General features: G+C 43.0%; 16 protein-coding genes and 3 long non-coding RNA genes across 38 annotated transcripts in view; 14 read left to right on the top strand and 5 right to left on the bottom strand.

Annotated features, from left to right (window-relative positions):
- Positions 1-31,688: 31,688 nt before the first annotated feature.
- On the top strand, positions 31,689-52,054 carry IGSF10 (immunoglobulin superfamily member 10). Its single transcript, XM_083613019.1, is given in 8 exon segments — positions 31,689-32,262; positions 34,928-34,931; positions 34,934-35,174; positions 36,869-36,998; positions 37,266-37,656; positions 40,378-44,766; positions 46,097-46,997; positions 48,829-52,054. Coding segments are annotated over 8 exon segments (8,040 nt in total). The 5' UTR covers positions 31,689-32,187; the 3' UTR covers positions 50,738-52,054.
- Positions 52,055-54,767: 2,713 nt separating this feature from the next.
- Positions 54,768-235,173, bottom strand: MED12L (mediator complex subunit 12L). Of its 6 annotated transcripts, none has more exons than XR_014547948.1 (44): positions 234,198-235,172; positions 223,270-223,374; positions 221,382-221,573; positions 220,042-220,201; positions 216,076-216,245; positions 214,199-214,309; positions 212,808-213,077; positions 211,208-211,357; positions 209,144-209,243; positions 208,435-208,571; positions 191,824-191,955; positions 191,253-191,379; positions 189,000-189,214; positions 185,674-185,856; positions 124,267-124,414; positions 123,664-123,782; positions 121,507-121,650; positions 118,890-119,053; positions 117,105-117,236; positions 106,302-106,529; positions 105,081-105,222; positions 102,597-102,717; positions 100,061-100,156; positions 97,801-97,914; positions 94,695-94,897; positions 93,243-93,431; positions 92,229-92,303; positions 91,914-92,104; positions 91,198-91,359; positions 88,765-88,876; positions 86,203-86,292; positions 84,748-84,857; positions 84,140-84,275; positions 82,989-83,150; positions 79,980-80,348; positions 78,921-79,077; positions 77,836-78,062; positions 74,667-74,756; positions 73,611-73,831; positions 68,928-69,084; positions 67,498-67,572; positions 57,654-57,735; positions 55,274-56,260; positions 54,768-55,087 (listed from the first exon to the last, which is right to left on the bottom strand). XR_014547948.1 is itself a non-coding variant. In XM_083613020.1 (44 exons), the coding sequence occupies exons 1-44, from the start codon at positions 234,294-234,296 to the stop codon at positions 56,208-56,210; spliced, it is 6,564 nt and encodes a 2,187-aa protein (XP_083469146.1). In that variant the 5' UTR covers positions 234,297-235,173; the 3' UTR covers positions 54,768-56,207. The 6 variants fall into 6 exon arrangements, 5 of the variants coding, with proteins under 5 accessions (XP_083469146.1, XP_083469150.1, XP_083469148.1 ...); XM_083613020.1 differs by adding an exon at positions 186,592-186,696 and having other exon boundaries at positions 54,768-56,260; positions 67,498-67,578; positions 123,664-123,815; positions 234,198-235,173; XM_083613021.1 differs by lacking the exon at positions 54,768-55,087 and adding an exon at positions 186,592-186,696 and having other exon boundaries at positions 55,652-56,260; positions 67,498-67,569; positions 234,198-235,173.
- On the top strand, positions 103,900-132,643 carry P2RY12 (purinergic receptor P2Y12). Of its 3 annotated transcripts, XM_083613515.1 has the most exons (4): positions 114,878-114,933; positions 118,077-118,176; positions 126,356-126,851; positions 131,351-132,643. In XM_083613515.1, exons 3-4 carry the CDS (start codon positions 126,726-126,728, stop codon positions 132,368-132,370), a joined length of 1,146 nt encoding a protein of 381 aa, XP_083469641.1. In that variant the 5' UTR covers positions 114,878-114,933; positions 118,077-118,176; positions 126,356-126,725; the 3' UTR covers positions 132,371-132,643. The 3 variants fall into 3 exon arrangements, with proteins under 3 accessions (XP_083469642.1, XP_083469640.1, XP_083469641.1); XM_083613516.1 differs by lacking the exons at positions 114,878-114,933; positions 118,077-118,176 and adding an exon at positions 103,900-104,336; XM_083613514.1 differs by lacking the exon at positions 118,077-118,176 and having other exon boundaries at positions 114,863-114,933.
- On the top strand, positions 139,114-141,807 carry P2RY13 (purinergic receptor P2Y13). The gene is made up of 2 exons (XM_083613537.1): positions 139,114-139,257; positions 140,704-141,807. The coding sequence occupies exon 2, from the start codon at positions 140,719-140,721 to the stop codon at positions 141,727-141,729; it is 1,011 nt and encodes a 336-aa protein (XP_083469663.1). The 5' UTR covers positions 139,114-139,257; positions 140,704-140,718; the 3' UTR covers positions 141,730-141,807.
- GPR87 (G protein-coupled receptor 87) lies at positions 147,260-164,232 on the top strand. Of its 3 annotated transcripts, none has more exons than XM_083613444.1 (3): positions 147,260-147,400; positions 161,187-161,313; positions 163,095-164,232. In XM_083613444.1, exons 2-3 carry the CDS (start codon positions 161,208-161,210, stop codon positions 164,135-164,137), a joined length of 1,149 nt encoding a protein of 382 aa, XP_083469570.1. In that variant the 5' UTR covers positions 147,260-147,400; positions 161,187-161,207; the 3' UTR covers positions 164,138-164,232. The 3 variants fall into 3 exon arrangements, with proteins under 3 accessions (XP_083469570.1, XP_083469568.1, XP_083469569.1); XM_083613442.1 differs by lacking the exon at positions 147,260-147,400 and adding an exon at positions 158,029-158,238; XM_083613443.1 differs by lacking the exon at positions 147,260-147,400 and adding an exon at positions 158,625-158,763.
- Positions 147,271-174,714, top strand: P2RY14 (purinergic receptor P2Y14). Of its 2 annotated transcripts, none has more exons than XM_083613536.1 (3): positions 147,271-147,400; positions 171,106-171,216; positions 172,906-174,714. In XM_083613536.1, the coding sequence occupies exon 3, from the start codon at positions 172,926-172,928 to the stop codon at positions 173,937-173,939; it is 1,014 nt and encodes a 337-aa protein (XP_083469662.1). In that variant the 5' UTR covers positions 147,271-147,400; positions 171,106-171,216; positions 172,906-172,925; the 3' UTR covers positions 173,940-174,714. The 2 variants fall into 2 exon arrangements, with proteins under 2 accessions (XP_083469662.1, XP_083469661.1); XM_083613535.1 differs by lacking the exon at positions 147,271-147,400 and adding an exon at positions 169,202-169,414.
- On the top strand, positions 179,877-185,621 carry GPR171 (G protein-coupled receptor 171). Of its 2 annotated transcripts, XM_083613540.1 has the most exons (3): positions 179,877-180,303; positions 182,804-182,860; positions 183,595-185,621. In XM_083613540.1, exon 3 carries the CDS (start codon positions 183,650-183,652, stop codon positions 184,613-184,615), a length of 966 nt encoding a protein of 321 aa, XP_083469666.1. In that variant the 5' UTR covers positions 179,877-180,303; positions 182,804-182,860; positions 183,595-183,649; the 3' UTR covers positions 184,616-185,621. The 2 variants fall into 2 exon arrangements, with proteins under 2 accessions (XP_083469666.1, XP_083469667.1); XM_083613541.1 differs by lacking the exon at positions 182,804-182,860.
- On the bottom strand, positions 223,669-376,805 carry LOC310762420 (glucose-dependent insulinotropic receptor-like). Its single transcript, XM_083613527.1, has 2 exons — positions 374,584-376,805; positions 223,669-223,680 (listed from the first exon to the last, which is right to left on the bottom strand). Exon 1 carries the CDS (start codon positions 375,717-375,719, stop codon positions 374,673-374,675), a length of 1,047 nt encoding a protein of 348 aa, XP_083469653.1. The 5' UTR covers positions 375,720-376,805; the 3' UTR covers positions 223,669-223,680; positions 374,584-374,672.
- CLRN1 (clarin 1) lies at positions 246,204-256,212 on the top strand. Its single transcript, XM_083613590.1, has 3 exons — positions 246,204-246,588; positions 253,315-253,494; positions 254,667-256,212. The coding sequence occupies exons 1-3, from the start codon at positions 246,336-246,338 to the stop codon at positions 254,930-254,932; spliced, it is 699 nt and encodes a 232-aa protein (XP_083469716.1). The 5' UTR covers positions 246,204-246,335; the 3' UTR covers positions 254,933-256,212.
- MINDY4B (MINDY family member 4B) lies at positions 265,895-296,277 on the top strand. Its single transcript, XM_083613434.1, has 13 exons — positions 265,895-266,158; positions 267,191-267,218; positions 272,200-272,373; positions 273,898-274,017; positions 275,867-275,961; positions 279,064-279,229; positions 281,604-281,669; positions 283,477-283,547; positions 290,020-290,092; positions 292,179-292,352; positions 292,774-292,954; positions 294,492-295,817; positions 296,041-296,277. The coding sequence occupies exons 1-12, from the start codon at positions 266,046-266,048 to the stop codon at positions 294,632-294,634; spliced, it is 1,404 nt and encodes a 467-aa protein (XP_083469560.1). The 5' UTR covers positions 265,895-266,045; the 3' UTR covers positions 294,635-295,817; positions 296,041-296,277.
- Positions 308,387-335,724, top strand: SIAH2 (siah E3 ubiquitin protein ligase 2). Its single transcript, XM_083613538.1, has 2 exons — positions 308,387-309,608; positions 333,733-335,724. Exons 1-2 carry the CDS (start codon positions 309,183-309,185, stop codon positions 334,288-334,290), a joined length of 984 nt encoding a protein of 327 aa, XP_083469664.1. The 5' UTR covers positions 308,387-309,182; the 3' UTR covers positions 334,291-335,724.
- Positions 318,638-427,474, bottom strand: EIF2A (eukaryotic translation initiation factor 2A). Of its 3 annotated transcripts, none has more exons than XR_014547963.1 (14): positions 427,341-427,474; positions 424,557-424,626; positions 424,052-424,126; positions 422,875-422,993; positions 420,961-421,060; positions 420,410-420,492; positions 418,757-418,830; positions 418,472-418,616; positions 416,945-417,061; positions 415,139-415,707; positions 411,001-411,111; positions 410,662-410,790; positions 408,611-409,587; positions 407,686-408,361 (listed from the first exon to the last, which is right to left on the bottom strand). XR_014547963.1 is itself a non-coding variant. In XM_083613324.1 (14 exons), the coding sequence occupies exons 1-14, from the start codon at positions 427,366-427,368 to the stop codon at positions 408,008-408,010; spliced, it is 1,752 nt and encodes a 583-aa protein (XP_083469450.1). In that variant the 5' UTR covers positions 427,369-427,474; the 3' UTR covers positions 407,686-408,007. The 3 variants fall into 3 exon arrangements, 1 of the variants encoding a protein (XP_083469450.1); XM_083613324.1 differs by having other exon boundaries at positions 407,686-408,073; positions 409,522-409,587; XR_014547962.1 differs by lacking the exons at positions 407,686-408,361; positions 408,611-409,587 and adding an exon at positions 318,638-320,648 and having other exon boundaries at positions 409,689-410,790.
- ERICH6 (glutamate rich 6) lies at positions 338,481-373,463 on the top strand. 6 transcript variants are annotated; one of them, XM_083613260.1, is made up of 18 exons: positions 338,481-338,782; positions 344,525-344,579; positions 348,890-348,978; positions 351,401-351,455; positions 352,195-352,316; positions 353,793-353,865; positions 354,559-354,665; positions 355,055-355,087; positions 357,858-357,916; positions 358,135-358,251; positions 363,262-363,360; positions 363,449-363,606; positions 364,227-364,321; positions 365,478-365,641; positions 366,816-366,901; positions 368,799-368,957; positions 370,602-370,833; positions 373,197-373,463. In XM_083613260.1, the coding sequence occupies exons 1-18, from the start codon at positions 338,695-338,697 to the stop codon at positions 373,455-373,457; spliced, it is 2,052 nt and encodes a 683-aa protein (XP_083469386.1). In that variant the 5' UTR covers positions 338,481-338,694; the 3' UTR covers positions 373,458-373,463. The 6 variants fall into 6 exon arrangements, with proteins under 6 accessions (XP_083469386.1, XP_083469387.1, XP_083469388.1 ...); XM_083613261.1 differs by having other exon boundaries at positions 353,796-353,865; XM_083613262.1 differs by lacking the exon at positions 338,481-338,782 and adding an exon at positions 342,044-342,193.
- LOC310762524 lies at positions 366,908-368,107 on the top strand. Its single transcript, XR_014548060.1, has 2 exons — positions 366,908-367,595; positions 367,775-368,107. It is a non-coding gene; the product is annotated as an uncharacterized lncRNA (long non-coding RNA).
- On the bottom strand, positions 389,523-400,249 carry SELENOT (selenoprotein T). The gene is made up of 6 exons (XM_083613599.1): positions 399,877-400,249; positions 394,050-394,160; positions 393,038-393,164; positions 391,779-391,866; positions 391,032-391,184; positions 389,523-390,437 (listed from the first exon to the last, which is right to left on the bottom strand). Exons 1-5 carry the CDS (start codon positions 400,011-400,013, stop codon positions 391,060-391,062), a joined length of 588 nt encoding a protein of 195 aa, XP_083469725.1. The 5' UTR covers positions 400,014-400,249; the 3' UTR covers positions 389,523-390,437; positions 391,032-391,059.
- A 19-nt stretch (positions 427,475-427,493) lies between the features above and the next one.
- Positions 427,494-432,129, top strand: SERP1 (stress associated endoplasmic reticulum protein 1; the record flags this gene model as incomplete). The annotated part of the gene is made up of 3 exons (XM_083613607.1): positions 427,494-427,937; positions 428,296-428,371; positions 430,753-432,129. The coding sequence occupies 3 exons, from the start codon at positions 427,494-427,496 to the stop codon at positions 430,791-430,793; spliced, it is 561 nt and encodes a 186-aa protein (XP_083469733.1). The 3' UTR covers positions 430,794-432,129.
- Positions 432,130-448,704: 16,575 nt separating this feature from the next.
- TSC22D2 (TSC22 domain family member 2) lies at positions 448,705-487,081 on the bottom strand. Of its 2 annotated transcripts, XM_083613243.1 has the most exons (4): positions 484,051-487,081; positions 468,671-468,742; positions 453,370-453,421; positions 448,705-450,370 (listed from the first exon to the last, which is right to left on the bottom strand). In XM_083613243.1, the coding sequence occupies exons 1-4, from the start codon at positions 486,003-486,005 to the stop codon at positions 450,119-450,121; spliced, it is 2,331 nt and encodes a 776-aa protein (XP_083469369.1). In that variant the 5' UTR covers positions 486,006-487,081; the 3' UTR covers positions 448,705-450,118. The 2 variants fall into 2 exon arrangements, with proteins under 2 accessions (XP_083469369.1, XP_083469370.1); XM_083613244.1 differs by lacking the exon at positions 468,671-468,742 and having other exon boundaries at positions 484,051-487,043.
- A 40,000-nt stretch (positions 487,082-527,081) lies between these two features.
- On the top strand, positions 527,082-528,951 carry LOC310763190. The gene is made up of 2 exons (XR_014548533.1): positions 527,082-527,197; positions 528,590-528,951. It is a non-coding gene; the product is annotated as an uncharacterized lncRNA (long non-coding RNA).
- A 14,360-nt stretch (positions 528,952-543,311) lies between these two features.
- The window catches only part of LOC310762487, a 50,101-nt gene continuing 18,515 nt past the window's right edge, over positions 543,312-574,897 (top strand). Inside the window, exons 1-2 of the long non-coding RNA XR_014548018.1 lie at positions 543,312-543,370; positions 567,078-567,228. This is a non-coding gene — a long non-coding RNA (uncharacterized lncRNA). The remainder of the gene's footprint in view (positions 543,371-567,077; positions 567,229-574,897) is intronic.

The following is a 574,897-nucleotide window of genomic DNA, read 5'->3' on the forward strand; positions in this document are numbered from 1 at the left end:
CGTGTTATTTTGCCATTTAAAATTGTTCTATTTTCTTCTGACAGCTTTGCTAATCCATTTCTCTCCAAAAATTGTGTAATCTCTATTTCATCTTGTGGCCCTTGAGTATATAACTTTTTAAAATACCTCTGGAAGCACTTTCTAATCTCTCCCGGGTTCTGAATGTTCCTTCCTTCAACCTCTAAGTTTGTTACTGTGTTTAATCTTTGTCTCCTTTTCAACTGCCAAGCTAGCAGTTTCCCACATTTATTTGCCGATTCAAAAGTTTTTTGTTTCATTATTTTAATCTTCCATTCTATTTCCTGATTTATCAGCTTGGAATATTGCGCCTGATAAAGTTTAATTTCTCTCAGAATCGGTTGGGACTTCGGGTTAGATCTTAACTTCTTCTCCAACTCTTTGATACTTTCCAGAATTTTATCTTTCTTTTCATTTTGCAGTCTTTTCTTTAAGGAATTCTGTTGAATCAAGAACCCTCTCATCACAGCTTTACTTGCATCCCAGATAGTTCTTTTTTCCACCGTAGTGTTCAAATTAATCTCAAAATAGTCCTTTAAGGTTTTTTGGGCCTTCTTTACAATTCTTTGATCTCTAAACAGGCCATCATTCATCTTCCATCTAAAGGAGCCGATTGGGATCAATGTCATATCCATTCTCAAGGCGTTATGGTCGGAGCATGTTTTGGGGCAGATTTCCACCTTCCTCACCTTAGGTGCCAGACTTCTAGTTATCCATATTTGGTCGATTCGTGTCCAAGTCAGTTGAGCTTCAGAAAAGAATGTTCCTTCTCTTCCCAGGGGGTTTCTAACTCTCCAGATGTCAACCCAGTCCATATTGTCAGTCATTTCAAAAAAGGTCTTAGGTAGTCTTCCCTCTTTAGTAATGTTCTGGTTCTGTGACTTATCCATATTTGTTGATACGACCCCGTTCATGTCCCCCATCATGATGACGTTGTTGTAATCCAGATAATCCAGCATGATCTCGTGCAACTTCTTATAAAAATCCGATTTTCCTTCATTTGGAGCATAAATTCCTAATATCAAAATTTTTTCTCCTTGATACTGTACTTCTATTGCGAGGATTCTTCCACTTTCATCTTTAAAGAGAAATTTTGGTGAAAGGCTCTCTTTTGCATAGATCACTACACCTCTCTTTTTAACTGTATCCGATGATATAAATTCTTGACCAAGCCTTTTATTTATTAACACCTTTCTATGGAGCCTAATCACATGTGTTTCTTGTAAGCATATAATGTCCAATTGTTCCTTTTTTAGAATATGAAAAATTTTAGACCTTTTTTCGGGACTGTTACAGCCATTTATGTTCCAACTCAAAAGCTGCAGAGACATCCTGGATAGATCTGGTTATTCTTTCTGGGGTGGTACCTTGTTCTCCGGTCCTTGAGGATCCGAGGGGGCGGGCTCCCCTGGAAGTTCTGGCGTTGGCAATCCAAGTCCTTTGTGGAGGTCTTCTCCGTGTGCTCCCATAAACTTGTCTCTATCTTCCACTGTTTTGATTTTGATCTTTCTCCCTCTGTAGGTAAAGGATAATCCTTGTGGAAACTCCCACCTGAAGATAATTGCGTTGCTTCTCAACAATCTTGCCAATTCCGTGTAGTTAGATCTAAGGTCCAGCAACTGCTTAGGAATGTCCTTGTAGATTTCAATTCTCTTGCCCAAAATGTCTAGTGACTTTTCGTAGTGCAGGCCCAAAATCTTGTCCCTTTCCTCCTTTGATCTCAGTGTTATCAAACAATCTCTGGGCTTCTCTGTCCTTCTGACTCTGCCAAGCCTGAAAGCAGATACAATTTTAAAGTCTTTTTCCTCTAACTTCCAAAACTTGGCAAATTCCTTAGTTAGAAATTCAATAAAATTATCTTCTTCCACCTCTGGTATTGACCGTATCCTCAAGTTGGTCTCCCTGTTTCGCAGTTCTGTCATCAAAAAGTAAATCTGATGTTCTCCAACTTGTTTGCTGAGTGGTCTTACTTCTTTCTCAAGTTCTTCCAATCTTTGACTAGTATCTTCAGCCAGTTTACGATTTTCACCTACAGCCTCCTTTAATTCTCCAATAGACTGGGCATTCTGTGCAACTTGTCCAGTCAGCTTATTCAAGCTTTCTGTGTTCTGTTCAATTTTAGCTGTATGCAAATCAGCCTTCTTGTCCAGAGCCTCCAGTTTCTCCAAAATTTTCTCCAAGACAGAGCTACTTGTCCCTGAAGCCATATCTCCCAGGTGCAGCTCCTCTGTCTCACCCTCCCCTGCCTGTATTAGGGAGGCCGCCTCTATGTCTGGAGGCAAAGTGGAAGGCAAGGCCGGCACAGAAGATCTACGCTGTGAGGCTGCAGATAAAGTTAGAGTTGTTTGTTTAGTCCTTCCTCTTCTCCTTGCGCCACTCATTCCAAAGTTATCTGTAATCCAAGGTCAATCCAAGTTGTTCCCATGAGAAAGCAGAGTCCCAGATACAATAGTCAATCAGAGGCCGGGAAAGGGAAAGTAAAACAAAGTCACTGCTATAAGTCCAAAATCCTCTAGAGGGAGCTTAATACGTCTTCAGGGAAAAGATCAAATCCAAGTTAAACTTATAAATTTAAATCCATGCCTATCGCCTCCACATGTATTATTTTTAGCAGAGTAAAACTTAAAGCAAAACAGTGTTTCTTACAGTGCCTTGACTGCAACAGTTTCAAAGTATCCAGTTCCAACTCAGAATGTTTCAAAATCTGAATTCAATGTATCCAAAGTTGCAAACTGGTGCTCATCCAGGCAGCTCCAGCATCAGAGATTCTTATTTATTTTATAATCCACTGGTGCCACAGAAGAAGAATATCAGTGCACCCCGAATATAACCAGCAAAAGTCAATAGCTCAAAGTCTTTCACTCAGAAAACTGCTTTAACAGGGTGCCAGCATTTAGTTAACGCATAACTTTTTGTCTCCACTCCTCCTGCTCTTTGCTTAAAGTTCAGTATAGCGGGAGATGGGCTTCCTGCTTATCCTCACTCCGTTTTCAGCCAGATTTCAACTTTTTTAAAAAAGTTTTAAAAGTTTCATAAAGTTCTCAAAAAGTTTCAGAAAGTTGACAAAAGTTTCAGAAAGTTTTCAATGTCCAAATTTACTCACGGGTTGTAGTTTCCAAAGTTCAGAAAAGTTGCAGGAAGAAAGGACAGCGCTGACCGGCAACAGCAATGCGGCTTCACTTCGCTGTTTGCGCAACGACCCACAGCGCCGCTACCCCCTCCGCGATCCGGAGCCCCTTACGGGGTCCCTTCAACGTTTTGGGGGCTGCTTCTGGCGCCCGCCGGGTCCCGAGACCACAGGCTTCTGCCACCTGTGGTTTTCCTGAGTGGGTCTCCGCTTCGCCGTAGCGGACGACCCGTTTACAGCGGAGCTCCCTTCTCCTTACTCGGAGAAGGCAGCCATTACCGGTCGCGCCGCCTCCGGAAGTGTGACTGGCCTACTTTTCAAGGCAAGTTGTGCATAAGGAGGCTCTCCTAGCCTCCCATTTCCTTTACACTGTTCAGAACATGGTTGCCAGAAGAGGATTGCAGTTTGTGCACATTGCAGCCTGTGCTAGTCTCTTAGGCTCCCCACTAAGTCATTAAGCTGTGAACCCATTTCTAGAAAAAGCTGCAAAAGCTCTTCCGCAGTTCTGCGGCTCTAATTGGTCAGCACTCAGGAAAGAAGTTCTGCACCAAATGGGCACCTGAAACGATCTCAGCAGTCTACTGTTTCAGACGGTTTGTCCTTCAACCCAACCTTGAGGTTCTATAATATTTATAAACTTAGGAGAGGTGATTCATCTATTTATATCTGGCCTAAATGGCATCAAGCCTGAGATCTGAAACCAGCAGTCTTAAGTAGTATTGATTTAAAGTTCTCATTTCAACTCTCCACATTTCCCAATCAATCTATTTTTCTTTTCTTACTTTTAGTTACACATGGTAGGTAGCCTGTGTGTAATTTACAGCCTCATTACACATTTCATAATGTGCCTACTGGGAGCGTGCTCTGCAGAGAATTTCTCCTCTGCCGCCCGTCGCCGCCACCTCTAACAAAGTTGGCTTTGAATTTGCAATGACTTCTTGACATTCTTCTTCCATATGTACCTGTTTAGCTGAGCCAATAAAATATGCCGTGTTTTTATGCTTTTTCATGCAGCTGTCATTTTTTTAAAAAAAAACCACACACAACTTTAAAATAAAATATAGGCGAATGCATGTTTTTTGTTTCACCCTCAAGCTTAATATTGGAGTGAAAAGCTGCAAATGTATGGCAACAGTAAGACCTTGAAGATGTGTCGCTAAGATGCTGGACCTTTGAAACAGGGGCTTCTGGTTCAATCTGTTGCACGGTAGTAGCAATACTTACCAATGGTGGAAGAGCGTAACTGCAGGTTAAAGTTCAGCAGCAGGAACCAGGTGACACTAGAAGCAAACGGAACTAACAGAATTCTATCTGATCCTCTACCTACTCAGGAGTAAGTCCCAGTGAGTTTAATACTCCTGCTGAAGGACATGCTGTAGATCAGCCTTTACCCACTTTGGGCCCCCAAATACAGTTGGATTACACCTCCCTTATCCTTGGCCATGCTTGCTTGGGCTGATGGGAGTTGCAGTCCAATAACTCCTGGAAACCCAAGGCTGGGAAACTGCTCCTGGTCACCAGTCCTGACCACTGCTGTTTATTCGTTTACCACTTTGGGGCCCCCAAGGGCCTTCAAAGCTGCATATCAAAACGCAGTTAAAAAGATAAGATGCAATAAAGAACCAACCTAGCATCTGTTAAAATATATCAATAAGGGAAGTTTTTAATGGTTGACATTTTACTGTGCTTTTGTTTGTAGCTGCACCCCACCCATCTGACTGGGTTTCCCCAGCCACTGTGGGCAGTTCCCAACAGAATATTAAAGGTAAAAGTAAAGGGACCTCTGGCCATTAGGTCCAGTCGTGACCAACTCTGGGGTTGCGGCGCTCATCTCGCTTTATTGGCCGAGGGAGCCGGCGTACAGCTTCCGGGTCATGTGGCCAGCATGACTAAGCAGCTTCTGGTGAACCAGAGCAGCGCATGGAAACGCCGTTTACCCTCTCGCCAGAGCGGTACCTATTTATCTACTTGCACTTTGACGTGCTTTCGAACTGCTAGGTTGGCAGGAGCAGGGACCGAGCAACAGGAGCTCACCCCATCGCAGGGATTCGAACCGCCGACCTTCTGATCGGCAAGCCCTAGGCTCTGTGGTTTAACCCACAGCGCCACCCGCATCCCGTAACAGAAAATTAGAAACACGATAAAACATCAAACATTAAAAGCTTCCCTAAACATAATTCCCTAATAATAATAATAATGGAGCAAATCTGCAACACTGCATGTGTGCAAGAATTAAACAAAGCCTTCCCAGATAAAGGGATTAAGAAGTGCTCTCGTCAACCCAACATCCTTTGAGCTTTGCTTATTATGTTGATGTTGTTTTTAACCTGAGCCAGGCAGGGCTGACCTGATTCATTTTGCTGCCTGAAGTGAAAAGCAAGATTGAAAGGACCCCTCCCTCCCAATTTCATATTCAATGATCAACTGGACTGGTGGTTTGATCATACTTCAACAGCGGCTACAAGGAGTGTCCTCCACCATCCCTGAGATCAGCAGGCTAGTTTAAGGATCACTAGGCATGCTGCACTGCACACACAGCTCTGTCCTCAAACATCCCATGGCCACTCCCTACCACTCAAGTTTGAAGTCCAAAGTGGTCACCTCTACCTAATGGCAGGACTGGCCCTTTAGCCAGGGATAAATGTTGCAGATCACCAGCAAGCATGCCATAGCACTGGGCCTAGGGAAGAATGGATCTTTCCACTTAGGTTCTCTCAGTTTCTAATTTTTCCAATCATAAATTCACTTCTCTACATTTTGTAGCAACTTGCGGTATTTTTGTTAAGTAGGAAAACCTGAAAATTTGCCAGTATTTTACTGTGAATTTCTCCTAATGAAGCATTTTCTCGCAAAGAGAAAACATACTGATGGAAGCAGGGGAGGAGGCAGTGGGAGAGATGTAATATAACCCAACCAATCTTTTATCATGCCATCAGAAGAAAAGGACAGGAAAAGCATGAAGCTAAGCAAAACAAAATGGAATTAGGATCGGGGTTTCTGCAAGAACTCCCTCCCATGATATATGCTGTGGGTTAAAAAATTGCCATTAACATTCTCAAAATAAATTTCCCTTTCAAGCTTAGTCCAATAGTTTTCTCCAATGAAGCTTTACAGCCTACTGTTATGGAAAAACAAAACAGACTTTAAAAAAAATTACTAACCTTTAATAAAAGCCACTCTTCCAGTGATTATATTAGAATCTTCCTTCACTGCAAAGAACACTTAAAACAATAACATTTGTCAGCTAATTTGTTTGCAGACACTGAGTAGAGATCTAAAAATTCATATCATCTATTCTAATTCATGAGAGCTTCTTTCTTACTTTTTAACTTAATGGTAATATTTGATACCTTCACAGATTCTAATGCAATTTATTCAAGCTACATTCTTCTCTGTCCCCCCACCCCGGCTTTCCTTCTAAAACAATAGTTTGTGACTGCCAGTGGTTCATAAATTACAAAATTATGTGTTATGCTGAACTAATTGTGCATAGTCTTTTGCTTCTATATGGATGTCACAACGTTGATTGTGAAAGAAAATTGGGAAGGAATGATTATTTATAATTCCTGTAATAGATACTCCTTTTTATTTATTTTCTTGCATTCCTTTCCCATCACCTTTCTTCCAGTATGGAACCCAAGGACATAAACACTGGATTATAGAGAAGAGAAGCTCTAGATGTGGTTTCCTAGGACCCCATCCCTGCTTAGCTTCAACAAGGGTAATTATAGCCAAGACATGGAAAGAATTATCAGGTGCTGTGTTAGAGGCATGGTACCACAAAGTGTGGCATGATGCACTTATGGCTATTATTATTAGTAGTAGCAGTAGTATTAGTATACCGCCCTATACCCGTAGACCACAGGGAGGTCCACAGGATAAAGTCACAATATAAAAACACAAAATACATAATCAAAATAGAAACAGAAACAACCAAATAACACCCCCCCCCAGCAACACATGACATTACTCTATTGTTTTCACTAATATACAGGAACAGGCTCCACCAGCAACCTGTATACAGATGCAAACGTGAATCAAGCACCATTTGAGCCAATGAAATTTGTTATACCTGTCTCCATCCCCATTTGCCGAGAGAAGCAGATAATGAAATAAATAGTCAACACTTTCTCTTTAGAAGTAATACAGTGCTACCTCGGGTTACAGACGCCTCAGGTTACAGACTCCACTAACCCAGAAATAGTACCTCGGGTTAAGAACTTTGCTTCGGGATGAGAACAGAAATCGCATGGCGGCAGCGGGAGGCCCCATTAGCTAAAGTGGTGCTTCAGGTTAAGAACAGTTTCAAGTTACGAACGGACCTCCAGAACGAATTAAGTTCTTAACCCGAGGTACCACTGTATTGAAGAAAGTGGACAGATCCTTGTAAAGGACCACTACCAGGAATAATATAAGAACTGTAGGCTTCATTTTTTTGATACAATTTTTAATTTACCCTATTTGTATATTGAATCTGTAGCCCCATTCCCTAGTAAATTTTTCATTGCTATTTTCATTGATTTTATTACATATACTGTTATTTTTTAACTTAAAAAGTCATTACTTTTAAGAGACTTTATTTTGGAGAGTATTAGGAGGAGAGACCTGACAGCTGCTGTGGTTTAGTGATTTGTTGTTGTTCTAATATATTGTGTGCTTTGCTTATTTGTTTGTTTGTTTTTGAGCCCCCTCTTTCCCCAGCAACCCTAAGTTTGGAGAGGTGTTGTCTCCCCAGCAGTCTTACTGAGCATGGCCTCTTTTTTGTTGCATGAAGTTCCCCAGAAGCTATATGATGAACAAGTGGAATGGATTTGCTATGAATTATTGTGTATGTTTTAACTGTATTTTATGACAGCTCCTTGATTTTGTTATGGATACACACACACACACACACACACACTGCTTTGGGGTTTTTCCTTTGAAAGGCACATGGTTTCATTGATACCTCCTGGGCATCCAACGTAATGAAAAAGTAAAACCCATAGAAGAAATAAACAGCAATGATTTTTTTAAAAAAACACCCACCCTCAGCTGTTTTGGATGCTTCTAAATAAGATAAACAAAACCTGGAACATTTGGCTTATCCTTGAACTGGAGGGTTACGAAGCTTGAACATTGAGGCTATCCAGATTTGGAAGAATGCATTCTATCATCATGCCAAGAAAAAGAAAGGTAATTCACAGAATGCAATTTTAAAGGATTAAAGAAGTTTCCTTTGAGAAGCTTCACAACCATCACAAAGCTTCACAGATATTACTGCATTGCTGTGGCAGCTACACCTTTTTTGCTCTGCAAATGTACACGCCAAATTCACTAAAGCCAAATTTGTTGGTGGTATTACTAAATCCTTGTCAGACAACTATTCTCTCATCGTTTTGTCTCTGTTCTTGTTCCAAGTGCTTCCAGTTCTAGGAGAAGTGGGAGGTCATTTTTCAGTAAGTCTTCTTCCAAGTTGCCCTTGGCCTTTACAAGAAGTCAGACTCATCAGTGGTTTGGATAATGGCTGATGTCTCTTCGTAGAGGAAGCAGGCCCTGGAACAGCTTTTAGGTTGGGTTGGGAGAGGATTATGATATTCTCTATTACAGACAAAATGGAGCCAAGCTGAGCGACGTCTCTCTTTGGAAAAATCATTCAGATCATTGGCAAAATATAATATTCCTCAGCTACTGTGCATGTGTTCAGTTTTGCTAGGTTTCTCTTAATGTACATCTCCAAACCCAAGAGTTTTGTTCTTCCTCTATCCTCTTCACTTTCTCATTTAATCCAATTTCCCCATACCAAAATCTCTGAAGCCTGTGCAGGGTCAATCCATGTTCTTGACATATGCACCGCACGAAAAATTATACCTGGTCCCAAATAACAATGAATCCTTTCAATACCAGAATTACAGGTGAGAACATATGCTAGGAAGGATTCTCATACCTGCACTGAATTACTAAATAAGAGGGCATTGATCAATATGTCTTTCAGTGCAGTTTGCAGTGCACATGTTATCATAATAATTTCTCGGTGTGGTGCCTGCCTTGCAGAAGGTTATTAAGACAATGTCCCCTTGGTCAAGGGTATACAAGCATATGGCAACCCAAGGATGAAGATAGACTTTGGACAGAAAATTCACATTCTCTTTCATCTAAAGCAAGGAAATAGCTAGCGTAAATGAAGCATTAGATGGCTAGATTCCACAATAAAATTTCAAGTGAAATATTTCATTGTCAGCACTGAATTGCTCCAAAATTCTAGTTTGCCACATGCTCATCTAATAAATCAAAGTTGAAATGGTTGGCAAGCTTATTGGGTTTTTGAAATCTTGGCAAAGGCTGAGCTATGGCCAATTGCTTGCTAATAGAGCACATTCAATGCCTACAGCTTAGATAAAAGGTTCCAACCACATCACTTTTAGCTTACCAAAATGTAAAACCACCACCATTTATGAAAAACAAGTATATAGCATTTTTTTAAAAAAGAAAACATCAGCTTCACTATAGCTAAATAATATAGCACAGAGACCATTCCTCTTCCCACTCCACAATTAAAAGTTACGTTAAATACAGGTGAGAAGTTAGTTTTAAGTAGGGCTGCAGCATTTAATTGAACAGTCACTTAAGATCATTGTCTTAAATCGTTTTGATTAAAAATATGTCTCTGATAAATCAGAACTTCAAGCTGTTTATTTCTAAATACATTTTTTCAGTGCTTTTTTTCTGGGGGGACACAGGGGCACGCATACCCCTAAACATTTTGTGAATCTTTGTACTTTTGTCCATTTACTGTATTTATTTTTCCCTATTTGAACTATAAAATGGTGATTTTCTTGAGTCAGAATGAGACTACCCCTAAACATTTTTTTTAGAAAAAAGCACTGCATTATTTTATTTTATTTTTATTTAAAAATGTGAGTGGAAGATGATTTGGAAATTATTCCTCTTTATCTTCCAGAGGAAGGAACACCCCTCTCAAGATGATATCTTCTGCAACATCATGGTTTCATTTTCTTCAGAAATATAGGCTGGTATCCAACTAACACCTTATCAGTGCAAGGATTCATGCTTGTGCAACAAAATTTTCCCCACTCTCTTCCTCCCTTGCCCCACCTACATCTATTCCAGGGGTTTGCCCAACCCTCCAGTGCAGGTTTTTTTGGGGGGAGGGGGCAGGAAATCAAATGACTTTCAGCTAAGACTATCAGCAAAAGTCCCATTGAATTTCTGGTGTGAGGCCTTAAATTTTAGACCCATTTTCTCACCCTGCTTGCCATAGCTGAGGCCTAGGAATAAATCATACAGTGGTACCTCGGGTTAAGTACTTAATTCGTTCCGGAGGTCCGTACTTAACCTGAAACTGTTCTTAACCTGAAGCACCACTTTAGCTAATGGGGCCTCCTGCTGCTGCCGCGCCGCCGGAGCACAATTTCTGTTCTCATCCTGAAGCAAAATTCTTAACCTGAAGCACTATTTCTGGGTTAGCGGAGTCTGTAACCTGAAGCATATGTAACCTGAAGCGTATGTAACCCGAGGTACCACTGTACTTGGAAAAACATGCTGAAGCTCTTGTAGGAACAATGAACGCTAACACCTTACCCCAGCTGTCTACAATCTGTTTTGGACTATAATCCCATCATCCCTGACCACTAGCCACACTGACTACGGCTGCTGAGAGTTGTAGTCCAAAACATATGGAGGGCACCAGGTTGGGAAAGGCTGCCTTACACAGAGCAGGCATAGGGAAAGAAACTAAAACAACCATTAGAGTAGGCCAGGTATTCGTGGCAGAAGTCTGCCAGTAACAACAGGGCAAGGAGGAAACTTAAAAGGTGAGATATAAACAAACCTCATTTTTATTATATTTGGGTTCTCTGTTAAAACATCCTGGCTGTGCTTTCTTTCCACTTACATTTTAATGGGGTGAACTATACCATGCTTTGGGTGCCATGGGTTTATGACCAAAACCCATGAAACTTGAAAACAGCAATGTTCCATGTATATATCGTATGCCCATAAGTGAGCGGTTCTTCTAGAGAAGAAAATGTACGAAAAAATACTACATCTGACTGTGAAAAAGAAGAAGGTGGCAGGAATCTAGTTTGTGGATCTTTCTCTGATTCTGCATGGATTCTGGCATGACATTTGTTCCACCACAGATATTATTCCTTGGAGGAAAAGCATTAATCAGAATTAACACTAAGAATGCGTACAAAAATAAATAAATGACTGCATCCAAACCATCAGGAATCTTGCACATCCATGCTGTGAACAAAACAGAAGTAGTTAGGAATCCATGGACAATAGCATCTAATTATATTGTGGTATATTGCTTGCTTTCTTGTAAAGCAAAGCTCACTCCCTTTTAAAACTTGATAATTTGTTGCATTTACACTATACTGTTTTACAGAGCTAATACATTGGTACCTTAGTTTGCATACATCTTGGTTTGCATATGTTTTGGATTACAAACACGTCAAACCCGGAAGTGTGTGTCCTGGTTTGCAACCTTTTTTGGATTACAACCCATTTTCTTTTTGGATTACGAACAATTTTTTTTGAGGCCCCGTTGGTGAAAGAGCGCCTTGGGTTACAACCTGTTTTTGTTTAGAAACAGACCTCTGGAACGGATTATGGTTGTAAACCAAGGTACCACTGTATAAACTTTTCAGAAAGCCAATGAAATGCACTTGGAAGGTCCCAAATGCCCAGACACAAGGGAACAGTAGAAGCAGCTCATTTATCAATCAAACCGTCTGCCTTCCCTGGAAAAATCACCTCTATAGAGGTGATCTCCTGGCTAAGCATTTGGGATGGGCAGGCAAAATAAATTAATAAATAAATATGGCGGCTGAAGTGCTGGCAATGCTGCATTACTGGGGCAAATGCATGGCCAATATACAATATAAGAAAGCACCCATATTCAGAGTTTCCCTGTTGGCTGCCTGTTGTTTCACTTACCCAAAGCCACTCCCGAACTAAGGAGGGGGGGGTTGCGGGCTCACGCCCCCATCCACATTCTTGCGGGGCTGGCGCCAGCCCCGCAAGACTTAGGGATCCCCATTAGTATTCATTTTCGGCAGCGCCAGCCAATGGGCTGGCGCTGGGGGCGGGCCCACCTGAGGGCACTTAAGGTCAGGGCAGCCCGGGCTCGCCCCTTTTCTTCCTTTGAGTTTCCCTGTTGGCTGCCTGTTGTTTCACTTACCCAACCTTTTGGCCTATCCACTTATCCGCTCCTTTCTACTAAAAGAGCACATCCAGCTTATACTAATGCAGCGTCTCCACGTGGCAACTTAATGCATCAACATGCCAGCTTCCTTGTGTGAGGTGCATTGAATCCAGCTGGGATCCATAAAGAACTCAAGGACAATGGCTTGGCAACACATCAGACGAAGCGAAGCAGCCAGGCAGCCGACAAATGCTACTGGACAAGGCTTCAGACACAAAACAAAGACATTGTAAAAACCCTAAATTATGCTACTCCTCTTCTAGACTTTTGTGGCCTCTGTAGCAAAGCATTTTTTCCCAAAGTCAGTTGCTCCTTTAACTAAAATGTAGTATTCCTTTTGTTCAGTGCAGCCAAAATAGGCCTTTCCACAGTGGACATCTATTTTTGGTGTCTATGACTGCAGTCCTAAGCATGCTAACTCAAACGTAAGTCCCAACGATTTCAGTGGGGCTTACTCCCAGGTAAAGAGGGTTAGAATGGCAGCTTTATTCATGCTTGGTTGGCCTTATAATGTTATGTTGGCTACAGAGGTCCCAATGGAGAAAGGTATGCTCCATTTTTCACTTCAATGGTGCTTCAGCTGACAACCGTCTATGTCCAATGCAACCTCATAAAAAAAACAAAAACCCTTTTTGATTTTTTGCAGAACTCACCAGTAAATAGAACTGCTTCATTTGAAATCATGCATCAGATAATGATATCATAACCGCCAACATTGTAATCTTTCACAAAGCAGCATTTCCTACGCTCCGCACTCTCCCACATCCTGTTTTAAATTGGGAGAGACTTGACTATATTCCTCAACGGTTTGGGCACTGCGTTTTCATTAATGGGTGTCAGAGCGCATGATTATTAGACAACGCACAGAAAGACACTTCCAGTGGCTCATTCCAATTAAACAGCAGCAGCACAGTAAGAGACTTGCAGTCAGAATTTATAAAGAGTCAATTCCTGTTTTAGCCAAAACAAGTTCAAGTTCCCAAAACAGCCCAATGAGGACTAAGCATACTCAGTGGATGAAGGATGTTGAGTGATTGGAGGGGTGTGTGTGAAAAACAACACAGGAGAGGATGGAGTGGAGGAAATAGAATCCGGAATAGCAGCTCTCTAGTCTCTGCACTGCAAAATCTTGTTGCGGTTCCTACTTGTCGCCACTTAAAACATCCTGGGCGATGACACTTCCTACTCTCAGGCCTTGGGAGATAAGCCTGTGCTTGCTGTAATGATCTGCTATGGGTGCTGTGTACAAAGGAGCAGTCACAGACCCTGAGATTATTGAGTTAAAAAAGAGAACACTTTACTTTGTTTGGTACTTCTTATATGGCTTTATCACCACTAGTATCAACTAGTGACATTAACCGTAACTGCACTTCTTTTACAATTCATCTCATATACAGTAGATCCACAACTTACATTTTGGGTAGCAATTTTAAAATGGAGACTGTATTTTGTTATTATCCTGGCCAACTGGAACCCCTTCAAGGATGGCACCAAAACAATATAGTTAACAAAGTAAATTAAAAAAACAAACAAACCAAAGTATGAAAATTAGAGCAGCATAAAAAGACCAGCAGCAAAGAAGAAAGTGGGGAATGGGTTTTCGCAGCAAAATGAAGGAAATGACTCATTTTGTAAAGTAAAGGCACATGGAAACAAGATGGTCAATGTTACATGTCCAAACTTCAACAGAGGGCCAAGAAAGCCTATAAGGAGTCCTATAACCATGAATGCTTGGTTCAGGAAAGGACTGCCACTCATTTAGTGACTGTCTGTATCCAGCTCTTACTTGAGAACAAGCTCTCACACTGGAAATGTGAACATTTTGAGAGTGGGGCATGTGACAAGAACAATGGATATATTTCTGACAATATGGGGGGAAAACACCACACATTCTTTAAGCATTTTAAGATGATTGGGAGCCTCTTGCTACTGCTTAAAACAGGGATGGCGAAGTTATGGCTCCGTAAATGTTGTTGGTCATCCCTGACCATTGGCCATGCTGGCTGGGACTGATGGGAGTTGGAGCCAAACGATGTCTGGAGGAACACAAGTCCATCCACCCCTGACTTAAAATTTCACCACATGATAGCAGAACAGCAATCTCCATCATCTCCAGGTAGTTTTGGGAAAGCCCCCCATCTGACTCAGTATATGGTATCTTCCTATATTCACAAGGTCCTGCCTTTCATATACACTAGCCATACATCTGATACATTGGGCCAAAGTTGGCAGAAGGATCTTGTTACTTGCATTAATAATTAGCAATTAATGTATCTTGACCATTTGGGGAACTTCATCTGGATTTACAAGACTTGCAGCTGTAACTTGCAAGCATGCTCATACATGGTTACACAGGGTTAAGGAGGGAATAACTGGTTTGAGGATTACAGTCCAACTCATTGGTACATCTGAATGAAATAACAACTTAAATGGGGCTGGCATGCACACTGAAGCTGTGGTTAATGTGCTGCATGCCATTGCAATTGGTTTTATTTTTATTTTACTCTTTGGAAATCTGTTTGCCTGCTTCTGTGAAATGATCTTTTACAGCGCAGGAGCTAAAAAAGAAATTTCCATGAATTTCAGCAAGGTATTTGTACAACAGCAGTTGTATTTGTTCAAGCTATAAATGGAATAGCCTAAGTAAAAGCCAAGGGCTTCCTGGAGCATTTCATTTAATGCACAGTCAATTGAACAAGAACCCCCCGAAAGGTTCAGCAAGTTGTTTTTATACCTCTTATAAAAACATAAAAAACAAGAAAATCCTTAGTTTTCTTCTCAACGTTAATAACCACAGGGGCTTAAGTATAAAAGAAATTAATTTTAAAAATAGCCTTAAAGTATCTGCTGTTGTTTTTCTTCAGAAAGGTTCCCACACCAAGCTTTAATGTTGTGCTGACTTATTTGTCTGCTGAGAAACTTACTGTAAAGCTGACCTCTGATATTCTACTGGTGTTGCTGTTTGTCTAGATCAGGGATGGGGAACCTGAGTGTTGGCCATACTGACAGAACAGACAGGAGACAGAATGGACTTATAAGTGTATGTATGTAGAAGTGGCACAGGCTGCAAATTAGACTGGTTTGTTCATCCCTAATTTTTGTTGTTGCTTAGTCGTTTAGTCGTGTCCGACTCTTCGTGACCCCATGGACCAGAGCACGCCAGGCACTTCTGTCTTCCACTGCCTCCCACAGTTTAGTCAAACTCATGCTGGTAGCTTCGAGAACACTATCCAACCATCTTGTCCTCTGTCGTCCCCTTCTCTTTGTGCCCTCTATCTTTCCCAACATCAGGGTCTTTTCCAGGGAGTCTTCTCTTCTCATGAAGAGGAGTCTTCTCTTCTCTTCTCCCCTTCATGGATCACTGCCTTGCCATGGCAAAGGGGCTTGAATAACTCAGAGAAGCTATGAACTATGCCAAGCAGGGCACCCAAGATGGACAGGTCATAGTGGAGAGTTTTGACCAAAGTGATCCACCTGGAGGAGGAACCGGCAAGCCACTCCAGTATCCCTGCCAAGAAAACTCCCTAATTTTAGTCACCTCTAAAGAACATGGCTTCTTCCAAAGAAGCCCAGGAACTAAAGGTGCTTGGGATTGTGGCTCCGTGAGGAGCAAATAGCAGTTGCCAACATGATTTGATGGAAACCTGACTGTTATAGTGATATAAATATGCTTCAAATGTATGGCATGGGTGTGCTATGAGATCCGGCACATACAATCATCAGTCACTAGAATGGGAAAATGTTCTTTATGGAAAACTGCTTGTGCCAGGTATGCATCTCATTCCTTGTGATTAATTTTCCTAGAACTGCACTTATGATATGTTACATGGCAGTCAGAGAGAGAGAGAGAGAGAGAGAGAGAGAGAGATTGCCCAATATTGCTTAATGCTAAAGCTTAATACAAGACATATGAGCTGCGTTGAGAAATACAGAGATCACATAAAGTAATTTATGATTAACAACAGATGGGTTTTTTAAACAGCTCTTTACAGTAAAAGTCTGAGCTTGATAAGGTTCCGTAAAGCTGACAAACAAACTTCAACAGATGTATCATGCAAAGAGCAAGAGACAGAACTTAGAAAGCTCAGACCTAGCAAAAGTGCTTTCTAACTTTATTGTGAGATCAAGCTGTTCCCGGAAAATGCAAACACCCCCACCACATGACACTCCCTGAAATGATCTTGTAAAACGGGTGTTCCAAGAAGCGAAAGAAATGCAAACAGCAAGAATATAAGAAGATTGCGGTGGAGGGGTGTGTGCAAGAGCATCACCTTATTCCTATAGAAAATCCTCATTCCATTCAGGGAAACTTTGGGGCAGAGTTAACTGCTAGTGGTGGGCTTTCCAGTCGGCAAAAACATATTGCAGCTAGGTGAAAGGATCAGAGTAGAGGTCTTCATTGGCACCACCCATCTCTCTTGACCCCCTGGTCCCTATGTTAGTGGTAAAAGGTAAAGGTAAAGGGACCCCTGACCATTAGGTCTGTCCGTGACCAACTCTGGGGTTGCGGCGCTCATCTCACTTTATTGGCCGAGGGAGCCGGCGTACAGCTTCCAGGTCATGTGGCCAGCATGACTAAGCCGCTTCTGGCGAACCAGAGCACCGCACGGAAACGTCGTTTACCTTCCCGCCGGAGTGGTACCTATTTATCTACTTGCACTTTGACGTGCTTTCGAACTGCTAGGTTGGCAGGAGCAGGGACTGAGCAACGTGAGCTCACCCCATCGCAGGGATTCGAACCACCGACCTTCTGATCGGGAAGCCCTAGGCTCTGTGGTTTAACCCACAGTGCCACCCACGTCCCATGTTAGTGGTACCAAGTGCAGATTAGGCAGTTTTGCACTAAAATGCAAACAAAATCAGATTCCTCCCCCCACCCCTGTTTATGACATACAGTCAGCAAAGCAACCTTTAACATTGTGTTCTCGAGAATAAAACATAGTGAGAAAACCCATTCTCAGACAAATGGGGTTTCTCCCACCTGCTTGTAAGTCAGATCTAACCAAAGGGAGAATAGTTTTAAGCTACAGCCACGTTGTAGCACAGGAGCTGCTCTTTGAAGTGCCACCTGCTCCACATCCATCGTTCTTATGTCTACCGACTACTGAAGCACAACTCTCCTTGTGACAAGAGGATGCTAACAGAAACCACCATAAATTGGTGGCACCCAACAGGCATAACAACTCATCCCGCCCCCTATTTTTTCTCTTTTTATGTTCATGGTTTGCCTGCATTATTTATTATATGCCTCATACACAAATTTAAGGCTGTGGAATTTCTTTTTTCCACCCTTGCATTGTTTGGGCATGCCCAATGATAAACAAATGCTAGGATAAATTTGGTACTTGGTTTTAATGAAAAAGGGGGAAAGCCACCATACTTTTCAGGGCAGAATAGTAACTATCAAATAACAATTGTATAACATATAAATGCATTAATGTCAAACTGTTTACTAAATGATTAACTTTTTTTAAAAAAACAACAATTCAATGCATAATCAAGACAATATCTTGCAGGTTAAGTATGTGAACATAAACCAAGAAATAATTATTATATACAGTTATGTGGGCAGAATAAAGCTCTTTATTTATGTGTTTTATCTGTGGCAGTGCTTTTGTGTGTGTGGTGAACAATGAATGGATGCCAATTGCAAATAAATATTAGGAAAGCTTGGCAGTTTCAAAGCCTTTAGCTTTGTTCACCAAAAATAAATAAATGAGCTAAATTGGATCACTCTCTAGGAAAACCATCAGAACATTTTCCTATGCAAATTACTCTCATTTTCCGATTCAAAATTTTTCAGGAATCTGATATCACTGATTATATGGAATATAAATAATAAAAGGTCGAATGGTGCGTCCTGACCAGTTTGGCCACTGTGCCATTGGCAAAGACTCCTCATGAAAGACAGTGGCTCTTGGGTTGAAAAATGTTCCCCACCCCTGTTCCTGTAGTCTTGTTCCAAATCAGAAAATAAACTCATATCTCTATTGTAGCACTTGAGTCACAGATGGAAAAACCAAAAAGCTCATGGGGAGGGGAGCAGTCCTAAACAATGCCTGAGGGTAGGGCACTCATGCTTTCAAGAATACAGGGTTTTGCTGCTGGCCTCACTGCCCAACATTTTGTGCCTCCCTTCTAAGGCTGTGTGTGTTGAGTATGGAATTCTGAAGAACTCCTATGAGTGAGCAGCCTGGGCCAGCACAGAAACATGATGTTGAGGTGAAGCCAGCAGTGAAATCCCATTTCTCTGCCATGCAAAAGCCATGTACGATGTTACAGTTGGGGATAGGCCATAGCTCAGAGCCCTGCATGCAAAAGGTGCCAGGTTCAATCACTGGCATGGGCACAACCCCAGTCCGAAATCCTGGACAGCTGCTGTCAATACTCAGCTAGACCAACCAAGGGTGTCACTCAGTATAAGGTGTTCATGTTCACAACACATGAACAGAGAAAGCATATAAGGGAAAACTCTTCTCCCTAAACCTCTAGTGTCCTATGCAGAGCAGGCTGGGGGACCTGTGGACCTCCAGAGGCCGCTGAGGCACAACTGTCACCTTCCCTGGCCAATAACCCCTGGAGGGTGACTGGTTCTCCATCCCGGATGGGAGCCCCCACCTGCAACCCAGGCTCCAGGGGCAGGTTTGCTGCCCAGGAACCTAAATAAATTCCTGAGTAAGATAGACACTGAAGCAACAGATAAGATGCTAACCTGAGTAGCGTTGTTCTGTTTTCACTTTGAAATGGGAAGTACAAAAGTTTCTGGGAATTTAATTACGATGCTACTGTTGCCGCTGAGATGAACCCTATCAAAATACTCGCCTGTGTTTACTCAAGATTACCATTCACAGTATACCCATTTATGCCATGCGGAATGACTTCAACAGAGACATCTGCACTTTATGTTAGCCTCTTGAGCACATTTACAGGTTGACAACAAAGGCTTCCTGAAGCAGGATTGTCTATGAAGACAAGAGGCTGGAAAAGGCTCCATTTCATGAATGACATTCCTGTTGTTTCATGTCGGCTCTTCCAGAGGTTTTCCTCTGGGTCCCCAGGTAATGACAGCACCAGACCAACTTTTTCTTGACTGTGAGAAATTTGCACACATGTTTCCCCATCCATATGCTTTCACTTGGCCATATTGTAAATATTATGGTGCATACTGAGGTACAATTATACCTGGACAAAAATCAGAGGATTATTTATTTATGTTTGCTTTTACGGTATCTCAGATATGATCCTTATCCAGCTGGATTACCCATTAAGAACATAAAAAGAACAAATATTAGCTAGCCATTTAGCACAGGTAGAATAATTGCTCATCCGAGCACAAACAGACCAGCTGTTCCTGCCTTCCTAAAGTTTGGGGGTCAACCACTAAACCTGACAAGCAGTATGGTTAAGACATACATACGAAAGAAAGCAATTCTCTGTACAAAATATAATTTATTGAAACAGAATTTTGTGAGGATTAGCAACCTAAATAGCTTTAGAAATAAGCTATACAATAAAAAAAATTAAATGCATACTATTACTGTACAGTACTTTTAAGCAATGTCAAAGTGGATGTAAGCAGCTGGCCTTACACACTGTGAGAGCCATGATAATTACCACAGTTAAAAGGTTTCACATTCTCAACTTCCATCTCTAACATTTCATGCAATAACCGGGTGAGGGGGGGAAAGCAGGGGTGGGGGACTCACTAGCTTCTTAGAGGTCATGAGATAATTTACTCTGGTGCTTGGAAGAGAGGGCAGGTTTTCTACTTACCAAGAAAAGCTGTGAGCTTTTCATCTTGCTACTGTAGAAGACCTGTGGCCTTTTCTTCTTAGTTCCACTTAATGCTTTGTTTACTTCAGTATATGACATGAGGTAGCTCAGTGGTGAAGGCAAGATGTAAACAGCCACATAGAAAGCAAAAATCTGTACTGCCTAGAATGCTATTTCAGAAAGTTTCCCTGCTACTTAAAATTGAATAGTGTTAAGTTTATGAAAAGTACATAGCAAAGGATTGACTTGTGCAGTATGAATGCAGCCACTTATTCTCTCTCATAAAATTGCAGAAAAGACTTAACTATTCACCATACGTTCTCAAGCTGGTGACTTAATGTGTTCTCAATGTTTCTGCATCCTTGGTGTTTTTAGTGAGCTCCTGTGGATTCACAGGCCGAAAGGTTACACTAACAGCTTATCCTCTTTGTTATTTTTCCCCTCCAAATGTATTTTTGCCCCACATCCGCAAGGCTTTCTTCCACTTATGCATAAACCAACTGATAGTTATTCCCTTGTGGCATGCAGAAATGCATATGTATTTTAAAAGGCACTTCAAATTATATCCATTTTAGTCAAAGCTTCAGAGCGCTATAGTAATTATTATTAGCATTGTGCGGCGGGGAGTATTATAGTTGGAAAAGAACATAAGAAGAGCCTGCTAAACTAGCCAATGGCTCAGCATCCTGTTTTCACAATGGCCACCCAGATGCCTCCAGGATACCTCGAATCAGGATCCGAGCATAAGAGCACTCTTCCCTCCTGCAGCTTCCAGCAACTGGTATTTACGTAGAAGCACTGCTGCCTCAGACAGTGGAAACAGAGTACAGCCATAACCCTCCGCGAATTTGTCTAATTTTCTTCTAAAGCCATCCAAGTTGGTAGCCATCACTGCCTCCTATTGGGAATAATCCCTAGAGTTCAATTATGTGCTGTGTGAAGAAGTAATTACTTTTCTCTGTCCTGAATCTTCCAACGTTCAGTTTCATTGGATGTTGCGGTAAGGAAAGTAACGGCAAAATGCACTGGAAAAGTGTGGTGCTGGATAACATTTCCCTGCAAGCAAAGCAGAACAAATTCTCAATAAACCACCAAAGCCATATAATCTCCCCACAAACTTGGGCAAACCAATCAGGATGAAAGCTCAATAAGCAGGTTGTCTAGAAGTTAATATCACAGAGTCACGACAGGCTTATTTGTGTCCACTTCCCCTCACCTTGGGAGAAACTAGGCAATCAAGACCATGCTGTCTTCCAGTCTACCTAAAAAGCTCAGTGTGTAAAGAGGTTTGAACTAGTTGCTCCAGCTGAACTGAATGGCTCTCACAATCCACTCATGAGTTCCTATACCAATAATTCAGGATAGTTCACCACTTTTACTGCCTGCACAACTTTCATGTGCCTGTGCACATGAATCTGACCTTTGAAGAGTTTGTTAGTAAACGGTTTTTAACTTACCTAACATGTAATCTTTTCCTATGATCGGGGAAGAGGGAAACCTTAGAAGTGCATATTTTAAAGGTTCAGCAGCCTATATTTCTGCATATTTTGTGACTGAAAATCTCTGATGGGCTTATCATATATTGAAAAGGATATACATACATGCCACAGTATAGGCTTTCAGAGGATTGCATGCCGAGCAAGGGAATACTAGTGCAAAAGAAAAAAGAAAAAAAGACAGCACCACATATTGACGGAATACAGCAAATGTATGAAGCAAGTCTTTGGATAATAAAAATGCACAAGGGGAAAGAAGAATGTCCATCTAAAATGCACCATATGCCTTCTGATTCTCAAGCATAAAAGGATGAATTTCTGAAGATAGCCAAGGTCACACTTCACTGTTGTATGGATCCAGAAGCATATGGTTTATGTCAGCCAGAGCTCTTGAGTTTGTTGTGGTGGTTTGAACCTAATCTTCGAAGTGGAGTCATTTTCATTTTTTTTTGCTTCCCTGGCATTCTTCACATATAACAAGCAAACAAATCGTCCTCTGACAGAACTCTTCTGATGTATTTCTTAATACAAAGTACTGTGTAATAATAGAAGAGATTCAAGTCAGGAATACAAGGTACTCTAAGATCGGTCTCTGCATGTAGGCTGCAGCAAAGATGATACCAATGCAGTGGCCGCCAGCAATAGACATGTGAAGTTTAATAGGAAAAGTCTGTGTTAATTCCAGAAAACTTTTTTATTCATAAGAGTAGCCCAGCTGGATCAGGCCAATGGCAAATCTACTCCAGTATCCACTTCTCATTGTGGCCAATCAGATGCCTATGGGAAGCCCAAAAGTAGGACTCTCCCCACGTGTGATTCTGAGACACTGGCCTTCAGAGGTATATTGAAGGTAGAACATTGTTGCTAGTAGCTATAAATTTGTCTTTTAAAGCCATCCATTTTTATATCACTGGATTTTGGTACAATTTTATAGGGAGTTCCATAAAATACATCATCTCCTTAATACATGGTCTGATAATAATACTGTGATTGTAATTTGTTTAAAGCTGCTTCTAATCTTGCATTTTAAATGGTTCCTGCCTGCCCTGGGATCTCAGGGTGAAGGGAGGGTAATTAATGACAATGAAGACGATGATGTCAGAAGTTCATAGTTCAAGAATGAGGAAGAGGGCCAAATAAGCAAGGAGGGGACAAGCTGGGTCAGAGATGAAGCTGACAGCACATCAGTACAATGTGACAAAAGGACTGGCCAGTCCAAATCTGGGAATCATCCACCCAGTTTCTTAGTGACTGCACAAAAAGCCCATAGCAGGAACAACATAAACAGCATCCTTTGGGGAACATTGATCAAATGTGGAATGCAGTGGAAAGAAGCTTGTAACCTGCCAGCACTGCATTAGGGTACTCGGTAATGAACGCTCCCACATAAATGTATATTACGTCCTTGAATTTTACCAATAATAAAATCACATGTAGACATAGATATATAGATGGAAAAACTGAACTGTATTGGACTTCTGCTCCTGGAGCAGATTTTTTAAATGAGTGACACAATGAAATGGCAAAATGTAGCAGGATAGTTGTTGTCCCATCAGTGCCAAATGACTTATTTCATTATAGCTGGAGCTTCATATGCAAATGATTTGTGAAATGTAATTGCTGTGGACATAAGAAAAAAAATCTTTCTATTTTCTGCAGCTTGGACACAGTTAATACATTTGTTTGTGCTATATACACAGTTTATCAATTTAAAATATGACATAATATTTGGCTTCAAGAGAAAAAATTGGCATATGAACCTAATAAAACTGCATCTTTTTATTGCTTTTTACAGCCAATTGTTACACATTATTCTTTGAATGCATGTTTTGCAAAATCCATACCATACCCTTTCAGTCTTTAATTTTTTCCCACTTCTGCTACATTTCCTTTAGAATAATTGCCATTTCCTGTAACAAACTGCTTATTGATATTGAAACGTTAACAAGGTGTTCCAAATTATTTACTAATTCAGTCATTTCCTTCTATGAATGTATAATTTTAATGGTTGTCTTATGGGCTACGTACAACAACTGATGAGTATCTTATTCGACAATCCATGGGCTGACACTTTCTCTCCATTTCAGCTACTACAGCATGCAATTATATGAATCTAATTGCATAATCCAGTGCATGTTTACTCATTGGCTGCATCCAGCTATGACAGACACAGAGCGGACCCATTAAAATTAATGGACATGACCAAGTTAGGTACATTAATTGCAAAGTGATAGATTCAATTTACTTGGCATGCAAGCAGAAGTCATCTCAAAGGTTCCCAATGGGGCTTTACCCCTCTTCTCTCCTATGCCTCCCCAAATCTGGTTTGTAATCCCAATAACGGCATGCAGGGGTGGAGGGAATTGTTCCTTCTGATGGAATTATCAGAAAAGTACAACACTGAATTGTTCCTTCCAGTGAGTTTACTGTAACATAGTTGGGTTCAATTGCCTGTGTTCAATGAGGATTACTTCCAGGTGAGCATGCACAGGATTGCATGCTAAGACTGCAAACTTTTAAGGTGACTCTACAACTACAAAACTACAACTACAAGAACTACAACTACAACTACAACTAATCCAGAATGTGGCAGCTAGACTGGTGACTGGGAGTGGCTGCCAGGACCATATAACACCGGTTCTAAAGGATCTTCACTGGTTCTCAGTACATTTCTGAGAACAATTCAAAGTGTTGGTGCTGACCTTTAAAGCCCTAAACGGCCTCGGTCCTGTATACCTGAAGGAGCGTCTCCACCCCCATCATTCAGTCCAGACATAGAGTTCTACCTCTGAGGGTCTTCTGGTGGTTCCCTCACTGCAAGAAGCAAAGTTACAGGGAACCAGGCAGAGGGCCTTCTCGGTAGTGGCGCCCTCCCTGTGTAACAACCTCCCATCAGATGTCAAGGAGATAAAGAACTACACAACTTTTAGAAGACACCTGAAGACAGCCCTGTATCTGGAAGGTTTTAATGTTTGATGTTTTATTATGTTTTTATATTTTGCTGAAAGCTGCTTGTGGTCTACTAAGACCCCTAGATCCTTCTCACATGTACTACTTGCAAGCCACGTGCCCCCCCCCATATCTTATATTTGTGCAGCTGGTTATTCCTGAGTACAGAATCTTACATTTGTCCCTACTGAAATTCATTTTGTTAGTTTTGGCTCTGTTCTCCAATCTTTTAAGAACGGGGAACTACAATCCCTATTTCATTGCACTAGATCTATCTACACTTTTAAACTTGCTGTACAATCTCAACAGCATGAGTCAAATCATACAATCATGAATCGTCAGGCTTGACCAGGGTCTTTTTGTCATTAACGAAATATTTTTGATTAGCTAGATGCTCTAAAAATATGAACCACTGAGTGGCTTGCCAGCTTCTTATAGGTTTAGAGTTTTGTCATATTTTTGTGGCATTGCAGGAGGGGGGTTGGACTAGAGGACATACATCTAAGATTCTATTATTCTATGATTCTCTCCAGCCAGCTAACCTATCAATTACCAGGTTTTGCTGACAAATTCCTCCAGTAAAGTTACCCCATGGCCTAATATTAATGTTAGGTTGCACACTTAAACAAAAGCCTGATTGTTCATCGGTATGAACATTAAGTTTCAACCCAGCAGCCTGATCCGATTTTCTTACGAAGTTTTACCTAAATCTGCTTTCTAGTAAATTCAACTCACCTCTCTTCAATGGTTTCTAAATCATTCACCAAGCTTAAAACACACAAGGATCCCTGAGCCTTCATGGTCATCATGGATGCAGAAAACAAACGTAGAGCTTGTTGTTTTCCTCAAGTGGCAGCAGACAAGTGATTTATTTAAAATATGCTTCAAGCCCACTTCAAGGGTGGGCTTCTTCTTCTTATTATTATTATTATAATTATTATGATTATTATTACTTTTAAATAGCAGGATATTTTCTGTTTGGGGAACATATACTTCTTAACTTATGTTCCTTCTGAGTTTACCAATAGCACAGGTGATCCAAATTACATGTAGAAAATTAGTGATGAGTTGTATAAAGAATTAATGTATTGAGGATTTCCTGCATAAAAACTCTGGCATGCCCATTTATTTGCTTTAGAATTTTGTTTCCACCTATTCGCACAGTTTACTATGTGTGTCATTTATATACATTAGACATATATAACCTCTGCCTTTCTCTTTTTTGCAGTGAGGGGCTTACCTTGAGCCAACCCACCTTGCCAAAACAGAGTTTAATTTCACATAGCATATTCCCTTGCTTCTCTTCAGTAATGAATCCCAACCAAAGCACCATTCCTCAATAACAAAAATGTGCCAGGATTTGCTGGCAGAGCAGTAAAATCAGCATGGGCTTATTTAACAGCACATGCATTTTCTAAAAGCACACATACACACACCAGCCAGACCCATTGCATTATAGCTATGCTTTAAAAGCACATGTTTTTGCAACAGCTCTGCTAAGAATTACTTTTTCATTTTCCTGTCATTTAATACTCTTTAAGTGTCAGCGCTGGCTTTGCGCTACACACAATGTATCTTAAGAGTTGAGGATAGGGAACAGAGGAATAACAGAATCTGCCTTATACAGAGTTGGACCACTGGAGCATCTTGCTCAGTACTGTCTACACACTGGCTAAAAGTTCACCAAGGTTTCAGACCCGGGACATTCCCAGCCCAAGCTGGAGATTCTACAGATCGAAGCAGGGGCCATCTGTATGTAAAGCTCTACTACTGAGCTACAGCCCCATCACCGAGCTGTGGACCTTCTCCAGAAAGGAACTAACACCAAGTGTAACTCAACCCCAGGCCAGAGAGCTCTGCAGCCCATCCTATACCACTCCACTAATGACCTAGGAGCATGATTGGGTGGTAGACCACCCACATGGTTTTCTGAGTTCCTCCACCTTCCTTTGAAACTTATACATTAGGATCAACCAATAGAGTTTCTGGGTGTGTTATTTTCTGGAAGGCACTGCCAATACGTTAGGTGAGCTGTTACCTTCATAAATTCAAGAGCTTCATGGGGCTGGAATGACATTGCTTGGATGTCATCTAGCTTGAGCTTTTTTTCCTTTTTTGCTGTGTGTGTGTGTGTGTGTGTGTGTGTGTGTGTATACCAGCAGCAAAAAAAGCTCTCTCTCTGTGTGTGTGTATCCTATATACAGTGGTACCTCAGGTTACAGATGCTTCAGGTTACAGACTCCGCTAACCCAGAAATAGTACCTCGGGTTAAGAACTTTGCTTCAGGGTGAGAACAGAAATTGTGCGGCAGTGGCATGGCAGCAGCGGGAGGCCCCATTAGCTAAAGTGGTACCTCAGGTTAAGAACACTTTCAGGTTAAAAATGGACCTCAAGAACGAATTAAGTTCTTAACCCAAGGTACCACTGTATATGAGAATATATGGGAGAAGGCCCTTACGGGACCTCAGCCACAAACTGTTAATGGCTTTAAAATTACGGACGCTATTTGGCTGAGCTTACATGTGGCAGCTTACACTATTACCACGACTCTGCCTTTTCCCAATGCTTCCAGGCATTTTTGTTGTTGTTGTTGTTTCAGTGTACTGTCTGAATTCAGCAAGGCTGGCAAAAAGGAAGCGTCTGAACTCAGCTCAAGGGGTTGCCAAGCTGAGCTGAGGGGTTGCCAAGCTGAGCTAAGTGGCTGTGGGGTTTTTTAATGAAGTGTCTGCATTGAGCTAGGCTGGCAAAAAGCAATCGCCTGTAACCTTTTTTCTTTTGCAAGGTGCTACAGTGCTAATTACAAAAACGATCTTCCTTCCTTCAGCTTTAAAGTATGTTTCTGTTTCCATCTGAACTTGGATGTCTTTTGCACTAGGTAAAAGCAGAAGACAGCTTTACTGCTTGATCCCAGGGCGAGGAGGAGCAGGCAAGAATTTGTAGTTCAAGCATGCAATAATTCTTGCATGTAGCACCCAGCTTTGTACGTACATGCATGCGTCCATGTAGGAGGCAGCAGCAGGGCTCACAACATCACACCTGCACATAGCGCCTCTGGGTGGCCCTGCAAAACTGGCTACTGGGGCAGGGGCTGCCTCCTCATCTAGGGCACTATTTATCCTATGGCTGGCAGAAGTAATGGTAATTTAAGTATCAGGGATTGGACTGGGGCTACACACCCAGCAGCAGAAAAGTGACACTCTTGAGTGATTCACACTGAATCATCTGCCTACATTGTTTTTGGGGTAACCAGAGTGATGCTTTTGCATCCTTATTGGAACCAGCTCAGTTGGTAGAACATGAGACTCTTAATCTGAGGGTGGTGGGTTCAAATCCCACGTTGGGAGAAATGATTCTTGTATTGCAGGGAGTTCGACCATAAGACCCTCATGGTCCTTGCCAACTCTACAATTCTGATTCTATGATCCCTTAAACTGAGCCCAGAATTGTGTAGGTAGCCAATGAAACCAAACAGGGCTATCACCGTAGCCACATACTCCAGGCAGCCAGACCCAGACCACAATCTGGCAGAGGTATTTGGATCAGTTGAAGCTAAACTGGATGCTCTTCAGAGGCAGCCACACATAGACCATCTCATAGTAATCCAGCCTGGAGGTTGTTGAAGCATGAATAATTGTGGTCAGCCAGACTTTTCCATGGGCTTCTCAACATCAGATCTCCAATTATTCACAGAAGATGCTCGCGTAAAAAGCGGGGGCTGGGGTGGCTGGATGTTCCCAAGCTATTCAGTGCTTTCTCCAAATGCAAATGATAAAACCAGAATGGAGTTGTATTAATTTAAACTTTAAGGGCATCAGTCGTGACATTTGCACCTTTGGACACACTTGGAATCTCTCGACTTGACAGAAAACTTGATAGAAAACTTTAACTTGATAGAAAAGCTCAACAAAATATTCCTATTAAAATTGCAGTACTCCCCTTCCCACTGAAGAATACCCTTTGCTAGCATGCCTGTGATCCTCAGCTGCTAGGCCTCATTCGTTAAAAGTATGAATAATGCAATTTGATATAGCAGGCCTATCTCTTTTTCTGCTCTATTAGATGCAGCAGCCGTTTCGTGCTCTGCCGCCTCCTAATGGCAGCCATTTTGTTTTACATCGTGTCCTCACTGCAGCCATTTTGTGACTGGTGCTCACGACACTTCCTCAAAATTCCAAATGTGCCCATTGGCCCAAAAAGTTTGGCAAGCTCTCTACTAGGCCAATGAAAAGTTGACAGTGGGCTTTGTCACTCTGTCTTCTCTCTCTCTCTCTCTCTCTCTCTCTCTCTCTCTCTTCTGTGGGGCCTGTTGAAATTGGGAGCATGATTAAATTTGGTGTTACTGCTGCTGCAGTTGCTACTGAGGATCTGTGGGAGCAGTGCCGGATTTACGTATAAGCTAAACAAGCTATAGCTTAGGGCCGCACTCTCTTGAGGGCCCCCCAAAAAAATTAAAGGAAAAAACTGGATGTACATTTCCAAAATATGATAAAAAAACAAATAAAATCACTATAGAAACCTATTAGGCCCATAAATTACCATATAGCATATATTAAGCACCAAAAACAGTGACAATTTGTTGTTGACAAAGGACAGCTGGACATATAAAGGGCCCTATTACCTTCAGTAGCTTAGGGCCTCATCAAACCTAAAGCCGGCCCTGTCGGGAGCCATTTCTACAGAAGTCTTTCTAAATTGGGCCAAGTGGAGTTTCTAAAGCATACTGGGAACACACCAGCTTGAATTGGATGGTTGATGTTGTGGGGTCAACTGCCAAGTCTCAATAGTATTTGACTCCAATTCTGTCTGACAGAAACTTAGGGGGTGTGGATGTGTAAAAAGGAAGGGCTTTTTTCTACCCCATTCATTCTACTCCCTAGGAATTACTGTGGGTTTACATTTGTTCTTAAAAGTTTCATCCAAAGAAATGAAATACTACCACCCTTTTAAAATGCTGTACTGTGCATATGGATGTAAAAAGTTCCTAGAACTGCTATCAAAACAAACTTTTTTTTAACACAATGCACATGAGCAACTTTCTGCTTTTTAGGTGTAACAACAGTTTTAGACTCAAGGTTTGCTTGCATTGAAATTTGTACATGCAGTTCTTAAAAGCAAGGCTATAAAGTGATAAGAGTAATATCCAAAATGTTAACAAATACCAGTGATTAAGAGAGGAAAATAAATGGGTAAACATCTATAAGGTTCAACCAGAGGATACCAGAATCCTTTAAAAAAAATGCATCGGATGGACCATTACAAACATGAACCCAAAAAGTAACTTGATTCTTCATTGATAAAATGTCCTTTCCATTGTTAAAACAAATATTGGCTAGAGTACTTAGAAAAGTAAATAAGCAAGCAAATGGGGACCTCATATTAACATGTTCTTGTGAAGACAAGAGTTTTAGTGCTATAGCGCAGGCAGGAAAGCAAGGATGTAAGAGAGCCAGCCAAATATATTTTGGCACATGAAGCAGAAAAGGCAAAATAGCATCATCCCAGCAGCAAACAAAAATAGGACACAATTTAATTGGTGGAAGTTTGCTAAAATCATTGGCCTCTAAAATCTGTGGCCCATGGCAACTGATTTAATCTGCCTAATGCTAAATGCCAGCCCTGGCTTGCCATAACAGAAAGTTTCAATATTTGCTGAGTGGGAAGAGATTGCTTTTTCAAAGACATTTAAATTTGTTGGCACCTGAATAGTCAGATTATATAAAGGGGAGAATGTTGAACTGGGAAAACTAACCGTGTGATGATGATCTCAAGTATGTTTACTCAAAAGTAAGGCCCAATGATTCAAATGGGAAAACTTAATAAGGGAGCAAGCAGCACTGGATTTAGGGTGCTGCTGCGAGTGGTTCCCCCCCACAGGGCACAGAGCCAAGTGGGCACAATATTGAGAAGATCCTTTTTTGGGGAGCCAAATTATGACTTCAAACAGGGTGCCATATTACGAAAGATTACCAAAGTCTGCCCCCAGGGCAATCCTATAGCACAGGCATGTCCAAAGTCCATTCTGGGGGGGGGGGGGGCTAATCCAGCCAGCTAGTTGGTCTAATCCGGCCCCTGCGGCAGTTTCTTTCCTGGGGTGAAATCCTAAAAAAACCCTCAAATTCAATCCTAAAAAGGTCAACATCTTTGGTCGGCCCTTTGATCGGCCCTCATGGCCCTTCACTTCATCAAATCTGGCCCTCTTTGAAAAAAGTTTGGACACCACTGCTATAGCAAGATCTACTGGGATAAACAGGGTTAAAATCCAGCACATCTCTGGCTGAGATACCCTGTGGCTGTAAGCCCTGAAAAAGGGGCATGAGGGCAGGCACAGCAGGGATTCTTTGTTAGGAGGGGGGGCAAAGTTGTTGAGCTTCTCTTGGGAAATCACATATAAAAATGTCCCATAAATTGGGATATTGCGGGGGGGAGGGGGCAGGCTTCTGCTGGGGCGGGAGCAGAACCTCAGATAATTGAGTACTTCCAATGCTTTTCAATAATATTTCTAGCCAACCCCTTGGCTACACCCATGCCCTTCGTCCCATGAAGGTCCCCCATCTCTGAGGGAACCAGTTGAGAAGAGGGAAAATTAAAGGGTTGAGATGAGGAGGCTGAGATAACTGGTCCATCATAGGGGATACCCTTCTGATAATAGGTTGGTCGGGGTGTCCCCTCACCACACTTTAGATTTTCTGCGCTTGCTTTTTTTACGCCCTCTCACATGCTGCTGCTTTTTGAAGTCCTTTCTCAAGAGACAGTTACAGATAGGTAGCTGTGTTGGTCTGCCATAGTCAAAACAAAAAAATTTTTTTCCTTCCAGTAGCACCTTAAAGACCAACTAAATTAGTTCTTGGTATGAGCTTTCGTGTGCATGCAGGTATCTGAAGAAGTGTGCATGCACACGAAAGCTCATACCAAGAACTAACTTAGTTGGTCTTTAAGGTGCTACTGGAAGGAAAAAAATTTTTTTGTTTTCTCAAGAGAGGCGCTCTGAAGGGCTTGGACTGAGGAGATAAACGGACCCGCGAGGAGGGCGTCAAAGCGGCGCTGACTAAGGCAGCGCCCGGGAAACAGCGGGAGACTTTGAAGGAGAGTGTGGGAAGCAGCCCGGCGCAAACGGAAGACGACCCGAGCGGGAGGCCGCTCTCGGGAACGAGCTAGCGGGCGCAAAGGGGCAACAAAGCCCGCGGCGGGGGAAAGACCCAGAGCCCGGCTGGGCGCCACGTGCGAAGCGTAAAGGCTTTGGTGCGCGCGAGGAGCCCCCCATTGCAGGCGACGCCTCCGCGCCCCCTTCCACCCCCCGTCGCTGGGAGGAAGGGGGCGTGCGAGCAAGCCCAGAGAGAGAGAGCCGGCCAGTGGACACGCCACCCCTCCACATTTCTCTTTGAGGCGATTCGGGGAAACCCAGACGCTTGGCGAGGCTCCGGCGAGCGGAGCGCGCCAAGGCTTTTCCGTTTTTCGCTCGGCGCGGCGGCCAAGCCCTCTCTCCCTCCCTCGCGCCACAACAGGGCCGGGGGGCGTGTTTCTGGTGTTCCTCGCAAACTTCCATCCTCTCACCTCTGCGGCGGCTTCTCCCTCCCTCGCAGCCTTAGGAAGCTCGTGAACTTTCTGCCTCTCCATTTATGAGCAGGGTCTCGGTGGGCGGCAGGAGAAGATGGAGGGCTATTGAGGAAGAAAGAAAGGGGGATACAGCGCAGGTAAGGACGGACCCTTCTACTCTCTTTCGGCTGGTTTTAACTCAGGTTCGTGGCGGTGGGCTCCATCCTTTCCCCCCTCATAAAGGACTCTGCAAAAGGCCACCTGTCAACTGAGCACAACCCTTCAAGGCATCTAATAAAAGTGGACTTTAGTCCGAGAGAGCTTATGCCATAATAAACGTGGTTTTTTTTTGTTTAAATGTGTGGGGAACTTTGGGTTGCTGCTGCTGCAGCCTGCAAGTGAGTAGAGATTATTTCTGAGGCTGCTTTGTAGAACTTATTTGGGGGGTGCATGCTCTTTATTTGTAATTTATTTGCTTCCAGTGGCGTAGCGTGGGTTGTCAGCACCCGGGGCAAGGCAAGTAATTTGCGCCCCCTAACCCGTGGATTTGCGCCCCCTAACCCGTGGATTTGCGCCCCCTAACCCTATCCCCCAGATGTTGCGCCCGGTGCGACCGGCCCCCCCTGCACCCCCCACGCTACGCCACTGTTTGCTTCTTATCGCTGTGGTGCATTTTTTAAAAATGGTGTGGTGCTGTGGATTTCTCTCCAGAAGCTTGGCTTATCACTGAAAGAAGTTGGGTGGCAACTGCAAAAGGAAGGATGCCATTGGTGTCATTCATTGTTTTCAAAGGGTTTTACTTAGACTAGACGCACTGAAATTAATGGACCTAAGTCAGTCCTGTCTATTTTGCACACAATGGGTCTGCTCCAAGGAGGATGAACCATGGTGACAACTTAAAGGCTGCCGGCCGGACTTTTTCTTGTTCCCCGGCCAAGCATCCCTTTGGTCAAGTTACGCAATCGCTATTTTGTGCATGTAGCCGCCGGCTCCTTTCATGCAGCAAGACCACATGCACGAAGAGGGAGAAAACAAATAATTAAGAGCAGATCTCCCAACAATGTCCGTGCGTAATGACGATCAGCAATCCTGTCTGCAAAAGAACAGCGACAAATTTCTCTTGTCTTGTGAATGTTGAGAAACTTGATCACCTTGCAGGAGCTACTGTAGCTGGAATGGGATAGCATCTGGGTCAGATCTGGGCTCTGCCATGAACTCACTATGCCTTATTAGAGATTTGGGGAGGAGAGGGGCTGGAACCAAAAACAGCAATCATTTCTATTGTTGTTGTTGTTGTTTAGTTGTTTAGTCGTGTCTGACTCTTCGTGACCCCATGGACCATAGCACGCCAGGCACTCCTGTCTTCCACTGCCTCGCGCAGTTTGGTCAGACTCATGTTGGTAGCTTTGAGAACACTGTCCAACCATCTCATCCTCTGTCGTCCCCTTCTCCTTCTGCCCTCAATCTTTCCCAGCATCGGGGGCTTTTCCAGGGAGTCTTCTCTGCTCATGAGGTGGCCAAAGTATTGGAGCCTCAGCTTCACGATCTGTCCTTCCAGTGAGCACTCAGGGCTGATTTCCTTAAGAATGGATCTTGCAATCTGTGGGACTCTCAAGAGTCTCCTCCAGCACCATAATTCAAAAGCATCAATTCTTCAGTGATCAGCCTTCTTTATGGTCCAGCTCTCAATTCCATACATCACTATCTATTATTATTATTATTATTATTATTATTATCAGCAGCAGCAGCAGCAGTATTCATATCACACCACCCTCTAAGCTAGGATAGAAATACCTTATTTCTCACATACACATACACATACACACACACAACAACCCTATGAGGTTGGCTAGGCTGAGAGTGGGTTACCAGCCCACTGTCACCTAGAGGGCTGGCAAAGCGGAGTAGGGATTTGAAGCTGCCTCTCCCTGACACTCCATAACCATTTGCAGCATGCGAGAGCAATAGAGTCCACCATTCTAACCTTCTAGATTCTGCAATTATTATGCTAGCTTGTGAAATTAATTACTCAATATGTATTACTCTTAAGGAGTGGAGTGCTTCGTACATTCAAAAGCGCTATAGAATTCTCAGTATTGACTCAAGACTCTGTACTGGAAATCTAGCATTTACTTTCAAAATATTAATTAATCTAAAATTAACCTAGCCAAACAGTAAACACTATTCAAATATAAGACTACTCAGTGCCCCTTTAATCTACTGTTGAACTCTGCTCTGATTCTGCAGCATTAACAAAACAGGAGGAGGAGGAGGAAGGGGGCACTGCTTGTAAAATCTAAAAACTGTGGGGAAAGTGGGATAAAGTTTAACTGCTGTCAGTCCTGTCATAGCTTATTAGCTTTCTTAACCACCACAGTCGTCTTCTAAACTTCTTATTTTTTTTCTTTTTCTGAGGCCTAAATTGCTTGGCAAAGAAGGACTCAACGTGTTTTTTGGCAAAGACAAACCACAAACAGATTTATGAACACTCTAAATAATGAAAGAGTGGGCTTATTTATTTGGAACAATAGACTCAGTAGCGTGTCAGATTTCAGTTTTTAATACCTGTCAACACGAACTCTCTCCCCTCCCCATATTCACTAAAAGAAAGAAGCTGCGAAGGAATGTTATTTTCTTAAAAAACAAACAAGAAACCCCTGCAGAGTTGTTGCGTGTGTTTTTTTAAAAAATAATAATACGAAGGACCTTTCCTGTACTGTTTCTAAGGCAGGCTTTATTCTAAACAAGTCCTGAGGTCAAAGACATGAATTTGTGACATCTCATCTTGACATGATAACTTGTGTTGTGTTCTGTTCCCTACAGTTTTGTTGTCCATGCTTGCTGAGATTGCTGTTGCGTCAAGGTCTCCATGCAGGATGGAAGGAACAGGAAGACGCAACCCCTGTTTTCTAGGATTTCTGCTTGGGTTCTGCTGGGCCGCTTTTCCTCGCAGCAGTGCGTGTCCTAAGCACTGTGCCTGCTATGTACCCACCGAAGTACATTGCACATTCCGGTATTTCACTACCATCCCAGCACAAATCTCCCCAAATGTGGAGCGCATCAACTTAGGGTAGGTTTATAACAATATTGCTTGAATTTGTAATGTGCGGTAAGGAGAACCAGTTGCCCCCACCTGCTACAACTAACATGCCATAAGAGACTTAACTGGGGCACACACTTATCTGTGAAGCCCCATTTCATTGACTTGGAAGAGATCAAAGACCACCTTGCTTCATTCCTTGCCAATCCGTGTATCAACTTTCACTTGAATTAAGCTCTGATTCATTTGATCAACTGAGACATTAACCAAGTTTGAACTTGCCTATGATGACAGGGTGGACCGTCTGTGTGTTTGTCATCACATGAGTTTTCTCTCTTTCCCATTTTGTTGTTGTTTCATACTGGCAGCCTTGTACCTGTTTTGGATGTAATACTAAACAATGCTTTAGCGTTACATACAGAAGCAACAATAGGCCTGAGGCTCATGCACTTCTCTTATGATGCAGCCACAAGATTATCAGAAGCAATGGTATCTAGGTTTTTGTTTTAAATTGCTAGAGTACATCCCTGGCAGCTCAGTGTCATGGGAATTGCAGGTCCCATGATGCTTAGTTGCCCTGGCTGCTCCAAGTATAGTATTCCGATGAAAGCCTCAGGGTTATCCTATCCAATACCATAGGTATAGTATGACTGAGAAAAGGTCCAGGGATGCTGTTACTTATTTAAAGATTCCCCACCCCCCTTGCATTTCAGCCAAAAAAGGCTCCCAAAGTGACTTACAAATCATTTCTTTTTTAAAAAAATGTTTCTGCCCTCAGATTTATGCTCTAAAAATGGACAGCACCAAAGGAAAATAGATAGGGAGGGAGAAGGAAATAAGCTGATCTGAGTAAAAGTTCTTAGTTACAAGTGCCTCTAATGACCAGTGCGGATGGAGACACCAAAAATGGTTGGTCTGCACTGATCATTTGCTGCTGTATCCTGTAGTGCAGGACCTCCATACACTAACTCATGCAAACTCTCCTTACCTGTCTGCACTACAGGTAGCTTTAGGGATAGGCATAGAGTAAGATTGCAGGGGAAGGCACCAGTGCCTGATTTGGATTCAGTAAATGATTTGTGTCAATGCAGGTTCAATACTCTGTTCACTGTGCAGGTTACGTTCAACAGCGCTTTGGTGAGGGGAGGCCCTGGCTCTGCCCAGTGGACCTTCTTACTACTTCCACTGAAACTTGCAAGCTAGCAAGGAGTCACTGTGACAGATAACTAGAGCTGGACATGAACCCTTATTGCGAATACTAAAGTGCACTAAGAGGTTAGGCTTTAAGGCATAAGCCCTGCCTAACTATTCCAGGGTCTTTGCTGATGACTTAGGAGGTATGCTTCATGGAAAGCTTGATAGCATTTTATTGTTTACATTGTGAATTTGTGAGTATCTACTATATAGTTTGGAAAGTTGTTGGTTTGCTGTGCTTTGGGAGCTCCAGCAGGGAAGTGGAATATATCTATTTTAAATAAATAAAGTAACCTGTACTTCGGGAGGCATAATCACAAGTCATAGGCATTCATTCTAGGGGTGCGCATACCTACGAATTTCCATCTGCCACTGTACTGATAAAGCTATTCTGAAATTGACATGGCAAGTTTTAACTAAAATTTATTTGCTTATTTGCAAAAGAGAGACTCTGTTTTTGTTTGTTTGTTTTGCCTTTGAACTATAGCTGACTGACTAAACCCAGATCTGGAATGAAATGTTTGTTACAGTTACAACAGTTTGGTTAAACTGACTGAAACAGATTTTTCTGGCCTGGAGAAGTTGGAGTTGTTGATGTTGCACAGTAATCAGATACATACAATTCAAGACAGGACATTCTCTGATTTGCGCCGGTTGCAGGTAAGAATGAACTGGGAATTATCCATCATTGGTTCTGCATAGAGCTGTGCCAAATTCTTACCTTTGGCCCTTTTAAAAACGAATAGCATACATACTATGGGTGCAGGTTTACAGCCTATCAACTTCAGTTTTAAAAGTTGTTCTCACTGCTGAACCAACTTCCCCCTTGCTTTAATGTAACATTTGAATATGGTTGACTTTTATTCTTCAGATGGTGTTCCTATTTTGCTCAATTTTTTTATATTATTATTATTATTCTGTCAACAGGTCTTGAAGATGAGCTATAACAAAGTCAAAGTTATTGAAGCAGGCATGTTTCATGGTCTCATGAGTTTGGTACGGTTGCACATGGATCATAACCAAATTGAATTTGTAAACCCCAAAGCTTTCTATGGCCTTACATCACTGAAACTAGTCCACTTGGAAGGAAATTTGCTCAAGCAGCTTCACTCGGATACTTTCGTCACCTTGTGCTACCTCCAGATGTTCAAAACATCCTCCATAAAGCATATCTACTTGTCTGACAACTTGCTTTCTTCTCTGCCTCGAGACATTTTCACATATATGTCCGAGTTAGAAAGCCTCTACCTTCACGGGAACCCTTGGGCTTGTGACTGCGAAATGAAATGGTTTGGTGAGTGGGCAGAACGGCAGCCAGGTATCAAATATTCTCTTTTTATTTATATACTCAACTTGCATTTATTTCTGGAAGCATTTTTACCCTCCTCTGACAAGGATTCCAAAATGGTTTCCATAAAATAAAAAATAAAAATAGTAGGAGGCTCGTGTGGCTGTTAAATAGTCCATTTGAAGCCTTTGCGGTTACTCTGTGTATTGTATTATGTGCCAATTATCCCATAATGTAATAGCATTAAAGCAGTTTAAGAACATATTATACCATTGATATCAGAAATCACAAAAATGCAGAACCACCGACAAAGAATAAAACACCATGCTAGCCATAGTCCAATAGTCTAAGCACTATTATTAAGGGCTAAAAACAACCCGCCGCCATAAAAGCAGAGACTGAAATATTGCTATCAATGTTTAAATGGTGTTAAAAGCAGATACAATTATGTTAAAAGGCTTGGGAGAACAACAAAAAATTATTTGCTGTTGAAAACGCATTAATGTAGGTGGCAGGTGAGCCCCCACCCCACCCAGATAGCTTGTCCTGCAAAAAGGGGACCACCAATAAGAATTCCTTTTCCCCCAATAGCCATACTCTCTACTTCATATTGAGAGGGTAAAGGTAAAGGTAAAGGGACCCCTGACCATTAGGTCCAGTCGTGACCGACTCTGGGGTTGCGGCACTCATCTCGCTTTATTGGCCGAGCTTCTGGGTCATGTGGCCAGCATGACTAAGCCGCTTCTGGCGAATCAGAGCAGCGCATGGAAACGCCATTTACCTTCCCGTCAGAGCGGTACCTATTTATCTACTTGCACTTTGACGTGCTTCCAAACTGCTAGGTTGGCAGGAGCAGGGACCGAGCAATGGGAGCTCACCCCGTTGCGGGGATTCGAACTGCCGACCTTCTGATCAGCAAGCCCTAGGCTCTGTGGTTTAACCTACAGCGCCACCCGTGCCCCACTCTTCCTCAAAAGGGCCATTGGTTCTGTTGGCAGTGCTACTTAACCAGCTATTTTCCCACAGAACATGTGTAAGAAAATACCTCAAACTGCTGGTGGTCTACTTTGAGCTATTCTAATTTTCGGCAGCACTTCAATTTTCAATGCCCAGGAATCACAGCACCGCAATAATTGTTAGGATTTTTAGCATAGCATCATATACCTTAAAGAAAAGAAAATCTGAGAGACCACATCCTCCTTCAAATAAAATCTAACCACTAGGGCTAACCCCTGATTAAATAAATCTTACGTTGATCAGATGCAAGGCTGGTGGTTCTGAAAAAGCACATGGATTTTGTTTTAAGATTGTGCTTGAGTGCATCACACCTGGCACATTAGATGAAGCTTTCCCTCAAGTGTGCCTGAAACCTAGTTTTTGTACAGTTTTATGGTCAACAGTACTTGTATTCACTAAAAAATCTGATGCCAGATCAATTGGGGTGCCCTTTTTATTAAAGAAAATGTTGCAGCCTTCTTGATCATAAATACAGAATATTTTAATGTATTTCATTTTACATTAGGGCACTTTCAAGTCTGCAGAGTCAGTCACATTTTCTTTATTAATGGAACAGTAGAGTTTGCTATATTTGAATCCATTGTTTTCATAACTAATTGTAAACAGAAGGGATTTTTCCCCTGGACTGCTTCACCAAAAGATGTGTTTGACAAATGATGCCCTGGAGACATAATACAGAAATGAGAATTTTCACCAAAATGATCTAGAAATTTGACAGCTCTCGCATAGAACTTCCACAGGAATCTAGCCTTTGTTCCTCTCTTGTTTATATTATCCCATAGTTATAAGAGAAAAATGCAACTTCCTCCCCCTTCTCTGGTATGTGGCAAGAAGCTTGTGTTACAAACTTCACATTATGGAGATGCCAAAAACTTTAAATGAATAAAATAGAACAATCTCAAATAAAACTGTGTCTGGCAAAATTCCTCTCCCAAATATGTATTTGCCGCCGTTTAAAGATATAGCCACAGATAGGTTACTGTTCTGATCCTACAGCATATGTTTTTATTGCAAAAACTTGTATAAATGAGTAACAGATAGAGCAACAACGTGTTCTAATATATTTCCAATTACAATACCAAGTAGAAAAATGGAATACCTCTTAAAAATGATATGTTCAACTCTTGTTTGAAATAATTTGAAACCCATGGTGGAAGCATTCCTAACCAGTGGGGTGGGAGAGTAGATATTTTCTATCATTGGGAACTATTTTGTTGCTAGACTGGTGGTGGGCAAGGAACAAACAGTTTTCTGAATGCAAATATGCATTCACATGCCCATTAGAAAGTGGGGGGGGGGGAATCTAGGGCCAAGAACATGCGCATTGAAGCAAGATGGGGACTAGACATAACACAGGACCGAAGTTCAGATTCCAACATAAACTTTGGGCAATGGGCATTAAACTTGTGGCCTTACCCAAATCTGTCTTCTCTGTTCTTGTGTAATTTTTCTAATATCTACATCTAGCATCCTCTTGCCCTTGTGCTCATTCTGAGGGCTGAGTCCTAGGCCTTTGTCCTTGTTCTGGTTCCTTTCCTTCCCATTCTGTAGGAACCATGGCTAATCATCAATTACTGTACTGGCTGGCTCCTAAACAGATCCAAATGATTGCTGACTGAGGTCTGTCATATTTCATGGACACCAGAAATATCTATCAGCATAACAGGACCTGTTGCTTTTATGCGTGAATCAGTCAAGCAAAAATGATTTTTACCGTTTCTATCTCCTTTCCAGATGTTGTCAAGTGCAAAAAAGACAGAGGTGTTTCTGGTGTTCTGCAATGCCCATTGTGTGCCAATCCTGGAATTTTTAAAGGCAAGCAGTTAAGTGGCATGCAACCCTCAGATTTTAATTGTGTTAAGCCAACTATAGATCCAGCCTTGAAATTGAAAAACATCACTGCTCCCGATGATGGTGGCTTTACGTCAATTTCTCCCAGAGATTTTATGGCTCCCATAGGATCCATGGTATTCAACATGACAGACCAAGCTGGAAATCGAGCAAACCTGATCTGCAATGTGCAAAAGCCTGCAAAGATGTCTCCAGTTACACTAAACAAAATCGACAACACCACAGTACTTGAAGTATCCTTGTCAACATTCCTTGTGTGTAGCATTGACCACGAGTATATTCAGCAGTTGTGGAGCATCCTGGCCCTTTACAGCGATTCTCCGTTAAAACTGGAAAGGGAACTGTTATTGACAGAAGTGCCTTACATCAGTTATAAGTACAAGCAAACAGATTCCAAAAATGACGAGCTATTCACTGATGTAGAAGCTGAACTGAGAGCTGAGCCTTACTGGTTGATGCAGGGACAAGTTTCATTGCAACTGGACAGGACATCAACCACTCTCAACACTCTGCACATCCAGTATTTCACAAATGCTCAAATTGCCCTCCCGGTCAATCTCCCAAAATCTCAACGGCAAAACTGGGCCATGATCTTACAAGAAAACACCACAATAACTGAATACACCGTTTTAGTAGGAGGGTCTGTGGAACTGGACTGCCAAGCACTTGGAGACCCTACCCCTGTAATTGAGTGGGTATTAGCAGATGGGAGCAAGATTAGAGCTCCATATATTAGTGAAGATGGGAGAATCATGATAAAAAAATCTGGAAAACTCATGTTGCATGCAGCAGATAATTTTGACAGTGGAGTTTATCACTGTATAGGAACCAATTATGTTGATGCTGATGTCCTGACTGTTAGGATTACTGTGATAGATCCTTATATAGAACACAGCCATTTAAACGGCCCACAGTTTTCCATATTTTTAGGTGACACACTTCACCTTCCATGCCCGTCTACAGGTGCCCCAGATGCCCCTGTTACCTGGATCTTACCTGAGCACATGGTTCTTCGCCACTCTTCAAAAAACAAGCTTCTTTTTCACAATGGCACATTAAAAATACAACGAACAACAGACCGGGATGGTGGTTACTTCATGTGTGTCGCTGCTAATAAATATGGCGTTGATATTTTGGTTTACCAAGTAGTAGTTGAAAGGAATTTGAACAGGTCACAAAAACTCGATATTCAGCTAGAGGATGAAGCAGCAGATGGATCTGGCAATGAAGAGTATAAAGTTACCACCAAACCTCAAAATCCTTCATCTGCCAGGCAAACCCAAGTAACCAGCGAGGAACCCACTAAAGATTCATATATAAATCAGCCCACGCAGAACAAAGCCAGTGCCAATCGCAAAGAGATTTACAGGCGCAACAAGGACAAGACGAACAAACGGTTTAGAGGGCGCCTGAGGCAATTTGATCCTTCCACTAGGAGAATTGATCCATTGCGCTGGGCAGCATTTTTGGAAAAAACAAAGAAAAAAGCCACTTTTCCAAGAAAGCAAGAAAATGCCACAGCAAAACCAACAGTAAAGGTTCTGTTGTCCTCAAAGACTTCTGAAAATCTGGAAGAGACATCTGGAGATGATATATTTCCAGAGGAAGGGTTTATTCTACTAGCAACTAAAAGACCTGCGATATCCACTCTGAGAGAAGCCTCTGGAAATGTAGTGACAGCAGAATTTGGAAGCATGTCAAATGATTTCCGTTCTTTGGCAACATCCAGCATGGTTACAGAAACCACAACTCCAGTAACCAGCCCAGTGGTTATGAATTACAAGACGCCCAAGAACCAGAAGTTACTTGCAGAACTTAAACTTGAAAAAACGTCTCTCGAAGCATCTCACACACTATCTACCAACATGGAGCCATTAACAACACCATCTTATAGTCCACTAAGTACTTCTACAGAAGCTTTAAGTACTTTTCAGAGCTCGATATCATCTGGGAGAAACAATTTGCAACTAAAAGCCACACCAACAATCACACCAGCAATGACTATTACCAAGAATACCCTGTCTGCAGCTACCCACAAAAATACTGAAAAACCTGATTTATTTACAGAGGCAACTGAGAAAGTATCAAAGAAATCCAATCACCAGGTATCTCTAGTGACAACCAATGTTCCTGATGATGATGTATTTAGGCATATGTATGCTTACAGTACACAAAAAATAGTGCCTCGGTTACCTTCAAGCTCAACCATTGTCACTCACCAGCAGATTAAGGTAGTTGGGGGTGCTACAACTCACAACCCGCCACTCCCCCCCAGGCAGTATAGCAGACGAAGAAAAATCTCTAATAGAAGACGAATAATTAGACCTGGCCGTATTTCCAACATTGCAGGTCGTAGATTTGCTTTTGTTAAATCACGGTTTGCTCAAGCAAGTACAATTCTACCTCCTCCTGTAGAAGTGAGCACACCTGCCTTATCTCCTCCCAACAGATCTCTTGAACAGACTGTCTCTCAAGCCCCTGTTTCCACTTCATTTAAAACTCATCACCCAGAAACAACCACTGCAAATCAGTTTTGGGCATTCTCAAGAAACAAACTGGTTGCAGCTGAAGAGCATACAACTTCAACAACAATCCCCTTCTATCCTGAAAGCACACAAGTTCTATCGCACAGAGAAGCAAAATCTGGTGGAGCATTACAAGGAATCACCGACGCAAACCCATCATTTAGCATCAGACTCCCAACGGCAACTATCCATAGCCCCAGGATTGGCATGGAAACCACATCTGCCATGTCACCTTTGGTTATGAAATCTACCCTTTCTGCTCTTGGAACTAAGGCCTCTTCCGTTGTTTCAACAGGGGAAATTCCTTTGCATAATTTCTTTGGAAGCAATGATGCACAAAAGCAGCTACTGGAGAAGGAACCCAAGATGCAACCAAGCAGAGAACCCTCACCTAGAGTATCTGTTTTGCCTCTCCAAACTGCAGTTCCAATGCCAGCATACACAACATCACCCACATATAAAAGTGCTGTTTCAAAGACTGAGAACCAAACTGATGATCCCCTAATTCAACCCACCAGTGACAACATGATGCTAGTAAAACTAGTCCCCCTGCTATCGCCTGATGCTGCAGAATTGCCATCTTCAGCCTTTGCCTCCAATCTTACAACTGTTCTAGAAAAAGAAACAGATGCCGCCACCAGCATCCTACCAATTCTCATTCCAACTACTACTGTCCGTGTTAAAACTAACGTTGCCAGATTCAGAGCGTTAAGACCAGGCAGAAGAAGGGGTCAGAGGAGGAGAAGGCCTCTGAAAAATCCCGTGTCTTCATCCAGAAACATCATTCTCAGAAAAGGTTCTGCTACGGTGTCCAAAAAACCCACGGCTTCTCCTGCTTTTACAACAGCTGAAAGCATAAGGCAAGCTGCCAGCCCCCTAACAGATGAACTGTTTTCGAAATCCACTAGTATGGATGCCATTAGAACTACACCACGGACACCCAGTCTTGGCACAACTGACACAGTTACAGAGAATAAATCTACACCAGCCACTCAGGTATTAATAAGGAATATCCCTACCAAAAATACGGTCACTACTGAGATAGCAGTGGATAATTCGTCTTCTGAAAAACCTGCGACTGTGATCCCGCTCACTGTATCGTTCTTGGACACAGCCAGCACGATCACAGCGATACCAGGCACATCCTTGGTAACACAAGCACCAGAGTGCAGCAGACTAACTCAGGCTACTACAGTGGCTGCTGATAAGGAATCAGATCAGACTGTAGGATGGGAAGCTAGCAAAAAAGGCCAAACAACAAAAGCAGCTTTTTCTCTTAAAATTGAGATAAGTACTCAAACTCCTACTAATGCAAGATACCCCAGCGCACAGTCTCCTAGCCCATTAGCACCCCAAACAATGCTCATGCCAGCTATCACGCAAACCACTGCATCTCCCAGGCAGGGGGAATTGTCTTGGCAGGAGGCTACAGAAAGTGGCAAAACTTTCACAGTCAGCACATTGGGCAGATTTAAATCCCCACAGAGCTCCACTCAATATACTCCTTTGTGGAGGAAGGATAAGAACAATCACGTGAAGAATCGGGCTGAGAAGACCATAGACCAGGAAGTCACTACCACCAATCAGATAACCTTAGATTTGTTCCACCAACGCAGGGGGGCAAGACCCAGGATAATTGGAGGGAAACTGGCAGCATTTACTGTCTTGGCTAATTCAGATGCTTTCATCCCTTGTGAAGCCAGTGGGAACCCTCGGCCAATAATACACTGGACCAAGGTATCATCCGGTACGTTTCTCAAGTTTACATGGAATATTTCTTTTTCTTTTTATATATATATATATAAGATACAAGTTAGGATGTAGTGTGGGCAGTATTAGGGTTGGGTTTTGAGGGGGCAATGAGAACCATTGTGTTATAGTGATTCATGTGTTGGGCTAGGACTGGGGGGGACTCTGGTTCCAAAGTGTGTGGCCCTGGGGCAGCCATACTCCCTGCAATAGCCTTCTCCACCAGGTAATTGTGAGGACAAAATGGAGAGTGGGGGAAAAGAACCGTGTGTATTGCCCCGAGCTCCTTAGAGGAAATGTGGTTTTATAAATACAATCGTGCCTTTGAACACAGTTGTAGAAATCCTTTCTTCTTCTGTGGGACTTGAAAAGCAGTATTGAGGAGGGGTCATAACTCAGCCGTAGGTTTGGGCGATATATCAATATATCACCCAAAACCAGTTGGAAGTCCGTGTTGTGATATCGGTTTCGTAATTTTTGACCTGGCAATATTTCACAAATCTCTCTCTTATCTCTCTCTCTCTCTCTGTGTGTGTGTGCTATGCAAAAATGATGATGCGGGAGAAACTGTGAAGCCAGCCAGTGCCTGTACATAGCTCCATCCTTATTTCAGACTGATATATCATGATATTTTGCTGGGGATATATCACAATGTTGAAAACCAGATATCGCCCAGCCCTACTTAGCAGTAGGGTATGTGCCTTGCATGTGGAAGGTCCCAGGGTCAATCTCTGTGATGTCCAGATACATCTGGGAGAGGCTGCTGCCTGGAGAGCCACTGCCAGTCACTGAGTTAGATGAGCCAATGGTCTGACTCTGTATAAGGCAGCTCCCCATGTTCTTATTTTGATGCAGGGCTACAACTTTGATGACTTACCTGCATTTTACTTCTACTTACTATATAACTCTACATATGAAAGGATAATTTGAGCTTACAGCTGATTTTTTTGGTTCCCTAATATATATGAAAATACCATATTTACTCGTCAAATGCACCATCAAATCTAACGTGCACCTCAATTTTCAGAACCTTGAAACAAAACAAAAAATTTGCTGGTGAATGTAAATGTGGCATCGAATCTAACGTGCACCTTAATTTCTGCAACACAATTTGACCAAAGAAGGTGAGCATTAGATTCGAGTAAATACGGTAGTTTGTTAAAGTAGGGTTTTTAGGATGAAAAATTTAGAAAAGGGATGAAGCACAAAAACAATAGAAATGGAGTAAAAAAACCAAAATAAAAACTATTTGATTTGCCAAGCAAATCAAAAAAGGAAGATTTTCATACAGAGATTAGGCTAATTTTCTTTCCATCTCTTTCAACTAGAGGTTGATGCGTCAAAACACAAGCGTGATAACAGATTTGAGGTTCTTCCCAACGGGACTCTCTCCATCCAGAACGTCAACATCCAGGACCGCGGACAGTACCTCTGTGTGGCTGCCAATCAGCATGGCTCCGACAGGCTTCTTATCACATTGTCGGTGGTGACTTATCCACCTCGAATCTTGGAGGGAAGGTCCAAAATTATTACCGTTCACTCTGACAAACCAGTAGCCCTGAAATGCACAGCCGAAGGCCGTCCCATTCCTACCGTATCATGGATCCTCGCAAACAAAACTTACATCTCAGAATCTTCTATGGGAAATGAGGCTGTTTCTGTGCAAGCAGATGGCACGCTGGTGATAAAGAAAGTCAGTGTTTACGACAGAGGGATTTACACATGCACAGCAAGCAATGCAGCTGGTTCAGATACAATGACGGTGAGGCTGCAAGTTATTGCTGCACCACCCATTATACTGGAAGAGAAGAAGCAACGTATGTTGGAGAATATTGGGGCAAGCTTGAAGCTGCCCTGCACTGCCAAAGGAAACCCACAGCCCTACGTTCACTGGGTTCTCTTCGACGGAACAGAGGTGAAGCCTTTGCAGTATATAAATGGAAAATTTTTCCTTTTCCCTAATGGAACCCTTTACATCAGGAATATCAGTCCTTCTGACAGTGGGAATTATGAATGCATAGCCACCAGCTCCACTGGCTCAGAGAGGAGAGTGGTCATCATCCAGGTAGAACATAGTGATACAGTCCCCAGAATCACAGTTTCATCTCAAAGACTGACTCAGCTGAATTTTGGAGACAGGTTGCTTCTGAACTGCTCAGCTACAGGGGAGCCAAGACCCAAGATAATATGGAGATTACCTTCAAAAGCTGTTGTTGATCAGTGGCACAGGTAGGTCTCGTGAAAATCGCAGCATTACTTATTTGCTTGATTAGCTACCGTATTTTTCTGTGTATAACACGCCCCCATGAGAAAATGGGGGGAGATTGTATCCATGTATAAGACCACTCACAATTTTGAACATAATTTTTTAATAAAAAAAAAACCCTAGTCTTATACACGGAAAAGTACAGTATATTGTAACCATTGGATTTCACATTGGGTAGTGTTGTGCTGGAAGAGAACGATAAAGTTTCTGGGACAAATGAACTGTTCTGCCTTTGTGTCAAAGAGGGCTGAATCAAACAAATGAATTTCTTGATGCCCTTTGCTGAGCTGCTCTGGTACTTTGATACGAGGGGTGTCTAGCTGTCATTTGCTGAGTGACTTGCAGAACAATCCAAACCCTCCTTACACCAGGCTGTGGAGTGGTAGTGGTCAAATTTGATGGAAGTGTTTCTCCAGCCAACTCTGCTGGCTAAGCCGCCAGTCATTGCCCTGACCTTTCTACCCAGATGCTGTGAGAGGCATGACTGCAGATGCAGTTGTGGACTTGGCATTCCTTTAAACTCCACTAACAGGTGTGGAAGCTTTGGACTGCACCTTTAGATGCCAGAGCAGTACAGTGCTACAGTATTTAAGAATGAGACTGACGATATAAGGGTTGAAGCACATTTTACCATACTGTTCCAGTCCAGTTAGGGCTGTCTTCACCACAGCCACTTCAGGGACAAGCAAGGCTCCTATGAGCTCTTGTTTGTAAATGTATTATTTCCATTAAAACCTCATTCCTAGGTTGGGTGGTTGCAGCTCCACAGCATCAATATCATAGTATTTTATTTTATTTTTATTTTACTTTGGATGAGTTTGCTTTAACTCATAGTAATACAGTTCTGCCCAACATTTTGGCCACTAACCATCAATTGAGTTCTTAAGTGAAGCCAGTGGTTTCCATATTAGAGCTTGGCAGTAACAAATCTTGTGATCTCTAGACCGACCTAAACAAAGCATCTAAATCCAAACAGATTGCAGATCCCTGGAGTCTGGTCCACATAATTAACATCTGCCAGCTCTCTGCAAGGCTTCCAAACAGAATGAGCAGAGGACTGATATGTTTGCACTTTCCTGATCCAAAACTAGTGCATGCCATATGAAGAACAAATAGGCTTGCAGTTCGCTCTTACATTTGACAAAGGAAATTTCCCACCAAGTCAAGCTGTACCTATAGATGGAGGGAGAGGGGGTTCCAAAGGCTTCCACACAACCTGGAATCCTGCACAATTCTGATATAAGCCAACATGGAAGCCTTTGCACATACATCTATGTGTGTAGCCCCCCCTCACCTTTGCGCAGAAGTTTACACAATATGCACAGTTGCCATGGGAGGAGTTGCTTGATGCAGCCGTACTCTCCACTCATGACTCCTGAAGAGGACTCAAAGGAACTTCCAAATGCTTCTACTCAATGCACTCATATCTTAGCTTGCCTTTAATGTCATTGAGAATCAGCAGTTTTACAGTTACGGTCTCCGTAATTTTTGGCATATAAGATTCTGGTTGTGGGCTTCCCATAGGCATGTGGTTGACCGCTGTCGAAACAGAATTCTGGACTAGATGGGCCTTTGGCTTCTCCCAGAAGGGCTCTTCTTATGTTCTTAAGCAGGCATAGGCAAACTCGGCCCTCCAGATGTTTTGAGATAATTCCCAACATCCCTGACTACTGGTCCTGTTAGCTACGGATGATGAGAGTTGTAGTCCCAAAACATCTGGAGGGCCGAGTTTGCCTATGCCTGTCCTTAAGTATACAGGATTAAACACCTTTCATTTCTTCCATTGCTTTTTAGAATGGGGAGTCGAATCCATGTGCATCCCAATGGATCCTTGGCTGTTGAAAGAGTCACAGAAAAGGATGCTGGTGACTATATATGTGTGGCTAGGAATAAAATGGGAGACGACTTGATCCTAATGAAAGTCAGCGTGACGATGAAGCCTGCAAAAATCGATCAAAAGCAGTATTTTAAGAAACTGGTGCCTTACGGGAAGGACTTCAAAGTGGACTGCAAAGCTTCCGGGTCCCCTGAACCAGAGATATCTTGGAGTTTGCCAGACGGCACAATGATCAACAACGTGATGCAAGCAGATGACAGTGGGCACAGGTCTCGTAGGTACACTCTTTTTGACAACGGGACACTGTATTTCAACAAGGTGGGAATAGCTGAAGAGGGCGACTACACGTGTTATGCTCAAAACACACTTGGGAAAGACGAAATGAAGGTGCACATAACAGTGCTAGCAGCGGCGCCACGGATCAAGCAGAATTCCAAGACCTATGTAAAGGTCAGAGCAGGAGACACTGCACTTTTCAACTGTGAAACCACTGGTCAACCTAAGCCGAACATTTTCTGGTTGTTGCCTTCCAACGACATGATTTCAGCTTCCATTCGCAGGTATTTTCTTCATATTAATGGATCCTTGTCCGTCACAAAGGTGAGGCTCATAGATGCTGGAGAATACATATGCGTTGCTCGCAACTCTGGTGGAGATGATACAAGGCTTTATAAACTTGAAGTAATCTCTAAACCGCCTCTCATCAATGGGTTGTATACAAACAAGACTATCATTAAAACAACAGCCATAAAACACTCAAAGAAACAAATAGACTGCAGAGCTGAAGGAACGCCCTTACCCCAAATCATGTGGATTATGCCTGACAATATTTTCCTAACAGCCCCATACTATGGGAGTAGAATAACAGTACACAAAAATGGGACTCTTGAAATTCGTAATGTAAGGTCTTCAGATACGGCAGAGTTTGTCTGTGTGGCACGTAATGATGGCGGAGAAAGCATATTGGTGGTCCAGCTGGAGGTGTTAGAAATGCTTAGGAGACCAATGTTCAGGAATCCATTTAACGAGAAAGTAATAGCAAAGGCTGGGAAAACTGCCTTTTTGAACTGCTCTGTAGATGGAAACCCGCCTCCCGAGATAATCTGGATGTTACCCAATGGAACAAGGGTTTCCAGTGGTTTTAGAACACTCCATTACTTCTTGGGGGACAACGGCACCCTTGTCATCTACAGTCCTTCCAAAGCAGATGCAGGCAAGTACCGGTGTGCTGCTAAAAATAAAGTTGGCTACATTGAAAAGTTGGTCATATTGGAAGTTGGCCAGAAACCCACCATCTTTATCCACCCAAGAGGAACAATAAAAAGCATAAGTGGGGAAGCATTATCCCTTCACTGTCTTGCTGGTGGAAGCCCCAAGCCAAGCATAATATGGACAACCCCCAATGGTGACGTCCTGGACCGGCCTCAGATTAATGGGAGATATATGTTACTGGAAAATGGCACCCTCATTATCAGAGAAACCACCATCCATGACAGAGGAAGTTATGCATGCAAAGCTCAGAATTATGCTGGTGATTCAACGGTAGTTGTTTTTGTAATTATTGTGGCACACCCGCCACGGATTACAAACAGACTGCCAAGGAATATCCGCACAGTGGCTGGGGTACCAGTTCAGCTTCACTGCATGGCACTGGGAATACCAAATCCAGAAATTACATGGGAGCTGCCTGACCACTCGTTACTTTCCACAGGCAGCAAAGGCCGGCCATCTGGAAGCGAGCTTCTCCATCCACAAGGAACATTAGTAATTCAGAATCCAAAGCTGTCAGATGCTGGCATCTATAAGTGCATGGCTAAGAACCAGCTTGGCAGCGATTCCACAGTAACATACGTTCAAGTTATCTGAGACGAGAAATGCAGCCTGAACAATTGATAACAAAGGCTAATCAGGAGCCAAAGTTTGGCTGTCGAAGATGTTTAATCAAAAGCAGGCATGTCAGATTCGTTAAAATTGCGATTCTCAGTTTACAGTAGACACAGTAACAGACAGAAAGATTTGGAGAAAAATTGTATCATGTTCTGATATGAACATATTAGAGGTATTTTTAAAGCGACTTTGAGAACTTAGGGCACTTACATCTTGACTACAGACAGTCAAATGCATTGCAATATAACTTGAAATATTTAGTGCAAGGATGGGTTTGTTAAAAAGTTATTTCTTACTTCCCATTTGGTAGTAGTACAAGAAGTATGAAATATAAGATACTTCAAGAAAAAAGAAGAAATGGGATGGCTGTTTGTTACCTTGTGGACAATTATGAATATTTTGTATCTATCTTAACCATTGTTGTTGTTTTTAAACAAAAAGGTGCTGCCAGTTTTGCAATACTGAAATTTAGTTCTTTCACGCAGGAGTCCTTTTTTGTGGGGCAATGGAAGAACCAGTAGAAAATAGTTTGATAGGGTTGTGTGTTGTTTTTTTTAAAGAAAATATGGATTATTTTTGTAAAATAAAAAAGCAATCAGATCTGCATATAAAGAAGTGCAGATGTATAATTGCCATTCAGCTGCTAAACATTTTACATAAAAAAGAATATAAAGTGCCTTTAAGTTTAATAAGTATGCAATGCATGAGCAGAGGCTGAGGAGAAAGCAGTAGGACAGTGTACTTTTCTTCTTGTTTGTTCTGGGCAACTGGAGGCACTTTGGCTGAAAAATTGATGCAAAGAAAGATCCTTTGATCTACTTCATTAGAATACAGCTGTCTCCAAGAAACTGCGCCGAGTACCTTATTTATTTATTGTAAATATTTTTATATTGCCTGTCAATTATATTCTTAGGGCAGCCACAAAAGGCATCTGTTTATACGTGCTACATAGGATAGAACTTTGACTCTAGTGATATAAGGCTGTGCTCTGTCAGAGTAGGAGAACTCTGGATCCCAGACCGCAAGTCTGTGCCAAGACCCTTCAGGCACAGAACTCCCACTGCATTAGACTGCTGACCATACATGATTCTCTGCATCTAGCTTGTTGCAGAACAGGTGAATATGCACCTAACGTGGCACAAATCTTGATCCACCAGCCTAAGCCCATAACCGTTGTGTGACGCTATCCCTCCAAGAGGGAAAGCAAGAATTAGCAACCTTTTTCTACATGCTTTAGATGCCAGCTACTTTATTGGGACCTGAATAAAATTCATACTTCAAGACTCTTTTAAGAAATGTGCATTTAACTGAAAATCTGAAAATGGCATACCTTTTCCTGGTACGTCTGAACTATAGGAACTTGTGGTTTATTCTTACTGACTGCTTAAAAACACACACATGAGGATCAAAATGTAGCAGCCCAGACCTAGATATAGTTTACTTGCTCCACTCCTGGATCCGAATGCATGTTTCACTTATCTTATCTTGCCTCTCTGCCAAGGCCAAGAGATGATGGCAACTCCATCACACTGCCTCCTGCAAATATTACAACCACTATCATGCCAGTTGACTATGGGCAAAACTATAGCAGGAACAGCCTTTCTCCTGATGGAAATACAGTGGTACCTCGGGTTACATACGCTTCAGGTTACAGGTGCTTCAGGTTACAGACTCTGCTAACCCAGAAATAGTGCTTCAGGTTAAGAACTTTGCTTCAGGATGATAACAGAAATAGTGCTCCAGCGGCACGGCGGCAGCAGGAGGCCCCATTAGCTAAAGTGGTGCTTCAGGTTAAGAACAGTTTCAGGTTAAGAACAGACCTCCAGAATGAATTAAGTACTTAACCCGAGGTACCACTGTATGCTGTATTCCCAGATTTCGTCTTTGCTGGGTCGAGGACATCCAGAACCTGAGCAGATAACATGAACACCTTGACAGTATTTTCCTTTGTTCTGCAGTGGAGGATCTGTTTGGATGCAAAACTTTCACAATATCCAAGAGAAAAAGAGTTCCACAATTGTGAGCAGCACAATTATTACCCAATCATGTGAAAACAGAATGTTCTGGTGTGGTGTTTTTAAGGGTATAGAGCACTGGTAGGGAACCTATGGCCCTCCAGCTGTTGTTGAGCTCTTATCATCCCCAGCCACCATGGCCAGTGGTCAGGGTTGGCGAGAGATGTCGTCCAACAACAGCTGGGCGGCTACTGGTCTAGAGCAATCACAACCTGTCCTTAGCCTCTGCAGTCAAGTTCCAAATCTGTAAGAATGAAAGAGCTGCGTCAACCAAGGTTGAGAACCTGTGACTCTCTAGATGTTGTTGGGCTCCAATCCCCATCAGCCCCAGCCAGCATAGAGTCCAAAAACATTTGGAGAGCAGCATCCATAATTTTTATATTGCTCTAATGGAAGGTTCATCTTTTGCTTGATCCACGTAAAGAGAAAATTAGGCTTTGCTAGCCATGTGTGTACAGTAAGCCCACAACTTACATGCATTACTAAGTTGGTAAAGACTGTTCCAGATGCATTTAGATGTGGCTGTGTGGGAAACAGAATACTGATCTGACCCCAGGGCTGCCTTACCCATAGGCGCTAGGGGTGTAGGGCACCCGGGCTCTCAGGGGCGCCAGGCTGAGAGTCCGGGGCCCAAGAGTTGAGTCCGGGGAAGAGCCCGCCCGTCAATCGGAGTGCTGCGGCAGGCTCTTCTGCTGTTCTGTGCCACGAGGTCGGGGGCAACCAAGCCAGCGAGATGCTGAGGCAGCCAACTGGCTCCTGTGCACCTGGGACGGGGCAACCGGGGGGGCGCTGGGCGGATCTTTGCACCCCGGCGCTGCATATGCTTAAGACAGCCCTGTCTGACCCACTAAGGTCATTCTTGCGTCCTTATTTAAACTCTATTTTAAAATTCACGTGCATGGGCAGGGTTCATGGAGAGAAAATGTCCCCAAAGTGTGAGTAAAATAGTTTCGACAACCATTAATTCAGGTGTGCTCTTTAAACAATTTGATGCAGTGTTTAAACCAGGATGGTACAATCTCAAGAAGATTATCAACACTTCCGAAAGAACCCATCCAAACATAGGGGACTGTCAGCAAAATGATAGATGAGCTTCTGCATAACTAAAAGCCAAATGACATTGGGACAAAAACCCCTAAGTTCACACAGGCTGAACAGGTGTAACAGAGCATGCAAGCGAGTGCTATTCTACCTTTGCCATAATATACATAGTGGCAGCAGAGGTCAACACGCACCTGCAACTTTTTGACACACAAGATACTGTTAGTTTCTGTTCTTATCACTGAGGAGCTGCTGGATGTCACAGGACTCTGTTTACATTCCAGAGACCTTCCAGTCTCACGGGAAAGGGAGACGGGATGTGACGTTAGTGGTTTCCTGTTTCCTTTGTTCCTTTGTTCGGTTGCTCTCTGCTTTCACAGGGAGAAGATGGTATATTTCTTTGCTCTCTACGTAGCTAGAAAATAAAGCATAGCAATGTACCTCATACTATCTCATCCTTCCGCGTGCTGTTTTGATGCTCTGCTGGGACGATGTGCCTGAGGCCTTATCAAAGGATCAGGTCATCAATTAATCGTCGGGAGGCGATTCCGAAAACGAGCCTTATCAGCTCGGTCGAACGGAGATTCTGACAGATACATTAAAATATATTTTCAGCTCTTAATAACATAAGAAAACCTACAATATTAAGGGAACTTCATATTTCGAGGAGTAACTCCCAATGTAATGAAATCTGGAACTAGCATAGCACAAGTCCACTCCTGAAATGGAGCTTCTTCCTCTCCTCCCCTTTCTGGCCCCTGGTGTCCTCAAAAATCTGTTCCAGAGGAATTGGGGACCCTCTGGAGCAGACTTTGAGGACATACGGGGAGGCAGAACAAGAAGAGGGAAAAGAAGAATCAAAAGTCATATTGCATAGGCATATCTTCATTGCACAAGTAGGCAGATACTGGATGCAAGTGGATCATTGTGCAGATGTTTTCACAACAAACACAACAGTTCAAAAAGTATTTATTACACTAAAGATTCGGACATCCTGTGGGAAGGTAGAAATGCATCAGCTGGGTATAGCAATGCAGATTTCATTTGACATAATCTGACTAATTTGCTCAGTAGAGATTGTTTATTCACAGTAAGCCTTACGATCAGCTTATCACAAGGCAAATGAAAGGTTCATACAGAAAACATAGTCAAATAGTCTCAAGTATTTTTTAAAATGCCCTACATGAGTCACATTCAAAATTTGTGCATCTAATTCTAAAAGGTTATCACAGAATACTAAAAATTCACAAAACAGTAGTTTCTTTTGATTATTCTTTACTCGAATATGAGCAAATGCCACTTCCACAAGATTAAAATAGTTTCTGTTTTTATAGTAATAAATCTGATGATAATTTACTTGTGCTTTGGCAGCAAATTTATAAATAAATAAAGCTGAATTTATTTACACAACTAAAAATAACCAAATTTTTTAACACCCACCGTACAAAATAATAAGTACCTGGAAACATGTGTAAAAAAGAAGAATTAGAAGAAGATTAAATAACTTCCCTGAAATTATTCTGAAATACCCACACTGAGAAATAGAAAATGGTTATCTTAATTTCCGGTGCATGCTGTGGAAACCATGTTAGCATATCTCCAGTGGAATTACAGGAAACAGAATGAAAACCTATGCATTTAATTATTCTAGTCTCAAACTGCAGTTATAGGCTGCAACCCTGAGCATGACTGAACATGTGATTATTTAGGTTTTGGGTACTCATTTTGATCATCTGCAGGTAGGAGATCTTACTATGGAGATTTGTACTGAAGTCTAGTAGGCTTATTATTGTCAAACTACTGGATTTTTAAATAGAAACTTGATGAATACAAGTAAGGACCCTCCTTCAGGAACTTTATTACCACAATAAAAGCAACAAAAAAATCAGGAACTTTGCAAACAAATTCTTTTATAAAGTGCTTATGAAATCTACAAACATGATCAAAATTAATTTAAAAAAACCGAAATCAATACACATTCTACCGAAAACAAAGGGGGGGGAACCACCCTTGTGCATTAAATAAAAAAAATATGGAAGTGCCTTTTTCGTAAGTAGTTTGGTCCAGTGCAGTTCTTAAGAAAAACAAAACTTGTTTTCCACAAAAAGAAAGGAAGGATTTTTAATCCTGTAGAGGGGAGCAGGGAGTGTTAATACCCTAAAAGCACCAAATCCATATATTCTTCAGCAACAAATGTTCTTCATATAATCCCACATAATCCATACATTTATAATTAGTTAAGTGCAAAAACAAAAAAAATCACCTATTTCTTATATATTCACATCAGTTGCAGCACAAAAAATTGGGAGGGGGAGAGAGAGATAATTAGTGCAACAAATTCTGTTTCCCTATTCTTCAGTGCAAACACTTTGTCTTATTCCCATCTTCCAGATTCAGAAGTTTGAAGGATGGCCATATGGATTCACACCTTGCTGTGGCTGGTTACCTAGGAAATGGGGGTGGAGGAGGGAGAACATGCCCAAATGTTAAAATCCTGTGCCAAGTTACTGAAGTCAATGAGATTTAATGCCGGGTTAATGTGCAGAGGAGCCCCACTGATTTCAAAAAGAACGTATTGGCGAGTTTAGATAAACTGGTGGCAAACAGTACCCAAACCAAATACATTACAACTCTGCGTTTTCGGTTATTTAATGGGGAATAGAGGTCACTGAACAACTCTCAGCACCCTTAAACTACAGTTCCCTGAAATCTTTTGGGGGAAAGCCATGACTGTTTAAAGTGGTATCAAGGCATTTGAAACCTATGGCGTGAAAGTGCCTTAGCTTCAACAGCCACCTAGAATCACACCTAGTGGTGATCCTACAAACGAACATTTCAATGGACCATATTTCCCATGAATGTGATGGATGTCTTATCCATCGGGATGTCTTATCACTAACAAAAATCTCCATCAAGTGTAAGGTCTGACCATCAAAGCCCTGTTGCAAACAAATGGCACCTGAGGATGCTGTGTCAGAGAGTTGCTGCCACAGAATTATGATAAATGTAAAGCAGGGCAGTTGAACATGTAGCCCATGACACTGGCCATCACCCATGTTTTGTGGTTTGTCATGTGCTTGACAACCTCACCCTGATTTGATTTGATTTTTTGCAGTGCCAAACAGGTAGCAAAACCAAGGACTGCTACATATGGCTGGTAATGGCTTGATCTGTAGAAGTTGTGTGATTTAGAACCAAAAAATCAGCACATTTCGTGGCTTGCAAGTGTCTGGTTTCACTGCCCTGGCTTCCCTCCTTATAAAGTACAGGCAACTCCCAGTTTAGGCACATCCAAATGATGCACAATTGCACATACACGCATGGCACCAAATCTGGAAGTAAGCCCATGTCGTCATGAAAAGGGGGACAGCAGGAGTGGTGGAATGGGGCGAAGCTGGGCAGAATGGGCTTTTGTGTGCTCTGATGACACATGTAGAGGTCTGGAACGGAAGCTCCTCCACAAAACTAGGATTGCCTGTACCAATTCCTCTCCTTTGGGAACTGTAGCCCTGGAGAAGTGCAAGTTACTCAGTTGCTTCTCTCACAAACACTTGCCAGTTTAACCAGTTTTAAAAGTTTGACCAACTATTTTGGGTGTGAGTTATACAACTTAGATGTACATCCGTGGCAGATCATATCCAGTACCCAGACCTACCCCTACTGATCAACAGCATCCATGCACGTGGCAATTTTCAGGTTATAGGCCTTATCACAAATTAAACTACTTTAAACCAGAACTGACTATATCAATATTTATTACTTGCGGAAAGTTAACTGGCAGAAAATGTACTTCCCAGCTGTAGAAACACAAAATACTTTATCCAGTGCTGCATACTTACTTGACAGCTGTTTTTGGAGTTGTCTGACGAGGGCAGCCGTCTGTTGCTGCTGTTGTGTCTGCTGCAAGCCTTGTCTTGGAAACTGCAATATTCAACACCAGAAAAAAAAATCAGCAACACACTAGCAGGTATACCTACAATGCCTGCAATGTATTCTTGCCAGCCAGAGAAGGAAGATGCCACTTATGAGAGTAATAAGAAATAACCCTTTCATTCTAGTCTAGCTTGCACATGAAATCTGTGACTGAAACCAAATTTCTCTTCTCCTCCCCTTGGAGGAATCCATGTGAAACAATTGGCTTGGCCTGGTCGACCAGGCTTCCAATCTCAATTCAACTGGGCCACACCTGTTTTGGTGAAGATATTGCTGTGTAGAACAGCTTGGGTGTAAGAATCATGTGAGTGAAGAGGCAGCCCTCTTTTACTCACAGGAAAATGCAATATAAAAACATACCTTCCAACATTTCTCTGATGAAAATAGGGATGTCCCATTCCATAATGATGATTTTACTATTTATACCCCACACATCTTACTGGGTTGCCCCAGCCACTCTGGGCAGCTTCCAGTATATATAAAAACATAATAAAACATTAAACATTAATAAAAACTTCCCTATACAGGATTGCCTTCAGACGGCTTAGGGGTCGGATAACTCCATATCCTCCAACATTTCTCCCATGAAAATAGGAACATCCTAAGGAATAGTGGGACATTTGGGGATCAAATCAGAAACTGGAACGGCTTAACTAAATCGGGGGTATACCTGGAAAATAGGGACACTTGGAGGGTCTGTAAAAGAGGGCTCAAAACTCAGCTCCCACTTTACAACTATGTATCAGATTAAGGCATCAGCAAATCCAATGCTGTTCAGGTCTGTCATTGCTGGCTCCAGCCATGAACCTGAGAGGGAAGTGGTACAGTGTCTTGCCATCTCTGTCACACAACTGCAAAACTTCTCACATTCTCAGCTGGAAGCAGAAAGTGGTGGTCTTAAGAAAGAAGCCAGGCAGGTAGGGGCTGGCTGAGGGCAAACTGAGGTTGATGGGGTAGTGCCTCATTTGTCCTAAGGACAAGCCTACACTGAATTTGGAGACACTGGATTTAGAGACAGGTAGTTGCAAAGAATTCTCTTGGACACTGCATGAACCACCACCACCACCACCACCCCCCGTATTAGTTTCTCCAAACAAGTCCAAGAACCTAGAAGGGGAGCCAGGGATGGGGGGAAATAGGACTGACAACTCAGGATGACAGGAGGAAAGAGAAAGATTATGCCAAGATGTTGCGATGCCATCATGAATCAGAAAACCTTGAAAACCCATGTTTTCTCCAGAGTACTGGACTTGGGGAGCTGACTCCAGCCCAGTTGTTCAGCACTGTACAGACAATATGCTAAGTTAACAGTGATACACAGTGGGCTCCTTAAAAAGCACCACAGAGCTGTAAGGTAAAAAAAACCCCCGCAGCTAGACTGGCTTTAACCAGCTGGGGTGAACTGCCCTTCTCATCAACAGATGGTCCTGATTCCTGACAAGGGGTCATCTTTTAAACCATTTAAAGAAAGCTTACCAGCCTCCACATACTCCAAGGGTGAACAATAAATGTACATAAAACAAAATTCTTCTCCCCTCCTAGTAAGAATTCACAGATCCACAGATTTCTATGGACAAACCTTCAGGTCCTTCAGACATTATATCCTATGTAAAGTATGATGGTGGTGGTGATAAAACTTCACACATGCAATACTGACAACAATATAACATTTGATGCTCTGTGCCTTAGATGTTTAGCCAACAATCTGAATGACCCTGGCATGAAACCACACATGTATTTTGGAGTGCTGGAATAAGGGATCACTTGTTACTCTTTTCTATTTTGTTTTCTAAGAAAGAAAATTAGAAAGTTCAAGCTTTAGCATATTTTTCCTATGTTCATTCAGAAGATAATGGATCCCTCTGGAATTGTTCTTTCAAGTTGTTGGAGGGTTCAGCAACTGGAGCTGTGTTCCCAGTATTTTGTTGGAAGTTTAGAAGCCTACATTCTCATCTAGCTAATAATATTTTCCATACATCCAAATAATAAATTATACATTCATATTCCTTCAGTTATACAAAGGCAATGTTCAGCTGCTGGAGGCATGTGAACATATAATGAAGCTGATAATGAAAATAAAACCCACTCTATATCAGGTATCATGTATGCAAATGAACTTTAAAGGGGAAATGCATGCTGAGTTTGAAAAGAAAACAGATATTTCAGTAAAAATAAAGCTAATATAAGACAGTACAAAGGGTTCTCAGGTGGAAAGACTAGCTAGTATACATACATACCTCTTTCATTAGAGCATGTTTGATCCTTTTGCATGTCAGTCTCTACCATGCAGCCCAACTGTGCATGAAATGTGTGCATGCATGAGAGTCAGCAGCCTTTATGATTAATGTTATGCAAACTGCTGGAGCTCTCAAGCATTGTTCACTCACAGTCTCACTGAGCCATGGATGTTGTAGTGTTGTTGAGCAAAGCAGGCTAACCTGATTCTGAAGGACCAGAAGATCCCTTCCATAGAAATCTGTGCCCTTTGCACTCAGAATATGAATTTCATGAAATTCTGATTGAAGGAACCGTTTCTATAAAATGTACTTGCTGTCCTATACCTCCTTATTTAACACAACATAGATGTGGATAATAACACAGTCCTGTTATGTCCAACCATCAGGGAAACACCCCCAATCCCAGTTACATTATTTCTGGGATATGTAATTCTTGCTGCATTATACCTTTCCTGAAACCCCGAAGTAAAACCTGATAGATTATATTTTGGCTATAGAATTGGTGAAGATTTATTAAAATAACAGTTTAACGATAAAAGTTTGACGGAGACATAAATTAGATTTGAAGCTTGTTCGTTGCAAGTAACCTGCCAAATGCTTTAAAAAGAGTTCTGCTGCCCTGACAAATAAATGGAAACTCTGTCTAATGCCTGTTTACCATATGTTATCCCCGTAAGTCTAATATACAGATTTGCTTTATCATTCTTGAGAATTACAGTTTTCTCTGGACATCTTCAGAATTGCATTTTTCGTTATTGGGTACAGATCAGTAGGGAGGCCGGCATGACAACTTAATGGAAAAAAAAGTATTTTTACTATTTTACAGCGGGCCAAAAATAAATACAAAATGCAAAGAACATTTGTATCTTAAAACTACAACATGTGCCTAATGTGCTCTTTTGGTTTGATTTACTGCCTATGTTTAGGCAGTTGCCATAGATGTGTTAAGTTTTCAGGATGAATAAATTCACGTCCTGAAATTTAAAGTTAGATATTTCAAGGGCTTTGAACTGCCTCCACAAATTCTTTCCAGTGGCTTTTCAAGCAAATGAGTAGGGGGAGGGGGCTCAGTTTTAATGCTTGAACTAATGCTATATAAATCAGGGGTTGCCAGGGGGCCCTCTAGTTATTCTTGGACTACATTGCCCATCATGCGTGAACACTGGCCATGTTGGATGATACCAGCTGAAATCCAATCCTATATGTAGGATTAACAACAAAATATCCAACCCCACGTGCCATTTTTCTGCCCAGTTTTTGGGTGCGGTACTTCCTTGTCTCTGGCAACATGTTAAGTGGCTACTCTACCTGAGGGAACTCAGCTCCACTTGGTGGAACTCATATGAGACATTTCACCCCTGTGTCCCAGGTTTTCTTGTGATGCCGTACTTGTTAGAATTCCTGCTCTATGATTGCAGTCATGGGACTGTTGTCTTTCACATGACGGTATATGTTTTGACTCCACAGAGTGGGAAGTGACGGACACAGGATGTTTGTGTTACTGTGTTCCATGAAGTGGGACTATTGTCCTTTGTTCTTTCTCTCTTTGCTGTCTGATGCTACAGAGAGAGGGAGCCATGTTGCAGTGCTCCGTGTGTGTTTATATGTAAATAAAGTAGATTAGCCAAAATGCTGAGTTGCTGAGGTCTGTCACACGCAAGTTGCGCAAACTCTGCGGATCCCTAAGTGTGCCGGTGTCGGTTGGCATCGGTCGCTGTGATGTTCGGGCTGAAGCAAGCTTATGAAGCTCCCGAACGATCGACCAGGAGGGAGAGAACATGCCAGTCGGGCATGTGTCTCTGCCAGGGTCCTACTCGAGTGTAGGCCGAACTCCTGACAGTACTGACATTGTCCGGTATCTGCATGCCCCCTTTCCCACCACACATATGCCAGAGTGAACAAGGGGTCCTTTTCACAGTATAAGCTCCTACAAACAATAGACATATTATTTTACACAAGTAAAAGGATTATGGAACAGAACCCCCAAACCTTTCAATGTCAGCCAGAACCGTTCCCATAGGCAAGCAGGGCAGGGAAACCCCTGCATTCCTTAAACTCCAATTTTATATTCAGCAGAAAGCTACCTTCTACACTAATCTATGTAAAGACTGCAGCTCAGCTTTGAATAAAAAATAAAAATGGAAGAGTCCAGAAGTGGGTTGGGTTGTTTAACAAACCTATGTGAGATAGGTGGGATATTAGAACAGGACAACCAAGACCCAGGAAAGAGGAGAAGGCAGCAAATGGTAGCCTAAAGGGCTTCTGGTAGGACAACGAATACCAAAAAAACCTTTAGATCAGATAGGTCACTCTGCAATTTTGCTTATTTGCCTTACCTCAGCTATCATTACAATTGACCGACTGCAACTGATAAGGGCATTTTGGCATCGGAAATACTTTAACCATGTAAATAATAATAATAATCTAATGGTTAATAACTTGTTCCAAAATTATACATTGAAATATGTACACTTCTGTTGGGAAAGCAGGACTTAGAGGAGCAGATGAAGTGGTTAGATGCCCAAACCTACCTACTCACATTGGATTAGTGCTTTATAGCTTTGCAAAACAGATTGATAGAACAATCAAAACAAAGCTATCAAATAGACAACGGAAAAACAACTACAAAGAAAGATGCCAATGAGAACGTAATTTATCCTTTCAATACAGACAAATAATGCAGTCTCTGAAATAGCGCAGTGACCGTGGGCACGGAGGCAGAGAAAGGTGGGGCCTCTAGTCTTAAATTCTCTACTACAGTCATACCTCGAGTTATGTTTGCTTCATGTTGCATTTTTCTGGTTACGAACATGGCCAACCCGGAAGTGTTTACTTCCAGGTTCGCCGCTTTGCACATGTGCAGGAGCAATTTGCGTGCGTTGTGCATGCACAGGAGCACTCTATCGCGTCACGCGCAGAAGCGGCGCTCTACTTACAGACTTTTCCGGGTGCGAACGGCACCCCAGAATAGATCGTGTCCATAAATAGAGGTACCACTGTATTTAATTTAGCTCTGTTTGCACAAGCTTGGTTCTTGTTTCCCAACTGGTGATGCAATTCTATGTGCTTGAAAGAATATATTATCCTCAGGAGGAAACTAAACCAATATAACAACTAATTGAAAAGTTCCAGTTCAGCCTCCTTTGCTTCTGCTGTAGGTTTAGGAGCACAAAGCTGCAAAAGTTTGAAGGTTCGAGGACTCTTGCCTCGTAGAGTGATTTCTTCTTTTTTTTTTTTTGTAAGGTATTTATTAAGATTTTATAAACAGACAAAAGTTACAAAATAAAGAATAAGAAAAAAAAGAACAAGAAATAAGAACAATACAAGAATACAAATGAAAAATACAAAATGCGTAAAAAATAAATGGTAAATAAAAGAGCACAATTAAAAACAAATCAATCTTTTCATGTCTTAAGTTTCATTTACATATTTTCCTGACCTCCTCACGCCTCCCTTTTTTGTATTCCAGTTTGCATAGTTAATTCAGCAAATCCTTACCCTCTTTGTTTTTATCTTAATTATATATCTTAACATATTGAACTTCATATTTTCATCTAATTATCAATCCTTTTTTACATATTCTTTTAACTTTGTTACTAAAGCCATCTCATTTCAATCCTACATCATTTTAACATTCATTAATTTTACAATGTTTCTGCAAATAGTCTTTAAATTTCTTCCAATCTTCTTCCACCAACTCTTCTCCCTGGTCTTGGATTCTGACATTGAACAGTGCTCTTCTGACAATATGGTTTTTAAATGCTTTATGTGCTTTAACCTTGTCGTACCACAAATATGCATGCCACCCAAAAACATTATTAAAACCTTCTAAATCCAAAATGTCTGTGTTCTCAAGAAGCAGCCATTCTTTCAACCAGCAAAATGCTGCTGATTCATAAAGTTTAAGGTCTGGCAGGGCAAATCCACCTCTATCCTTTGCATCAGTTAATATTTTAAATTTTATTCTCGGCTTCTTGCCCTGCCAGACAAATCTAGAAATGTCTCTCTGCCACTTCTTGAAACAGTCCATTTTGTCCAAAATTTGCAATGATTGAAATAAAAATAACATTCTTGGCAATACATTCATCTTTATAACAGCAATTCGACCAAACAAGGAAAGCTTCAGATTTGACCATATTTCAAGATCCTTTTTCACTTCCGCCCAACATTTTTCATAGTTATCCTTAAACAGATTCACATTCTTAGCAGTCATGTTAACCCCTAGGTATTTTACTTTCTTAACCAGTGTTAAACCCGTCTCCTTCTGAAACCTCTCTTTCTCAATCGGTGTTAAGTTTTTCTCGAGAACCTTAGTCTTTAATTTGTTCAACTTAAATCCTGCTACTTGACCAAATTCCTGAATCAATTCTAATACTCTTTTAGTACTAGATTCTGGCTCCTGTACTGTCAATACTAAGTCATCTGCAAAAGCTTTAAGTTTGTACTGTTTAGCTCCGACCTGAATACCTTTGATCAAATGGTCCCTTCTAATCATGTTTAGCAGAACCTCCAGGACCGAAATAAAAAGCAATGGGGAAATTGGGCAGCCTTGTCGTGTCCCTTTCTCCATCTTAAATTCTTCTGTCACCACGTTGTTAACTATCAATTTAGCCTTTTGTTCTGAGTAGAGTGATTTCATTCTATGCAGTATTTATCACATAGGATTATACGAAGTTAGTTTAAATAATACTTTAAACTGGTCTAGTGATGGAAACGTGCAAGCAATTAGTGTTGGCAGGCATTTAGTGAGTCTGGACAAGGCAAAGAGCAAAATAATGCTGTGACAGCTGGCATTCACACTAGTAGGATGAGGATGATAGATGTTGTGTGTGCCTGAGCAGGATGAACCTTCCTTTGTGCTCTGGAAGCACATGTGATATCTCATAACTCAGTGTGAAATTTAGAAGCTCTCCGCTACTGATGAAATGGCACGGAAAATCTGTCACCCTGAATATATATTCAGTAGATGGAAGATGTGAAAATTCAGAATTCAGGGGAGATTTGGGAGAGGACCTCTGACCACTGGGCCACTACAACCCCTTGGTTACTTGAGCATGTGCAATAATTGCTAGCATGCCCCACCATCTATAGGAATCCAGCAAGCTACCATGCAAAGCCTCCAAAAAGCATGAGCAAACTTTAGGCAATTGAAAGGGGATGGCAGTTTCCCAACAAACCACTTATACTGTACTGGATATACTGCTTTTTGTTAAAAAAGGAAAAGAAAAAGTAGCTAGGGCCCAGAATGCTCCCTACTCCTCAACCTCTAGGATTTTCACCTCCAGTCTAACCAGAGAAAGCTGCTGATACTGTTCTCCACTTGTTCCTTCCAGTTGCCTGTATTCGTTTTTTTCTAATCACCTGTTGCTGGGTTTGAGAACTTGCTAATGAACCATGTCAGTAATTTCCCAGATACTTGTTTTGAAGGTTTCCTTCTCTCCGTACCCTGAGTTTGTCCTGGGAGTTATCACTTCTTCCTGGATAGATCTGTGAGTGTTCCAGAGTGTCTAATTTATTCTAGCCAGCTCCTCCTCATACTTTGTGAACGTTCTTCAAGTTTGCATTATATGACAGTGCTTGGAATTTATTATGCTCTTTTTTAATACACTGAATTCAGGGCTGTGGCAGTTATTTCGCTCTCCAGTCTTTATGAGTAGTGGTTGCAACATTTAACCGGAGATTTACTTTTCTGTTGTTCCTCAGCGTTCACAACTGTTTACAGATGTGTACATACAGTAAAAAATCATTGAAAATTCTTACAGATGATGTGTACACGAGACAGCTTGGGACTAGTTTACTTGAGGAATTGCTTTGTGCCCTTTGTGGCAACTTGACCGCTTCCATCTACAGAACTGCTGCTAAATGTGGGCAAGGGCTTGAGTTTTCAGTATGGCAGCACTGGAACTCCCAATTTATTAACTTTAGGCAGGAGTCCTCACTGCTTTAGATGCCTGTTTCAGCAAGCCAATCTGGACATGTAAGCAAGTTATGCATATCTTTTGTCTTAAAAAAAAAAGTAGAGTGATACTCATTTTAAATTGCTCTGTGTACATTGCTTAGAGATTCTTTGATTAAGTGGTTTATAATTTCTTCTAAATAAAAATAAGTAAGTTCTCCTGTTCACCAGCTTCATTATCCTTCTTCAGCATGTTCTACTTCAATCCACAGAATCACTACGATTCAGTTTCGTGTAAGTTATTTTTTGTCGCAATACTAACTAGCTGTTTTCCATTACACTTGGGACTGTACACAGTCACTGTGCAACACAATGTTAATAATAACATACTCATAAAACTGTTTTGATAGTCTTGAAGGACTGGAAGTTACCAAATACATCATATGCAATTAGACTGTTAGGTAATCCCTGTGTTATGCTAATGTTGGGAAATGTCCTGTGAATATATTGAGGCAGTCCTTGCATATTTAAAAACTTGCAACGTATCTTTTACTGAAGTGCCTATACCGACTGGTACTAATTAAGATGAGAAACATGTTCAACAGATTGCAAATCTAATTTCTTTGTACCATCACAGGTAATCTGATTTTAAACATCTTAGTTAAGCCAGGTAAAAGCTGTAGCAGAATTCACAGCTATACTATCCACCAGAGGGAGTCTTTATGCAAGTATTACACAAAACAGGCTAGCAGTATTAGAAAGCATTTCCTTTGTACTGTAAGGCAGAGGTTTTCAACATTTTTGGGTCCATGGCTCCCTTGACCAACTACATTATTTCTGCGGCACCCCTGTGGGGCTCAGGAGCCCAGTTATGTCACCCCTTGCCTGCAGAGCCGGCAGCCCCTCACTCTTTTTCAAACACCCTCCCTTGTGGAGGGTTCCCTCAGCCTCCTCTCCTCTCCCCTCTCCTTGGGAGTCCTCTGGGCAGCCGCTGCTGCCGCCCCTGGTCTCTCAGCTGCCCCACTGCAAAGAGAAGTGCCTCCTCACACTGCCCCACAGGGGCCTGTGAAGCACCCCCTTGCCAGCCTTTGATCAGCCTGGGGAGCTTGTAGCCAGGGCTGCTGCAACGAACATCTTTGCAAGCCTTTGGGAGTCAGAGACGTGAGAGGGGTATCAGAGGAGGGAGGGAAGGAAAGAGGGACAGAGGCCAGTGTTGTCCACAGAACCGCTGACCATTATTCAAGGCACCCCAGGGTGTCACGACACACTGGTTGAAAATCACAGCTGTAAAGAAATGTTGAAGAATCATGCACCCTAAAGTTAGGTGCATACTATTGAAAACAGTTGTATTGCTACTTATACCAATGCTATATTAATAAATATAAAATCCACAATTTCCACTAGGTGATTCACTCTGCCTTCCTGCAAACCAAGGTCATCATACCTGATCATTTTTGATACTTACGGAGCATGACTTCCCTTATCAACCCTGCACTTGCTCTCCAAGAACCCAGAAATTGATGGCAGGGATAAGGAAAGTTACTTAGCTACTTTCCCCATGTTGTCCAGCAGTACAGGGCCCCCAAAACAAAAACTATTATTAAGACGTCCGCTTACCAAAGGTTGCTGAGGGTGCATTGCTTGGAGACTAAGCACCTGCTGCTGTCCTTGCTGCTGCTGCTGCTGCTGCTGCTGCAACTGCAAAAATATGGCCAATGTGACTATAATACTACCTATGATGCTGTCATAGAAAGCAATAACAAAGTTGCCTTTAAGAACAAATGGATGTTGCTTTCAATAAGCTGTGCTCATGAACTGTGATAATATATTTTAAGGTTCCCTTCACCAACAGCTTGTTATACTTTGAATTTCTAAAACCTAGTGCAACTAGACAAACTTTCAAAACCATTTTCTCCCAGCAGATAAATATTCAATGCTTCCTTAACTACAGCCCTTGTCCTGTTATTTTAATTCAACTATATACATGTTTTCACAACACTCACTTTTATAGAAAATTGCTGAAGCCCTTTGGAAAAGGTCAGCTACACATCTAGCAACAATTTAAACAAAATCCTTTTTTTAGAGTAGGGGTGAGACTTGAGCTTACTTATTATTTTGACCCTTCTTTTCTATCTAAGAGGCTTATAAAATTAAGAGCAGTAAACGTAAATTTGAGAGAAGAAGACAGGCCCTAAGAAAGCAATGCAGACACACAAATATGAATAGGTGTGTAGCTAAATACAGTCATACCATGGAAGTTGAACGGAATCTGTTCCGGAAGTCTGTTCAACTTCCAAAACATTTGGAAACCAAAGAGCGGCTTCTGATTTGCTGCAGGAAGCTCTTGCAGCTAATCAGAAGCCACAGAAGCCCCATCAGATGTTCGACTTCCAAAAATAGTTCGCAAACCGGAACAGTCACTTCTGGGTTTGCGGCGTTCAGGAGCCAAAACGTTTGGGAACTAAGCTGTTCAAAAACCAAGGTACGACTGTAGTCTAGCGCATGGGCTTTGTATGCATAAGTGTCGGATTCAGTCCTTGGCATCTCTACTTAAATAATTTCAGGAAGAACAACTAAGGAAGGCTTCTGTCTGAGACTTTTGGAGGGCCACTAGCATTCAGACTACACAATTCGGGGCTGGATAGGACTAACGCCGTGGTTACATTCACACATCACAGTGAACCATGGCTTATGGATTACCAGGAATGAGCAGAGCACTCCCATTTTGCTCCTTCCTTACTCGTGAGCAGGACCAACAAACCTCGGCTTAGTCCTTGTCTGAACTGGGCATCACAGTTTCCTTCACTTAAGCTACAGGAAGTCAGGAACAAAATGTGGCTTCAGGCGGTAGTTTGTCTTGAGTGAAACAAACCGTGATTCCCAGTTTGGGCATAACACCAAGGAAAGTGATTTGTGTGTTCACAATAAGCTCTTAACTAGGGCATACTATGATATGTGAATACATCCAGTATCCTGGTGCTTAAAATTTCATGGAATAGTGCCCCCCGCATAAACACACAGTGACACGAAGGCGACAATTTTCAAACCTGAAGGAGTCTCTGTTGTCGAATTTGTTGTTGTCTCTGTCTCATCTGTTCCTGAGGCATCTGAACTGAGTTAAGGTTTGGGTGGGAAGCTGTGGCTGGCATAGCATCGAGTGGCCCTCCAACCAAGGGATTCTGCTGCAAAGGCTGATGACTCAATCTGAGCAAAAAGAATTGACCGCACATCATTTACAGTTGTGAAAATAAAATGAGAGCCTGCCAGTTTTAATTTTCTAGACTTGCACGTTAAATTGAAACTCCAGCAGGGTATCAGCAGCCAAATGAAATATGACTGAAGGCTGCTGAAAGTAATAAAGATAGATAAAATGAAGAAAAATGCAAAATAAAGCTTCTCATCAGAGTCAAAATATATAAGCATCTTATTAACATTTTGATTTTTATATTCTTATATACTGCAATCTTTACTGATTTTTTAAATAGTTCTAATTATTGAAAAACTATACACTAGAAACAGTCGCAATGTGAACTTTCAGAAATGGAATGAAATCCAAATAACGTTGTCTTTTATCTAAACTAAAAAGTCAGAAAAGCTGCAGCCTTTCTTCATAGGGGAGCATTTTGGTTGCCCTTTTCTGAACCTCTTCCAGCTTTATAATATCCCTTTTTTAGGTAAGGATTAGGATTCAGTTTAACCTGCTGACACTCACCAAACTGGGAGGGGTACCTAACGCAGCACAAGACAGAATCATGATTCAATAGGACCTTAACAAATAGGAGAACTGGGCCAAAACCAACAACATGAATTCCAATAGGGACATATGTAAGGTTCTATATGCAGGCGACGCGGGTGGCGCTGTGAGGGACGCGGGTGGCGCTGTGGGTAAAAGCCTCAGCGCCTAGGACTTGCCGATCGAAAGGTCGGCGGTTTGAATCCCCGCGGCGGGGTGCGCTCCCGTCGCTCAGTCCCAGCGCCTGCCAACCTAGCAGTTCGAAAGCACCTTCGGGTGCAAGTAGATAAATAGGGACCACTTACCAGCGGGAAGGTAAACGGCGTTCTGTGTGCTGCGCTGGCTCGCCAGATGCAGCTTGTCACGCTGGCCACGTGACCCGGAAGTGTCTGCGGACAGCGCTGGCTCCCGGCCTATAGAGTGAGATGAGCGCACAACCCTAGAGTCTGGCAAGACTGGCCCGTACGGGCAGGGGTACCTTTACCTTTACCTATATGCAGGCAGGAAGAACCAGCTGCACAAACATAAGTTGGGGTACACCTGGCTTGCCCATAGAGCACGTGAAAAGGATCTGTGGGTCTCAGCAGACCAGAAGTTTAACATGAGTCAACAGTGTGATGCAGCGGCAAAAAAAGTGAATGCTATTCTAGGATGCATCAACAGAAGTATAGTGTCCAGAATGAGGGAAGTCACAGTACCGCTCCATTCTGCATTAGTCTGGAATACCGTGTCCAGTTCTGGGCTCCACAATTTAAGAAGGATGCTGATAGGTTGGAACGCATGCAGAGGAGGGCGAGAAGGATTATCAGGGGTCTGGAAACCAAGCCTTATGAGGAACAGTTGAAGGAGTTGGGTGTATTTAATCTGGATAAGAGGAGCCTGAGAGGAGAGCCAAAAATCTAAAGGGCTCTCACGTGGAAGTTAGAGCAAGCTTCTTTTGTCCCGCTCCAGATGGTAGACCTGAACCAATGGCTTCAAGTTACAGGAAAAACCAACTAAACATCAGGAAGATCTTTCTCACAGTAAGGTTTGACTGTGGAACAGATTCAGAAGGTGGTGGACTCTCCTTTATTGTAGGTTTTTAAACAGAGGTGGGGTGGCCATTTGTCATGGATGCTTTAGTTGAGATTCCTGCATACCTAGGGGTTGGGACTAGACCTCAGGGTCCCTTCCAACTCTACAATTCTATGATTCTCTATAGCAGGGGGATTACACTGAATCAGGAGACTGCATGAGACTTCATCAGTCTGCAGTGACAAGGGTGTGCTAGATGAAAAAATTGAAGCTTTTAATCTCTGGATTATATTGCTGTGTGAAGAATTGCCACATCTCCCCCAAGAAGTTCCAAAATGCTTTGATCATATACCTCTGTGGAAATGCAATCAGTGTTGAGCAAATGCAGAGAAATAAAATAGGCACATTAGGGATTTACTTTCAATTTAAATGCTATTATACTTAAATGCAATTATAAGCTTTGCAGGATAGAATTTGCCAATGAAGATCTTTTCAAGATTGCCTGTACATTTTGCAACTGCCTGGATAAATTAATATTTATTGAATATGTGTAGAAGCAATTAGAGAATGTCAAGGATGTGCAATTTTTGCTTTAAAAAGGTAAAGGTAAAGGACCCCTGACAGTTAAGTCCAGTCGTGAACGAATCTGGGGTTGTGGTGCTCATCTCACTTTACTGGCCGAGGGAGCCGGCATTTGTCCGCAGACAGTTTTTCCGGGTCATGTGGCCAGCATGACTAAGCCGCTTCTGGCAAACCAGAGCAGCGCGTGGAAACACTGTTTACCTTCTCGCCTGAGCGGTACCTATTTATCTACTTACACTTTGACGTGCTTTCGAACTGCTAGGTTGGCAGGAGCTGGGACCGAACAACAGGAGCTCACCCCACCGCATTGATTCGAACCACCGACCTTCTGATCAGCAAGCCCTAGGCTCAGTGGTTTAGAAGGCAATGGTTTGATTTGATAAAATAGGATTATTGGGTTGGTTGGTTGGTTTGTTTGTTTTTAAAAAAGGAATGCCAAGTTGAAAATGGCAATGACATTGCAAGATCTTACTGTTGTCTATCACTCAGAAGGTTAAAGTAATTTTTGAAGAAATCACAGAAAAAGAACTGGACAAAACTGTTATTTGCTGCAACTGAGGTACAGCAGATTATGATTAACTGTTAACAATACAGACCATCTTTTCTATAACATGCAGTCATCCCAAATCATGTAGGAGCTACATATACACTAAAGCTCTGGTTGCAGTCTTCCCATCAGTAGCGGCCAGTGACACACCATGGCTGTCCCAGCTTTCCAACACAGTGGGCCACTGGCGTTCACTGAGAGGTAGAGGAGAGGGGCAAGGCAAAGGAGCTGGGCCCAGTGCAGCTCATCACAGCAGGAGTGGCAGTTTGGCTCCACTACCATGTGCCACACAGGGTCAAGCTCCCTGCGCCTCGTGTCTCCCTTCACCCTCTGAGTCAGCCCAGCAATCTGCTGTGCTGGGCAGCCAGGAGAGTAATGTACTCCACCTGTGCCACCTCACCAGCCACTACTGCTCCTCCTACTGCTGAATTCTTCATGGTAAGAGAGTATATTAGTGTTTTGAAAAAGGACTCCATGAATGCTTTGATAGAAGTCCACGTATAGGTGAAAATCTGAAAGCGTTTGCAAGCTTTATGTATGTAGACTGAGGTCTAGTATTCAGAGACAATGGGAGTCTTGAACTGCGGCAATTAAGATGGCTAATCAACATTGAAATCCATAGAATTTTTCAGTTCTTGAGTAATATCAACATGCAATTATATCACTTATCCATCTTGAGATTAATAATAAGAGGAGGAAAAGTCAACCATTATCCCACGATTTCCATCCTTGCAAGAATGCAGGGAATTATGTCATCATCGCTCACTAGTAATCCATTGGCTTAGTCTTGGCATTTTATACTTTCCTAAGAAACAAGACTACTTTCTTCTTCTTCAACAACAAAATGAAACATCTGTAGCATAAAGAAAGCCAAAAGTGTCCCCACAGCTGGCCCCATAGCCTCAGGGATGCTTTCAAGGAAGCACTGGAAGTTTGCACAAAGACTTTTAATAGCTATTACGGTTTCGGAAAAATGCTCTGTCGAGCCCTGCATTTTGAAACATTTTATTACAAAGGTCACTAATATGTATTCTAACTCTCTTTATAGGAACCAAAGGGTAATTCTAAGGGATAATTCATTTAACCAATTTTATTAGCTGAAGTTCTGACATATAAAAAGAACAACCAATCATCTGCGACATACCCACAAATGCGTTAGAAACTGCACCACAGAAGGTTTTAGTAAATTTATTCAAATCTACCCAAGTAGTAGTAGTAGTACTAATGGTAATTTATTTATACCCTGCCCATCTGGCTGGGTTTCCCCAGTCACTCTGGGCAGCTCCCAACAGAATATATAAAAAAGCGACACAACATCAAACATTAAAAGCTTCCATAAACAGGGCTGCCTTCAGATGTCTTCTAAAAGTCAGATAGTTGTTTATTTCCTTGACATCTGATGGTGTTCCAGAGGGCAGGCGCCACTACCGAGAAGGCCCTCTGACTGGTTCCCTGTAGCTTCACTTCTCGCAGCACAAATTTAAGGCCCAAGTTTAAAGGATTTGTAGGGATTTTCAGTGGGTGGGTATTTTCAAAGGCATTCATCAGAGGCCTAATCCCACGCAGCATGAGAATGAAAAGGAGCTACGCAACGTGTTGCAGATAGTAAAGATCGGCAAGAAGCAGCAAGATCTACTGAAATCTCAGCTGGGGCTATATATTATTTGGAGCCAATCAGGCTCTGGGGGATTTGTCACCCAGCATCAGAGGTTAGGCAAAATCCACAGCTTGTCAGCCCTTACAGATTGGTCAACTACATATACCTTCTTCCAGCATTTCGCAGACCTATTTTCAAAACTCTCTTTCCAAAGGTTATATACATCAAGGTATCAAAGGTCCTGATAAACATCTTACCGCTGGTTGCCTGTTAGAGGCTGGGGATAGACAGCTGCTTGCTGATGAATGTACCCACTCGGCTGTTGTTGTGTCTGCCGCAGCCTTTCCATCAGAGCAGGGTTCAAATGAGCTGCTTGATAGGCCCTGGAGTTGTAGGTAGGCGAAAGGACGATGCCTCCGGCCTGCTGTGATTGCAATGGCATCTGAGTGCTATACATTGTGTAGCCATGAGGAATAGTCTGCACGAAAAAGGGCAAGGCACAAGTTGCTTTGATTTCGATGTTTCTAAAAAAAGCTTGCCATTATCACTGTTTATTTATTTTTTAAACAAACAAACAAACAAGCAACACACCAGGATGACAAGGAATGTATATTGTGCTGTTACTTGAAATAGCAACCAGACACTTTAAAAAAATCCCCATAGTTTAATTATGCTTACTTTGAATTTGCTAGACTCAAATGGCAGCTGTACATATTTGTGGGTTTTGTATTATTCTACCTTTTCAGCACAGCAAAGGCTGGGCAATATACGATAAATGAAACCTCCAAGCTGCTGCTTTTATGCAGGGTGGCTTCCAGACAGAGGATGGACTGGCATGATTGTGGCAGCACCATTCCAGCTGGTTCACTTCTGCATAAATCACAGCTTTCGTGTAAAAGCATAAATTCACGCAAATAATATCTTCTGGCCACAAGGACATGGGGGCAAGGGCACGAGTTTCCCATCATCTTGCATGCAAAATGCCATCAGTGCTGATTAGCCCATATTTACTAAACTTATGAATGTCAGATTTTAGAATTGTGAAAGCTTCTTTTATTCAGGGTTATAAAGGGAGAGTCATGAAAGATCCCGCCCGTTTTAAAACCCCTCATAAAACCTGCAGGGTCGTATGCAACCAAGTTCTACTCAAGAGTTGAGCCACACCGAAATGAGTAGACCTAGTTTAGTCATGCCCATAAATTTCAGTATGTCTACTCTGAGTACAACGAACACTGAACACGACTGGATCTCAGTGTAAGGCATAGGCAAGGCCTTAGCACATCTTTTCCCTACACAGACCAATTATTATGTACCTGTGTCTGCTGTATCCCTGGATATTGCGGAAGCTGAGAAGCTGGCCGGATTTGTTGAGCAAAAAGAGCAGCCTGGTCGATAGTCGGACCCTGCAAAAAAATTACAAATTAAAAAAACATATTACTTATTGTAAATTTAAAGATTACATGTTTAGGGACACCCTTGTGAACAGTTCAGGCATTCAAGGCATTTTAAAATACAACCTAAGAACAGAAGTTGGTATGTTTCCAATATTTTTCTTTCTGAAGGCAAGTGATGCTGAGTTATGCATTATGTACATAGCTGAATTTCTTAACTGCATTTTTTTTAAAAAGGATGTCCCTTTGACCTTTTCTTCTTTCAACCCAGTTACTGAGGTGCTTTCATGCTTTCCTCCCAGAACATTTCCCTGGAGTGTTTAATCTCAGCAAAACAGCTATTCAGCCTGGTTGAATGACATTGGGCAAGGCTGGGGTGGGGTGGAGAAGAAGCCTGAAAGTCCTAGCCCTGCTGACTCTTCCAAACATCTTCCATCAGGAAACAGGAAGAAGCAGGGAGTCTTCAGAGGATGAGAGCAGTCCCTACGGAGCTCTGAAGGAATGACACAAGTGAGATGCAACACAAACACAAACATCAGCAGCGCGGAGAGAAGTGGCTGAGGAAACACGCTGCTGACCCTTTGGTCATTTTTATTTTATTTGATCCTGGGGATTTAAAGCTGAGGTGGTGATTTTAGGAAAGTGTGTGAGAGAAAAGACAAAAGATACTGAGAGGGCAAGTCAAAAAGATTCCAAGAACAAATGAGAGCAATATTAAGGGAGTCTCGCTCCACCTTGAAATCCTGAGTAACAAACCCTAAACAGTTTAGATTAAGAGGAATATCTGGCAAGAAAAACTGCCACCACTGGCAGGCACATTTTGAAAACACACAAGAGACAGTGAGAACAGAGGAGCAGTGCCATCTAGTGGCAGGAGGGGAAATAACTTCATGTGAGTTTGGAAATTTTAGTTCACATCTTCCCTCTATGGATTTGTGGGCCATGTACCATTAGCCGTTCCTGCCAACCTAGCAGTTCTAAAGCACGTCAAAGTGCAAGTAAATAAATAGATACCGCTCTGGCGGGAAGGTAAACGGCGTTTCCGTGTGCTGCTCTGGTTCGCCAGAAGTGGCTTAGTCATGCTGGCCACATGACCCGGAAGCTGTACGCCGGCTCCCTCGGCCAGTAAAGCGAGATGAGCGCCGCAACCCCAGAGTCGGTCACGACTGGACCTAATGGTCAGGGGTCCCTTGACCTTTACTTTACCATTAGCTTCAAGAGTTTGGCTTCTTTGCCATGGTATTTTTTTGAACTTACTAACTTGGAGCCAGATGATTTGATGTTACCAGAGTGGACTGTCCAAGAACACAGATGCAAGCAGGGTGCCCCCCAGGGGGAAGAAAGATCACCTAGTGCAGAACATGAACCCGTGGACACGAGTAGGACTGTCAGGAACCATGCTGAGCCTCTGGAGCTACAAAACTGATTCCATGCCCTCACCCTGGACACTGATTCTGAGCAAGAGGAGCAACTACAGCGGTTGCAGACCTCAGAACTCTCCGAGGTGGCGGTGGAAGGCACAGTGTACAGAATGATTCTGTCCACTCTCCAGAGAGAGGAGACATGTGGTTGTGGAAAGTGACTTCCTACAGGGAGGAAGTGACCAATAAAGTGAGTGTATAGGGAGCCTTGAGTGGAAGTGGTCATGGCCTCTTGGCTTTCATTATACCCAGGCAAGGGAAAGCTGAGTATACTTGGCCATGCACTCTAGACTTGAAGTAGGTTGATTTCAAAAAGCTTAAGGAACTACTGGGTGAAGGAAGACCCATGCTCAGAAATTCTTAAAGAAAAAGGAGTTCAAGGTGGATGGGAATTTCTTAAGAGGAGAAATATTGAAGGCACAGGTGCAGGCAAATCCAACAAGTGAGAAAAGTGGGAGGTATCTAAAGAAACCAGTGTGCCTGCAGATAACAGGTAAACTGAGATGTAAGAAGGGTATGTATAAGAAATGGAAGAAAAGGGAAATCATGAAGGAAGAGTATTCACAAGTTGCAGGGGGAAGGTCAGGCGAGCCAAAGCTCAGAATGAACTCGTGTTTGCGAGAGAAGTTAAAGATAAGTTTTGAAAAAGGTTTCTTTGGCTATGTTCAAACAAGAGGAAGAACAAGCCAGTAGTAGGTTCCTTGCATGGAGAAGACAGAGAAATGCTATTGGGTAACAGAGAAAAGGCGGAACAGCTCAACACCTGCTTTGCCTTTGCCTTTACCTAAAAGGAAAGCAGTGCCCAAACTGGCGATAACACAATAAACAAAAGGATGGACCCGAATCAATGGATTTAAGTTACAAGAAAGGAGATTCCAATTAAACATCAGGGGAGGAATTTCTGACAGTAAGAGCTGCTGGACAGTGAAACTGACTCCCTTGGAAGGAGGTGGTCTCTCCTTCATTGGAGATTTATAAGCAGAGATTGGCTGGTCATCTGCCATTGATGCTTTAGTTAAAATATTTATACAGCAGGGAATTGGACTACATGGCCCCTGGGGTTTCTTCCTACTCTAAAATTCTAAGATTCTATAAAAATTAATCCACACATTTTATAAACAAAAAAGAAATGTGATGCAATGCCCAGCAGACAAATATGTTGTGTGTCATTAGGAAAGGGGACTGAAGACATTGATGTATGTGGTCTCATAAGCAAACACAAAACCCACAGTCAGGCACAAAGTATATAAACAAACAAATAAGACTACCGTAGCAAAAAAACAGATTGCAGCAGTGTTTTCAAACATTTGGAATGAGAGTCCTTTCTAAGGGGCTCTTAATCTACCTTCCAGCAAGCGGCAAACTTGCATAGCAGGCAGAGCAGAAACTCCTTTCTAATATGCCAGTTTTTTGGGGGGTGCAATTGCAGGGAGAATTGCAGGGAATATATTGCTTGGGGAATGAAACAGGCACCCCAATCCACAGAGTGAAATGTTACAGCTCACACTACCACCTCAGGATTCTACGATTTTGTTGCATGTTGTGCATGAAGCCTAACTTGGGTTCTGGGTATGGTTTTATGTCCCTACAATCCTAAATCAAGTAGAGGCTCGGCTGGATCAGCGCATTCCTAAAATGAAAGATGAAGAAAGCAGCTGTTGAGGCCTTGCCTGGGCTTGCTGCCTTAGAAGCCGCTGCTGCTGTTGCTGCTGCTGCTGTTGTTGCTGCTGCTGCTGAAGTAGCTTCATCTGGAGCAGTTGCTGCTGCTGCTGTGAAGCAATTGCGTGAATTGATGGTGGCTGCATCATGGTACCAGAACGCCTCTGCAGCATGTTAGACAGCACTTGTTTTGTGTTGCTTGGGACAAAGGAGTTGGGAGGGTCCAATCTGGAGCCACCTGTGAATGCAATGGGATAGATGATAGATGATAGATGATAGATAGATAGATAGATAGATAGATAGATAGATAGATAGATAGAGGGTAGATCAACACACAGGAAGAAAACGCTATAAATAAGTCAGAAATTAAATCGTTATAACAAAAAGGAAAAAAACGCTATGTAAAAATCACATTAAAAATTTCTTTGCTCTCTGGCGCCATCTGGTGTTACATGTTTATAATGAATTCAAAATGTTTTTTTGACTAATGTAGCTGAGTCCATAGATAGATGATAGATAGATAGATAGATAGATAGATAGATAGATAGATAGATAGATAGATAGGTGATAGATAGATAGATATGAGGTGGGGGTTGTTTACAATCCTAATGACTATATAATGCATAATAACATGTTTTTTTCTTGTGTACTTTGCCAAAGTGCAGAAATACGTATCCTTTAAAACCTAGGTTTCACTTTGCTTCCCCTTAGAGTATGTGAAACAAGATTTGTAAACAACAACAACAACAAAAACTACTGTTGTTATCCAAAAGACACACTAGAGGGTAAAATCACTTTTAACTACTAATTCTATATCATCCAAATGCTTAGAGCTCTGTCATCCTACCAAGCCATTTAAACCTTGCTTGCAATGGAAGGTGAGCTTTTTTAAATATCAAAGTAAAAACAAAACAAAACTGAAGTTGAGCAGCTTTTAACCATAATTAACAACAGTTAACTGTTGTTTTCTGTTTCTTTCTGCCTTTTGCATAACTATGACTGAAGATAGCAGAATTGGGGGAAAAGAACTAAAAAATAATATTGCTTCTGTATGATGCAGTAAGCTTCTGGTGCCCATTACAAAGCAGAGACCTACCTGGTGGAAGAGGCTGGTTCTGGACGAAGAAAGCAGCTTGCTGGGGCTGCCCCATAACATTATAGCCCCACAAAGCAGACTGGGGGTGGTGCATCATTTGAGATGGAAGTGGTGAATAGTTGGGAGGGACTCTATATACATTGTTCTGAGGGTAATCCTTAAGCGAAACAGGAAAAGTTAAACGTTATATGCATCCATACCCTACTAATTCATAAACAATGCCAATTTTCCGACTGAACTATTAAAGCATTTATGACAAATCCTTTTGTGGTTTACAACACAAAACTGATTTAGTCATAGACCTTGCAGAGATAAACTAAATATGACATCTTCTTGGCTGTCCGACAGTGCTTCATTTTATACCTTTTTTGCATGCTATACAACATGTCAGGTCATAATGTTATCCAAGGCCTGCTGTGTGGGGAACTTAACGACAAATTCACACTGTGCATTCAAGCATCAGAGAATGAAACTATGGTGAAGAAATCAAGTTAGCTGTCCTAAGGAATCTCTCATGCTAAGGATTATTCCACCATATATATAAGTACATGAAGCGGTTTGAAAATTTTCTGTCTTTAGGAAATACTTTTTGCTTTCGCTCGTCTGCCATATGATCCCTCTGTATCGCCAGGGGCATGTTCTAAGGTGGACTTAATCAACACAAAAGGCAGATACAGTGGTACCTCAGGTTACAGACGCTTCAGGTTACAGACGCTTCAGGTTACAGACTCCGCTAACCCAGAAATAGTGCCTCGGGTTAAGAATTTTGCTTCAGAATGAGAACAGAAATTGTGCTCCGGTGGCGCAGCGGCAACGGGAGGCCTCATTAGCTAAAGTGGTGCTTCAGGTTAAGAACAGTTTCAGGTTAAAAACGGACCTCCGGAACGAATTAAGTTCTTAACCTGAGGTACCACTGTACTAACAAACACCTTCCACTGGGGGAGGGGAGCTGTTCCTGCCTCTCCTAAGTAGCAATAGGAGTCAAACCCAAGTCTGGATGTCCCCTTCCCACTCAAGAGGTAAAGATTCCATTTCATGCCGCAAGTTTTAATCGCTTACATCAGGTTTGGAAGTTGGTTTTGTCTTTCGCTTCTTGCCTTTTGCCTTCTTCTCTTCATCTGCTAAAGGTTTGCCCTGATCTGACAGCTCTGCTGACTTCCTTTCCGGTTCCTGAGACGCAGGGGTAGATGGCTCTTCCTCCTCCTCCTCTTCTTCAGGAGGGAGGGGTAAAGGCTCGAGGTAGTAACTTCGGGGCTTGGGTTTAGAGTGGGCGTGGTAGAGGAGAAGGTGTTGCTGCTCCTCATATTTTATTACTTTCCTGTCGATACGGACAGTTCCAAACCAAGCCCAGGATAGCGGAGCAGGATTTCTATTGCCCTCAAATAAATCCCACGGGGATACTTTCTGCTTAGTTGAGACTTGAAGCCCCTGTTTAAAAATGTAAAGCGATAGTTTTTATTCGTCATTTCTTACCTAAACTTCATGTAGCCTAAAATAAAGTTGCAGCACACACGGTAATGTGAACTATTGAAAGTTATGCACAGAACAGTCAAAAGAGGATTATGGTTTATCAGTAATGTAAAACAAAGATGCCACCCATTTTAAATGTCAATCACACCTCAATAGATTTTATGTTTTTGTTGCTGTTAAATGATTTGATGTTCTTTATGTTATAGTGGTATACTGTACAAATATTTTTATAAGTAAAATAAAAACTCTCCAGAATTAAAAACTAGATAAAATACCGTATTTTTCGCTCTATAGGACGCACTTTTTCCCCTCCAAAAATTAAGGCGAAATGTGTGTGTGTCCTATGGAGCGAATGCAGGCTCCTTGGCTTCAGCGATAGCAACGCGAAGCCTCCAAAGCGCAAAGGGAGCAGCTCCCTCTGCGCTCCAGAGGCTTCGCGTTGCTTTCTCTGAAGCCTGGAGAGCAAGAGGGGTCGGTGCACACCAACCCCTCTCACTCTCCAGGCTTCAGGGATAGCCGCCTGAAGCCTTTGGAGCGCAGCGGGAACTTGCGCTGCGGTCCGAAGGCTTCAGGTTCCTTTTGCTAAAGCCGGGAGAGCAAGACTCTCCTGGCTTCAGCAGAGAGGGAGAGCTACGCAGCGCCCCTTCAGCGAAGCGGGAGGAGAAATGGAAGGGGCTCTGTTTCTCCTGCTGCTTCGCTGAAGGGGCACTGAGCAGAGAGGGGGAGATTTTTTTTTCTTGTTCTCCCCCTCTAAAACAAGGTGCATCCTATGGTCGGGTGCGCCCTATAGAGCGAAAAATATGGTAGTTGTTCTAGTACATTATTCAGGGCGTTCCAAAAAATCTATGCCATGCAGCATAATCTTTTAGAAACAAAACTCATGTATTCTATCTGACTTCCCCTTATAATGTTTACAGCCAGTGTCCACCTAAATCACAAATGTTTGATGCCCCTGGTTTACTCCTCTGTAAATATCACATAAGCAAAGAGTGAAATGTCTGCAGCAAATGCTAATTAGAAAGTTTAATCATATTTGGGGCACTGCCCATATCTCTCATCTTAAAAAAACCAACCCTGGCCTTGTCAATCTCACAATCCCACTACATATTCCAAATAAAATTAAAACGGTTGAATGTGATTAACATCCAGTTAAGTCTCAAACCTGATGCAGCACCTGCTGTCTTGAGCTCTTGTGATGGGCAGCTTGACCACTGCAATTTGCCACTAGCTGGCAGTATTGTCTGCATTTAGTTTGTGGTTTCAGAATCTTGTCATGCAAAAGTTGCTTTAAATTATTTCAGACAACAGACAGAGTGAGCTCCTCCTGCAGCCAAGCTGGTGCCAAACATATTGCCCTGCTTTCCTTTGGACCACATCAGAGAGGCCAAGATGGTGGGGTGTTGTTGTCTGGGCAGCCCAGGACCTCCATATACACTCAGTGGCGGAGGAACCCTCTCTGACACCCGGGGCAGGGCAGTCTGTACGGAGTGCGCATGCACGGCATCCCACGCACACATGCACTTTGTACGGAATGCCGCACATGCGCAGTCCATATGGGCTGCCGCTTGTGAACAGTATCCCGTATGGAGTGTGCATGTGCGGCCTGCCATACAGATACTGTGCAAACGGCATCCCGTATGGACTGTGCATGTGCGGAAACCGTACAGGCTGCCGCACATGTGCAGTCTGTATGGGCTGCCGTTCACATGCGGCAGCCCATACAGATGCCCGTATGGATGGCGTGTGAGAGCGGCAGCCCTTATGGAAGGTGCACAACAGCGGCAGCCCATACAGACTGCGTGTGCCCTCAGCCGCTCTACAGCTGGGGGGAGGCAGGGGCCATCTTGTCACCCCCCAAGTGGCACCCAGGGCGGCCTGCCCCCTCTGCCCCCCTTCCTACGCCCCTGTATACACTGCCAGGCTTGTGCCCCAGGGAGGTCACCTCAGTGCTGCTAACACAGTGATTTGATTTCAGCCCTGGAGGTGTACTTCCTTATTTCTTGAGACAGACAGATGCCAACAACACTTTTAGACTGCATTGCTAACCCCTCTTATCTGGGAGCAACCCCTATTTAATTCAGTAGGCTTTCCATCCAAATAGAATTGGTTTAGATTTGCCTTTGAGCATAGAAGATTCACCATGGGGTACCAAAATCCACTCAGCTACAAATATGTAAAGCCCCAGTCTAAATCTTGCCTCTAACATGGATTCACTTGGTGGTCTTCATAAGTCACTCAATCAGCTTCACTCTTCCCATCTATATTAGAGGGGCTGATATTATTAATGCATGTTATAGAGTTCTTCTAAGAATTTCTAACTAGGTAATGCATGCAGAGTTCTCTGAATATTTGGAAACACTATGCATTTTTAGAAGTATTATTATTAAGTGGAATGTTGCCTAATAGAAAGGGCAGAGAATTGTTTCTTTGCTTTGCAGAATATGGTAGAAGCTGTAATAACAACATAACAGAAAAACATTCACGGACTTCTATGAATAAATGAGTTGAATGGATCTGATTAAAGGGCCACCAAGTTATCTTTTAGCAGCCATATGCATGAGAAAGTTGGCACGCCTTAAAAGTAAAGTTTATTCTTGCCTGTTTCTTATCGATGGAGTCAAATCCAGCAATTTTGTTTCCCTTGGTATCAATTAGTGATCCCATAGGCTCACAAGCAATAATGTCACACATCTGCTTAGGCAAGGGAAGAAGTTGACGCACTTTGTCAATACTTTCTGAACACTTATCTCCCAGTTCTTTCTGCAAGGGGGTAAAAAGGACAAATGTTAAGGAAGCATTTCAAAATTGCAGACCAGAAATGTTTCATTATGAGTCATTTCCCTGTACTTTTACTATTTTTATTCCACAGTCTTCGCTGTGCCTTAAAATGTGCTTTATAAGCTATTTCTGCTTATCTGATGGGACCCCCTCCCAAAAAATCTAACTATAGAAATCTGCATTTAATGTTGATGTAGAAGCCTAAAGAACAGATGAGCAATGGTGTCAAGGGGCGGGGAATCATCTGCAGTTTTAGCATATCATATTGGGCCAAGCCAGAAAACCATGGACAGAAAGCTATCGTGTATACCAGGTCAAGACATTTGTCCAGCTAACCCAGAACTGCCTACTCTGACTTGCTGTGGTTCTACATATTCTTTGGGCATTGAACCTGGGACGATTTCCTTGCAAGGCATGAGCTATTGTTATCATCCAAATGCCGCATCTGTGATAAACAGTGCCTAACAGGCAAAGGGGCATACGCTGCTATTTGGAGGAATCCCAGTTACAAAAATATTTGCACACACACACAGAGTAGACTTTTCCACATCAGGCATGGCTGCTTCATTTCCACATGTTCTGTGGAAATGAACTGGAGTGATTTTTGTTTGTTGAAGTAATCCATTTAGAATTGGGTGTGTCAGTGTCATCTATTAATTAGTCTAGATCCCTTTGGCTAATATACAAGCAACACTGCAGATGTTAAAAGAATGGGAAATGGCTACAGGCTCGTGCAATTTCTCCTCCTGCCTCCTCTCTTGTGTGCTTGTTCCTGGTCTCTTAACCAGGTTAGCAAATGACTTGTCCACCAAGCCTTTCTGTCCTGTTTCTTAATTCTTATTAATTTGTACATGATTCCCTTATTTCCTTGTATCTACATACTCCTCCTTTACACAAAAAAGTGGGGAGAACTGCTAGAAAAGTGATTCATTTAACAAAAGCATATTTCAGCAGTCAGACGGGAGACTTACTTTCAGCTTTTTCACCAAATTCATGTATGCTCTTTTGTTCTCTTCAGACCCCACCTGGGTTGCATTTGATAGGTCAGAAGCTAAGGTTCCATTGATCAACACACTCAGCATGTCAAGTACAGTTGTGAACAATTCACTAGGAGCATTAAGAAAAAAGAAGTGAATTACACCACAAAGAGCAAAAAAAAATAAAACAATGTTCTTCCATTTAGCCAAATGTTTACTATTCCTCTCTGGGATGTCAAAATCCGATCTAAATTGGATTGTGTGAGTCTCTGAAAGGAGGTCCTACCCCACCTGCTAGTTTGCTTCACTGTGGTACTTTCCATGATTTCTCAAGGCTGAATAAATGCATGGCCCTTTTCTGAAGATACGCTCTGGTTTCCTCCAACTGCAGCAGGAATAAGACACCTCCAGCCAACAAAAACTTGTTTTCTTGGCTATGTCTGAGACGGCCCTAGTATCTTTGAACTTGACCTCATCAAGTCAAAGTTCCGGAAGATTCCTCTTGAAAATAATATGGCGGGAGCTATCACAGACCCTTTTAGCAACTTTGGTGCTGCACGGGAGGGGGGAATAATGTTGCGCTATTAATGGTGCAGACGTACTTGTTTGTTTGCATGTCAACGGTTCCTGATGTTATTATTTGAAGGAGCAGAAGTGCCCAGTCCGTGGTCCACTGCGTACTTCTCTGCACCGTGTCAAACATTCCACCCACCTAAAATGAGAACCACATGAAAAAAAAAATTGAAGATAAACATGATGGACTAAATACATTGTGCTCTGCTTAATTATTTTTATTATTTAATTTTTATTAATTGCGAACATGTAAATACATCAAATATACATAAATAAAAGTAAAACAAAAAAATAGAGAATATAAAAAGAAAAAAGAAACAGAACAAAGAATAAAAAATAGAAAGATAGATAACAAATTTCAAAAAATAAAAAATAAATATACATATTTTCATATCAACTTCTACATAAGGAATTCAAGCCTTTTGTGCTCTGCTTTATTTATGCTTATGGCCTAATTACATTGATTCCTAATATGTCCGCATTGGTACGTTCCTTGGAGATGCCAAACAGCTCTTGATATGTGGCTCTGGAGTAGCCATCCTTCCATTGACATGTCCCTCCTGTGTCATAGAATCATACTGTGAATATGCTGCCATAAAAAACAACAACCTGGCAGCCCCCCCCCCCGCACTTACACAGATGTGGGAGTGGGTCTGTACAGAGGGCATGGGCAAAATCAGAATGTAACGTGAGATTCAAATGACTGGTGAGCTGCCATGTTGCATTGTGTCTAGCGCAGCACCGTGTTGGTTACAAAGTGCTATGCTAGACACATAGAACACAGTGGGGTTCCGTAAGGGTCTTGCTGCACTCTAATCTCTCTGCCTGCATCAGTGCTAGATAACAGCCTCAGAGTTTCTCTCACATTAAGTGCTTGCACACACAAATGTGTAACTGTTTTACACGTTCTTCATTTTCTAGTTTCAATATGCAGGGTTTTTTATATTACGGATATGAATATCACATTTCAGGAAAATAACTTGCAGGGTTTTGGACTAGATGACCCTTGCGGTATCTTCCAAATTCCGTGGGAACTTCTCCCATAGGGTGTTTTTTTTTTCCAGATCAGGAAGCACAGGCAGCCAGGGAGGCTGCAGAGCACTGAATAAATGTTTAATGTGAAGCAAAAGTACATGCATACCACCCGTGGCTACCTGGCAACAATAAAAGTACGCTCAATCCTGCGACAATGGAAACTGAAATTCTAAAGCAGGCTGCAAAAGAGGTCAAGTAACAGGTAAAGAAATTGGAGGGCAGGTTTCAGCACAGAACCATTAGGCTTGCCATATGGCCTGTTTTTCCAGGACACATCCTCTTTTTCATAGTTATGTAAAATGAGAGTCGTCATAGAGATCCATAGTTAAAAGTAGAAGTCGGCAAATGTGTCCTCTTTTTTGCTCTTCAAAATATGGCAGCCCTAAGAGCAGTTTTACTGAGGAATGACATAAAAATAGTCTAAACAGATAATTGTGCCTTTTTCTCACCAAATTAAGACGAAGTTGCAGAGCGTCATGCATCATCTGTCTAGCTTTAACATCATTCTGGTATCTCTCTTCCCTCCAGTTGCTTAATATCTAGGAACAAAAATCCGATTAACTGAAGCATGTTTACTTTAAACCTTAACACTACTCATTCCTGGTCAACATTTCATCTATATATAACTCTTTTCACCCACTTCTATGAAATACTTCTCACAAATTTTGCTTGTTGTTAAATTTCTGCCTGCTATAATTTATTACCCTGCATCTTCTCTTGCCCAGTTTAACTGATGCTATTTTTACTTATGAAGTCTCATCTGTGGAGCCGTTCAAAGAAAGAGTTGTCCTCTTATCTAGTCAGGTAGAAGAAGAGCCACTTGCAAATAGGTTCTCCTCTGGGTGAAACTCCACACATGCATGGGCTCCCCAAAAGTTGCCTGTGAGAAGTCATCATTTTCCACTGAGCACACAAATTCCTTTCATTTGATAGGTGAGAAAGGGAAGCCTCTGAATCACACTCTACAGATAGCTTCTCTCAGTGGCTGTTAATACTTTCTACAGATTGCAAGCAAAGTTGCAAGGATGGTAAAGTAAGAAATATCTCAGATTCAGATTAAAGTACTGAGAGGTACCAGAAGTAATGGGAGGAAGGAGGAAGGACTGAAGGCAGCCGAAACAGAAATGGAGGAGGGAAGTGTCAGAAAATGGAATAGTTAGAAACTATATCTAAAATGAATTTTGTTACATGCTAACTGTGTGTTTTACAGTGGCCTGGGAGCTGCTCTTGTAGTACTGTAGCTACACACAGATGGAGGAGTGGGGCAAGCAATAAGGTATCTGTCCACAACAATAAGAGTCCTATGCTCTGTGTACATAGCTCTTCTACCTAGTCATTACAGCTGTACCTTGGAAGTTGGACCGAGTCCATTCCGGAAGGTCTGTTTGACTTCCAAAACGTCCAGAAACCAAATTGCAGCTTCTGATTGGCTCCTGTAGCCAATTGGAAGCCGCGGAAGCCCTGTCGGACGTTCGTGTTCCAAAGAACGTTAGTAAACCAGAACACTCACGTCCGGGTTTGTGGCATTCGGGAGCCAAAACGTCTGAGTACCAATGTGTTTGGGATCCTAGGTCCAACTGTACTAGGTTGGTTGTGGGGACATACCAGAACTAAGTGGCTCACATGTCATGATAGCAGCATAGGAATCAAGCACTGAAATCAAGGGTCGAATGCTGGGTTCTATCACCTTCTAATCTATCTTACAAACTACTGTATTAACAACTGAAGTGGCAACATGCCCCGCATTAGGCCTAGTCTATTCATCCAGCAGAATGAGGTGGGAATCAGGTATTAGACTAAAATGTACCTATTTGGACCACACTCACAGGGACTGCAGGTTATGGAAGTCTTTTTTTAAAAAAATATTCTACACATAAACAACACTCCCTACAAGTAAAAAGTCAGTGCAAAGGGATCAGGCTGGGCTAGAGCCTTTCTCCCACTCTCACCTGCAGATAATTTATTTTTTACATGGGAGAGCGATCAAAATTGATGTTCCTCAACTTCAGTCTGAAATAGTACAATCCATTCTATCAGAATATGACCGTCTCAATGCTTTGATGTGCTTTAGGTCAGGATCCAAAGAACTCTAGAACCTGTTTTGTGAGTCAGTGGGTTCTGGATTTCGGATTCTCAGAACTCCAAATTTGCAGTGCCATGCGGCAAATCATTACTGGAACTGTGGGAAGTTTCAAGAGCAGACCTATGCTATATAGAATAGACTAGTGCTCCAAGAAATAGAAATAAAAAGTCCCACACAAGTCACTGATTTCACTTAAAGTAGCATTTTGTAGCCTGGTATTAGGCTATGTGCACATTAGCGACCTTAAAATGCAGTAAGGTCATTTTTCCCTGCTCCATTTCAAGTCACGTTTTTACATTGCTGTACACACCAGAGAGGGACCTGAGATGTCTTCACTCGATGCAAACTACCCAATTTGTTTCCCTGTATCTGCATTCCCCCCACAACTCCTATTCAGTGAAGACTGCAAGGGCGCAGCAAATATCTGAAGTGTTCACTGCTTGTCTTTTCAGATCAAATTGAGCCTGATTTGAGGGAAAACACATCTAACAGCAGTACTTCTCAAGAAACTATAGGATACATATAGATTGTGGGTAACTTGGCTTCAAACATCAGCAGTAGGAGAGCACTGGAGGCAGAGTAAACAGTAATGTGTGCATAGTCTTAGTACCTAAAGTGAAGATGTTGCAGATGCAATACAAAACAACAAGGCAAGCTCAATGTAATGGGTCACTTTGCCAACAGCAATTACTTCTATTCCTGCTTAGGTATCTGAGAAAGTTTGCCATTTTTCTTTTTTTAAAAATGCAGATGATTTTGTGTTTTTTTAAAAATAAAATATCAGCTAAACCTTCTGTCATTTCTCTCCATTTATGTTCCTGAAACTCACACGGATGGCCTTTCAAATGTGGTTTCCCGTGTGCCTGAGTCCATTAGTATAATTGATTTTCATCTGATGCAGAGCACAGAATTATCTGCTTATTTTTACCTGATTAACTTGATTTTGCAGAGATGTTAGAAGCCCTTCTCGCTGTTCATCCTGTCCCTTAAGGCAAGTAAGTACCAAAGAAAGGAAAGGTTGCTGACTCAAAAGAGACATGCTTTAAAAGAGGCAGAGACAAGATTCAATTAGTAGTGTTACTTTGATATTTCCTGTCTCCAATCCCTTCCTTCCCTTTGTCTACTCTTTCCCTAGCAGGGTTTTCTTCACGTGCACTGTTATCGCTGTTTTTGCAAGCTAAAAATCACTCACGCGCTGAAAGCCAAACATTAGGACAGAGGTTCTTCAAACCATGGTTTTCCCTGGAAGCTCCCAAAGAGTTCATCAGCGGGAATATTGGTAACAGCTGCCACAGATGTGGTGAGATGGCATTGAAGGTGGGGGCTGGGCAAATCCATGGAGAGTAAGTCTATTATTCAGATAGTCAGGATAAGGTAAAGGTAAAGGGACCCCTGACCATTAGGTCCAGTCGTGACCAACTCTGGGGTTGCGGCCCTCATCTCGCTTTATTGGCCGAGGAAGCCGGCGTACAGCTTCCGGGTCATGTGGCCAGCATGACGAAGCCGCTTCTGGCGAACCAGAGCAGCGCACGGAAATGCCATTTACCTTCCCGCTGGAGTGGTACCTATTTATCTACTTGCACTTTGACATGCTTTCGAACTGCTAGGTTGGCAGGAGCAGGGACCGAGCAACGGGAGCTCACCCGTCACAGGGATTCGAAGCGCCGACCTTCTGATCAGCATGTCCTAGACTCAGTGGTTTAACCCACAGCGCCACCCGCTCATAAGGTATATGAGCTACTATAAGGTAGTTATAGTCAGGATAACTACCTTCAAATTCTAGGTGTCAGAGTCAGTATGCCTCTATACCAGCGACTGGGGAGCAACAGCAGGAGAATGAGTGCTGCTTCCACACTTGTGAGCTTCCCAGAGGTATCTGATTGGTCACTATAGGAAACAGGATACTGGATTAAATGGACCATGGGTCTGATGCCACAGGGACCCTCCTTATGACAAGCAAGCATCTCTTCAAAAGAACATTGCTTATATTCTTCCATAATATGGAATTCTGCAAATGTTGCATAGGTGCCCTAGATAAAGAAAAGTGCACCACAGGAATCGCCTAATTCTCTTCTGCAATATGCAGGCGGTATGTGGTGTGCAGACCAGTGCCGAAAGTGTTTCGGGAGGGTAGGGAATTTGAAAATCACTGCATTATGACCACAGTATAAATAGAGGCCAACACACTCGTGTAAAATGTGTGTTTTTAAGCTGGCAGCTTCTTTTGGAGGAGGATGAAGAAGTTCATGGCTCACTTCCTGTCTCATCAGAAACAGAACTCTCACATCCCCTTATCCTTTGAGGGGGAAAAAGCCGTCTCCCTATCTTCCACGGCTATCTATAAAAAGAAGATGTGAAAGTTCTCCTTCGGACAATGCAGAAGACTGCAATACACTGGCACTCTCTGCTCTCTCCATCACCCTCCTTTTGGTGTGGCACTTCCAAAGCAGCCTTTAATGAAAGCCAGAGGAAAGTGCAGTATTCTTATCCTATTCAGGTTTGCAGGAAGCCTAAAGCATTGCACTTTTAATGGAGTGCCACAGTGCTTATCAGGAAGTATCGTTCAGTATTGCTAATTAAGCAAAGTAAAGGTATTTGGACAACTAATAACTAGTTTAAGGCAGATTAAGATCAACACAGTTATAATGAAAGTATGATCTGAATTTTCAGCCATGAAGTGGGGAATGCAGGGGAAAAAGAAAGGAAAGAAAAGGGAAATGTTGTTGCTTTTTATATAGGCTTTTGAATATAGACAAGCAATTTCATGCAGAGAATTTGAATACTATAGTTTATTGTGAAATATCTAATAACATATGTATTCATGCACACACCTGAGCATGTCATTTCTTGACACCTAATCAGAATCCCATATGAGAAGTAAACATCTATTTGTGGAAAGAGATCTTTTTATTTAAGGGCGAGAAGTAAGTATCATTTTAAAAATAGTTTTTTTTCTTTTGGAAATGATGAATAGAATCAATCCAGCTGTGGTGCTACTTTCAGTAAATTTTAACACATTATTGGTCCTTCTTTTTTTTTTTTTTAACTATGCTGTTTCCAGAGCAACAATTGGGGCATTAAGAAGCAAAACATGGTCTTGCTTATGTGCTACATTTTTTCCTAAATGCAACCAAACCACAACCTACCTTTCCCATAATAACTGTATTGGGGGGGTGGAGAAAGAGAGAATGCTGCAGACTTATTTCATAAAACAAACTTTGACTGAGTGCACAAACATGTCCGATTTACAATAGCATGATTGGAATACTTGTAATAAAAGCACACACTCTCCCTAGCCAGTCTCTGCATCAGATATTCCCAGTAAAAAGTTGCAGCGTTTCTCCCCCCGAATCATTTCTACCTCTTTTGCTTCTGCCTGTCTCTCTCCTTCTTTGAAGACGATCCCAAATGCTGGCCTTTCTCCAGCTCTTCTCCAGCTGCTTTCAAGACTCTGCCTTGAACAGAGGTAGGCAGCTTCGCGATCAGGGGAGACACTAGCCAAGCGCCTCGCCTCTCAGAAGAACTAAAAGCATGAAACATACAAGACATTTCAACAGAATATTACTCAGTATTCTCAGGTTTTTTCCTTCAAAGCACTATATGCATGTGTGTGAGATACAGGTTTTGCAAACTACTTAAAACAAGGCAGGTAGGTAGATTTAAGCCAATACAGTTCAATATAATTTTAAGCAAGTTGTGAGCTGAAGTTCCACATCCCAGTCCCAAAGGTTTTTTGTGTGCTTTTAGATGCGTACATGGAGGACTTGAGCATGCAGAAATTCCCATTCATTGCAGCTGAAGAACTAATGTTTATACCTGCTGGTGTGCTTACAGGGCATGATCATGATAAATTCTCACACGCAGAGAAACTCTGCACATGCACTGGAACTTCTGAGCCCAGAACAAATCACTGGACTGGGAAGACTTTTCTGGGTTTTGACTACTGGCTTTTGGATTCTTGAAATTAACACCACAATTATTATTAAATGCAACCCTCCACGCTCACAACCCTCTCAAGTATTCCTGTTAAAAAAAAAGATTAATTTCATCTTTATCCATTCAGGCAGAGAACATTACCTTAGAAATGTCTTTTTACTTTTCTGCCTCGTAATATGTGTGTCAGCGTTTCCAACAGAGTTTGGACTGAAGAGGCCTATACCAGAGTTAGAAGAGTTATTGTTTAGATCAGCGGATTGCTGAAACACCTCTATCGTCGCCTTTGCAATATTATCCAACAAGCTGTTCATTTCAGCCACAGACCCAGAACCCTACAGTGAAACATAAGTAAACTAGCACATTCATGATATCTTTGCTCACACACTAGGTTATTTTATTTATTTATTAAAAAGGAAAACTTTATCGAATGAAACATGTATGCAAGGCAATACTCACAGGCTCCTTCATACACTGTTTGATCGTCAGCTGGAGCTCCAACCACGATTGGCGGAGAGTCCACTGATCCAAATTCTGTGCAAAGAATGACAAATAGTTGTGTCACCATTAAACATGACATGTGATTTTGTTCTTGCCTGCATATCATTGTCTCTTCTACATGCATCGGGGATGTGGCTCATTTTGTTCATTCTTCCTGACTACAGATGGGATCGGTGGGAAAGGGATGGGGGCCTTGCCTTGGGGAAGAGCCTGTTCCTGATTTCACCCCCACCTCAAAACATAGCTTTTAGCTGATCTTGACTAAGGGCAGAACTGCACGTTATAGGTAAAGGTTAAAAAAAAATGGTAAAGGACCCCTGGACAGTTAAGTCCAGTCAAAGGCGACTATGGGGTTGTGGCACTCGTCTCGCTTTCAGATTGAGGGAGCCGGCTTTTATCTACCGACAGCTTTCCAGGTCATGTGGCCAGCAGGACTAAACTGCTTCTGGTGCAATGGAACACCGTGACAGAAACCAGAGCGCATGGAAATGCCATTTACCTTCTCAGCACAGCGGTACCTATTTATCTACTCGCACTGTGCTTTCGAACTGCTAGGTTGGCAGGAGCTGGGACAAAGCAACGGGAGCTCACTTCGTCGCAGGGATTCAAACCACTGACATTCTGATCGGCAAGCCCAAGCGGCTCAGTGGTTTAGACCACAGTGCCACCCGCGTCCTTACATTCAGTGACTACGAGAAGAAGCCATACCTATGCAGGCAGGCAGGCAGAAATCTTGTAGGGAGCCTCCCTCCATACACGAGCTGCACACATACAGAGTTTCTTCACATTTCTGGCTAGCGTGTGCTTCAGTAGCAGAAGGGTTTGTGGTTGGCAGGAAAGACTTAATTCCCCTCTCCCTTAATATTATCCCTTTACAAGGGACGGTATGTACACAGGGACAAAAGGGTCTAACATGTGGTGGGAGAAAGAGGAAAGAACATCAAATAAAAAGCCTTTATTCGGTCTGGTTACCTGAAGAATGCGCTTGATGTGTTGTCTTTGAGGATTGTCACCCTCCGCACATTCTTTAACACCATGAGGATAACAGATAAGCTGCAACAATTTTTGTGCTTGCTTGTTTGAAAGGACTGGGTCCAGGATAAGATCTTTGTCAGTACACAGTCTTTCGGGTTCTTTCAAGCAGTGTTCTCCCACCCACTCCTATCAACAAAAAGTTGAATTGAACATTAATCACAGCAAAGGCAATGTTTGTTTGTTTTGCTTGTAACACATAACAAAAAATCAACATTGTTCAGGATGAGTCAGATTCATGCTAGCACTGTGAAAAAGCTATACTTTACATTAAATCCAAGTCCATTATGCAAAATATTTAACAAGGAAGAATTTAGTTAAATATAAACTTTTTTTCTTTTAAGACAATCTTTTTTCTGGTTCTACTCTCAGGTATTCCATCAAGAGCATTTACATGCCGCTGACTGAATACTCAAGGAACTCTTTCAAAAGGAAATCAGAATGTTAAGCTAAACTCTCAAACGAATTCCAGCTGTAATCACAACTATACTCATTGTATGTTTGAGAAAAACTTCATGACACAAGGAAGACAAGAATGGTGGGATCACAACCACACCTGCACAGCTTTCTTATCTGTTGAGAAGTTCAAGCATGGGCACCAAGTTTACATGGGAGCCACATGTAAAATCTAACATGCCTAGACCTGAATTGCACAGCTAATACCTGAATATAGCATACACTATCAGATGCACAGGTAGAGGCTTGTCCTTTCCGGGTTTAATCAATGAGGCTGAGGGGCTGGATAAACCTGTCACAGGTCACAGCTTCCACTGCCCCTACGAAAACATATGTTTCGTTTCATTTTTGTTTAACTAACGTAACATTGTGCGGTCCAGAGTACCCCAAGAGGCTTCGCATGGCCAGAGTGTGGACTTGTTCTCACACGTGTGTACATGACTCAATCTTCATCCCTTGATTACTCAGCCAAAATATGGGAACCTTGGATAGGTATCTGGCAATATCAAAGTCAGTCTGGACAGATCAATCTATGACAGCTCATTCACACACAAGTCATCACTTGATGCCATAGTTGCCAACAGTGTATTCAAGTTTATAGGAGGAAATGACCTGGGAGCCCTGACAACCAAATCCATATTACATTCACGTTCCAACTTTTCCTCCAAGGAGCTCAAGGTGGCTTATTCATTCCCTCTCCCTTTATTATACTCATGAAAACCCTGTGAAGATTAAGCTAAGGTGTTGTGGCTGGCCCAGGTCATCTTCAGGGTTGAATGGCTTCCCCAGCTACCTTCCTCTACCCCCTCACCCACCTATATTTATGAAAGCATGTCATGACTGTCTTTGCATCCCTGGAATATGGCAACAATGATTGCTCTGGAAAAACAAATTCATATATACAAATAAACTGAGAAAAACAAAGGGTTATGGTACCTGCTGGCATATACTTCTTAGCACATATCTAGCATATTCGCTGAGACTAGCAGTTTCTATGGAGAAAGGTTTTCCGCATGATTTCAAAGAATGTGAGGCGGCATCCCATATCTCATCTTCATTAAGGTCACCTAGTAATCTTCGTACTGAGTAATCTGACTTCTTCAAGGAGGGCATGCTATTGCTTCCAATTTCCGCATCACCTATGGAGTAGAAGCAGCACAAAGATGAAGAGTATTATTACTGTTTAACTATTAAAAACAACCTGGGCAAGCGCCACAATTTAAGAAGGATGTTGACAAGCTGGAACGTGTGAAGAAGTGCAACCAAGATGATCAAGGGTCTGGAAACTAAGCTTCATGAGGAGTGCTTGAAGGAGCTGGGTGTGTTTAGCCTGGAAAAGAGGAGACTGAGAGGAGATATGATAGCCACCTTCAAATATCTTAAGGGCTGTCACATGGAAGAGGGAGCATGCTTGTTTTCTTCTGCTCTGGAGGGTGGGACTCGAGGCAACAGCTTCAAGTTACAAGAAATGAGATTCCGACTAAACATTCAGGAAAAAAACTTTCTGAAAGTCAGAGCTGTTTGGCAGTGGAACAGACTCCCACAGAGGTGATGGACTCTCCTCCCTTTGGCGGTTTTTAAGAAGAAATTGGATGGCCACCTGTCATGGATGCTTTAGCTGAGATACCTGCATTATTAGTGTACTTTGCAGCATCATTAACTATTACTTTAGGCTTAACATTAAAAATGATGAGCTAATACAATATTAATGATATTAATTAATACCATCAAAGCTTCAGAGTCCTGCACTAGCCTGCCTTGACAGACCCTGAGAAGGCATTCCCTTCATCAACCCACGGTTTTAAGAGGAGGGGAAAAGTTGGGTTGCATGGCAATACCCGCCCCTAGAGTAAATAAAGACAACGGACACCAGAATTAAGGTTAATGGGCGAAAAATGGCCACAACTTTATTGATTACAGGAAAGAGCGGTATTGGCCTTAGGCATTGGCCCTATCAGACTATCGGTATAAACCGTGAAGGGTTAAGCACCAACAGGGGGAGCCCCCGAGATGCACATCCCTAGGCGCTCCCCGAGGGGTTACCGCTCGGGAGCGCGCTTTAGGCCCTAGCCTCCATAGGTTTTGGACGAGGCCCCTGGAGTCCTTTAACGAACTACCCTTCAACATTTGGGGGAGGTAATGGCGTTCCTCCCCCCCAACTCATTTGCATAATAATAATAAATTCCCCTGCCAATGCCTAACCGCCACACGAGCCAGGCTCGCCGCCAATACCCTCAGACCTGCAACCAATCCCTGATCCCTTGAAAAATGTCAGCCAGCCAAATATCGTTACCAGCATCGGATAGATGCATGCCATCCCCGCGGTAGAGTGCTTCATTGCTAAACCGGATGCATGGGTGCTCAATGACCCGCCCACCCATCGCGGTGACTCTACGCGCCACCGAGCGTTCCAGAATCCTTCTGGCTTTGTTCACGGCCACCGGATTTGCAGCGTCCCGCCAACAGCACCTCTCGAGCAATGATGACCATATGAATGTTAAATTCGGGTAGGAGGCCCGCAACTCCTCCAGGTCATTGAAAACATTCCACATTAAGTCCACCCCTTTTCTGTAAGCCAGGTCGTTCTCACCCAGTTGGATGACCAGCGCCTCGGGTGGGCCTTTAACTGAAATTCTATTTGTTACTGTTGGGAAGAATTCCTCCCAACACATTCCCCGGCGTGCGATCCAGGACACTTCCACGTTGTCCGGGAATTGGAGATCGCCGCACCAGCCTCTGGTAACTCCCCGCAGCCTTGCCCAGTGGACAATGCTGTGGCCAATGATCCAGAGACGCAGCCGCTAGAAGGAAGGAAAGGGGCGAGCTAGGGCTGCCCCGACCTTAAATTGCCCCCTAGTAAGCCCGCCCCCACCGCCATCCGATTGGCTGGCGGCGTGACTAAATGAATATTGATGACCGGGAATTCCCTGAGTCCCACGGGACTGCCGCCAGTCCCGCGAGGCTGTAGGCAGGGAGTGAGCCTGCAAACCCCCCCCCTCCTGATGTCGGGAGTGGCTTTGGGGCTGAGGAGAGGATATTTGATAACCCTGGGGTCTATTCCAACTTCGATGATTTTATGATTCTAAGCAATCCTGCTGAAGCTGAATTTTTACACCTAATGGGTAGCAGGAAATAGAAGAATTTAATACAAACGCCTCATCTATTGTAGGATTAATCATTAAAACATCAGATTTTAAGATATAACTGGAGCTCAGGGATGGGGCACTTCTGGTCCCTTATCTTCCCTGATCACTGGTCATGTTGGGTGGGGCTGGTGCAAGTGCAACATCTGAGGGGAACGGATGGACCCATGCTCTAGACAATGTATCACGTCAAAATCAAAATCAAAATTTAGTAGGATCCTATGCTTGCCTAAAGGCAAAGGGTAAAGGCACCCCTGACCATTAGGTCCAGTCACGGACGACTCTGAGGTTGCGGCACTCATCTCGCTTTATTGGCCGAGGGAGCCGGCGTACAGCTTCCGGGTCATGTGGCCAGCATGACTAAGCCGCTTCTGGCAAACCAGAGCTGCGCACGGAAACGCTGTTTACCTTCTCGCTGGAGCGGTACCTATTTATCTACTTGAACTTTGTGCTTTCGAACTGCTAGGTTGGCAGGAGTAGGGACCTAGCAACGGGAGCTCACCCTGTTGCGGGGATTCGAACCGCCAATCTTCTGATCGGCAAGCCCTAGGCTCTGTGGTTTAACCCACAGCGCCACCCACGTCCTATGCTTGCCTATTCAGAAGTAAATCCCACTGAATTTGATGAAACTTACTCCCATGTAAGTACAAATTTTTTTTTTCTTTCCAGTAGCACCTTAAAGACCAACTAAGTTAGTTCTTGGTATGAGCTTTCGTGTGCATGCACACTTCTTCAGATACCATGTAAGTGTGTGTGTAAGACTTCAGCCTCACAGGGCAAGCCTAAGCATGTCTACTGACAAGTAAGAGTCCCCCAAATTCAATGGAACTTTCTCCTAGGAAACTTAGTATGGGGTGCAGCCTTAACCATGAAATGAAGAACATTAAATGTGATCTTACCAAGCATCAGTATTGCTTTCAGCACAGCAAACACAGCACCCACTTCTATGCTGTTGTGAGCAGCAGTTAAGAGGTGACGATCACAAGATGATCGAATTCCTGGGAAAGATTTCCCTGCAGAAAAAGAACAAGCATTTTTTCATTGTCATTGTTTTTAGTGAACTTAGCTTTATTCTCCCCACCTAATTTTACTAGGCTTCTAAACACTGCGGTGGACCTATCTTGTGGTGCAAGTGCAAGGATGTCAATACTATCAATACTACAAGTCTTAAAACAAATGGCCCAATGTACACATGTGCCTGCCCAAGGCCACATCACACACTACAGAAGCAAGTGCATATTCAATATTCAAACACTGTCAATGGAAAGTATCAATTTAGTTTCAGTATGTAGTCTGAAATACCCGGTGTGTGGTTCATGCAGCATGATTTTGTGATATAATGCAGTTTTTTAAAGTTAAGTGTGTGTGTGTGCGCACCCTCCCCCTTATCTTCTGGAGGGCAGTGGGACTCGGATTTAAACTGCAGTGCAAACATTTCATTCAGTTTTCCCCGAATGGATGCAAGGGGGAGGCAGTGGGCAACTTAATTGAATAGTACAAACTATGATTTATTTAACAAGGAGGAAGGAGAAGGGAAGGAAGCAAGAACAATTCAGCTAAGTATACTGTTCAAAATTAGTGTCTAAACAACAAATAGGGCGGGATGAAATCAAATGAATTAGCTATCCTTGAGGTGATCAATTAGGGGCCTGCTGCTGCCACAGAGTCATGGTCTGTCACTCACAGGCTGTGTGAGGGCTAAAAATACTGCTCTGTTGTTATTTTCATTAACAATCACTGTCATCTTCGCAGTCTCTTTTTCCTCTCTCAAATCTTTAAGGGTGTGTACACACAGTGTAATAATGTGCATTCCATGTGGGATGCGGGCACATTTTTAGGGTGATGTACACACAACATGGCTGCCACTTCATCCCTGTCTCTTACTGTGGGTTGATCTAAAGCGATTTCTACAAGAACAGTTTTTTATCTGTTTTGTGCTGCATTCATTGGTCCCCTCCTATTGGGGAGCACCTAGTGATGTTCTGCCAGTGCTTAGCGTGCGTGAATAGACTGACTGAGTGGAGTAAATCAATGCATACTGCTTCATAAACACAGCCACCTGTATGTAAAGACAGCATGGATAGCAACTCTCCCTTTTGGCAATGCTATCGTGCGAAGGTAAGTATATTAAGAGCTATGTAAAAAAGTGCTTTGTGAAGAAACGAGACCTGATTGTTTCAAATCTACGTGTGTACACGGCCTAACACTCTTTTCTTGAATCTCTTCAACCAACTCACCTCAGAACTCTCTCACCATCTTTTCAGAATGTCCCTATAGAAGGACTTAAGGGCTAAAAGTTATAAGGAAAAAGCAGAAATATGCTTCCAAAACAACATACCAGGTGGTCCTTTGAACGAAATGGGTGTTTAAGGCTATAGGTCTGTGTCTCAGCAATGTCAATTTAAATTGGATTTTATCCACTGCTATTCCAACTCTCAGTAAACCCCCCGAAGTGAATAAACATGACTAATTTATTCTGTATACACTCTACACATTTAAAACACATTCAAAGCACACACACACATCTCAAAAATGGATAAGCAACCGTGCCCAGAATTCTTTGATGGAAAGAATGAGCTTTAGGTTTATTGTGTATACTCATTAATTTCAGCAGCCCTACTCCAAATAGAATGTTGTTGATGATGTTGTTAAATTTGTAAAAAGATAAAGGTAAGGGACCCCTTGGATTGTTAGGTCCAGTAAAAGGCAACTATGGGCTTGTGGTGTTCATCTCACTTTCAGGCCAAGGAAGCCAGCGTTTGTCCACAGACAGCTTTCCAGGTCATATGGCCAGCATGACTAAACTGCTTATGGCCCATGGAAAACCATGACGGAAGCCAGAGCGCACGGAAACGCAATTTACCTTCCTGCTGCAGTGGTGCCTATTTATCTACTTGCACTGTTGTGCTTTCGGACTGCTGGGTTGGCAGGAGCTGGGACAGAGTAAAGGGAGCTCACCCCGTAGTGTGGATTCGAACCACCTACCTTCTGATCGGCAAGCCCAAGAGGCTCGGTGGTTTAGACCACAGTGCCACCTGCCCTTTACAGGGCATTCTCCTTTGCCAAGTGAACCTTTGGAGTCAGCATTATAAAATTCCTCTGAGAAACTGGAACACAAAGGCAAGACAGAAGGTCTGGAAATAGATTTGAAGTATTTACCAGTAGGCAGCAGGGAAACCTCAGGTGTTTGAAAGAGGTGGAACAGAAGCCTGCACGTCATCCTTGCCCCAGGCTCAGCATCTGGATCTCCACAAGCTGTGGGAAAAGGATGCAAACCAATCATTATACTACTGGAAACTAGCATTTAATTCCTAATATTTTATCTGAGCAGAAGTTTGAATCTAATTCATAACATTTTTATCAAGCAAACGTAGAAAGTAATAGCTTGAACAGCAATACTGAGAAAAATATTAATGCTCTGCAAAACAATGATCCAAACAATTTTTCATTTAAATGTTATTTTAGTCAATACCGCATTGCTCTCTTAACTTTTTCTATCTAACAATTGTTTTATCTGAAACACACAAATACACACACACACACACACACAAATGTTGGATTTGTTTAGCAGGTGCGTATTGACAAGGCGGCTTGTGAAAGAAAATGAGAAATATGAAAAATGTGAGCATGATATTTTTCTGCAGCTTAACTGGGTAAAAGAAGAGAATGTTATCAAGATTTACTTGTGGGAAAATAAGAAGTGTCAGGAAAAAAGTGTAAAAAAAAAAAAAACTTGTCTGGATGACGAGCACAAATAATGTCAAAGCTGAGAAAAAGACAAAAATTCCAGAAAGATCATAATGTAATGCCATCAGAGTGTGGGAAGATGACTACAGCTCATAACTTTGCAACATGCTGGCAGAAAACCAAAACCAGCAGAAATAATTTACTTACTTATTTTAAATATTTGTAAAACTGTCATAAAAAAAAGTACAGTGTACACCATGCAAAAATTGCAACAACCATAAAAACTTAGAATAACACATTAGTAAAAACATCCATAAATACTGTTTGGATAAAAGAAAATTCAAATTTCAAAGGTCTGTCTAAACAACACTGTTTATAGGCAATGTGTAAAAGGCGACTAGGATTATTCCTCTAGCGGCAGGAAGTGCCACAGTACAGGGACTGCCACACTCAAGCCTTGGTCCCTAACAAAAGCTGGCCAAACCTCAGGGGCATGGTGAACCATCAGAAGTGCTCCATCAGACAATATAAATAATTGAGGTGGACAATAAGGGATCAGAAAGTTCTTCAAGTACTTTGGGCCAAGTTGGTTAGGGCTTTGTGAATTAACACAAGAACCTTGTACCTGCCTGGTAGCAAACTGGGAAAAATTGCTTGATTACAGAAGTAAGGACAACATTGACCCCATTCCCATGGACTTTGGAACAAACATCTGAGGTCCCAAAGCCCCTCACTCTCAGGCCCACCCAAATGAACTTTGGCTCTTCCCAAAACTGAACCCTAGGCTGTTTGTAAGGTATGCATCATCAAACAAATACCCAACATGTGGCCCCTTTAAGAGAAACTGTTAGAAACCTGGACAGCTGAGTTAGAGGTGTGCCCTGGCTGGAGGAGTCAGTTGCTGCTTTGTGTGGCTCCCAGGCCTCATCAAGAATAAAGCTGAATTTGCCTTCAACTCAGCTTGCGGTGTGTTCACAGAAGCAGCAAAAGACAACAGAAGTGCTACCCATTGTTCCCCAAAACTGAGGCTTGGAGTCATAATGTGGATTTATAGTGCAAGCAAGCAATGAAGAAACAAAGTGCTTTAAAAACAAAATAGCACCAAGCTATATAGACAGAACAGGAAGCGGCTTACTGGCGTAGTTCCATTGCTCTCCATTTCCGTTTCAACCACCCCAGATGTTTCTGTCCTTCCACCCTCACCACAACCAGGAAGTTGTGGGGCTTTTGGGTGGCTGTCTGCTTGGTTTTTAATATCTTAAACTACCACTACTCCAGTACTGAACATAAGAAGAACCCACTGGATCAAGTCAATGGCCATTCAGTCCAGCATTCTGTTCTCACAATGTCTATACAAAATCATACTACTGGTTGAGCTCTTCGACTGAAGAGTGAGTAAAAGAACTTTTGCTCAGGAGAGACTCCTGGCCTCCAGATTTGCTTTTCGGTTACGTTATCATCCCCTTTGCCTAATCTAGCAGGGCAAAGCAGCTCCTTTCGATATCCAGGGAAAGGTGGTGGTTGTTGGTTTCACACTTGGCTTTTGATGCCTTGAGTGCAATCCTAGGCATGTCTACTCAGAAGTAAGTCCAGCAAAGTTGAAGAGGACTTGCTCCCCAATAAATGTGTGTAGCTTGCAGTCTAAGAAAGAAGGGAAGATAGAAGGAAGGAAGGAGTGTGGGGTGGGGAAAAGATGAAGACTGCAGAAATAGAGAAGAATGGATAATCTAAGATGTGAAATAAGATTAGCATGTACAGAGTCTTTCAGTCCTACATAATTCAGTCCAGCCATGTAGTTCTGCAGTTCAGTCCCAGCTATGTAAATACATGACCACTACACTTAATCAGCCAAACACATTTAGAGCACCCTGCTTATCTATGCTTTAAAAAAAGAAAGAAAAATCCCTAGATTCCAGAAAATGGTTTTATATGATTTACCATCCATACACGGAACCATTTCTGCCTTCCAGTTCGAAGAGCAAAGTGTGGTTTTGAAGATGTCACTCACCTGCTGTAAGTAAAGAAGGAAGTGCAACGTGCTGAACAACATCCTCTAGGAAGAAACATTGCCGGGCTATGAGGATTGCAACAAAGGTAGCCAATGAATCATGGAACGACAGGTCACTCACCTTAAAGGGCAAAAAAGGATAAAAATGTTGCTAATTAAGCAGTTCTAATTAATCAGTTTGTGTCTTCTACACTGAAAGGAGAAATCCACTCCCACAATCATGACTCGGCTGGCAGCAAATGAGAAGGTGACCTTCCACAAGGACAAGAAAGATGGAGGAATTACCTGATATCTGGACCCTTGATACAGATCTGTTTGCTTGAATGTCTGAGCACCAGGTTATTCTGGAATCTCGATCATCAGCCATCCCATCCCCTTTCCCTCATTTGCATTTATAAAACATGTTGCCTTGATTTAATTATGATTGTATTTTGTACTGTTTGGCTGTATTTGTTTTCGTTTCTTTTTTGGAAAACTAAACAAAAAAGACTATGCATAAAATACAGTGTGTGTGTGTGTGTGTGTGTGTGTGTGTGTCTGTGGCAAGGGCTGGGGACTGGTTCAGACACAACAAGAAACCATGATTTAGGATTACGTGAATGAGCCCTAGGGGTGTGGTTATCTTCCTCTCACACATAACACAGAAAGTTGCCTTATACTGAGTCGGTCCATTGCTCTATTTTATCAGTTGTGTCTAATGTAATTCCTGACAGGTGCTCTCCATGGTTTCAGACAAAGATCTTTACCAACCCTACCTGGGAATGCCATATATTGCATTTTTTTTTTCTTTCAGTGAGTTTCAGCAATTTCTGCACTTCCCCTTTCATACCAAACCATCATTTATAGTTAGCTGTGCATGTGCATGCTTTTACCTTTGCATGTTCTGTGTATTACATGCGCTTTATTGCAAAGGCTTTATTATGCTGTTTTTATTACCTTCACTTGCCTGTTAAAATCTGTTTGCTGTTTCTTTCCTCAATTTTTTTAAAAAATTAATTTTATTTTATTTATTTTTTTTGGCTATAACCTGAACTTGGTTGACCAATAAACTTTGGATTGGATATAGTTATAGTTGTTATAGTTATAGCCCTCCAAATCAGAACTGCAAGCCATAGTTTGTTGGCTGTAACAGATGGAATTCCAGATGGCATTAAGTTATTCAAGGGAAACTCTAATTTACTATACATTTAAAGCACATGGCTCACCCCAAAGGATTCAGGGAACAGCAGTTTCCCCTTTACTGAGCTACAATTCCAAGCACCCTTAACAAACTACAGTTCCCAGGATTCTTTGGGGGTTTGTCATGCGCTTTAAAACTTTATGCATATGGTGTGTACACATCCTGAGTTGTTTCTTCTGTGCTATTTTGTACTTTCTCCACTGTATGAACCCAGCTAGTCAGATACGCAAGGCTGATGACATCGCTAGGCAGTGAAATCAGATTAGGCAGCGTACTGCTGGCCCTGAGAACAAATGAAAGAGTATTGTCCTTACCTAAGAAAAGGGAGGAAGGAAACAACATGTCCCAACAGTTAAGGCAACCACAGCACAGCACAGTGAGACAAAGAAAGTCCATGCAGTTGTCACTGCAGTGAGAAATGTTCCTTGCGTTGCTGCACTGAAACAGCTTCATTGCCGCATGTTGTAGCAAGACAGGGAACCATGGCCTACTGCCCCAATTATCTTCGTAAAGGAGAAGGAGGACATCTGAGGAAGTCTCTCTCCAACAGAAGGTTGCAGGTAAGGGTGTTTGGGGGGTGGGGGGTGGGAGGTGGGGGGTAGGGTGGGGAACAGGCTAACCATCCCTGAACTAATTCTTAAACCATAGTTCTTAAACTAATCAGTGATGCAGTGAGAAATTGCATTAAAAGCAGACACAAGGGTATGCATGTAGAAGCCCATTATACCAGAAAAAGTCCGTTGTTTATTTAAAGCTTCACTTTAGCATTGGCTGTCAGGACTGTGTATGTTAGTGATGGGGCGAAACCATGGGGCCAAATATTATTTCTGAGCCTCCTTGGGGGTTACGTTATGAGAGCAGAAAATATCTTATGTATGTGGGTGTTAGTCACATAGAGGACAAAAGTGACTGTCATCCCCTTTATTTCAAATAGTAAAATTCCACTGGTCTGCATAATCTGAGGCCTAGTTGCGGGTAGGTTGCAGGTAGCCAACATACATTCTATTAGATCCATTCATGAATCTCTAATGAACATTAGTGGAAATGTCACAAAGGTGGAAATAAGAGAAAATACAATGAGTTGTTCATAACTAAGTTATAAACTAAGTTTATAACTCTTCAAAATATTTTTCCCCTTTATTTCTTGGAATTGTTTCTACTTTGCTTCCAATATAAAATTATCAAAACATCTGCTATACAAAATTTAAAAAAAAACAAGGCTTGGTTATGTGATAATTCCAGATGGCCAGCCATAGTAAAGACACAGGTACTTATCTACTGATAGAAGCATTTTCTGCACTTACATCCACACTGCAGAGAAGGTCATTAAACCCCCAGACATGGTTTGACGAACAGCAAAGGGCTTTCAAGACCCCTAGCCATTCCGAGCTTAGCACTGTGCAGCAAGCGGTTAACTCTGCACACAAATTGGCAATGTCGTTGATTCTAGAAGAAAACAGAAAAGATAAATTAATGCTAATTGACTGACAACAAGTTAGATAGATAGATAGATAGATAGATAGATGATAGATGATAGATGATAGATAGATAGATAGATAGATAGATAGATAGATAGATAGATAGATAGATGATAGATAGAAAGATAGATAGATGATAGATGATAGATAGATAGATAGATAGATAGATAGATAGATAGATAGATAGATGATAGATGATAGATGATAGATGATAGATGATAGATAGATAGATGATAGATAGATGATAGATAGATGATAGATAGATATAGATAGATAGATAGATAGATGATAGATAGATAGATATAGATAGATAAATAGATAGATAGAAAGATAGATGATAGATAGATAGATGATAGATATTTCAGTAGTCATAGAATCGTAGAATTGTAGAGTTGGAAGGGATCCTGAGGATAATCTAGTCCAACCCCCCTGCAAGGCAGGAATATGCAACTGTTGTATACAGGGATCGGACCTGCAACCTTGGCGTTACATCAGCACACTTTAACCTACTGAGCTATTGAGACCACCAGTATGCTCCTTAACAAGGGACGCGGGTGGCGCTGTGGTCTGAACCACAGAGCCTAGGACTTGCTGATCAGAAGGTCAGCGGTTCGAATCCCCGCGATGGGGTGAGCTCCCGTTGCTCGGTCCCTGCTCCTGCCAACCTAGCAGTTCAAAAGCATGTAAAAATGCTTCCAGTGGGAAGGTAAACGGCGTTTCCGTGTGCTGCTCTGGTTTGCCAGAAGCGGCTTAGTCATGCTGGCCACATGACCTGGAAGCTGTACGCCGGCTCCCTCGGCCAGTAAAGTGAGATGAGCGCCACAACCCCAGAGTCGGTCACGACTGGACCTAATGGTCAGGGGTCCCTTTACCTTTACCTTTATGCTCCTTAACCCAAACTAGTCTGCAACTAGTGAGTCAAGACAACCCATAACATGAGCGAGCAGAGCTCAAGTTTTTTTCCTTTTCACTAAGATTTTTAAAAGAAGGGAGGGAGGGAAATTTAATGTTCAAAGAGGCAGCTTGGTCTCTGCAATGTCACCTTACCTGCCTGTATCTTGGTGGCCCATGCATACATTCATCAGTGCATTACACACAAAACTATAGCGACTAGGTGGATTGTCATTCAAGATCTTGCCCAACATTGAATAATTGAGGCTGTGGATTGAGGGATTCTCAATAAAATCCAGCATAAACTCTGGATCCCATAACAAGTTGGAGTTTGAGGGCTGAACATTGCTATAGATGGTTTGCTTCACTTTTGAGCAGGCACTACTAAAATAAAATAAAAGGGAAGAGTTAGGGAGGAAAATACAAACACTTTGCAGAATTCAGGTGTCTTTGGCCTATCAAATGTTTATTGAAATATGAGTTAAATAGCTACCCAATATTTTGTATATTTCTCAGGTTACTAAGCACACTAGCTTTCAAATTTTAAGCACCTGAATGGGCTTGTCAAAGAAGTCAGATATATACCTACACTGGGAGAAAAATTGATTAGCCTAATTCTGAAGTCAGCAGTGCAACTGCAAAATCTGGGCACCGCAGAATCTTTTGGCTTGGATTAGATGCTTTATATGCTTGGAAGTTCATCACTCACACAACTTCATAGTTCTCAAGCTGGATCTCAGTTTTAATCAGTGCAATAAATCATATAATTATGTCTAAATTAACCACAAAACTCTTCTAAAACACTTTTGTATTAGTAGTAACAGGAAAAACAACAGCAGTGTTAGGATATTTCCGTTCCACCTTAAAAGGCAGCAGGATGTTTGTGTCACAGCCTGCGTAAGTTCCTGTCTCACAGGATGTTTATGCTATATGTTCCTTTCGTTTTTGTCTGTCTTGCCTGAGCAGTCGGAGCAGACGGTCATGTCTTCTTTTGTTATGACCAACGCCAAATAAACTGTAAATATGCATGTTCTGCTCTCATGCTGTGCAACTTCTTGCTGTGTGAATTCTGCTGTTAAGAGTGTGCTCTAAGCCACAGGCTTAGTGTCGCTAAATAGCTGATACTGCGTGACTACGGGAGGTCGATGGATCGTCCGGCACCGAGCTTGGCAGCTTCAGATGGACTCTATCTCCCTGGCAGTATCCCAACAACAGGTTATGGGCCCAGATTCACGGCACTAGCAGGAGAGTAAGACTGCGACAGACTGCTGAAAGGTATGTTGGAAAAGCGAAAGAAGAGGCTTTTCTGTTGCCGCGGCAGCGTCTTTGATGTCCGGCTGGCCTAATTGGCCTGGGAGCCGAGCCAAGCAGGCTTCGTGATTTATGGGTGCCAAGATAAGGAGTCTCTGAAGTGAAGAAGACTCACGGCTGATGTTAAGAGGTGGAATGGAGTTTTTCCAAGCCTCTGAAGCTGCTGAGTACCCAAAATTAAATCGGGACAATTATGAGACCTGGGCAAAATGGTGTGAGAGTTTGCTGCGTCAGTTTGGAGTCTGGCATACTATATCAGAAGCCACTCCAGTTCCTCGGACAGAGAAATGGCAGGGCCAGAATTTGAAGGCCGTGGATATTATAGTTTTATCCGTCTCTCTGGAGGAAATAAAGACGCTTGCTGGAAATCTCACGGCACGTGATATGTGGGATGCTTTGAAAAAGCCCCACCAGCCAATAATCCCAGCCCAGTGTTTGAATGCATCGGAGGTCCTGGCTGTTTCCCAGAATGCGGGTGAATGCAAGGATGCCGAGGGCACCGGTTGCAAGCTGCAGGGGGAGCTGACTGTGATGTCATCCCAGGCAGCATTCCAGCCTCCAGGGGGAGCCAAGGAGTCGGCAGCTGAGAGCTCTGTTTCCCATGGGAGCCAAGGTCAACTTTGCAGAGGCCGGAAGGCCAGAAGTAAACAAAGGAAAAAGCCTGCAGATGGCCCGAAGCAGAAGGGGGGTGAAAGGCCCACGCCAGTGGAAAACAAGGCTTTGTTTGCTGGCACAGCTTCACCAAAGGCTAAAGGCAAGTCTCATGGCCAGGAGCAGGGGGGCAAGCTGCAAAAGCCCACGCCAGTGGAAAACAAGGCTATGTTTGCTGGCACAGCTTCACCAAAGGCTAAAGGCAAGCTGCAAAAGCCCACGCTGGTGGAAAACAAGGTTTTGTTTGCCAGCAAATCTGCTTCGAAGGGGAAGGCCAGGTTTATTGTTGACTCTGCGGCCACGCGCCATCTCACCAAAGACCGCCATCTGTCTGTCTCCTTCACACCTCAAGATGGAGAGGTCCAGCTGGCTGATGGAAGGACTTTGCAAGCTACAGGAGTTGGGACTGTGAAACTTGAAAGTTTGCATACTACCATTAGTAATGTTCTTTTTGTTCCAGGAGCTGTGGACAATTTGCTTAGTGTCCCACAGCTAAATCGGCGTGGTTTTGAGATTACATTCAAGAGGAATGTCTGTGTCATCAGAAAAGGCAAAGAGGACTTTTTGCATGCAAAGTTGTTGGATGGTTTGTTCTGTCTAACTTATGATGACAATGCTGTTAAATCTAATGCTGATTCTTGTTGTGTTGCACAAACTAACAAGGTTCTTCATGCAGGATGCATTCATGATGCACATCGAAGATTTTGTCACCTCTCTTGGCAAGCGCTAGCCAAGATGCCTGAGTTGGTTGAAGGTTTGGACATCAAACCTTGTAAATTTCACATGAAATGTGTATCTTGTGCAGAGAACAAGGTGAAGGTTGCTCCAAAAGGCAAGGAGTCTAGCAGGCAGGCTTCCAAACCCTACCAGCTAGTTCACGCAGACCTGGTAGGTCCTCTAGCGCCCTCTTTGGGAGGAGCAAGGTACTTCATGGTTCTAATTGATTCTTTTTCCAGGTACATTCATGTGTTTATGCTCGAGCAGAAATCGCAAGCATTTCCTAGGTTCAAGGCATTCTGTGCTTGGTTGGAGAATGCTCATGGTAAACGTATTGGCTGTCTGTTTACTGATCGGGGCGGGGAGTTCACTTCTCAGCAGTTTGAAGCTTTCCTGACTGAGAAGGGAATCCAGCATGACTTGTCAACGCCTAGATCGCCATGGATGAATGGGCTTGCGGAGAGAGCAAATCAAACGTTGCTGCAAGGAATAAAAACCTTGTTGCATGATGCCAACCTCCCTGAGAAGTTTTGGGGGGAGGCTCTCTCGAATTTTGTTTACACTTTTAATCGCAGACTGTCATCACCTATTGGCTGCACTCCCTATGAGAAAATGTTTGGTAAGAAACCTAACACCAAGCACTTGAGAATCTTTGGTTCTGACATGTGGGTGCACACCCCACAAAGCAACAAGCTTGGGAAGCGTGGGGCACATGGTTTGTTCATGGGGTACGATAAAGGTGCATACAGAGTATGGATGACTAACTCAAAATCCATAAAGTTCACAAGGAGTGTTGAGTACAATCCTAAGTGGGGGGAAAATGTGGGAATTTTCCAGAGTTACCCAGAGGAGGATGAAGGTGATGTGAAGAAAGCAGATCATGCTGAGAAAGCTGAGGAAACTGAGGATGATGATGATGATGATGATCAGAGTTCGGATTCCAGTTCAGTGGGCGGCGCTGCTGCTGCTGTCAGTGACAGTGATGACACAGCAGACTACAAGAGCGCAAAGGCCTCAGTCAGACCATCTGATGCGTCTGACAATGAACTGGAAGAACCACTGTTCACCATTGGTCACTTTTCTCCTAAGAAGGAGGAGATGAGTCCAGAAGACTTGCGTCTGGTTCGCAGGTCTGAAAGGGCGACCAAAGGCAAACCTCCAAAGAGATTTGCTGATGAGTTTGCTAAGACAGCAACTGCTGTTCTTAGTAGCTCAGAGAAGGTGTGGGAACCTTCAAGCTTCAAAGAGGTCCAGGAGCTAACCTCTAAAGATGCTGAGCCTTGGCTTAATGCCATGAAGGCTGAAGTTGATTCCTTGAATAGGAACCAAACTTGGGAGCTGGTACCGGTAGTCCCAGGAATGAGACTGGTTGGCAGCAAATGGGTCTTCAAGGCCAAGACAGACCAGAATGGCAAGGTTGTCAGACACAAAGCCAGGTTGGTTGCCAGAGGTTTTTCACAGGTACCAGGGCAGGATTACCACGAGACCTACTCACCCACGGTCAAATATGAGAGCATTCGACTGATGCTCAAGATCGCTGCGGAGGAGAAACTGCATGTTTCCCATCATGACATAAATACAGCTTTTTTGTACGGAATTTTGGCGGAGGAGCTGTACATGCTTCCACCTGACGGGATGCAGATACAGAAGGGAATGGTCTGTAAACTGCGGAAATCCTTATATGGTCTCAAGCAGAGTGCCAGGTGTTGGAACACAAAACTCACTGAAACGTTGCTTTCTCTAGGTTTTCACCAGGGCAAAGCTGATCCGTGTGTGTTTGTCAAGGAGGAGGGGCAAAACAAACTGTATTGTTTATGTTTTGTTGATGATCTTCTGATGTTTTGGAAGAATCAGGCTTTCTACCAAAGCACCCTAGCTCAGCTGAAGGAGCACTTTGACATGAAGGATCTTGGTGAGGTATCCAACTATCTTTCTCTGCAGGTGGAGAGGGACCAAGCAGGTAATTTTCTGGTACACCAAACACAGAAAATTGCTGATGTATTAACCAAGTTGAATTTGGTTGATGCAAACCCAGCAGACACACCGATGGTGACAGGTTACCAGGTTGACAGTACTGCTGAAGCGTTTTCTGACACAACGCTGTACAGATGCATTCTAGGCAAGTTGAATTTCATTGCTAGATGTTCAAGACCTGACATTGCTGTAAGCACTAACCTGCTTAGCAGACATGCTAACAATCCTACTGTTCAGGATTGGAAAGCTCTGAAGCGCATAGCCCGGTATTTGAAAGGGACTATGCACTACAGGCTGAGGTTCACCAGTCAGAAGACTGGAGGTCTTGAAATCTTTGCAGATGCAAGTTTTGGAAGTGACACCACGGATGGTACAAGCACGTCTGGAGTATGCTACATGTACAACCACTGCCTGTTTGACTGGTTGTGCAAAAAGCAGACGACAGTTAGCCTAAGTTCCTGTGAAGCAGAACTCAATGCTCTGTCATTTTCACTCATGGATTGTGAATGGTTGATGCAACTGTTTAAGGACATTGGGGTTTCTGTGAAATGTCCTATACAAGTGTATCAAGACAATAGATCTTGTTTGGCTTTGCTGAACTCGGAGAGTTGCAAGCAAAGGACCAAGTACTTGCAGATTAAGCTACATCGTGCAAGAGAGTGTATTCAGAAAGGACTCATTCAGGTGTCCTACATGCCAGGAAATGAAATTCCTGCTGATCTGTTGTCCAAGGTTGTTAACAGAGAACAACTTAAGGTTTACGTACAAAGGTTGCAATTGGGTTGAACCACAGGTACTACAGGTTACACGGAAAGGGGGAGGATGTTAGGATATTTCCGTTCCACCTTAAAAGGCAGCAGGATGTTTGTGTCACAGCCTGCGTAAGTTCCTGTCTCACAGGATGTTTATGCTATATGTTCCTTTCGTTTTTGTCCGTCTTGCCTGAGCAGTCGGAGCAGACGGTCATGTCTTCTTTTGTTATGACCAACGCCAAATAAACTGTAAATATGCATGTTCTGCTCTCATGCTGTGCAACTTCTTGCTGTGTGAATTCTGCTGTTAAGAGTGTGCTCTAAGCCACAGGCTTAGTGTCGCTAAATAGCTGATACTGCGTGACTACGGGAGGTCGATGGATCGTCCGGCACCGAGCTTGGCAGCTTCAGATGGACTCTATCTCCCTGGCAGTATCCCAACACTTAACAATTAACCACAAAACTCTTCTAAAACACTTTTGTATTAGTAGTAACAGGAAAAACAACAGCAGTGCTTACCCTTTTAGCTTTATATTTAATCAAATGTTTTATGTACTGCCTGTTGAGCAGGCATTTCAAGACAGTGTACAGTAATATAAAATATAATGCCAAAAATATACAAATTAAAATTAAAACCTAATCAAACCATCAGTGAAAAATACTTAAAATTCTACAGTGGCTAGTATTAATAGCCAACAAAGGCCATGCTGAACAAAGGCCATGCTGACACTGTAACAAAGTTGGTCCTCTCAGGTAAGACCATTCTAGAGTGTTGGTGCCACCACAGAAAAGGCCTTCCTCCTGGTTGTTGCCAGATGTATGCAGTAGCACAACTAGGAGAGCCTCTGATAATGTTTTCAGTATGCAAGAAGATCTGGATGTGAGATGTTCTGCCACAATAATATATATATAATAAACAAGATGGAGGATGTACCTCAAGGAAGGACCCCTAGAGAGGAGGCCATTCTTCTGCTGAGTGTCAAGGGCAGCAGTGCTGGAAGTCTACAGCCCTATTCTATGTGCGATGTCACTTCACATAATGTACAAAAGAAAGGTTTTGGCCAAGATTTCAGAATTTTTTAAATTAAAAAAACAGTGCCCAGAAACTCATTTACAGACTTCCTTCAAGCCCTCTGGGGGATGGGCATGGGGCGGGGGAATAAGAAGAGAATGAATCAAGGTCTCAAATTAATCTTCAGCCTCTGGACCTCCCAGTCTTGAAAAATCCTGATCACGACCACCTGCCCCTGCAATAATTAACAGCTGACAAATCTACAAACGTACTCTGTCCAGTGTTCATTCAAAAGGTTGGTTGCAACTGGGTAGTTCAGGGTGTATTCAGCTTGGAAGGACACCAACCTCATGTTCATAATAAACACATATCAAGGCTCTTTTCCTTCTTTAAGTTATGTGAAATGAAGCAGGCAGATTAAGAATTACTATGATTCCAAAAATGCCAGTGCTGCGATAGTGGAGTTCGAACTAAAGCAGCATTCCAATACTACAGAAACATCCAGTTCCAAAACTGTTAACAGGAGAAAACAGTACTGGTGGTACATTTGCAAAAATAATTCTCCGTACCACCACCCCCTGCCCCCAACCCCCACAATGTACCAATACTGCATAACAGCTCCAAAAGATGTGGGCAAACGTAATACTAGGGCTGAATCTAGACACATCGAAGAAGTGTTTCAGTTTAAAGCATTGTAAATTTAAACAGGGAAAACAGGTGGGGGAAAATGGGATTCCACGTCACCATCCGGTGGCACAAAGGTATATTGCACATACACGCATATAAATCGCTTTTTCTTTACCTGTCTAGCTGAGTCCTGAACAATATCATATTTGTTGATAGGATCTAGGCAGGCTTCCTCAAACTTAGCCCTCCAGATGTTTTTGGCCTACAAGTCCCATGATCCCTAGCTAGCAGGACCAGTGGTCAGGGATGGTGGGAATTGTAGTCTCAAAACACCTGGAGGGCCGAGTTTGAGGAAGCCTGATCAAGGGGGTTCTGGCATTACTGGTTTGGAGTAGTAATGAAACTGCAGTAATGAAACTGCCCTATCCGAGTGATTTGACTAACCACAGCAGCAGCTGGTCGACCACTAATATTCACAGACCAAACAACAATGCTCCCAGGTACATGATGCCTTTGTTGCTTTCTTTCATTGTCCAGAGGCTCAGACTGTTAGTCACACTTTGGACACATCGAGAGAAGTATGAAATCATGGTTAACTTGTCCCATCTATTTCAACAGGACCTAGGTGCAAATAACTTGAGTTTTGCTCCAACCAATATACGCCAATTCCACAGAGATTAGTCTCTCAGAGCAGCTTACATGAAGTTTCCTCTAATATATCATTACTGATACACCATTGGTTCAAGTGAGACCTAAAATCATGATGTGCTTTTAGAGTGCTGCATGGACAGAATCAGGGCCAGCCCACCCGTGAGGCAGTGTGTGGGGGCTTCCCCTGGCCGTCTCCAGATGTTGGAGGGGGGGCAGGGTGGGACAGAGGGGGTCCTGCCTCAAGTGGCAAAATATCCTGTGTCAACCCCCTGGACATTAGTGTTATGTGCCACAGGTGCCAGCCCATGGCCAGAACAGTGAGGAAGCAAGTTGTTCCATGGATGGAAGAGATAAGATAAAGTAACAAGCAGTAGAAGTCATAGTGATGCAAATTATAAGGGAAGAGGAAGATGAGATAGAGCCAAGTCTGAAAGCAGTGTTTTCTCTGCATTGTGGGGCAGCGAAGTGAAGGGGTAGATGAAGGCAGGAATTGGTGTCTGTCTAAATCAGGAATGGAACCTATTTGTCATTGATTAAAATTTGATTGTCCCACACTTGTTTGTTATTAATATTGTTCTGTGTGTTTTACTTTTATGTACCTTAAATTTGATGTAAAAACTTTAACAACAACACTTTTTAAAAATCAGGAATAGAGAACTCCGTGGCCTTCCAGATATTGGACTCCAAATTCCATCAGCCAAGTGTTATTCTTTCTTAAATAGGAATAGCAAATTTGTTAGCTTCTGCCTTGCCAAACAGCCCTCATGCTTTCTCAGTCACAGATTTTATGAAACACTTCAAATGCTCCTTAAAGACAACTTGTTTATACTGGAAAATTTAGAGCGTTGCAACAGTACTTTTTTAAAAAAAGCAAGCCACTAAACACTGCTGGATCACAATGGGCCTTTTTCATGACAAGTTCTGGAAGATTTTGAAGACAGAATTCATACAGAAAATGAGACAGTTTATTCTTTAAAAGGGGAAGTTTAGTTAAAATTGCAACGCTTAAATAGGAAGTCACAGGCTTTTTACATGCGAACTGCATGGGACATTTTGTACAGGGGAAAGGCTAAAAGCCTGAAGTAAGATATAGGTAAGACTCAAACTTCAAATAATTTTAAAATGTTAAGATATTTAATGTTTTACTCTGTATGGAAAGCCATGGACTTATTAGAAAGCTGGCTATTTTAATATAGCAGGGAGAATGAAATTGGACACTTCTGCTTACAAATCTACTGCAATTGCTCATCAGAGATAATACGAGAGTTTTCTAATGATTTGACTGGAAACTTAAAGGCACAGCTCCTCAAAGCAGCAAAGCCAAAATTCATACAATTAAGTCAAGTGAATTAACTCTTACGTGAGTTAAAATACAGTAAGATTAAATGTCTTCAGTATAAAAGCACTAGGTTTTTTGCTGTTTGAAATGTAAAGATGGATTAAGCCTTCTATTTCAAGCAGTGAATTGCAGTAGGCAATAGATATAGCACAACAAAAAATAAAGCACTTCTCAAGTTATTCTGTGCCTTTGCTTTACTAAATAAATTCTTCTATTTATGGAATATCACCATTTGGAGACCAGGACTTCTACCTATTTAAGTATGGGCACACTTTCTGAAGACACCAACTCTCTAAGTTAAATAGGCATAAAACACAGAAATCATTCAAGTGAATAAAAATTTGAGACTGAAATTCATGATAGTAATATACAAATTTGTTCTTCAAAAGTGTACGAATCCTGGTTTCTAGGAAGAGGTTGGGGCATTTTACAATCCTGGGTTCTGGGGAGAATCCGTCTAAATTATTAAATTATAATTTTCTAACATTGTAGTAATGTAATACACTGCATTATACAGTGTTTTGGTCTGGTTTGGATGCATACATCTTGGCTTATTAAGACAAGGCAGGGATGAGCCTTGTGCCCAAACACTCAAATCAACTTCAAACTATGGTTTATGGTGTGATCTTGCTCTAATCCCAGTAATCATAGTTCCCCAGCTTGGATGAAATTGAAACAATGGTTAATCAATCCTGGAAGTTTTCAATTTCAGTGCACCTGAAAGAGAATGGGGGGTGCACCTCCCTCCTTCATGTGCACCTGCCAAATGAGGGAAGGTGGGCAGCTACCATGGAGAGGGTCTTTTCAGTGATGGTGCCCCTGTTACAAAACATGCTCCACTGAGATGCTCCCCTGGCAACTACATTTTGGTCTTTAGGGGCACCAGATGAAGACCTTTTTCATTTCCCCAAGGATCTTGTGTTCTAAAAATATGTTCCAGTGTTTTTTAAATGGGGAGTCTACCATTTCTCTTGTTGCCACCCTCCAATTTCTATTGGGGGTGGTAAGTGGAGAAAAAGCCTCAGATTTTCTCAGGACTGGGTGGGCTTGTATGAGTCCATGGGGCAGTGAGCAAGATACAGTGGTACCTTGGTTCTCAAACTTAATCCGTTCAGGAAGTCCGTTCCAAAACCAAAGAGTTCCAAAACCAAGGCATGCTTTCCCATAGAAAGTAATGCAAAATGGATTAATCCGTTCCAGGCTTTTAAAAACAACCCCTAAAACAGCAATTTAACATGAATTTTACTAACTAACAAGACCACTGATCCATAAAATGAAAGCAATAAACAATGTACTGCAGTCACACAATCAATCAATCAGTAGCTGAACTAGGTTCCACACAGTCACAAAAGCAAAACAAAAAGAGCCGCAAAAACAAAAATGCAAATTTTTTTAGCAAAAACAGACAGACCTCAGAGTAACACTCAAAATGGAAGTGTGGCACTCAAAATGGAAGTGTAACACCCAAAACGGAGCACATTCGGCTTCCGAAAAAGTTCGCAAACCGGAACACTTACTTCCAGGTTTGCAGTGCTTGGGTTCCAAGTTGTTTGAGTACCAAGGCATTTGAGAACCAAGGCACCACTGCACTGAATTCAAACAAACACATTAATTTGCATCAATAGGGAAATGAATGGGTGGCTTGGGGACAAAAGTTCTCCCCAGATTGTAACACACAAACATGTCTATAAGTAAGCCTACCAAAAATAACTGCTTAGATGAAACCAGGGGTAGAAACAAGTTTTTGAGTTTTCAAACTAGAACCTGCTTTGTAGGAACAGAAATAAAAACAGGCGAAGGCAGAGAATGTATACAAGGCAGAGAATGAATACAAGGAGCAATTAATATATCAATGTGTATTAATGTAAGAATACACACCAACTTTTTAGATCAAATTTTGAAAAGAAGAGCCTGCAGCTACCAACCTGAAAAGATCTCCAAATTTGCTTCTGAGATGGCTGCAGGACATATAGAGATCATAGAGATAGGCTAAAATACATCTTTCTGGGGAAGAGCATTCTGATGGATTAACGACGTGTTTGACAACACCACATAATCTGTAAAAAGAGAAGAAAATCATTGAGTTGATGACGGGGAGAGTGGTATAGTCCCTTCATATATTTCAGAGCTGAGAATTTTAACACTGTGTGTTCCTAAATCACTGAGCTTCCAAGCTAAAGGGGGATGTTGTTTACATCTCATCCTATATAAAGAGCTTTCTTTCCCTTTTATCTCACCATCACTTTTTTCCAATGCACTTGGGAGTTCTTCGGATTGTTTAGTAAAGAAAAGAAAATGCACCATGGACTTTCCTACCTATGAGCATGGGGCTTTAATTAATTTGATCCTCTCTAGAGCCTAATGATTGTGGTACTTAAGTGGAAGGAGATGAGCATGCCTATCACACAATTCTCATCAATCTCACACAATACGACAATTCTCAAGATTCCTTCAGAGGAATCTATTAGCATTAAACCACTTCCAAAAATAAGTAGAAGATGTGTAGTTTTAAGGAAAATAAACTGAAGCACCATTATCCAAATGCCAGTAATCAAAAATTTCCTAATTCATCCAACAAATCCCAATATAAGTCCCTTTACTAATTACATTTGAATTCCTGAAGGAGTTCAGAGCATTCACAGAAAGGAGTTCAGAGCAGGCACACGGCCAGCTCCTCAGGAAAGGTGAGGTTACATGCACACTAACCCATCTGAACCACAAAAATGTAGATTTTCCCAATTCGGAATCATCCCTGATTATCCTCAACATGCTGTGTTCAATCTAGATTGATTCTAGATCCTGTTGTCACAAGGCTAAGTGTGGTTACTTGATACATGTTTGGAAACTTTCCCCTTGATTAGGTTATCTACTCCTTTTCCTCCCCGCACATGCATCAGGTGAATGAAGAAGGAATTGGCAACAGCATATACACATTAGTCAGGTGGCCCACCCATTGCTGGGACTGCCAAATCTGTTTTCACCTGAACACACTGCAGCGTAATGCATAACCAATCTGCAATGTGCTTGTAGTTATTAATTTTTTTGAATGAAATTAGATTTGCAGGAACAACCTAGATCAAGGTTGTGTTTGGACTATGTAGAATAATAATACAGTGGTAACTTGGGTTAAGAACTTAATTCGTTCTGGAGGTCTGTTCTTAACCTGAAACTGTTCTTAACCTGAAGTACCACTTTAGCTAATGGGGCCTCCTGCTGCCGCCGCGCCACCAGAGCACAATTTCTGTTCTCATCCTGAAGCAAACCCGAGGTAATATTTCTGGGTTAGTGGAGTCTGTAACCTGAAGCGTATGTAACCTGAAGCGTATGTAACCTGAAGCGTATGTAAGCTGAAGCGTATGTAACCCGAGGTATAATAATAATAATAATAATAATAATAATAATAATAATAATAATAATTTATTATTTGTACCCCGCTCGAAAAGCAATTTCCCCAGTCTTCACTGATTCTATAACAAAATGTCATGTATATGCAGGCTGAGAGATAAAGGTGCATCATGTATATTCCCGTTCTTTACTATAATGGCAACAGCAATGTACATTTGCATTCCTGGCTATACAAAAGTTTTGTGTTTTCCACAGACTTTTCAAGCAATACTAAACACTGTTTGCAAACTGAGAATGCACTAATTCTAGCATGTAAGAATGCTATTAACATTGTGAAGTCTTAGAAAAATATTACCACTACAAACCCTTCAAAAACCTGAGCAGTTTGGTCTGGATTCAGAATGAGGCAAGCATGGTAATGTCTCAGGACAGCAACGATGCAAACACACAATCCTGTTGTGTAACTTCCTGCCAAACTGGAGGACTTCAAGAGAAGCTCAGCTTCCACCACACTCAGCTCATTCAGCAGCTGAAATTAAATATATACATATATATGTCTTGGTTACATAAGCCTCCCAGGCCCAAAAAGGAAAAAAGTATTACAGGCAGATATAATGATGCGATGCCTCCTTCCTGCTGTAAAGGAGTAGAAACATGGAAAGGAGATAGAAAAAGCACAACACTGTTTTTCATCATGATAAAAATCATTATGTCTAGACCTGAGTTCAGGTTCCTAAACATAGGAAATGAAATGTAAGCAGCCTTCAAACAAGTTCCTGCAGAAGTGCAGGAGATTTTGTTTTGTTGCCCTGGAAAAACCCTTGGCTTCTTCTATCTCCATGGAAGAAAAGCATAGCATCTGAAGCAGTTCTTTAAAAATATAAATGAAAGCTGTTTGATATAGCAGCTTCTTCAAAAAGGGTTTTAGTGTGAAGTACCTTAAAGTGGTGGTACAACTTAGCTCAAGCACTGTAAGAACTGGTTTGGCTCTGCAATTGATGTACTGCTTGCTACTCGAGTCATGGGCAGAGCAATCCAAATCGCTGGTCCACCACGATGGACAGGGTTGGATAACGCAGAAGTGTCCCAGCTTTTGACACTGGAGGTGCTCTCCCATCAACGAGGAGGCCCTTCCAGTGAGAAGTCCCACAGCAGACCCAAACAAATTGTGGATGAGCAGAAGCTACCACTGGTGGCATTTGGGGAATGGGGATGGGCAAGCACAGGAGCTGCTAGATCATGTGCCAACCATGCCACTATGCTGTGACAGCAACAAGACTTCCACTTGCCCAGGAAAACCTGCTCTTTACTGCTGAATTGGAACAAACCTTGGGTTTTCCATGGATTTGATGTTTGCTCTGATTTAGCACATAAGAGTGGGTTTTCCTAGGGAAAGCGGTGAAGCAAACAGAAAACCACTTGGACCCAAGCCTAGAAAGCATGGGACAAGCGGAAAGCTTTCTATGCACAGGGCTTTGCAAGTGTGGACGAGCCCTGAGTGCTGAAACAGTGAATGAGTGTTCTTGCCTGACACACCTCCACCCTGGCCAGCACAAGCAGAGGGGCTATTGAAGCAGCAATGGCTACACTGCTCCGTCAAACCACACAATTGCCAGCCAGGGATGCGGACTGATACCTCTGTGGCTTACTTGGCATCAGGTATGTGCACTTGACATTTCCGAACATATTTGACTCTCGTACTTTTTGCATAAAAGGGGAAACCGATATCATGTTATGTTAGGCGCAGGGCCGGATTTAGGTTTGATGAGGCCCTAAGCTACTGAAGGTAATGAGGCCCCTTTATATGTCCAGCTGTCCTTTGTCAACAACAAATTGTCGCTGTTTTTTGTGTTGAATATATGCTATTTGGTAATTTGTGGACCTAACAAGTACCTAAAGCCATTTGCACATAACAAAACATGTATTTTATCAAAGTAATTGATGTAGAAATGAGCAAACCAATGATATTTTAGGGAGCAGGCTAGCAGGCGGGGCCCATTACTTACATCATAGGAGCCTACACAACAGAAAACAAAACAAAACACTGTTGCTGTATGTAGGTTTTATTTTATTTGTTTTTATCATATTATTTAGAAATGTACAACCAGGTGTTTTTTTCATTTAATTTTTTGGGGGGTCCCCAAGAGAGTGGGGCCCTAAGCTATAACTTGTTTAGCTTATATGTAAATCCGGCACTGGTTAGGTGCATTCACACTGGCTGTTTACAGGTGAATTATTGCTGGAACTACTGGGTTTATTGCTGTAGTGTTCAGTGCTTTTTTCTGGGGGTACTCAAGAGTATGCTGTATGGGCAACTTTTTTTTCTAGAAGAAAAGCACTGGTAGTGTTTGAACCTGACCAAGAGAAGTTTGGTATGAACTTTTCTTCTCTGCCTCGGGCAGCCTTAGTTCATTCCTAATATTTCAGTGTGGACCGTACAGAATGATACTCTAAAGTATTTTATTGATGAAAATTTTGCAAACCAAATTACTATGCTTTGAAAGTACAGGCATTAACACACCCTAAAATTGAGCATGTTTACTTAGACATAAGTTCAATAGACTTTTCTTCCCAGTAAGAGTGTTTAACATCACAGCCTTAGTTTAAGGTTACCAGACGTCCCCGTTTCCCGGTGACAGACCCCGGATTCACAAATCAGTCCCCTAACAAAATCCATTGAAGATGAAAAGTATCCCTGGATTCATTGATTTACAAATCAGTCCCCTAACAAGATCCACTGAAGTTGAAAAGTGTCCCCAGATTCATTGAAAAAAATCTGGTAACCTTACCTTCGTTACATACTGCAAAGCACTTACTATTATTGGTGCCAATTGTGGGGTGGGGGGAACCGATGAGGCTTTTTTGCACTGACATTCTAAAGAACATTACTGTATTTTTTATTGTTTTATTTGTGAACAAACTTTGAAGCTGCTCTTAAAGCTGGGATGGAAATAATTTAAATGAAGAAATAAGTCCCATTACCTGAACAGCAAAGTCAATAAGCCCATTGATATTTAAAGCAGGCTCCATTAGATCAAAGATAAGCTGTATGTGGTGAGCCAATGGAAGATGATATGATGTCCCTGAAGCAAAACTAGTAATCTGTTCCAGAACATTGTTGGAGATCTGTTTAAAAAAATAAATAAAAATGGAACTGCCAGTAAATTAAAGCACTGCACCAGCTGACGTACCATCATGCCTACAATCACATTTATTTGATTTGCTGTTTTGGATCATTTCCCTAAAGCCACAGACAACAAGCGCAACAACAAGTCTTCTGTATCATGTCCTCCCCCCATGAGTCCCCAAAATCTGCTCCAGAGGATCTCACCACCTTTTGGAGGATAGAAGGAACAGGAACGGGAGAGGAAACTCAATTGCATGCACCAGTGAAACTACAGTCACTGGATAAGGACCTGAAATTTTACATACATTTGCCATCCACACACCTGCCAACTGAGAGTAGCAGCTCATGCATCTAGTTCACGAAAACTTATGCCATAACCAAATCCAAGGTGTCAGAAGACCCTTCGCTATTTTTGCCAAAACAGTCTAACGGGGCTACCTGGTGATGTAGTGAAGAGGGAATGCAGGTGAATGCTGCTCCAGGTCTTTTTTTTCCCCCACAGCAGGAGCAATAACAACATCTGCCAGAGCATGGGGTAATTGATGGCTCCTGCTTGTTCTGACTAGTGAATGCAGTGTTAATGAAGCTTGCAAATTTGTGACAGATTAGCACAGAGGAAGTCAGAGAACGAGGAAATCCACCCAGAAGAGGCTGGATACTTCTTTCCTTTTCATTAATGGGGTTCCTACTTCATGCTACCTGCTTAAATGGGAACACCTCTTTGCATGACCGTTTGTATTTCTAATTGAAATCTAAAGGTCACTTTTCAGCTGGCTAAGGATAGTGCTAATGGTGTTCCTCATGAAATCCTAGAATTGTTCCAGTCTTTCTTGCCTCAAAGTGCACATAAGGAAGTTATTAATGTGCAATGCATCCCAAAGAAAACCACTGCTCCAAGATAGACTACGGTAACACAGTTGATCCTGAAATAAAAGATTACCTGCCTAGATTTCTGATTGCCAAAACACAGTGGAAGAACTACCGATAAAAGCTTGCAAATATGCAGCATCTCTTTACCAATTCATTTGACATGCCGGCAAGAACCTCCAGCTTTTACTGACTGACTGTGAGAGCCTTTGGAATTTTGAAATCTGGTTCTGGCTGTTTTTCCACGTGGCCAACGTATGTATCAACACATTCTTAAAAACATAGCAGCTGTGGAATCTTACTTAAAGAGACATGTGGTGGAGACCAGTTTACATAGTGATTATATGAATTGTCATTAAAAGGCTCTATGAGACATTCCTGGGGCAAAATAAACCATATGTGATTGCAGACTGAATTCTCTACAGATTTAGCAAGATACTAGTCAGGCTGCTCTGTAAGCCTGGAACTTCTTCCCCCTTCTTCCTCCCTCCCTCCCACCCACCCTTCCATAGCCAGACTGAAGAATCTCTTTGCAACACATTCCTTTAGGAATGCATTTTCTGTAAGCACACAAAGGGCCCATTCATACTGTGTGTATAGCAAGCTTCCTGTACCTCCATTAATTCTTGTCCATTTGATGTTCTCCTCCAAATCACCACACACCTTCCCCTCCCTCAATCCAATTTTTCTCATACCATGGAGACTCCAACAACAATGAGAAAATCTAGACTGAGGGGCAACAAAATGTGGGAAAGTGACGAGTTGGAGGAGAACCTTATATGGACAATGGATAATTAATGCAGGTACAGGAAACTTACCATCCACATTAAACAACAATATGGATGAGCCCCAAATCTCTACTCTTCCATCTTCCTCCTCCCCAGTGGCGTAGCGTGGGTTGTCAGCACCCGGGGCAAGGCAAGTAATTTGCGCCCCCTAACCCATGGATTTGTGCCCCCTAACCCGTGGATTTGCGCCCCTAACCCTAACCCCCAGATGTTGCGCCCTCTGCGGCCGGCCCCCCCTGCACCCCCCACGCTACGCCACTGCTCCCCCCCTTTTCTCCAGTTCATGCACACTTTATATTACGACTGAAACTTCAACACAGAAATGGAAAAGATTGCAATTTCTACAGTGGAAAATACCTGACATGTCACTTGATGCTGATCGAAGTATGAAAGCTGTTGCAGTTTTGTAAACACAGTCTCTAATGTCGGAAAGGTTTCCTGTTTGTTCTTCTTGACTTTCTGCCCTTCTTCTCCAGCTAAAACATTTTTTGCACAGTTTACGGCAAAGTCTAATCCAACAAAGATTTATTTGAGAATAAAAAACATAAATTTTCATTGCATGCAACATTGCCAGGGGAAAACTGCAAACACATTCTATATTTAGAACGTCATTGTTTTTTTAGAAGACTGAACTAAACTAAATATTTTTTTAAAAAAATAGCAAACAAATTAATTTGGTTCTAAAGCTTGAGCATGAGAGTGCAAGTTCTTATCAAGAAGGCTATTAACACCGATACATACTTAAGTTGTTTAATGTGTCATGAAAGACAGCTATAAATATAGTTTAAATGGTTTATGTGTCATGCTACATGAAAAACAACAGAAAATATTTGGCTGCCTTGAACAGGATAATTCAGACATGATGATTCTGCAGAGTTCATAAGGTTGCTTCTCATAACTCCCTCTATCCTGGTTTTAAAAGGACAATGAAAGCTCAGCAATGGGCATTCGGGTAATTACCGCTTGTTTCTGTAGTGCTTTTCTTATTTAGGATTTTCAAGATATCTTTGGTAATCTTCTTTAACTGATGCCTTGCCTCTTCACGTTCCTTGCCAACACCATAAAGAAGAATCATGCGCTGGTTACATTCATGACTTGAAGATTCATCCTTTTAATCAAAGAGAAAATACAATAAATCAAGAGGAAGCTGGATAGGAAACGGAAAACAGGGACATCTTAGTAAAGAATTGTGAGAATAATGTAGTAGGACGAGGTAACGTTGGATGAAAAGCTGCAGAAAAAACAAATCGGAGCTTTGCTTAACACGTTGAAAAGTGTATCTCAGGGACTTACATAAAGAGAAAGCAGATCTTAACGAAGTGTAAATGTCATTTATTTGTTTATTACATTTATATCCTGCCTGTCCTCCAAGCAGCTGAAGGTAGCAAATGGGTTGACTTCCTCCCCATTTAATCCTCTCAACAAACCTGTGATATAGGTTAGGATGAGTGACAGTGGTCTCCCAGTGACTCCAAAGTCAGCCAGTGAGGCTCATGGCTGAGTAGGGATTTGAATCCTGGTCTCCCAGGTCCTAGACCATTTTTCTAACCACCACACCACTGCTGCACACAAACTTGTATATAAAAAAGAGGCGCATATACAAACAGAATGCACACATTGCTTTCGCATTTCATTACTTTAACCGAATTCTATTCCTTTCATAAGTCACTTCTCTTTTTATCTATTCAATACATGAAATTAACCACAGGGGAGGAGGTAATTTTGAACGGGGGTTCCGTTCCTGACCCCCTTGCACATCGGCAGAGCGCGCATAAGCCCGCGCTGCGCCATTTTCAGGCCACTTCCGGTTCAGCAGTGATGAGCATGTGCGTGGTCTCGTGTCAATCAGACACGCATAAAATGGCCGCGGCCTGCACTACTATTAAATTCTACCTATTTGTAACTGGAGGATTGCCAAGAAAGCCCAACTTGGTTACATCTCATTTCCAAAAGAGGACATTCTCAAAAATGAGTGGAATATTTGCAGGGAAGATAAAAGATAAAAGGCCACTGTGGGAAAAGGATGCTGGAAATAGATGGGCCAGCAGGCTCATCTTATGGTCTTCTGTTCCTGGACAGATTACTGCTCTTTGTGGGACTGCAGCTACTGCAGAATGCAACTGCCTGATCTCAAATCACAACTCCAGATTTCTTGCGAACTTCTGGACCTAGTACATAAAGCTCTAAACAACATGGAACCCAAGTACACCCCAGACATTGCCTTCTCCAGCTACTGCCCCATCTATTAAAATCTGCTGAGAATGGCCTACTTATTATTCTGACTGTAACTTCTGTTGGGCAGGCAATGACACAAGACAGGGCATTCTCGGTGGTGGCCCCTCACCACAACTGTGGAAATCCCTCTCAAAGGACACTCGGCTTCCCCCCACCTCCATGTTAGCCTCATTTAAGCATTAACTATAAACAAAAACAAAAACCACACAACCAGCCCCTTGGAGCGTGATTTACTTTCTTGATGTTACTGCCATTTTGTATATTTATTTTATTTATTTGTATATGTCTCCAACACTCTAACCAGTCTATGCCATACTGGTTTATGATATTATGATGCTCTTAACATTTTCTTTTTAAATTGAATCATTAGCCACCCTGTGCCCCTACTGGGAGGAAACACAGGATACAAGTATGAGGAATAATGGTAGCCCTGGCTCTGAAGAGGTGTCCGGTTTTCTCAATTTCCAGACTCCTGTTCTGTTGTAAATTTCTCTTGAGGATTTTAAAGTGTTAAGGAGGTTAGTTTCTGCATAGTACAGATCAATAGTAATCTTGTTCAGTTTGAACAGGGACGGATGAGTTCTACAGAAATACCATCTCTTTAAAGTGATAAAAATTGCCCTAGCAACTGTTGCCTAGGCAAACAATACTCATTTTAAAAAAGTATGGCACTGCATCTATTCTGAAAGGGATGTAATCTTATCTTCCACAAATCAGAAGGACATTTATTATGTTAATGTGGTTAAGTTGCACAACCTAGTTCCTGCCAAAAAGCTTTTAAATTACATTATGGTGCGTGCTTTTTGTTTTGCAGAACTGTTACTTAGCTGATTTACATTGGAGAGCGAATGCCAGAATCTACTAAAACTGATCTCAGAACTGTTCTAGGGGAGCACCATAGACTTCAGTGTGTCTACCTTGGAATAATGGGACTGTACTTTGCAACATATATATATTCTTTCCTTAACTAAAAAAAATAAATATTTCCTTTCGGGAGAAAGAAACTGAAGCTGTCACTTGGAATTTGAAACTGCCTCTATTCCAGCTGCTTAAAATCAGAGCGCATCCTAAGGACTTAAGCCCAGTACTTCCTCTTTGCCTGTTCTGATTCACTCGCTTGGGCTCCTTTCTGCATGGGACGGATATTTTTTTGCTGATGAAGTCTACTAAGTGAATATTGCCTCATGACAATCAGTCACACACCTAGACAAAAAGAGAAGACAACTGAGAACAGCACACTTTCACTTCCAGCAAATGCAACCATCCAAAACAAGAAAGCCCAAGATCTCTTTTTTCTGCAGCTGATCAAGGTAACTTTATAATTTCTACTGTAATTTTTATTTGCCCCTGCATTCTGTACATCAGCCAGTTACTTATTTTCCTGCTATGTTTCATGCAAACTTTATTGTGCTATATATATTTTTTAAGTCCTGCAATATGTAAAAAGGCACGAAAGTTACAATGCTTGTGTGCCATGTTTTGGTGTAAAATGCTAGGCAACTATCAGTCATAGAATTTACAGAGGGCCAAGTATGCAACTATCATTTATAGAGGTCAAATATATTTAATGTGACAATCACCTGCACTTATAGCTGAAAGCAAACATGAAACATTCCTGTTTCAAACAGTAATCTATTTAGGCTATATAGATATGCAGAAAAGGGGAAAAAACACAAAGATTAGCTATCTTTTACATAGTTGCAGACATTCTAGTTCGAAAGTACGTCAAAGTGCAAGTAGATAAATAGGAACCGCTCCGGCGGGAAGGTAAACGGTGTTTCCATGCGCTGCTCTGGTTTGCCAGAAGCGGCTTAGTCATGCTGGCCACATGACCCGGAATCTGTACGCTGGCTGCCTCGGCCAATAAAGCGAGATGAGCGCCGCAACCCCAGAGTCGTCCGCAACTGGACCTAACAGTCAGGGGTCCCTTTACCTTTACCTAAACATTCTAAAAGCATGCATACTGCCACTTCTCTGCTCATTTGTTCTTGAAAAATTCCACTTAAGATTAAAATAGCTTGGGCACTTCTATGGTTTCTAATGTTTTCTGCTTGAAAATGTGTGCTGAGCAGATTTTGTAATAAAGCTACTGTAAGATGAGGAAGTGAAGTTGCATGGAGCTAATCTCTTTATAAATATTTTGACATCTCCAGGTAAGTATCGTTTTTTATTCACCCACTCCTGGCTGCTGCAAATCAGGTCTGCCCTTCTGCAGAAATATATGTTTTTTCTATGCTCTCCCTATACAATTCAGAAGCAAATGCTTCTCCCGATGGGAACCATTCTCTGAATACACATAAAAGTGCAAATCAAAAAGCCTAGGGTAAACCTCTTCTATGAGTACAGTAGACATTTATGAGTGGCCAAAAAAGAGAGAGAGAGGAAATGCATCATCAACAGAGAGGGCAAAAGGTGAAATAGATCCACACGAAATTTGCATGTGCTGATTCATATTCATTAGATGCAAACTTAGAAAGAATTAATATAACAGAAATACAACGGAGCTCATCACAGTGGAGAAGACTGCAACCAGAGTGCTTGCACAATCCAGGTGGTAACAGTGGCTGGGCAACTTCAAGGCCCCTTCTCTTCCTTGTTTGTCACCTTGACTCAACACCTTGTTCGCTTTCAAATAGAGGACACCCTCTGATAGATACATGCTTTATCTCCTTAACGCTTAAGGCTCCTCCAAAAAACCCAAAAAACCCTATTCATTGATTTAACATTCATTCTTATTTTCTTGTAATTCTTAGATTGTACTTTTATTATTTGTTGTGAGGCGCTTGTAAGCCTATGAGCATTCATCTTGCATTTTTCCTGAGTTTGCTTGCATGTCGTCTTATTAATCATTCATCATTCCTACACTTTTCAAGGCACTTCCCAGTCAGTTTCCAAACAAGAAGTCGGGGTGTGTGTGTTTTTTTTAAAAAATGGATCTGCTATGCTAGGACAATAGTGCTTTAACTGAGTGAACCTAAATTTACAGTATGATCTGGACCCCAGGCCCCACCCCACAAAATGCTGACAGACTGGAGGCACACTTAGTCATTAAAAAATGTGTCCAGTGGATGCACATGGAAGACTCAGTTGAGTGGAGCCCTCTGTGCTCCCAACTCCATGAGCCATGAACCATATCTAATAGTTTACAAAAAAATACCTAGATAATTCCCATTTTGCTCCTATTTTGGTTCGAGTTGGGGCAACAAACCATGCCATAATCCCTGGCTTAGCATTATGTCCTAACTAGAGGTTGAGGTTTGTTTCACTGCAAACAAAACACACAATGGCTGTACTCTTTGGAGGCATTTTGCTTCTGAATTCCAGTTCCTGGAAACTGCAAGGGGAGAAAGTGTTACTGCGCTCAGAACATGCTTAGAGGCTTTCCATAGGCATCTGCTGACCCCGTAAGAACAGGATGCTGAGCTAGATGAGTCATTTGCTTGAACCAGCAGTCTCTTCTACTGTTTTTATGTGAATTCAAGGTTTGTTCTTGGTTTACTAATTGGAACTTGGAATAAAAACAGCATTATGTCTGAACCGGAGACAGTGGCTTATTTTACTCCAAATTACATTTCTTTGTCTTGGCATTTTATTTTAGGTTAAAAACAAAGAGGAATGTCAGAGAATTCCTGTTCTATACCAATTATGCAAATCATTTTTTCAAATTAAAAAGTCAATAGGTTACTTTAATTTTTACGGCTATTAGCCCATAAAATATGTACAAACATAAAAACACAGGGACATAAAAACAGATATATCCGACAGCAGGAGGTGAACACCACGATGCAAGGGTGGGTCATTGAGCAGAGCCAAGTGACAGCTTGGGGCCAGGAGAGCTCCAAGGGACAGATCACAGAAAAGGAAAACTGAAGACGAACTCCGACATGCACTCTCATCATAACAGTTCGATTAGTTTTGATGTTGTTGTTGGTTTTTGGTGGTTTTTGAGTGTGAGATAACCGCATTTAGAAATCTCGCCACCTGCAGAGTTACAGAAGGATCTGTATCCTGCAAAAGCAGTGCGGCGTGTGACTCAACAGGCCTGCCAACCAAGCGCAGTAAAGCAGGACCCAGGAATTTAGCCCTGGCTACGCTATGTAGGGGACAGTTGAACATAAAAGTCAATAGGAATATTAGTGTAAAATAATATAAACACTAAGACATTCTGAAACTACTTAATCTATTTATGCCATAATTTCAGGAGTCTAATATAAGGTTTCAACTTCCTTATCCAAGTAACATGGTTCACTGGCAGCACAATGTACACATGCCTGCTCAGAAGTCAGTCACACCAAGTTCTATAGGAGTTACTCCCACAGACGTATGTATAGAATTGACCAGGCCTTTAAAATTGTTTGTGACTTAAAATCTGAGCTTTTAAGTCTGATGTGTGACTGGTTTTACCTCTTCGTCTGCAGGTTAACAAGTTTTATGCTACCATTTGTTTACAAATTACAGTGGTACCTCGGGTTACATACACTTCAGGTTATATACGCTTCAGGTTACAGACTCCGCTAATACCTCGGGTTAAGAACTTTGCTTCAGGATGAGAACAGAAATCATGCGGTGCTGGCGTGGCGGCAGCAGGAGACCCCATTAGCTAAAGTGGTGCTTCAGGTTAAGAACAGTTTCAGGTTAAGAACAGACCTCCAGAACGAATTAAGTACTTAACCCGAGGTACCACTGTATTGTATTTAAAAGTTTTATTATTTTACTTCTTATGAATCACCCAAAGGACATTTGTTGTGTGGCCTAGTAAACAAATATTGCTCTCCTCCAATCCATTCAGTAGAAACTAAGTCCAATAATATAAATCCAAGGAAGGGAATTCAAGACTAAACCTTCATTTGGAAATAAATACATCAATGTGTGCACCAGATCTGTCATTCCAGTAAGAGATATGCATGTTCTTATTTAGCATCAACCACAAGGTGGCCCCAGCAATATACAGAAAAGCTGGCCAGCGATAGCACAGTACTCTTGGAAATATACCGTATTTTTCGTTGTATAAGACTACATTTTTTTCCTTTAAAATAATGTCAAAAATTAGGGGGTGTCTTATACATGGGGTGTCTTATAGACGGGAAAATACAATACTTTCCACTAAGACTTACACAAGAAAAAGTGAAAGTCAGGGAGGAAAGGTCTAGCTTAACATCACCTTGTGTGGTTTACATCACCACATGATCTTCCTCCATTTCGGTTCTGACTCCTTAAGGATTTGGACCAGTTTTGGCCCAGTTCCTAAGACACATCAGGAACTAATGGCAAAGTCTGCACCTCATCCTGGAAGGAGTTCCTACTTAAAGTCTACACTTCCACAATTGAATGTGGGGAAGTCATCGGCTTATTATAAAGGAACTTAACATTAGCACATCTTGTATTATTTAGATGCACGTGAGAAGGTACACAGTCTCCCATGGCTCAAAATAGTGTGCTATTTGGAGTGGGGGACCTATCTGCAAGCAGGGACTTAGCCTGCTTTGATATAGTGGAAAGCTGCCGTGCACGTAGGCCAGTGAATCTTCCTGAAAGAATGGATTCCACCTTGATGCTTGGGTTGCTGAGACCAGTTTTGGAAACGTGAAAACAAGTAATGTGAAAAAGCTAGTAGGTACCTGCCATGTTTATACATAACAGATATGAAGTTTCTCTGTTATTTTTACTTAAGCATGCAGGTTGTCTGTGTTCTCTACCTCATAACAGGGCTTTTTTATGCTTAAAAGGTTGTCCACATTTATTAAGTTCCACTGAAGTGAATAACATTTGCTGAAATAATGTGACTTATCTGCTCCTTTTGCTTTGGTAGGAAGAAAATAAAGCCCAAATGAAACCAGAGTACAGCTCTCCTGGAAACTTCAGCAACTGCAGCACCACCAACAGGATGAATCAAGTTCTTTTTCCCTTGTTGTACACTTTTATCTTCCTTGTGGGTATCATTATGAACGGACTGGCCATGGGAGTCTTTTTCCAAATATCCAGCAAGTCAAATTTTATCATCTTTCTCAAGAACACAGTCATTTCCGACATCCTCATGATCCTAACATTTCCGTTCAAAATTCTCAGCGATGCAAACCTGGTGTCCTGGGAATTAAGAGGGTTTGTTTGCAAGGTGACGCAGGTAATATTTTACTTTACCATGTACATCAGCATTATTTTCTTGGGCCTTATAACCATTGATCGCTATTTGAAAACTGCCAGGCCCTTCAAGTCATCCAGCACCAGGAATTTATCAGGAGCTAAGATTCTCTCCGCAGTTATCTGGATACTTATGTTCTCTCTGTCGCTTCCAAACATGATTCTGACAGACAAGAAGCCAACACGCGAGAATGTGAAGAAATGCGCTGACCTGAAGTCTGACTTTGGGCTACTGTGGCATGAAATTGTTAACTATGCCTGCCAGTTTATCTTCTGGGTTAATTTAGTCATCATTGTCGTATGCTACACACTGATAACGAAAGAACTCTACAAATCCTATCAAAGGACAAGACGCACCGGGCAAGCAAACAAAAAGACTGTAAATATCAAAGTTTTCATCATAATTGGTGTGTTTTTCATTTGCTTTGTGCCATTCCATTTTGCCAGAATTCCTTATACTTTAAGCCAAACAAGAGATGTTTTTCGGTGCTCCACCCAGAACACACTGTATTACATAAAAGAGAGCACCTTATGGCTGACTTCTCTGAATGCGTGCCTAGATCCATTCATATATTTTGCCCTCTGTAAATCCTTCAGAAAGTCTCTCCTAAATGTACTGTGGAAATGTGCAACCAAAACAAGACGAGATCAAACTACAGAAACTACTGACGATGAAACGACACCAATGTAGACCAACAAGAATTCCATATAATACAGCCAAGGCTGTTTAGCACGCTCTTCAATACACACATTAGCTTTAGAAGTGAATCTGTGTTTGTGCTTCTACTGAAATCATGAATCACATGTAGTCTGTGATACTAACAACAAGCTGCTGAATGAGAACATCTCCTGCCTTTTCCTGTTTAATATAGCTACGGGACACTGAAAATAAAACTGGATGAGTTGGCAGAAGCATTTCTAATACTAAAAGTGCACAAAATAAATCGATATTCATAAAAACACAGTTGCGTACTCTCCGAAGTCTGGTAATGTCATTAGTAGTTACACATTCCATGGGCTGCTTCAGATCCAGTGCCCAAGGTTTTACGGGGATTCAGCAGCCTGCAATGGCAAAGTGGGAAGGGCAATTGTTGACTGCACCCTAAGTCATTAAAGGTAAAGGTACCCCTGACCGTTAGGTCCAGTTGCGGATGACTCTGGAGTTGTGTGCTCATCTTGCTCTATAGGTCGAGGAAGCTAGCGTTTGTCCGCAGACAGCTTCCGGGTCATGTGGCCAGCATGACCAAACAGCTTCTGGAGAACCAGAGCAGCACACGGAAACGCCGTTTACCTTCCCGCCAGAGCAGTACCTATTTATCTACTTGCACTTGATGTGCTTTTGAACTGCTAGGTGGGCAGGAGCTGGAACCGAACAACAGGCGCTCAGACCGTCATGGGGATTCGAACCACCAACCTTCTGATCAGCAAGGCCTAAGCTCTGTGGTTTAGACCACAGCGCCACCCGCGTCCCTACCCTAAGTTACTAAAATTATATAAATAAGTAAAATTAAAGGGCCTTTTAGCTTAGTACACATTTGGGCTTTTTAATGATAATATTCTGCTTCATAGTTCCAGTTACAGATAGGTAGCCGTGTTGGTCTGCCATAGTCAAAACAAAAAAAAAAAAAATTTTCTTTCCAGTAGCACCTTAAAGACCAACTAAGTTAGTTCTTGGTATGAGCTTTCGTGTGCATGCACACTTCGTCAGATACGTATCTGACGAAGTGTGCATGCACACGAAAGCTCATACCAAGAACTAACTTAGTTGGTCTTTAAGGTGCTACTGGAAAGAAAATTTTTTTTTTTTATTCTGCTTCATGGTTTTGAAGCCTTGCTTTGTGTAACCAACCCAAGTAGGTATCACAATCTCTTGGGTGCTTACTTCGAGACCATGTTGGCAGTTCCTTACCATGCACTGAATCCAACTAAGTTCCACTTAGAGTAGATCCACTGAAATTAATGGACCTAAGTTAGCCGTGCCCATTAATTTCAATGGGTCTACTCTTGAGTAGCATTGGATACAACCCTATATATCTTTCTGCCTCCTATGTTTGTTTGTTTGTTTGTTTGTTTGTTTGATTGATTGCTTGTTTGTTTGTTTAAAAAACCAAAGCATTGTACTTTGGTTCTAGGATGTAGCTGTCACAATGATTTAACAATGGTGAATGTACAGAAGTTGTTTCCTTTTTCTGAATCACATCAGAGCCATCATTCTCTTGTTGCATGCTTGCACATTAACGAACAGCTTGTTGTAAACCAACTAGGACTTGCAAATGTGTCAAAAGTTCACTTTAAAATGAGTAATGCTTGAGCTTTATCAGACAGAGGCATTTAGGGAATAAAAGTTATTCTGTCAGGACCGCAGCTTGTTTCTGTTATAAAGTTTGCTGCTTCTTGCAAGACTCTCACAAAAGTAAATGCAAGGACTGTGGAGGAACTTATGGACAAATGTATTTTCTTCAGGCTGAACTGGTAACTAAGGTTGTGTAGTGGCCCTACCCACTTATTTCACTTTTGGTCCCACCTACTGCTGGCATGCCCAGAAAGTTAACCAAGAAAGAATGCATCCCTTCAGCTGAAAAAATGTTCCACTGTGATCTTAGCCTAGCTGCTAAGCATTCCTAGAAAGAATTGTCATTTCTCAACCACAAGGCAGTTTTAGGCTGATGTTAGGGCACTAACTATAACCTCACCTTATTAAAATAAGAAAGCTGCACTGAAGATCCCGAAAATAGGAAGCAACACTTTTTTTGTAGGAAATGACACAATTTCAAAATTTCCTGGTTAATATTATTACCTAATATCATACTACTGTGAAAAAACTTCTCAGACAGTGCTGATGATTTTCACACAGAACTTTCCTTTAGTTTCACAGTGCAAAATTACCGTATTTTTCGCACCATAGGACGCACTTTTTCTCTCCTAAAAAGCAAGGGAAAATGTGTGTGCGTCCTATGGAGCGAATGCAGGGGGGAGGCAGTCGGGAAAAGCCCCCAAGAGCCGCACACAAGCTCCGTGTGCTCTTGCGGGCTTTTCCCCAGGAGGGAGAAGGGACTGACTGGCCGCATCAGTTGCTTCTCCCACCTCCCAGAAAAGCCAGGAGAAGCCGCGATCTCTTTAAAGGGGTTGTGCGGCTTCTGCGGGCTTTTGCGAGAGGTGAGGGAATCCCCCCCCACCTCCCAGAAAAGCCAGGAAAGCTCTGCACAGCGTCTCCCAGCAAGGAGAGGCTGCACGGGGCTATGGATTCTTCAGCCCCACGCAGCCTCTCCCGGGAGGGAGAAGATGCACGGGGCTAAAGGGGAAGCCAAAACAATGAGCGGGATCCATCCTGCTCACTGCCTTGGCTTGTGCCATAGCCGCGCGCAACTCCTCCAGCAGGGAGAGGTTGTGCGCAGCCTGTACGCTGCTCTTTGGGGCTGGGGGGGGAAATATTTTTTTTCTTGATTTCCCCCCCTAAAAACTGGGTGCGCCCTATGGTCCGGTGCGCCCTATGGTGCGAAAAATACGGTAAATATCCAGTTGTTGTTGTTTAATTAAATTTATATACCACCCTTCATCCAAAGATCACAGAGCAGTTCACAACATAAAAATTTAAAATGAATATAATATACGGCTGAGAAACGAAAACACTTAACTGAAATCAAAATGAGAAATACAAAAGTGTGCGTGTTTGCACTAGAGAAACCTGGCAAGAATTTTCCAAAAGTGTATAGAAAGATCCAGTGAATAGCAACAATTATTAAAATTTGTAATCCACCCACAAAGTAAGAGGCTAAAGATCATGAAACTACCTTTTAAAAATATATATATTCTGACTCTATACTGCATTGGATGGCTTTTAAAAAAAAATAATCAGGACTCAATTTTTATTCCGGTGAAAGGTTTTGCAATGACAGTGTCCTTAAGTTCACAGAGAGAGGGAGGGAGGGAGTATATTAGAAAGATGACAGGCAGGCAGGCAGATATGCATACATTCTAATTTTCTGTAATGCTTTTGCAAACGAAACAAAATGAAATATAAGCAGAGCGAGCAGAAACTATTAACCATAAACACAGATGACCAGCTTCAGTCTAGTGGTGTGGACCCCTTCCACCCATTGAACATGTGAGTAGAAGTACAGTGGTACCTCGGATTACATACGCTTCAGGTTACAGACTCCGCTAACCCAGAAATATTACCTCGGGTTAAGAACTTTGCTTCAGGATGAGAACAGAAATCGTGCAGTGGCGGCACGGCAGCAGCGGGAGGCCCCATTAGCTAAAGTGGTGCTTCAGGTTAAGAACAGTTTCAGGTTAAGAACAGACCCCCAGAATGAATTAGGTTCTTAACCCGAGGTACCACTGTACTACCAGTGTGATTCCCCATTAGCAGCCGCAAGCAGAAAACCCCCAAATGCACACTGAGCCTGCTGTCGTGTGAAAGCATCTGACCCAATGCAGCCCAAATGCACCAAGCTGGTGCCCTGGCTGTCGTACATGGCAGGACTGCAGATGCAACAATGGCCTCACCGTGTTAGGATTGCTCCCTTAGCTTCTGGCAGCACAGCAGCAACAGGAGCATGGTCCCATGTTCCAGGACACTGCCCCATAGACCTTTAAACGACAACTAAGTTTAGCTATTAAAAAGACAAAAGTACCTCATAGTATCATACCATGTTTATTAGAATTTTAGGTATCAACTGTCTCCTATAATTACAATTTGAAGATGTTTCATATGATTAAACTTAAATAACGCATTATCCCACACATGATAACCTTGACTAAATTTTTATTCTCACTTCTACTTCTTTTTTTTTCCGTGCCAACCCTTTCTCACACCAGAAGTTTGCAGATTGGCCAATGGAAGCGACAGTTTCCCTGATGTGCAATTCGCTCCCCTCTGTGCTTCCTCAAGAGGGGACCACAAACAGGATTTCATGTGACCAAAGGAACAGAAATAGGCTACTGCCTATTCTTGTAAATACTGCAGCTGTAAGGGAAATTTGTTCTAGGAGACTTTGAGTCTCCGTGCTAAAGTTAACTCAGTTAACCGTGCACAAATGACTGCTACGTCACATGCCGCTTTAGGAGAAGAAGTATGTGTGCCATAAAGTTAAAAAGAGCACAGAGAAAATCTGGAAACATCGACTGCTATATGAAATAGGCAAGGTCACACAAGTGCACTCCACCTGCTACGCAAGTCGCACATTCAGAGGCAGTATGTCAGTGAACCTTCAAAGGGGCTCCGTCTCGGTGGCCGTCAGCTGATTGGCGCTGGCAGCGAACTCTGCCAACTGCAGTGCAGCCAATCCCAGCCATGTCAGGGATGATGTCAGGTGTAGGGCAGGTGGCCACAGCTTGGGTGAAAGGCCTAACTGGAACCCCCTGCCAGGACTATTTAAGGCCAAGGGATGGAGGTTCTCCACCATGGCAGTGTGCCACTCAATATCTGGGGAATTACAGTAGGAAAGGGCTTTCATGCCTTGTTTGCTTGCCACCATGTGAAGCAAAATGTTGAACTGGGTGGGCCTTTGGCCTGATACAACCAGGCTGGTATGTTCCTAATTATATTCCAAAGCGTTTATTGCTTTGGTGACTAAAGAGCGTCATAATGAGCTACTGAAAGAAGGAAGGAGTGATTGATCCACAGCAAAGTCTTTGCAATTCCAGCAAAATGCTACCACTTACTTTCATAGTGGACTTCAGTTGATCCAGACCTGAGACCCACCTCTGGCTCCCAACTTGTAACATATGCACTTTTGGTTTAAAAATGGTGCTAATAATGCACATTATTAAACCCAAAATGGCAATTCACAGAGTAAGAGACATAGTGTTTCCTTAGCATTACTGCTAAATAAAAACCAGTGTAGCAGGCAAGTGGTCTGAAATGGGAGAAAGGAGTATGTGACTCAGGGAGGACAGAAATGAAAGCAGGACCACTCAAGCAATTAAGAACTTGGCAACTGTACAGAGAGATCTGTAACTGGATTGCCCTCTATGTCCAGCAAAGAACTTTCCTCCCAACCAGCCCAGGTTGCAAGGAGTGTTGTGAGGATGGTATGGCATCCTTGTTCCTTCTAGATCTCACTTCCTGTAGCCAGACATCACTTCCTGGGCCCTCAGCGATTGCCATGATGGCAACCGTTTGGCAGCCAAGCTACCCACCGCAACAGACACTTCTGTATTCTATCTACCACAGTGGACACTTCTGTGTTCTAGTGTCCAGCATAGTTAATACTCTGGGGAAAGTCTAGAAAGCCACAGAAACAGACTAGAAACGGAACTTAGTGTTCCTGTTCCATAGAGAGTTCCCTTGCTACAAGCATTATTGAAAAAGGCTCTTGACTTTCTCCTGGCACTTTGCAGCACTCCATGGAAATGGGTAAAACAAGTGTCTCATTGGAAAAATGTGTTCTAGTCCAGGCAACACATGTAGTGCTCCTTTGGTTTGGTCAGCCTTAAAGGTAAAAGATAAAGGTACCCCTGCCCATACGGGCCAGTCTTGCCAGACTCTAGGGTTGTGCGCTCATCTCACTCTATAGGCCGGGAGCCAGCGCTGTCCGCAGACACTTCCGGGACACATGGCCAGCGTGACAAGCTGCATCTGGCGAGCCAGCGCAGCACACGGAATGCCGTTTACCTTCCCGCTGGTAAGCGGTCCCTATTTATCTACTTGCACCCGGGGGTGCTTTCGAACTGCTAGGTTGGCAGGCGCTGGGACCGAACGACGGGAGCGCACCCCGCCGCGGGGATTCGAACCGCCGACCATGCGATCGGCAAGTCCTAGGTTAGTTGGGAGAATACTTCCCACACACACATCGACTTATCAGCCTAAGTAATGCACTTAGATCAGATGTTTGGGCCTGTTCCATGAGCTGACTGCCTTGAAGGCAATCATGGTTTGGAGAGCAAGCAAAAACTATAGTTAGGTGTAAAAACAAAACTATAGTTTGTTGTGAAACAGAAAAGGGTGGGAAGGGCAGTAAGCCAGTGGTAGAGGCATTCAAAAGTTAGCAAATTCAAATCACAAAACCACCTTAGGATAAGGCTGGGAAAGACCCTTATCTGAAACCCAGGAGAACCTCTGCAAGTAAGTGTGGAAAATGGACCACACAGGCTGTATAAAGGACTGCAACTCCATTATTCCAAACCGTTGGCCTTGCTTAGTGAAGTTGATGGGAGTTGAGCCAAACAACCTCTGGAGCACACTACATTGACTATTCCCGCTCTAGGTGGTGCATATGCATGCACACTAAACATTGTATAACATTAGACTCAGCTTGATAAGACTGCTGATGAACTGAAATCGATCCCTACAGTGGCACTTAGCCTGCAAAAATATATTAATTAAAAGACATAGGCATTAACCATGTTTCAACAAACAAAAACACACTGAATAAGATGAGACCAGCCAAATGATGTTTGAAAACCTTCATTGAGGCTTGTGGCTGGGGGGAAAAAACCTGAGTGGTAAAAAAAAATGAGGAAGAAGAAATGTAAGTATAAGACGATGCAAGACTGCTTGTGAAACTAAATTTCTCTAACGTTAGTATACTTGCATAGTCCTGGATTAGCTGCCCCGTCTTCCTACAAGAAGAGGTAAGCTATTTTAGTCATCTGCTTGTCTTAAAGATCTTTATTAACAAGCTACTTCTGGAAATGTTGATTCACAGAATTATTACTTTTTAAAGAAAAAGAAATTATTTTTTTTAAGTCTGCCAGTATAGTCAGTATATTAATTACACTGGAAAGGATGAGAGCTAATTTCCTTTGTTGTCTAGAGGAACAAGGCTGTAGTTAGTTAGCACAATGAAATGGAATGCTTTACTACCGAACACAAAAAGGTATCTAGAGAAGCAGCACTGTTTAGATTTAACACCGACTTGCTAAATCAGATAAACTACTGCATTCTTATCCTGCCCTCCTTCCAAGGAGTCAAGGTTGGTTTTTCATGACTGATGGAGACACATTTTCAGCCCATGGACACATTCCCTCTTGATTGACAACCTAACAGCAGCTGTATGCCAGAGATGGGTGTGACCACACACAGAGAGAGCACACACATTCTCGTATACACAGATGCATGCATACAAATACTCACTCTCCCACTCCTCCAGTGATTAGGCTCGACAAAAAGAGTGTTTTAGCTTTTCTAATTGCTGTAGCAGGGTTGGAGAAGATCTTCCTGGAAACTGTAGTCGGCAAGAGAGGATTAGCCAAAAGAAGACCCTTTCCCCCACAAGTCTGAATGCATTGGGGGGCATTTTCAGCAAGGTGGATGACAACTGTGAGCCCCTCTGAAAACACTCTTGCCCCACTGCAATCATGTTTAGAATGAGCTTTCTATTCTACTCAGTTCTGTTGGAGCCTATTTACAGCATGGCCTCGGCCGGGGGGGGGGGGGCGGTGGTATTGTCCCAGCTGAGGGTACAATACAGAGTCTTCTGAGTTATTTTCTGAATTCAGTTGCTGCAATCCAGAGGAAGAAACAACTAGCTCCAAACATGAGGTGGAGCCTTGGGTTTTTTCGGAACGTAGTTACTTTTAAAAGCCATTAATAATGTAGGACAGACCCTTGCTACCTACGTCGGCCCTGCTAATCCTGAGGTTAAGTGAAGCAAACTCCTTATGGTTTGAGGGAATCGGGTGCACCTAGCAACCGAAAATATACTTGTTCATAAATTCCTTATAAATTGTTTACAAATGTCCTTATTGACTGAGGAACCAAGCATGCAACTGGGGTGGGGGGCAATAAGTGTTAGCACTCACATAGGATCTTTAGGATTTTAAGAGAAAAGCCACTTTAGTGTGGAGCGGCAGCAGTGAAATGGGGGAATTTTACCACTTTCCTAACCTGGCTGCCACTTTCCCACCGCAACTTCCTCCATACACACACTTTAAGGTGTTTTATCTTTGCAAACATGTGTCGTGAACAATGCAGGGGAAGTGGTAGCCAAAAGGAGTTAAGCCACCACTCCTCTTCTCCAAAATCTAGAAGCGTTCTGTGTCGCTGTTCTAACCTTCTATTAAACAATTCTTCCTCAGTCTATCTTTCAAGCCATGAATGAAAGTCTCAGCATCTCCAATGGGACAGCATCCTTGGCTAGACAATGCCACCGAGACACCAGGATAGCGCATGTGGTATTCCCAGTCCTGTACGGCATTCTTTTCCTTGCTGGATTTCTGCTGAACAGTTTGGCTCTGTTGGCTTTCTTCCAGATTCGGACCACATCAAGTTTCCACGTGTACCTTAAGAATATATTGCTTTCTGATTTCGTAATGACACTGATGCTGCCGCTGAAGATTCTGACGGATTCAGAACTTGGGCTGTGGCAACTTAAAGCTTTTGTCTGCCGTTTCTCGGCTGTAATATTCTACGAGACAATGTACATAAGCATAGTGCTCCTTGGACTGATTTCGCTAGACAGGTTCCTCAAGATCGTTCGGCCATTTGGGAAGTTTTGGTTGCATAATGTCACTTCAGCAAAAATTCTTTCTGGCTCCGTGTGGTTCTTCTTTTTCGCCCTCTCCTTGCCAAACATGATCTTGTCAAACCGCGAAGCCACACATCTCTCTGTAAGGAAGTGTGCTTCCCTGAAGAATCAGTTGGGACTGAAGTGGCATGAAGCTGTCAACTACATATGCCAGCTCATCTTCTGGACTGTGCTAATCTTAATGCTCCTGTTTTATATAATTATTGCTAAGAAGATCTATAGCTCTTATGTAAAAACCCAGACAAGAGAGTGCAAGATCAAACAAAGGGCAAAGAGCAAGGTATTTATAATTGTAGCTGTTTTCTTCATCTGCTTTGGCCCTTTTCATTTCGTCCGAGTACCTTACACTCTTAGCCAGATTGGCAAAAATATTGACTGCAGTATGCAGAACCAACTATACATTGCTAAAGAAAGCACCCTCTGGTTAGCAACTGCAAACATATGTATGGACCCACTGATATACATATTCTTGTGCCGACAATTTGTTGAAAAGGCTTTTTGTGTTAAATCACGAAAATCTAGGTATACAACTCAAGAAAATCAAACTATTGCACTGGACACTGGAATATCTACATAGACATCTTGGTTGGTGGCAACTTTTTATTCTAACATTTGCACTACGTTGTTGTCAAATTAAAATGCATTTTAGTTTCAAGTGGGTTGTTGTTTGATGTGATTCCATTCTGAATGATTGAAATTTTAGCCAGCAAAGGAGTGACTTAATTAGAGTGAATGGACACTAACAGCCATTCATTTTAACTGAATGTATAGTGGTACCTCGGGTTACAGATGCTTCAGGTTACAGATGCTTCAAGTTACAGACTCTGTTAACCCAGAATTAGTACCTCGGGTTAAGAACTTTGCTTCAGGATGAGAACAGAAATCATGCGGTGGTGGCGCGGCAGCAGCAGGAGGCCCCATTAGCTAAAATGGTACCTCAGGTTAAGAACATTTTCAGGTTAAGAACGGACCTCCAGAACAAATTAGGTTCTTAACCCGAGGTACCACTGTACTTTTCTGTGAAGAGGGCACAACCATTCCTAATACCGAGACACTGAAACTAAATTAGAGAGACAGACAGATATGCTAATGATCACCATCATATGCTTATGTGATAATGAGCTCTAGAGATTGCATCCTAAGGAAAGTACCGTATTTTTCGCTCTATAAGACGCACCAGACCACAAGACGCACCTAGTTTTTGGAGGAGGAAAACCAAGGAAAAAAATATTCTGAATCTCAGAGGCCAGAACAGCAAGAGGGATCGCTGCGCAGTGAAAGCAGCAATTCCTCTCGCTGTTCTGGCTTCTGGGATAGCTGCGCAGCCTGCATTCGCTCCATAAGACGCACACACATTTCCCCTTACTTTTTAGGAGGGAAAAAGTGAGTCTTATAGAGCAAAAAATACGGTAGTCTGTTACTGTCTGGGACTGGTAGGGCTATGAGAAGCGTGTAGAAGAGATAGTGAGGCCAGAGGCTGATCTACATGGCACTGCATGCTGTAGAGACCAAATGTGGATCCAATGGTCAAGAAGGCGGTTTCTGCACATGCTGTAGAGGGAAGCGAGGGGCAGATGGATCTCATCAACTTAGGAAGTTAGTCCATCTATGAAAAGGAAAACTCTGATCCTAAACATTTACTGCCTTGCGGGATACCTTCAGGAGAAGAAAAGGCTTAGGAGGAAATCCTTAGGAGTCCCTAACACAGCTGGATGGTGCCTTGTACGCCTCCTTCTGCCAACTCCTGCAGCCAAGCTGATGCCAAACATATGGCTCTGCTTTCCTTTGGACCACATCTGTGAGGCTGAGAGCAGGGTCTTGTCATCTGGGCAGACAGGGCCCTTCATACGTGCTGCCCAGGCCCGCACCTCAGGGAGGTCACTTCAGTGCTGCTAACACAGCGGTTTAACTTCACCCCCGGAGGCTCACTCCACTGTGTCTCAAGACAGACAGATGCCAACAACTATTTTCTCCTATATGTTATAGGCAATAGATAATTACCTACTTAATATAGCGGGTAAATATGTGCTGGCAGGACATGCTGCACAACAGTAAGGGCCCTAAACTTAACGATGGGTGTAACCATGATATAAAACAGAGTTGCTCCTTGAAACAAGGGTGCGCCAAGGGCATGTGAAATGCTTGAATCAGCTGCTTTTCAACTTCTTTCAACTTTCAGCAAGGGATGCCAAATATTATTATTTTTATAGTAAGGAAGGGCAAGATGAAAGGTTAAATTAAGTATATCAACTTCAAACTTTGTCTGGAAAAAAGAATTGTTTGCTTGCTTCTGGTTCCTACTGGAGTGGTGAAATGAGATACACTAGCCTTGCAGTATAATGAAAAATATCCTCAAGCAAGGTTCGTTTTCTTACATTTCTTGGCCAAATTTACAGCCAAGAGGCCTTGAGTGGCCACTCTTGATAGAGAAAGTATTTGGAACAAAGTGAAGATAAAGCAGAATTCTGCTTACGCATTTCTGTATAGTCAATTCTAACCCAGCGGATGGGGGTGGTTCAGAATGCAAATTCTCCCACTTCAGAATGCTTTGTTCTAACAGAAATTGAGTCCAGACTTTTCTGGATGTTGGGCCTGAGCTTGTATTGTTGTTTGTACCACCAGCAGCAGCCTGACCCCTCTCCCATTTCAGACACTTTACTGGGAGTAGGCATGGGTCAATAGCAATGTTATGAGCAAATTATTTCTCTCCCTGCCTTACTTCCACTGAGGTGCCTAGAACACTGCAAAACAGCATCCCAGAGACAGGAACCTTGGGAAATCATTGCAGAATTCTAGGCATTCCAAGAGAAGGAAGAGTGTCAGGCAAAGACATTGGGTGCTGTTGTCCACTGCCAGGAAAGTTTGGGAGAATGGAGGGGAAATAAGTAAAGAGTGTCACTTTTTTCCTTGCAAGTTCTTGAAAAGGCTTGAAAGTGTTTTTTAAAGAGCTTGCAAGGAGCAATAAAAAAAATGAGCTAGAAGTGAGACAAGATAAGGGAGCCTACCCATTAATAGTCAGCAGTAGAAAGGCCTTCAGTTTCTGTAATGTCAGCAGGGAGAGAGGGAAGAAGATGGTTGTATCAAAAAGTCCATAATATAACCAGCCAAAATAAAGCACAACATACTTTTTTACTTGTCACATGTTTCTTGGGCGGGGAGGGGGGCAGTAGCTTTTATGCCTATTAAAGCAAGTATAGTTTGTTCCCTACTTGAATCCATCATAAACATCTTACACAACTATTATTATGCAGGTGGGGAATTTCAAGGGAAACAAAACATTTTGTTTACCACTTCAGCAGGAACTGTGCTTTACATCTGTGTGGGCTGTGCAATCCTCAGACTGCAGCTTGTGACTGAATAGGGCTCCATCTATGCAATTAATTAATTATGCCATCGTTGTCATATTCTTTTGTTGCTTGATCTACAAAGGTTGCAAGGGCAACTTCCAACAAATGCACAGAAGTAAAAAAATAAAATAAAATGATCGCACATTAAGTCCCAACAAGTGAACCACCTCCCTTTACCAACTGTATCAACATGATGACCATTAAAAACAGTGTTCTTGCACAAGAAAATACAAACTTCGCAAGAAAAAATAAGCTAAGAATCAAATGCCTGGGAGTAGAATGGGGTGGTGAACCTCAAGGTCATGGGCCAACCTTGGCCTGCCAGGCCTCCACATTTGACACACGAGCTCATTTTGACCAAACCATGCCCACCTGCCTCATACGTGATACCCTATGTCCATCTATAAAAATCGAAAATACCACAGCTGCTGCTGCTGCTGCTGCATTGCTGCTAAGAAGAAAACAAAGCACCAGACTGTCAACTTGAAAGTCATCATAGGTTCTTTTGCAGGGTTCTCCCTCCTCTTCTCATTAACTTTGCACTTGGCAGCATGTATGTTACCAACCACATGGTGCATTCCATTATATGCTGACTAGGCTTTAACAAGCCTCAGCTTGCGAGTCGGCAAACTATGTGCCCAGATTAGAAGCAACACAGGGCTCAATTTTAACTGTTTATAGACTACTATAAATTGCATATATTAATAAAACTGCCATAGCTACACCTATGGAAACACCTATTCATAAATCCCCAGTAGGTCTGCCTATGCAGTTATGCATTCTAAGGGGAGATCAGAAAAGCATGCAACTTAATCTATCCATTTCATTGGATATTAAGCCTTCTTAACAAAACACGGAAATGTAGAGGTTTGCCGGGGGCGGGCGGGGGTAAATTTGTCTTCATACCCATTTCTGGCCAGCGGTACAGGTTGTGTATGACCTGACTGCATCTGACCACCCAGAACAGTCTAGTTTTAAAGATCCCAAATTCTCCCATAACATAGTGGTTGCCCATCAACAGATAGCATGCAGGCAGCAGCCCATCTAGTCACGGTGGCGAGACATATTATAAATCTATTACAATTATTATAACATACTCATCTATACATATAACAGTGCAGTCCTATGCATGTTTTCAAAGAAATGGAGCTCACTGCGTTCCATGAGCGTCCACAAGACTGCAGTCTTAATTAACATATGTAGGTCTGTGTCCTCTTTTTCAGTGATGCATTGCCTCCTTTTTTGGTGATGTATAAGCGTGTGGTAGCTCCACCTTGCAGTGATTGCGCTGGCAAAAATTTTTTTGCAAGGAAGAGTTGACATGTTTTCAGAGATGAAGCGGAACAGAGAGAAAAAATACATTTGCCGTACAGTGTTACAACCCACCTCTTACAGGAGCCCAGAATGAGAGGAGGATGAACCAGTCATATTAAGAGGACCAGCTGCAGAGGGGCTGAACCCAAGTCCAAACCCAAGTCAGTGAGGACCCCCTTGAATTAGAGACACCCAGCAGCACAACTCCTGAGCCAGATTCCCCTGAAGGATCATTCTTTTCTAAATAAGGGACCTCACATTTCGCTGTACCTGCTCACCAACACAGACAACAGACAGGGTGGGACTGGACATTTAAGATGTTACATGAGTTCCAGACCTTTTAGACTTTCCACTCTTTAGGAAGGAGAGAAGACCTGGCAGGGGTAGTATGGCCCAAGAAAAGTTTAAAAGAAACCCTCAGTTCAGAGACAGACCTTGCTGGAGTAAATTGTCTACTTTTAGTTATCCACAATAATAATAATTTATTATTTATACCCCGCCCATCTGGCTGAGTTTCCCCAGGCACTCTGGGCTGCTCCCAATCGAGTGTTAAAAACAATACAGCATTAAATATTAAAAACTTCCCTAAACAGGGCTGCCTTCAGGTGTCTTTTAAAAATAGGATAGCTGCTTATTTCCTTGACATCTGATGGGAGGGCGTTCCACAGGGCGGGCGCCACTACCGAGAAGGCCCTCTGTCTGGTTCCCTGTAACCTCACTTCTCGCAATGAGGGAACCGCCAGAAGGCCCTTGGCGCTGGATCTCAGTGTCTGGGCTAAACGATGGGGGTGGAGACGCTCCTTCAGGTATACAGGACCAAGGCCAAGGTCCACAATTGCTGCTTTTAGCAACTGAGGGACTATGGTCACTTCAACACCATCTTTTTACGGAACGGTCATCTTGAATGTTTTCCACCACAAAGATTGTGGGGAGGTTAGTTGATGCTGGCTATTTATTGAGGATTCATTCCTATCTATTTGCAGGGTGGGGTTAGACCTCATTCCACCAAGCAAATACTGTTCCACATTTCCCAGCCGAATTTTCCCATTGCTTTCAATATCACAAAACATCTGCCGTTGGGGGAAGAAGTTTTTTTATTATTGCTGGTTTTCGGAATTTTTATTATTTAAATAGTATGAAATATAACTTCTGTAAGCATCCTGTAAAACATGTTTTCCAACCCTTTACAGTGCCATCGCAACTGATTCACAGTCTGTCACTTTAATTTTACTGCAGAGCCAGGAAGTGAGCCCCAAGTTTTCAAATCTCACCTACGCTAGCTCATGAGTCACCTCTAAGGCTGAAACAGCTTGTCACTCAAGTTCTTCCTGGCTCAGACCATTCAGACCAGGAGTAAAGAACTTTGAAGCCAGCACGCTTTAATTGTGGGCCTGATTTACCTCTACGTCTAACTTATAAATCCACCTTACTTAGAATCTTCGGATACTTAGTTCAAAACGTGTGTTTTTTCTTGTCCTGGAGAAAGCAAACAAGACTTTAATGTTTTGGAAGAATATAATGCACCCTGGAGACATTGCTACAAGCATTGACAACAAAAAGCCAAATGAAGAGCAACACAGATGACAGGTAATTTATTTTATATTTATCTCAAAAGAGTGCAAAATAGAAGGCTTGTACTTTAACGATACCTCAAATTTTCAAATCGTTCTTGGCGAAATGCGTGAAATCAAAACAAGGTGTTTGTACGTTTAGGCTTCCATTGGTTTGTATCTCTAGTCTAGATTGATTTTATTTGTCTAGTTCCAAAAGTTGAAAAACAAAAACATTTCTGTGCAGTACACAAAAAAAGTTGCTAGGCTAAACTCTCATGTTGTATAACAGGCAATTATGAAATTAGGAACCTATAACTTTTTAAAAAATGACTTGAAAGGTTCTTGTTAGATCTGCTGGGTCTTGCTCAGCAAATGTAGCATTGGGTTTATATTCTCTTTAATTGCTCTAATGAGGCATAAGAAGTTCATGCTAGAACATGCCAGGCAAGGAATCTCTGGAAAACACCAGAAACAAGGGCATTAAAAGCCCCTCAGCTTAGTACACCATGAACTGGAGTAATTGATTTAAGTGTTCAGCTAAATTTCTGATAAATGCAGAGCAGCCAACAGATTAAAGCTTTTCTACTTAGCTTACACACAACCTGTTTCCAGTCTTTCAGATATGTGAACTGATATCCCTTTTATTATACGTATTTTAAATCTTGAGAAGTTTCCAAGATTACACTGCGGTATATGCATTGCTTTGTTTGGAAAGAAACAAGGATTCCTTATTGCTTTTACAAAATCCAGGCGTGCTTTTTTGGTACATCAGACAATGTATGCTTTTTCAACTGCCCCCATTGCTACTCGTTCAAAATCATAACAAAAATGGTTTCATTTGTATGCTTTTTGGGGGGAGGGGTCATTCATCTGTCTTCCACTGCTAATCCTGAAGTTCTCACTAGTCTCCATAGGCCTGGTTTTGCTCTTGTACGGAGCATAAACGTTTGTGCAGCAGCTGCAGAGAAATAACTAGGGATGCCTGTATGGTGGAGGAAAGAGAAGTGGGCATGCGTGAAAGATGTCACTGGGTGCTTCCAGGCTGTCACTGTTGGGATTCTGTCACATACTGACAGATTCAGTTTGTGCAATTAAAGTTTACATGGAGTTCTTGGGTCCACTTCTCCAAAAGACTGGATTTTTTTTTGTGGTAAGGAAGGTGACAGGGAAATGCAGTGTGAAGTGTGGGATAACGCTTGCTTTGAAGCAATACCATGTAACATTAAATCGGAATGAACGCTCGTTAAATAACCAACATCTAATTTCCCTGCAAATGTTTCAGGATGCTCAGTAAAGGGGTCACCTGAAAGCACACAGTTTGTGGGAGGAGAACCAAACAGAGTGTTAAGGGGTTCTGCTTTCTGAAGATTTTCTTTTTTCAACCTTTGCCTCTCTTTCCCATCTCATTTCAGCCTCTTTTTATCCTTTAGTTTAACCCTCTTGTTACACACGCACAAAAGTCTTCGTTCCCTAACCACAAGTGCCTTTCCTCCACTCCCCACCCTAAAAGAACTCCAGGCAGAGTTAACTCACCAGCCACACAGTTCTCTGTACGTGTAGTAGCATGCAACACTGTCTGGGCTGCTCCAATTCCCAAGGTGCCCAGGGAGCCCTGGCATTCTGAAATGCACCATGCAATGTTATGCTACTCAGTTCACAGAGGAACCAGTTCATCCAATATGATACTACAAACTGTTCTGGACTGGTGGAGTGCAGAGAACACTACAGAATGTCAGAATGGGAAGAAGAGGCAAGTTTTTTTTATTTGTTGTTGTTTTTTCTGAAATTCTAACTTGCTTCTATTTTTAGTATAATTAGCATCACAGGAGAGTAAGTATCTGATTCTAGTAGAGTAGTTATTCAATCTGCAAAAACTCTTTTATGATAAACGTGCAGAATGACAAGTACAGGAGATTCTTTGGATAGAAAATCTTTCATTTCTTCGCTGTTTTAACTTTGAAGGTTATATGTTACACACACACAGCTTGTCAGGTGAACAAAGTGTAAAGCTTACAACGGTAGCAGAATAGCAAAATGCCATTCTAGAATCCAGGCCAGGTTTCTGGAAAGACCTTTTAGTAGCAAAGCAACTGCTAAATGTTATGATACAAAAACTTCTGAATATTTAAATTAAAAAATGTTTCTGCATATTGCATTCTACCCAGTGCTACCTATTCCTGCAAGTTTTAGAATTTTTTTAAACCATCATTAGGGGTTCAGAGCTCCTCCCTGTCCAGAACCAAAACTACTCATAGCCAAACAGGCTAAGTGTAGTCACATGTAGTTTTATCCACACGGCTGCTCAGTCCGCACGTGTGGAGGGTTTACTCTTTGCATGAAAAGGAGTGCCCATGGGATGGAAAAGAAGCCCATTTCTTGTCCCCTGCCTGACTTTGCTGCATGCGTCCCATTGCTTTAAGCAGCATTCTCCCCTAGCCTGGCTCCAAGACTGAACATGAACTAAGAAAATGTCTTAATGCAGGAGAGCACAGTGAAGTAAGTGACGGTAGTGGGTTGTTTCTCTCCCCTTCCTCATGTACTCATTTTCCTGTAAAGTGCTCCCTTTTTCATAAGGATGGGACTCCCATCACATCTGTTGTTGTTTAGTCGCTTAGTCGTGTCCGACTCTTCGTGACCCCATGGACCAGAGCACTCCAGGCACTCCTGTCTTCCACTGCCTCCCGCAGTTTGGTCAAACTCATGTTCGTAGCTTCGAGAACACTATCCAACCAACTCATCCTCTGTCGTCCCCTTCTCCTTGTGCCCTCCATCTTTCCCAACATCAGGGTCTTTTCCAGGGAGTCTTCTCTTCTCATGAGGTGGCCAAAGTATTGGAGCCTCAGCTTCAGGATCTGCCCTTCCAGTGAGCACTCAGGGCTGATTTCCTTAAGAATGGATAGGTTTGATCTTCTTGCAGTCCATGGGACTCTCAAGAGTCTCCTCCAGCACCATAATTCAAAAGCATCAATTCTTTGGCGATCAGCCTTCTTTATTGTCCAGCTCTCACTTCCATACATCACTACTGGGAAAATCATAGCTTTAACTATACGGACCTTTGTTGGCAAGGTCACATCTAGCTTGACTGAAATGGCATCAAGCAGAAAGCTGTCCCAGTGATAGCTTCCGATGCGCAGACGTTTGAGGGTGACTGTTACAGAGCCCTAGAAGAACTGACTCATCTCTTCTCCTCCCTTGCCCCTCCATAGCTGCCTTTTCAGCTTTAGACACAGGAAGTTAATTCTCTCCCCCTTCCTGGCCACTGATGTCAGCTGCAAGTCGAAAGCAAAGCTGCAGAAGCCACTGATTAACAGAGCTACCCAGCCATGCTGCAATGCCGTCTAAGTAATCATCTTGGGATCGTCGAGTCTCTGTCCAGCGGGAGACTTAAAACAAAGATTTCTGTCGCTCCTGCAGCTCGGCTATTTAAGCCTGAATGCAAATGTCTAAGGGCAGATCACTTGGCAGTTTCCCAGATTCTCGGTGTGGCATTTCAGCTCCAGCATTCATCACTGGAGTGATTTGTTCATGTTATAAAGCCCATGCTCATGTATATAGTGGGGGACTGGAAGCACTTAAATAGCACACCCAGGCAATCTATCCAAAGGACAGCTACTGGGTTGTTCTCCAGCCAGGTCAACTCTTCAGATTTATGTCTCAAATATCACCATATTTGGGGGGATCGGGATGGGGAAGAAACATGAAGTGCCTTGAGCAACTTAGAGAAAGGGCAATATAAAAGTGTTAGGAAAGCAAAAGGCATGTGTTAACACACAAAAAAAACATGCAACAGGTTTCCATTTCTATGAGCATCCTGCATCCGATGTGGGTGGCGCTGTGGTCTAAACCACCAAGCCTCTTGGGCTTGCTGGTCGTAAGGTTGGCATTTCGAATCTGTGCGATGGGTTGAGCTCCTGTTGCTTTGTCCCAGCTCCTGCCAACCTAGCAGTTCTAAAGCATACCAGTGCAAGTAGATAAATAGGTACTACTGTGGCGGGAAGTGTTTCCGTGCACTCTGGCACTTGTGACGGTGTCCTGTGCAGCAGAAGTAGTTTAGTCATGCTGGCCACATGAGGACAAATGCTGTCTCCCTCGGCCGAAAAGCAGAGATGAGCGCTGCACCCCACAGTCAAATTTGACTGGACTTAACCATCTATGAGTCTTTTACCTTTACGTTTATTTAATTAGCCAATTCATATACAGGATGCTCATAGAAATGGAAATTTGTAGCATGTTTCTTTTGTGTTAACGTATGCCTTTTGCTTTGCTTTCTTTGGAATATGTTCTTAGTGGCTAGAAACTTTAAGAAAGACTAATGTAGGCTGCAGGAGAATTCCTTTAAAAGTTAAGCATATCATTTTATGTATAGGTGCACTACTTTTGTATACGGAAAAGAAGAACAAAGTTACTAAAATCTTCAACACACAATAGAGCAGTAGCGTGTGTTTCTGAATTATGTCGGGTTTGAGTGGAGTCAATGAAATCAGTATTACAAGCTGAAACAACTACAGTAAAAGAAGCAGAATTGCTATGCAGGCCAGCAGCAATCACTCTGTGCCTCTTGGGCAGAATCCTTTACACCTCTGAAAGTATGGTTACTCTAACAGATCTGCCACAATGGGAAAACCTATGGATTCTACATCTCCAAGTGAGTGTTTCGGCAGGCAGTCACGCAGAATGGCTGGCAGCTTTGCTTGTAGTTTGAACAGCTAGATTTGGTCAGCAGAGAATACTTCAGCTTCCTGGTGGCTGAGTGGACATTCTGTCTGCTGGAGCTTAATTAAATTAGTGGTTTAGCTAATCCTGTTCATGTAACCTGGGGTGAAGAAACACTTTCAGCCCGAAAATGGTGGTGCCAAGGGCAAAAGTCAGCAGAGCTGTAGCTGTAACTCTTACCTACAGTGCCTGATATTCCAGCTATCCAAAGGTCAAAGGTTTCTATGCCCCCCTCCATCCAGGCTGCAGGAGACTTGGGCAGTTCAAGGACACATTCCAGCTAGTCAAAAGCGCTCAAAGAAGGCACAGCAGAACCAATGAGAGGTGTGGCCAAGTGCTATTTTTGCATAAAAGTGGTACCTGTTCTGACAATGGGGCAGATGGAGTAGAGAGGGGTTTTCTAATGGAACAAGGAATGTGGTTGGGTAATAAAGGAATAGAAAGTATCTCTCCAATATATCAGAGAAACATGCCTGGTAGTTTACATAGGCAGAAATGAAGTCTGTGGGAAGAAAGGAGAAGCTGCTTCATTCCTCTGTTTAGAAATGGTAACATGCACATAAGGCACACACTTAAGAACTCACCTGCTAAACAACTTTGTGTTCATTGTACTACCAACAGAAAATCACTAAAATTAAAAGACCATTTGGAACAATAGCTAGGTGTGCATTAAAATAACAAAAAGTCTAGAATTCCTTCTCTTAATTGCAGAGTTAATTTTAGGAATCCATCACCCTTAGTCAGGTCTTGTGCTCCACCCCACAATGCAATGCTGAGCAACGTCCACACCTATTTTAACAATACGTCCCCTTTCCTAACTTGGCAGACGTGACCTACATCTGCAACCTCTCTTTCCCGTCTCCGGATTCACTATGCTCCTTCACAGTGGGCTCCTACCTAGGAACCTCAACTTTTATTATTCAGAGACCTACACTCCTTCCCCTTGCATCTCCAATCTAACTTGACACTTGAGACCAACCCAATAATTACACAGCCTCTAGCTGCATGTCACACAGATGAAAGCAAAAGACATGCTTAGGACTCCCCTGTACAGTGGTACCTCGGGTTACAGACGCTTCAGGTTACAGACTCCGCTAACCCAGAAATATTACCTTGGGTTAAGAACTTTGCTTCAGGATGAGAACAGAAATCGCATGGCGGCAGCAGGAGGCCCCATTAGCTAAAGTGGTGTCTCAGGTTAAGAACAGACCTCCGGAACGAATTAAGTACTTAACCTGAGGTACTACTGTACTCTTACGAAGAGTCTTCACAATCTCCCCCGCCACTACTCTTATACATTATTAAAGTACTATTTACCGAAAAGCTGCATTTATTTATTTTCCAATACAATACGCTGTCTTCCACTCATTTAAAAGCCAAGGGGGTGGTGGTTCTTTCTGTTAAGGCTACGGATAGCACAGGTGTTGTATTGGACAGTTAGGTTTACCAGTTCAGAATATGCCACAGTAACTGCAGGCCATGAAATGGAAAGTCCCTTGTTGTATAAGGGAACCGGATAGGAAAATAGGAAGCTGACTTACACTGAGTCACACTGTTGGCCCATTAAGCTCAGTATTTTCACTGACTGACACTGGCTCTCCAGGGTTTCAGGCAAGGGACATTTCCAGCCCACCCTGGAGACCCTGGGGATTGAAAGTGGGACCTTATGCATGCAGAGCAGATGCTCTACCACTGAGCTACAGACATTCCCATGAAATAAGGGGGTATATGGGCTCCTTCCATCCTTGGAAGGCATTTGATCAAGTAGAGGAATCCCACTGACAGAAGGTGGCAGCAAGACTTTTGCGAACTCCCCCTGTAGCCCCCAGCATCACCACCTACAATGTTCAGAACTCCAGGACAGATTTTCTTTTATAATCATTTAAATAATTTAGTATTTAAATTTGTAAATTTAGCATAGAATCCTAGAACTGTAGAGTTGGAAGGAACCCTGAGGATTATCTAGTACATTAATTAATGATAACTTTAATATTTCTAAAAAATATTAATAATTATTAATTTAAACTTAAATGCTTCTTTTTAAAATAAAATAAAAATTATCCTGGCCTTCCTCTCAGAAGAGGCCAGGGCATCAAGTAACAAACATGACACACAAATGAATATCAGAAAACCAAACTAGTACAGAGAGGTACAGGACACTGTTTAGAGGCTTGCAGATTGCTGGAGGGTGCAAGGGACTGTGGTGAGGACCTGTAAAAGTTGCTTTCTCTCCCTCTCTCTCCACTAGTGAAAGCACCCCCTGAGCAGAACTCTTCTCAGGCAACTTTTCTACTGTCGGAGTGGAGGTGGGGGGAATATATCCAAGTCTATCTGGTATGCATCTAGATTATTGTGCAATCTTGTTTCTGAATCATTCTAAAGGCAGCCTAAAAGCAACAGGTTAATTTAAAACAAAACAAATCTCAAATCCTATTATAACACCCACAACACAATAGCCCTCAGTCTCCTGGCTGATGGACAGGGCCATCATATATTTCCATTCTCCTCTCCATTGCCCGGACAACTGAGGGTTGGAACAGAGAGTTCTTTTGAAAAATGAGGGAACAATGTAAACTCTCTGAAGGTGCTCCTTCTCTGGCTGGTGGATGTGGCTAGGCTATTCTTCACCTTGCCATGATGTCCTTCTTTACAGATAATGCATCCACCCACTCAGAGTTTTAACTTCTAGAGACTTCGGAAACATAAAACTGTGAGGAATTACAAAACTAGCAGCAACAACAACAAAATAATCATCAAGGCATCACAAACGGGCAAGAATGGGGACAGTGGCTAGGATTCTGAGTTTGGAACCACTGGAAGGAGAAGGGGGGTGGGACCCTGCTTGAAGGTCCAATCATCTGACACTCTACTCATGCAAGTGGAAGAGGGGACAGATACTACTTTTGTTGGTTCCCTCTTCCTCCTGAAGTCCTGTCTGCCCCCTAACAGTTGTGCTAGAGGGTTGGCGACCCTCCAGAGCAGCATGATAAGTGATGCTGTGGGCTACAGGATAAAGAGGGGGCTCAACAAAAATTGCCGCCTCCTCTTCCACCCCCACCTTTGCTGGTGGAATTGTCTGCCAGAATCTTGGTTCCATCAATGAGACCTTCTATTCATGGATGCCTAATTAGTATCTAAGTCAATGGTTTTATGAATAAGAACCAGAAAATAGAAACTGTTCTTGGTAAAGAGTGACTGTCAGGGTGTATGTCATTTTGCCTGAATGGGATAGGCAGACTTTGCTGAGGAAGCAGCATCATGATTTGCTCATTACATACATCTCTTTACCTCACACCTGGCAAAATGGCTGAAACACAGGAAAAGTCCTTAGGACAGGCATAGGTAAACTCGGCCCTCCAGATGTTTTTTGGGACTACAACTCCCATCATCCCTCACCACTGGTCCTGTTAGCTAGGGGTGATGGGAGTTGTAGTCCCAAAACATCTGGAGGGCTGCCTTAGGATATCCCAATGCCATTTTTCCAGCATTTAAAAAAGAAAGAAAGCTAAACTGCATTCATCTGTAGTGGTGAAATTTGTACTGAGGCTCAAGCATGGCAACAGTTTAGCGCCTTTTTAAAATAGTAAAACACAACCTAAATGTAGTCGGATGCTTGAAAACAAAGTCATACGCAATCTGGGAAAGAGAAACCAAACTGGGCATTGTATGGCTTCCATATAGAGTTTTTCGTCACCGTGATGGCTTTTTTTAAATAGGTCAAATAATCCAACACCATAATAGATGCTATTAACTCATCATAATTTCTGTATCCTGTAACCTATAATTTAGCTATGTTGCTCAGATACACAAACCAGTCCATCAGCATTAACAACAACAAATTGCACCATATATGCAGGAGTGTGTACTTTACACATATTTATTGCAGAGGCTTTACTTTAATGACGCTAAATATGTAGCAACACAACCTATAAAACATATGAGGCTTAAAATATTCCTCTGCACTGACGTTCTTACTGGATCAGCATTGCAGGCTTTTTCTCTCTTTCTCTCTAGCGTGAACAAATACCACGTTAAGCTTCTGTCGACATCCCTAATTGCAAGGAGGGAAACATTTACAATACTATGAAAATATCTTGGTTGTGTTTTTTTTAAGGGTAGGTGTTTGTCCACACCTGGTCAGGATTACTTGGATTAGAAGAAGAAAGGATTAAAAGTCAATATAAGATACTGCAATTATTTTATTGAACTTGGAGCTAGCTTTTGGCAATTCACCTTCTACATCATATGTACTCTTTAGAGCAGTAGTTACCAAACATGGTTTCCCCTGGACCACTTGAAAATTGCTTCAGGTCTTGGCAGATCACTTAACTCCAGACCTTCCCCTGTTTTGCCACCAGCCACGGCTTTATTTCTCTAAGGAAAAGCCTCCTCCCCAATCACTTCTGTTCCATCCTGCTCACCTTCCAGGCAGACCACCAGATTCTAAGAATCGTGTAGTAGCCACTATGCCATCTGTTCTTCACGTGCGCACAGATGCTGTGCCCACCATTCTTCACACACACATGGATACAACACTGCTATGCAGAGTCACCACCATGAGCCTCCTGGTTGAAGTTCATGCACTATTGGTGGTCCACAGAGCACTTTAGGAACCCCCACCTTAGAGCCCTGATGTGAAAATAGAATAGAATAGCTCCATGTCTGCCATGCTGAACTCCTTGGAGGAAAGGCAAGATTCAAACAAGATAAAACATACTCATACGTAAGGCATACACTGGCTGTCAGCTTTGGGAAGGAAACAAATTTAGATGAGCTTTTGGTCCCTCTTTCCATATAAAATTCCATCTCAACCTGGATTATATTTTCTTGCCTCTCAAAAATAATTCTCACAAGATTAAATGAAAAACAAGCATATACAGTTTGTGGGTTGTAGGGTTTAACTTCAATTTAACAGCTTACTAGTAGTAGTAGTCTAATAAAGAGGAGTACAGGAAGTCTTCACAAAGACAATACCATACTAGCGAAACTGACTTTGCTTCTGTTAAGAAATGCTTTGAAGTCCCCAACTGATCATATGCAGTAGACATGAATGCCTTTAAGGCTCACAGGAGTTCACTACAAGGGCATGAAGGGAAGCACTGTGCTGCTTGCATTACTGAAGCAGCTATTGCCCAATTAATGCCACGGCTGCCATGGACGCTGGCAGTTAACAAAAAGAGCAAATGAGAAAGCACAGCTTTAAGATGACAAAGCTCATTAGTGGAAGATCAATCCAAGGGCATGCTTGAACCACTGCCCAGTACTCCCAACATGTTAAGGGCCTCACACAGGTCTCCTCATTGAGCAAGTTTATTGCTAGGAGTTGGCAGAAGTGGCTTAAAAACCTATAGATTACATACTGTCATTTTTGGGGAGAATTGCTCATTTTAAGGGATGCTTTTAAAAAATGTTTTACGTCTATCCAAGACACAATAGTCCCAGCTCATTGTATAGTACAGCAATGGGGAACCTGGGACCTTTCAGAAGTTTCCTGATTACAACCCCCACCAGCCCCAGCCAGCATGGCCAACAGTCAAGGATGATGGGAGTTGTAGTCCAACATCACCTTGGAAGGCATCATGTTGGGTACATCATTTAGTATCCTGTATTTTGTCTGTATCTATAAATAATCTAAAATGTCAAGCATTCACACAACACAGGAAGCCAAGCTTTACAATCCCTGTGCTCCTAGTAGGATTACACTTGGTGCAATGAGTGTGTACATAGCTTCAGATGACATTGTGGGGGTTTCCAGCTCAGATTCAGTTGCTGTTCCAACTTTTATATTCTTTGCTGTAACTTGAAGTCACTGCTACTTGTCCCTTTTTCAGTGGCTTTGGTAAACCACTGTCTTCTGACTTCATAAGCACACGCTGCTGGTAAAACCAATATTGAAATTGTTCCAGGCATCTTGAAATCTCTCTACTGTATTGAGAAAGGAAGGGCAGAAAGGGGAGACGTTTGGAAAGAGAGGAAGCCGAAAACATAGGAAGTTGCTACCTGTAAAAGCTGTGTCAGCAAGCTGAGATCATGGGGCTTTCTCCTTGTTTAGAGTCATCACAGACCACAGTGTATGAAGTCAAGTGTTTCCTACGGAAGTCCAACCAAGGTCCTCCACTTTCACAAGTGAAGCTTGAATTGCTGCATCTCATTGACAAGGTACCGCACAAAGGCTCCTGAGCAAGCTTTACAGTCATGGAATGAGAGGCGAAGCCCTCATGGATCAGAAATTGGTTAAGTAGCAGGAAGCATACAGGAGGAGTCAATGGACAGTCCTCCAAATGGAGAGATGTAGAAAGTGGAGTCAATTAAACCAAGAAGAAAGGTTACAGCGTTTGGGAATTTTTGGTTTACAAAAAAAGTTAAGAGGTTGCATGATAAAATTCTGCAAGGCATAAAGGCATAAAGAAATCGGATAGAGAAACGTTTCTGTCTCTTTCTTTCATAACACCAGAACTCGTGGACATTCAATGATGCAGAATGATGGAAGATTCTGGACCAATAAAAGAAAGTAATTATTCACACAGCACAAAGGTTAAACTACGGAACTTGCTCCTACAAGATGCAGTGATGGCCACCAACTTCAGGGGCTTAATAGATTAGACAAATTCATGGAAGACAAGGCTATCAATGGCTACCAGTCAAGATGTGATTATTTTTCCTCCCAGTTACAGGGAACCACAGGTGGGCAGCTTGCATACTTCCCACAGGCAACTGGTTGGCCACTGGAATAGCTGGGCCATTGGCCTGATCCAGAAGGCTTGTCCTATGTTCTTATGTCCTACAGAGACAAATGGATAGGAAATGCATTTCCCACCCGACTGGTTGATGAGTAGATATTTCAGTGATGCCCACTGGTTGCTTGGGCATATTTACTAGATTTCTTACTTAGACCTCTTAAATCAGTTCACTGAAGGAATTTTTCAAAGTGGTATGAGAAGTCTGAGATGCTGTGCACTCTGGATCCACTCTGAGACAGTCAATGTGAATAAAACTACATGGTTGAAACAAAACTGGCAACTGGAAGTGTTGTTTATCTGTAACAGGCCATTTGAGTTTTTTGTGTATAGAAGCCATTTTATCATATTGTTTGGCAAGTGAAGCACCTGTTCAAATTAGGCTGCGGACCTGCATTTACTTGTGTTAATTGAATGTAAATGTATTTTAGCACTGGGACTAGAAATGGTTATTTTCTGTTCATAATTACATATAGAGTAAAATTTACCATGTTCTTGGCGTCGCTAACTTTTAATCATCTGCGATCTTAATTTATTATTGACAGGAAACATATCAAACCCATGTACAAAATGAAATGCAATTTATTTGTAATGCTCCCAAAATATTTAAACAGTTCTATAATGGGGCAGGCTAACCCACCATGGGGCTCGAATGAGTGCAGCTCCCCACAATTTATGGCAGTATTGCAGTTGCTCAATATTCCCAGAAAGGTAACAGCAAAACTAGATTTACTGAACTCTGGGTAGGCAGATAAACCATAGTTCCTGTACAGTATTTGGTTGGTAGGTCATAAATTGTACAGATTGGCGGAATATCGGAAATAAGGAGGATAGAGGCTGGGAATAATGCCCTATTTACAATTGGTTTACATGTTATCACAATCCTAAACTGTTACAGAATTTCTCAGGGTTTATAGTATAATAAGAAACGTGAGGAAAGGACATGGCAAAAGCTTATTAGCATAGCCAGAATCCAGAAGTTAAGTTCTCAGGGATATTTTCCTGAATTTAACTATCTCTGATGATTTTGAATGACACTCCCTAGCCTAATTTTCTCACATTGCTCACTCTTCACTGTGTTTTGCATTAATCCATCCACCAGAGGTAACAACCCCGGTAGTATTTACATACTAATGTACCCTGGGATGAAGATTATGTGAGTCAAGATTAGTCATTCAGCTTGTCGTTTGTTGCTGATTGTCTGCCTTGAAAGGGCAAAGCAATCAAAAGATAAAGGGAACCCAGAGATTATTACCCAAGAAATCTAATCAAGTAAATTGGTCTTTGGTGGATCAAAGTGAGAACTCAAGAATGGTAGGCATCACTTTTATTTAATAGAGAGCTAATTGTCTGCAACCAGGACACAGTTATATTGAATCCCATTGATGATGCTGAAGGATCCATGATATGCCCAGGCTTTTAGCTAAAGCATCAATAAACTACAGGCAGCTGTACAAATGTAGTTAAAATGGAAAAATATATACTTGTGTTAGCTTGGAATGAATTAAGTATTGGCCTTCATTTCTCTCACATGCAACCACCTGCCCACAAGATAGTCTGTCCCTGTTGCTACATTCATTGTTGCTCACAATTTACCCACAGGAGTCGATTAAAATATTGTCTGTCTGTCTCCAGATAATTACTACTTTGGGAGTCCATGTTACAAGGCAACCGCTACTATAAGCTAGTGGCAGAGTGAGCTGGTAATTAATGCACGGGCATGTAGAAGCTATACAGAAAGCTGCATTGCCCAAGAGAGCAGTGATATTGTAGGAGCCTTTTCCAGAATTGGGGCTGGTCCTAGCTTTTTCATTCACAGTGACACATCTCTGTGTGTATGAGGAAGGATTGGTGTCCAAACTTTTTTCAAAGAGGGCCAGATTTGATGAAGTGAAGGGCCGTGAGGGCCGACCAAATGGCCAACCAAACTTGTTAACCTTTTTTTAGGATGGAAGTTGTTGAAGTTTTTTTATGATTTTACCCCAGAAAATTAACTGCCACAGGGGCCGGATTAAACCGACCGGCGGGCCAGATTAGGCCCCAGAAACGGACTTTGGACATGCCTGCTAGACTATCCTTTCCATGTAGTGCATTTTCCACAAGACACATCAGGAAGCAAATGCACACACTTCATAGATGATGGTGCACACCTATCTCCTCTTTACTTGAAGTTGAACTCCATGGAGGAAAAGCCATGTCTGAGTTGTCTCTTAAGGGCCAAGATGCAGCTGAGTTCATAATTTTGTCCTATAAGCCGAGGCCTGTAGCACAGCTGCCATCATTCTGTGCTCAGCCAGAAACTAAAAGATGCTGCTGTTGACACTGAGGTATTTGCCTATTGTAAATATTTTCACTTCCTATATTTTTCAGACGTTAGAACTTGTACAACCCATGATGTGTCCCAGATCAATTGCCACCAGTGTGTCTCCTGAAAAGCATTTGACCTGCAAATCAACAATAATAATGGGGTCTAACATGTCATACGTGAAGCTTCCAGGTAAATGACTTTAAAAATAAATAAATCAGGAATTCCTGATACAGTTGTTTTAGAGAGGAGTTAATAATTTATACAGTTGTGCCTCCTTTTTAGTATCACATTATTAGTTAAGTTTCATATAAGAGCAGTTCATTTAGAAGCCTTCCCAAACACAACCATTGGTTATTTCCATTCCTGCTTAGCATTCTAACCAAGCTCATGAGGTCATTGTCTTTAAACCTCAGACCATCTAATAAACAGACTACCCCTGGTCCACACAGACATCCCTTTTTTAATAATCAAAATTCACAAGTACCCCTAATGAAGCCCCTCATTATCGATATACAGTATTTAAAAAAGATACCTGTATATACACCGCAATCTAGTGAAGATAACCCTTGCTCGCATGCCATTCACATTCAGAAAACCACTATGCATGCAGTTCCACTTGCTACACAGCTGCAGCCAGCATTTGGAGCTCTCAACACAGTTCCTGCTGCTGGGCTTGGAATGCATGGGCAGTGCCGAAGAGTAGAGACTGCCTGTGGTGTCAGGTTTGGGGCAACCCTAGATTGAAGACTCCATATTCTCCCCCTCTTCTCCTCTTAAAAAAAGCAAACAAACAAATATAGCAGTGCTATCAATGCCGATAGCACAATGATCTGATTGGCAGGTATGAATGCAAGCAGATACTCACCTACAGCCTGCTACTGCATTCGTGAGTCTAGAGACTGGCAATTAGGTATTTAATGAAGCACCTGGTGGTCCTCACTACATGATCAGCATGCCACAAAAATACCCTATGATTCACAGGACTTAGAAGCCTGATGCAGTCTAAACTGATGGGTAAAGAGTTCCTAAAGCAAGGGTGGCTCTCTTGCAGCGTTGCACCACAAATGGCATAAAAAGCAGGATCCAAGGATTGGCTAGACAGGAGCGGGATGATCTGTGGTTCTTGTGTTGTCACAGATTTAGCACTACCCCGCACAATCTCTGAACTCGACTTGCAGCCTCATTGCTTCCAAACCTTCAATAAATGGAGAATTTACAGTTTCCTTAGGCAGCTCATTCTGCTGCTGAACTGGTCTTAAGAGTTATGAACACAGCATATATTTATGTTCCAGTCTTCCCCCCTCCCTTTCAATACCCTTTTGTGTCCTTGAATAAGACTCCGAGGGCTCATCCTAACAAGCCTTTGCATGCAGACAGGATCTTAGTCACTGGCATCACTAAGCATACTTGTGCAGCTGGCTGCTGTTGGGAGTTTAAAACAATGCACGCCCTGCCACCTCATTGCTGGAGCTGTGGTCTGAAGCCCTTTTCTGTAGCGTGCAAACACAGCAGTGTAATAAAAACATTTTCTTGAAAGAGGAGGGCAACTCCCCAAGCTGTACCAGGTGTAGAACCTCACTCTGCTGACCTCCTAAGAACCACCCTGCTGAATCAGACCAAATATTTATGCATTCCAGCACTACATTTCCAGCAGAGCCCAACCAGGTGCTTCACAAGCGGAGACGAAAAGCAAGAGCCACCTCTAGTTGTTCATCCCAAACAACTGCTATTCAGTAGCATAGTAGTCCATCATGTCTAATTGCACCCTTTCTACACGCTCCACAGTTACTCAAATGTGATAGATGAGTGTGCATCCAGAAACAGTTTCTGGATTCCTTCTGTTCACATGAATTATGGGGATGTGACTCTTGATTATGGGGGTAACTCTTGAGTTATTGTTGTTATAGTTCCGTATGAATAGCTACGATTGTTAAACCAACTTAGACCATTTCTTTCCATCATTCCTATAGATCATCATCAACATCTGGGTCAAGGCAACAGTATTTTAGCCAACTGTTCCCAAGATCTACCTGGGAATTCTACCAGTAATGAATTCACAACCATTGTCTTACCTGTGCTTTACCTCATCATATTCCTAGCTAGCATCTTATTGAACAGCTTGGCTGTATGGATTTTCTTCCACATCAGAAACAAGACCAGCTTTATCTTTTACCTCAAAAACATTGTGGTTGCAGACTTGATGATGACCCTGACATTTCCGTTTAAAATCATCCAGGACTCAAGGCTGGGGCCATGGTACTTCCATTTTTTCCTGTGCCGGTATTCGACCGTTTTGTTCTACGCCAACATGTACACTACGATTGTGTTCCTTGGACTCATTAGCATCGATCGTTATCTGAAAGTAGTGAAACCCTTTGGGGATTCCAGGATGTACAGCATCAGGTTCACCAAGATTCTGTCTGCGTGCGTTTGGATTGTCATGGCATTTTTAGCCTTGCCAAATGTGATCCTTACAAATGGTCATGCGACTAGGAAAAACATAGGCGACTGCTTAAAGCTAAAGAGTTCCCTGGGAGTCAAATGGCACAGAGCCGTCATTTACATCAACAACGGCATGTTTGTCGTTGTACTGATAGTATTGATAGGATGTTACATTGAAATATCAAAGTATATCTACAAATCAAGCAAACAATTTACCAGTCCTTCAAGTCGCAAACGGAAGCACAACCAAAGCATAAGGGTGGTCGTAGCAGTGTTTTTCACATGTTTCTTGCCTTATCATTTGTGCAGAATACCTTTTATTTTTGGCCACCTAGATAAACTTTTGGACGAATCGGCACACAAAATCCTGTACTACTGCAAGGAAGTGACACTTTTCCTGTCTGCGTGCAACGTGTGCCTAGATCCAATCATCTACTTTTTCATGTGTAGATCATTTTCAAGAAGGATGTTTAGGAAATCAAACATGCGAACGAGGAGCGAAAGCATTAGATCGCTTCAGAGTGTTAGAAGATCAGAGGTGCGAATATATCATGAATACGTTGATCTGTGACGCTGAAGACAATGAGATGGACATTCTGTCCCATATTTGTATCCGTATATTTGTTATTTGTAAATAATAAAGTATTTTTGTTTGATTATAACAAATGTCCACTGTTTTTCATGTTGTTCCGAGCACAAGGGAGCCATGCAGAATATAGCAGAGTAAGCAGGCCTTTGACTTAATCTAGTCTAGACTATCACAAATGTTGTACTGTGCCATCTAGTGGAGGAAAACATGCTTCTGTTACAATTATTATCAATAATCAACAAAACGGTTCCAGAAAGAAAGAAAATACTTCAGAACATAAAATTCTGTGTGTGTGTGTGTGTGTGTGTGTGTGTGTGTGTGTGTACATACGAACGTAGAATTGCAATATTTATTGTTTTAAAAAAACAAACCCTCAAACTACTTGAATTTGCTTCCATGGGAGGTCATTGTTTTCTTCATAATATTATACGAGGAGCAACCAGTTTTCCCAGAATTTGTTTCTATATTTTCATGCAGTTCTCACTCTTAGATAAGATGCTCCTTTTGCTATTATAGCCAAATCCCGAACTTTATCAAGCCATTCTTTCCAAGAAGGGAGTAATGTAACTTGCCAGTATTGAGTCATTAACATTCTTGCAGCTGTTAACAAATAGAATGTAAGTTACTTATGTTCTTCTTTATGATAAAAACCAGCAACATAAACAATGGATTCATTGTTAAACAAATGGGAGCCAAAAATCATTGCCAATCTACTTCATATCACCCAGAGATCTATTAGCGGATCCTCTTCTATCTTCTGCCCACTCCTGCACTACAGTAAACATGTTTCTAAAGAAGAGATGTGACGGTGATGCATTTTTAATTTATAGCTGCCAGCTTTTCCCTTTTTTTAAGGGAAATTCCCTTATTCCAAATAGGATTCCTCGCAAGAAAAGGGAAAAGTTGACAGCTATGTTTTAATTGCCTCACTTTCTTTCTGAAAGAAAAACCTATAATTAAATCCGTATAGTATTTGGATGATGCATTCTCCTTAATCTTATTTATAGTATGTTTTGACTGAGGAGTAATAATAACTATCACAATCTAATGTGATAGTATCTAATGCAGTAGATTAGCACATGGAATTCTGGGTGTTGCCAAACATGATCAATTTAAAATTAAACCTCATGTACTGTAGTTATGTTGCACCACCAGAAGGTGGCAAGAAACTATTGTTGATTCATGCCGATTCATTTTTATACATTCCAATTATGTTTCCCCTTACCTCCCTTTCTTTCTAATTTTTTTTGAGATGTAGCTTCTAGAACTGAAGACAGTACTCCAAGTGGGATTGCACCATAGATTTGTAAAAAGAAGCAAGTACCTGTTCTTAAAAATAAAATTAAAAAATCCTTTTCTGGTTATCCCTAACATGGTATGTGCATGTTTCACAGCTGCTGTGCACTGGGTCATTGTGGTGTGCGAGAGTCTGTGGCTATGTACAGTTCTGTGTGTAACTATAGACTTATCAGTTGATGTCCTTCCCCAATCTGATGGCCCCCAGGTGTTGTTGAACAGGTTTTGAGGCAACCCATTTATTGAGCATTCATCCTGAATTGCTTGTGCAGAGGTTCGACGATGGCTGCTCCTTATACAACATTCATTCTGATTTGACGGGGGAAGCAGAGTGACTGCTGATAAAATCAGTAGCCTCATATTCCTTTCCCCACCGCAAAGTCTAGCAATGCAAAATTAATGTGACAACCCTGTACTGCTAGTTTTCCCAGTGCACTTCATTGACTGGCAGGCCAGGGAAACTCTGTCAGTGTCACATAACGCAATATGGGATTAGTGGGCACTGTGGGAGAAGGGAGAGAGGCTGAAGCTTTTGCTAGCAGCTACATGAGTCTTGTATGTTCTAGTTCCAATACTATGTATATAAGAGGGAAACTGCTCTCACTGAGGAGCTTATATTAGGGTTACCAGGCATCCCAGGTTCCCAGGGACAGTCCCCGGATTTGCAAATCTGTTCCCGGACAAATTCCATCCCCGGAATGTCCCCAGATTTGCAAATCTGGCTCCAGGAAACGTGGCAGCGGTAGCCTCAGCGGCCCAGAGCCAGCCTGTTAACACTGTTGGCTCTGGCTGGCTTCAGGAGCGGCTCGCTGCTCGCTGCCGTGGCGCCCGCCATTTTTTCTGCGCCGCGGCAGCCAGCAGCTCCTGAAGCCAGCCAGAGCCAACTGCACTACCAGGCTGGCCCCTCCTGGGCAACGACTGCCCACCCGTGACTCCCGAGCCTCCCCTGATCTGTCAAAACAAACGGGGAAGGGGGAAGGAGATTGGGGAAGGCTCAGGAGTCATGGGCGGGCGGCGCACTGTTGCCCAGTTTTTTAAAAAAACTGCGCATTTATGTTTCATAGGGTGCGAAAGAAGGGCTTTACACCCTTCATGTATATGCATGTGTGCTTGGGCCCGGGGTCTTTTGCCTCACCATCCCCACTACTGACTCCCTGTTGCTACTCAGCTTCAAAAAAAAGTGTCCCCGGATTCATTGAAAAAAATCTGGTAACCATAGCTTACATGCTTTTGACAGCATAGGGCAGCCTACCCTAACCTGGTGCCCTCTGAACTGCAAATCCCATAAGCTTCAGCCAGCAGAGTCATAACAAGGGTGAATAAAAACATTGCCAGCAATGCTGACAAGGCTTGTGTCAGTTGTGGATAAAGGCGGGTTTTGCATATCAAGGTTATGCTCAGTCACGGATAAGAATAATGGTTTCTTGGGGAAATGTTGTTTATGCAGCGGCACCACACCTTGCATTTGGTTATGTGGGCTTCTTTGGAAAATAATCATCACTAGTCTGCAGGGAACAATGGGTTCATGCAGCTGCCTTAAATTGGTTAGTCCACTGGACTTGAATTGTATGCCAAGGGTTGGGAAAGCTCTCTCTTCTCCTTCAGCGTTCTTGAGCCTTCTCCAGTACACCTTATGAAATGCATTGTGTGTGGAGGGTAAAATAAACTGTATCAGGTCAGAAAAGTGCCGAGTTCAGTCCACAGTCGAAATCTGATTGTGTACAGAATAAAAACTTTCTTTTTTAAAAAAAGGCTTTGATCCAATAAGGTAAAGGGACCCCTGACCATTAGGTCCAGTCGTGGCCGACGCTGGGGTTGCGGCGCTCATCTCGCTTTATTGGCCGAGGGAGCCGGCGTACAGCTTCCAGGTCATGTGGCCAGCATGACTAAGCTGCTTCTGGCAAACCAGAGCGCACGGAAACGCTTCCCGCCAGAGCGGTACCTATTTATCTACTTGCACTTTGACGTGCTTTTGAACCGCTAGGTTGGCAGGAGCAGGGACCGAGCAATGGGAGCTCACCCCGTCGCGGGGATTCGAACCGCCGACCTTCTGATCGGCAAGTCCTAGGCTCTGTGATTTAACCCAAAGCGCCACTCATGTCCCTTACCCTTTGATCCAATAGTTCCAGGTAAAAAGCAGACCAGAACAAAACAACACAGGATCATAAGTCTCATAAGTCTTAACAAAATAGGAAACATCTTCCTTTTCCCTAAGCATAGGGAAGGCACGCTTAGAAAGTCTTTGCCTTGACACAATACAAGTACTCCCTGTTTTTTGCCATTCAGAGTTTGTTCAGGTCACACGCCACCAAAGCTTACATGGGTAGATCAGCAGTGAAATGCCCAAGCAACTTCCCTTTCGTAAACTTAAGAAATCACAGCATGTGATTTTTTTTTCCTCAGCTCACAGGATAGAGAGCAGGTGATTCTTGCAAAAGCTGGTTGTTCACACATGTAAACAGCTGGTATGAGAAATATATATATATGTGGAGGCAGTGGCTATTTTGTGTCCTTGGAACATGTCTCAGAATCCAAAAGCAGAGCTACGTAAATGATTCCAAGAAGCAAAGAATTATGATAGTTGAATTTCTAATAGTTGTATTTATACCCTATTTCTGATAGTGTTTTTTTCAATGCCCTAGAAAACATTTTTTTTAAGGTCATTATAAAGATGCCAGCAATCACAACTTATCAGAAACACAAATTCTTTCCCACACTGTCCAAAGTGGATCACAACAGATGGTGGTTTTCCCCGTTGACTAAAAGAACGGGTATAGTTGAAGAGGAATCAAAATGCTTTCCCTAGAAATTCTCATTTGAAGGTTTACTACCTTGTGCCAATTGTGATCTCATTCTTGTCTTTAAAAAGAATGCCGAGTTACTTCCAATTTCATACGTAAGGAAAGCACTCCGTTAATAAGGCCATGACTTCTTCTCCAAGTACCGTATGAATGAGTCAGGAGTTGAGCACAAGTTCCCTTGCACGGCTACAAAACCACCAGTCACTTCATTATACTAAAAGGAAGCTGGAGTGCAGCAAACCCATTTGTCCATGGCAGGGCCTTCTCAGGGGTGGTCCCGTTTGTGGAATGCGCGTCCTGGTTAGGGTACCAGTCTCCTTCACTACTGAATTCCAGGACAGATTTAGAATCATTCCTGTTTACCCAGGCAATTGATGGGTGATAGACACTGGCTGTGGCAAACACGGAATTAATAATTATGCAGGTACATGACTGCTTTTAATGTTTTCAGAAGCTGTGAGTGTTTAAATGTTTTAGGTTGTTTTGAGTTGTTTTGAAATGTTTAAATTGTGTTTTACTGGACTGCTTTCAAATTTTGATGTTTGCTACTCTTGCTTCCTTCGGGAGGAAGGGTGGGATAGAAACCTAGTAAGAATAATCATCTGAGTGATGGTAGCCTGTGGCCCTTCATATGTTGTTGGACTCCAACTCCAGCCAGCATGACCAATGGTCAGGAATGATGGGAGTTGTAGTTCAGCAACCCAGAGCGGAACTGCACTGAACAGTTTCCAGAGATAAATGAACAGCATCTCCCAGAGCACTGAAGCCAACTCTTTTTAACTGTTCTATAGAATGCTTCTAAGAGTGAGGCAAAAAAAATCTACAGGGGCTATATGCTAGCAAGTAAGATTTCAGCTTTCACAACATTTCCTCTTTTTTTGCCAAGGTCTGCGGTTTGTCACTTAAATAGTTCAGAGCTGCCCTTCGTGGAAGTATAGGAGAGCTGGCCAGCTGCAGCATTTGACACTTAACCCATACTTGGCACCAACAAGAAACATTACTAACAATGGCTTTTTTCAAGCCCAATTTTGGAGTGCAAGAAGTTCCAGAGTTTTTAAACCAGGCAGGGCAGGAATAGCAAGGAGCATTATTCCTGCTTGAATTCGGAAACATATTTTTTAGTTACTTAACAGCTTGAAAGGATACCAGACTCTCCAAATTGGTAAGTAAATGCAACTGAAGCATTCAAATAAGCATAAGCTTGTTTTTTAAAGACTCCTTCATATGGAAACGCTTAATCCTAATGCAAGTCATTTTCTCAGCTTAAAAATTGGAAGCAGAAAGCCAATAAAACTTTTCAAAGTGTGCGGCTTCTAGTAGTGAAATGTATTGTTCCGTCACATCCTCCAATATTTCACAGATGAATAACAGGGTACTATTCAGTACTTATAATAGCTTATTCTGTTTACTAAGGTTCACCTAACTTACATAGGGCTGGAGACTCTTCTCTGCATGCTGTACTAAATTCACCCTGTATTATCTAGCACCACATGAGCTTCTGAGGAAGTTATAAAAAGCTTCTTTTATTATTATGTCAATTTATTTTGTGTTTTGGGGTTCTCAAAGGATTTATAAAGTTTTTAAATTTAAGGATTTTTTTAAAAAAGAATTTGAAATGTTAACTGGTTGCATTTTGATACAGAATAGCTGTAGCTCCAACACATTCACGATACTTTGCTGTTTGGGGAGGCAGTTATAATGTGAATGTACAAATATCAATGTTTTTTTTAAAAAAGATCTCTTCAAAAGGAGAGACCAGAAAACAGTTACCATACCTCGTAAATAAGGGCAATGGCAGAATGTTTACAAATAAGAATATGTTTCAGTTATACATGCTGCAAAAAATAATAATACTGTTCTGTTTCTTTTCTGAAAATCCATTATAAGTTCATTTCACATGAACTTAAAGTAAGAATACAGCAATGGGTTGGATCCTACAGCCTGCTCCCACTAGTCCTAGTTTTTCCTGGATTAAGTTACACTCAGGATATTACCTACTGGCAGAAAAGGGGGGCGGGTTGCTGATGTCTGCCTCTCCCTGCAGCCCCTGGCCACCTTTTCCCATGCTATTCTGGAGGGTGCACCAGCCCTCAGAAGCCCATTTTCAAGGGGTTGCAGAGACAGAGGAAACTGACGAAAATCTCCTCCCGAAGGAGTCCAAATAAAGGATATAAATCATGGGTCCAACCCTATGTTCACTAGGCTGAAAAGCAGAAAGGCAGACAAAAAAGGGAGCAAAAGGAACCTCAAGAAAATAAACCCAGGGATTTTTCTGTCTTGCTATAGGCTCCTCTATGAAGAACAGGCACCTTATTTTGTACTGAGAACCGTACTGGAAATGCTTCCCGTTGCGTTTTCAAATCAATTCTTACCACATTGAGGGCTGTGTAATTGGCAATGTTGATTTTGCAGATTAAAATCAATCAAGTTCTAGTAAGAGTCTAGCAATGTCTGCAGAAGAGGACCCTGTGCAGCAGAACCCTGCCTTTCAGTAAAAGCTGGAAATAGAGTTTATATACAATTGCTAAAGTTAACCCCACTGAAGCACTTAATTTACTCCATTTGAAATCAACAGGACCCAATAGTGCTTATTTTTTTGGAGAGCTGTACCAACAGAACCAAGAACTGTATATTCAACTAGGGTTCTCAAATTGGGGAGATCGCATGGCACTTACAAGGGAGGGAAGAAAACATACATTTGCAGTAAAAGTCTTCATACTATAAATTTAGTGTATCTCAAGGTATTTTAACTTTCCCAGCCATGTCAAATAAGAGAAAATACTATCTTTTTCTCAAATTTAAGATCCCAGTTTTTACCTGACAGCTAAATTTTCACTCCTCTTATTCATACAGACCTAACCAAGAATGGCAGACTCCATGTGTTCCTTAGAACGGAAAGCCTCCCCAGACTGTTAAACAGTCAAGTGAATATACAAGACAACATACAAGATCCAAGAAAATAAGGTAAGCAAAGCTATTTCAGCAACGCTGAAGATTTCACCCTGCAGTTTCAGGTTTGGTGGTCCCCCCAGGAAAGCAATTTACACTCACTCCAGCAAGAATTCCTTTTATAATCTCTTACACAAGGGGTAGTTAATGTGGCGCTCTCAAAGATGTTGCGTGGCAAGGTCCCAAACCCTCCCGGGAAGTGGAATAAAAAACACATGAAACAGTATTTTAGATTAATGGGCAAAAAAGGCCACAACTTTATTGGTTACAGAATGTGAGTGGTTACAGAATGTGAGTGGTATTGGCTTAAGCTATATCTGACTCCTGCCCGTCTGCAGGAGTCTTGGAAGGGTTAACCACCAGAAGAGGGAGCCCTGCTGATGCACATCAACTAGGAATTTCCCCAGGGTCACCGCTCCCAGCCCGCACCGGCATCTCCCCGGGGACGGGAAATGGCTTTGTTGGACTACATGTCCCATAATCCCTGAACAGTGGACATGCTAGCCAAAGCTGATGGAAGTTGTAACATCTGGGAGGTTGTCACCTTAGCTAGCCCTCTCATGGTAACTTATTGCTCATTTCTGAGCACAATTCAAAGTGCTGGTGCTAACCTTTAAAGCCCTAAATGGGTTCCCTCACTGTGATAAGTGAGGTTACAGGGAACCAGGCAGAAGGCCTTCTCAGTAGTGGCACTCACCCTGTGGAGCGTCCTCCCATCAGATGTCAAGGAAATAAATAACTATCTGACTTTTAGAAGACATCTGAATGTAACCCTGTATAGGCAAGTTTTTAATGTCTGATGTTTTATTGTATTTTTAATATTGTTTGGAGCTGCCCAGAATGGCTGGGGAAACCCAGCCAGATTGGCAGGGTATAAAAAATAAATTATATTCTTCTTATTATCATCATTTGCCATCTGCTGGTAGAAGAGGTGATGGTTTGGTCTTGCATTGGACCCATGGTCCAATTTAGTACACCCATCAAGCATTCGCCAACAGCTGCTCAGCTTCACTGGTTATGTTATTCTGTGTGTTCTCTTATCCCTCCCTTATGCAGCAATAGTACTCAAACTTCTTCATAGTAGCAAATATCAAAGAGTTTGGATTTGATATCCCGCCTTTCACTCCCTTTAAGGAGTCTCAAAGCGGCTAACATTCTCCTTTCCCTTCCTCCCCCACAACAAACACTCTGTGAGGTGAGTGGGGCTAAGAGACTTCAAAGAAGTGTGACTAGCCCAAGGTCACCCAGCAGCTGCATGTGGAGGAGCGGGAAGCGAACCCAGTTCACCAGATTACGAGACTACCGCTCTTAACCACTACACCACACTGGCTCAAGACAATATTGGTGCTTAGGCTCCCGAAAAACCCCCAGAAAGTTTGCACCTGTGGATGTGAAACCTACACTGACTGCAAAGTACATTATATTTCAGCCTACTGAATAAGCATTGCTCTCTGCATTTTTGCCTCTGGTCGCACCCACAGCAGGCAAATGCCACCCCTGGAAAGTTCCCAAGAATGGCTGAAAAAGGCTCCCTATTCCTGCTCTTGTGGAAACATATGTGATTTAGCTCCATGCAAAAATGTTCCAAAGTAGCAGCACATAATTCCTGAATGTGGTCTTCATGTGCTATATAGCAAGATACATGGGGGGATTCTGCTGGAGGTGATTCTTCTTGTGGATAACTCTTTCTTTCTCTGCTCACAGGAACTGAAAATGCACTAGAGATGCCTAATTCAAGCACTCCTCTAGGAAACTCCTGCAGCTTCAATGAGATAATAAGAAAACAAGTTCTTCCAGTTGCCTATGGTCTGATCTTTCTAGGAGGAATCCTGTTGAATGGGGTGGCAGCCTGGGTCTTTCTGTACATTCCCAGCAAGACAAGTTTTATCGTCTATCTCAAGAACATTGTGATTGCTGACCTCATCATGAGCTTAACTTTCCCATTTAAAGTTTTCGCCGATTCAGAAATTGGATCTTGGCGGCTCAGTGTTTTCGTCTGCCGTTTTTCGGCTGTCGTATTTTACCTAAATATGTATATCAGCATAACACTGTTTGGTCTCATAGGCTTTGACCGATGCTACAAAGTTGTGAAGCCTCAGTTCATCACATCTTTCCACACTGTTCGATGTAGCAGATGTATCTGTGTAGCCGTGTGGGCACTTCATATAGTGATATCACTTCCCAATACAATTTTAACAAATCAACATCCTACCAAAAATCTTTCGAAGAACTGTGTGAACCTCAAAAATGAACTTGGAGTCCAATGGCACAAGGCTTCGAACTACATCTGCTTAGGAATTTTTTGGACTGTCTTTTTACTCCTAATAGCCTTTTACAGTTCTATAGCAAGGAAAATATATCTATCCCACCAAAAATTCAGGAAAAACTCCAAACGGTCAAGGAAAAAAACCAATCGGAATATTTTCACCATCATGCTTGTATTTATCATTTGCTTTGTTCCATACCATGTTGTAAGAATCCCATACACATTGAGTCAAACTGCTTCACATCATTATAACTGCCTAACAAAAGAGGTGTTGTTTTACCTAAAGGAACTTTCTCTGCTCCTGTGTGCTGCAAATGTTTGCCTTGATCCTATTATTTATGTATTTCTTTGCCAACCCTTCAAGGAAAGGTTGTACCAAAAATTGCACCTCAAGTTGAAGGTGTCTGAGGAATTAGAAAACTCTAGATCTAAAAAGTCAAATGTGATTTGTGAAACAGTAGTTATTCCATAAATTCCAATCAAGCATCTGGAAACCAAGCCTTATCAGGAACAGTTGAGAGAACTGGGTATGTTTAGCCTGGAAAAGAGGAGACTGAGAAGAGATACGAAAGCCATCTTCAAATATCTCAAGGACTGTCACATGGAAGAGGGGGGAAACTCGTTTCCTCCTGCTCTGGAGGGTAGGACTCGAAACAATGGCTTCAAGTTACAAGAAAGAAGATTCCAACTAAACAACAGAAAGAACTTTCTGACATTAAGAGCATAGTGGAATAGACTCCGCTGGAAGGTGGTGGACTTTGCCTCATTGCAGGTTTTTAAGCAGAGGTTGGATGGCCATCTGTCATGGATACTTTCGTCGTCTGCATTACAGAAGGTTGGACAAGTTGACCATCAGAATGCATGCCAACTCTACAATTCTTTGATTCTATGAGAGCAAGCTATTTACAATATGCTAAGATGGACCCAATGGGAGGCTGGTCCTTGAGTGCAAATGGGTCACTGCCTCACCAAGCTGAGCCTGCCCTCAGCTAGCCCTCACTTCACTGCCTTCTTTCTTGCAACCAGTAAGGAGGTGACTCTGACTGTCTCACACCTTAACTGAACCTAAGCAATATGGACAGCTATAGCTGACTTAAAAGACACTATCACTATTGTGAATGAACTGATTGTTTCACTTGGCTCCTCGATTTTTTATTAATATATTTGTATGCAAAAGTCATACAAACATGAGTGCTATGTGCATTTTGTGCTTGAATTTATATCAAAATAAAATAATGTGGATTTCAGCAATGGCTATTTAATATATATCATCTATCTATCTATCTATCTATCTATCTATCTGTCATCTTTCTAATTTTATAAATGTTGTATTACTAGAAAGAATCCCTTATCAGAAGAGTTATACAGTGGTACCTTGGTTCTCAAACTTAATCTGTTCCGGAAGTCCGTTTCAAAACCAAAGTGTTCCAAAACCAAGGCGCGCTTTCCCACAGAAAATAATGCAAAACGAATTAATCCGTTCCAGACTTTTAAAAACAACCCCTAAAACAACAATTTAACATGAATTTTACTATCTAACGAGACCACTGATCCATAAAATGAAAGCAATAATAAGTGTACTGTACTATAAAATAAATAAGACAGTATTGTAGATGATAAATTTTTTAAAAAAAAAATCTTACCTGTACTGATGCTAGTCATTGTTTGGATTGAGGGTGGGGGCTTTTATCCATTTCCACAGTCACACAATCAATCAATCAGTAGCTGAATTGGGTTCCACACAGTCACAAAAACAGATTAATTGAAAAAGCCTCAAAAACAAAAACACAAAATAAATAGCAAAAACAAAAGCGCCAAACTTACACAGTTCCGGAAGTCCATTTGACTTCCGAAATGTTCGAAAACTAAGGCGCAGCTTCTGATTGGTGCAGGTGCCCTGGAAACAATAGCCGACATCTGCATTGGATGTTTGGCTTCTGAAAAATGTTTGAAAACAGGAACACTTACTTCTGGGTTTTCAGAGTTTGAGAACCAAAGTGTTTGAGTACCAAGGCATTTGAGAACCAAGGTACAACTGTATTCCTGAATTTCTCGTGAAAATCTTCATTCCTTCTCTTTTGCAAACACAGCCTCTTCAACTAAAACAGTACTCTCATAACTTTAACCCAATAATAGCATCAGGCATCCCAGTAGCAATGTAAATTAAGTCAATGGGGGGAGGGGGTAATTTCCTATCAACAGTTCCCAGGTGCATTGTATGAATATTAGTTCAGAGATCTGCTTTCCCTCACTGGTGCACACTCTTGGCAATGGTGATATTTGCTCCCTTCTTGTCAGAAGGAGGGAACAACAGGAAACAATGCCAATTGGAGTATATAGGCAGATCAGTGGTTTGGGGGGACATGGTTTCTCAAACAAAAGCTGCAGTTCAAGTCTGACTCAGCACAGCAAAAGGTTGCAACTCTCTTGTCAGTTCCGCAGCTGAGAGCTAGTCAGATGCTTTGTTGTTGTTTTTTTTTTGAGAAATATTTATTAAAGTTTTACAAAAACAAGTATACAAAAACACATAATAAAGGGAAAAAAAGAAATAAAAATAAAAACACAGAAAAAATAAGAAAAATTAAAAACAATTCCATTTTTCATAACTTAAAACTCATTTGCTTGTTTCTTTGACCTCCTCACACCTCCCCTTCTTGTATTCCCATTTAAATAATCAAATCAGCAAATCCTTACCCTCTTTCATTTATCTTATCTCTATAACTTAACATTTTATAACTCTGTATTTTTATCCATTATCAATTCATTTTTGCATATTCTTATCAACTTTGTTGCTAATACCACTTATTTCCAATCCAACATCATTTTAATTATGTTTTTACCTATTTATAACCCTTTTTCCATATTCTCTTAAAGCATTACAGCTGGAAACCACTTAATTTCTATCCAACATCATTCTAACATTCATTAATTTTACAATATTTCTGTAGATAGTCTTTAAATTTCTTCCAATCCTCTTCCACCGACTCTTCTCCCTGGTCTCGGATTCTGCCAGTCATTTCTGCCAATCCCATATAGTCCATCACCTTCATCTGCCATTCTTCCAAAGTGGGTAAATATTGTGTCTTCCAATACTTTGCAATAAGCTAGTCAGATGCTTTGAGGCTTTCTGTTATACACAACTCTGATGCTCAGAGTAGGCCATGAAAACAGTTCCCCCTTATTAGATACCACAATATGTTGTTGGAAACTGTTCCTTTTGAACTGGAGAAACCTCTGTAGCATTAGGGAGCTAGATTTGATGGAAATGAGATTATTTGGGGGACGGAAGTCTTGTTCCTTCTAGCAAGATTTGAGATTTGGGGTCAGCATTGTTGGAAGCAGTGCGGATTTTCTTCTGCTTCTCAGTTCCTGTTTGATGTTTCATTGTTCGCAATCACACCAGATGCCTCCAAAATGTAAGGGTGCCATGCTCAGCACTCATTTCCTCAGCTCCAATGAACCAAAGTTCCTCAAGTTTGCTCCACCACTACCCATGATTGCTGAATTGAACATCCATAGTCTCAGGCTGTATACCTGTAAATACTACATGATAGCGACAAGCATGAGAATGCTGTTGCCTCGTGCCCTGTTCATAAGCTTCCCTCAGGATCCTGTTAGAAAGAATTACAAACTAGAGGGATATGAGGGTCACACCTAAGGCTTCACAATAAGTATGAAGATAGAATATGAAGTATTTCAGGGACTGTATCACTATCTGGAATGTCTAAGTTTAAAAGTCTAAGTTTAAAATTTATGTCGTTTGATATGATTTTGTTTATTTGGGGGGTTTTAAAACTTTCTTTTCATTGGACCCAACGAAGAAAGCTGAGAATACCGGGGTCCTTTTTGCATAGAAAACATATTTATGTGAGGTCTTTTTCATTCATTCGGTGGTTGTCTACTGAACACAGGACACAAACCTGCTTCTGGATTTATGAGCATGGGGAGGGAAATGAATTTAAGAAGCCAGTTAGACCACAGTCTTTCTATCAGTAGTTTTTATCAGTAGTTTTTATAAGACAACAACAACAACCATAGTCTGCAGTTATTGCAAAAAATTGCTATGAATGCTTCTCAGAATAAAGCCATTTCAGAGTTGGTGGCACTATTGTTAATCTATGTAATTGTATCACTCCAAATTAAATTCCGAGAAACAGATAGGTGCATCTCTCCATTGCAACAATTAACATAAGCAACAACAACAACAAAACGGTAGCCACACTGTAGCTGGTACTAAAGGAATTCCTTAACACAGACACACAGGAACGTTATGAAATGATCCCGATATACTGTATTTTTTGCTCCATAAGACGCACTTTTCCCCTCCTAAAAAGTAAGGGGAAATGTGTGTGCGTCTTATGGAGCGAATGCAGGCGGGAGGCTCTGCTCAGTGCTCCCTTTAAAGAGCGCACGGAGTGTGTGTGCGGCTTTTCGGGGCTTTTCCCCGAGGAGGGAGAAGGGCTGCCCTTCTCCCTCCTGGGGAAAAGCCCCCAAGAGCTGCACACACACTCCACACGCTCTTTAAAGGGAGCACGGCTATTGGGGGAGCCTTAGCCACGTGCAGCCTCTCCCGGGCAGGGGATGAAGGCTCCCCTCGCCCGGGAGAGGCTGCGCGTGGCTATCCCATGAGCCAAGACAGCCAGCAGGATCGCTGCGATCCCGCTGGCTATCCTGGCTTCTTGTTTAACCGTGCACAGCCTCCGCAGGGCACGGGGAGCCTTCATCCCGCTGCCCTGCAGAGGCTTCGTGTGGCTATCCCTGGCTTTTGCGGGAGGTGGGGGAAGGGACAGAGCGCGCTCTGCTCAGTGCTCCCTTTAAAGAATACTTTCCCCCCCTCTAAAAACCAAGTGCGCTTTATCATCTGGTGCGTCTAACAGAGCGAAAAATACGGTAGTTCAAGTTCCAATGCTTTCTGTGGAAGAATTCAACCTACGCTAAAATCTCTTGAGATTAGCAAAAGTCAATTCAATGTTTTGTTTTGTTTTTGCCTGTTTGTCTAAATTATGCTTTTATAACAATGTTTTATTTATTTTAGTCATAACATTGTAATTCCATTGCTCCAGAAGCGGTTTAGTCACGCTGACCACATGACCCAGAAAGCTGTCTGTGGATAAATGCTGGCTCCCTCGGCCTGAAAGTGAAATGAACACCACACCCCATACTTCTCTTTGACTGGATTTAACCATCCATGGGTCCTTTACCTCTACCTTTAATACCAGTTAATTTAATTTAAAACTTGCTGCAGGAATCTACTTTGACACGAAAGACAGCTGAAGAAGCAAAGGAAAAAGCACTGGCCTATAATTTGGATAAAAAAATTGGCTTCCAGGTGGAAAAATCAAAATTGGAAACAGAACTGTTAGATCCCAAAACTAAGATACTTTCAAGAATGTATAACTTGCTGTTAAAATGGAATACGCAGGATGAAACGGTTAAATCTGCTATGATTAAATGGGCACAAGATCTTGGACATAACATTATGTTTGCTGACTGGGAACAGTTGTGGACCACAGGTATGAAATTCACGGCATGTAATGCCCTAAGAGAGAATATTATGAAAATGATATACAGGTGGTACATGACACCAGTCAAGCTTGCAAAAATCTACCATTTGCCCGATAATAAATGTTGGAAATGTAAAGATAATGAAGGTACATTCTTTCACCTTTGGTGGATGTGCCCAAGGATCAAGGCTTTCTGGGAGATGATATATAATGAAATGAAAAAAGTATTTAAATATACCTTCTTGAAGAAACCAGAGGCCTTTCTCCTGGGCATGGTCGGCCAATTGGTGTTAAAGAAGGATAGAACTTTTTTTATGTACGCCACAACAGCAGCAAGAATATTCATTGCAAAGTATTGGAATTGGCAGAAATGACTGGCAGAATCCGAGACCAGGGAGAAGAGTCGGTGGAAGAAGATTGGAAGAAATTTAAAGATTATCTACAGAAACATTGTAAAATTAAGGAATGCTAAAATGATGTCGGAATGAAATGAAGCGGTTTTAGCAACAATGTTAAAAAGGAGTATGTAAAAATCGAATGTTAATAGATGAAAATATAAAGTTATAATATGTTAAGATAAAGAATTAAGATTAAAAACAAAGAGGGAAAGGATTTGCTGAATTAACCATTCGAACTGGAATACAAAAAAGGGAGGTGTGAGGAGGTCAGGGAAACAAGTAAATGAAAGGCAAGACATGGAAAGATGGTTATTTTTAATTGTTTTTATTTCTTCTGTATTTTGTATTTTTTGTTTTCTTTTTTCTATCTTTTTATTACTTTTGTAATTTCTTTTGAAATTTTAATAAATATTATTTTTTAAAAAAAAATTTAATTTTGCTGGACTGTGCACTACCTAGATAGTATCACTGAAGGACTGCTTTAATTAAAACCTTTAAAATTACATACATATTTATGCTCTGCTGAACCTCACACTCCAGTTTGCTCCCTGAGAAAGCAAGGTGCATTATTCTGCTACTATCTCAACTGTTCTGGCATTCCACTGGCAAAAATTAAAAGGATAATGGTCTCAAGTTATTACAGCAACTTTGCTTTCCCACCCAATCACAAGAGGAGGATGAAGTATTATTTTGCAACACTGAATAATTCTGAACTCTTAAGAGTGTGCGTACACGCACACACCTTCAGATGGCTTTTGGTTTCATAGACGTCAACCGATGTGTTTGAAAGCCACAGGAAAATCTCTTTTAAGATACGAACCATATAAAGAGCAAAAGGAAAAGTAGCTGGCCACAAGGCAAAAAGCAGGTCACCTGCCAATACTAAACAGGGCATTTAACAAACTTCTTCAATGCTTTTTGGACTCTAAAACAGGTATGTTCCTTTTAAAATTTCTTTACCCAGTCATTATTATCATTGACGCAAATACAAAACGCAGGCTATGTAAACTGTTAGTGTTTGAAATTAGGGACTAACTCAGTATAGATTCTCCATGCTGAAACTTCATAGTCACAAAAACTGCAACGACTTTTTCTGTTGAAGGAGTTGATAGAATCAAGCATTCGCTATCTCAGGACCACAGTGCAATTTCCTTTGTAATTGATTCAAAGTGACTGTCATTTCTCAGAAGGAAGATTATGATATTTAAACTCAGTGGAAGAGCATCTCTGTTTTACATGCAGAAGGTCCCTGGTTCAATCCTCGGCGTCTCCAGGAAAGGCTGGGAGAGAACCCGGTCTTAAACCCTTGAGATCTGCTGCTAGTCAGATAGACTATGCTGAGCTAGAAGGACCAGTGATTTGACTCTATATAAGGCAGCTTCCTGCATTCCTATGTGTTTTATCCCTTCATAGTGGTTGCTCCCAAACTCTCTCAGATCTTTCTAACACTGTGTTCTGGTTAAATTCTTTAGACTCCCAAGATTTAAAAGGAATCATCTGTGTAAGCTACTAATAAAATGGACTTGGGATATACCAAAGTTGACTGATGGCATAATTCCACATGGTGTTGATAGTATGCAGAGACCCAGACCTGCTTAGCTTCAGCAATGTGCCTTCAGACCTTGGGAAAATAACTGACTTTCCACACTTATCAACCCTCAGGCACCACATATCCTTTGCCGACCGGGAACTTGGCAGATTAGCAGTCTGATCCACATGGTCAGTTAACTGCACACATTACAGGCGTATTTTAACACTTGCCACACCACTCTCATAACACACACCAGCCTAAGACTGCAATGCTGAATTGTACTCAACCTGACCAGGCTCTCTTGCTGACTATTAGTAAATAGCTGCTGGCATGCACCTAATGATCTGAAGAGAAGCCCACCAGATTTCAACATTTCAGGCATTCTGTAAGCAAACAAAAGCCGCCTTATTCCAACAAGCCCTTGGTTACTCTGATTTGGCTGATAACAGATTTTGTTTTAGTAGTGCTACAGTTACTTGCTGCTACTGCTGTTGATTAGCTTGATTCTGAGGTTTTAATTCTGCCACTGATGTCTGTTTGATTTTTGCCTAGTTTATGTTGTTAGCTACCTTGTGCTCCTGTGGTTGGAGGAAAGGCAGGATATAAAAACAAGATGTGAAATAGTTAGCTGGCTATAGATGTCTCTGAGTTGTGAGAAATGAGGTAGCAATGGGCTGTGGTCAGAAAGCCCTTGAAAAAATACATCCCCATAGCTATTACACACTTGAATAAGCAAACCATCTGCAAATCTTTAGTTTACATAGTTGTAGAAGTGAAACCCATTGAAAGGTGCAGATACATCTAAAAGTTGCCTTGCCAAGTTGATTAGAGTAGATGCTACTTTAGAGTAATCAAGTCATTACAAAGGTTTGGATACATGGACAATTTCGTTGTCTGTAGAGAGGTACATACAAACTGGGCCCTCATCCTCATTTATTTTTATTTATAAAAATATTTATATATCACTACCTCATTAAAAAAAATAAAATCAGTTTAGAACAATAGATAAAACCATAAAATTAAAACAAAACTAAACAAAACAAAAGATAATAGAAATCAGAAAACTATTGGGGAAAGATAACTTCCTGACAGAATGAACAGTTTTCAAAAGTCATTTAAAAGCTGACTTACTGCCACAGAGATGTCCGACGCTTGGCACTATCACTTGCCTCCTCTCTGATGGAGTCTCCTTTTGCCTGGCTTTGACGTTTTTCAGACTATCCCTTGCTGCAGTGGCGTAGCGTGGGTTGTCAGCACCCGGGGCAAGGCAAGTAATTTGCACCCCCTAACCTGTGGATTTGCGCCCCCTAACCCGTGGATTTGCGCCCCCTAACCCATGGATTTGCCCTAACCCCAGATGTTGCGCCCGGTGCGGCCCGCCCCCCCTGCACCCCCCACGCTACGCCACTGCCTTGCTGTACTGTACTTTTGTTGGCTAGTTATATAAACTAGGTTCCTTTACTAACTACAGTGGTACCTCAGGTTAAGTACTTAATTCGTTCTGGAGGTCTGTTCTTAACCTGAAACTGTTCTTAACCTGAAGCACCACTTTAGCTAATGGGGCCTCCTGCTGCCGCCGCGCCGTCAGAGCCCAATTTCTGTTCTCATCCTGAAGCAAAGTTCTTAACCTGAAGCACTATTTCTGGGTTAGCGGAGTCTGTAACCTGAAGCGTATGTAACCTGAAGCGTATGTAACCTGAGGTACCACTGTATCTCTGAAAATGATGGCATACCTGTGGCATAATATTTGTGCACTTCAAAAGAATGCACTAAAAATCACTTCTGCTTACAGCCAAAGCTCTTGAAAAAAATGTAAATTGACACACACACATTTTATTGTTGTAAAACTGCCAACATTAACGATTCCAGCGTTTAACCTATAGTTCTGTTTGTACACCAACAGCTCCACAACAACTGGAGGGGGCAAACATCTATGAGGTGCATCAAATGGAAGCTGAAGGTTCACTGTTCTTCATCTGGAAATCATTACTGCATTTCATTTCTTAGAAATGTTAAAAATAGCCACTTCCTCTTCAGTGTGCATGGCTCTAGCAATTATTTCTACCAGTACATCTACAAAACAGATCCTGCTGCAAAAAATCAGACCATCAAACTATGGAAATGTTATTGGCAAATATGGTTTTCTTGCATCTCAATTAAAACCTCCTATGCCTAGGGATGTCTGAGAATACCAAATAAAACTAAAAGAGAAGCAGTGTTCACACTTATTTGTTCCATTTCTGGGACGATTAAGTCTGCAATCAGCCCTGCTAACTGAAAAGGAAATGCTTTGGAGTAAATGCATTTCTCATATGAATGCAGCATCACACTGAACAGATTTGTCAAAAAGTTGCTTTAAACATTTAAAAAAAATGTATGTGTACCATTGGCTGGGCCCAATGGAAGCTATAGCCCAAAACATCTGGCGGGCACCAGAATGGGGAAAGTTGCTCCTGAGCTTCTTAAGCAGGCATCCCCTCCAGATGTTTAGGGACTACAACTCCCACCACCCCTAGCTAGCAGGACCAGTGGTCAGGGATGATGGGAATTGTAATCCCAAAACATCTGGAGGGCCGAGTTTGGGGGTACCTGTTCTTAAGAACAGTCACAGATTTCGTTAGATACTGTACGACACTATTGCTTACAGAAAGTTGTTTGTTTGTTTATTTCTCTCTCTCTCTCTTCCAACTCCAGGTTTTGTCTCTCAGAAAAGGTGCACATACTTTGCCTCTCCTGTGAAGCATTTAAGATGCGCATAACCAATTCCTCAGGTTGCAATGTTTATTCTGCAATGGAGCCATTTCCTTATTTTTATTACTTGATATTTCTTATTGGGTTCATCGGGAGCTGCTTTGCCCTGTGGTCCTTCCTGAAGGCAGAGCAACATCGCAAATGCATGAGCGTCTACTTAATTAACCTGCTAACAGCAGACTTTTTGCTAACCCTTGCCTTGCCGGTGAAAATCGCAGTTGATTTAGGAGTTGCTCCCTGGAAACTGAAAATATTCCACTGCCAAGTCACAGCTTGCCTCATCTATATCAACATGTACTTATCCATCATATTCTTGGGATTTGTAAGCATGGACCGTTGCCTTCAGTTAATACACAGCTGCAAGATCTATCGCATCCAGGAGCCTGGCTTTGCTAAGATGATATCAGCAGTAGTCTGGGCAATGGTTCTATTTATCATGGTGCCAAACATGGCAATTCCAATCAAAGAAATCGAAGAAACAGCCAATGTGGGCTGTATTGATTTCAAAACGACGGTGGGAAGAGATTGGCATGTTTTCACTAATTTCATTTGTTCTGCAATATTTCTCAATTTTTCCGCCATAGTGCTTATTTCTAACTTCCTTGTGATCAGATTACTCTATCGAAACAGATACAACATGAGCTACGACAATGTGAAGAAAGCTCTGGTGAACATACTCTTAGTCACTGCAAGCTACATAATATGCTTTGTTCCTTACCATATTGTCCGGATCCCGTATACTCTGAGTCAAAGCAAAGCTATAACCACAGACTGCTCTCTCAGGCGAACGCTCTTCAAAGCAAAAGAATCCACCCTGCTACTTGGTGTGTCAAATCTCTGTTTTGACCCAATTTTGTATTTTTACCTTTCAAAGACATTTCGACTGAACGTGACAAAGGCTTTCGGGTCGCGTAAAGAAAAGAATACTCCCCCAGAAAATGCATTAACAGAGACAGCACTTTGATGTTTCAGTTGAGACTGCAGACCATTCTAGACAATTTATTGCTCATTAAAAATGCATTGACCCCGCCCCCACCCCAGGTAGAGCACACAATCTCTCCATCTTTCCTTCAGGTAGAGCTTCAGTTGCAAGGGCACTGCATTTTATGAGAAATTGCTAAGGAAAAGAAGCAATAGCCCCACCCCAAGATACAATATTCATTGCTAGTAGCTATTGCTCTGTAGAATTTGGTTGCACAATGTGTCACAAGCAGTTGTCACATTTTGTTTCTGAAGGGTGAAATACAATGATAGTCATACTCAGATTAGTCATTGATTTCAATAGTCTACTCTGCGTATGACTTGGATGGGGATTACTCAAAGTGCCCCATGGCAAATGATTTAGCTGAGATTCCTGCATTGCAGAGGGATGAACGAGATGACCCTCAGGATCTCTTCCAACTCAACAATTCTATGAATTCTCCCCCTGCATACCTGTAATTTGACATTCAGTTATCTTGAACTGGCATGACTGAATACTTTGTGAGCCTTTTTTAAGATGGTTGCTTTCATAACACTTACATTTAGAGTTATGTATATAAGAAGCATGTAATTCATCTAAGGGAGTACACACAGTGGGTTTGGTTTAGATGTAACAATAAAAAATGGTGTCACAGGAACAAGCCCCATGCTTATGATTCTATTTTCATGTTAATCTGCTTGAAGACTATGATATGCTTGACAGACAATGTACAGTTTTCAAAATGTACTTGGATAAAATATTCATATAGGAACCCAAATCCAGGTTAAACTAGTCATGGCTAAGTCCAACTGGATATAAGGAAATGAGTTGAGTCAACTAATTTACCACTCACCTGTTTCAGTGACACTTTGTATGATGAGTACAACAAAACAACGAGCCACGACCTGGCTAAATGAATTGTCATTAGTTTGAAGTAAGCCGGTAAGCAATTTATTTATTTAACAGAATTTGCATCCCACTTAATTGTAAATAAAACCTCTAAGCAGTTTTGCTTGCATGTGTATAGACTTCCTCTTCAAAGACAGAAAGAAGTTACTTACCAGAGGTATAGGAAAATGTGTTGCATATTGCAAATGGCGAAGGAGGTTGTAGTTTGATGGGAAAATCAGCTCCCTCAGTTTTTCCCTCTTCATAGACTTTTCACTCATTGTTGAAATTCTTCTGTCTATCATTGATACGGAATTCAGATTCTCACAAGACTCCCCAGGCATTGGAGAAAATATCTAAGGCATGTAAACAAACATTTAATACTGTAAACAGAAATACACATTGAATTTATGGTATGGCCAAAAAATGCAGCTTCATTTTACCTCAGAATAGGTAACTTATGATGTATGTCTGAGACAGCCAATGTGGCAACTCCCAGATGTTAGTCCACAACTATCATCAGTCACAGCCAGAATGGCCAATGGTCAAGGATGATGGGAACTGTAGTCTAACAACATCTGGAGGGCACCACGTTGGCTACTCCTGATGCATGCCAATGAAAACAACATTCAATTGCATTGAAATATGCAGGAACTAAAACCATTTTGATTCAATTTTCAAACAGCAGCTAATAAGGGGGCCAATGTTAGCACTCAATATTGTGAGTGAAGAATGGCAAAATGTTTTTGTTTTATTTTTTAAAAATGGTTTCAGTAAGTATAAATGATATGAGTTAATGTTTCACTGCTCGTGACATGCTCATGATGGTGGCAGTTTAAACACAGTGGAAGTGGTATCAAGGTTACCACAGTGGAAATAGGTGAGGCATCTTTTGTAAACCTAAGACCATGATGCTATTTAAAAGAAGGAAAGGATGAGTATGGGGGAAAGGGGCGAGATACTTTGAGAATACCAGAAGAAATGCAGAAAATGCTGGTAAAAGAGTGTGTTCCATGTCTCAGATCATGCTGACACACGTAGCAAAGTGAAGAATGGGTTTTTTAACTGAAAAAATCCGAAGTTAGACCTACTGGAAATTCCGAACCAAAGTCTGTCTTAAAGTCATTCTTGTCTATGTCATCAAAAATATTAGCAGTTCCCGAGTCAATGTACATATGTTCCATAATACTATGGTCCTAATGATCACCGAAGAGAAAAAGAAACACCAGTCAGAGCATGATGTAAAGCATGGGTGACTGGCTGCGTAAGATTTAAAAAATCACTGTTTTAAAAAGCACGATACTAAAATTCTTAGACTAAACAAGACGGAAGACATTTCTGCCCCCAACATATATAACACTCAAAATGGTCTCTTTTTGAAGTTATACTTAAAAAATAATAATAACAAGCTCGGGAAAACTGCACTCAAGGGCGATAGCCTGAATGTTTTGTTTACAATGAATGCGTAATCTCCTGGGAAATGTCTGCTTTGCTATGGGATCAGATTAGAGAAAGGCTACAGCTAAACCATCAATACTTCTCTAGAGGGATGCGTATTCCCCAAGTACAGTGCAATTTGTATAAAGGACCACTGTTCACAAGAGATTGTGCTGCTGCTGAGATGAAACCTTGCAGAAATAAAAGTCTAAAGTCATGATTCTTGCAGGTCCAAATAATAATGGATTGGTTTTGAGGAAAGAACCTAACAACCATTAAAGTTAAAAATAAAATTTGGGCTCAAACCTTAGAAGGACACCCTTTCCTTCCAATTCCAATCATGGACATATAAAACAATGCAGATGTAACTAATTCTATCGGCACCTTTAATATATAAAGAGATCTTGATCCATCAGAGCCCAATAGGTGCAAAATATCACATTTCATTTATGCAACAGGCATTTCGTCATCATGGCAGCTCTAGACTGTATTTAGCCACGAACTACCTTTAATTATAATGTGTCAAAGCTATTATCTCATTCATCTGCATAATATATTTTTTTATTTAATAAATATTTCTAAACCACTGAGGGTTATATCTCCTTCCTCTCCTCTCCCCTCGTGCCCCCATATTCTGCTCCAGAGAGTCCCCCAACTCTCCAGAGCGGATTTTGAGGTTGTGCAAGGAGAGGAGAGGGAGGTTTCATTGTGCAAGCAAAACTTTGATGTGCAAGCAGAATGGCATCAACGAACAGAACCCTTCGTGTTTAAAAAATGTCTACGTACCATGGAAACAACACCAATCAACATTAAAAACAGTAAAATAATATCACAGAAGCAAACACAGAAAATCAGTGATACAGGTTCCAATCTTACGGGTTAGGGAAAGCCTGCACATTTTCATAAAGACATCTGAAGCAAATAATTGATGGTGCTTCACATCATAAGGCAGAGGTAAGGGCATTCCAGAGTGAAGGGGGAAAGGAGGAAATTGCCTGTTTTAACATTACCACTATATGATATTCTGTAGAGTGTGCTGGCCTGAGCAAAAATATCCCAGGTGTTCGAAGTGATCTTGCAGGTCTACACAGGGGCAAGCAGTCCTTCAGGTAACCCAGTCCTGAGTTGTTACAGTAGCCCAGTCCTGAGGTTACCAGTATATGGAATCATGGTGGCAAAGGTATCCCTATCCAGGAATGGGTATCGTCGACACACCAACACAAGTTGGCAGTAAGCACCCATCACCAGAGAAGTAACCAGGGCCTCCACTGACAGATGAATCTAGGAGAACCCCCAAACTACATGTCTGTCCCTTCAGAGGAAATGAAACTTATATAATCTCATATACTGTCTTCCATTCCAATCCCAAAGCAGTTTAAAACTTTGGAAGACACTCCTCTAAACAAAACCGGTAAAAAAGCAAAAGGCAAAAACAATACAACCAGTATAAATTACAATATAACAATAAATCCAGCAACCTGAAAAGTTCTCCAGGTCAGGTATCAATGACCCCCAGAGGAAAACTCAGCAAGGTTGGCACCTGTGAGAAACTGTTCCATAAACTTGTTAACCAGGCAGGGCCTCTACCTGGATGGTGCCAGATATATTTCTGCAGGCTGTGGCACAGCCAATAGGGCCTCATCCTGAGAGCAGGGTAATGTTGAGATCTCAAGATCTCAATATTGCACTGTTGGCATGGAAGCTTCTGCACAGTGCAACTCTCGTCCTGCATCATCAGGATAAAACACGTGCACACTCATGCAAAATCCCAGGTCACATGAGAAAACCATAAACTGCTATTCCTTTCCATGCCGACAGAATCCCTCCAGAAACTGGGGAGTAGCAGCAGCGGCATGGACTGCTCCCATTATACTGGCGAAAAGAGGCTACATTAAAGGTTGGCACTGAGAATCTGATGAACAACACCGATAAAGCTTTCTAGGCAGCACAATTATTATTTTTCAAAATGCTCTTAGGATAAAGTGGGGTAGGGAGAAAACAGCACCAGGTTGTCATTTTTGACCGAGTGAAGCTGAGAAGCAAACTACAATGCACTTCATACCTCCAGTTTCACATCTTGTTCCCTAGAATACTGTTCATCCATATTTTCCCCAGTTGGCGAGCGAGACATAGAGGTTGCAGTGATGGATAAGTCTCCACGTGATATTAAAGTGCACATGTAAGCATCGTGGGAGAAAACATCATGCCGTATGAATTCACAGAAAAGCAGCACCAGGTTCACAAATTCCATCTTCTCATGTTCACTGTTTGGGTCAGCTACCAATAGAGAAAAGGTTAGATTTTATTAATTAGCATTAGGCTCAAGCAGCTTTTGTTTAAAAAGAAAAAGAAAAAAGTAAGCCTACCTTAAAATTAAGGTAAAGGTAAAGGGAGCCCTGACCATTAGGTCTAGTCATGACTGACTCTGGGGTTGCGACACTCATCTCGCTTTATTGGCTGAGGGAGCCAGCGTACAGCTTCCGGGTCATGTGGCCAGCATGACTAAGCCACTTCTGGTGAACCAGAGCAGTGCACGGAAATGCCGTTTACCTTTCCGCCAGAGCGGTACCTATTTATCTACTTGCACTTTGATGTGCTTTCGAACTGCTAGGTTGGCAGGAGCTGGGACTGAGCAACGGGAGCTCACCCCATCGCGGGGATTCGAACCGCCGGCCTTTTGATCGGCAAGTCCTAGGCTCTGTGGTTTAACCCACAGCGCCACCTGCGTCCCACAACCTTAAAATTAAGGTTACACAAATAGCTACTTAAATATTTCAGACACAAAGGGTAGAATTCAAAACGGCCCTAAGGAGATAAGTTACATCAGCTTGCTTGTCCAACAGATTGGTATCCCCTCTGCTCCCACAAATTGTTCTCCCATCCCTCCAGAGATTTAGGAGAAGGCCCATTGTGCCAGTAGGAGTCCTCACACAGGCTTCTGCTAGCAAGACAGGTTAGTTAACCCCACTCCTTATAGCTCAATCAGTAGAGAATGAGAAGCTTAATCTCAGGATCATCGGTTCATGTCCCACATTGGGCAAAATATTCCTGCATTGCAAGGGGTTGGACCAGATGACCCTCATGGTCCCTTCTGACTCTATGACTATTAATTGCAGCCCAAACCATCCTTCTCATGTGATTACTCCAGGCTTCAAAAAGTCAGCCCATATAAGGAGGTCCTACAACACTTCTGAAAAATACTCAGATTGGCATATCTCTTTGCAGCTTAACACATTAATTTGATCACATTGAGGCTTTCTGGAAGTTGCAAGAATAATGTACCATGAATTGGACAATCAAGACAATATATTTGCACTATTGAACCAATATAGGTTAAATGACGGTGGAGGAAACCCGGTTATTAGAACCCATGGTATATGGTACCTGAATGCACCGACATTCCCACTCCATAAACCCTTACGGAGTTCTGCTCTTTTTTTCTAACTACTACAAACACACACAAGTGTCAGAAAGCAACATATACAGGTTCAGCATATGGTTAAGCATATCTGAAGTTTATCCTTCAGGTTCCAAAGATATCAGAAGCCCGCTCCACAGTAACTCAGAGCAGGGCTTTCAGTGTGGCTGCCCCAGTTCTGAGAACAGCATTCCAGTCACAATATGGCAGGTGCAGACTATTAGCTCCACCTTTGTGGACACGCAACAAGGGCATGTGGGACCACTATTGGCTTACCTATGAGGAGAAACCAGGAACAAATTGCAAAGGGAGGTATAAAAAAGTCTAAACTACTCTGATAAGCACTGGAGGACAACTGTGTTTCATCTGGTAATAAACTGATGAGCTGGTGCCTTGATGCTCAGATCTGACACATTTGCGCTACAATCCTGTGCATATTTAATAGGAGCAAATCCCACTATAAACTGTGAGTCTTACTTCTGAATAAGCATGTACAGAATGACAATGTCAGAGTTTTAGTTTATGTTTTCCCTAGTGCCGAATGTTAGATTGTACAGTCTAAGTTTAGTCTGTAAAGCAACTGGTCCAAGGTAAGACAAACTTGGAGTGGGGCAGGCAGGACATTCCCCACCCCCACCCCCCAAGCTCTGAAACAAAAAGCCACATTAATTGCCTCAAGGCAAAAACAAAGCTCAGAAATACTTTAGTTCCCAAAACACAATGTTTTGGAAAGTTAAAGCCTTCTAGGGGAAAAAAATAAAAATCTGTAGGTCAGGCAGAAATGAGGGAGGGGAAAAAAATGATACAGTCACCAATAATAATAGTGAATATCCAGTAGCTGGACAAAAGGTCACAGAGTTTCATCCTGCTCTGGAACAGAGAGGATTTGATGCTTACATAATGAGGGGGCCTGCGTGTCTAAAAACCTAAGGAGGACATTCTGGAAAACGGGAAGGCTGGATCCAGCAAGTGATGCTGAAGAAATGGATTCCTTTTCGTCCAAGACTTCTGCCTCACCACATCGCTGCAGAAATAAGACAGGATAAAAGCAATCAGTGTAGAACTGCAACACAACAGCTATGAATGCAATTGCACTTGCCCTCCCCTCCCCTATTACTTAGGGGCACACAAGCAAAAAGGGGAGGGGAAAAAGAACCTGTTGTTCAACCTGTTGGCCTCTGCTTGTGTGCGAGGAAAAACAAACAAATTAATCTAGAGTCATCTGAGATGTGGCCAGATGACACGTAAGAACGGAATAAAGACTGGCATTCTCAGCATCCTATGTTCCCTCTGCATGAGAGATTAAAGACTTCTGATACTTGTTACAGGGCCTGAACCTTCCGCTATGAACCAAGATGGATAACTTGCTTATAAGGCTGTAGTTCATGGTCAAAGCTAGTTCTCACTTAAATATGAACTGCATTTCTCTCTCCCTGCACACAGCTGTCATACTGCAAGGACAACTTACTTCCACTTCAATTTCAGCTTGCCTCTTCTCCAATAATTTAGCCACAGCCATTGCCCTATGCTTGCCAGCTCTTTTGCTGCTCACGGCCCATTCACAAAGCAACGTTACGACAGCTTCGTCATTAGTTGCAACCTGTTAAATAAAAACAAAACAAAAGGTCAGTCTCTTGTTTAAGAAGGTTAAAATGCTGGCTACAAAGACAGGCATACGATGCGGACCAATGGCAACACTAAGTTTCCTGTTCAATTTCCTACCCCTTTTATCCCTAGGATGTATGTTTGTCTAAAAGTTCAAAAGAGAGTTTCTTCTTCTAGGAGGGACAGGGAATGAATGCATGGAACAGAAGCATAGTAGATGTGTGTTGAAGAGCATGATGAGCTAGTCTGAAACGGTTCTCAAAATGCAATGCATGTACAGTGGTACCTCTGGTTAAGCACTTAATTTGTTCTGGAGGTCTGTTCTTAACCTGAAACTGTTCTTAACCTGAAGCACCACTTTAGCTAATGGGGCCTCCCGCTGCTGCCGCTGGAGCACGATTTCTGTTCTCATCCTGAAGCAAAGTTCTTCACCTGAAGCACTATTTCTGGGTTAGCAGGGTCTGTAACCTGAAGCGTATGTAACCTGAAGCGTATGTAACCCAAGGTACCACTGTATACCAAAACAGGCTTTGCTATCACTCTTAGTCTTGTTTACATTTACTATACTACTGGCTACATTTATCAGTTCAAAAGCTGCTCTTTTCAAAGTAAGGATCCTTTATGAACACAGTGCTTCTGTACATATTTCATTACACATTGTTTTCTTATAACTTTTAATTGAAGATGAACCTTTTTTTATGCATAAGAGCCACCTTCATTTTAGAGGTGATACACCGCTTTTTATTTAAAAAAAGAAAAAGCTGTCCTAAGCAATTCTTATAATTCAGAAATGTGAATCCTTAGCTAGCAGTAAAATCCAACATTCATCTTTAATCATCCAATCAATGGTTTAACCAGTTTCTGTATGTGAACATCAAAAAACAAACTTTCTGTATCGTTATTACTACTCACTACTGCTATTAATTATAATTTATACATAACGCAATCCATGTGCATAGGCACTTCAGCACTTTACAGAATGCAAAACTACAGTTCCCTGCCCCAAGGAGCTTACAATCTAAAATTCAACCTGGGGAAAACAGAGGAAAAGGAACAGGAAGGAAGGAGACACCAAGTTAAACATGGGGAGGAATGTGTGATTTTTCCAATTTCACATTCTTAGGCTTAGTTACAACAGGGCAAGGAAACTAGGTGGTAAAGCCAACCATTTCATTTTTTAAAAGTTGGTGTAGAAAACGGATTTGAGGAGAGGTGTTCTGGGACACACTTCCAAGCAAACCAACAAAGGAGAAAGGGTGGAGACGATTGAAAGAGCAGGAGACTTGTGGCTGGTGGTAGCTGGTAGCTGGTACAGCCTGAGAAACTAAGATTGCAGACATATTTGTGATCGGAATGTAATGACAGAAAGAAGGGGGAGGCAACGCCATTTAAGGCTTTCCTCTTAGCAATTAGGTGCATATTCTTAATATACAGTGTCTAGAAAGGTCCTAAGCACATCCTTTTCTATTAGCAACAGCAAACATAAGCAGAGCAACGGCCTCCCACATCCTCCTCCTGTTGCAACTTTATCTTGTTCAAAGCATTTGCTTAGATACACAACAAGATATATAGGAGGTGATTATCTGCTGCTTCTTTCCATCACACTATTAATAACGGCTTTGCTAGATATCACCAGAAGCTTGCCTAGTCTAGCACACCATCTCCAGTAATGGGAGCCTGGATCAGGCCCATGCAGAGGCAAGGGCAACCGGGTACACTTGCCCCGGGGCCTCAGAGGGCTAAGCTAGCCAGGGCAGGAGGCCTGTCAGAGACCAGCTGCTTTCTCTGAGTTTAGAAGCTTTATTCTAACAAGGCACACTCTTCAGACAAGCTCTGCACGGGCCGGGCCTGGATCATCCTGGAAAGCTAAAAAAAAAAGGTGATTCACATCCCTTTTAATTCATCTGCAACCACAAAATGTTAAGGAAGCCACACACTTTTCCAATCAAAAAAGAAACCTAGAGGGAAGGGAGATCAACAAAAGTTTACAAAGTTGTGGGTGTTGAGAAAACGAAGAAGGAAAATTATTAACGTATGTAGCACACATAGGATTGGGGGGGACGGACCCGACCCTCCATAAACGGTAATTGTGAATAATAGGGCAGTCATGTGTCCTACTTTGCAGAAGACATTCTTCTATTTCCATTGCAGAACAGAGCGAAGTGTGCCACTCAGACAGAACTGTCTGCACCTCCTAAACTACACTCATGCATGTAATTGCAGTGGAAGAAACCATCCCATTGCCAATGTTGAAGGTGCAGATTCAGTAGTTAATGAAGATTCAGTAGTTAATGAAGCCAACATTTATATGTGGAATGGGGAGGTACCAAATTTTCCTTTGCCTCAAACAGCAAATTGCCACAGGCCTAACCCTGAATACTCCTGCCAACCTAGCAGTTCAAAAGCGGTGTTCCCGTGTGCTGCTCTGGTTCGCCAGAAGCGGCTTAGTCATGCTGGCCCCATGACCCGGAAGCTGTACACCGGCTCCCTCAACCAATAAAGCGAGATGAGCGTCGCAACCCCAGAGTTGGCCATGACTGGACCTAATGGTCAGGGGTTCCTTTACCTTTACCTAACCCTGAATATGTTGTAGGAATACAAAAGCAACGTGCATAATCCCATTCCCCCTTTCTACAAACAAGATCTCAGGCCAAAAGCATTGGGTGACCAAGCAATGCTTGCCCCTTGCAGAACAGGGTCTTGAGAAGTCCCATCCCGAAAAGGTTGCGTTGGGCTCAATTCTCATAGCACAAGGCCCAGCCTTTCTGCTTCTTCCCCTCATCCACACGCAGCACACAGTAAAGATCCCTGCCTTGTTTGTGAAAGGGCTGGGAAATTAACTTTGGGCAATAGCACAAACAAAACAAAGCCAGATGGCCCTCCTTTATAAAAGCTAAAAAATCTGAAGCTACTCTTAACAGCAGCTGTGACTTTTTGCATTGGATATGTGAATGTTTATAGAAATTGGATTATTTTATTTAAAAAGGAACACAAGTTAGCACTGGAATTCTTGGCAATAAATTAATAGTGATACATTTCTCAGAACAACATATCACTTTATTTTCCAGAGCACTGACGACTGAAGTGAAGCCATTTGACACTTTTAACTTAATTTTTCAAACGGAATAATTGCTTAGTTGTCTTTAGAAGCATCCAATTCCTCCATATACAGAAGTTTTTTCAATACCTCCCTTCTGACCTTTCATTGTGCAACATTAATCAAGAACAGAATATATGCTGTGTGAAACTGAAAAAGGACAAACAGCTGGTTCTGTTTCTAAATGAGTCAGACTTGTTTTAAGGCTGTGCAGCTGCCAGTTTGACTACAACACTCAATCCCAATCGTACATATAAACAGGAGAGAGTGAAGCAAACTTCAGACCTCTGAACTGCCAGCAGAAAATGCACCACTAAGTCCACAAGCCTAGAATTCTATAAGCACTGGGGGCAGGGGGAGAACACTGAGTCAGTAGTTTTTTTCAAAGTTTGCACTTTGAATGTTTGCAGCCACAGCTGAACACACAAGCCAATTTTAAATGGAAGAGTGGATTGACTTGCTAGTATAAAGATGTCCCAAAGCACGTTTCTCCCTCAGCCATAAACATGGTTGTCTAGGGTTGGAGGCTGCGTTCATGATTTATACAAGTCCCTGTCAACTTTCGACCAAATACTCCAAGGCGACTTAGAAACACAGCAATACAAACATAGCAATTTAATCAAAACTAGAACCACAAAAAAGCAAATTAATAGGAGCAGCAATAAAACAATTCAAAAGCAAACAGAAATTTTAAAATACAAGTCAACCTCCAAATGCTTCTAAAATATAAGGGGGGGGGAATCATATTTATATAACCATTGCCCTAATGTCAATGCATTCCATTAACTTGGAAACATAATTTGCATTTAAAATGAAGCCAAAAAGTTTCATGTTTTTAAACTTTCAGACTAGTATATAATCATGCCCCAAGAATGATGTACACTTTTTACATAAACATAATAATAAAGTATCCACTTATTAAGAATTAGAACCTGGGAAGAACAGTTTAAGGCTCTACATCTGTCATGAAGGCACCAAGTAACTTAGGAGAAGAGACTGTTATGAAGGTGTATCTACAGTCAACATCATATGGTACCTTTGTTGCCATTCTGTTCCTAGTAACAACATGGAGCCTTTCTTCACCTCCCTTGCAATAGTATCAACCTAATATGAGCTGCCATATTAGCTCATATTTGTTTGTTGTAAACACAAGTGCTGGGGATGGGGCATAAATAGTATTTTACACCTTGATCAATGCATGCAACATCTTCTCTATGAAATTATTTATATATTCCACTGATCTCAAACCTCAAATTTGATTCATAGATTGAGAGTGTTTATCCAAGGCACACTGGCTCCAAAAGGCCTCCTTATGATTAAACAAAAATCTATAATAAAATTAAGCAGTTGATAACTAGCAGCTTTTTCTAAGCACCCCTAATTGGATGCCCCTCAAAAGTCTGATGGGTAAGACCAGTCAAGAATAATCTTATCTAAGTGGCTGTAACCTAAACAGACAAGCAATATGGTCATAAAATTGGGGGGGGGGACTGTTTGAACAGCCTAAATGTTATTGGGTAAAATCAAGTCACTATTCCAAGAGAATGTTCTCTGTAACAATTTCCTCCGCAATTATGACTTTTATGTAATTATGACAATTATGACCCTCTATCACAAAACAGCTCACCCAAACAATATGATAGGAGTCACTGTTTGAACTTCAAATCTGTCTAGTTTGGGTGTTTATTTTATTCTGTTCCCAGGCCTCCAGCGTCCTCCAACATCATTGTTTTCAATATGCTTCTAATGTCTCTCCATACTGTTCGTAAACCTCCCTGCGATGATAATGTTTCCATTGTATCTTCAACTTCCTAATAGCTAATTATTGCTATATTAATTATGGCAATCAGACTATACCGCCCTCTAAAATTGAACTGCTGATATAGTTGATGATGGCTGCACTATTTCACGCCACCTTTTTTATTTAATACCTTTCCTTAGTTGCAAAGGGGAAAGGCACTCCCAACCCTTAGGCAGCTTCAGCTCCGCATATAGGAATTCAAAAAACCCTGCTGAAAATCCCTCTTCTGCCCAGTTACTAAAGGCTCAGAGACACTGCATCTATCCCTTGCCTCTACCCCCCCTAACTTTGCTTGTGATCTTTTGCATTCCATAACTCCAGACAAAATTCTCCTGCGTACAACATTTAACAGAATCAGCATGGATAATCCTAGGAACCAGTTATGGGATTCCCCTCAATTCCATTTAAATGTAGACATTTCCACTGTTAGCACTTTGGGCTTGCAGTCACATCTTCCTTATCTTGAGCCAAACCAAGTCAAAAATACAACTCCCCCTGTTCTAACCAAGTCTGCATCATCAAACCACCTCCTGTAACAGGAAGAGGTTTGGGTGGGTCCAACAAAAAGCAGATACAAGCAGTACCTACTATAAAAAAAACACCAGCACATTATAGCTGAAAAGTGTACCAATCAGCTAATAATCTCATCTGTTGAATCCCACATTAAGAATATGGAGCAGGATCCATCCTTATGTGCATGCAGCTATATCTTGAAGCCATTGGTTCATGTCCTACCCTCCAGAGCAGGAGAAAACAAGCTTGCTCCATCTTCCATGTTGACATCCCTTTAGATATCTGAAGATGTCTATAATAGCTCCTCTCAGTCTCCTCTTTTCCAGGCTAAACATAACCCAGCTCCTTCAACTGTTCTCCATAAGGCTTAGCTTCCAGACCCTTCATCATTTTGCTTGCCCTTCTCTGCACATGTTGCAGCTTGTCAACATATTTCCTAAATTGTGGTGCCCAGAATTGGACACAGTATTCCAAGTGTGGTCTGACCAAGAAAGAATATTCCTTCCCCTGATCTTAAGAGTTGCCATATTTCAAAAAGTGAAAATCCGGACACAAAAGTGAGCTTTTTTTTTTTTTTAGTTTTACCCAAATTTGTTGAGCTTTTGAGTTTTTGAGCTATTTTTAATGAAATTCGACACTGGCTGCCATACTGGATTTCCCCAGACATTTAAGCAATTTCCACCCAGGCCCTGTTTCCAAGGGCCAAATACCATCTATGTCTGGGAAATTCCGGACGTATGGATTCTACATTATCTGGACACTAAACTTCTGTTGATGCTGCCTGGAATAGCATTAGCTTTTTTTGCTGCTGCATCACACTGATGACTCATGTTTCATTTGCAGAATTCATAAAAACTATCTCAGAGAAAATAATAAAGAAAGCAAATGAAAATATTTGTTACAACCAGATATGCATCCACTGAAATGACAAAAGTCTTACTTCTGGATAAATGTGATTGTGGGTGGCATGCAAGTCAGCTTAAGGAACAAGGCTGGCACAGTGGACCTCCTAACCTGAGGTGAACAGGTATTAAGAAACACAAATAAGGCAGTTTCAAGAAAGCTGGAGCAAGCCATTATCAAGTAACCATATATAGGTATATATTATCAGCTGCTTCCTAACAAACGGAAACGGCTAGAAACAGTTTACAGAGCCACATTTTTATCGACTGGTAGTTTCCAAAAAAGTAAAACTTCCCCACTGTCTGAATAGTCTCTATGGGAACAGCTTTGCACAAATCGAATATTTCTCTCAATACTGGACTTACTCACGGGGAAATTATGCAACCTTCTATGAATAGCAACTGATCAACAAATTTAAAATGGCAGCGCTGAAGGTGAAGGGCAGAATACAGGAGAATTGTGGGCAAGAAAAGAGGGTGGCTTTGTGAGGCTACGTGAAATTGAAAAATTGACTCATTCCTGAGTAGTGACATGTTCTGTGCAGTCAATGCAGTACAGGATATTTTTAACCAAGGACTGAACTGGAAAACTTCAAAAGCTTGTTCTAGTAAATACACAGCAGGATAAGGGGAAAGGTTGATGATATGAATAACTTGGTTTTTTTACCCAAGAGACTAAAAACAGCTAATGGTTAAAACTTTCAAAACCTACTCTCCCACAATAATAAATAGCTTAACATGAGCTAAGGATGCACGTCACAAACTGTGTCTGATGTTTAGTTTGAATGCATATACATTACTTTAAAACCATTTGGCTATTCCTCTGATGTGCCCTTGAGAATTCAAGGAGGCATGAAGGAAAGTATCACTCTGAGAAAGAGGGAAATGATACCTTAGAAGGGACCTATTCTGCGGGAGATGAGCCCTTATCCTGTAATGCCAACAATAATCTTCTTGGGGAATCCTGTTAGGGGGTCGCTTGATCATTAGGAACATGGGCAACTGGGTGTATGACAGGTGTGTGGCTGCACAGTGACCTGCCTCAAAGGTTGTAGATGTTGCACGTCATCCGGGTAGCCAGGTAGACAGTGCTGTGGAGGAGTCAGAGGTAGTAGTGCATGATGGCCCTGGAAGCAAACTTTAGTGTGCTAGGCGCCAGGCAAAAATGTTCCTCTTTAAACAAGCCTTTGGCTTATTGACATCCAATGCCCTTTAAAAAATGTGTTGGGGGAGGTTATTAGGTTGTTTTGCTTTTTTTACGTATGGTGTGTTATTATATTGTGATTTTATGTTGTAACCGCCCTGAGACCTGCTGTTGGGTGAGACAGAGACGCGGGTGGCGCTGTGGGTTAAACCACAGAGCCTAGGACTTGCCAATCACAAGGTCAGTGGTTCAAATCCCCGCGACGGGTGAGCTCCCGTTGCTCGGTCCCTGTTCCTGCCAACCTAGCAATTTGAAAGCACATCAAAGTCCAAGTAGATAAATAGGTACCACTCCGGCGGGAAGGTAAACGGCGTTTCCGTGCACTGCTCTGGTTTGCCAGAAGCGGCTTAGTCATGCTGGCCACATAACCCAGAAGCTGTACGCCGGCTCCCTTAGCCAATAATGCGAGATGAGCACCGCAACCCCAGAGTCGGTCACAACTGAACCTAATGGTCAGGGTCCCTTTACCTTTACTATATTATCACAGTGGTACCTCGGGTTAAGTACTTAATTCGTTCCAGAGGTCTGTTCTTAACCTGAAAGTGGTCTTAACCTGAAGCACCACTTTAGCTAATGGGGCCTCCTGCTGCTGCCACGCCACCAGAGCACGATTTCTGTTCTCATCCTGAAGCAAAGTTCTTAACCCGAGGTACTATCTCTGGGTTAGTGGAGTCTGTAACCTGAAGCGTATGAAACCTAAGGTACCACTGTGTTATTATTAAACGTGGCTGCAGCCATCTTGGATCAGTAGATGGGGCCTCTTGACAGTTGCAGTGCCCTCTTGAGTTTTGGTATGTGTGTGCGTTTGTGTGTTTGTGACTGACTGAATGAGAGAGAGAGGAAGAAAGGGAGAAAGGAAGAAAGGCCTGGTAGAGAACATTATCTGTGGCAGCTCCTACACTGTGGAAATCCTTCCCCAAAGAGTTGCATCCAGCACCTTCATTTTACAGTTTTTGTTGTATGCTGAAGACATCTCTTTTGACACTTGAAAGGCATACATTTTAGGACCACTCTAGCTATTACAGCATTTTGTTTTGAACTGTTTTAGCACTGTATTTTACCCGCCAGGACCTTGTGGCAAAGGATGGGTAATGGTTGTAACATTGTTGAAAGCAAGAACCTTCAAAGTGGCTTTCTCTGATATGCTACCAGTCCCATGCATGGGGTCAGCTAGGCAGGCACAGCTATAGGGTCTCAATGAGTGGATGGGTCAGTAGCGTCAGGGGTAGGATTTTGGATTTGTTAGGCACCGATGAATATTTCTGAACAAAGCTGGCCTGTACAAATGGGACAGGCTCCACTTGAACTAGGAGGGAAACAGATAGTTGGCACTTAAATCAAAAAGATGGCAGAACAAGCTTTTAAACTAACAAGGGAGAAGGCCAACAGAGATCAAGGAGCATCCAGCAGTTTGGAACAAATCATCTCCCAGGGATGCAGGGTAAAATGATGGTGATCATTCAAGTGAGGCAGGCGTAGAACTAGGCATTGAGAGTTCAGAAGCACATGATAGGAATTAAAAGAGGCCAAAATATCGTAGCATAAAACAGGTGCCAAAGACATCTGGAGAGAGAACAGTGTATATAAGTATTTTTACATTAATGCTCAAAACTTCTGAGCTAAGATGGTGAAACTGGAGTTCTTGTTCTTAGATATAGAGTGGTCATAATGGAAACCTGGTAGAATGGAGAGAATAAGTGGGACATGGTTATCTTGAATGGGAACTCTATATGGGAAGGACAGAGACAGGTGTTCTAGCGGTGGCATCACTGCACATCAAAGAGGAAATAAATCCAACAAGCTAGAAATCCCCAGAGGGGCAGACTTCTTCACAGAATTATTGTGGGTAGTAATACCAGGCCACAAGATTCATTTCTTGCTGTAGTTCCAACCAAAATGCTCAGTTTGAGGTGGAGAATGAAATTAAAGAGGCATAAAAAAGAGGTAATGCTACAACAATACATTAGATGTCTTTCTAGAAGACATCTGAAGGCAGCCCTGTATAGGCAAGTTTTTAATGTTTGATGTTTCTATCAATGGCTACTATCCATAATGGCTATGTACAGCTTGCACATGAAACCATATTCAAGTTTTTATAGGATAAAATAAACACAACTTTTAAAAAACTATTGCAGATATGACACTGCAGCTTTTCTTTAGTTTTTCTTTTGGTTTTAAAAGAGCTGCCATCTAGTGGCTCAGATAATTATTTTTCCAAATATTAGATATATTCAAAAGAGTAGCAAAGTGAATATTTGGCCCATCATCAATGTATATTTGCATGCACAAAACATGCAGCTACTCCCCAGAAGTGTGCAAAAGACTGTAGGTGACATGCAGTGATACCCGTGCAATTGGTCAACAGATTTCCACTTGTACAACACAACTTCTTTTTCCTCTGCTCCCACCTATAGCTCATATACAACCCTCAGGTATGCTCTGGATACATCCTCCAAAGAAGATTTTTAGGGGTTGCAGGAGCAGCAGATAGGACAAGAGGATGGAGAGAGCCATTCACATGACATGGGATGTCATGCAGCGAAGGCAGGTGTGATACCAGCCTTTTACATCTGACAAGATCGAAAGAACTAAAACCTGATGATTAAGTTAAGACTGCAGTGCTGTGCACAGTTACCTGGAACTTACATTGAACTCCATAGGCATTGCACTGCAAGTCTATTTGGCTTTTTGAAATGGAAAGTTTTGCAGTGTGTTCTTATACAAAGCTACACTTATTCCTAAAAACGCAGGACTTCACAGTTTTGTAATGTTTCCTACAAGACTTTGTTCCAATAAGATGTAGTGATGGAAACCAACCTGGAAGGCCTTAAGTGAAGAAGAAGAGTTTGGATTTGATATGCCACTTTATCACTACCCTAAGGAGTTTCAAATCGACTAACATTCTCCTTTCCCTTCCTCCCCCACAACAAACACTTTGTGAGGTGAGTGAGGCTGAGAGACTTCAGGGAAGTGTGACTGGCCCAAGGTCACCCAGCAGCTGCATGTGGAGGAGCGGGGAAGCGAAACCAGTTCACCAGATTACAAGTCCACCACTCTTAACCACTACACCACACTGGCTCTCCCACCGCTTATCTTACATGATTTAATGTAAGATAAGGCTACCAATGTCTTCTGGCCATGACAGATATGCTCTTCAATGTCAGAGGCAATGTACCATATTTTTCGCTCTATAGGACGCACTTTTTCCCCTCCAAAAATGAAGGGGAAATGTGTGTGCGTCCTATGGAGTGAATGCAGGGGGGGAGGCAGGCAGGAAAAGCCCCCAAAAGCCACACAAAAGCTCCGCGAGGCTCTTGTTGTTTTTTTAAAAAATAATATTTATTACTTTTAAAGATTACAGAAAAGGAAAAGAAAAAGAAAAAAGTCAAAAGAGAAAAAACAAACAAAGAAAAAAACAATACAATATATAAACAATACAAAACACAACCTAAACACATTAAACTAAACTAAACAAAACCCTAACCCACCTTAACCCTAAACAAAACAAAACAATAACCATTTAAAAACATACATCACACCTTTTCCATACTCTATCTTTCATTCCCTTGTTTCCTCGACTTCCTCTCACCACCCTTTTTGTATTCCACTTCTATTAATTGTTTCAGCAAATCCTTTCCATCTTTCTCTATTTTCTGTCATATTGTAAATATCTTAACATATTTTTTATCATTAAAACTAAAATACTTATATATGCTTAACTCCTTATAACATTTCTGCTAAGGCCATAAAGTTTCTTTCCACCATTTTTCTATCATTCATTAATTTTACAGTATTTCTATATATAAACTTTAAATTCTCCAATCTTCTTCCACCATCTCCTCTCCCTGGTTTCGGATTCTGCCAGTCCTTTCCGTCAATTCCATATAGTCCATCAACCTGGAGATCTTATGTCCGAGGCTCTTAACTCTTTTCCAGGTCCCATCTGCAGGTCTTCTTCATATTCTTTAATGCCAAAGAGCAGATCTCGGGAAGGCTCCAACCTAACAATGCTTTTATTCCTTCCGGACAGGTCAGCCAAATTTCCATAGTTGAAGCTGAGGTCTATAAGATGTTTCATGACATGTTTCAAAATTCCTCCAAATCCAAGGGCCCCCAGAACTCCAATCTCCTCCAGACCCAAGTCCATGTCCCAAAAGTCAGTTAATCCCTGCATAGAGGGATCTTTCCAACTTTCCTTCTTCCGTCCAAGCCGGGATCCAATCCTCAAAATCTGGCTTTTTCTAGATTCAATCATAGAAGGCCTCAACTTGTAATCCTCAGTTTGCTTCTGTAAGACTGAGAATCCCGCTTGTATTACTTTAGGCTCAACAACCACAGCTTTATCTTTCTCCTCCACAATCTGTCCTGCCAAAGTAGATTCTTGTGCCAAGTCCTGAATTATTTCTGTGTTAGTGCTCACTTTTTGACTCCAATTAGTCACTTTTTGATCCAAGTTGTCAATTTTAAAAGACATGTCATCCGTTTTCTTATGAAGCTGTTCCAGCAAGCAGCTTATCTTACACAATACCGTCACAATGGCTTCTCCTGTCAACATTTTGAGTGGTCCAAGGTCAATCTCTGGTTCTCACAATTACTTATCTTGCAGCTGGTGATTCCCCAGTTGCACTCCTGTGACAGTTTCAAAGACTCCCTCTAGAGGGAAACAGTCTCCACTTGTATCAATCCTTTCAGACACAATTCAAGCCATAAAAATAGTTTCAATTTCCAGTAACTTTTCCTCCTTTTTAAACGCAGAAGAGGACAATGGAAACAGTATCTTTCTCTTATTTAACTAGCTGTCAAAAATGTTTTGTTTGCAGTCAATGAACTCTCCCAAAACTTCACTCTTTCTGGCAGCCCTTTTCCAGGTTTGGAGCAGTGGTAATTTGGTTTTTCACTCTCTCCTGCAGGCTCGCTAAGTCCAAAATTTCCCCCCTCTTCTCCTGCTTCCAAGGGAGGTTTTGTAGTTTTAACCGATGAAAATTTAATCCTTTGCCAAAAACTTTCAAAGACTTTAGCTTATAACGTCTTTGCTTCAATCTATTTACAAAAGGGGAAGGCGGACTTCCTGTTTAAAACCTTCCCCGTTTCGGTGCCAAATTAAGGTATTTAAAGATCCAATTTTCCATTCTACTCACGGGTAGTTGTTTAAAATCCAATTGTCCACAGGAAAAAGTCAGCGCTCTCTGGCAACAGCAATGCGGCTTCACTCCGTGAAAGAAGCAGTCAATTCGAAGCACCGCGCCACTCACCCCACGTCGCTCCGGATCCCCGAAACCGGGTTTCCCCGCGAGTAGGGGAGGCGCAAAAGGTGCCAGCCGAATCCCAGGTTCACAAGCTTCTCCCGCTTGTGATTTCAATGGGTCTCCGCCTTCGCCGTGGCGGTCAGACCCTGCTTTTCACGGAGCAAGTTCCTCCCGATCGGAGGAGCTCCGCCATTGCCGGAGGCGCCAACCCGGAAGTCCGGGTCTTGCGGGCTTTTCCTCAGAAGGGAGAAGGGACTGACGCGGCCAGTCAGTCCCTTCTCCCTCCTCGTAGAAAAGCCCATAGGAGCCGCACGCTCCTTAAAGGGTGGGCGGCTCCTGTGGGCCTTTGCGGGAGGTGGGGGTATTGCCATAGCCGCGTTCAGCCTCTCCCTGCCGGAGAGGTTGCGCGGAGCTAAAGAAGCCATAGCCCCGTTCAGCCTCCCCCGGCTGGAGAGGTAGCGCACGACTATGACAGCAGCCTCTTTAGCCGCGCGCCACCTCTCCAGCCAGGAGAGGGTGCGCGGGGCTAAAGAAGCTATAGCTCTGGGATTCCCCGGCAGCCCCGAGAAGCTCACGGAGCAGTGGGAAGGCTTCGCGCCTTTCCGCTGCTCCCCGACCTGCTCTTTGGGGCTGGCAGTGGGCTTCCCTCCACCAGCCCCAAAGAGCAGGTCGAAAGGAACCTGAAGCCTGGAGAGCGAGAGGGGTCGGTGCGCACCGACCCCTCTCGCTCTCCAGGCTTCCAAGGTAGCCGCCTGAAGGCGACTGAACGCACCTTGAACGGCACCTTGTTTTAGAGGGGGAGAACGGGTGGGGGGGGAATTCTCCCCCTCTCTGCGCAGCGCCTCCTGCCGCTTCACTGAAGGGGCGCTGGGCAGAGAGGGGGAGATTATTTTTTTTGTTGTTCTCCCCCTCTAAAACAAAGTGCGTCCTATGGTCCGGTGCGTCCTATAGAGCAAAAAATACAGTAAAACGTGTTCTCCCTAGCAGAGAGCTCGTGTTGCGGTGGGGGATACAAGCCACCCCATTGTTGCTGGGCGGATTTGTGGAGGGACCCAGGCAGTGTATTGGTTAATCGGGTCGCTGGGGAGAACTGCTTGTTGCCAATTTTGAAGGAGGGGTCAGAGGTTTTAAATACTGGTCGCCCAACTTTGCACCGGATCACCCGCCCACCCTCCCTGTATTGGGGGGGTTGTTCGCTTGACCTTGCTATGCCTGTCATGGGGTCATCTGCTTTGTGGCAGGGGCCTGGTAGGAATTTGTACATTTGGCTGATTGGTTGGTGCCATTTGGTTTTGCCTACTGCGTAGCAAATCGTCACAACTTGTAAGGTTGACGGTTAGGCATTGGTTTAAATTGGTTGGTGGAGGGGTAAGTGCCTACCCCTCCAATGGTGGTGCGGAAGGGGAATTCCGTTAAAGGAATCCAGGGGCTTGCCATTCTTTTCGTCCTTGTCCCTGGCATCGGACTTGGGCCGTGCAAGCCACCAGGAACATGAGGGTGAGAAATGAGGGACTGAGGCCCAGCTTCATTTTCTCCCCAAAATTTGTTTCCCGCACTGGCTTTCGCTGGAATCCGGAAGTCAGTTCTGTCCCCTGGGCAAGGACAGACAGTCGGAACCAATGCCTAAGCAACCACTCACTTGGATGTATTTAAATAAAGCTGTGGCCAAAATCGTGCCAAAAACCCAAACCAAAATTGATGTGTGTGGCTTGGGGACCTCGACACGCAACTCTGAATACAAGTAGGGGGGAACCACAAGTGAGGATAATGTGTTAGGATCAGGTCTTGCTTGTGGGGCTTCCAACAGACATGTGGTTGGTCACTGTACTACAGGACAATGGAATACATGGGCTTTGAGGCCTGGTTTAGTGGGGATTTTCCTATGTTCTTATAAATGAACGATTATGAAATCTCATTTAGAGTTATTCACTAGGAAGTTCGCAACTTTCCTCCTGACCATTTATCATTTAATGATTCGAGAGAGCTGTTGTTTCCCCCACATCCCCATACACACACACACACACACACACACACACACACACACACCAAAGCCAACAATGGTTCAGTTTTCAGACAATCAGCTGTGGCATAGTTCCTTTGAAACATTCTAAAATTGTTACTTCCTCTGCAGCTGAGTTGGTCTGACAGCACAGTAGATTGTGGTCAACAGAGCCAACATAAGCAGATCTACAAATACAGCATTTGTTCTGTCAGCTGCAAGCCAAACACATTAAATTAATACACAGTTTTTCAGCAACCTTCACAGATCAAGTTAAGATAGCATTTGCTGTGACAGATGCAAGTCAGCGAACACAGAAAACCAGCAGCTGCAGAGAACATGGAACAGAAACCAATCACTTCCTATCTTTCTCAGCATATAAGCACACTGTAATGGTGGAGAGTAACTCTAAAAGCCCAAAGCAAGCAAGCAAGAATACGGAGACTTAAAGGGCACTATAAGACAGGGAGTGGAAAGGCAGACTGGACCCCAGCACTTTTCACCATCCAAAATTAACAGTGTTGGGAAGGCACGTGAAAGACACACGCAAAGAAAGAAAGGAGAAAAGTATGAGACAGAAGTTTGTTTAAACTTCCTACAGGTAGTGGGAAACAAACAGAAATTTTCATGAACTATTAATTGTAAAAGCAGAACTTAATATACAACTTAATATTTATTTAGATTTACTTGTCAATAATAATCTCTGGTTTAGTAGCACCTTAGAGACCAACTAAGTTTGTATACCCAGAACAAACTTAGTTGGTCTCTAAGGTGCTACTGGACAATTTTTTAATTTTTAAAATTTATTTCGACTGTGTCAGACCAACACGGCTACCTACCTGAATCTCTGGTTTGTTAGTTATTTTGTACCAGTGTACCCATCCAAATTTTGCTTTGGTAATATTAGCTTTATTGATCAGATATACCACATTATAAAATTAAAAGCAATGCCATAATATGTCAACTGGCTGATCAAATGATTCTGAATGGATATTTTTTACACATTGTGCTGATATTAGTGTTGGTGGATTTTTTTAAAAAAATAGATGTTTAGCTGTAAATACATAAAGGAACTTATAAATCCTTGCATTTATCTCTTCCTCTCTCCTGCACCTATATAAATATGTGTGTGCGTGTCTATAATTGCACCTTTCTAAATACCTGTTAATGTACAATAGTTATTGCGGCAACAGTTCTAGAAACGTAATTTAACTAGAACGTCGTGTAAAACAATGCCAAATTACTGAAAAGATGGGAATTTATATGCAGTAGAACGTGCAGCATTTCCTATTAACCGAAGTGCATAAACTATTTAACTCTTTTTGATCTTTTGGCCCTTCTGGGATAACCTCCTTCCTGGTTTTGGCTCAGCCCTAAAATTTACTGTGAATGTAAGAAAGAGCAGCTAAGAAACACTGCTAGGAATTTGCAGGTACACATCTCTCACAACCATCAAAGACACGACTTCTGGGCAATCTTGTGTCACAGCACGTTAGAAACAGAGTAGTGTGCCACTCAAGAGAATGATCAAAACAGAAAGTAGCATTAACTGCCTCACTGAAAGCTACTGGCCAGTAGACAGGATGCAAATATTTTGAACACACACACGATTATGATGCTTCAAATGTCAATCAATCATGTTGGTGAAGAAGAGAATGAGAAAATGAGTCTTTAACCATTTATAAACTTAGAAGGAGGGGAAATGCAGTTACCTCCTGGCTATCCTTGTTCTGGTTTGGCCAGAAAATCTTGTGATAAAGACTTTCCATTGAATTGCTAGAATCTGATCGATCAAAGCAGTGTCTATCCAGAACCTCCAATGTGTGCAAAACGCGGCTGATAGTCACCCCTAGAAGACAGAGAAACAGAAAAGAGTATATTTACATTGTGAAATCCAAAGAATTCTTTATATAGTATTGACTGTCGTCTTATAAAACAGAAAACAAAAAAACAGAACAAATAAAAGTTTCTACAATTGTTTTCTTTGGTAGGAATTAAGGAGTTGTATGTATGTATGTGTAATAAGTTCGTTTCGTGTTTCGTTTTGTGTTTGTGAGTATTGTATTTATCAATTAAAAAAAAATTTAGAAATTTTTTTTAAAAGTTTCTACAACAGCCCTCTCTTGTTTTGATTCTCACCTTAAAGAATGGTAGGAACTTGTCTTAAGTTTTTGATAATACCATCCACCCTTTTCAGAGTTTTTCTTCAAGTCTCTACTGCTTTCCTTCTGGCTTTAACCTGCCTAGTCACATCTTTCAAAACAGATGATTGCAGGAATCTAGGATGGATCAATCATCAAAACTGGAGGCATTTTAGCCTCCTTCTAATGTATCACACTGAAATCCAAGAGGAATATTGGCCAGTAAGGACTTACAGTATCCGATATATATCTTTAAACTTGATTTTTTTTCGCTTTTTACCTGCAGTTGTTTCTTGGCATTTGTCAAAAGACCATCGCACTTCCACAGCACGGCCTCTTTGCTTTATCTGCTGTTCTACTTCATAAATCTTTCCCCGTACCTGAAAAAGAGTAATTGGCTAGTGTTTGCGAAAATCAAATCTCCAACACGTGTCAGATTTCTCCTAGGCTTATCCAGTTTCCTGAGGGCAGAGAACAACTACTGAACAGACATAAAGTAATAGCAGCTTTGGATTAAACCACATCGGACAAAGAAGCAGTATGGTATCTCCCGTTTACTATCTTACAGACTAAAATGGGACCACTTTTCAAAAACAGCTTGCTTCAGAAAACATTCCAAAATCTTAAACTAAAAAATAAATAAAACTCCACAGTGGCAGCACAAAGGGCTGCTCTCATCCCCTTGAACTTTTCGGTTGTCGTTTTCTGAATCTTTCCAACTCAACAATATCCATTTTCAGGTAAGGCAAGCAGACCAACTCCACCCTGCTCAACCAGCCATTTCTCAGTGATACAGAAGAGATCAGCCTCCTTATCCTTAAACAAATCACGGATGAGGGAGGTCTTACTCAGAGCCGACCTGGCATTCAGCAACAACCATAATTTCCCAGGTTGCAGGAGGGGCTGGCACACAGCACAGTCGCTAACTACCTGTGCCATGTGTTCCTTACCTGGCCTGCCTCACCCCTCCACACCCCACACCCTTCTCCTTGTCCAGAACCAATATGATTGGGGCCACCCCTGCTCTGTCCAGCTCCTCTCTTCTGAGGCACATCTTTCTTCCCGTAATTAAAAAAAAAAAACCCAAAATTTAAAAACACACAAGTTAGAAAGCAGTTTAAAATCATTTAAACAATAATAACGGGTGGCGCTGTGGCGGGTGGCACGGGTGGCGCTGTGGGTTAAACCACAGAGCCTAGGACTTGCCGATCAGAAGGTCGGCGGTTCGAATCCCCGTGATGGGGTGAGCTCCCGTTGCTCGGTCCCTGCTCCTGCCAACATAGCAGTTTGAAAGCACGTCAAAGTGCAAGTAGATAAATAGGTACCGCTCCGGCGGGAAGGTAAACGGCGTTTCCGTGCGCTGCTCTGGTTCGCCAGAAGCGGGTTAGTCATGCTGGCCACATGACCCGGAAGCTGTATGCCAGCTCCCTCGGCCAATATAGCGAGATGAGCGCCAGAACCCCAGAGTCGGTCACGACTGGACCTAATGGTCAGGGGTCCCTTTACCTTTACTTACAATAATAACAAAACAAAACAAAAACCCAACAGTACTCCAGCCAAAGTGTCTGTTCAGCAGCCTCAGCTTTTGTAGCTGGAGTCAGTCAGGGCCCTGCCCTCCTAGGCCAGGTAGTGATGCCATCACTAGGGACTGCCCAGTTGGCATAAACCAGGCATGTCCAAAGTCTGTTTTGGGGACATAATCTGGCCTGCCGGTCGGTTTAATCCGGCCCCTGTGGCAGTTTATTTCCTGGGGTAAAATCCTTTAAAAAGCTCAACAACTTCAATCCTAAAAACAACTTTGGTCATGTTCACTTCATCAAATCTGCCAGGGCTTTCTCAAAGGCAGTTCCCTGTTTGCTGAAGGTCTTTCCTGACAAGGTGCATCTGTGTCCCACATCCATGACTTTCAGGAGGAACTGATAAAACATTCCCATTTGCCCAGGCATTTGATAGCGAAAGATACTGTTCCTGGCAATTCTGAAATCATTGGATGAAAAAATGGTTTTGAACTGCTTTTAGAAAGTTTTAATGAAATTAATTTTTATTATGATTATTAGGAGCTAGGGCTAGCGGGGAGATGAATCAAACAATAAATAATGGCTAAAATATTCTCAGAAAGTCGAATCCAATGACAAAACCCTGTTCTTGCTTTTTTTCACCTATTCTGCTAAGGAATCACGGTGATACTCACTTGTACGTAAAGATAGCTCCCTCCAAAGGAGAAATGAGGAAAATCTCTCACATGAACACACTTTATAAACACAGTCCTCCAAATGAGTCTAGCCTAGGATACATAACTTCGCAGCACATTACATGCATTGTGTACATTTTAAAATGAATATACCTGCTGATTAAACGCAGAATTTCCTCCAGGCATAGGTAAACTAGATGGAGCAACTTGAAGTAAATCCAAAGGTGAACCAGGATTGATGTTTTTACTTTCATTTGTGGAATAATTCCACACCAAGGCACTTGGGCAACAGAGAGTTATTGTCTGCAATGGGAAGAATATAGAAATATTTTCATTTAATAAGATAATTCAGTTCAATTCAGATCATGCAGGTAGATGGCCAAAAAACTGCAATGAAAGTAGTATCAGAAATTGTTTACTTTAAAAAAAATCCAATTAAAATGTCCTTTAACATATTTAATTAGAAGTTGCATTTTAATATGGATCGGCTCAATTTACATTTGTATCTCTTTCGTGCCAATCTCAGTCTGATCAGAGAGAAGATACACCAGTACATGCCTAGAGACGGGGGGGTGGGGAACCCCACTGAGTATATGTGTGCTATTTTGGGGCTCAGTTTACAGAGGATTCAAAGCTTCTTTCTAAAAAATGAACAGACTGAGATCCAAACAATCCAAATCCAAATCCAACAAAATGCATCATGAAGCTATTGCAATTTGGAAGACAGCTATATTGTTAAAACACAGAACCCTAAAACCTTTTTCTCAGACTTTCTGCCTATAGGACTGGAAAGGAGCTGAAGTCCAAAACATTTTTTTTAAAAAACTACCGGTATTTGCTGGTTAATTAATACCTTGGTGTTCAAATAAAGAATCCTTTATAATGTAATCACAAGGAGAAGCACTGCTGTTTATTATAAAAATATCAGTGCTTCTTTGAAGATTTGAAGTGTGTCATATAGGTAAGACAGTCAGTCTAACAGAGCAGTCATACACATATCGACTAGAAATTAAGCCGAATTCAGCGGGGCTTTCTCCCTGAAAGTATATATATATATATATTATTGGTGGCCTATTGCTCTTGGCCAATTAAGAGAACACACACTGAAAGGACACGCTGATATTATGTACCATATTTACTCGAATCTAATGCTCACCTTTTTTGGCCAAATTACGTTTTGAAAATTAAGGTACGCATTAGATTGGATGGTGCATTAGACTTGAGTAAATACGGTATATATTTCATAGGTCCTTTTTTTTTTTTACTCAAAGCCACTCACAAAAAATATAAAATATACAAAATTTAAAACAATAGACACCCAAACAATTTACCCATATAATACAAAAAGAACCCTACCCTGTCCTATGAAAGTGACAGTCAAAATTAGCACACTTCACCATCAAGAGCAGTACTTATCTCATAGTACAAAGAAGAAAATTTAAGGTTTTTTTGGAATTCTAGCCATTGTGGCTGTTCTTAGAGAACTCTGCATGCCTGGGGAGAGAACTGAACCAAGACCTCTTCAGGAAGATTGCGCATCAGATCTATTCTCCCAATGATCGCCATCAGCATCAAGTATGAATTTTAATCTCTTCTAGCATAGCCAAAACATGTAACAGTTTCACACAGAGAGAGACAGAGGGCACTATTACTAAAACTTAAAAACAACTGGTACCAAATGCTTCTTCTTTTGAAATCCTGCTGTTCCCTGGTGTATAAACAGAGCATTAGAAAAAGAAGACGAATCCCTCACCTGCAGCATACAACTGAGTCCATAAACCAGTGGACGATGTTGTGGGCAAGAAAGGAAATCCGAACATACTAGCTGTGCAGGGTTGACCACAGGCCCGGCTGTAGTAGGGCTTGGAACCGCTAGAGGTGGGTTATTTGGTCCAATCATCATATGAGGTGAGTGGGCAGCTATGAGGTTAGGACTGTCACTTATTAACAAAGAGAGGCGTCTGGCACAGAAGAAAGCAAGTCGGCGTGACAGGTAGGCCGACTGAACAAACTCTTCAGAATACTGAAAAACATTTTTAGAAATAAAAGTCATTCATCCTAAACCATAAAATTCCAACCAACATTTCAAAAACCGTTTTGTACCAAGGCAGGCGAGTGGTCAGTCCAGGTTAGGATTGCCTACTCCAGCCTTCTGCAACCCAATGCCCTCCAGATGCTTAGGACTACAACTCCCATCAGCACCAGCTAGCAGGGCAGCTGGGCGCCAGGCTAGGGAAGGCTAGTCTACTCTGGCTGGCAGCAGTTCTCCAGCTTCTCAGGCAGAGAAAGGTTCTCTGCTACATGGGACCCTGATGCTGGGGACTGAACCTGGGACCTTACAAATATGAACATAATCAAATCAAAGGAACAAGCAGCCTGAGATTTGTTTTATGCAGTGAGAGTTTCATAGCCACATCTTAAACCTACTTACATTAATCATACTAATAAAGACCTTGCATTTTATTTTTAAACACGTAGCCCACACATCCGGTACGGGTGTAACTCAATGGATTAATCAATAGTGCATTAGATCCAAACATGTACCACAATATGCCACCATTGCAATAACTCCGATTATGAACACTGCAGAACAGGACCAACTCACAAAATGCTTAGCTGAAGTACAGTGTTCGAAACTCCCATTGTTCTGGGCGCATTTTGCGACAGGGAATTACATTAGTGCGAGCAGTTTCTGAGCTCTGGGTGGAGTACTGCGCCTAAGATTTCAAATTTAACCCACAGTGCCACCTGCATCCCTAATATTCTACTACTCTGTGTCTAGAAGCTGGTTTTTGAACTATGGCAAAATTATATTGCCAACATACCCAAAAAGACTCAAGACAATAAATATAGGTAACAGGTTATGGTTATTACAATACAGCAATTATAGGATCTGCCAATCAGAATTATTCAACCAAATTAACCAAAACTAATGATGTCTGGGGTGGTGAGGTGCACTGATGAGGATCTCAACACTCCCATGTCGTAAGCCATAGATGCATGCTGTGATCGTGCCTGAGAAAACCTCTCCCTTCTCGCTGCGTGCTCCTTGGGTACGTGAACCAATCACATCTTTAATGCTCTACTACTCCATGTCTGGAAGCTGCTTTCTGAACTGTGGCAAAATTGTATCATGCTCTGTACCTGCAATATTAGCGGTAGTAGGAGTTTTAGAAGTTCATCATCAGCAGGCCTTATTTTTTCCAAGACATCCAATATCCATGTTAAATATTCATGTCTTTCGAACAGTCCTTCCTTCAATGAAGTTTAGAAAGATCACAGGTAAAAAGACATACATAAAAATATTTATAAATAAATAAAAAACTTGTAAAGAGTGCAATTGGTACCATGCCCCAGTGCTCCATTACTCAAGTTACCAATTTGATACGGAAGGAGGGGGGGTATCTTCCCTCATCCTTCCGCCGGCCACCAGGGGGTCCGAGGCGATGACCTCGAGGACACCCGGTCTTACCTTGACCCCTCAGCCCCCACACCGTTACACAAGCACCACACTCTACCCCAAGCCCCATAAGCAAAGTGCCTTTCCCCTTTTCTCTATACGGGCCAAATAAGCCCTCCTTTTCTTAAGCCTCCCTCTCGCTCCATTTTACTGTGGGTAGACCGTATCGAACTGTATCCTCCATCCGCTACAATGGCCGCGTTTTAACCAATCAGAACCATGCATTCTTCTTGCTGAGCTAGCTCAGCGAGCTCCTGCATGCCTCATTTAACCTCTTGACAAGCTACTGACGGCTCCCCGCTGGGAGAACAATGGAACCGAAACTCGTGAACTCCTAAAAGTGTCAAATCTCGCAACAATGTATCTATTTTGTTTCCGACTTCAATTATCAATATGGGAATAGACTGAAATGGACTAAAACTTCAGAAATTCGTATAAAATCAGCCATAGCACCGATTTCCTTGGTTCTGGTGCCGATCGACTCAGTTTCTTCAGGACTTCATGACACCTCCTCTGCCTCCATAATCCCTCGAGCGAGGAGTCACGTACACAGGAAGACCCTAATCCAGTCAAATCACTCTGCCCAACCTTTCCTCCGGGCAATGCCAGGTGGTAGACTTTACATACTTGGACTATTGTCTTCCCATCACCGGTGATCAGGAAGCGCTTATCCGCGCATATCTTCAACTCTGCATAATTCCCCCTCCCTCCTCCATATGTTAATCTGTGCAACCCAACCTCTCTCTAAAATATTCATGATGTAATCCGTGTAACCCAACCTCTCTTTAATGTATTCATGACGTAAATATGATGTATTTTACACTGTATTCTGGGACATGGAGGGAAGTTTCAAAAACTCAGGTCACCCCTTTCTCATTGTTCAATCTCGCCTTGAACCTGTTGCGCAATAAACCTGGATCTTCTGCAGCTTGCTCCTGTCTCCGGCTGAGCTCATTTTCCTCCGCAGGGACCCGCGGACTTAGTCCGACGAGCTGGGTGGCAGAGCAGCCTCGCACCCAGATTTTACCGTAACAAATTAAAACTAAAAAACCCCCCAACAATGTTAAAGTAACATCCCAATCATTCAAACCATTTTAGGCAAACAATAGAATGATTTGAAGCAATCATTTTTTAAAAAAGTCTGATACATAAGCCAGTCATTCAAATATCTGGAAAGATTCTACAAGGGACTGAACAGCCTAAATATACTTGATTTCTGTGGCAAAGACTGAGACTGAAATATAGAGACTGTCTCCTGAATATTCCTAAAAAAGGTCTTCTCTTCTGTATCTCTTTTTGGGAGAGAGAAAGGAAGACAAACTCAGACAACAAGATTCTTGGATAAGTCTACAAGTTTTTCTGCTCCCTAGGTTTCAAGTTTCCTCATTCAGCATTCCTAGCTTTCATTGTTGTCCCCCTTCTTATCCAGCAGATAAGAAATCATATTGTTGTTGTTTGATGGTACAGTGGACACGGAGCAGAGGCGATTTAAAAACAAATCAGCTGCGTTGTTATTTTGCCCCGGAGAACGACAAAGTAGCACATTATTGGAAAAGGTTACCTGGAACATATAGAAAGCTAGCTTTTCATTATATTCCCACTGCTTCAGGGCTTGTTCCACCTCAGGAGACACAGCTGCAGAGCTGGTGCCTTGGCTTGAGGTCATGTGATAAAATTCTGCAATCTTTGCCAGCTGTTCTCGGAGGTATCTGGTTGAAATCTGAGTCCATTCTATGAAGAAAGAAATTAGATGAGTTCTCACGATTCCTTCCCACCCCCCATCAGCTGACAACATGAGGAGATGCACAACATGAACAATTAACATGATAATTAGCTAGACTATCAAAGTACATTTTCAAGACAATAAACAGCAGGTCTTTAACACAGAGCCTGTTCAAATGGCTCCTAGCATGACATTCTGCCCTCTGCAGTATCTTCAAAGCACTTTTGCTAAATGATTGCATGCTCTGCATTATGTTCTTATAAATCTTGCTTCTTTGCAGAATACAACTATTATTGGTGGACCCAACTGTGTTCTGCGAGTTTCAACACCTCACAGAGATTTCTGTTCTTGTGAAACATTTATGACTGAGCTAGGAAGGTTTACTAATTCAGGCCCATCTAGTAGACTGCTGCACAACAGATATGACAGATTGTGAAGATTGTGACAGTTTCTATTTTGTATTAATGAGAGAAAGAGGGAGAGAAATGCACAAGAGACATATAGCAATATTTACAAGCAGTGCAATTATATGGCTGTGAATGGCTATCTCTGGTGGGAAATAAAACAGATACACAAGAGGTGTTACCTCAAGTTTTAAAGGATTTTCCTCACATTGTATTATCAGAGCTGTTGAATTTGCCAACACTATACAGTACAGCCTATAAGCATATGTGTTAGATAGATAGATGATAGATGATAGATGAAAGATAGATAGATATCTTTATTGTCATTGTCCCATACAGAACAATGAAATTGAAAAATGACATAAAACATTCAAAAACCCCTAAAAACTCTGAAACCCCATTTTAAAATACACTATACTATACTATAAAATACACTATACTATAAAATACACTATACTATAGAGACCCCTTATGCTGCGTTTAGAACCAGAATTGCATTTGCGTAGAAACTGTTTCTCAGGCGGCTAGTCCTGGCCTTTATAACCCTATACCTTCTTCCAGAAGGCAGAAGCTGAAAGAGATCATTTCCGGGGTGCGTACTATCCTTCGCTATCTCTGCACCTTTCTTATGGCACCTGGCAGCATAGATTTGATCTAAGGTGGGAAGAGTGCACCCAATTATTCTCTCTGCAGTCTTTACAACCCTGTATAGCATTGTTTTTTCGCTGGCCGTGCAGCTCCCGAACCACACACAGAGACCATAAGTTAATACGCTCTCCACAGTGCAGTGGTAGGAGTGGGGAACACTGGCTTTCAACATGTTGCTTAACTACAACGCCCATCAGTCCTTGCAGGGATAGCCAATGGCCATGTGGTGGTGGGGGTTGTTGTTCAGTGACACCTGGAGGATTATGGGTTCTTGCTGAAGCTGATGGGAGTTGCAGTCCAAAACATTTGGAAGTTGGGGGAAACTGATTTAGCTTTTGAGGCCCTGCTCTGTGTTTCACTGCCTCCAAAAGATGCAAACTGGAAAGCAAAGTTAATTTATCACATCAACTGTTGAAAGTTAGTTAACACACAAACTTTTCATTTCTCACGTCAGTGGTCTGAATCAGTACACACACATTACGCTCCTTGTATCTTTCTGGCAAAGGTTATCAACACAAAAGGAGTTGGGATAACTGTTCCCCGCTTTTCAAAGAAGTACAATCTCCATCCTTTAATAGGAATATAACTTCTATACGATAATCTCCAGTTCAGCTTGTACAATGGGAAAACATTAGAAGAACCAGCCAAGTGAGTTTTCTCTTTCAGAGTCTCTGCTGGTTCCATTATAATTGGAGCATAAGAAAAGGGGAGGGCATTCTCAGAAGAACTGGAACAAGCCACAGTAATGTGAGCCCAAAAGAGAACTGTCATCTCCCAATACTATAGTCCAGCTTTACTATTCCTCAATGAACCTCTGAAAATGCACATCATTCTGTGGTTAAAGGCAACCTGAAGCTTCCTTCATGTGCATCTTAATATCCAACACACTGTGCTGTTAGACCAAAATTGAAAATTCACAACATAACTCTCTTGAACTTCATGTGCAAACAGTTTAAAGAAATGAATGTCCAGTGTACATGAATGTATTTAGGTTACTGTCATGAAGTCTCCAGCAAAGTAACAGCTATTACCATTCTTGTGAATATTATGTTGGATGGCATCCAAAATAATATTAATGCAAGAAGTTAGACATCTGACATAGCTAAGCAAACAGTAGCACAAGTGGGAGCACACAAGCATAGCTGTCACTGAGAATAATAATAACAACAAAAACAACAACAGGTACCATAAGAATTGTGCAACATCTTCCACAAGCAGAAAACGTACATTTATTTTGGCTGTTATGCTACCCTAAGAACGAGGCTCCCATTCGCAGAATGGCTGTGGCACAAATAGGATGCCCCGCTTGGATATTGCCACAAAGAAGTATTATAAAAATATATAGATACACATACACACACACGCAGCATCACACACAACAAATAATGTCTGACAATACTAAACCAAAATGCAATATGAAAGTTCAAATAAAAACCTTCCATGTCAATAAAACCAGCAAATGTACACATCCAACCCAAGAAGAAAAATTCAGGTTTCCCAACTCCCTCAATCTTAAGAATAGCATAAGACATCACTAATGTGTTGAATGGTTTCTTTAAATGTAAAGGTTCATCATTGTTCCACCCGATGTGTATGTCTTTAAGGGGCCAGAGCAAGGGCCAGAGCAAGATAACGAGACCCAGCTTTACAGCTGTGAAACATAGCAGGTGCTGCTGAGTTGTATTGATTAAGGTGTGTCAGCATTTGGGTGTAGTATATAAAGAGCAGCACCTAGCTCTCCCATTACCCTGGGGGATGGGTTGGTGGTTGGGTCTGGTTTGGTTGTTAATGTATTTAGTGTAAAAGGAGTTTTTGTTTTTCTTATTAAAACCTTGTTTAAGTTATTTTTGAGTCCTTTTTTTTAATGCATGGTCTCCCCAGCAAGCTCTCTGCAGCGCTACCATACTGCAAACAGCCAACATAATGAACATGCCCCTGAGAATGGATGGGTCTTCAGGGCCTTTCTGCAGACCTGAAGTGTGGCAACTTTACAGAGATCAGCTGGTAATGAATTTCAGAGTCACAGACCCACATTGTTAAAATGTAAATAAATTGTGAAGAGCATTTTGCAATGTCAATCTGCCTTTCTCATTTTTCTTTTTTACAAAATCAATAAAAAATATTAATAAAAGACGTAGCTAAAGCAGCAGGCATCCATATCACCCACTGCAAAGAATGCACACAGCAGTTTTTCAGCTATTATGTAATGGGGTGTAGGAAAACAAATTCACATATATTCACATATATCTTGCGCAGGCCACCCAAAAAGTTTATATTCTTCTTTAATGCTGCTGCTGTAGTGAGTGTTTAACACCTTTTTGTTGGCAAAAATGGAAGGTTGCATGTATAGTTTTTTAAAAATACAACAGAATTGTTTCTAAACTGCAAAGACGTAGCTGTAGAGCTGCATTCAGCATAGCGCTTAGGAGGTGACCATTTCATCATCAGCAGGATTTTTCTTGCACAATAGAACACACATACCAATATATAACACAAATCTTTTCCCCCACTGCAACACCAGATATGGGTACAGGAGAAAGTGGGGGGAGGAGAAAGGGGAAATCCCCTTATGCTAGCACTAAACTTCGCACTAGTGTGAAAGGTTCACTGAATACTAATAATAGAATTTGACTAAAATAACTGAAATATATCTATGGAACACACATTGATAGCACCATGCTCACTACAAGAACATGCCACAATAATTTATGGTACAAATCCATTACAATTTCCAATGAATTCATATATTTACCAAGATTTGGATCAGCAGCCTGGCGTTTTTTGATTTTAGCTTCACAAATGGCAGAATAGTATGCGCATGTCATCTTGATCAGCCATGCTGCTCGCAGCAAGGGCACAGAATATTTTGCTAAGTAAGCAAAAACATCTTCCTTTTTACTGAGAATTGGGACCTGGGTTGACAAGAGGTAAAAAAAAGAGTTAGCAGTGTAATAGAGACAAAACTGTAAGATGAAAAGTTAGAAAACTTCACACTAAAAGACGGACCTCCAGAAACAGTTGAATGATACATTAAAAGGTCACATCTTTGAGATATTACAAAATCACATCCTTTTGGCTTAGCTGCCCCACTGCGCTGAGCGGAAAAGAACCAGGGAGGAACAGATATTTTGTGAGTTCCATTTGTGCAGTCCCAGTAAACCAGTTTGTCTTATCATGTCAAGCCATAGTTTGGCTTATCATGTCATGCAAGCAGGCCAGCTACAAGCCAGTAAAGGAGAGGTGAAACATGAAGCTTCATGACTAATATAATTGCTTCAGCAACTTCAAAGTTTCAAAAGCACCCTTTTCTAGGTGGTGACACGGGAAGAATAGCATTATACTTGCAGGCCTGTCTGCCATGTTATTTCTTTCACACAAAAAACTGGTCTCATGTTCTACTCAACAGCTGAGTAGATTTTATTGTGGTGTTTCAAACATGGAAAAGAGAATGGCTCCCCCTATTCCGCTTCCAAAACTGCCATTATTCTCTCCCTTGTAATTTTGTCTAGAAGTCCTCACGTGCAATACAAAATGCATTCTCTCTACACTGCTAGAAAAAAGGATTCATTTATATGAACCCATGCAAACAAGTCAACAGGCTGGTTCAGAGGTAACGCTAAATTGTTCAGTGTTATGAGACTGAGCCTAGAAAAGCCTAACGCTAAACTATGATGAAAAGATTTAAAATACACAGAGGGGGAAAACCTAATTGCAAGGCACCAATTTAATATAATAATTACTAGCTATATCTCACACCACCCCAACCACCCCCCAAAAAATCAATACCCCTTCACTGATCAACATTTCCTTGATGTTCCAAGACAGTGATGTGAGATTTTTTGAGATGCACCAGAATTCTGCATTCATGACAGTGTTGTGAGAGTTCAGTGGGTACATTTGCACTGCAGCCACTGAGCAACTCCTAACAGAGTAAAGAAAAACAGGGGGAATTCCCACTTCTCCCAACCACTTTTTTCAAAATCTATACAATATGACCTGTTCCCAATATGGTTGGCACAGTCTTAAGTCACTTTTAATTTAATTGTCTCCCCTGTCTCAAATTTATGAAGCCCTCAAAATACTAATATGTACCTTTTTTGCCAGAATAGTCAGTGGTTTGTTTCCTGCTAAATCTGCAAACCAATTGTGAATTGCAATCTGGGAACGAGCAGTAACTAGCCAGTAATTGTCTTTGGCATTTACTTGCGGTTTCTTCTTTCCTGTATCCTGGAAAGTATTAAGTTTTAACTTCTCTTCTAATATGCTGCTAAAATAAGCTCCAATCTGATAGAGAGGGAGGGAATAAAAGAAACATACACAGTTAAGTATCTATTAAACACTGCCACGTACAATATCCCCATCTGAAGAGATCTAGAATCAATGTTGTTTAAGCTATCAGCTTAGTAAGAGTGTATTCTAAATTCCCTGGTGCTGCAAGTCAGTTTTCATACTGCAAAGGGCTAAAGTGATAGACCATTATCTTTTAAAGGTAAATGCTCTGTGCCTATAAAACAAAAAGCTATTAACTAAGAATGTGTGAAGTGTCTATCAAGGTAGACCCCAATACATAACAGATACATAAAAAGGAAGAAAGTCCTGTTGAATCAGAAGCAACATCCAAAATTCACAGTTTGGCAGTATCTTTATTAGGGCTATTATTTCCTCGCAGCTGTGCCAATGTGACTTCCTTTGATTTTTCTGCATTTTGCAGAATACCACCTTTAGCCATTCAGAAGCCAGATCTACAAAGAAAGGGACAGGATTCTCTACCAGCTGAAGAAGGGACTTTTCAGGAGTTATTGGTCTCTAGCCACTAGATATTCCAACCTAGTGGAGAATTCTGGGGAACTTGAAAGCTTACTCAGCATTGTGTGATTTTGGCTAGCCCTAATGAAAGTATTGTCCAACTTTTGAAACATATTAGAGACACACTTGAGCATCAGTGTCCCTCTGTGGGTACGTTATCTCCAGGTTAGGCTCCTGTCCAGCAAAAGACTTAAATATGTACGTTAAATATGTGTATATTTAACGTGACTGCTTAACCTGAAGCATATAACATCTGGCTTCACTTGAATGCTTTACATATTTAAATTCACTGCTAAATCAGAGTTGTAATTAGCACATAGGGTGAGCTGCACAAAGTCCCATCAACATACCCAGAAACCTCAACTTTGCAGTTACCACTGTGTTAACCCCAAAGAATTAAGAGATACAAAATCAAGAGGAAAGGTAGTTTCTTTTGCTGGAATCTTTACTTACAAATCTGTAAACTTACAAGTTACACAGAACATCTGTCTACTGAAATAATGAATACCCACAACTGCCTAATTAAGAAGAAGGAGAAGAAGAGTTTGGATTTGATATCCTGCTTTATCTATCCGAAGGAGTCTCAAAACTGCTAACATTCTCCTTTCCCTTCCTCCCCCACAACAAACACCCTTTGAGGTGAGTGGGGCTGAGAGACTTCAGAGAAGTGTGGCTAGCCCAAGGTCACCCAGCAGCTGCATGTGGAGGAGCAGAGAGCGAACCCGGTTCCCCAGATTACGAAACTACCACTCTTAACCACTACACCACACATTATTACTACTAATATTAATTCAATTTATGAATCACCTTATACAAAGACATCTCAAGACTATTAACAATGTATATAGTTGCCATCAGCACATAATAAATACAAAAATCACATAAAATGCCTAAGATTTATTGTCCAATCCAGTAAACACATGAACAAAAGCATACCCTAATCTACAAATATCTTCTCGCACAACCATGGCATGATCACCAGAAATAAATCTACACACTGAAGCCATTCCCAACAGCAATAATGTACACATTCAAATGCCTGGCAATGCAAAACAAAAGTTTTTGCCTTGTGTCTGAATGTGATCATAGGAGTGACTGTGAAGGAAAACACATGAAATTACTACACTGTCATAAAGGAAAGTACTTTTGCAACAAACCTCAATCCCGACCTTACCTTTGAAGGGTTAATGACAATATTCCTAGCAGAGCCATGCTCATCTCCAGAGAAGGCTGGCTGGTTACTGAAACCTTGCTTTACATTCACAGCCGTAAGTTCATCCTACAAAGAGAGAGTTTTTGTTAAGTTATTCAAGCTGTAGGTTGAAGTTTTAATTACTTTGCTCAATGCCTTTTCGAAGGAATTAAAATTCCTCATGCATTTTATATACCACAAAATGTCATGCTGAAACAGTAATGCGTTCCCTCTATACGCCATAGTCTTTCACATCAGTGTATTTTGGGATAACACTAGTCTTTTATCTGCAGGAAGTTGCTTACCAGGCCGAATGTTATCAAGGCTTAATCTCCTACACATTCACTTTCATCATCAAAGGATAGCATTTTCCAGGATACACAGAGACAAACACTGACTTTTTAATGTTCTGCCACCATCTTACACAGTTCTATGTATGTCAGCCAATAGAATTTGGATACCTTAAAGGCTTTCGGGGTTGGAAGTGGAATAGGCTTAACGGCTGTTTCCTAAATTAGATACAAGATGCTAGTACCTCTCTCTCTACCTCACACACAAACACTAAGGAGCAACATCATCACTAAGTGTCGGATTAGCTACGATGCCCCCTGTATACACATGGCTGCTGTAACATTTAAAAATCATCTTATCCCAGGCCACTAGACCACTAGACATAGCTGCCACCTGAACCATACACTGTTGACATGCAGCACTTGCAAAGACTCTGACCTAAACCTAGAGAATCTTTCAACTAGTAGATCACTAGGATAACTGCCATAGCCGGCCTCCTGGATGTCCCAGGGTCAATCTGCATGTTAGTTTAACCTTAGGTCTTTTTGTGTGCATGCGACTATTTTAATTTTAATCCATAAGCTGTTATTGTATATTGTTTTAAATGTCTATTTCACTCTTGTGAAAGCAGTCTCTGTTGTGCTTCTTGAACTGATCTTTGACCGTAATAAATTATTATTATTATTATTATTATTATTATTATTATTATTATTATTATTATTAGGACTGCACTTGGAAAACTGTACAGACTTCTGGTTGCCAAACCAGGGCAAGGATTCTGAAGAGATAGAGAAATATTCACAAAATGGCAACCAAAAAAATGATCAAGGGGCTAGAGCAGTTCACCTATGAGGAAAGGTTGCAACCTTGGGAGATTTTTAGTTTGGAAAAATGGTGAGTAAGAGGGAGGGGATATGACAGGGGTGTATAAAATTACACACTTGTATTTGCACAACTGCAGTGCAGTGCTTAAGCAATAATAACAACTTGGTCCCACTTGCACGTGACCCAGCCAAATACAAGTGTGACAGACAGCCACCGTAACATCAACTCTCTCTCCAAAAAGACAAAAAAAAAGTGAGTGACAGCACAGCAGAGGATAGGATCAGCCTGCAATGTACTGGAGTTAGATAAAGATAAATCTGTGACCCATGGGAAACCTAGCAAGAATCTTTGGAATATTGAGATGTAACTGTGAAGCCTGCATCAGTGGGGAAACGCTCCCATTAAGTTTATTTCAAATGGTTTAAGCTTCCCTTCACCCCCATCCCAATTCCTACAGCATGACTCAGATTCTAACAAGCACCCTACCATGGAAACTGACAGGCAAGGAGCTTACATAATGTCAAGCTCAGTTAAATGAAGTATAAAGTTGAGCACGCTGTCATTTGACTTGACTTGACTTCCAAGCACTCTCCTACTGAAGATACACAGGGCGACTGCATGGAATTGTCGCTTTCAAAGCAATGCACTCCATGTGACATACTACACTGGGTTTTGCCGGGTTATCAGGTTAGCTTTTCACAGTGTCAACTGGGGCCACTAAAGCCTAATCACGTTGTAGATTTGTGTATGTGTGCGTGCTTTATGACAGCACTTCAGCACCTGCATACTACTGGGTTTTTAAACACAGTATAGCTCGTAATAGTAAAGATATAGAACAAGTAATAGTAAAGATAGATGCTTGTTGTGACTTTATAATTTGTTTGGAAATCTAAAGGGACTGCGTAACAATCTTGCCACTTTCAAATTGAAGTGCTCACAACATTGCAACTTTATATGCCTACACTTCTTTTAAACTGCACATGCTGATGAATGCTTATTTAGTCTATTCAGAGAACCATTAATATTTCCCAGCTTTGGGAAACAAATTTTACCCAAAGTGTCAACCTGGGAACCACATTTTATCTAAGACAGGGATGGAGAAACTCAAAGCAGCTTATGACAGGAATAGAACAATACACAATGATAAAAACAAACATTATCTTAAGGAACAAACGAGTAAAAAGGCAATGGCCACATAAAACTAATCCCAACGTACGGATTTCTACCCTAGGGAAGAAAATGTGGTTCCTTTCTTTTGGAGTCTGCTAAAGATCCCAGGATCCACATTTCTGATGGCTGGGGGAACTGGACCAGGGTTTCAGAAGATGAACCAAGTTGTTGGGCATGCCCTCATATAATTAATTACGTTATTGAGACCAGTGTTAGAAACTGAGATATGAAAGCTGGAGCTAAATGGCACCTTAAACCTAGGTTATGGGCACAACAACAGAATGTCTAGGCACACGTTTTTATAACAGGAATACAAAGTTGAAAATGAATGAACTGCAGCTAAAATATTATGTTCGTTTTCCACATGGTCTAGTCCTTCCCCTGCCCACCCCCCTAATATTCTTAAGAGGGTCTCTTTTCCAGTCTTCAGAGAGTAGCTGGAAGTGGGGAGGCAGAAAAAGGTCCTCCTCTCCTTCCACTCTGCAGTTTTAATCTGAAATCTTAGGCGCAGTACTGCGCCCAGAGCTCAGAAGCTGCTTGCGCTAATGGAATTCCCTGTCACAAAATGCGCCTAGAACAATGGGAGTTTCGGACACTGAGACACAATGCAAAAGGGATTTGTTTGATTTCGTCAGACTCAAAACCTGCTCCTTTTGCATTTTTACTGCTGGGTAATATTCTGTATTAACAACTCCTTGAAAAATACTCATTATTAAACCAAATAAGGAACCTGGGACAAAAGAAGTATTTCTTCACTTGCTGCAGAATATTTTCATTCTATAATCTATATCAGGGTGGGGAACCTTTTCCAGTCCAAGGGCTGTATTCTTTTATGGACAATTTAAATAAGCATTTGTCTTTCCCTATAGATCCAACCACAGGACTCCAATGACTCCTAAACCAGCACCACACAAGCAGCTTTTTAGACTACACAGTGCTGTCATGTCAATACAAAAGCCACTTTGTACCATCTCAGTTTATTTGCTTAAAACCATTGGTCATCACAAAGCATCTCTCATGAAAACAAGAAGATCATTTAAAATGCCAAACATTACAGAATATTACCACATGCTAGATAAAGGCACAAATCTAGTTCAATCTTGTATCAAATTATGGCCTAGATATGGTCAAGCAGTTGTGCTTGCCTTATTTTCTGGGTGCAAGTCCCTGTTGCAAATAATGCTATCATAAGTAACATGCTTATCTTGGTTTGAAAGACAAATCATTTTAGAATTGAAAATAATAAGTTTCACCTCTTAAAGTGTACCTGAATGTGCATGGGTGAGATATAAGATGTGCAAAAGACAAAACATGACATGGATTTCATTCCAAAGGATGCTGGTGAAACCGAGGCTTTGTGGTTTTGGATATGAATCCTACTGCTGCAAATTAGGATAAAATACATGATTTTTTTAAAATGCACCCAAAGGCTAGATCCACAAGGGAAGGGGGATATCCCCATACACAACCATTTTGGGTCATGCCTTTGTCTGTAGCAGAGTACAAGGTAGCGCTTGCCTGATGTCAACAGACAGGCAGTTCCAAAGTTTAGGTGCTGCCATACTATAACTAATTTGACATTTTCACTTATTAAAGAGAAGAAAAACAGTTTGCCAGGCCTGAATAATAGTAAGAAAAAAAATCTGAGCAAATGATGTTTGCTATTTTAAACTTGAGAGCTAAGCCCTCCTTAGGCACTATAACCCGAAGATGGATGCTTCCACCCAGATCTGTGAGACCCTCCAGACATTGCACATGTTGCCAGAAAACTTCTGCAGCCAGGAGCCATGTGTGCCCATGGAGGCTCCCTGCATAGCCAGGAATCCTAATCTTCTGAATCAGAAGACAGGGTGGAAAATAAATAAGTCTTTGTGGTTCTTCAGAAATGCTCTCTATATACGAACAGAAATAAAAGGGCGCCAGCAAACATCCCTGTCTTAACCTCTGTGGATATGGAGTTTCCATTTGTCAAATTAAAAGCATTAACTTACCCTAACTCAAAACCGCATTTGTTTTTTCCCCAGATTCAAAGGTCAAATATTGACGTTAGCAAATGTGGCAAATTTTGTTCCACTAGGGCAAATCTCTATCCACTAGGGAAAGGTTGATGAGGCATCTGTTTTCTAGTTTTAACATATTTTGATATCAAATGGTACAGCAGAGAACACTGGCCAAGGCCGTTTTCCCCTTTTCGAAATGTTGATGATTCTTCTATGTCAACATAAGAAGCTTCCTTATACTGAGTCAGACCATAGTTCCATTTAGCTCATTATGTACCCTAAGTAGCAGTGTCTGTCCAGTGTCTGTCCTGGGGGAGTCCCAGGGCTAAGCTGGGGACTGAACCACGGACCTTCTGTGAACAGGGCAGATTCTCCACAACCTGATTTTGCTCTGCCCAATTTTCCTGCTCAAGAAGAAAGCAGCTATAGATTTTAAGAACAGACATCCAAAATACTAACTGATGTATAATTTTTAGGATCTTTGCTGCAGCCTATTTGAAGGGGATTTATATCCGATTCCCAGCCTCTGGGAAATTTACTTCTATATGGCAGAACAATTTAGCCAGCACTGTATGCCATCAGTGACCATGACATTGTGTCCTTTGGGAGGCAATTGGAGACAATGCGATCCATCAAAGAAATTATAACAGGTATTCCTGAATCTATAGAGAGGTGAAAAGAGACTGACAAGGCCACACTGGTACTCAGGAAAAGATACAGTACAGCAATACCATATCCAGCAGGGAAGATGAAAGATAACTGGTGTAGTCATCTATAGCTCCAAGCTAAAATCCCTCCAGTGTATTTTTAAATGTCCTAAAACCAATTGTAGGAAACGCTTATCCTCTCAAGCAGGCCCTGGGAATATCTTATAGAGAGCATCCCCAACTTAAGAGAAAAATCAGGCAACAAAAGTTGACTGATTGGGGGGGGCACACTGATGATTCAAGCCATGCAACAAACTCTAGCAAGAATTCATTGTAGTGTATTCCAACACTAAGAACAAAAAGAATGTAAGAAGAGCCTGCTGGATCAGGCCAATGGCCCCATCTTCTCCAGCATCCTGTTCTCACGGTGGCTAACCAGATGTGGTGGGGAAACTGCAAACAGGATTCGAGCACAAAAGCATCTTCCTGTCCTGTGGTTTCTAGCAACCGGTATTTCTGAATGAATGTTCTGCCTCCCATTGCGTAGGCAGAACATAGCCATCAGGGTTAACTTGTCCTCCATGAATTTGTCTAATCCTCTTTTAAAACCACCTAGGTTGATGGCCATCACTGTCCCCTGTGTAAACGAGTTCCATAGCTTAACTACTCACTACACAAAGAAATACTTTTTCTTTTAGCTGTTTGCAATCTTCCAATGTCCAGCGTCATTGGATGTCCAGGAGTTCTTATGTTATGAGAGAGGGAGAAGAAACTTTTCTCTACCCACTTTCTGACTCAACCACAATCGATACACCGTCAAGGACCTCTTCCTCAATCTAAAGCTGTCACCTAATAACAACGCCCATTGCCAATTTACATCAGCCAAACAGGACATTCCACATTTAAGCCAGATATTTGAAACTTAGGAAACAATTCAGTCTTTTAAGTTTTGAACAGAATGGTTTTAAAGGATAATTAGAAGAGTTTGGATTGGATATCCCACTTTATCACTACCCTAAGGAGTCTCAAAGTGGCTAACACTCTCCTTTCCCTTCCTCCCCCACAACAAACACTCTGTGAGTGAGGCTCGTTACCAGACTAACTTTTCCAGAAGTTTACTAAGAAGAAGACATTGTCTTCTGAGTGGTAACATAGTCCCGACCATGATACTTTACTGCTTCAGTATTTGGATGTTCTGTATTCCCATTATTTTGAGGACCTACCGTATTTTTCGCTCTACAAGACACACCAGACCACAAGACGTACCTAGTTTTTGGAGGAGGAAAACAAGAAAAAAAATATTCTGAATCTCAGAAGCCAGAACAGCAAGAGGGATCGCTGCGCAGTGAAAGCAGCAATCCCTCTTGCTGTTCTGGCTTCTGGGATAGCTGCACAGCCTGCATTCGCATAAGACGCACACACATTTCCCCTTACTTTTTAGGAGGGAAAAAGTGAGTCTTATAGAGCAAAAAATACAGTACCTTGTTGACTGGGTTAACGCTCCAAAGTACTTCTCCTAAAGTGCATATATGCCCACCACTATGTCTTCATAGAAATGAAACACTACCAACTGCTTAGCTACTGTTAAGTAACTGGGAGTGGGCTGCAATGTTGCGGACTCCCTTCGTCTAACCTTGGCACCAGTGGTGATGTGGGCTGTTCTTAGGACTAGCCAGGGCTCCCACTTAGCCTAGCATCTGAATCCACACTGGTGTCTTTTCCTAGCTCACAATTTACAAGAGGCTTAAAAAATGGTTTTTCACTCCTTTCTGTGTTGCTTCAGTGATGTCTTGAGTGACATAGCGCAGCAAAGCATCTGGATAGCAACACTTCCTCGAAGCACTGTTGCATGGAGCAGGACTGACGTGGCATAGCCTGAACCATGTCAGTTTATAAAGATAGAGGTGCTGGGGAGCTTTTCCTCCCTCCTACAGGGTTTCACATTAAACAACCTATTTAATTTAGCACAGAAGCATTGGCAGACAACTACAGCAAGTCTGAATTCAGTATTCCACATATGTAGCCCAATCCAAGGTATATTTACTCACAGCAAGTGATACTGAATTCAAAGGGACTTACTCATTGTTAAGAGATTTGGAACTGCAGCCAGTTTTCTAAGGAAGTGGTTATTTTATAGTTGCAAATCTTGACTTTGTACTGATTTATTCCATCACATGGGAAAATACCGAGCAGAGATATTCTAAGATCCGGGGGCAGCTCCACAGTGAACTCTGCGGGGGATGACCTCATGCACTGGAGCAGCAGCTTTCTCAACAGACTCCCATGATTCTTCAAATTAGTTTCACACATGCTACCATAACCCCTCCATCGGCAGTGACTGTCCACAAACTGAACACATTTTTACATTCAGGAGATGCTTCAGTTGCTATAATGTTATTTTAACTAGTATGTACTTATAACAATGATGTTTTAACAAAAGCTATGTACAGAATGTCAGGTCATTAGCATTATTTGCCTGATTTCAGCAGCAAGTAACAAAAGTTCAGTTTGTTTCACAAGTTTTACACACCTGAACCAGTTCCATTTCTATTAGCAGTGGAACATATAAATATTCGCGACCACAACATTGATTACAACATGTGATAAGCATATACCATTCTTAAAAATATGTGGTTCAATGTATATAGGAAATGGAACACATTTTAATTATTAACCATATGGGCCCTTGTTGTTTGGGAAGTTGCTGCTGCTGCAAACAGAACTTAAAATTAAAATTAAAGTCACTAATTATATCACATTCCAAAGATGACACGGTCTTGCACAGGTCATCAGGTGTGCATTGATTTGGTGTTGTTTTTTTTACTCTTGTCAAAATGATTATGGAAAAATGAACATAAGCATCCCACTTATCTACCCACTTAGAAATTGTTTTGATTGAAAAGCAGGCTAAAACACACATAAATACCCCAAGAAATCACAGAAACCTATGAAAGAAATGTGTTTTTTAAAAAATAATTTTAAAAAAACCCTGGTTCTGTAAATTGGGGAGTCACAAAACATTTTTCTTTACAGAAGCCTCCACAAGGTGAGAAACAAACTGATTTGAATTTACCAGCTCTTGCATATACCGAATCTTGTACTCTAGAAGACTTGGGAGACTCTGGCTGTGGCCACATGTCTTCAACTCTTGGAAAGCAGATCAAACAAGAGTCAAGAGACTATGAACCCACAGCTGGCTTTGATATGGGTGTGGGGATGACATCAAAACTAATTACAAAGATTACTATCTCAGGCATCACCCAATTTTTGATAATCAAGCCAAGGAATGTGGTACAACAGTAAAGATGGCCTAAGTGACAAGATTAGGATTCCAAGCTAGAATCCAGCTGTCAGTTATGTCATGCTAATATGAAGACCATTAAACTGCATTCTATATGCCTGGGATCGTCAATGTGGTGCTTTCCAGATGTTGCTGGACTACAACTCCCATCATCCCTTGCCACAGCCTTTGTTGGCTAGGGCTAATAGGAGCTTGAGTCCAATATCTGGAGGGCACATTGGCTGCCCCTGCTGTGCACTCATATCAGCTCTCAAATTTGGTCACAGCGTAACAAAACGGTAGCAAACAATAGGCCAATGTGTTTATATTATACTGTTGCTCAACAGGCCAATGTGTTTGTATTATATTGTTATTCAAATATGTAATATTTATCTATTCTGTAAGCTAAGCATAGTTATTAATAGTCAGCATTCTTCCCAAATTAAGTATGGCAGTTAACGTTTATTATTAACATTTGAAGAATATGCTCAACCTTTTTTTTTTAGCATTCCATATGGTTACTCTAAATAGAAACTTTTGAGTAGAGAAATAAAAACCTTCCATAAAGTATGTACAAGGCTTTTTAGAAAATCTGAAGTACAAAAAGAAATTAAAATTTCTTCAACTGCTCCAGACGCTTCCCAACCTGACTTTGGCAAGTGTAAGAAATGAAGACGAAATTTGGTTCCCTAGTCCAATACACATGTATCAAAATCTTCTTACATTTTGCCCTGACAAACCAAAACTGTGACTTATCAGCAAGTGGCAACATTCACCCAGTTATCACATTTACTGTTGTGGTATAAAGCAACTCAAAACTATCAAGTTGAAAGTTTTGGTTGGATAAGAAACAATTCCTCCTTTTTTAACACGTGGTAAAACTTCCCCGTCCAATGTACAATGCATATTATAAGAACCGCAACATAATTTGAATAAGTCCACAGTAAAAAATAGATCTAAAGGCCAATTCTCAAATTACAGCTACACAATAAAGTTCTGAGTGACACAAATTTTCAACAAAGCCTTCAGAACCACCACCTGTATTTTGGATACGGCAAGGTAACTGGAATAATCAGATGTGCTTACCCCCAGCTCCATTTCCCAGTTTCCCTTACACTTATGAGCCCCTTGGGGGTAGAGATTTATCAGGCATGCTTGCTATAAAACACCATAATGTACAGAGATGGCACAATAATTTCATATTGAAGTAGTGGCTTTGGGGGCGGGATATTATTTGCAAGCCATTTACCATGTGGGCTGGTCCAGTTCCACAGAGAGATACCATATAAACACCATACCTTCCCGACAACACTTTTCTCCCTGGATTGGAGGATAGGGCCTACCCACATGGAAAGAGGCTTGGAAACACTGCAGTAACATCGCGTTACTCCTGCAGCCACACAAAGGCAGTAGTAACACCTGGAAATTAGCCATCTAGAAATAGTTCACAGGTGACTTGTGGTCTTGAACCTTTAGAAGGGAACAGGTTAGTTACAGCTGGGTAGCAGGTGAGTGAAGGAAACAAGCAAATCCCTCAGCAACTTGCAGGTAGCCATTATAATAGGCCTTTCCTCCCCACCTTGAAATAATTACACGTTAATTGCAGAGCAGCATATCTAGATAGCATCACAAGTTACTATTCAGTGCCACTGGCTGTTGCAATTAATTGTTAAAAGCAGGTGCCTTAAAGTCATATGATTGTGGCTGTGTGTGTTTTGAAAGTGGAGGAGGAGGAGCTTTACTGACTCCTGAGTCAAGTGCACTAGCCCATGGGAAATACCTGTCGGCCACCATGCCTAGCACAGGAGCCGACTCCCAGGAGCTGAGGGGGTCTTTGCCCCCTCCCCAAAATAAAATATTTGAGGGGGTCACACACCCCCTGCAGTTGGTGGGCACTGACATTCACATGATGCACCATGTCATGTGAGCAATTATGTGGGGCGGGGCTTACCTCCCCCCCCCCACACACACACAATATTTTCTTCAAGTTGACACCCCTGATACCTAGGCACCTTTTTTGCAGTGGGAAAACACACTGACTAGTTCAGAATGGCCCTCCATCCCCTCACACAAGAAGTCCTAAGAAGTCAGGTGTGGTGAGGGGGGAAAGGGGGCGTTGAACAGAAATCAATTCTCCACATGTTGGAAGAAGGGTGCCCTTCACTACACATACCTGAGAGAGCCCTTTGCGAGGTGCCAGGGGCTCTTGCCCAGGTGTACCAAACGCGAGTCAGGGTTTGCGTGCGCGCTGGCGGGCGGAGGGGGGCTGGTAGGGGAAAGGGCGGCTTCCCTTTCGGGAGCCGACATTTTTCAAAAGTTTAAGGAGGTGCGCTGAAGGGACAAGCGAGCCGGGAACACGGGGGAGGAGAGAGGGGGGCGGGGAGCCGCCACAGCCGCCGGGAGCCCGGAGTGCGTCAGGCCCAGGCAGACAGGAGCGCGCGCGCGCACGGAGACCCGGTGCGCCCCTTCCGCCCTCCGGAGAAGCCGAGTCCTACGGCGGAATCCCCTCAGAATGGGGCCGCAGCCCCGACTGCTGCATGTCCTCTTCCCTCAGAGCCCCCCATCCCCACCCCTCATTCTCCCCTCCCCCCCCTTCCTTCTCAAGTAGCCACCGGGCAAACTTCTCCCCCTCGCCAAGCGCGCGCTGGCGGGGAACGGGCGAAAGCGCGGGCTTCCTTTTACCCCCCTCCCCGTTACCTCCTTCTGCTTGGGGTCTTGAGGGTAGACGTCGGGCGGCCCCAAGCGGGAGCGCTTGAGAGGTCTCTGCTCATAGCTGAGGAGCCCGAAGGCGGCCATGATCTCTCATGTTTAGCCGGCGAAATGAATGAGAGGGAGAGCGCGCGAGGGAGTGAGTTGGAGATGGAGCAGCTTCTGAGCGCCAGGGAGCAGCACTTGGCTGGCAGAAGGGCTCCCCCTCTGGGCCTGGCTCTTCTCCGACAGGGGAGAGAGAGAGGCGGCGGGGAGGCGGCTGCGGCTGCTGCACAAATGCGAGCCAACGCACAGAGGCGAGAGAGAGGGGGCCACCCCCTCAGTCACCCAAGGGCCCGGTAACTACGGGAGGGAGGCAGCGAGCAACTCGGGAATGAAAGCGAGTCGGTGCCCAGAGACACAAAAGAAACAGCCACCCCTGCTGAGCTTAACGTGATGCTGTTTCTTTCCCGGCTGCTGCTGCTGCTGCAAAGTCTCAGGCTAGAACAAATGTCACCGGAAGATTTTTTTTCACCAGGGATGTAGTTCCATTGGCACCACGCTTCGTTTTTCTCTCTTCCCACCACCCCCTTCCTCCTCCTCCTCCCAATAGCTCAGGTTATTGAGGATTTTCAGTCGCCACTGAGAAGGTCAACAGGGGCGGGAGGGGTGTTCTCCACATACACCCGATCAGAGCACATCAATCAATCAATCAATCAATCTGAAGTCGGAACTGTCCCACCCATTTCCACACCCATCATTGCTTAGCGTGGCCTAGAATGAATCCAAGGAGCGTTGGATTGACCATGAAAATGCACCTGATTGTGAATGTAATAATGTGGTTAAGGCATAACTAAGTCACATCCATTACTGACCTTAATTAAGTGCCTATAGTACTATGGGAATTGTTCTGTGGGGGTGGTTTCAAAGCACACATTCATATTGCTGTGCTCCACTTCCTTGACATCCATGTCAGTTCAGAAAAACTGTGCCACCTGTTATGTGCTGAGTTGTTTTCACCACCTATGTCTAGAACCACTCTATTTTTTGTGATTGCATTTTTTCCTGTAATTTTAAGGTTTTTTCCAACTGTTTTTAATGGTGTGTTTGAAATCCTTGTAACCTGCCCTGGGACTTTAATAATGGTGTGCTTACAACACAGGAGCAGATGGAATTCATCAACCTGGGAAGGTAGTTCACCTAGGAGAAAGAAAACTGATTCTAAACTTCCGCTGCCTTGTGGGACATCTGTGGGAGAAGAAAAGGCTAAGAAGTAAGTTCTACACAAATCCAGAGTGGAGTCCCTAAGATGGTTGGATGGTGCTTTGAACACCTCCTTCCAGCAGCTTCTGTAGCTAAACGGGTGCCAAACACATTGCTCTTCTTACCTTTGGATCATATCAGCGAGGCCAAGAACAGGGTCTTGTCATCTGGGCAGCCCAGGACCTCCATACACACTGTCCAGGCTTGCACCCCAGGGAAGTCACTTTGGTGCTGCTAATGCAGCGTTTTGCCTTCATGGCTTCACCCTTAAAGGCACACTCCATTGTCTCTCAAGGCAGATGGATGCCAACAATATAATACAACACAGATTAGAATCATCGGCAGATTCCTTTTGCAAAAGTGAGGTAACATCTCTGCAAATACTTCTGAGAACAAAAACGGTTAGCCAAAATATATTTCCTAGGTGTTGTTTGCTCTTGGGTATGTATTCCTGCAGTCCAGTCCTATGCATAAGTACTTAAAGTTCTATGTATACCCTGGGAGAGAGCCAGCGTGGTGTAGTGGTTAAGAGCAGTAGACTTGTAATCTGGGGAACCGGGTTCTTGTCCCCGCTCCTCCACATGCAGCTGCTGGGTGACCTTGGGCTAGTTGCAGTTCTTTGAAGTCTCTCAGCCCCACTCGCCTCACAGAGTGTTTGTTGTGGGGGAGGAAGGGAAAGGAGAATGTTAGCCACGTTGAGACTCCTTCAGGTGGTGATAAAGCGGATATCAAATCCAAACTCCTCTTTTCTTCTTCTGGGGAAAGGCCCCATTGAACTCTTCACTTTTGAGCAGAAATTTATAAGAGTGCAATAACAAAGAGTTAAATGGAGCTTACTTCCAAGTAAGTGTGCACAGGAAGCAGGGCCATTGGGGCAGGATTTAGAGGCAATGACCCTGTTCAGCAAAATGAACAGGAGGGCTCCCAAAAACAACAGGGCTGACCCACCACATTTTGCAGGAATAATGTAAAGTATTACACTTCTACCCCCACCCTGCAAGCTGCCTCTGTTATGACCATTAAGAAGTGAGACCATGCCGGCATATATCACCTCTGATCTCCTTGCTGCCAGGCCAAGGTCATGTGTCCAACTTTAATAAGAATTAACTGACAGCCAAATGTTAGCATTTCAGCTTTTGGGAATAAACCATCAGAGGCTTTTCCCCTTGTGTATTATTTACTTAAAGTACCGTATTTTTCGCCCTATAGGACGCACTTTTTCCCCTCCCAAAATGAAGGGGAAATGTGTGTGCGTCCTATGGGGCGAATGCAGGCTTTCGCTGAAGCCTGGAGAGCGAGAGGGGTCGGTGCACACCTCCAGGCTTCGCGCAGGCTTCGCGCAGCTCTCCGCAAGCCGTGGGAGCCTGGCGCTGGGCTCCCATGGCTTGCAGAGAGCTGCCTGTTCTGGGGGCTGGGGTCAGGGGAAGCTCGGGCTTCCCCCACCCCAGCCCCGTGCCTGGGGGGGAAATAAAATTGTTTTCCTTTATTTCCCCCCCCCAAAAAAAGTAGGTGCATCCTATGGGCCGGTGCGTCCTATAGGGCGAAAAATATGGTACCTATTGGCTCTCTCACAACAAGAAGGAAAAACAATGTTGAATTCGGTAGCTTTTTTAAAAAAAAAAAAGCTGTATAAAATACACATAGGTCCCACTTTATGAACATTTTAGAGGTCCATAAAAATCTGTAAATGTTTCTCACGTTGCCCAATATATAAATGCAGCTTGTCTGAGGTGAAAATAAAAGTCACCAAAATACAGGAGAAAGGATCAACTTTATTTCCACTAAAAATGTCTACCCAAAATGTAATATTTAATTATTTCCATTCTGACATTTGCTGATATGAATGATCGCAGTCTCAACAAAGATGTGTGTCAACATTAATTATTCTGGAGGCAAATACAGTTTGTTCTAACCAGAGACTGTTGTGGGGTGAGGAGTGGAGATAATAAAATATAACAAGCATGTGCACTTGATTAAAACATACAATCTGATTTATTCTGTTGAGGAAGTTGTCCCTGAGCTAAATGTTAAGTATTCAGTGACCTTGTACTTCTTGTTCTCATCCCTATTGTATGGCATCACCACCAGGTCCTAGCAGTGCAGGAATAGTGTTTGTTTAATAAATGAAGTGTATCTAAAAAGTGGAACTACACTAAGACAGCCTCAAACCACACAACTTGGAAAGCAGCTCAGATGTATTATCCCCAAAAACTCTGTACCAGGAAAGAATCCAGCAGCTATTTCTTTATTTGGCAGCCAATACAGAAACATAATAACTTATATGCCTTTATAGAGACTATTTTAAATGTATTATAATCTTTGCAGAATACCATGTATGTGTAGAATTGGTATTCATAACTACATAGTTGTTATACAACAACTATTGATACATAGTTGCTATATGCAATATGTTGTTTTTAAGGACATATAGAAACTTCATTCCAGTAGTTCCATTGTACATGTGCAGGCTTCAAATGCCACATAAATTATTGTGGCACTCCATGTACACAACAGAGCTACATACACCTCTGGCTCTCAGCAAATATATCTGTAGGCCCTCAGTGCAGCTTCTGTAGAGTATGTGGACCTGCAACAAAATGATGCTCAGAGTTGTTGAGTCTGCAGATGCAAGGCAATGTGTCCCGATAGAGCATGGGGAGGCAAACTTAGGCCCGGGGGCCAGATCCGGCCCCATTGCCTTCTAAATCCGGCCCGTGGACGGTCCAGGAATCAGCATGTTTTTACATGAGTAGAATGTGTCCTTTTATTTAAAATGCATCTCTGGGTTATTTGTGGGGCATAGGAATTTGTTCATTTTATTTATTTATTTTCAAAATATAGTCCAGCCCCCCACAAGGTCTGAGGGACAGTGGACTGGCCCCCTGCTGAAAAAGTTTGCTGACTCCTGCGATAGAGCCTACAAGCATGTACAAAAGGCAGGAGCCCTTGTGGACAGCACTGCAAAAACCAGTACATTAACAGCTGGATGTCCCCTCCCTTGTTTTATAGAATGCAGTAGCTACACAGCTTCTCCCAACACCTGTGGTGGATGTTGATAGCAATGTTGTCTCCATGGTTCCAAAGGCAAAGCATTAATTAACTCAACCAGCACCTGGTGTCTGATATTCCTAGACCTGTTGAAGTCGTGGGAGTTCTGAATGCATGTGGAACTGGTAACGAAGAATCTGGTGAGGTATATTTGAGGAAATGAAATGAGGCAGCACAAGAAGATATGATTACGGGATTTTTGTGTGCATTCACAAATGCCATTCCCCCCATCCCATGCTGCCCCATCGATTTATTTCATTTCCTTGCACGCCACTAACCACAAGGTCACAGGGTGGGTTACAACTAGTTTCAGCTATAAAACAAGTATATTTTTTTAAATAAAAACAATCAAAAACAATTCCACATATAAAAAGAGTTAAAAAGTAGTTCCAATACAGATGCAGGTGAGGATAAAGATCTCCACTTGAAAGACTTGTTGAAAGAGAGAGGTCTCCATTAGGTACCTATAATGCAACAGAGACTGTGACTTTCTAACAGGGAATACCAAAGGGTAGGTGCTATCACATTAAAGGGCCAATTCGTGTGTGTGTGTGTGTGTGTGTGTGTGTGTGTGTGTGTGTGTGTAAGGAGGGAATAATCTGCACACAACCCTGCTTACCAGATTCAGTCTTCTCTCTCTCTCTCTCTCTCTCTCTCTCTCTCTCTCTCTCTCACACACACACACACACAGAGAGGGAGAGGGAGAGAGAGAGAGAGAAGACTGAATTTGGTAAGCAGGGTTGTGTGCAGATTATTCCCTCCTTACACACACACACACACACACACACACACACACACACACACACGAATTGGCCCTTTAATGTGATAGCACCTACCCTTTGGTATTCCCTGTTAGAAAGTCACAGTCTCACAGAGAGAGAGAGAAGACTGAGCGAGAGTACCCTTTTAAGCATATAGGGGCTAATTCAGAAACCTGATCCATGCCTGAAAAACCATATCCATGCATGTATCACTCTTGTTGGATCAGGGTAAAAATGTATCTAGAACATACGCATGAGAACATATTAATGGGACCCTGACATTTACAAATGCTTTTGTTAGCATTGTGAAGCATTTCCACTCCTACCAAAATCAGAAAAGTAACATTACTTATTATGCTGAAGCACACCCCTCAATCCTTGCCTGAATTCTTTGCTATAAATCCCTATGCTCATCTAATAACATCCTTCAGCCAATCAGCGCACAGAGATTTGTATCCTGTACGGCTGAGCAATAACCCATTTAGTCTTCATGCAAATCAAACACTGAGCCAAAAAATGGAAAGCTAAATCACAGGGGAATGGGTTTGCAGTTCTGGGTCAGTAAGTGCCCAACATTCCCACACATCTCGAGTGCCTGAGACAATTCCATGCTAGAATATATGTCAAGAAGCACTGCAAGTTATATAATTTGCCCCCAAATATACCCAGTTACTACGGGCTAGACCCTGGAAATATTGCTTACTTTTACTATGGGAACTCACAGTGATAATGCAGCAAACCAAACAGAAACAATACAGCATGATTTGTAAGTTTCTGGATATCACTGATATCAGAAGTTCAGCAACCCCCAAACACATCTTGGTGATTTCACACAACCCTTTACTTACTTACTTACAGTGGTACCTCGGGTTACATACACTTCAGGTTACATACGCTTCAGGTTACAGACTCCGCTAACCCAGAAATATTACCTCGGGTTAAAAACTTTACTTCAGGATAAGAACAGAAATCGGGCTCTGGCGGCGTGGCAGCAGCAGGAGGCCCCATTAGCTAAAGTGGTGCTTCAGGTTAAGAACAGTTTCAGGTTAAGAACGGACCTCCGGAACGAATTAAGTACTTAACCTGAGGTACCACTGTACTTACTTACTTACTTACTTACTTACTTACTTACTTACTTACCGGTATTTACTTATTGTATTTCCGCACTGCCTTTCAGCCAAGGTAAAGTTAAAGGGACCCCTGACCATTAGGTCCACTCGTGGCCGACTCTGGGATTGCGGCGCTCATCTTGCTTTATTGGCCGAGGGAGCCAGCGTACAGCTTCCGGATCATGTGGCCAGCATGACTAAGCCACTTCTGGCAAACCAGAGCAGCGCACAGAAAGGCCATTTACCTTCCTGCCGGAGTGGTACCTATTTATCTAATTGTACTTTGACGTGCTTTTGAACTGCTAGGTTTGCAGGAGCAGAGACTGAGCAACGGGAGCTCACCCCGTTGCAGGGATTCAAACCGCTGACCTTCTGATCGGCAAGTCCTAGGCTCTGTGGTTTAACCCACAGCGCCACCCACATCCCTCAGCCAAGGTATTAACATACAAAAGGGGCTAACATTTTATTCCGTTCAGTACTCTGTGCTGATGTGCCATTAGAGCGAGTCTCTATCCCCTTTTCATCATAGGGTTAGACTGAGATGAATAGAGAACTGTTACTTAATAAATAAATAAAAATTAGGCTAGACTGGAGAAGCATACCAGAAAGACTGTTTCTAATCTATTAATATACTGGTGATCAATTTGCTCTGATCAAGCAGCAGAAAGGCCTACATGAATGCCAGTTTCCAGGACTCGAGCTAAGAGGCGTGTGAGGTTTTGTGTTCCATGTGGTGAACCAGAAAACTGCATGTTTCCCTAAGTGATTTTTACATGCCATCCCATTAAAATAGAACAGGGATGTCCAGCAGCCTCCTGACTCCCCCCACCCAGAAGGCTTCCAAAAAAAAAGCTCCACGACTTTGGCTCCTTAAAAAAGCTCCACAACTTTGGTAGATCACTGCCAGATTTTTTTCATAGTGGGAGTAGATCGCAGTCTCTTGGAAGTTGGACATGCCTGATATAGAGGAATGCTGGGGCAAAGGGCATCTTTTGACTCAGGCACTCGTTAGAAATTTTCTCTGGCCATACTTATTTCATAAACTCTACCATAAATAGTTCAATGGAAAGCATCTAATCTGCTTTCAACGAGGCCTGATAATGTGGCAAAACCAATGTTGTGTATGATCTAAAACCTTAAATACAAATGGTCACAGAACAATAATCACATCATTTGGATACCAGCAGATATAGGCATCTGCTTGGCCATCATGAGAACTGGGCTAGATGTCCCTTTGGTCTGATCCAGCAGAGATTTCCTATGTTCTCAATATTATTTTATATATACAAACCTTGAAGACTCAGGCTGTGTTCCCCTTTCGACCATACACTGCATGGATTGCAGGTTATGCGATTTCCTTTTTAAAATGATTTCCAAAACCTTCATAATGAAGGGCAATACATCAGAGTAAAAATTGTTATATAAGCTTAAAGGCTGCCCTTGACCATGGATTTTATTTCTGAATAACACAGAAAAGTAACGTCACGTGTTTGAGTTTCCTGTCAAACCTTGAGCAACGCTGCAATGCAGAAACCTAATTTAGGAGAGCCACTATTGTTCGTAAAATTGTAGCTTTTGGATTTAGAGCGCCGTGAAATCTCAGCACCTGACAGATTACATAAATATTAATTTAGCTTTTTAATTAGCACATTAAAGGCCTGAATGGGCTGCCTACTGTGCCTGTACAAAGTTTCAGTCACATGGATGCTGAGTGGAATAATTCTGTAATGGGGGCTGCAGACAGTTGATGTTTCAATAGAACCCAGTTTAAGGCAATTAAATAATCCCATTATCTTTAGCTAACTCTTATTTTGTTAGTTCCATTTATCCTCCATGGTAAAAACCAAGCGGGACATGATAGAAGCGTGTAACAGTTTACATGGTGTGAAGAAAATGAATAGGAAGAAGTTTTTCTTCCTCTCTCCAGACACTAGAACTCTGGGCCATCCTATGAGGCTGAATGTTAGACGACTCGGAACCAACAACATCCATTGCATCTTAGTGTGGTGCCATAGTTCATAGTTCTTCATGTCAAAGTCCTCTGGGCAGCTAATACAGAATTCAAACAATTAAAATAATGAAATATTAGAGAAAATGATGATGATGATAACAGTAGCATTTCAAACAGTAGCATTTCAGTCCAGGGTTGTAAAGACTGCAGAGAGAATAACTGGGTGCACTCTTCCCACCTTAGATCAAATCTATGCTGCCAGGTGCCATAAGAAAGCTGCAGAGATAGTGCAGGATAGTACGCACCCCGGAAATGATCTCTTTCAGCTTCTGCCTTCTGGAAGAAGGTATAGGGTTATAAAGGCCAGGACTAGCCGCCTGAGAAATAGTTTCTACGCAAATGCAATTCTGGTTCTAAACGCAGCATAAGGGGTCTCTATAGTATATTGTATTTTAAAATGGGGTTTCAGAGTTTTTAGGGGTATTTAAAACACAGCAGAAACAAACTGTACCAAGGTCTGGGAGATTTTTTAAAAAGTATTAACCGGTGCCAAAAGTATCTTAATGTAGGCATCATGTAAGCCTCATTGGGGATCAGGTGGGCACTGACTGTTGAATGCTTCCAATGGTAATTAAAAGCATAACGAGCAGACAGGTAACCACCCCTTGGCTGCAGGAAACAATGGGAATCTTGATTTCTTCAAACATGGAAATGAGGCATGTCCTTCTTCACTGTCTGATGAAGGAAATCCTTTCATTTTCCTAGTTCAGATGCTGCGGTATTCCCATTTTCCCTGTTTTGCCCTGGTTATACCTCTTCTGAGAGTCTGCTATACAGTGGTACCTCGGGTTAAGTACTTAATTCGTTCCAGAGGTCCATACTTAACCTGAAACTGTTCTTAACCTGAAGCACCACTTTAGCTAATGGGGCCTCCTCCTGCTGCTGCTGCGCCGCCGGAGCACGATTTCTGTTCTCATCCTGAAGCAAAGTTCTTAACCTGAAGCACTATTTCTGGGTTAGCGGAGTCTGTAACCTGAAGCGTATGTAACCTGAAGCGTATGTAACCCGAAGTACCACTGTATAGAGATTCCACACCATACCTTGGTATGATACATTTCACACCTGTCAAGGACATTCACACATGCACACATATGCAATGCCACATGCCTCCATATCTGAAGAAGAATCTGATATATTTGTCCACATATAGTGTAAATTTGGTCCTTTTCTGGTTCACTGTTATACAGTGCTCAGATATTAAATACAATACACATGGACACCAATGTGTATTATCACATATCTCCATGTGCATAAATTAATAGTGTCATTGTTGATTATGGATTTATTGGGGGGAAGCCACACCACCAATAACAACCACCACCTATGACCTTATCTGCACTGGAGAGCCAGTGTGGTGTAGTGGTTAAGAGCGGTAGTCTCGTAATCTGGGGAACTGGGTTCGCGTCTCCGCTCCTCCACATGCAGCTGCTGGGTGACCTTGGGCTAGTCACACTTCTTTGAAGTCTCTCAGCCCCACTCACCTCACAGAGTGTTTGTCGTGGGGGAAGAAGGGAAAGGAGAATGTTAGCCGCTTTGAGACTCCTTAAAGGGAGTGAAAGGCGGGATATCAAATCCAAACTCTTCTTCTTTTGTATGGAAGTAAAAGCACGTCAAAGTGCAAGTAGATAAATAGGTACCGCTGTGGCGGGAAGGTAAACGGCGTTTCCATGCGCTGCTCTGGTTCGCCAGAAGCAGCTTAGTCATGCTGGCCACATGACCCGGAAGCTGTACGCCGGCTCCCTCGGCCAATAAAGCAAGATGAGCGCCGCAACCCCAGAGTCGGCCATGACTGGACCTAATGGTCAGGGGTCCCTTTACCTTTACCTTAGTATACTTTAAGCTTCAGAACTGTTTTGTCCTGCTTGGAATTCTGAAAATTGTTCTGCAGTGATACCTGGCTGTAGTGATACCTTGCTTGGCATAAATCCATTTCAATGTCTTCTTAAGGCACAGTGGTGTGCCACCTTTTGGATATACCCTGTAAGTGCAAGCCACGGTGCAAGGTTTTATTTTCAGCATAAAACGTAAGAGACAAATACACAATAGGAATAATTCTTTGCCCATTGGCAGAAATAGTTCTGCTACAAGAATGAGTTAGTGGTGCATTTGCACTATTTAATTAAAAGGCTAATTTAATTTCAATTAAGTTTAAAATAATGATTTATAATTAATTGATGCCAGGTTTATATGTAGCAGGCTGAGATGCCTTGGCCCTGCCATCATCAACCACCTCTCATCCTTACAATATGCAGCAGTAGCCTTTCAGGGAGGCTGATACAAGCTTGCTAAGATGCTGGAATAATATAATGCTTCGTCACATTGTGCTAGCATAGTTGATGGTGCACTTAAGCATTCATGTCCTTCGTGTAGCAACGTGCAACTAAGAAATATGCTGTTAGGAAATTAATTTGATTTGGAACATGCATGCATTAAACAGGTGTGTGCCCCTGTTGCAAAGATCCTGTAGCATTTTTTAAAAAATCAGACCTATATCCCATCTTTCCTCCATGGAGCACATGACAGCACACAGAATTCTCTCCTGCCCCCAACCCATTTGTTCCTCACAACAGTCCTGCAAGGCAGGTTAGACTGAGAGAAAGAGAGAGGCTTCCTTATGGTGGAAATTTGAACCTGGATCTCCCCAGTCTTAGTGTAATATTCTAATCAGCATACCCCATTCTCAGTTGTAACAAGATTCAATGATAGAACTATGGACCGGATCTAGAAAACACACAAACTGTGAACTACGCCATTTTCAGCCTGCTTAAAGCCACTTTCTAACCACAGCCAACATCTGAACATATTTAATGAAGCCATGTGCTTTAAAAAAACCCCAAAAAACCTCACAACAGTCAAATTCACAAATACCTGAATTTACATGGACTTCAACAGAACCAAAGTACAGTATTTGGAAGCAAAACACCGATCAGAATGATTTACCGGTAAGTGCTTTGTGGCAAGTAAAAGTAAAGGTAAAGGACCCCTGACAGTTAAGTCCAGTTGCGAACAACTCTTGGGTTGTGGCGCTCATCTCGCTTTACTGGCCGAGGGAGCCGGCGTTGGTCCGCAGACAGTTTCTCCGGGTCATGTGGACAGCATGACTAAGCCGCTTCTGGTGAAACCAGAGCAGCGCACGGAAACACCGTTTAGCAGTATAGTAATGGTCTCATCTGCCCTGTCTAAATACACCAGCTACATTTCAGCCACATTTTAAGAATAAAAACTATGAAGTATGCACACTGGTTGAGGGGTTTTTTGGGGCGGGGGGCTTTTGCAGTTATAGATTTCCTGAGTTATATACAATAACATACAATACAGTGGTACCTCGGGTTACATACGCTTCAGGTTACAGACTCTGCTAACCCAGAAATAGTGCTTCAGGTTAAGCACTTTGCTTCAGGATGAGAACAGAAATCGTGCTCCGGCGGCACGGCGGCAGCAGGAGGCCCCATTAGCTAAAGTGGTGCTTCAGGTTAAGAACAGTTTCAGGTTAAGTACGGACCTCTGGAACGAATTAAGTACTTAACCTGAGGTACCACTGTAGATAGATAGATAGATAGATAGATGATAGATAGATAGATAGATAGATAGATAGATAGATAGATGATAATAGATAGATAGATGATAGATAGATGATAGATAGATAGATAAATAATCTATATCTGTACTGATATCTCCCAAATGAAACCTTGCACAACTTCTTTGCAAAGTTGCTAACTTAATTGGAGAGCCATGTCTGTTTCTGGAATTTTCAGCTCACCCAATCAGACAAAGGGCTGTTTAGAAAGCGGGGGGGGGGGGAGGCATTCATCAAATTACACTGAGGGTTCCATCTGTTATCTTAAACCTTTGTTCTCAAGTGACACAGAGAGGAGATGGTGCAAAACACACTTTGCTAAAGGTTTTATTTGAGGCTGCATTTTCCAGGTTGTTTGTATGCCATCCAGGATTATATATGCCAGCCCAACAGAAGAAAGTGTTATTCTGTGTTGCTGGCGTGCTAAGTTTTGCTTGTGCTCTCAGTATTGCAGCAGCCATCGGAACTCAGCTGTGGCTCAGAGGAAGAATACTCTGCAAAACTGGAGCGCTGCTTGTCAATGCTACTGGCCAAGAATTAGAGAAGTTTATTGGTGAAATTCAGTATGGACTTTTCTATGGGGAGAGGGTTAGACAATGCGGGCTCGGAGGGAGACCTTTTCGGTTTTCATGTAAGTAACAATGACATCTGAATTATTTAATGCTTTAGTGCATGCTATCGTGGTCCGACAGATACGTACATGAGCATTCTCCTGTTTCTTCCAAAAGATGCGCTAGTGGGAGATGTGAAATTATGTCACCATAATATACATCATGTGCTTCCTTCTATCAACATGTATTTGCTGTTATAATAGCTTGCTAGTTGAAGGAACAGTCAGATCCTGTGCACGTCTTCTTGGGAGTAAGGCCCACAGAGTTCTATAGGATTTCCTTTCAAGAAAGCTTGCATGGCACCGCAGCCTTAATTTTTCAAACTCTTTTCCAATACAGGACTGTGCTTTGGTGTCTCTTTTAATTATTGTTGTTATTTCATTAATTCTTATTGAATTATTGTCATTTTAATATTAATGAAATGAATGGGAAAGAAAGAGAACATTGTAAATACTTGTTTGTGTTCTGGATATGCAGACTGTGAGAAATCAGCAGTCCAATCCTCTGCATGTTTACTCAAAAGTAAGTCAATTGAGTCTACTGGGACTTATTCATCAGCTAAAAATCTAAATGCCAGAGTCCAATTTTATACAGGTGTACTCAGAAGCAAGTCCAGTCGAGATCCAATGAGCTTACTTCTAAGTAAACATGCATAGGAATACAGCCTCACTTGCTCAACTAATCATTATTATCCAGGATTGGCAACTGCAGAGTTGCATAGGATGAGAGTTTTGCAGTTCATCTGTTTACCTTCCAGGAGTAAATAATGTTAAAATGGTCAGTCATGCACTTGATTTATGCATAGCACCATATTAAAAATAAATAATGGTTATCTGGAGAAGAGTTCATAATATGCCACCTAACATTTATTTTCTTACCAGAAACAATTTGCAAGTAATCTGCAGAGAGACATTGTGGCTTGTGTGAGTCATTTCTGGTGCACGTCCTGAACTGCAGACATGAAAATGATTGACTGTGCAGAGGAAGTAGACCAAATTCATTTTGGATATTATTGAGAATTGCTTCATCTAATTGCATTCTATAGTAGGCTTTAGCAGTTCTTGAGACCTCTCTGAAAATCCTGCTTCTCATTGCTTCCCGCTCCTGTCACCCTGTAGCAGCATGAGTAGGAATTCTCAGAATGACTTGCTAAAGAATCTAGGAAGCACTAACCAAACTTTGTTTATTAAGATGGTGGAGCTGGAAGAATGCTTAGTACATAGTCCATTCCCATGAGTTAGTGCACATAGTATTATGAGAACAGTCTGTATGGAGGCTTGGACTCCTCATGTACCCTCTCCCTTCCTCTGGCACGATTGCAAGTTGCTCAGAAGCTTTCACTTCCATTCCAAATTAATCATACGTTGGCACATCGTCTGAACCCTATATTGTGCCTAATCTTAATAGTTAATGGTAAGAAGTTGGCATCATAAAACATAGCTTGAAGCTGGCTCGATTCCACTAACCTGTTAAGTTAGAACACAGTTTATCAGGTGCAGGTAATGCAGTTTCGAAAGAAAGCTTCTGAATTCCTCCTAACAGCTAAGTCACAGGGGGGAAATCAACCCACAATCTAAACCAGGGGTCCCCAAACTAAGGCCCCTCGGGCTGGATAAGGCCCAAGGGACTTGTTTATCCGGCCCGCAGCAACCCCCGCCGCCCGCTCTTACTGGTGCTGCGTGGCTGCCCACTTCCGGGTCGGAGGAGCACCGGAAATAGCTTGTGCGCATGCGCAAGTGTTATTTGCACATGCGCAAGCGTTATTTGCGGTGCACATCCAGGTTGGAGGAGGCCCGTGCACATGCGCACAAGCTATTTCCGGTGCTACTCCGACCCAGAAGTGCGCCGGAAATAGCGTGTGCGCAGACGTATGGGCACGCGCTCCCCCGCCCTCCGACCCACCTCATGATTGGCACTGGAGACACCACCCCGAGGCGCAGTAAGTTTGCTGACCCCTGATCTAAACAGGTGGCAGTCGAGAGCTTGAACATTTGAACACTGTGGAAGCTATTCTTCACTGAAAATATTTTGTTGGAACATATCCTTATTCCCACCCCACCCCCAAACGCTATGAAATATCCATTTCATGTGAGGGTTTTGCAAAGGGAGGTAAGTGGATCTGGTGCAGTTGGCATGCCATAACTGCCCTGTCCTGCATGTCCCCACTTCATGCATGTTCCCACCTGGGAACACGTGTGATGAATGCCAAGTGAAAAACCATGAGGAAGCTGGGTTGCATCAGTCTACTTCCTGGCACAGGAATAGACCTCCCCAGGCAATTGTTTGCAGTCTTGTTTAGATAACATAGCCACCCACAATCAAAGCAAAAAGGAGGGCGGGTGTCAGGGAACTGCCATCGGAGCCAAGAGTGGAGGTAAGGGTCCCCAATGATGCAGGAGAAGGGACCAGCAGGGAGAGAGAGAACACTTCCTTTGGGGAAGGAAATCGACGTGACACCAGGAAGAAAGGGGAGCAGGGAAGGACTTCGGAGAGATGGCTCCAAGACTCTTCCGCAGAGACCAGCGGGGAGAGCCCAGGACCTCCGCTGGCCACGCCCACTCTGCGCAGAAGACTTCCATGCAGGGAAGCTAGGCGGAGACTTGGCGTCAAGCAGCTTTTATGTTGGAAGAAGTTCAGGAAACACCCACTGACGGATTCTGCCAGTGACTGACACAGCCACGGAGAAAGGGCTGTCCAGCCAGGGAAAGGTTTAGCCAGACAACGTTGCCTAGAGCAGCAGCCCCCTTACGCACGAGCAACCCCAATTCCCTTTACAGCGGGTATGGGGTCATTCCCAATGGTCCACTCAAACACTCTACACATTGATCAGTTTACCTGCACAGAGAGCAGATACATTCAAGTTCCACACATAAAGATGACTTGATCAACACACAGAAATCAGTGGCGAGTCAGAAGCACGACTCAGTTCTGCCCACTCACCCTGTATCGATTGTACAGTACTTGTGTCATCTGCCTTTTATGATGGAAAAAGGAGTTTGCAATTATCTATTTGGCACCAGAGCAGAGCTCTGTGATTAATCCGGGGACAGAGAAAAATAATGGCAGTCTGAAATAGCAGTCATATTTACTTTGAATGAACTTTCTTTCTTTTTTTTTTTTTTTTACTGGGTGAACATACACCTAGATGGAATTTATTAATGTTATATAATGTCCAGTAGCTTAAAGGCAGCTGCTTCCAATACAAGATTCAGTCTGCTGTGTAATTACTAGGAAACATTGGCTGTTGTTCACTGCAATCCTCAAGGAAACTCTCTCTCTAAATGGCTATAAATGTCTTCGGAAATGTTACCATTTACAGTAGATGTGTTTGCATTTTAATGCATTGAAGCACAGCATGGCAAGGCTAAGAAGAAAGGATTAAATCATCTGCCTTGTTTTAGTCCTGCGTTTGCGCCCATTAAATGCTCTCCCTGTTGGCCGCTATATCTCTTTTAATTGTAAAATGAATTTGCTCTGCCTGTAAAAACCCATTCAGGCTCAGGAAAGCCTTCTGCTTCATTTGCTCTGGCTCTTGTCTGTTTCTGGGTCAGCGGTTCATTTTCTAAAGGCCACCGGCATGCAGATTCAATGCTTATAAAGAAGGTCTGTCTTCTCTTCCAGGGCAACATTGCTGCTGCATTAATTTTATCTGGTAGTCACCTATAAAAGTTTAATGATATGTAAAAAGTTCTGAATGTCGCTATTGAGGGAAACAGCCTGGACGACCCAGTGTTGTGTGTGGCATGGCAATAAGCATGACAAAAGCTGCCTCTGATACACAGTGGTACCTCAGGTTAAGAACTTAATTCGTTTTGGAGGTCCGTTCTTAACCTGAAACTGTTCTTAACCTGAAGTACCACTTTAGCTAATGGGGCCTCCCACTGCCGCCACGCCAGCACCACATGATTTCTGTTCTCATCCTGAAGCAAAGTTCTTAACCTGAAGCACTATTTCTGGGTTAGCGGACTCTGTAACCTGAAGCGTCTGTAACTCGAGGTACCACTGTATATAAAACCAAATCTGTGCTGGAAAGAAGCAAACTCAATCTTGCATCAAGGGAAAATGACATTTGCAAGCTGTGTAAACAGTTCACGTTTTTGCACAATGTGCCCTTGCATGTGCTTACTCACAAGTGAGCACCATTGTGTTTTATGATGCTTACTTCCTAGTAGGTGTGTTTAGGACTGCAACCTTACCATGCAATCCTATGCACGTCTACTCAGAAATAAGCCACGTTGCGACAACATACTAGTGACGAACAGAGGAAACAAGCTATGTAGGACAATAGTGTCCTTTCTCAAGTTGTTTGTTGGCAGTATTTACATCTCACCTCTCATCATACATGAGTAGTAGTAGTAGTAATAGTAATAATAATAATAATAATAATAATAATAATAATAATAATAATATATTATTTATATCCTACCCATCTGCCTGGGTTTCCCCAGCCACTCTCTGCAGCTTCCAGCAAAATATTAAAATGCAATAATTCATCAAATATTAAAAGCTTCCCTAAACAGGACTGCTTTCAGATGTATTCTAAAAGTCAGATAGTTGTTTATTTCTTTGACATCTGGTGGGAGGGCATTCCACAGGGCGGGCGCCACTACCGAGAAGGCCCTCTGCATGGTTCCCTATAACTTCGCTTCTTGCAGTGAGGGAACCGCCAGAAGGCCCTTGGCACTGAACCTCAGTGTCCAGGCAGAATGATAGGGGTGGAGACACTTCTTCAGGTATACTGTACCGAGGCCGTTTAGGGCTTTAAAGGTCAGCACCAACACTTTGAATTTTGCCCAGAAAATACTGGGAGCCAATGAACTTGCAGCAGGACACAACAATGCAAAATACAATGCACCGTAAAAACAGCAATACATTAAGGGTCATATCCAGTACTGGATGAAGGGAGTCGTGCCCATGCAACATTTCCCCATCCTCTCCTTTCCCCATGCAACCCCAAAATCTGCTTCGGAGGGTCCTTCACTTTTGAAGGTGTATGTGGAGCTGCAGCAGGGAGCAGCGAGGAGGGCAATGTTCCATCGCTCAAGTCTGTTGCACTAGTGGAACAACATGGCTGGATATAATCCTACATTTTAAATTAGAACTATCTCCAACTCTAAAGTATATCAGCCAAGTACATAGCCAAATATTTATCAGGAATATAATGGCCGTTTCAGAATTTTATTTATTTGTTTGTTTTAATCTAATTCGTCTCGGCCTGGTGGAAAAGGAAAGCTTTTAGCTGTGGCCAAAAAATAATCAAAGTTGTTCCCAGCCAAACCTCAGAGGGGAGGGTGTTCCATAAGCAATGAGGTGTTATTGCTTAGAAGTCCCACTGACAAGCTACAGATCTCATAATCTACTGCAGTTAACCTTATATAGGATTATATCTGAGATGCCCCTTCAGTTACCTGGGTCTAAGCCATTTGAGCCTTTATACTAACACTTTGAACTTGGCCCAGTGACATTTTTTTTACAAGCTTCTTTTAATGAACTTTGCTGTCATCGTCATCAACATTTCTTATTTTACAAATATTAAAACCTACAAAACAAAAACCAAAAGTTGAAATTATCTGTGCTTTTCTACTGTCTGCTAGAACCAACACCTGTCTCAAAGAATTAAAAAACAACACAACCTGAGTCTCTTTCTGAAATATTTTTTTCTTATGTTTATAATTAATATACATAGTCTTTCCATTTCCTATTGGCTAATTGCAACCACTGAGCAAGAAGGAAGCAATGGTCATATTACAAATAATCAGCAGATTGGATTGGATTGAATCAAGCAATGTTGGATGGCTCTGATATGCCGACTGCATTGCCTGCCACAAACCCACTTGCTAGCAATTTACATTTTACATGGTAGATAAAATTTATTTGAAGTGCCTACAGAGCTTTTTCTCAGCATGTTCTAACCACAGCAAGGCAGTTCAAAGGAGTATTAGCACTGGCTTAATCATACCCCCATGGAGTGGGAGCATTTACTCTGCATTCAGTGATTCGTTTTGAAATATCTGCTGTCACTAAACTGTGTAGAAATATTTGAAAATCACCCTGTGGTAGCAAGCCTAGGTCACAATCCACTCTGAATACCTTAAACATTCATGTATATACAGTAATAGGTTACCATATTTAATGGGACTGTGCCAAAACAGAGACACACTTTGGGGGCGGGGAAGTATAAACCACCACCACACAAACAATTCCTATGAAACATGCCCAATCTTTCGCTTCCTAGAAAGGGCACATTGCCTTCATTTTGATCAGGTGTGTGTCAGCTGACCCTGGAAGGCCAATCCTTGGCCATCCAAGCCCTTCTGCCTTAGTCAAACTTGCTTCTTGCACTTGGCCTGTTACCACACCTACTCAAGTCTATTCCTAAACCCAGGCAAGAATTTCTCGGTCTTGACCCAATATTGAAACCGGATGTTTTATGAGCCCTTATTTAACTACCCTGCCTTCCAGAATATCACCGTAAACCTAACTCGCAAGGATCATTCTGATACTTTTACCTCTCAGAAAATTCTTACGTATTGGGCCATAAATGTAGACATTGGGTCCTGCTATTATTTCTTTGTTAAGTGTTTTTGAACAGTTCTTCTCACCTTATCAGTTTCTTCCATCTCCCAATGATAAGCATGTTTCATGGCATCAGGGTCCTGTTTTTCAGAGATGACAACTTTGCCTGATTTCCGCAGTAATTCCATTCTCTGTCTTTTGTTCTTTTGTGTGTGTGTTTGTTTTTATAGTTTTTCCAGATTTGTTCAAAGTTATCCCTGCGAGTATCCATGTGAGTGTTATCCTCTTCTCTTTGGCGTTGTTAGTGTTTGCCCTGATTGAGACTGGGTTCTTCATGTACAATGCATTCGGCAAACCCTATGAAACACTGCATGGTCCGCTAGGGCTGTACCTGTGGAGCTTCATCTCATGTAAGTGTTCCAAATGTAATGCCGTGGTTAAGTTTGTCAGAGCCTGGGATGAAAGAGTGGTTAAGCAAAGTATCCCTTACATTTTGTGGGCTCTTGTGGGCCAGCTTTGACTGATGGGCGGGACAATCCACCTGTCAATCATCTGGCATCACAACACCAGATGATTGGCACCTGTCCAAGTCCCTTGCACTGTGCTTCCCAAGTGCCCAACCGCCAGCTGGCTGCTGGGTGATTGGGAACCATAGCGCAAGGGGATTTGCCAGCATATTCTCAGCAGAGGGTTGGCAAAGCTAATCTCTGCAGTGATCATCTGCTCAGTTGCATTGCCCATGACAAAGCCAGTTGTGCAGCTGATTCAGCCATGTCTATGTGCCTCACATTTGATATCACCTGTGATGTCAGGTGTGGGGCAGGTGGGTGTGGTTTGGTAGAACGTCCTCATGGGTCAAATTGGGACATGTGCTGGGTTTAAATTGGCCCATGGTCTGGAGGTTCCCTGCCCCTGCCTTGCATTTTGCCTGTTTTCACCTCTTAACACTGAAATATAAACACAACTAGGGAAATTTCCTCCCATCATTTTGATGTGATTTCTTCTCATTGCACTCCCGTTTGAGGCAATCTGGTTACCTACCACATTAGGTATTAGTGGGTGGCACTGTGGTCTAAACCACAGAGCCTTGGGCTTGCAGTCAGAAGGTCAGCAGTTTGAATCCCTGCGACAGGGTGAGCTCCTGTTGTTCGGTCCCAGCTCTTGCCCACCTAGCAGTTTGAAAGCACGTTAAGTGCAAGTAAATAAATAGGTACTGCTCCAGCGGGAAGGTAAACGGCATTTCTGTGCGCTGCTCTGGTTCACCAGAAGTGGCTTAGTCATGCTGGGCACATGACCCAGAAGCTGTCTGTGGACAAATGCCAGCCCCCTTGGCCTATAGAGTGAGATGAGCGTGCAACCCCAGAGACGTCCGCGACTGGACCTAATGGTCAGGGGTACCTTTACCTTTTTTACCACATTATTTATTGGAGTAAACCGTGGTGCACCCCACAGAAGAAATATACAAAGTGGGGTGCTGCTTTGTAACTACTGAAATGCAAAGAAAACAGAAATACTGCCCCGTTGTGCAAAGGTCCGTTAGAAAACTGTCAAAATGCTAATTTTGGATTTTCTTCTTTTTCAGTTTCTTGTGGCTGCCTCATCATGATACTCTTTTCATCTGAAGTGAAAATCCACCACCTCTCAGAGAAAATAGCTAATTATAAAGAAGGGAGCTTTATTTTTAAAACTCACAGTGAGCAATTTGCAAATTCATTCTGGATCATTCTGGTGTGCTCATTGGTACACATTCTGAACATTTTGCTAATACGCCTTGCTGGATTTGAGTTTCCCTTTTCAAAGTCGAAAGATTCAGAGACAGCAAATGGAGCAGTCGATCTAATGTACTAGACAGGTTTTGAACCATGTTTAATGAAAATGGTTCATCATGACCTTTTCCCCCAAGACACCAAATGTAAATGGGTTTAAAGGCTGTTTTTTTAAAAAAACAAACAAACAAACATGTATTTGTATATTGTGAGCCAGAGACATTTACAGAGATATACCAGCAGAAAAAATGAATTAAATAATATCAATAAGAGTTATGTGGCTTGCAGTAGGTGATAACTTGTCACTAGGAAGGTATTGAGTTGGTTTAGATGTAATGTCAAACAATGGTTTGTGATAACTGTAGTTTAGATTCCTAATGAAGTTGTGTGTTCCAGATACAGAGATAACTCGTGTGGGATTCCTTTTCTCTCACCTTTCCTGAGAATCCCTGGGTGCTTTCCCAAAGAACCTCAAAGGTTGAGCATCATCTCAAACCATGATTTGTTGGTTCGGATGCAATGCCAAGCTGGTTTGCACAAACTGAGATGTGCAAGCCATCTCTAAACCATGACTTGCAGACCATGTTATCAGATCCTAGTTTGCCGGCCACTCACAAACAATGGTTTGCCCAATGGCGTTTGTTTAGACATCATGGCAAACCATTGTTTGGCATTATGTCCATGCCATCCCATTGTTTTCTTCCAAGCTCTAGAACCCTAGAGGAATGAATTAGTGCGATAAAAGCAAAAACTCAAAACTTAGGCAGCCACTTCAGCAGAAGAGGACAGCATGTGCTTTCCTTGCGCAATCATGCAAAGAAGATGGTGTTCTAGAAGCATTACTCTTAAAATCTGAGTATCAGGACAAGAATAAGAAGTTGACTTCTCCCCTAGAAAATTGGAATAAGGGCTCCTTCGTGAAAAGGCATTAACTTTAAAAGAATCTGTATTGGCAGCAACCAAGTTAAATTTTAGTCACAGAAAAAGAGTTGTGTTCATAGGAGGATCCCTTCTACGAGCTCACCTCCTGTTCCACGAATGGAAGCTCCTTCCATTCACAGAGTGGAAAGGTTGGGTGCCAGCCTATATTTTTTACTTATATGGAGTGGATTTAGATGCAAATTCCTGGTTTGCAAACTTTACCAAAGATGCTGCTCAGTGTGTTTAATATCAAGTATTTGAAGAGCTGATTCCAAACGTAGCACCTAAAATCTAATCTAAAATTGTGGCGTTTTTGTTCTCGTTTTGTAATGCTTTTATTTTGTTTTTCACTTTTATAAGCTTCAGTTTTAGAAAGAGAGGTCTGATCCTCCTGGTGTGCAAAGTGGTACTTCAGGCAATAAATACATTCTTCCCCTCGTTCTTCCATAGCACTTTCAAGTGATTGTCAGGGGGGGACATGGCATGAAGAGAAAGAGAAGAAGAAAACTAATCTGTGCGGGAATTTCTTATAACTTACTCCAGCCTTCCTCAGCCTGCTGCTCTGCAGCTGTTTTAAACTACAGCCCCAGCCAGCAGGGTCATGATTGGAGTGATAAGAGTTGTAGTCAAAGCATCTAGTAGGCAAAAGGGTGAGAATGACTGGTTTATTCAGTACTTTATCACTATATTTGGTATTTCTGAGTAACAAAACATTCTGCCTATAACATCATGAGAATGTAAACATAAGAATAGTCTGCTGGATCAAGCTAATGGTACTTCTAGTCTAGCATTCTCTTCTCGCAGTGTCTAGCCAGATACTTCGCCTCTTCTGTTTCTTCTATTTCCTGTGTAATAAACAAAATCTGCCCTTATTCCCTTTTGGGGAACACAAGAGCCCTTATAGAGTCCTTTGAGGGTTCTCCATCGGTTGGAGAAAATAACAGAGGCCAACCAGAGAATATTGAGAAGCAAAGCAGCTAGTTAGCCTGATCTTTATTGAACTGTTGCAACAGGGTGCTCCCCTCACACACAGGAGAGGGGAGGAGGACCCAGAACCAAGATGTGCCCCTGCCCTTATATAGACATTTTAAATTCCCCGCCCTGGAGCTCAAGACCACCCCCTCCATACATACATCACAGAAGGGGTGTAACGCAAGACCACCCCCCACAAACATCATACCTACATCACAGAAAAGGTGGTCTGCAACAGAAATTTGAATGTTGTTTTTTCTGTCTGCCGGCTTATCTGATAATGCCTTATCTGATTGCCTTTCCTGGTAGTCTGGCCATTCCTTTGAGATGGTGATTACCCAATTCCTGAGACAATGGGAAGGTTCCCTCACCCCCTCCCTCCTTGCAGAGAAAACATTTGGTCAGTTTGGGAGTCAAAATGGTTTCAGGGTGCTCTTTCTGTGCTGCTCCAGACATGTGGTCCACATATATATGTACGTGCTTGGTTAGTACATTTATTATATATATAAAACCTTAATTTTTTTATTTCACCTGCAATTGGCACTGCTCCCAGTATGTGTATAGGTAGCAAAATATATGCACAGCCACATATTCCCATATCATAGCATCATTTTTTTCGGACACGTCAAGGCAGGAGTCAGGAGCAAGTCGGCAATAACTCAACAAGTGTCGGTGAAGTTAACAGATAGTTCAAAGAAACCAAACGGCTCAGGCCTACTGATCAGAGCAACTCTTCCCAGTAGGTCTTGCCCCAGTGAGGCAGTTGTGAGAACTGCCTTCCCACTAACTGCAGAATTCAAGGGGTGCCTCTGTGGGCATCATTTCTCCCCCTCCCCTGCCAGTAGCACCAGAGTAGTGAGGAGAAGTTATTGTGGCAGCTTCTGGGTTCTGGCGAGACCTTAGGAGAGCCCTGCAAAATGTCGCAAGACCACCACGAGATTTGCGGAGCCTCTGGACACCTCCGTGAGATCTCATGGGGCTCCTGTGAGATCTTGCCGAAACCTGGAAGCCATAGCCCCACAACCCTGGTAAGTGAGGCTTCATTGGGGGTGGCCAGTGTGCACACAGGGCAGTACCTTACTGTTTTGCCTCAGGCTGCGGAGTGGGATGGGCCAACTTCAGGGGTAGTTCCCTATAGGTAAAGGTAAAGGGACCCCTGACCGTTAGGTCCAGTGGTGGACGACTCTGAGGTTGCGGTGCTCATCTCACTCTATAGGCTGAGGGAGCCGGCGTTTGTCTGCAAACAGCTTCCAGGTCATGTGGCCAGCATGACTAAGCCGCTTCTTGCGAACCAGAGCAGCACATGGAAATGCCGTTTACCTTCCCGCCAGAGCGGTACCTATTTATCTATTTGCACTTGACATGCTTTCGAACTACTAGGTGGGCAGGAGCTGGGACCGAACAACGGGAGCTCACCCCATCGTGGGGATTCGAACCGCCGACCTTCTGATTGGCAAGCCCTAGGCTCTGTGGTTTAAACCACAGCGCCACCCATGTCCCTTAGTTCCCTCTGTAACTTTAGACTGGACTATTGCAATGCACACTATAGTTCCCTATAGAGTGCATTCCAATAGTCCAGTCTAAAGTTACTGAGGCCTGCACCACAGTGGCCAAGCTATCCCTGTCAAGTGCACCAGCCGAAGCAGGAATAAAGCACTCTTGGGCACTCAAAAAGGAGCCAGCCCTGACCGCTTCAGCAGATTCAGGTTGTATTCTGCAAAAGATTATTCCACCACAAAAATCTGAGGTGAAGTTTGAAACGGCAGTCCCATTGAAACTTGTTCAGGCGGAAGATGCTGCATAAATGTAAATTGATAGTACCTATTTGAAACAATTGTTTACTTATTACTGCATAGCTTGGTGTGAGCTCGACAGGGAAAGTGTTGACATTTCCACAGAAACCGAGGGGAAGGCACTAATTCCACACATGACTTTCTAGCTAACTTTCTAGCAGAGACCCATCTAGTAGGCACCCTTGGTTCTGGCCTGCCATAAAGCTACAAATCCAACTTCTGACAGAAAATTGCTCGGAGACAGGAGATTCTGAGGGCCTTCTATGACATCAAAAGGTAAGAAAAGGGAGCAAAACAAAAGGGATAAAAAAGGAGAGCAAGTCTAGCAATACAGGAAGTTTGCATAGCTGTTGTATGGAAACCGCTCCAGAGGGACATAGGACAAGCTAATTCATGAGAAAGGGTGTGGAGGAATGTAATCCTTGCAGTACATTCAGACCAGGGAAATCTGAGAATCAAAGTTCTGTGAAGGGAATTGGGGTCTCCTAACAACTCTCAGCACTCCTAACTACATTTCCCAGGATTCTTTGGGGGAAGCCATGACTGTTTAAAGTGGTAAGATACTGCTTTAAATGTATAGTGCAAATGAGGCCTGACATAGAATTTATTATTGATAGCTTAAAATACACTTTCCCCCTGTGATTATATTATTATTATTATTATTATTATTATTATTATTATTATTATTATTATCATTATCATCATCATCATTATACATTGCAGTTTCGATGATTAAATAAGAGTTTATGTTCATCAGTACTGGGTTTTTGGTTGAGAAACTTAAGCCTATGTACCATAACAAAACAGTGGGCATATTATGTACCAGTCTCAAAAAAAATCACCACTTTGCACTCCTGAAGGAGCATAACAGGCTTCACAGGAAATAGGGAGCAGAGGAACTTAGCTGTCCCCAAGAAGTTAATTTCTTTGTTTAGAGGGTTTCTGGGCCCCTCCAGATGACGTTTTTATTCAGCGTTCATCCTGATTTTCTTACACAAAGATTACATGGTGCTTAGACTATGCCTGGTTTTTACTGAGCATTCCTTCTGACTAGGGTTGCCAGTCAGGCGCCTCCCAGACCCTGAGATTTTAGGGCCCAAATCTGAGGCCTAGGAGCTGGTCCTGGTGATGTCATTAAGCACAGAACATTAAGCATTAACCACAGTGCAGCACCTAGAAAGGAAGAACAAAGGACCTTGCAACCTGCGCTTGTTGTGACGTGTTCTTGCAAACAACTGGTGTTAATGATATAATTGCCAGTCAGTAACTTACGCATTTAATTTCCTTCTGACCTCATTGTCTACAGGGCCACCCCTCTCACCAACACGTATGTCATTAGACAATTTGTTACTTTTTAAGGTGCCACAAGACATTCTTGATTGTTCAGAACAAAGAAAAGGCATTTAAGAGTTCATAGGAATACATAACATTGACATCAACGTACAAGATCAAATATCTGTCACATAAGACAATGGCAGAAGTCAGGGGGGTACTAGCGCAAAGGAGATTAACCTTCCCAGTCTCTGCTTAACAGAAATTTATTCCCTGAGCCTTGGGTTCAAGACATGGGATGTGATGGGAGTTGTAGTCCACCAAAGTAAAAATTACAAGGACCTTCTGTTCACACCAAGAACTGACCTTTCCAAACTTCTGTTTTACACAGAGACATAATTTATGCTCTAAACTCTGTGCTGAAGACACTGTGGGTGGGAACCAAGAACACTGAGCTATCAGAATCCCCTTTTGTGAATCAATATAGATCTGTCTTCAAACCACATTTTAGTTTGGGAAACTCCTCCATAATTATTAAACACATACCACTGCATTCTTTTCCACATCCAGAGTGATTTTATACCCAATTAAGAACATCTGACAAAGAATCTCTGGTTACTCCACCAACAATAACTATTTTCTGACTGAATATATTATTCTGCTGGGGCTTAGAGTTGGCAGGGGAAGTGATAGCAAAGTTATTTAGGTATGTATTGGATTTGGATTTCCCACTTTATCACTACCCGAAGGAGTCTCAAAGCAGCTAACATTCTCCTTTCCCTTCCTCCCCCACAACAAACACTCTGTGAGGTGAGTGGGGCTGAGAGACGTCAGAGAAGCATGACTAGCCCAAGGTCACCCAGCAGCTGCATGTGGAGGAGCGGGGAATCGAACCCGGTTCACCAGATTACGAGTCTACTGCTCTTAACCACTACACCACACTGGCTCACATCAGGCAACATCACATCAGGCAACAGTCTCTTCCGCTAAAGTAAAGTCAGGTTCAGAAGAAATTATCTTGACATAGCCAAGATATGTCCAGGTTCATGGCATACTTTATCAGGACCATGGCAAGCTCCCACTGTGCTCTTCTGGCTGTAGCTCTGCCCCAAGTGTGGCTAAAGGAGTGATGTTGCATTAGCAAAGTGCTGAAGCCATCTGGAAAGCTGCGAAGGCCTGACCTGAGATCAGTCCATTAACCATGCAGAGGAATTCAATGTTGCACGCTTCTGATCATTCTGTCAGCACAAGCATTTCTGCTTTCCAGGCAGAACAATCTCCCCTCTCTTCCCCCTGTGTTCCAGGGATTCTGCTCACCCTCCAGAGCAGATTTGGGGGAGGCACAGAGAGATGAGAGGAGGGAGAGTCCTGCTGTGGAAGAGGGAACCCTTGCTCTGGCTTCTGCTAGTTCACCGGGCTGGCTGAATCCAGGCCACAGTTTACCAAAATGTGGGAACACAGCCAATACGTCTCTTCATAATGAAAGTAAAAGGAGCAGTATTTGTCAGGTGAAGGAGGAGGAGGAGGAGGAGGAGGAGTTTGGACTTGATATCCCGCCTTTCACTCCCCTTAAGGAGTCTCAAAGCAGCTAACAATCTCCTTTCCCTTCCTCCCCTACAACAAACCCTCTATGAGGTGAGTGAGGCTGAGTTCACCAGATTACAAGTCCACCGTTCTTTTTTTTTAAAAAAAACCAACAACTTTATTTATTCAAAATTAAAACAAAACATATTATCCAGAAACATATCATTCTTACTCCCCCCCCCCATTTTTCCTCCTTCCCCCTCCCTCCCCCCACAAAACCAGTGGCGTAGCGTGGGTTGTCAGCACCCGGGGCAAGGCAAGTAATTTGCGCCCCCTAACCCGTGGATTTGCGCCCCCTAACCCGTGGATTTGCCCTAACCCCCAGATGTTGCGCCCGGTGCAGCTGGCCCCCCCCGCACCCCCCACGCTACGCCACTGCACAAAACCCACCCACCCCCACCCCCCAACTTCCCTCAGTACCAGTCTTTGATTTCTCTAAAAATGCTGTTTTCTGCATGTTACACAGTTGTAAAGATCCTCAAACTATTTAGCTGATTATTATCAATAAAAAGTTTGTGAATGTTTATTCAAAGCCAGCCAAGGAGTCCAGTTCGCTTTGTTGCTTCTTCAGATACTTTGTAAAGGGTTCCCATTCATCTTTAAAGTCACAGTTAAAGAGTCCACAGTTCTTAACCACTACACCACGCTGGCTCTTCCATTTAAATACTTAAATGAAAGCCAGTGGGTAAGTCAGCCTTCTGTGATATATTGGCTCCTAAACAGAGCTGAAAGTAGTCAAACTTTTCAGATGCACAGTTCAAATTAAGATCTCTAAATTGAATTATTATAGATATAAATAAAATTCAGCTCAGTGTTCCATGTTCACCTAGGGTGAGAAAAAGAAGAAAGGATAGCTTTATTCTGACATTCATAATTATGTAACACAAGAACATAAAAATAGCCTGGTGAATCAGGCCAACGGGCCATCTAGTCCAGCATACTGTTCTCACAGTGGCAAACTAGATGAGTAAAATGAGACCTATCCTTCTTTGCATCTGGTCACTCTATATGCAGCTGGGATATTAAATACTCATCTCTGCTTCACCGATGTAAAGTTATAAGGAAAAAATGAAGTTATGTCACACAAAACTGCTCCATATTTCATGAAAGAGCTTTCCAGAGAACCTCGGTGAATGACAAATTCCCACTTTAAAATTAATTCAAAGAAAGCTATTTTGGGCTCCTTTCACAGTTTGCTCAAATATCGGCCTGCTCTCTTTCACAGTCCAAACCCCTCTCTTTTGCATGTCACGCTCGACTCCCAAGTCCCAGAAGTGTTCTTTTATCACTCCAGTTCCCATGAAATCTCATTATAGTCCGCAGCAGTTAACAGTTTATGTCATTGCTCACTGCAGCAACTGTTCTTAAATGTGCTGTTCCTGCAGAGAATGCTGTGAGCTATTCTTTCAAGGGCAATTACAGGCCAATTAATAAATAAAAGCACTTTAGTTTGTTTTGAAGTTGCTTGGTGCTGCTTATGAGGCCAAATGCAAGGATGGGAGCAAGTTCAGGGAAGAATCAGTCAGCAGGAAGGCTTTCCCTCCCTGGTTCTCTTTTGCTGGTGACATAAGAATATAAGAAGAGGCCTGTTCAGTCAGGCCAATGGCCCATCTAGTCCAGTGTGCTGTTCTCACAGTGTTGCAAGGATTTTTAAGGTACCAGTGACCAACTCAAATAGAGTCCAAGAATTGACAGACGCAGCAGTGGAGAAAAAGAAAGTGAGGTTTATTGCTGAGCAATAATTGACCCAGTGGAATCCTTTCCAAAAGACTGGGCCCCGGGCGTTGATGCCCAGAGGCTTTTATACCTGAGTACATACATCACAGATCATGACATAATCGGATACAATTGCGAACAGCAGCAAAATAAGCCAACCAGAAGCCTGTGAGGAAGCCCAAAACCAGGACCTGAGCACATCATTCTCCTTAATAATAATAATAATAATAATAATAATAATAATAATAATAATAAATTTTATTTATATCCCACCCTCCCCAGCTGAAGCTGGGCTCAGGGGGGCTAACAACAATCAAATAATCCAACATTCTAAAAACATTTCATTATACAAATACAAAAACAAATTCATTATCTCCCATGAATTTGTCTAATCCTCATTTAAAACCATCCAAGTTGGTGGCTGTCACTACATCTTGCAGCAGCAAACTCTATATAGGTTAAATATGCATTGTGTGAAGAAGTGGCTGCAGGATGTCTCTAAGGACATATTAATAACTTCTCCTGAAGCCAGGCTCTGAAACCACAAGTAAGTCCACTAGATCCATAGGACAATTGCTAGACGTGGAAGAAGTTAAGCAACCGTTCTTTCCAGTGCTCTCTCTTTTTTGTGATGTGTTTCCACTTTTATGGTTATGCATTCATGCTCACCCTAAATGGAGATTGTGTTGCATCATCTGTTTGGATGCCCTTTTTATAAAGAGCCAAGTGAGAAACATATTTACAAAATTATAATTCAAGTATCAGGGCCTAGAAAATTAGCTAGGCCTTTTTAGCTCCTTTTTAATATATGTGTGTAAACATGCACACACAAAAAGCTCTGTTTGCTGAAAATCTTAGAAATAAATAATGAGATAGTTTGCTGCTCCTTATTTTGGAGACCAGGTTATATATACTTTCGAGAGCCCTCCACACTGTTGGTTTTGGGTGTGGATATATTCTGCAAAATGTCATCGGTGCAATAATAGTGCATGAGTGGTGGGTTTACCCTGGACGGTCCGCACATCATACTGCTTTGTTAGTTGTTCCACGATGCTTCCTTGGTGTTGCTGCATTATTTCCATCTGGAGGGACACTTCTGCGCTACAGTGCATCCAAGGTGAAACAAAGCATCCCAGAACTTTAGCATACCCTTCAACTGTCCCACTTTGAGCAGGACATTCTGGAATTACAGAAGCTACTCTGGCTTTTGATGGGATCCCGGGATGTCCTGTTTTGGCTCTCATGAGAGTGTGGCACCAAAAGGCAGCCATTTGGGAGGGGCTGTGCTCTCATGCAAGAGCACAGCTCCCCAAAATGGGCATCCTGGTTTTCCTCTGCAGGATGTTGAGGGTATACATTTGTGGTATGAAAAGCGATAGGATTTCAATAGGAAGCTGCAGGATATGCACTGCCTGGAAATGAAGCCGTATATCTGCCCCCCAAGCTTCTGCAGGTGCAAAAGCAAGATTGCATATAACTCTTCCAACCCATTGAGCACAAAATACAATAAAAAGGAAGCCTGGTGTCAGGAGTCCAGTCCCCGGCTTGATGATTTATTGTCAAAACAAACAGATAGCTCCAGAAGGCTCTAACACAGCCTCCGGCATCATCAATCAAGTTGACCCTTCTGAAGACCCCTTCCAGTTTCTACAGAAGATATTAAACTTTCACATTTTGCATCTGTTGCTTTGTTTCTGGTCTAACAGCCCTCCCCTTAGCCGACTCTTAGGAGGGATTGGATCAGCTCCAATCTCTTCCCATTCTGACAGACTACTTTCTTCTCTGTTCACGCCTATTTGAACTCCCCAAGAGCTCCCCAAGAGCTGGGTTCCCGCCCACTCTCAGTCATTCCCTTATCAACTGGCATTCCAAGGGATGGGGGAGTTGGCACTAGCTGATGTTCATCCTGCATGCCAGTTAACCCTCTCTGCTCCTGGCTGCTTTCTTCAGTTGGCTGCAAACCTTCAATGGGAGCTGACTCATTCCTGACACCTGGAGGGACCATTTGTCCTTTCAAATGTGCCATATTCAAGCATGCATGTTCCCACCCATCCCCAACAAAGAGAACTGCGATGCCAAGTGTGCTGAAACTGCAGCTGGAATCCTGCAGTGTTCAGCAATCCACACGGACTGAGCCAGTCTTAACACACCGAAGCTGAGCTAAAGAATAAATGAGAAAGAATAAGCTAATTCCTGAAACGGAAACTGCTGTGCTGACCACAGTTTAGTGTGTATACCATGTAGAAGACATAGTCGCCCACTGCTATCAACAAGCAGCACTAGCTGCCAATAAACTGGTGTCCATCAAAGATCAAGTGCCTTTCTTCAGTGTAAGTGTCTCGCTTACTGAGCGTAACACGGCCTTACCTTTACAAAGTTATATGAGAGTTTACAGAAAGGAGATCTTCATGAAAAGTATTTGTCCTTTGGCCATTTCATTTAAGAACAAGATCTCATTCTCATTCTGTTCCACTAGGCATCCTGTTATCATCTTCAGCGGAAACAAGCATGAGCCTTAAAACGCATCACCATTCCGTCCGGTGACTTGAAAGCAACCTGTCAGTCTTCCTGCGCTGCATCAAGGCCTACGCCTTCAATTATTAAATAATTCTGATTTCCCTGAAATAGATATGTAATTGCAGCCTGTTTTTATATAAATCTGTGTCTTAAATTAAACATTCATGCTGTATATACAATGGACAGAAAAACACAGAGGCCCTGTCCAACTCTAATGAAAGTTTAATTGCTAAGAGACAGTATTGAGTTTACAATTAAGTGCAGAGTGGAGATAGAAAAGGGAGGGAGCTTCCTTCCTGCCATTTAAACCCCAAGATCAGGACAGTTCATATCGGCACTTGTGTGGAAGAAGGATGAGCTGCTCTTATGTGCTGGAGAGCTGGTTTATAAAGCTATCGCATCGTTCTGTGCCGTGAACAGATGGACAAGAAAGCATCCAGTGATCTACATGGCCTGGAAAACATGGAGCTAGAAGAGATATCCAGCAAAATATCTGATCGAGACAAGTGGAGAAAGATCTTTAGTTGTCATGGGTAAGTTTTTTAAAAAATTCCTACTTAATTCTTGCATACGCCTCTTGGTAGGTCATTTTTTAAGGTTGCAATCCTATGAAATCACATTCCGTGGAATTTGGTGGGGCTTACTTTTGAGTAGGGATGGAAGGCTCTGTCCATCTTCATTCCCTTGATTTCCCATTTTTCCTATTTTGAATTCAGTTCTCCACATTTCTGCAGCAATTTCTAGATTTTTCCTTTTTTAAAAAAAAAAATCCCCATGAAAATGGATCAGCCTGTTATCAAACATTTTTCCTGATAAACATATATTTGCTTGAAGCTTTGTCTAATGTACACATTTTGGCAAGCGATTGCCCCAATATTCTACATTTTTGTATGCTACTTTCACTAATATATTCATTTTTATGCATCTATTAATTCCACTAATGTAAAGGTAAAGGACCCCTGGACGGCTAAGTCCAGTCAAAGGCGACTATGGGGTGTGGCGCTCATCTTGTTTTTCAGGCCAAGGGAGCCGGCGTTTGTCCAGAGTGCACGAAAATGCCGTTTACCTTCCCGCCGCAGCAGTACCTATTTATCTACTTGCACTGGTGTGCTTTTGAACTGCTAGGTTAGCAGAAGCGGGGACAGAGCAACGGGAGCTCACCCCGTTGTGGGGATTCGAACCGCTGACCTTCCAATCAGCAAGCCCAAGAGGCTCAGTGGTTTAGACCACAACGCCACCCACTCCCTAATTCCCTTAATGTATGCATTTTTGTAAACATGTGTAAGAGATTGCAAAATTCAAAAAAGTGAGAATTTCAGAGGATGACTGTGGTGCGGTTCTCATATTGCTTCTAATTTAATAGATTTGACTTTAAATGTGAACCATGTCTAATTTCTCCCCCATCCCTACTTTTGAGTAAACATACATAGCAATGGAATGCCTAGGATATGCTTGTGTGACAGACGGGTTGGTGGCACACACTAGGGTTTGTTTTGGGGGGGGGTTGGTAGAGTCTTTGCTAGATTTGCACTTTTAGCAAATCTTGTTTGTTTTTTATTTTTCAGATTGGAAATCAGCCGCGCCACCCATCAGGTAACTTCCTCCCATCTTATTTCCCAGTGTTGTGATCTTGCCAGCAGCAACTGCTTTTTAAAAAATTGCTGCTGTATGAAAGAAATGCAGGTGACGACACTTCTAAAACGAATCCAGCAAACTGTAAGGAAGGCATTTCTGGAAGTGTCTTCCTACACAGGTTTAACTCAGCTTAACTACAGTGGTACCTCGGGTTAAGTACTTAATTCGTTCTGGAGGTCCGACTTAACCTGAAATTGTTCTTAACCTGAAGCGCCACTTTAGCTAATGGGGCCTCCTGCTGCCGCTGCGCCGCCAGAGCACAATTTCTGTTCTCATCCTGAAGCAAAGTTCTTAACCTGAAGCACTATTTCTGGATTAGCGGAGTCTGTAACCTGAAGCGTATGTAACCTGAAGCATCTGTAACCCGAGGTACCACTGTACTTCCAAACGAATTTTAGAGAAACGTTCATGATTGGATTCCCTGTGACATAGAATACCGACAGTATACTGCAGAAGCGCTGCTGTGCATGCAGAAAGTGCCAAATTCAATCCCTGGCATCTCTAGGTAGGTCTGGGGGAGATGGGACCCCTGTCTGGAATCCTGGAGAGCCACTGCCAGTCAGTGTTAGCAATATGTAGCTAAGTGGACTGATAGGTTGTCTCAGTATAAGGCAGTTTCTTAAGTTCCTAGGTTCGTTCTATCTATCTATCATCTATCTATCTATCTATCTATCTATCTATCTATCTATCTATCTATATCTATATCTATCTATCTATCTATCTATCTATCATCTATCTATCATCTATCATCTATCAAAATCAAGCTTTTATTTATCAATTTTCAAACACAAGAAGAGCCCTGCTGGACCAGGCCAATGTTTCCTTCACTCCAGCATCCTGTTCCCACAGTGCTTTTAACCCAGTGCCTACAGGAAGCCTGCAAACAAGACATGAGTGCAACAGCACTCTGCCGCCACTGGTATTCAGAGACATACTGCCCCAGCAGTGGAGATAAAAACATGTCAAACCTATATTAAAACATAACATCAATATATTTGTTTCTATATAACTTTTGCATGCCCTTTATGCAGTCTTTGCAGTCCTCCCTTGTCCTTTGATTTTCCCATTTAGGTTTGCCATTTTGCACGCACGCACACCCAGACACTTTGGTCACGTGTCTTTGGCATGCGCTGACACCAGAGGCAGATTTAGGGCAAAGTGCTCCCCTTCTGGCACCAGGGGTGCCAACCTGAATAAAGTATTTGGGGGAGGGGGAAGGTAAGCCCCGCTCCACATGACCACAAGACACGGTGCACACACATAATTTGACTGGCAATGTCCATCCACTTGGCGGTGGAGGGGTGGCCCCGTCAAATATTTTATGGGGGGCAAAGGGACCTCAGCCCCTAGGAGTTGGCTCCTATGGCTGGCACACACTAATTTAAATGGCCTCGGTCCAGTATACCTGAAGGAGCGTTTCCACACCCATCATTCTGCCCGGACACTGAGGTCCAGCGCCGAGGGCCTTCTGGCGGTGCCCTCATTGTGAGAAGTGAATTTACAGGGAACCAGGCAGAGGGCCTTCTCGGCAGTGGTGCCCGCCCTGTGGAATGCCCTCCCATCAGATGTCAAAGAGAAAAACAACTACCAGACTTTTAGAAGACATCTGAAGGCAGCCCTGTTTAGGGAAGCTTTTAAGGTTTAATAGACTATTGTATTTTAATATTCTGTTGGAAGCCACCCAGAGTGGCTGGAAAACCCAGCCAGATGGGTGGGGTGTAAATAATAAATTATTATTATTATTATTATTTTACAAGCGACCCTTTCCGCACCACTTAGCTCCCAGCAGGAAATGCCTCACTGCCTTACATTTTGCGAACAAGATGGCAGTCCTCCCTGCAGTGCCTGTGATATGAGAATCACTGAGTAGAATGGGAGTTATGAGGTCACCTAGTGCAACTCCTTGCTCAGTGTGGGATCTGCAAAGCAGGATGTAACTACAGTACCATCCATCCTCCGCTTCAATATGCTGCCAGAGAGAGGTCCACCAAGGAAGTCCAATGGAATTTATTTACTGTATAGGAAAATTTTCTGGATGATGAACTTCCCTGTTATTTCTGCCCTTCGTGCCCTCTGAAGCATCAAGGAACGAGTCCGGTCTCTTTTCTGCATGGCTGTCCTTCAGATACTTGAAGACAGCCATCATGTCTCCCTTTGATCGTATCTTCCCTAGGCAAAACATACCCAGCCATTTGAGCCATTCATAGGACTTGCAATAACCCCTTTAGGAACAGGCAAATTATGCTCAGTGTATTAGCATGTCCTTGTGTTTCTCCATGTATCTATTATTTTCCTGGCAGCAACTGCTCATGCTACATCAGAAGTCACTTCATATGGTTCTCCCAGGTTTTTAAGCCTTCTTCAGCAATGTCATGGGGAACTGCTTTCCAAATGGAGAGAAGGCTCAGAATTCCTACTTTACACTTCATGTAAGATGCCCAGCTGACCAAAAGCAGCCAGAGCCTGTGCCTTTAACAGCAGCTTGATCTGCAATAATCACAGCAACAGCAATGAGATAAATATAATCTGATCAAGCAGCTGTTAACCGCACAGGAGCAGAGACCATTAGAATGTTGGCAACCCTCTCTGTGTCTGTTTTTTGGCATGTCTATATTTGTACTCTGCTTCCCTCTATGCTCAAACTGGTTTACACCATAGACAGCACACAAGCAATCTATTTAAACATTTCCCTCTTCTTTTATCATTGAGAAATGGTTGTTTTTCAAATAATCCATTTCCCTGCGTGGATTGCTGCTACCTGAGCTGAGCAACAGTGTATTTTGAAATTCTATTCATTTAAATATATCAAACTAGTAAGTATCTACGCAAATGGAACAAATGTTGATAGAATGGATGCATATTTCAGAAAGTGCAGCAAAATAGTTGGCCACACAGCTCACCAGCAACTCCTCTACATTTTGAATCATCTATATATGCCATATAAACGTCAAACAGGTAGAATTACTATCTGCTTCCTGGAGTTTCATATAACAAAATTAAAAAGCAATAACGCAACACAAAGTTAGGTTTGCTATGGCAGCTGAAACCAGGGTGTGCTGTACAACTGAATTTTGAAATAAAAGAATGTATTAAATGAAGCATAAACCTGTGGTGGAAAGGAATAGATTTCTGGACTGAAATGCAAAAATGGTTTTAGTGGACAAATGGCACAAATTAAAATTAACTAAGAAATGTATATTTTTTTCTAGTTTTCTTCCAATGTTTGTAACGATTAGCACATTTAACTTTCCAGGCCATCTGTTGCCACCCCATATTGTCCTTACACATTTTTACCCAAATCCCTGTTGTTAACAATAAAATGGCAATAATTCATTAACCGTGCAATCCAATAAATGTAAGTCCCATTGAATTCATACTACTATGAAATAATATATTTCCAGAGGAATCCCATCATCTCACATATCCATCACATATGGATGTCAGTCCCTTCCATGCCACTCTCAGCATATATTCCTGGAATTAGAGTAGATCTTGGCAAATATATTAAAAAGGGAAACGTTAAATTGATGTTCCTTTAAGTAAACCCAAAATGAACAAGCAGCTCATTTCATATAACTCTCCAACCATCTCCAAAAATTTCAAAAACTCATTCATGTAAGTTCTTTGCATGAAAAACAGCACCCGTCTACTCGGGGGGGGGGGGGGAGGAATTCCACTAAGTTCACATTTAGAGGCAAACCTGATATGGGATCTGATAATGCAATCCTTCAACATTCACACTTTTCTGAATTTTACAATGCAGTTCTCCAGCCAAGTAATGTGTACAAAAATGCTTACACTAAGTTAGAGTATGCATAAAAATGCATTATATTTGGTTAAATTGATTTGCAGATATATATATGTGCAGCAAAACTGCATACAAACGTTACAAGAAATTTGCACCAAACCAGCTGACTTTTTTAATTAAAAAAAATGCAATCCGAAAAATGAGAAATTGAGAGAATCTGACACTGACAGTTTTGTCCCACCCTAGTGGGACAATGAAAGGGAGAATAAAAACAGAACAACTATTAACTTCAATATTTCTTTTATCAAAGCAGGGTTCATGCCTTTATTTCCAAAACCTTTCTTAGTGCTGTAATTTGGACAAGAGCCATTTAATTTCTAAACCAGAAGGAGAGCTCCTGTTCTTTGGTAATCCAGGAAACTGAGCCAAGGCAGTTCTCCTTTCCAAGTGTCACTATCACTAGGTAATTTTGCCTGTGACTACTTTCGGTCTATTGGAAGCTATGGAAAACAGAACAGCACTGCAGCAGGTCAAAAGATGGGTAGATTCCAAGTTGAGTTACATAGAAATATTGCAGGAAGAAGTTAAGAAGAGTCAACTAGTAAGTATGAAAAATATTTGCTTTATTTTTTTGCCAAATGAAAACAATCCTTTCTTGCTGGGAGTTTGAATTGTTTTGGGCTGTGTCATACACCACGGACGACAAAAGCAATGCTTTAAAAAAAAACATTGCATTGAGGGTGACTCTGAAGTAACATCAACATCTCAGTCCAGGACACCTCCCTGCATTTACCTGGAAGTAAGTCCCACAGGTTTCAGTGGAATTCACTTATAAGGAAATATGCTTACTAACACAACAGGTATCAAATGGCTAACTTTGTAAGCTGTAGTCTCTGCAAACCTACTGGCACTTGTTCCCTTTAAACACCTTGCACTGTTTTTAAATGATGTATTAACTTATGTGCACCAAAAAGAGAGTTATATTCTTGACAGACTGGTTTGAAACAATACTGAAACCTTTCGTCTCCTTGCAGATACAAACCATGTTATGGGACGGGGTTTTGTGCAGTTCCTTCATTTTAGGAGAACGTTTGGTATTAAAAAAAAGTCAGAAAAGGTGGAGCCTGACACGTACGTATTTAGGGATATGCCATACAGCTTGTTTTCTGTTTGTTTATATTGTTTATATAGAAGTGCCAAGACCACAAATCGGAGGACGACAAAGAGGACGCAGCTGCAGCGTCGCAAATGACAAACCCCCTAAAGCAAAGCCGTTTCCCATCCAATATTCTTTATTCGATTCCCAAAGCTCTCATCGTCTCATCGAACCTCGGAGGGCGGCCCATCTCACTGGAAATGGCAGTGGTAAGCGGACCTTGTCAATTAAGTATGAGATGAAACTTAATCTCGCCAGAATTAAAGAGACACAGAAATCTTATCCAGGAGCACTGTTGGAATCAAGGCTGCAGTTGGCTGCTGTCAGAAATAATTTAAAAGGGATATAGTGGGGATTGGCTGTTTGGAATGGTTTTCAAGGCTGCTACTGGCCCCTGAATGTACACAACAGATCCTGCACTAGGTATTAAGCAATACAGATATGATGTGATATTTAACTTCCTTGTTCCAATTCTACTGGTGGCTCCCTGTGTTGTATCCAGGGCTAGAGGAGAAATTCAAGCCCTAAACAACAGTGTCAGAGAGCCAGTCGAACGCTGCCTCTGAAAATGGCTCCATTTGTGAATAGCCATTGATCGATAGACCTCCTGACAGATAACTCTCCACAAATTTATCTAATTCTTTCTTAAAGCCATCCAAGCTGGTTGCCATCGCTGCATCTTGTGGCAACAAATCCCATTAATTAATTTTGTTTTGCATGAAGAAGTACTTTCTTTGATCTGCCCCAAAACTGCTGCCAATTAATTTAGTCGGGTGACCTAGGGTTCTGGTTTTATCAGAAGTCATCACTTTCTTCACAACTGCTTAGGTGAGCTGTAGTAGAAAACCTGTCCCAAGCAATTTTTTTATTAAGAAGCACTAAACATTCTCCTTGATTATGTTTTCCTCAAAGCACATTGGGAACCATTTATGCAGCCATCTTTTGTGCAAAATGGGTGTGGGTGTGATTATTATTCTGTTTGCTTATTTATTTACTTACTGGTTACAAGTTGGTAACCAGTTATTGGTTACCAAGTGACTTGCATTTAAAAACATAAACACCAATACATTATACCATAAAAGAAAAAAGAAAGAAAAGTCATATAAAAAAATAGTATGCTTATAGTTCAAATTATAGTATGTTTATAGTTCATATCCCTCCATAGTTGTCCTTTCTGTAAACTGAAATGTCCCAAATACATTAACATTAGCAATGTTTCAACTGTGTATTGGAGGTTCATGAGCTGCAGTGAGATGATTTGTGAAAAGCTTGCAGGACATGCAAGTATATTTGTACTAATTGCCCCTGCACTTAATTCATTTTTTTTTCCTCGCCACTGATAATGGAGACTGAGGACATTTTGACCAGGGCCAGAAAGTTATCGAGAAGTTAACAAAATCCTGTCTGGAGGCTATGATTCTCATATTGCACCACTGGCTTTGACAATGAAACTGTAAAGATGGTTTCAGAATATGAGTTTATGTATGTGCTCTGATTTGTAGTACAAATACAATTTCAGGTGATCTGCCAAGAACCACAGTGATTTTCATGTCATCCATGGAGAAAGGGGTGGCATTTAAGAACAGTCGCCTTAACTGTTCCTCATTCGGAAAGTGGCCCAGTTCCCTGATCATTGTGGTAAATGCCTGTTTCGTTCAGAGGAAGCCAAGAATATTACCTTTCTTTTAATAAAGACCATATTTTTGTTTCTGTTTAATTCTTACCATTTCAAGGGACTACGGAGGATGTTATTTGGAAGCACATATCAAGTCTTCAGCTATGAATGGAAAAGAGCGTATTTCAGATTCCACGAGCCTTATACTGATTTGGCCTACGCACTGGAGACAGATAAGGTAATAATACCTGGCAGCCATTTTTATACTGGTAATCGTGCAGCATGGATCAGACCAATCCCAGCCCAGTCATGTGCTCCCTGGATGTTCAAGGGCAAAATCACAATCTATCTGCTTCAGTTGACCCCTGTCTAAAGTGGCTATTGGCGTTGCCTCCTTTGCAGGATGGTGATAATGTAAGTGGATTGTAAACCCCTTTCCTTATCAAGGGAGTTATACCAGGTATCAAACAGAAGTGACATAGAGCTGGTTTACACAGCAGCATATGACTTGCCCTCAACCTCCATATGTACAGAAGCTTCCAATTGCCTAAAACAGCTATATGCTCTGAAAGTTGCCATAGTAGGCCCCAACCTAGCCTTAATACAGCTGCCCTGCTGTATTAAGCCCAGTCCTTGGTCTCTTGTAGGCATTGCAGGAAAGGGGGAGGGATGCCCGACACATTTTAATCACACAACATACTTGAATTATACCACAACAATCAGTAGCAGCCAGTGTGTGTCACAAGGTGGGGCTGCCCTCCCGGCAGCAGCGTTGTTGCTGCTTACCTGAGCCAAGGTGCTGGCAAGGTTAGGGCGGCGTGGTTGCATGGATAGGACTGCCACGACTGATCTGGCCCTGACCATGGGTCGGCAAACTAAGGTCCGTGGGCTGGATCAGGCCCAACTGTCTTATAAATCCAGCCCGCGAATGGTCTGGGAATTGCCCCGTGGCTTGTCAGCACGCGGATTGCCAGTGCGCACATTCTTTCCCTCTCCCTCACACGGCAGAAGCGCCTCCTCCTCCTCCCTCCCTCCTCCTGGCTTCTCCCCCGCCCTGCCTAGAGGAGGAAGGGGGCTGGGCTTTGTTGGTGCCAGCTCTTCCCCAGAGCCCTTTTGTGCGCCACTCACCTTTGTCAGGCTGCATTTTAATATTTTAATGTTGTATTTTAATCTTGTTTTTTAAGTTGTATTTCAATCAATTGTTTTTATATCGGGTGTTAGCCACCCTGACCCCGGTTTTGGCTGGGGAGGGTGGTTTATAAATAAATGATTATTGTTGTTGTTGTTATTGGTTTTTTTATTATTATTATTAATATTATCATTATCATCATCATCCCTCCACTGCAGCTGCCAGCCCCTGCTGCTCGCAAAACACAGGAGCCACGGTTGGCTGAGCGCCCCTCTCAAGTGGCCACCATTTAAAGCAGAGCCTCTTCGGAACCATTTCACGCACTGCTCATCATCCCTCATTCATATTCCCCCCCCAAAAAAATATAGTCTGGCCCCCAACAAGGTCTGAGGGACAGTGGACTGGCCCTCTGCTGAAAAAGTTTGAGGACCCCTGGCCCTGACTTTGCCATTGCTCTGCCTCCGGCCTGTCCAGATAAACAGCAGTGATACAGGCGTTGGGAGGGTCACCCGATCACACGTGCCACTATTGGCATGGGTAAATGTATGTCGTAATTTACACAGCGCTTAAAAGGTAAAGGTAAAGGTACCCCTGACCATTAGATACAGTCGTGGATGACTCTAGGGTTGCGGTGCTCATCTTGCTCTATAGGCCGAGGAAGCTGGCGTTTGTCCGCAGACAGCTTCCAGGTCATGTGGCCAGCATGACTAAGCCGCTTCTGGTGAACCAGAGCAGCGTATGGAAACACCATTTACCTTCCCGCCAGAGCGGTACCTATTTATCTACTTGCACTTTGTCGTGCTTTCTAACTGCTAGGTGGGCAGGAGCAGGGACCGAGCAATGGGAGCTCACCCCGTCGCGGAGATTTGAACCGCCGACCTTCTGATCAGCAAGCCCTAGGCTCTATGGTTTAGACCACAGTGCCACCCGCTTACGCTGTGTAAATGCTTTCTTTCAGGGAGGAGCAGTAGCTGTTCAGATGGCTGTTCAAGTGAACATCATTAAATACTTGTTGTTTGTACAAAATAAAGAAGAAAATATGCACCTACAAAGGTAAGGATGGGCCGGAGAGATATTTGCTTAAGCTGCATGGGTTTTAGGGCTCCATAAGGTGGGTTCCCAGACCACCTCCCATATGTGGCCCAGTGAATCTAGCTGTAGATTCACAGTGCCTCCCAATGCTTGAAAGCCAAGGAGCTGTTTTGTAGTCTTTCACAGGGAGATACTGTGGAACGCAAGCTGGTGTTGGATTCCAACCCCTGTCAGCCCCAGCCAACATGGTCAATGCTCAGGGATCATGGCAGCTGTACTCAGTGGTGCAGCTGGGAATTTTTTATTCCATGGACTTATACCCTTACAGGGTAAGGGGTCTCTAGATCAGGCTTCCTCAACCTCGGCCCTCCAGATGTTTTGAGACTACAGTTCCCATCATCCGCGACCACTGGTCCTGCTAGCTAGGGATCATGGGAGTTGTAGGCCAAAAACATCTGGAGGGCCAAGGTTGAGGAAGCCTGCTCTAGATGGTCACGTGTATTACGTCGGCTGTGAAGCCCTACATAAAAGTACAGTGGTACCTCGGGTTAAGTACTTAATTTGTTCCGGAGGTCTGTACTTAACCTGAAACTGTTCTTAACCTGAAGCACCACTTTAGCTAATGGGGCCTCCTGCTGCTGCCATGCCACCGGAGCACAATTTCTGTTCTCATCCTGAAGCAAAGTTCTTAACCCGAAGCACTATTTCTGGTTTAGCGGAGTCTGTAACCTGAAGCGTATGTAACCTGAAGCGTATGTAACCCGAGGTACCACTGTAAAACAACAATGGTGCTGCACCTCTGTGAGTCGTTGCAGGAGGCTCCACCAATAATTAGCATTAAACTGGAGAGCATACTTCTCTTCTCAGTGTGCAGATGTAAAACAGAAGCTCCAAGAGGGAGACATGGGTTGGATGAGAAATCCAAAAGAAGCACTGGAGAATGGAGAGATGCAGAATGCCTCTGCGTTCCCAACAGTGGGAAAGGAGAGCTGAAAATAATGCAAATATATTTCACACCTGGCAACCAATGCACCCATTGGATTTCAGATAGTACATGGGTAGACGAGTTGAAAAAGCCCAGGAATCATAGAATCATAGAATCATAGAGTTGGAAGAGACCACAAGGGCCATCGAGTCCAACCCCCTGCCAAGCAGGAAACACCATCAGAGCACTCCTGACATATGGTTGTCAAGCCTCTGCTTAAAGACCTCCAAAGAAGGAGATTCCACCACACTCCTTGGCAGCAAATTCCACTGTCGAACAGCTCTTACTGTCAGGAAGTTCTTCCTAATGTTTAGGTGGAATCTTCTTTCTTGTAGTTTGGATCCATTGCTCCGTGTCCGCTTCTCTGGAGCAGCAGAAAACAACCTTTCTCCCTCCTCTATGTGACATCCTTTTATATATTTGAACATAGCTATCATATCACCCCTCAATCTCCTCTTCTCCAGGCTAAACATGCCCAGCTCCCTTAGCCATTCCTCATAAGGCATCGTTTCCAGGCCTTTGACCATTTTGGTTGCCCTCCTCTGGACACGTTCCAGTTTGTCAGTGTCCTTCTTGAACTGTGGTGCCCAGAACTGGACACAGTACTCCAGGTGAGGTCTGACCAGAGCAGAATACAGTGGCACTATTACTTCCCTTGATTTAGATGCTATACTCCTATTGATGCAGCCCAGAATTGCATTGGCTTTTTTAGCTGCCGCATCACACTGTTGGCTCATGTCAAGTTTGTGGTCAACCAAGACTCCTAGATCCTTTTCACATGCACTGCTCTCAAGCCAGGTGTCACCCATCTTGTATTTGTGCCTCTCATTTTTTTTGCCCAAGTGCAATACTTTACATTTCTCCCTGTTAAAATTCATCTTGTTTGTTTTGGCCCAGTTCTCTAATCTGTCAAGGTTGTTTTGAAGTGTGATCCTGTCCTCTGGGGTGTTAGCCACCCCTCCCAGTTTGGTGTCATCTGCAAATTTGATCAGGATGCCCTTGAGTCCATCATCCAAGTCGTTGATAAAGATGTTGAATAAGACCGGGCCCAAGACAGAACCCTGTGGACACAAATTTTCACATCCCTCTAGTGGTTATATGGTGGATCATTTACCAGATGTAATGTATTCAGTGTTAACTCTGGAACTGAATACTCGATTCTGACCAAATTAAGCCTCCTGATGTATATTTTGCTCGATCAAATGGGGTCTGCTTTTGCTGCCCTGATGGTAAGCACATTTACTTAGGATTAAGCAGCCTTGTCTTGTAGAAAAGGATAATATACGTTCAAAGTAAAAATAAATAAAATGAACATCTATAGCAGGCATCAGCAAACTCTGGCCCTCCAGATGTTTGGGACTACAATTCCCATCATCCCTAACTAACAGGACCAGTGGTCAGGGATGATGGGAATTATAGTCCCAAACATCTGGAGGGCCAGAGTTTGCCCATGTAAATCTAGAGCTGTGTAAATGCCTGGCTGCCCCACTGCTGACCTACAAAAAGTAAGGATGCTACAGTGATGAGTGTCAGCCCTGGTGGGCCCTAGCATGGCATAGCTGTCAAGCATCCCTTATTTGGCGGGACAGTCCCTTATCCCAGCGCCATGTCCCGCTGCTGTCCCTTATTGATTATGTCCCTTAAATAAGCTACTGAAGGTAATGGGGCCCTTTCTATGTCCAGCTGTCCTTTGTCAACAACAAATTGTTGCTGTTTTTGTGTGTGTTTTTTGTGCTATATGGTAATTTATGGACCTAATAGGTATCTAAAGCCATTTGCACGCAACAAAATATGCATTTTATCAAAGTAATTGTTGATCCCTTATTTTGGCTGCTGATCCCTTATTTTTGAGGCTGCTGGTCCCTTATTTTCAAATCTGTAAGTTGACAGCTATGTAGCATGGCTGTGCCCAGGTGTGAATGCCTTGGACTGTTTGCTACTGCATTTGTCACATGGCATTCTCTGGGTGGTCATTGGGGTGGAATCCTGCACTGCAATGGCCTGGGTTTAGCCCTGTGGTCCAGCCCTAGCTGCACCATTGTCAACAATGTCTTGGGGCTGACAGTTTTCCTGTTCCTGGACTATGGATTGCTAGCGTCTCTCTCTCACACAGTCTCTTTTTCTATCTGTCTTTGCAGTTTATGTGAAATAAGCCAAAAAGAACAAGAAAAGGCTCTTGCAGCAGCCTTGGCTGATATTCTGTGGGTAGCAGGAGAAGGTCAGAAAGCTACTGTCTGCCTTGTCACCAGTGATACTTATTTTACTCCCAGTATAGACTACAAAGCGGATCACTTTACTGAAAGAGTAAGTAAAAGAAGCTATGCTTTAAAAGACACAATATTTGCAAGGGGGAATTGTTGGGTTTGATTCTAAAAACTAAGAAACAGAAAAACCCCAGAAACACGAGGACTGTTGTATGTTGTGGTACAAACAACAAGCACATAAAGATCCACTTCACAGCCAGAGACTGGCTGAGATGTGCTGGCCAAGAAAAACCAAAAGCATTGTGTGAATCGAGGTGCTATAATTCTTTCTTTTATTAGACGCCATAAAGAGAACCAAGGAACTCCGAACACAGAGAAAATAAGTTAAATTTAGCATAGTTTATTGAGCTATCCTATGTGTGCAGTTAAATATCTTGAGGCCTGACCAGATGTTTCAGTGAAAGTAGATCAATAGAGTAGTATTTGGGATGGGTGCCACATGTAATGTGATCAAACTGGTCTGTAACACATTTGTCTGTGTGTGGAATCTCCGGGACGAAGATTTTCATATTCAAATCTCCCAAGCAGGCACAAGGTAAAACAGGTTTTGATGTATAGCTCAATGAAAATGTTGGCTCTGGGCTCATCCAGAGGACCTATTTATTGAGCATTCATCCAGATTTGCTTACACAAAGCTTATGCAGCTGAAATTCTACTCAGTCTTTACTGAGCATTTGTTAGTATTTGTTTGCAGGGAGATTATACAACAATGAGAATTCCTCCTGCATTCACCCTGACTTGGCTTCAGGGTCTTCATATGTCTTCCTGTTTATCATTTATTCATTCCAAACTTCTCAGTGCATTTCCCTGTTACTTTCCTAACCACGAAAAGATTTTTTTTTCCATTATGCTTGGGCAACAGAGCACTTCTATTGTGAAAATCTAAATTTCCCAGAATGCACCCGAATCCCTCCTATAATATGGCACCCCTAGAATGTGGCAACTGTAGAAAAGGCAAATTAGGAAAGGATTTTTTTTTTAATGCAACTACCGGCATTGTCATGCCTTTCTAGAAATCTATGGACCTACCACAATCGAAATCCTGTGTACGGTTCTGGCTCCAAATCCTAAAGAGAATATTGTGGGTCTGCAAGACCAGCTGGTACCCATTGGGACTAGTAGGTCAGAGGGCAGGGCAACAGGTAAAAGCAGAGCCGATGACAGGTGCAAACAGCTGATTATTGGTTTTGTCCCCATCCTCCTCCCTGTTGATTAAGGAGGAAGAAGCTTGAAATATACTCGGAGTGGAGAGTGGATTTCATGCTCTTTATTCAGCTCATAGTGGTGAGGAGGAATGGAAGTTCCCCCAGAATGTCTGCTTTATATACATTATTTACACAATGGGCCCCACGTGATTGGCTAATTCCAGAATTCTCCTGTAGGCCAATCAGGTTGCGGATTCACTTCCACCTGGAGCTGGATTGGGTGGCTCCTGTGGACCAATCAGACTGCTGCATTCTGAATCCTATTGTTCTAGGACCAATCAGACTGCTGCATTTTGGATCCTATTCAACTCAGTACATAACAAAGCTGATAGGAAGTGTCTGGATTGGCTACTAGTATGGAGGCAGAGAGGTGCAGGCTGGCTAAGAGCAAGCTGAAGATGGAGGGGCAGTGCGCCATTTGCCCTGCTAGACCAACCTGCACTAGGGGAAGCCGACATTATTAGGGGACTGAAGCAACTCTTTGAGGAAGTATGATGGCTAGGGCATGAGTAAGAATAGAGAAAGTAAAAAGGGGGAAAGCTCCCTCTCTCAAGATACCAGACCCTGGAGTCATCCAATGAAGCTGAACAGTGGGAGATTCAGCAGAGACAAAAGGAAGTACTGGCACCAAATTCGATACCAGATGTGATGAACATCCATTTGGAACACCAGGGCACTCCTTCTGTCATCCACCCCTCCTTCCCAACTTGCTGTAATTATTTGGAGCTCCAAGGCAGTCAGGGGAGGAGAAGAGATGACAGGACCTGGGAGGGGACGGGCGGGAGAAGTGAGGACTGCCTTGTCTCCTGCCACATTGGTATGTTTAATATTTCCCAGCTTTGAATATGGCTGCCTTGACCCTTATTCCTCCATCCAGCCATCCCTGCACCCCGCTCTATCTCTGGATGGCACTAGAAGGTCCAAGAGAACTCAGGTGCAGATACACGCAGGTACTGCCTGGTTCTAATGCTTCATTATCTCTGTGCAGTAAGGGAGCTGGAGAGCACAGAGCCTTGGCTGAAAGTGAAGCAGTCAGAGTCGTCTTCACAGAGCTTATGTATATGGAAAAGTCTGTTCAGGACAAAATTAAATTTAGGCTAAACTGTGCTCATGTGTAATGGAGATGAATGATGTGATTACTGCACCACCTGACCAGTTTTCCAAAATTTTATTCCTGTGTTGATGGAATTCTTAATGATCATTTTGCAGGTTCAGCTGTTTGACTTTTTTGAGAAGGAAACAGCTCAGCAGTTCCTCTGCGATCACATACACTGTGTAAGTTCAGGGGGGGGGGTATGCAGCGTCTTTACAAATGTGTACTGGTGGCCAAGTTTTATGTGGCTTTTAACAGTACCTACAGGCGGAACTGCACACATGCCTGTTTGCTCATACCTTAGTGCAGCACTGTGTTCAGTGGGGATTATTTCATTTCATTTTTTCATTTCACTTTTAATTTGTATACCATCTTTCTATTTCACAACACCCAAGGCGGTTTACAAGCTGAAGAAACAAGGAATGTACACCTTATAACAATCTAATACAATACAAAAATGTGATAATAAAACATAACTTTAAAATAGTTCTAGATCCAAAGATTCAAAAATTGTTCTGAATCTCATTCTTCAGTAGATGTACTCTCAGATGACTGTAAATGGGGCTGCAGTCTTACTTGTCTTATTATGCAATGTTGTAAAATGGATCTATCTTTTGTTCTGATCCAGCTTTTGGCTGATAAACCTCGACTGCATTTTGAATTGCCTCGTGCATTTAGCACAATGTTCTTTTCCTCATCTCAGTCACCACAGATAGGTACAGCAGGTGGAACCTGCAACAAACCGTTACAGCGTGGAGTGCTGCTGTTTAGGAAGCCAGTCAATGTCAGTATGCCTTTCAACTGATGTGCAGTGACTGGGCTCGATAACTGGTTCTGTCCCAACTCGGCTAGGTGACTGGAGCACTTTCAGAGACCTTCCAATCCTGGAAAGCAGGTCCCAGTGCTCTGGACCCACAAATGTGCATTGTGAGCACCAGACTCATGCAGAGTATAAATAACGCAGAAGCTAGCAGTGAAGCATAACTCCTTTTGTTTCTAATAGCTGCTACAAACTAATGAACTACTGGCTTGCATGAGTGTTACATCTTCCACTCAGCCATCTAGTCACTACATAGATATGACTCTCTCCACACACAGAGTTAGGCAATCAGTCAGGAGTAGAAGAGCGGTTTATGCCCCCTCCTTTCTCAAAACATCGGATCAGGAGATTCTGTCAATGGGAGGGGTGAAAATAACAACAGTCCCTCCCTTCTATTCCCCCTGTTTTCTGTTCTCTTCCCCGCAATTTCAGCCAGCATTCCGTGGCCATTGAGCATGCTCAGTCCTTATTGGGCTTGGGCTTTTTTTCCTTTGCCTGTACGTATTATCTGGACTGGGGTTCTGCAGTTGGGTCCCCCCCCCTTTGCCTGTACGTATTTTCTGCACTGAAAATCCTTGGGGGTTCCCCAAACACAGAAACCTAGAAAGCTGCCTTATCCTGCGTCAGACCATTGCTCCATCTACCTCAGTATTGTCTACACTGATTGGCAGCAGCCCTCCAGGGTTCCAAGCAGGAGTCTTTTTTCCAGACCTGCCTGGAGATCCCAGGGTTTGAACCCGGGACCTTCTGCATGCAACACAGGTGCTCTCCCACTAAGCTATGGCCCCTCCCCAGCTGATGTCTTTATTTTGTGTGTGGGTGGTGCCATTCTGGCTAAATAAGCAACAGCCTGAACTCACAGCCTGAACACCAGAAATCAAGGGGAGGCTCTGAAGATGTGTGTCAACATGAACCTGAGCAGTGGTGGACTTTGGTAATATTGGGCTTGAGCAAAAACAAACGCCCCCCCCCCCCAGTTCTTATTTCCATAATAATTCATTTTGGTACAGTTGTTTTTTATGGATCTTCTCAGTAGTTGCCCATATAAATAGGGTGTTGTTGTTGTTGTTGTGCACCCCCTCGGCTTGGTGCCCTGTGTGAGGAAATTACCTGCACTGCCCTAAATCTGATGCTGACGTGAGTAACATTCATCCTTCTCTTCTAATCAGCTGAACTGTGAAGGAAGTCATGGAGTGATTCTATTTCTGTACAGCTTGCTTTTCTCAAGGACATTTGAAAGGTAACAAAAATGTTCCCCTGCTTTATCAATACCTAGATTTAAATTAAGCAATAAGTCACTGCGTCATCCTTTCTTTCTTCTTATCTTTTTTTAATTTAAGAATAGTTTATTTGCCACAGCATATATTTCAAACATTCTCATAACCTTAAAAACCATAAAATAACAAGTCATGTGCTCCAACCTCATTAAAAGGAAGGGATACATTATATCTGCAACAATTTGAAAGGTTCAAATGTATACTTCAAGTATTCCAAACTATGTTACCCACCCCAAAAACTACTCCCCCATGTGCCTCACTAACTGTGTGTTCAATAAAATTGGTCTCTTGCTGCCTGCAATTTCCATGTTAGCTCTTCCAACAAAGCTGTCTGCCAGACCGCTTCATACCACTTATCCATGATCAACAGTTGCAATGTTTTTCATGTTCTGACCATGGTCGTTCTCGCCGCAGTCAATAACTGGGTTATAAGATCTTTATTTCTAATTCTTGGCGAGTCCTGACTGTACAAATTAAGCAATGTCAGTCCTGGGGACATAGGAACTGTCTGCCTTGTAATCAAAGATATCTCTGCAAAGATATTTTCCCAGAATTTTTCTATTTTTGAACACTCCCATCACGTATGTCTGTTTGTTCCAATAGTGGGACACCCTCTCCAACACATAGGGGAGCTGTTGGGTTTTATATGTTAGACTTCTAGGTGTTAAATATCAGCAATTTGCGATCTTGAGGACTCTTTCTCTTGTCGTTGCCGAAATAATTTATACAGGGCTTTGATCAACAGCCCATTCCATGCCTCTTCCTCAATTTCTAAATCCCAATTTGATTCCCACCATTCTCTCATATTATTCTGGGGAGGGAAATATGCCTCTATAGTTGATATATACAGGGATGATATTAATTCTTTCATTGCTATATTTTCTTCTACTATTATTTTTTTGTATGTGGTTATTAATAATCCCCCCATTAAGTTGTTCTTTAAGTTATTATCATTATGGCAGATACCAGCAGGCAACTGCCCTCATTGTGCAGGCGATGTCAGCAAAGCAGCTTCTTGGACACTAGTTTCTAAGATTTCCTGTGCTAAGGATCTACAGTTCCCAAGTCCCTGATCCCATGGGTGGAGGAAGGGGGCGGTGGGGGCAGGCCGCCCCAGGTGTCACCACTGAGAGGGGTGACAAAATAGTGAGCGGCACTCACTGCGGGGCCTGCAGTGCGCCTGAGCCACGCGTTTCTCCTGGGAGTGACGTGGTGGCTTGGGCGCCCACAGGCTCTGCGCTGCCCCAAACAGTCCGCCCACCACATCCCCCTCAGCTGTAGGGTGTCTGAGTGGGAGGAGGCAGGCAGACTCCTCGGAGGCCTTGTGGGGCACCCTGCCCCGGCTCGCCCCACCCCACGGGCAACTGGCCCTGCCCCCACGGGCAGTTGGACCTACCCTTGGGTGCAGGGTGCGTGCACCACTCCTGGTGCCCAATCGGCTTGCTCGCCCACTGGCTGATCCATGCCGCTATTAAGTGGAACCTTGGTTTTCAAACGTAATCCATTCCAGAAGACCGTTCGACTTCTGAAATGTTCGGAAACTGAAGCATGCCTTTCCGGAAGCATTTACTTACAGAAAACTCAATACGGAAGCCGTGTGGCACGTTTGGGTTCCAAAAAGCATTTGAAAACCGAAGCAGTTATTTCTGGGCATTCGAAAACCGAAACATTCAACTTCCGAAAACTTTCGAAAACTGAGGTTCCACTTTACTATACGCAGTTGCTGCATCTCCTCTGCAGGCAGACGTGCTGTTACATTTGCTGCTAAGCCCTTCAGCTCCTGCCGTGACTCGGCATAGGAGTTTCTGGGTGAATCAGTGCAGCATATGCTGCAAAATGAGGGTCTCAAGTGAGCAGTGATTCTATTGCCCTATGTGGTGAACCCAGTTCCCAATCCTCAAGCTTCCTCATTGAAATCCAGGCTGATGTTGTGACCATACCTGCTTCATTGTAACGTGCCCCCCCCCACCGAATCAGAGATGTTGCTTGCCAAAGGGGACTGGAGTGTGCATGTGTTGTTTCATATTTTGATGGATAGTTCCTTATGAGGGGTGGTATTGAGGATAATGGGTTCTCATGAAGACTCCTTGGATTTAAAATCAATTGGGTATGTTGTAGGAATTTTGAACTCTGCAGAAATCTTTAAAAGACTAAATTCCAAATGTTCAAGCCTTTCTGTGATCCCTTGTTGCTCTTCCATGGGGTGGTCTTTAAAAGAGCCTTTCAGATTCTCCTCCTGGCCACAGTTGTCTTTGGTTAAACCTTCTGATTCCGGCCAGCTGATCAAATCCTCTGAGGAGGGTTTGCTTAAGCTATTTTAAATTCTCATTATTGGTGTCCTGTTGTTGTTGTTGTGATGGCCGGTCGCTTTAGGGCTAGCTAATAATGGCAATATAGTCAAATTTTAAAAAACTCATGTTGGACAAACTCCCTTAGCAGTCAAGATGAGCTTGGCACGTTGTAACATTGTCGGGATTCTGGGACTCCTGAAAGATAGTGAAACTTTCTGTGTTTGTTTGGGGAAGATCAGGGACTCCACATTAACCAGGTCTATATAACCGGCTTGCTCTCCTAATAAAGACCTCATGTGTCTTTTAGCTGATCGAAATGTAGACCAAGGCAGGAATGTGTCTTTATAGGCGCATGTCATAAGGCTGACTTTGTTTGCTTGCAGTACTAAATGTTGCTGCTCTTTCATTTCACTGCCAGACTTCTGGCTTGAGTTCTCTCGAGGTTTGGGACTCATTTTTTGGTTTATCTCTTTAGCTCATGGGTAGTTAGATAGAATAGGGACATACCTTTGAAATCCTGTGACTTCTTGAGTCGGATCTCCCCGCTGAGTGTCCTCATGACCTTACCAATCAAAATATCCATTTTGGAATGTAGTAAATTCAGCGTTTGACAAATAAAATCAATTGTTTTAGCTGTCATTAAAATCAGCTCAGGCAGGTTCTCTGGGCTCGTCTCACCCTTTTGGGGTTCTGAATTTGCCTCATTACAATTGCTGTTGGGCTCCCCAATAATGCTAATTGGATCTTCATGTACTTCAGCTTGCACCACAAAGCGGTTATGAAGGGGGGACTTGTGCAGACTGTTTAGCTGCTGGGGGCGAGTAGTCCTCAATTTCTCTAAAACGTTTGCTGGGCCCCCTGAGGATCCTTCCCAGCAGTTAGTGCACCAGACTGGGATAACAGAGGGTGAGATTGATTGCTTGTGAAATGGGGACCACTTATAAGTGCCATCTCCAACTCCTCAAAATATTTCATCAACAGTGTCTCCAAAAAAATTTGCACATCGCTTGGGAAGACAGGCAAAACTAATGCCAGTGTACTGGAAGAAGCAAAGATCACCAGTGTTGAAACAATGGTTCTTCAACATTAACTTCGTTGAACTGGTCACGTTGTTTGGATGCCTGATTATCGTCTTCCAGAGCAATTACTCTATTCTGAACTTAAAAATGGAAAGCGTAATGCTGGTGGTCAACAAAAGAGATTTAAAGACTCTCTCAAGGCAAATCTTTAAAAATGTAGTATAAACTCCAACAACTGGGAAACACTGGCCTGCGAGCGCTCCAGTTGGAGAACAGTCTTTACCAAAGTTGTCATGAACTTTGAAGACACGCGAAGTCAGGACAAAAAGGGAGAAGCATGCTAAGAGGAAGGAACGCTTGGCAAACCCTCACCATGATCAACTCCCGCCCGAAAACCTATGTCTCCACTGTGGAAGGATGTGTAGACCCAGAATTGCCTCCACAGTCACAGACTCACTGTTAAAACCGTGTTGATGGGAGACAATCTTACTCGGCTACGAGGGATCGCAGAAGGAGAAGGAGAAGGAGAAGGAGAAGGAGAAGGAGAAGGAGAAGGAGAAGGAGAAGAAGAGGAAGAAGAAGAAGAAGAAGAAGAAGAAGAAGAAGAAGAAGAAGAAGAAGAAGAAGAAGAGGAAGAAGAGAGGGTGACTGGAAATTACAGAGCAGCCAGCTTAATAAAGCATAGGGTTACTCTTGCAACATTATTGTTGTGTTTGAGTGGGCTGAACCTCCTGCAATGTCTTATCAGCATAAGTAGTTGAAGCTAAAGCTGCTTGGGTGGCTGGGGTGTGTTTTGACTACTGACGGCTTTATCATCAAAGAATGCTGAATAAATTCCTTTTGACAGCCAAGGCCAGGGAGGCCTAAACTTTGGACAACTGTAAGTCTGAGTATAGACTGAGTGTAAGCTCCCCCCTCTGGATTATTCTGCAGTTACCATCTTCAGTTCAACTAATTATTAGCTTATTTAGCTTATGTAGGTAGCAACTTAAAATTTTAAAGAGGTTTTCTCACCGCTGTTGTATTGCAGTCGCCATCTTTGTAGTGTTACTTCAAAAAAAATATTTTGTCGCCAGCGGCAGGGCAGCTGGACCCTTACAATGCTGGACTGGATGAATCCCAAGCAGGAATTAAGGTTGCTGGAAGAAATATCAACAACCTCAGATATGCTGATGACACAACCTTGATGGCAGAAAGTGAGGATGAATTAAAGAACCTTTTAATGAGGGTGAAAGAGGAGAGCGCAAAATATGGTCTGAAGCTCAACATCAAAAAAACGAAGATCATGGCCACTGGTCCCATCACCTCCTGGCAAATAGAAGGGGGAGAAATGGAGGCAGTGAGAGATTTTACTTTCTTGGGTTCCATGATCACTGCAGATGGTGACAGCAGTCACGAAATTAAAAGACGCCTGCTTCTTGGGAGAAAAGCAATGACAAACCTAGACAGCATCTTAAAAAGCAGAGACATCACCTTGCCGACAAAGGTCCGTATAGTTAAAGCTATGGTTTTCCTAGTAGTGATGTATGGAAGTGAGAGCTGGACCATAAAGAAGGCTGATCACCGAAGAATTGATGCTTTTGAATTATGGTGCAGGAGGAGACTCTTGAGAGTCCCATGGACTGCAAGAAGATCAAACCTCTCCATTCTGAAGGAAATCAGCCCTGAGTGCTCACTGGAAGGACAGATCGTGAAGGTGAGGCTCCAATACTTTGGCCACCTCATGAGAAGAGAAGACTCCTTGGAAAAGACCATGATGTTGGGAAAGATGGAGGACACAAGGAGATTGGGATGACAGAGGACGAGATGGTTGGACAGTGTTTTCAAAGCAACCAGCATGAGTTTGACCAAACTGCGGGAGGCAGTGAAAGACAGGAGTACCTGGCGTGCTCTGGTCCATGGGGTCACGAAGAGTCGGACACGACTAAACGATTAAACAACAACAACAACCAGAGCATAAAGTTTTAGAACGAAGTTAGTGTAAGGCTCAAAACTTAAGGAGAAAGCACGGGGTGGTTCAAAGCTACAAAGTGAACATTTCTCACAAAGCCTTATTTCTGGAGGAGATATTAGAAGTTAATAGGATTGGGACACAATGGAGGGAAGACTGATGGAACTGAGAGATATAAGCTCATTCATTTTGTGACCAGGCATGTTCAATCTACTGCAGGGGGTTGGACTAAATGACTCTTTGGGTCCCTTCCAACTCCACAATTCTACAATTGATATTTCTGTGCAACTTGCAAGCATTGGGTCTGTCATTCTTACTGTGCAGCATACCCATGCAAGCTTTCATTTGGCAGTGGTTTTGGGGGGACCGCGTATAAAATCATGCCTACTCAAGAGGATCTGCTTTAATAGTATTGAATATGATGTTGACCTCAACTCTTGGAAAAGCAAAGTGTGCCTGCGTGCCTTCTTTCTTGTTTTCTTCTGTCAGGCAGGGTGGAGACTAGCAAACAGACGGGCTGGTGCTGTCCACAATTGAAAGTCCAAATTGGCCTATGGGCCCCCAAAAAGATTCGTGGCCCCTGCTCTAACCACTACACCACACTGATTGTGGAACCCATCCTGTGCTGTGGAAACACTATGAGAACATCATCCAGTGCTTCCCATGCCCTCCCACAACAGCTGGGTATAGCATATTCAAATGCATCCCTGTAGTCATCCTGGGATAGTTCAGTTGGTAGAGCATGAGGCTCTTAATCTCTGGGTCGTGGGTTCATGTTCCATGTTGGGTGAAAGATTTCTGCATTGCAGGGGGTTGGACTAGATGACCCCTTGTAGCCCCTTCCAACTCTACAATTCTATCATTCTATGATCCCTGCTCTTCCATCCCTGAGACTGTAAGGTTGTGTCCGAAGTTGTCCAAGTGGGTGGAAAGCTCATGCAGGATATCTCCCCACCCCAACCTCAAAAAAGCCTCTCCAGATTTTCAGGGGAACCTACAAAACTTTTGGGCTGGTGTCTTACGGGGCTGTGACGGGAGAGGGGAGTCCACCTGAAATCGGAGTCTGGCGTTCTGTTAGCAAAACTCTGGCAAGCAGGTTGACAGTGAAGAGTGACTCACGGCACCGAGCAACAATAGGGAACGCTAATTTTGTCTTTGTGCTTTGGTTGGGTAGGCTGCAAAAAGACCTTGACTGTACCACAACTCATCTGTTGCAATGCAGGCTTGGAAGCTTCATCTGCAGACAAGTAGGTGTATCGGGGGGGGGGCACCTGGCTCATGGGGGTGGGTGGGTGTAAGCTGCCGTGTTCTCCCAGCAGTGGCATCGTGCTCGTTGGGATGGAGATGGGCTCAGAGGGAGGCTGTGGTGGGGCAGTCAGAGTTGCAGTGGTCCTGCGAGGCTGCCACTGCTGCTAACCCAGGGCTCTGCTTTTTTTTTTTTTTTTTAGAAAATCTTTATTAATTTTCACATAGACAAATATACACAAGTTACATAACATATAAAACAGAAAGTGATACAAATGAATAGAAACGATGAAATAAGAAAAGATAAAGAAACAAACATAAACAAATACGATATACTACACTTACATGACAGATTAAAATGTATAACTTCCAATAATTCTCATTATACTACTTATATTATCTGTATTCCTTGCACAGATTCATATTATTTTTTTTTTGTATATATATATATATATATATATATATATATATATATATTCCACTATTATATTTCATGTAATTCTTGGTTAACAGTATCACATTTCTGCAAGTATCTTATTGTTCGTACAATACGTTTTTAAAAATTCTTTGAATATTTTCCATTCCCTATAAACCTTCTGGTTTGACACTCCTCTAATTTTTCCAGTCAACTTTGCTAGTTGCAGGTATTCTATCATAAGAATTTGCCACTCTGTAATCGTTGGTAAGATTTCGTTCTTCCAATTTCTTGCCACTATTATTCTGCCTCTGCTAACCTTGCCACTGTCACTGTGGGAATGCCACAGGCTGCGTCTCCCTGCACGAGGCATCACTATTGGACTTTATTTTCTTTAAGTAATGTTGTGAAGGCCGCGTGCCACCCCCAGTCTCTGCCTAGCAGCAGAGAAGAAGAAGAGTTTGGATTTGATATCCCGCTTTATCACTACCCGAAGGAGTCTCAAAGCGGCTCACATTCTCCTTTCCCTTCCTCCCCCACAACAAACACTCTGTGAGGTGAGTGGGGCTGAGAGACTTCAGAGAAGTGTGACTGGCCCAAGGTCACCTAGCAGCTGCATGTGGAGGAGCGGGGAAGCGAACCCGGTTCCCCAGATTACGAGTCCACTGCTCTTAACCACTACACCACGCTGGCTCTCAGCTAGAGGTGGAGCTAGCTGCTCTGGCACCCAGAGCAGCATGACCTGGGGGCGGGGCTAGTGTCCCAGGGGGTGGGGCAAGCATCCCAGGGGTATGCCGCCCACGGCGAGCGTCCCAGGGGGCGGCTGCAATGTCACACACCCCCAAGGATGACACCCGAGGCAGACTGCATCCACCACACCCACCTTGCTCTGCCTCTGTTTATCAGTAGCAATATTCCAGGGGGTTCCAGGCACTTACCCAGGGTTCTGTTTCTGTTGGGGAAATCAAAGCACAGTGGAAGCTAGTGTCCTTAAGACAGGCATCTCCAACCTGCGGCCCTCCAGATGTTTTGGCCTACAACTCCCATGATCCCTAGCTAACAGGACCAGTGGTCAGGGATGATGGGAACTGTAGTCCAAAACATCTGGAGGGCCGAAGGTTGGGGATGCCTGCTTTAAGATATATGGTTTATTGTGTACCTGCTTACACCTTCAATGGAGGGAGTGCAGAACATTCCGACTAAACATCGGGAAGAACTTTCTGACAGTAAGAGCTGTTCAACAGTGGAACCGTCCCCCTCAGGAGTTTGTGGGCTCTGTTTCGTTGGAGGTTTTTAAGCAGAGGTTGGATGGCCACCTGTCATGGATGCTTTAGCTGAGATTTCTGAATTGCAGGGAGTTTGGCTAGATGACCATTGGGGGGGTCCCTTCCAGCTCTACCATTCTATTATATCCCAAGAGTATCTCCCGTTGCCTCTCCTTCCCAGAATGGCTCAGTTGGTAGAGCATGAGATTCTTAACCTTAGGGTCACGGGTTAGAATCCCACGTTAGGCAAAAAGTTTCCTGCATGGCAGGAGGTTGGACCAGATGACCCTCATGGTCCCTTCCAACTCTGCAAGTCTATGATTGCTGAACACTGAGGAACAAGCCGCTCTTGAGGTCAGCTTCTGATTCCCCACCTGAAAGCATGGTCTGGGTCGTTTTCTCCTTTAGGCCATTCTGAACATCATCTTAACAGGCAGAGCTTGTCCACACGTGTTTAATGGGTTCCAGAAACTTGAGGCGGAAGGCAATGTGCAAAAGCAGCTGCATGGCGTCTTGTCCCGCAGTGAGGTGGGCTATTTACACTGGAGCAAGGAAGAAGTGGAACATTACAGATTCCCACAGGTAAGGTAAACATGCAAATCGGTGCATAGGTTTTTCGGTGCAGGTAAGCATTTGAGCTACAGGGCCAAACTATATGTAACATTAGCAATGTGTTTGAAGGAGCATGTTTTACCTGGGCCCCTTTGGGAGGAAGGGAGGGATATAACACATAAGGATATGTTTGAGTCCCAGTGTGGTGTAGTGGTTAGAGAGTCAAGCTAGGACCTGGTATGTAAGGTATTTGTGAGTCGCAAATTCCTAGCAGCCAGTCGTTTTCAGTTATCAGCTGGATCATGCTCTTATTTTTATTTGATGCCTACCATGGGAGGAAGTTTTTTTGAAAAAGATGAAGATGTTGGTTTTGTTTGGGGGCTCTGTGTTTTCTTTTGAATGCCTTACCGCACCATGAGACTGTGAATGAACTATGCCCTCCCCTCCCTAGGTTGGCAGCATGCTGAAAACTCCTAAATTGCCTGTTTGGTTGTGCAACATCAGTGGAACATACAGCGTCCTTTTCAGCACTAACAGGCTGCTCTTGTCCGACTGGAAAATGGAACACCTCTTTGATTTGTATTTTTATAATGGACAGCCCTCGCAGAAGACAACAGTGCATCTAACAATAGGTAGGCACTTACCTTTACTGAAAGAGAACTTTTCAAATGAACACTCCTGACATCTCCTCAATTTTATATGTCCATCAATGCCTTTTCCCCCCACAAGTGATACTTAAATCCATTTTGGTGTGTTTTGCATGGATCAAATATATATCTATATTTAACAAAAAAAAGTTCTGTGGCCTTGCCTGCACCTTCTGAGTTTTAAACTGGCATACATTTGCATCCTGTGCTACATTAACAATACATTCTAAACTAACATGTGCTTTAGATAAGCAAACCTTATGAAAACACCCATACAAGCAACAGTAAACAGCACAATAAGAGAGAGGGGGCAACTCGGAGAGCAGATCTGAAAGGAGACTCCAGCAATTAGGAAAGAGGAGAAGCACAGTCCCTGGGGGAAATTCTGAAAGCATTCTCAGTAGGGGAGAAAATACCCCCAATCGTTTTTTTAAGCTGTATAATCCATTAAGAGCCCAGTTCTTCTTCTTCTTCTTTTTACTAAGCACTCAGTGACCATTGAATGTCAAAAAAGCCTCTATGTTTTTAAGATGTTTTATCACTTGTGGTTTGCCACCCTGGGCTCCTTTGGGAGGAAGGGAGGGCTATAACACATAAGGATATGTTTTGAGTCCCAGTGTGGTGTAGTGGTTAGAGAGTCAAGCGAGGACCTGGTATGTAGGGTTTTTGTGTGTTTTTTTAAGCTGCAGGCCCTGATCCAGATTGGGTCTGTGGAACAGGGAAAGTGGGGTATAACCCTTTCCTCCTGCATCATTTGCCCCACAAAAGCCCCCTCCCCAAAGCCATCTTTGGGCAATTTGCCCTTATTTTGAGGCTGTGTTTTTAACACCATTGTGTCCTAGAAAGAAAGATACAGGAGCATATGGGGCCTGATCCACAGGATGCTGCCATATATCAGTAATGTCTACACTGGAACGCAGGTGGCGCTGTGGTCTAAACCACTGAGCCTAGGGCTTGCCGATCGAAAGCTTGGCGGTTCGAATCCCCGCCAGGGGGGAGCTCCCGTTGCTCGGTCCCTGCTCCTGCCAAACTAGCAGTTCAAAAGCACGTCAAAGTGCAAGTAGATAAATAGGTACCGTTCCAGCTGGAAGGTAAATGGCGTTTCCGTACGCTGCTCTGGTTTCACCAGAAGCGGCTTAGTCATGCTGGCCACATGACCTGGAAAAACTGTCTGCGGAAAAACGTCGGCTCCTTCAGCCAGTAAAGTGAGATGAACACCGCAACCTCAGAGTCGTTCGCGACTGGACTTAACTGTCAGGGGTCCTTTACCTTTTTTAATGCCTACACTGACTGGCAGTGGGTCTCAGGGTTTCAGGCAGGAGTCTTTTCCAGCCCTGTGTGAAAGACTCCAGGAATTGCATTTGGGGGCTTTTGCATGCAATGCATGTCCTCTGCCAACTGCCTAAAAGCAGACAGCTGAAGCACAGGAGAGGTTGAGAGGCGTGAAAAAACACCAATGCCAGAAGCTTCCATTTTGCACAAAGCAGCATACACACAAGCTTCTTTTCTTTTTTTCTTTCAGACACCCATTCTCATCACTGGGAGGAAAATCACCGTGAGGAGGACGGCGATGCGGAAAAGCGATTCCCTTCTGTGGAGATGGCCATCCGAACGAAGTGGGAGGGTGCTGCTATCAATTGGAACGGCGTGGTCCCCTTCTTCTGAAGATAGTGGGTGAGGGCGCAGAGCTGGTCCACAGGCTCTCTTGCACGGATCCTGCAGCTCAGGCCTGGAGGAAGAAGAAAGGAAACTGCTACCAATGGACAGTTCAATGGGCCTGCCAGTTTGGACTTCCAATCTGCATTCGGTAAATAAATTAGCTGTGCTTATGGGATAAGCAAAAGACAAACTGTGCAACATGTGGACACACAGAGAGAGAACGCTGCAAGCTAAACACAGAACTGAGATAAAATCGGAGTATAGCAAGACAGTTTTACACACACACACACACACACACACACACACACACACACACTGCTGTGAACTTTTGCTTCTCCCACCAGCCGGGCCTCATGGAAGGGTGCTGCCTGTCATGGAAATATAATTGGTGTGAAATGACTGAGGACCTAAAGTCAATTAGGAATGTTGGAAGCGACAGAATGAAGTCATGACCCCACCGTTTCATATCTTCATGATGATTTCTCCCTGTTGTTGAAAATTATTACTGTTTCTGTTGTTGAATTTTTCTGCTGCCAGGATGCACAGTCTGTAGCGTACAGAAGTCCCAGCCCAGAGTTCTTTGAGTCAGAATGTCTGCAGTCCATTCCTAAGAAGTATATATATTTGGAATTCAATTTAATTAAGTGGCAATTACTGTGGCTGAGCATGGGTGAAGGGGCACTTTAAACATGACAAATATGTGAATCAACATAGAGAGAGTGATGAGGTTTAACAGATCATGTGAGTCTAGCAGTTCAACATGAGCTTTGAAAGGGGGGAAATTACTTTTTTTAAACTTTTGGAGGAAAGGGAGGTGATTCAGTGGGTTGGACACGGAAGGAAAAATGGATAGGATAATTTAGGCAAAAAAGATAGAGGTGTCCTTTTTCCTACATCAAATAAAATCTAAGTAGCTAAAAGCTTGGATACAAATGTTTTTTTAAAAAAAGAAAAAGGTTTGTGAGAAACTTGCAAGAGAAACATAATACAAATTAAGGGTGTGTCTAAGTAGTATTTAAAACAATTTGCACACATGGAGGAAACTGGATAGCAAACCTTTTAAAGAAGTAAAAAGAACTTAAATTGTTTTGTAAACTAGGGCAGAAAATCAGTAGTGGCTTTGAAAATCGCTAGATATGTTTTTCCCCTTCTGACCTCAATATATAACAAGGGCACTGTAAAAATAAATGTTGAAATATATTTTTTTTAAAATTAAAAATGTCCAGTAGCACCTTAGAGACCAACTAAGTTTGTTCATGGTATAAGCTTTTGTGTGTGCATGTACACGAAAGCTTATACCACGAACAAACTTAGTTGGTCTCTAAGGTGCTACTGGACAATTCTTTTTATTTTTTAATATATTTTGACAATGTCAGACCAACACGGCTATCTAACTGAATGTAAAAATAAAGTATTGGTAATCTACTATCAGGAAATAATAATGGAAAATTTGGCATTACTGGGTGCCTAAGAAAATTAACTGAAAAGACCAAGATGGCATTTGTACTTTGCTTGATCACGGCAGCTGAAATAAATGTAACCTAACTCTAGACGAAGTTGTATGCAACTAAAGCATGATTAATTAATAAGTATGTAAAACTTGATGACTTACGGATGTGTAAGAAACAGTAGATAACCTAATTTGTTGAAAATTGGTCATTCTTTATAGCACATAATTATATCATTGCCAAGCTTTTGGTTTGCTGCTGCTTTATTTTTCCAACTTAGTTGTATTGATAAAATAATGTTGAATATGGCTCTGCTTGAAACAGACGGAAAGATGCAATATAGAATCCTGCCACCCAGTTGTATTCCTCTCCTCCCTGCATCAGTCTATGAAATCTACACCACCACAACCGGAGAGCAGGTGCGCCCCATTGAGTTGCTTGCAAGGCAGATACGATTCAAGCAAGCTACGTAATGTATGGTGTTACACAGTGGCAAGTCACCCACAAGGTGGCGCTCAGAACTGCAAACTTTTATCATTCAAGTCAACAACAGCAAACAAACAAAGGGCGCTCAGGTGTTGTTGATTCTGCTTAATCCATACAGCGGGCTATCCACTCCCAACTGTTTTTGGTGTGGCATTGTTTCTGGGAGCACGGCATGGTATAATAATAATAATAATAATAATAATAATAATTTATATTTATACCCTGCCCTCCCTGGCCAGAGCTGGGCTCGGGGCGGCTAACACCAATAAAATTTCAGTAAAAACATAATAAGAAAAAAGAAAAAGAAAAAAAAAACAATTTAAAATACAGGTAAAATGCAATTTAAAATGCAGCCTCATTTTAAAAGTCAAAACCATAAGAAAAGGGAAACATAATGGACAGACTGAGTCCAAACCAAAGGCCAGGCGGAACAGCTCTGTCTTGCAGGCCCTGCAGAAAGATGTCAAGTCCCGCAGGGCCCTAGTCTCTTGTGACAGAACGTTCCACCAAGTTGGGGCCAGTACTGAAAAGGCCCTGGCCCTAGTTGAGACCAACCTAACCACCTTGCGACTTGGGACCTCCAAAATGTTGTTATTTGTGGACCTTAAGGTCCTCCGCAGGGCATATCAGGAGAGGCGGTCCCGTAGGTACGTGGGTCCTAGGCCGCATAGAGCTTTAAAGGTCAAAACCAGCACCTTAAACCTGACCCTGTACTCCACCGGGAGCCAGTACAGTTGGTAAAGCACTGGATGAATGTGATCCCATGGCAAGGACCCCATAAGGAGCCTCACCACAGCATTCTGCACCCTCTGGAGTTTCTGGGTCAGCTTCAAGGGCAGCCCCACGTAGAGTGAGTTACAATAATCAAGTCTGGAGGTGACCATCGCATGGATCACTGTGGCCAGATCAGGGCGAGAAAGGTAAGGAGCCAACTGCTTAATACGGCAGAGATGGGAAAATGCCATATGCTGTGTTCAAATCAGGAGGAAAGCTCAGTCTGGATGGTGAATATTAGAAGCATAGAACTGTAGAGTTGGAAGAGACCCTGAGGATTGAGTCCAGCCTCCTGCAATGCTGGAATATACAGCTGTCCTTTATGGGGTTTGAACCTGCAACCTTGGCATTATTATCAGCACCATGTTGTAACCCACTGAGCTATAACTTATACCTCGGGAGGCACATTCCCTCGAGACAGATGTCAACAACAATTTATCCATCTAAACCAATATTGTCCATTCTGACCAGCAGAGGTTCTCCAGGGTCTCAGATAATGGGCTTTCTTGTCAGCGCCTACCCAATAATTGTAGCTAGAGATGTCAGGCCCTGAATGTGGGATGTTCCATGTAGGAAGCATCTATGACACATACACCCTCCCCCCAAAAATCATAAGGATTGCGGACTATGGGATTGTTATGGTAATTTAGATGTAGTAAAGATAACAGAGGGACCCGGGTGGTGCTGTGGGATAAACCACAGAGCCTAGGGCTTGATGATCAGAAGGTCGGCAGTTCGAATCCCTGCGACGGGGTGAGCTCCCGTTGCTCGGTCCCTGCTCCTGCCAACCTAGCAGTTTGAAAGCACATCAAAGTGCAAGTACATAAATAGGTAAACGGGAAGGTAAACGGCGTTTCCATGCGCTGCTCTGGTTCGCCAGAAGCGGCTTAGTCATGCTGGCCACATGACCCGGAAGGTATACGCCAGCTCCCTCGGCCAATAAAGTGAGATGAGCGCCGCAACCCCAGAGTCGTCCACGACTGGACCTAATGGTCAGGGCATTATCTTTACCTTTAAAGATAACAGAGCAAACTTTAATAGACAAAAGCAAGAATATTACAAAGCTGCAGCATCCTCCAAACTTATTTATTGTGAAGTGTTTGGTGGGGGTGTCACATTAACTATGTGGCCAAACGGAACACTTTCCAGCAACATCTTCCCTTTCCTTTTCGTGCAAACTTTGAAAATGTTCTGTGGATCATTCAGGTCACAGTTTGACAGCTGTGCGTTTTTGCCCACATGTGAATTCCCAGGTGGCATTTCGAAAGGCACTCTGTATTCCCCGAAGACCACGGTGTGGCAAGAAGAGATAAACAGAAGCAGGTGCAGATTTTGCAAGTTGCCACTTTTCCATCACTGGATCCTGTATATGCGATAATACAATTAGCTACACAGGGTCCTCCTACCTTATACTGAACCAGACCTTTGGTCGATGTAGCTCAATCTCCTCTTCACTAACATAGCAGCTGCCCAAAGTTTCAGGCAGGAGTCCATCCCAGCTCTTCCTGGAAACGCCATGGATTGTATCTCAGGCCTTCTGCATGCAAAGCAAGTGATCTGCCAGTGAATCATAAAATCAACCACAGTAACATAGACTTGGAAGGGTGGCACTGTGGGTTAAACCACAGAGCCTAGGACTTGCCGATCAGAAGGTCGGGGGTTCAAATCCCCACGATTCCCGTTGCTCCCGTTGCTCGGTCCCTGCTCCTGCCAACGTAGCAGTTCGAAAGCATGTCAAAGTGCAAGTAGATAAATAGGTACCGCTCCGGCGGGAAGGTAAACGGCATTTCCGTGCGCTGCTCTGGTTCGCCAGAAGCGGCTTAGTCATGCTGCCCACATGACCCAGAAGCTGTACGCCGGCTCCCTTGGCCAATAAAGCGAGATGAGCGCAGCAACCCCAGAGCCAGCCACGACTGGACCTAATGGTCAGGGGTCCCTTTACCTTTACCTTTAACATAGACTTGGAAGGGACCACGAGGATGATTTAGTCCAACCCCTGCAATGCAGGAATATTTCACCCAACGTGGGACTCGAACCCATGGCCCTGAGATTAAGAATTGCATGCTCTACCCACTGAGCTATCTCTGAGGTACAGTCCTTCCCTAATTCATCTTCTACAGCAAGGGTAGGGAACCTTTTTGGCTTAGCAGGACAGATTTGTGTCTCCCTCCATGCCATAGGCCAATTTTGACAGGTAAAGAGGACCACCCGCCTGTCTATCACCTGATGGCATTATGATGTCAGATGATGGACAGGTGAGTGGTCCCACCCACCTGTCCAATGTAGCCTGTAGGGGTGGGATGATAGTGACCAAGCAGGAATAAACTCCCTGGGCATAGGCTGATACACAGGGAGTTGAATCCTGCTTTCTGCAGGGTTCAGGTGTGCTAGCGGGTCTCCCATGAGGAACCAGCTCGTACGTCCAGTCGAAGCAGTTGTCCTGCAGGGAACGCACTCAGGCGCCTGAACCAAGCCGGAGTGAACTCCCCACCCACTAACTGACATGTGGGGAGCTCAGTCCTGCTTTCCAGCCCAATAATTCAGCTGTGTCTCTACTTAATCTCATGATTGTGGGTTCACTCCCCACACTGGGCAAGAGATTCCTGCATTGCAGGGGGTTAGACTATTCAATCCTTGTGGTCCCTTCCAACTCTACAATTCTATGCTGCTGTGATATCGTTTTGTGGAAAGGGCTTCACAGGACAAATGCAGAGGCCTGATTTGGCCCACGAACTGCAAGTTCCCCACCCTGGTTATATAGAATCCGTTTTCTTTTCTGTTTGTTATGCAAATGCTCCATGAGAATTACAGGCCGTTGTAATCGCCGTGAGACTTCTGCGCTCCCGACAGACCACCTCCACTGTGCAACTGGTCATCTCTGTTCAGAATGTACAATTCTTCAATAATTTTTAGGAAAAGAAAAGGGCATTCCTCCCCACGCTCTAAGCTTCCAGAATTCTCCTATCTGCAGAGGGGGCAGGTGATGGTATCAACACATTCCTAAATCCTGCCACTTATGACATCATCTATATTTACATTGGCTCAAAGGAGCAGGAGAAGCTGCAGCAGAAAATGAGTTGGCATCACACTACACCCTCCAGCTGAGAGGACAGAATAATATGCTGGGGAGAGGGAGAGCAGGGATTTACTGCAATAATAGGCAGTGAATCCCTGCTTTCTCTCTAAAGCCTCTTCTACATACTTCTCTACACTGCAAAACTCTGAATAAATATATGCAATATTAATAGTTTCACTATGTGCCAAGGTAGCTGATACATACCAAATGTACACATTAGGTTAATTTAAATCTGCATGATGTACTTGCATGGACAAAAGGCTGTCTGCACAACCGGATAACACAGCTTTGCTAGTGAGTATAATGAATGCTAAAGTTCTGAAAGCGTTCACATTACGTAACCATACAAGGCTGCAATCCTATACCAGGCCTGCCTTATTGATTTCATTGCAGTACAATGTTTCACAGATTATCTGGTCAGATGACGACCGCTTTGGACATTTCTGAAGCTAATAAAAAGGCTGCCTTTTCTCATGATCCTGCTATAGTCAGAGGCTACTGAATTTACCCAAGAAACTCTATCAACCCTGGCAGACATAGAAATGGCAAAACTTTAAGAAGTGGTTCCCCAAATGCATGCAGGGGCTAAAAGTGCATCTCTGGGTCTGAAAAGGTGAAGACTGCTGCTTTAGATTGGGGGTGGGCACACCTATGCTTTGAATGCTAGGGCCCACCCACCAGAGCCACATGCAAAAATCCTGGCACAGAATATATGTGGCTTGGGCACAGAATTAAGGAAAAACTTATTTTCAGCACCAGAACTGAGCTCACAGTCCTCCCCCACAAAAAACCCCACTCATGGTTTCACTCTCTAGCCTTCTTCAGCAGAACAATCTCTCTTCCATGAAACTGTCCACATTTCTTTTAAAGCCATCCAAGTTGTGATCGAATCCTGCCCTTTATATTCTGTGTGAAAAAGTACTTTATTTCACCTGCCCTCATTTATTTTGAATGCCATGCGGTGTTTATGAAAAGCTGCCTTGCTCATCTCATATGGAAATAAATTATTATTTTTTTAAAATCATTTTTTAAAAAAATAAGTTGTTTTACATCGTTATTCTACTGACTAGAAGGCGCCTTGGGCACAACACGTCAGAGACGGCAGAATGAAACCTTTTAAGTAAAGAGGGGGGAAATTATGCTTTTGAATGCAACATGATATTCTAGAGAACCTTCCTCGAAGAGAATCTTTCTGGTTCCAGACTAAGAATCTGCCACAAGGGAGTAGGATTAAAAATGCCTTTTCCTCTCTACATGTCCCAAGGGGCTATGGTAGAGCTCAAGGAAAGGAAGAGCCCATTTGTTCTTAAGTGTGTACTGCACAATGTAAAATGGCAAAACAATGGGGTGGTGCTCTAGGAAATGCCCCACGTAGCCTTAGCAGCTGCACATGAAGGCATGCTTCTTTCACAAGTGCAATGCTGAAGCCATAAAGGAAGACGCCATAAAATCTGCTTTCATGTCAGAAACAATTATGCTGCCTTTCTCTCTCCCCCCCCCTTTCTAAACCACACTGGCACTGATTTCCCGGCCCCAGTTACATCCGCAGTGTGGATTAGATCTAATTTAAGATGCAAACACCATCTCTAAATTGCTCTTCTTTAATAAGGGTCCCCAGGGAATTTCACACCGATAAATGTAAGCCGACTTTTAAAACTATTGACTCTTAACACCATTTCCTTCTCAAGCTGCTCTCGATTTTGCAGTGTGCAGATCCTGTCTGATGACTGATACATTAGCCCATTAATCTTTATCAATTAGAGACAGCACACCTGAGCAACAAAACCTCTTAAAACCCCTTCTGATTTAACGCCTGGGCATGATTGAAAGCTGACATGCTAACTACACAAGGCGCCCTTTTATTTTACGGAATGGTTCCTATTCTCAGCCAGTCTGTTGAGCTGTTAAGGTGCTAAGGCTCCCCTCTAGCTCCTGTTTTCAGCTAGAGACCTATGTTCACTCATTGGAGGAAATTCAGATGCAGGAGCTGACTCCATACTTAAGCCTCAGACTTCATTTTCACAGCACCGGAGCTTATTTCTTATGCATGGCAACTTTCCTTTAGCAACTCAGATTGAAGGCACATTGCCTGGGTGCAGAAGGAAAGGCAACATGAATGACAGGCAGCGCAATTCTAGACACAACTGCTGCCGCTGAGTTCACCGGGGCTCATTACTTTTGCTCCTAGGGTTAGCAGGTATATGGGTTGCAAGCCAGACTGCCTAAACACTGGAGGTGTAACATTTGAAAAGGGGACATGCAGAAACCCTGAATATGGTAAGAACTTGAACATCCTCCCCTTATTTTTCTAATATTGCATTGGTTACTAACTGTGGCAATCACACAGGGTCCCCGGACGTTTCACCGTCTATTGATCCCTGTGCCACCAATTTATTTCTCGCTGCCACCACCCAGGCCCTACCTGGTACAATACTGAGTCCAGTCAGGGTTAAATTGGAACATAAACTTCTGTTTATTTATTGCAGTTTAACAAGCGCGTGGTTTCATAAACGGTATTGGTCAATTACAATCATGGGGTGCCTATCCAGACCTATAACTTCCGCTATCTGCTCTCACTCACTAAACCACCTCTCGGTTATTTGCTTTTCTTCCTAGCTCCTAACTGTTCCTGACTCAGTTTATTTCGCTACACTAACTAAACCTACCCACAGACTCTATCCCAATTCACTCCCACTCCAACCAACCTCCCAATGAACTCCTCCCAGAGCTGGTTTTATAGTCCCTCTGACTCCACCCCCTGGGTTCTGATTGGGTAACTTGTTTAACTATTTCACCTCCAGCACTATCATATGTTAACGTCACACCAACCCCCCCCCCCCAAGATATGCAAGTCAGGCATTGTCAGGGACTGGATTGAGGAGGAATGGTGGGGACTGCCCTCTCTCCTGCACCTTCCTGAGAAGAGGAGGACAGTGTAGATTTAGAACAGTGGTTTGCAGAAGGTCATAGCTCAGAGGCTGCAGAGGGGAGAAGCTGAGAAATATTGGGAGAGGAGCAAGAGGAAGCACCAGGAGAGAGACGATTGACAGACTCAGTGTCCTTGGAAAGCATTCCTGACCGCCGCCCCCTCTCCCAGGATCAGGCGTGCATTGAGAATAGGAGAACAGAAAGCTCAGAGGCAGAAAGCACAGATCAGCTGATGGAGGGATGACGTATAATAGGAGAGACGGAAGAGGTGGGACTTTACTCAGAGCAATGCCATTATCTAAGAGAGACAGCATTTTGACGTCTATCTCTGAATATTGAATGAAAGACTTGGCAAGAACTCTTCTTGGTTATCTACTTCTTGGCTGCCAAGATCGGATTCCTTGAAGCTTGACAGGCATACGTTCCCATATCTTTCCTCCGGATCACGTAGAAGCCCCAGACCCTCTAAGAGTCCATGTTTTCCAGGGACAGTCCTGGATTTAGAGGAGCCATCTCAGTTGACGGCGTGTGGCCCCAGGCCCCCTCAATTGCAAGGGAAGGCTTAGAAACTTGTGGAGTGCCCTGAGATCAATGGATGCAGGGCAGTATACAAATTTAATTTAAAAAAAATTAAAAAATGAATAATAAAGTTGAGGTCATTCAAATCTGTTTCAGTTTTTTTTAACTTTCATATGTAGGGCTGTAAGTAATTTTCTTGATTTTACTGCCTGTTTGTTCTTACAGTCAAGTTATGTATGAATTTTATGGCATAAAATAATAAATAAATAAATCAGTCCTTATGGGACCCAAGTGAACAAACCTTAACTTAGGCTACCATGTTTGCATAATTCAACCCTCAGATCCGTATCGTGTCAGGTTGTTCTTGCATGGAAAAGCCAATCCACTCACTTACCTTACTGCAGCTTTCGCCAACCTAGTGCCCTCCAGATGTTTCCAACTGGCCAGCGCTGAAGGGAGTTGTAGCCCAAAACACCTGGATGGCAACAGGCAGGCAAAGGCTGCCTTATTTGTGATCAGTGCTGAATTTCAAGGTTGAGTAAGGTCGTGACTGTTCTCACCTAAGAGTGCTCCCAGCAAATTCCATGCAGGGGGTGCAAAACACAATCAAATACCCGCTAAATAATAATATAAAAAACTGGTTCTTGGATAGAATCACAGGTGAGTCATACAGTCACATGTGACAAGGAAGCATTGCTAAATTGGCCAGTGTGCTGTAGGTGGAGTAGCAGTACCTGAAGAAGGGTGAAGCAGGTTTCTTGCTATAGCTTCATTTATTTTGACATACATAAATTTAATGACTATCTCTTTTCAATTTACTCCCCCTGGCTGGCTGAAGAGCTGAGTACAGTTTCCCTGTCTCTAAAACCAATTAATTGTGATGACCTTGGAAGGCAGTTTCTGGTTATAGTACTTCTTGATGACTAACTGGCATTTCTGCTGTTATGCTGATTGTAGTGATTTCGACATCAGTCAGAGGAAATAGTTCAGTGTTTCCAGCCTCTGAAATTTAATATTGAAATATTAGATTTGCACAAGACACAGCATTAGTCATAACTGAATGACACTTCCCCCCAAATCTGTGCATGTCTGCTCAGAAATAAGTCCTATTCAGTTCAATGGGACTTACTCCCAGGCAATCCTTACAGGTGCTTTTGCTACATGGTGTTTCATGAATAAAAGAATAGCCAAAACAGACAGCCAACTGAAAACAGGTGCATGAACAAATAACACATTTTCCTTATACCGTTGAAGTTTTCCTCTTCCGGGGGGGGTGGCAATGGAATATATGCGCTTTTCGCATCAATACATTCACTGTTTTAACTTTTGCCATTTGTCACACTCTTCCTGCAAATTGTCATTTTACAGTTTGATGTTCAAATCCACATTCATTCATTCATTCATTCAAGAAATTCGTATCTGCTGTTCTGCTTCACAAGGGAGTTGCTTAAAGTACAGTAGCTTACATATCACAATCACAAAAGCAACAAATTAAATGTTGGAGCACAAATTATCAAACAAAAACAGCAGCACAAAGTACATGATACGGCTCCCTACCTCAGAAATGGGGTATTTGTGTGTCCCGTGTCCCCTGCCCCCCCCCCCAGTACTAGTTGGATTCCAACTCCAAACAGCCTAGATCCAAATTGCAGGGCTAGGCATGCTCTCTAGCCAAGATTGTTATTACACCTAGATGAGGTTTTGTTATATGGAGGAAGCAGAGGTTGCCTGGGAGCAAATATATCAGTTAGCTAAGCTTTCATTAGAGGAATATGTAGCAAAACCTCTTCCTTAGAATAAGGCTTCTCCGGCCCCATTACTTGCATTTGTTGTTGTTTAGTCGTGTCCGACTCTTCGTGACCCCATGGACCAGAGCACGCCAGGCATTCCTGTCTTCCACTGCCTCACACAGTTTGGTCAAACTCATGTTAGTAGCTTTGAAAACACTGTCCAACTATCTCGTCCTCTGTCATCCCCTTCTCCTTGTGCCCTCAATCTTGCCCAACATCAGGGTCTTTTCCAGGGAGACTTCTCTTCTCATGAGGTGGCCAAAGTATTGGAGCCTCAGCTTCACGATCTGTCCTTCCAGTGAGCACTCAGGGCTGACTTCCTTAAGAATGGATAGGTTTGTTCTTCTTGCAGTCCATGGGACTCTCAAGAGTCTCCTCCAGCACCATAATTCAAAAGCATCAATTATTCGGCGATCAGCCTTCTTTACTTGCATACGCACAATGTAAAAGACCCAGGCTATCCATGTAAGATATCTTAATGTAAGATACAGCGGTACTTCGGGTTACATACGCTTCAGCTTACAGACGCTTCAGCTTACAGACTCCACTAACCCAGAAATAGTACCTCAGGTTAAGAACTTTGCTACAGGATGAGAACAGAAATTGTGCACTGGCTCCGCGGCAGCAGCGGGAGGCCCCATTACCTAAAGTGGTACCTCAGGTTAAGAACAGTTTCATGTTAAGAACGGATCTCCAGAACGAATTAAGTTCTTAACCTGAGGTACCACTGTATCTTTGAAGCACCTCTTCTTCCCTTTGCTGAGACACAGGAGTACTGCATAGATTTCTGGACTAAATTTGGCAATAAAGTTTTGGATGTCGTAACGGAAGCACTGCAGGTCTGTGCTCGTTTAGTAACCATATTAAAACTGCCGAGTGTCCTTTGATTGAGATGTTCTTCTAAGCGTTTCTTATCAGTTTCATATCAGTTAAAAACGCCCAGCCAAAACAGCTGCTCTTTCCGCTCCTGTCCTCCAATTAAAATATATGGTTTTTAAGCCCATATAGAAATAAAACAAACAAAACAGGTATGCTCCTTGCCTGTATGGAGTAATTAAAGTTAACTGCTGAGCCAACTGCCTTTGCAATTTAAAAACTATTCAAGTTGTGGGGTTTTGTGTGTGTGTGTTTTTAATGAAAACTAGAACATACTATGGACATGGGTGGCGCTGTGGGTTAAACCACAGAGCCTAGGACTTGCCGATCAGAAGGTCACGGTTCGAATCCCCGTGACGGCGTGAGCTCCCGTTATTCGGTCCCTGCTCCTGCCAACCTAGCAGTTTGAAAGCACATCAAAGTGCAAGTAGATAAATAGGTACCGCTCCGGTGTGAAGGTAAACGGCATTTCCATGCGCTGCTCTGGTTCGCTAGAAGCGGCTTAGTCATGCTGGCCACATGACCCGGAAGCTGTACACCGGCTCCCTCGGCCAACAAAGCGAGATGAGCGCCGCAACCCCAGAGTTGGCCACGACTGGACCTAATGGTCAGGGGTCCCTTTACTTTTACCTTTTTAGAACAGACCACGGAACTCAAGGACAAGAAGCCATACTTGTTGCCATCGTCACCCGGATGTCCAATGCAAATCCCTTATGACCAGCTGCTAAAACGAAGGCTTTCCTCTCCATTTTAGTTGGGGGCTGAATGTAAATTGAATCCCGCTCCACAGAGCAGTTTTAAAACCTGCCGCCTTGGCTGTGTTTACCAGTTCTGCCAATGCAGAACTGATTCCTTCCTCTTGCTCCAAACTGGGACACAGGAGTGTTTGTGTGTGATATCCTGTACTCTGCATAGGAAAATCTGGTATATATTTATTAGTTAACATGCATGTTTCATAGGCACAATATTGTGCCATCAAGAATGAATCTGGCCCACTGACAGGACCTAGGATTCTGCCTCTGCCAAAGACATAGTTGCTTATAGATTTGTTGGACTTGATTCTTGAAATGTTAGAAAGGCTTCTTTTTTTTTTTAAATTCCCCGTTTTCCCCTTGCCACTGGAAATTCAGCACAAAATGGAGTGGATGGGGGGAAGTGTTTGCATTTCCCCCAGGATTGGAAATTCTTCTATCTTAAAGCAGCTTGAACAGTTAGATTAAAATGTCCAGAATGAACTGGACATTCTGAGTTGTGCTTCAGTATTTATGGGTGGTGGCTCCCTGCTTGTGGAATAATACCTTTAATTAAGCTGTTGGCTAATTAAACAATCTATGGCCTTTTAAATGTGCTTGTAGGGTGGGTTATTGGGGTTTGTTTATGTATTTTGTGTTCCCATTTTGCATTTTTATGCTATAAACCACCCTTTGATCTTCGGATAACGGGCGGAATATAAATTTAATAAATAAATAGGTAAATATTTACTTTATAGACTGCTACTAACATCTGTGCTGTGGAAGAGACAGCCAAGTCCCCAACTGCTGGGGAAGATCAGTAGAAATAGCAGGTCCAGTGCAGCGATCCTATGTGCATATTATATTGGAAGTAAACCCCATTGTGTCCAGTGGGGATCCTCAACGGATCCGTGCGCTCCTTATCACAACATTTTCTTTGGAAAGCCTCCTTCAGAACACAAGAATAATTGCCCTGCTGGTCAGGCCGGCGGCCCACCTAATCCAGCGAGGTTTCCCAGCAACTGGTATTCAGAAGCATTGCTTCCTCCAGCTTCTTGGAGGTACAACACAGCGATGGGTTCTCTCCAAAGAGAAGCAGCGCGCTCTGTTGTGGACCTATTATTGGCTCGGGCGAAGAAGTGAGTTCCATGCCCAGCAGATGGCGGGCCGGAGCGCCTATCCTGGCTCCGGTACGCCATTGAACAATAGAGTGAAGAAGCTTCCATGTGCGCGTGTGCCCATCTCCACTCCCCCTTTTTTCTCTCGCCTTCAGCGGCCGCTGTTTTTTTTAATTTTAATTTTAGAGGGGGGGGTGCCTCCGCGAGAATCTCCAGGAGCAGATTGTGGCGGGGGAAAGGAGAGAGAGGGCACCGATTTCCTCCTTCTTTCTTCGCTCCCGCCCATTCTCTCTCTCTCTCTCTTTCTATCTATCTATCTCTCCCCCCCCCCCGCCTCCGAAGTCTCCGCCTTGCCATCAGCAAAGACCAAGGGCATGCTCAGTAGGAGCCAGCATCGGCTTCGGGAGCAGGCTGCGACTCTACACCACCCCCTGCCTCTCTTTCTTGCGTCAGATTAATGTTCCGGGGAGGGACGGCGTGCGTGGGGGGGGGCGGTTTGAGAAGGAACCACGCGCGCTTTGCCCGGGGGAGGAGCAGAAGGGCCGCCGGGGGCGGAGGAGCGGCTTAGAACGCTGAGCTGGCCCGGTGGAACGTCGGGGCTTCTCTTTTGGAACGCTCGCACACACTTTGGAACGCTCGCGCTCTCCCGCGGCGCGGAGGCGAGGCCCGGCCGGGCTCTCCGAGGAGCAGCAGCAGCAGCTCCAGGGAAACGGGCGCTGTTGTTTTGAGTCTCGCTGGCGGGGGCCTGCGGGGTTTCGGTGAGCGAATCAGCTCGGTGCCCGCCGTTCGATGGTTTGTCCCGACCGAGATGAGCCGCCCGTCCTCCGCCGGACCCAGCGCTAGCAAACCCTGCGGCAAGCAGCAGCAGCACACCCCGTCGCCGGCTGCTGCCCCTGCCGCCGCCGCCAACGCCGCCGTCGCCACCATCTCCGCCGCCGGGGCCGGTTCCTCCGCGGTCTCCGCCGCGGCCGCTGTGATCTCGAGCCCTGGAGGAGGCGAAGGCAGCGGCGGGCCGGTCTCGCCTCAGCACCACGAGCTGACCTCGCTTTTCGAGTGCCCGGTTTGCTTCGACTATGTGCTGCCCCCGATCCTGCAGTGCCAGGCCGGGCACCTGGTGTGCAACCAATGCCGGCAGAAGCTGAGCTGCTGCCCCACGTGCCGGGGATCCTTGACCCCCAGCATCAGGAACCTGGCCATGGAAAAAGTGGCCTCGGCCGTCCTCTTCCCTTGCAAGGTAAGGAAGGGCAGGTCGCAGGCAGCAACCGGCACAGCCGCCGGAAAGGTGGGCGGGGAGAGGGGGCTGGGTCGAGGGAAGCAGCGGGGCTCAGCGCCTGCCCTTGAGGTTGTGGTGGTCCAGGTGTTATTTTAAAAGCTAGCTCTCTGAAATTCTCCATACCCTGCTGGGAAGTATTGGGGCGAACCCCGTGAGCACACACCCCCCCCCGCCTCCCACTAACTCCTCATGAGAAACATATACAAAGTACCCTTTTTTCTGGAGAGCTGATTCTCAGAGACTGTTTTCATTTTAATGTAAGATGCACCTGCGTCTGTAATTCTGCCTCCTCCACCTTCCAAACCACTATTCGAAGCATCCTTTAGACATAACCCCTTTACTCTTCAAGCTACAGAAGAAGTGTGGGGTCTTGCACACATCCACAACAGTAAACAGTGTCCACGGTCCTCTCAAGAATGCAGATCTTTGCTTAGTTGTTATTTGTTCTGGTGCATTGTTGTCCGGAGACTGGGGCCAGAGAGCTACTGGTTTTTGCACCTGACCTGTTCCAAGCTAGTATTTCTCAGTTTTGCTCCCTAATATCTTGCAATATGGAGTATTATCCTACTTTAGTTGTAAGGATCCCTGATATAAATGTATGTGAAGAGCTTGGAGCACTTGAAAGAACACACAGACTTTAAAATCTATTATTATTATTGGCTTATGTCATAGTTATACCTCATCCCTGCTTACACTTGACAGCGTATGCTATGTTACACTGGAGAGTTAATGTATAATTCAAAAATAGTGGCCACTGAGGAGTGGAGATCTAAGGGAGCATAAAAGTTTGGAAATGATTTGGAAACTCTTTAGCAGTACCTGGATTAGTAAAACAGGAGGTGTTTTTTAAAGGGGAGGCCAGAGATGGATAGCTCAGTCAGTCAATAGATTCTTGACTCCATGTAGGGAGCCTTGCCAAGTGTCTCGGTTAATTGAAACACATTGGTGCTAATGCACTCCCTGTTAGTCTGCGCTGTGCGCTAAGGGAATTGGGGCATTGGTCTAAACACGGCAGAGATGTGTGCAAAGGCCCATGAAATGTGGTACCTTTCCCCCCCTCCCTCCTCCTTTCACACTTCTGACTCAACCTTAAAGGCAGAACTTGACAGAGCGAGAGACAAGTTGGGTTCTGGTGTGTTAGTTGGCAGGGATACGTGCAGGGGAGAAGGGGCAGGCCAGGGGGGTGTGGGGAGGGGTGAATCCCCCCATCAACAAGTTTTTCCACCTTTTTTATCCTGCATGATTCGGTTGCAGGCAGCTGGGGAATGGAAGTGTGTGCGAAGGAGAATTGGTTGGGTGCAGAAAGGTGTACACACCTGATTCTCCTTTACAATCCAACTTCGCACGTTACCTCTGCAGAGATATCCCCCCCCATATACTTTTGCTGATGAAACATGTTTGCATCCCCTAAAATATCGAGCCGGGAGCTCAGGAACTTCCCATATTGGTATGTCCAAAGCCACAGAGCTCCTCTGCATCCAGTCAGAGGCTAGGAGTTCTGTTGATGACGTCTTTTGCTGTTGTGGAAGAGGGCAGGACTGGAGCTTAAGGGCACCTGCAACCTACACTGGGACGGTGCTGATCCTTGTGCTTTGTGCTTATTATTAGTAAAAATGGTTGCAGCATATCCCTACCCTCCAAGAGGAATGCTCCTGTTCAGGGCTTATTATGGGGTGACCCCATTTCACTCCTAAGCCGTCGGCCCTTGATCACCCAAGTTCACAATTGGAATGAGTCTAGCTAATTGCTACTCCATATGGACTTAGAAAAATGAGCATGGGTTGCACAAAGAAGCAACAGCATCAACATCCCACCTCTGGTGGTGATGCCATTGACAGCCCTTTTCTTTAAAATGCTCCCACCCCTTTTTCTCAATCAGTGTGAGGTTTTTTTTGGGGGGGATGGGCTGTTTGGAAGCACCCTAACTAAGATAAAAACCGAGGTGGCAGCTGGCAGAGAGAAGAGCTGTTTCCACCCAAGCTTTCTATCAGTGCCAATCTTTAGGCCCTTGTCTCCCTTAAACTAGATATACCGGTGTCGGTTTCGCTCCCAAGACACAGGTTTAGGCTGATCAATATGCACTCTAAACCATTCTAAAATGACATTGACACAGATCTTAAGGTCGTGTTGATGAAAGGCAACGCTGAAAGCAACCATGTCGCCCACGTTAACAGTCTCCATCGGAAGGTCTCCAGTTGCAAAAGCAAAAATTAAACTTGCGGAAATAGAGAGTTGCTGCATTGAACCACTGATACTATCGTAGAGAGTTGGAAGGGACCCAAGGGTCATCTAGTCCAACCCCTTGCAATGCAGAAATCTGAACTAAAGCATCCATGACAGATGGCCATCCAACTGCTGCTTAAAAGCCTGCAAGGAAGGAGAGTCCACCGCCTCCCGGGGGAGTCGGTTCCACCATAATTCAACCAGGGGTGGTTGGGTTTTTTTAGGGGAAGGGGGTGTTTAGGGAAGACAACTCCTTTCTTACACTGTTTTGGGAATGGTGCTGCATAGATGGAGATTAAATGATGATTTACTAGATGACCAAAAATTTGTGGAAAAAACAAAAAAGGCTTTGACTGATTACAGTGGTACCTCGGGTTAAGTACTTAATTCATTCCGGAGGCCCATTCTTAACCTGAAACTGTTCTTAACCTGAAGCACCACTTTAGCTAATGGGGGCTCCTGCTGCCGCCGCACGATTTCTGTTCTCATCCTGAAGCAAAGTTCTTAACCTGAGGTATTATTTCTGGGTTAGCGGAGTCTGTAACCTGAAGCGTATGTAACCTAAAGCATATGTAACCCGAGGTACTACTGTATTTTGAAATAAACAGTCAAGGACAGACAAAATTACAGATGGTCTGGGACGCAAGTAAGGCGGTAATGAGGGGACTCTATACAACAAAACTCATATAAAAGGAAACTGAAAGAGAAAAATAAAAAGGAGATTTTAGATGAGATTACAGAAAAGGAGAAACAATTGTCAAACAAAGCCAATAAAGAGGCAGTGAAACAGGCAATCAAAACTTTACAAACTCAATACTCAATGATAGTTAATGAGGAAATCAGCTGGAAAATAAAGAGAGTAAAACAAAAATATTTTGAGCATGCAAACAAACCAGGAAAATTCCTAGCTTGGCAGTTAAGAGAAAGTGAACAGAGGAACTCCATAAATAAAATTAGTCGAAATGGAAAGATCACAGATAAGTTGAAAGAAATAAGGGAATGGTGCTGCAAAAGAGCACCTAGTTCTTCGATTTGAGGGACGCCGTCATAGAGTGTGCTTACAGAAGGCACCAGGTCCAGTCCTGGGATTTCAAGTAGCAGCAGGGCTGGGATAAAACCCACCCTGGAGACTTGCCGCCAGTCAGGAGAAGTCCGTCCTGGACAAAGAGGGGCCAAATGGTCTGACGGAGTAGCTGACAGCGTGGCCTGAACATCGCAGGATGCCAACTTGATACCAAGTCAGACCGTTGGTTCATTAGTTCGACACATCGGCCTTCCTCATCGTGGGGCGCTCCAGGTGTTGTACTACGACTTTCATCATCCCTGAATGTTTGTTATCCTGACTGGGGCTGATGGGAGTTGTAATCAGAAGCATCGTGGGGGGATACAGCTTGTGGGAGGCTGGTGACAGTGTTGAGCTAGGTGTAACAAGGATGGGAGATGGGGTAAAGCAATGCGGAGGTTGGTACATATAAAGTTGTGTCCTCTTGAGTTAGGCTGGTCTGCACTGTGTGGCTGTGGCATTGCAGTTTCCGACAGGGGACTTACACTCGCCCTATCCAGAAATGACAGGGATCTTGAAGATCCTCAGACTTTTCCCACATTAAGCATGTCCTCTGCTACTGAATTTGGAGCCTTCCTCATTAGCGTGTGACCTACCAAGCCAAACGTATCCCATTGGGTATCTGGTGTGATCTGCCAAGTGTCCCAACAACTCTGCTACTTTGCAGTAACAGGCCAGCGGCAAAATCCGGACGTTTATTGCGTTCCTGTTGGACCACCGTTCGTGTCTTGTAGGCTACGTTTGGTTTAGCGGATCGCAAGTTGCTCAGAACAAGTGCTTGCAGTTCAGAGTTTTGAATTTAGATTCCACACAGAGAAACAAATGGTAATCACGAAACTGTAGTTGAAGACCAGTATTAGATTAAAACATCGTAGGCTTCCCTGTGGAAGTCACTAAAACCTGCAGGTTTGAAATGTGCTTTCTCCAGAATCAGCATATTGCATGGAGAATCTCCACATCATCGTAAGCCACCTATGTTATGTGACTGCAATGAAGCCATGCTATATACATAATGATTCCCAAATATTACAAAGATAGGATGTAAAATTCCCAGAAAGTTTGAAAGGGAAAAACTTCTTTTTCTGCGGGCAGGGGAATGGAAATGAAAACCTTTGCAGTACTTATTTTCTTTTCTAACCCAAACCTTTTACAGCTTTGGCAGCATTAAATGCATAGTTCATAATATAGTTAGCATGTAAAATTGGTGTGTTCTTGAAATTTGCAGAGCAATGCTATGTGTTTATATGGAAGTGAGACCTGCTCTGTTTAGAAAGGTTTACTGCCTGGTAAGCATACATATAAATGCTGCCTCAAAACTAGAATTGCCCTAGTTTGGGTAGGAGAGTGCATATGTCACAGTTGTTTCAAGGGGCAGGCGGAAAGATTGACCACAAAAGTGGGGTCAGCTCGTAAAGGCAGCAGGTGCATGAATCCTTCTTTTCTTTTTTCATTTCCAAAACTTAGACCAAAGGTCACCAGAAGAGGATCCGTTGTAGCAGTAGAAATGTATGCAGTACATAGTGGAACCTGGACATCTGGGAGTTAGAGCCTGGAGCTATAGTCCTGTGCCCACTTACCTAGGAGTAAGCCCCATGGGACACAACAGGACTTACTTCTGAGTCAAAATGCATAGGGCTGCGCTGAAAGTTAGGTGTCATACAGGGTCGATTGGCATAACCTGGGGACACTTCATACATTGTATAGTTGATTTGCGCACCCTACAAATGCAGCATTGTGAGACATCCTAGACTACATAGTTTGTTTTATCTATATTTTGTTGAAGGGAGCAATCCAAGCCCACGGTCCACCAGGGGTGAGGAGTGTTAGGAATAGGCAGGTCTCAGGCCGAGCCTGGGCTCAGTAGGAACTAAGTCTCACATCCTGGCTTGGCTGAAAATATGCCATCAAAAAGGGGGGGAAATAGAATCCTAATCAAAGCACTACGGTCCTCCATCCTACCTTATCTTGGGGCTCAGTCATAGCCGTCTGAGCTGAGGCTGGGTTAAGTCCTGAAAAGGGGGCATTCTGGAGGTTTGGGGGGGTGGGCATGACAGGGCAGACTTACTCCTGTTCCAAACATGACCTAGCAACCCATCAGAAGTTAAAACTGGCCAAAAGGGTGGTGAAAGTCAAACTGTTTTAAAGGCTTGTTTGCCCTCTGCCAGGCTCTGGCCAGCTCAACTGGCAGCAGAGGCAGCTTTAGGGTAGCATGACCAGTGCCACACTGCAGAAAGTACCACAACAATTATGCAGAACGGAGCGTGAGAGACAGGCGGGGTGTTTGTGTCAGATTTTAGCACTGCACAGGGTGCTGCTCAAATTTTAGAGCCCAAAGTCTGCCGCTGCTGGTGATCAAAGATTGGAATAGGGGTATGTTAAAAGGTAAAGGGACCCCTGACCATTAGGTCCAGTCATGACCGACTCTGGGGTTGCGCGCTCATCTCGCTCTATAGGCCGAGGGAGCCTGCATTTGTCCGCAGACAGCTTCCGGGTCATGTGGCCAGCATGACTAAGCTGCTTCTGGTGAACCAAAGCAGCACACGGAAACGCCGTTTACCTTCCCGCCAGAGCGGTACCTATTTATCTACTTGCACTTTGACGTGCTTTCGAACTGCTAGGTTGACAGGGGCAGGGACCGAACAATGGGAGCTCACCCCGTCACGGGGATTCGAACCGCCAGCCTTCTGATCGGCAAGTCCTAGGCTCTATGGTTTAACCCACAGTGCCACCTGTGTCCCTTAGGGGTATGTTACACCAGCATAATTTACCCCAGCATCCATTATTCCAGCTTCCTTTAGTTCAGATCACTCTGCCTTTCCATCAGTGGTTTCAGGATGGTTTTTAAACACTAAATAAGTAAAACAATGGCACGTGCATACAAAGCAACCAGCGGACAAGAGCGTGCTTGAAGTCAGAGAGTAAGACAGTAAAAATGTTCTTAAATGTCTGACTTAATGAAGAAGTGTTTGTGTGATGCCTTTAGCGACAGTGAGGTTGGCAAGGTATTTCATAGGTGCCAAAAAAGGTTTGTCCTTCGCTTCGCACCAGAACAGCCTTGGTTGCCCCTAGTGACGACCTCTATCCGTGAAGAGATGAGAGAAGTACAGCCTTGTTGGTTATGCTTTCATTGGCTTTTGAGAACGTTGACCGTGGAGTTCTTCTGCAGTGACCCAGGGAGGTGGTAGTTGAAGGTATTATGTTTCAGTGGTTGCACTGCTATCGGCAAGGTTGCTTCCAGAAAGCAGTACAAGGAGATTGTTGCTCAGCAACGTGGCTGTGGGGGGGTCCCAGAAAAGGTCTGTTCTGTCCCCTGTGCTGTTTGGTATCTATCTGAAATTCATGGGATCTTGGGATTTGGAGCATGGTGCCATCTGAGTCAGGAGAAACAGGCAGTGAAGGGCTGGGTGGGAGCTAATAAACTCAGGATGAATTCTGATAAGATGTAAGTACTGTGGGTGGGGGGAAGGTGGTTCCCATGTCTGGGAATTATGTGTAGAACCTGTTTTGGGAGGGGTTCCACTCCCTCTGAAGGAACAAGTTCATAGTCTGGGTGTACTCCTGGATTCCAGCCTCAAATGGCTTCTGTGGCTGGAAGTGTTTATGTCCAACTTCAGCAAATTCACTAGCTATGGCCATTCCTATATTGGGATAGCCTGGTCTCAGTTGTCCATGCCCCCATCACCTTCTGCCTAGATTGCTGTCATGTGCTGTATGTGGGGCTGTGTGGAAATTGTCAGACTGTACAGCAGGTTAAGTGGAAGTGATTTGCCCAAGGCCACCCAGTGGACGTCATGGCACCAAAAAGAAAGAAAAAAATAGAATAAAAATCAAGGCACTAAAGTCATGTCAACATCATCCAGGTCTAGCAAGTCAACAACATTCAAAGAGAAAAAGAGTATCTTAGCACATGACTAGTCAGTGGCTTGACCTTTTAGCCGGTTTCTGTTAAAGGTCAACAGAAGTACATTTAATGCAGGCTTTTCCTGTTCTAGGAGAATTACCATGGAAACGATAGGTGACCGGGAAGTATTGTAATGTGGGTTGTAATCTGATGACGAAATTGTGTTTAATCATCTAGTCTGGAGATGGGCAGTTTCAGGACTTTGGGCCAATGCGGCCCTCCAGGCTTTTATGGGTTCTCTATCAGGCCCTTGGGGCCCTTCACAGGCCACACACACACACCGAGCCACACCAGCCCTGCTCTGCATCCTCCTTTGCCTGCCTGGAATGTGCCCTTGAACTCTGAGAATGCCTTTTGCCTGAATGGAGGACTGAGATGTTAGGTATTCCCATGAGGGCAAAGGCACAGCACTTTGTAAGACCCAGTGGCCTGTGGGCCAGATTGCCCATGACTGGTCTGCACTGCAGGATTTTAGACACAGATAGACAGCACGGGTGGCGCTGTGGGTTAAACCACAGAGCCTAGGGCTTGCCAATCGGAATGTTGGCGGTTCGAATCCCTGTGATGGGGTGAGCTCCCATTGCTCAGTCCCTGCTCCTGCCAACCTAGCAGTTCGAAAGCACGTCAAAGTGCAAGTAGATAAATAGGTACCGCTCTGGCGGGAAGGTAAACGGCGTTTCTGTGCGCTGCTCTGGTTCACCAGAAGCAGCTTAGTCATGCTGGCCACATGACCCGGAAGCTGTACGCCGGCTCCCTCGGCCAGTAAAGCGAGATGAGCGCCGCAACCCCAGAGTCGGTTACGACTGGACCTAATGGTCAGGGGTCCCTTTACCTTTACCTAGACAATACTACATAGAGATGCTGTCTGGAAAGGACACGTTCTCTCACTGAGCTGTGCTCCATATGCACCACAAACACTAGGAAATGGCGCAACTAGCTATACAGTTTCAGATCCATAGGAAGCTGCTTATACCAGGTCTGGCTGTTTGTCCTTGTGGGCTGGCTGACATTGTGTACTCGTGACTGGCAGTAGCTGTCCAAGGTAGCAGTTGGGGATCCTTCCTGATCTTCTTAACAGACAGTGATAGGTACCAAACCTGGGACAGTTATCATGTATAGCAGTGTTCCCCAACCTTGGGCCTCCAGCTGTTTTTGGACTACAATTCCCATCATCCTTGACCACTGGTCTTGCTAGCGAGGGATGATGGGAGTTGTAGTCCAAAAACAGCTGGAGGCCCAAGGTTGGGGAACACTGATGTATAGCATGTGCAATGTCACTCAGCTGTGGTTCCTCCCCACTTTTTCAGCACGACAGTGGCTTTTTGAGAGAGTCAAAGCTGGCATGGGATAGAAGCTTCCTTCCTTGCATCTTACACTCTTACCGAGATCACTGCCATCTGCTGGAAGGTTTGCAAAAAATAATAATAAACAAATGCTTTGGTTTTTTTGCATCTTTTGCAAAACCTGTTTGGCCAGAGATGGCAGTGGGAGGAAATAAACAAGAACATTCATAGTGGTGTCTTCATTGTTGCCACCTTCAGCTGTCTGAGTGTATTGTCTGCCTTCAGCCTACCTGAGCACAAGGACAGGGTATGGGCCCATCTCTGTTTAGCATAGTAATTAGGATTTAGCATGCTATGGGAGGCACCCATGTTCAAGATAAGCATCCTCTCTTACCCCATCTCCTGCCTGGGCCAGCTCTAGAGAAGTGCCGTCCCAAGAATCAACACCACCACAAAGGTTGCGGGAATAAACTTTAAAACAATTTTTTTTTTAAAAAAAATATTTATTAAAGATTTTTTAAAATTATAAAAAACAAAAAACAAAAAAAGGAAAAATAGAAAAAAATACATCCATCATTCTCAAATTTTCAACTTTCATTACCTTCTTTCTTTGACCTCCTCCTCCTCCCCTTTCTTGTATCCTGGTTAATATTTATCACAGCAAATCCTTTCCATAGTTCATAATATTTTGTCCTTACATTACCTTAATCTATTTTCATCTTGTCTTATAGCAAACCTTAAAACTTAAAACTTAAATCTTATTTTTACCAACTTCTCATAACCATATCATTAACCTAATTCTTTAAACATTTTTACTAGAACCAAGTAGTTCCATTTCAACATTTTTCTAACATTCATCAATTTTTTTTTAATACAGTCCTAATGATAAAAGAAAAAAAAAGTAAAACAATCCAATCTTCATCCAGCATCCCTTCCTCCTGGTCCCGGATTTTGTCAGTCCTTTTTGTCCCATTAATCTAGTGCATTAACCTGGTATCGTTATATCCGAGGCCCTCAAGTCTCTTCCATGTCCCTTCCGCGACTCTTCTTCATATTTTCCTTTCACTCGTGGGAACTCCAGCTTAGTAATGTTTTTGACCCTTTTCAGCAGATCAGCCCCGTTTCCATAGTCCAGACTAAACTCCATGTGATATTTAAACACCTGTTTCAGATTACCTGCAAAATTAAGAGCCCCCACAGCTCCAAACATCTGACGGCCCATTACCAGACTCAGAAAGTCCAAACATCCCTGCATGGAAGGGTCAATCCAACCCCCCATTTCCAAACCAAACCAAACTTTATCTTTCCAAATCTGGTTTTTTCCAGATTCATTTATCAAATCCAAAGGCTCATGTTCCTGCAGGGCCGCAACTCCCTCCATTTCTGGCACCCAGGATTCAGCAGCATCCTCTTCTCTCATCTGTGCTGTCCTAGCACACTCCTGTTTTAGTTCCTGGGTAGGCTCCATGTAGTTTCCTGCTGCCTGTTCAAAAATTCTGGCCGCATTAGTCATCAAATCCGTCTTCTGGCTTAACTGATCCAATAGGGCATTTATTTTACAGAAAGCACCCAACAGAGCTTCTGAAAACATTGTCCTACAAGGTCACAAGTCCTTTCCCACGATTGTAATCTGTAGCAGCTGAAAGCTCCTGAAATAGGTTACAATTTCACAGTCTCCCTCTAGGGGGAAGACTTCTGTTTATTCTTTCTTTTAAGAACAATAGCAACAAAGTTTCTTTTTTAAGATATTCTGACAATATTTGTTCCTTTGAAATGCGAAAGGAAACAATGGAATCACTATATTACTTTTCTTTTAGCTGTCTGTCAAAAACATTTGTCTCTGGTCAATGAGCTTCAAACGTCAGTCCTGACACTCCGCTCCAGGATCAGGACGGTGGAAAGTTACTTTACTTTAAACTCACTTCTGCAGGTTTAAACAGTCCAAAAAGAGATCCCCCTTCTTCTCCTGCTACCGAAGGGGGGTTCCACGATTTTAAATGATGAAAGCCAATCCTTTAAAAGTAATTTTCTAAGCTCTAGTTTACGTTGCCTTTGCTTTATTCTGACTACAAAGAAACGGAAGGCTGACTTCCTGTTTAGACCTTCCCGTTTCAGTACCAAATTGAAATAAATTTTGAGTCCAGTTCCTCTCTACTGGCCAGTCCTTATTTAAAGTCCAGTTGTTCAAGATTTAAATACTCACGGGTGATTCTTTAGATGCCAAATTGTCCCAGGAAAAAGGCAGCGCTCTCCGGCAACGGCTATGCGGCTTCGCTCCACGGAAAAAGCACTTGACTCACAGCACCGCGCCACTTCCCCCTCTTCGCTTCGGAGCCCGTTAATGGGTTCCTTTGCGGGTTGGGGGGGCGCTAAAGGTGCCCGCCGAGTCCCACGGTCACAGGCTTCATCCGCCTGTGATTTTTTAAAGGGTCCCCGCTTCGCCGTAGCGGAAACGACCCGTTTCGCGCGGAGCTGGTCCCTCCAGTTCAGAGGGATTCCGCCATTGCCGATGGCACCACCCCGGAAGTCCTCTAAAACAATTAAAGATACCAATCAGTTGATTTTCAGGATGCTACCTTAATTGTGTTTGAACTCTACTGTAAGGGTTGCCTTTGCAATTTAATTGTCATTGCTCCTATGATAGGGGAATATTATCATCTGTGATTATGGGGAGGCTTTGCTAATCCAAAACAAGGAACCGCAGGTTTGTTTGGCAGCTGGAAGGGGAAATTGCTTAATGGATTTCTCTTTCCCCCACCCCTCCAACATGTAAACAAATGGGCACAGTCCATTTCCCACTGAAATCGATGGCAAAGCTGCTATTGATTTTAATGGGCTGTACAGTAGTGTCTTGGTTTTGTTCCAAGAATGGGTGGCATGAGTGATAGCTAGGGTGAGAGGGAGGAATAGAGGGCATGAAAAAGAAAAGTTTTCCAATGACAGTTCAAGTGTTACTCAGAAGTAAGCCCTGGTGACTTCAGTGGGGCTTACTCCCAGGTAGAGTGGGTTAGGGTGGCAGCCTAAGTAACTTCGTGGAAGTGCAAAACTAACCTGCTTGACCAGGGGTGGGCAACCTAAGGCCCGGGGGCCGGATCCGGCCCAATCGCCTTCTTAATCAGCATGTTTTTACATGAGTAGAATGTGTCCTTTTAAATGCATCTCTGGGTTATTTGTGGGGCCTGCCTAGTGTTTTTACATGAGTAGAATGTGTGCTTTTATTTAAAACGCCGTGCATAGGAATTCATTCTTTCCCCCCCAAAAAAAAATATAGTCCAGCCCCCCACATGGTCTGAGGGACGGTGGACCGGCCCATGGCTGAAAAAGGTTGCTGACCCCTATGCTTGGCTAATCCTCTTTTCACACAAACAGCCTTTGCTGGATTATGTCCCCTCCCCCCAGTGTCTAAGATTTCTGCAGAGTTGCTTGCACAGTGCTGAGAAGAGGGCAGTTATTAGATTATTCATTCATCGAAGATCTGGGTTAGCGACTGTATTGGCCAGAATTGTTACCCGCCCTGTTACTCTGACCTAGAGGAATGTGCAGAATGTGTATATCCAGTGTTATTTGACTTCTGGCTAAGTTAGGGATGGAATTGGCCACTTTGCTTTCTCTCCCATGCTTTTCTATTTGTTCCACTCCGCACCTTTTCCGCTCCTGCTACAGTGGTACCTCTACTTACGGACACGTTCTATTCTGGGGTGTCGTTCGCACCACGAAAAGTCCGTATTAATGCGCCGCTTCTGCACATGTGCGTGACGCAATAGAGCGCTCCTGCGCAAAGCGCATAGAACGCTTCTGTGCACGCAGCAAAACCCGGAAGTATACACTTCCGGGTTTGCCACATTTGCAACCCGAAAATCCACAACATGAACCTAACGCAACTAGAGGTATGACTGTACTCAGGCAAAAGTGGGCTCCTTTCTTCCTTCCTAGAGTGACAGCTTTCATGTTGACAGAGAGTATGGAACAGAAGGCTTTGATTATCCTCTCTGCAAATTCCTTCATATTGTGGCAAACCACTGACGTCTGATACATAGTGGTATTGTCTGTAAAATGGGAATATTAATTGTTCTTCACGAGCGTGATGCTGTCTCATACTAAGCTTCCTGACAGTTAGTTGGTCGTTATTAACATTTCTCTGTAATCTCCAAATTCTGCTTTTGGAGAATAGGAAGGGAAGGGGAAAGATGTCAACTTCTCCTAAGAACTGGTTCAAAGGTGACTGGCCTGGGGACAACTACTCAATGTATTAGGCAGCTTTAGATATTTAGAGAAGACATTTGCATGGTTTATGGCAAGTAGACATTTACTAGCGTGTGGCTGTTGTCTTGTTAGGAGCTGAGGTCATGAGACACCTGATGGTGGCCAATTCTTTAAATAGCAGAAATGCACATGCTGTGTGTGCTTTTAATCCCAGTCACTAGTAGCCTTGCTTCATTAATTTTTTCCCTTTTTCTGAGCATACTATTTTACTTTGTTGGTCTCAGTGATGCAAAGCTAGTTCACCTTTTGTTCCTCTCAAAATAATATCAAAATGAATCAATAGCTTGCTGCTTCCCTGCCTCTGACTAGCCATTGTCTGACTGCATTAATAGATGCTTGCGCCTGCTTTATAATGATCAAATAAGACTTAAAAGGTATGATAAGAGGCAGGATCAAGCTTTGTTTTCTAGAATCGCTGATGACAAATATGATGGGGAGGGACGGGAACCAGTTCTATTTTTAGTTCTTTGATTGATTTTAATGAATGAGTTGGGAACAAGCCTGGGGCTGTTAATTACAAGGCTGGGGTTTGGGTTCTTTAGAATGGAGTTTGCTAGGTAGGATTTGGAGTGAGACCCCGGGTTACAGCAGACCATGTTGGTAAGGAATTGCACTGCTTTTGCATGAATCAGGTGGTGTTGCTTGAGAGCAGCAGAGAATACAAATGAAATAGTAGTCTGCACTGATTGTCCCAGCTAGAGCTGGGCGATATCAGCTTTTCAACATTGCGGTGTGTTGCCAGCCAAACATCGCAGTTTGGTGATGTACCATGATGTTGAAAAAGCAAGCTGCATTGGCCTCTGCCCGCGAGGCACCTGGTGGAACTTCCCCAGCTCTCACCTCAGGAACTGAGGCCGTTGCACCCAGGCGCTCGCTGGGCTAGGACAACGCAGCTTGTTTGGCTCCCCCTCCCCAGCTGAGACAGCCCCAGCACTTCCCCTGCTCACAGTCAAGCAGGCAGAACATCGCTGCTGGCTGTGGGAGCACCAACCACGCTCCCCTCAGCTGAGCAGTTTCACAGAGCCCCCAGCCGGCTGCTGGCTTGCAGGGGCCAGTGCCGGGCTGGGGGCTCCTTTAACTGCTCAACTGAGGTAAGGGCAGATGCATACAGTGGTACCTCGGGTTACATACGCTTCAGGTTACATACGCTTTAGGTTACAGACTCCACTAACCCAGATATAGTACCTTGGGTTAAGAACTTTGCTTCAGGATGAGAACAGAAATAGTGTGGTGGCCAAGCGGCAGCAGTGGGGAGCCCCATAAGCTAAAGTGGTACCTCAGGTTAAGAACGGACCTCCAGAATGAATTAAGTACATAACCAGAGGTACCACTGTACTCAGTCGAGCAGTTTAAAGATGCAGAAGAAGGGACAAGCTGTACAGTGGTACCTCGGGTTACAGACGCTTCAGGTTACAGATGCTTCAGGTTACAGACTTCGCTAACCCAGAAATAGTACCTCAGGTTAAGAACTTTGCTTCAGGATGATAACAGAAATTGTGCTCCAGTGACTCGGTGGCAGTGGGAGGCCCCATTAGCTAAAGTTTCAGGTTAAGAATGGACCTCCAGAACGAATTAAGTTCTTAACCCGAGGTACCACTGTATTGGCGCCCAGGTTGTTCTCCCTCTGCATCGTATGAGGGCAGAGTGTGATGGTGGTTTCACTCAGGGATATGTCGCTGGTGAGACTGCCACCGCTCCCGAGTCCCTCTGCTAACAGCGCCGCTGGAGGAAGGCACTCTAGCAGACGCTGCTAGCAGGGGGACCCGGGAGCGGTGGTGGATTCACCAGCGATATACCGCTGAGTGAAGCTGACACCACGGTCTGCTCCTCAATAGCAGTCCTGGGTGATATATTGATATATCGCCCAGGCCTAGTCCCAGCATGTGCTGACTGCAGCGGCTCCTGGGAAGCCAAAATGACTCATTCTTCGTCTTCATCTGGGGTTGGGGGGCTTTGTTGTTAGTCCTTTTGTGTACTTGGCTTGGAGGGGGGATGCCGCCACCTTGCAGTGTCTGGTGTCAGGCTAGGACTGAGGAGACCCGGGTTCAGATCCCACGAAGCCCACTGCATGACCTTGAGCCAGTCACCATTTCTCTGCCTAACCTACCTTACAGGGAGGGTTGTTGTGATGACACAATGCGGGAGAATTTACGCTAGCAAAAAACTCCTCAGAGGAAAGATGGGATTGCAGTCACACCAACTTTTTTCTTTGTTTCCACAATCCATATAAATTATATTTGCCTATATATCTAGACTTCCACTTTAGTTCAGATTTGCTCTTCTGATCTTGGGTGATGATCTTCATAGTTCAGTGGACAGAGTCTTTATAAAGCTACAGTTGTTGTTGTTGTTAAAATTTGCATACCATCCTATACCCATAGATCTCAGGGCGGTTCACTACATAAAATCACAGTATAAAAAACGGAAAATACATAATAAAAACAACCCAATAATTCCCTTTCAGAACACATTTTTAAAGGGCATTGATGTCAATTAGCCAAAGAGGTATTTATTATTTACAGTTCTACACTAATAAATACTATTTATTAGTATTTACAGTTGTGTCCCTGCACAACTCTGAAGCGCACTGGCTCTTTTATCCTAATCTGCCACACAATGTGGGTGCCTCTTAGGAACAAGACTGGAATATAGTGTAGCAGATCATAGTGGAAATACCTGAATTTCCACTGTTCAAGCAAACGCAGCTGTCATCTATCTACACCTGGCCTTCATGCGAGAGAATTGCATGGAGCACCCATGTCATAGATGACGTTATCAGCAAGGTGGAGGGAGGAGCAGAGAGTGCTCTGCAAAACCCAAGACTCTTGTTGATGGTAAATGAGTGTTCAGATTGGACTACAGACATTCCCATTGTCCAGGTGTAACCTGAATACTTACTCCCTTTATACATATGGAAGCTGCAGTTAGGTATGGACGCATCAGCTCATGTCATCTTTACATGTTCGTTTCGTTTCCATATTAATGGGCATATTTATTTTTTAAAAAATTGGAAAAAAGTACTTAGGAGGTGGTTTGGGGGCTGCCTATTAATATATACTGTATTTTTTGTGTATAAGACTAGGGGGTTTTTTTCCAAAAAAATTAGGTTTACAATTGGGGCTCATCGTATACACAGTTAGTGCTGAGGGATGTTTTCTTAATTTGGAGTCTCCCAAAATAGGGGGCGTCTTATACATGGGGGGCGTCTTATAGATGGTAAAATATGGTATTTTTATATTGTTTTACAGGTAATAACTACTCCGAACAGCTGGAAACTTTGCTGCTGGCGTTCAAAATGTGGCTGGATAAGCCTGAGAGTGTTGGGATGGGATAAAACAACATTCCTCCTAGGAATATTGTATATAGGAAAACAAGATTGCTGACCCCACCATAGCATCCTCACAGAGATATTGTGAAGGATGTGTTGCAACCACCTTTTTCTGTATAGTCTTCATGGCGCATTTCTGGCCCTGTTGTGAATGCGCACAGCACCCGCTGCAGGCGCCACCAGGCTTTTTAGCTGCTTGAAAAAGATACAGTGGTCATAGCCTTCCTGTGCCTATGCTATTCCATTTCGGCTTTGGCTGCAATTGATTTTGGTCTTCCTTTTTATTGTTGGCCACTGCTTATTCCTGATGCTGCCTTTGATCTGACATTTGCCCATCTACTTCTTATCACTTCCTCTGCGGCTGGAGTTTACCTTGTGGCTTGAATACTGTATCTTAGGTTAGCCAGTTTAGTGCTCTCCCATAATTCCTGGCCATTGGCCAAGCTGGGTAAGGCTGATGGGAGTTAGGAGTCCAAGAATATATGGAGGGTACCCACTGCACTTGCGGCCCCAGTCTATGACTCCTCCATTGGATCTTTGCTTAGATTGTTGATGGCTGTGCAGGACCTTCTCCTTAGTTCTGATTCTGAACTTGCCACTGACTCTTCCCCCTCCTCTTCGATCTTTTCTGTTCTTCATCCACTCGGTCTCGTAGCGGCTTGGGCATGCCCAGATCTGCTGATTATTGCTATTGTTCGCCAGGTGCAGATTGTTCCAATCTATTGTTAGCTAACTGAAAATTCTCTTCAGTGAGAGGGGAAACTACCTAGAAGATTATGAATGGCTGGGACTTGTTTCTTTGGTGTGTGTGTTTTTTCCTCCTTTCCTTTTTTAAAATAACTTACTTTTAAACTGCAGTGCAAAATACAAAACCACAATATTGTAACACGGTGTAAGGTGGCAAAAGCAGAAACTTAGAAAAGCCTAGCAGCGATCGTGCTTAATTTCCCACCAACCAAAATGAAGCATCTTAAAAATTAAAATCAGATTGCATTGCTCAGAGAAACCCTTTTAATAATTTAAATCTAAACATTTATGTGATGTTAGTTGTATCTGCTCCGAAAATAGTGTTTCTTTTTTCTTTTTAAGGAAATGGTGCCTTTGCTTGATTGCAAATTCCAGTCCTCCAAACACAATTTGGAGGATCAGGCTTACACACTTCCCCATTATTTCTCACAAATGCAGATTCACTCATCCATTTCCGGATGTGTTCTCGATCAGCTTTCCTGAACCTGGTTCCTTCCAGATATTCTGGACTGCAGCTCCTTTCAGCCCCACCAAAGACAGCTCTGTGAAGGGCACCAGGTTGGGGAAGGCTGTTCTAAACATACTTTGCCTTCAGTTCCAAATTCATGCAAACTTTGGTTAGTGCTGACCAGGAGTTAACTACAAACTATAGTTTGCAGTCCATCTTCAAAGCAGCTCCCTATTAACCTTACTAGGTAAAGGTAAAGGACCCCTGACAGTTAAGTCCAGTCACGAACGACTCTGGGGTTGCGGCGCTCATCTCGCTTTACTGCCTGAGGGAGCCGACGTTTGTCCGCAGACAGTTTTTCCGGATCATGTGGCCAGCATGACTAAGCCGCTTCTGGCGAAACCAGAGCAGCGCACAGAAACGCCGTTGGCAGGAGCTGGGACCGAGCAACGGGAGCTCACCCTGTTGTGGGGATTCAAACCGCCGACCTTCCGATCAGCAAGCCCTAGGCTCAGTGGTTTACACCACAGTGCCACCCGCGTCCCTTAACCTTAATAGACTTGCTCAAAAAGCGTATATACATGTGCTCACTTTGCACGGTTCTGCTTCCAGCAGTTCAGTTTTCCTCTGGTTTCCGATATTTCACCAGCCATTTTTGCTGACACTTAGTAAGCGTCTGGCCCTTTGTAGCTGTGATGGGAACCTGGTCGAAATGCTCACGGTAACTGGATTCTGCAAATGGAAAATCTTTGCTTGCAGGGTGCACTCCTGCCGTGTGCTCAGACCTAAGTGAGTTAACTGCCGAAGACAACTTCTGCATTTTAGAACCGATAGTGTAAGGGAACAGTATTTCACAAATGCAAAACTAATAATATAAGCAAGCAATTAGCTATGTGCCCAGCTCAGCATGTGCTGACCTATACAGCTGCTGAGACTGCAGTTAGCGGTGATTGCCGGGGGTGGCGCGGCACGGCTTACAATGCATCTTGGAGGGAAACTTGGAATAATTGAAAAGAGCCAAGTTGGTGAAATAGATCATAGATGTTAACAGGATCTAAAACTTTCTACCTTCAGCTTTGGGGGGCTTCGGAGCTAGTTTCGGTAACAAGGTTTTTGTATATAGCTGCCAGCAGGCCAGGGATTCATGTGAAATGCAAGGTCCTGTCTTGTACTTATTACCCGCCCCCCTTGGCATTTTCCAGCGAGATCTGGGCTAGGTCAAGCCATTTGCCCACCTCCAAACGATTTTGCCTTGCAATCCGAAAGCTGCACCCCAGAATAGTTAGCAGTATCTGGGGGTGGGGTGTGTTTATGCCCCAGTGTCCTCAGTGACACTGACGGTGATTAAGGGGCCTCACTTATGCCCCTAAAACACGGTATCTCTAAATGTGGACTCCTGCATTGCTTGTGCAAATAGGCCAGTTGTGGGTGATATAATCACAATCTTCCCACTCTTTTCTCTTCTCTGCCCAGAAAAAAAAACACTGGTGATGTTTACATGTTATGTTATAGTAAAGGTAAATGGACCCCTGACCATTAGGCCCAGTCGTGACCGACTCTGGGGTTGCGGCGCTCATCTCGCTTTACTGGCCGAGGGAGCCGGCGTGCAGCTCCCGGGTCATGTGGCCAGCATGACTAAGCCGCTTCTGGCGAATCAGAGCAGTGCACAGAAACGCTGTTTACCTTCCCACCGGAGCAGTACCTATTTATCTACTTGCACTTTGACGTGCTTTCGAACTGCTAGGTTGACAGGAGCAGGGACTGAGCAACGGGAGCTCAACCCGTCGCGGTCATTCGAACCGGCGACCTTCTGATCAGCAAGTCCTAGGCTCTGTGGTTTAACCCACAGCGCCACCCGCATCCCTATATGTTATGTTATAAGGTAGCTCAAAGTAAAGTTTCAACTGCACAGCTTTTTAGAGATGTGTTGTGGACGTACCCAAAAGAAATAAGATACTTCCACAATGAAACTTTGGCTGTTATGCATATTTTAGAGGCAGCCAGGCATAAATGGGGCAAGAATGAACATGTCCCTTGGTACCATAGAACTAATGTGCTGGGTTCTTGGTTTCTGCTGCTTGAGTGATTCCCACCTCTGTGTAAGAGGCTTGGCACCATTTCAAATGCTGCTTGCTTTGCTATCTGGCTGTGGCAGATGCAAGAATGTGCAGAAATTTTGCCCGCCCCCAGAAATGTAAATGTGCCCTCAGAGGCAACTCTTGTCCATGTCCCAAGCACACAGACCTGTTCATTTCTACTTCGTATTTCTCCCGCCCTCCTCCCCCCAAGTTATACGGAGATGCTGTGATTCTCTTCTCTCATCACCCCAACACCAGTGTCTCCCAAGAAAACCACAGCCCACAAACTCTTAATGGGCCCCTTGGTTTGTTTGGTCTCTAACCTAAAAGGTCTTTTCTCCTGGGCTCAGCTGTCTAGACATCTTTATCTTGATCAAGCCTTCTATGCAGATGAGTCACGTCACAATCACTGCCACAATTACCCGCTGCAATAATGAATTGATAAAGGGTGTGACATCAAAGCAGGTCGTTTCAGTTGTGTATTATTAGCAATAGCACATTGCTGCAATACAGAAGGTTCCTGTCTGTGGTACCATCTGGCGGGCCAGGCAGGCTGCTGCAGTTTGCTGTGCTTTCATTTTTGCACATATATCGTATGTGATACCCGCCAGGTTCTCTGCAGCATGTGCCTCCCTCTCTCTGCAGGGGGACTTTACAGTGTGTGCTTCCAAAGCTCACTGACCAGGCTGTAAAAGAATCTCTTAAAACTGTTGATAAATGGGGTAGGGTAAGATTTGTAATCTAGGCTGTGTGTGTGTGTGTGTGTGTGTGTGTCTTGGGCCAAAAGAATTGTATTCCACGGAAATTGAAACGTTATGCCCACAATACATTATTCACAAGTGGATATTCTTAAAACACTTAATTTGCATCGTTCGGATTTCCCCCTGTCACTTTACCATTTAGAAATAATGAAACTAGGGCGGAGGGGAAATCTATAAAAGAGCTGGGTGGGAGAGAGAATGGGTCGAAAGCGTCTGGAGGTGGGAAAGCCTGTTTCTCATCTGTCATCTAAATGCTAAATAATTTTTTCCATTGCAACCACGTGGTCTAGAAACTTGAAAAGTTATCTGTCTTGGCAATGATAATTTGGCCCCATAGGAGTTCCCCTGAAAGAATTCCCCAAGTCTAGTGGTTCACACAAGTCTTCTGTTTCCGTGCTTTTAACCTTTTGTACCTTGTGTAATGGGACGCGGGTGGCGCTGTGGGTTAAACCACAGAGCCTAGGACTTGCCGATCAGAAGGTCGGCGGTTCGAATCCCCGTGATGGGGTGAGCTCCCGTTGTTCGGTCCCTGCTCCTGCCAACCTAGCAGTTCGAAAGCACATCAAAGTGCAAGTAGATAAATAGGTACCACTCTGGAGGGAAGGTAAACGGCGTTTCCGTGCGCTGCTCTGGTTCGCCAGAAGCGGCTTAGTCATGTTTGCCACATGACCTGGAAGCTGTATGCCGCCTCCCTCGGCCAAGAAAGCAAGATGAGCGCCACAACCCCAGAGTCAGCCATGACTGGACCTAATGGTCAGGGGTCCCTTTACCTTTTACTTTGTGTAATATTTTTATACATTCACAAGCTCATCACAACTTCTTATGGGTCTGTGTGTGCCTTTGAAGCTGTTGGGTTTGGGGAAATTTCTGTGCAGCGAGCAAACACTACACAAGAGCTGAGTGACATATTTTCACCTACTGGCCGGTCCTTTCCGTGCTTTGCCATGGAGTTTGCAGGATCAAAAAATCCCATCTGCTCACCTTCCTCCAAACTGAGATGTAGCATGTTGTACATGCAGGAGTGGACATCTCAGGAAATTGTCAAGAAGCAAAATAATAATAATAATAATAATAATGCCTCTCACCTTTTTGTTAACGTAGGTGTAGTTTTTAGTGTTGAGCTTTGTAATATTATCCTTAGCAGCATCAGCAAAGCTAATGTGATTTTCATATATGGCACAATTACTAATGCTGTTTAGCTGACAAAGCTCAGTGGGAAATGCTGGGGTGCAATTATGGTGCATCTGAATGTGAGATGGAATGAGAACTACTAGGTTAGAAAGAACTGGACATAATAAAACATGGTATAGGAATGATAACAACAACAATACAGTGGTGCCCCGCAAGACGAATGCCTCGCAAGACGGAAAACCCGCTAGACGAAAGGGTTTTCCGTTTTGGAGGTGCTTTGCAAAACGAATTTCCTATGGGCTTGCTTCGCAAGACGAAAATGTCTTGCGAGTTCCTGCGGGGTTTTTTTCCTCCCCCCCCCCTTTTTCCCAAGCCGCTAAGCCGCTTATCAGCTGATCCGCTAAGCCGCTAAGCCGCTTATCAGCTGATCCGCTAAACCCGCTAAGCCACTAATAGCGCTAATCCGCTAAGCCGCTAATGGGCTTGCTTCGCAAGACGAAAAAACCGCAAGACAAAGAGACTCGCGGAACGGATTCTTTTCGTCTTGTGAGGCACCACTGTAATGAGTTTATCTCAGGTGCTCAAACCACTGCACACAAACACACACAGAGTCATCTTTACAGCAACCCTGTAAGATAGGCCAGCATTATTATCCCCATATTGAAGGTGGATGCCTAGGTAAGAAAACTGACTTCCTTCAAATTCAGAATTAAATACAGTTAACACAGATTACAGTCACAAGAATAGGCTGGGCCCTGAAAACACACATCTCAACTGTCAGAGACCAGCGTATAGAAGTGCATCTTCAGCGCTTACCAGAAGCCAGGCTTACATCTGAGGAGAGGGAATTTGGGGGCGACCACAAAGAACGCCCTCTTCTGGGCCATCCCCAACGCGCTGAACTTCTGAGGAAGGTGGAACTACCCAGAGGGCCACCCTCTGCTGATCTCAACACTCAGGGTGATCTGCAGGGCAGGATGCAACCTTCCACATATTTGGGGCCTAAGTTGTTTAGGGTTTAAAATGCTAGCATGGGCATCAAAGTGTTGGTGTTGACCTTTAAAGCCCTAAACGGCCTCGGCCCAGTATACCTGAAGGAGCGTCTCCACCCCCATCATTCAGCCCTGACGCTGAGGTCCAGCGCCGAGCGCCTTCTGGCGGTTCCCTCACTGCGAGAAGCAAAGCTACAGGGAACCAGGCAGAGGGCCTTCTCGGTAGTGGCGCCTGCCCTGTGGAACGCACTCCCATCAGATGTCAAAGAGATAAACCTGACATTTAGAAGACATCTGAAGGCAGCTCTGTTTAGGGAAATTTTTAATGTGTGACATTTTAATGCATTTTTAATCTTTGTTGGAAGCCGCCCAGAGTGGCTGGGGAATCCCAGCCAGATGAGCGGGGTACAAATAAATTGTTGTTGTTGTCATAAATTGGGCCTGGAAGCGGATTGGTGGCCAATCCTGGGAACTGTAGTTTGTTAAGGATGTGGAGAGTTGTTAGGATGCCTCTAATCCCCTCGCAGAGCTACAATTCCCAGAGTTTTATGGGAAGAGAGATTGATGGTTAAACCACTCTGGACATTATAGCTCTGGGAGGGGAATGGGGGTCACATGACAACTCTCAGACCAGCAAGTTCAGTAACAGACACCATCACTGACCTTTCCTTAATATATCTATATCTGAGAGTGATTTATGTATTATGCCATTCAGCAAGTGAGGCTTTAAAATCTGAATTTAGGCCAAATGTGGTTTTTATTTTTGAAAAGTTGACTATTGGGTGCTGTGCGCTGGACCTTGTGAAACATTCCAGAGTAGTTGTTAAAAATTAATTGCGCTCTGCGGTGCTTGTGTGAGGTTGATGGCTGCGACGGGAGTCACCGGAGGAGCTAAATTTTTGGCAGTTGCTTTCGCCTGAGAAATCGGTCGAGTCTGTTGCTCTGTTAAACGTTTGCCATAAAAACAAATGGAGTCTTTAAACTGCCACTAACTTTGAATTAAAAACGGTTGTAATTTCATGTAATCGCACACCCACCGATATTGCAACCTTCGTTAGCAAGCGGTCTCCGCTCGTGAATTAAAATCCTAAAGTCATTCATGGCACGAGGCTCATGCCCCCCCAAACCAGCAAACCTTGTGTAGCGTTCCCTTTCTCTGTCGCACGCTTTTAGACTTGTGGAGGGTGCCACAGATTGGTTTCAAAGCGCATACATTGGAGACAGAAGGCCACAAGTCGAACCTCTAGCACATCCAGTGAAAAAGGATCAGAGGGCAGGTGGTGGGGAAACTCAAAAGGTCAGAAGAAAGCAATGCGGTTGAAATAATAATTCACAGCCTCACCTTTGTTACAAGTCTTCAACATGGCATCCAGAAATAATAATAATAATAATAATAATAATAATAATAATAATAATAATAATAATAATTTATACCCCGCCCATCTCGCTGAGTTTCCCCAGCCACTCTGGGCAGCTCCCAATTGAGTGTTAAAATCAATACAGCATTAAATATTAAAAACTTCCCTAAACAAGGCTGCCTTCAGATGTCTTTTAAAGATAAGATAGCTGCTTATTTCCTTCACATCTGAAGGGAGGGCGTTCCACAGGGCAGGCGCCACTACCGAGAAGGCCCTCTGTCTGGTTCCCTGTAATCTTGGCATTTGGTGGAGGGTAGCCATGGTTTAGACCAGCTATTACATTCAAAAACCGTAAATGTTTGGTTTGTGCATTATAAGGCAAGCTCTAGTTTCAGGGTATTTCAGTCCATTCGATTTCATCCCTGAAAACCAAAATCAAGCAGCAAGCCGCCGATTCTGCTTTATAGCCGTGCTTCCCACCCTTGATTTTATTTTTTGTCTCCTTCCAGTACGCCACGACAGGCTGCTCCCTGACACTCCACCATACAGAAAAACCGGAGCATGAAGACATTTGCGAATACCGCCCTTACTCCTGCCCGTGCCCCGGTGCCTCGTGTAAGTGGCAGGGCTCGCTGGAAGCCGTCATGTCGCACCTCATGCATGCCCACAAGAGCATCACCACCCTGCAAGGGGAGGACATCGTCTTCCTCGCCACGGACATTAACTTGCCGGGGGCTGTGGACTGGGTGATGATGCAGTCCTGCTTTGGCCACCACTTCATGCTGGTTCTGGAGAAGCAGGAGAAGTACGAGGGCCACCAGCAGTTCTTCGCCATCGTCCTGCTCATCGGCACCCGCAAACAGGCAGAGAACTTTGCGTACAGACTCGAACTGAACGGCAACCGGCGGAGGCTGACTTGGGAGGCGACCCCTCGCTCCATCCACGACGGGGTGGCGGCGGCCATTATGAACTGCGACTGCCTTGTTTTCGACACTGCCATAGCACACCTTTTTGCAGACAATGGGAACCTCGGGATCAATGTGACTATTTCTACGTGTTGTCCGTGATATTTCTATGTAATTATTGAGACCATGTTGTTGTCTTTCGTTTCACTGACTGTTTTTATTTTTATTTTTATGGTGTTCCACTGTATCCCTCTTCAGGTGTTCCCTCACACCCTATTAACAATCGCATGAGGGGAGAACAGGGCCCCAGCCCCCTGGCACACACGTACCCTGGTCATCGCGGCACCACCATCCACATGTTCATCCCAGGGAGGCAACTCCACATGCGCAGGGTCCCCGATGATGTGGGACCTGTGTAATTGTTAATCGTGTGAGCGGGGGATGCCCGAAGGGGACTTTAGGGTTCTTTCTTAACCGGCCGTTTTCTACCCTCATTCTCTCCTTCACTGCCGCCGCCACCTGTCTTTACCGCAGAGTTTTTAAAGCACAGTTAACAGGACAGTTAAGATGATTTTATCCTGTTAATCTGAAAGGAAGGGAGGAGATTTGTTTATTAAAGAAATAGCATTATTTAAGGTTTTAAAAGGTGAAGGCAAATCCCTTTTCTTGACAAGCAAAACCTTTTTTAAGCATAATGGAATCGGAATAGAAGCAGCGGAATGGACTTAAAGAGGCAGTTTGCACATGCAGAATGTGGGAGGTGGACTCCTTAGGTGTTTGAGTGCATTGTGCTCCTTCAGACGGCAAGAGGGGCACTTTAAAACAGCAACCCTTATAACTTCCTGTTCTAGCACAACATCTCCCTGTTATAGTAGTGTTCTCATTTGCCAGGACTTTTTAACGTCTGAGTGTGGGACCTTTTAGAAATGTGGTTTATCACCTGCAACCTGAAATGTTACTAGCTTGTTCTGCTGCATTTGTGTGTGTAGCCGCACAAATCTGCTTCTCTTAATGATCTCAGTGATTGGCCTTCTAAAAGAGCAAAAGAGAGAGAAATTGGAGTACGGTAGTATCACTTTTTAGCGATGCAGGAAGTTGCTGAAGCCTTGGTGGTACACAACATGTCTCAGGCATGTTCTTTTGCACACAGCAGTTTCACACACTTAACAGGCGGTACCACTGTCATCTGGTTGGTCTTGCTGTTGCTGTTTTGTCCTTTTTCTTCCCAACAGAGTTTGTTCCCTTCACCCTCCAAAAAAGAAAAAAGAAAGAGTTTCCATACACCTGCAAAATGTTTGACCCTCTTCATCCATCCAGTTCAGCAAGAGCTGAAGAGGCTCAACATTTTGTGGAAGCTGCTAACTTAACGTGGTGGCAAAAAACAAGATGTGTTTTGAGCAGTTTTAAAAATAGGTCCCACCTATAAATATACCCAGGATGTTTGGCGTACTTGACATTAACATTGTAAAAGCTATTTTCAAATAACACAAGGAAAAGCGATGTGCCGATTCGTCTTGTTTATGTTCTTTGCTATCTAAGTTTCCTGTTGTTGCCATATTTACTCTAGTTTTTTAAATAAATATTTTGCAAAAATAATGTCCATGGGCTGTCTGGAAAAGCATTCGCGCATCCTTCATACCTTCTTCAGCGATCCCTCGTAGCCAAGTAAGATTGTCTTCCATAAACACGATTTTAACACTGAGTGTGTGAGTGACTGTGGAGGACAATTCTGGATCCACACATCCTTCCACAGTGGGAACATAGGTTTCCGGGTGTGCCTTCCTCTTAGCACGTTTCTCCCTTTCGTCCTGAGTTCGAGCGTCTTCGAGAGCCAGTGTGGTGTAGTGGTTAAGAGCGGTAGACTCCTAATCTGGGGAACCGGGTTCGCATCTCCGCTCCTGCACATGCAGCTGCTGGGTGACCTTGGGCTAGTCACACTTCTCTGAAGTCTCTCAGCCCCACTCACCTCACAGAGTGTTTGTTGTGGGGGAGGAAGGGAAAGGAGAATGTTAGCCGCTTTGAGACTCCTTAAAGGGAGTGAAAGGCGGGATATCAAATCCAAACTTCTTCTTCTTCTTCTTCTTCTTCAAAGCCCATGATACCTTTGGTAAAGGCTGTTCTCCAACTTGAGCGCTCGCAGGCCAGTGTTTCCCAGTTGTCGGTGTTTATACTACATTGTTTTAGATTTGCCTTGAGAGAGTCTTTAAACCTCTTTTGTTGACCACCAGCATTACGCTTTCCATTTTTAAGTTTGGAATAGAGTAGTTGCTTTGGAAGACGATAATCAGGTATGCACACAACATGACCAGTCCAACAAAGTTTATGTTGAAGAATCATTGCTTCAACACTGGTGATCTTTGCTTCTTCCAGTACACTGGCATTAGTTCGCCTGTCTTCCCAAGTGATTTGGAAAATTTTCCAGAGACACCGTAGCTTAGGGGCAGAGTACACACTCCACATTCATATGAGCCTGGGTTTATCCCTGGTATCTCCAATTTTCAAAGACGTATGATTAGCAGAGTTAGGAAGAATCCTCCTTTCAGCCTTGCAGAGCTGCTATCTGGGAAAGTACACAATACTGATTTAAATTAGCCAGTATTCTGACTCTAAGGCAGCACCATATTTTCAGTATGTTTCTGACCTTTCATACTACAGCAAATGCATATTAACTTGCACTAGACCCAGTATTGAACTTGTGCCTGTGTTGTAAACTTAAAGAGTTGTATGGCTTCTCAGAACAGCGCATGGGTGTTGGGCAGCGCACTGTTCCACCTCCCATGGGTGCCTGCGAGTTTTCATCCCCTCCCCCAACACTAACTGAGTTTCCTCTAATAACCTAGGGCCCTGTACCTTTTCTGCTTTCCACAATATCTGCTGTCACTAGATGCACTGAGTGCCGTAGTACCTGCAAATGTTTGTAGGCACTTCTTGCTCAGAGATGCAGGCTGACAAGCAGAGGAAGCAAGGAATTTCAGATGTTTTGGCCCGAGCCTTGAATGAATTGCTCAGCAGTTGCTTGAAATTTCCAGCTTTATAGAACAAATTTTGTTCTGACTTTCCTTGATGGGCAAGGTGTAGATAACCATTCCTCTGTAGCCCAGATCGTCAGTGTGTGTCTACTGAAAATACAGTGCTGCCTTAGAGTCAGAATACTGGCTAATTTAAATCAGTATTGTGTACTTTCCCAGATAGCAGCTCTCCAAGGCCGAAAAGAGAATTTTCTCCAACTCTGCTACTCATACGTCTTTGAAAACTGGAGATACAAGGGTTGAACCCAGGTTCATATGAATGTGGGGTGTGTGCTCTGCCCGAGCTACGGTGTCTCCGAAAAATGCTTCAAATCACTAGTATGCAACCATTTTGGTACATCATTGGTGGAGCAGAAAGCTTTGGGAGAAGTACTCTGTTATGAAAGGGACGCGGGTGGCGCTGTGGATTAAACCACAGAGCCTAGGGCTTGCCGATCAGAAGGTCGGCAGTTCGAATCCCCGCGACGGGGTGAGCTCCCATTGCTCGGTCCCTGCTCCTGCCAACCTAGCAGTTTGCAAGCACGTCAAAGTGCAAGTAGATAAATAGGTACCGCTCAGGCGGGAAGGTAAACGGCGTTTCCGTGCACTGCTCTGGTTCACCAGAAGCAGCTTAGTCATGCTGGCCACATGACCCGGAAGCTGTACACCGGCTCCCTCGGCCCATAAAACAAGATGAGCGCTGCAACCCCAGGGTCGGTCACGACTGGACCTAATGGTCAGGGGTCCCTTTACCTTTACCTTTGCTCTGTTATGAAAGGGCTTTAAGGACATGGTGTGACAATGCCTGTCCTCTGCTTCTTGGGATCTACACGTTTGTCCATCTCTGCTCTGACCATCAGCCTCGATGCAATTTCTAAACCTGTCCTCATCGCATTAGCATTCACCAACCAAGTTCAGACCGTGTCTCGAGACTATTGGCTCCATCAACCAAAGCCTAATTTTGCACTAAAATGTAAGTCTGGGTCGTCTGCAGAGCATTTGGTAAGTGGCCGTATTGAGCATCTGCTCTGCCCGGCAGCGGAATGTCTATACTTAACAAACTTAGGTGGTTTGCACTTGTGAACTGTTGAGAATGTTCACGCCATTCAAAGAGCCAAGATTAAATGGCAGCGTTGATGCCCATGCTGGGTGTGAGGGTGGGGGTAAGAGACCTTTTAGGGCCTGCATTTTAATATACCACTCTCTGTGCCCGAGAGGAAGAGATTTCCCAAGAGGAGAGTTACTGGATCGCTGGCATTGCAAGACCTTGATTCCTAGAACTCTGTTGGCACGGGAACCTTTAAATTATGACACAAGTGTCCCTAGAATAGCTACTGTACATTCCGAAAGTGATCTCACCAGGATATTGAAAGCAGACTCTTGCTAGCACAGCAGTGGTTCCAGCTGTCACTTCCTAGGATGGTGTTTTTGTATTTCTCTGCTCAGGGGTCCAGAGGGACGAACATGGAGGTGTCTGTGGATTATATTGCCTTCTGGACATACCCATGTAGAGTTCCTCGCTTACATATCTGAGCACATCCTACGGCATGAGAAAAGAATGCCAATAACTTCCTGGGCAGTGTCCACAGACCAGGACTGTCTGAGCAAGCAGGGAAGTTGGCAGATCGTAGTGAGAACAGGAAATGGTATTATGAGCAAAGCTGACTGACTGACTGAGGAAGGGGGTCGCCCCATCATTAACAAACACATTGCCAAAAAAATTCTTTGCATACAAACTGAATTTGAACGTATGTTATTGCTGACTTCTTAATGCCGAATTCTGGAAACGACTAATGCTGTATCAGGCTAAAGCTTTGTGTGCGATATCTCAATCCTAGCACCGTTCAGAGGCAACAAAGAAAGAATCAAGTGAATGTATTGATATGATTACATAAATATTGAGAATGCAAAATGTTTCTTTTAAAAGGCAGGAAAAGCTCTCTCTCTTCCTTTATAAAATACTGATATTTTTTAAGAAGTGTATAAACGCAATTGCAAAGAGTCCCCCAACTTAGCCCCCCTACCCCAGGCAGTCTATTAAGTTTTGCCAACTTTGTGAATATAATTTTTATTGATAATTTTTATGCTGACGCATAATAAAATGTTGGGAGAAATGTTGCAGCAAATTGTTGGCCAAACGAAGGCTGGGGCTACAGATGATGTTGGACTCCAATTCACATCAGCCCCAGCCAAAATGGCCAAGTCAGGAGGAAAAACAAGTTCCAGGCCCCTTCCCCCCCAAAAAACGATGGGCATTCATTGCCATTCAAATGGTGTGCATGCACCGTGTCTTGTGATCAATTATGCGGGGTGGGGCTTACCTGCACCCCCCATATTTTATTCAAGTTGGTATCACTGCTCTGTTCATGGTCAGCATTTTCTAGGAGAATATAAAAACCTTTGCAATAGGCCTCTCGTTTTCTAGGTCACGCTAGCCTTTTCCACATCATCTCCAAAGAAACCTGAGCATGTGCATCTTACCCATTCAACCAAGCCTTCTCAATGGAAGTTGCTAACCTGAATTTATTTATTTTTAATTGCAACCACCTATTTTATTCCGTTGTGACTACTCGGGTGTGTGCTGAATTCAGTAGGAGAAGTAGATTGACACCATTCATTCTGTAATAATAATAATAATAATAATAATAATAATAATAATAATAATAATATGTTTCGCCTTCAATCTTCCTACCTTTATTCACATGCTTAATCTTGTTACTATGAGTACACTCTCTTCTTTGTATAGCAAAAACAAAAAACTTTGCAGCTTAGTAAAGACGGATTGGAAACTTTAGAAATGTTTCCAAGTCGAACAGCCTCTAATTAGCAGGAAAATGTCGGTCTACTGAATAGAACAGAAACTGATTTTTCCATTCAGGTGGTGAAGTTTCTGCAGTTTGGTAGCTAACATGCATGCACATTTTGAAAACAACTTGTTAAAGCGTCTGGCATGTTCTGTAATGTGGTCTCCCTCCTCCCCCCCCCCCCCCCGCTTTGATGAATTATATAGTTGTGGCTTTATCTGGGAGTTGGACAGGGGGACAGTGTGCCCCTGTTGGTTCTGCAGGACCTCTCAATGGCTTTCAACACAATTGGCCATGGTATGGGATGGGACTTAAGAGGTCCTGTTTGACAGTGGCTCTGTTCCTTCCTGGAGGGGAGCAATGACTTGGCCACTGGCCTGCAGGGTACCTTAGGGTTCTGTTCTGTCCCCCAAGGCCCATGCTCTTTAACATTTACATGAAACAGGTGGGAGTGGTTGTCGAGAGTTTTGGGGTGTTGCCAGTGTCATGCAGATAACACCCAGCTCTATTTCTCCTTTCCACACAAATCCAAGGAAAATGTCTCTGTTCTAAACTGGTTTTGTCATCAGTAACGGACTGGACGAGGGTGAACAAACTGAAGCTTAATCAGGACAAGAAAGTATTTTTTTCCTAAAATTGTGCCAGTTTGGGAGGGGGGCTTTTCAAAAGCCTAGGCTTGTGAGGGGGGTGATTTCCCTATGTCACTGTATTTGACAATGATGCTGGCAGTGGCATTGAAGGGGGAAAAATGGCTTTTAAGAAACGAGTGATGGGCATGCTTTGATTTGCAGAACAAAAAGTTAAGTAATCTATTGAGAGCTCCAGATATTTTCAAGTGCTCTGTGGGGAAAGAAAAGTTTGAGAACTAACTGCTAAAGATAGATCCTTCGCAGAATTCTTTCTGCTCTAACTTGGTGTGTGGGAAGAGACAAGGAAAAAAATGGAGATATATATGTCCTTGCATCCCCTGAGGCTGCCATGGTGCAATGAAATATGTAATCTGCTGGCAGTGATTACTCTATCCTTATGTAAAAAAAAGAGAGGAGCCAACAGAATTGAAGTAGATGGAAAAACACCCACTACCATTCCGTGATGTGTCTACCACAATCATCATCTTCTTTCTTCCTCTTTGGCGATCACTTCTAGCTGAGTAAGATTGTCTTCCATAAACACGGTTTTAACAATGAGTCCATAAGTGACCGTGGAGGCCAATTGTGGATCCACACGTCCTTCCACAGTGGGGACATTGGTTTCCGGGCGGGAGTTGGTCACAATACTATAACCCCTGCCCTCAGTGTGTGTGGGAGGTGGGGGGCTGGGGTGTTGGCCTAGGAGCTGGAAGACCTGAGGTCAGATTCTCACTCTTACCTAGATTAGTTCACAGGGCTAATCTAGGTAAGGTAAAGGTAAGGTAAAGGACCCCTGGACGGTTAAATCCAATCCAAGGTGACTGTGGTGTTGCGGTGCTCATCTCACTTTCAGGCAGAGGGAGCCAGCGTTTGTCCACAGACAGTTTTCTGGGTCATGTGGCCAGCATGACTAAACCGCTACTGGTGCACAGAGGACCGTGACTAGTGCCAGAGCGCACGGAAACACCGTTTACCTTCCTGCTGCAGCTGTACCTATTTATCTACTTGCACTGGCGTGCTTTTGAACTGCTAGGTGGGCAGGAGCTGGGACAGAGCAACAAGAACTCATCCCATTGCACAGATTTGAACCTCGACCTTTCGATCAGCAAGCCCAAGAGGCTCAATGGTTTAGTCTTAATCTACCTCTTAGGGTTGTTGTGATGATCAAATGGGGAAGGGGAGAACCATGCGCGCTCCTTGGAGGAAAAGTGGGGTTCAAATGTAATAATAATAAAGCCAAATACTGTAGTGGGTTTTTTTGTGTCTGAAAAGTGTTTGTCCCAAGACTTGGAAATGAAATAGATGCGGGTGTAGAGAACGGCGAGCTAAACACAAGCACAACTTGAATGTGGCTGCAAAGAGAGGGGAAATATTCTGCACAGACTTGAGAATGAGACGCAGATCCCGCCCCTTTGATGTCCCGCCGGAGTCCCCCTGGCAACTGGAACGCAAAACACTGCGCGTCATAAAGGGCGAAGAACGCCGCTTCTCCCTGGAGCCTTAAAGGGGCCGCGGCCCCGGCGCCGTTGCGGTTGCAAAGGAAGCGATTGGGTTGCACTTTGCATGATGGACGGGGCTTCTGGGAAGTCGGAGAAGGATGGCCAGGAAGCCCGAGAAGATCCAGGTGGTTGCTCGAGAGAGGCAGTGCTCTGGAGCGTAGATGCCATGGGAGGGGGCAAAAAATAAAAAGGATGGGGCGGGGGAGCGGGTTGGATGATAGAAAGATCGATGCCCCCAACCCGCAGAGGCTTGAGCTAAAGAGGGGAGGTGGTGGTGTGGAGCAGAGGAGACGTCCGTGGAGTCCGGGGTGCAGGACCTGGACCACGCTGAAGTAGCAGCTCTCAAACGCACCTCTTTTCAAAAGATGCAAATTTGGGCATCTCTCTTGGGCCGGTAGGCAGCGGAGCTACTTGCCACTAGTTCTGCCACGTTTTAAAGCGACGGTTGTGTCTCCCAGCAAGCCAGCGCCCCAACCTCGTGCTGCCTTCTTGTGCCTCAATCCTAACAGGTGGGAAAGGTTGGCACAGTGCCCCTTCTTTCATCTGGATCAATGGCAAAAGTGCCAACTTTAACACTGTATTGGAGGAGGGCAGGTAAGCCCCGTCTTGCATCACATGATGCGGTGCACAGGCACAACTGGAATAGTGATGCGCATCTATTGAGGGGGGGCGGCCCCAAATATTGGGGGGGGGAAGACCCCTTGGCCCCTAGGAGTTAGCTGCTATGATCAAAGGAGCTTCTGCAAAGATGGAGCTGAGACAAATTTCATGAGTGAAGCACAGACACAAACAAACAAACAAACACCACAAGTTTGTACATTGGTTATATTTATAGACCTCTCCCATCAAATAGACTCAAGGCAGTTTGCATCAGTGTCCTTTAAGTTCCTTATGTTACTTTCCTTGTGCAGTATTCCAGTACCCACAGAGGCATAGGGTTGTAGTCAGTTAACTTTTTCTCAGAGCAGGACCATTGAAATTAATGGCCATAGCTGATTTGGCTCATTCATTTGGGTGGGTGTGCTCTGAGTAAAAGTTTTGAATGCAACCCATAATATGGTTTAGGGAACCAGGTGGCATCAAGTGTAAGTACATACGGAAGGAGAGAATGTGAAAGGAAACTCACTGAGTCAGTTCCTCACCATGTCAGAACCCTTCCTCAAGCCTGCCACATGGAACACGGATGAGCTTTTCCAGCAGGAAGAAAAAGTCTCTGCCTTGCAGCTTTTAAAACAATACAGTTGTTTCTTGTACTGTTTTTAAAACTGCTTTTAGCTGTTTTTATGGCGTGTTTGTAAATCAAATAAATAATAATTATATAATAGGAGGGGAAGAAGAGTTAGTAGCATATTATCTTTGTATTTTAAAAAAAATATCGAAATGTTGTTTACTTTAAGTCATTTTAAAATAGGGAGCGGTAAGGGCAGTAGGAACACTGGAAACTGCCTTATACAGTCATACCTTGGGTTAAATATGCTTCAGGTTGAGCATTTTCAGATTACGCTCCGCGGTGACCCGAAAGTAACAGAACGCGTTACTTCCAGGTTTCGCCACTCGCACATGCGCAGACGCTCAAAATGATGTCACGTGCATGCGTGGAAGCAGCGAATTGAGGCACGCGCACGCGCAGACGCGGGTTGCGTTTGCTTCAGGATGCTAACGGGGCTCCAGAACGGATCCCGTTCACAACCAGAGGTACCACTGTACTGAGTCTGACCATTGGTTCATTTTGCTCAGGGTTGCCTGACTTGCTGCCAGTCATTATGTTGATTGACAGCAATCCTGCAGGATTTCAGACAGGTGTTTTTCCCAGTTGCACCTGGAGATGCCAGAGGTTGAACCTGGAACCTTCTGCGGGCAAAGCAGATGCTGTATCACTATGCTACAGCCGTTCCCATATGTGCCGGCAGGTTGTTATAATTTTTAAAAAGAAACAACCACCACTACTAAACCTTATTGAAAAATTGGTAGAGTGGTTAAGATAGTGCCTCTACCTTCCCAACGAACATACAGCAACTGTTGTGGAGGCCTGCAGAAATGAGATAGATCTAATATTTATAGCTTCTATGCATTATTAAAATATTGTTCCCACTAACGTCGTTTTCATTTACTATGGAAATGTTCAGTAAAAGGAAATACTCCCAGATTCAACCAGACTGTCATGATTAAAGCTGCAGTCCTTCAACCTAAACACCCTTGCACGGGAGTAAGTGGTGCTTATTTCTGAGTAAATATGTATTTGATTGCACTCTAAGTCCAATCGAAAATGATAACTGATCCTTTGCAGATTTATTTGTAATTAATTACTACTGAATTCAATTGGAGTGGTAAGCCATGACCTGGAATGGGGTCCATTTTCTGCAAAACTGTTGACCTTAAACATCCACGTACTGGAAACTGTCATTAGGATTATATTGCATACCAACAATTCACCTATATATGTTTATGTTAAACAGACAGCAAAGACATTGGAAGAGAACAGTTGCCCCCAGAAGTTGTTCAGTCAGGGAGGTAAGTAAGTTAAAAGATTGATACAAATGCATGGAAAACGGGACTGTCGATAGAAAATTTGCTGAAGCAGCTAAAAACGAAGCGTGGCACCACAAAAATCTAGAGTGAAACAAAAAAGAATAGTTATCTACGCTAGAATTGAGTGACTATGACCCTCAGCCTAATTTTAGTGCCCCTCTGCAAGCAATCAGTTTAGACTACCTCTTGTGAGAGTGACCTCTCCCTCTCCCAACACCCCATAGGGTGAGGGTGGGGGGAAAGATGGTGTGGCTCCACCCCCTGTCAATAGGCAGCCTCTGACAGATTGGCCCCCAAAGCAACACAGTCCTCAGCTGAAAAAAAGGTGCCGATCCCAGACCTATAGCACGCCTCCATTGTCAAAAATTCCAGGGAGATGGTCTCTTGGGGCGAAAATACTGAAGAGCCTTGTGGAACCTGAAAGACTTAGCAAACTTATCATGGCTCCCTCCCATACCCACATGTGGAAGGGAACATAACACTTCATTCATCTGATGAAGTAGACTGAAAGCTTATGGCATATCCTGCTTATGGCATCTTCCCAGAGTTGTCTAGCTATATGAACGTAAAGATCTCCAACAAGGCAGTTATGCATTGGGGAGCTAAACATTTCAGGCAGCGATGCAAGAGTCTCACTTAATTTTGAGCCATTTTCTCTTCTCTCCTGAATTCTGGAACATGGAAAGTGTCACTTTGCTAAATTACAAATTGCATAGTGGTATTGCCTTTTGTCAGGCAAATTGTTTGGTAATAGCTAAGGGTGTGTCCTTTGTGGGAGATATACAGAGAGCCCTGATGGAATGCTTAGAATGTGATGGCCATGTATTTGAAAAGGTGACACACAGGCACACACAATTTGGGGTGGAGCTGATAGAAGAGTGTGTGTGTGTGTGTGTGTGTGTTTCTGTGTGTGTGATAACAATAGAGTTGGTTTGAGCAAGTCAGAGGACCTGATGTTGGTTAGACAGGGATCAGCAAACTTTTTCAGCAGGGGGCCGGTCCACTGTCCCTCAGACCTTGTGGGGGGCCAGACTATAGTTTGGGGGGGAATGAACAAATTCCTATGCCCCACGAATAAACCAGAGAAGCATTATAAATAAAAGCACACATTCTATTCATGTAAAAACACGCTGATTCCCGGACCATCCGTGGGCCAGATTTAGAAGGCAGTTGTGCCGGATCAGGAACCCGGGCCTTAGTTTGCCTACCCATGGTTTAGCATGTGTGCTGGTCCTTCTAGGACTAGCTGCAGATTGCTTCAGCCTGCTTTCTGCTGCAGTTGTTGTTTAGTCGTTTAGTCGTGTCCGACTCTTCATGACCCCATGGACCAGAGCACGCCAGGCACTTCTGTCTTCCACTGCCTCCCGCAGTCTGCTCAAACTCATGCTGGTAGCCTCGAGAACACTATCCAACCATCTCGTCCTCGGTCGTCCCCTTCTCCTTGTGCCCTCCATCTTTCCCAACATCAGGGTCTTTTCCAGGGAGTCTTCTCTTCTCATGAGGTGGCCAAAGTATTGGAGCCTCAGCTTCACGATCAGTCCTTCCAGTGAGCACTCAGGGCTGATTTCCTTAAGAATGGAGAGGTTTGATCTTCTTGCAGTCCATGGGACTCTCAAGAGTCTCCTCCAGCACCAGAATTCAAAAGCATCAATTCTTCGGCGATCAGCCTTCTTTATGGTCCAGCTTTCACTTCCATACATCACTACTGGGAAAACCATAGCTTTTACTATACGGACCTTTGTTTGCAATGTGATGTCTCTACTTTTTAAGATGCTGTCTAAGTTTGTCATTGCTTTTCTCCCAAGAAGCAGGCGTCTTTTAATTTCGTGGCTGCTGTCACCATCTGCAGTGATCATGGAGCCCAAGAAAGTAAAATCTCTCACTGCCTCCATTTCTTCCCCTTCTATTTGCCAGGAGGTGATGGGACCAGTTGCCATGATCTTTGTTTTTTTGATGTGGAGCTTCAGACCGTATTTTGCGCTCTCCTCTTTCACCCTCATTAAAAGGTTCTTTAATTCCTCCTCACTTTCTGCCATCAAGGTTGTGTCATCTGCATATCTGAGGTTGTTGCTATTTCTTCCGGCGATCTTAATTCCGGCTTGGGATTCATCCAGCCCAGCCTTTCGCATGATGAATTCTGCATATAAGTTAAATAAGCAGGGAGACAATATACAGCCTTGTCGTACTCCTTTCCCAATTTTGAACCAATCAGTTGTTCCATATCCAGTTCTAACTGTAGCTTCTTGTCCCACATAGAGATTTCTCAGGAGACAGATGAGGTGATCAGGCACTCCCATTTCTTTAAGAACTTGCCATAGTTTGCTGTGGTCGACACAGTCAAAGGGTTTTGCATAGTCAATGAAGCAGAAGTAGATGTCTTTCTGGAACTCTCTAGCTTTCTCCATAATCCAGCGCATGTTTGCAATTTGGTCTCTGGTTCCTCTGCCTCTTCTAAATCCAGCTTGCACTTCTGGGAGTTCTCGGTCCACATACTGCTTGAGCCTTCCTTGTAGAATTTTAAGCATAACCTTGCTAGGGTGTGAAATGAGTGCAATTGTGCAGTAGTTGGAGCATTCTTTGGCACTGCCCTTCTTTGGGGTTGGGATGTAGACTGATCTTCTCCAATCCTCTGGCCACTGCTGAGTTTTCCAAACTTGCTGGCATATTGAGTGTAGCACCTTAACGGCATCATCTTTTAAAATTTTAAATAGTTCAGCTGGAATACCATCACTTCCACTGGCCTTGTTATTTGCAGTGCTTTCTAAGGCCCATTTGACTTCACTCTCCAGGATGTCTGGCTCAAGGTCAGCAACCCCACTACCTGGGGTGTACAAGCCATCCATATCCTTCTGGTATAATTCCTCTGTGTATTCTTGCCACCTCTTCTTGATGTCTTTTGCTTCTGTTAGGTCCTTACCACTTTTGTCCTTTATTATGGTAATCTTTGTACGAAATGTTCCTTTCATATCTCCAATTTTCTTGAACAGATCCCTGGTTCTTCCCATTCTGTTGTTTTCCTCTATTTCTTTGCATTGCTTGTTTGAGAAGGCCTTCTTGTCTCTCCTTGCTATTTTTTGGAAATCTGCATTCAATTTCCTGTATCTTTCACTGTCTCCCTCGCATTTTGCTTGCCTTCTCTCCCCCGCTATTTGTAAGGCCTCGTTGGACAGCCACTTCAGCAATCTTTCCTCCATAAGGAAGTGAACCCTTGTTAAGTGCTGCCTGTGGAATTTCACACTGACAAAATGTAATGGCAGGATGGAGTCATATAGTTGTGATGCATTGTGGGATTAGATTATCCTCAGGCTGCCTGCCTGAAACTTTCATAACTTGTCTGTTGTCACAGACAGAGGTTGAGGCTTTCCATCACATGCTTCCCTGTATTTCTTGACAGAGTTTTATAAATAAATAATAGTGATACATTTCAAGTAACGCCCTGGAAGGGAAACCTGCAGACAGGAAGCTACAGGCACCATGCAAAGTTGATTTGTTGTATGAATTCACAGGGCATTCAGCCATAATAATATTGCTGTAGGTATTTTCCCTTCCAGAATTGCTTTTGATCGTATCAAAGGTTGAGCAAACAATATCAGATCCTGAATGGAGGATAATTATGTATTGTTAATTTAAATAATGGCTTTATTGTATTTTATACAAAGTATTTAACTGTCAGGGGTCCTTTACCTTTATTGCATCCACAGTTGTGCTGTATGCTTTTTGAAACATTTATAAATACAAAACTAAATACAATGGTACCTTGGTTCTCAAACGTTCGACTTCCAAAACGTTCGAAAACCAAGGCACGGCTTCCAATTGGCTCAGGCGCCCCAGAAACAATAGCCGACAGCTGCATCAGACGTTCAGTTTCTGAAAAACATTCAAAAACTGGAACACATCTGGGTTTTTGGCGTTCGGGGGCCGATTTGTTCATCAACTAAGCCGTTCGAGAACCAAGGTTCTACTTGTAGCACACGAAGAGGTCAACCTTGATTGCCTAAAAGGTTTGCTGCCATTTAACTTTTAAGTCCGTTATTAAGTACTCAGAAGTCTGGACTACAGCTCCCATTATCCTTGGCCATTGGTCATGCTGGGTGGGGAGAGTTGGAGTCCAACTTGAAGCCCGGAGGGCCACTGAAGAGCTTGCGAAGGTTGTTACTTTTCTTTTGGTATAAAAAGTATATTAAATGGCTCTCAATTTCAAATAAAATTACTTTACTGTGTGCTTCGGTCCTTAGCGTTGCAGAAGCAATCCTTTCTTCATGAGCTAAATGTGTCATTTATTTTTAACATAGGGCATCTGAAATTGTTGTGACAGTTTCAGAGTTTTACAACAGTGAGATGGAGCCAGAGGAGACCGTAGAGAGGAGAGATATGGGCACAGGTATTGATTGTATTGTTGCTGCTGTGGAGTGGTTTAAGAAAGCATAACATCTGGAGTAGGCAGAGGGAAGGAAGTCACTATATTGCGGCTCACGAACTTGCTGCAGGGTTGCCATCAAACGCCAAAACATACACACCAGCCAGTTACTGTTTGCTTGCTTTCCTTAGTGCTATTGCTCATCCAACTAGAGCTGTCTCCAGGTGTTTTCCAAAGCATGCAGGGGTTAAAAGAGGGCAAGGGGTGCACACGCAAGACCCACCTTTGTTGTTCTCACAGCCTGGCATTCCCTTGCATGTTGAGCGAGAAGGTCTAACCGCATTCACCTGAAAGGGACTAGACACCACCTGAAGATTGGGAATCCAAGACTGGGAATCTTCCCAATGTGAACCCACCTGGACCCTTAAATCTTCTTCTGAGGCCCTTCTCCAGGTCCCTCCTCTGAGGAAGGCTCAGAGGGTGGTGGCAAGGGCAAGGGCCTTTTCAGTTATGGCTTTCCATCGGTGGAATGCTTTCCTCAGTGAGGCCCGCCTAACACCGTTTTTGACATCTTTCAAGTGCCAGATAAAGACTTAGCTTCCCTCCCTGCCCAGCTTTTGATGGACCAAAATGATGTTTTGTTACTAGTGTGCTGCCAAAGCTTCCTGTGGTTGTTATGGGACTTGTTTTGTTTTTTAATTTGTTTTCTTTGTTTTCATGTTTGTTGTTCTATCATGAGACTCTTTGGGACATTAATGTGACCAGTGGCTTAATCATCATCATCCCTGATTATTCAGTTCCAAACCGCATGGTGGCTTCTAACTAAATCCAGCTGAATGCAGTTAGACGTCTCCTTAATGCCTGTGCCAAACAAGTAACGGTTGAGTGGATAAGGGATATGCCTAGCATACAATGGCCGCTGAGGCCACTGGGTTTTAGGGTATCACTACCAGTGCAGGCGACAGAGCCTAGGACTTGCCAATCAGAAGGTCGGCGTTTCGAATCCCCGCAGCGGGGTGAGCTCCCGTTGTTCGGTCCCAGTTCCTGCCAACCTAGCAGTTCGAAAGCACGTCAAAGTGCAAGTAGATAAATAGGTACCGCTCCAGCGGGAAGGTAAACGGCATTTCCATGCGCTGCTCTGGTTTGCCAGAAGCGGCTTAGTCATGCTGGCCACATGACCTGGAAGCTGTACGCCAGCTCCCTCGGCCAATAAAGCGAGATGAGCGCCGCAACCCCAGAGTCAGTCACGACTGGACCTAATGGTCAGGGGTCCCTTTACCTTTACCTTACCAGTGCAGGCACCTGTGGGCGCCATGCTGCAGAAGGTACCACAGAGCATGAGACACAGAGTGGGGGTGCCAAATTTTAGCATCAGGCGCCACTGAAATTTGATACCCCAAAGTCAGCCAAGGTTCCCATCACTGGCGGAGGAAGAGGAGTGCGGGGGGAGCGCACCGCCCAGAGCAGCACAATCCCGGTGGGGTGCCATGGCGGCTGCCCTCCTGCCCGCGCTGGGCACCATGCCCCCGCAGGTGGCATGCCCCGCCCCCAGGATGCGTGCCATGCCCCTGGGACACGCGCCAGCCCCGCCCCCACCTGCTCTCCGCCCCCCCCCCCCCCGGTGCTGGAGCATGAAGCTCTGCCACTGGTTCCCATCAACCCCAACCAGCATGGCTGGTGATCAGGACGATGGAATTTGTAGTCCAACAATACCTATAGTCCAGCATCACCTGAAGGGCCACAGCATCCCTGCTATGCTGGTTGAGCAGGTATGAGACAGATGCAGAAGGAAGCGCTCAGACAGTTCCAGGCTGGCAGCAATTCCGGATCAGCCTCTTCAAATCCAGATCAACTCTTTGCATACCAGAAGCAGCCTCTCAGATCAGGCAAAACTGGTTTTAGCCTTGGAGGTGGATATGAGCCCAGATGCTTGGAACAAGGGATTTCCTGCCTCAGCTGGTTGCCCAGTAGGGACTGTTCTGCACACATCATTGCCTTGACTGTACAAAGGCCTACAGAGCTTACACCTCCCCTTTCTGTCATAGAACAATACACACACAGGGAACGCTAGAAAAGTCTCGTTCATTTGGTATTGCAGCAAAAGCCCTGCCCTCTATAAATTCTACCTTACGCCCTGTGCTGTGCTATTTAGTGCATAGGAATGGTGGCTGGGCAAAACTTTTAGATCAGTGTGTAATTTTTCACACGCTAGAAAACAGTTGACTTAAATTCTCATTACAGAAGAGATGTGCCCCCCTCCCCAGTAAATCCCTTGATATTATGGTACTATTTTCAGCATAAGGCAAACTGATGTATTTTTAGTGTGGATTCATTTAAAAGATGCCTATATTAAAAATACCATTTGGTTTCCCAGAAAAGCTCAGGATAGATGTTTTGTGTTTCTCTAAGTATGTAAGTGCCATCATAATGCTGTTTATATGAACAGGTCCTGAAGATCATCCAGGAAGAGATAAAAGTGGACCATCCACATCTCCAGCTAGGTAACAACAACAACAGCAAGTCCTTGCATTAGTCAAAATGGTTATTAATGGGATGTACCTTATTACAAGCGGGTGGTGGAATGAAATTTCTGCTCTTCTGACATTATTTATGAGCTTTCCCTCCAACTTATTGCATCTTGTTCAAACTGGTCCACGATGTGTCATGGAAGGTGGACTACGGATTTCCAGACTGTAGAAGATACCACAGCTAGATTTCTGAGTCTCATGGAAAAGCCTGCTTACCTTTTAGAAATAATAATGTAGCATTTTTTAATTTAATTTTTTTTAGTGCTCCTTAGGTGTTTGTTTGAAAGATGTAGACATTTTGCACTTCCACCACCTTCGGGGCTCCCCTATGTATGCTGATCTCTCCTCCTTCCCCCCAACCCCGACTCCGTGGCCCAAGTTTCGCTCCAGTCCTGTTGACACTTGTTGTCACCGCTCGAGTTTGCTCTTAGAAGGAGCGGCAGGCATCGCAACTGCATGGAAAACATGTTTATTTCTGGCAGGCTATGCTGTGGTCAGAATCAGAATTCCTCAGGAACTGGCAGTAGTAATTACCGACGTACTATTTGTGCCGTGGATAGAAAGCTCCGGGGCTTGCCTGTGTTGTTATGGGGCTCAACGATGTAAGTGTCTGTGTTTGCGCAGATGCTGACATAAAAAGTGTGGGGCTTCCTCTAATTCAATTGCTTGCCCTTCCCCTCAAGCACTAATACATTGCTTTTCATCTGCCAAGGTCAGAGAGCCCAGAGGGAACGGCTGACAGCAGTCAAAAGCCAGGATTAGATATTGCCCCCTTTGAAAGATCAGCAGAGTTCTCCTCCCCAGAAACCACTGACTCCTTATCCTCAAACAAAGGTACTGTGTTCTAACTTCTGCATGCGCCAAGAGAGAAGGACTGTAACTCGGGGGGGGGGTTCCCAGCTCCACCTGGAGATGCTGAAATTGAACCTTGTTTGTGGAATGCTCTCCCCAGGGAGACTCGCCTGGTGCCTTCATTACATATCTTTTAAGGCCCCAGGTGAAAACGTTCTTCTTCAACCAGGCCTTTGGCTGATTAAGCAATCTATGGCCTTTTAAATGTGTCTGTTGAGGTGGGCATTTTTGTCTGGTTTCCTGCTATTATGCTACGTGTTTTGTGATTTATGTTGTAAACCGCCCTGTGATCTTTGGATGAAGGGTGGTATATAAATTTAATAAATAATAATAGTAACCTAGGACCTTCTCTCACACTGAGCTATGGCCCTTTCTAAATCGGTGCTCCAACCTTCCTCTGCATGTTAATGTGGAACATAGGAAGCTGCCTTATACCAAGACAGGCCATTGGTCCACCTAGTTCAGCATTGTCTGCACTGATTGGCTCTCCAGTATTTCAAGCAGCAGACCTTCTGAACCTGGATTGAACCTGGGAACTTCTTACTGCAAGGCTGCAGCAATGTTTTCCGGGGGGGAGGGGGACCTTTTCATGAGGGGACAGCTTAAGCGAGAGAGAGGAAATGTGGAGCCAGACACACTTACGGTTTAAGTGCTTGAACAAGAAGAGGGAAATTTAAAAACAAATTATAACAATACAGTAACATTTGTATAGCGCTTTCAAGCACTTCATATGCATCATCTAGTCGTAATCATTGCAACAGCCCTGCAAGGTAAGATGATTCTTATCTCCCGTTATTGCAATTTGAGGAACTGAGGCTGAGAGACAGTGGGTTGCCTAAGGTCACCTCATGAATTCATGCACTCCTGCCAATGTGTTTGCACCACCTCGCATCACGAGGCAGAGGGCCTTCTTGGTAGTGGCACCTGCGCTGTGGAACACCCTCCCACCAGATGTCAAAGAGAAAAACAACTACCAGATTTTTAGAAGACATCTGAAGGCAGCCCTGTTTAGGGAAGCTTTTAATGTTTAATAGGTTATTGTATTTTAATATTCCATTGGAAGCTGCCCAGAGCGGCTGGAGAAACCCAGCCAGATGGGTGGGGTATAAATAATAAATTATTATTATTATTATTCCAGTAGGCAATAGTGACCCACCTGATAGGAAGCTACCTTGGTGGCTCTGCCTCACCTGACAAGCAACTTCTGCTTGTCTCTGCATTCCTTGCCAAATCAATGTCACCCTCAAGGGTCTGCTCCACTCCCTGTCCTGCAAAGGAACTAGAGATCTGGCTCTGAGGGAGATATCTGGGGGTGTAGGTGTTTTGAGGTCATCAGAGTGGCCCCAAGACTGAGGTGTCCCATTCATGAAGGGCAGATTATTAATCTCGATGGTCTGTGGCTCATACGCAATGGAGATTTGGTCAACCGTACACATACTTAGTTCGGCTTGTGCTCAGCAGGATTCAAGGGCCACCCTGCAATACTGGGAGGAATCAGAAGAGAGAGCTCTGCTGGGTACCACTTAAGGAGGTGAGCAATTGAAGTGTGTTGCTTTTCCATGTTTCCATGTTGAGTTTGATCATGTCGCTGTTGAGTAACAACAGCCAAACCCCCGAGCAGTGTGCTTTTCTTCCAGATGATCGTGAAGACGACAAGAAGAAATCACGCTTCCTCCTTTTATTCTTCAGCATTAAATTAAAGTTTGGTTTAAAATTTAGGTATAAGAGGGTGTGAATTGCAGAGGTGCCATGAAACAAGGACTGAAGGGCAGGGCAGTCTTCTGTATTTTAAGCCGAATCGTCTTCACAATATTAGGCTCAAGGCTGAAATTCCTTTTGTTGTGGTTTTGCTTTGGGGGTAGAGCTGTTTCCCCTTTTTTTCATGACTGTTTCCTTAAGGTTGCTTATATGCATTTGCTCTCTTTTCCAGGGCTAGCATAACAACAAATGGATGGATTTTGTAGTCAGTTCAAAGATTAGAGTAATAATATGTTTGCACGGGTGGCATCATGAGTGGGATTCTTACAATGGGTCTAAACCACAGTTCCCTATGTTGGCCGCTGGTCAATTCCTTCTGCCATTTTGCTTTTCCGCTGCTTAGAAGCTGCGAGTGACAAAGATAACTCTTGAGCCTCAAAGACAACAAAGGAGCTTGGAGTTTGCTTTGAGACATAAATTAATTATTCAGCTTGCTTACACGTCTTATGTTGTGTCTACTGAAAAGGGAGACGTTGGATGCAGTTGCTGCTGATCAATCCGGAAAACTTTTGGGAAGATCAGTCTCAATGCAGACAGATAAGAGTTGGCTTTATGACCGCTACAAGAAAAGGCGTAAGTAACAGGCTTCTTGTGCTGACTATCTATCTATCTCTCACACACGTACACAGGCACACACAAAATAGCAGCGAAAAAATCTCCACTGTAATCTCCATGCATAGAATTAACCATTTAGCTACATAAGAAACCGCCCCAAGCCTGATCTGATTATTTGCCCGTGTAAACCTAGGTTGTCCGCTCTGACCGGCAGTGCCTCTCCAGGGTCTCAGAAGGGGTCTTCCCCTCATCTCCTTTAAATCAGAGATATTAGGGATTGAAACCAGAGCCTTTTGCTTGCAAAACATGTGATTATTCTGCTGCAATGTGTTATAGGTTGGGTTGCGTTTGGCAAAGGCTGTTCTATAGTTAGGCCAGATGTTATTTTTTTTTTGTTTTCTTTGCAGATCCAAAGGAAGACAAGCTTCGTCCTGAGAATGGTAAATTGGTCCTCAGCACATCAATTTCTCCTTCATTTTGAGCCCTGCCTTTTCTTTTCTTTTTAGTCTTGTGCGACTCCATGGAGGGGATTGGGTGTGAAATCTAGGCAGTATAACCCCAGCTCAGCCGTAAACTCGAGAGAATGTGGTCACCTTGCTATTCCTCAGTCTTAAATCATGGTCTGTAAAATGGGGAATGTTAACAACCTGCTTTACATTGCAAGGTGATGATCAATGAAATGTGTATTGTGACACACTGAAGGTGGAGGCGGACGTGTGTGCAATCCTACTGTTGCCTATGGCAAACAGGTTTTGAATGCTTTTTATTGCTTCGAAAGCTTGCAAAACTGATCTGAAGAGTGGTGGCGGGTCAAAAAAGGAAAGAAAGAAAAATTTACATCACAGGAAATGATGCTACTCTCACTGTCTGTCTCCAGCATCAGGCTGGATTTATGTCAGCACTTCTTGTCCTGTTTCTTCAGCATCTCGTTGTTCCAAGATATTCTTTGGTTGCTTTTTGTGTGTGTGTGAATTTGTGCTTTTCCCTTGTGAATATCAGCACACAAATACTTGCAGCAGCTACTCTGGCCTGCGCTCTGAGGCATCTGTTTCCAAGTTTCCCATTTTAAATGGCAAGCTGTAGCCTTGACAGGTAGACAACCCAATCGATGGTTTAAACTGGCAAGCTCTTCTTCTTTTAACCTCTAGCAATGCTCCATTGCTGCTTATTTGCTGGGTAGAATCCAGATGCGCACATTCCCCACCCTGCCCAATTTTTCACAGTTTACTATTCCACTCTTCCTTCAGCAATGGAACCGCATGGGCAGGCGCTGGCTGTTCCTTTGAGCCTCCCTCCCTCCCCTCTCGCCACGTTGTGGCTTTATTCTATTCTGACCACTATATTTTTAACACTGTGAGGCTGAGTGCTCCCCCACTGCACTCCTAAGGCACAGGGGCATTCTGCCTAAAAACAAAATCAGGCTTGCCTTTGGGCAGCCCACCTTAAGCAGACAAAGCAATAACGGCATGGCAGCAGGCCGGTCTAGATAACCGCATGCAAATCCATGGAAGTAACTAAGGCAAGGCTTTTTGGGGGGAACTCAGAAAACACCTGAATGGCCATGCAAAGAGGCCTACAGCAGGCTTCATAGCACAGTATGTCTCCTTGAAAGTAAAAGCCACTGAGCTCATGGGAATATCTGTTGATAACCAGTCTTAAGACAGTTCTTTGCCAGCTTGAGGCAAAACAGGACGTGCTATTTTGGCCTGACTCTGTTGCCATTCCCACCACCACCACTTACCTGCTCCTGGTCACACCATGAGCCTTGCCGCATCCACTACTGGGGGAGAAGTGACACAACCATTGGCACCAATTTGGGGCAAAATCATGCCAATTTTATTTATTTTTTCCCCAATTTTTTTTATTGATTTTCCAAATTTAAAACAAACACACAAAAAGAAAAGACATTACAATATTAGAAATAGAAACAAACAAACATATAAACACCTAACTGTTAAAGGCCCAATTTAATTTACATTAAGTGATTTCCTCAAATCTCTCCTAATTGAATTTCAATAAATCTCATTGTAACAGTTTTCCAATATCTACTTTTCAATAAAATTTACTTATTCAAATTTCTGTCTTCCTTCCTTTTCATAATATTTTCAGTCCGTAATGTTATAGAATTCAACATACTTTAATCCTAGGCCAATTTGGTACTTTCAAGTGATTCTACTTATGTGATATTTGAATATCTAGCTAAATAGTCCTTAAATTTCTTCCACTCTTCTTGATGTTCCTCTTCTTTTTGATCGCGGATTCTTCCAGTCAGGTCGGCCAGCTCCAAAAAGTCCAACGTCTTCATCTGCCATTCTTCCACTGTTGGTATTTCTAAAATCATGCCAATTTTAAGTGATGCCTTGCAGGCTCTGCAAGATCTGGCATGATTTTGGGCAAGAATTCACCCAAAATGGAGACACTCTTGCCCAAAATCGGTGCTGCTGGCAGAGACAGTGGTGCAAACGGGACACCCGTGGGCCTGAAGCAGCATCCTCACCTTGCCTAACGACTGGACTGGCTTTGCTTGCCAGTGTACATTCACCAACATGTGGAACTGGAGGACCAGTCTTTCTAAGGGCACTTCCAAGAGAGATGGCTTGGGTGTTGATGGTCTAGTGCAGTGTTTCCCAACCTTGGGTCTCCAGCTGCTGTTGGACTACAATTCCCATCATCCCTGACCATTGGTCTTGCTAGCAAGGGATGATGGGAGTTGTAGTCCAAAAACAGCTGGAGACCCAAGGTTGGGAAACACTGGTCTAGTGACATCATGCACAAACACAATGGAACATGTGCAGTGTCTCTGGGAAAGGGGTATTCCCCCCACTCCAGAACATCTTGAGCTGCACGGCTGGCCCTGCCATCAGCCCATGTCCACTGGGCATATGGATGGGCACAAGCTGCGGCACCCTGCTCTTTGTGTACTGGGAAGGATTTGCACATGCCAGGGGTAGGCAGCATAGTGTCCTCCAGAGGCTTTGAACTGCAATTCCCATCATCCCTCACAATTGGCCACACTGGCTGGGTATGATGGGAGCTGTAGTCTGAAACATGTTCAAGGTATCACAATTGGGTGCCACAATTGGCTGTCGCTGGCCTGTTGCTACTTCAGCATCCCAGTCCTAAATAAGCGATGTGGGTGTGTCCTTTGATTCAGACCTTAAAAGCAAGAACGGACCAATTTCCTAACCCATTCTCCTTGTGTATGTTTAGATATCTACGCCGTCTGGTACGAGGACCTCAGCTGCTTAGACATTTTGTGCGACACGGAGGTATTTGTCACTCGTGGTCTCTGCACATTTTGGCCAAAGCATCCTCCCAACTCAACATCCCCACTGCCATCCCTTTCCCTTTTGCTTTCAGCCAAATCAAGGCTGATGCCATTCATCTTTGGGAACATTCTGGGCAACGGGGTTCTAGATTTGAAATTGAATTAATCTCTTGTATTGTATTGTTCATTGTATTGTGTTTTTTTTCTTTTTCTTTTAAGTTTCAAGAAGACTTCTTAAAGCTGTTTCAGGAATCTCTACGCACCCTGTCCAGCGTTGGTCCACCAACTATACTAGCCTATAGGCCAGAATCATCGAGAGAAGACATTCATTTCGAGGTGGTGTCTCTATCCATTCTGTGGTTTGTGCATGTAGGATAACCAGGGAGGTGCGTGTGTAAAATAACACACAGGGAAATGTGTGGTGCATTGCACACTTTTGTGCAAACCTACAGTGTAGTGCTTTTGAAGTGTCACCACTTATGAATGCATATCTTTGTGTGACTGAATGTCCCATTTCCTCTAAACACACGTGCTGTCAGAGCTACCCTAGGTCCCAGCTCACAAAGGACCAACGCTGCTTCGTTGTTAAGTATAAAAGTCTTTATTGAAGTTCAGTTTCACTTCCAGAGCCGCAGCGTGCAGCCCCACGTCTCAAGTGTCAGACCGCTGATGCTCCGTCTGAGTCTCCTCCCCCTTGACACCAATTTAAGATTCTAGCCTTGCTCCACCTTCTCCGCTGCTCCTTCCTCCTCTGGGTCCGCCTGCCCGCCGGGGTTCCGCCCTTTCTAGCCTCTTCTCCCGCTGATTCCCCTGAGCCTTCTCCCTCCCTCCGGCGGGCTTTAGGAGCTGGTTCCCCATCCGGGTCTCCTGCTGTTCCGCGCGCCTGCACATTTGAACTTGGCGCGCGCGCCCAGCCAGCAGCTTTCCTCCTGACCGTTCCACTGCTGCTGTCACTGCTTCCCCCTTCGGGGGGGCTAGCTGCAACTGACCTCCCCTCCGTTGGAGGCGTGGTCAGCCCTGACTCCCTCTCTGAAGGAGACACTGCCCCTGACACATGTGACTCTTCCCCCCCACTGCGCTCTGGTGGGGAAACTGGTCCCGATCCTCCACTGCTGCTTTGGGGTTCCCTTCTGGCTCCTTGTTTCTGGTGCGTCCCCCCTGGGACCCCCCTTGCCCTGACCATCGGCGCCCCCTTCTGGGAATCTTCTGATTCGCTGGAGAAGCTCATGGAATCTCTCGGGCCACTGTCATACTCCCCTACGCTGCCCTCGGATTCTTCCCCTTCGCTCTCCCAATCCTCTCTCCCCAGTGCTCCTGCTCCTGATTCCCTGACACGCGCACACACACTTTCCTCTTTGATGTACTAATTTTCTGTATGCATATTTCAATACGTGACCCCAAACCCCTGCCACCAGACCTGCATCTCAGAAGGGGCTATACCACATACTTTTAAAAACATACTGATTTGCTTAGCTAAGTAGCCTAAGAAGAACGCTGCATAAAGACAAAATAAAATGGTAAAGAGCATTCAGAAGTGGAAGAGTTGAAACTATTTGGTGTCTAGAGGCAGGTGTACTCCAGAAACATATGCGGGGAAGCCTCATCCTATGTCTAGATTGCCGTTTGTCACACTTTCCAGGAAACAGATGGCTCTAAGATCCTTAAAGAAATTGGATCATTTACAGTTGCCTGTAATCCCTTGAGAAAGGGAAAGGGAAACAAGACTCTCCAAGCCATCCTTGATGTTAATCAAGATTAACAAGTCTGGATTTGGGAGAGGAGACCAGGAAAGGAACAACAAGTGATATAGTTCAGTGGTGTGTTACTGTTTGACACCACCTGTTCCAGTAAAAAATGAGAGCTGCAGGCAAGTTGAAGAGATGTATGGGTCTTTTTTTAGAAATGTGCAAAGACTTGAGGAAGCAAGCTCTGTTGAACTGATAGCGGAAATTAGATTATTGGATTGGGAAAAGGCACCAGTTCTTTAAACCCTATGTTACTTTCCCTCTCTCCATTCAGCATTTTGCTAGCCAAATTTTACATTAGTCATTTTTAAATTTATTTTTTAAAGAGCATCCACATGAATTGCCTGAACACTGTAGTAAATTCTGATGAAAATCCATTGCAGAAACATCACCGTTTCCAATTTACAGGGTGTGGGGTGGGTAGGGAGAATAATAGTCAGTATTATTGCAAAAGCCAAAAACTACCAGGGTTGAATGACCTCCTTGCATCACCTCTTCTAAGGTGATCGATTGAGAATTCATTTAAGAAAAGCAATATTCTGAAATCCAAGGGTTTGAGATTTTCCCCAGGAGCGGGGAAATTATAATCACTTAGTGTTTTCATTACTTACTTTGTTGGTGAGATGAATTAGTCATAATTATCATCTATAAGAAAGAAGCAGCTATGTTATTTCTGTATGCAAAATTGACTGATTCTGGCACTTTGTTTGCATAAAGTTTGTTCCACAAGTTCTTATTAAAAGGGCACAGTGCCTTATTGTCTAATGATGTACACAAGTTGCTGGTATGTACCGAATTTTGAAGTAATACTGATGGAACCTGCCAAGTTCTAGCTCTGCTTAATTTAGGCACACAGAGTTCTGCCTGACTTCAGTCAGGAGATGAATCTCACAACCTTGATATTGTATACAGGAATCTCAACTCTCTTTTTGCATTTTGCAGAGTGAGATGTTGCATGTTATGGACATTTAGGACGCAGTCCTGTGAAAACTAAATACTTATAAATCTCACTGATTTCCGTGAGAGTGAGCTAAGCACAGATTTCAACTCTCCCTTCAAAGTAATGGGACTTTTAGGAGTTATTAATGGTCATGCCAAGCTGCTCGCTAAAATAATATCTGCCAGCTAAATGCAAAAAATGTAGCCTCTGGGTTGTAGCCAAAATATGTATTTGCAATATTTTATTTAAATGCCTTAAAAGGAAGCGTCGTGGGAATAACAGGAAGGGGCATTCTTTTAAAGCCATCAGAGTTTGTCAGCTGTAGCCTGAGAATTTGCATGTTCAGCATGCATCCTGTTTCTGCATTTGAACTTGAGGGTGGCTGTGGTCAAAATGACTTGCTCCCCACTGTCAAAAAAAATGAATATACTTCAGGGCCAAGGGAAGATATTCCCACCTGCTCTGCAGTCTTTTTACAGCACCTGAATGAAGACTTGCAGACAGCAGTCTGAGAACCTCTGCATTATGGGGATAGAGATCTCAGAAAAAGCTGGGAAGCAGGGATTATTTGCTTAGCATTATAACTAGGCCATATCCTTCTTCGACAAACTGGCACCCTCCAGATTTTCTGGACTACAACGCCCATCAACCCTATAATTTAAATAAACTTTTTCATAATGTTTTTTTTCTGCTTCAGAAACTTTTCACGATTCTGGGGACAAGCAACCAAAACAGGAGAGGACTGCACCCCAGTTCCCACCCTTGCCTAGCCCTGCAAACCCTTCCTTCGTTCAGTTTCCTTTCCCTGCTCCTTTGTTCAGTAGATGCAGCCCTCAGTGCTGGTCACTGCGTGTTATGAGCAAATGCAATGCAGTAATTCTAATTTTCGATTTGGATTCATGGCCTCTATTTTATTAGGGATGGCATTCCCGACAACTTTAACATTGCCCCCTGCTGGTCGTTCGCTGTAGCGCTGCATTGAATTATTTCTGCTGCTGTTTATTCTTTCCTTGGAGCTTTGGAAAGCCAAGGAGCTGCTTGTTTTCTTATGCCGTTTACAGGAGGCGGCTTAAAATAAGCCTGTTCAGATTGCTTGCTGTGGCTTTTTAGCGTGCCTTTGGGGACAATTCATGCCCAGGTAATAATAATAAAAAAACCCTGCAGTCCTTAACACAGGACCCTCCCCTCCATTTTCCTCATCTACTTAGTTTTGGATGAAAGTGAATGCTGTCAGGTGACTTGGAGGGCTTCAGTTTCACTTATTTACACTCTGAGAGGTTTAAAAAATACTTAATTCTGAACGAGAGCAGAGTCTTGCGCATTGTTGTTGCTGTTATTCCATTTTCAGTACATGCTTGCACCTTTAAAACATATTTGAAGCACATCCTTTCCCTCAAAAAATTCTAGGCACTGTAGTTACCGGGAATTGGAACTCTGGGAAGGAATAAGCTACACGTATTTATTTTGCTTTAACTTTTGTGTTAAGAAGATACAGGGGCAGGATTTGTGTTTTACCAGATGCACTGCGATTTGTGCATCTGAGGCTTGACTATGACAAAATCATGGGTTTGTAATGACCAGCACCGGCATGCCTCACTCACCTCAAAGGTGGCAAAATGGCTAAAAACAGTTGCAAAAGAATCTGTTGCAAATGTAAACATTACATGTCGTGAGCTGGATCCAGAGCCGGTGCACCAACTCCTAGGAGTGGGGTGAATTCAGCCCCCTCAAAATCTGTTGGCACAGGGCTGGGCTCTGCGCTTGGCCTCCTCCCGATGATGCGATGTTGCATGTGCATTGCGGGCATGATGTCACACGTGTGCGACACATGCTGGGCCCATGACATCACATGTGAATGCTGTGCACCAGGAACCACCTCCATCCCACCCCCCAATATTCAGTGCAAGATTGCGCCTCTGATCCAGAGTTACTCTCAGCAGAGTTCTGCTTGCTCTGGAGGAAGGAGATAGGATTGTTGATTGATCCTCCCCCTCCTGCCGCTTGCCCCTCATGCTGCTTGGGGGGGTGGGACATGACCCCTAACCCTTTGGAGCAGCTTGCCAGGTGGCACAGGGGGCTGCACAGGGAAAGAGAAATTGGCTAAAACAGTTCCCCCATCCCTTCTCCAGTGGGGAAGTTTTAATGTTTGATGTTTTATAGTGTTTTTAATATTCTGTTGGGAGCCTCCCAGAGTGACTGGGGAAACTGGGGAAAGTAAATTATTATTATTATTATTATTATTATTATTATTATTGCCTCCACAGGATCTCAGTGCCTTACATGAATGGAAAGAGCCCTTTTGTCCATGGAATGACCGTGGATCAGATGCAATAAAACAGACAACAGGATTGAAATAGCTGCAAAATAAGATTACAAGAATGGGAGCATTTCTCCATTAAGCAAATCTAAAATAGTGACATTTGGGGTGACATCCCCCTCCAATAAAAAACCATTGGAAAGGGCTTGGAGACATTTCAGCCGCCTTTAGCATAGGCTAGAGCACTTTTCAGCTTTCTTCATTAACATAGGCTAGATCCCTTTTCAGCCTAGCTACATTTCAGTCCTTAATAATTTTTTTAAATTACACGCCTAATATTGAACTTTCCCGCAAGGTGATTGTCATCACTAACGTCTTCAAAATGTTCCGTTTCCTCTCTGCAGTTGGAAAAACACTACGGAGAAATCTGTGAGTTCTGTGGCAGCCCACTGAGAAATTATCCGTCATTTGAAAGTCTAGAACAAATAGCAGAATATGGAAATGTAAGTAATGGGGAAATCATCCTAATGGCATCACTACAAAGTCAAGGGCGACGTGGCCGTGAGATAACTGTAGAATCTTGCCTTCCAGCTTTTCTGTTGCCAGCAATGCAGAGATCTTCACGAGTTCATTGTCAATGAGAAAAAGCGCTATGCGAAGGAAGGAGTTCAGCTGATTGATATCACCACTAAGCAGGTCGAAGGAACTGCGGAAGAGAGGAAAAAAGCCAGAGAAAGAGCTCGCCAAAGGTATTGCAAGCCGGCTGGTGTACATGCTACTTTCAGGAACAATTTTGGTATCATTTGGGGCAAGCCAGCATTTCTGAAGTGTTTTGCAAGAAAGAGCAGGGTAATGATTGCAGTGGTACCTTGATTCTCGAACGGCTTGGCTCCCAAACAAATCGGCTCCCGAACACTGCAAACCCGGAAGTAAGTGTTCTGGTTTGCGAATGTTTTTCAGAAGCCAAATGTCTGACATGGCTTCCGTGGCTTCCAATTGAGTGCAGGAAGCAGCCAATCGGAAGCCGCACCTTGGTTTTTGAACGGTTTCAGGAGTCGAACGGAACAGATTAAGTTCGAGAATCAAGGTACCACTGTATATTGAGTTTTGAGCTTTCCTGCTACTTCAGGAGGTATGGCCCTGATTCATAGGCTTTAGCTAATTGTTACACACAAACATGTGCAGTCAAACTTTCTGTTATAGAAAAATACATCGCTGAGCAAGACCAGGGTGATCTGTAGCAGAAGAGCATCTCTTCTGTTTCAGTGGCTAAAAGATCAGCTAGTCACCTTGCCAGCCCTCCAAGAGCATCTGGAATTCAACGTTTAAGAAATTGGGGGTCCATGCCATGTACGTTTTGATTTTGCAGGTTGAAGGAGAAACAAATGGCCCAACAGGCTGTCCACCTCCCGAGAGAGAAAGCAGAGAGAGAAAAGGACGTCTCTCCAACTCATGTCTTTGACTGTGAGTTCTAATTTTTCTGCAAATTATTATGGACAGTACTCATTAGTGGGTGAAACTGTGAGAATGGCTCTTATATAGCAGAGATTGAAAACTGGCACATATTCACTCTTACACTAGAATCTTGCCCTGTCCCCAGCCAGATGATGACACTTGTAGTTCAGCAACATCTGAAGGGTCAGAGTTATCCATCCCTGGATTAAATGGTCTCTTGGGTCAGATCTAGCATGTTCCTACCAATAATAATAATAATAATAATAATAATAATAATAATAATAATAATTTATTTATACCACGCCCATCTGGCTGGGTTTCCCCAGCCACTCTGGGAAACTTCCAACAAAACACTAAAATACAATAACCTATTAAACATTAAAAGCTTCCCTAAACAGGGCTGCCTTCAGATGTCTTCTAAAAGTTTGGTAGTTATTTTTCTCTTTGACACCTGGTGGGAGGGCATTCCACAGGGTGGGTGCCACTACCGAGAAGGCCCTCTGCCTGGTTCCCTGTAACTTGGCTTCTCGCAGCGAGGGAACCGCCAGAAGGCCCTTGGCACTGGACCTCAGTGTCCAGGCAGAACGATGGAGGTGGAGACGCTCCTTCAGGTATACTGGACTGAGGCAGTTTAGGGCTTTAAAGGTCAGCACCAACACTATGAATTCTGCTCCGAAATGTACTGGGAGCCAGTGTAGGTCTTTCAAGACCAATGTTATATGGTCTCGGCGGCCGCCCCCAGTCACCAGTCTAGCTGCCGCATTCTGGATTAGTTGTAGTTTCCGGTTCACCAACACACCTAGATAAGAGATGTGCATTGTATTTTTTTTTAACTCTCTGTTTTATTGTTTCAGGTTAGTAAACAGGTTCATTTAAGACTCTTAATATAAACATACGTTGTAATTTTTACCTTGGCTGCTAATCCAATTTGTGTTGCTGCTGTGTTTTGCTATAATTTCTTTATTCGTTTTTAACTCCATTATAGTGGTTTTTAATTTCATATTGGGAGCCGCGCTGATAATTTGTATTGAAGAGCAAGCTATTAAAAACCCAAATGAAACAAAATAAATCTGAACTAAATTGAAATTGGTTTTTGTTCTACTTGGTTCAAGTTTATTGAATAACCTTTATTGAACAACATTCTGTGCTGCTTCATGTTCCCTAGATACTCGGCAACTCAGCACCATTTCCTACTGCCTGTCCCAATATAGACCTTCTATAACGGGCTGGACAAAGATGCCTCTCCAGGGAATTAAATTCCGAAGTCCCACGAGCCAAGACGCTAGCTACAGCATCTCTAGCTGTGATTTCACTATTGCAGGTGGAAAGGTAACCACCTGGATTTTCCTGCGCTGGAACCCCATTAATGGACCTGCGTCTTCTTCCAGGATAAAAACATTCATAGGACAGAGCATTCTGCATTTGACTATGGCAACAGCTGCACCACACATTTAAAGCACCATAATACCACTTTTTTTAGGGATGCGGCTGGCACTGTGGGTTAAACCACTGAGCCTAGGACTTGCAGATCCGAAGGTCAGCAGTTTGAATCCCCGCGATGGGGTGAGCTCCCATTGCTCGGTCCCTGCTCCTGCCAACCTAGCAGTTTGAAAGGATGTCAAAGTGCAAGTAGATAAATAGCTACCGCTCCAGTGGGAAGGTAAACGGCGTTTCCGTGCACTGCTCTGGTTCACCAGAAGCGGCTTAGTCATGCTGGCCACATGACCCGGAAGCTGTATGCCAGCTCCCTCGGCCAATAAAGCGAGATGAGTGCCGCAACCCCAGAGTCGGCCATGACTGGACCTAATGGTCAGGGGTCCCTTTACCTTTACCTTTAATACCACTTTAAAAGTCATGGCTCCCCACCCCCACATCCTGGAGACTGTCGTTTGTTAAGGATGATGAGAGTTCTTAGGAGACCTCTGTTTCCCTCCCAGACTGACATTTCCCAGAGTGATTTAACCACCAGTCCCTCTTCCTATGGAACTCTGGGATTTGTAGTTCTATCAGGGATGCTGGAGCAGCAGACTTCCTGTATTGACAGAGGGTTGGGTTTGAAGCCACTTTCCAACTCTAGGTTTCCAGCTTTTGTATGGACAGTGATTGGTTTTGGAATGGACTTTAGTTCCTGGCAGAACACAGGCTTGAATGTTTGCCTATGTAACATCCAACCTGGTTGCCACGGAGGACAGGCCTGCGACCGCTTGACTGAGATCTTGCACTCTGGTGCCTCCATTCCCAGAACTGTCAACTGTTAACCGTCACTTGGCTACAGGATCACAGAGCTGGGAGTCAGCAGGTCTGACTAGAAACTCATCAACTTGTAGAAGGAGAAAACTGGGAAGAGACAATTCAGTCGGGCAGCGTAGTTTTTTGTTACCTAATCCCACCACCCTTTTTGTGTAGTGACCTTTTTTTTCTTCTTCTTGCCTTTTGTATACTAATTCTCCTGAAAACAAAATATCGTTTTAAAGTACGTGTCTTGTTTTCCTTTCGTGTGCAGTTGCTGAAAAACCAGTTCTTCCAGCAATACTACAAAAACGGTGTGAAGTTTCTTACCATGTTTCCAGATGGTAGTGCACAAATATTGTATCCTTTTTGTGGTTTTGGTTTTTTTGACTTGTGGCGATAACTGAGGCACATCTTCACAGTATTAAGGGTATAATTCAGCCAAAGCTAAGCACATTTTAAGTCCCATCAATTTCATTGGGAAAAGGTTAAGAACTCAACTAAAATTCAACTATGTGTGTAACTTTACCTCACCTTTTAACCACCCTGTCATGGTCACAGTCAATATTGTGGTAAAGAGGGTGGTTTTTTCCTATTTCTATCTATGCTTATACGTGAGGAGCAGATTCCCATCCTCCTTAGTAATATTGCGAATGTTGGACCAAGGAATTAGTGCTTTACAAAGCTATAAGGAAGTGATCTTTGTGCCTGCAAATGTCAGGGCTGCTATACTGCTTTGTCTCCAATCAGTGCATGTTCCATAACTTCCCCCTGAAATCCTGTAACTTTTTATACCACAACTGTTACGGGGTGTTTTTGTCCCGCTTTGCTTGGGCTGTAGTGCGAGAGTACCGCCCCTGCTGATGGCAGTAATGCAATAATGTTGGAGAAATATTACAAAACTAATAAATCAGAATATGTGGGTGTTCCAGAATAAATCCACCACTATTACTGTATCAGTGACGTGTTGCAGAATGCACCCGTGGAAAATCACCGGTCTGGAGGGGTCCCAAGTGTCAACATGCTGGGACTTGGAAAAGAGCAGCTAGTACAGGTTATTAGTAAGCTATTAATTATGCAATCCTAAAGCCATCAAGGGCAGTGGTTCTCAAAGGGTGTGGTGCGCCCCTGGCACTGCTGTGGCAGGAAGATTCAAGGACAATCAAAAAAACATTTAAATATTTCAGTGCAGTGCAGTATAGTATAGTATCAAAATAATGTTTTTATTTCCAGAATATGGATAGATATTCAAGAGCACTGCTTATTCTTCTACAGTTCCCCAGAATCTATTGTCAACAAGGATTTTCAACTAATAGGAAAGATCAGAAAAGAGAAAGACTTCGTGTTGATGAGATGAGAGTTTGTTTGTCTGTCTCAGATTAGGCCTAAGAGGCAAGCTCACACTTCTCATTGAGTTTGTATACCTACTTAATGTAAAAGGCTTGCTTATAATTATATTTGGGGAACGACCCATGTTCTTATGTAGCTGCATCCTTTTATACTTTCTGGACTTCCCATGTTCATATTATAAAGTTGTGTTCTGTGTTATAAATCAGGCACCACAAAGAGTTGTTTCTTTTTGTTATGCAAGGTATTTCTTATCAGTTAGAAAAGCAGTGAGCTAATTTTTATTCTGAAAGTGTTGCCCAGAGACAAAAGTTGGAGAACCTCTGCACTAGGAGTAAGCCACACTGAATTTAGTGGAATATAACTTCTCAGTAGGTATGTATAGTGTTGCACTGCAAAGGCTTTAAAGGCTATTAATGGCTCATAACTGAGTCTGGGGGGAAATGGGTTACCATGCTACTAGATAAAGGTGAAGATGGAACCAGATAAAAAGTAGCATGTTCCAAACTCCAAGCCGGGCAGCCACAATTTGGACCAGTTGAAGGATTTTCCTAGGAGCTACTATTTCACTTTATCTATTGAAGGTGGTGGGTTTTTGCTGCAATCTTAGCCACTCTGTTTTGCTATTAAGCAACCCTGGAAGGGGTAGTAACAGTGTTTGTTTGGGTTTGTTTGCTTGTTTTTATTGAAGATTTTATTGGGTTACAGAAGTACACATAGTGTTTCTGGTGTTTGTTGTGATATGGTTGCAAAAGCATAGCAGAAAGTAGGACTGAATCGTTCAGAAGTGGTATCCAAAAACACACACGCATACAAAGAACTAATCAGTTGAAGCCATGCACACACCTTGATAACGCGACAACGTTCCCAAGCATGTTAATGGGCCCATTGGAACCTTATCTACATACAGCTATCCCTCTGGAAATCTGGCGATTATCATTGTACGAAGGAATGAGGGCACAGGCTACGTTGCCATAGTACAAGACGACAAGCCTGAGAATGCAGAAATCCAAGCAGTGTTCGATTCCTGTGGCAATGGGACTTGCTATCATTCAAATGGAAATGTGTGGTACGTTCAGTTCATTCAGTTTGGTCTTGTTGGTTGTAAACATTTAGGTTGTAAAATGTATACCAGTGTTTTGTACTTGTAAATTGAAGGGTGGTCAGGACCTCGTTTTCTAATTCAAAAAAATGCTGTGTCCTTTGTTAACCAAATGGCAAATAAAGGATACTGGAGATTACTGGTGAAAATTCCAACTGAACTTTAAAAATGGATTTCCCGCTGATAAAACCACAAGAATTGGAAATTTGAGAGCCATTTCGAAAGGTTCACGTTTGTTCCCAGAATAGTCACGTGTTTCAGCCCTGCTGTGAGAAAGGGAAGTTATAAGACAGAATGGCGTTTTAGCTGCTGGGCCGTGGCTTCCTTTCAGCAGAGGCAGGCTGGCAGAATTAGCAGCAAGGGGAAGAGGTTAGCGTCTGAGCAAGGGACCATGGCTGAATGCCAGTCAGGGACGAAGAAGTAAGATGGATGCAAGAGCAGCCTGACAGGAAGATGTTCAGCACATGAGGTTTGTCCCATCACAACAACACTGCGCTAGGAGAAACGGCATCCTCTGAACTTGCTGAGCTCCGGGGTATTAAAAACCCCAGAAGCCAAATTTGTAGTTCTGCCTCCTGATGAAAGAAATGCTAGGTGATAAATTGTGTAGGTTTTAATCAGTCTGTCAGCTCATTAAATACGTTTACATTTTCCTGTAAGTAAAATCGACCAGTGCCAGTGTGGTGTAGTGGTTAAGAGCGGTAGACTCGTAATATGGTGAACCGGGTTCACTTCCCTGCTCCTCCACATGCAGCTGCTGGGTGACCTTGGGCACACTTCTGTGAAGTCTCTCAGCCCCACTCACCTCACAGAGTGTTTGTTGTGGGGAAGGAAGGGAAAGGAGATTGTTAGCCGCTTTGAGACTCCTTAGGGTAGTAATAAAGCGGGATATCAAATCCAAACTCTTCTTCTTCTTCTTCAAACTTTTTTAAAAAAGAAAACACGTTCCTTGTTTTCACATTGATGAATGCCTATGCCACAGCAGCTATATTAGAAAAGGTACCCCCTCCTATGTCAAAGGAGAAGAAACAATTCTTCTGGGATGGTGTCTGTGTCAAATTAATTGGGGGCAGCTTGTTAGCCAGTAAAAGGTTTTTAATGGAATAATTAGTTAAACACTATCCTATTTATCTAGCAATGGAGACGATGATCCTAAGAGTTGGGTGGGCTGATCTTTGATGAGGTAAGTGACCCCGGTGTGGAGGCAAGCCAGTATTTGGTTTTTGTTGATCCAAACTTGGAGCTTGCCCTTGTACCTTCGCCATCCCCCCCCCCATTTGATTTGGCAGTACAGTGGTACCTTGGGTTACAGACGCTTCAGGTTACAGACTCCGCTAACCCAGAAATAGTACCTCAGGTTAAGAACTTTGCTTCAGGATGAGAACAGAAATCGTGTGGCGGCAGCGGGAGGCCCCATTAGCTAAAGTGGTACCTCAGGTTAAGAACAGTTTCAGGTTAAGAACGCACCTCCAGAACGAATTAAGTTCTTAACACAAGGTACCACTGTATCTGGATGTGAAGATATTTTCAGACAAGGGCTTGGGCTGTACAGCCAGGTTTTCTCCCCTTCCCATTCTGAGGTCCTCTCAAGTTGTTATTTTCCACATTTAGGATAAATGTTACGATTCGAGGAGGACATTATTCGGACGAAGCTGGCAACAAAGTGAAAACGTGGATCTGGCCCAACAATTTGCAGAAGTGCGTCTCGAGAGCACCGTTTAAGCCAGTCTTTCTATCCTTGAACCAGAACGTTGGTGTCAGGATAGTTGAGCAAGACAGAGTAGCCATTTCTTTCCTTGCAAGGGGCAAGCAGGCAAAAATCAACATAGGAGCAAAAGTAAAGGTACTTTATTTCAGAGTTAATATGGAGGAGGGTGGATGAGTTTACATGTTCTTAAGGCACAGCTGAACAAGAGAGGGTGGGATTGTTTTGGGGGTAAATATAGAAAACATTTTCGAAAAAAGGACTGGAGCAGTTTGCTTCGAACTTACAGAACTACTTGAAAAACGAAGTTAAATCGGCCAAAGACTGACACATAGTTTATCTGGTTTGTACAAGACAATGCCTATCGTACAGCATCACTTGACCAAATAAACCAAAATGTCAGTCAGATGGTAGTTGGGGTTCCCCCTCTCTAGTGAACAAAAAGAGGGAAACAAATTATAATTTCAAAAAGATTTATAAAAGCATTTACAGAGATGAATTTGTATAACCAAGAATTCAGGCTGATACCCAAATGATGTGGCTTATAGGATAAGTTAAGAAAAAAGCAGACTGAGAACAGGCCAAGGAAGAATATTATATAAAACTTTAAAATTAAAAATCTAGTAGGTAGAACACTCTTCAGCCATGAAGTTTAAGAATTGCTTATGTAATTCTTGCTTATGTAATAATTGCTTATGTAAACACACTGATCCATGCAGATTATCAGTGTGCCCATAACTGTTCTTGAACGTCTCTCAAGCACACATTGCTTAGCGATATAGTTCCATACATTAAATTTCAGCATATTTGAAAATGAGAGCAGGAACGGCATGCTTTTTTTTTTTAACAGGGAGTGCAAGGAATAGCAGTTTTAGAGAATAAAAGGACATTGGGATGGATCCATCTAAGGTCTATTCAGAATAGATCCATTGAAATTAATGGACCTAAGTTAGCCATTCCTGTTAATTTCAATGGGTCTACTGTGAGTAGGAATAATATTGGACATATTAGCAAATGTTAGAGAATCCAGCCCTTCTTGAGGTTTCAGCAAATGTGGTGCCCATGTGCATGCGTAGAGGGAAGTTTCTGAAATACTCATCTGACCTGAGTTGGTTTTTTGCTATTTCTGCAGTTTTAATGAGGTTGAATAAAAATAGGGTTGGTGTTTTGTTTTTTGAAAGCAACTTTTTAAAGAAAGGCTTTGGGAAGGGAAAACTGAAGGTGGCTCATCCACTTCTGTAATGGCTTTAGAGGTTGCTTGTGCGTAAATAGCCGCCGCTCTGGGCTAGGTTGGCTGGTTAAACCATTTCTCGCTGGACAGCCATCCACTCCGTGGCTGTTCAGTCGCTGGCAGAATCCGTCAGTGGGCGTTTCTTAAACCTTTTCCAACATAAAAGTTGTTTGACGCCCAGTCTCCTCCTACTCTCCCTGCGCGGAAGTCTTCTGCGCAGGGAGGGCGTGGGTAGTGGAGGACCTGTGCTCTCCCCGCTGGTGTCCAGTGAAGAGTCCCGGAGCCTGCTCTCTGCTTCCCCCATTGGCCCCCCTCTATCCCTGGTGTTGCGCTGATTTTCTTCCCCAACAGGAGACCTGCCTCTCTCCGTGCTTGGCCCCTCTCCAGCATCGCTGTGGAGCCTCGCCTCCTCCTCCTCTAGTTTCGATGGCAGTTCCCTGACCACTTAATTCTATGTTCTCAAGTGGGTAGAAATTAGTGCTCTTTGAACTCCCCATTCCTTTTCCAGTTTGTTTTTGGCTTGTTTTTTTCTTTTGTTTTTTACATTTCCCCTCCCACTGGGAAGAATGAGAGGGAAATTAGTGAACCAACAATGCCAACTTCAGGGCTGGCGTAGTTAACCCCTGGTCTGAGGGCATGCTAGGGAATGGGGAAGTTCTCCAAATCACCCTCTTTTTAGCCTTGCCAACATCAAGGGACGCGGGTGGCGCTGTGGGTTAAACCACAGAGCCTAGGACTTGCCGATCAGAAGGTCGGCGGTTCGAATCCGCGCGACAGGGTGAGCTCCCGTTGCTCGGTCCCTGCTTCTGCCAACCTAGCAGTTCAAAAGCAGATCAAAGTGCAAGTAGATAAATAGGTACCGCTCCAGCGGGAAGGTAAACAGTGTTTCTGTGTGCTGCTCTGGCCACATGACCTGGAAGCTGTACGCCGGCTCCCTCAGCCGATAAAGCGAGATGAGCTCCGCAACCCCAGAGTTGGTCACGACTGGACCTAATGGTCAGGGGTCCCTTTACCTTTAACATCAACAAGGTCTGACCATCAGTAAATTCCAAGTAAGAAGAGGGAATCTGGTCCTTGCCTCTCTTCACGCTCAGAGAGAAATAAGAAAGCAATGTTGGTCAGTCTCACAGTAATACTGATTTAATTTCCCTTGATTTAAAACAATACTCAGGTTTCCTTCCCTGTGCGACCTTTCTGACTTTCTGCAAGCGAGAACTGCCATGTGACTTGGGAACTACATTAATTCCTTGCTTTTTTGCTTCCTTAAAAGCCGCTCGCTGAGCATTACCCATGGCCGAAGTTTGTGTCTGAAGATGACCTCTTCCTGTTTGCCTGCCGGATAAAGATTCTCCGCATCTTTGCTAAACTGCAAGGGTGTTTAGATTTTCCTAACAACGACTGGTGGGCTAAGCTCCAGCTCCCTTCGTTTCTTTTCACTAAGGCTTTGAAGTTAATGAACCTTTGTAAGGAATGTGAAATAAGTTCTGCTCTGGACACCTTAATCATGGAAACATTAAATTCACCAGCCTGATCATGATTATGTTATATGAGGATACTTGTTTCGTTGCTCAAAGGAATATTTACCGTTATGTTGAATTCTAGAGGTATTGGAAATCAGATCTCAGGATTCATTTAATAACAGTTCCATTTATGCTGGTCACATAACACGCAGTGCCTTCTTATGTTATACAGAAGGAAAAAGGGACGCGGAGCCTACTTTAGGCAGGAAGTTAAATTAAATTGGCATTTTAGTACCACCCAACTCTATGATTTATTTGTAGGTGCTGTTATGGTTCTGGGTCCAGACTCTAATTGAGGAATTGAGCTTAGACAGGTGGACTCACCCATTGTCTCCCGAGACAGAGATGCAACTGTAATGGTTCTGGCAGCATGGCTTGGATCTTTGTGAGGTTTACAACTCACAAAGGAGCCAAAACTTCCTCACATCTGATCTGCAGCATGAGTCGATTCCTATCATATATGACTTTGTACTGTGGCCTTTCACAAGCAATTGAAGGGTGTAGCAATACTAGAAACCAATTGCTTATGTGCCATGCCTGTCAAGTTTCCCTGAATAGCCCTGCATGGCCACTAATTTCTGCTCTCCGTCTTGTTAGAAAACAGGCAGCAAGTCAGTGGAAGCATCAGCTATATGGGACATCCTCCCAAGAACAGGGGGTGGTGGTGGTTAAGTCTAACAATTTAATAAATTTAATAAATAACAGTGTAATACAGCAATAAGGGTGGGAGAAGAACATAAAGGCTGGAGATAGATTTGGGTTTTTATTTAAGTTTGTTTATTGATGCTTGGATTAAATTAACTGCATAGAAATTGGTGTTTAAACTACACCCAACACATTTTCCCTTCTAGCTCGTTTATCTAGCCACATGTGGAACCAGATAACCAGGCAAAAAGGAACATATATCTTACAAAGGGAAGGTAGACTGGATAACACCACGTACAAAATTCTGTGTTAGGGTAAAATTATTTGCACACTTATTCCCAAAAGGCACTTATTAAAAAGAACACTAAGAGGGGAAATATACGCAGCACTGTTTTCTTAGCTCACTGTTGATCTCTGCGTCACCAAATTATGGTTAACTGCCCAGTAGTGGAATAGATAGAATAGGAAGAAAACTTGGGTGCGCATTTGGACTTTTTCTGCATTACCTTTTTTTACTGATGATCCGTGCACAATAAGCTTTCCACCTGCTTTATGGTGGGTTTCCTCTCTTGGGCCTTGAATCAGGAAATGGTGAGTACTCCTCTGAAACTGTTGAAGGGAGGAGATTCAGGTGGTTGATCCCCAGATGAATTTTGTCTTGTGGCTCCTCCGCAGGGTAAGTCACTTTGGTTTATGATGTTGAAATGGTTCACTGCCAACCTGTTAGACCTGTGGGGTCTGATTTGTCCCTTTCCCTTACACTTCAACATTTTGACCAACTGGGTTCTTATATCCTTGCTGTATAGCGAATAGATAAAAGGATTCATCAGAGAATTGGCTTCTCCTAAAATGTATAACAAATCCTTCAGCTGTGAGCTCAGGATGCAGGAGGTACAAGTAGCTTTCACAATGGCAGCTGCATAATAGGGGCTCCAGAAGAGGACAAAACAGATAATCACAATGAGGACTGTCCTCAGAGCTTTGAAATGGCGGAGAGGAGCAGTAGGGGTATCTGGGTGCAAGCAGACACGCTGGATCTGCTTCTGATGAAGATAAGCAATCCTCCCCACCGAGATATGTAAACAGACCAAGGTCAGCAAGGCAGGGATATAGATGCCAAAGCAGATTATGTACAGGTAGTCACTCTTGGCTGCTGCCAGGACCCCACAGCTACCTGAGAGTTCACTTTGTTGAAGTTGTGAGAAAATAAGTGGCATGTGTCCCACCAAGAAGGAAACTGTCCACAGGACAACAAGAGAGAAGACTATAGGTTTCTTGCTCATAAGTGTAGGGTAATGAAGAGGCAGCTTCACTGCCAAGTACCTGTCCAGAGAAACCAAAAGCAAGGTGAGAATGGACCCAATGCAAGGAGTGATGCTCATGCAGATCCGCAAGAGACAAATAAACAGATTTCGGTCAAATAGTGCATCTGTTGCATCATCCAAAGCTTCCCCAATGCACATCACACCAACCAGCAGATCAGCAGCTGCCAAGTTAAGGATGAAGACATAGTTTCTGCTTGGTTTCTTCTTTCTCAGCTGACAGATGACTATGATCACCAAGAGGTTGGATGATGGGATGAAGACGCTTAAGAAGGCATGTAGCACTGTACACAAGGTATCCGGCATCTTCTTTGGGAAGCAGCAGTGGAAACTACTGGGTTTAACATATGCGTTGCATACGCAACTTACAATCAATCCACAAGAGGCGACATCAGGCTAGGAGGAAACATACTACTGTTGAGAAACTGGTAAAAGTAACAGCAGCAAGAAGTGATGATCCAGTGTCTAGAATCCATTGGGTCTGCTCTGCTGGTCAGATGGTTCCTTTCAAACTTCTGGGCAATGTTTGCCATTGAGAGAGATTGCCAGCATAACTGTAGCTTCCGAGTTCTTTTCCCTGTGTGAATATAGGTTTTTCTTTTTCACCTGGCAGAGGTGTGTCTGAAGATGCATGAAGGCTTCAGGCACAGTGAACTGGTTGGCTTGAGGAGGAGGGGGAAAACACCTGGGGCGGGCAGTGCAGCCTTGTTCAATCAGTTCCTGAAACTGTCTTTGACGCAGAAAGATAAGGAAGGCATTTGACAAACAGAGTGGAGAAACATTGTGAGCTCCCCCCCCACCATTAGGCAGCTAAAAGGAACTCGTGCAGTTTAAAAAGCATGCTCCGTATGCATGCAGGAAAATATCCCTTCGTGTTTATGCTATTAATGTCAATGGAGTCAAATTATTTGATCTCGGGTAGAAAACATACTTCAGTTACTACGGCCAGAAAAAGGTCATTGTTTCCAGTTTAGTGGATATTGGATGTAAATACAAGGCTAAGATGTGAACTGGTAAAAGCTCACCAGAATCCACGCTTTCCAATACTGGTTGACTTTGTTAAGCCAAAAGTAAAATGGGGGCTTAGTACTTCCTACATTTTATTTAGGAATGCAGTCTTGGTGTATTTCCTTACTTGGATTATTAAGTCCCATTGAACTCAAATCTCTAATAAGACAAGAATAGGATCACACCGTTAACTTGACTAAACACTTTTTAAAAATCAATTGTTCCGCATCCTCTAGCTGTCTTTCAGAGAAGGGAAGGCTTGGAGGTATATCACCTGCACTGCCTGCAACAAGTTCTAAATTCAATCCCTGGCAACTCCATGTATGGCTAAGAGAGCCCTCTCCTTGAAAACTGTTGCCAGTCAGTGTAGAAAAAATGCCAAACTAGCTGAGGCTCCAATACTTTGGCCACCTCATGAGAAGAGAAGAATCCCTGGAAAAGACCCTGATGTTGGGAAAGATGGAGGGCACAAGGAGAAGGGGACGACAGAGGACGAGATGGTTGGACAGTGTTCTCGAAGCTACAAACATGAGTTTGACCAAACTGCGGGAGGCAGTGGAAGACAGAAGTGCCTGGCGTGCTCTGGTCCATGGGGTCACGAAGAGTCGGACACAACTAAACGACTAAACAACAAAAGCTGGATTAATACAGTGGTACGTCAGGTTAAGTACTTAATTCGTTCCGGAGGTCAATACTTAACCTGAAACTGTTCTTAACCTGAAGCACCACTTTAGCTAATGGGGCCTCCTGTTGCCGCTGCGCCGCTGGAGCACGATTTCTGTTCTCATCCTGAAGCAAAGTTCTTAACCTGAAGCACTATTTCTGGGTTAGCGGAGTCTGTAACCTGAAGCGTATGTAACCTGAAGCATATGTAACCCGAGGTACCACTGTTTTCTGACTCTGTGTAAGGGAGCTTCCTAACACTTGCATGTTTTAGGTTGCCAAGGAATCTTGCATTTTCCTTCTAAGTTCAAGAGTATGCGTTTGAGAGTTGTGATTTAGGACAGGGGTAAAAAACAATGTGGTGTCTTCGAGGCATTTTGGTCTGTAACTCCTGTCAGCCCCAGACAGCATGGTCAAGGCTGACTGACAGTTCAACAGCATCTGTTCTACACAGAACACTCACAGGTTCCCATCCTCCAGAAATCAATGTTTTGCAATGACATTGCAATATAAAAGTGACAGTAGAGGATGAAGAGTAAGAGGAGGGGTGGTACAAGAAGGGGCAGAACAAGTTAGTAAATCTCCTCCATCATCCTCCAAAGCCAAACCCAGCTTCCTGGCAGGTATAGAAACTAAGTCTGTTGCTTATATTTCTGAGAGTAACCAGAGCAGGGCCCCAAATAGAGAGGGACAAGAACAGATAAATTATGGAAAATTGGGTGCTGGAAAGAATAAGCAGTCCATAAATAGTTCAACAAATAGAACTGTGCTCTCTGTTAAGATTTGAGAGGAAAGAGAATTTTATAGTGTACTGACAAAGGTATACCCAACTGTGCTATATTTAGACAACTGCAAGGAACTGGTTCAACTCAGGACTCTAATATGTTGTCAATTTATCCTCTGTCCAAACAGTATTTTCATTAAGTTCACATTTACTGCAGTTTCCAGTTTTATTGTCAACCATACCAAGATAGGCATCACTAGCGACTACTTGTTAATGGCCACCAGAAGAGTTTCAGTAATAGCTCCGCAAACACTGCTTTGGAGAGATTGTACCTTGTAGCTGTTCCTAAGCAATTCACACAGAACATCTGCCAAGCTTTTAGGGCCTGCAAGCTTCTAATCCTAGGTCTTTAAAACAGTGGCTAGTTACAGCTATGAGAAATAGGGACCCAACAGGATACAGCTCATAGGACCATCCTGCAGAATTGATGATGTACTGCCTATTGATTGTGTCCTCCAAGAAGTTTTGACTGGAAAAATGAAAAGGGGTGGGGTGGGGAGAGAGACAGAAATAATCTCTTTTCAAAGACATTACCTGAAGTATTTTTGTATAGTTTCAAAACTGCAGCACCTTGAAAACAGGAAAGGCAAGGCAACAGAATTTAAGGTCCAATGAGGTGGGAATCAATCCATTTAATAATTTGAGCACCAAAGTATTATTTAATCCCTTTGATTGGAAGCCCAAAAGAATATTGAGGAAAAACAAGTATATGGCTTTGGGTGCTCAATAAAATTGTGCGTGAATTCAGTGGGACTTTACTTTTTCCAGGGCCAAACCCTATGGTGTTGTCAGTCAAGATTTGTGAGAGTCGCGTACTTTTGGCTTACTGAAGACCAGTTATGAAGGATTAAACAAGTGATGTTTCCCATATTGCAAGGGTAGGAAGTCTTCAGCCTTCCATATTTATTTTTAGTTCAACTTTATCAGCGCCAGCCAGCACAGCTAATTGTCAGGGACGTGTAGTCCAGCAATAACTGGAGGGCCAGAGGGCGTCACACACCCACACATACACCTAGACTGACAGTATACAGAACATTATTTCTTGTTTAAACTCTCATTTTGTTGTTTTAAAAATTCTGTGAGTCAGGGGTGGCTAACCTGTGGCCTTTCAAGTATTGAACTACAATTCCAATTAGTCCCAGCCAGCTTGGCCAGAGGTCAGAGACGATGGACAATATTTGGAAGGTCTCTCGTTAGCCACCCATGTTGCAGATCAGAAGTAGAGAACCTGATCTGGCCAGCAGGCTATTCTTTTAACTCCTACCCCTTGTGGGCTGAATTTGGTGGGCAAGGTTACCCACCAGAAAATTGCCTGATGTCACAGCGGGTGGCGCTGTGGGTAAAACCTCAGCACCTAGGACTTGCTGATCGCATGGTCGACGGTTCGAATCCCCGCAGCGGGGTGCGCTCCCGTCGTTCGGTCCCAGCGCCTGCCAACCTAGCAGTTCGAAAGCACCTCCGGGTGCAAGTAGATAAATAGGGACCGCCTACCAGCGGGAAGGTAAACGGCGTTTCCGTGTGCTGCACTGGCTCGCCAGATGCAGCTTGTCACGCTGGCCACGTGACCCGGAAGTGTCTGCGGACAACGCTGGCTCCCGGCCTATAGAGTGAGATGAGCGCACAACACTAGAGTCTGGCAAGACTGGCCCGAACGGGCAGGGGTACCTTTACCTTTACCTTACAGTGATGTCACCAGGCTTGCAAAGAACTCTGCGTGGTGTTTTGAAGCAATGCTGATCAGCAGATTTGAAGTCATGCCCTATGAGCTGATGGGCAGTGACTTCAACCATACCTTTCGCAGGGATTGGCCGCACAAGTGCGTTCTCCAAGGGCAACCAGATCTTTATGGAGTCAATACTCTTTGCCCCATGCCTGGCATCACATGACATCAGGTGTGGGAGAGGTGGGCATTGTTTCAGGTAAACAGTCTCACAGGCCCAACTTGGTCTTCTGGCACAGGCCCCCCACCCCCCACTGTAAATAACTGAAATTAAAAGTAACTCTGTTATTAAAATAAACGAATGCTACAAGTAAAAGGGCTTTGGAATGATCTAGTATAAATTACTAGCATCTTAAAAAGTAGAGACATCACCTTGCCAACAAAGGTCCGTATAGTAAAAGCTATGGTTTTCCCAGTAGTGATGTATGGAAGTGAGAGCTGGACCATAAAGAAGGCTGATCGTCGAAGAATTGATGCTTTTGAATTATGGTGCTGGAGGAGACTCTTGAGAGTCCCATGGACTGCAAGAAGATCAAACCTATCCATTCTTAAGGAAATCAGCCCTGAGTGCTCACTGGAAGGACAGATCGTGAAGCTGAGGCTCCAATACTTTGGCCACCTCATGAGAAGAGAAGACTCCCTGGAAAAGACCCTGATGTTGGGAAAGATGGAGGGCACAAGGAGAAGGGGACGACAGAGGACGAGATGGTTGGACAGTGTTCTCGAAGCTACAAACATGAGTCTGACTAAACTGCGGGAGGCAGTGGAAGACAGAAGTGCCTGGCGTGCTCTGGTCCATGGGGTCACGAAGAGTCGGACACGACTAAGCGACTAAACAACAACAACAACAAGTATAAATTACGGGAACAAGCATAAATTATGCTGGTGCTAGAATGTGAAGAAGGGAGGCAATCACATGATTTGTATCCGTAACAAACGAAGGTTTCCCTTTTGTTTACTTGATGAATAAAACACTGCTTCCAAGACATCATACCAAACCTGTTAAGAAGGGTAGGAACAAGCAGCTATTAACCTTGTAGCAGGTTAATGCCTGGGAGTGGAAGGCTTGACATAAATGTGCACAGAAGGCAGCCTGGGAGGAACTCAGCTGCATGTAGCAAAATAAAATTATGAAGGAGAGGCTAAAGGACCACAACCACCAGTCAGTCTCTGCCTCAAATGCAACTAGTCCCTGGTTTTAGGATTCTTCTCTTGAACACTCCCTACTCAGTGCCGGATTTACTATAAGCTAAACAAGCTATAGCTTAGGTCACATGGGTAGGCAAACTAAGGCCCAGGGGCCGGATCGGGCCCAATCACCTTCTCAATCCGGCCCAGGAATCAGCGTGTTTTTACATGAGTAGAATGTGTCCTTTTAAAGTGGTACCTTGGGTTAAGTACTTAATTCATTCTGGAGGTCTGTTCTTAACCTGAAACTGTCCTTAACCTGAAGCACCACTTTAGCTAATGGGGCCTCCTGCTGCTGCCGCGCTGCCGGAGCCCGATTTCTGTTCTCATCCTGAAGCAAAGTTCTTAACCTGAAGCACTATTTATGGGTTAGCGGAGTCTGTAACCTGAACCGTATGTAACCCGAGGTACCACTGTATTTAAAATGCATCTCTGGATTATTTGTGGGGCCTGTCTGGTGTTTTTACAGAAGTAGAATGTGTGCTTTTATTGAAAGTGCATCTCTGGGTTATTTGTGGGGCACAGGAATTTGTTCAACTCCCCCCCCAAAAAATATAGTCCGGCCTCCCACAAGGTCTGAGGGACAGTGGACCGGCCCCCTACTGAAAAAGTTTGCTGACCCCTGGCTTAGGACTCTCTTGGGGGCCCCCCAAAAAAACTAAAGGGAAAAAACCTGGATGTACATTTCCAAAATATAAGATAAGTTCAGCAGTTACTTTGATAATTTACCTATTTTGTTATGTGCAAATGGCTTTAGATACCTATTAGGTCTATAAATTACCATATAGCATATATTTAACACAAAAAACAGCGACAATTTGCTGTTGACAAAGGACAGCTGGACATATAAAGGGCCCCATTACCTTCAGTAGCTTAGGGCCTCATCAAACTAAATCTGGCCCTGCCCCTACTTGAGTGTTAAATTCCAAGTTGATTAAAATTCTGGTTCATTCTCAGAGTAACTACCTCAGTGACTAGTACATCAATAAGTCCTCATCTCTGTTCTACCCCAGATTTCCAAGTGGGGCAACAGTGGGCGCACTGCATGGCCAGAAGCTACAAGAAACCAACTTCCTAAGTGGGAAGAGATGCTGCACATTGTGCTTTTTACACAGCCCTGTTGCAATGCCATGAAGCTAGCTTTAAAACCATGCATTCTCAAAGCAGGAAGGTTCAAAAATAGTGTTGATCTTCTGTACGGCTACAGTTTATGGAAATTAACAACCTAGCAACACACCTGAGCAACCACAAACACAGGTGCACTCTGCTTGCTTGATACTAAAACTGTTTGTTCACATGGAGGTACATTATTCATGGGAAAAGAAAATCCTTCCTTCACAAGATACATTCAGGGTGAGGGGAGGACTATACTGAATGCTGAGAGTTGGGGTGCATTTCACTGGTTATTCAAAAGGCTCAGGAGCTGATCAGCAGATTTGTCAGTAACATTTGATGGTCTGTAATTTACAACTCAAGCTGTGTTAAAGCCAACATGCACATGTAACTCATATCCATCAAGTATCTGTTTCACTCAGATACATACTGAAAACTTCAAAGACAAATCACGTCACAAGATACTCAAATTAGAAACAAAACAGGTGAACGAGCATTAAAAGCTTGTATGAAAGTTAGCTACATATGGATGAAAATTGCAGGCGTTTTAGTTACTGCCTACTGACTAAATAGCTTTTCCTTCCCTAACTCACTAGAGCCAAAAGTGATAAATAAAATAAAATAAAATTATTATTATTATTAATAATAATAATAATAATAATAATAATAATAATAATAATAATTTACTTGTACGCTGCCCATCTTGCTGGGTTTCCCCAGCCACTCTGGGCGGCTTCCAACAAAGATTAAAAATACATTAAAATCTCAGACATTAAAAACTTCCCTAAACATAACCCTAAACTTCCCTAAAAATATACAGCTTTTCCAACAACATAGTGGCATAAAGCCACTTACTTAGATGAAAATGCAATACACTACAGAATAAATTTACTGCAGTTCCTGTTGAAAAGTACAATGTCTGCTACAGGAGATGAATCACTTATTTGACTACTCCTGCACAGGTTTCCTGCATGTGGAGACTTCTCACTCATTCTGATTATTGTTGCCCAAGTTCCATCTTTCAGTTAGTGCGTCACAATAATGTTTGTTTATTTGCATATGCTTGCCAAATGCTGAGAAAAAGATGCTGTACAGCAAATGTTTTCTCGCGAGCATCAACATTTTCTGAACTTCAGACTTGCATATAGTGCTAGCAATCTACTTGCAGAAAACATTTTAGGTATTTCTTTCTTTTTTAAATGAAACCTATGACTTTTCTACAATTTGGCTACAACAGACACAAGAAACCAATTTTTTAAAAAATACATTAGAAAAACTGAGCTCCCCTCTGCACTTACCTGGGATTCATAGTTTGGGGAAGTCCCATAGAAGGGGACAAGCCACTGTTCATTTGTGTGTACATATGTATGAGGGACGCGGGTGGCGCTGTGGGTTAAACCACAGAGCCTAGGACTTGCCGATCAGAAGGTCAGCGGTTCAAATCCCCGCAACGGAGTGAGCTCCCGTTGCTCGGTCCCTGTTCCTGCCAACCTAGCAGTTTGAAAGCACGTCAAACTGCAAGTAGATAAATAGGTACCGCTTCAGCGGGAAGGTAAATGGCGTTTCTGTGTGCTGCTCTGGTTCGCCAGAAGCGGCTTCGTCATGCTGGCCACATGACCCGGAAGCTGTACGCCGGCTCCCTTGGCCAATAAAGCAAGATGAACGCCGCAACCCCAGAGTCGGTCACGACTGTTACGAAAAAGGAGCAATGCTGCTGAGTGCTCCAGATGGCCGGAAAGCCAAACAGGATGTTTATGTTTTGGGACTGTACCGTGGGAACCAGGGACAGTCTGTAAAGTGCTCTGAGAGCCGGATGTTAGCTCAGAGTGTCACATGACCCTGTACTGGAAGTACATGGGTGAAGTTATTCTCTCTGCTGCAGCTGGGTATCAGAGAGTGCAGACATGTTGTTCTCTGCACTGAGGAAAGACAGAAATAAAGGCATGTAAATACATTTCTGTCTGTCTCTTTCCCCTCCCTGGGGATGGCAGGGAGTGAGGGAGGAGGAGTGGCTGTGTTCTTCTTTCACGTTTGAAGAAGGATCGGCCGATAAAGACCTCGCCTTGTCTTGCCGGGAGTCGCTGACGGGGGAGGCCAACAAGAAATCAAGCCGGGCACCTGGATAGAGTGCCAAATTCCTCTGACTGACAAGGCTTGAATCAACATATGGTAGCAGACGCTGCTGGTTATCTGATCCATGGGAATCAGCATGAGAGGTGAAAGGTTGATGGATCGTGTGCCATCCTCTGCACCAAGGAAAGAAGATAACGTCTGCAATTGCAGCCAGAAGCTGAACAGACGGCTGGCCCCAAGAGGGGGTGTTTTCCAAGCAACGGAGCCCCAAAAAGGTATGCTGAATATCGGGCTAAAAGTGTGAATGCAGATTGATTTATTCTCTGGTTCACGAGAGAGCTGCGTTTGGAAAAACAAGCTCTGAAAGAAAGGCTTGCATACCAGAAATTCCTGTGGTGAGATAAGGATTCCCGTCCCGGGGAAGGTTGCTAAGCAACGACAGTCGGCAGTGGAAAACTACTGACACCTGGGGCTGGCTCAGTCAGAGCTGGGAAAGCGAAAGTTGTTTTGACTGTGAGACTGTGGAGATTGCCTGCCTGCCTGAGTGAGAGGCAGAAAAACAGCTCAAAGGAGCTTTTGGATTTTAACTAGCTCGAGTGGGAGAGCTGAGACTTGAGTTCAGCATGGATGCCAAGAAGGGGGGAGTGCCCCTGAGTGCCGTGGTTCAGGATGAACACGACAGGCTTGCTGCACTGGAGGTGAAGGACAGGGGGAGGGAGGAACGGAGTTCTAATTCCCCCACCGATGAGGCTACTGGAGAGGATGCTGTAGCTTTGAACGTTGTCCGATGCTACAATTGCGGACAGGCTGGGCATCTTCAGCGGAGCTGCAAGAAGCCACGCCAGCCGAAAGGAGCGAAGGGCCGCTCAGCAAAGCCTGAGGCGTCAGGCAAAGGTCATACCAAGCCTATGGTGGAACCTGCAAGGGCTCTGATGGCGAAAGGAACCACGCCAGATGTTGGGAACTCGTTTGTAATTGACACTGGATGTAATTTTCATATGTCCCCGCACAGAGGACTCTTTTCGACGTTTAAGAAGCAAAGCTTCGCTGTGGAACAAGCCAACGGTCAGAAGCTGGAGGCGACTGGGGTTGGATCTGTGTATCTTAAGAGTCTGAACTTGACAATACACAATGTTTACTTGGTTCCTGAACTGAAGTTCAATCTGCTGAGTGTTTCGCAGATTGCAAAGAAAGGACTGAAACTGTCCTATGATGATAAGAGCTGCGAGATCTTCAAAGATGGAGAGTTATATCTTTCTGCCAAACAGAAAGGTGGACTGTATTTGTTGGACTTTGAGCAAAGTGATTACATGGAATGTAATTCTGAGTCTAACATGATTTCTCTTGCAGGTGTGACCAAAACGAGCGCCAAGAAGGTGGCCAGGGTCGACAGAGCGTTTCAGCGGGTGTATGCTGATGTGATTGGTCCTCTAGAACCATCTAGAGGCAATGCAAGATTTTATCTTGTGTGTGTGGATCATTTCTCTAACTTTGTCTGGGTTTATGTGTTAAAGAAACCACAGGAAGCCTTGGAAAGGTTTCAAGAGTTTTGTGACAAAGTTAAAGATATGCATGATGCTAACATTGATTGTCTATTCACAGATGAGAAGCAGATTTTTCTTTTACAGGATTTCCAGAGGTTCCTGCAGAAGAAAGGAATCAGACACAAGGTTGCTGTTTCAGCGGAAGCGTGGAACAGGAGTGTTTGTGTAAAAGTGAACAAAGAATTGCAAAAGGGAATGAATGCGCAATTGCTTAGTTCACATCTGCCACATGAGTTCTGGGCGGAGTCACTCATGTCGTTTTGTCATGCATGGGTGAGAAAGGTTTCGAAAGAGTTGGGAAGTTCTCCTTTTGAGAAACTGTTCCGGAGAAAACCTTCTGTTGCCCATTTCAGGGTTTTTGGGTCTCATGTGAGGACAGAAGCTCCAGGTGGAGTAAAGAATGCCAGAGGCATTTTTTGTGGGATATGAAAAGGGTCTCTACAGAGTAATTTTGTCTGAATCTGGTCAGGTGATTCTCACAAAATTTCTAGAGAGTGCTCCTGAAAAGGAGAGAGTGATAGCACACACATTTCCCACAGAGGACGATTCAGATGATGATGATGATTTCACAGAGTACAGTGGTACTGAGAGTGACAGTGATAGCTCAGAGAGCTCAGTCGTCACAGTCATTGAGAGGAAATCTCACACAATGGATAGACCTTCACAGGTGAAGGTTGAACCACTGTTTACTGTTGGAACTGGTTCTCCTAAGAGTCCTGAGACAGAACCAGTGAGCAGAGAGGATCAGCACCTCATACGTAGGTCTGAGAGAGTCACAAAGGGTGAACCACCCAAAAGGTACTCAGAAGAGTATGCTAATTTAGCTGTTGCGTGTGTTGCTGTTGTAAACAACCGAGGACAGGTTGGAGCTGTGTCTAAGTCAGAGACAAAGACACAACAGAGAGTTGCTAGCCAAGGGAGTGCAGATGCACTCGTTCCTTGGAAACCAGACAACCAGAGAGGTACACTGGGGAAACCAGTGGCGGGGAGTTCCAAGGGTGGAACTGAAACAACAGGGGAGTGTTATGTGTATAACAACTGTTTGTTTTCTTCTCTGGATCACGCTATGCATGCCGCAACACGCATTGATTCTTTTGGGGGAGGTTGTTACGAAAAAGGAGCAATGCTGCTGAGTGCTCCAGATGGCCGGAAAGCCAAACAGGATGTTTATGTTTTGGGACTGTACCGTGGGAACCAGGGACAGTCTGTAAAGTGCTCCGAGAGCCGGATGTTAGCTCAGAGTGTCACATGACCCTGTACTGGAAGTACATGGGTGAAGTTATTCTCTCTGCTGCAGCTGGGTATCAGAGAGTGCAGACATGTTGTTCTCTGCACTGAGGAAAGACAGAAATAAAGGCATGTAAATACATTTCTGTCTGTCTCTTTCCCCTCCCTGGGGATGGCAGGGAGTGAGGGAGGAGGAGTGGCTGTGTTCTTCTTTCACGTTTGAAGAAGGATCGGCCGATAAAGACCTCGCCTTGTCTTGCCGGGAGTCGCTGACGGGGGAGGCCAACAAGAAATCAAGCCGGGCACCTGGATAGAGTGCCAAATTCCTCTGACTGACAAGGCTTGAATCAACAACGACTGGACCTAACGGTCAGGAGTCCCTTTACCTTTACCTATGCCTGTATGTAATTCAAGGCTTCAAAATGTTACCTATTCTAGAAGCCTAGAATAAAATTTAAAATATTAACTGACGCAAAGGAAAGAGGTGGATTTGCCCTGCCAGACCTGCCAGACCTTAAACTTTATTATGAATCAGCAGCATTCTGCTGGTTGAAAGACTGGCTGCTTCTCGAGAACACAGACATTTTGGACCTAGAAGGTTTTAACAACGTTTTTGGATGGCATGCATATTTGTGGTACGACCAGGTTAAAGCACATAAAGCATTTAAAAACCATATTGTCAGAAAAGCATTGTTCAATGTCTGGATAAGATACAAAGATTTACTGGAAAATAAAACCCCAAGGTGGTTGTCACCAATGGAAGCGAAAGCTCAGAAAAAGCTCAATATGGAGGCAAAATGGCCGAAATATTGGGAAATATTGGAACAAGAAGGAGACAAATTGAAATTGCAGAGTTTTGAGAAATTAAAAGATAAAGTGCGAGACTGGCTTCATTATTATCAAATAAGAGAGGCCTATAATTTGGATTAAAAAATTGGCTTCCAGGTGGAAAAATCAAAATTGGAAACAGAACTGTTGGAACCCAAAACTAAAACACTTTCAAGAATGTATAACTTGCTGTTAAAATGGAACACGCAGGATGAAACAGTTAAATCTGCTATGATTAAATGGGCACAAGATGTCGGTCATAACATTATGTTTGCTGACTGGGAACAGTTGTGGACCACAGGTATGAAATTTACGGCATGTAATGCCCTAAGAGAAAATATTATGAAAATGATATACAGGTGGTACATGACACCAGTCAAGCTTGCAAAAATATATCATTTGCCCGATAATAAATGTTGGAAATGTAAAGAAAATGAAGGTACATTCTTTCACCTTTGGTGGACGTGCCCAAAGATTAAGGCTTTCTGGGAGATGATATATAATGAAATGAAAAAGGTATTTAAATATACCTTCCTGAAGAAGCCAGAGGCCTTTCTCTTGGGCATAGTCGGCCAATTGGTACCAAAGAAGGATAGAACTTTCTTTATGTATGCAACAGCAGCAGCAAGAATACTTATTGCAAAGTATTGGAAGACACAAGAGCTACCCACCCTGGAAGAGTGGCAGATGAAGGTGACGGATTATATGGAATTGGCGGAAATGACTGGCAGAATCCGAGACCTGGGAGAAGAGTTGGTGGAAGAAGACTGGAAGAAATTAAAAGACTATCTTCAGAAATACTGTAAAATTAATGAATGTTAAAATGATGTTGGATTGAAAATAAGTGGCATTAGCAACAAAGTTAATAAGAATATGCAAAAATGAATTGATAATGGATGAAAATATAGTTATTATATGTTAAGATACAGAGCTAAGATAAACGAAAGAGGGTAAGGATTTGCTGATTTGATTATTTAAATGGGAATACAAAAAGGGGAGGTGTGAGGAAGCCAAGGAAATAAGCTAATGAGTTCAAAGTTACAAAGTTCAAAGTCTTTTGTATTTTGTATTTTGATTCTTCTTTCTTTTTCATGTATTTTTCTATGTTCTTTTTTTTGTATCTTTTTCTTTTTATATGACCTTTTTTCATTTTGTAAATTTATGTTTTTGTAAAACTTCAACAAATATCTTTAAAAAAAACAAAAAACAAAATGTTACCTTGTTTCAGTTTAATTCTTCAGATACATCATTAAACATGTGATATAGAAACACAGTGTGTGTGTGTCCCAAATTACATTCTATTTTTCTTTTGCTCATTCTAATTTTTTTTTACCCAGAATTCAAGTCTAAACAAAAGGATGTTATGTTTCTGCCACCTCCAGCTGCTTCCAAGTAAGTTACTGTGTTAGAACTGAGAGTGCAGTTTTGGTCACAGAACACTCTCACAAATGGAGGCAAAAGGTAGGTGGTTCTCCCCCCGCCCCCCATTCTCCTTGCAATCACAGAAAAGCGCCATGGGTTGCTGTATAAGGAATTTGCAAAATACGCTTGAGCTTGTGGAATCCTCTGGTAGTTTACAATCCCTTCTGTAAATAGAACAGCTGCACTGGATCCAACAAAACAGTCTTTTCTGCATGGCTTAAATATAAATAGTTGGGGTTTCTCATAGACTTCCAACACATTCTTCCAGCTCAGTAATTAGAATGTTTAATTTCCTTTCTATCTAAGAAGCCGGAGGAGAGGAAATGGCTGTTACTAGGCTAAAAGTATTCTATCACAGGCAATGTATTTGGTACTTTCCAAACCTAAGTCTGTAACTGTAACTTGATGTGTTGTGAATTGCAGAAGTTGAAGTTTCAAACAAGAAAGCCACCATAAATATTAAACATTGTCTTGTGTTTTTCTTCTTCTTCTTCAAGCACAGTCGCCAGACAGACGAATTCATAAAATGATTCAAGGTCTTTCACACAGTAGATGAAATTTCTTTATTTAAATTAGTTTGCTTAGCTCATATTTAGGACAGAATAAAGGCCAAGCTATTTGATCATTTAGAGTGGCCCAGAAACAGACTTCAAAATTGCTGAGGGAATTCAAACAGCACTTGGTCTTCTTTGAAGTCATGACACTTAGGTACTTACTCTGCATATAGTTTTGTTTCTATAATTTATTATACAATGCACCATTCACTCAGCAATATACTCTGAAAATATACAAAACTTACATAACCAAATCTGCAATGTTTGACAGCCACCAATTTTTATCCAGACCAGTTTAAAGGATAACCAGTACTCCTAAGAGATCAATTTTAACTACAAATGGAACATAAATTTCACACACAGTAGATCAGACAAGTTTTCCAATGAAAAAAATAAGGTTATTAAAGCATTTTGTCATCTTCTTAGAAATAAAAATAAAAGTGTTGGATCTAGGCTATGGGTTGTATCCAACATTGGTCATACTTGGAGCAGACCCAGTAAATAATGAACTGTTCTGTTAATTTCAGTGGGCCTAGTTCAAGTAGAACTTAGCTGGTCTAGCCCTAAGTTAGATGCACTTAAACTACATTGATTTCAATTGGAACTAAGTGCAATTAACTATGTATCCAACCCAAAACATTGTTATCGATTAATGTCTGCATTGTCTAGCTCTAGAGTGGTTGAATTAACTTTTAAAAAAACAACTATATAGTATTATTGCACTCTTTGAATGTGCAGTACTTTGAAATATACCAGCACTGAAAGGGGTCTTGCATTAAGATATTCAGGAACAACATGAAAACGAGGAGAGCATCCAGTCTGTACCAACAAGTATTCTGTCTTCAGTACAGGCCGTCATTTATTTCGTTCATGTTGTCTTTTGAAAGTGTCGCTTAATGTCTGAAAAACATAGCAAAAACATAGCAGGTTGTGCTACAATAATAGATCAAATAACTATACCCAAAGCCATTCTATATCCAATGTCGCCATGGAAAACCTACTATATTCAGTTAGAACAACAACACACTAGAAGCTCGGCAAACAGAAATAATGAATTGATATTTAATATACATGCCACCAGGCTACTACTACATGAGACAACATGTGTAGAAGTTATCTAGCAAAGGAAAGAGCTAACACTGACAGTCACCAAGTTCCAGAAGTTCCATGTTAAGCCTATGCTGAACATGTGTATGAAACATTAACCGCATGAAAGTTAGTTGCAGTATTTTTTTGCTAGCCTGCAAAGAGGCCAACAGTCTATTTTTCCAGAGGAAGAGAAGCTCCTTCCTCCACAGCCAGCACAGAAAAACAACAGTCTGGAAAATAGGGATGGAATTATCTGTCCCTGATCCACCAGCCCACTTACTTGCCTGCATAAAATCCCTTGTCAGCCAAAAGCTATCAGGCGAGTGATTAAATACAAGGATTATTTATTACCATTTTATCTTGCAAATCAAATACCTAGCTGAGTAATCTTCAAAACAAACTTACAAGAAGTTTTCAGTACTGATGGATGGGGCTATGATCTATGGTGTGGCATTTGCTCCATGTGCACGTTGAGTTTCATTTCATTATCGAGGATTTGAACAAGTTGCTGCATGGAAGGAAGGTGCCCAGACTGTAGCTTAGACCACACTGGAACATCTAAATAAGAAGTGTAGGAGGTAAAGAACATGATTAGCATATTAAACTACTTTTTGTACAGTGTAGGAACTGCCAGTTGCTGCTCTTATTTTATGCTTGCCAGGATATCCAGAGAAAAACAACTGATACAAGCTTTTGCATACAGTATAGGTTCACTCTCACTCCCATCTCCATCCCACAAATACCAGTTTCTCGCCAATGTACATGCAATGAAGCATTACCAAGCTTCTGAAGAAACTAGATTAAAAAAATATATACTTCTGTTTACAAGGCTTGCATGAAGAATTTGTGTGCAAAGTTCTTTCTTGACAAACAGATTACTCTGTCAATGTTCAATCAACTTACACTGCAGAGGTCTTTTAAATGGCACATTACTTAAGAACTGTTAATACTATAGCTTTAGTTATTTGTGAAAGTTTAGGGATCACTCACACTAGTCACAATTTTGACATAGGGTCATCTCAAATAGACCCTTTATTTCGGTCTTCTGAACCAAATGCAGCTGGTAGCTTCATAAATACTTAACAATGGGTACAATTAACACAAAATCCCTCTTAAGCTAACGAGAATACACAAAAGCTGTTCAGAACTCACCATTTAAAGTTATTTCAAATGCACCTGTTGACATACAAATGTTCTCAGTCATGCTGCTCAGGAAGAAAACCATCATACAAGCATAGACCTAAAAATTAAACACATTAATCTAAATGCTAGTCTTTAAATGATGAAACATATTTATCAGTTTAGCTCTATATTCAGCTGATACTAATATTTGATGAAAGTAATCTCCTTTCTTTGCGACTCTAAATTAAAATTTGTTCATTTTCCTTCCCTGTCTTGAATTCAGAGGGTTCATTTATAACACTTAAGATAAATACCAAGTGATAACCAGTATGACACACTGATTGCTAGAATAAAATCAGGACGGTTATTATTTCTAAAATAAAACCCCTTTTTATAAAGCAAGTAAGCAAAAACACATATGCTCTACATAAGTTGTCATACAACTATTCTGTTTCAAACCCTAGAGGCATCGTTCCCTTTACTCCAGAATGTTAAATGTGCTTTTGGCGCTATACCCAAAGGATAAAATGATGCAATCTTCAGCAACAGGGCATAAAAAGATCTCACAGTGAAAGATTTATGTTTCAGCTCATATTAAGATTGCAGCTTCTTGTACATGGATTATCCAAGATCATGTGGTTATATATTTAACCCATTACTTCATAAGTTTAGTTATTTTTCAGAATTTCTAATACTAAAGATACTACTTAGACCAGAATCCTTGCCTCATCTGAAAAGTAGTGCTGCTGTTTTCTGCTCTTCTAGGTCTTCTGCACCAGCCACCAAAGAAGAAACCATAACTAATGGTGACATATTCTTATTTGCAGCTCAAAAAGCTGATTATAACCAGTAGAAAGTTATTTTTTCCAGCCCTCTTAAAGACATACAGTCGTACCTTGGAAGTCGAATGGAATTCGTTCCAGAAGTCCGTTCAACTTCCAAAACGTTTGAAAACCGAACCAAGGCTTCTGAATGGCTGCAGGAAGCTCCTGCAGCCAATCAGAAGCTGCGGAAGCCCCATCGGACGTTCGGGTTCCAAAAGAACTTTCACAAACTGGAACAATCACTTGCAGGTTTGCAGCGTTTGGGAGCCAAAACATATGAGTTCCAGGGTGTTCAACAACAAAGGTACGATCGGTGTGTGCATGTGTGTGTTCTGTAGCAATTTCCCCTTCAAGCTATATCAAAGTGCATGTTTGTGGGGAAAATTTAGTTGTGTGAACACCAGGAAACCAATCTCCACTCCATGAAAAAGGTGATGTTGTAAGAGGAAAAAGTAGTCTCTTTACCTTATTTTCTTGGCCCCACTGCCAGACGCTTGGAGCTTGCATGCCAAAGAAAGCAAAAGGATCCTTGCCAACAATAATGAAGCCTATTAACACTAGTTTGAAGACTGACAGGAAAGATGCTATATGTCTGGGAGAAGAAAGAGAGATGTTAGTCGCCAAAGGCTATTCCTAAACTTATCAAAAACAACAAAGATTATGCCATACCCAGCTGCATGTCACTATTCCAGTAACTTTAGTGATATTTCATCTTATCAATATTACGTATTTGAAAACGTTGCATTTAAAATGCAAGACTATATGTAACTCCCCACATGTGTGTTCAACTTGTGCATGGTGCTGGGAAAGAAATAATTCAATTTAAACTGCAAAAAGGTGTGGAAAGAGCAAGGAAACAGCTGTCCCATGAGCCTTTGCAATGCCCTTTGAGGCCTGCGGGCAGTTGGAATTTGGATAGCAGCAAAAGAATCTGACCCACAGCCAAGCACCTTGGGGTACCAGTCTACCCAACTTGTCATTGTTTCCACATCATCCTGCAGTGATGAGGAAGACTGAGAGCCACTACTGCCACCATTCGTGGCAGTCTGGTAAGTGGTGCTGGTTTTTCAAGGGTTTCCAGAAGTTTAAAAGGGTGTTTACAGGCTTTTTAGATGCATGTTCCCCACTATATATGATTTCAAGTACACATGCAGTACTCAGGAGCATAAGCTCCCTTGTAACTGGGGAGTCGCCTGCATTCCAGTTAATGAATGCAATTCTGGGCTGAGATCTTAGTTCTTCAGGTTGTCATAATGCAAAAAGCTCACCATTTCTTTATGCTCTCTCTTCTGCATCATCATTAGTGTAAACATTCTAACCACAGCAAAAGCAATCTATCATTACTAGTTTGCAAGTGTGGGTTGATTAGTTTAGCTAGCCTCATGAAACTGAACTCGTGCCATAGGTACCAAATTAGATAAACAAGAGGAATAATAGGTCTATGTTTCTGTCATATTTTAATTCATAATAAACTTACCTATAAAGAGGCTGAGGGAGATAATTTTCCCCTTCAATGCGGATGTCTGGGTACCGCTGGCTAATAACCTGCATGTACTCCTCAAACACCCGTCTGTATCCTCAGGAAACACTGAAAAGAAATATTTTATTATGATTAGTTTGTGTGTAGTTAAGCATAAACATTTTGCTAAGATTATATATTTGTAGGTAATCAATTGGAATTAGCATGCTTCCGGATTTCCCTAAAAACAATTTACTCCCTCAACTTCACCATCCTCATCTGCCCAAATGTTTCTTGGTCTCCATCATAACTCCCACTGACTTTGAACAGTGGTGACAGCTCTCCCCCCCCCCCAAGTCTTTCCTTAAAATCTACATTTTAATGCACTGCAAATTACTTTGAACACAATTCTGTAATTGCAAAAGTATCATGTAAATTAATATTTAATCTAGTCTTTTATGTGGCATTTTGGATTACCCCTCAAATAACCAACTTTGAAATGCAGGCAACTGCATTTTTACACATTAAGCTCTAAACATGGTCTATTTTAAACAGTAAGTTCCCTAAGGAATAAGGCCTGTTTAGTTTTACCTATAGTTTGGTATGGTGCTACACTGGTGTATAAACACTTTCACAGGTAGCTTTTGGGACATTTTATCCCAAGGATAAAAGCCTGCTTCAAGTCCATCTCTGTCAGTGCTAGAAATTAGCCAAGTGCATTTTGCGACTAGCATGGGTTCAATTGCAGCCAGGTGGAGATCTCTAGGTGCCAGGTTGTAGACTAGGGAAGGCAAAATGTCACTTGAAGGATCTGAAATATTTTCCTTGAAGCTTGGATTTGTTTTATTCTGGATTGTTTTATTTGATATTTTAATGTGTTATAAACTGCTTTGAGATTTGTTCTTTAAAATACAAAGTGGTACAGAAATGAAATAATAAATAATAATAATAATAATAATAATAATAATAATAATAAATATCATAAAAGGTGCCTAGATATCCCATTGTGGCAAGTGCAACCTAGGTTTAAGGTGCCATTTGTAGATTAGATTATATATCTGAGTTTCTAACACTGATGTCAGTGTGTGTGTTCCATTTCCCCTACCTCTGGTTCTGGGGAATCAACTAAATATTTTATCTAAAGTCATGCAATAGCTTGGATGGCAGCAAGAGCCTTCAGTATGATATGAAAATATTAACCAAGCCAGCTAGAAGGCGAAATCCGAACTGTATGAGAGCTTCCAAAACATGTCTGTAGGTAATAATTAATTCCAATGCTGAAACTTAATGAGTCAACAGTTTGTTTTCCTTGAAAGTATCCGCAAAAAAAAAAAAAATAAGAAAATGAAATACAGCCGAGAACTCTCCAAGAAGAAAATGACAGAAAATTAAAACACACTTTCTCCTCATGTCACAATACCACCTGGAAACTTGATTGTTGTATCAAAACTCTTTACGTTTTTGGTGTTCCCACTACAGCTCTGGGTATTATCTCTTCTGTTCCACATCATACATTTCTAAAGAGCCCAAGGACTTTAGTAATTGACTTCTCTTGTGTAGCTCACTGTACAGCTATGCCTTAGTAAAAACTATTACATTAAAAACTATTACATTAAGCAATCACTACAAAAATCACTAGTAATGGCCCTCTAAAGAAAACTGGTTTTTTAAATTAAAGATTTCTTAGTTTACAAAAAGATTTGCATTGTCTCTTTTTTCAAGTTGTCCTTTCTGCATCTCAGTTTCATTTGTTGTGAGACATTAGTGTTGCATGCAATATTAGGTTGAGAAGAAAAGAGGGGTGGAGATAGAGAGGGGTTGTGAGGTGATGCTTCTATTCTTCTTTTGAGTGTATATGTGGGGTTTTGTGTCAGCGTCACTTGTATAGGCTCTTACTATTCGCTTGTTATATTTCCTTGGTGATGAGAGAGGTTGGGGGTGGCCTAGGGTGTGGTTGATTGTTTTTGGTTGGCTGTAGTGAGATTTGTTTATGTGCGTGAGCGTGTGAGGATGTGGATTTTTGGATCAGGTTAGCCATATTGATTTGTAGGCTATCAGTGGACTCTTGCTGTTGTCTTGTTGAGCTATGTATGTGATAAAGGAGAACCATACTGAGGTGAAGGCATCTTCTTCTATTTGTCCCTGTGTCAGTTTCAGCTGATTGGTTAGTTTTTCTAGTAAGGCTGTTTCCCATATTATTTAATAGCACTGGTCCATGTTTACTCCTGAATGGTCTCTTCAGTGTCTGGCTGAGGTTTCTGGCTGCTAAGAGTAGGTGGGTTATGAGCTCTGTATAATATTAGTGGGCATTATTATCTTGGAAGATGTTTGGTAGGGCCAGTTCTGGGGTGACATCTAATACGTGCTTAGTTATTTTGCGCATTTCTTGTATGACTGATGTCCAGAAGAGTTGGATTTTGAGGCATTCCCACCACATGTGAAGGTATGTGCCCGTGGAGGTGCAGCTTCTCCAGAATTTTGGTGAGGCTCCTGGGCATATCAGCACTAGTTTCCATGGTGTTAGGTACAATCTGTGTGTTTCAGGGTGAGTTCTTTTCTTTTAACCAACATTGATTTAAAGGGAAGTTTAGACCACATTCTAGTCCATTGTGTGGGGTTAACCTCATAGACTATGTTATCCTCTCATTGTTTTTTGCCTATGTTGAGGGGGTTTGTGGGATTTTGGAGCAGTGTTTTGTATATTGTGGATTCCATCCCCTTGCCGTGTCCATTTGTTGTTAGGAGGAGGTTTTTAAGACAACTGTTTTGAAGCAAACTAGTCTCTAAAATATTTCGAACACTAGCACAAATAATCCACAATTTCCTTCCATGAAATTTATGCATAATGGTGATCAGGTCATAGGGATACTGTACACCAGAAGAACAAAATTTCCAGATGTTTATGATTCTAGCCTTGAGTTTCCTTTACTTGCCTCCCAGTTTGATTCTCTTCTGAGTTTTATTTTGAGAGCCACAGTTCTGCCTTATGGTTGTCCTCTTCAAAGACAAGGGAGATTTATTTTAGGTTTGTTTGTTTTTTAAAGAAAAAGAAAATTGGGATTTTCACATTTATAACAGGGCTTCTTGATTAAAAAAAAAGCTAAATAGCTACTGAGGAATCCACACAATTCACAAATATTACTCAAAACATTCAGTAATAGAACTGGGAACATAGAAGACTAATGTGAAATGTTTTTTAAATGACTCTGCTTTTCTTTCCCTTTGGTCCCAACTGTGATGCGTTGCTATGCTGATGTAACACTGCTAACACAAGGAGTAACAATGCCTGAAAAAATTGCAATAAATAGATGGTGAAACTTTAAAAATGAAGAATGTTTCCAACACGAGAATGAACAGTGCTGAAGCTGATAAAGAAAGCCTGAAGAAAGAGCATGTTACAGAAAGAAAACTGGATTGCTAGATATGGGCAAATGCTGAAAAACTGCTTGAAATTCAGAATTATAACCATTACTCCATTAAATAGTTATTTTTAGAGAAAAGTACTAACATTTTTGTTCCACACTTTAATTGACTTTCCTATTTTTGCTAATTCCAAATCCATTATTCATATTCAGACTGAAGTCTCATATCCAAATAGCAGTTTGCATATAAATATATTATTAGCAACTTTGTTAATACTGTAAAATGTTGTTTGTGACTTGTTGTTTTCCAACTTTAGCTACAAAATGCCTTACTGAAACCCATCACTAACTACAACTTGCTGTTTAGAAGTTCCTTTATATAAAACGTTGTGCAATTCTAAGCATGTTTGCTCAGATATGAGCCTCAGCAACTTCATTAGCATAGTCTTTTATCCAGTATAAGCTTACTCTGGATTGGAACCCAAAGCATCAATCCAATGTACACAGATCTAGGACTTCAGTTCAATGAACATGGTGGGACTGACTTTTGGGTAAACATGCACAGCATTTGTGTTGCATGTATTTGGCTTTCATCAATATAAATACAAAAGTACAGACTATTCCCCTTAATGGATCACAAACCTTATGACAGACATGAATATCCAAAGGAAAAGAGCACTATTTAGACAAGTACCATTTGGCAACTCCACTTTTGACAGGTCAACACATTATGTATACCTTTAGGTCCTAAACAAGAACTAAGGTTCCTTTCATGTTATAAACTGCTTCCCTCAGTATAGAATCCTCACACATACTGGCGTGTGGACAAACCATGTCCTCCCAGCGTTAGAAACTCAGATATATAAGCTAGGCACCAAATGGCTCCTTAAACCAGGTTTACAGTCGCCAAAACAATGCCTAGTTGCCATTGTGAGGCAAGACGGCTCTAAAGTCTTATTTTTCAATGATGGACTGACTGTGATTGATTCTCAGTTAAACATCAGGCTAGTTCAGATGACAACCTTGAGTTGGGTTAAGAGCTTTGAGAACTTAAAGAAGAAAAGCCACTTGATCCAGGGACAGTCGACACATATATTGTCCTGTTCCAACCTCTTTTTCTTAATGGCGACTGCTCCTGCTCAGTCTGCACAGAAAAAGCATTTTGGTTCCAGAAATTCATTCCTATCGCACAGATAAAATATAACTGTTAGAATTCTACAGGATGGGGTATTAATGTATGAAAACAGACCAGATCCAATGATCCCAAGGCATGCACTTCTAGATGATAGAGGTGTCAGGTGCCATCCTGGTGCCTAGGCCTCTTCCCTTGGTTGCAAGTGGTTGCAAAATGTGCCTGGCACCTGGCTAATTTCAAAATCTGCCTCACCTGCAGCGTCCAAGTGCCTATACTGCCCCCTCGACTTCTTGCAGTGGTTCTTCCACCTCCGCATCGTTTCTGAAAGCCCTTACATAAACACATTTTTTTATCACCAGGCACCCCCAACTCCCCCCCCCACTAGTCAACATAGTTCCACCAATCCGCCCTGCTACTCAGACCACTTCTCATCTTCAAATCCCAAACTCTTTTTGCCAACACCAACTTGTCCTCAATCTATTAATCGCTCAGGGCCTCCTGGTCTTTCCCCATCCTATTGAACACCTATCCACCTCAAGCCCTATATTTCACAATATATATATTCAAGGTGAGCTTGGCGCTCTACACAGCACCGAAAGGACAGCATTGCCCAACCCTCCCTCCTCTCATTTCATGCCTCCTGCCTATCAGAAAGCCAACATTATTGTAGCAACCCTAATGTCTTCCATCAAGGGCCACAGCATCCTAAGCCAGTCGTCTTCAACTGGTGGGCCATGGCCTGATCCGAGGTGGGCCAAAACAGCTGCACTACCGCCATACAGATATTTGAGGTAGATTGGGGGGGGGGAGAGATGATAATAAGAAATGGGATCCCCAGATGCATGTTTATTTGAGGTTAAAGGTGAGTCTAAAGGCTAAAGCGATTGAAATCGGGGGGGGGGGGGGAGAAGAGAGATAGATAAGAACCGCCCTGAGACCTCCGGGTATAGGGCGGTATATAAATTCAATAAATAAATTCAATAAGTAAGAGACAGAGACGTTTCCTGCCCTGGGAAAACAACTCTTATCTGAATTCCGACGTAGCCTGTCCTCTACTTTCCCCGAGGGCTTCTCCGCACCTTCATGTGCGGACCTGCCGCCCTTCGCCCCCCGACACCTCCCCAGGGGCTCCCCTAATTCTCTCTCTCCCCCCCCCCAGACGCCCCGCGTTGTCAGCCTTCCCTTCGCCCCCTCCTCGCCCGCCCTTCCCTTTCCGGCCTCCGCAGGGCGAGGCTTCGGCGAGGAAGGGAGGCCAGAGGGACGGCGCGCGGTCGGCTGTGGGCTTCGCCTCCCAACCCGGACGGAGGAAGGTCTGAGAAGGAGAAGGAAGGAGCAGAAGGCCTCTCACCAGATCTGGAACTTGAGCAGCGGCCCCGTCGCGTAGGCCATGCGCAGCTTCTTCCCGGGCGGCAACCCGTCCGGCTGAGCGCCAGAGCCGCCCAGCCCCGCCGCCAGCAGGAACAGCAACGCCAGCGCCGGCCTCATCTCGTCTTCTTCTTCTCCTCCTCCGCGCGATCACGGCCGGCTTTATAAACGCTCCTCGCTCCGTTTCCCTCTACCCCCCTCCCACCTCCGCACGCACACCGCCTCGCACTCTGCCGCTAGCGGGCGACGGTCACGTGAGAGGGCGCCCGCAGTGCGCCTGCGCCAGGTTCCACCTATCCCCGGCCGCGGAAAGAATGGCGCCCACCACCCCCCCACCAGTCGACGAGTTTGCCTCACGGGTGTTGTACATACGAGCTACTCGCGCCCGGCTGAACAGCAGGGGGACTTCCGTCGCTCTGCCAAAATGGGAGACCCTAACCCTCCCCAATGTGGCTTACGTGCGGCATTAAAAGCAGCTGAGACAAAGCTGTCTCTCCCTACAGGCTTACATTCTAATAACATCATCTTCATCAGTTGTTGTTGTTTTTTAATGTTTAAGGGTACTCTTATTTTCCTACTCATATTGAAATACCGCCCCTCAATGAGGCCAAACTTAGATTCACAAAATGTTTAGGGGTACGCGTCCCCTCAGAAAAAAGCACTGATAATAATAAAGCAAGATTTATTCAGGGTGCTCAGGGTCAAAAAGTTTTGGAGTGGTTGGCAAGGGACCTTGCGGGTCATCTAGTCCAACCCGCTGCGATGAGGGAATCTCCACTAAAGCATCCATGACAGATGGCCATCCAACCTCTACTTAAAAACCGAGTCCACAATCTCCCGAGGGAGACCATTCTACTGTCAAATAGCTTACCACCATAAAGTTTTTCCTGGTGTTTAGTCGGAAGCTCCTTTCTTGTAACTTGAAGTCATTGCTTCGAGTCCTAGCCTCCAGAGCAGGAGTAAACAAGCTTGCTCCCTCTTCCATGTGACAACCGTTTAGATATTGGAACATGGCTATCCTATCTCCTCTCAATCTCCTTTTTTTGCAAGCTAAACATACTCAGCTTCTTCAACCAGTCGTCATAATACGTTGTTTCCAGTCTCTTGAACATCTTGTTCACCCACCTCTGCACATGTTCCAGCTTGTCAATATCCTTTCTAAATTGTGCTGCCCAGAACTGGACACAGTGTTCCAGGTTTGGTCTGACCAAAGCAGAACAGAGCAGGGATATTGCTTCCCCTGATTGGGACACTATACTTCTGGAACAGCATTGGCTTTTTTTTTGATCCTGTCATGAGAAGAGAAGACTCCCTGGAAAAGACCCTGATGTTGGGAAAGATGGAGGGCGCAAGGAGAAGGGGATGACAGAGGACGAGATGGTTGGACAGTGTTCTCGAAGCTACCAGCCTGAGTTTGACCAAACTGCTGGAGGCAGTGGAAGACAGGAGGCGCCTGGCGTGCTCTGGTCCATGGGGTCACGAAGAGTCGGACTCGACTAAACGACTAAACAACAACAACACACTGCTGACTCGTGTTAAAGCTTGTGGTCTACTAAGGCCCCAAGATCCTTTTCACGTGGACTATTGGTAAGCCAGATGTCCCCCATCTTATATTTGTGTAGCTGGTTCTTCCTTCTTAAGTGCGGAACCTAACATTTGTGCGTATTGAAATTCATTTTGTTGGTTTGATCTGAAGTCAGTGCAGAATGCTGCAGCGTGATTCCTGACAGGTCTGAGCTCTTGCCAGAGATCAGCACTGGTTGCTATTAGTATACAAAGGCCTTAATAACCTGGGAGCAGTTTACCTACGAGATCACCTTACCCCCCACATGTGCATACCCGACCACTTCAATTGGCGGAATTTGACACTACCTGGAGGCGGTTGGAGGGTGGATGGCGGCTAATGGATTGAGGTTGAATCCTGACAAGACAGAAGTACTGTTCTTGGGGGACAGGGGTGGGCTGGTGTGGAGGACTCCCTGATCTGAATGGGGTAACTGTGCCACTGAAGGACCAGGTGCGCAGCCTGGGAGTCATTTTGGACTCACAGCTGTCCATGGAGGCGCAGGTTAATTCTGTGTCCAGGGCAGCTGTTTACCAGCTCCATCTTGTACGTAGGCTGAGACCCTACGTGCCCGCAGACTGTCTTGCCAGAGTGGTGCATGCTCTAGTTATCTCCCGCTTGGACTACTGCAATGCACTCTACGTGGGGCTACCTTTGAAGGTCACTCAAAAACTGCAATTAATCCAGAATGCGGCAGCTAGACTGGTGACTGGGAGTGGCCGCCGAGACCATATAACACTGGTCCTGAAAGATCTTCATTGGCTCCCAGTAAGTTTCTGAGCACAATTCAAATTGTTGGTGCTGACCTTTAAAGCCCTAAATGGCCTCAGTCCTGTATACCTGAAGGAGCGTCTCCACCCCCATCATCTAGCCCGGACACTGAGATCCAGCACTGAGGGCCTTCTGGTGGTTCCCTCGCTGCAAGAAGTGAGGTTACAGGGAACCAGGCAGAGGGCCTTCTCGGTAGTGGCGCCCGCCCTGTGGAACGCCCTCCCAGCAGATGTCAAGGCAATAAACAACTATTTTACTTTTAAAAGACACCTGAAGACACCCTGTTTAGGGACGTTTTTAATGTCTGACGCTGTATTGTTTTTGATATTTGGTTGGAAGCCGCCCAGAGTGGCTGGGGAGACCCAGTAAGATGGGCGGGGTATAAATAATAAATTATTATTATTATTATTATTACTACTCCAGGTTCCACATAAAACCTGTTCTGCTTTTGCATGAACCCAACAGTTAGTGTGGCAGCACTTGCATTTTGGAACCCTCTGTCAGTTAAAATCAAGCCTTCAGACTCAGGCACTATTGTAAACCACTTAGATACATTTTTGTGGTACAGCAGTTTGAGACCCATTGGCAACTCTCACTTGGGTTTAGCTTCTTCACCATGCTCTTTTGTAATAATGAAAGATTAAATTTTCCAGTAATTTGCAGATGCGGCCACATTCTACATACGCATGTTTTCTCCGGAAATGGCATTCATGCATGGTGGTGATGGTGGTGGTTTTAAAGATCCTGAGCACTATGAAGATCAAAGACAATGTCAGCAAATGTGTGGAAAGTTAATCTACTTAGAATCATAGGACTGTAGAGTTGGAAGGGATCCACAGGGTCTCAGAGTCCAACCTGTTGCATTGCAGGAATCTAAGCTAAGGAATCCCTGACAGATGGCCATCCAACCTGTGTTTGAATACTTCCCTCTCACAGAAGTCAATGACATTTAATCAGCCTAATCACATACAGAATTGCTGCTAAAGTCCAAAAGGACAGCTCACAAACAATATTGATGCGCCATGATAGCAACAACGAGCTATTAGTAACACAAAACTCAATTAAAGTCAATGGAAGTCACCCAACCAACAGCTGAAAATGTTATGTCCTCACGGTTGAGGAAAAACTACTTTTAGAAAGGTTATCCTTTTTTGAGGGGGGGGGGTTGGTGGTGAAATATTTAGTGGAGGGGTTGAGACAGGAAAAAAGCACCACCTGAATACTTCCTGTCAAGCTCCCAGCCCTCCCCCCCCCCCCCGGTGTGGATGGCCCAAAAGAAATAGCAATGAAAATGGTGCCTGAAAAGTTAGGAGTGTGTGGCACCTGTGGCTGTTTTGTGTGAAATTCGACACACTGTAAAAGAAGGTCATAGAGATGAGTCCTCGCACACAGATGTCCCCCATCAGAGCAGGCCATGTTAAAATAGGGGAGATCCCCTAAGCTCTTGGGAGTAAATAGCAACTAACCAGAATAGAAACTGATTGGGGGAGGGGGAACTCTTCTGCTGGGAAGGACATTGACCCATCAGAAACGGCATGATTCTTCACCTTTTCATGCTGATGATAGCACAACCAATTCAGGACTGAAGCTATTGAGGAAGTTTTGTGGGATGAATGTCACCTTCTGCAATCAGCTGATGTGAACAAGGTGCTGGCAGCAATGCATCTGATGGGGACTGACTGGTTGGGTCCAGATTGTGGTTAATGCTTCCCTGTGTGAGGGGGTGGTCCTTGCTGCATTGAAAGAAACAGTGGTGTGACCTCTCCTAAAGAAATCGGCTCTGGATCACTTGGATTTGAACAGCAACTGGCCAGTTGCAAGAAAAAACACCTACCCTTTTTAGGGAAGGTGGCAGAAAGGACTTTGGTGGGGCCCCTGCAGGCATTCTTGGAGGACACAATTCATTTAGATCCATTCTGATCTGGATTTAGGCCTGGCCATGGGATGGAGTCAGCCTCAGTTGATCCTTGTAGAGAGCAGGACGGGGGAGTATGACCTTGTGCCTGCTTCTTGATCTCTCATTGGCATTTGAAACCATTGACCATGGTGTCCTCCTGGTCCAGCTCTGAGGAATGGGGATTGGGGGCACTTTATTACAGTGGTTCCAATCCGACCTTCAGGACCGTGTCTAGAGAGGAGTGCCTTCTGGCCACTTGGCAGCTATGCTATGGCAGCTACCTTATCTCCAGCACAATTTAATATCTACATGAAACTGCTGGGCGTGGTCATTAGGCGTTTCTGGGCGAGGTGCTATCAATAGGTTGGTGATACTCAACTCTATTTCTCCATCATCTCTGAATCAGGAGAGGCTGTCCAGTCCCCTGGGGCATTGCCTGGGTACAGTTGTAAAATGGATGAGGAAAAACAAACTGAGCTTGAATCCTGGCAAGAGAGAGGCACCGTGGGTGAGTAGCTCCTTGTTTCTGATAAATTGCTCAGTTGCCTAGTCTGGATGGGGTTGTGCTGCCCCATCAGGTTCACAGCTTTGGGGTGCTTCTAGATCCAGCTCTGTCCCTGGAGGCTCAGGTAACCTCAGCGGCTAGAAGCAGTGTTTGCCAACTGCAGTTGGTTCGACTGCTACAACCGTTCCTAGACCCAGAAAGCCTTTCCACAGTAGTTAATATGCTGGTTACTTCATGACTTGATTACTGCAATGCACAAGGGTGGGGCTTCCCTTGTGTTTGATCCAGAAACAGCAGTTAGTGCAGAATGCTGTGGCATAATTGCTGACAGGTAATATCTGAGGAGAAAAGTAATGACAAACCTAGACAGCATCTTAAAAAGTAGAGACATCACCTTGCCAACAAAGGTCCGTATAGTAAAAGCTATGGTTTTCCCAGTAGTGATGTATGGAAGTGAGAGCTGGACCATAAACTGCTCGGGTTCGCCAGAAGCGGCTTAGTCATGCTGGCCACATGACCCGGAAGCTGTACGCCAGCTCCCTCGGCCAATAAAGCGAGATGAGCACTGCAACCCCAGAGTCGTCCACGACTGGACCTAATGGTCAGGGGTCCTTTTACTATCTACAGGGGAACCTTTAATATCTGTTCTGGATTTGTAAGAATGCAATCGTTTAGTCTGGCAGCACCTGCACTTTAGAACTCCTTACCTGTGAGATCAAGCAAGCCCCTTCGCTGCAGAAAAGCGCCTGCTGAAAACATTCTTGTTTAGACAAGCCACCTCAGGTGCTTAGAAAGTTGAGGTAATTTTAGTGCTGATATTCCAAGGGAGCAGAAAAGACTTCTTATGTACGAGGCGACAGCCAAATGGATGCTACTAGCCCAGAGATGGAAAGAAGATGAAGTCCCTACCAGAGAAGAATGGCAAATTAAACTGTTGGACTATGCCATAATGGCAAAACTGGCCGGAAAGCTCAGGAATCAAGAAGACCAAAACTTTAACAAAGAATGGGGAAAAAATATAATTTATCTTGGAGACCACTGTGAGCAGATGAAATTAGCATGATTGCAATAACACTTGCAATGTAGCAAATATTATGGAGAAAATTGAGTGATATAAAATATGGACTATTGAGAAATACGCAGTAGAAAAGGTTAACAATAGGACCCATGGAGGAGATGGTGGGATGTCCAGAGATTCAAAGGAATCGTTAAATGTGTACGGTTGTATTGTTATATCTTTATACTTGTGAAATTGAATAAAAATTATATCAAAAAAATGAAACGAAGTTGAGGTAATTTTAATCTGTTTTAGTATTTTAACTTTTGTATGCGGGGATGTGATTTTTTCCAAGATTTTACAGTCTTACCTTTTTGTAAACTGCTATGATGTGGGGGTTTTGTTTTTTTTAAAAAAACCGATCAAACAGTGTATAAATTATATGAAATAACTAAAAACATAATGGTGGGTGTGGGTTTCCCCCACCTACCATCCTAGAAACTAATATACTGTTATTTTTTTTGTGGGATACCTTGACTCCTGTTCTAATTGAAATTAGCATGCTAAAATATAAGCCATGTTAAAAAAACAGAGATGGGCTGGCTTCCTGATGAAGCAATTGCCTTGAGAGATGGACCATTAAAAGACCACAAAGAAATGGGCGATGACCCATTAGAAAGGCATTAACAGAGACACTGTGGGCCAACAGCAAATGAGGAAAGCCCCTCCTGAGGTGAGGGATAGTTAGCAAACACAAAAAACCCAGAGTTTCAGGAGTGAGCAACAGAATTGCAGTGGGCAGTGGTAGAGTAAGAAACATTTTTCCTCACCGTGAAAAAATGAAACTGCCCACCTGACCAGAGGCAGGGCGGGATGGCTCTTTTCCCCGGAAAAGGAGGCAAAAGACCCTGCCTGCCCAGTCCAGTGCAAGGAGTAATCTTATTCACTGAATGTCTTCCACTCCACTTTGGCAAATGGAAAGTGCAATTCCAGTTTGGACACTTTAAAACATGGAGGGCTAACCTGTGGCCCCTCCAGATGTTGATGATTACAGCTCATGCAATCGTTGCCCATATTCCATGCTGGCTAAGGCTGATGGGGGATCTCAACAACATTTGGAAAGTCACGGGCCAACCATTTCTGCTTTGTTCACTTTGACATCAATTTCTTTCAAACCATGCAGACATTGCATGGCTATTCCACTAGAGGGCATCTCAGGCATTCATTTGGACACTCTTGTGTCCTGACCTAGGAAGAAAATACCATGTGACATAAGTACATAAGGGTTTTTTCTAGCTCTAGGTCGACTTGGTTACTTCGGAAGTTTCTTTCAGCTGCATTTAAAATGAATGCATCATGGACCACACAGAAAGGGAGTTGAGGTAGAAGGAGCCAGCCACTTTTTAACAGTTCACTCACTTGATTTTATTGGTGTTTCTGATGTTGCCTGCCATCTTTAGTTTCCATTGTGGAAGAATGGGAGAATATGTTGATTTAATAACAACACAGAATCATAGAATTGTACTGTTGGAAGGCACTCTCAAGGGTTATCTAGTCCAATCCCCGGAATGCAGTCATATGGGCAGGGAAGGAGCTTTCTGAAAAGGCTATTTTACATATCATTCCCCACACACCCCATTTAATCTACACTATGACACTTCCTAATTTAGACACCAGGTAAGTGTGTAACAGATAGATCCCCTTCTGAATATTGACCAGTTACCTAATATTCCTCCTTTCACTTCTAGCACACCATGAAAACACGAATAGGTTCAGACATTTACTTCTAATTGATTTGGAACTGGGGTTTCCAGCAAGGCAAAACTTACTCCCTTTTCATCAGGGAGTTCATGAATCCCTCCTGTCTCCATTTCAGAGGAGGGACGTGCCCTTTTTCCTTTATACTCAATCCCTTTTCTCAGTTGTGACATTCTTGTACACACACACACACACAGAAATCGAAATCCCAGTAGCTACGAAAATCCACAAAAAGTCACACTGAAACAGAAATATAGCAGGTTAGAAACATGCAAGACCTATAAAGAAAACACCAAAATCTTTATTAAATGGAAAATGCTTTTTATTATATTCTACAGTCTTCTTATTGCATAAGGGTCACTTCTATTGTATCCGGCCAAAGAGTAAATAGAGGGACCCACTGTACTTTATTTAGTTCAGTAATACCATTTTGGAATCACAGCAAATTATTTGCCTCATTTTGATTTACAATACTACCGCTCAAAATTTTTATATGTATCCATATATTAGGGACAAGGAAATAAAAATGTAGCTGTGTATAGTGTTTTTAAATGAGCATTTCCAGTCTTTTATTATTAAATGATTCTATAGAACGAACCCGTGAGTTTCATCTGTCTTCTTTCTAAACACCCAGCTCCAACTCTTCCAGCTCCTTTAGGAGGGCAGCCTCTTTCTGAATTTTCTCCAGCTAGGACACATACACAGAAGACACCATCAGATACTACTTAGCATAGGCAAAGGAAAAATTAAACTTGAATACACAGAACAGTCATATCCGACAAAAGCTATCTACTTCTGAAAACCATTTCTTAACTTAAATCCAGATGGGAGATTCTTGGTGGGTATCAATGGCTCTCAGTCGCAGCAGCCAAACGGAACGTCCATGTTTAGATGCTTTAGGACTCCACAGGAACTGGGTCAGAAAATTTACTTTCATGGCCTGCCAATGGGCTTCCTGGAAGCATCTCTCTGGCCACTACAGTGGTACCTCTGGTTGGGTACTTAATTCGTTCCGGAGGTCCGTTCTTAACCTGAAACTGTTCTTAACCTGAAGCACCACTTTGGCTAATGGGGCCTCCTGCTGCTGCTGCTGTGCCACCGCCGCTGCACAATTTCTGTTCTCATCCTGAAGCAAAGTTCTTAACCTAAGGTACTATTTCTGGGTTAGCGGAGTCTGTAACCTGAAGCGTATGTAACCTGAAGCATATGTAACCCGAGGTACCACTGTAATTAAAAACAGGCTGTTGGGTTAGAACAGGTGTGGGGACTCTTGGGCCCTCTAGATGTTGCTGAACCACAACGGACATCGTCCCTGGCCCCTGCCTATGATTGCTGAGGCTGATGGGAGTTGTTGTTGTTGCTATTTATTAAATTTGTATACCACCCTATACCCATAGGTCTCAGGGCAGAGCACAACATAAAGCTACAACACAAAAATAACAAAATATGTAATGAAAATAATTTAAACAATCAAGTATACTAATGCATACAAGCTAAGAAAAAAATGCACTCCCCAACAAAGGCCCCTAAAACAATACCCCAGCCCACAAATGCAAAATACAAATTAACATATAACATTTAAAAACAATTTTAAACCACCCCACCCAACCAAATAAACAGCACCCACTCAAGTTAAAAACCCCATCCCCGTTAGAACAGTAATTATAGCACAAGGGGGCTGGCCCACCCCTCCGTTCCACCCCTAAAGGGATGGCCCCCTTTGGTTTCTCCCCTTCGGTGGTGGTCTCAAGTTGTAGTTCAGTAACATCTGGAGAGCCTGAGGGTTCCCATACACGGGCTAGATGGAGCTTTGGTCCAATGCAGCAGAGCTCATCTGATGTGCTTACAAAAACTATTCATTTCAAGACATCTGCCTGCCATGTGTGGAAAGGAGAGTCCCTTCTGTCTCCAGTCCCACATTGCAACTTTAATAGGAGCACATTCAAATAAGTTCAGAGCCTTTGTTTTGATTGCAAGAAAAAACAGAACTTATTGAATCTCGGTTCTGGCAATATTTTCAGAAGAAAACAGAATAGTGCTTTTTTACATTTACAATATACTAATAGTACATTTTAGTACTTTTAACGTGCTGTACAAGCCATCCCTAATAACATAATAATATATGAATAGGCATACCTGGTTTTTCTCTAGCTGTTTGCCTGTAGCAGCCTGATCCTTCAGCTGTTCAATTGCTTTTAGTTTCTGCGGTGGTGGGAAAAAACACACGTTTTAAGACAACATTTGAATATTTATGCTGTAGGAATTTTTGGGGGGGTGTGGGGGAGAGAGGAAGTACCCTTTACTGTTCCCTAAGCATTATCCTCAAGGTCATGGATGCCTCCACGCTCCTTTGAAATATATTTTTCCCTGTGGAAAAGTGTAAACAGCACAGAGAGAGCCTGAGCTGTGCAGCCCAAACCACAGATCAGCAAGCGGGCAGCTGAGTGATTAAAATGCACACTGATTTCTTGCTTTCCTAAAGGAGATATGGTAGGCTCAAGCACTCTATTGAGAGCAACAGCCGTCATATAGATTGCTGCTCTGCACCCTGGAGTGGTGGCTGCTGAATGTAAAGGATTTTGTGCCACATTAGTTTATAGCAGGAATAGACAAATTCAGCCCTCCAGATGTTTTGGGACTACAACTCCCATCATCCCTAGCTAACAGGACCAGTGGTCAGAGATGTTTATTGCCTGGTTTAGTAGTGGTCAGGCCTGGTTTATTGCAAGATCAGAGAGCATATCTAGATAAGAACATTGTGCCTATCCCCACTTAAAATTGCTCTTCCAGATGCTTCCCATCCTATAACTTTTCGGCTCCAGAAAGAAGAGGAGCTCGCAGACCAAATTTTTTTTGAAGGAGGGGACAGCAAGGAAGAGCTGATCACCCCTCTGCACCACTGCTCTCAATTTTACAGGTTCCCATCCTTTTTTAAAAAAACAAACAAACATGCATATGTGTCTGCTGCATTTTCCCTACTTTTGGCACTCACAGGACTTCTCATCTAGCCTGTCTAGCATGTGCCATGCTATTTCTGATACAACAGGGAAGAGACTGGAGGACTTTGGCTGCCTTGGGGAACATTGGCTCTGTTCCTAATAGCTCTTATTGTGCACCTATGCATTAAACTAAAATAATAATAATGATGATGATGATGATGATGATGATGATGTTAGATGGTGAGAGAAGTGACAGCTGTCAGGTACTAGGGTGTGGGGTTGGAGAAAAGACCTTTTGCCAGAACAGACAAGCTTCTTCATTAGAAAAGCTCCCCACCTTCTTCAGGTTCTTTATCTTCTTATCAACCTCAGGATCTCCTGATGTTATGGAGGGAGCCGCATTCTGCGATGCATTCTGTACTGGTGAGGCCGGAGTAACTTCCTGGCTCCCTTCAGCTCTGGCCTCCTGTAAAAAAACCCCCACAAATTAAATCAACATCTGGAACAATGTCTTTCGTATACAACCCCATGGGACATTTACAAGAATGGTATACATGTTAAGCTCCCCAGAATGTCGGAATTCAGCACATTTTGGCTCTGTTCAGGGTATAGGTAAACGGGTTTAGAAAATGTGAATGCAACAGTTTGCTCAAGAGAACTGAAGCAGCAGCCATACCTGTTTGGCAACTTTCTTTGCCTCGTGCTTCCTTTGATTTTTGAGTGCTGTTTTAGATAAAGGTTTATCGCCATTTTTTGATCTCATGTTCTGCGGTGGTTCATCCTCATGCTAAGAGAAAGCAAAGGGGGGGGGGGGACAAAATTACCATAAGAAAACCCACACATAATTATCTGCCGCCTGATAAGAGGGGCTTGTGTTGTTGTTTTTTATGTTCACTTACGCCACATGTCTTATAGCAATGCCACAAGTACACAACCCCTACACTAGGGATGGGAAACCTATGGCCCTACCAGATGTGGTCAAACTCCCATCAGCCATAGCCAACGGCACCAATTATGATGGGAGTTGTAGTCCAACATCTGGAGGGTCACGTTCTCCATCTCAGCCCTACAAAAGAGGACTTACTTCCATGTTAAGAAATTGTGTGAAACCCATGTAGATTGTCACTTATTAGTGTGTGTGCGTGTGCATTACTCAATTATGATTATCTGTTTCAGGGTTCACAAAGTATTCTGGGTACTCCCAGGATAATTCTATCCGCTATAAAGCTGTTAAGGGGCTGGTGGTGAGCTTATGTCACAGAAAGCAACTTTTGTGGATGAGAATGACATGTTATAGAGAGAGACAACACTGAAATGTGAAATGTCTGTCATTCTATCTGTTTTCTCTCTCTCTCTCTCTCTCTCTCTCTCTCTCTCTCTCTCTCACACACACACACACACACACATTTTGAAAGCAATTATTCCTTATATGTCCAGTTTTTTAAAATTCCATCTTGATTAAAAAGTTGGTCGACTTGCCAAGGGACAGATCAATCCTTTTATGGCCACCCATGGCCTATAGACAACCAGCTGGTCATTCTCAATCTATATTATGCACAAGGATTCCACAGAATTTATTGCACAAGTGTTGCTTCTGTGCATGGGAAGTGAAAACTTTTGAAGCATCCATTTCAATAAAGACAGCCGGCAGGGGAGGTGAGGAACAGTTCTCTTCTTCTTTTTTGCTTTTGTGTTTCAGGGAATGCTTGTTTCATTTCCACTGCTGCAGCCTTATTACTAACCATCCAAACATTTTTACCAGTTATCTTTGGCTTGCAAGAGACGACCATCTTATGAGTAAAAAAACAAACCAGGCTGGTATAAAAATCTGCAGTCAGTAAGTACAGTAATTTCAGGAAGGAGGAAGAGGATGCCAAATCTCTTCTTCACCAGCCTGCTGTTTCCACACTGCCCTTTGAGGAAAGGGCTTTGTTACTCCCACAACCAGTACAGAATCCAAGCGGCTGGCAAAAGCGAAAGAGAGGGCTCGGTTTCTCCTTCACAAGCCTGCTTGCTCACCTAGAGGGAATTCCAGACTTGCCTTTGGTAACCAAGTGAGGGATTAAAGACTGCACTACAGGCATTTCAGGCACACCTTTAAACCTTCATAAAATAATAAAGACAAGAGCTTTCCCCCTCTTCATTGTGCAGCTTAATTTTTTAATAGATCATGTAGGTTAAATCCCCTAATGTTACTTGATTCCTAGCCTGCAGTCCCCTAAGTAACACCCACTTAACTATGGGAAGACCCCCAATGAACTTAATTCTGAGTGGACATGTATTACCAGGGACGTCCAATTCCCAATGTACTGCAATCTACTCACAGTATAAAAAAACTGGCAGTGATCTACCCATTGTCGTTGGGAAGGGGGAAAAGGGGATCACTGAGGGGCCAGAGATCTACCGGGAAGACCCCACGATCTACCAGTAGATCACGATCTACCTGTTGGACATGCCTGTATTAGACTGTGCTATGAGCAACTTTAACCCACTACACACCTTAAAAAATTCAAAGAAGCTTAATATGTTTCTCAATGACCAGTTTTGTTCCTCTATCACATGCGATTAGGATTACATCAGCCTTCTTTCATAACAAACCTCTTATTAACTGTGCTTATGGAGTTAGTAAGAAATAAGTCACTTGCAATGACCAGCAGTGTGGGAGAAACCAACACTCCTTTCAGTGCTGGTAGTCTCAGGTTACGCTCTTTCAAAAAGAAAATAAGAAAGAGGAAGTAAAGAGCTATGTTCTCAAACCTGTTTTTGAATACTGAAAAGGGAAAAAAGGAGATTAATGACTCTCTACAGATGCAGATGTAATATAGGTTTCCCATTCCTTATAGCTAGGAGATGAAGAACTATGGGACTACCTTCCTGGAACAAATTCTCCTCTCCTATCTGAACTGTGGTTAAGGAATGCATTGGCACCTCACATGAAAAACAAGGAAAAAAATACCCAAGGGTCATTTTGTGCAAATAAATGTAGGAGGGAAAAACCTGTAATGCCTGGGCAGGAAAAGCGACAAGACCTTATATTTGAGATGAAGGCATAGTAGTGACTCTGTATGTGAACTGACACAGGAAGCATTAAATTCGTAAATCACAGAATCATAGAACTGTAGAGCTGGATGAGGCCACAAGGGTAATCTACTCCAACCCTCTGAAATGCAGGAATCTTTTGCCCAACATTGGGCTTGAACCCACGACCCTCATGCTCTAACAGCTGAGCTTCAGCCCTATAACTGAGGATGCAGCTGGGCTAGAGAGATAAGAGCTATCAGCAGTAACCGAACAGATAAAAAAAGAAAAGCACAGCATATTATTATTTAGACGGCTACAGCGATTCAGTTACTGCAACTCAGATTCTGTTTGAAATGTATCGTGCTTTTGAGTGTGTTCTTGCACAACATCCGCAAGCATTACAGCTTCCCATTTATACTAGGAAATACCAGCTCCATGGTATCTTTGACGTCGTAACCTAGGGTTCTCATATTTTGGTAGGGTCTCAGTGCCTTAAACATCTTCCAGATAGGCAAGAATCCAACAAATGAACGAAGGACTCTGGAGTCAAAGCCAGAATTCTGCATGCTGGCAGCTGTGGGAAAGCAGGCTGTATACATGGTACCCATTTGCATGCGTGTCCCAAACAAGTTTTGAGAGGTTATTATGTTAGGAAGAAAATGATATTTCACCGTGGTGAATAGTACTGCTCTTGTATAATATTTTTAGTGACTGCTAACAAGCAGGCTCACAGCTGTTTAGAAGTAAGCCCTGAGGAATTAATTCTTCGTACTACTATAAAAGGATAAAAACTAATTTGCCATCAAGCTTAGTTACTGCCACTTCTCTTTAACTTTCCTTTTGCTCTGTCATCTCAAGTCTTTAAAATGTTGTTGGGAGGTGCTTTCCCCTTCTCCACTACTGAGATGTGAGCAATCCACGGGATGCTTGCTTAATAAACCCCCATTAGTGTCAGAACCCATCAGGGATATGGTCATAACTGTTTAATCCTCATGGGAAAGAGAGGCCAATTACCAGAATCTCCTTGTGCAAATGGCATCTCCTGTGAGCCCCTCTTTCCCTGCGACACAACAGGGATACTGCTTGATCATGGAACAGGCTCACATGATGCAGCCATAGGGAGGACGAATGATGGAGCAAGCTTGTTTTCTTCCGCTCCAGAGGGTAGGACCCGAACCAATGGATTACAAGAAAAGAAATTCTGACTAAACATCAGGAAGAACTTTCTGATGGTAAGAGCTGAATGACAATGGAAGGGACTCCCTCAGGAGATGGTGGACTTTGCTTCATTGCTGGTTAAAATTATAACGCCTTCATTGCAGGTTAAAATTATAAAGGCTTAATATGGCACTTTTTAAGGTGACTGAAGGCCTTTATATTAAAAATAAAGTTGGGGGAAGAAGTTACTGTACTTCTATTGCACAGCCTGTTTGAAAAGAAATGAATATTTAAGATTAGTCTGCCTTTACTCCCATACTTCAAAAAAACCATGTACTGATTTGACAGCAGAAAAACACCTGTGCAAACCAGTGCTTACATATACCTTTCCTATATTATGTGTACCTCAGCTGCTTTTATAAACAATACATGATTATAGTTGGGTGGGGCAAGTGGGTAGGGGAATCCAATCTTGGCATTTGCAAAGTCCTAGTTAAATGGCCTTCAATAGTGCTAATTACCTGTTGAAGCAGAAGAACAAAGGACTGGATTTAATATCGTGCCCCCTACCCTTTCCCAGAGCTGGGAAGACATTTTTCAGCAAGACATTTACAACAGAGGCAGCAGTTACTTACAAGTTTAGAGCTAGTCACAGGTTTGTTTCTCAGAGCTGGGGGCCTGTAAGCTTGGGCAGCCTTGGGCTCGTCGTTCGGCACTTTGCTCGGAACAGCATATGTTACCGCCTTCGCTGGAAAGACGCCATCCAAAAAGGGTTGCCAGGCAACTTGCCAAAGTTCTGCATTCTGCTGGACTTCATACTTGTATAGGACAGGGCCTGTGTAATGCCAGATCTTGTACCCATTCCCAACCCGCAGCCTTGGAGAACATGTAGCTGTTACAATATGTTCCCCATCAGGGCACCAGGCAAAGTACGTGGAATCTGAGGCCTGTGGTTTGGAAATGAGTTTGTAGTTTTTAACGTCCCAAACGTCCAGTTGCCCATTGAGATTCCCAAATCCAGCTAAGACTAAGATGTGTCCTTGAGGGCTGTAGTAGGCAGCATTGTGTGGGCCGGTTCCAAAGTCAAACACGGGGTCGCATTTCAGATTGAAGATTGTAGCCTTGGCAGGCATAAAACCATAGACGACACAAAACTCTGTGGAATTGGGGCTCCAGGTTGCATCATAAATAGGACCATTTTTTGCTAGAGAAAAAGCAAACAGTTGAATTTTTTTTAAACTGTTATCTACATGTGCCTGAAGAAGGAATTGATTTTGAAGAACAGTTACAAGTCATGTTAGTTTCTCTTAACAAGCATAGGTATAACGTTAGCCTCCTTAAAACTGCAAGATATTAGAACAGGCCACCACAACTTGTAACCTGTGAAGCTGAAAACAGCCTTATTGTTCCTTAGCAGAGTGATTCAATAATCTTTTTTTTGCTGCCTCTTTCGGATTGCATGTGTGAGTGCACACACACACACTGAAGGTATGTATTTGTGTGTGGATTGTCAAGCATCTAGACACCACACTGTATGCCTGCTGTGCTACAGTAGGCTTGGAAGTACATAAGTTACTCAGGCCTACATTAGACTGTCATTATTCTACCACAGCCGGATAACCTCATCTCTCCTGCCACTACTGAGGAGCAGCAGCCAGCGAGTAGCCTGGCCACGTGATGAGAGAAACACCTCCTTATTCAGTGGCCAGAACACTGCCCAAGCTTCTTTCAGCAGGATTAGCCCTGAAAGGCTATTCCACAAGGGCTGCACATTTTTCTGTTTAGTTAATTCATTGCACTTAAAAACCGTAATCAGTTAAAACAGTCTACATATTTTACAGATTTAAAGAGTAGTCTCATTAGTAGTAAACACTCTGGATATCGGGGCATTTGAAAGTATTGCAATTGGTCCAGACCCTGTTAAGTGGGCTTTACTTTCTTAAAACGAACAGATACCCTTTTCTTACTTAAGTTGTCACACCCCAACTATCACGTGCTCAAGATGGATGATCTGTTTAATCTGTTTAATATATACATTTGTTGAATTATAATAAGTGTGACTGATTAAAAGCAATTCAACAATTGGGGGTTGGGGCTTTAAAACTGATTTGGAGTCCTAGTTTTAACTGCTTTCTTTTCCCAATTCAAGAATCAGGGGCTCCTTAATGGAAATAGGTGCTCCATCCTGTCCCCATCTCCTCTCTATAATCCGCACTTTCGAGCTCAACCCTTATACTATCCTCACTTCTTCTGAATTAATAGAACTTCAGATAGCAAAAGTCAAAACGAAAACATTCCAAAGGAATTTAATCTGTACAAGGTTGGTCATTAGAGCAAACACAGAAGACTGAAGTTTATTTCCAAAGAACATTACAGAGTTTTTAGCATATATGGAGGACGATTTTTCAGTTCATTATACAATTACTAGAAGAGTCACTTACGTAGTTGTACGACAGCACTTTCCCCATTCGTTGCGATGTAATGCAGATTTTGTTCTCCGTAATACGAAGCTCCCGTTTTATCAACTTCTGTACTAGCGATTACAAGCACAGCAGTAGCTATTTGGATATAAAAACAACAATAATTAAATGTTTTCAGAAAGCAAACTACCCGATGATATTAATTTAAGGTTCAATAAAATTAAACTGGAATGCACGGCAGGGGCAGCAGCTCTTAAAAGTACCAGCTGCTGGCGGTGGAACAACAACAGAGAGAGCAACAGTTTCTTGCAGGCACTGTGGAAGACAGGATGCTGGGGAGACAGATCCAGCAGGGCTCTTAGGTTCTTGCATGTTGAACCCTCTTCTTCTCACTGACCAATTTGTACAGACTATGGGAAAACCAGCAGCCTGGTACCATTTTCTGCTTTACTTGCTGCAGCAAAGGACTGTTCCACCATAGCTGAAGAATCATCATTTAGCAAGATAAATCCAACTTACAAATCTGCCTAATTTGTTTTTGAAATAGAGCTCATGTGCCATGGTGCACAGATCAGTCATCAGAGTTGTATTCGCACCGAGTTTATATAAACGTCCCAAAGACCGTTTATGGTCACTGTGCTTGCTATAGTAATGCCACGACCCACCTCCACCCAACGTGTTTGCTTCCTGACCAGTATACAGTGGTACCTCGGGTTAAGTACTTAATTCGTTCTGGAGGTCCGTTCTTAACCTGAAACTGTTCTTAACCTGAAGCACCACTTTAGCTAATGGGGCCTCCTGCTGCCGCTGCACGAATTTCTGTTCTCATCCTGAAGCGAAGTTCTTAACCCGAGGTACTATTTCTGGGTTAGCGGAGTCTGTAACCTGAAGCGTATGTAACCTGAAGCATATGTAACCCGAGGTAAAATTATACTATATACAACTCACTGGAATACCAGCAACCCTAGCGTGCAAGGACTGGAGTTAACTCACAGAAACAAAGCAAAAGATTCCTTTGCATGTACAAAAGGCACTCTGCACATTAATGTGATACTGTTGGAGAACTATAAAATGTGCCACGAAGTTGTATTTTCTTGGCAAAGCTTCGAAGACTGCATTACCGGTCAAAGAATTACAAACATCCATTTATTACAGTATCCCTTAAGACATTTTTAAAGATAGGCAATACATTTGGAACCTGTATAGCAGAAGCTCCATTTAGAATGAATGGAAGATTTGCACAATTCATGTTGTTTGTCAGTTTAGTCGGTCTCAATGGCTTTTGAGTAGTGCCTGTTACTCAAAAGCAAGTCTGATTGCACTCCCAATGAAGCGTGCCTATGACTGCTGCATGCTGGGAGTTACAGGGAATGGGACTGGTCTGGAAGAATAGCTGCAAGTATAGTTTAAATGCCATAGAAGAAAATTGCAACTGGCACTTAGAATTACAAAACACTTGCACTAGTTACCTACACAGAAGAACACAGAGAATCAATACATTCACTTCTTGACAGATAAAGACAGGGGAAATTTGAAATTTCTTATTACCTTTACTATTCCACAGCATCGTCACCTTATCAGCTTTAAAGAAACTCTTGTTGGCCAATGCAGATTGCGGGCCTCCAAAGTTTGGGTACTGATAGAGCCTTACGAAAGATGGAGCTCCTTTGCTTCCAGGAACATAGACAGCAACCTGTGTCAATAACATTTAATCAGCTTGGTAATACAATTCTTAAGAGCAGCACAAAAGACAGAAGTGGAATAATTCATAAACCTTTTCAGGATTCCTACGAAATTAAAATGGTCGAAGAAATAAAAATCAAAAGGAGGCACCTTAGTTGGCTGATCCCCTGGCGATATCACAAAATCGGTGACTTTTTGCAAATGAAGTTTATTTGCAATTGTACCTGCAAAATCATAATTTTACTCAGGTTAATAAAAGTTACCTAAATAATTGTTAGATTGTGCTGCTTATGAGCCTATGCTAGTGGCAAGTAAAAAGCAAACACACACATAATGGTAAAGGCCTTCTTGACATAGAGAATAACCTCTTCAAAATTGGTTTACACTAAAACCATATATTCTCACAGCATGATGCAAGTGTATCACATCTATCTATCTATCATCTATCTATATTGGAGCAACAAACCACATTTTCTACAACTCTTAAAGCTTTTTCAGCTAAACTGTCTATATTTTAGGGGGTGCGTTCAAAAAGTAAGTTTGTACATGCATTCAGGCACAGCTCAAAGCAGCTCCTCAGCCTAAGTGTGGTCCACCATCTTCTCTTAGCTATGTTCTTGAGTAGAGTTGAGGAACCTTAGCCCTAAGAGTTGCATATGGCCCTCCAGGCCTCTGCCAGGCTCTCAGAAATCCCCCAACACCATACCCCTCACCAGACCTACTCTGCACCATCCTTGTATTGAAGTAAAAAACCATGAAATGTGTAATAATCTCCTGCTTGCCTGTATGGAGGATGCAGCAATGTGTGGGTGCGAGTAGAAACTTCTGACTTTTGCATGGCTGGAATGCAGCCTGTACAAAAGTATCACACACTTTTTGCCTCTGGCCCTTGCCCATCTCTGGTATGCATCCCTGCAAAAGGTTCCCCCTTGAGAGAGCTTGGTCCTTGGGCTTTTCTTGAGTAAGTTAGCTACTTTGCTTCAGGCTGTCTTCACACTGTTGAATCAAGTGCGCCTATCTCTTTTATATATCTGAGAGTCTGCCTCCAAACACCATTACATTTCCCAAGGGGCAAGCAGCTTCCTCCCTTAATACTTAAACTAGACATTGGGCATGAGTCCCTACTGCTGATGCCTTGGCAAATTCCAAGCGTAAGGCACTGCTCATGATTAGTTAGAGCATCTGCAACAGGTTCAGCAAAGTTACTTGTGCCAGACTGTCTACCTGGAGCCCAGGTTTGGCTGCGGCTTACCAGGACTCATTTGCCCTCAATGTGAATGGGTGTGTCTGCACTGCCAGTGTGATGTTGTTGCATCACATATTGCATATGGCTACTCAACCTCATATCTGCTTCCATCACCACATTCAAGTTGCAACCATTTGCACTTGCCTTGGAGAAAGTTCCATTGACCACAGTGGGACTTACTTCCGAGTGAACTTACACAAGGTTGCTCTCTTAAGAGTTTGTCTCTCATTATCTTCCATGCATCTCTGGCTGAACCACAGGAGCAATTAATGCACAGACCTACCTGGCACTGCTGCCCCCTCTGTAAGGACCACTCTCTAAAAACGTTTTTCAGAACTATTTCTGATTTTCATCCATTCAAGTATTTCTTAGGTATTAAGCCAATGTGGATTTTGTACTATAGAAGGGAGCTTCAAAACTGTATCAAGGCCCTCAATAAACGCTATGGTTCCCCAGAATCGGTCAACTGTGATAAATGCAGGCGCTCAAAACACAAGAGAAATAAAGGCAAACTAAAAGGGAAAGCTTATCTAGAGAACGAGAAAGGGCTTGCATACTGAAGTTGTTGTTTTCAAAGAAGTGCAGTTCATTGTTAACACTCCTGGCGCATATGCTTTCATCATCTGACCAGCAAGGACACCTAATGGTTAGAGAGGGGGGCAAGTGATTTAGAAACGTGGCTTGAAAATGTTTAAGAATTATTAAATTAGGAAATGGTTACTGGTGCTATTTTTCAATTATCCCACTGCTTTCATCCTGGTCTGCTAAGACAGGCTGACATCCAATGACATCGCCTCACCAACAGAACAGATTTCCCTTGTGCAGTGAAACACATACTTCCTCTCTTTACTCTGCAACCCCCTACATGCCCCAAAAATCTGCTCTGGGAGTTTAGGGGACCTTTTGGAGCAGATTTGTGTTGGGGGAAGTCCTACTGCATGAGTAGAAGTTTTCTTCCGTGATGTCAAATATTGTTCACCATCTACAGGGTTGCTTGAAATGAAATATACAGTACCATGTTATGAACTGCAGAACAAAATCAGATACTGCAGCTTCAAGTACAAAAGTTTTCAAGTCGCTTTCACGAATTATCCTGAATGCTACTTACCAGTTCTGCATCTTTTTCTGGATGAACGATTTTAAGAACTTTCCAGTATTCACATCAAAAAGTTGAAGGTTGGGCACTCCTGCTCCTCCATCTTTAGAAGCTACAACAAACAACATATATTGCAGTGGTGGCCTTCAAAATAAGCACTGGATCTCCTTCCCTAATCTACAACATCCTGACCATGGGTTCTGTTGATGCGTTTTGTTAATGCCTTATAGGGAATGCTATACTAGAGGCTAGCACACAAGGACAAGAAAACAGGATGTTTTCTTTAGCATTTGCTTTCACGGATCCCATATCTGTAAGTGTGAAAAAATATTTTCCTTCTTAAACAAACCTATACACAACAGTTTCCCCCCGAAATAAAAATTCTCAGTCCCTGCCACTCTTTAGAGATGCAATACATAAGTTTATTTAAAAGCCTTTATAAACCTCTTAATAGTTCATAAATGGTTCAAAAGTAGTGTGCAGTCTAAAAAAAATGTAGTTAAAACTTTAAAACAAAAAGACAACCTAAAACCAGTAAAACAGCAATATAGAAACACATAAAAGTATGTAAAAAGTGATTACAGCAGATATTCAGAAGATTCAATCACATAAAATAGGGTCTAATCTTAGAGGGTCAGCAAAAGCCTGGGCTTATCCTATCAGATAAATTTACCCTCTGATGTCAAAATCCTTTGTAGATGCATTTTTTTGGCAAGAGTCACTCTATTCTTTGCTTGAGTTCATCTGGAACTAGTTGTGCCAAACAGTAATACATTTACTCTCCATCTGCGGGCCAAACGAGATGCGACATGGGAGATTCAACTGCAGATCTGCCAATGTCATTTCCTTTTACCTAAGAGCAGCCACAGGGGAAATGGAATCAGGGCTGCTGCAGTGCTGGATGAATTTTTTTAACCCGTTTCCTGGTTTAGATGCTTGGTCTCTGCCCACCCGAACCGCTGTCACTAGCAACCACTGTTTGGGGTGGGTAGGCAAGCAAGATCTCTCTCCCCCTACCTCACAGCTAACAGCAGTTTTAGGGGAACAATTTAAGCGGGGAAAACTGCAGGGTGTGTGTTAATTCATTCCCTGTGCTATGGCTCTCATCTAAACCCCTAACTCCCTCCCCAGACACATACAAACACACACACACTCCTGCCTTTAGAAAAAGAAAATAGCATCACATCTAATTGAGTATGGGCTGGTTTTAGTTGGGGGCATGATGTCTGGAAGGCCTTGAACTGTGTTGGATGATGAATCAGACATAATGACTTTTTGGTGCCTTACATCAGTATGATTCTTTCAATTATTATTATTAACTTACTATAGCCTTCCCCAACCTGCTGCTCTAGGCTACAGCTCCCATCACCGTGCATAATGGTTTTATGTGTTTCAAAATTGAAGTGATTTTTATCTATTTTAAAATTGCATTTTTTTAATTGTAGTGATTCTTATCTATTTTATAACTGTACTTTCCACTTGTTGCAACCCGCCGCTGGTGAAAAGCAGGTAATAAATTTTACAAATATTTAAGCCCTCATTGGCCATGCTGGCTACAACTAATGGAAGCTGGAGTCAAAAACATCTGATGGGCACAAGATAGGGGAAGGCTGGCTAACACTAACAACAGAGAATAAGCGGTGGGGGGGGGGATCCTAAGGAAGAAATGCAAGTCCCTCTCCTGAAGAGCTTGCAGTCTATATTGAAGGGCATAGCAATGGGAAATTAGAAAAAGGAAATGCAAGGGTAGCATACACAACTTATTACTATGACACTTCGGAAGGAAGCTTCTTTTTCTTCTGTATTCTTACAATACCTAGCATATGAAAGGTTGCCGTATTTATGAACCTTCCAATGTTTACAACATGCACGACTGCAGCCCTGTTTACACTGAAGGAAGCGGGAGCAGACACCTGAAGTACTCACTTGTGTAGGGCTGCCATGTTACCAGGACATTGCTCTTTGGAGAGAATTCAAGGCAAACTGTCTTTGGCTGATCAAAAGAACGCAGCACCTCATGGCTGGTGACATTCACGATGTTTACTCTGGAACCAAAAGAGGTAACTTCAACAAAGCTTGATTAGGGTGGTTAATTAATAGCAGGCTTTATTTGTTCAGTGCCAAATTTGCTTTCTTTTGAACCACCTAATAGAATATAGAACTATTTTTCCATTTACCATTATATTTCACTAATATAATATTTTTTTTCTATCAAGGTTGCATTCCTTTGGGGGGATGACCTAGCAATAGTATGACAGCAATAGGCAGATATAAGGCCAAAGGTAGATAGGGAAACCCTTCTCTCTCTGCCACCTCTTTCCACCATTTTGTACCCTCCCAGATATTCACATATTAGGCTGAGGGCTACAGGCTGCCCACTGCTTAAGTTTCCTCAGTGTGTAACCACCAAACTCCAAACCTTCAAAGACTCGTGTGCACACGTTTCACTACCATGCCCTTGAGACTGAAGTCATGCAAGAGTCACATTGCAAATGACTGTGATAAGAGAACCTTTCTATTTTTGGCCTATTCACACACTACTTCCATATACTTCGTCCCAACTGGCACAAAGTAAGATTGGGGAGCTGGCCTCAGGTTAAACAGTAACAGTCCCATCTGCTATATGTTAAGTGATATCTAAACTGCTGAGAATGGCACACATGTGCAATACAATACTCCAAGAACAACAAAACAGAACAAACATCTCTGGAAATGTACTAATTCAAAATGGAAAGGGGAGAATATTCAGTTTCAGAAACTACAATCCCACACATGCTTAGGTCAATGCATTTCAGTAAGCTAAGCCTGTCCAACTGCGTCCATGATTCAAGCATTTTAGGCTGTCAATCCTACCAATCTAGTCCTACCATCTGGAAAGCAATGCGTAAATTGGACAGAATTGTATGTGTTGGTAAAGCTTTAATCCTGTCCACTCTTCCTGGAAGTTCAATTGAGAACTGGCTGAGGTTATTTTTGAATGAACATACCTACAAATACATGTATTTGTATTTCCTCAAGCAATTTTTTTAACATGCTTTGCACAATTGAATACAGGCCCCCAAACTTCTTAACAAATGTTTAAAAAGGAAGGAGTTATACTCACTGTTCTCCATTGCACCAAGCAAAAAGGGAACCATCCTTGCTGAAAGCAAAAACTTTACTGTTTTTCCCAGACTCCCTGGAAAAACAAATACATTTCTATCACAATTAAAGTATATGACACAAAATGCATAGAAAAATATTAATAGACTGTGTTCGATAAATAGCCCTAGCAGTATATAAGTATACCAATTCTTACTTGTTATTGATTAACATCTGAATTTAATCAATTAGCTATAGTTTTGATCATTTATGTGAAGCATTATCCATCAGTTGCCACCACCTTGTAAAGAGATCTCCTTGACCAGGCTATCCTTGACTCATAACACTGGATCCTATTATTACTGATTTTTTGTTTTTATACTGTTTCACTGTTTTCTATGTTGTATCTTTGTTTTTATGACACTGTTTTATTGTCTTTGTGTTATGCTATTGCTTACAATGTTTTAGAAATGCTTTCTATAAATAAATAAAATTCCAATTCTAAAATAGCACTTAACAATAAGTACCTTTGAAATGCTGTATTCTCTGTGAAAAGAGGAGGCCCATTCACCATATAGAGTCCTTCAGATCCTCGCACTAGAAAAAAAAGCATTTATTTCACACTAATAGAATTAGCACTTAATGTTTACATAACAAAAGCCTATTTTAATGATCATACCTCACATTAATAAGCTGAGATATTAATATTAGTAGGTGCCCCTTTGCTCCTCAAGCCTTCAAATAACAATTTCCCACTTCATCTGAATCAACTTTATAGTTTGGCAGCTTCAGACCAAGCAACAGCCATAAACTCAACTTCAAACTGTGCTTTTTCTGAAGTTGGTAGCCAGTTTCCTTGTTTGAACAAAAGGGAAATGACGGTGAAATAAGAGGCTTCCTGATTTGATTATTCATGCTAGAAAGGAATAAGTGAAGTCGCTGTGAGCATAGGGAAGTGTTTCACACATATCTAGGCCTATTAAGCAGAAAAATGACTGTCTGAATACAGTCAGAGTTTGAGGCTTGAATACTTGTATCGTTGCAGGGGAATGGCCAAGTTTATACTGAGAATTAGAATTGTTGATTGAATATAAATAAATGGCAGTCACACATTCACTGGGATGGGCACCTATCAATAACCTTACTGTTGCATTCTGGACCAGATGAAGTTTCCAGAGATTTTTCAGAGGCAGTCTCACATAAGCCTGGTTGACACAATACCAAGCCATGTTTTATTTAACAAACCGCAGGTTAACCACAAGTTCTCACACAGATGATCATACAAATAAAAATTTCTCCAAAAATTGTTTCATGCTGCTCTTGTCTCATTTGCTACTGGTTCTTTGGGTGAGCAACTGGGGTAGGTCATCAAACAAATACACATCTCCAAGCCATAGTTAAAACAAACCAAGATTTGTAAGCCAACAGCGAAGCATGGCTTCAGATTATGATTTGTTGTCCACAATCAAGGCATAGTTAAGCTGCTGAGCAGGGTCCATATATAACACTAACCTATGGTTTAATGAACCATAGTTTAGTGTTATGTGCAAACTAGCCCATTGACTTTGTGGATGTTACTCATTATATACGTAACTAAAGCAGGTCTGAGCTTCCTAGAAATGGCATGCACTTGCCACACCAATGTAAGCTTGGTAAAAAGCACCCCACCCCCCCACAGCTGCCACCACCTGTCTAGACATGAACAAAGCTGGGTCCAGGAGTATCCCAAGACTACATGCCTGATTTTTCAAAAGGAGTACTACCCTATATAATACAAGCTGAACCCTATCACCAGAGCACCTACGTTTTCCTTTAAAACTTATGAGTTCTGCTTGCTATAAAAAAGAAGGGGGAATTGCAAATAAAGAACTCAATAGAAAATTGGGGCAGAAAAAAATTGCAAAGATGGCACTATCTCCTTCAGCCTAACTTTCAAAACCTGTCTCAGTTGTAACCTGGCAACCACAGTATGACACATAGGGCTCCCGCACCTTTAATTTTGTAGTTTAAGAAGGCACAAAGTTTCTCACCCCTTGCAGGCTTATGGCATGACATACATTACCCTGCAAAATCATTAAAATTATAAAAAGTATAGGTACTCTGTCCTATGTTGCTTTCAGATACTCTAGGCTTAAATATAATGATTTTGAGATCAGGTCACATTAATGACTTAAAAATAAGTTATCTACTGGGAATTTTTACATCAAATACTGAATTCCAATAGTGCAATTACTGCATTGTTGAACCCACTTCTACATAGAAACATAAGAAACTACCTTTTGCCGAGTCAGCTATTGGTCCATCTAACTCAGTTCTGCACTTCACTGGCAGCTCTCTAGGGTTTCAGGTAGGAGTCTCTCCTAGTCCTTCATGCAAATGCCAGTGACTGAACATGGGACTTTCTGCATGCAATGCAGTTGCTCAATCACTGAGCTATGGCCCTTCTAACTTAAGAGGCGCAATACAATCTGAAACTGACATCCACAGATCAGATTCAAAAGGAAGATGAGTGTGTGTATTTTGCGTGTGCATGCACAAAAGCATGTGCAGCTGTCCATATCATTGCTGTAAAGCCTGATCCTATGCATATTTCCACATTAGAAAAATTGCTTAGGATTTGCTCCACAGACTAAATGGATAGGACTGCAGCTTTACTCGTTGGTAGAGAAGCCCTATGAAACTCAATGGCCCTCAGTCCCAGGTAAAACATCTAAGAGCCTGATCCTAGGAATGCTGAATAGGAGGAAGCCACACTGGGTGCCTTGCCCTTTACCTATGAGTAAGGTGATACACTCATACACGCTTGCATTTGAAGAAGCCCCAATAAGCTCTTTAGGTTTTTGCATCTAAGTAAATTAATAAGAATCTGCTTTAGACCAAGCCATGCCATTAGTCCATCAAGCTCAGTTACTGTCTTCAGTGATGACAACGATTTTAGGGGGGCGGGGGGGAGACACAGAAATTCCTTTAGCTGACAACGTGTCATGCTTAACTGTCGCCTTGGGAGGCTTGCGCGCTTTCTGCTTAGCTTAGGAGGGCCCCTAAGTCTTGCCCCGCCTGCCTATTCCATAAGGAGCAGCCGCCGCCCGCTTGAGTATGAATGCGCTCCGCTACTGAGGAACAGCGCTTCCCCGGGAGACCTTTAGGATCGAGCGCAACTCCGGCACGAGGATGCAGCCGAAACGGGGACAACACGCAGCGCCCCAGAGCAGCCGCCATAATGCACGCGGCGCTACATCGAAAAATAAAAAATAAAAAAAACATTTTTTAAAAATAACAGGCAACTTATGGATTCGCCCGCCTCAACCCACCTGCCAGAAGCGGCGTGGGTGGCGCCATCTTGAGCCAGGCCCAACGTTTTCTCCTTCCGGGTCGCGGGGTCACGGCTCAGGACAGTACACGTCTCCTCCGCCAGCTCAAGAGCGGACGCCTCTTTCCGGGGTGACGTGTAGCAACCTCTCGAGATGGGCGGGGATTTTCTCACGTCACGCGGCCTCCGCCCATTTCTCCCGGCCACCTTTAGCGCTAGACGGCGAGACGAAGAAGAAAAAAACCTGAGGGGAGAGGCTGTCGCTTCCGGGTTGGCGGCGGCTCCGCCTCCCCGCTTCCGGAGGGCGGGGCCTGCGCGAGGGGCAGTTTGCTGCTTACGCGGCGGCTCGGCCGGAGGGAGCGCGTCAGGCAGTTCAGTCTCTTCCCCCCTCCCTTCCCTTCACGCTGCCCTCCCCTCGCGCGCTTCATCCTCCTCCTCACACAAGCAGCGCGGCCACAGCTCAGGCGCGGCGTCTGTCTGTCAGGCAGCTTCGGCAGCGGCGGCGGCGGCCAAGATGGTGGCGAAGCAGCGGATCCGGATGGCCAACGAGAAGCACAGCAAGAACATCACGCAGCGCGGGAACGTGGCCAAGACCTCGGTAGGGGCCCCTTCGCGGAGGAGGCTCTGAAGCCTCTTCTCCCCTTTCCCCTCAGCGCCCTCCTGCGACCGGGGAGGGCGGGGGTCCGTCTCCCCCTGCCGGTTTGCCCCTCGCGCGGGAAGCAGCCTCTGAAGGGGGAAACGCGCGAGGAAGATGGGAGGGGGGGGGCTTCGCCTTTAACCGGTTCCTTGAGGGGCTGAGGAGGATGGGAGGACTGCGGGGGGGTCATGGCCTCCCCCCCGGCCGCTGAGGGGCGGCTGCCCCCGAAAGAACCCCCCTCGTCCTCCTCTTCCTTTTCTTCTTCCTCCTCTTCTTCTTCCTCATCCGAGCCGTCCTGACGCGCTGGCTCTTCCCACAGAGAAACGCCCCCGAGGAGAAGGCGTCGGTGGGGCCCTGGCTGCTGGCCTTGTTCATCTTCGTGGTGTGCGGATCGGGTAAGCGCTGGCAGCTGGGCGGGATTGGGCCCCTTGTCCAACATCTCCCTCAAGGGAATTGGATTTTTTTTTTTTAGGGGGGTGGTTTTCAGGTGGGGAACCCCTTCCAGCCTGAAAGGTCTTGGGTTAGCGAAGGTAAACAAGCTGCGTTCGTCTCAAGAAGTTTTTTTGGTTGGCAGCGACACTTGTTTGCTTCCCACAGATGTTCCCCTGTGCTTCTCTGGTGTCCCGTAGTTTGTAGTCCTCAAATTGTTGGTTATATTTGCCAAGACGTGATCAGGGAGAAGGAAACGGTTCTCTTAGAAGAGGCATTTTCTTTTTCTTTTTGAGTGGCGGAACGTGTTTTCGCCTAAAAGCGCTGCTTCTCGCAAGTGGTGGGATGGGGAGCAGGTGTTCAGAAACATCGGGAGAGGTGTAGCGGATTTGCTGGGCAAGGTAGACCCCTAGGGATGCTGCTGGCGTTGAGTGCCATATGGGCAACTCTGCCATATGGGCAACTCTACCATTGGACCTTATTCAGTTACCGGGAGTTGCCATTTAGCCCTTAGGTTCTCACATTGGTACTTTTTCATCATAGCTATGCTGGTTTGTTAAAAAAAAAAAACCTGCTTAAAATTACTAGACAGTATATTGGAATCCCTCTACATGTACACACATGTTTCCTGACTTGATTGGGCTAGTGATATTTGCCCACTTTTTATGAATAACACCCCCCCACACACACACTGATCTTTATGTACATCTGTAGCAATGAGGGCTTGCAAAAGATAAAGGCATCCTTAGAATTTTAGTATCTCAATGCTGTCTTAAGCTTGTTTTCCCAGAAGTGACCCACAAATCCCAGTGGTATTGTCTGTCTAATATACCTGTGCTCAGGTTTGCACAGCAGACTAATATAGCTGGCGTTTTGGAAGTTGCTATTTGAGACTTACCCATTTAAATAGCCAAATTGCAAGTAAGGTAATTTTTCCGGTACACCAGGTGGCTCAGGACAGAGCTTAACAAAAAGAAAGAAAGGGTATGCAAAACAGATTTCCTGAATGCCGTCAGGGAACACTGTTAATAATATGTGATGGTTCACCTAGTTCTATAAGCTTATCGGCTCCAATTTTTATATCCTTAGGAGTTGTGTTGATGGTTACAAATAAGATAAGGAGAGTAATAGTTATTATTACTTAAATGAGGGGCTTTATTCACATGAAGTTTGCCTACTTCACAAATGGAGGAGACTGGTATCTTATTGTGGGTTCATAGCTGTTTTTAAATGTTATGCTTATACCCCTTATTGTGGCTACTTAGTTGTTGACGTAGCAAGCAGTGATCTAAACTAATAGGTTACAAGTGTGCTGTCAATAGCAATTTTACACACTATGCTGAAAACAGGAAGATTTACATTGGCAGCCATTGCTTTCTTTTAAAACAGCCTTCCTATCCACACTTAGAATCATAGAATCATAGAGTTGGAAGAGACCACAAGGGCCATCAAGTCCAACCCCCTGCCAAGCAGGAAACACTATGAGAGCACTCCTGACATATGGTTGTCAAGCCTTTGCTTAAAGACCTCCAAAGAAGGAGACTCCACCACACTCCTTGGCAGCAAATTCCACTGTCGAACAGCTCTTACTGTCAGGAATTTCTTCCTAATGTTTAGGTGAAATCTTCTTTCTTGTAGTTTGGATCCATTGCTCCGTGTCCGCTTCTCTGGAGCAGCAGAAAACAACCTTTCTCCCTCCTCTATGTGACATCCTTTTATATATTTGAACATGGCTATCATATCACCCCTTAACCTCCTCTTCTCCAGGCTAAACATGCCCAGCTCCCTTAGCCGTTCCTCATAAGGCATCGTTTCCAGGCCTTTGACCATTTTGGTTGCCCTCCTCTGGACACGTTCCAGTTTGTCAGTGTCCTTCTTGAACTGTGGTGCCCAGAACTGGACACAGTACTCCAGGTGAGGTCTGACCAGAGCAGAATTACCTGAGAACTTACCTGAGAGTATGTTCTACTGTACATGGATCAGTTCACTTCTGAGTTATCATGTGTAGGATTGAGTGGGAAGTCATATTGCTGAAATCAAAACTGCTAATTAAAATAGGTTGATTTCAGCTGGGAAAACAGACAAAATTTTGTGCCATATGGTATAGTTTCACACTTCACTTGGTCTTTCTAATGTGGCTTTCTTGGAAGATATTTATATAAAATTGGGAGTAGTAAAATGTTCTGTCTTACACAGCTTAGTAAAATCAAATGGAACTTGTTCAAAGGTTTTCTGAAATCTGGTTTACTCGGTGTATATAACAATGCCAATGTACATAACTCTTTAAAATGGTGCATCATTTGATATATTCTAACATAGCAACATCTAAACCTGTTTCCTTTTGCAGCTATCTTCCAGATTATTCAGAGTATCAGAATGGGCATGTGAAGGAGCTGATCCTTAAACAAGATTGTTATATTATCTCCTGTGAACTATGAACTCTCATTCCTGATGTTTGATAACTTGGAATTTAAATTAGCTGTCGTCTTGCTTCTGAAGAACTTTCCATGTTGACCATATGTCATTCCAGGTTCCTTCACAAGTCATTCCAAGTTTTTTAGTCCATGCCACAGTGCCTTGAAAAAGCACCACATGTATAAAGCAATAAAGAGTTATTGTTAACTTACAATCGTGGACCTACTTATTCTGTGAATCAAACCCATGCTTTATGTTAGTATATTAAAGTGTAAGCAGTGTAGATACTTAGTGACTGCATTATATGTAAACACCGATCTTTCTTATGTTTCTTCTGTATAAATGGAAGTTGTTTTATTTAAAATGGAGAAGTTAAGCTTATCAAACAGTGATTGTATGACTAGTTCAAAACACACTCAAGCAACTCGGTCAATGGATGTGTGCTGTGGTTTTTGCTTATCTAAAAAGAACATCTGTATGTGGTAGCTTAGTTTGACCTTAGCATGTGGCAACTTAATAAGTCTCAAATTGTTCTGATAGAAGACCTTACCCTATGCTTCTTGGAATATTGTTTTAATAAAACAATGTAGTTAAAACCAATGGTTTAATTGACCATATACATAAATGAACAAACCTCTTCAGTCTTAAAAAGCACCAGAAGTTTTACAAAATGCTTAATTGTTGTTATGCTGTACTTGAGTGTCAATGTTTCTCATGTCATCATTCCTTTCTTTGGGGTGGTTAATCCTCTTGGGAGCAACTGAAACTTAAGTGTAAAACATCACATGGTGACTTGTTCCACGATACTATAACGTTCTTGATAGCCCACCCAAAGAGCACTAACATGCCTGCATCCTGAATAGTTTCCCAGTTCAGCTGAATAAGTTAACGAATCCAGAGTTTTATATTGCTGTGACTTAAATCTTTTTTTAAAAGAATCCTACAGCATTTTAATTTCATAGAACTCAAAACAATGTAAGAGTAAGTGGGTTGTATTTTCACAGGCTAGTAGACACAACTGAAGTATCCATCTTGTTGCAGAACATAGTGAGGTAAATATGAGGCTGGGCACTCTTCCAGGGAATGCCTTCACAAACAGGTAATTGGACCACAAATAAACTACTTAAAGGGCTACGTGAGGGGAAAGTTAACTAGGTAAATTACTCTGTAATTTTGCAGGGTTGCATTGCTGATGGGCAGGTGACTGGAAGGCTACATTTCTTACCATTAGCTGTCAGCACATTCTGTAAATGAGAAATGCTTGTTTGTAATCTAAGAACTATTTCCAATAAATTACTTTAAAATCTGAGGTGCGTTAATTTCTTTAAGTCCTTGACTTAAGTCTTTATTCAGGTAATAATAACCCTGCAATTCTTACAGGGAAATGGTTATATTAAGGGCACAGCACCGTCCTCAATTTATGATAACTTTTGAGCCCTCTAGGATTTTCTGCATAGCCCATTCTAGTGATATAATGTCAGCATCAAGGTTTTGCTGATGTTGACTCAACATTGTTGGCACAGCTGTCAAAGGTGAGTGTCACTGGGGGAAGAGCAGGCTTAGTGTGAATCAAACAGGTCCCTCAGACTCTACTCTTGAGTACCAACGAGTTAAGTTACACCAACAAAAGAGATTGTGTAAATTAAAACATTCCTATTAGCGGAGAGTCAGAAAAGTCTTCCTGCCACTCTACTCACATCACTGCAGTGAAGCATAGGATTCAGACTGGCCAATCACAGCACACATAGAATAGTGTAGAAACCCTTAACACGGAGTCCATTTCTCAGATGCCAGCGCATGCAGCTCTTATCTCTGGTCTGAAGCCCTGCACACCAAAGGGAAGGTTAATGTTGAGAACTGTGGGGAAATACTTCAGAATAAAACTTGTGAAGACCCTCAGGACACCCAGCAAGAACTTTCGTACCACTCCACAGGTAAGTAGATTGGGGGAGCTTGACTCAAGCTTTAAAGTATGGCTGCTACAGATATCTCCCATGTCTCTCTCCCAATTTCCACCCTCTGTCCATTTCAGTGTTCAGCGTTGTATTGGCTAATCCTTCCTCACCAGCCGGTGACGCCATCACATGGATAGAAGGCACTGTGTAGAAGGAGGGGTATTGGGGCCTGTGAACCATCACATTCAGGTAAGCTCTCTAGTGATTGAAGGGCACTCTCAAACCATCCTTACTATTGACTAAGCTATCAATAACACCCTTCGCTCTGCAGAATTGCAGCCCGGCCACGTGGAGGTCAGTCAGTCACTACACATCGCAGTTCCCTAGCTGAGAGAAGAGTGTTCCTCTGAGGAGCATTTAGGTGGCACCACTCTCACAAATGCATACTGGACATCTAGGTCCAAGACCTTCCTGTCAACTGCTGGCCATTGATCTTTGCTGCCTTTTGGCCTCTTCCTGGGCAGCTTTCAGGCAGGTGCAGCAAGCAACATAGTTCTTATTCCTGTTGCTGTGCAGTGAGCAAAAGAAGCGTACCAGCAGTAGTAACCAGTATGATTCCAGCTGTTCCTCTGTGGCGTTGCCAACTTGATATTCTAGCGGGCTCATGTATCTTTGCAAGTTGCTTGCTCGGCAGTTGTGAATGCAGTGTGGAGATGGCACAATAGGGTAAATGACATCTAAGCTGTTGTGGAACTTTCAAGATCATAGGAATCCTAAGCTAAGAATGTTGACAATTCTTATGCCATGTGTCTTTCAGAACCCGCTAAACTGATGCTGTCCAGTAACCGCTGTCCACTTTGTTAGTGAGGATCAGCAGGGAGAGATCACTTCTATCCACCAAAGTTCTTTCTTGCCTTCTCTTACCTTGAGATATGACTCTGGGAGGGATGGGGTCTTAACTTAACCTACCATAACTTAGGGTAACTATCCTCTGGTAAGCTTGCAGGTTCTTCTGAGTTGCTGCTGCTGCAGTGAACAAAGCATTTAGTTGAGGGAGGGACGGAGAACAGAACGCAAAATTTGGGTCAATAATCAAAGGAGCGTGTGTCCTGTGAGCTGGCAGTCTGACTGCGCTGCTACCTCTCTGACACCCCTCAGATGTGTCCCTATTTGAGACGTCTCCCTGTTGTGCAGTCAAAAGCTTGGTTACAGTCATACGCTTTGGTTTTCAAACGTTTTGGAAGTCGAGCGGACTTCCGGAACAGATTCCGTTCAACTTCCAAGGTACGGCTGTATTAGCAATGATTGTGTGATACAGGTGAATTTGAACCCCTGTTTGTAGAGGGATTTCCAGATGTTCCTTATTGCTGAATTGCTGCTTGCCCTAGGGGCTCTTTCAGTAGTGATTGGTGGGTTGCCTGTTGTGTATGGCTCGGGGGTGAAGTCTTGGAGATGTTTCCCTATTGCTGTATGTGGAATGGGTCAGTCTAAGCATGGTTATTCGGGGCATTGTTGGCATGCTCCTCTGTGATTGGTTTGTGTCAGTGGTGTTGCCTTGGATGCTGGGGGAATGGGTAGCATTGTAGCTATGGTTTTTATAGTTCTAACTCTTCCCCCTCCTCCAGACTGGTGCTGGAAGTACATATGGGATCCTGACTAAATTATACTGGTGTAGCTAGGGTCACAGGAGTGCTATGTTACCCTGCAGTTCTGTTCAATTACTTGGAAATAAGTTCCACTAGATCTGGTGCAACTGCAAAATAAATCACATAGTTTTGCCAATAAATACATGGAAATGTGCCATTGTATCAATGTGCCTATGGCATAATAATAATAATAATAATAATAATAATAATAATAATTTTTAAAAAAATAATTACTAGTCTTCTCTAGCTATTAATTACTAGTCGTCGTCTTCTTTGGAGATCACTCTTAGCTGAGTAAGATTGTCTTCCATGAATACGGTTTTGGCAGTGAGTCCGTAAGTGACTGTGGAGACCAATTCTGGATCCACACGTCCTTCCACAGTGGGGACATTGGTTTCCGGGAGGGAGTTTATCACGGTGCCAAGCATGCCTTCCTCTTAGCACATTTTTCCTTTTTGTCCTGAGTTCGAGTGTCTTCAAAGCCCATGACATCTTTGGTAAATGCTGTTCTCCAATTGGAGCACTCGCAGGCCAGTGTTTCCCAGTTGTTGGTGTTTATACTACATTTTTTTAGATTTGCCTTGAAAGAGTCTTTAAACCTCTTTTGTTGACCACCAGCATTACACCTTCCATTTTTAAGTTCGGAATAGAGTAGTTGCTTTGGAAGACGATAATCAGACATCCGCACAACGTGACAAGTTCAACAAAGTTGATGTTGAAGACTCATTGCTTCAACACTGGTGATCTTTGCTTCTTCCAGTATGGGCAGTTATCTTTCCACAAGTGCCAACACTGATGCTGAAATCCAGCATCACCTCAGCTCTGCTAGTGTGGCTTTCTCCTGATTGAAGTGCAGAGTGTTTGAGGACCGGGACATTCGCAGGGAAACCAAAATGCTTGTTTACAAAGCTATTGTACTGCCAACCTTACTGTATGCATATGAAACATGGACCATTTATAAACGCCATCTCCAGCTCCTCGAAAGATTCCATCAACTGTGTCTCTGGAAATTTTTATTACTGGTACTCCACCCATTTGGTTAGGTTGTCCCAGCCACTCTGAGCAGCTCATAAAAAACATTGAAACATCAGATATTAAAAACTTCCTGATACACGGCTGTCTTCAGATGTCTATGGAAGGTCAGATAGTTGTTTAGCCCTTAGACATCGGATGGGAGGACGTCCCACAGGACAGGCGCCACTACCGAGAAGGCCCTTTGCCTGGTTCCCTGTAACGTCACATCTTGCAATGAGGGAACCACCAGAAGGCCCTCAGAGCTGGACCTCGGTACCTGGGCTGAACAATGGGGCCATTTAGGGCTTTAAAGGTTAGCAGCAATACTTTGAATTGTGCTCAGTAACATGCTGGGGCGTAATAAGCACCTTGTCCCAAAAGATTTATTGCATGCCTTCAGCATGTAACAAAAGTGAGCATTAAGGCTTGTGAAATCCTAAGAGTGAGTGCCTCATCTGTCTTCAGGAGTATTGGCATTGTGATCTTGGACCATATTCAAACACAGAAGGAGAAGAAATTACAACCGGAAACCGAAGGGTCTGTTGGTTTTATGTCTGATCTCAGTAAAGCGGGTTCCCTTAAGATAAAGCCCTATTTTAGTTTTCTGCTATGTCTGTTGAATGATACGGGGAATTTTGTTATTGAGATTGCCCACAGTCAATGAATAGTCTTGAAAGTATAGTCGTACCTTGGTTTTTGAATGGAATCTGTTCTGGAACGCTGTTCGACTTCCGAAAGCAAGGTGCAGCTTCCGATTGGCTGTAGGAGCTTCCTGCACTCAATCAGAAGCCATGTCGGACATTCGGCTTCCCAAAAAGTTCGCAAACCGAAACATTCCTGGGTTTGCAGCGTTCAGGAGCCAAAACATTTGAGTTGCAAGGCGTTCAAAAGCCAAGGTACAACTGTATATACAGGTTTTATAAGCCTTGGACAAGAGACTATTTAAGCTACTCTGAACTCCTTGAAGGAAGAGGGTTCAAGTGTAAAGCACATTCTGGTTTTTTTTCTACATCCCAGTAATCAATTTTTTAAAATAACCTCAATCATATTCTCCTACACCCCAGTAAAGAAAATATTATTTAGGAAAAAACATGCAGTTACGCTAGCCAGCAATGGCTCCAACCTGATAAGCAAACCAGTTGAGCTAGAATAGTTATTTTGATTGGACAATGTTACCCCCTCTAAACATTTAAAGTAATGTTTGTTGAAACTTGCCCTTTCCAAGTGAGATGAAATATTTTAAGCAAACTTCTCCAGCATTCCTTCTCAACTGAGAAGGCATGGTTAAATTTCTGTTCCATACCGGGTCAAACATTGTGAGTATCAAATGCATGACATGCAAGTATTAAGGGATATTAACTTAATGCATCAGTTAATACCAAGATATACCCTGATGGTTAATAAATCAGAACCATATTTTGATAAAACAGATAGAGCATTTTATATTGTCGTTCAATACTGAATTGGCAGAAATATGTCCCACACTATATAAATCTTTGCCGTTTATTTCTGTTGGAAATATTAAACTCTTTTCACATCAATATAGAACTAGTATTTTTAAAATCCTAAATTTATTGAGGGTAGCCGTTAAATTTCATGCCCAATATTGATTTTTACGTTTATTAGGTAGCCTGGCAAGTACATGACCTTGCCTTCAGGTGGAAATTCCTAATACCATTTAAAAGCCTCAATCATAACTAATTAAATAAACCAATAAGCAGTGAAGCAAAGTACAATCTATCCTGAAAAGATGCAAACAGCTTTGCACACATGCACCTGTTAAGTTTCAAAGTCAAAAATGCCACTGAGTGCTTTGTAATGAATTAGTGCGATTCTCATGTGGTTTCCATTAACTGGTATTCAGAAGCATACTACCTTGACATGAGCCAGCAGGGTTAGGAACCATTGGGCGCCTTATTCTCCATGGAGCCTTTGAGTTTTCTTTTATAGTCATCAAGGTTGTTGGCCATTACTGCTTCTTGTGATGCAGATTCCATAGTTTAACATTGCTGTGTGTAGTAGGGCTGGGAAATACCTGGTTTCCAACACTGTGATATATCACCAGCTAAATGCTGCGATATACTGATATAGCACAATGTCTAAAATAAGGCTGGATTTTGTCTGGCTTCACAGTGTTTCCCACATTGTGATTTTTGCATAGCATGCGCACGCATACATCATGATTCGCAATATATTGCCGGGTCAAAAACTATGAAACTGATAATCATGATATGGACTTCAAACTGGTTTTGGGTGGTATATCAATATATTCCCCAGCCCTAATGTGAAGGAGAACTTTCTTTATCCGAATCTTCATTGAATGCTCCTGATTTCTAGTATTATGAGACATTTGACAGAGTGCCTTAGACCCCTACTTCGCTCCTGCTGGCATCTGGGATGAGGGAGACTAAAAGCAGGTTGTGGGGACTTGAAGACAATGGAACAAACCCTCCCCGACCCCGGTAGTTACTGCACTTTCCAGCTCTCATATTTGGGCCTGCCCACCATCCAATTAAGGGATGTGGGTGGCACTGTGGGTTAAACCACAGAGCCTAGGACTTGCTGATCAGAAGGTCGGCAGTTCGAATTCCCGCGACGGGGTGAGCTCCTGTTGCTCGGTCCCTGCTCCTGCCAACCTAGCAGTTCGAAAGCACGTCAAAGTGCAAGTAGATAATGAGGTACCACTCCGGCAGGAAGGTAAACGGCGTTTCCGTGCGCTGCTCTGGTTCTCCAGAAGCAGCTTAGTTATGCTGGCCACATGACCCGGAAGCTGTACGCAGGCTTCCTCAGCCAATAAAGCGAGATGAACGCCGCAACCCCAGAGTTGGCCATGACTGGACCTAATGGTCAGGGGTCCCTTTACCTTTACCATCCAATTATTCAGCATTCAGTGTCCTCTCTAGGCATAGTATGTTAGGTAATTTGTGAGTGGAAATGGCCACAGCACATAACAGCCAAATGCTTCCCTTTCTCATTCGAAGCCCCAGCCTGCTCAGCAGCATTTTCCTTGCTAGTGGCTCCTGCTTCTTGAAAAAAACCTCAGGCAGTGCTTGTCTTTGGCAGCTCGGGCTTCCCCCGCCCCAGCCCCGCGGCTAAAAACGAAGCCGCGCGCAACCTCTCCCGGCTGGAGAGGTTGCGCGTGGCTAAAGAGGAAGCCAAGACAGCCAGCGGGATGGATCCCGCTCGCTGTCTTGGTTTCTTTGCTCTTTGGGGCTGGGGGTAAATGATTTTTTTTCTTTATTTCCCCCCCCCCAAAAAAAACTAGGTGCGCCCTATGGCCCAGTGCGCCCTATGGAGCGAAAAATACGGTAAATTTTGCCACAAAGGGAGACGGTGTGTGTGTGTGTGTGTTCCTGGTTGTTTGCTTTTCTAACCTCTCCTGTAAATGCTTATCAGCGCAAGGAAAAATCATTCAAACAGGTTATTCTCTCTCTCTCTCTCTCTCTCTCTCTCTCTCTCACTCACACACACACACACACACACACACACACATTTGCTAAACAACAAAGCAAGAACGAAAGCTTGGTTTGAATAAGATGTTTTTCCTGAAGCATGTGCATTACCAATTGGGGAGTGGAAAAGTTTACAGGAGCTTTTTTAAGCATTTACCTGAGAGTAAGCCTCATTGAACTTAGTGAGGTTTACTTATGTGTAGACACGTGTATAATCAACTGGTTATGGTCCCATAGAATTCAAATGGCAATGCAATGGAGTAAAATACAATATAAGAAATAAAAGAAGCAATGAAATTGCAATCAAAAATCAATGAGAAATCCACAGACATGTGGTGGACCACCTGAATGAAGATTGTGGACCAGCTTGGGCACTCCCATCATGGTGTATTCTGATTCACTATTTGAACCTAATTATGGACCTTGAGCTTGTTTGAAGGGTCTATCGGGAGTGCAGCTATCTTGACTGAAGAACGGTACACTCCTTCTATCTGGGATGATCGGCCTCTTCTACTGAGCATGCAGGTTTGGGAGGGACGGGTGGCACCCGCCTAGCCAGTCAGATCAGCTGAATCTACCCTGGTGATCAGTGGGGTGGCAGATGTTACAGTCAAATCACCCTCACATCCACTTGAACCTAATTATTAAGATTCAGATAAAGACTCGTGACTCAGTTGATTCGAGCCCCTAAAATCACTGTGAAATCCTGATAGGGACTAGTGTTGAATCGTTTTTAACATCCACCAGGGTGCAGTCTGGGAGCTGTACAACAAAATCTCAAACTCTATGTAGGATCCACAGTAACGCAGACTCTGAACAAAATTTATGTTGACCAACAGTGCCCCCTGCTGGCTAGATCAGCTACATAATGGGGACACAAATCATCATGCAGCATAATAAATATCCAAGGCTGAACAAATCTTAACCGCTGCAACATTTTCAGCTCTTTGCACAACTGATGCTTACAGATTTGTCTCTGGTGCTCGGGGAGTTGAAACAGATAAATATTGCTACCGTCAAGCTGTGGCAAAGCAGCAGCTAGGACAGCTAAAATTTCAGGCAATCAAGATAATGCTTGTGTTTAAGTTTGACAGCATAGAATTTCAGCTGCATTGCTTCTGTGTAACGCAGAGCCTACCCATGGAATGTATCCCTTGGGGTGGATTTGGGGCTGTGGGGATGGTGCACACAAGGGGGCGCCATCTCAAAACCCAGTAAGTGAGGTGCTGGGCTCTGATGAGGTCCTGGAGTCCTCCTGCCTATATCACATAGCCTAGTGAATGCTTTCCCAGCTTTTGGAAGGAGGTAGGTGGGATGCAGGTGGCACTGTGGGTTAAACCACAGAGCCTAGGACTTGCCGATCAGAAGGTCGGTGGTTCGAATCCCCACAACGGTGTGAGCTCCCGTTGCTCGGTCCCTGCTCCTGCCAACCTCGCAGTTCGGAAGCACATCAAAGTACAAGTAGATAAATAGGTACCGCTCCAGCGGGAAGGTAAACGGCGTTTCCGTGCGCTGCTCTGGTTCACCGGAAGCGGCTTAGTCATGCTGGCCACATGACCCGGAAGCTGTATGCCGGCTCCCTTGGCCAATAAAGCGAGATGAGCACCGCAACCCCAGAGTTGGTCATGACTGGACCTAATGGTCTGGGGTCCCTTTACCTTTAGGAGAGCTTTACAATTCCACCAGAGCCCTTGCCTCTCCTTCCCAAAGACAGGCGCCTCCCTACCTGCCTTGGGGAAGGCTGGGAGAGGAGCACCAAATTTTGGCCTGGCATAGGGTGCCGTAGTGCCCATGTCCGTCACTGTTCCCTTTGGAGTGGGGTGTGTGTGTAGCATTTGAGCTTAAATAAGACCTGAATCTCTCTCCCTAGGGAACTCTATGCACTTATTGCACTGCACTGACAATTCACTGGGCAGAGATGAAACACTTGACACTTCGGTCACATCATGTGCCTATGCCCAATAGTAAGTAGATCGGGCTAGTTTGCATTCTTCTTCCAGGTTTTGAAAGCACCAAGAAGGGCACCTCAAAAATAGGTACCGGTGAGCAGTGCGGTGTTCAGTTGATCTTAAACTTAGTTGACTTAAAACTCATTTTGTTTATTTCAGTTGGTATACAGTGGTACCTCAGGTTAAGTACTTAATTCATTCCAGAGGGCCTCCTGCTGCTGCCGCACCGCCGGAGCCCGATTTCTGTTCTTATCCTGAAGCAAAGTTCTTAACTTGAAGCACTATTTCTGGGTTAGCGGAGTGTGTAACCTGAAGCGTATGTAACCTGAAGCGTATGTAACCCGAGGTACCACTGTACTGCCTTTCCTCCGAAGATCACAACACAAAAACACAAAATACAGAATAAAACAAAAACAAGCCAATAACTCTGTTCCCTCAAAGACATTTAAAAGGCCCTAGGATGTTAATCAGCCAAAGGTCTGGTTATAGAGAATTGTTTTTATTTATTTATTAAGTAATCGAGAAAGTGCCCTCATTCTCTCTCTCTCTAATATTTATACTGGTCCGCTGGCAAACCGTCATGACAGTCTGAGCCACTAGGAGGTGCAAGAGGCACACAGACTGGGCCAGAAACGTAGCCCAGAGCCTGAATGAGTCATCTCAGAAGTGGGACGCACCACCATGACTTGCAGGAGAGAAACTCTCCTCCCTTTTTTTCTTTCACCCTGACACCAAGGGAGTCTTTTTCTGTCAGGGGAGGGAGGGAGGAGATATTGTTATCCTTTTGGAAGCTGAGGAAGCTGGAACATGTGGTCTTGGGAAGGAAATTGAGGCAGGGAGAGGGGAGATGTCACAGAGAGGTAAATTCTAGGAGAGGGAATTTGAGACTAGGAGACAGGAGGCTGGGACGCAACCCCTCCAGTTAAGTAGATATTTGCAGGCACTCGTTCTGTGAGTACAGAACATGACCCAATGCGTCGCTTTAGAGCCTGCTTTTCACCAGGTTTCTCTCAACCAGCAGCTCTGACCAAGTAACTGAAGATCTTGGCACTGAGAGAGGAGGAGGACTGATTACACAAGAGGGAGCGTTCAAGAATCATCTTAACCCAACGAACCTGCGCATTACTAGATCCTGTTGCAGCTATATTTAAATTAAGAGTGTGGGGAAGTACAGAGGAAGTGCAAATGCAGTTTCTCAGAAAATTGATGCAAGAACCCGCAGGCGTGAAAGGGTGCGTCTGATGAAGATCATTCAAGGTTTTTTTTTGAATGGCATGGAAGTAAAGAACATTTGCTACTTTTTCCTAATGAGGCGGATCCAGTTGAAACTCATGAGGAGACGTACCAGCTTTCTCCTTTTCACTTGTGTTCTGAACAGAGACAACAGGGCCCAGAACAGGTTGTTCTGGGCCTAGGGCAAGCATTTGGTTAATCCCATCGAGAAATATCCCACGAAGTTGTTCTGTTAGCTTAAGAAATTTGGGCTGTGTCCCCATAGCCCCTAAATCTGTTCAGGGGTTTCCCCCAACTCTCCAGAGCAAATTTGGAGAGGACATGGGAGGCGATGAGAGTACCATTGTGCAACTGCAAATCCTTGCTCTAAAGCACTTACTTTGTTGGGTACTGCCCTTGTACTTTGCAGTTCCTTTGAAGGAATTTGGGGCACTGCCCTATCTCATTTTTAACATGTAGCTCCTCTATGCATTAAGAAGATAGTGGCTTTTTCAAACCCAGCCAGTAAGATCCATGACGTAGTGGGGATTTGTCTTTGCATCATCCTAGCCCAACAGTTTTATCCTGCTCAGTATTCAAGGCGAAGGTAATAGATGCCATAATGACGTGTTAAAAAAACTGCTTGTTTTAAACCCTTCTGGCCAGCAGGTGGAGATACAGCACAAGGCAGCGTTCCCAAGTTAATCATTCTCAGAAAGGAAAAGTTTCACAAGAACCCATTACCGGGTGTGCTGCAAGGCTCTGGAATTAGATTCGTGCATTTCATACCATTAAAAAAAAATGGTCTATAGGAAACGGCAACAACATCTATATGACTCTCTAAGTTCTGGAAATCTCTAAGTTCTGGAAATCGCTGCTGTACAACTGGGGTGTTGCGGGCCTATTAATGGCTATTAGCCATGATGGCTATATGGAAATGCTGTGTCCAAAGGTATTTATGCCACTAAATCACAGTTGCTGGGAAGCAGGAGGAGGAAGGGACTATTGACTCTGTGCCCTGTTTGTAGGCGTCTCAGAAGCATCTGGTGGGTCACTGAAAAACAAGATGAACTAAATTGGGAAAGGGGAGCTGTGTTCTTCTAGATTTTGTCAAGACTCCCAACATCTCTGATCACTGGTTTCCCCATCCCTGGACTACGAGGGCCTAAACACTATTCCAGCAGCATTCTCCAATCCCTAGGGCAATCTTGTATCAGATCATGGCATCTGTTGATTTATCAGTTTTATTATGCTAGGGCTTCATCTGTTGACATTGGTGGAAAAATGGGTTTTGTTGTTGACAATTGCAAACGTTCATCAGTATGTTTAATAAACTATTCTTCTATTTTCACATTGATTTTTTACAAGGCTGCTGAACTTTTCCACTGTTTTGGTGAGCTGAGTGAATTAAATGTATTATAGCAGCGGATGTGGGGGAAACTCAAGTTCAAATTCCTGCTTGACCCTGAAAAAGCAAGTCACTCTCCACCCACCTTACTCCTTAAAGGTAAAGGGACCCCTGACTGTTAGGTCCAGTCGCGGACGACTCTGGGGTTGCAGCACTCATCTCGCTTTATTGGCCGAGGGAGCTGATGTTTGTCCGCAGACAGCTTCCGGGTCATGTGGGGCCAGCATGGCTAAGCCATTTTCTGGTGAAACCAGAGCAGTGCACGGAAACACTGCTTACCTTTCCATTAAAGTGGTACCTATTTATCTACTTGCACGTTGACGCCCTTTTGAACTGCTAGGTGGGCAGGAGCAGGGAACAAGCAACGGGATCTCACCCCGTTGCGGGGATTCGAACCGCCGACCTTCCAATCGGCAAGCCCTAGGCTCTGTGGTTTAGACCACAGTGCCACCCACATCCCTACCTTACTCCGTATAGGAGACTAAATTGATGCTCTGAGCTCAAGGTGGGACAACATACATGTGATGTGTAAGCAGTGAGATTCGTTCAGATTCTAACACAATACTGAAGGGGGCTTTTAAAGGCCTACATGGTACATTAACTTGAGAAGCAAGTTTAATTTATCCTTCCCCCATGTCTAAAAAGTTTCTGCAGTGGGGATGCCGTTGATTCAAAGCACTTTTGCCTTCATTAAATGCTTAGCCGTTCAATTCCAGTGGAGGATCCTAGGCTCCCCCACCTGTGAGCTTTCGAAGAATCATCAAAATTTGAATTGGGGCAAAAATTCAGGAAGAAGCAGGGAAATAGCAGTGAAACAGAACCCCCTAATACTTTTCTTCATGCATTTGCCTGGCATGGGGCCTATCTGCCTAATCCTAGTGCGCTCTCTCTCTCTCTCCTCCCTTTTGGTTTGGCTCCTTTCTTGCATGCACAGGCACCTATGTGGTATTGCTGAATAGTGCTAAAAAAAGACCCAACTGGCAGGCAGACCCAATAAGCAGGGAGCAGCTGGCATGGCTCCTCTGCAAGCATTCATAGCGTTGAAAACCCTCCTCCACCCCCCTGTTCAAAAGGTTTTGTTTTCTTTGTTAGCTGCTATCATGTGATGCAAACACGGACTGCAGCAGTTGATTGACTAAGCTGGTGCTGTCACACAGAAAACAAAGAGGAGGCTTTGCAGGATAGGATAGGATAGGATAGGATAGGGAGCTGCTGGCTGATATAGCCTGTAAAGACTAGCAACAGCACATATAAACAAACAATGGTGTGTTTGGCCCCCGTCCCCTAACTCCGCTCTCACTGACAGACCCGAGCAAAGAAACTTTGCAAACATTCCCGGCCTGCAATGTAAATTTTCAATATTTTATTTCTCTTATTCCTGTCTCCCACCTCCCCTTTCGCTGGGTTGACGACAAGGACTCAGAAGCAATTTCAGCCGGATCTTAAGGAGTTGCAGTAGCATGGAAGAAACAAACCCTTCAAACATTTTTTAAAAAATGAGGACAGGAAAAGAGCAAGGGGCGGGGGGGGGGGGGACGGGACACAGGCAATTCCTACAAAGTCCCGGCAACTCAGTGACAACTTCATTGTTTGTATTTCCATCAGCCGTTCAGCCACAAAATGGACCCCTGCAGCATCTCACACACACACACACACACAAGAGGCACTGCAGCTTTCAAAAACGCTTACAGAACGTGGACCATGCAGGCCTCTAGAAAGGAAGGCATTCCAGAATGAGTGCCAAAACGAAAAATGTGCTTCTCTTTGTTGCCACCAGCTGGATCTCAGATGGTTGCAGCACTCTTGGACCACAGTCCCATCCGATGATCCAAGAGCACAGGGGAGGGTTTTAAGATACAATTCCAGATTCAGAAGCCCCAGTGTCTGTAGTCTGAGCCGCTGATGTCACCAGCTGCCTAAGTTCTTCAAACTTATTGGAAACACCTATCTTCTATCTGCTGCTGGATGAAAAGGCAGCAGCTGGCCTGAGAACAAGTGGGACTCAAATGCACAACATCTGGAGGGATTAAGTTGGCCATCATAATCGGTTGGCCGTGAAATGTGAATGTTCCACAATCCAAACCCAGCTTGAACTCCTCGTTTTGATGGACCAAGCCCTATTCTTCAGTCACTTGCTATAATAAATGGCTTTATGAGCTGCCGAAGAAATAGAGCAAAACAATGGAAAGACTACATTTGGGGGAAGACTGTAGCTCAGTTGTAGAGTACCTGCAATGTTTTCAAAAGATTCCAGGTTCAACCCTAGGAATCTTCAGGCTGGAAATATCCCATACGAAGCCCCTGAAGAGATGCTGCAATGTCAACAAAACTGGCCAAGACTGACCAATTCTGATTCGGTATAAGGGAACTTCCTAGATTCCTAAACACCATGGAAATTCCAGGGAATAAATGTTTGTGGCAACCTGAAGAACTTGAGGAGGAAGTGCACAGTACAGACCAATGATTAAATAATCATAAAGTGTATTTTCAATTTTTATGATCAATTTTCCTAAACATCTTTGGAGTCTCACTAAATCAGTCAGATGTTGCCCACTTTGAGTTATAGCCAATGATAGTTCTACTCAGAGAAGACTCATTGAAATGAATGGATCTAAATTAGTCATGCTCCGAGTAGAACCTAGCTGGATGCAACCCTTGGGTTTTGGCAGGAGAAAACTGGCAATTCCAGCTAATTGTCATATTGCAGCATGACAAGCTAAACTACTTGCCAGATCTGTCAAAGAGTTTCACCCAACTGTGAAAACAAAATGACGGGAGTATTTTAAATGTTATCATCTGCCATTTCATGCCATCATGCTTGTTTTCAATGTGTTCCTTTTCCTGGGTGATCTCAGCAATGCCTTTGACCTACAGAAGCTGTTCTGCTATCCTCATTTCCTTTCTGAATCTTCCATTATACAGATGGGCTAAAATGATTATCCCTAAAATGGGTTATGTCCACACACACACACACACACGCACATTATTCCTGCTATTAAAATCTGCTATGCAACATACAAGACACGTTAGCAATTCTAATGTGCAGGAAGTTTTCTGTGAAACTTGGGATGTCATCTTTAATCTAAAATGAACTTTTGAGGATCTGGTTTTTTTAAATCCACTAAATAATAATGAATTAAACACTATAAAGATGAGTTACCTTTCAAAAGTTCCACCAGGAAGAAATACTACTATGTATTGCTGTTTGATTTTCCAGGATTTCAGTTCTTTTTTGTTCAATGTGCTCTTAGCAATAGGCAGGAGAGGAGAGGAGCCTTGCCAATAACTCCTATTCCTCAACATGGCTTAACCTTCCCATATACTTACCCCTAAAGTCCTTCCCCTCCACAGTATTCTCATCCAGGGATAGGTACACCAATTCTTCATACACTAAGCTGTCCAGCAGGTTTAACCCTATCAAACACTCCAGATCGCCATAATTATTCATAGAGGTTAAGGTTGTCAATCGCTACTATGATGGCTTTGATATGAATGTCAGCTGGCAATACATAGCACACAGACCGAATATAGTTAAGCCATTGAGGCTTCCTGTAATTTGTCCCTGAATTCACAAGAATTGTAATTTCTCTCTCTCTCTCTCTCTCACACACACACACACAAAATCCTTTGGCAAGCCAGACTTGGCCATGTGTCTTGTTGCCTATCCAGAACTAAGTAACTCACACATAAAATTATAAAGTTGCTTCACTGTGGTCATTTGATGCTGTCCAGAATGGCAGAAGTCATTATAGTTCAGATCCTAAGGCTCTATATATACCACTCTAGACCACTCTATATATACCACTCTAGACCACTGGAGGATTAAGCAAAGTCATAGTGATATATTTTCTAGGCCGTGGGCTTAGTTGGCTTGTTAAAACATTATAATCGCCACTGTTGCTTACAGGATTGAAGTGTGGGCTTTTCAAGAGACTTCCTCTTTCACCAATACATTTTAAGTATATCTGTTTACTGAAATGGTGCCCGAAATAACGTTTAAGAGGGGGGAAATAGTACATTCTCCAGGGCTTGGTCACATAGATCACTGGGTGGCAACACAGTGCAACATCATCACTTTGTGTTGTGGTCAACTGGGAATAACGCTTGCCAGTTCTGCAAGGCCAATTTAAGTAATACACTGCAAGAGACACATAATTGTCATATTCTTTTCCCTATGAAATGCACCAGACTACAGGGAGTTTATTGGTGCTATTTTATGAGACGTCTGTGTCCTACTAAAGCCAGAGTGTGCTTGGGTGGTCTTTGGTATTATAAACAAGGGCAATGTTGTACCACAGAAGTGCATCGGGACGTTTGCTGGTGATGATCCACATCCAAACACTTTTAACGGGAGCATTTGCAACAGCATGGTGGTGTAAAATGCGTAACAAAGATTCCATTTTATACCCCCAAGAGCTAGTAAAGTGAAAGACGACGTTAAGTTGCAAAGCAGTCTTGGTTTACTTTGCAGAACGAAACCTTGTTCTTGCATGAAAACTAAAAAGAGTGTGAAGTTGGGTGGAATCCAGCGAGTATCATCCCACTGACAGAAGGCATCTGCAATGGGACAGGGAGGCAACTTTTGAAAATTCCTTCTGCCCCCTGCAGCTGCCCGCCCCCCAAATAAAAATCTGCTCTGGGGAGAGGTTGCCAAAAATTGCCTCCCCTTCCATTCTGTTGACAGCTGCCTTCTGTCAGTGGAGACACTCATTGGATTCCACCCATTCTACACTAATTACCTTAAAAGCCTATGTGGTCGTATATGTGACTCTCTTCTATATCCCTTAAAATAAAAATTTAGCTTATGACTAGATCCACACTAAACTTCAAACCACCCGCTCTATAATGTTTCAGAATTGTGCAGTGGTAATTGGCTTTGGTTTAAGTGACGCTTTGTATGTTCCTAAACTCACTTTGATATCCTGCATTTTAGCAGGGGAAGAATTTAGGACCACATTGGGGAAAAGGTGTGGGTGATGGTTATCCATTGCATACTTTCTCTCTAAAATGAGGTTTCAGCTTGTGTGAACCAGGCATAAAATCATAAACTATGAAGGATAAAGTTGAAACACTAATTCCAGTTACTTTGCTGAGAAAAAGTTGGTCCTCAGCCAAAAGGGCTAAGAAAACAGGCAGCACAATCCTATGTGTGTTCATTCAGAAATAAATCCACTACATTCAAGGGATTTACTCCCATGTAAGCATGTCTAGGATCGCAGCCTTGGTGTTCTTAATTTGCTCTTTTCAAGCTAACTCTAATCACTGACCTAAACCCTTGTCACATTCTGAACACATGCAGAGGCAAATCTTTCAACAAAACTGCAGTTTAATTTCAGAAAGTGTTAAAATATACTGTACATCAACTTCTGACATACTACGTTAGTATACACAAATGGTCTCTTGAAACTGTATTTATGAAATGTACATTTTAATTTAAATACTCAGTATACACTGCACTTAATCTGCATGTTGCATTTATTAAATACATTAAAATCTGCAATGTAACAAAACGTTTTCTGCATACGAAATTCAAAACACCATTTTAAATGAACAAAAGATGGCTCACTTCATTTTTTAAACTAGTGTGTAACACACCAGCTCAGCTCCACCAACACTAGCTGTTCTTTCTTTTTTTTATTTGACATTGTTCACAGACTATTACATATCACAATAAGAGTGCTGGATAAAACATGAGGTACGAAAGTGGTTCAAAGATTATAGGTCATGCAGATCATGCTAGACAGCAAAGAAAAATGTGAATGAGAACACTAAATAAAAATACATAAAGAATGTGCATTATAAAATAAAAACTCAATTACACAGCTTTGCTTCTTTGGTTACAAAGTAGGTTGAACAATTTCACAGCTTTTTATTCCCACCCAAAAAATAATAATAATCATACGAAATGTCAAAAAGCAGAGGAATCATGGCAATTTCTCTATTAGAAAGTAGAAACAGAAATGAGCAAAGTTTTCTTCATCAAAATAGCCCATCAATTATCTCACAATGACTGGCGACTACCTGTACAGACGCACTATGGTCTTCATACTTACAATATACAAAAATTTACATTCAAGCTGGGTCTTAACTACTGAAAATAAATACCAAAAGGTAAATTGCCATTAGTGTTAGAAATATGCCAGGATTCTTTTGTTCAATTATTGCCTAAACATTTTATCTATTAAACTCAATCCTGCCTATATCAATTTTTACTGATACTTACATTTATTTTTTTTAAAAAATTAAAAGTTCTGTGACATTGTTCATGTACATTATGAATAGCAGCCCTGTAATAAATAAAAACACAAATAAATGAAACTAATGTAGGCAAATGTTACTTATAATTGAAAGAACAGTGGCTCTAAAGATGAGTTTGTTGCTATGTGAAAAAGCAAGGCTCAAAGTAATCCATGAGTAATGGAAACCTTGAAGAGCCTCACCAAAGCTCTTAAAGACCCCACTCATGTGCACCAAATAAATGCAGACTTTTGCATTATAACTCCTTCTATCATTTTTCCCTTTTGCACTGATGGCATAATTGAACACCAACTGTGCTGCATGACATCTCAGTGAGGGAAAGCTCTTGTAGAATGATTGTCTAATACTGAAAAGGCCAAAACACACAACTGAAGCATGGCTACTCGCTTTCATATAAAGTGGAAAGAACACCAGTGGCACACAAGGACAGATTGCTTTCAGTTTCTTAATGAGGCAAGAAAGCTTTATGCTGAGGAGACATTCGGCTGCTGCGGAGGTTGCGTTGGCTGTACTATCACTGTTTGCTGTTGAGAAGTGCTACTGGGGTTGGCCTGTTGGGTTGAGAGCTGGGATAACTGATCGTTGTTTGAGAGAGATTTTAACAGTGCATTTTCCCGTTCAAGTAAAGAGTTTCTTTCGACTAATTCTTTTATTTGTTCCTTCAGTACTTCCACTTCTTCTCTGACTGCGTACATCAAATGGCTTTTCACCAGATCCTGCAAACGGCAAATTAATCGTTAGATTAATTTCTATAAACAGACTTTTACTTTGCACCAAATTCTTGGGCGTAACTTCATTAACAGTTAAATTTGGATCCTAGCACCACAAGTTAAATAGAAATATCTAGAAATCAAAATACACAGGAATAACTCCCTAGCATTGAATTCACTTGCTGTATTATGGCCAACTTCCAAAGCACTCAAAAAACACCAATGCTACATGTCTATATGTTGCTTTCAGGAAGGTAACCTAAATACAGGGATTTCTTACTCTCAAAAAGCTTCATAATATTTTTGTTGACAGAAATAGATAATAAGCAATGCTCTAGTTCAGAGAGCTCTCCAAAATGATGGCTGAAAACCCATAAACATTAAAAAGGTAAAGGTATCCCTGACCATTAGGTCTAGTCACAGACGACTTGGGGGTTGAGCGCTCATCTTGCTCTATAGGCATTTGTATGCAGACAGCTTCCAGGTCATGTGGGCAGCATGACTAAGCCGCTTCTGGCCAACCAGAGCAGCACACGGAAACGCTGTTTACCTTCCCGCCAGAGTGGTACCTATTTATCTACTTGCACTTTGACGTGCTTTCGAACTGGAGCTGGGACTGAGCAACGGGAGCTCACCCTGTCGCAGGGATTCGAACCGCTGACCTTCTGATCAGCAAGCCCTAGGCTCTACATTAATATCTCACACCTCAAGGAGCTCAGATAATTATATTTAAGCTTCAACACCCCTATGAAGTAAATCATAGTTGCTATTGCCCATCAAGTCAGCATCCTGGCTAAACAGGGACAGAACTTGTCTGTGACAAGTAAACTGTTGTAAACTGGATGAAAATGGTCTGTTTTCTCATGGGCAAATGTAAGAAAACAAACGCTGTGACCCAAGCTTCCCATTTTGGTTAATTTTTAAGAAGTTCTGTTCTTTTAAATCTGAGGATCACAACCACAGGCAAGTTATTTTTACAGAACCTATATTGTATGTATGATTAGATTGATTTTGTGTGGTTCTGAAGTAAGCCCCAATTTTGCCATATTGCTTAGCTTTGAATTCTGTACATTCTTTATGATTACGCACAAACAAAATCTTTGTCTACTCTTGTTTGCAGCAGTGACACTGAGGCTAACAGAGCTGGTACTCTGGAAACTAATCCACTTGCACCACAGGGATCCCCACCAGCTCTCCATCACATGACCATAAATACTGATGAAAAATATGGGGCTTGCTAGCCTTGCCCAACTTGAACTGACGCGTTTTGAGTGGCAACACTTTTCTTATCAGAAAACCCATGGAAAGACTGGAGGATCACATTCCCCTGGATGAACCTGACCATTCAGTTCTATCTTCAGAGAGCCTGTTCCTGCCTTTAGAGATTAAGTAGGTGGCAACTGATCACAGGGCATTTTTCACTGACAGGGCTCAGTCTTTGCAACACTCTCCTGAGAGCAGACCACTTAGCATCTATTTTTCTGCCTTTCACATATTAGAGGAAGGCACTCCATTTCCTGGGCTTTTTGCAGCAGCTGCTTTTTTACTTTTTCATTATGACTAAGCTAGTAAAAACAAACCAGTTTTACCATTCCTATAGTGATCTGATGTACATTTATGAGGGAAGGCAGGTTATAAAATGTTTTCAATAAAGAATTTCAAGCAACTTGGAAATGAAGCTGTTTCCGGAGCCCAAAAGTATCTTTGCATAACTGGTGGGAGCCAACACAACAGGAAACAGCACATTAGTTTGGAACATTAAAGTAGACTACTGACTTTGGCATTTCATGGAATAGAATAATGCATTCGGACCAATATTCGCTTAGACTCAGGGCAGAAAGAAACACTGTTTTCTGTCCATGGTTTGCCCTACTATTTTTTTCAGTAGAATTTGTTCTCCCTTCATTTTTTCCCTCCAAAACTGGATGGCTGGAAAGCATGCAGATGTAACAGCTCTTCCTCTAGCTCCCAAGCCTTTTGTAAACTAAAATCCTTACACGTGCTATTTTTTAAAATGTCTGGATGCAGTACTGAACAGGCCCGCGGAAGGGGAGAGTGGCAGCCAAGTACACTTCCCTGGGCCTCAGAGGGCTAATCCAGTCAGGGAGCCCGGCTAGGAGCCAGCTGCCTTTTTGTCTGAGCATAAAACTTTATTCTAACAAGACTCCCGGGCCTGAGACAAGGTCTACACAGGCCTGGTACTGAAGCAATGGCCAACACGTCAAAGATTTTGGATAGCAAAGCAATGCTTTTGATCATACCAAATGACGACGTGCTAAAGTAACGGCAGTCCTACTAGAGAATTAGCATTGTCTTGGTGTATGCTAAAACTTTTGGACCTGGGTATGATGTACAGTGGTACCTCTGGTTACGTACTTAATTCGTTCCGGAGGTCCGTTCTTAACCTGAAACTGTTCTTAACCTGAAGCACCACTTTAGCTAATGGGACCCACTGCTGCCGCTGCCGCGTGATTTCTGTTCTCATCCTGAAGCAAAGTTCTTAACCTGAGGTATTATTTCTGGGTTAGCGGAGTCTGTAACCTGAAGCGTATGTAACCCAAGGTACCACCGTACATTAACTTAGCTGTAGTAATATATCGGTTTACACATGGATTCTCCCACCCACCCCCTGAAAGTGCCTGAACACATTTGGAATGGCACTACATGAACTCCCAGATGACTTTACAATTGGTGCTTCTTTGCTCATAATAGAATTGCATAAATGGCATGGCACAAGGGCACGGTGAAGGCAAGCAGCAGGTTGAAGCCTAACATGTTCATGCTATACATGATACCATATTATTACCATGTAAACTGCTCTTTTCCACATATATGGAGTCCTCAAGAGACAAACAATTGCTTGTGTCTGCTTTATGATTTTCTACCTTTAACATCTCTTCCTGTTATGTCCTTACAATCCATCAATGTAGGTTATGCAAAAATGACGACAGCAGGCTACAAACCCAGCGCTCTTTAAGAATTAAACAGTTCAGTTCTCTACTTACCATCGCCTGTTCTATTTTGTTGTCAATGGCTACAACACTCGCACCAGATGCACTGTTTAAAAGAAAAGACAAAACACATGTACATGAACTCCAGTGACCTCTGGAACGTTGTTCAGCAAAACTGATTGAAAGGCAAATTGCTCCTTGTGTATTTTATTATGGTTTCCCACAACAACAAAAATGCAGCATTTATATATAATGCTTTTCAGTGCTCAAACTGCTTCTTATGTATCTCAGCAATAATTACAAACCTTTAAGGATGGTCAGTCGGATCTCCATATACTCAGGAACAAGATGGAAAAGAATTATATCCTCAGATCATAAAGATTCAATTCCAGAGAAAGTTAGACATATTTAAGTCCCATCAAAATCAATGGGTGTTAAGCATTTAAGTGCTTTCAATGGGACTTAGACATGGCTAGTTCTTGCCAGAATGGGCCAAGGTGTATCTATGCAAACTGTGGCCCTTGTTTAAGCAGTGAACAGGCCTCTCAAGAGAGTACAATGAGATAGTGATGTCATTATCCTATTGGTTGTCATGGTTTGGTACCCTGAGCACCCTTTTTGTGTAACTTAATAGTTCACAATTATAACCAAGTCAACCGCTTTGGTGCTTTTGTGTATGTTAAAGTGGCATTTCGATGCAAGTTTGTTTTGTCTACTGTGACAGCCAGTATATACAGTATATACCTAGATATTATCCAGTATGACGGAAAGCCAACATTTATGTCTCAATTCAAAGGATACTATAAGCAGGATGTACTGTAATTTGGACACCTCCAACATGTGGTACACAGAAAAATGAGACCAATTTTGCTGGGCTTTTTTTTTTTTTTTTAAAAAAAAAGCTACTGGATGTTTGCATTTCAACTTTTTTCAGTATAACACCGAATGGGGCACAACTGTTGCCCTGGAGCATGTGATAAAACTTAAAACATGTAGTTCCCAAGAGATTAGAGATCATCTTGAATAGAGGACTCTTGAATCCATTTCAAGATGCTCAGTGTGTTGGCCCGATGAGGAGCTTTCTTCAAAAGCCCAATGCAGCCTAGTTTTGTAAGCAGGAGAAGTCATACCATCAATAGCACAACATGAATTTAATTGGTCAGAGACCCTGTGCTCACATTTATTTATTTTTTAAGTTTAAAAAATAAACAAACAATTCTATGCCACTGTTCTGGACAAAGACCAAACAAAATGGCTTATAGCATTGTGACTAAGTCTACAAGCATTAAATTAGAGGCACATTATCCTGGCCCTTATTGATCAAAACAAATGAAAGCACATTTCTGTAATTAGAAGAGAATTTGCAACTTACTATTTTAAATTAGTATTTATACTTTCTAAATGCTACATAAATAAAGTAGACTACATGTATGCATTAGGCAAGTGGAAGAACTGCTAGGTATCACGGATTTCCCCTGACCTCTGCAGTCCCCCGCCCAGCTGCTCCTAGGGGCAGAAGGGTCGTCCTGAGAATTATGGGATGTGGTACAGAGGGCTGCCATGAAAGATCTGGGAAGATTGGATGGGGAGATCAGTGAAACTGGGTGCCCTTCCTTGCAAGATGAGAAGTGTTTCTGCTTGCCAACTAAGAAATTTTTATCTTAAACATTCAGTAAAGAGATTTGCAATTCAATAACTGCCAATTTTAAATTTTAAAGCTCAGGTTTACCATGGAGAGAAATTCATTTTGCCATATTTTAAAATGTGGCATTTTGTATTCAGCGGCAGACAACTCAAACAAGTTTTATCTGCTTGTCATTTCTGACATCCACCCTACTTTTCCCTGCTGAAAAAGTTTACATGTGATTACTCCTTTTTCATAATCCAGCATTCAAGCAGAAGACAAATTTAAATGCTCATAATTGGATTATATGTTATTACAAACCCTGCCCCAACACTGAGAACTTGTTTCTCCTTTCAAATGATGCCGCTGCAGCACCAGAGGTCAACCTCAAATGTGCAGTATTGCTTAGTTCAGAACATATTTAATATGTTATGTAGAAATACTCATTTTGTGTATTGCAAGAAGAGCAAGTTTACTCCATTTAAGTAATGACTACTTAATATACTGATTTGTATTGTACCACACAACTTCTAACGCCAGTTTCTTGACCATTTTATTAATGTACACTTAATGTATTTCAAATAAAAGGGGGGGGGGGAGCAACAAGACAAGACAGGTTGCTACTCACAAAGTATTACTAAACAACCTTCATAAAATGTTTAAAAGGAAGTAATTAAACAGGGATAACTAGAGTCCAACTCTGAGAAAAGAAACAAGGACTCTATAAGTTTTAAAGGTTTATGTGTGTTCTATGGCCTATTCTAAAAAATGCACTTCTACGTGGAGACACACCTGCTATTCATGCAGGGCTGTTTCACCCCTTATGCTAGAATACTGTTTGAGAAAAGTTTGACTATGCTCAAAGCCTCTACCCTTTGGACTAGCCCTTACAAGAAGCAGCATAAGAACTATTCTAAACCTATCTGTCTTCCAGTCACAGCACTCCAATCAAGCTCTATCATTTGAAAATAGTTTTTTCCCCAGTTTGGCCATTCTTAAAGATTAAGCGAAGCCTATTAAAAGTGATTATTCCAACTAGAAATGCCAGCGTTAGCTAGCAGTAAATGGTTTTCAGTGAATGTAGGAACCAATACCAGCCATTTTGTACTATTTGAGAGCTTAACTAGATAGCAAACCAAAGAAATGCACATTTCCAATAAGAGTGCCATCTCAAAAAGCTGCTCTTAACATTCCCAACTATTTCAAAAGTAGTCTGCCTTCTGCACTGGGACAGAACAGCGTACAAGACACGCAAGTCTGAAACACAAATAACTAGTTGTGTGGTTCTTTGATCCTGGCCAACCCTTCAAGGTGAAACACAATTACAGTATATGAATAGCTGGTTTCCTTGTTCCAACTTACCTCAAAAGTGAAAAATAAGTGTACAGCAGAAATTAATTTCACCTTTTCTATGTAATGTTTTCCTGAAACATTTAAATGTTTATTCTAATAAATGAGAGAAACACTGAAATTAGTCTTCCTTGGATATTCAAAAATGAGCCAATTTAAAAGATCACCTGTATGATTTTAGAATTAGTGTGCAATGTTTACTTATGTTGAAAGACAAAACAAAAATCAATTTTGTATTGTCATGGAGCAGTGTTCACAGATATGCAAAGCGCATATAGGAAACAAATGACCCATTTCAGTGGATGGAATAGTTTTACTTAAAAGTCCTATGTTTTCATCACAAAAGATGTGATTCTAGAAGAACCAATAACCATGTCCTTTGAGTTGGTACAATTATTCTGAACATGTCTAAAATAAACTTTTCAGTAATATAAACACTCAAATATTGCTGAAGAGCATACTGTTTAAATATCCATGTTCAAATATGGACTTCTATATTTAGGAGGCTGATTTAGGGGGCTAATTTGAATTTGGAAGCAAAACTAAGTTTTACCTCCTTCAAAAGCAGACAAGAAAGGAAATTGGCTTTTATGTTTGAGAGGTTTCATACCCTATTAAAAAAGCAGCCTTTTAATATTTTGCATGTTTACATTTTCAAATAGTCTTCATACACCTTGCGTATCAAGAGAACATTCCTCATATCTTCTATGGCCCTCACATTCTTGTTTTTTGTTTGTTTTTTGTTTTAAAAATAGTTGGCACACTTAATAGGTACTGTAAGAAATGGGAGCTTTAATACTGAAAATGCATTTTATTTTTCCAGAGTCCCGCACACCCTTGACAAGGGAAACCGTTAAGTGTTTACACACTAGTGCTGGAAGCCTCTGAGCCTAGGTGGGCAAACTGGAATGCCTGGTCTTAGAGGACAGTGTTGATACAGCTGGTGCAATGGATAACCAGTGGGACCCTGTTATCACTGGATATGGACTCTATAGGAAGGACAGAAGGGGACTTAGCAGAGATTGCATTGCTCTTCATGTTGAAGAGGGCACTGAGTTCAAGAAAAAGAACTCTCAAAAGGGCAGACCCCTCCACATAATTGTTATAGGTGGTGATATTAAGAATAATATAGTGATGCAGGCATGCTAACAGCTCCCTGATCAAAATGTTCATGAAGATATTGCAATGAAGAATGAAATCAAGGAAGCACCCAAAAGAGGAATTGTTGTACTAACGGCCGACTTCAACTATCCTCAGACAGGCTGACTACACATGTTCCAGTTACAAAAAAAGGCATAAGCATAAAATTTCTATTCTATTATTTTTAAATGAAACTCAAAGAGACTTAAACATATGAACATTATGAACATAGAATTGTAGATTTGAAAGGGTCATCTAGTCCAACCCCATGCTTAAAGCATCAATGACAGGTAGCCATCCAACCTCTGCTTAGAAACCTCCAAGGAAGGAGAGTCCAGTTTAGAAACAAGTATAAAGCAACCTGAGACCTTAGGGTGAAGAGTAGGTAATAAATTTATAATAATTAATAATAATAACAACAACCTAAATAAATAAGTATATCTAGATATCCCAAATGAATGTGCCTTAGAACAGTTGGTCAAGGAACTGACCAAAAGGATGGTGACCCTTGACTTAGGTGGTGCCCAGAACCTGGTATGAGATATAAGTGTTATTGAATCAGCTGGGAATAAGTGACCATATTGCTATTAAATTAAATACACATGTAAACAGCTAATTGTCCCCAAAATCCAACATGGTCACATTTCAAAAAAGGAAACTTCCCTAAAATAAGTGGTTGGTAAAAAGGAAGGCAAAGTCAAGAAGATTGAATCTTTCCAAATTGATTGGGAGTCATTCAGAAACACAGCATTAGAAGCTCAACTGGAGCGCATATGGAGATTAGGGATGGGCAATATATCAATATATCGTCCAACACCGGTTTGAAGTACACATCGTGATAACTGTTTCATAATATTTGAGCTGGCAATATATCACAAATCACAATGTGTGTAAGGGCTAAGCGATATCTGGGATTCAACATTGTGGTAACTCGCCAGCTAAACGTTGCAAATGTTATCAGCAGCTAAACCTCACAGCACCAACTAAACATCACAATATCACCAGCGAAACATTGCAATCTGCCACAATGACTAAAATAAGGATGAAATTATACATACGCACACAGGACAACATCCTGACAACTGCTACTACTTAGGGGTCTAAAATGGATAAATGACAATATTATCAATCGCCACACACTCAGTTTCATCAGCAGGCAAGTCAAAATGGCCTGCTAGGAGGCAGAAGCAGCAGTGGCAGAAACATGACCACGATACGTGTCAGCAGTAGGGGCGACAGCCTGGTGGTGGCGGCGGCACAATCAGTGGCGGCCTGCGCATCCTTGCGGTAGCAACTGGAGGAAGCAGCAGTAGCAGTGGCACAAACAGTGGTGGTTTGCGAGTGATGACAGGGAGTGGCGGTGGCAGCCTGCGGCAATAGCAGCAGCGGCCTGCGAGACATGCAATGACGGCAGGTGGAGGCAGTAGCAGTGGCGGCCTGCAAGGCCTCGAGGCAGTGACAGGGAGTAGCAGTGGACTGCGAGGCCTCACAGTGGCGATGGGAAGTGGCAACAGCAACAGCACTGGCCTGAGATGCCTCGCAGAGGTGCCAGGATTTGGCAGCAGCAGTGGTGGCCTGCGGGGAGCCGCAGCACTGACAGGAGGTGATGGCAGCAGTAGCGGCATCCTGGGAGGCCTTGCACTAGCGACGGGAGATGGCAATAGTAGTGGCAGCCTGTGAGGCCTTGTGGCGACACAATAAATGGGACTTACAAGGCCTTGCTTTGGTGGCAAGAAGTGGCTGTGGCCTGCAAGTGCCCCTTGCGGTAGTGGGAGGCGGTAGTAGAAGCTATGGCAGCCTGCTCCAGCGAGGCCTTGCAGGCCACTTCTGCTTCTGCCACTGTCTCCTGCCACCACTACAAGGCCTCATAGGCCACCACCACTGCCGCCACCACAAGGCCTCATAGGCTGTTGCCGCTTCTGCCATAGCCGCCCACTGCCGCTGCAATGCTTCTGCTGCAGGCTGTTGATTATTGTGCCCTTGCTGCCAGGCTGCTGCCACTTCTGCCTACTAGCAGGCCTGCTGGCAGTCCCAGATTATTTGTATTCACTATGACTCATAACCGTACTTTGGATTGTCCTGAATACCACCATTCGGTAGCCAAGCCCAAAACCAAAAGTCCTGATGGGCTGCATTTTGACTTGCCTGCTGAAGAAACTGAGTGTGCCGTAATCAATAATATTGTTATTTATCCATTTTAGATCCCCTAAGTAGTAGCAGTTGCCAGGACATTGTCCTGCTTGCCTCTGCGTAGTTCCTTCGTTATTTCAGATATCGCGATATATTGATATATCGTGATGTTTAGCTGGCGATATATCACAATATTGAAAACCAGTTATTGCCCAGCCCTAATGGAGATCAGGAAAGGTACCACAAGGATGAAGATGATGTCGGCATGGTTAATTAGCAGAGTCAATGATGCAATTAGAAACAAGAACTTCCTTCAAAAAAAGAACAAAAGAGGAATGCAAACTTTGGCAAAAGAAATGCAAGCTGACAAGAAGGGATGCTCTAAAAAAGAATCTGAGGGGTACGTTGCTAAAAACATAAAAACCATCAACATTAAAAGACAACATTAGTAGCAGTGGTGGTTGAACCCTGAATGACAAGGGGCTCAGAGGTGTGGTAAAGCAGGAGCAGATTTCAGAGAAACTAAATGAATTATTTACATTTTCCTGCCTGAACTAACTTGGCCAGAAAGGGAATGTGAGAAACTGAGGCAAACAGTGGCAATGAGAAATGAAGTTCTAGATAGACCTAATAGACAGAATAAAAAGACAAATTACAGGGTCCAAATGGCATTCACCAAGAGTTTTCAAAGTACTCAAATGTGAAACTGGAGATTAAAAAAAATAAAAATAAAACACATTTAACTTGTCCCTTAGAACAGTCCCTGTATTTGAAGACTACAAGTGCCCAATGTTAACACCTATTTTTTAAAGAAAGACCTGGGAGGATCCTGGAAATTACAGGCTAGTTAGCTTAACAGCTGTCCAAGGAAAACAGGTGAAAAGTTTTGTTTAAGATAAAATAACCAGGCATGTAGAACAACAAACCCTGCTGAAGCAGCACAAACATGGCTTCTGCAAGGATAAGCCTTGCCTCACTAAACTTTGTTCTTTGAGAGTGTCAACAAGCATATAGACCAGCTGACATAAAACCATCTATGTATAAGATATAGGCACCAGCAACTTCAGTAGAACCTGAATATTTGCAGAAATACAAAAAAGAAGAAAATACAAAGGGGGGGGGGGGGAATCTCAAGCAATGAATCCAAAACAGTCCAATGCTCAATGTCACATATTGTGGCTACCTGCTGGCAGGGGGAACGGAAAAATTGTTTGGTTGAGGAACAGGATGGAGTGCCCTATACGGAATTAATTTTCGTAGAAGACAAAGCAATACTAAATTGGACAAATGTATTTCAAACCATGTCCAGGTCTTGGGAGGAAAATCTGAACCTAAATAACAAGTAAGTTAAAAGTGAATTATTTAGCTTTGATTTGTACTCCACTATAAACTTGTGATGCTGAAGTTGTACCCTGCTCCACCATTCCATAAGATATAGGATCAGATAAAGGTAAAGGTAAAGGGGCCCCTGACCATTAGGTCCGGTCGTGACTGACTCTGGGATTGCGGCGCTCATCTCGCTTTATTGGCCGAGGGAGCAGGCGTACAGCTTCCAGGTCATGTGGCCAGCATGACTAAGCTGCTTCTGGCGAACCAGAGCAGCACACGGAAACACCGTTTACCTTCCCGCCGGAGCGGTACCTATTAATCTACTTGCACTTTGACGTGCTTTTGAACTGCTAGGTTGGCAGAAGCAGGGACCGAGCAATGGGAGCTCACCCCATCACGGGGATTCGAACCGCTGACCTTCTGATCAGCAAGTCCTAGGCTCTGTGGTTTAACCCACAGCGCCAACCGTAAAGCTCAAAAATTATACTCAGGACTGGTACCAATTTTATAGCACCATGAACCTGTTTTTCAAATATTATTTATCATCATTTGTACCTTTATACTACTATGCTGTTCTAATGTGTTAGAGTTGATGTGACAGGAAGGTCACGAGGAGGGCTGCATGCGTCATAATTCTGCAGAAAGTGATAGCAGGAACTGAATTCAGCTCTCTCCTCCCACAGCTTTCCAAAGCAAGTTTTTAGCTTTACCGAGTGAATATATTCTCGAAATTGTGTATGTGTTTACTGTCTCCTGAAATCCTACAAACCAGAGCACTATTTCCACTTATGGTGGGAGTGTCATTCAGTGGCAGCTTTGGGGAAGCTGGTATTCTTAGAAATTAATTGGACAACAAAATAAGAAATGACACCAACTCCCTCACTGGCATTATTGGGGATATAGAATATGCTAGATGAAGATGATTTTGATAAAGAATCTGATAAAGAATTGAAATTATATTTTTTGTTAGCTGTGAGGATGGCTATTTTAAGACAATGGAAATATTTAGAAGGGTTAAATAAGGATTTGTGGTTACAGTCAAATCTGGTCTATAACTATTGCTGGAAAATTAAGGTACCGTATTTTTTGCCCTATAGGACGCACTTCTCCCCCTCCAAAAATGAAGGGGAAATCTGGGTGCGTCCTATGGGGTGAATGCAGGCTTTCGCTGAAGTGTGGAGAGCGAGAGGGGCCGGTGCCCACCGACCCCTCTCGCTCTCCAGGCTTCAGGAAGACACCCGCAGCCTAGGCAGCCCTGCGGGAGTTCCTGCAGGGCTGTCTAGGCTGCGGGTAGCAGCCTGTTTCCCGGAGCGCCGGGCGCGCTGAAAGCAGAGCGCCCGGCGCTTCGGGAACACATCCGCACCCTAGGCAACCCTACGGGAGATCCTGCAGGGATGTCTAGGCTGCGGATAGCAGCCTGCTTCCCGGAGTGTCGGGCGCCCTGAAAGCAGAGCGCCCGGCGCTTCGGGAACGCATCCATAGCCTAGGCAGCCCTGCGGGAGTTCCCCGCAGGGCTCCCCACGCTGCGCATAGCAGCCTGCCGCTCGGCAGGCGGAGCGCCCTGAAGCAGAGCGCCCCGCGTGCCGGACAGAAATCCGCAGTGTGGGGAGCCCTGCAGGAGTTCCCCGCAGGGCTCCCCACGCTGCGGATAGCGGCCTGAAGCAGAGCGCCCCTCGCGCCGGGCAGACATCGGCAGCCCCAGAAGCTCGGGGGACAGCAGGGAGGCGCAGTGCCGCCATCCCACTGTTCCTAGACCTGGTTAGGTTTCCCCGACCTGCTTTTGGGGGGGAAATAAAGGGAAAAAAAATTTCCTTTATTTCCCCCCCAAAAAACTAGGTGCGTCCTATGGGATGGAGCGTCCTATGGGACGAAAAATACGGTATACTGGGGGATAAAACAAAAAACAAAACAAAATAAAAAGATTCATTTATAACTACCTCACAAAAGTTTATTTTATATATAAATGATGAAAACGATTTTCAAATGCCCCCTGTGAAATATGCTACTATTTGGAATACTTAGTAACTTTTCAGCTTCATGTGAAAATATCGTAAGATGCAGAGGACAATATCCTGATTTTAATCAACAAAAAGGTGGACATGTTATTACCCTCCAATAAACAATGCTCATTGTTCCCAGAGATTGTGAAGGCAGAAGCCCAAAATTGTATCTTTTGTGTGTTTCATTTTTAAGCAATTTATTGTATTATCTTTATTTTTAAATTGAATAAATAAGAAGAAATGCCTTAAAAAAAAAAACAGCGCTGGGAGCAGGACCGCAGCATTATTTCTCCACTATGACTGGTAAAGGTGGAATACATTAGGCAAAACACCAAAAATGTCAGAATTATGCAAATTCAGAGGAATAATGCTTTTCTTATGCCTAAGTGCATAATGTATTTTTCAGTGCAGAAAACAGAGCCTTGTCCATGAGCTCTGGGGGAAGGAAGCCATTTGCTGCCCACCAGTTTTCTTCTGCTGCAGCAGCTGCTGGAAGTTAAGAGTCCCAAGCCAGTTGTACCTGGATGCAGAAAACACAGCAAGAACAGGCTTTGCCTTTCACCCCAGGCTCTGGGGGAGAATAAGAGGGCTCCAGTTGTGCTCCTCCTTGACCCCAAGCAGCTGCCATTCTCCTCCAATACCTAGTCAGCTTACTCTGCACACACGCACCAAAATGCACACATTTGTTTTAACATTTGTGACGTTATCTGTAGGAAGTATGAGGACTTTGCTTTACGCTGGCCTAGTAAAGATTAGCCACCTTCTGCTTTGATCAGCTACCAGAAACACTTCTCTTAGACCTGAGCGCCCACACCAATGCACTCCAATTTCTGGGGAGATAGTGTCCCTCACTAGACAAGAGTAGAGTGCAAAAATGATGATATGAATCACTATTTAAGATTTTATTCTTCATATCAGTTTACTGCCCCCAACTTGAAAGTTAAATTCTGTGAGTAACTCTGAGAGGTTTCTGAATATACTGCAATAATCAAGAGCAATGAAAAAGCACGTGTAATAAGAAGTGGAAAGCAAGAATGGGCAGATCATATCCTCATTCACCACTGAAAATGCTTTAACTGCAGTTTATAATAGTAACCTTTTCCCTACTGCATGTAAATCACTTTGTTAAAGGGGTGGCATAAAAATGCATTAAGTATCACAAAATATCACTTTGGGAAAAGTGTACTAGATTCCATACTAATTGCCTAATAAGACACTCTACAGTCACTAGAGTAAGCTACTTTTGTGACAGGCATCTTTAGGCAACTCACAAAACTAAGTTTTTAACATGCAAGTATGCAGTGTGCTGACAATTTAAGTCAACTGTCTTCTCAATGTTTGGTCTAATTAAGAATGTGTTAACAAAAGAGTTGCACCCATAACATGAAACAAAATAGATTGAAATTTTATAACTGAATGCAAGTGTAATTTTTTAATACAAAGCAATGCTAATGAGCCCAAATTTGAGATACATGTAGGTATCTCAAATGCAAGGCTTGTAATTGATGTAGGGATTTCTTAAACCAAAAATATTTTTAAGTCACGCAGTACCCGTAAGACTTCAGTCTGTACCTTTTGTAACTGCGGACTATTCCAGAAGCTTCAGTAGCACCATTTGCTGCACATTCTTTTTGTAGTTGAAAGTTCCTGCAGGAGCCAAGAATGGCAGCAACGTCCTTATTTAATATGGGGACAAACTAAAATCAGAAAGCTGTTTTCAGAGAGCTGCTTTAAGTTGGTCTTCCAAACTACATTTGTAAAAGCAGTTTGGCAAAGATTCTGACAAATTATTAATAAAATCTAACTAATATCAATGTGGTGATTAATTTTCAATTTATTAATTAGTTAAACTTATTTTTGGCCTCTATATAGGGCTGCCAATGGCCCAAAGCTGCTGCCTCATTGCACTAGTAGCCTCCATGATTTTTAGTGCCAGAAACCAAATTAAAAACTTGGTTTTAATACAACTTGAAAAAAATAATGTTCAAGAAGTCTGCTTTCAAATCACCTACTCTATGCCCCTCCCCGATCTATTTTGAGTTATTTAAGATGGGGAGGCCTCCTGAGACTAATGCACCTAGCAACAAGCGTTCAAGTGGCGAGCCGGAGAAAACATGGAGGCTTCCCAAAGGACGCCTCGGTAGTCATCATCTTCAGTTTTAAAAAGATTAGAACTATGTAGCTATCACAGGTATTCTTGCAAATATTGATATAAAAAGTCTAAAGAAAACACAGGTTTCTTCAAAAATGCTCATTCTGCTACATGGTGTTTCAGTCTCTTGCAAATAACTATTCATAATTTTGTGGGTTTCAAAACACTCCCCAGAAAATTGCCAGACACAAGAGAATAGACCTTATCCATTGAGTAAGTGTAGCTGCAAAGCAGTTTGCTTTGTGACTCTGACCATCTAAAAGTATAAACACGTCAAGCTTTGCACTGCAGCACAATCATTTTTACTGAAAATGTACTTTGCATGTTTAAAGAAGTTCAGTACTACTCCACTGACCTGTAAGACCTGAAAAATAGCTCTAGCAGCAGTTTCAAATGACACCCTCATGGAAACCATCAATACAACCGCAGTAAATCTCTTTTCAAAAGGAAGGCTAAAAGAAAAAGTTCTATTATAGAGGTCTGCGATTAGGCAGAGACCAGATTGCAAAAGTTACCACCTAATCTACCAAACCAAAGATGGCCTGTTTCTACTGTTCCCTATGCTGCGTGGCTTTCGACATCCATAAAAATAGTGGAAATTGGGAGATTCTAGAATACTATCATGCTATAGTGTCAGAATAGTTGTAAGAATTGGACAACTCTAGCCCCTGCACACCACCACCGCTTCAGGAAAGTAGTGATAATGTTTCAGCTACAAAACTTCTGGCAAGCAGCAAAGGAACTCTTAAAGCGTGGAAAAGCAAACATCATACCCTTCCCCCTAAAATTCAGGGAATTTTTGCATGTGATGAAACTGTTTTCCTGCAGGCATCTCTTATTGTCCAGGGGGCCAATCTGGAGCAGAACAACCTTGTAACCAAACAGATCCTCAGGGCAAGCTGCAAGTTTTTAGGGCAACTCCCATTTAGCCCACCACAGATGAGCTAAAAATTAGCTTGCTCAAACTGGGAACAAATTGTATTGTAGAATATTGTGTTGCAGACCCGGCCTCCGATGGCAACTTGCCTTCATTAGTGATTTAACAGGGTGCATTGTCTAGCAGTAGCCTGTTTTAATTTACGAACTACTGCTAGTGACCTCTTTTCAGTTGAAGTTACAAGGTAAGAAGCTTTTTGTTATATGAATAGTCCCCTGCTGTTATTGTGAAATAGAAACTTGTTTGAATATATCCCAAATATATAGGTCACTCTTAACATTTAAATTTATACAGAAAAGTTATCCATTTATTCCAGAAGAGATCAAACTGGATGACTGAAACAAAATAAGAGATCAACTGAGAACCTTGGCAGGTTGCAGTCATTCAACTTCAGTATTATGAGGCTTATACACCACTCAGTTCTGCCATGCATTCAGTTATTGCTTTCCAAGTCATGCAAGGCAGTAAAGTGAACAATCAAAACACATCATCCTGTTTTCACGTTCCTGAGCTCCGCTCAATACTGCTCTAAGAACAGATTTGGCCAATGGGGCAACTTTCATACATGATAACATCTTTGTGCAAAAGATACAAGGCTGTAATCTACCTATACTGCAAAAGTTACTGAATGGCTAGAAATGAACATAGGATGCAACCTGTTTTTCTTTACAACTGTAGAACATGCTCTTGATTGCCAATAATGTGCATAAACTCATAAAATTGTACTTGAATCTACAGATAGCTTTGGCATGAAAATACCTAAACTCTGCTTCCAAGGCAAAGCCCTCTCCAGTGTCCCTTATAAATGTTGGTCAACAGGTATCTAAAGGCATTGAAAATAATACTGCCAAAGTGTCACAGATTTACTGTTCCAGTTAGGCCAGTCATTCCCTCCTGCAGGATATTCCATTACATTCCCTGTCCCATCAGCACCCTATGGCTACGAAGGAGGGGGTCAGTCCTTACTAGCCTGTTTTGAGGACTCTCTCACTTTATTTTTTTCCTCACCAGATTTTTTTTTGTACTTCTGCAAACCTTGTGTTTTCCTGAGCCTGCTGATCTCTCTCTCTCTCTCTCTTGGGTGGGCATGGGTGGTGCCATTTTGGATAAATAAGCAGCATCACTCACACCTGAACGTTGGAAATGTTGGGATCATGGCTACATTGAATTAAATGCAGGGTTTTTAAAAAAAATATTCCTTAACATTACTTTTCATAAAATATTCATATATTTGAAACTCCAATACTACTGAAATAAAAACATTTTCTAGTTAAGCTGGTAAACTTAACCAGAAGTCTACAAGCTGAATTCAAAGCTGCTCTTTTACAAACAGAGATTTCTGTTTTCTATTTGTGGAATTTCAGCAGAGGCTCCTGCTAGAAAAGGCTATTTTCACTAACCTTCATTTCAATCCCCCAACAACAGCACACTACACATTGTGGGTCCCCCTGTCCAAACTCCCCCACCCCACTGAACCAAACTCCATAACTCTTGATATGTTATAGAAAAGCTATACAGAAATGAACTCTTGCTGTTCCTGAATCCCCTCTTTAAGTGACATGTTTAGATACAGCACTTAAACCCTTAAATGTTAAGAATTCTTCTATTCTTAATTCAGAAGATGACAGCATTTCAGACTACTATTGTGATTTTAAATCCTGTAATTCTTCAAACTAGAATGCGTTCCTTCTGAAGTGAGCAAGCATGTGAAAAAGCAAGCTTTAGAGAAGCCATTATGTTTTCTTTGCTTCAGTAAGGCAAATGCAAACAAATGATGGTGTTTCATGTTCAAATACAAATGTCTGAACACACTATAGAAAGCTATAGCAGTAGAAAACTTGCTGTAAGCCAGAAAAGCCACCAAGCTTTCTATCTATAATATTAATATTGTGAGAACGCCAAACTGCAGATGTTGAATTAGTAATGCAACTTTTACAAGTGATGTCCTCCAAGTTGGAATTTGTTGCAGTTTCTCGCCACACATCTAGCTTTGCCCAAATCCTTACAAAGGTTTTCCCTATCTATATTCCAATTTATAGCTGCACAATTGTAATGGTTTTCTATCAAAGTATTCCCCACATATACTGCGTTTTCATTCTGCAGTTTAAGTGACCAGTTTCCAAAAATACTTTCCACTGATAGTCTTCAAAAGCCAGGTTGGTGATGCTGATCAACAACATTTCTTAGTCTTTTTGGTGCTGGGTAAAGACTTTTCTATTCATCCTGGCCTTCTATTCATACTGGTCCTTTCAAATTTTAAACCTGCATTTTAACTTTGGGGTTGCAGCAAGTTTTATTTTCAAATTGTGTTTTAAGCTACTTTTGCTTTTATGTTTTATCTTGCAGTTAAATTATTTTTATACTTACTTATTGTATGCCATTCTTTTTACTGGGTGGCATACAAATATAACAAACAAATCAATTACTACTATTCTGCCAACTACAGAAGAAAAAGAACGTGATGAATGGAACAGGGCCAGAATCCACATGGCCCAGAAGCGAATAACCATTTGACTGACATTTTTGAATACTATGGCTGCTCTAGTCAGGTCACAGCAGCTAAGTGAAGGACGTAGGCAGAATAGGTATGTTGCGGTGAACATACTACTTGATGACGAGAAACCTGCACAGTGCAAAGCCATTCATGCATACTTCAGCATGTATGCTTTTTTTCCATACTTAAGTATTCATACCTATCCCAGAGGTTCTTTGATTCCCGTAACTTGTTCGAATGGAACACTTGGTAGAAAGTAGCGGAAGGATTCCTATGAAAGCCAGGAAATGAAACAAGATTGAGAACAGATAACAATTTGCTTGAAGGAAAATATCAAGTTTTTAGGTTTCAACATGTAGAGCTCCCCACACAAAGATCTGCAACAGCTTGTAGAGTATAGAGTAGTACAAAATAGAGAGTTCACTAACACATGTAGCAGAAAGTGTGTAAAAATATAAGTTCCATAGATAGGAAAAGAACTGCCTTGCTGGATCAGCCAGCAAGCCCATTTCCAAATGTGGCTAGCTAGGTGCCTGTGGGGACTCACAAGCAGGACACAGTGAGAGCATTTCCTGTTTTTACTTAGCATCTAATGTTTAAGAAGATACAACCTCCATACATGGTGACTCCCTTCTAGCTTTCACATATAACATACTCTAGCTCACAAACAGCAGGCTCTCCTCCTAATATGTTTTCTTATATAAGCGTGTCTTTTTACAACTTTTAATTTATAAAGTTAAGATGACATACACAATGGAAATTCAAGCAGTGAAATACGAAACCATAAACTGAAGGATTCATATTTGCTCATTTGGAAACAAACAAGTCTGTCACATTGGTCAAATATTTTTGACCAAGAATATTTATAGTCTTAAACGGCAAGACACACTTGCACATTTCACAAGTCATTTCACAAAATAGCAAGAGAAAGGAGACCCTAGAAGTCAGGTATACTGTGTATCCATCTTCCTAAAAGAGTCAAGCCAAGAAATTCTTCATTTGAGTTTCAGTGTTCCATAAAGAACCTCTCTAATCTTGACATAAAGCCTACAAAATACTCACAACTTTTGATACACCTGAATTCAACAAGGTAACCTTTTCGCCATATCCCAATTTTCAGTGGGCTGTTCCAGACAAAGACATATACAAACGTCTCCGCACTTAACACACTTTCAACTTAAGTGTGACTGCATATTCGAGCAGCGCCAAGAAATAATTAAATAAACTGATTTAAACTGCAAAAAGGCATTAAAAGGGCAAAAATGGCCCCCAAAAGTGGGGAAATGGCCAGCAATCCCAGGATCCTTTGCACCAACCTTTGAGGCCTGTGGAGAGTTGGAGTTTGAGAAAGGAGGTTTGGAGGGAGCAAGTATGGTGGAGTTTTGTGGATTTGTGGCAGAGTCTGGCTTTTTTATTTTGTGTTCCCCACCGTACATGTTTTCACCTATACAAGTGGTACTCGGGAACATAACCCCTGCATAACTGGGAAGGCAACTGTAATAGCATTATGAGAACAAGTGACTGTGAAAGTTCAAAAGCACTTGCTTCTGTTTAAAATTAACTACAGTGTCAACACAAACAGATGCTCATTGTAACTATGGTTAGGGGAAGCGAGTCAATTTCACACCAGATTTTATGAAGCTAGCTTGTTTCCACTAGCCACAGTTTATGTCAACCACAGTTTAGGCATTGGGAGGCACAGTATACTGTAATTAAACTAAAATGATAGTACTGAGCTCCTTTTCTTGCAGCCATATTGAGAGAGGAGAAGGAAGGGTGCATGCAAGTCCATTGAGACTTATTTTCATAACTCTAAAGCATGGTATATATAAAAATGCAGTTGTTATCTCAAAATTGAACATTAGAAGTGGGATTAAATATCATATGAAGGTGACTGTTACATCAGCTTGCCAGGTGGCACAATCTCCCCTCTCCTCCCCCTGAATGCTGTTTGGGGGGATTCTTCAGACCCCCCCATCCCCAAAAAAGCAGATCTTGGGCTTGATGTGCTTCCTTCCACTAATGCAACAACTTAGCAATAGCTTGGGAGAGAGTCAACTACGAAATTCACACATACACAAGGTTAAAGCTTCAATGTAATCACGCTACAAGGCAAATCCAAAACAGAAAGCAAACATATAGCTCCTGAAATAAAGCAAAAATTCTCTCTCGTGTCACGTCTGTAACAAGACTGACATTTTCTCAGGAAGAATTAGCTTGTAACAAAATAGTTGTTAACCACTTTCCCCAATATTTTATGAGGCTTGGGTGCGGAAGGGATGGTATGCAGAGTTGGGGATAAGAGAGAGTGTACAATGTTCAGTTAGCACAATAGTGTGCAGAAATGTCTAAATGTATTTCAATAATTACTCAACATTAATTATCAGTCACTGAACTTTTGATTCTTAGTCTACAAAACTGACAATTGTTTTCATGAGTTACTAATAATTCAGCTAGTCCACTATCCACATTCAGATTCATTCCAAAATTCCTGCCAACTAACAACAGAAGCAGAAAATAAAACTTTTGTTTTCTCGACACCAGCTGCAACTGCCAATTTTTCTTCAGCTACGCATATGTGATTATTTTTATTATGTATGAAAGGTGAAGGGCTGTTATCCTAATAAAGTAATCCAAAAACAAAATATTAACCACAGAAACTAAATTAGGGTTGCCTCTAAAGAGCATTTCAGAATGGTTGGAATTCAGAGAAATGTACAAGCAGCTGTACAAGCCCAAAGCCCTCCTGACATAAAGCTTTTGGACAGGAGCTCTCCAAGAAATGTAGTAAACTGCTTTTGGAGCCGAAATAAACTTACAAAAACAGTTTGCAATATGGCACAGATTTATGCAATTATTTGGTTGCTCCAGAAAATTCTGAAGGGAACTTTTTCTACTGCCACAAAGATCAACGTGTTTGACTTACACTTGTAAAAGGAAAAGAATGCCATGCAAATTTTATGTGCAGCATAAATGAGTTTTTCCAGAAATAGTTGAATAGAAATTTTCCAGGGAGAAGATTGATAAAGCAGTTTAAACATCACATTGAAACAAATGTTTACTTGATTTTTCTTTTAAAAAACAACTTGTACGGATTTTAAGGAATGGAGCCTTAATAGCATACACCTCATTTTGGAATCTAAACTTAATTTAAGAGTAAGAAAAAAATATAAAAGCACTGAAAATTTTAGCACTACTAAAAAGCTGTGTGAAAAAATCATAGGGATAGTCACTTGAAAAAAATATGACTTTAAGATTTGCTTAGTATTACGTCATTTGTCCAATTTTATGTTGCACTTTTATGTTCATTCATTTTGATATTAATTTTTTTCTGGACAGATGCATTTCTAGAAGTGGAAAAAATTTCAACCCAAACCACAGGTTGCTCCATATTTAAGTTGGAAACGCCACTGCATGCTCAAACCTTGAATATAGCTCAGGTAGTATTTTGGATCACTTTGATTAAAATATGCAAACACATATTATGGTACAGCTGTTGTTGCATAGAGGAACAAGTTTCTCTCTTTTTTTTGTCAATGCTTCTAGGTTTTCAGAGGATTTTTAAAACATTTTTTTAGTTCATTATGGATCATTTCCCAGTAGTTTTTAATTATACTACATGTCCACCACATATGGTAAAAGGATCCCTCTACTGTCTTACATTTCCAACAATTGCCCTTGGTTGATTTTGACATTTTTACTACTCTATTTGGTTTCAAGTACCACCTATGCAGCATCTTAATAAATGTTTCTCTTAGTGTTTAGGATGCTGTAAACTTTATATTTACTTTGCCCAGCTGCTCCCATAGTGCAAAATCAATACTGTGTCCCACGTCCCTGGCCCAATTTATCATTGAAGGTTTAACCATTTCCTCCATTGTACCCCACTCAAGTAGTAAGTTATACATTTTTAATAATATTTTGACCCTGGATCCTAATATTATCTTTTCAAACTGTGAGACCTGCATTTTTAACAAGATACAGTATTCAGCGCTTCAAGGTTGGCAGTTTTAGAATATGAAAGAGGCAGCTGAAGTATATCGCACTAGCAATTAAGCTAAAGGAAGGGCCTGGGTCAACTGGCATATTTACTTTTTTAATTATTCTAGAAAACAGGTGTAGCATACCACATTCCTAATACAGTCTTAGTAAAAACTTATTTAGAATACAAGCCAGAAAGCAGTGCAAGTATGCCCCTGAACAGCTGGCTACCTGCTACTGACAATCCTTTAAAAAAAGAAAATAATACGGTCAATGTTCAACCAGTTGGGACTAAAGCCAGCTTTGTTTTCCCTTTCTTCTTGCCTCCCCCATCTTTGGACCAACTTACCTGCTTCGGTCTCCTCTTTTCACACCATTTCCTTGTTTTATACGTCTCCTCCCCACCTCTGTGCTTTTTCTCTTTTCATTTTCCTCTGAATGCCTTGAGTGGCTAGCACTTTCGATCTATCGCTACCTCTCTGGATAGATCACATTTAATATAAACACTTTGTACCTATGATTTAAAGGGGTTTTAAATTAAAAACAAGAAAAACAATACAAAGAAAGCAATGGATAATAGTCAAGATTTTTAAAGTTTTAAATTAATTTAGTTGTTTCAACAACATTTCAAAATGCCTGAGTAAATAAAAAAAAAAGGATTTTGCTTGGAGTCTAAAAGATAGCAAACAGGCATACACCTCCCTGGGAAGGGAATCACATCGCTTGGGTACCACAATGGGGAAAGACCTCTCCCTTGTACATGCAAGTTTTCCCTGTGATGCAGATGGTATTCAAAGAAGGATTATCAGTCTCTGCCAGTCAAAACACTGGCTTCTGCCTTCTTATGTGATATGTTCAGCCCATGCTGAACTACAAAGTGTCATGCATAAAGCAAATAGCCATTTGTGGAGATGGTAATTGAGGCATCAGATTGATAAGACTACTGGTTGATGTGACATTCTACCTTAAATATGTCTACAGTTTCTTTGAATCCAAATTCTGAAAGTAAGCAATACCACTGGTGTTCATTCACATTTTTCTATTAATGAACTATAATGAACTGAAGAGCAAGTTGTGAAGAGATTAGAAACAGTGGGAGTGGGGTTAATGTGTTCACCAGGCACTCAAGGAAAGTACTCCAGGTACTGTTTAAATATTATCTGTTCTACATATAATTATTTTTTAGATCATACATGTGGGTAAGCTGTGGATGTATTGAACTGCTGGTTGGAGAGAATAGAAAGCAATTCTTTGACTCCTTCATTAGATAGCTGAATTAGCAACATACCTGGAAACTTATGTTCAGGACAAAAGTATGCTTTTACTATGCTAAGCTTGGGAGAGAAAAAACCTTAGCTACTGTGGAAGTTTTAACAACACATGAGACTTGTTGGCTGCCATCTTTTTCGCATACAATGCCTACCCAGATATGTAGTATGTTTGCTGTGCTTAGCTTATTGCTGATTTTATTTATTATTTGACTTTTTAAAATGACTTTTTAACAGTTTTACTAATAAGGTTATTGTTTTGCTCTTTTTATCATACCTTATTTTGATCTAGAGTTTTAACTTGTAAAACACATTTTGGGGTGCCTTGGCAGAAAGGCAGTACAATGGACCCTCTGGTTACGTACCTCTCTGGATATGTAATCTTCAGATTGTGAAAGCGGCAAATCCAGAAGTATTTTTCCGGGTTTCGCCACTCGCACATGCGCAGAAGCGCTTTGTGCGCATGCACGGAAGTGTTCTATCGCACTGTGTGCGTGCGTAGAGCTGCGCCTCTGGTTACGGATTTTTTGGGATGCGCACAGACCCCCCAGAATGAATTAAATCCGTATCCAGAGGGTCCACTGTATATGAACAGCTCACTATACTCTATAATGTATATTTCCAAATATAGGCCATCTGGGTTTGGAAAAGAGGGCAATATTATAGCATTTTCCATAAAATAACATACTTGAAAGTTGGATGCCTTATGTTCCAAACCTCCTGGGTGACTATTAAAGCTTACAGAAAATCAGAGTCAATCAACACCAACACAAAACCCTTGGTTAACATTATAATACAGAACCAGATTTTCAATTATGCCTTTCTAATGGTTTTTTCTGACACTGTAATAGCAGTATTATCTTTAAATTCTGTTGGTACTCATTATGTATAAAAACTAATTGAATGTCTATGCACATAGCTGAAAAAATGCAAGTTAATCAACCTCATGTTTCCATCAAGCACCTTGAGTTCAAGCCATGATGCAAAGGAAGATCCCAGGAAGGGGTTCAAGCCCGAATCTGCACTAACTTCAAGCACCGTTTTGGCAGGGACTGGGTCCAGCTGGGAGCTCCTGAGTGAAGAAAGATCCCAGCAGGGCTTGCAACCGTCAACTAATTTAATAGGCACTAACTACATGTCCCACTTGGCAAAGAAAAAATTTAAGGTTCCTGATTGTTCCCTTACAGCCCCACAGCTGATGGCATAGCTGGGGAGGGGGAGGCTTCATAGACCCAAGCTAGGGCTCCTATCGAGCCAAACTAGGCCTTTGGGCAAGAAACTCCACACTGCTGTGCTAAACCATAGTTTAGTGTTACATCTGAACAAAGACATTCATATCCATCTGTTTTTCCACTGACACTCTGAATTCTATGCCTTTATTCTTTCAAAAAATGCTCAAAGCATCCTACAGTCTAATTATGGGTGGATAGTGAGTACTCTGTCCATGTCTCATTTCCTGCAACCAGTGTCTGTAATCAGGAAAAGCAGTCTCTTTTCCAGCTGGCTGACTGTTCTATTGTTTTTATGAAAGCATAACTCAAGAAGCCAGATGTTCATAGTTGTCATCTCTTGATTTGGGGAGGGGGATTTACCCCATAAATAATTCTACTAACAGTGATTACTGAAAATGCTGGGGAACTACTCACCAAAATAGCAGAGGAAGAGACCATTTAACCTTCCAGCAGAAAAATCATGGGATTCATGGGAAATGGCTAAACCGAGTATGAGTACAAACTAAGTTTAGTTTCTATCCAAATAACCTGTATCTCACTGCTTTTTCATAGAAAGTTAAAATGGTGTTTCAGTGTGCATTCTCAATTTAAAATGAAAAGGGCTATCCATATTTGTATTCTATTTGTGCTTTTGGTTTCACACCCAGTATTTATTAGAGGAACAAAAACCTAAGCATATTCGTTCTTGTTGCACTTTTGTAAGCAGTCAGCAGAACACTTCAAGTAGACACAACGCACCGGTTTTTGTTTTATTTTACTTGTTAAATTCCCACGCCAAAATACTTTCCATTGCCTGATACTGTTGTTGTCCAAGCTGTGTTTCATAGAATAAGATAGACAGTGAGCTACTGGTTTAGAAGGCCTAATAATGTAAGAGTCCCTCAATAAGCTATAATGTGCCTGAACATTAAGTTCACATGGTAAGAACGTTTATGGCACAGAACCCAAGGTCCTGGTTTTGACTTTTGAAGTCATAAATAATTTGGTAATAGAACTCCTGAAGAGGTCCTAATTATTTCTCTCCAACTGAGGGGAGGGCATGGAAATCCTAATTGGTTGTTGCCTCAAGTTATGAGATTTCTGTACCTATAAGACTTGGGAAAACCAGGGCCTGGATCTCCCTTCTTTGGGCTGCACTGTGGTAGCAGGAGCTAAACCTGCAGAAGGGTGGCAAAAGTAAACATTTGGTCTTGAGGCTTTCAAAAAGGAACTAGTTACCGAGCCCTCAGGGTGGTTTAGGTAAAAATAATATCTAAACCAAACAGAAATATAATCACCTTTTTCTACATGTCTGCTGCAATAGCTGTTTTGTTCGTCTGGAGGAGACTTTTCTGGTCTGACCTTTTTTTCTTCCCAATGGGGTGGGTGGGAGAGAACACATAATGCTCCCTCTAATAGCAAACTCAGGTGGTGAGCACCCACTGAATTGGCCACAGAGAAATAATAGGGAGGGTATCAGCATGCTTAGGGGAACCCTGAATTTGCAGAATTATTTGGTTTTTACAAAGTCTAACCATAACTTCAACTACACATGGATTTCAAGGTGGTGTACACAAAATACAAGTATTAATACAATGTTAAAAACAATAAAAATTAAAACCTAGTGGAATATAAAAGAATAGTCATTCAACCAGCCACTAAAACAATGCAATAAATATTACAAGTCTGGTAAAATAAACAGTCTTAACCTGGCACTGGAAAGCTATTAATGTTGGTCTTATATCCCAAAGCCAGAGTGTCACCACCAAGAAGGCCCTCTCCTTTGTGGATACTTAACACACTTACAGATGGAACTTTAAGAAGCACTTCATCTGTAATCAGTGAAACATAAAGACATGTAGGCCAAAACCTTGGAATCAGCTACCGGTCACACAGATTTTAAAATACTACTGGCTCCATTGCTCTACCTCTAAAACTGATTCCACACATGACTGATACGAGCACATGGCATGGCCTCAGGCCTTTCCTACAACCCCACAGATGTAGTGTGCCCCCCCCCAAGAACTGGCCAGTACAGAATATTGTAGAATTGCTGCCAACTCCCAAAGAGACAGGACACACAGCAGGCTACTGGCTGTACTAACATTCTAGAACATACATGTATAAATGGTACCCATCTATTAAGGAAAAGGTCAAAGGATCAAGAGAGGGTGAAGTGAAATACCAATTACTAGTTTGTTAATAGTACTAGGGGGACAGGAGGCCTAGAAAATGTGAAATTAGTCTTTACTTGTGACTTGCTCCTAAGTACAATATCCTCACAAGCTTAGGACATGTCTTAAAGGCCTGCCGGAGACAGACACTGCACACTCCTATTGTGAAGTAATGAATCATTGCAATCTTTTGTTGCAAGTCTCACTTGTATCTATTTGGTGATGATGCTCTTTGGCATAAATCAAAGAGACACATGAAAAGCATACAACAGCAATTTGAGGGAAGGGTTCTAGTAAAGGGTTGAAGCCATTTTGCTATACAACTCTTTAACCTCCTGTATAGCAAAATCCCATGGCATCTAATGGGACCTGCCCCATGTTAAGCATGCCCCAGTATTTTGATTTATTCACATCAACAACAGAATGGTTATAAACGCACTCCACACAAACTGCCTACCTGCCAAGGCATACAGGCTCAAACCCACCCACAAAGGATTTATTCAGCAAACCTGGATGTCTTGGGGACCTTTTTTGCTGCTAACTAATCATACAGAATAAGGTCTGAAAGCAGGCCTATTTCTTTTTGCTGCTGTTACTGTTTCATTTCCTCCTTCAGCTGTTTATATGGCTCTGCATTTTCTGCAAACACTTTTGTGTTCTAGCTTGCCTTTCATAAACTAGACTGGTTTTCCAAATGTTCCACTCCGGAAGGCATACACAACACCTTAGTGTGTGAATAACAATCCTAGTCACAAGTACAACAGCTCTCATGTTGGTCAGCACTAAGCCACTGATACTCAAACTGTTTTGGGGGGTACCCTGGAGTTGGCTCAAAAGCTTTTCAAAAATGCTTCAAGAGCAGCAGTAACTTTGAAATACAGCTAAAATATAATGGCCCATCAATATTGCTAACCTTCCACTGCAATGTGCAGCTGCCAGACTGCTGCCTACTTACTAGGTCACGCTCAACTCAACTGGGGCAGCAACAAGGCATAACAAGGCCTGCCTCACGCCTCACAAAAACCAACTAGAGCTGTAAAATATGCCCCAGATTATTTTTTTACAATGTACTCTGGTTTCATAGCAAACATGCAGTAGGCTCTCAGCAGTCAACAGAAAAGCTTTCCCTGAAACTAGTTTTCAAAATGCTGCTTCAAGAGATCCTGCTTCATTTAAAGTATGCATGTTGACACCCAAGATCCATTTTTAAAATGAATATAGAAAAATTGGTCTGCCAAGCCAAATAGAGTATTTGAAATATACAGCAATATTCCCTTGCTCAAAAAAAAAACAACAAAAAACCGAGAACAGTCTTAACTATTGTCTGATATTGAAACACTAGTTATGTCTTTATGTTAGGACATAGATGGCTGGGAGAAAATAGCTACATAGTTGTGGCACTGGTACTAAATGTTATTAGATGTTCTTAAAATAAAAGGCTCAATGTGTGCATCTGAGCTGCACAAGATGATGTTATTCTAATAACCTGAAGATAATATTTCTCCCTGCCAAAAAGAAATCTGACACAGCTTTAGCAAAGGAACCATAATACTACAAGACTTCCCTTGTTTTGCTGCTTGAAGTTTTCATTTCAATGCAGAATTAGCTCACTAAAGTCTGTAAAGCAGAAAAGGGAAAAAGCTTCTAGAAAGTTGGCATTACAAGATAAGAATATAATAATTTAAACTTTTATTTTATACCAGATTACTTCAACGCTTGCAAGCATTCTGCACCCTTCTATTTGATTCCATTGCACTCCCTTCAATCACTCCCTCCACATAGGCCCCAGAACTGAGAACTGGAACCTCTGATACTAATATTTCAGACCACCCATTTTAACAGTGACACTTTTAAAGGATTGCATTGCTCACAGTGTGCATTCATACTAATTGCACTCACGGATCAGAAGGTGATTTTAAAGGAAGCAGTCTTTAACTGCTATAGAGCTGAATTTACATAGTAAAATTAAGAATTTGTCATCCACTACAGATTTTATTACCTTTGTTTCTATTTTACATCTACACTTTTAGATGTGAAAGAAGAATGAAGCAGCACTGCATATTGTGGGAATGCTTCGGGCCTATGCAGGATTCCCACTTGCATTTGTTTCTGGTCCACATCCACAAATCACTTCAACATGGCAAACTGCTATTTTAGAGGCTGAAATTATGAAAGCCTGTAGCTGTTCTGAGCATGCTCAAGAACACAACTTTAAAGGATGGAATTCAGTAACAGCAGGATATGAGCAGTACCTACTGTTTTCAATTTGCATAATCCTTTTATTCCCCCTCCCTTCAAGTAAAGCATATAAGAGCAATGCATAAAGAGACCCTTATCAATGTTGATGCTAATGCAAGGTTTTGTTCTATTATGAAAGAGGCCTCAAGAGCTCAGTTTTACCATTTATAATACTTTATCAGCAACAATTAGCACGCTATACAAGTAAGCTTTTTCATAGAACAGAGAGAGATACTCTATGAAGAAATCCTTACAATCAGGTTTTCAACAATCCAGCGGCTGCTGTGGAGACTTCACAATTGCAGCTATTCATTAGAGTGCTGGACTACAGCCTGCACAGTTCACACTGGTCAGTTATCTATCCCTTTTCTAACCAGTCTGGTAATATTTGCACCGGGTATCTGCCAAACATGTAGGAGGCTTAAACAAGCTTTCCCAGTGATGTATTCTTTCAAGAGTGGCAACATATTTCTCAAGAGCCAAAAGTATAGTAATCAGCTAGTTATGTTTTTAGAAGTCTAGTGAATGTTTGGATTTAACAGGATTAAAAGATCTAAGGTTTCATTTTTACCAGTTTAATTTATGCCAGTTATTAAAACACATCTGAGGATTTTGTCATCTGAAATGCATTAAGTATTTACTAAAATAAACTCAAAATGGTAACTACAGTATATATTCTATTAATATGGCATCATCTAGCAGTTCACATTCATCGCTTATTAGTTTCTGAGTCCAACATGGAGAACAGATTCTATATATTGTGACAGCTCTGCAGCTTAAAAAACAGTCTGGTTTTCTGGATGTACAATATTGCCAGAATATTTTGTATATTAGCAATTTGGAACTCTTACTTTTATACTAGATACAGTAAAGGACCCCTGGACGGTTAATTCCAGTCAAAGGCGACTTCAGGCCGAGGGAGCCGGCGTTTGTCCACGGACAGCTTTCCAGGTCATGTGGCCAGCATGACTTAATTGCTTCTGCTGCAACGGGACACCGTGACGGAAACCAGAACGCACGGAAACGCTGTTTACCTCCCCGCTGCAGTGGTACCTATTTATATACTTGCACTGGTGTGCTTTCGAACTGCTAGGTTGGCAAGGGCTGAGTCATAGGGATGCCAATCGTAAAGTCGGCGGTTCGAATCAGCACGATGGTGGTGAGCTCCAGTTGCTTTATCCCAGCAACTTGTATACTACACAGGCACCAACTAATTATGAATTATTTCTGGAATAAAAAGGAGAACTAAAATACAGAGGCACCAAATTAAAGCATCTCCAAATGTAGCTTTTGAAAACTTTGATTGGAGACTTGCTAGAAACAAGTAATTTAAAGAGAACATCCAATAACACTTACCAAGTCACATAATCTAGCAATATTCCCAGCAGGACCAAGGCCTTGGGCTGTTTCATACCAATTCCCAAGTTAAAGACTACTATTCACGTTTTGAAGGTCCTAGCTGCACCACATTCCTGATCCATCCCAATATACATTAGTTTACTATATAAAAGTACTTAGAAGCAGTTCTTGAACTGGTGCTGGAGCAAGGAAACAATCTGTTCTCCTGGACAAAAAATATTAATACAAGCAAGAGCCTCCACCATGCATTAAGAGCACAGTTTGAAAACTTGATACCGTCCTCACCAATATTAAGCTGCTGATATGTTCTGTATTGTCATTACAAGCGTTACTTCAATGTAACACCTTTTATGACTCATACAGAGGTTAACTGAACTGACAGCTAAGTAATTTAATATGACTACAAGAACATCAATAAAAGAGGCCTCACATTGAGATAATGGGTTTCTCTTGCACATTCCATGTTGATAGAATCCTCGTGGAGGCCAAATCCAGAGTTAATCTCTGGTACCCATACAGTAAGTAATTTGAAATCCAAACACAAGCCAACTCCCCCTTTTTATAATTTTCTGCAAAATGTTTCTGCCTAACATTTCTCCTGTATATTTTATCTCAATTGTCAACACACAAGAAGCTGGCCGAAGGGGCCCAGCAAGCCACTCTTCTGTTGCTGAAGAAATAAAAGGGGGGAGTATTTGAACAGTATGTGAACACCCTCTTAAGCATGCTGTTGTTTCTTCGAAGAGGCCTGTCATAAGACAGCTGAAGTGTCCCACAGACATTTCTAGTTGTACACAATGCCCCACAGAACTAGTTTATTTGCATTTGGTATAGCCCAAGGAATTCTGCTATACTGTACTGGTCACTGACAAAATAATCCATGTATGTGTGTCAGCTCAAAAAAGTTTTGCTTCAAGTAATATTATTTACACACATTATTCCACAATACCATAATAAACGTAACTTGCATACAGCCTTTAATCAGTACCACCAACTGAAGAACAAAGCCTACAATTCGAAGCAAGCATCCTAAGACTAAAAATATCCTCAATAAATGTGATTAGGATTGCACTATACATGCATTAAAATTTCTTATCAATACATCAGATCCAACCAAATTTAGCACACCCACTTAAAAAATAGTATGTCAGTGGGTTGCATTCAATGGCTGCACAAGTTGAAGGCAGACCATGCAAGCACTCTTATCGCTTCCCTTCCTCGCCCCTGCAACTCTTGTACTCTCCAAAACCCCTGTTCAGAGGGAACTCTGTTGTATGGGGCAGCGGTGCAACAGAGAGTATTGCCTAAAATCAGGAAGAACTGTGCACCAGAGCAACTCCCCAGATCCCTCTGCACAATTTCAGGCTAGTTCCTCCTCACACTGCATAGTATGCAACACAGATCCACTGTCTGAGAGATGCAACTCTCCAGAGGTTTCTCAGGGAGAGGGGGAGAAGAGAAAGATGGATTGCACAAGTCACTTTTCACTCACACTACAACTCGATATTAGCATCAGGCTTAATACCAAAGCTATCCCTTTCCCCCCTACCAAGTCCATTTCCTTTATCTTGAAGTTGAAGCGAGGATGTTTATTTAATAAGACAAAATACGATATATACCTCCATTAGCGGTGGTTTCAACTTCAGTAAACCATAGCAAAATCAAGTTAGATGTAATACCCAATTGCTAATGCTATATCAATTTCTGCAAAGCGGCAGGTGCCTGTTCTCTTCTGTATTTAATCATAAGTAGATTTGTTGACAAGTAGAGATCATACCTATACTAGGTTACAATTTCCTCAAGTAGAGAATTTCTACTTGATGCTTACAACTCAAATGTAATGGAATACTCTGATGCACAAGGCAATTTCACATGCTATTTTAAAGACTTCAAGAAATAAGCACATTTTAGGGAAAGTTACTCTACACTTTAAATTAGCACCAACAGTGCAATCCTATACACATCTACTCAGAATTAACCCTTAATTGGGGCATAGTCTCAGATAAACAGGTATAATAAGATTGTGGCAAGAGATGACTAAGGATTTCCATCCCTATGCTACTAAATTTACAAAGAGGAACTCTTACAGAGCTAGGCCAGAGGTTAATAGGACAGTCCTCTCACTTCTACGAAGGAAATTCAGTCATTTCCCAAGGAAAGTGTTTGCATCTTCTGCCCCTCTCATTGTGCTACAGTACTGTTCTGCTTATTTCCTTCTACTGTGCTTGTACGAATAAACATTTTCATGTACAGTAAGACTCTTAATGAAGTGGTGTTTTTTTTTTTAAAAAAAGTTATCAATTATTTATAGAATGTTTAAGGGCTACATTTCCAAATTTGGTTCTTTACCCAAAGAAACAGAGCCCATATGAAGTGTGTTACCCACACAACTTTCCCTAAAGAGAGGGAAAGCCCTGTCTTTGGTTCTGTCCACAGCAGCAGTTGTTAACAAGAATTGTGGAACAGCACAACTTTCCTTGAAAATCCTGAAGCCCTTTACGATGCAATTCTATACATGCAAACTTGCAACTTACACCCAAACAAGTTGCTTTATAACTCGCTTCTTTTCCATTTAAGCATGCTAAAGCTACAATCCTAAATACACATCATGAAACAAGTCTCACTGATTTCATGGGACTTGTCTCTGAATAAATATCCCAAGTTTATACTGTTATTCACCAATCTCTCAAAGCTTGTTCCCTTTATAATAACCACACACCTAACAATGATAAAGCAAGGGTTCTATTTAAAAACAAGTAATGTGATGCCATGGCTAACTTGCTTACTTTTTCCTATGAAGCACATTTTGTTAGTAAGCTTTTGCAGCCATTACACTGAAACTGCTGAAGAAAACATGTTACAAATCTGCCCACTGAATTACACACACCCATTGATAACTATGTTTCCATTGCTGTCATGTATATGTATTCAACATTAACAGAGAAAAGGTCTGGATTTATTCAGCTAACATAGCTCAAGTTAAACAAGTGCATAGCATAAAGACTAACTATATATCCAACTTGTGCTTTAAACAATGGAAGAGAATAACCTTACTTCAAGTTATCAATTGTGATGGGCTTGTAAGTCCTTGTAACTGTTTTTTCAAGACTACGGAAACAGTGATTTGCTTTTTGTATTCAGCTTAATATTCATAGTCTCATTTCCTTAAGTTCTTCCTTACGGTGGTTTACACATTTTTGCTACACAAGTAGTTTAGTAGTGAATCCCCTTTGTCACATCGTATGTCACATCTTTGGAAGAGATTAAGACACTTAAACTTGATAAATAAATGCTGTAAGAGTGTCTGCAACTAGACACCTGCATAAAAAAAAGATAGAAGATAAATACCTGTCTTCATCACCATCAACAGGAATAGATATGCCAAAGACAGAGCTGGCAAGACTGTTCATAGGAGTAGTTGCAGGTAAATTAAGAGGGTTTGCTAAAGTGTCCGGAATAGGTGGCTTCACAAGAAGTTTATTTTCAGCAAGAGAAAGTGGTGGTTGAGGTAGGGGTTCAGATTTTCTTCTAGTATCATCAATCTGGCCTAAAGGTTGATTTGGAAATTGTCCAATGTTAGATTGTGGCAGATTTGCAGGTACATTGGTTGTGCCTTGCATTAGTGGAAGGCCAACATGTTGCTGGACAACACTGGAGCTCCTACTGACAGATGTATGGCTGGTCAGCTGGGACTGGACTAAAGTAACAGGGGCATTTGGCATAGTAACAGAAGTTGTAGACACACTGGGCACACTAGTACCCGGTACAGCTGCAGGCACATTCTGAACTCCAGAAACTATACTGTGAGGAGCACCAGCCACTTGACTGCTTCCACCCATTTGCTGCTGAGTCATAGATTTCTGTTGCACAACCCCCGCATGGCCAATGCCTTGCTGCACCACACCTCCTGGCTGAGGAATGACAGTCTGAATTGGAGTTGTCAGGCCACCCTGCAATAGCCCAGATACCTGTCCTACAGTTTCACCAGTTTGCGAAGAAACTCCCATCACTGGTGCTATGGGTGAGGGATTTGGACCAGCTATTTGTGCTGCTGGAAGACTGGACGCTCCAGTGCTCGGGACAGAACCTGAGATGGCCTGTTGAGTAGCTCCTTGAGACTGCATTACTGTCATATGTTGAATGTATTCCGGCTGGGCAGGAGTTTGGGCTGGCACCAGATGCACTGGTGGAATCTGCGACTGAGAATAAGCAAATTGCTGAGTCTGAGCCACAGGTACATTAGCTTGCTGTACCTGCTGTTGTGGCATAGGCAAACCTGTCTGGGCTATCGCTACATTCGAAGGTGGCATGCCTTTCCCATTAGGTCCAGCCTGTCCCATGTTCTGTGCATTTACCTGTGCCTGGGTCTGCAGCGGAGGCCCCATCATTTGCTGGCTCGCCGCTGTAGCCCCTGAATAGATTGGCTGAGCATTACTGTGAGGCACAGCCCCGCCTATGGGCTGCTGCCCAATGACAAAATTGGGTTGCTGTGGAGAGGGTTGGTTTATTTTCTCTGGCTGGAGTAGCTGTGACACAGCAGCAAGAGAGCTGTCAGCCAGGGAGTCGGGGCCATGTGCCAAAGTTGCAACCCCCGAAACTATCAAAGAGCCACCAGTAGCACCTAGGCCACTATCCCTATCTTGAACAGCTTGTTCAAAAGTACTGTTGTGTCTAATGCAATCCCCAGTCCTGGCTAAAACGGCCCCGCCCTCGGAGTCCCGGTCATAGTATTCCATACACGTCCATCGCCCCCGTCTATAGGGCTCTCCTGTACCGTGGTCCAGCTTAATCACCCTGAAGCGGGAACTGCATGCGGCGGCAGCCGTTAGAGGCATGGCTCCAGAGCCAGCAGCTGCCTGCGCAGTGCTGCCTCCTGCTGCCGCTGAAGAGGCCGGGGCGGCAGCCGCTGGGAGTACCGCGGAGCTCCTGGGAACAGCTCCTCCGTTGGCGGTCGGCACAGCAGGGGAAGGCGGCGGCGGCTGGATCCCTCCGGAGGCCGCGGCGGCGACGGCGGCAGCAGCCACTTGCCCATCCAGGAGCAGGTTGGGAGAGACTGTCCCCGGGGTCTCTGCGTCGCCCACGTTGTTGAGGGTCTCCTCGGAGGAGCTGCGCTCGCAGACATCTTCGGGTCCGTAGTCGGTGGCGCGGGACACGTCGAAGATCTCGGAGGAAACGTCCTCGGTGCGGGATTCATCCGGGTCGTCCAGGCTCTCGGTGTCCTCCGTGATGCTGCTGGCCACCTGGGCCGTCGTCACGCTGGTGATCTGGAAGCAGCTCTTCTTCTTGGCCGGCATCTTGGACATGGTGCTTCCCCCCGGGAGAATAAAAGAGGACAAGTCGTCGTCGGGGGAGAGAGAATGAGGATGGGGGGTTCCGCCCACCTGCCCTCGCCGGAGGAGAAGAGAAAAGCAAAGAGCCAAAAAATGAAAAGGCTCGGCGGAGAAGGCAGAAGTCCGAGCCGGCCCTGGCGCAGCGGAGGGGAGGATCACGTTCTGTCTACAGCGCAGTCGCCGGCGGTATCGCACATTCCTCCGGCCCTCGCGACGCAGCCCCGGCTCAGCAGGCGGCCACCACCAGGCCTGGGGTTGGCGATGGGGGGAAAGGGAGAGCGAGGCAGAGGAGAATGGAAGGGGGGCGGCGGCCGAGCTCCTCCTCTTCCTCCCCCCGAGTAAGGCTGCGGGCCCCTCGGCGGGCGGGCGGCGCCACCTCCTCCTCCTCCTCTTCTTCTCCTTCTTCCCTCAGCAGCGCCCCGCCGTCCCCCTTTCGCAGCCGCGGCTCTCTTCACACAGCCGGCTGTGGGCTCCCAGCGCCGGGGTGGCGCTCTCCGCGGGGGTTTCCGGCGAGACCCGCGGTCCCCGAGGCGGGCCCAAGGCCGCTAGTCCGTCCGACGGGTCTCGGGGAAGAGGGGCGGCGGCGGCGGCGGCAGCCGGCAAGTGAGGCGCAGGCCGCCCTGCCTCCGCTGTCTACCTGGAGATCAGCACCAGACGCATCTTCTCGGGAGGAGGGAAGGAAAAGGGGGGAGGAACCAGCCCGGCTCACAGCGGCCCCCTCAGGCGGGCGGGCCTCCTAGACGCGGCTCCCTCGGCTCTCTCTGCGCCGACGACGGAGGAGCCGGCCGGGCCCTTTTCCCTCCGCCTCACACTCTCTTCTTTCTCTCCCCCCTCCCCCTTCTTTAAAGTCCGTGCGCGCTGCGCTCTCCAGCGCTGTGCCGAAGGAGCTGAAATTCAAACTGCTCACTCCCCTCGCTCAAGATGGGGCTCAAATGGAGCCGCGAGGCAACCTGGGAACTGGAGCTTAAGCCGCTGCTACTGCGGCAGCCGACACGGGGGGACCGCCTCTTACGCACAGGCGCGCTGACGTCACCGCCGCCCGGGCGCGCCTCCCATCCTTCCCCCCGCCCTCCCCCAGGATGAAGAGGTTCTGTCCTGGCCACGGAAAGGGGGCGGGCGGAGGAGACGAGGCGGTCGAGGAGAGGAAAGGGGCGGGGTCACCGCCGAGGGGAGAAGAAAAAACCCCTCCCCCCTGAGATCGTCATTTCAACCGTTTGGAATGTTCCACTCGCCCCGTAGCAGCCCCCCTCCTCCTCTTTCTTCACTGCGGGCTTGGTACCTTCCGTCGAAGGAGAGGGTGGGGGAGGGAATGGCGGCGTGACATCCTCCCCCCGCCTCAGCTCGCTCCATTTTGGCGAGGAGGCTGAGGTGGTACTTTGCTCAGTCTTTCTCCGTGCGAGGCCGAGAAAGGGAGGCTCAACGGCGGCTGCCGTAGCTTTCGAGTTACGAGAACGTCAATGTGCCAATGACAGGAACAGGATTATTTTTATATATTTATATATATTACGTTGAGAGGCACGACGCGCCCTATTACTAGAAACCTTTTACTCCCTGAAGGGTTTTCTGAAGGGCTTCGCCCCGCCTCCCTTTGCCCCGCCCCTACAGAAAGGCCACGCCGTTGCGTTTCGCCGTCTTTAATCCGAATTCACGACCAGTTCATCTTGCACACGGTCGCCACAAGATTCGGATTAAGGTCGCTTCGTTTCCTACAAAACTTGTCGACAGTATTAAAGCGGTGCACTAAAACACGCCTCAGAAGTGAGTAGACCCGTGGACTGGCGCTGGCCACGCATAAAATAAAGCTGATTTGATGTCCAAATGAACAACTTGCATCCGAAATCCTCTTGTGCGTTTTTGCTTGAAAGTATGGCATGCCCCTACCGAAGGAGCTTGATGCTGTTTTTAAACCTAGGTTCGAGCACCCTCAGAGTGGCCCTTAATGTATTCAACTTTTTAATAACACTGGGTTAGCTGAAGCTGTACAAGGTCCAGCTGATTGAGGCCCGTCTAACGAAACTGGTTTTAAATGGCACTTGCCCATAAACAGGCATGGAGAGTGTGGGTGTGTCTTTTACAACACTTCAACCATGCTGCCTGTGAGCACAAAAGAGCAATTAAAAGTGTTGTCAGGGTAACTCCTCCACACAAGGACCCGCCTCGTGGGGAGCCCAGGGAGAGAAACACCTCAGCATCACAGGACCCTCGCACCACTAAAAAAAAAATTGCCCGAAGGCAATTGCTCACACGTGCAAGAAAATTCTAAAAAGCGTTGCACTACTTTTACTAATTTTGTATATGAACAAAACCAGTCAAAGTTATAGGACCAACTAAAACATCACAAGAGTAAGCAGCAAGCTTTTCAGCTCCTGTAATGCTTTGTACTACAACGCTCAGTGAAAACAGCAAAGGGAGATGGAGAGCAAAAGAGGCTTCAAGGCATGATGGCAAAGTGAAACCTTTGAAGCTGGCAACAAGCTGTAATGTGGGAAGAGTTAGACAGGCAGGTAAAGCTGCAATCCTAAACACACCTAAGTGAGTAAGGCCTCCCACTGGACACAAATACTCCTGCATGGACATGTGGAAGATTGGTCCTGCACATTCTGTTAAACCACTTTAGATGCAAAGCAGTTTCTTTTCTTTTTTTGGCTAGCCTACTGGGACAGAGAAGGAATGACCACTCGTCCTTTGAAAAGATAAAAGCCATGAATTCAAAAGCTTCCTCACTACTTTGTGGTGTTACTGTTGGTCCTAATAAACACAAGGTGTGGAACCACAACCCTTCAGATGTTTTTTTGATTCAATCTGATAGCAGCAGCCCCAGCAGAATTGGTCCATTGTTAGGGATGATGGGAGTTGTTGGCAGAAACATCTGGACAACAACTGGTTCTTCCAGCCCTGCAATAAATTATATTACTCTTTTGTGGCTTCTGAGTTCCCCCCTCTAATGAATCAGCACAATTGCATTTTTCTCCATAAAACAAGTGGGTATGGCAAATCCCAGTTGACTGTGCTGTAGCCAACAAGCTAAGTAAGTCTCAACTATTTTGTGTAGCTCACAAAGCTTGCAGACTGAGTTAGAAATACAAACTTCTATGTCTCTTGAGTTTCATGAGAATGCACATTAAGATTGCAAAGTCTAATACAAGACATGACTTACGTTGACAAGGTGAAATGTCAACAGGTTTATATTAGCCCACCGCTGGAACATGGGTAATATCTAAGGTTGGTCATCCATATATTTAAATATTGATTTCAATTAGCAGAAACAACAATTCGGTTTTCTCTGGATTGACGTCTGCTCCGATTTATCACTTAAAGAGGGAGATTTCCTCCTTGAAAGGAGCAGGGCAAGGGGGAAAGTGCTAGAAACTGTGTCTAGAAAGCACCGTTGGAAAGCCCCTTGGACCCATGTTTTCTAAGCATGTAACAAGTGGAAGTGTGAACAAGTCTTATAGTCACTGGAGGTTATTAGGCAGCAATAGAAATTCATATATCAGGGACCCATGGAGAAAACACATTGCAAGAGAAAATGTTACATGCTGTATACATCCCTCATTAAATGAAAATAGATATATTTACATCCACAAGCAATATTTGCATCAACAAAGTGCATTCTGTTTATACTTGGTTTGAATAGTTTGCATGGTTTTAAGTATTTGAATCTTCCCACTGTCCACATTGAAAAGGAAAACCAACATTTAACTAAAGTGCTTCAGGGGCATAGCTGTCAACGTTTCCCTTTTTTTTAAAAGGGAAATTCCCTTATTCCGAATAGGATTCCTCGCAAGAAAAGCGAAAAGTTGACAGCTATGTTCAGGGGTCAGCAAACTTTTTCAGCAGGGGGCCGGTCCACTGTCCCTCAGACCTTGTGGGGGGGCCTGACTATATATATATATTTTGGGGGGGTGGAACGAATTCCTATGCCCCACAAATAACCCAGAGATGCATTTTAAATAAAAGCACACATTCTACTCATGTAAAAACACCAGGCAGGCCCTCAAATAACCCAGAGATGCATTTGAAATAAAAGGACACATTCTACTCATGTAAAAACACCAGGCAGGCCCCTCAAATAACCCAGAGATGTATTTGAAATAAAAGGACACATTCTACTCACGTAAAAACACGCTGATTCCCGGACCGTCTGCAGGCCAGATTTAGAAGGCGATTGGGCCGGATGCGGCCCCTGGGCCTTAGTTTGCATACCCATGGTGCTCATGAAAATAAAAGGTAACATTGTATTTGCATTTTCTGCTTTGTAGCTCAGAAAATGTAAGTAAATCCCAAATTGCTTATCTCAAGGCACTAAGAATCGGAAAACCGGGGCAGGCATAGACATGGCAAGTTGGCAGGACAGATGGACCTGCTGGTTTACTTGTCTTCAACATGTTGGCCTAGGCCTCTTACCTGAACCTCATAGTCCACCTCAGATTGGATAAACAGCTACGTCCTGAAGACTGCTGCTATGATTCACCTTCCTCAATTGGCCTTAATGGCCACTAGGATCTCCAAGGATGTTTCCTCCCAGGAAGAAACCATCAAAGAAAGCTCTCAGTTCAACAAGCAAAGTAAGCATTTCATTAAACATGGTCCTCTGGGAATCTCAATGGCACAAACTGCTCTACAACACCCAAACTCACAGGATGATAATTCAGGAAGTAACTGCAGCCAAGGTTTTGTTCTTTGCGTGCATGTATAAGTAATTATCAAGATTCCTTTGTGCAAACAAAACTGTACAGGCGACTCTCAACTTACGCTGGGGTTACTTTCTGGGTCTAAAGCAAAAAAAATCACATATACAGTACATAGTCAAAACACATTGGGGTCAGTGGTGGATGGGATTGCCAAAGTCTTTTCCCCCCAGACACCTATTCACTTCCTGCTTCCTATTTATTTATTTATTGCCAAGCATGTAACACTGGATGTGCACAAGTTAAAGGTGTGAGTTGTGAGTTATCAATATTAAAGTTGTACCTTAGCTCCTGGTTATAATGGAGCCAAACCTCTTGGGCTGGAAATTTCTGCTACTCTGTGGTCAGGTCAGGACACTAGTCTTGTCCAGAGTACAGATAATAAACTGATCCAGGGCCAAACCATTGTATGTCTCTTTGTTTTAGAACCAGGGACCTGATTCCCAGTTAAGCCCTCCCGTGGTCCTATAAGCTGTTTCTCAACACCAAACATGTTAGTAGTCACATATCCCAATATACAGTATGTGTGTTTAGACTGGAAGAAATCAATCTGCTCCTGTACCATTCATAAATATTTCGGACTAAGTCTCCAGGAATTATATACTGAACCAATCACTTCTGGAGACAATAGTTGTGACACAAAATCCTGCCTAAAGTATTCCCATCATCCTTTTATACTCACCGGTCCACAATGCAAAACATCCTCATCCAACACCCCACATTGGCATTGTGCAAAATGCATTGTCATTTGACACTTAATATTAGGACATTCCAAATCCTAGCGTGAAAGAGTTAATCACTAAATGCTCCATTCAAGAGCATTGTTTGCACAAGGATTTTGGTGTAACTTGAAACAGCCCTGTAATGAGGCCCTTTTCAAGCAGGCTATAGTTAATGAGTGTTCATCAACATGGATTATTTGGCTGAAATCTGCCATGACCCAAGGAAGGGGGAATGGAACTTGACAAGAGATGGAAGAATGGAGGGGGTGGGCAGAGAGTGGTAGGGAAGGCAAAGAACCAGAATGAACAAGACACACTGATTCATTAGCAAAACGGAAAGGTTTATGAAAAGTCAAATATCTATGTAGTTACAGCCCCTGGGTAAGTTGGCTGAAAGGTTCACAAATAACCCATACAATGGCCTTGGCAGCATGACAGGGATAATATTTTTGAAAAGTTAGACAGCTATTGTTGAATTATGCTCTGGTATGCTGGAAACAAGCCTGCCGGTACTGTTATTCAGTGTCAAGCATGCATGTATTCCTTTTTGTTCTTGGCATGGACAACTACTGCTGTTTAGTGAGCAGAAAATCCCAGGTAAGACAACTCACATTGGGCTAACTATGATGGACCAGTGATCTTAAAACAGGGGTGTCTCTCAGGACATTATTGGATTCCAAGGATCGTATCCAACACTAGATTGAGCAGACCCTCTGAAATTGATGGCTATGGCTAACTTAGGCTAATTAATTTTCGTGGGTTTATTCCGAGCAAAACCTAACTGGATGCAACTCTCAGCATCCCTGAGCATTGCCTGGGCCACCTAGCGCAGATAACATCTGGAGGATCCAAGTTCCCTATCTCTTTTTTAAAGAATTCCTCAACACAGTCCCAGTTTGCCAAACTTTGTATACCCATTGTAGGGTCTTTTGACAAAACTCCAAATGCTGCCTCATATTTTGAGCCATTAAGATTTAACGTTTAACACCTCTTTTCTAAAACTAACTATTGAAGTGGTTACCTATGCCCATGAACACTTTCAGTTTTATACCTCTGTAATCCATCTCAATGTATCCCATCCACAATAGTGGGCAGTGCTTGCTGGGATGTACCAATACTGTGTGTTGTTCCCTTTCCTCAATTAGTACCGGTACTTCCCTGTGCACCATAAGTTCTAGAAACCTGTGGTTTGTTGTCAGCATGCACACAGGTATTTGTTTATCTGCGCATGCATCTTTAATTTTTTTATTATTAAAAAAGTAAGTTTTGCACATAAGGGCAGTCAAAAAGAATTTTTAACAAATGTGTGTTTCACTCCAAGCCAGGAAACTGAAGTTTGTTGCGGGTAAGCATGCAGGTTTTTCTTTATCTATGAGTGCACAGCTTTTAATTAATTTTTTAAAAATACATTGTTTCTGATATAGCAGATTTGCTACAAAGCAGCCCAACATCACATTAGCAACTTAAAACCTGAGCAAGGTTGTCCCCCCCTCCCCCACGCTGTGTTTCACGTGGCATTTGCATATTGCTGTACACACCAGAGTGGGGGAGAATGTCTTTACCAGAAGCACATTAATTGTTTGGCCTCGACCAGAGCCAGGGCCTTTTCAGCTGTGGCCCCGCCCTGGTGGAACGCTCTCCCACAAGAGACTAGGGCCCTGCAGGATTTGACATCTTTCCACAGGGCCTGCAAGACGGAGCTGTTCTGCCTGGCCTTTGGCCAGGGTGCAGTCTGACCTATTTTCCTTTGTATAAGAACAAGCATGAAGGAAGTTTCGCAGCCTGCTCACAGGTCCTTATATGACCAGTGATTTTAATTTGTCTGAATTAATTTTAAGATGTATTTTAATTAATTGATGCCTGTTTTTATGTATACTGTGTTATTTATATGATGTTAGCAGCCCTGAGCCCGGCTCTGGCCAGGGAGGGCGGGGTACAAATAAAAATTATTATTGTTAATTAATTACTACTACTACTACTACTACTACTACTACTACTACTACTATTCCCTGTGCCTGTGACCACCTCCCAAATGCCAATGAAGCCATCCTCTGAACATGTCCTGTGATCTGCACATGTGCAATAGCTTTCCTAAATGGACACACCTCAGCTTAACTGCAGTTTATGTTTTCGATTGGGTGGAAGCTGGTTTGAGAAGAAATACATCAGACCAGCAGTATCTCTCTGAAGAAACTATAGAACAGATTTGGATTGTGGGTAGTGTCACATGTTCCTGGCTTCAAATACTCCCCGTGGGAGCACACTGGAGCTAGAGTAATGTGTACATAGCCTCAGTATCAAATCTGCAGTGTGCGTGACAGGCATAAATGCTACAAAGCAGCCCCACACCTCAATATCAGAAAAAGCTAGCAATTAATTTGTTTCTGTCGCGGATGTCAGAGGTACAGTAGCCCTGTCAGAAAGTGGGAACAAGCCTATTCTCGGGCCAATCAGTTCTTCTGTTATGCTAATCTTTATTTACTATTATTAGTGAAATAATTACTACTTTCAGCATATGAATCCAGATATGTGGTGCACAATGAATGATGGCATAATGTTTCATCGTAAAGGCTATGCATTCATTGGATGGCTGCCAGTAGCCCATCCAATTTTAATTAAGGGTACCCACTCATTTGGGAGTAAGCCTCATTTACCTTTGTTTCTCGTTTTTGTAAGCCGCTTTGAGACCTATATGTGGTGAAAAGTAGGGTGCAATAGGCCTTTAAAGCACATTTCCCCGCCTCAAAGAATTGTGGGCACTGCAGTTTACTCCTCATATAGTTAAAATTCCCAGCAACCCTTAACAGACTACAGTACCCAGAATTCTTTGAGGGGGGAAATGTGCTTTGAATGTGCTTTAAAGGTATAGTGTGCACAGACTTGGTGTGTCTTACTTCAGAGTAAACAAGCCTTGGATTCTGCTGTGAGTAAGGTAAGTCAAAGGAAGTTTTGAGGTGCCTTTGTGTACCGCAGACAACAGGAAATGGTTTGCCTGATTCATACTAGACTGGTAACTTGGCTCTGTCGGGGACAACATTGGCTGGCATGTGATTCAAAAGTATTATGTTTGTCCAGTACCACAATTATTACTCATTATAAATATTAACTTTTTTTTCATGTTTAGATTGACATTGCATACATTAGAATTGCATTGCAAGGGGTTGGACTAGATGACCCTTGGGGTCCCTTGCAACTCTACAATTCTATGAAAATTCATATTTTATATTTTTATTATTATTATTAATATACTGCCCTATACCTGGAGGTCTCAGGACGGTTAAAGAACCTTAACTAGAAGGTTCCTTAACTAGTTAGGAAAAGGTAGTTTTCAGAAACATATTTATCAAAGGTTAACTGAGCTTTCTCATTCATCTGTTCATTCACTGCCAACCAAATAGGTGAACCAATATGCCAAATTCATCATGAACCTGGATTTTGTCTTTGACAATGAATGTGAGCCAGTGTGTTCGACTAGGACCTGGGTGACCAGGGTTCAAATTCACCAGGGTTCAAATTCTCACTCGGCCACAAAGCTCACTGGGTGACCTTGGGCCAGTCGTTCATAGAGTGTTGTGTGAATTAAATGAGGAAGGGGAGAGCCATGGGCTCCTTGGAGGAAACGGTGGCATATAAATGCAACAAGCAAACTAACCAACTGCAAAAACATTCATAGAAAAGTTGAGATTAAACAAAATGAATTCAGCTCCGTGTCGTTGTTTGGTATTCTAGCAAATGCCCTTCCTTAGAGTCAGTTTATTCAAAAGGTAAAGCAAACAATCACAATCAAACTATTTTTACCTCGAGAAGGGAAAAATATGTATATGTACAAGACTGAAAAGCCCTGGCAATGTTTTGTACTTTTAGAATTCTGCTTGTTGGTCTCCATAAATGGGAAGCTTGGGAAAGACTGATTACCATGCCGTTCTGCACATTACACGAAGAACTGTTTCTCAATCTGAATTATAAATACAAAAAATAATGGACCTGGGAAGGTGAAGAACACCCTCTAGGCTGAGAAATAAAACAAAAGGCATAACAAACATTTGGGATTTATCTCTAATGGTTGAATTCTAACCATGGCTACCCGGCACGTCCTCTTGAATTCAGCAGGGCTTACTTCCAAGCAAAGCAGGGTTAGAATTGCAGCCTTACTAGTCTGTTTGAGGTGTGATTTTACGTGTTGAGAAAAGTGCAAGACCTTTAAAGGTCAGAGCAGATGTTTAATTGGGGCAACTGTTTTTTAAAAAATCATTTCTTAAATTGGCTGAGCCCCTTGCCCGGCTGATCTCATTCACAGTTGCTTTCATTAGGAAGCGAATATTACCATCTACTTCAGTTTACACAATAACGATCAACAGACAAGGGTTCGGTCATGCAATAGGAGTCCTCCCATTCCCAAAATCCGCTGGGATGAGGAGGGGTTTGGAATAAGCAGGTCTCTGGTTCAGCCACAGATACACAAGGGTAGGCCCTCTATCCTGGCTCAGTCAGGGCTGAGCTGAAGCCGGCTCAGGCAAGGCCAGGGTAAATCTGGGGAAAGGGGCATTCTGCGGCTACGCAAAGGGCATGGTGAGTGTGGGATGGAGCGGGGGGGGGGGACCTACACCTATTCCAAATTTGATCTAGCTCAGTATTGTGACCTAGTAACCCAGTGAAAGTCACAGTGGCCAAAAAATCAACAACCAGTGTTTTAAAGCTTGCCTTCCCTCTGACAGGCTGGGTCTGGTTCCACTAGCAATAGCCCCTCTCTGGAACTGAGTTTGGAACAGAGGTAAGCTACAGTGATAAGGAGGGACGCGGGTTGCGCTGTGGGTTAAACCACAGAGCCTAGGACTTGCCGATCAGAAGGTCAGCGGTTCGAATCCCCGCAATGGGGATTGCTCGGTCCCTGCTCCTGCCAACCTAGCAGTTCGAAAGCACGTCAAAGTGCAAGTAGAAAATAGGTACCGCTCCGGCAGGAAGGTAAACGGCGTTTCTGTGCACTGCTCTGGTTCACCAGAAGCGGCTTAGCCATGCTGGCCACATGACCCAGAAGCTGTACGCCAGCTCCCTCAGCCAATAAAGTGAGATGAGCGCCGCAACCCCAGAGTCGGCCACGACTGGACCTAATGGTGAGGGGTCTCTTTACCTTTACAGTGATAAGGAAAGGAAAATTGCACGGTTGAGTGTGGGATAAAACCTGCTTTGATACTTCATCTAACCTCATCAAATCAGAATAAATCCTCATTAAATAGCCAGCACCATCTAATCTCCCCTTTCAACTAGTGTGCCGTGGCACCCTGGGGTGCCTTGAATGATGGTCAGGGGTGTAACACTGGCCTCTGTCTCTCTTTCCTTACCTCCCTCCTGTAATACCCTCTCGTCTCTGCCTTCCAAAGGCTTGCACAGCTGTTTGTTGCAGCAGCCCTGGCTACAAGCTCCCCAGGAGAATGGTGTGTCTGGGGGGTGGCCAGGGGGTGCTTCCCAGACCCCTGTGGGGCAGTGTGTGGAGGCATCTCTCTTTGGGCCCGGGGGGGGGGGCAGCTCAGAGACAAGGGCGGCAGCTGCAGCTGCCAGAGGACTCCCAAGGATAGGGGAGAAGAGCAGAGGCTAAGGGAACACGCCACAAGGGAGGGTGTTCGAAAAGGGGTGAGGGGTTGCCAGCTCTGCAGGAAAGGGGTGACATAACTGGGCTCCTAAGTCCCACAGGGGTGCCGCAGAAATAATGTAGTTGGGTCAAGGGAGCCACGAACCCAAAAATGTTTAAAACCTTTGCTGTTAACCAATAAGGATGAATGCTTAATAAACAGGTTGTCCACAACTAGTGCAGTTGGCTTCTTGGCACTTAAGAAAAATTGGAAGAGGCCAGTTGGTTTGGATTTCTGGGGTGTTCATGTTAAGCAGGCAATTTGCACTTGGACAGGAGTTAATTCCTTAAGGGAAACCACCAAGACAGCCTGCAAATCACAGGTGTGTACACACTACAGCATGGGTAGGCAAACTACGGCCCAGGGGCCGAATCTGGCCCAATCGTCTTCTAAATCCAGCCCCTGGACGCTCCAGGAATCAGTGTGTTTTTACATGAGTAGAATGAGTGCTTTGATTTAAAATACATCTCTGGGTTAATTGTGGGGCATAGGAATTTGTTCACCCCCCCCCCCAAAAAATATAGTCCGGCCCCCCACAAGGTCTGAGGGACAGTGGACCGGCCCCCTGCTGAAAAAGTTTGCTGACCCCTGTACTACAGCTTACTGCAGTTCCAGCATGCTCCCAATGTTGGTGTTTGCTGCCATGTACGTGGGAAGACAGGAAGACAGGAGTGCCTGGCGTCCATGTGGTCACGAAGAGTCGGACACGACTAAACGACTAAACAACAACAACAAGAACAACGTGGGATGCTAGCTGCAGCCCATCTGTATCCAGTAGGCTCTTGAGAAATGCTCCTGTTTGACACAGTTTCCCTCCAACTACCGTATTTTTCGCTCCATAAGACGCACTTTTTCCCTCCTAAAAAATAAGGGGAAATGTGTGTGCATCTTATGGAGCAAATGCAGGGGGGAGGCAGGCAGGAAAAGCCCCCAAGAGCTGCACACAAGCTCCGCGTGGCTCTTGTGGGCTTTTCCCCAGGAGGGAGAAGGGACTGACGCAGCCAGTCAGTCCTTTCTCCCTCCTCGTAGAAAAGCCCACAGGAGCCGCGCGCTCCTTAAAGGGTGCGCGGCTCCTGTGGGCTTTTGTGGGAGGTGGGGGAATTGCCATAGCCGCGTGCAGCCTCTCCCGGCCAGAGAGGCTGCGCGCAGCTATGGCAGAAGCCAAGACAGCGAGTGGGATCCATCCTGCTTGCTGTCTTGGCTTCTGCCATAAAGAAGCCAAGACAGCGAGCAGGATGGATCCCGCTGTCTGTCTTGGCTTCTTTAGCTGCGTGCAGCCTCTCCCGGCTGGAGAGGTTGCACGTGGCTAAAGAGGAAGCCAAGACAGCGAGCGGGATGGATCGCGCTTGCTGTTTTGGCTTCTTTGCTCTTTGGGGCTGGGCGGCGGGGGGGGGGGGGGAACCTGGGCTTCCCCCGGCAGCCCCGAGAAGCTCTGGGAGAAGCGGACAGGCTGCACGCATAGTATTTTTTCCCTTGATTTCCCCCTCTAAAAACTAGGTGTGTCTTGTGGTCCGGTGTGTCCTATAGAGCGAAAAATACGGTAGCTCCCATCCAATTAGAAAACGTAAGCCATGGTTAAGCTGAAGCGAAGGAAAGGGCATTGCTTAGCCACATATGACAGCACATGCGCCAATGACAGCTTCAGTGTACTGGAATTCAGCATGGGGAAACAAATCAAGCCATGCACATAAGTTGGCAACCTCCCTGACCTCCTCTCTGGTGTGTACAGCAATGCAAGAAGGCAACTTCAAATGCAGCGGGTGGGGGATGACCTCACTGTGTTTTGAGCTGCTAGCGCATGCATAGCTAGTCTGAGGGGGAAGAAAAATTCAGTCATATGTCATTTGGATTAGTTATCATCTCCAAGTGAATTCAAAGAGATAAACAAACATGTTTTGATCAAGTATGAGGGCACAGACCTTCTTTTGTGAGCTGCTCTGGGAACCTTCTTTGGCTGAAGGGTAGCAGAAAAATTAAAACAAAGAATACGTAAAACAATGCAAGATCCCTATACATTTTTTGGCTTAGAGTCACTGAAACTCTTTGCATATGAAAATATCCTATCCTTTCAAAATGTTCTTCCCACATTGGTTTGTCCTGCTGCTGTTCTCTCAGCTTTTGAATTTGCTGAATAATGTCCAAACTAGCTCCTAAATTTACAAGAGCCTTGCTGGAGAAAGTTGGCAACCCAAATGAGAGAGGGAAAAGCTTTCTACGCATGCTCAGAGGCACCCTCTTAATTATTACCGTTTTGCATGTTTTAGCACTGAAGCTGCGCATTCATATTGGTTTCGGAGCTGAACTCTGGGTTTTCAAGACGCCATGAAGCTATTAAAGGGAGGTGGAAAGGAAAGGAACCCATTATAAAGCTTAACAAGCCTTTATCAGCCCATCAGCATTTTCTAGTACTTTTATGAAAAACTGCCTGGAATGGGAGACAATTCTTCCTCTCCAGATTCCTTTTTCATGCTAAAAAAATTGGCCTAACCACATGCTAAGTCAAATATTTATGATAGCATATGAGAAGGATATGTTTGAGAATGATGTGGTGAGAATGGTCCTCTTTCTTGTGGCTTTTCAGATGTGATGAAATAGGCAAGCTGCTCCTGTTGTTGTTGTTGGTTGTTGTTGTTGAAGGCCTTTGCCATGATGCAGAAACCCCTGTTAAGACAAGCCTCTTTCCAAAGGAAGCAGGAGAAGAACGGAGTTCTGAAGCACTATTAAGTTTATGGGATTCCCCCCCCCTTCTTATTCCTTGAGATTCATACCTATTTTAGCTTAGAGCATATTCAGCATTCCAGTCTTCTGATCAAATAGACTCCCGGATCAAGTTAAATTTAGCCCAAGTTAAAAGAGCATTAGGAATATTTTCAGATATCTCAGATACAAACCAGCAGCAATTTCATCTCATGTAACTATTTTAGTGTTGGCAAGAGCTGAGAAAATCCAATTATTTCTGCTAGACTTTGCAAGAACCTGTATTACGGCAAAAAAATATACTCGTTATGAAGGCTGTCCCTGATTCGCGAAAGGATTTTTATCATCCACGATTCTTAGAAAAAGAAAATGCTCTTTTCATCCATCCTCTTTGTAAATACTAGCTTTCCCTGATCAGCATTATTTTTTTCATGGGTCAATTTTATAACGAGTTATCCAAAGTTAGTCATGCTCAGAGGATGCCTATTGAAATCAATGGACTTAAACACATTGCAGTAGTCTAGGCAGGAGGTCACCACCAGAGCATGGACAACTGTGGTCAGGTTACCCTGATCCAGGAATAGCTGGCAAACTAGCCTAAGATGTGCATAAGCACCTCCAGGTACAGGTGTCACTAGAGACTCCAGTGAGAAGCTGGAATCCAGGAGTATTCCCAGACTATGAATCTGATCCTTCAGTGGAAGTAAAGGTAACAGGACCCCTGACCATTAGGTCCAGTTGTGACCGACTCTGGGGTTGCGGCGCTCATCTTGCTTTATTGGCTGAGGGAGCCAGCATACAGCTTCAGGGTCATGCGGCCAGCATGACTAAGCTGCTTCTGGGGAACCACAGCAGTGCACGGAAACGCTGTTTACCTTCCCGCCAGAGTGGTACCTATTTACCTACTTGCACTTTGATGTGCTTTCGAACTGCTAGGTTGGCAGGAGCAGGGACCAAACAACAGGAGCTCACCCTGTTGCGGGGATTCGAACTGCCGACCTTCTGATCGGCAAGTCCTAGGCTCTGTGGTTTAACCCACAGTGCCACCCGCGTCAGCGCCACACCCGCCAACCCGTGTTCAGTGGAAGTATAACCCCTCTGATTCCCAGACCTGGAAAACGCCCACCCACAGCACTTCCATATGACCAGGATGCAGTCTTAGTTTATTAGCCCCCATCTATCGCTGCTTCCAGATACTGTTCCAATATCTTAACAGTCTCTCCTAAATTGTGTCATCAGCATACCACAAAATCATAGAATTGGAAGGGACCTAGAGCATCATAGTTGAACCCCTTCAATGCAGGAATATGCAGCTATCCTTTACAGGGATCAAACCTGCGACCTTGGCATTATCAGTGCCACACTCTAACCAACTGAGCTCCAAATCCCCAGAAGACAGCTCCCAATGGCTTCATACAGATGTTGAACAGCCTAGGACACTGAATAGACCCTTGTGGGACTATTCAAAAGCCATGGGGCTGAGCAACTGCCTCCTTGTAGGAATTTGTTCTCCCCCCCCAAAAAAAAATATAGTCTGAGGGACAGTGGACTGGCCCCCTGCTGAAAAAGTTTGCTGACCCCTGTCCTGGTATTTCTTTCTGGTGATGACCCTGCAGGTAGGAAGAAACCACTGTAGTACAATAGCTCCCATGCCCATCTCCTTGCGTTGTTCTGAAGAACCACCATAGTCAATAGTGTCAAAAGCCAATGAGAGGTCAAGGAGAACCAAGAGGGTCACACACACATTCACACTCCTGTCTTATTCTGATAACGGTAATCAGTCATGGCAATCAAGGCTGTTTCAGTGCCAAATCCAGGCCTGAAACCAGACTCCATGCACAAGAGAGGAGAGGTGCAAGAGCTTTGCGGGTCAGCGCAACCTTTTAACTGGGCCTACAATTTTTCAATTATTTGCAGGTTGGCTCAGGCCCTTAATCTGGATAATCTCATATACAGCAGTTGCTCTCATTTGATAGCAAATGCCAGTATCTACTTCAGCTTACACACATTAATTACCAACACATTAGTGTTCTGTCATGCAATACCAGTTCTTCAGTTCAGCTTCCAGGTGGAAACTTCTACCATGGTAAGAAAACTTTGGTCCTCGCACCACTTGCAATGCTAGCGACTAACATTGGAAAATCACATTGATGGTCCAGCATTTTAATGTTATTTATTTTCTTGCATTTATACCCTGCCTGTCTTCCATCATGGAACCAAAGGGGACATAAACATGGTTCACAGGCAGCCACCCATCCAGACCTGCTAACCTTCAGCAAGGTGATGGCCTCGTTTGCCTTCAGGCCATGCAAAAAACGCAGAATGGACAGGCTTGAGGAGGCCATTTGGACACTCATTTGACCCACCACACATATCTAAGATACAAAAATTATAGAAGGCTTTCTTTCCTCAAGCACGTGTCTTAGAACAGTGATATTTCCAGGCCACCCAGGAGCTGATGCCTTCATTGAAAAAGAGGCCCTGAAGCATCAGTGGACTTGCATTGCACATTGTTCTCAATGTATCTGACTTTCAGGTTCAAAGGTAGGCTTTTACTACACTTCTCTTCCACTTTTTTTTCGTTCACACACAGTGTCTTTCCTTCCTCCCTGTTTGTTGATAAGGATGCATTCAGGAGCAAAGAATGAGAGCTTAAATAAATAAAGGTGTGTGTGGGAGAGCATATTTATAACAGGTTTACGTATAGCTCTGACAGTTCTATTGCTGCTATCTCATACACATCACTGTTTAGCTTGCATACGGTCCACTTCCCACTTACTGTACATTATTCAGCAAATAATATGTTCCCTTCACTTTCCTGTCTTTTTCTTAAAGTATATTTTTCTTGCAGTATACAGGTGTAATCCCTCTTCTTAAGAAACTTCATCTCTCTTTTTTTCACACATCCAACTCTGAAACTCACTATATAAACCACGGGATACCAATGCCAGCCACCCGTATCCGATCCCATTAGTTATTTATTTTTGCAGAACAATAAATTTTACAAATGTGATGACATTTATTGTTCTGTGTTCATGGGTGTTTCTGTGGGTGCAGTATTTTCCTATCTGCTTAAGCATACATATACTTCAACTTTGATGGCTATGATTTCAGTGAAACTTAAAAAAACAAACCACCTTCGTTCATTAACTGGAGAGGAAATTGAGTTAATTATGTCAAACAAAATCAACCAACAATTTCTACAGTCAACAAAAGTGTAATTCCATTTGAGTATAGTGTATATATTCATATACATGGTGCACACAAAAAAACAACCACATTCTGCATGCTTATAAAAGGATAGCTAATTCCATGGTCTTATTAGCCAAGGTAATGAATAGGTATATGCTAAACCTTTATAAAAACTGGGAAACCAGAGTTTGGGAACTGGTCATCTGGTACCCCATTTAGAACTTTCTTTCCTTATCACTTTAGAATCCTACTGCTTTCTTAATTCAGTAAGTGGTGGCAGCGGCAGTTAGTAATTCATTGGGTTATCTTTTCCTCTAGGTTTAGCCCCAAGGGCAGAACTGGAACATTTAGATACCCATTTAATTTTTCTTACCTACTGCCCATCTGAGACGATGTCAGATTAAGAGGAGTTGTTGGAACCCCCAGGAATGTCACACGATGCAGACCAAATCCTATGCATGTTGAAGTATGTTCTAACACCGTTCAATGGGGCTTACTTCCCATTAAATGTGCATAGGAATCTTAGCCATAATGGGGTCCCTTAGGTAAAGGTAAAGGGACCCCTGACCATTAGGTCCAGTCGCGGACGACTCTGGGGTTGCGGCACTCATCTCGCTTTATTGGCCAAGGGAGCCGGCGTACAGCTTCCGGGTCATGTGGCCAGCATGACTTAGCCGCTTCTGGCGAACCAGAGGAGCGCACGGAAATGCCGTTTACCTTCCCGCCGAAGCGGTACCTATTTATCTACTTGCACTTTGATGTGCTTTCGAACTGCTAGGTTGGCAGGAGCAGGGACTGAGCAACGGGAGCTCACCCCTGTCACGGGGATTCAAACCGCTGACCTTCTGATCTGCAAGCCCTAGACTCAGCGGTTTAGACCACAGTGCCACCTGCGCCCCTAATGGGGTCCCTTAGAACTCTACAACTCAGTGATTCTATGATTTGCATACTGTTGTAGCCAGTGATGTTAGAGCAGTCAAGGATTATTAAATGTAGCAAAATAAAACAATGGTTAGCAAATCAACTAAAGCTGCAACCCTACGCACATTTAAGTGGGAGTAAACTCTCCTGAGCTCCTTGGGACTTACTTCAGTGTGAACATGCATAGAGGGGCTGCAGGATAAACCAATGACAATGAGAATTGTGCTTGTCAGGATGGAATACGTGCATTTTGCCATTGATTTGTTGACCCCATACGTGGCTTCTTTTAATGTCACTTGCGCCCGTATGGTCAATTGCACAAAAACCAACTGTGTGAAAATGGGCAAGGATAATTTTAACTGCTCTAATTATGTAAATATTTCCTATGTTTATTTCAACCCAACACGTTTAAAGAAGACTCGAAAATGTTTACTGAATATATGGGTGAAAATTGTGTTCACTTAAAAACACTGGTAGCATTAAGATAAATTCAACAGTGTAAATAAGTTTTGGTGAATGTAACAATGGTTTACTGAATGGTTTAGTTCATGTAAGATGTGCAGGGATGTTTGGTATGCAAGTTGAACCACAGAAAGAGAAGAAGTGAAGTCATTGATTTAAGGTTGTTTAAATGAATATTTTGAAATGTAAATTAACATTTAATTAAAAAATTATATAGAATTGTGCTTGTCTGGAATGGAGGAGAGAAGTTGCTCAGCTTAGCTTCCCCAGCCTCCTGAATGTAGAAACCATAGGGTATTTTATGTCTATAAAAAGGCATTTTTTATCTTCCCCTTCCTACAGATAGTCCCACTTCATTTTATCCTGAGAGCAGCTCTGTGGAGTAGCTTTGGCTGAGAGGCAGCAATTGACCCGAGGACACTCAGTGAGCTTCATAGAATTGTAGAGTTGGAAGGGACCCCAAGAGCAATCTACTCCAACTCCCTGAAATGCAGGAATCTCAGTGAAAGCATCATAGCTGAGTACAGATTAGAACAGGGGTTGGATAACTTTTTGCCTTCCAAGACGTTGTTGAACTACAACTCCCAGCAAACATGGCCAGTCTTGTTAGACTGCAGCAGCCTTTTTCAACCTGCGGGTCCCCAGATGTTCTTGGACTACAACTCCCATCACCCCTAGCTAGAGCTCCAAGGCCAGAGCTCTGGGATGATGGGAGTTGTAGTCCAACAACATCTGGGGACCCACAGGTTGAGAACCGCTGGACTACAGCTTCCATCATCCCTGACCACTATCTGTGTTAGCCAGGGCTTATAGGAGATGGAGTCCAACAAGATATGAGGAGCCACAGTTTCTACATCCTTGCTCTAATCCAGACTTCCTCAACCTCGGCCCTCCAGATGTTTTTAGCCTACAACTCCCATGATCCTTAGCTAGCAGGACCAGTGGTCAAGGATGATGGGAATTGTAGTCTCAAAACATCTGGAGGTTGAGGAAGCCTGCTCTAATCATTGCATAATACTGGCTCAGTGAATAGTCAACATCTATTCCAGTCAATTCTGTGGCTTCCACCTCAGGTCCAAGGGATGATTTCTCAGCTGCCTTTCAATTTATGTTGCATTGCATCTTCAGCTCTCCATCCTTTCTCACAACTGGGAGTCTAAATGTGGGGCTGAATGCCATTCGAAATGAAAGTTTAGGAGGAGGCAATCTATTCAGGAGGTCTATGGAACCAGCTTACTTTCAGCCGTAAGACATTAAGAAAGGGAATATTAATACTTAACCCTCAGTCTGCAAGTGCTGCTCATCTCAGTGAAGTGCGATGCAAACTTGAGAAAGTGTGTATTCATGTTTCCATGGCAGCCTAACAATGTTAGGAAAACTGAGCCGGGACATCTGATTTGAGAGAGGTATCTGGTCAAGGTTACTATTATCTGAACAAGGGTGCAGCACACTGAAGAATTTAACGCTTGTAAGAATGCAGAGATAAGCAGTGGAAACTCTCATGCTCGATTGGAAGTGTCTCAGTTTGGTTCTGGGTGAAATGGAGACTTTCGTAAGATTGAAGAGAGAATTATTTCAGGAGTATTCTAGATTTCAAAACAAATTCCTTACCCATGGGATTTCGTCTGCGAGGAAACTGGGAGTGTGCTTTCTTTCTTGAAGCCCATATGCACCACAGAATGCAGTACTCAGGCATGCACCTTCTAAGGGAATAAGTTTTTTTGGGGGGAGACTGTGTTGCTGTGTTCTGGATGCCCAGAAATCTTGGGCATAGGTAGCGGAAGAGGATACGGCTGTTTTCAGTGCCTTCTCGGTAGTGGCACCCACTCTGTGGAACCCCTTCCCATAAGATGTCAAGGAAATAAACAACTATCTGACTTTTAGAAGACATATGAAGGCATCCCTCTTTAGGGAAGTATTTAATATTTGATGTTTTATCACTTTTTTATTAATAATATTCTGTTGGGAGCTGCCCACAGTGGCTGGGGAAACCCAGCCAGATGGGCGGGGTATAAATAACAGATGATGATGATGATAGTGGTGAATGTTATTTGTTTATTTATTAAATTAATATTCTACCCTTCTTCTCAAAGAAGACCAGAGTGGCAAACAAGCGACAGAACTATTTAAAATGTCTTTAAAGTATTCTAAAACAATTCCAATACAGATGCAGACTGGAAAAGAACTCAGCATACAAGGCTGGTTGGAAGAGGAAGGACTTTAGTAGGCACCAAAAAGACAACAGAGATGGCGCCTGTCTAATATTTAGGGAGCTGAATTCCATAGGTTAGGAGCCACAGCACTAAAGGCCTGTTTCCTATATAAATTTTGAAGTGCAAAAGCTTAGCATCACAGCCCCCATAGCCACGCCCACAAAGAGAGTCCATGGCTGCATCCACAAGGAGATTCCAAAGATCCAGGCCATTGGGTTGATCCTTTTCATACACATGCAGTACATAAGATAACACACAATTCATCAGGATTAGCAAGATTGCAATCCCATGCATAGTTTTTCCGGGAGTAAGCTCTATTGAATTCAGTGGTGGCGCCCATTTCCGACTGCATAGTTCCAAACTTGCAAAACGTACTGAGCTTTAACAAAGGATCTCCAGCCTTCTGAAACACAACCTGAGGCTTTTAAATTAGAAACGCCGATCATCTCGCAAAGAAGTGCTACCATTCAAACTGCAATCAAAAAATGAAGCAGGGAAACCCTATCAAAGAAAATGAGAAAAGTATCCAGTTTCTGCTCAATTCTTTTCTGACTTCCTCTATTCTAATCAGCCTCAAACAAACTTGAAAGGCTCTTTATTACTTCGTTCACTCACCCGAGAGAGGAGAGCCTGTCAATTATTCTGCTGCTCCAGCCAATGATGTCATCACTTCTGCTCTGAATATGTTCTGGGTCTCCACCAGCGCATGTGCTCTTTCCTATCTTCTTTGTAGCAAAACTGCAGCCCTCGGTCCTCACCATAGACAATGTGGGGAATTGGGGTGAGACACTACTTTTTTAAAGATACAGAACAGGAAAAGCTACAGCTGCAGCCCCTACTGTTGCTCAGAACTTTTAAAGATCTAGGCAGGATCTAGCAAACCTGTGGGGATATATAACTGATTGCTCAAATGCTTTCAGATGGTTAGCATCATAGATGAATCAGGCAGTGGCGTAGCGTGGGTTGTCAGCACCCGGGGCAAGGCAAGTAATTTGCGCCCCTAACCTGTGGATTTGCGCCCCCTAACCCGTGGATTTGCGCCCCCTAACCCTAACCCCCAGATGTTGCGCCCGGTGCAGCCGGCCCCCCCTGCACCCCCCACGCTACACCACTGGAATCAGGGGATGTGGGGATTATTTTTGGCCTGGCTTGGCTAGGGAATACAGGATAAGGAAGGAGCAGTCAAACACAGAGAAGACTCTGAATAACAAGGTTAGGAAAAATCAGAGACGAGGAAGCTCAGGGATGCAAGATGACGCAGTGAGGAGATCAAAACAGAAACAGTTTCTTTCTGCTTTCTTTTACAAGCGATGCTGGAAGATTAGGTAGAGGGCACAGAAATGCAAGTAAATTGAGCTTGCATTGCCTGTCTTCTTAACCCCAGCCAGTGATCATTTGGCATTCACAAGGTCTTGCCACAGCCTTGGATTCATCAGGCAAGGCTCTGTATCTCTGGCTTCCCAGACTGCAGCTTTTGCTTTACCTTCTCACTCACATAACTCTCCACTCTGGCCTTTGTCTTTCTAACTACCAGTGAGTTGAGGGAGGGGCCCTCACCCATTTTTAGTCTGGCACAGAGTCACTTCCTTTGTTACCTTAGTGGCCCATACATAGAGGACCATTACCTCACCAGGAAGCTAGCCTGACTATTCCAGGAACTGAATCCATGCTGGATCCAAGAATTAGAAGGTGGTTCAGACATACAGCCTCCCCACCCCCAACCTCATAGCACTTATTACAAATGTCTGAATAAGACTCCTCCTCTAGGGCTGCCAGCTGTTCAACCAAGCCTTTGCTACTATTACTTTCAGGAGCAGCTTGATCTGCAGCCAATAAACACTTTGCAAGGCATAGTGAAATAGACGTTATCACCTGCTCAAGCTCAATCAGCTCTTTAAAGGCACAACTGTAAGTAGATGCTGAAAAGCTGACAATCATATGCTCTGCTATAGCCCTGGGGAAGCGAACATGGTAACCTCCAGATTTTTCTGAACTACAATTCCCATCATGCTAGACCATGAGTCATGCTTGCTGGGGCAGATGGGACTTGTAGTCCAACAACAAGGGGGTAACCCCTGCAAAAGCCTGTCCTGCACCTTTTTCTTTTGGAAACAGATGTGTTTAAAACATGACACGGTCAGTTCACTAGTACTGTGAAATGGAAGCAAGTTTACCTTAACATTATTTTTTTTAAGGATTTCCCAAAAGGCAAAACAGAGAACATGATTTAGCAGGGACACAGATGGAAAGTATGTAAGAGATTCCTGGGCAACCGCAAAATAAGCATCACTGTTGATAAGCAGAGGGATGGTTAGTAGATAGGAGTTTTGTTTACTTCAGGCTGAAATGTTATGGACAGGTATTTGGGAGAGAACCAATTTTAAGGAAGGGCCATAGCTCAGTGGTACAGCACATGATCTGTATGCAAATGTCCCAGGTTCACTCCCTGCCATCTCCAAACAGGGCCAGGGAAGATTCCTGTCTGAAACTCAGTCACTGCCAGAACATAGATTGCACTGAACTAAATAGACCAGTTGCCTGGTCTAGGTATAAGGCAGCTCTCTAAGTCGTGGCCAACTGGGGTTGCAGCGCTCATCTCACTTTATTGGCCGAGGGAGCCGGTGTACAGCTTCCGGGTCATGTGGCCAGCATGACTAAGCCACTTCTGGCGAACCAGAGCACCGTTTACCTTCCCGCCGGAGTGGTACCTATTTATCTACTTGCACTTTGATGTGCTTTCGAACTGCTAGGTTGGCAGGAGCAGGGACCGAGCAATGGGAGCTCACCCCATCGCGGGGATTCAAACCGCCGACTTTCTGATCGGCAGGTCCTAGGCTCTGTGGTTTAACCCACAGCGCCACCCACGTCCCTTCCCTAATATTATAAGTGCATCTAAATAAATCTGCATGGAATCAGCCTGGATTCCATGTCCATTCCAGGGTGTTTGGCAAAGTGTTACAACACTCAGATAACATTGGTGCATATCTTCTCCACCCCCTGTTGCCTGCCAGGTCAGTAAAACCAGAGACAGTATAACGCAAGTAATATTTGATGATGCGTGTGGCATTATCTCTTCAGCACGACTGATACAAAAGGCTCAGCCTGCATCACAGCAGTTGCAGCTACTGCTGATAATATGACTGGGGAGTTAGGCTTACTCTCTAGCGAGTTAACTATGCATTAGTACTATACTAATAGGAGCTGTAACCACTCCTGAATATGAGGCCTTGGTGTGGTGAACAATTTGCTCTTGATCTTTTGCTTCCACCCCAAAGGTTGCCACCAAGACAGGGTGTGGAATTTGTATATTTTCTATAGTGTAGTAGTCAGCAGCAGTGAAATATATGGTCCGAGGAAGTCATAAGTCATCATCTTATCTCCTGGATACAGTAACCCAGTCCTGCCACATATGCTGTTAAATTCATCACTTGGCTGAAGCTCCATCTACACTGTACATTTAAAGCAGTATCATACCGTTTTAACAGCCACCGCTTCTCCCAGAGAATCCTGGGAGCTGTAGTTTGTTAAGGGTGCTGAGAGTCATTGGGAGACCTCTCTTCCCTTCACAGTGCTACAACCCTCAGAGTTCTCTGGGAAGATGGATTGATTATTAATCCACTCAGGTGACTATAGCTCTGTGAGGGGAATAGGGGTCTCCACCAACTCTTAACAGTGTGCCCTTAGCAAACTACAGTTCCCATGATTCTTTGGGGGAAGCCATGACTGTTTACATGTATACCACTTTATAGTGCAGATATAGTGCAGATATACCACTTTATAGTGCAGAGGCGTAAGTGCCCACATAAAAGAAGGAATTGCAGCGTCATCAGCAATTCCTTGTACAGTGGTACCTCGGGTTACATACACTTCAGGTTACATACGCTTCAGGTTACAGACTCCGCTAACCCAGAAATATTACCTCGGGTTAAGAACTTTGCTTCAGGATGAGAACAGAAATTGTGCTCCGGCGGCGCAGCAGCAGCAGGAGGCCCCATTAGCTAAAGTGGTGCTTCACGTTAAGAACAGTTTCAGGTTAAGTATGGACCTCCAGAACGAATTAAGTACTTAACCCGAGGTACCACTGTACAGTATGTCTTCCTAAGTTGAAACAGAATGGTCTGGCACAATGTTGTTCAAGCAAAACAGTACACCTAGCCATTTTAGCTTGTATGACCACACATAACATGTTCTTCTCCTTTCTATCCAACGATAACGTGATGGGAGGGGTGGAAACAGCGGGGTCAGGGCAGCATGTGGATTACAGATCAGAAATATCAAGTTGTAGCAACTACGAGCAAACTGAAGGCTCAAGAATGTTGGTCTCATTCAGATGTGACAGCCTATGCATGGCTGCCTAGCTACGCAAGGCAGCTGCAGCAGCAGATGCACAGGCAGTAGGATTCTTTCCTTTGCTGTGTCCCAGAGGCGGATCCTGCAGTATCGTCATGATGCCTGAATTTGACCTGGAAAACGAACACCCTGTCCCAGACCTGCAAATGGGCCTGTCTAATCCCCCCATGCTTTAGCTGAACAAATGGCATCAGAGCACTGGCAGATACCCCAAGAAGCTAGGAGCGGCAGCTGTAGCCAATGCTTGTGTCACTGGCAAGTTTCTAGAGTTGAGAGCGAGGGCGGTGGGAAGTCCTTTGCAGTTATAACACCAGCCATGGTACTTTCCATTACTCATTTCTCTGCACCTTTGCTCATTTTCCTGCTACTTCTCTTCTGTTTCAAACCTCCAAACTTCCTATTTTATTTTATTTTTTAAAATTAATTTAAGAAGCGCTTCGGAAAACAGCTTGTGCAACTCACTTGTGCTTAGGCTGCGTGGAGTTCGGCCTCACCATCAGCTTGACAAAGATGATGATCAATAATAACATTAATATTGCAGATGAATGATGTCATTAAAAAAATAATGCTCCTGAATGCAAGAAAGTCTCTTCAATGGAAAATTACATCTACCTGACATTTTTGGCATCAAAATGCCAGAGCCCATGTTTCCCCACCATTTAAGCCAGATTTATTCCTTCTAGCGGAAAACCAGGAGGTTTAAAACAACAGCAACCCTGGCAAAGATATATAAATTGAAACCCAGCCTTTGTTGGAGATGTGGTAAAGAAATAGGAACAACAATACATATGTGGTGGAGGTGTGAGGAAATTAAGAAATTTTGGACAGTAATACATGAAGAATTAAAGAAGATGTTGAAAATATCAATAATAAAAAAACCAGAGATATATCTCCTTGGATTGATAGGGAAAGAGATACCATGGGGGAGGCAAGAATCTTCTTATATGCAAGTACAGCAGCTAGAGTAGTGATTGCTGCTAAGTGGAAGTCACAAACTCTACCCTTAAGGGAGGAATGGATTTGTAAACTAAATGAATACTCAACTCTGGCAAAACTAACAGCTATTGTAAGAAACCAATTGAATCAAAAATTAAAAAAGGAGTGGAAATGTTTTGATGAATATATGGTAGAATACTGCTCAAAAAAAGATATGCTAATATGCCTAGATTAAAATGTAAATTATCTGAGGGAAAGTACCGTAAATTAGTAAGGAAAGATAATAAGAATATATAGAAGATTTGAGAAGATTGTAAAATGCAAAGATTAATGTAATCTCAGAATATAGGTCAAAGGCCAAAATGGTCAAATAGTCAAAATGGTCAAAGGCCTGGAAACGATGCCTTATGAGGAACGGCTAAGGGAGCTGGGCATGTTTAGCCTGGAGAAGAGGAGGTTAAGGGGTGATATGATAGCCATGTTCAAATATATAAAAGGATGTCACATAGAGGAGGGAGAAAGGTTGTTTTCTGCTGCTCCAGAGAAGCGGACACGGAACAATGGATCCAAACTACAAGAAAGAAGATTCCACCTAAACATTAGGAAGAACTTCCTGACAGTAAGAGCTGTTCGACAGTGGAATTTGCTGCCAAGGAGTGTGGTGGAGTCTCCTTCTTTGGAGGTCTTTAAGCAGAGGCTTGACAACCATATGTCAGGAGTGCTCTGATGGTGTTTCCTGCTTGGCAGGGGGTTGGACTCGATGGCCCTTGTGGTCTCTTCCAACTCTATGATTCTATGATTCTATTCTATGATTCTATGATTATAGAGGAAATCGAGTGGAGGAGGAGGGAAACAGGGGGAGGGACAAAAGAATATTAGGTTTGATTGATAGATATATGGGGGGGGATGGGGAGGATGTGGTGATGGCTTTGGTTTATTTATATTGTGATGTAATATGGAAAAAACCAATAAAATATTGTACTGGGAAAAAAAAACAACCAGCAACCCAGAATCCTTTTGCCAACATCCCACTTGTGGTATCTCCATGACCCATTTCCAAATTAAGCCCTCATGGAAGCACCCCGAGACAATCCAGCCAGCATGAAGCACTCAGCTTCCTGCCGTTTTTATTAAATTCTGTTATAACGGAGGCTGCAAGGGGGATTAGACAAGTGTGCTGTGATTGCTATCCAGACTCTTTACCGGAGAAACAGGACTTGGGAGCTGGAACTTAAAAGCACCAATTTTCTTTGGAAATGTTTCCAAGTCTTCCCAGGTGGCGGAAGATGTGGAAATGGAGACCCTTGCCTCAGACTGTGAGGCTGAATAATTTGCCCTGACCTCTATAAATATTGTGCTAGGGGCATCATGCACTAGTAATTCTTTCCTCGCTGCCCTAAATCCTCTTTCATTTTGGGCCCCTTAAAACAATCCCTATTCTTTTAAGTTTGCCAACACATGCTGAGGACACAATGTGCAGCCTGATCTTATCCATGCTGGCTTAGAAGCAAATCTTGCTGACTTCAGTAGGGCTTATTTACTCCCAAGGAAGTATGGTGCTACTCAGAAGCAATTCCCATTTCATTCAGTGGATTGCAACATTATAGTTCTGGGAGCTGTAGTTTATTAAGGAGAGCACAGGTACAATACTATTGAGTACAAAATACAGACTGTAGTTTCACACATGCAGTCTGAGCTTGACTGCTTGGAGCAAGCTCAGACACCTCCTACCTGGTTGGCTACATAGCACTGGAAGTGAGGGTTGTGACCTAATCGAGTCTAGGAACACAGTTCCGTGGTCTTAACCCCTTCATGCATTAACTTGCACTCATGCATAGTTATGTTTCCCATAGATTTGCAAATAATTTGCATGTGCTGATTTAGGTTCTGTAGGCTCCCAGCCCATGACAGGCCACTGCTGGGTAAGCCTACACATAAGTGTGTGGTGAGAGGGGTGACTGGCAGCTGGGGACCCAAGTGGCAGCAAACACTGAATGTGTTGACATCAGGTCCACTGGGACTGTTTCCAGAGGGTGGTTTGGCTGGGCATTTTCCAGGGCCCAAGACCAGCAAAGAGCCCACTGCAGTAACCATGCTATCATTTCCAGTTTGCCTAGAGCACTGGTCTTCAAGAGACCTACTAATGGGTTGCAACAGGAGCACTGCCGCCATGCAGATCTATGGTAAAAGAAAGAATAGTTCCCCAAATGCATGCTTGGGTTAAAAGTGGGTCCTGGGTCTGCAAAGGTCAAATATTCCTGGCCTAGAGTACCCAAGAAGGACAGATTCCTCCTACTGGAATTCTGAATTTAGATGTCCTTCCTCGTCCAGGTTGGGGTCCCCAAATCTTGGATCCAGCACTGATTTTGTTTTCAGCCCAACATTGCAGCCTCAAATGTTTTAGCAACGGCAACTGTTGTTTGTGGATCAGAAATTCTTGGTTTCCCTCTCATGTTTCCCGAGCCGTATTACCCACACAGTCCTTTATTTCCTACCCCCAGGAGACAAGCTCTGAACAGACCAGCTGAAGAATGACTCCTCATGGCTTCCTTTGCTTTCGGTCCTCTGAGGAAATGAGGCTATGACTGACTGGTCAGTTTGCATCTCTGAGCTTCTACTGTCTCATCATTTATGGGTTTCCAGTTTCCTGCCATCCATCACCATACACCACACTTAACTAGACAGTGCAGTTACGCTGCCATAAATAGGCAAGAAGACTTGGATTGCATCAACATAAACCAACTCTGCATTTTCATGTTATCCATGTTGTTGTTTTGTAAAATGCCAACAAGAAGGTATCTTTTAATGAACAGCAGCTGCTGGATGATGTCTTCATGAAGTAGGAAGAAGGGAAAACTGAGAGGAGGTTCGGCTTCACTTTTACATGCCAGCTGCCCACCCCCAACTAAATCATCCCCTATTTTTCTTCTTCCATTATACACCTAATACAATCTTTAACCTAGTTTTCTGACTGATAAGCATGTAAAATCAACTTCAGACAAACTGAAACCTAGAGGAGGAAATGCATTCAAACCTCCTCGAAAGGAAGTCGTAAGTGCGATAGCAATGCAGGCAGGACACAGAAGTGTTAAACAGGGGAAGGGGCCGGAGGAGGAAGGAAATCAAAATGCGGTGTCAAACTCATGAAAGGCATGTACCATTATGACTTCCAGCCGCTTGTATCAGAACAAGACTAGCCACCATATGTGGCAGAAGGCAAGCGGGGGCAACAGGGAATGCCAATTCCATGCCCTCCAGCTATATTTTTGCTCTCCCTCTTGGGAACCAGTTGCTGTTTTCTCATAGACTCAGAAGTGACCCCAAGGGTCATCCAGTCCAAGCCCCGTAATGTAGGTATCTTAACGTGTGGTTCCCCATCCAATTTGAAACCATACCAGACCCTGCTTAACTTTGCGAATGTGCTAGTGGTTTTATCACTACACCACTAGGACTGAAAGCAGTTTGTTTGTTAAAATATTTTTAATTAAGAATTTCAGCATAACAAAATTTCAAAACATATCATCTTCGTTATTTCCCCTCTTCCCCCCACCTCCCCACTGAACCCTCCCCCCGATACTTCCCTCAGCTCCTCTCTCTGATTTCTCAAGACATATTATTCTCTGCAAACTGTAAAATTGTACAAATCCTTATATTGTCTGTCTACTGTGTTAATAATCAATAAATTTGTGTATGTTTATTCAAAACCTGCAAAGGAGTCCAATTCATTTTGTTGTCTTTTAAAGTAATTTGTTAAAAAGTTCCTATTCTTCTTTGAAGTCACAGTTGTCCTTATCACACAGTTTGTATGTCAGTTTAGCCAGTTCTGCATAGTTCATCAATTTCTCTTGCCACTGTTCTTTTGTCGGGGTTTCCTCATTCTTCCATCCTTGTGCTATCAAGACTCTTGCCGCTGTTGTAGCATACATAAATAAATTCTTTGTTTTCCTGGGCAGGTCTTGTCCTACTATCCCTAACAGAAATGCTTCTGTTTTTTTTTACAAATGTCATTTTAAACATTTTCTTCAATTCATTATATATTATTTTCCCAAAATTTTTAATTTCTCTACAATCCCACTAGTTTGAAGCCAATTACAGCAGCAAAGAGGTGTGTCTTCAGCATGCAACCAAAACAATATAATGAAGGTGTCAGACACACCTCTTTGTGTTCGGAAGCCCCACAATTTAGGGGCTTCCACAGAGAATGCCCTTTTCTGGGTTACTACTATTCTGCTGAATCTGTACATATATTGTATACATGCAACTCCCTGTTTACATCGGGATCACATTCCGAGGCACCCCACATTTAAATCATATATGTTTGGAACACCATTGAAAAAGCCTGAGAACATCTGGGGTGGGGTGCACAGCCCCTGGGACAGCACAGAGAGAAAGGGCCTAATCCAGGGGTCAAAGATCAGGGCTGTAGGGCAGCTGGGCAGCCCTACTGGTTACAACAGACAGCAAATTCATTTTGGCAGGGAAGAAAGAAAAGAATTGGAAAAGAATCATAGAAGGGATACCAAGGGTCATCTAGTCTAACCTCCTCCAATGCAGGAATCTCAAGTAAAGGATCCATGACAGACGGCCACCCAACCTCAGCTTAGAAACCTCCAAGGAAGGAGAGTCAACCGCTTTTTGGGGAAGTCTGTCAGAAAGTTCTTCCAGATGTTTAGTCGGCATCTCCTTTCTTGTAACTTGAAACCGTTGGGAAGCCCCTCCCACTTGTCAAAACAGCCCACGTGGCATGGAAAAGAGAAAAGCCCACTAACTGGATCCTGTCCCCCCATTCCTGCCCCATGGATCACACAGCTCTGTCCTCTAGCATCTCAGCTACGGCTCCATCCCCCTTCTCCATATCTGTTGCCTAATAATCTGTACCTCCTCTCATTACTCATTAGTACTGTCCAATCGATGGTCTGGCTGCCCCTATATTCAGAGCCTCTGGGAGAATGGAATCAGGTTGTAGGGAAATATATGACTCTCTTGTTTGAATAACTTGGAATGATTCGCTTCTTTCAAGTCTCAAGTCCTTCTGCATGTTTACTCAGCTTTTGGCACATGCTGCAGTTTCAGTTGCGGAGGCCGATCTGTAGAGAACTGGTGGGTGGGAAGCCCAGTCTCTGAAAGTGAGTGTGAGTTGCAGGAGATGACCTCTGGTTTCATGAACCTTCTCTTTGGAGGGCTTGATGCCATGAACTTCTATTTGCTCCCTGCAATGCGCTGGTATAAAACCATACCAATTAACGTAAAGCAATGGTACCTGTTTTCTTGGGGAACATATAGGAAGTGCCCCTACATTAATATGTAATGCAGTGGAACCTTGACTTACATACGTCTTGTCTCGCAGATGTTCCAAGTTGCGTCCGCGGCAAACCTGGAAGTAAACACCGGGTTTGCCACGATTCGTTTATGCGCGGAAGCGGCTTCTGCCATCTGCGCATGCGCAGAAGCATGCTACTGCCAAATGTGCACGCACACAAAACGCCTCTTCTAGCGTCCCATTTCGACCAGCAGACGGACTTCTGGAACAAATTATGTCCGTAAGTAGAGGTTCCACTGTAAGCAGTTCAGGTGCTCTGGAAGTTCCATGTTGGGAAATGTAATGAGCATGGTTTTATACGTAATAAACAGGATGACCCTATGTGTTCTTTCCTTTGAAGTCCCATTGAGTTAAATGGGTTTAGAAGTGCAGATAGGATTGCAGCTGAACTGTGAAAAATTGTAAGGTGCAGAGGAGAAACTCTTAGAAATGTTGCAAGAGCCGTGTGTGCAGTGGCGTAGCGTGGGTTGTCAGAACCCGGGGCAAGGCAAGTAATTTGCACCCCTAACCCATGGATTTGCGCCCCCTAACCTGTGGATTTGCGCCCCCTAACCCTAACCCCCAGATGTTGCTCCCGGTGCGGCCGGCCCCCCTGCACCCCCCACGCTACGCCACTGCGTGTGTGTGTGTGTGTGTGTGTGTGTGTGTGTGTGTGTGTGTGTACTCTTAGTATCTGAGTGGTCATGTGAACCCACAATTTCCATTTTGCCTTTTCGGAAATGTGAGTTACTACGTAGCACACACAACCTTTCTTAAACAGCCGTGTTAGAAACCAGCCACATAGTGTTTCTGTTTATATATCAGCCACCTTTTATAACAGGCCAAATTGGTCTTCGCTACTGCTTCTTCCATAATAGGAGGGCCTTGTGTATTTTCTCTCGCTGTTTGCCCAGTACATGTAAGTCATAACAATACATCTACACAGCAGGACTATAGTTAACTGCCCCCTTTAATGCTGCAGGTTGCAAGAAATCCTGCTTGCTTTCTATTGTGTGTGGTGACAAAGGGTGTAGAAGGGAAGTAACCCCTCCTCCTGCCGTGTATCTTAAGTCAGGAAAAGCAAATACAAATCTCAGCGTATACGCAAGGAGCAGATAAGAGAACGTTATTTTCCTAGTGATTCAGCCAGCCATTGAATCAGAAAGAACGCCATATGACTTCTTCATGCGTAGCTAAATACACAGAATATTTTAAATGATCTGTTTGGTACTGACGCTTGTTGCTGTGTTGGCTCTAGAGGTACAAAACAGGTAAGGAGAGGGAGCTTTTGCTATTTCAGATTCCGCTGTTTACTCAAATGGGCTTGAAAAGCACATACTTGACGCTTCCACTGAAATGGATGTTTAAAACTTTGGTCAAATGCACATTTACTTGTGTGTAAATCCATTTTAAAACTCTTTGGAATTATTTTGTTGTTGTTCAGTCGTTTAGTCATGTCCGACTCTTTGTGACCCCATGGACCACAGCACGCCAGGCGCTCCTGTCTTCCACTGCCTCCTGCAGAAATTTACTTTCAAGTAAATATATATATGGGATAAGAGTATATTGTTACAGAACACCCCAGTCCCTGCCACATGGGATTCTAGGGGTCTTGGCCTTCAACCAGGGTCTCCGCTCCTTTGGAGAACTGAAGATTTGGCAGAGGCTGTCTTAGCTTTCAGAAATGTGATTTATTCACATGTTTACACCTGAATTTAGATCAAGAGAGTCCAGATCTTACAGCATGGTCATCTCAAAGGGGGCTTGTTCCCCACAGCAGTGCAGCACTGCTGTCCAAGGCATCGCTACCAGGCTGCCTTCAGCCAGCCTGCCCAAGATGGATCTCTATGGGGTTTTTTTCTTCTTCCCAGCACACGTAGCTCAAAAACCACTCTTTTCTTGTCACCTCTCACACAAACTCCATCACCGTGGCAACCTCTGTCTGCCCAGGCCCAAGGATTCCTCTTAGATGGGTCATTAACCCCTTTTGTCATGTTAACACCTTTGCTCATCACTAGCCTGGCCAGGCTGGTTTGCATAAGCTACAGTAGGGTTGCCATACAGTCGTACTTTGGAAGTTGAACGAAATCCGTTCCGGAAGTCCATTCAACTTCCAAAACATTTGGAAACCAAAGCACAGCTTCTGATTGGCTGCAGGAAGCTCCTGCAGCCAATCGGAAGCCGCGGACGCCACACTGGACGTTCAGCTTCCAAAAATCGTTCGAAAACCAGAACACTCACTTCCAGGTTTTGATTGTTCGGGAGCCAATTTGTTCGGGAACCAAGGCGTTTGAGATCCAAGGTACGGCTATACAGTGGTACCTCAGGTTACATACGCTTCAGGTTACATACACTTCAGGTTACAGACTCCGCTAACCCAGAAATATTACCTCAGGTTAAGAACTTTGCTTCAGGATGAGAACAGAAATCGTGCTCCGGCGGAGCAGCGGCAGCAGGAGGCCCCATTTGCTAAAGTGGTGCTTCAGGTTAAGAACAGTTTCAGATTAAGAACGGACCTCCAGAACAAATTAAGTACTTAATTTGAGGTACCACTGTATTTCAAAAAGTGAAAATTTGTACATAAAAGTTGATGAGCCTTTTAACCTATTTTTAATGAACATCACCCAAATATCCACAATTCTGATATGGGCTGGCTGCCATATTCCTGGGTTTTCCAGGACATTTTTGCTGCTTTACAGAAATTCCGCCTGGTCAACATTTTCGAAGGACGAATCCTGGCTATGTCCAGGAAATTCTGGGCGTATGGCAGCCCTACATAAGCCAGCCTAGGGATTCCTTGACTGGCACAGTTCTGCAGCTCATATTTCCATTCATGTCTCAAATAAGCAAAATCCTACCATTTATTAATGTCTAGGGTCTAGGGTGGTCCCTCCCAAACTTATAACAAAATAATGCTTAATTCTACATGGATCCAACTGGTCAAGCAGGTTTCATGATGGAGGGTGGAAGTCAGAGAACGAGCCCCTTCTGAAATCTGTTACTTGAAAGTTGACAACTGCTTACAACTTAATGTTTGTATTTTGAAACCCCATCATTACATGCTATAGTTCTGGGTAGCTAAAGAAAACCCCATCTTGCTCCATGGTAAGGCCAGCCCTATAGGTACAGAGAAATAGTCAGAAACAAAATGCCTCTTAAAAATAAACAAGAAGTTTGCAGCCGACTCCATGCTGCTCTAGGCCCCTGTGTTTTTACTTTGTATTTTACTTTTTATATGTTTGCAGAAGGACAGGACAATCTATATCACTCTGATAGAGGAATAGCTAGGATTAGCTTTTTATTTTTAAAGGTCTACAGAGGAAGTATACGGTCTTCATAATCAGACAATAGTATGTTTGCATTGGCAGTTACTCATACGTTCGCGAATATGCCGTCTTATCTGAAATGTACATTATGACTAATTTATCTCATAAGCAGTTTCACTGTGAGCTCTGTATTACAGGAATTTTTGGCTTGTCTTCAGCACCAATTCAGATTGCATAATTTATAGATGACATAATCATACCAAAAGAAGGTTAAATGAAGAAAGGGGGGGGGGTATAGACTTCCTGAGTTGCTAGCCCTTTAGCACTGGAAATTGCCACTTGAATTATGATAAGTGTGTGTAAGAGAGCAATAGTATGTCTAGAATCTTTCTTGCCTTTTTTTTAAAAAAAGAGGAGCTCTTTGATACTTCCAAAAAAATAAAAGGAATGGCTGGCTGCATACATACCAGTCATTTAAACCACATTAACCCTCAAAAGAATCCTGGGAAGTACAGTTTACCCCACCCCTCACAGAGCTACAATTCCCAGCAACCTTAACAAACTAAAGCTCCCAAGATTATCTGGGGGAGGGGGTAAAGGTGCTTTAAATGCGTAGGCAGAGAATGGAATAGATGTCAATTGATCAAGAGGCAACCTAGCATGTGTGTGCATTACATTGTAATTTAAGGTGCTTCCAGATGGGTGTTTATTGTGATATTGGTACTCCTCCTGAATGCATGTTTTGGGTACTACTACCACTACTAATAACAATAATTATTATTAATTTATTACTTATACCCCATCCATCTGGCCCCAGCCACTCTGGGCGGCTCCCAACAGAATATTGAAAACACGATAAAACATCAAACATTAACAACTTCCCTAAACAGGGCTGCCTTCAGATGTCTTCTAAAAGTCAGATGGTTGTTTCTTTCCTTGATATATGGTGGGAGGGCCCTCTGCCTGGTTCCCTGTAACCTCGCATGACAATGTTGGCACCCTAATGGCAGCCCGCATCCCCAACCACCACCATCAATGTTTTAATATCTGGATTGAACTTTCCTGGGGGAAATCGGGTAAGTTAGCCATCACTTTCTTTGTGATATCTTAGCATCACATTCTCCCATACCCTTTGGGAGAGGCAAGCCATCGCTGCCTCACCAAAGTGCTTGCCCATCCTTGCAGTCCACCGCAATGCCTGGGTACCAGACATCAAGTCGTGTTTCCACAGCAGTGACCAGAGGAGGAATGAGCACTGGGGGGGGGGGGGGGCGAGCGCAGAGAGAAGAAACTCCATGGTGCATCTGCAGTAACAAAACCTGATGCTTTAATCTGCCTCACCTGCAGCAAAACATGTCTCTCCTGTATCGGTCTCTGTAGCCACAGCAGGCACTGCAACTCTCCGACACTTTGACACACTTCTTTATTGTTTTCCGAGACAGACGGATGCCAAGAATATCTTACCCATTGTAAACGCAGCCAATCACTGTGCTCTGCAGGTGAGGGCTTTCTGCAGATACCATCTTATCGGGAAGTCAGTGCTGCAGAATTTAGAAAACAGGACATCTACCTTTTCCTTAAATATTAGACCGGGGTAGGCAACCTAAGGCCCGTGGGCCGGATGCAGCCCAATCGCCTTCTCAATCCGGCCCACGGACGGTCCAGGAATCAGCATGTGTTTACATGAGTAGAATGTGTCCTTTTATATAAAATGCATCTCTAGGTTATTTGTGGGGCATAGGAATTCGTTGACCCCCACCCCCCCACAATATAGTCCGGCCCACCACATGGTCTGAGGTACAGTGGACCGGCCCATGGCAGAAAAAGGTTGCTGACCCCTGCATTAGACAGACACCACCTCTGTTGTCTTTTAGATGCCCACTGAAGACCTCCCTCCTCCAACAAATCTTTTAACTAGAGATCATTCCCAATCTGAATCTGTATTGGAATTGCTTTAACAATATTTCATTGTCTTCTTTTCTGTGTGTTTGCCAACCTGGGCTCTCTTGGGAGGAGGAATATACTCAGGGTTTTTTTTTCAGCTGGAACTTGCACAAACTCAATTCTGGCACTTCCCAGATGGGCACCATTGCCATTACAGTGGTACCTCAGGTTACATACGCTTCAGGTTACAGACTCCGCTAACCCAGAAATAGTGCTTCAGGTTAAGAACTTTGCTTCAGGATGAGAACAGAAATCGTGCTCCGGCGGCACGGCGGCAGCAGGAGGCCCCATTAGCTAAAGTGGTGCTTCAGGTTAAGAACAATTTCAGGTTAAGAACGGACCTCTGGAACGAATTAAGTACTTAACCTGAGGTACCACTGTATAAGAGAACAAGGAAGGTGTTAGTGGTTAGTTCCGGCACCTTTTTCTCTAAGCACTGTATATACTTTTAAATAATCATAGTCATAGTCAAAAATAACACCCATTTTACAGAGGGTTAAACTGAGTCAACTTCAAAACCAATTACTCAGGATGCCACAGTGATTCAGTGGCTGAGGCGTTAGTCTGTGGGTGTTCCTTTTGGCTTATCTAGCAAGACCCATTGTGCAAGAGGATAAAGTGACAAAAGATGGTTGTAACAGACTAATATAGCTACCCCTGTGGAATGTGCCATGTATGTGTTATATAAGTTCAAATTATAGGTGATGACATTAATTGATACCTTGGAGACCAAGCTTCAAATCCTTGCTCAGCCCTGAAAACTCAATGGGTGACCTTGGGCCAGTCACTGTCTCTCAGCCTAATCCACCTCACAGGGTTGTTGTGTGGATAAAATGAGGAGAAGGAAAGCTACCTTGTCTGCCACCTTGAACTACTTCAAAGAAAGGTGGGATATACTGTACTTCTGCCATTCAGAATAGCATGGGTTTAAAATATCTCAGCCTCATAATGCAGAGGTTAACAATGGCTGCTAACAATTATTATTATTATTTTTTAAAAAAGGAAATGAGAATCATCCCTAACACAGGATGTTCAGTTATTCCAGTAAGATTGGATGAAATGGGAGGAGCAGTCCGATCATTTACTGAGTCCTCAAATCACAAATTTGATTAGTTCATTTTTGGAGGGCGGCTTCTGTTTCATTAGTGTTGGTTTGCCGGTGGAAAAGCGTGGCATAAAATCTCTATTATTTGGGCATGGTGGTGGAGAACGAGGAGGTCTTGAATGCGACCCAGTCCCACTGACCTTATTTGTATAATATGCAGCTTGCGGCAGACGGTGAATTCTCCTAAGGAGAGCATAAGCTCCACCACATATTGCCACTTTCCCATCACTGAGAGGGAACTTGTTCTACAAGCTCAGACATCTTGGCTCTGAGTAATCTTGAAAGAACGTGTCCTCCTTCGCACCCATCCATTCAGCAAGAGCAGAGCTTCAGTAACAACCAGGGACATGGAGTTTAAAGATGTGTAATGCAATTTTTGAATGCCAAGGCTGCAATGCTGTGCCTATCTACTCATGCATAAACCCAATGGGAGCGACTCCACCTTTAAATAACTCGTGGCAGCACTGCAAGCTACATTTCATTTAAAGTTGCACCGGAGAAGACTTTGCCATCTCCTTCCAGCGTTTAAAATGCTAAGCCTTTAACAGCAAGCCTTTCAAGTGGGATTTTGTTCACAGTTTTTATCTGCCTTGGATTGAAATGGTATTTTTTACATGTGTTTATTGTTGCTGTTTTTATTGTTAAATCCCTTCAGGATATTGAATGCTAAGCGATTAATAAATGAAATAAGTAAGAAGTTCAATCCTGCCAGTGATGGGACTTAACGAATGCAGTAACTAGAGTAAAGTTTCTCCCACTAGGCAAATTAAGAGGAACACCTCTATCCTAGTACACTGAGGCCACATTCACACCATACATTTAAATCACTATGATGCCATTTTAAAAAGTCATGGCTTCCCCCAAAGAACCCTGAGAAATGTAGTTTGTTTAGGGTGCTGAGAGTTGGTAGGAGGTCCACGTTCCCTTACAGAGCCACAATCCACAGGGCGGTTTAACAGTCAGCCCCTTTTCTCAGGGAACTCTGGGAATTGTAGTTCCATGATGGCTCCTCATAACACTCATCGGCCTTAACAAATTACACTTTTCAGGATTCTTTGAAGCTGTTTGAAGTGGCATCATGGTGCCTTACATGAATGTGGCTCTAGTAATGGAACCCACCAGAGAAGAAGAAGAAGAAGAAGAAGAAGAAGAAGAAGGGGAGGAGGAGGAGGAGTTTGGATTTGATATCCCGCTTTATCGTTACCCTAAGGAGTCTCAAAGCGGCTAACAATATCCTTTCCCTTCCTCCCCCACAACAAACACTCTGTGAGGTGCGTGAGGCTGAAAGACTTCAGAGAAGTGTGACTGGCCCAAGGTCACCCAGCAGCTGCATGTGAAGGAGCGGGGAATCGAACCTGGTTCACCAGATTACGAGTCCACTGCTCTTAACCACTACACCACACTGGCTCTCATGTATTCCTGGGCTTAATCCTTAGTGGAGCCCCACAACCTGATGTAACAGCTAAATGATGCTAGGTGGGCCACTTAAACATCACCCGAAAAGAGGACAAAAGAGGGCAGAGATTTACAGGAAATGTGCAAATGTCTGTTTTTATGCATGAGAACATAAAATGAGCCCGTTGAATCAGGGCAAAGGCCCATCTACTCCCACAGCAGCCAACCAGGCTTTTGCTCTCCCCTTCTTAGAAGAGTGTTTCATTTTTAAACTAGACCTGGACTGGAAGTATCTTCAAAGAGAGGAATCCCCATAAATAGAACGTGTCTGTAAAGCAAGACACATGACTTCCCCAGAGGTGGAACCAAGTGGAAACTGCTACCAGAACTCAAAATATATGTAAGGGAGAGTTGCTCAGGAAGTCCAACACAGGGTGCTTTCTAATGGGTCGTTCCCCCTCACCCAGTTTTAATGAATGTGTGTGTTGTCATTTTTATAAAGACACCCTTGAGCTGCCTACAGTGAGACAATGCACCTAATAAATTTATTAATTAAGTCCTGCTGCATGCATTGTGGTAATGGTTTTCAGTGTAATCCTCCACACGTGTTAAGAGCTCGAGAAAATAGCTCCTTAGAACTTGGTCGCTGAAAGTCCCGCTTGCCCTCAGCATGAGGCAATTGGTGGAAATCACAGTTGTGTATTCTTTGGACTGCTAGCTGGAAGCAAAATGATTGGCTTGTGCTCAGGTGAGGATCAAACAGAAACAGGGGCGTGGTGATAGAAACCACCCACCAAAGTATTGCACGTGGGCCCCCTCAGTCCTCTGGAGAAGGTGGCCCCTCAGCCAGATAGAGGGCCTGTGAGGCTGCATTCATCAGCCTCCCTGAGGTTCTTCACCCTAGTCTATTGTTGTATCACTCATCTCCCCCCAAATGTGAATGCTATGTCTCCTTACAAGGCTATTGTCAGGCAACAACCTTACTCTGTATCATTAAAGGAGGACTGGTGTATATTTGCCTCAATTGCTTTGGCTCTGGCAGAAATTTTTATGATATCCCTGGGAAGAAGACCACTGTCCGGAAAGGCCCTTAAATTGTGCCTAGAAAGAAGACAATAGGGAGCCAGTGCAAACTTTGGAGCATTAGTATAACAGCTGTGGTGAAAGTAGATTACATGTTTTGCTGGCACCATGCTATTATCCCCAAACTCTATGCACATTCCATACCAGCCTGTCCCATTTTTGCAACCGTAACTGTCTCCTTGTGACTCACCCCTTCTGCAAAATTGTGTTCTGCCCTTTTCATGGGATGCTTTTTGTCTCCAAATAGATATCCCCATGATCTCTCTCTTCTTTTTGTTTATAATTTTTATTAAATGTTCTGTTTTACCATTTAAAGTACTCATTTTTACATCCTTAAAATATCAACGAATTCCCATCTTCTTCTTCCATGGTCCATTTTACATATCATAAATCCCTGCATATTTTACAGAAACTATACCACTCAGTATTCCATTATTCCATCCTTCACGAATTATTCAACACTGTTGAATTTACCTTAATGCTGCCAGCGTTTTCAGCGGCACACGGTTATTTCCCATATATTCAATAAACGTTTTCCAATCTTCTCTAAACATATGTTCTTCTTGTTCTCTTATTCTGTATGTTAAATCCGCAAGCTGTGCATATTCTGTTGACTTAAGTTGCCACTCTTCTTTGGTTGGGCTCTCGCTCGTTTTCCATTTTTGGGCTAACGAAACACGGGCCACAGTAGTGGCATACATAAATATCCCTATGATCTCAATACACACACCCGGGTTCCCAGATTAATGCACATGTCTGGGTGATCTTCTCAGTTACAGATGACAGATGAGCTAGCAGGCAACTACTTGATTGAGATGTAACTTACAGCTTGGTTCTCTTGTATTGGCACCACATGGTTTTCCTGCTGCGAGTGCTTCCCCCTTCACACACACACACACACACACACACAACTGATCAGCATCAGTGCAGAAGACAAGCCAAACAGGGAACTGCACAGGCATGAGAACTACACTTTTGCTGATTGAGCAAATAGTTTGTAGCATCAGCAAAGGGAGCCCAGCCAGCATTATCCTAAGAGCTGGCCTGTCCCCCAGATGAGAACAACAGTGGAAGTCTATCCAGATTACAATTATCCATAAATTCTAGAACCTGGTGATGTCAGAGGCTTGCAACACAACTGGCCCTAAGGGTCTGTCTGTCTGTGTTGCAGGGAACAGAAACCCACGCTTGCCTGGTGTTGGTTCACAGCTTGGCTTGCATCTCTCCTGTACGTGACTCTTAAAATTGCTGCTGAATTACAGGTAAGCTCTGTGCTAGAAGAGTAATAATGAACTGCCCCTTGGCAGAAAACCGGTCAATAAGTATGTTTCTTTCTTCTTCTGGCCCACTGTTGGGGGACTTTCGGTTGCTTGCAAAAGCAGCAGTTCAAAGCAGAATACATGCGGAATGGATGGACTGGGAGAGATTAATGTATATCAGATACAGAGTTATCTCCTTTATCCATCTGTCATGGAGGCTTTATCTGAGTTCCCTGCATTGCAGGGGTTTGGACTAGATGACCCTAGGGGTCCCTTCCAAGTCTACAGTTCTGTGATTCTAGGAAACTGCTTGCCTGGGCTTTTGCTTGTTTTCTCCAGGTACCAAGCATTTTGGGGATGGGTGACTCGAAAACGACAATGAATCCAGAATGTGGCAGCTAAACTGGTGACTGGGAGCAGCTGCCAAGACCATATAACACCACTCCTAAAAGATCTACGTTGGCTCCCAGTACATTTCTGAGCACAACCCAAAGTGTTGGTGCTGACCTTTAAAGCCCTAAATGGATTTGGCCCTGTATTCCTGAAGGAGCTTCCCCACTCCCATCATTCAGCCTGGACATTGAGGTCCAGGTCTGAAGGCCTTCTGGTGGTTTCCTCACTGCGAGAAATGAAGTCACAGGGAACAAGTCTTCTCAGTAGTGGCACCTACTGCCCTTCCGTCAGATGTCAAGGAAATAAGCAACTATCTTACTTTTGGAAGACATCTGAAGGCAACCCTGTATAGGGACATTTTTAACGTTTCATGTTTTACTGTGGTTTTATAATTTGTTGGAAGCTACTCAGAGTGGCCAGGGCAACCCAGTCAGATGAGTGCCATATTGTTGTTGTTGTTGTTGTTATTATTATTATTATTATTATTATTATTATTATTGTTGTTGTTGTTGTTGTTGTTGTTGTTGTTGTTGTTGGAAGAGTCTTTTTCCAGCTACATGCTAGTCTTTTAACCCATAGTAAGAAACCCTGAAGAGCTGCGGCCAATCAGTGTAGACAAAAATGAGGTAGATGGACCAATGGTCTGATTGGGTATAAGGCAGCCCCACCACCACTTTCTGGACACTGCCCAGGAGAAAGGAGCGGAACCACTGTATAACAGTGCCATTAAGTTCAATGGGTCTACTCTGAGTAAAATGAAGTTGAATACCACCCCAAGATAAAAGAATAAAAAAAAATACAATATTGACAATTGAGGAAAATAGGTAAAGCTGGTAAAATGATGAAGCTATCACCATGTGGAGATATGGGGCTATGGATTGGAAGAAATTTTATTTTAAAAATTATTTTATTTTTTTGTTGAATATGAAAAGAGAAAATTAATGATAACATGCCCTGTGTTTTCTTTGCTGTAAATTACCTTTTTCTATTTGTTTGCTGCAGGTTACTGTTGGAGCTGCAATTTATTGCAATTTAGAAAAAGGGAAATAACCGTAGAAGGGAAAATAATGCGTCCAGGATTGTGCTATTGGAAGCAACAACTTCCCAGCCGAGGGGGTTAAAGAGATGTCAAGTTCAAAAGAAGCATACTGAACTCTTCCCACTTTCGCTGTTTAACATAATGGTTCAGATTCTACTCTTGATGTGTCATCCCTCCCATGTGACAGGATATATGACTGTAAAGTTGGCAGGGATTTTGCTCTTTATGCTACGCTGTGCTCACAAGTGGCTGCAAGGAATGATAATCTGCTCATTGGCACATGTATTGAGCAAAAGTCATAGCTGGAATGAAAGAGATTCCTTCATTTCCTGTGTCTGTATGATAAGAAACAGAAACTGCTTAAAGGCTGCCAGACCACCTTCCTTCTCCTGTCAGGACTTTTAAAGTACTGTACATATACCAGTAAGTGAAACATACATAGTACAATCTACTCAACACATGGGGTTCAGCAGGTAAGCGAGTTATAGCATTGCAGCCTTAAGCAGACAGCTTTAATGAAACGAGTATGAAGGAAGGAAACAAAAAATGGGATGAGCATGTGGACCATATCAAGAAAAGAAAGTCCAAATCAAATACACCAGAAAGCAAAAGCTTCACATATAATTATGCAGAACACACAGACAAAATTTTATATTGTATTTACAAAAACTGAAAATGAACAATAATGAGAAAATTACCCATCAGGATAAGAGCCTCAGAAACCAGACTCTTCCCAAATATTTTCCTCAGAGGGGAAGCTTCTATTCCATCTATTCCAGCAACAAAATCATCAAGTTTGCTGATGACACTACGGTGGTAGGGCTCATTTCAGGAGGGGATGAGTCCGCCTATCGGGACGAGGTGGAGCGGCTCTGTGTTTGGTGTGGAGAGAACAATCTGGCTCTTAATACGGCTAAGACCAAGGAATTAGTGGTGGATTACAGGAAAAAAAAGGCGGACATTCAGCCCTTGCATATCAATGGGGAACGGGTGGAGAGGGTGGCGGAATTCAGGTTTTTGGGAGTAACTATCGATCAGGGCATGACTTGGAGCGCAAATACCACTGCTCTGGTGAAGAAGGCCCAGCAGAGAATTTATTTCCTCAGACTTTTAAAGAAGAACAATCTGAGTGAGAGACTGCTGGTGTCCTTCTACCGAGGCTCCATAGAGAGCATTCTTACATACTGTATTTGTGCTTGGTTCTCCAGTTGTACAGCTAGGGAGAGGAAGGTGCTCCAGAAGGTCATAACCACAGCACAAAGGATTATTGGTCAACCTCTCCCATCCTTGGAAGAATTGTACGGTTCCCGTTGTCTTAGGAAAGCAAACAACATCCTGCAGGATTCATCTCACCCGGGATACAGTCTGTTTGCACTACTGCCGTCTGGCAGGAGATATAGAAACATCAAGTCAAGGACAAATAGACTGAAAAACAGTTTCTACCCGAGAGCTGTGGCCCTTTTGAATGCTGTAACTCGATAGTGTGACTTGGGAGATTGATGGGTGTGGGTGTGGGTGTGGCTGGAATGTGGTTTGTGGGTTGTTGTTGTTGTTTTGCTTTTGTTGTTTTTAAGGGATGGCATCCAATTTCGTTGCACTTGTGCAATGTTGCACGTGTGTAATGACAATAAAGAATCTATCTATCTATCTATCTATCTATCTATCTTTTACAGCAAAAGAGGCTACCTATGCAAATTAAAATCACATTAATTGCAATGGACTTGAAAGGATATTAATGTTGCAGAATCCCTTATAGCCAGGTTGGGTATTCTGTGGCTCTCCAGATGTAATCAGAAGTCAGCTCCTCTGGCCCCCAGCCAGCAAGGCCAAGGGTCTGGCATGATGGACTTTGTAGTCAATGACTTCTGGAGGGCCGCGAAGTACCCATCCCAGCTATATAACTTCTAGACACTTTTATCACTCCTCACTTCCTCTGACCTCAGGAGGGGGAATATCATTGATGTGTAGCTTTCTCTCCTTCGGGATCTTAGCAATATAGATTTACAAGCCAAAGGCATGAAAAGATAAGGCCACTTAATGATCACGCCTGTTAATCTTTCCCAAGGCTGTGCTGTGCTGACTTCAGACTGGCTTTTTGCAAAGGAGCTATTTGGATACAAATCTCAACAGAACCAAATCCTGATTGAACTCAGACTCCTTTCCCGTGCTGTACAATGGCAGTATTTGAGGGCTTAAAACAAAACAAAACAAAACAAAAACCCTCTTCATGATTAGGATTCGAGAGTTGGCATTGAATACGTGCAGGATAGCGTTATCAACGGCTACTGGTCATTATGGCCCCATGTTATCTCCAGCATCAGAGACAGCATGCTTCTGAATACCAGTTGTTGGGAATGACAAACTGGAATGTGTGGTTACCTCCATGTCCTTCTGGTGAGATTTCCAGAGGTATCTGGTCAGCCAGTGTAGAAAACAGGAGGCTGGACTACCCAGGCCAGCCTAGTAGCTGGAGGCATGGCGTGGCCGTGCCTTTCTCCTGACCTCCATCCAGCAGAGTCACTGCAGCATACAGAGAGTGTATGTGGTGTTGGAAAGCTTGGTGCAGTGCTAACACAGCAGGAAGAGCACCAGTTTGGCTCCACCAGCATGTTTGCACCATGCCAGCCCCTCTCTCTCCATCTCAGTATACTGCCGTGATGGAGTAGGTTGAAGGTCAGGTGAGTGGCACATACAACAACACCCTCTGCTGGGTCAGCCCATGCCAACCTGTTGTCTTCAAGTTGTTTGAACGAAGGCTGACATAGGCCTTTCATCTGATTCTGCAGGGGTCTTACAGCTTACTGATGAATCTGTTAAGGAAATAATACTTGCCCTGGCATGTGGCAAGAGAAGCACCCAAGTCAGTACAGGTGGGTTGGAGCTTAGATGTGTGCTGTGCTTTTTTTATTGTTGTTGTGTGAATTCTTTTGGGAAAGCATGATCAAACTTTACGTGTAAATAACTAAAAATATATTTTTGGAAATAGGTTAGATGCTGCAAGCTGAATTCCCAGCAGTCTTTCTTGAAACAAAATTGCCACAGAGGTCACTTCCAGTTCAGCCTAAGGCCATTTTGGCTCATGTTGATAAGTAGAACCCCAGGGTTACAAATCTATAGTTGCAGGCCCTCCTCAACCAAACCGGGGGTCCTCCAGAGGTTTTGGGCTACATCCCCCCTCTTTCCTGACTATCGACATTGCTCACTGGGGCCGATGAGCGCAGTAGGCCAAAGCGTTAAGATTGGCACCAGGTTGACAAAGGTCATTCTACGCATTCCCTTGCCCGAAGTCCTCCGGTGTTTGTCAATCTAATGGTTCAAGCTTGAGGGAATGCAGTCTGAGCACATTTTCTGCTAGTGCCTGTCCTGTCTCCAACAGCAAAGAGGCTTTCTGGCAATCACTGACTCATTCTGTTCAAACACACCAAATTGGCATTTGTAGCTAAAGGCAGAATGATGAAACCAGATCTCTCTCTTTTTTTTCTTTTTAAGAAAGTGACTTTCCTGTTCAGCTGCTGTGTAGGTTTGACCCAAGGCAGTAGCAGTATGTTTAATTTGATAGTAGACAAAACTCATTTGTTTCTACTTAGTATCATGCACTGAAACATAATATATAGGAGAGGGAAAGGTAAGCGGGGGGAGTCCTGTTTCCTGGATGGGGAATATTTTTCAGTCTGGGGGTTGAATTTCCCAGTGGAAAATATCCATACTAGCAGGTGAGGCAAAGGATGCTGCTCTAACCATTGTACAGGCCAAACTGCAGTCATGCAAAAGGACAGAGTCTTCCAGTGGTGGGTGGTGCCCATTGGGACTGGTAGGGCAGGAAGAAGGGAGAGCAAATGTAGGTGGCACAGGAGCCAATGACAGGCAAAGCCATCTAATTCTAGATCTGTTCCCATCCACCTCCCTTCTGAGTTCAAGAGGACAAGACTGTGACTAAGTAGGAGGGGGAAGCTGATCACTCTGGGAAGATTGCATTTCTCAGAGCTCCCTGTGCACACTACCTTAAACTGTGTTTCATGTGTCTGTCATGAGAACCCACAATGGGGCATCTCAGGGTGGGATGGACAGGGACCCAGTGGATCCCAAACAAGTGTATTCCCCAGAAAGAGGCCCAGTCAGGCCCCTGTGGTGCACAAGACTGGAGCTGGGGTTTTTTTTCAGAATAAGAGAGAGGAAGGGAAAGGAGGAGGAGAACTAGTTTCTGCTCCTGCCACTAATGCAGCAATGAAATAAAATACATCTAAGCGGAGCTAGGAGAAGGGGAGATGACAGCAGCAACAGGAAGAGGAAAATAAGAGTTGGGGGTGGCTCCTGCTGCTATACCTTTGCGCCGGCCCTGCACACAACTCAGAGAAAGATGTAACATTTAAAATGTGGGGTAGCTTTCTGTCAGGCACAACTGTTGAAAACCACTTCCTTTTCTTTATGACTGAAACCATGGGCCTTTAAAACAATTATAACTTGATTTATACTCAGTGGGGCCTCAAGAAGCTGGGGGGGGGATCATTTGTACATTGGCAATTGGGGTGTGTGGGATGTTAAGGGAGGGACAGTAACTCTCACGCTCCTTCTAGGGTAGTTTGTCTCTCAACCCATCTGGCTCTAGTCTGCATATTGTGTCATGATTGTGTTATGTGATCACATTGTACTGTGGACAAACCTACAGGGAGATTATATCACACCTTTCACAACATACGACCTGTCTGAATGCAACCCATTGACCTGAGTGCGAAGAAGTTCCCAGCTCTCCTGCAGATTAGACCAGCCTGTAATATTTCTTCTTTGTCACCACGCCTCAGTTCAGCCCCAGAACTTGTACGAGGGCAACTCCAAGATTTGCGAGTTTGAGGGCACAACTACCAGCTAACTCCCCATTCAGTGCTGGATGAATTCAGTCAGTTTTTCCTTTGCCAGTACTGTAAAAGTGTGTCACAAGCAATCTGGCATACGAGGGGAGAAATAACTGGTGGTCAAAAGCATGCAGTCAAACCCCAGGTTCCAAACTAAGAAGCTTTAGTCTCATTAGGCATAAGGGATGAGGAAGAAATCTCCTGCAGAGGATAGGACCCAGAAGACAAGACCTGGATCACTCAGCTTAAATTACAAGAGAAAGTATTTAGGCTAAACATTAAGGCTAATGTCCTCAGGATACTAGCTGTTGGACAGTGGAAGAGACTGTGTTGGAGGTTGGTGGGTTCTCTAGCTACTGTTAGAGGTTTGCCACAGACTATCAAAGAACGCTTGTTGCCATTCATCAGGCCCCACTGGCCTTCTCCTGTCCTAACCCTAATCTTATAGTTACTATGAAAAGGTTTTCTGGAAGAGAGAAAGCTTGAAAACCACTATTCTAAACTTTGAGTTTGTCTGTAAACAAATTTATGGGCTACCTTCTTGGGCACCACCTGCACAAGGTCGATGATGGTGATTTTATTAGTCACTTGACACATAAGTCTTACCTATTACATAAAACACATCATTCCAGTTAAAAATTCAGAGAAAGTGATAGATCATTTGGAAGAAAGTTCATTTTGGCAATATGTGATGTTTACTGAGGCCCCAAAATAGGATGAACAATACATAGTCTACTGTACTTACACTGCTACACCATCAATGGTAGGCTCGAACATTTGCCTTACTAACTTTTGTAGGAAACTCAAACAGGTTTCTATCTTTGCAGTTCAGTTTATCTGTCATGGATAGTTTAGTTGAGTTTTAGTTGAGATTCCAACATTGCAGGAAGGTTGGACAAGGTGACCCGTCCAGCTCTACAATTCTGTGATTCTATGCCTTACTTCACATTGGTTATCTCTTAGCATTATAATAGTCTATGGTTTGTTAAGGACGAGATGGTTGGATAGTGTTCTCGAAGCTACCAGCATGAGTTTGACTAAACTGCGGGAGGCAGTGGAAGACAGAAGCACCTGGCGTGCTCTGGTCCATGGGGTCACAAAGAGTTGGACACGACTAAACGACTAAACGACTAAACAACAACAATGGTTTGTTAAATGTATTAGTCAGAGGAGGAGGGCATCCTATCTCGTTGAGCTACGTGAAGAGTCCTTTTCAGCTGACAAGGTCAAAGTCCTTCATCAGGTCTACGAAGGTGATGCTCTTGGTAGTTCTCCTGCACTGGAACAGTGAGAAAATCATGTCAAATGTTGACCTCTCAGCTCGAAAGCTACATTGTGACTTGGGATAGACCCTGTCAGCAAGTACAGTGGTACCTCGGGTTAAGTACTTAATTAGTTCTGGAGGTCCGTTCTTAATCTGAAACTGTTCTTAACCTGAAGCCCCACTTTAGCTAATGGGGCCTCCTGTTGCCGCCGTGCCGCTGGAGCATGATTTCTGCTCTCATCCTGAAGCAAAGTTCTTAACCCGAGGTACTATTTCTGGGTTAGCGGAGTCTGTAACCTGAGGTGTATGTAACCTGAAGCGTATGTAACCCGAGGTACCACTGTAACTGTAATCCCACAGTACTCAGAAGGGATATTCCACCATGGTAGTTGTTACAATCACCGTTGTCCTTATAGCTCAACAACTCTTGCTCCCTAAAAAAAATCTCAACAACTCTGGTCCATCCTCCAATGACAATGGGTAGATCACTGCCAGTTTTTTTAATACTGTGAAGGGATCGCAATCTCTTGGGAGTTGGATGTGCCTGTTATAGGGGGTCACAATGCCGGAGTCAGACATATCTTGTGGCACGAATCCTTTTCCCCAACCCTGCAAGAGGAGGCCATGGCGGTGTGTCATGAGGGAGGGATTGAGGCTGGCTTTCAGCACTTCTGTTGGGATTCCACACTGTCCTGCAGTTTTCCCACGTGCCTGGGAGTTGATGATGTTCTTCAGCTTGTCAAGGGAGGGAGGGACACCCGGCTCTTCCAAACATCTGGATGCTGTCAATTGCTGTGTTGGATACCATGTTTCATCATGAATACAGTTCTTGATAGTTCTCTGCCCTTTGCTGCTTAATAATAATACAGTGGTACCTCGGGTTAAGTACTTAATTCGTTCCGGAGGTCTGTTCTTAACCTGAAACTGTTCTTAACCTGAAGCACCACTTTAGCTAATGGGGCCTCCTGCTGCTGCCACACCGCCGGAGCCTGATTTCTGTTCTTATCCTGAAGCAAATTTCTTAAACTGAAGCACTATTTCTGGGTTAGCGGAGTCTGTAACTTGAAGCGTATGTAACCTGAAGCGTATGTAACCCGAGGTACCACTGTACTAATACTAATACTTGAATTTGTATTGTTTATATTTATTTCTTCATTTGATTGCAAAGGAAATCCAACTACTCTGAACTTAGCACCTCAATGGGAATCATCTGATGGGCTTGTTCCAGCCCTGAAGAATGCACAATTATTTTATAGAGTATGCAGGATACAGCTGCCTTGCACGGAAGGGAGGAGTCAGCTATTTCCACTGTAGCAACAAAGCATGCAGGTTTTCCCAATAGGAACCTGTCCATGAGTTCTGCTTCCATGGGCTTTACTGCTTTACAGATCAGGTCCTTTGAGACGGAGGAGGAGAGAGAAATGAAACATTCATTTTTTATTTTTTATTATTATTTAGGGATAATAAAAAAAAAATAGAGGAAGCAAGTAAGTGCTGGGTAAAAATAAAATAAAAACAAAATTGGCTGCATGGTAAACGATTGTTCTTCTGGGGATATACTGTATTAGCTCATTCAGAACCGAAGCCGTTTTATTTCCAGGTGTCTTGAAACTCAGTACAAAACATACTGAGACTATCATAATAAAACATGATTGGAGCTGAACTGTTGCACACAACACAGGCATTAATAATGCTTTTTATATGAGCGCCTGGCCTATGTTATACATAATTTATTTTTAATTCTTAGGTGCTTAATGTGCTTCATTTTTTCCCCTCTACATCAGCAGTTGGCAGCAGCTGTAATGTGAGAAAACGTCTGAATGTTCATCGCTCTTAGACTCGACATTTATGATTGCTTAAGGGCTTTGTGTCTCTGACAGCAACAAATAAAGTTCGCTTGCACACAACTCTGGGAAAGTCACTAAAAGATAACACGACCAGAGAGAAAATTCTAAGCATCTGAAATAAATACAAGCTAAGCATTTCCCCCCTAAATGTGTTATCTCGGCCTGAAAATTTACTGCTGGCAACAGGGATTTCTGGAGTCTATTAAAGGAAAATGCTATATATTTATGTTGCACACAGCCTATAGATGAAATCACAGCTGTACATATAAAAGCAGCCAGTTCTCTTTAAAGCAGGGTTTCCAAAAGGCAGGGACCCACAGCCCATATTCATGTAAGTAATAACACTCGTTTGATAGAATGAGGGTACCTGCAGGGACACACGTCTGAGAAATGAAATCAAAGGGCGGACATCTTCAAACATCACTCCTTCTTAGGAAAGCAGCTATCATAGTGGTTTCTTTTTCCTTTCAAAATATGTTTTGTTTTAATCGCCTACTAGTGATCTGGCTGCTATCCATAGCAGTAATAGCCACGGTGATCTCAGATTTGATATTCTTAACTACTTGGAGCCAACATAGTCCCGTCAGCTAGAGAAACCATGGAGCTGGGTTTATTCCCACCTTAGCTATTCATGGCCTTGGACAAATCACTCTTCTCTTATAGCCAACATGGTGCCATCCTGATATGAACTTCAACTCCCAACAAGACCAGCCAGCATGGCCAATAGTCAGGGATGTTAGGAGTTGTAGTTTGCAACATCTGGAGAGCATCACATTGGCTACCCCTGTCTTCGCCTAAGGCAGGGGTGGGGAACATGTGGTCCTCCAAATATTGTTGGACTCCAAGTCCCATTAGCCCCAGACAGCAGAAACAAGGATCAAGGGATGGTGGGAGTTTCTATTCCAGGAAATCTGGGAGACCGCAGAATCCCTACCCCTGGCCTTAGGGGATAGCTTCACAACAGGGATGCCCCATCCCATTTTGCCACCTGAGGCCAAAGCCTCTCTTATACCGGGGTTGTGTGGCTTCACCTGCAGCTTCTGGGTTATGGTGAGATCTCGTGAGAAGTCTGTGAGATTTCACTGGAACCAAGAAGCCACAGTCACTGCTCCTTGCTTCTCTGGTGGTGTCAGCTGGAGTGCGCCCCCCCCCCCCGGGAGAAGTGAGGAGAAGTGATGGCAGTGGTGAGATCTCATGTGAGCTCAAGATCTCGTGAGAACTCACCGGAAGATGTTGTAGGTTCTTCTTCTCACTTCTCTGGCAGCAGTGGCAGGGGTGGAGAAGCAGCCCATGGGGTGGGGGTGGGGTGTTGCCTCTTGAGATTCCGCCACCTGAGGCGGCTGCCTCAGTCCGCCTCATGTTCACAAGCTGCTTCACACGTTGAATTAACTGCCGTTCCTGCTTCCTGGGAATGGGGTGCAGCCTTGTGCTCATCTCAAAAAGGAACAGGCCCTTCCAATGCTGGAAAGCCACTTCTTGGATCTACACCACAGATTCTGTTTGCACAAAGCTTTCTCCACAGTTGTCCTCCTCATTTCCCCACCCTCCTTGCCTTGTACATTTCCACAAGGAGAAAAATAAATAAATATTGTCTTGGACATCAAGACGGAGCAGCTCATGAAAATGTCCCAAAGTGGATTTTAGAAAGATATTGTGCGGGTAATGTGATATGTTCCTTTAATTTCGTTTCCTAATTATTTGCCTTCATCCAGCAGTACTAATGCTTAGTACTGCTTACTGACAGAGCACTTACCTGGGCACATTTATGTAGACTGTCATGTTAGAATAAGAAATAAGAAAAATGTAATTATTTAAGTACCTACATTAGATCAAGGCTCTTCTCATCGGCAGCATCGTGGACCTGAGAGATTTCTAAATCATGATTTCATCTGAGAGAAAAGCTAATTTGGAAGAGGAGATATTCAAAGGGGAATCTGTCGTGGTGAGTTTCCCAAGTCCAAGCACTCATGAGTGAGAAATTAATAACTTTAAAAAAGAGAGATAAAAGGCTTCATCTCTGAAATTGGCTCAACAATTTTCGATATCAGATTAGCATTTCTCTTGCAATTCCTATCTCCGTAGTGGAACATCCTGTAAGGGAGTGCCTCTAAATTCAAACTATTAACATATTCCATTGCACAATGATATTTTAAAATAACCCAAGTGCCAAATGAAATACACAAAGAACTGGATCGTGATAAGGGTCCAACACTGAGACGTTGCCCTAGCATTCCGCTATCCTCAGTGATCAAGACTGAACACTTTTTATTTGACTTGAAATATCAATTAGTGTCAAGCTCTTCTCTTGACACAGTTCCTTATTTCACCTAAATCAGCCCCTATATATATATATATATATATATATATATATATATATATAATCTTATACAGAACACTTATTGACTATTCCTGTCAACCAGTTTTATTATTAATAATAGTTTTCACAATAATACTTTATACAGTGGTTATCATTTAATAAGTGCGGCACACAGATTTAAAACAAGATATCCCCACCCCACAGAAATAGTCTAAAAGGAAAAGGTGATAAAGAGGGAAGAGGAAATCAAGTAGAAGCCAGTTATTTAAGTTTTGTAGTACTTAGAATAATCCGCTTGAATGTCTCATCTCTGCTTTCTTGGTTTCCAGACTCAACATAAAATATTGAATCTTGCCATAATTTAGCTGGCCCCCCTAGACATTATATAATTTATTTATTCTGAGTATTTTAGACCTTTTAGACTGAAACTCCCCAGTGCAGCTGATCCCAGTGGGGCTCCCTGTCAGCACCAATCAGTTGATCTGCTCTGGAAGTGAAACCTGCTTGCAGTGGAACGACTAGGAGCTCACTTTAACCCCCTGGTTGTTCCTGTGGAGTCATATCCTTACCTGCTGCATACCTGCCCCCACATATGGCAAAAGGTGAGATAGCATTGGGCATGCTTTGGTGGAAAGGGCCTGGTGAGCCAAATGGGTGAAGCTTTTTGGGCCAAATTTGGCTTGTGGGTCAGAAGTTCCTCACCCCTAGTTTGGAGGATTCTTCCCACTCTATTTCCAGCTTCATTTGGAGGAATTTTAATTAACAGTTTCTTTATTTTCATGCTTCCAAAAACACAATTAGCCCCTTCTGTGTCGTGGTGGGTTATTCCAATCCACTAAAATGATTCAGTGATCAATGCATTCTAACAATTTGTTTGCCATTCAGGAGGGAGTCCTTGACTGCAGCTGGTGCAATTATTCTAGAACTGATCGAGAAGAGATTGTATTGTCTTCACGCTGCCATCAAAGGGATCGAGGAACTCTTTGATCCCTTCACACTGCAATCTTGTGCTTGCTTACTCAGAAGTCCAGTTATGTTGTGTTCAAAAGGGATTACCCCTAGGTAAGTATGCATCAGGTCACAGTCTCAGTTCCTCTCTTCATATCCTTGGTGTTCCTTCTGACTTGGTGGGGTTAAAACAAGAAATATCAAGTTGATGTGAAGGAAGGTAAGGTGGTTCTCATGTGGGACTGTGCCCATTTTGACTTGCTGAAATAGAGGTGGTGAATGTTGCAACCCCTTTCAGCCCGATTGCAACACGAACTCTTTGATCCATGGTCAAGCCAGTAAGTCTCAGTGACACGTTCCTGTGCATTGTTTGGATTGTAAAGGTGCCCTTGTGGAATTTGCCTTTGATTTCTGCACAATATTCGTCTATTTTCAGTAAGCTGTCATGCAATAACACTAATCATTTTGTTTACTTGGCTTGACTCCTATGTAAAAAACAGATTCGAAGGACTTATTAAGGCATAGCTCAAAGTCTCTTGTTCTGCAGCTCCTTCAAAATTCATGGAAGAGAGATAACAATCCTTTGCCACAGAGACACCTGTTGCCTGGTCAAACTCTTCATATCCCAGGTGCAGTTCTAAGGCATGTTCATTCCGTTCAGAGTGCTGACAGCTTTTCTTTATACATTTACAGTGGTACCTCGGGTTACATACGCTTCAGGTTACATTCGCTTCAGGTTACAGACTCCGCTAACCCAGAAATAGTACCTCGGATTAAGAACTTTGCTTCAGGATGAGAACAGAAATTGCACAGTGGCGGCACGGCAGCAGCGGGAGGCCCCATTAGCTAAAGTGGTGCTTCAGGTTAAGAACAGTTTCAGGTTAAGAACGGACCTCCGGAACGAATTAAGTATGCAACGAGAGGTACCACTGTATTGTATTCATGGAATACATCAAGTATAGAACGTTCTTTGATATGCAAGCTTTTCGACAGGATTTGGTGCATCATGTACTTGCATGAGTTGATTTCAGTGAACATGGTGTGTATCGCAAGTGAATGCTTCCAAGACACTTGGGCTTGGTTCGCATGTAGTGGCAAACCATGGTTTGGCTATTTGTGCTTGTGCACCCCTGTCTTTCTTCTCCCTCATATGCTCCAGTTCCACAACTGACTTCCTGGTGAGCAGCAAACCAAGGTTTGTCATTACATTCGGATGCAAGGACAGAATATTGCTTTCATTTCTTGTCTGCAGGCAGAAGAAGATTCAAAGCACACACACACACACACACAGAGAGAGAGAGAGAGAGAGAGAGATAGATTTATAACATTTATAAAATACAATCCTAACAATAAAACAAAAATCAAACCACATCATAAAAGCACGTCAACAAACAGGAAATAACATTTATCGTTGCAAGCTCTATTACCTTTGTGGAATAAAACAAAAGCTCTTCCATAAGTTACCCAAAAAGGTCTCCTTGCCTCACCTACTGTACATCTGTTGGTGGTGGAAGCAATGAAGAAAGCTTAAAAAGAAAATGAAGATCTTGAACAGAAATCCCTGAGCAACAGCTTTGGGAACCAACCCTCATGGGAGGTCTGGAACCACTAAAAAGCCATAGGAAGATAGGGCGCTGCCATATACTGAGTCTGACTATTGGACCATCCAACTCAGTATTGCTGACACTGTCTGGCAGCTGCTCTCCAGGGTCTCAGGGATGGGTCTCTCCCTGCCCTGCCTAGAGAGATTGAACCTGGGTCTTTCTGCATATGGAACATGCCAGGCCATGGCCCTTCCCCATGTACGTTATATGACAGAAGACTGACTCTTGAGGTGGTGTCCTACAGCCTAACCCAAAACGGCTGTGAGTTGCTTAATAGTTAACATGACATTAGTTGATACGTGCAAAGAAGCCCATCCTTTGCAATGGGCAGAGATTGTGTCACTTCTGAGGAGGGCAAACCTGTCAAGAGCTCCACTGGGAGCTTCACTTTGTGCAAATTCTTCTTCCTTTTAAGGAAGCACAGATGCCATATCACTGTTAGATGCAGCAAGCGCCGAAATACTGTGTGGCAATCCATCTACATGGAGTTGCTGAGCAAGCACTTCTGGTGGTTCAAAGCGAGTGAGTCAGGAAGATGCATATTTTAACTCTCTGTGTAACAGATATGTGGTTGAGGGCTTCCAACCAAAGCATCTCATAACTCCCCTCCATTATTCTGAAAGGTGGCGGCAGCAAGGTAGCTGCATGTACAGCAACTCCATGCAATAAGATATTTGTCAGAAACAGGTCCTCGCTGTAGCTGCAGATATTTTAGGAATGCTATCAGAAATGCCTGAAAACAGGGCATTGCAACTTCATGGTGAACCGATTTACACAGAAACCTTAGCACCATTTGCTTACAAGTGGTGCCAATGTGAGTGGTCATTGAATGTGTGATTTGGGTTGTTTTAGAACACTGAAAAGGTTTTCTGACCCCTGCTTTAAGAAGTCAATGGATAGCTCTTGTAATCCACTCATGTGTCTAATACACATCCATATGTAAACCTGTATCTTACACATGTGTTCACCAAAGTATCATTTGGGGATTTTTACTGGAGATCAGGGCACATGTAAACTGCAGAGGACATTACTTTAGAATACCAGTATTGCCTTGCTTACCTGGGAAAACCAGTAAGAACAGACAAATGCCAGTATTAATGGTGAAGGCCATGTTGGAAATGAACTGTAGATGCAGGTTGGACCCACTCCTATTTCTTGTGCTAGATATTTATTTTATCATGGCATGTCTTTCCTCCCAAGAGCTCAAGGCGGTATGTATGGCTTTCCACTGTCACATTTCATTCTCACGACAACCCTGGGAGGCAGGTTAGGCTGGCCTCAAATCACTCAGTGAGCTTCATGGATTGAACTTCATGGCTAAGTGGAGATTTCAACCCTGATTCCTCAGGTCCCAGCCCAACACCCTAACTACTGCATCACACTGTCTATGCAGGCTATATTTGGCTAGATAACCAATCATAGCCCAAGTCATTATACTGTCTGCAGGTCAGGTCAGTACTTAAGATACTGTTGACTAAGCACTCCATCCTTTACCACCCAGGTTAGGTCAACAAACCTGTTGCCTGGATACCTCTGTGGAATGAAAACCAAGAGCAGTCCACAAATATGGATGAACTCTTTTTTTTTAAAGAAATATTTATTAAGATTTTACAAAAACAGATATACAAAAACACATAATAAAAAAAGCAAAAAAAAAGAGTAAACACACACAAAAAAATTACAAAAAATTAAAAACAATTCTTTTTCATAATTTAAAACTCATTTGCTTCTTTCTTTGACTTCCTCACACCTCCCCTTCTTGTATTCCCATTTAAATAATCAAATCAGCAAATCCTTACCCTCTTTTGTTTATCTTATCTCTATAACTTAACATTTTATAGCTCAGTATTTTCATCACAAATATGGATGAACTCTTAGGAGCCACTGGACATCTGGAGCTTGCTTCCCAAATAGGTATGTCATTATATCCTCAGTATTGGATAAAGCCAAAATGGAGAAGGATGCTGAAAGCAGTTTTGTCACATGTACGTCCCACAATTACTTGAGTGCACCACCTCTCCCACCCAAATCCATAAGCGGTGTCATTTAGCAACAGTGTCTACTACCATCAGACAGACGTCACAGTGATGTGTGTTATAACAGATAATCCATGCCCTGCATTTTTTTGGAGACACACCCCAATTATCTGGGCTTGTCCTAATAAACTTACTGAATGCTTACACCCACTTAAAAAACAACATACTTTTATTGAGTTTTCTGACTAACGTAATACAAGCGGCAAATTACCCACATGGCAAGGCAGATGAAATAAATACTGAAAGAATCAAATAAAGAACAGCAGACCCAGCTCTGCTCTGAGTGTAAGATAACTGAAAGGCCAGTAAAAATAAGGAAAGGAATCTTTCCTAGCCCTGAAATGTTCACAGTCTATCAACCACCTCATGTCTGCCTAGTGACTGTCATGGGATGAAGCCGAGAGATACCCTGGTGAGACTTTAATGTCCTACGGTTTAATTGCTTGCTTGCACCCAAGCCACATATGACAACAGACTTCCTGGCATTTTGCTTCTTCCGGTCAGTTGTAGAATGCCACCCAACACAGGAAGACATTGGGAGAAATTAGACACGTGTCTCCAGATCAGCTGGAGCACATGAATGGAAAATCATGAGACTGCTCCCATTCTCTCATGAAACTGGTCATGCAAATGTCTCATCAAGGTAGCAATTCAGAGGGAGGTGTTTCACATCCATCAGAAATGATTCAAGGGCGAGGAATGACTCATCAGCCACAGAGCTAGCTGAATAACTGAGAGTTCACCCACAGAGACGCAAGAGGCTTATAAAATAAGCAGCTCGCTTGCATCTATCATAGCCACTGGGTGGGTAGAGATCCATTCAGTGCATTATCGATCATTTGTTTCATTTCAGAAAAGAAAAACAAATCATTCAAGGTAGCTCAGCCTGATAATAGAATATGCCATCTAAAACCAGTTAAGAACCTATTAAAAGCAAATGCAACAGGCAAGAGCTGCTGAAAGGCAGATCCCAATATAGTGGTACCTTAGGTTACATACGCTTCAGGTTACATACACTTCAGGTTACAGACTCCGCTAACCCAGAAATAGTACCTCGGGTTAAGAACTTTGCTTCAGGATGAGAACAGAAATTGTGCTCCGGCGGCGTGGCAGCAGCAGGAGGCCCCATTAGCTAAAGTGGTGCTTCAGGTTAAGAACAGCTTCAGGTTAAGAACGGACCTCCAGAACGAATTAAGTACTTAACCCGTAGTACCACTGTACCTTGCAACACGAGTAAGCCAACATGGTGCCTTCTAGATATTTTTGGACTACAACTCCCATCCTTCTGATCATTGCCCATGCTGATGGGGCTTATTTATCTATTACATTCATTTATATCCTGCATTTCAACAATACAAATCCTTCCAAGGCGGCTTACAAGAAAGACAAAACCAATGGGGTGGGGGTAATTCAGGCTCTGCGGGGGTCTTTGCTTGCCTCTCTTTCACTGACTCCTTCTCACAGGGCAGTTGATGGCAGCGGTGTAGCGTGGGTTGTCAGCACCTGGGGCAAGGCAAGTAATTTGTGCCCCCTAACCCCTAACCTGCCGCCGCTGCCAGCTTCTTCTTGCTGCTGCCTGGTCTGGTCTGGTGTGGTTCTCTCCCGCGCTCAGCGCTGCGCTGGGCGGCCGCTGCACTGTCCCTCCCCCAGATAGTCCCTCGCTCTCTCTCCGTACTGCACGCCTGGCACCCACCCCCTCCACAGTTGGCGGTGACCCGGCGGCTCGGATCGGATTCGCACAGCCAGCACTGCAGTGAGAGAGACTGAGCCAGGTAGGGGCAGAGAGCTGCGAGTGCGAGTGCGCCCCCCCCCCCAGATGTTGTGCCCGGTGTGGCCGGCCCCCCTTGCACCCCCCACGCTACGCCACTGGTTGATGGTATATATGGCACAGGGAAAGAGAAAGTTCAGCTGGCAGCGGCTCTAAGGAGGTCTTTGCCTGTCCTCTCTCTTCCCATCCTAAGGAACACCTTTCCCACGGGGCAGTTGATGGTAGACGGCCCTGTACACAGATGCTGGAACAGGCTCTGAGATAGTCTTCCATCTGACACTCCAAGGCCCATTTGCACTGTACATTTAAAGCAGTATCATGCCACTTTGAATAGTCAGGGCTCCCTGGCCCCACGAGAATCCTGGGAAGTGCAATTTGTTAAGGGTGGTGAGCATTGTGAGGAGACCTCCTCCTTCAGTTCTCAGAGTGCACTGGGAAGATGGCTTGGCTGTAAAACCACTCTTGAGAATTGAAGCTCTGAGAAGGGAAGAGGGGTCTCCTGACAACACTCAGCACCAAACTACCTTTCCCAAGATGCTTTGGGAGAAGCCATGTGTTATGTACTGAGTTGAATAGGATCCAGAATGCAGCAGTCTGATTGTCCACAGGAGCCACCCAATCCAGCTCCAGGTGGAAGTGAATCTGCAACCTGATTGGCCTACAGGTGAATCCCGGAATTAGCCAATCACGGTGGGGCCCATTGTGTAAATAATGTATATAAAGCAGACATTCTGGGGGGACTTCCATTCCTCCTCACCACTATGAGCTGAATAAAGAGCATGAAATCCACTCTCGACTCCAAGTATATTTCACCACGGCTATTTAAAGCAGTGAAATAGTGTTTTAAATGTCCAGTGCAGATGGGACCCTAGAATGGTAGTCCCAAACATCTGGCATACACCAAGCTGCCAACCTCTGAGTCTACATCATCAGCGAGTTCTGGCAGTAAACGTTATCAAAGGATAACCTTTTAAAATAAAATGAAAAACCACCTTCCAAAACAATGGAAGGAGATACCAGGCGATTCCTTTTGCTAATGCATCCCGCAGCTTCAGAGTCGGAACAGGAAATGTTGGGGTCTGCACTTCTGCAACTCTTTTCATTTTTTAAAAAATATATATTTTTTATTAATTTTCAAATACAAAACAAAATTATACACTCCATACATCTTAGTTACATCTTATTTCTCTTTTTTCGACTTCCCTCAACTTGTCTGTAAATCCTTCATTCTTTAACTTTAAACACCTTTCTTTTTTGTTGTTTATATTATTGCTGTAAAACTTCATCCCCTTTTAATATATTTCCCATCACAATGCTTCATTAAAACTTACAAACGTAATCTGGTTATCACTTAGTTTTTGCTTCTGCAAAAACTCTTTTCAAATGGGAGAAGATACCGCAGGGCCACAAAGGTTAGGCTCAATGGAAATGCCCCCTCAAGAATCCAGGACCAAGGCTATGATGTTAGGATATATTTCTTAAGTAGTGGAACAAGTCATACCATGATGAAGCAACGCAGTGCAATTGCTCTGTGCAGCAGATTCTGGAGGAACATCACGTTTCTGCCTTCAACATCACGTTTCTGCCTGCCCACCCCACACACCCCACACCCCACACACCGTAATGGAGCAGCAGGGTGTCACATTTCTGCTTCAAGGGTAAAAAAAAATGTCCAAAAATGGCACTGGCATTGAAAGAAGTGAAAGTGGCAGTAATTGCAGAAAGATAAAAATGTTCTGAATCTAGAAAAGACTGGGGGTTTCCCAAACACATGGGAAGTACATCGTGGGCTAGAGTTTGCATGGCCAACCGGAGTGAAATAGCTAATAAATTCAGAAGAAACTTGCAGAGTAAGCCCAACGGTAGGAAACCTTCAGAACTTAAGAAGGCATACTTTAACCCTATTCCAAACTCTGGTCAGAACTGGGGGAACAGCTGGCGGAGCCAGCCAGAGACTGCCAGAAAGGGGGGAGGAGCCTTTAAAATAGAGTTTGTTCTTACATACACACCCTTTTTGCCAGTGTAACTTCCACTGGGTTGCTAGGTCACATGCCCAAGCTGAATGGAGATTAGAACAGGGGTCATTCTGTACCTGCCCTGCCTCTCCTTTCTTGGGACTTAGTGCTGGGTCAGCCAGCTTCAGCTAACCCTCAGTTGAGATGGGATAGGGAACTTTCCCTAGGCTTCCCATACGTCCGGAATTTTCTGGACATAGCCGGAAAACACCCATTGGTGTTCAGGTGGAAATCACTTGAATGTCCATGAAAATTTCAGAAGTCAAGATTTTGGCGAATTTGCTTCAAAATAGCTCAGTGACTTCTTTCTTTTCTTGAGATTTTGCAAAAGGTGGTGTCCAGATTTTCACTTTTTGAACTATTACAACCCTAACTTACTCCAATGTATCTCTGTCTGAACTGGGATGAGGGACTTCAGCCCGGGTAGCCCTTATTGAACCCAGAGAAAGATGTTGACAGCAATATTTAGAGATTAAACTGACAATAGATCTAGGAAGCAAACCATGACATCACACTCCTGGGTCCTTCCTTTTCCTGTGGAAATCCAGGTGTGTGTGTGTGTATGTGTGTGTGTGTGTGTGTAGCATATTTTTGGCCGAATGAGCCACTACACAAATGTGCTCACTATGGCTGACTGTCACCTCCTCTTCCTTTTCTGGTGTCTCTAATACCCAGAAGGAAAACCCCCATAGTCAGGGTTTTGTGGCCTTCCTCTTCCTTTGCACACTTCCCTTTGCATACACACACACACACACACACACACACACACACACGAGAGAGACAGTGGAATTTGCTGCCAAGGAGTGTGGTGGAGTCTCCTTCTTTGGAGGTCTTTAAGCAGAGGCCTGACAACCATATGTCAGGAGTGCTCTGATGGTGTTTCCTGCTTGGCAGGGGGTTGGACTCGATGGCCCTTGTGGTCTCTTCCAACTCTATGATTCTATGATTCTTTGATTGGAGAGAGAGAGGGGGGGTAGAGGTGGAAAAGTGGGCAATATTTTTTAAGGAAAACAAATCTAGTCCAAATTTTTTAAAGTGTTTCAAGAAGCAAGTTGGGGTTACAAGTGGACCCTGAGTCATGTGGGGAGGAGAGAGACTGAAAGCTATACACCGAGTTCCTTCTGAAAACAGCTACATTCTGCACCTTCTCTCCCATGCACTTTGAGTTTTATAGCCTTTCAAAATCTGTCAGTATATTTGCACTGGCCAGGCTGCCCTGTAAAATGGTACTTATCTCATTCCTCAACCCAGTTCATTTTATTCTGAAGCGACATCTGGGATGATTTCACAAATGAGCTTTCCAGATGGGCGAAAATTCAGCGGAACTCAAACCACAATAAATTAGATTACAGTGAGCACAGAATAAATTTACGACCTGCTTTTCCTACAAGGAACTTAAGATTTGGTTCTTTCCACCCATGCCCTACTTTACAACAACCCTGCAAAGTAGATTAGGCTGAGAGGTCCAGAAATTGCCTTGAAATAGCTTTCTTCCACAGTCACGTTGCCCGCACAGGCTGGCAATGGCACAACTCAAGGCAAGAACAAACAGATTGTTTATTTGAGCTCTGCAGTTTGCGTTTGCAGAGTTCTTTCCCATCAGCAACACCCCGGCTTGCAATCATTCAGAGCTGTTTTGAGTTCTGTTTTCCCGTAGTGAAGATTCTGTAATCATGATGATTTATCTATGTAATCTGGTACAATTGCTCCCAATTAGTCTGATTAATATGGCCAACACATTGAGACTGAGTGGGAAGGAAGTTGGTAGCAGTTCAATTTTATAGCCTAATTTAAAACCAGACAAGTTGGATTTCGGAATGTAAAAATAACCATGAGGAGTTATGTAAGAATAAACCAGAGACTATAGAAGGGGATTTAAAAGAAAATAAAACAAACCTGTGTACACGATACAAGTTGTTGGTGGAGAGATTTCCCAGGCCGTTTAGACGGCTGTAGTCCATTTCATTTCAATGAAAGTCTTTCCATCATATTTTCGTCATTCCCAAACATCTCTACTACATTTCTAAAATGGAAGTCCTGGACATTTGCTCAGTGTAGTCAGTCTCCCTGGCAGTCTAGCTCGGGATTCCAATCCCAGCCAACCCCAGGTCCCATTTTCTTCCATTTGAATTATTTTAACTTTAATTTTTAATCCTAGCCTATCACAACGGCCCACATCAAGCTACAGTATAGAAAACAAAATCCCCAAATCACCACACATCCTACCCCCATGGCTCTTTTCACCTTGCGAAACCAGCGCTCTGTTTTGTAACTAAACAAAAAACAACACACCATGTGCCAGAAGTTTGCTTTGGTGACTCCACTTAAGCAGCAATCCTAATGGAACTTGCCTCGCAATTAGCATGCATAGGATTGCACACTGTTAACACTGGTATTTCATGCTGTTGATTTATTGTTTCCTTAAGTGTCCTCACTGGCCATGAATGAACCGTGTGCATATTTTCCACTGTCAAATACTGGAAGCTGCGCAGTCACAGAAAAGGGCAGACAAAGGCTGCGTCCCATATGTAAGACAAAGCTGTTTAAGGCATGTGCTGCAGTGGACACTCTGCAATGGAATGCAGAAATGTCCAAAAGCTGCCAGTTGCAGCTAGAACTTCCTTGCGGTGCCCCATTTGCTTTCACAAAGATCTTTTTTTTTTTTTAAATAGATTTTTATTAGTTTTCCATACATTCAAATCATTTATCCAAATTTTACCAGATTTTAACAAAATTCATATTTTGGACTTCCTTCAACTTCCCTGACAATCATCCATTTTTACCCTTTAATGCGCATTTCTTTAATAGCATTGCCATTTGTCTTCCCTCCTTTTTTCTATTTACTTTCAGCAATACCTCTTTAAAAGTTTTTACAGTGCTTCTTGAAACCCCACTAGCGTTGTTTGCACCTCACATACATTTTTCAGATAATCAACAAATTTTCCCCAATCTTCGATGAACTTTTGGTTTCGAACATATCTTATTTTCCCAGTCAGTTTGTCCAGTTCCGCATAGTCAATCAGTTTCATTCTCCATTCTTGAATCGTCGGTATGTCCTCTTGTTTCCATTTCTGGGCCAAAAGAATTCTTGCTGCCGTAACTGCATACTGGAAGAGTCTAAAGTCTTTTCTTCTTATATCTTTTCCTGTAATCCCTAAAAGAAAGGCTTCTGGTTTCTTAATAAAAGTGTATTTTAACATCTTTTTCAGTTCATTATAGATTGCTTCCCAGAAGCTTTTCACTTTCTTACATTCCCACCACATATGGTAGAATGTTCCCTCTTTTTCTTTACATTTCCAGCATTTATTACATGTTTTGTACATTTTTGCCAATTTTACCGGGGTGATATACCATCTATAAAACATTTTCATGACATTCTCCTTCAACCCCATGCATGCAGTAAACTTTAAACTTTCCTTCCATAATTTTTCCCATTCTTCAAATTAAATATTATATCCAAAATCTTTGGCCCACTGTATCATTACAGATTTAACCTCTTCATCTTTCGTGTTCCATTCTAACAATATCTTATACATTTTAGACAGAATTTTGTATTCATTAGCTATAATCTCTGTCTGGAACTTTGAGTCTTTTTCTGCATATCCACTTTCTCTTATATCTTTTTTAAACATTTCATTCACCTGAAAGTAATGTAACCAATCATATACATAATCTTTAACCTCTTCGTATGGTTTTAGTTTCCATTTTCCTCCTTCTTTAGTTAATAATTCTCCATATGTCGCCCAATTCCCTCGCATGTTAATTTTCTTAACACACATAACCTCTAGCGGAGATAACCAGTGAGGGACTCTTGGTTCTAGGAGGTTTTTGTACCTGTCCCATACTTCTATTAAAGGACTCCTGAAGATGTGGTTCCCGAATCCTTTATGGACTTTCTTCTTATCCGCCCATAAGTATGCGTGCCACCCAAATCTGTTATCAAAACCTTCTAAATCCAATAACTCCGTGTTTTCTAATTTAATCCACTCTTTTAACCAGCAAAGACATGCTGCTTCATAATATAATTTCATATCTGGCAGGGCGAAGCCTCCCCTTTCCTTAGCATCTGTTAATAATTTATATTTTATTCTTGGCTTCTTGCCCTGCCAGATATACCTTGAAATCACTCTTTGCCAATCTCTAAAATTCCCTACCCCCTTAATAACAGGGATAGTCTGAAATAGAAATAACATCTTTGGGAGCACGTTCATCTTTATCGTAGATATTCTGCCCCAAAAGGACAGTTTCATTCTACCCCACACCTCCAGGTCCTTCTTAATTCCTTTCCATATCTGAACATAGTTATTCTGGAACAGGTCAATATTTTTATGAGTCAACCAAATTCCTAAATATTTAACTTTCTTTACCACCTCTATCTCTGTCTGTTGTTGCAATAATTCTATCTTTTTGTTCTCCATATTTTTCACCATTATCTTAGTTTTTTTCTTATTTAATCTGAAACCGGCCACTTTCCCAAATTGTTCCATCTCCTCCAATACTTTTTTAACACTCTCCCCTGGTTCCTCCATCGTTATAACCAGATCGTCGGCAAAGGCTTTTACTTTATATTCGTTCCGACCTACTGATATTCCTTTAATTAATTTATTTTGTCTAATCGAATTTAGCAAAACCTCCAGGACCATTATGAATAGCAATGGCGAGAGCGGACAGCCCTGCCTTGTTCCTTTAGATATTTTTATATCTTCTGTAACCACATTGTTAACTATTAATTTGGCTTTCTGTTCTGTATATATTGCCTTAATTCCATTAAAGAAGTCGTTCCCCACTTCCATATATTCTAAATTCTTTAACATAAAGTCCCATACGATGTTATCAAACGCTTTTTCCGCATCCACAAACATCAATATTGCTTGTTTCTCATTGCTGGCAGTCAAATATTCCAAAATATTAATTATATTCCTTACATTATTTTTCATTTGTCTGCCTGGCAGAAAGCCTGCTTGGTCTTTGTGGATAATATTTTTCAAAATCTTTTTCAATCTCTTCGCCAAAATTCCTGCAAAAATTTTGTAGTCTGTGTTCAATAAAGAAATAGGCCTATAGTTTTTAACTTGCGTCAAATCAGAGTCTTGTTTCGGAATCAAAGTGATGTATGCTTCCTTCCATGTTTCTGGGATTTCTCTTGTTTTTAAGATATTATTCATAACTTCTTTCAGTGGAGATAACAAGACATTCTTCATTTCTTTGTAATATCCTGAAGTAAATCCATCTGGTCCCGGGGCTTTACCTCTCTTCAAATCTTTAATCACCTCCTTAATCTCCTCCGTTTCTATTGGGGAATTCAGCTGGTCTCTTTGTTCTGTCGGGATCTTCTGCACCTTTTTATCTTTTAAAAAATTTTCTATTTTCTTCAGGTTGTTTCTCTCTTTGTTTTTATATAGTTGTCTGTAAAAATCCAAAAATCCTTTTCTGATTTCTTTCGGATTGAGAATCTCTTCACCATTTACAATAATCTTGTTGATCGTATTCTGTTCTTTTCTCTTTTTGATCTGCCATGCGAGTAGTTTCCCTGATTTGTTAGCAAACTCAAAGTTTTTCTGTCGTAGTCTCTTTATATTCCATTCCACTTCTTGGTTTATCATCATTGCAAATTGGGTTTGTAGAGTCTTTATTTCTTGTTTAATTTTCACGTTATTTGGTTTTTTGATTAGTTTTTGTTCCTTGTCCATGATCTGCTTTAAAATTTCCTTTTTCCCTTTTTCTCTGTGTTTGTTCTTCAATGAGTTCTGTTGTATGAAAAATCCTCTCATCACTGCTTTACTCGCATCCCAAACAATGTTCATTTTTGTACCTTTGTCAGTGTTGTCTATAAAGTATTCCAGTAACTTCTTTTGTGCCTTTTCTATAATCTTCTGGTCGTCCAGCAAATGATCACTGATTCTCCATCTGAAAGATCTTTCTTCAAAACCTTTTATTTCTGCTTTTATTGCATTGTGGTCTGAAATTACTTTGGGTTGTATTTCTACTTGCTGGATTCTTGGAGTCAGTTCATTTGAGACCCAAATTTGATCAATTCTTGACATGGACTGATTCGGTTCTGAGTAATAAGTGAATTGCTTCTCCAATGGGTGTCTAAGTCTCCAAATATCAACCAAATTACAATTCTTAGTCATTGAGAAGAAAGTCTTTGGTAATTTCCCATCTCTATTTAATCCTTCTCTTAGTCTGTCCATTTCCAGTGACACCACCCCATTCATGTCACCCATTATTATGATTTTCTGATCCATGTACTCAAATAGTTTTTCTTCCAAAGCTTTGTAAAAATCAGTCTTATTTCCGTTAGGTGCATAGATCCCGACAATTATTAGATTTTCGCCTTGCCATTTGATCTGAACTGCTATAAATCTTCCTTCTTCGTCTTTAAAAATTTGTTTAGCGTCAATTTTATTTTTGATATATAACACAACTCCCCTCTTTTTCTCCTTATCCGAAGATACAAATTCATTCCCTAATCTTTTGTTAATCAGAATTTTCCTGTGCCTCTTTGCCACATGTGTTTCTTGTAGACAGATGATATCCAAATTTTTCTTTCTTAAAAATTGTTCAATTTTATTCCGTTTTTTTTTCTCATTCATCCCATTTATATTCCAGCTCCATATTTTTAAGGCCATATTGGGTTCGAATTAAATAAATTTAATTTAAATTGGTTATAACCTGTCTTCTTTTTCCCCTTCTTCTTCTTCTTCTTCTTCCTCCTCCTCTTCTGATCTCTTTCCTTGATCTTCTTCCTCTTCTGCCGATTCTGACTCATCTTTGAGTCCTGCTCCTCCTCCTGCTCCTTTTTCCTCTTCTTCTTCCACTTGTAGTTCCTTGTATCTTCTCGTGAATTTCCCTATTTCTTCTGGACTTGTCAATCTGCGTTTCTTAGTTTTGTAGAAAAATGAAATTCCTTCTGGAAATTCCCATCTGAAATCGATCTTATTTCTCTTCAGGATCTGTACTAGAGGCTTGTAGGGATCTCTTCGTTTCAACAACCTTATGGGTATGTCTTTAAAAATGATTATGTAACTTCCGTCGATGTATAATCTCTTCTCTCTGTTCTTTTGTAGTATCAGATTTCTCATCTCTCGATCTTTGAACGTAATTAAACAGTCTCCAGGAAATTTCTTTGCTTTTGTTGTTCTTACCCTCATCCTGAATGCACTTTGTACTGTTTTTCCCATTTCTTCTACTGGCATCTCCAACCATTGCGCAATTTCTGTTATCAATCTTTCTTTAATATTTTCATTCTGTGTTTCTGGTACTGATCTCAACCTCAAATTAACTTCCCGCTGTCTCAATTCATTCATCGCAATTGCATCCTTAATTTCTTCCTGGGATTTATTTATTTCCGTCATCTCTACTTTCAACTTTTCCTCCTCCCGCTTCACATCCCTCATCTCTGCTTTTGTCTTTTTCAACCCCTCTTCTACTGATTGTGTTCTTTTAGACACCTCTTTTATTTGTCCTTTCAATTCATTAACTGTCTCATCAATTTTTTTGTCCATTTTCCCCACTTTATTATCTACCTGTTCCATTTTGTTATCTACTTGTTCCAATTTTGATTCCAGATTCTTTTGGCTTTGTTTGATGTCTGCAAACGTTTTCAATATTTCTGCTCTAAAATCCGATTCCTGCTTAGATGCTCTCCTATCTGCTGGTACCCCCCCATCTGCCCCTTTCTTTTGTGACATTTCCCCGAACCTTTAACTAATTACACTTCAAATCAATAACAAATTTGTACACTCCGGGAAATGATAAAAGTCTTTTGGCAATAAAAATAACTTTGAGAACCAATGGGCAACCAAACAAGTGCCAAAATAAGTACTCAGTTTCTCAATGGGTTGAGAGGGGTAGAGTTCCCGCTGTTACTAACATCAATAGCAGCGGTCTTCTTGCCCCCAATTGGGCTAATCCTTAAGTGAAATCTTCCTTTTGTCTTTATATTTATATTCCCGAATTTAGATCCAAAAAGAAAAAATTCAATTAAATTTTTAATCCACAGGAGACATCCCAGCCAATGTAAGTTCAGATGAGGTTGCAGTCCGACGGAGGAGAGAAAATGACAGTAATACCTCAATGGTGGATAACCGCTGTTGTAGTCCAAAAGAAACTGAAAAGAAAAAAGTCCACGCAGAGAAAAACAAAGAACAGGAAGGGAGCCAAGGTCACTTTAGGAAAATTTTCCACTGTCTTGCGAAGGAGCTCAGAAAAACAAGTTGTAATAGCTCAGTCCAACCACTAGGGGCTTTACATCCGCATTTAAAAAACAAAGGATAGCAGGAAAAAAAAAGGGGGTTGATAAATCCAAATATCCAAATTCCGCTTATACTTTAATGTCCAAATTAATATCCGATTCGAAAAAGGGTAGAAAGTTAGTAAATAAAGGAACAGGGGGGGAGATACCCACTCGTTGCGGCTTCTATCTTTAAAAGTGAAAGTGGTGCAGCAGGAAACTTCACTCTTTAATTGTCCTCCGTACCATCAAAGATCTTTAAACACTCCCTCCTTAACGTTCTGTTCCCCTATTAATCCGATTACTTCTTTCCATTCTTCCAAAACCCTTATAGTTACTTTTAGCTTCTTTATTTTGTTATAAAAGTTACGGGGGAAACGGAAACAATAACCGCTGGTGGTAACTTACTTTCGTTTTCCAGCACCGCAAAGATTGCTGCGTCAAAAGTGATTCCAGATGACAGCTGAACTCGGAAAAAAAACCCTTATTAATCCGGAGCCTTCCTCACTTTCGCCTTTTAAAATTGTTGCTTCAATTGGGTCCTGATTTCTTAGTTTTGAGAGCGGAGCGCTGTTCTTCCCAAGCTCGGGGCTTCGCTATTCGGATGTAGCAATGGCTTCCCGATAGCCCGCTGTCCCGTTCCGCCGTGCTCTTCACCCTTTTAGGGGCTACCTGACGGCCGGACGGGCAGTTTTAGGGCACTGCCGAGAACCTGACGCCCTGGACACCCTCCAGAGGCTTTCTGGGGAGCTACTGCGCCCTGTAGCCCCCCTTTTCCATCCGAAATAGCTGGGATTTCTCGGAGCTAAAAATCCCTCGCTTGCAGCAAGATCGCGCGCCACCGGAAGCCACTTTCACAAAGATCATAGCTCAGTACTTGAGCATCTGCTTTGCATGCAGAAGGTTCCAAGTTCAATCCCTGGCACTGCCTGGTAAGACTGAGAATGGCCTCACTCTTTAAATCCCAAAGAGACACTGCCAGTCAGTGTAGGCAACACCAAAGTAGATGGAGATAATGGCATGTTCTCCTTATGTTCATATGGTAATAGGTAAAGGTAAAGGGACCCCTGACCATTAGATCCAGTCGTGGCCGACTCTGGGGTTGTGGCGCTCATCTCGCTTTATTGGCCGAGGGAGCCGGCGTACAGCTTCCGGGTCATGTGGCCAGCATGACTAAGCCGCTTCTGGCGAACCAGAGCAGTGCACGGAAACACCGTTTACCCTCCCACCGGAGCGGTCCCTATCTATCTACTTGCACTTTGAGGTGCTTTCGAACTGCTAGGTTGGCAGGAGCAGGGACCGAGCAACAGAAGCTCACCCCGTTGCGGGATTCGAACTGCCGACCTTCTGATCAGCAAGTCCTAGGCTCTGTGGTTTAACCCACAGAGCCACCCGCGTCCCTCATATGATAATGCTTCTTGCTTAAATGGATGTGTGTTGGCCAGCTCTTGCAGTTTGGCTATGGGTGGCCTGTGATCTCACAAAAGCACATTGTACCTGAGTGGAGGCAGTGGTATTTCCGAAAGTTGGAGGCAGCAATGCTTCTGAATACCAGTTGCTGGAAACCACAGAAGGGAGAAGAGCTCTTGTGCTTGGGTCATGCTTGTGGGGTTTCCAACGGGCATCTGGGGTGTGTGTGTGTGTGCAGTATGAGAACAGGATGCTTGAGTAGCTGGGCCAGCGCCTGATCCAGCAGACTCTTCTCATTTATGTTCCTTATGGATATATACATTTGGTCCATTTTCTCTTCCCTAGAAGAACACGGTGTGCAACAGCTGTGACATTCAGCACTGGTCGGTCACCTTCCACATGGAAGCAAAGTGGCAAATGGAAGGAAGAGATTGTCTGGCAATAGGGTGTTGCAGAGCTGTGAGAAGACATGTTCACTTGTTGAGGACTGCCTGTTGAGGAGGCTTGAAGGCAGCTGATGTGCACAATCGGAAGCTGGCTGAGGTCTGGCACTCTCCTGGGTTCCTATGTTTGTTTGTTTGTTTTTAAATTTTATTTATACTTTTCAGGTTTATACATGTCACTAATTTTACAATCATTTTAACATTTCAAAACTTGACTTCCTTCCCCCTATTTCTGCGGTTCCTTAAATTTATTTTTAATATCTTCTGCATATCCAAATTAACTCACTTTGCTCATTTATTCATCTACTTTAAATATATACTCTTATAAAACTGCAGGTTATTGCAAAAATCCTGCCAATGTTCTTATCTGTTTACAATTTATCTGTCAATATTCAATAAACCATTTCCATTCATTTGTAAAAAGTTTGTTATCTTGATTTCTTATTCTTCCAGTAAGTTTCACCATTTCTGCATATTCCATAAGTTTTTGTATCCATTCTTCCTTTGCTGGGACTTCTGCTTCTTTCCATTTTTGGGTGAGTAACATTCCTGCCACTGTAGTAGCACACTTGAATAAGTTTCCATACAGTTTAGGTAGTTCTGTCCCTATAATTCCCAAAAGAATTATGGGTTCCTGTGTAAGATGTAGAATATGTTTTAGTGAGTCGACAAAAGGAACTATCCTGCGTGAAAACGCAACGGTACTGTGGAGACAGAATTCTTGGTCAACTATTTTATTTTGGGGGGGGGATGACAGCGCAATCCACTTTGGCTGCAGCTGAGCTCAGTGGAGAGAACTTCAGATCTTGGAGTCTATAAAGAAAAACTATAAAGTGAGTGTGAATTTTTAATAACAAGACGCAAGAGAAGATCTGTTTCATCAAGGGATGGGTGAGGCATGGAGAGAGGCAAGGAAGAAGGCATGGCAAGAAGATCACTGTGCAAGGACCAAATAGAAATTGTCTTGTGGGAGAGCACCAATTGCAGAAAATTGGAGATACTCTGTACTTTAATGGAAACGCCTTGCTTCCAAACTAGCTGCTAAGGGCCAGAGTAGAAGAGTAGTCACAAGATACACCCTCTTCTACATGTATAGCAGAGATGGGGAACCATTTCTGGCTCAAAGGCCACATTCGCTGCTGAGGACCAAGGGCCAATGGAGGGCATCTTCCACTGGAAACAGTTGGTTTTGGGTAATAGCAACTGCACTGCAAAACTACCTATTTCGGGTGATCCACTATTTGCAGTCTTTAGACTCTTGTCAAAAACTTACTTATGCTGTCAAATTTTATTTTCTCTGCTGTTTAGCAGGTGGGAGTATAAATTTGGTTTTTGTTACTGTGCTGCCAATGTTGTTTTTGCTGTTATGGGGGAGGGCTGCTTTAGATGTATGCTGTATGGTATATTAATGTTTATATTATTCTCTCCCCCCCCCATTATAAATTGTATTTGTTCATAGATTTTTCTGTTTGAGTTGCTTGGAAACCTTCTTTGGCGACAAGCAATTACTAAGTTTAATACATAACCGTTGCCCCACATATGCCAAGAGCTATTGCTCAGGTCCATTCACCTTTTGTAGTTCACTGGAATTAAGATACACACAAAAAATAGAGATATTAATCACCTTTAGCAAACACTGAAGAACCTGGCAAAAGATGAGTGTGCTTTCCTAATACATGCCAATGATCTTGATCAAAGGCATTGCCAGCTACTCAGACAGGGAAGAACAAAAGAAATCATGAGACACACACACACGTGTTTCGCCAGGCTGGCTTAGCCGCCCAACAGGTAAGACATGAATATAAATAGCTGGCACAATTATGGCTAAGAGTCACGGGGATTTAGCCTCAATGAGTTCCCCATTGCAAAGGGCTGATTAAACTACCATTGTTAGATTGCCATACTTCCTCAGTGGTGAGGTAGACGCTGAAGTCAGCATGCTGAATTTGTTTTATGATCTTTACAGGGCTGGCTGCTGTTTTAATGTGCTTTAATATGTTGAATTATCTTGGGTGACATCCAGTGCTGTCCATCCACTTGCACAACAGAAATCTGCTGGGGGAATTTTTTCTTTCTTAAATAAAGTTTGTAAAAAGAGGGGGTGGGGAGAGACATCTGATTGCACAATGGGAGTTCTAAGTTCTTGTTTCCCCTTCTCAACACCCTGAAGTTGATTTGGGAGGCACACAGGGGAAAGGGGGGGGGGAATCCCACTTCTGAAATGGGTGCCCCATTGGTTATTTTAAAGGTCCCCGGCCCCTGAATATCGAGCCTGTGAATAGTTGTGTACACGTGTGGGGTACACGTGGAGTATATTTGCGTGTGACAAGCTTTTAGCAGTTTTATATCTGCTAAATGCCTTGGTTCCTCTCAAAGAATTATGGGAATTGTAGTTCAGGGAGTATACTAAGAAATTCCTACCACACTCACTTTGCAGTTTTCCTGGAGGAGAAGCAACGACCTTTAAACCAATTTAAGCCTGTACAGTGGTACCTCGGGTTAAGTACTTAATTCATTCCGGAGGTCCGTACTTAACCTGAAACTCTTCTTAATCTGAAGCACCACTTTAGCTAATGGGGCCTCATGCTGCTGCTGCGCCGCCGGAGCACAATTTCTGTTCTCATCCTGAAGCAACGTTCTTAACCTGAAGCACTATTTCTGGGTTAGCAGAGTCTGTAACCCGAGGTACCACTGTAGTGTACAAAAATCCCTGTTGTTTGGAAAGATATGTGGATTTGTGCAATCCCCACACGTGCATTAACACTCTAGTTTATACACAACTGCTGAGACCCAAAAATAGGCAGATGAGGCCTTGTTAGTGGTGCCCAGTGCTGCCCAGTTGGCAATAGCTCATGTCAGGGCCTTTTCAGTGGTGGTTCCCTGATTGTGGAATGCCCTCCCTAGTGAGGTCCACCTGCTTGCATCATTATTAATCTTTAGGAGGAACCTAAAAACATTCCTGTTTACGCAGCCATTTAGTGGCTGAAGAATACTGTTCCTGGCAACCTCAAGATTATTGGATGGAAGCTGATTTTTAATTGTGATCATTTTTGGAATGTTTTTAACTATGATTGTTTTTACAAGTTGTAGACTTTGTTTTGTTTTAAAATTGCATAGGTATCTGCCATCCTGGGCTCCTAGGGGAGGAAGAGCGGGATATAAATTCAATAAATAAATAACTATGCATGCACAAGTTACATTTTGAAGTATACACTAAATTATATAATACCTGTTCTTTAAAGAGAAAATGTCTTTAAAAAGCCAAAGAGATTTTTTGTGTGTGTCACTTACCTATAGTCTCCTTAATTATTGAAGCTGTCACTTTTACTCCTTTTTTCTCAAGCAAATGACTAATGAAGTCGAGACACATCCCGATTTACATGGTAATGCACCAGTAAAGCAGCTTAATGGTCCAAGAGCTAACATCCAGGTTTTATGTATTTATTCAAGTGAATACGAAGGTATTTCTGCCACAAGGCTTTTCCATGTCATTTTAAGCTGTCTCTCAATAATTCTTGCCACTGTGACTAAGCTCTATACTCTTGTTAACAGTTTACTAGACAGGTGCAAAGAGGAATTAAAAGGTTTGCATGATGAGATTTTTTTTGGGGGGGAGAGGCAGGTACATTATATAATAACTTCTTAATATGTGCACTTTTCTTGAACCCGCTGAGCCCCATTCATCAAATAAATCAGGCAAATGAACCATAAGGTAGCAGATCTAAGACGGGATTTTTGAGCAAGTGCTGCAGTTGCCACTCCTTCTGGTTACTGCTGCTCACTCTCACCCGAAGACACACACTTCACTTTCCCAAGGAATCTGTGTAAAAGTTAGATCCCATAGAATGAATTGGAGGGCATGTTCATATCACCGCTTACTCTAGATCCAGTGTGCTCCCATTGCTAGTTTTTGAAGCTGCATACACACAACGCAGGTGGCGCTGTGGGTTAAACCAGAGAGCCTAGGACTTGCCAATCAGAAGGTCGGTGGTTCGAATCCCTGCGACGGGGTGAGCTGTTGTTGCTCGGTCCCAGCTCCTGCCAACCTAGCAGTTTGAAAGCATGTCAAAGTGCAAGTAGATAAATAGGTACCACTCTGGCAGGAAGGTAAACGAAGATTCCATGCTGGTTCCATTCTGGTTCGCCAGAAGCGGCTTAGTTCCATTCTGGTTCGCCAGAAGCGGCTTAGTCATGCTGGCCACACGATCCAGAAAGACTGTCTGCAGACAAACGTTGGCTCCCTTGGCCAGTAAAGCGAGATGAGTGCCGCAACCCCAGAGTCGGTCACGACTGGACCTAATCGTCAGGGGTCCCTTTACTTTTACCTTTACCTACAACTTTAGCCACAACCCATATCGATCCTGCAGCTCCTTTTTTATACATACATACAATGTTAGGTGAGAAAGGAAAGGGGGAAAGAGATGGAGGAGAATGGTTAGTGGGGTGGGGTCAGGTGGCAATGCTTCTAGTCTTCTACTTAGTGTACATGTGGGGTTTTATGTCAGCGTCACTTGTGGGTTCTCTTTACTATTCGCTTGCATTTCTTTGGTGGTGAGAGAAATTGGGGGTGGCCTAGGGTTGTCTCTGATTGGCTGTAGTGAAATTTGTTTTTGTGTGTGAGTAGTGTGTGTGTGTGTGTGTGTGTGTTTGGATCAGGTTAGCCAGATTGATTCATATGCTGTTGGCGGGCTCTTGTTGTCTTGTTGGGCTGTGTATGTGATAAAGGGTAACCATACCAGGGTGAAGGCATCTTCTTCTATTTGTCCCCGTGTCAGTTTCAGTTTATTGGCTAGTTTTTCTAATACAGTAAGGCTGTTTTCCGTACTATACCATTGGTCTATGCTTACTCCTGACAGGTTTCTCCAGTGTATGGCTATGATGCTTCTGGCTGCTGAGAGTAGGTGGGTTATAAGCTCTTTGCGATGTGAGTGGGCATTATTATCTTGGAAGATGTTTAGTAGGGCCAGTTCTGAGGTGACTTCTAATACTTGCTTAGTTATTTTGCATATTTCTTGTATGATTGATGTCCAGAACAGTTGGATTTTAGGACATTCCCACCACATGTGGAGATATGTGTCTGTGGAGATGCAGCTTCTCCAGCATTTTGATGAGGTTCTTGGGCATATTAGCATTAGTTTCCGTGGTATTAGATCCTACAGCTCCTTGACAAATACTGCTGCTTAATGTGTTTTCCCTCAAACCAGCTTCAGTCTGACTAGAAAAGGGCCTTCTGGTGGTTCCCTCATTGAGAGAAGTGAGGTTACAGGGAACCAGACAGAGGGCCTTCTCGGTAGTGGCGCCTGCCCTGTGGAACACCCTCCCACCAGATGTGAAGGAAATAAGCAGCTATCTTATCTTTACAAGACATCTGAAGGCAGCCCTGTTTAGGGAAGTTTTTAATATTTAATGCTGTATTGTTTCTAACACTCGATTGGGAGCCGCCCAGAATGGCTGGGGAAACTCAGCCAGATGGGCGGGGTATAAATAATAAATTATTATTAGTAGTAGTAGTATATTATTATGCCACATTCCCTTTGTGAACGGTGTGCACATTCGAGACAGCCATTCCACATGCACAGATAACAGCTTCATGAGTAAGACAGGGGCGGAGGAAGGGGGTGCAGTGGGGGCGGGTCGCTTTTGGGTGTCACCACTGAGAGGGGTGACAAAATGCCAGGCAGCACTCACCGCAGGGCCTACAGTGCACCCGAGCCACATGTCTCTCCTGGGATAGATGCGGTGACCTGGGTGCACGCAGACTCCACGCTGCCCAAATGGTCCACCCACTGCCTCCCCCCCCAGCTGTAGGGCAGCTGATTGGGAGGAGGCAGGCAGACTCTGGAGGCCCTGCGGTGCACCCTGTTCCTATGAATGGCTCACCCTGCCCCTGGGAGCGTGCCCAGGTGCCACTGGAGTAAGCGTCCGGGGTGTGTGAGTGTCCGGGGTGTGTGTGTGTGTGCATGGTCAGCGAAACCAAAAAGGTCCTGCATATTGGGTGAAGATATCCCCACCCTCTCTCTGATGTGAACAACACTGTGTGAATGTGGCTTGAAATGCACGGGTTTGGCAGAACAAGCTCGCTGCATTTTACGTTGCTAATGTGAACATATCCTTAAGTCTTGAGAAGCACACCAAGCTCAAAGAGGAAGTGTGAAAGAGCATCCTCCTCCTAACTTTCTCCTGCAGCTGCATGCAATTTTCCATGACCAAGGAGGTAGAGGGTGGGGGAGGGGGGTCTCATAGGCTTTGTGGGTGCCAAGGGAAGTTCACATGAGGCACCATGGCACCCATGGGCCACCACAGTGGGGACCCCGTTATACAATCACATTTAAATACTTAGAAAATTATTTATAATTGGAAATATAAAAGATGCAAGTGGAAACAAAAAATATGTGCCCTCTTTGTTGGAAGAGATGTTAAGATTATAACTTGGCACATATGATAAAACTACTTTTAAGATTAGAGAAGATATGCAATTGAAAAGTTTTGGTGAGAAATGGTCCATCTGTATAAAAACACACACACAGAATAATACTTTTTAAAGCATGTAGTCTTTTGTGTTGTTGTTGTTAAGAGTTTTGTCATTGTGATTGCAATGGCACTGTTTGTTTGGAATATTTCAAAGGGGTTATAATATCACCATCTTGAAAGAGCCAGTGATATGGCTACTCCTGAAAAAGCCCAAACTGAAACTGACCAATTGGCTTGTGACAACTACCTCCCTGTTGTCAATTCCCCCTTTTGAGAGAAGGTGATTGAGAGGGTTGTGGTACAACTGTCGTAAATACTCTTGGATGAAACTGGTGATCTTGCCCCATTCCAGTTGAGTTTCAGACCTGGTTATGGGACTGAATCAGCCTTGGCTGCCCTGGTGGATGACCTTATCAGCAGGACTGGAGGATTAAAACCCTGTTAGTTTCACTTGATCTCAGGGACTTCTGATTCTATCAGACATGGTAGCTTCCTGAGCCTGCTCCGTGAAATGGGCAATGTTTTACTATGGTTTGGTTCCCACCTTCAGGGTCAGTTTCAGAGAACAGCGTTGGGTGATTATCTCTCGTTCCCCTAGCAGTTCTGCTTCAGAGTGCCTCAGGGTACCATCCTGTCCCCGTTTTGATTTAACATCTACATGAAGCTGTTGAGAGCTGTCATCGGTATGCGGATGATACTGAGCTCCATTTCTCTGTAACATCTAAATCAGGAGAAGCCATGCAAGTTCTGGACTGGTGCCTGGTTTCAGTGGTAGGCTGGATGAGAGCCAAGGAATTGACTCTCTGAGTCCTGCCAAGGAGGAGATGCTGGGGGCGAGCGGTTCCTAAGTCTGGATTATTGGTCAATAGCCTGCTTTGGATGGGGTCATACGCCCCTGGAAGGAGAAGGTTCATAGTTTTGGTGGGCCCTTGGATCCATCTCTGTCGCTAGAGTCCCAGGCTATGAGTGGCTTTTTACTAGCTACAGTTTCTGGACCAGGATAGACTAACCACTGTCGTCCATGTGCTGCTAACCTCCAGATTGGATTCTTCCAAGGTGGGTCTGTCCTTTGGGCTGATCTGGAAACTGCAGCTAGTGCAAAATGTAAAGGCGAGTCTACTAACTAGGGGTGGAATATTGCCAGTATATTGCTGCTGAAAGAATTGGCTGCCAATTGGCTACTGGGCTAAGTTCAAGGAGCTGGTACTGATACATAAAGCCCTGCATCCCTTGGAACCAGAATGCCTAAAAGATTCTCATTCCCTTCATACCCAGCGAACTAATGCCAGTGTACTGGAAGAAACAAAGATCACCAGTGTTGAAGCAATGATTCTTCAACACCAACTTCGCTGGACTGGTCATGTTGTGCGGATGCCTGATTATTGTCTTCCAAAGCAACTACTCTATTCCGAACTTAAAAATGGAAAGCGTAATGCTGGTGGTCAACGAAAGAGGTTTAAAGACTGTTCTCAAGGCAAATCTAAAAAAATGTAGTATAAACACCAACAATCAGGAAACACTTGCCTGCGAGCGCTCCAACTGGAGAACAGCCTTTACCAAAGATGTCATGGGCTTTGAAGACACTCGAACTCAGGATGCAAGGGAGAAATGTGCTAAGAGGAAGGAATACTTGGCAAATCCACACCATGATCAACTCCCGCCTGGAAACCAATGTCCCCACTGTGGAAGGACATGTGGATCCAGAACTGGCCTCCACAGTCACTTATGGAATCATTGTTAAAACTGTGTTTATGGAAGACAATCTTACTTGGCTATGAGTGATCGCCGAAGAAGAAGAAGATAACTGTGTTCTACAGGAGGGCATCCTAAAAAAATCCAATCCTATCAGGAGGTCCATTTCATATGTCAGAATTGGGCCTTTATACATGCAGTTGCTCCATATATGTTTTTATTGTATTGCAAATTGCTCTGGGATGCCTCATGGGAAGCAATTCATAACCATAACCAAATGAATTAATTCATAACCAGAACCAAATGAATTAATGATAGTTTAGATTTTCATAAACGGGATTGTGCATGAATTCAATGTTTTAATAGTTTAGTTGGAAATGTTACCCACCCACACAAACACACCCACACAAAACTTTTGTACAAGACAACTGAAAGTAAGAGATGAATATTACTAATGTGGAACTGGATGTGCTGATCTCGGCTCCATGATACTACATAATCCATGTTTATTGTTCCATCACAAAACTTCTAAAATTAGATTTGGTGTCAGCAGAACAAATAGGGGCTGACTGTTGGCAGACTAAATATAGCTTAAGTTGCAAGTTGGGTATATGTTGGGGCAATCACATGATAGTTTCATAATGTGCCACCAGAGACTTCTCCTATAAAGGAGAATGAATATGAAGAAGCAAGTGTGTGAACAGGGCCAAACAGGGCAATGCTATTAACGTCTACTCAAACGTAGTCCCATGGGACATACTCCCAGGTAAGTCTGTATACAACTGCAGACTATGTACTGCTGTTGTACAACTCCCATTCATTTCGGTGGGCCTTCCAGAGGAGAAATTATTCACAGGTTGTACTTCAGTTCACAAAACAAGCACAGATGGGCAATAGCTGTCATCACTGAGTTTGATTCTCTAGGGGACTTGCTCATAGTACTTTCTTTCAGTTCACAATTCACCACCACCACAAGTGCTACAATTCTATGAATGAGGGGGTTGGTGCTGTGCTGTTTTGGTTGTGACTGCATGTATACATACAACATATAATGATCTATTTAATGCTATAAATGCTTAAATGTTTTTAAATGGTTAGGGGGTTCCCCCCCATGTTTTAGTTGTTCTTTTATCTGTAAACTGCCTTAGGGAAGAAGGTTGGGTATAAATAAATATGTAACAAAATCAGAGAATCGCAGAGTTGGAAGGGACCCCGAGGGTCATACAATACAGTAATAATATTAGCAAACTTGCACAGGGTGGGGGAAGGGAACGTCACCTGCTGAACTTCTGCCTGTCCAGTTGTTATTAAAGGAAATGTGTGTCTGTGTGTGGTGTGTTGTTTTTTAAGGCAATCCTTACTGACACAATTCACCATTCATCGGCAAAACCAGCCATTAGATTCGTTGCAAAGAAATCCATAAAGCGCAGCGGGGCGGGGAGAGAACCGTCTATCTCTACAGCGCAGCTTAGAACAACCCCAAAATACGTTTTTGTTTTGTTTTGTTTTTTAAAGTGAAGGGCTTCCCATCTCCCCATTGCTTATTCCAGCCCTGTAATGCGCGCGACCGCATCTCTTCTGCTGGGTTACCATAGAAATAGAGGCACGGCCAGAGACGTTTGCATTCAGCGAAGTGGCCGAGGAGCGAGGGCTTGATTGGTCGGTCGCCGCAGTAGAGGAGTGGCGGAGGGTCAAGGAGAGGTGAGCTCATGCGGGGAGCGGGCGAGCCGGAGCTGGCAAAATGCGCGCTGCAAAGGGGGCCGTTGCTGATTAGAGCCCTGGACCGCCCCCCTTCTCTCTCTCTCTCTCTCTCTCTCTCTCTCTCTCTAAATGGAAGCGTTTAAGCAGCGATCTTTACAGAGACAACGCCGGCCCTCCGTTTTAACTCGCACGTGCCCAAGTTGCATGAGGAGCCTTTGAATGGGTCTCGGCCGCATGACACCTAGCGCCCTCTCGGGGGTACTGCAACCCTGCAGCGAAGGGGACGGCAGCGAGGGGCTCTTGGAAGGCTGGTCCAACCTTCCATCAATCGCGGAATTGCAAGAGTTGGAAAGGGACCCTGGGGGTCATCTAGCGCAACCCGCTGCAAATGCAGGAATCTTTCACCCAACGTGGAGCTCGAACCCACGACGTTGAGACTAAGAGGCTCTTAGCTCTACCTAGTGAGCTATCCTGAGTTCATTCCTGACCTCCATTTCCCTGATGAATACACCCCCGCTGCTTAATATCACCTCCCTTTGCAGTGCAGGCCCAGGCAAAACCCATCTCTCTGCATAGCAAGACCCTTTGAAGGTGGAAAGTTAAGACGTTTTTGAAGCAAGTTTAAAATAAAACAAAAAATGCAGAGCTCTGGGAAAAAGCACCGCCTCACATTTTAGGCACCAAAGCTGCAGAGCTTTATAGACTTACCTGGGAGTAAACCTAGTTGAGCACACTGTAGGACCTGCTTCCTAGTAAATATGCATGGGATTGCATTGGGTTCAATAGGGTTTACTACCAAGTAGACCTGGACATTGGACGCGGGTGGTGCTGTGGGTTAAACCACAGAGCCTAGGACTTGCCAATCAGAAGGTCGGCGGTTCGAATCCCCACAGCGGGGTGAGCTCCCATTGCTCGGTCCCAGTTCCTGCCAACCTAGCAGTTCGAAAGCACGTCAAAGTGCAAGTAGATAAATAGGTACCACTCCGGCGGGAAGGTAAACGGCGTTTCCGTGCGCTGCTCTGGTTCACCAGAAGTGGCTTAGTTATGCTGGCCACATGACCCGGAAGCTGCATGGCGGCTCCCTTGGCCAATAAAGCGAGATGAGCGTCGCAACACCAGATTTGGCAACAACTGGACCTAATGGTCAGGGGTCCCTTTACCCTTTACCTTTACCTTAGACCTGGACATTCTGACCTAGGGCAAGCCCCATTGGACTGAGTGGGGCTTACTTCTGAGTCGATGATTGATTGATTGATTGATTGATTGATTGATTGATTGATTGCATTTATAACCCACTTTTCCTCCAAGGAGCTCAAAGTGTGGTACATAGGCCTCCTCCACATTTGATCCTCACAACAACCCTGTGACGTAGGTTAGGCTTGCAAAGAATTGCACCATTACTAGGCTTCTGTATGGGCAGCAAGGAGAGCTTTTCCTGTTATCAGGTGTTTTGGAAGGGGGGGGTGTTAGTTCCGAAAGGCAGTTCCCTACAATTATTTTAACCAGCAAAATATTTGTGCTGCAAGATGAGTTTAAAGCATTTGACTGACTGGAGTCAGGATTTTTATTTTTATTATTAACTAAAGCACCTTGATTTTCTTATCAAAGGCTGTGGGGTGTTTTCTGTTTTTTTTTTTTTTTAAATATTTTTATTTTTCCATATAAACACAATACAACAAACATAAACATACAAAAACAAAAACAAAACAAAAAACATGTATCATTTCATATCCTAATTTCATATCCTATCTTCCCCGACTTCCTCATGCCTCCCCTTTCTGTATTCCAAATTCTTATCGATTGTTCAGCAAATCTTCCCTTATTTTAATTTAAATTTAGACTATTCTTCCTTATTTTCCTTGTCTTAACCATTGCTAATAGTAACCATTTACTTTCCAGTCCAACATCATTCTAACTTTCATTAACTTTGTGATATTTCTTTAAATAGTCCTTGAATTTTTTCCATTCTTCTTGCGCTGCTTCTCTTCCCTGGTTTCGGATTCTGCTCGTCATTTCTGCCAAGCCCATATAGTCTATCACCTTCATCTGCCATTCTTCCAGTGTGGGTAGTTCTTGCGTCTTCCAGTACTTCGCAATGAGTATTCTAGCTGCTGTTGTAGCATACATAAAGAAAGTTATATCCGTCTTTAACACCCCTTGGCCGACAATACCCAAGAGAAAGGCCTCTGGTTTCTTGGGGAAAGTATATTTAAATACCTTTTTAAGTTCATTATAGATCATTTCCCAGAATGCCTTAATCTTCGGGCAGGTCCACCAAAGATGAAAAAATGTACCTTCAGTTTCTTTACATTTCCAACATTTGTTGTCAGGCACATGGTAAATCTTTGCAAGCTTGACTGGGGTTATGTACCACCTATATATCATTTTCATAATGTTTTCTCTTAAGGCATTACATGCCGTAAATTTTATCCCGGTGGTCCACAACTTTTCCCAATCAGCAAACAAAATATTATGACCAATGTCCTGAGCCCATTTAATCATGACCGATTTAACCGTTTCATCTTGTGTATTCCATTTCAGCAGCAAATTGTACATTTTGGACAAATTCTTAGTACTGGGTTCTAACAGTTCTGTCTCCAATTTTGATTTTTCCACCTGGAAGCCAATTTTACTGTCCAGTTTAAACGCTTCATTAATTTGATGGTAGTGGAACCAGTCTCTCACCTTCCCTTTTAATTTCTCAAAACTCTGCAATCTCAATTTGTCCCCTTCCTTTTCCAAAATTTCCCAGTATCTTGGCCACTTGGACTCCATATTTAACTTTTTAACTGCCTTAGCTTCCATTGGCGACAGCCACCTTGGAGTTTTATTTTCCAGCAAGTCTTTATATCTGTCCCAGACATTTAGTAGTGCTTTTCTGACAATATGATTTTTAAAACTTTTATGTGCTTTAACCTTGTCATACCACAAATATGCATGCCACCCAAAAATGTTATTAAAACCTTCCAAATCCAAAATGTCTGTGTTTTCAAGAAGTAGCCATTCTTTCAGCCAGCAGAAAGCTGCCGCTTCATAGTAAAGTTTAAAGTCTGGCAGGGCAAACCCCCCTCTTTCCTTTGAATCCGTTAGTATCTTAAATTTAATTCTGGGCTTTTTGCCCTGCCAGACAAATTTAGATATGTCTTTTTGCCACCTCTTGAAACAATCCATTTTATCAATTATTTGCAATGCTTGGAACAAAAACAACATTCTTGGCAATACATTCATCTTTATAGCTGCAATACGGCCTAACAAGGAAAGCTTCAAGTTGGACCAAATCTCCAAATCTTTTTTCACTTCTCTCCAAGTTTTTTCATAATTATCTTTAAACAAATTCACATTTTTAGCTGTCATATTTATACCCAAATATTTCACTTTTTTAACCACAGTCAACCCTGTCTCATTCTGGAACCTTTCCTTTTCTATCTGTGTCAAATTTTTCTCCAAAACCTTTGTCTTAGACTTATTCAATTTAAATCCTGCCATTTGACCAAACTCTTGAATTATTTCCAAAACTCTTTTCGTGCTAGCTTCTGGCTCTTGCAATGTAAGTACTAAGTCATCTGCAAATGCTCTCAGTTTATATTGTTTAGCTCCGACCTGAATCCCTTTAACCAACTGGTCCCTCCTAATCATATTAAGCAAAACCTCCAGGACCGATATAAAAAGTAATGGGGAGATAGGGCACCCCTGGCGTGTCCCTTTTTCAATCTTGAACTCTTCTGTAACCACATTATTTACAATTAGTTTGGCTTTCTGTTCAGAGTATATTGCACCTATACCATTTTCAAACCCTTGGCCTACCCCCATCCCCCGGAGGTTCTTCAACATAAAACTCCAAGAAATGTTGTCAAAGGCTTTCTCGGCATCCACAAATATCAAAACAGCTTTAGTGTTTATGTTCACTTCCAGCTTTTCCAAAATGTCAATTATATTCCTTACATTGTTCGACAAGTGCCTTTTTGGGAGAAAGCCCGCTTGGTCCCCGTGAATCTCCTCCACCAAAACTCTCTTCAGTCTTTTTGCCAAAATATCAGCAAAGATTTTGTAATCCACATTCAATAACGAGATGGGTCGGTAGTTTTTAAGTTGGGTCTTTTCAGTCTCTGTCTTTGGTATAAGTGTAATGTAGGCCTCTCTCCACGTATCGGGTGCCCTTTTCCCCTCCATAATCTCATTGCAGACTTCCTTCAAAGGTTGTATCAACCCTTCCTTCAAAACTTTGTAGTATTTGGAAGTCAGTCCATCCGGTCCAGGGGATTTGCCCAGCGTCATGCCTTGAATGGCATCTTCTATTTCTTGTGCTGATATCTCCTGGTTCAATATTATCTTACTTTCATGCGAAACCTTTTTCAGCCCATTTTCCTCAAGGAACTGTTGTATGTCCATTTCTTTTTGCGGCCCTTGTGTGTAAAGTTGTCTGAAGTAGTTCTGAAAACAATTCCTAATTTCCGCTGGGTTGCTTATGTTTTTTCCTTCCACTTCTATATTTGTTACCGTGTTGAGTTTTTGTCTCTTCTTTATTTGCCAAGCCAGTAACTTGCCACATTTATCAGCAGATTCAAAAGTCTTTTGTCTCATTTGTTTAATTCTCCACTCTAATTCTTGATTCATCAGTTCCATATATTGTGTTTGATGAAATTTGATTTCTCTTAGAATCTCTTGGGATTTTGGCTTCGATCTTAATTGTTTTTCCCCTTCTTTTATCTTTTCCAAAATTCTCTCCTTTTTCTCATTTTGCTTTCTCTTCTTTAAAGTATTTTGCTGAATCAAAAACCCTCTCATCACGGCTTTGCTTGCGTCCCATACTATTCTTTTTTCTACTTCAGACCTTAAGTTGATTTCAAAATAGTCTTTCAAGGTTTTTTGGGCCTTCTTGCAGATCTCCTCGTCTCTAAATAAGGTGTCATTCATTCTCCATCTGAAGGAACCAGTTGTTGTTTGCCTCATCACCATCTTTACCGCATTATGGTCGGAGAAAGTTTTTGGGCAGATTTCTACTTTTTTTATATTCGGAGCCATACTGCTAGTCACCCAGATTTGGTCAATCCTTGTCCATGTCATTTTGGCTTCAGAAAAGAAGGTTCCCTCTCTTTCTAATGGGTGTTTTGTTCTCCAAATATCAATCAAGTCCATATTGTCAGTCATTTCAAAAAAAGTCTTTGGTAGTCTTCCATCTTTTGTTATTACCTGTCTTTGTGCCTTGTCCATATTTGTTGAAACCACTCCATTCATATCTCCCATCAAAATTAAGTTGTAATCCATATGGTCCATCAAAATTTCATGCAACTTCTTAAAAAATTCAGCTTTCCCTTCGTTTGGTGCATAGATTCCCACTATCAAATACTTCTCTCCTTGAGATTGAATTTCAATTGCCAAATATCTTCCTTGATCATCTTTAAAAATTTGTTTCGGTTGCAATTTTTCTTTTGCATAGATCACCACTCCTCTCTTTTTTACTCTGTCTGAAGATATAAATTCCTGTCCCAGTCTTTTATTTATTAATAATTTTCTGTGTGCTCTTGTCACGTGGGTCTCTTGTAGGCATATCAAGTCCAATTGGTCTTTCTTTAAGGCATGAAATATATTTTTTCTCTTCCTGGGAATATTTAAGCCATTACAATTCCAGGTTAGAAGTTGCAGAGCCATGATGGGATTATTTACTCCTTCCTCCTACAGCTCCCTGTTTTTGTTCCTCGTCTGTCGGTGGTACCGTGTTCGTGTCCAGTGATGGATGCCCTTGTCCTGGAAATGTCTCTTTCTGTAGGTCTTCTTCGTGTTCTCCCAAGAACTTGTCTTTATCACTTACAGTCTTTATTCTTCTCTTCTTTCCCTTATATTTAAAAGACAAGCCTTGGGGAAATTCCCACCTGAATGGTATGTAGTTCTTCTTCAGCAGTGTCACCAGGTCTTTATAATGTCCTCTTGCGTCCAAGATACTCTTAGGGATGTCTTTAAAGATCTCAATAAAAAAGTCTTCAATTCGAAGGGCTGTTTGGTAGTGCAGGTTCAATATTTTATCTCGCTCCTCCTTTGATCTTAAGGTAATAAGACAATCTCTGGGTCGATTTCTCTTCTGTCTTATTCCCAATCTAAATGCACTTTCTATCTTAAAATCTTATTTCTTCAGCTCCTGCTTCCAAAAATCAGAAAATTCTTTTGTCAAATCATCCACCAAGTTCTCTCCTTCCTTTTCCGGCACAAGTCTGATCCTCAGGTTCCTCTCCTTGCGTTGCATATCCTGCATAGAGAGTGCCAGTTCATATTCATCCAATTTCTTGTAAACTGGTGGAAATTTTTCCTCCGCAGCAGTTGCAATTTCCTTAGCTTCCTCGGCTATCTTTCGTGTTATAGATGAATCTTCCAATAATTTCCCAATTGCTTCTGCATTTGAGTTCACTTTATTCCCTAGGTCAGTTATACTTTTAGTATTTAGGTCAATTTTCCCAGAGATTTCTTCAATTTTTTTATTTGTTTCAGCAACTTGTACTTTAGTTTCAGCAACTTGCAATTTAGTCTCCGCACCTTGCTTTTTTTAGTTCCTCCAAAGAGTCATTTATCTTCTCCAATACCTTAGCAAATGATTCTTCTGTAGACATTGCTTTCGCTTTTGGCTTTGCAGCCACTATAGTTCCAGAGGCTCCTGTTACAGAAGCCCTTCTTTGCATGTAAGTGTCAATTCTGTATTGTCTGCCAGATCTCAAGGTTGTTTCTTGTAACTCCCCTTTCTCTTTACCATCTGCCATAACAAAGTCTTTTAGTCAAGGTCATTCCCAGACTTTGAAACTCACAAACAAAGTTCTCAAATTTTAAACTCCACTTGTTGCTGAAACAATTTGTAGGTCCTCTAGGGGGCGTAGAGTCAGTTCTATGCTTCTCAAAGTAATCCCACACTCTTCAAAAAAGAAGGAATAAAAGTTTCCTAGTCCCTTTCAATTTTTCTTTCCTTTTTCAAGGGGATCCCAGTCAATAGTGTCCTGTAAGTAACTTTGTAATACCACAGAAACAGTGTTTCAAATTGGAAGTAACCAAAGTCAATTTGAGATATTTTTTAGCTTCTTATAGCAACAGTCCTTAGCCGGTTCCTTTTCTCCGGCAGTCCGATCCCAGGTTAAAGAGCAGCGATACTTAATCCAATTCTTTTAAATTGGCAGGGAAACACTTTTAAAATCTTCTTCCCCCCCTCCTGCCTTCGGGGGGGGGGGGAGTTCTTTGCTTTGGTGGTGGATTTCTTAAATCCCGCAAGTTTCCTCTCAAGCAGTTACAGCTAGAGTGCCTTTCGCTTTGATCTTGCTACAGAACGGAAAGCAGGACTTCCTTTTTAGTGCTTGTCCGTCTCGGTGCCCAATTTCTTTACTTTTAGTGTCCAGTTATATTTTAGCGGTCAATCCTACTCACGGATAGTTGTTCTTTTAATCCAATTTCCCGGGAAGAAGTCAGCGCTCTCCGCTAATGGCGACGCGGCTTCGCTTCGCAGGCTGGGTGAAGACGACTCTCAGCACCGCTCCAAGACCCCTCCGCTCCTCCGGAGCCTTTAAAAAGGCTATTTCGCAGCGTCGGGGGGGGCGCAAAGGTGCCCGCCGAGTCTCCAGTTCACAGGCAACGCGCCTGTGATTTTTAGGGGTCCCCGCTTCGCCGTAGCTGACAGGACCCGAACCCACGAAGCAGA

Source organism: Podarcis filfolensis, assembly GCF_964270895.1.
Source record: "Podarcis filfolensis genome assembly, chromosome: 5".
NCBI classification, from domain to species: Eukaryota; Metazoa; Chordata; class Lepidosauria; order Squamata; family Lacertidae; genus Podarcis; species Podarcis filfolensis.

Coding starts and splice junctions, on each gene's coding strand:
- P2RY12 (XM_083613516.1), top strand. CDS start 126,726: ATGACAATCAGTCACACACCTAGACAAAAAGAGAAGACAACTGAGAAC. Junction 126,852..131,350: donor TTTTTCTGCAGCTGATCAAG/GTAACTTTATAA, acceptor TTGCTTTGGTAG/GAAGAAAATAAAGCCCAAAT.
- P2RY13 (XM_083613537.1), top strand. CDS start 140,719: ATGAATGAAAGTCTCAGCATCTCCAATGGGACAGCATCCTTGGCTAGA.
- GPR87 (XM_083613442.1), top strand. CDS start 158,110: ATGGGGCTTTCTCCTTGTTTAGAGTCATCACAGACCACAGTGTATGAA. Junction 158,239..161,186: donor TGCTGCATCTCATTGACAAG/GTACCGCACAAA, acceptor TATATTTTTCAG/ACGTTAGAACTTGTACAACC. Junction 161,314..163,094: donor GTCATACGTGAAGCTTCCAG/GTAAATGACTTT, acceptor TCATTCCTATAG/ATCATCATCAACATCTGGGT.
- P2RY14 (XM_083613536.1), top strand. CDS start 172,926: ATGCCTAATTCAAGCACTCCTCTAGGAAACTCCTGCAGCTTCAATGAG.
- GPR171 (XM_083613540.1), top strand. CDS start 183,650: ATGCGCATAACCAATTCCTCAGGTTGCAATGTTTATTCTGCAATGGAG.
- MED12L (XM_083613020.1), bottom strand. CDS start 234,296: ATGGCCGCCTTCGGGCTCCTCAGCTATGAGCAGAGACCTCTCAAGCGC. Junction 121,651..123,663: donor AGCATCAAGTGACATGTCAG/GTATTTTCCACT, acceptor TTTTTTAAACAG/ATCTCCAACAATGTTCTGGA. Junction 84,276..84,747: donor GTTGACATGCAAACAAACAA/GTACGTCTGCAC, acceptor TAATGCTCCTAG/TGAATTGTTCACAACTGTAC.
- CLRN1 (XM_083613590.1), top strand. CDS start 246,336: ATGCCAGCCCAACAGAAGAAAGTGTTATTCTGTGTTGCTGGCGTGCTA. Junction 246,589..253,314: donor GAGACCTTTTCGGTTTTCAT/GTAAGTAACAAT, acceptor TTGTTTTTATAG/TTTTTCCAGATTTGTTCAAA. Junction 253,495..254,666: donor CCTGTGGAGCTTCATCTCAT/GTAAGTGTTCCA, acceptor CTTCTTTTTCAG/TTTCTTGTGGCTGCCTCATC.
- MINDY4B (XM_083613434.1), top strand. CDS start 266,046: ATGGACAAGAAAGCATCCAGTGATCTACATGGCCTGGAAAACATGGAG. Junction 272,374..273,897: donor TCTCACTGGAAATGGCAGTG/GTAAGCGGACCT, acceptor TACCATTTCAAG/GGACTACGGAGGATGTTATT. Junction 281,670..283,476: donor TCTGCGATCACATACACTGT/GTAAGTTCAGGG, acceptor TCTTCTAATCAG/CTGAACTGTGAAGGAAGTCA.
- SIAH2 (XM_083613538.1), top strand. CDS start 309,183: ATGAGCCGCCCGTCCTCCGCCGGACCCAGCGCTAGCAAACCCTGCGGC. Junction 309,609..333,732: donor CCGTCCTCTTCCCTTGCAAG/GTAAGGAAGGGC, acceptor GTCTCCTTCCAG/TACGCCACGACAGGCTGCTC.
- ERICH6 (XM_083613260.1), top strand. CDS start 338,695: ATGCCAATAACTTCCTGGGCAGTGTCCACAGACCAGGACTGTCTGAGC. Junction 363,361..363,448: donor AAATAGCAGAATATGGAAAT/GTAAGTAATGGG, acceptor CTTGCCTTCCAG/CTTTTCTGTTGCCAGCAATG. Junction 365,642..366,815: donor TCACTATTGCAGGTGGAAAG/GTAACCACCTGG, acceptor TTTCGTGTGCAG/TTGCTGAAAAACCAGTTCTT.
- LOC310762420 (XM_083613527.1), bottom strand. CDS start 375,719: ATGCCGGATACCTTGTGTACAGTGCTACATGCCTTCTTAAGCGTCTTC.
- EIF2A (XM_083613324.1), bottom strand. CDS start 427,368: ATGGCGCCACCCACGCCGCTTCTGGCAG. Junction 411,112..415,138: donor CTGTGACTAGCTCTAAACTT/GTAAGTAACTGC, acceptor GCTTTCTCTTAG/CATGAGGATGAACCACCGCA. Junction 409,588..410,661: donor AGATAAAGAACCTGAAGAAG/GTGGGGAGCTTT, acceptor CCACCACCGCAG/AAACTAAAAGCAATTGAACA.
- TSC22D2 (XM_083613243.1), bottom strand. CDS start 486,005: ATGTCCAAGATGCCGGCCAAGAAGAAGAGCTGCTTCCAGATCACCAGC. Junction 468,743..484,050: donor GTTGATGGTGATGAAGACAG/GTATTTATCTTC, acceptor TGGCTTTCATAG/GAATCCTTCCGCTACTTTCT. Junction 450,371..453,369: donor ACAAAATAGAACAGGCGATG/GTAAGTAGAGAA, acceptor TGCCGTTTGCAG/GATCTGGTGAAAAGCCATTT.